The 576716-nt window shown below is 43.6% G+C and overlaps 2 protein-coding genes across 2 annotated transcripts in view; one reads left to right on the forward strand and one right to left on the reverse strand.

Moving 5' to 3' along the window:
- The window catches only part of IQCJ (IQ motif containing J), a 992957-nt gene extending 987143 nt beyond the window's left edge, over positions 1–5814 (forward strand). The window contains exon 4 of the mRNA XM_069620374.1: positions 5564–5814. Within this exon, the coding sequence (XP_069476475.1) occupies positions 5564–5765 (202 nt within the window). The 3' untranslated portion in view covers positions 5766–5814. The remainder of the gene's footprint in view (positions 1–5563) is intronic.
- A 298010-nt stretch (positions 5815–303824) lies between these two features.
- Positions 303825–304195, reverse strand: LOC138492932 (large ribosomal subunit protein eL42-like; the record flags this gene model as incomplete). The annotated part of the gene is given in 1 exon segment (XM_069620224.1): positions 303825–304195. A coding segment is annotated over 1 exon segment (330 nt), but the record flags the coding sequence as incomplete, so codon positions are not given.
- Between the last annotated feature and the right edge of the window lie 272521 nt (positions 304196–576716).

Raw genomic sequence — 576716 nt, forward strand, 5'->3', positions numbered from 1 at the left:
CTTGGCCTCAAACCCTGGGATCGTATCTTTCCCGCTCTGAAATCTCTCCATTGGCTCCCAGTGGATGCAACCGTCTGCATTGTCCACAAGGCTTTCTGGGGCCTGGGTCCAACATACCTTCAGCTATCCCTCCACAAATACCTCCCATCTCGGGCACTCCGCTCCTCTACCTCTAACTACCTCAGGGTCAGTCGTTTCTCAAAGAAACGAGCTGGGGTAGATCTCTGTCTTCGGCTGGGGCCTCCCTCTGGAACAGCCTCCCTGCCAATCTAAAACCTGAGGAGAACCATCTTCGGTTCCGGAAGCTCTTCAAGACCTTCCTCTTTGCTTCTGCCTTTGCCCCCCCTCTCCCCTGCTGACTCTACTCTCCCTCTGCACCATTCACCTGGCCACCATCTTTCCTCTGGGCCCAGGTACCTGCTCCTCTTGCCACCGGCACGCACTGCCTTAAACCCAGCACTGCCACTTGCTGGCTGCACTCCCTCTGTTTGTTGATGTTTTATTTATTTATTTATTTATTTATTATTATTTATGGGTTTTTTCCTCCTTTTGTTCCCCCTTCCATGCACTTCTCCTCTCCCCCTCTACCATGACTTGCACGTTCTCAATGTCACTGGACCTAGTAAGATCGCTGTTTTTGTTTCTCCTCTGTTCCCCTTCCCTTGCCTTGTCGCGCTCTGAAACACTTGTGTATGAGCGCGATAGAAATAAAATATCAATATCAATATCAATATCAATACCACGCTTCCCCTTCTGATTTAAAATGAAGGGGATCAATGGGGAATTTTGTTTTGCACCCTGCGCACTCACGTGGACAGGGTGTTGGGATTCATACTTTTGGCAAATCTTTACGTCTATACCAGTTCAAAACACACTGGAAAAAAATTGTTGGTTTTGAATACCAGCAATACCCTTTACGTGATCGATATAAGGGAATTAATTGATTTACTTTGATTAAATATGCTAGGGATCTACACAGACAAACAGTATATTTTTCTATGAGGAAATAACTAAAACAATGCTTTAAAATATAGGGCCTACACAATCTATGGCCTTGGGGTAGTTTTACTTACAGGAGAAGCCTGGAACTGGGCCTCAGGGACATCAGGGCACTGCTGGGAGAGCAAGGGGTCAGTCATGGATCTCCTCTGAGTCCTCCAAGGGGTCCCAATCAGCTTCCTTGTCTCCTGGTTCCTGTCTCAAGTGCAAGGTTCAGGGCCCTCTGCTGGGATATTTCTCACCAGATTTCAGCAGCAGGAATAAGTGGAAAAGTGCAAGAGCTAACAGTTCTGATGCAAATTGGATTATTTATAGGGCAAATGACATCACTTGCAAAATGGATTGGATGTTTTTCACTACCCACCTCCCATCTGTGACAAGGGGATGGGGGAGTGATTTGGGACAGCTGTTGGAGGAGAGAGCTTCATCTTCCCACTTTGACACATTGGCTTGGCATGCCTTAGGACTCATAAAATCTCTCAACATGGCAAGTATGCTACATTTTCAAATCTTTATATGTATGAATATATTTTTGAGAACTACACTTTAAGGCGAATCAGATAAGGCTAATCTGAAGCCAGCAAGCCCTTCCTATGCAGAGATACAGTTCTTCTTCATTTACCCAGTTACTCAGGAGCCATATCAGTGAAAAATATGCCACTTTGCAGTCCCCATGTTAATTATGACTCGCACGCTCATTCCAACTTTCACATCTCTCAGGATAATGGGAAATCCCAAATCATATTTTAATTAATAACTTTAGTTATGTTTATCCCACCAAAATCGTTTTAGCATGGTTAAAAGGGGGTGACTGTCACCTTTAATAAAAGTTTGGAATGACCATTGTGACATGCATGCTGCCCTTTGTATGAGATAAAATGTACAGGTACAGGAATTGGCTAAGAGGCATGCAAGCCAAATTATATCAAAATGATGGTAGCCATATGTTAAAAATATTGGCAAGTAAAAACTCGGCGGAATCGTCGAAAATAATTAATCAAGCTACTGCAGGACATCAGGTTGCTATCCAGAAAAATTATGTGAATGAAGGGAAATGGGTACAGTATTATTCTAATCTGTATGCTCCACCCTCTGAGGTTCTGAAAATTCATAAGCCTTTGTGACAACCGATTTTCAAGCTCAGATATGATAGGGACGATATTCTATTCCTTATCAACAAAGCTATCTGTTCAAGGGCTCCTGGGCCAGATGGGCTGTCAAATATGAAATTGAAGCAATTTCCAGTGATCTGGGCTGACATTTTATACTCTATGTTTATGAATATACTCACTACTCAGAAAATACCGTCAACTTGGAAACAGTCCATTATCATTCCCATTTACAAGAAAGGTGATCGGTCTAACCCAGCTAGTTATCGACCAATATCCTTGTTAGACATGCCTGGGAAGATCTTTCGCTGTCTAATTTTAAGAGATTTGAACAACTGGTCCAAAAATCATTCTTTAAGAAGTCCCTTTCAATCTGGCTTCATTACTGGGCTTGGTACCCTGCCTAACATCATAACCATCAATATGCTTAAAGCCCAATATACATCGCGGAAGCAACTCTTGTACTTTGCTTTCATTGATTTTCGGGCAGCATTTGACTCAATAAATCGTGAACTTATGTTTCAAAAACTACAACTTTTAGGATGCCCGGTGTCATTGTTAGCCTTAATAATCCAGTTTCACACAGAGACCACCATGCGTGTGAGGTTAACTTTGGAAGGTCTTTTGTCGTCATCTTTCAGCACACACGTGGGCCTTAAACAAGGTTGCATTTTGGCCTCCTTTTTGTTTAATTTATTCATTTTGGATATGGGCAAATCATTTGTTAAAGTTGTCTCTGATGCTCCGGAGTTAGGAGGCAGCGTATAGCGTGGTTGCTTTACGCTGATGATTTGGTCTTAATATCGCAGACCCCTAAGGGATTACAAAATGTTATCCACTCTGTCCACCTATGTTGAAGCCAACCATCTAATTGTGAATTATGATAAATTACAGATTTTGATTTGTAAAAATTAGGTTAAAAACAAATCTATTAATTATACCTGCTCCATCCGAAATGAATTTCTGAAACCTGTTTCAGAATATAAATATTTGGGGCTTATGGTACAGAATATAACTACTGACAATCTGTATCTGATTAATTTTCAGTCTAAACTTACCAACTTGATTTCTCAAGCCAGAATTTTGCATTATAAATATGGTAAATTCACCTTGAAGCATCTTTTACTCTTTTAGGAGCAAAAGGTAATTCCTATACTGACTTATGGTGCTGAATCGAAACTTTATCTTAATGATAAAATGTGGAATAAACTTGAAGCTTGCTTCTGGAAGAGAGTGTTACATCTATCAAATTGTACACCTATGCCTATTTTGCGATTTGAGTTAGGCTTGAATTCGATGGCTTGTAGAGTTAAGTGGCGGATGTGTTCCTTCTTTAGCAAATGTTTGTTAGTTTGTTAGTTAGGGCTAGAAGATAATAACATTCTGAGCACGGTGGCACATTATTTATCTTCATCAAACCATGCCTTTCCGCGCACATGGCGTAATCAGGTAACGAACACCTTGGCGGAGGCGACATAACAATTACACTTCTTGTTGAAAATCCAGTGCGCGCTAAGATAACAATATCAAATCGTGAAACTTGTCTAAAAATTTTAAGTAATAGCCCTGATTGATGATGACATCCAGGACTGTCTCCAGGACATCAGCGGGGAGGTCCTGGAGCTTAGTTTCATATTGAGAGAAATGATCGTCCATGTACCCTGCCGCAAATAGCCTTTAAACTGGCACATCATTTTCATTTTATACAGCATCGTATAAGTATTTCACAGTTTCAACATACATGAGTGTTAATTCTAAATTTTCCATATGTATTAAGGCTGTTAGATGAGAACATCATATTCACACTTTGGAAGTCTGGCGAGCATTTCTCTGAGCATACCGTCAATTTGGATGAGGGAAAAACAATAATTGCATCATTTTATTTATTTCACATGCAATGCTCACTTTAGCTGCTTGGAGCACAATTCTGGTATCCCATTGAAGATACTGTGCAATGCGGTTTCTTTATTTGTGTGTAGCTCTCCATGGATTGTCAGCCACATGTCTTCCTTTTCCTTAAATGAAATGCATTGCACACATCTTTGCACTTTTAATTGAGGCCCACTTTCTTTCCATTGTGATTTAGTTTCAATGGGCCTTATGTCTGACCTCCTTTCTGTGCTGGCCTTATATTTTGGTGAGCATTCACAAATTACTCTGGCCTCTTTATTTCTGGCCTTCGGGGGCTAGATTTCACCCCACGGCGCACGGTCAATGCAAATGTATGACAGAGTCACAGCATCCATGTGGGTGCTGGGAGCATATTTTATAGTGAAGAGCACATTTTTGTAAAAGATAACAATACAAACTTTTTGTATCCCTGATTGAGGAATAGAAATGGAAGTTGCTCATTTTTTCATCTATTAGGCGCAGAGGAATGCAACCATGTTCTGTGCATTTCCAATCAGGGCAGCAGTTGCTGCCCTGATTGCACTTCCCCCTTCCCTCTCCCTGGCACTTCCCTCTCTTCCTTCCCCATGCACTTTACATTGTCACACTTGTATGATCTGAATGAAACAAGGCCCAGTAAGACCGTGTGTCTTGTCCTCCCTTTGTCTCCCTTTGCTTGTCTTGTCACACCTTGATACACTTGTGTATAGGCGCGTTATACATTATATATGTCATATCATATCCTCATGAAAGTTGTATGAGGCATAGACACTGTTGTTTCCCTTTAAGGAGCTGGGTAAAGTATCTAGCATATTTCCCAAATTGTGCTCTCCTCTATCAGGGGAAACCTAAATTAAATGGCCAGAGACTGATTTACAGCCACAGAGATCCTCTGCGTTTGTGCATGTGCCTCTCGGACATTTACCATTCTAAAGAAAGGGATCCCATACAAATTAACACGATAGGGGTTTATTTTGTAAAAAGTGGTGATTGCATGTAGGGGACCACGGACATTAGCACTTGCACGCTGTTAGGCCCTGCTTGCAATGTTTGCACAATACAGTAAATACAGGAGCATTTAATTTCACTCTTGCCTTTTACACTCGTTTTGTGAAAAACGTAAATGCTACCTGCAAATTACGGTTTGCAGCCAGCATTTACAGTGATTCCTGTGGAATCTTCCCGTGTTTAACTGATGTTAAAGGCAGGCCCATTACATAGGAATCTATTAATTTTAAGCCAGCATGAAGAGTGTGTCCTCTCCCATCTCCCTGTCTACCTGCGAGGTGTGCAGCAAATGTCCCATAGTGGTAAAATTAATGTAAAAATGAGTATGCTTTGTCTGTGCACTTATTTCCCCACAACAGGGGTTACACAAATGGGCCCCAATGTCTGGAGTGGCTCAGAGCTGTTAATACCAATAGCATCAGAAAGTGTGTATTCTCACGCACATCATGTAGCCACTGAATACTGCTATTGTGCTGCATAACACATGTGTGATTGGCGCGGAAGCGTGCGTACTTGCTGCTGCTGCTGCACAGTGACCTGTCTTGATGCCCCTCTAGCATCCAGAGAGCATGGCGCGACTACCTGCAGCGCCAGGATTCCGTGGCCCAGCACTGCCTGGAGAAGCGCAGCCCCTCGCCGCCGTCCCCGTACTCGGAGAAGCTGAGCAGCTCCATCAGCATGAACACGCTCTCCGACGGCAGCACTCCGGCAAGTACACGCTCCCCTTCTAATTGCTTTGCCTGCTCGGCTGCACTGTAATCATGTGTTTCTTGTTTAAGAAGCTCGGAATAAATCAGGGCTAAACGTGCTGTCAAGGCTGCGCTGGAGAGAAAAGCGGATTTGGGATGCTTTCAAATTGCTGTTTTAAATGAGCTCATTTATTTACGAATTGCTGTTCCGGCCATTTTTCATGTGTCGTTTGGACTAGAGCAAATTACGTGTCAAAGTGCATATTTGTGTTATGCTGTTACAAGTGTGAGGGGTTGATTGCATTTTATTGTTGCTTGCGTTTTCAATTCAGAAATGGTGCTGATGTTTAAACTGAGGCAACGCATCAGCTATACATCCGGACTCTTTTGATGCTTTGATGCTTTGTTTTGATCTCATTTTTTGGAATGCAATGGCTCACTTTGCAGAATAAACTTATGAGGAATATTGTTGTAAGGTTAGTAGTACATGTTGGTGGTCCATTGGTTAGTAGTACTTGTTGGTGGTCCATTTTCCCTGCACCTACTTGGAAATATTGGCTATGTGTCTATCAGCCACTAGAGGGCAGGCTTACACCAGAGGAAAGAAGCACACGTGTTTTTGTTGCTGTGTCCAGTCACGATAACATATTTGCGAGATAATGTTATGATGAACCGTTGCCTTCTCTGCGTTGTTTTTAGCTACCCTAAACAACATGTCGACATGTAGGTATGCTCACCTATATATTTCAAGTGATTTATATGCATGTATGGTTATAAATCAAGTCAATGTTAGATTGGCATGAGCTGCAAACACAAATCACCCTTTTGCTGTCTGAAAGCGTGCAGATGAATTTCAAATGTTTGGTATCAAATCTATCCTACGTCTAATGTGCATACTAATGACTTCAGGTTTCAAACAATAATAATGGGATGCGCCCCTTCCTGACTGCAGAACCTGTGCCCGAACATTCAGTTTAATAGACGTAGAAGCGTGTTTATTAATTATTTATGGTGTATTTATTTTTACATTTATACCTCAGGCATCGCGGCGCTGTTACAACCAGTTGCACTCTAGGTGTGGCGGTGGGGGGGGGGGGGGGGGGAGGGCGGCGATTTCCATTGGTTAGCTGCCACTAATGGGAAGCTGGAGCCGCCTCCCTATACCCTTTTACCCACATTGCACAATGTCTGATGTTCAGAGCAAAGGCATGTCTTCTCCTTGTATCAATGAGGTGGGGAAGGTGACGGCGCTTTAGCGTTCCTTTGGCATGTCTCATCTAACGGGTTGGAAAAGGCAGATGTCAAATGGGGCGCTGGGCTTGATTTCATTTCTGTTCTCAATAACCTGGACCACTCCCTGCCGTGGGAGAAGATGAACAGGGGCGTCCTCTTGGAGTTGACCAAGACTGGTCGAAGAAGGCAACTTGCTGAACTAAGGGATTATTCCCATACAAAAGTCACATCTCGAAGTACATAACTGAAGCTATGCTGTTTAGTCAACGGAAACGATTGGTCCAATGGCAATTCGCCTGTAGGAAAATGAAACCGGTCACAGAGTTAACATACCTCAAAATATACTCCCCGCCCTGCCTGGCTGACAAATCCCCTACAATGGGTCTTGAAAGGCAACACTGCCGTCTAGAGTTGACAAGATTGTATAGCATCACTCGAGGCGTGTCAGTTGTGCCTGAACATTGTAGTCCATTGCATTGTTTATGCCAGTGCAGTCCTGCGGTGTCTATTAATGCCGTGATGGAGGAGCTTGAATGCTATAGGTCGTTCACATGCCACTCCAGTCGTGACATTATGTCTGGAATTTAGCCTCAACTGTATTGTTTGTCCTGTGATGTTGAAAGGCCAGCAATCCTTTGAGGATTCTCAATGACACCAACTCGACCTTTAGGATAATCAATTCAGTGGATTCAGGAGGCGTGGCCCTTGGTCCTGCTAAATGAGCTGGTTCCAGGGTATTTCATTGAGTCCATATTCACTACTTTGAGCCGCTTTGTTCTGAACAATCTAATGACTCCTTCACATCAAAATCCGAAAGCCACTTGCATTGCTTCCTCGTGGATCACGGCCTTCAGTTTTATTTATTTATTTATTTTGTTATTTATTTATGTATTCAGTAATTTGCATTGCACTCCAAGCCCGAGGGCATCTGGGCGCTTTTCTTGACAAGCAACAAGCAGAGCATGTTACAGAGGTTACATCATTGCATGAATGTTCTGGTGGCGATGGCTGGCAAGTTGCCACAGTTTCAATGTTACAAGGGATACAATACAATACAAGGTGACCATGACAGGTCAGGTTGTGCTACTTGGTAAGTAAGGTATGTAGAGTTGCATGTATCAAGTAATTACAATGAGGCAGGTAGCATAGACATGGTATGGTGCAAAACAATGAGAAGGTATCTACAGTGGTGCAGGGTAGATGAGGTGTATGTTGGGAGAGCAGAGTTATTTTGCTAGCTCCTGGGTGAATAGCCATGTTTTGCAGGGCTTGCGGAAGGCCCAGTCGGAGCTTTCGGCTCTCAGTGTTTCTGGTAAGTTGTTCCACTGTTTAGCAGGGTCCTTAGGGAGAGAAGATGAAAGAAAATATATGCCTGGGATATGTCGGCTATCTTGTTTAAAAAGCTGAACATTTTTTATTCAGATGCATGAGTATTGCCTGTACCGGGGGAAAATATTGTGAATGCGCTAAGAGCACATATCAAGAGTCCGAAAGTAGGGGTGCACTGCAGAACATCAGCTACTTAACTTTTATATTGTCTCTCTGCCTGAGTGTTGGACAACGCGAAGGGGCTCCTCCACCAAAAGAGGATTGTATGAGATGGGCCTGATCACTTATGCTGATCATAGAGTACTGATGCAATGGCAGAATATGGCAAGACCCACACGCTGTCCATCAATCAATTGAACGTGAAGCGCACCCCCTTTCGGAAGGGATACTGTGGATGGATTAATTGGTGGATAGGCAAAGCAAAATGGGAAGCTTGTGTATGTCTGAGCTATCTGGGCATTATGACAGGTGCCATTGGAGAGTTAACAAATGCATATCAATGTTTACAAACAAGCTTGATAGATGTTCTGGGGGGCCAGCGTTTGGACTGAGAAGGCTGACTGTTTTGTGGGTTTGATAGAAGGGAGAGCCTGGCCATGTCTGCTGGGTTCAGCCATGAGAATTAAGTTTGGATTAGTGGCGTTCTAACAGTGTGTGGCAATCACTCCAAAGGACACTCAAGGCTCTGCAAATCTTCTCCGTCTCCAAGTGCCCTTTCTGTCACTATTTGGCACGTTGCCGCTTGGCTATGGCGGAGTTACATGTTGATGCATTATGCGAGAATGGAGTGAGAATGCCCAGTGATGTCAGCACTTAGGAGAGGGACACAAACAAAGGAGTTTAAGGATTCAGATTACAGACGCTTAATCCTTGCAAATGTTCTGCACCGTGATGACCTGAATTCTGGTATAGGCCCCGAGGATGATTTTTATTTTTGCATCTTTGCAGACGCATTACAGATTATTCTTAGATTTTCAATTAGGATAACTATGCAGTTTAGCTTGGAAAGTTGCTTGGTGTAATATCCCCAAACCATTTAGGCGGTGTAGGCTATGCGGTATGTCTATAGAATCCCCTCTGCATATTTTGTGATCTTGTGCGAAGCTGGCACGGGACCAGCAGTGTCTGATCAGATGGATCGGATTGTAAGAATGCGTCAAGGGATAAGAGGAAGCCTTTAGAGCGTTGATCAGAGGGGACTCACCAAAGATGCTGCTTGCAGTTCTCCGGCACTTGAAATTATTGCTCACTAGAATTACCAGGGAAGGGAGGAAGATTGAAATGTGAGCCTGATTATGATATGAAGTTAGTTTTAATGATCGTGTACTATTGCTGTTTATGTCCAGGTGTGGTTAAAATAGGGACAACAGAGCAAAATCTGTTTTATGAAAACTTCATTTGATATTTTTCGATTGCCATATTATGTGTTGTTCTTTTAACGCTTAAATTGTCCACTAAAATATATTGCATGGAATATTGTATTTTAATGATTGCATTTGAATAGTTTCATGTGTGCCTTTCAACAAATAATAATAAAATAAAACAGCGGTTTAATTAATAGAATCATTGGTGAACAGATACACTACGCTGTATGTGTTGAGCAACAGCCCAAATTCACTTATGTGTTGTTGTTTTTTTTTTAACGGGTTATGTCTGGCACGAGGCAGCTGGAACAATCTGAGAGTAGCATTGGCACAAGTCATCAACACTCTATCGCGGGAAAGGATTTACTTACAGTATCATCATTCCATTCCTGGAAATATACTGTCTGTTGATTCTATTCTAAAGCTGTAACCCCTCTTTCCAATTGCTCCAATGCCAATTCTAGATTAGTGCTACTACAAGACACTGGGCCTCATTATATGTTTGGTGCTATCCCGCCGGTAAATCCGGCTGTATGCCACCAAACCTTAATACTGTTACTGCCACCCGGTGTGCCGAAATTACCTCCAGATTACAGGTGCCAGTAAGGATAGGTAAATCCCCATTCTGTAGGACTCCATGGGGGATTTTTGGTATTACCGGCACCGATAATACCAGTGCTGGCAATGCCTGCTGCTTTTTGTCAATGGGGTGCCTGAGTTACCTCCAGCTCTTGGCTGGAGGTAAATCAGGCCATCCCACCAGCAAACTTGCAGTTTGCCAGTCCGAAAGCGTGCTGGTAAATGGACTTACCGGTATGTTAATTCCGGACTGGCAAACATATAATGAGGCCTGATGTGTGAAAGTGCACCCCCAAACTAATTCTAAGACTGTTAGTATTTAATAATCTAATTCCAGACCTAGAATATTTGGGAATAGTTCTAGATGGTGGGTCAGGGAAGAAGGTTAAATAAACTTTGTACCTCTGACAGTGTTTTGGGTAGCGAATAGTTAAATAGATCCACAACACATATTATTCATTCATTCATTCATTCATTCATTCATTCATTCATTCATTCATTCATTTATTTATTTATTTATGTATTTATTCATTTGTAGAGCGTACAAAACCCGGGGGAAACTAGGCGCTGTTTACAGAAATCTCGATTGATTTATGCTTGATCACGGTTGTTGTTGGTTCATTTATGGTAGCAAATTCATGAGTGCAGGCAACTAGGCGCTGGTTACAGGGGCATAGTTGAGCAGTGTTAGTACAGACACATCATTCATTCCTTGAAAAATAAAACGCGTTGCCTAGTCTCACAGCATTAGCTGTGCTGAAATGTTATACTATCTTATTGCAAAAAGTGTACACAAATCAAATGCAAGGAGTGATGTTCAAATGCAACAGTCTTATACTGTTTGAATTTGGACATATGCACTATGTGTATTCATGAAGCAAACGGGATACATAAGAAATTGGTTTGAAATGGTTTTGATCAAAAAGTAACACGTTACAATTATGCTTCACAGTGTTAGATATTTGAACAGATCAAACTTTATGCAAACACAAGGGGCCTAATTCACACATATTTACAAATGAACCAATGAGGAGATTCTTATCAGCAGCTCACATTTGCAACTGCTTCCTTGTGAACAGCGGCTTTGGGGATGCAGTATGGTTGAGATGCTCACTTGCAAATGTGATTCACTAAGGTTTGCACAAGGGCACCTCAGAGATGGTCCAGTCGCCGCCTGAGTTCCTCCGGGTTTCAGTGTGGGGAAAGTGGAATAAGGAAAAGAGGTGGTGCACACCTGAGTTGCATATTTTACCCTAGTCTGAATTAACTTGCAGTGAACTTACGGTTAGATGCAAAAATAAAATCAAAGACATTTGACTCTGATTAAGGACCGGATAAGCTAGACTTCTCTGGACTCAGCTTTGTGAATCAAATTCACATTTATATGTATATCTAAATAGAAGGGGATAAAGGTCATTTTGGGAGAGTTAATGCATGTCGATGCATATTTTGGAAATGGAAAGGATATTCTCTCTTGGGCTCATAAGGCCAAAGACCTGACCTCTTGAACGTTGAAGTAGGTCCATTTAGTTGGGAAGCCATGTGCAAGTAGAGCAGATGTGCTATGGCTCAAATACCAAGAGCTGCATTGGTGTCTATGCTGTCTTCAACAGAATAGCATAACCCATCTTTTAATGGGGAGCTTTAGACCTCATTGAGGATGGGCGCATATTGGATTTCACCAATGGCTGCAGTTACCCTCAAAGCCAGGGACGCGTTATTGAACAGTGTACCATGCTGGGACTCATTAGGTCCTTGGCACAGGGGGATCCAATTCCAAGCTGAAGGTTATCAGTATACTTTCCTTTAATCTCTGCGTGACACGTATCTGGTTGTTCTCCCACTAATGGCAGTTCAGCATCTACTATTTCAGCTCCCGCCGTCATAACTTTTTATACACATCCCTCCTGTGCTAGTCCTTCAGTTACAATAGGACCATCCCCAGTGTTACATATACAAGTGCCTACTTGAGCTACCTTTTCCGCTAGTAGCGCCATTCTGGGCGCGGATTCCTTTTTCGCCTTTGCGATCAGTGCCAGGACAGAAGCAGCAGTCATATTAGCTACTTATGCAGAGCCGAGGGGACACCCGACACACCGGAGCACAATGGACCGCAACAGACTGGCTTGCCTTACTCGCTCCGGGACATTCGGGCCAAAATGTTAATTTGCAGTCCGTTAGACTACAAGACTGCTGGGGATTGTATTCTTGTGGCAGAGGTATGCGTGCAGAGCAAACACGCTCTGTTTTAAATCGTGACCAAGATTAACAGCACTTTCAAACAATAAAAATTATTATCAGAGGACAGCCCAACACGATAAACGTATCAGAACCTAATAAAAGAAGAAACTAAAAGGGTAAAATAGCACTGCAATAAAATCCATAAAAACGCTATTCAAACAGGACACGGGCTGGTAACAAAGTCAAATATAATCTGCTTCCATCTTTTGTAGCTTGATGTAGTGCTTTAAATCTGCTTGGTCCTCAAATGAAGAAGTCTTACCATTAATAGTGACCTTAAAGGTGAATTGGTGTATTAGGCAATATCTTGCATTTAATTGCCTGAGGGCAGGATATGAGAGTAGTTCTCTTCTCCGTTGTTCAGTAACTTTAGATACATCTTGTGAAATAAAGATCCTGTGGCCTTTCCAGACAAGATGCTCAATTCCTTTAGCATTCTGTAAAATTAATTGGAGTTGGTTGCATTTACGGAGCAAGAAAATTATTGTTCCTCGCATGTTGATCCTGCGCAACTCTGCCCTCCTGGTTCCAATTTGGTGTGCTCTTTGAATGTTAAGAGCAATAGATGACTGCAGATTCAAAATGCTAGGAAGGGTTTTCTTGAGGAAGGGGACAATGTCCTCCCCTCCACTCCTTCAGGAAGGCCAAACACACGTAGATTATTCCTGTGATTCCTATTTTCCAGGTCTTTACCCTGTTTCTGCAGTGTAAGGATGTCCCTCTCCATATGGGCAACTTTAGTGGTAATATCTTCATCCACACTAATTATTTTGTGGAAGTTTGGCATTCATGGTCTCCATGAAGGGTTTGATCACCCTAATTTCCATGAGTATAGTCCCCATATTTGTTTCCAATGTTGTTTGAGTAGGAGGGGGAATCAGTTTTCAGCCTTTTTAATGTAGACCCTGCTGCTTCTTTATTGGTGGAGCCCTTCATTTAGCTTTTTTGAGATGACATAATTAGGTTGAATTAGGAAGTGTTTATAAGAGAACAGCTCGAACTAAAGTCATTTGTGGACAAACTTCAAATAATGTAAACAGAAACACTGTGAGATTTCCCCTTCCCAAAGGTTATTTGAGCCACCTCCCTTATGCGGACCCCAGGCAAAGCAGCACAAAATGATAATATTCCCATAAGTAGTTCTGAAGGAATTTTCTATGAAGTACTATAATATCAGAAACAGCGAATGGAAGTTAAGTACTGCTCCTTGTAGTTTAAATCTAGGTAAGAAATTAGCTTGAATGAACATTTGCAGAAGGCAGCCTTATTAGGTGGTTGACAGTACCTTAAATGTTGAAAAATCATTGAACAATAGGCAATTTCTGTTACTGCTGCCGGTGTTGTGGTTGAATGAGGCTCGAGGGAGAGAGCCGCTTTGTTCATCAGAGACGCGATCCGATATTTGCTGAGGAGAAACGCGGCGTCAGCTTCTGCTTGATACAGCTGCTGCAGGGCCTCATCATATCCTCAACAGAGGGCTGCAAATGTTAGAGGAAAAATAAATGTTCCTCAGCTCCTCCGAGCACTGAAAGGACAAATAAGTCCAAGAGGGAGGAATATATATATATTTTATGTCCCTCACTATCCTGAATAAAAGTAACAGAGTGGAAGCTCTGATTCAAACCGCCATTCCATGTCGTGCCTGGCCATGCCCCCACCCCCCTGACATCAGTTTAAATGACTATGTAGGCTCTGTGATCAAGGATGGCTTTTTCAAATTATGTGAACTCTGTAGAGGTCTTGCATTCATACCTACAAATGTCCACTCTATGATAGTTAGATTTAAGATCACCTTTAAATTAGTCTGTACATATTTATCATATTCAGGATCTTATGCAGAATGTGAACATTTTTTTTGTGGCTTGTCTTCGCACTGAGGAAAAGCCATTGCTGGGCTTTTCAGATCCCTTCACTGGCTAGAAGTGAACCCATGCATTTTTTAAGATGCTCAGTTTAGGATTGTAATGCCTTTATAGCCTTGCCCCTAGGTCCAGTAACCAAAATCCACATGTATCAATCTGCCAAGGACAACAGGATGCTACTTGCTGATAGCCTCCTGGTCAGCTGTAGAGTCGGAAAGGAAGAAAAAAGTAGTTCAAGGTCCCAAACTTCAGAATTCTCTTAAACTCATAGTCCACCAGATCACTACCTTCTCGACTTTCAGGAGGACCTGTAAATTATTGGGATGGTGAGAGTGCTGGCTAACATTAGGCTGAAGTGTGAATGGGGATGTGCGTACATGATGAAAGGTCCGAAGAGGAAAGGTTTAGAATGGTGGAACAGGGCTTTCCTGGAATGACAGCATTTTTCGGAACAAGTGGTCTTAGCTTTATTTGGTTGTGTTAGTATGATGCTTTTTGGGTAAAGTTAATTTAGACATGCTGCAGTTTCCAGGTATATCCCTAGTGAGCATCTGCAGAGAGGTCTTAGACTCATGTCCATGGATGATGGGCAAGACAGGCATGATACGGTTCAGCTAATGGAGGAAGTGTAATAGCGATGATGCACCGGAAGAGAAGACTTGAAATCAAATGCCTGATATGGTGGTTAAATGCGACTGAGCCAGTTGTGAAGGTCTGTATGTTATGGTAGAGAAATGCATCTGCATGGTTCTCTGTTGCATCCACATACATATTATATATTCTGTCACACAGGAATGTGGTGACTCTTCATTGTCTTCTTAATATCTTAGTTGAGAAGATCCGGAGATGAGAAGCTGATGAACCAATTCTTGGTTGAGAGCTGAGGGGTGCATTGCTCTTGGCAGATGATGCAGGGCACATCTCCAAAACCCTGCTTTTGCTGCAGAACAAGCATAACCATTTCACCTCCATTTGTCAATCCAAGGGTTTACAAATCAACATTTCAAAACTAAATCAATTGCGTGCAAGACCTGTAAAATCTTTGGTATTGATGGAATCTGGTATAGAAAGAGTTGCGTTCCTTGATTACTTGGGAGTTCACATCAATCAGAATTGTTTCTGGTCACCACAGGCTTAAGAGTGCACCTATTTTTTATCAAGGCTTGGTGGCAAGAGCCAGCGTTTTGCCATGCTTTATGGGATGAGAGCAGTGGTGCTGACTGTGAAGCAAGTGTTTCTACTTAAGATCTGATGGCTGAACTCTACAGTGATGCATTATGGGGAATGTAGGATGAAGCAAGTATTTAAGTCCATGCTGAATTGACAGTATAATTTATTATAATAATTATTAGAGTGTTTATTGAGTGTGAACCTAGCTTTGAGAAGAAATGGACCACAAAGAACACTGTCAGTTCATGTTTTAAGGTAGATCAATATCTGCCACCTGTCAGGAAGTGATTAAAAGGACAGAGATTATGTTTTTGCAAACTGTGAATCTAGATGAAGGGGAGAAATTATTGCATTAGTAGGGTTTGCAAATCACAGGCAATTACAGCATGACACTCTAAATGCACCCTGTCAGGCTGATAGCCCCAACAAAAGAAATTATTAGAAATGCATGGGAAAAAAGGTCTGATAATTGTTATGACCTTATCATATGCTAGACATATGAACATGAATGCAGTATAGGCATTGAGGGACACCACATATTACATCCATGTGCCAGTCAGTTAGTTAATCCCTTTATGTATGTTTAGACATAAATCCATTAAACTTATACATGTAAAATAAAGCAATACTCGTTTATTAAAATCAATATTGATCAAGTAGTCAAACTGAGCCTTAAATGATGAGATTCACATAGTGCATATTATTTTAAAAAATAGAATTCACAATTGGGCCCAAATCAGCTATCTTGCAGAACATACTATATCATCAGAGTACCTGCAGATCAATATCTAAGAACAAAAAACCTCCTCAGTTAGCTGGACACTTCAAACATGACTATACTATGGTCACTAGAGAAACATAATAAAAGTGGCACCTTAAAGAAAGCAACTGGAGGTAAAATCCCTAAACACATCTTGTCATTCAGGGTTTTAGCTGAACAGTGCACAATAGCACGTAACAACTATTTGCTTCCTGTGTGCATTTAAGTTTCAGATAGTCATACCACAGGCAGGCGGAGCAGCAATTTGTTCTTATATATCTCAAAGACCCCTCCTCATGGGCATGACACAATTTTTTTTTAGTGTGCGGACATGAGTTTCTTTCACCGCATTGGTGTTTTGGGTTAGGTTCTAGGGTAAAGCTATATGCTATCTGTTGATAGAGAAAACAAGAAAGGTCCTTCTATATTCCAATAGAGGAAAATAATTCCACATTTTTGACCAATCCAATATGGTATGAATTGTTCTCCCGGTCGTCTAGAAGCAGAATTTTCAAATACATTCACTATCCTTTTAATCACTTCCTGATAGGTGGCAGATATTGACATACCTAACAGTGTTCTTTCCTCAGAAATTCAGCTGCTCCGCATAAAACTAGAACTAGTTCCCTTTCTTTGGCTGTTCCTGTAGACCATGAAGGCGATTAAGCAATGGTCTCCAAGTCAGGCCTGCAGTGTGCGTCTTTACACTAGTTTTAGACTATGACTCCCATGAGCCCTCAATAATGACTATGCTGGCTAAGGGTGTTGGGAGAGGTAATACATGCATCTGAAGAGTCAAAGGTTGCAAACTAGGGCCCTAGTACCTGATTCACAAACATGTGCTCTTGAGCAAGTAAGGAGATAACCTGAGCTTCTCAAATGTTCACATGCTGACTTATGTCGGATTCATAGAGCCTAAAACTAGAGCAGATCTGCAGATGTCTGGGGCAGCTGTATGATAGAACTGAATCAATAGGTGCATGTGAAAACCAAACAGATGTTCCCCACACCTTCGTATTTGCTCAAGTTTTAGGCTTTGGGAATCCAGTTGAGGATGACAGGTGTATATTTCAGATGCTCACTGACATGTCCTGATTTGATGCAGTGAAATTATTTGTGAAACAGCCAATGGAATCTAAATGGGACTCATTTACGCAGCCAGTGGTTCATCTGAAATCCTGCCGTGGTTGGGGTGATTGAGGACAAACCTGTAGACCTTGGATCTATAATATTTTTCTCTTGTTCTTTGCCATTCTTCCACTTGCACAGGCTATGCAATCTAGTGGCTTCCATTTCCAGTGTGTAATAATTATCTGAATTATGAAGATCTTTGTGTCGCACATTAATGGACTATGTTACAAATTCAATAACAATGTGAACTTTGACCTAGACCTCATTTCCCACTCAAATTGTTCTGGTTTTCTAATTGCATGTTGGATAGTGATTGTCAAGGGACAGATATCTTGTTGAACTTGACTGTGTCATAAAATGCTGTGTTTACCTTTCTGGAAACAGGTGTTTTAATCCATAATATATCTTATTCTGGAGGTTATGAATAGTAGGATGTATGAAATTTGGACATTTGGACATTTCTCTTTTATTTTCACACATTTTATGAATTATACACAACATTTTCCATGTTTTGTGAAGTTCATCTGAAACATGTAAACACATGTGATTAGATCATTTGTAGAAAATGAAATACGCACTACTAGGTTTTGCAAGCTTTCAAAATCTGCACATTCATTTTTGTTGGTGAATTAGTGAACATACTCAAAAATTTAAGGGACATATTGAAAACAAACACTGCAAATTATCTTACAGTAAATCATCCTAACTAAAGGATTTTTGTTGTAATATACAATTGTAAATTAAATTATGGTGAAACAAAAATCTGTAAATCTACTTTTGCTAGCCAATCATCAAAATAATCTTTGCTGGAGATCAAATCACAAATTTAATTTTGATGGGAGATTTATCCTGAAATTAATTGACACAAAAACATTACGTTCTTGATTCACAGATCAGTTTCCTATGGGCCTATGTTTTTTTTAACATAAAAGGAACACATTGTGTCTCGGAAAGCTAAGTTAAAAGTAAAGCTCTTCGACCCTTTCATTTCCTGGTTTCTAATATGTTTTTTTCTTCCTGCCAAATGTTTTATATTCACTCCTTGCTGCAATCTCATATCCAAATGAAACACTGTAGTACTTACTCAGCACACCTCTGCATGTATTGCTCAGTCTCCCTGCATCACCCTCTTTCCCTAGTTTCAGTAAACAAGTAAGCAAACAGCAAATAGTTTTCATTGAAAGACAGTTAACACCAAATGTATGCTTACGCAGACACAGGAACAAACATGATACAATCAGTTAACTTATATCGGTGAACATCAAGTTGTTTCTGGAGAACACATCTGGAAATATGGTTTGTTTGTGAAAAATAAATCAGGGAAACTAATAAAAAAATAAAAAATGAAGCATAATAGTATGATCCTGTCAAATGGAGGTGCATAAATTCCATGCAGTAATCGTATTTTTGAAACTTATCTAGACAAATGTTTATGGTAAAAGTTTATTGCTGTGATATAATCAAAGAGAGAAGGCCAGGAGAACTGCATGAGACAGATTGTTTTCTTCTGTGTTATTTGAGACAGGGTCTACCTTGAGAACAAAAGCAAACATTTTCTGTACATTGTATGTCGTAAGTGTGTTTTCCATTCGCTTACTTCAATTCCTCTTTTCAAGAATGGGCTGTTGCTTGCTGCAACTACATCAACAAAACCAGGTAAATCATCAAGCCACTAAAGTTATTTTGTGAATAATGTATAACTGTTGCTACCTTTTATGATTATGGGGTATATATTGTATTGTATTGTATTTTAAATTGATGTAAAAAACTGCAAACCACGGCCAAAGGCATATGGGTGCTCGAAAAGAAGGAAGATTGCAGAGGAACCCATCCAAGAAAATTGTACTAAAACTTGAAAGTCTTTAGAGCTTTACCAAAATGCAAATGGTCAGGTATCTTTCGTAGATGGCAAGGGAAGGAACTCCTCAACTTCAGAGCAAGAACTTAGAAATAACGATTACCAGCTCGATGCCTTTGAGTCGAGATAAAGGCAGAGGTTTATTACTTGGTAGTTGGCTAAGCCCATACTGGTGGCGAAAGCAGTCTTCTGGCATGTCTCTCAAAGTATTGTAGCTTCAGTTGCTACAATCATGAATAGCTCCAGACCTCTTCCTCTTATCCCAAATTCAGGCATGGGGAATACACAGCCCTCTGATGGTAGAGGCTGTACAATCATGGACATCCAGCTATTCTACAATCTGCCCAGTAACCAAGCACACACTGGATGAAATGCGGAGTTGGACCAAACAAAACCAGTCACCAGTTCCAACCAGTTCAGGCGGACAAACTACAGACTTGTAAGCGTTTGAAGGTCTTCTGTGAAAGTGCATGCCCAAATGTATCAATATCTGACATAAAAGGGTAACAGAAAGGCCAAGGACACACCACCGACAAAGAAAAAGACTTATACAATGGAGAACACCCATTTTAAATCAATGGTTCTAAAAAAGGAATTATCATGGTAAAAAATAAAGGTGCACAATAGTGCACTGAGAAAAGGGTAGACATCATTTAAATGCCACCAGCCTTTTCTGACCCATCACAAAAGTAACCAGATTGTAAACTAAATAAAGTAAAATAGAGTAAAATTGCCTCTGCAGCTCTTCACTCATAGCGGCTTTTGCTGGAAAGCAAAAAAATGGCAAAGAAGAAATAGTAGGCTTCTACCTGCACTGAGTGGATAAAGGATATTCTGCGTACCCCAACCAAAAACAGATAAATATGCCTGAGATAAAAACACTTACATAGCTAAGAAAAAAACACTTACCCAGTGGCATAATACAAAATGTGGGTCTGCCCCTGTGAGTCATGCTGAGCCTCCTCCCCCAAATCGCACTAACAAAGCACAGACCACAGCACATTCCAGGCAGGCCTGGGCCACCATGCATGATGTGTAAAACATGCAGTGCCAGAGTGGGAAAACATGTACTTGCTCAATGCACAAGTGCTGCACACTCTCCTTGTAAAAAAGACATGTTGGCCTTGCCCCTAATGGGAGTAGAACATGCCATCCCACAGAAAGAAAATCTTCTGTCTGCTTGCCCCATAAATCCTTCATCCAAACCCTTCTCCATGTAATAACATTCATCAAGTTGGCTTCGCCCAAAAATACCAGCAAAAAATCTAAGAAATAATCTATGCTCCAACGCTTCATGACTGGGACCCAGCCTTGTATGGAAACATTCATACACATTTACCCACCAGCCACTCACCCAGTGGTGGCTGGTAATTTTCTTTTAATTTGAGGGGTGTAAAACATGTCCCCAAAATATGCCAGATTGAGCAAATATAGTGAGGGAGCACTGAACAAACAAAGGCATATGGGTGGGGGGTTTGGTGATTTATACAGGACACATTCTGTAAAAAATTGGGTAAAAAGCCAGAACGTTTGCTATTGGTTTTGAAGGGTAACATACATTCAAAAATCCAATAATTCACCAACAGTGCTCAGGAGCATTTCCCAATGCATATCCATTATGCCTTTTGCTCACAATATATCCCAGTTAAAAACATGTTCATGCTGGCTGTGACGCTACATGCCCATGATGGCTGAAGCTATATATGCCATCTATATATGCAAGTATTCCAATTTAAGAACACACTCATGTTTGCTTTGCGCATTATGCCAGTAATTATACGATAGGAAAACATGTCCAGATTGGCTTTGCCAATATATGGAAGTACACCTGCTGGCTTTGGAAGTAGCTCCATTGTTCATTTTTGGTTCAAGGGAACCCAGCGCAGAAATATGTAACTCTTTTTCATCCATTTGCTGCTTGGACAGTGAATTAAACACATTAGAAATATCTGTCTACATTTGTGAATGTAGCACAATTTCCCAGGCTGCAACTGCCTGGAGAATGCAGTGCAAAACAAACAGACACGCATCTCAATTGTACTGGGATCGCTAACAGACGCTAGGTTCTGTGTCCTCATACCGCAATGCTAGGACTCTCCCTCCACTCAGACTGGTGAGAATTTCTCTCCCTCGTCTGCCTGGACAGAGCGTGCATGGTAAGCATCCTTATCTGCTTCTCTCTCCTCTCGGCATGAATGAACTCAGTGAATTCTTCCGAGGCAGCCTGTTTTCGCCGTCAGCAAATACAGCACACTCCCCAGAGCCCATCGAGAAAACAACCCCCTTTCACTTCACTGCACATCCCTTTTACACCAGCCTCTGAGATCTGCCCATACAATGTATCCTTGTCTACAGAAAGTGTAAGAAAATGCCTGCCTCTGACAGTCACATGCCAATCAGATTCCACCTCCCTTTGTCAAGGCTCCAAAAGAGTCCAGAAAGCATGTGTTCTGCCTCCACCTTTGCACAGAGATTCAAGCAGCAACTGAATGAAAAAGAGTTACATTTCTCTGTGTTGGTTTCCTGTGGCAGAAAAGGAACAATGGAGCTACTTTGCAGAAATGGATTTCACATCTTCCTTGCAAAACAGCGTTAATTCTGCACGTTTATTTTTTTCTGCATTCCACAAGCACATTGCACAGCCTGAGCTTGCCATGTCATTTAGTGTGCCAATTTGTACCCATGATCTGCACCAAAATGTTGCACCAAAGAGATTTGGGCAGAGTTGCCTTAAACATTATTTTGGGGATAGATTAGTAATTTAGGGGTGTTAGTAAGTACATTGTTAGTCTTATATTACATTGCAATTCAGTCCATATTGAACCATGGTGTGGTGTCCAAATGATAACATCAGCTTTTATGTAATGCCGAATTCCAACCCACCCTTTTACCTTGTATGTTTTCCATGCATTCACAATACTGACTCACACCGGATTCAGCCCAAAGTCTCACACCCAAGTCTTCCACCAGAGTATGAGTTTGCTAAGCATCTGCCCCTGCTGAAATTCGGAGCCCGATTTTCCCTACAATACCTATTAAAAAAGGCATGCCACAATAAGAAATGGATAAACTGGCTGCTGCAAAATAGCAGTCAAGCCATATAATAACACTCATTACACTTGCTCTATCATAAATGCCCAGTAAAAATGCGATGCCAGAGTAACACATTATGTAAAAGCACATCAGAAAATCCCAACCTGCACCACTCACTTCCCACCCCTCACCTCTCACCCACCAAATTAAGCTTCACAGTGGTCAGCCCAGCACAAACACACACATGCCCAACCATTCCAACTCACAATTCACTTAGTCATTTACTGACACCAGTCACTAGCGCACCCATACACCAAACTCTCGCTGTTACAAACAGACATCATATGCTTGAAAAACCCTAGCTCGCATGCACTCTCACACTCTCACACACTTAAAATATTTGTTTTCTTACCTGCTCTTTCCCGGCGGTGAGAGACTTCTCTCCAGGCAGCCCTCCAGCTCCCTGAGCTCCACCATGCTATGTTATGTTATGTTGGTGGAACCCCTTAGCACTGGAAATACACAGAAGGCTTGCTACCAAATTGGCTTAAATAAGAAAGGTTTTCAGCAGCTATCTAAATTCCAAGTGGTTTCAGCCCATTCGACAGATTAGAAGCTGAGATCGAAAAAGCACAGCCTCCCACTCTTGGAAGGAGAAACCTCGGAACTACAACTAGGCACGCATCTCTAGAATGAAAGGCCCAATTGGGAATTTAGGGGGCAAACTTATTGTAGATATAGTCTGCCACTTGTTGATAGTAGGCCCGGTGAACCAGACATAGGGCCTTGAACTCCACTTGTCTCTGCAATGGGAGCCAGTGAAGAGATTGCAACACCGGGGATATAAGAATCGTATGGGTGAGTTATTCGCCATCCCAGCAGCTAAGTTCTTCCACACCTGTAGATGATGAATAAGCCCATCAGGCTCCCCTAGATAGACAAGGGTTTGGAACAAGTGGAGTCAGTTCTCCATTCCTTGAACACATAGCTCATTGAATAGTTCTTTAAATTAGAGTGATCACGTCACTAAACCCCATCACCTGTTTTCATCGTCCTGCATGATATTTCCAGGGAATTTAAGGTGACGAGATGACTTAATGTAATACTTTTCTAGTCTGGAGTTTTTGTTCATCTAGCCAATGCCTTCTGGGATTTGTAGTTTTGGTTAACACCAGTTGAACAGATGAGGCTTAAGCACTGGCAGCGATGACTAACACAAAGAAACAGACCTTGAAAAGTGATGCCCAGTAAAGCGGTGTCATCTAAGTAACACCAAGGGAATAGCTGTTAAGCACTGCATACATTGAGCAGAGGTTTGCCAGCACACTACGATACAATTCTATTTTTCTTTGCTCTTTCTGATATGGTTCAAAATCCAGCCGCCATTTTGCCAAATCCACAGCTCTGGTGAGCGATTCAGCTACATTCAGTTCGACTTCTTACTTACAGCAGGGCAGAAGTGTTTCACTGTCATGTAAATAAAACAGGCATAAACGATGGCATTTCCCCACTGAATAATGCTTGTGTAAAGTCTGTTTACTGAGAGGCACGTTTAGGTGAATCTAAAAAACAATATTATCTTTTTCTGAATATTTTTCTTCAGGAGAAGGCTTATTAGCCACAGTTCAAACAATGGGCGGTGCGTGTGTACTTGACACCATGCAGGCAAATGAGGGGATCACACAACATCCTGCCCCCCAACATCCTGCCACCTGGAATGTTCCTAATCATCAGTAACCTCATTGAGTTATCTCTCCTTGTATAAGTCAATGTACTCGATAAGTTAAGAACGTGAATGGGGCATGGATAACATTGCCTAGTGCCCAAGCAAAACCAGTGACTGGATCTCAGTGACAGAACTCTACCCTCAAGCTCCATGTATGTAGGCCACAGGCGGACCTGGGATTAGGTTCCACCTGGGTCAGTGGCTATGCATTTGCCAGAGAAGAAGGGACAGAGTAGGAATGTAAGCAGGCTTTACTTTACTAATATTGACATACAAGCAGACATAGATACTGGGAGCGGGGAGTAGTAATTGAGACTCTAAATGTTGATAACTAATACAGTACAGAGAGTTGGTTCTGCCGGGAAAGGCACAGGTATAAAGGTATGTGAGCAAAACAGACGTACCCAGAATAAATAGAACACTGACAGAATTTCAGGCAATTAATCCTATACATGTCTGGTGATTTTGCATGACAAATATACCCATTCCCATGTTACAAATATTGAATTGATTTATTTGTAGGCTCAGCAACACGGTTCCAGAGCCATTATAGAGCAGTACAATGTAACACTGAATTATAGAGAACAAACAAGAGGATGCAGCAATTCACTATATCAAGTGGTTTAATACAAAGCAGGAGGGGAAATAGAAAAATCCACCAACGCCTTCAAGACAGTCCCGGCACTGAGGGATGGAAATGGATAAAGATTGATTTGCAACTTGGGATTTGTAGACATTTGGCATTTGTACATGTACAAGCTCAATACACCTAGAGGTTCAGGATCCACCAGGGACCTGCAGTTTATTGGGTAGGTAAAGGGGATTCTCTTGGACCATCATCCTATAGGCAATGCAGCCCATTCTGAAGTAGATACACGTATCTAGGGGAAACCAGTGCACATCTGCCAGGATCAGAGGGCTATGACACTATTTCTTTCTTCCTGATATAAGCCTGGCAGCAGCATGAAATGCACTTTTCAAGAAATGCAAAGCATATTTTCATGTGCAATAAGTATAGCATTTCCTGCATCCATGCTTGACACAACCATTGCCTGGATGACTGTCCAAAAGAGATCTGGGGGAATGAATGTTTGAATGTACTTAAGCAAAGAAAGTTGGAAGTTGGCAATTTGGCATTTGTTGCCACTTGTTCCTTTGTTGAAATTTTGAGTCAGGCAAAAAACAAAAGAGATTTTGCTCAGTAGGTAAGAGTTGATGAAAATACTTCTTTAGCCATCAAGGCGATCTAGAGATGAACCAGTTTATCCAGCTTCTACTAGCCAAACAAAATTAACTCAGTCTTTGAGGAGTTGAATGTAAGGCTGTCTGCTGTCATCCAGCCCTTGATTTCAAATAAACAGAATTACAATGTAATATCCTCAGCCAACAATATATAAAGATATACAGCTGGTTATTGTCAGCATGTTGATAGATTCCTTAACCAAATGTAAGGAAGTCTCCCAATGGTCCGACGTACAAATTAAACAAAAGAGTTGATGAAAAGGAACCTTTTAGAAAGCTGCATGGGACGGGCAAAGAGGGGGAACTAATTGAGTGAACCTGAATAGCGTGGAGTCTATCAACCAAGAAAAAGATAAACTAGTTTACAGCTTTACTTGCAATTCTCATACAGACAACCAAAATGGAACAGATAAGATCATGACGGACTGTATGAAAAGGTGGTGATAAATCTACACGTAGTAAAAGGTAAACATTACTGGACTCTGCAATTGGAAGAGTTCTACGTCTGTACGTTCTACGTTTGAACACAAAGCACTCAAAGGGAATCCTTTGTTGGTTTGACATAAATCCATCCAGTAGCTTTAAACAAAAAAAAAAAATAGGCAGAAAGCGAGGTGCCCCCAGTATTATCTAAAAGTTAGCCATAATTCCCATGTTGCATTGCTGCACACAAGGATTTTCATTTCTGAAATTCTGCCATTTTGAAAATTGAGTTTAAAAAAAAAATGATGACCCAAACATTATATCAAAGGACTATGAAGGGTAGTGTTGTGCTGGGCAACATGTCGGTGGGTAAAAGAGGATGATTTGGAAAGGTTTTGGATCTGGCGATTGAGCAGAGATTATTTTTTCTGAAGCCTGGTGATCTAGATCTAAGATTTTGATTATTTTCAATTGGCAAAAGAAAAGAGTAAATGCTTTTCAAAATTCAAATAATGAGATATGGCAGGCACACTAAATGCTAGCAGAGGGAAGAGGAGAGTTTCTCGTAATTATTTTATTATAAGGAAAAATCCAGGTATTGCTTTCTAAAAGTATCCTTATAATATGTGGGAGGGTTGTATTGGGGGGTTATTAATGTTTGGGGATGTTAGATTACCTTTAATATTATTTTTGTTTAATTTATATATTTTTATACTTGCATGTTTGGTTACCATGTAGCCTTACACAAGTTCCATAAGATGTCAAAAACGATCTTGCGACTGATAGTTTGAATTGTGCTGCTTAAAGGACATCTGCTTCATCGAGCTGTGCAAGTCATGATATTTTTACAGAAATTGCTGAGCTATGAGCCAGTGTTCGTGATATTGACTCCTGCGTTAAGTCCACTGATATTTCGTTAGGAGACTCACTGTCATAGGGAAAGGAGCTTATAAAACTGTTCGTCTGTTAGGTTCTTTCTTGTAGGTTTTCAAGTTTCAAAGCTGTTATGTATTTGATGGTGGTGAAGTTGAGGGATACCGATCTCGAATTAAATAGCATATTCCACATCTCTGTGGATGAGAGAGACTGGTAATGACATAGTTTAACAAAAAAAAAGCTTGCTTCCCTCTTTTCATAAGCGCTTGACCGGCAGTTCGGAAGTGCTCAAAGGTTTCTTCATTTGTGGACATTTTGCAAAATGTGCACTTGGCTTCTATTCGACGGTTCATTCTTCTCGAGTTTAGTCATTTTTTCATGGGCCCCAGATTGAAGCATAGCCTCATTATATTTGCCCTATATTTGTTGTCCGGAAATTTGTGTAGATATATCGGGATTTGCCCCCTCAGTTTCATAATGAACGGTCCAGATTGAAAGGCTTTGTATTGTGAGCAGGTCTCCCATACTCTTATCCATTCATTATCTTTGAATTTTTTCTTCGCAGGCTCTGGTCTTTCTAACAGTGTCGGAATATCAATATCAGCTTGTTTCAGAAGATGTTCATAATGGTGTTTCCATTTTGCCATAGACGAGTTTTCCTTGTGATTCAGAGATTTGGCCAGTGTCGGCAGCAATGAAAGATCTTCTTTCTACAGCAATAGGCCTTTTCTATAGAGTATTAGAGTTTGCCATTCAAGTTAATATGTTTATTGATATTGAAAAACAAAGTGTGCAACAGAAGTTTGAGGGGTGCTGATGCATGTTTTAATAATCTTTGTTTTGATTGGGCAAGTGACATTTGTTTTCAGTCAGTCATAATTCCTGTATTCGACATTATGTCTTCAGATACATAACAAAAATAAGAACAATCATTAAAAGGAGTACATTTAGAATAAGATTTTAAAAATTCTAAAACGTGTTAAACAAGTCATAAAAGATGATGGTAAAAACGCGGCGGCGTCGATACCCCCAACATTCATCAACTTTCCAATACATTGGCTGAAGACAATTGTAACATGAACATTTATAGTTGTTTCAATACCCTTTTCCTCTGTAGCCAGGCTCTTTGAATGTATCGTGCAGTGTCAAAATCTACCTGTAAATAGGAAGGTTGCATCAAAAAGTACATGATTTTAATGATGCCAGCCTACTGTACCATGGGCCTCACTTACATACGCCTCAACATAGTCGAGGGGGCAAGTAAATAAAAAATGAGGAACGGTTTCTCTAACAGACTGCACAGTGGGCATAGCTCGGAATCAAGTTCATAAATGGTTCTTAAATCATCAACAATTGAGAGGTAGAAGAGTGTTTTTTCTTCACGAGCCATGAGATTAACCCACTTCACTGCTTTACATGCATGGCCTCTGACCTCTATCTGCTGTGTGTCGAGTGGAGCCTTAATGGCGACTACCCCAAAATTATTCCTGTACACAGACAGAGGCAAATGGTCACTTTCAGATCATTCAAGATTCCTGATTTTCTCCCAATCAGCTGCTGAGACAAAGATGTAATCAATTAAATATTAGCCGATGTGACCTCTAAAGGTCTGTTTTGATGGCTGATCATTGGGGAATCTTCCGTTGCAGGCCCTCAAATTCAAAATATACATGATACATGCTGATTCAACTGCTAGGCGGTGTTATCTGTGTGTGAGAGATGCAATCAAAGTGGGAATATCCCAGGCCAAATAATGGTCATCCCACAACCCCTCCCGTGCTTTCAATGTTTCTAACTGGAGGTTGAAATTCCCAACCACTAGGGTGAAATTATGCACCTAATGATTAACGTATTTTGGTGGTCATCAAGTCGTGAACACACTCCAACAGGGCCAGACCGTGTCCGCTCTGTGGCCTGTTGTAGATGTTAAATAAACAGAATGATTCGATATTGTTATTTAAATAAAAAAAACATCTGGAGATTGGGGAAGGATGTTGTAATAACCTCTACCTTCCAACCCAATGACACCTCAATCCTGATCAAAAGGCCACCTCTGGGTCCGCCCTTTGGACCTTTAGAAGCAGGGATCTGGAAACAATGATAACCTTGTAGCATAATTGGATCGGTTGCCCAAGTCTCCTGTAGGGCAATCACTTTGAAGCCATAAACGAAAGCAGACGACTCTGGAACATCAAGTCGTCTCAACACCCCCGAAATATTCCAAAAAAGGAGATTGAAACCATGAGAGGCTGTTTCTGTTGCATCACACCCCCTTTCCAGTCCATTAACGTCATCTAGAAATACAAAGTCTGCAGACTGGCCCAGGATATCATCCCCTTCGGTAGAACCAGAAGTCGTTGGATTCTGCGCATAAGTCGGACAATGTGTCGCTAACATTAGAGAGTTCTAGAGGAAAGAGGTGGGCCTCAAAGTGATATTCTGGTAACATCTGTGCTCTGTAGCCAGCAGACCTTGGATTAGAAACCTTGATGAAAACTCATTGATGATATAATCGTAATTTGAGAGTGGTATGTCATCAATGTACTCCGGAGTTGCAGTGTCATAGCTTCCAAAACCTGCTGAATTTCAGGGGTTTTGTTGCATTTAATCTACACCTTAACATCACTTCTGCTGAATTTTTGTTCACTGAACTTTAAGGGTTCTGTTGCCCTGAGGCTTAGGTAATGGACACAAAGTTATCCTACCCATTTTCCATAGAAAAATGTCCATTTCAGGTTAATGTTTCATAGGAATTAGGAGACACAGACTCTCCAAGCCCTTCCCAGCTAGTCAAGAATAGAGTACATTTTAACTTTTTTTCTATTTCCCACGCAAGTGGCTACCATTGTGATAGATGTGCTGGAAGTCCCCTGGATGGCAGTATGGAATGTTATAGGTCCCCTTGGGGGATGGAAGCAACCTCTATTCCCATGCATGGCACTTACATTTGAACACTAGGTGACCTTGACCTGTATATGGCGAATATCCAGAATAGTTCAAAACATGTGTGGAATGCTGAACCACCAGAAATTGCGATAAGTAAATCCCTGAATGTGTTAGCCTAGCCTTGCTCATGGGACATGGGGTCCGCAACACATACCTCATGAGATGCTAATCACAGTCAGCTCGCATTTGGGCTATTGCTTGCAAATTCTGTGCACGAGCAGCTTCTATTTCATGGTGTCTTAAAACGACAGAATCGTCAAGCGATCTGCAGTTACTCCCACATGACAGTTCATTACATCTTAAGGGGGTCCACGCTGGCAATTTAGGGCCAGTCTCGCGCTGACTACAGACCTGCAAATGTTGGTTTAGTTTTGCATGCTGCAGACATTTCTAATGAACTGATGATACTGCACCCCAACATAATGAAAACATTAATGAACCGCTCTTTCCTCTGGCAACGGGTATCCTTGTCACATTGCTGTACGGACACCACACTCAGTTATGAAGGTCAAGGCTAGGATCTCAGGCTGAATGCAGGCATTTTCAATTAAAAGTGTGCAAAAAAAGAGTGTTTTAATTTCAAGCTGTTTCAGGACCAGTGGTGCATGCATGTTCTTCAGGAGCAAAGGCAGCATTCTGAGATATGCTATTTCTGTTCAGTGGTGCCTCCTGGCAGTGTACTCGCTGACACAGCAAAATAAGGTGTCCTGATATGATGGAGAAACAAACAAAGGTTAAGACAGTAATAGAGCATAAGTCTCAAACCTGTTCTTTATGCTAAAGAAAGACAATAACCAGAAAGCAGAGTTGCTTGTAGCATCATTTGCAGGGTAGGATTCTTTACCAGCAACAATAGGGATACACTTGTTAAATTTAAAAAAAACTGCACCATATAAAACTGGTTTCTTGTAATAGAACTTACCTATACAATACAATTCATATTGTCTTGTTCACCCCCCAGGGGATGTTAGATTACATCACTAGGATGAAGCAAAGGTACATCTCTGCATAGACCACCTATTTTTATAATATCTACCACATACACAAGTTATAGTATGGTGTAACTTTGTTAGGCGGCTACCCCCTTATGTGACACATTGCTTACTTCAGCCTTTGGTTCCGCCATTATGGGCTGCCCCTCTAGTGTACCTACAACAAAATAAGGAGCTGCCCACGCTACACCTATGAACAGTTTAGCACGTGACTGGAACTTTACCAGCAAACAAAACAAAAAAAAAACATTCATAAGTGCTTTTGCCTGCAGGGAACAACTCTTTCAAAACTGTTTAATAATTTACATTTTCACACAAGGAGACACTATAAGAGTCAAAGTTCGGGCAGTAAAAACATGCCACACATGTGGTATTTCCAAAATCCTGCATGCAGTATTTCTAAAACACAGCATGTCCTGTTTCTAAAAAAAGAAAACAGAATGCATTTCCACCCCTGTGGGGGGGGGACTAATAGCAAAAGAGCACACATCTGCTGCCCCAGTGAAACATGCACAGACGGGTCTGTAATGAGCATTCTGTGCTTTGTGCAGGACGGACATAGTGCATCTGATGCCTTTTGGGGCATCGTTTTTCAGGCAAGTCTAGGTGCCTCTATGGTTTACACCAAGGTATATTTTGCCTTTGTATTTTTGGTGGGTATATAAATAAGTGGTATTTTTGTGCAGTATTCTGCCCTGCATACACTGCATATCTATTTAAGTGGTCAAATCGTGCCGTGCCATTGAGTGCACTTGGATTGTGTAAAGTCATTTTTAGGCTGGCAAGTTTGCTGTCGAATCTGCCTCTAAGATTTCTTCTCAATAAAAGCCAAATGGCCTAGTTTACAGAATGTTTAGCGCGGTGCAAAGAGACTTTGCACTGCAAAAATACACTTTGAACTAAGTGCGCTAATTAGTGCTTTGTTTGTGAATTAGGCCCATTTATCTCAGGGCGAAGACTACTTTTGCAGAGCAAAGTCACTGAAATCCTCTCTGTGAATTAGGCCTGGTGCAAAGTGTATTTTTGCAGTGCAAAGTCACTTTGCACCGCGCTAAATGTTGTGTGAAATAGGGCCAAAGTATCCTTCATGGCCCATTACATGACCTATGCACCGTGGCCCCACATGGACGGAGGGAGATGAATCGCTGTGTGTTGAACGGCTTCCGACAATTTGATATGCAATCGGATTCTGCTGTAAGTGACTTCGACTACGAGCGGAGATTTTGAACTGCATGCAGGTCCACTCTGTGAATTAAGAGCACCTGCCTGCGGACCCTGCTGATTTAGGATGCACTGAGTAATTGCCTCAACGCATTCTGCAACCAGTCCTTGAGTGAATCATCACCCTCCCTTGTGCAAGACACAAACAAGGTGACAAATTGCATTCATGCGACTGCCACCGTGAGCACTTATGGTCCTCTGCATGCAATTGTCAACACTTATAAAGCGGAGTGAAAAAGGAACGAATGAATCAAGTCGAAATTGCCTTTACTCTTCACTTTTACTCTCTGCTTTGTGAGAAATAAAACGTTGCCTGCAAATTGCTCTTTGCAGGCGTCACTTCATAAGGGGATCCGCCTGCTATTTACCATGCGTTATACAGTGAGTTCACGCCTGCATGAAAACAGAGAGCCAAAAACAAAAATGCATCTTTCTGGTTACATGTCTTTATAACACATAATTTTGTAACGAATGCACATAGAACAAAAGTTTTATAAGGACAAAAAATACCAAATAAGTTTTCTTTTTTGTGGGGGTCCCCCCAAACCACTTTTTCCCACCCTTAAAACTCCACCCTAGCAGTTTCCCCACAAGATGTAACCCTTTACCCCACCCCCACATACATTTTCAATATGTTTTTCGTTATATAATTTTTGTTACATATTCATTCTACATAAACGTTTTGTTATAAAGACGGTACACCCATCTTTCTGTAACGCTCCTGCAACAGGATGAAGGCACTGCAGGAGGGGTAGAGTCGGAAGAGTGGGAAACTCTTGAAGACTAATAGTTCTGGATTTCTTTCCGGAAGGTATCAGGGAGGCAGCTGTAAAGGCTCTTAAACTGCAAGCAAGGCATTCTGAACCTGATTCTGGCTGCCACAATGTGGCAGTGTATGCTTCTCAGATGAAAAAGGCCGAGTGATATTTTGGAAACGGAAGATCAGAAATTGGGCTGCGTTGGAGGCCTTCATGGGATGGTTAACTTATTAAGTAGCAGGGCTTGCATCAAATTAATGCTGAAGGATAATCTTGAATTAACAAGGGCTGTGACTTCCAAGGTTTAGAATCTTTCGTAGGAGCTTTATCTGCAAGGAGGTGTTTTTGACAACAGTGCTGGTTTTGAAATTTAGGCTCTTGTTAGTGGTCAACAAAACCCAAGAGTCTATACATTGGCTTTCTGGGGACAGCTTTTCTAAGAAAGTAGGAGGTGAGCAGATGGAATCTGTTTGTTTTAGAAAATGTCATGTCCCATCTTTAGGATTTTGGTGCGGGCTCTATAGAGCTTTAAGCAACTGGCACTCAATGATGAATAGTGAAATAAATAATCTTCAGTTGTGACATTTTACTATGTACTCATGAGTATTATGTAAGCTTGTGGAATGCATTACAGTTCAGTTTAACATGAAGCGTGTATTTAACAGATTTACAATTAAAGTCCTACTAATTTGATGAAGATTTTTAATGGTGATTTTTTTTCCAAAACTTTGCTTTTATTATTATACAGTAGTATAAAAAAACTCAGTTTTGGAATCTCAGTTTATGCAATCCCAATGGTGATAGGGCTTTTGTGCTTCATTTGAATGGAAATACATGTTTGACATCTTTGTGGTAGGCTCAAAATGTAGACACAGTGTCAGACATTGTATCAATTAGCCCCCACCACATGCCCTCAGGGACCATGTCCTCAGGGACCATGTGCAAGCCCGTTTTGTTCACAGGCAGCTTGGACAAAGTCTCAACCAACTGGACCTCTCCTTGGGAGGTGGTGTAGATCAAATTACCATCAAAACAAGATGGCCTTTGTGTCCATGCTCATTTGGCCCCACCTTTGGACAGTGTGTGTTTCTTCCACAGAACACAATTATGAACACCTGGCTTTTTACAACAAAGAAGTTAGATTATTTTCTCATGCACATGTTAAATATAAGCTCACAAACAACGTGCAGATTTCAACTTGCAAGGTATCTCAGCCAGTTAAGTGCTTGCCGCAGATATCGGTGTGTGACCTGCGGCCGTAGGTTTAAATCTCATCAGGATTGACTCAGCTCTTCAAGCAAAACCCGGATTGCTTATTAGTTTTGACTATAGGGTGATGTTATAGGGTTATAGGGCTCATGCATTGGAGTACCACTATGGCGATTTGGCATATGAGGAGGGACGCAATCAGTGATCGAGTGGGCAGGAACGGTCAGGATTGGTGTTCCACTACTTTTATTTATTTCTGTTTACCATTACTCTACTTTTTTACAACAATATTCACCATTCTATATTGAGGATTTGTCCATTCATGTCCCTGTGCAAGTGTCAAGTTGTATTAGAAGCCTTAGTTACTAGTCACTTAGACTCTTGCAGTGCCCCATTCGCAACACCTTGTTGCACGTTGCACTATGCTTCTGCCTATCCTCTCCCCAGCCGAGACCATAGTCCCACTACTTTTTTCGGACACAATGCTTGTAGGTGTTGTATGGTAATTTACCAACCGAGTCAATCCCCATGGCCATGCTAATCCCTATGTCATTCTGACCCACTTCCTGCCTTTTCTCACCTAAAACACACTCTCCTGGGATATGTTTAAGCTAATGTTATCAAGCCATTGCACTTGATGCGCCTCCCAGGGTTTTTTCAAACCACTCCTCTGATAGTGAATGGTTTAATTGGTGCTGTAAACACGCTACTGGTGTAATAAAAATGTTTTTAACCAGGTCTGCCTTTCGCCACTTGATTTAGAAGTTGCACGCGTGTCCTTCACTCAAGTCCTCCTTAAAACAAGTATCAGCAAAGTCAGCAGTTTTGGCTTGTGTATAAGTATTATATTATACGGCTATCATCTGGCCAGATATGTGCACCATTTTGAAGCTGCTAACATTAATTGCCAGTTAGGACCACTGTGGAAATGCATGGCAAATACCTTTCCCATATCTACATAAAAGCCAAAACTGTTGGCATTGCCAATGCTTTTTAATGTTCTTGTCTGTTTCAAAGTGCTTCACTATCGTGGGAGGGAGAGTGGTTCTGGTGTGGTTGTAAGGAGTTTTTCCCCTTTAATGCAGATCATGGTCTTGACCATGTGAGAGCGCTCTGTGCAAGAAGAGCACACTTCCTGATGCACTGTATACTGCTGTCCAGAGGCCTAAAAGGCTCTCTGGCACAATTATGCCCAGAGCTCAATGGCTGGTAGCTGCATATCCAAAATATGCCATTACCAAAGTAGTGGTGTAGAAATATATTGCTACCACGGTGAGGGGATACCAGGCTTTAAACCTGCCGCTAATATCATGTATCTAACGTGCTTGGCTCGTCGCGGCGTTGTATTAGCCTGCTGTTTTGAATCGCCCCATGGACAGCTCGAAGCAGTCTAGCGTAAAATGGTTTTATTTACTCTGGCTCATGAACCGTAATATCCTGGGGATAAGGATTTGCCGCGGTTTACAGAATCTCAGTGTGTTTGCAGTCATAGCTGGTAATAATCTTTATTCATTATGTGCAGTGCCCTCACTGTGTGATGCACTGTTATGGCCCAGTTTAGTAACTATCATGGCAACCTCCAGCACAGTAGAAATGTCACCCTTGTGTAGGATAAATTGCCATTTGATGTCAGTGAGTATCGTGGAAATGATGGACGGTGCAGCTCTTTTCGGGAGAATTGGCTACGACTAAACTACATGCTATTATACTCTGTTTCTATTTTCAGCCAAAATCCTGTATTTAATCATCAAGTAAATTTGACATAACACACCTACAACTTCCCATATCCTATCGATGAACAATCTCACTCATGGTGGGACAGGAAATTGTAAGTGTGTCTGAGAAACACGATGCACTTAATGCCTGATTACGAGCATCAACAAGCATCATTCCATAACATAAGTGGGATGTTGAACTATATTAGCATTAGAGCAATCTTTGCCCTCCTGCAAAAAAGATTAGAACGAATATGGGCCTTAGTCACAAAGCGTTTTTCATTGGGATTTTCACAAGGGAAAATGCGTTATGTGTCACAGCCTATGTGTTTTGCATGAGGGAAATCATTTACCTATGCTAATACCATGAAATACAAGGTGGGGTTTCATTTTCATGGTGAATAAGGGTGATGGAGGAGTGATGGAGGCGTGGCACAGTGACCCAGACAAAAAAAGGCAAGTGCGCAGAGAAGCTGCAGATTATGTGAGGTGAGAGGGGAGTGTGGCAGAAGATGGGAGGGTGCTTGCAAGTAGCTTTCAACTTCCTTGGAATTATATTTTGGTCGTGAGATTCAGGCTGCATTCAGAGCAACCCGATTGGTTCCTGTGTCCGCCATGGGCGCTAATTATGAATTGTGTTACTCTATAATGCTCAGTCATTAACTTGGTGCCTAGTCTCCAAAGAACTGTGTGAGCCAACAGATAACATCCTGTAAAAACTCACCAATCCAGGATTATGCAATTGTCCAAATAGAAGCTGCTCTCTATCTGCCCACCAGATACAAAGGTGTGGGCGTCAAACTCCTAACATCCAGACTGCAAAGTTTGGAACATCAAACTCAGCCACAGAAACCTGGGGATATTCCCCAAGTTCTCAAATGGTCTGAAGGCATACTCCTTTCTCGTGGCTATGATTCCATCCATTGCCTGAGATGTTCCTTTAACACTAACTTATGCAGACTCTCACCTGCTACAGACTGCCAGTTTAGGAATGGATGACTGCACAGTGGTTATTCCCATTAGAAAGGTGTCGCCATCCATGCTGCAAGTATAGAAGGATGTCTTCACAGATAAACCTATCTGCAAAGGCAACTCTTCATTTCTTTTCCTAAACTCGTTATTTTGCGCTATTGGGCTCTCATCTTTCATTTATTGGGATGTCATCAAACCAACATGGAGTGCTCAGTAAAAAGATTTGAATAATAAATTACCAAAAATATTATTTGCTAAAGAGGTTTTCTAACTTGATACTTTTATCATATGTGGGAAAGCTCAGTATTGTACACAGTTTCTAAAGGGCCATCTACAACCGAAGGCCCATATGCATGCAGTTTGTAACATTTAGATGGTGTGAGCAGCCAGGAATGAGACGTGGTTTTTATTCAAAACAAGGAGGGTTTGGAAAATGCCTAACTAGCCCTAATCTAGGAGATATTTCCCTACCTCAACCAAAAAAAAATTGGTCTGTCCTTTGTCAAGATGTCCAAAGCAAAATATGTCATGTGTCTGAAATCCTATTCTGGCCCTCAGACTCTGAAACATATTCTATGGTGAAAAGGGTGTTGGTTTTGGATTGCAAGGTGCACAAATGTTCGACACAAAGATGAAAGAATCCACCCAAAGGTTCCAAGTGGACAATGTTCACCATTCCAGGGGATGACTCCCTTCTTCGTGTTTCACAACAACAGAAAGTTCCAACAAAGACTAATCTAACTCCTTCACCATTCCGGGGAAGAACTCCCTTCCTCAGGCATGTGACTTCCTATGGATTCTCTTCTTTACAGTATTTGAAATTGGCTGCAAGTCCCAGGCTTGCAGGTCACCTGGTATACTTCCTTAAGATTCTCTTTCATCTCCACATATTTGATTGTGCCTGGTATACTCTACTGTCAGGACTTTCACAAAGTTACTTGCAAACACTTGTCTTCACCTGGTGTACTCTCCTGCCAGAATTGTCACCCAAACAAAACACTTACCTTCACCTGGTGTGCTCTCATGCCAGGACTTTCACACAAACAAAACACTTATGTTCAGCTGGTGTACTCTCCTGCTAGGACTTTCATACAATGGCTGTTAAATCAAACACTTATCTTCAGCTGGTGTACTCTCCTTCCAGGAGTTCCACCCAATGACAGTTAAGTCAAACACTTATCTTCACCTTGTGTATTCTCCTACCAGGACTTTGAAGTAGGAAGTTATAGGTAGGAAGGATAGCTCAGGGGCAACACGTGTGTCTTGGAAGCAAGACAACGCATAGCAACACAGGCTTGAATCATGGTCTTGTGCTTAGAAACTGGTCTCCTGTTTTACACATGTTTCTATGATGTTGGGAAGTCTGGCCTGACATTTTATTGGGAGTAATCATTACTGCTCCTGGTCTCTTCCTCATCTCAGTATGTGATATCTTGGTGTTTGTGTCAAATTGGGCAACACTAAGGGCCTGATTCACAGAGCATTTTTCAATGGGATTGCACCATTATAAAATACTTCTGTGGATAAGGCCCCAAGAGTATGTCTGGCAAGGGTTTGAGGGAGAGTGTTATAGTATACCATTAAGGCATGTGCTATGGAGGGAACATCTGTGAAAGGGAATGAGGGTATGTGACTTTCCCCAATGATACCATATCATTTCCCAGAGGGTCACCTCCCCCTAGGTGGTCCTCCCTCATATAGCTGCCCCTAGGGTCAGAATCAGGTAACGGCTGTCGTCCCGTGGCCTTATTGGGAGAGACTATGGGTGTCATTACGAGTTTGGAGGTAGGCATGGTGCTATTAGTGCCATGGCTGCCTCCAAACTCGTGTTCGGGTTCCTTGAATGGGGACTTACCAGGTCATTCCAACCTTGGAGAACCCGGTAAGTCCCCATTCAAAATACCCATCCCCATTCCCATTCAAGCCCCCATAGGGCTCAATGGGAATGGGGATGGAGCTAATATAGCTCCCTGGTCCCTTAACAGCTCCCGCTAAGGACGGCTGGTTTTACCAGCCGGCCTTAGTGGTACCCGCTAAGGGACCTCGTAATGCGGCGGTATGGGTTTAACAGCACCGACATCCTTACCGACACCATTAACCCCTTACTGCTAGCCTCGTAATGAGGCCCTAAGTCAGGGAAAGGACTGATGACATCATCAGAATCATCACAATGGGTAACTGTGAATAATGGAAATATATTCCACCAACGGGTCCCTTAGTGACATCTCAAAGCCCCCCGTTCCCCTTTACCATCCCTTGCGCTTTCCCCATAGACCAAAAGTGCAGAGGATGGACATTGTATTCATGAGCAAACCATATGCCACTATGAAAATGCCTGGCCTACTGCCACACTCCATCAGCTCCCATGTGTGTCTCTCTCCCTCCCATCAACCCAAAAGGGAAGAAATACCTGCTGCCTTTCCACTGTCCATCTTTGTCATCATGTTAAACCATCTCACTCCCCACAACCCGAAATGTGGAAAATACCTTCCCTCTTCCAGCCACCCACACCTAATGACAGTGGTATCTTCCCCTGCTACAACACCCCAAATGAAAACAAATCTTTTCACCTTGCCACAATTGCAATAACATAGGTGCATGTGATGTGAACCTTTGTGATGACTCCTTATATTATTGGGCTTATATTATTGGGCTGTGGATATAAAATAAATCGTATTTCAGTTCGAAAATTACATTTATTTTTATCACTCCAGTTTTCAAAGGATAATTGTGTAGCTTTTTTCTACACATCGCTCTCATCTTTGTGCAACCTTTTTTGGGAGATGCTCTCCTTCCTTTTTCAAGTAACATGAAAGCTAAATGTACTGCCTAAAACAATGCAGAAGTACAAGTAATGTGTACACTTGGTTGTTTAGGGTGTTTTAATTTGGCAACATCTAATTCAGGGGAACTTTCCGCCCACCCCAATCCAGATGAGCACAAATGTACTTTATTTAACAAAGATATTTTTATGAATCTGGGACAGGCAAATTTAAAAGCATTGATTCTTTACAGCTCCCTTCTCCTTTTCTTATAAGAAGTACACAGGGTTGCACAGAACGTGTATTTATTAACAAAATAGAAATACTTGAATCAGTTTGAAGATAAACACATTGTTTCTCCATGAAAGGCCAATGATAAGAAATATTCAACACACTATTCACCTCAATTTTCATTTAATTCACCCTGAGCATGCATACACCATGGATTGAATGCATGAGTGTCCAGGAGGAATCTTTCACTTGTGAAAAACAACTAATTATTTTAAAGTATCCCTGCCTATCAAATGCTCTCTATGTCCCCTTTATTTAAAATATGACCCTCCTCACTTAATAGACATGTCACAATTTCAACAACATATTAAAAACTCAATTTCAACAAACCACTAGACCTTCCTTTGTATAAATGGCTTGTAGAAAAGCCAATGTATGTTGGCTAGATTCCCTTCAGTGATGTTTATATTTAATTACTGTGTAAATGTGTACCTTTCTCAATTTCAATGAGCACATTCAACAGTGAGAGAGTGGGTAGTGAATAATCACCCGCTCCCTTTTATCTTGAGCGGTTAGGCATTAATCACAGTATTCTGCTTGATGGAGTATCCTGCAAGTGACTTCAATTACTTTATTTGTCAGTTATGCACATAGAATCTATGTCATCAAATAAAAAATTCCAGAAGCACATTCACTAATGAAATATTTATTTATTTTCCAGGATGCACAGTCAATTTATACACCCCTGCCCCTCAGTAGTTACAAATAACAGAGACCAGTATTTAGGTGAGCACCCTCTTACAGATTGGTACAATTAAGCCCCTCTAGGAACAAGTAGGCTTCAGCCTGCAAGATTGGATCAACTTTTCTCCACAGCCTGTCAGCTGTCTCTCCCTCTGGAGATGGCCTGGGAATTAAACTCCTAATATGGCTCACTTTCAGGATGTTGGTGATAATCTAAAATGGGTCCAAAAAGAGAGCCATCTATTTGTTCTCCTTCCTGTTGTTATCAATTCTTCTTTCTGTCCTCACCATCAGGCAGTGAGCGAGCAAGTGAGGTTGTCAGTCTTTCTCTCAGTGAATGTGTGTTGAATCTTATATAGAGCAGTAACCCCATCGTCTTGAGGTGTTTATACTTTCCCCAATCTTATTGGTCAATGTATGTGATTGGACAGTGTTCCAAAAGTGTCATCAAAGCAGACATACCCCTCTGCGGTCATTGGACATATTACTGAAAGGGGCAATCTGATGGGACTAACTTCAAATTCTATTTTCCCTTCCATTTAATGTGATGTCATCACAGGAATTCCTTGCGTTAAATATTGTAACATTCGGAGATAGTGAATTCCACACATGTATATGTATAATGTTTTTTTAATAATATGCTTAATACCCATAGGCTTCTAAGCACGGACCTGGGGATCGAACCTTTGTTGCTCCACGCCGTCTTGCTTCCAAGGCAAACGCATTGCCCCTGAGCTATCCTCCCAATGACAAATAACTACTTTACTAATCGGCTCACCAGATTTCTCTCTGGCATGAATCAAACAACACAATGTGTATCGAGATATTACAAATGGTCACCGAGATGCAGATGTTTCTATTAAACATTCGTCTACATTTAAATACACATTATTTTCCTATCTCAAAGTTCTGGGCTCATCACTGCAGATGCTAGGACATGTGACACACTGGTGTGCACCATTTCGGTGCAAGAAAATGCAAATGTGCCTGATTTGCATAAATAGACATCACATTCGGAAAATTGTTTTTATACCACCAAATAGAGAGTTTGAAACTGAACATTGTAAGAAAGAAAATATCTCGCTGTGTCATTCCATTCCAGAATTATGGGCAAACAAGCAAGTCCCTATGTAGCTTTTAAAAGACTTTTTGTTCTCTCTTTAGACATATTACAGTCAATAATAGAGCATCTGTTGTCTTAAGTTCTTTAGCTGTCAGTTCAGGGATAAAGATATTTATGACCAGCCTGTCAGTGGTACACTCTTTGAAGTTTGAAGTCTGCTGGGTTTATGACTTTGGTTCCTGCCCATCTTGGACCAGCTTAACACTATGGGCCCGATTCCTGGAATATTTGCCCAGTTCAAAGTGAAATTGCACCGCTGAAAAGTGACTTTGCACTGCCGAAAATATTCCATGAATCGGGCCCTTTGTTTTCCCAGGTATAATGGTTGCTTTCCTTGGGAGATGCCTGCAAGATCAAAATCACAGATTATACAAAGCTGCAATTATCTGTGGATAAGTGCATCCCCTCCATTCATTCATGAAACAATTCATGCATAAAAACACTGACAAACATCCTTTCCATAGGGATAGCCCTACTCAAAGGACATATATTGTAGACAAATCACGGTGCATGTGTTTGAAGTTCATTTATTACATTTATTGCTCAAATTTCATTGTAAAACGTTAATTTGTAAGAAAACCCACATATAACACATTGCCATTTCATATATTATAAGCCAATTTTAAAGATACATATATCACTCTAGAAAAACACATGTCTCACCCATCCTTGGGTTGCCAGTCATTTGGTCGAAAACAATTGGTCGACTGGACAACTGGTCGAATCAATTTGGTCGAAAACCAAATGATCGAATTTTTTTTTAATTTATTTTTACCCCTTTTATTTTTGGGGGGGGTCCCCCTCCAACCCCCTTTTTTTCTTTCTTTTTTTTTCTACACGAAAACCCACAAAACACATATATAAATAAAAAAAAAAAATTCGACCATTTGGTTTTCGACCAAATGACGTCGACCAAATTGCAGTCGACCAGTTTGTAGTCGACCAAATGACTGGACACCCCATCCTTGCTCACATCCACTTTCATCCCCATTCATACCATCAACCATTCGTACTGTGCAAAAAAACACAATTCTAATGATTCTGTTCTAAAAGCAGAACACCCATCTGTTAGGGCTAGAATCCTGTTGTATATTTACACAAGCATATTTGACACTACATTTTTCCCTTCACAAAGTTAAACAAGGCAATTGTTCAAGAGAACTTGCTTATGAACATGTATCAATTACCATATTTTTTAAAAAGGTGTTAAACTCAAGACAGCTCAACTAGACGAAGTGGGCTCTATGGTTTTGTCTATTCGAGTTTCGGGCACCACGATAGACGTATACCATTTCTATCTGGTGCGCCTCATCAGGACATATACATTTTTAGATACCAAAAACCAATTCATATTAGTATAGTTCAGCTTGATATGTAGTGCGTGTCATCCAGATGTTCAATATACAACTTCTTCCCATTTAAAGAGTTTCATACTTCTATAGGTCAAACTGTGTTTCTGTGGAAGCCACCAAAAGAAGGGGTGGCTGCGGGGAGCCTTAGCACACTTTGCTCCACAGAGTTTATGGTGCTGCCTTCAATTGAATGTACTCCGTATAGTAGATCTATCGTGGCTGCGAGTGCTTAACGGGACTTCCTTGTTAGACAGTTCTTTTTCTGTGTTATGGCTGTGACCCATTAATTTCATGTGGATGTCTCCTCACCACGGTTCTTCTTTGGACCCCAAAAACAGCTCCTAAGGGGTGCAACTCCCGTTCCCCATGTTTCTCCAATGGGACTAGCCTTCCCATTTGTTGGTCCTTGTTGTGTATGTCCACAGATATTCGTGATCTTAATCCGAGCCGCACCACCACCAGGCATGCAGAGCTCTCCTCCCGATTTACCAATCTCGGTTGACAAAATCACAGATTAGGCAAAACAGATCCACTGGTCAAGCTGAACTTCCATTATATGTTCATTATCTCAAGCCCACCATACACAGATGAAACCCATAAAAACACGCCCTTAGAATTGATAGCATGTTCAGCCTCCCTGTGACTAAGTTGCTGAAACCTTCATTATCACTATGACTCAACCCCCACAAGTTCAACTCGGTGAGAAAGCATGTCATCGGTTTATACATCTCCTTCCTGGGCAGGTGAAATGGAATGTCAGAGTCCAGTTCCATAGATGACGCTTGATTCAGGGTGGTTCCTCCCAAGTTAAATCTTTCTGTGTCCCTAGATTTTAAATTTTCACCAAGAACACAGAAGTTTATCCCTTTCACTGGGCTATAAAGCCCCTATCAAAGGTCCACATTTCTCATCATCTGTAGGTGTCCTAATCCTAACTCTTGATTTCTGCAAGGGAACATAAACAGACACAGCTGCATGAAATGCAAATTCATGCTTTTCACTGTATTTTGAAACTACTCCTCAGTTCCTCATTTTGATAAGAGTTGCAGGATATTTTCTTGCACTTGAGTTGTCTATATCAGGCCTCGTCAATTATAGTTTAATGTAAACGGACTTGAAATTATTGCAAATGTGTTTTTTGAATTATGTATGCGGACAGCAGCTTACAAGTTTGCTTTTAAAATAGCACATTGCTCTGCATCTTCTCTTCAAATTAGATTTCCCTTTACGTGCACCTTCTATCCCTTGAATATTTACATTTAAATCTTCTGCATTTTACAATCTACTAGTTTAGTGTTCCCTTTCATACACGTTCTTGTGGGCAGTCAAATGCAGTTTCAAAGAAAAAGAAAATGTCATTCCAGGTTTCACGTGTATCATATCATGCTCCATCCCATGCTTATAGACATAGCCAACAGACTATTGTATATTGGGGTTTATCGGGGCTATGCAGTTTAATTTGTTTTTAGTGTGTTATCGTTTTGTATAGCTCTACACCTCTTAAGTAAGTGAAGGCTGATGTATATGTAGTGATCAATGTTGTCTGACCCCCTTTCAACTTCTTTTATCTCGATACTTGTGTACATTTTTGGTAAAATTAGCATAATTATTTGACCTTAACTGTTGTAGAAAATGAGGCTGTTGGAATGAATTACTGTAGATGTATTTCTCCATGTAGATGTATTTCTATGTTTCAGCATGACCAATAATTCTAACATGTATTAATAAGATCTTTAAAACAATTATTTCTTTCTACTCTCATGTTGCATATCCTGCTTTCCTATCCAACTTTCATTGTGTGGTTTCCTTCACCCTACCACACCACAAAAAGAAAAAAGAAAATACCTTGCATCCTGCCACCAACCTCCACCTTCATCAGCCTTCCCTCTATCTGCTGAAGTTGACTGAACTAGATTTTCTAACTGGCAGCCTATTGACAGGCCTCCAGTGGCATCAGTAAGAAAGGTCACTCTTGACAGCAGGCCTCTGACACGGTGCAGACAACTGACAAGCATGGCACTGCTCTCTAACAATACGTGGGCCACATGTCTGTTTCTTTGTAAGAACACTTTGAAGGAGAGTACTAAACTCTCCTTCAAAGCAGTTGGACTTTCAGTGTCAGAGGCCTGCTGCTGAGCACACAGCACAACATGTTATGTCTGTATGTTGTTGCTCTTCTGCTTTCCTTATGTCCCAGGATATCCAGGCAGGCAAAGACAATGCCTTCTCCTCTTCAGTAATTTTGCACCAATGGAATATGACTGCCATATTTCACTGGCATGACTTCATAGTAGGAGGGTTTGAGATTTGGAAAAATACCGATTTGCCAATTACATCCTTTGGAAGACATAGACACAAGTATAGTAACCAACCTTTTGGTTCATTCCATGCTCATCCCAATCAAAATATTCTCACCAATTGTTTGGGGAGTTTTTGTCTGGCATTTTCATTGTTCAATATAGATGACTCCCATCACAGTTACTACACAGCCTACTGCTCTTACCCTCTGAATTACTGCAGTTATCATGGAATCTGCTCTGGGGTGTGAGGTTTAACAAGATCCTTTCTAACTGAATTGAATTGTGCATGGAATCTAAATACATTTTCTGTACAGCACCAGCTTTGTTAACTATGCTTTATCAATACAGCCCATCAGGGACTCATTTCTATTAATGTTGCTGCAAAATGTGCAATCGAAAATGATGCTAAATCTACATTTGTGCTTAATATAACTGCATTCCTCCCAAGGACGCCCATGCTTATTATGCCTCCCATGACTACAATGCATTGTAAAGGATACGTCTAATTCTTTGCCTTTGGCAATCTCCGAAATCGGAATCTATCTCAGTAAGGGGTAAATTACATGTTCACTGATCATCTTCAGTGATTAATTATTTAAAGTCATTTCTGCTCTTAATGATGCGTTTAATATTTTCTATTTGCACATTTCTCACAAAATAGTCAAAAATGATTAAGGCGGTGATTCAATTTACACTGTGTGCCTGATCACGCTAAATGTTGAGACACTGTGCGAAATCAAGATCTGGAAGATTGTAGAGTTTAGGGACTGGGTTCCAATGAAGGAATAAACATTGGAGTGGAATATATGTGGCATGTTAGGCTAAATTGCAATGTTTGCATTTATTCTCAGAAATACAAACCCTACCCCTAAATCCTAGGCTGGGAGGATAGCTCAGGGGCAACGCTTTTGTCTTCAAAGCATGAAAATGCATAGCAACGCAGGTTCAACTCCCAGGCGCATGCTTAAAAACTGGTCTCCAGTATTAAGTGTGTTATAAAAGAATAATAAGAGTTACCATGTTGGTGAAACATTGATGTTGTATTCCAAAAACAGGATTTGTCTAATATTTGCCACTGTTCTATAACTTTGTGATTGCTGAGTTTAGAATCAGAAAAAGACAGGTCACATCCTCATTCTTCTTGGTCACTGGTGCCATCAGTGCTTGCCTACAATTAGCTTTCTCTTTAGTATTATTTATTTTGTATTCTCTTGTAGTACACACACTGCTTGCATGATATTCCTAAGGCATGTCTGGCCATTGCATTTGTTCAATTGTGTCTGCTTTATGTGCAAGTTACATTTGTAATTGTTTTCTATGGGATCGGTTTGCCGTTTTTTTATTAATTTAACATCTCCTGAACGACTATAAAGAAACCTCTACTTGATTCTAATTAGATATGTTAAATATGGTGTTTAGTGTATTTTAGTGTCTTTTGGTTTCAGTTAGCCTTTTTCATGAACCAGTAGAATCTTCATAAAATATTCCACTGGACATAGATATCCTAATGTTCAAAACCTATATTTCACAACTAAATATAGATCTTTTCAAGGAAAAGGATTGAGGAGTAGTGTTGGAGCTCCTCATGAAGGATGACTATCTTTTTAGGAAGGGTCTGGTGGAGGTGGGTGCTGCCACATGCTTTATTCCCACTGCATTTGAACCTCAATTTGAGAATTGAAGAATACCACCAGGCAGAGGCTGAGATCAGAATTGTCACAGAGTTGTCTAGATGCCTACAATGAAATGAGATCTGGATGAAGTGTAATCTGCCTCACACAAACACTTCAAGGGGATATTCTTCCTTTCAAATCACTTGAATTGTGGAGAGCAAGCATTTACAAGTGTTAACGCTTCATGGACAAAATGCAAAGTATGGAGCAGATGCATGCTCAGGATAGAAGTGCTGCTATCATGATGCTGCTAAATATTCATATCAAAAGGAGTATGCATCCTGTGCAGGATGCTCACCGTGAACTACCAGGGTGCAGGTCTTAATTGCCTTCCCAGACTGGATGAACAGTGTCACAGATGCTAAAACTGCTCTCGAGGAAAAGAAAATATCTTCTATATGTATTATAAGTGTAGCCACTTTTTTAAGTCTGCCTAAACTATTTGGTGCAATGAATTGAAGCACAGACTCCATGAAAGCTTTTTTCTAGTTATAGTTTTTTAAGTTTGCAGTTGATCTGTGATTAAAAAATGTTCTTAAATAAAACTGTTGAGTTTGCGTTCTCCATTAAGTTAGTGCAGACATAACAGAGTGTGACTGGCTGTGACAGTGCAAATTTAGGGGATTCTAGTCATGATGCTGAAAAGATTACTTCACTAATTTATTTTGATGTTGAACTCACACTCCTGTCATACTATTTTGAAATACACCAAGAGAAAAGGTATAGTGGACAAATAGCACCAGTGTGCGTTCCAGCCTGTATTGCATGAAATCAAAAAGTATTCTGGTTGCATAAAAACAACTACAGATCGTTATATTTGATAAAAGGGCTCTATGTTTGAGTCACTATGCATAATGTAAACTGGAATGGGAACTCATTTAATTTTTCACAACACTCACCCTAACTTTCAAATATTTGCAGTAGTGAAACTTATATAGTGACTAGCAGGTGTACCCATTCTTCGCATGGTTATTCCTACATCAGCTTAAGTTTGAAGTTTATTTAATTAAATAAATAAATGCTTCTTTGTCGACAATATTGCTAACCTTTCCTGTAGGAGCTAGAGTGAACAAATTGTCTTTGTTTCGAACTCTGGAACAAGCCACGTAAAGTTGACTCTGAGAAAAGCATGAATCCCCTAAATCGGTTCCAGCTACTTTCAGTTAGAGCCTTGAGATTGCGCAGCATATATTCTGGTGTTCAAATATAGAGCCGATCAGCAGCGACCTCAACATAAGTGCCGTACATTTAGGGCTGAAGCGTGTAAGCTCGAAGTGCTAAACCTGTACGTGTACGGCTGATGCATGCAAGCTTCAGACTGTTGAGATGGCAGTCATTTAGCAACCTCCATGGGAAATAAAGTTTCTGTAATTATTATGAGAGGATTGCCGCGATGTGACAGACAACGTCTTTGCGGACACTATTGAAGAGACATGCACTGTTTCCTGTCACCCACATTACTCCAAAAGCAGCATTTTGTGTTACCTGCAAAAGTGATTGCCGTGAATGTCAAATAGAATGCTGATAGTGTGGAAAGTTTAGGAACAATGAACTGCTGAAGTTTTCGTGAACTGCATAACTTTAGGAACAATAAACATAGAACTATGGCAGAACTATGTGCGGAGAGCCAAATGGCAGGGGTAAGCATTGCAGACCACTTAAAAAATAAATAAATCAGAAAAGGGTATATTTTACACTCGACACAATGAAATCTACCCACATGCCAAATTTCAGGTTTGTAGAATATTGGGAATTATGCTTGAACATTTCGAACAGACAAAGACACACACATATCCACACATCTTAATTTTATACATAGAGAGATTTGGAGAGCTTCTGAATGATAATGTGAGAATAAAATGGCTGCATTGCCATTCATTCCACTGCACTTCAGTGGCTGTGTAGAAAGAGTGTTTCCTTTCACGGCTTTTAGTTTTAGCCAGGCCTTGGTGTAGGGATGACTGGGCATATGCTAAATTCCCACATGTACATATACAGAGAACTGCATATTTAAACATATATAATGTTTAGTGAATAAAGATATTATTGTAACCCAACTCACTGGTACAATAGATCTTGGAAATACTAATTTCAGCAAACATACAGTTTAAGCCTGTACCTCTTCAAATGCACCTCAACCCTGTGATTTACTTAAGCATTATTGGTCAGAGCCCTAGGAAATACTGGTTGTTAAGGGCCCAGAAGACAACCTTATGGACCTGATTGAAGCAAAAGCACATCAAAAGGGATAGGGCTCTCAACACAAGGTATTGACTTGGTCAATAAGACTGCTAGCAGCCAGTTGCGTGGCTAGGCCTTATGTGCAAGGCTGAAACTGTAGAAATAGGTCACAAAAAGAAAAGATTGACAGCAAATGCTGCTCAGCAACAGTCACTTGGCAGCATGGGTGTGATAGTTCTTTTATTTTGGGTCCCGGCTGTTGACACGGATGACAGAGGCATCTGCCCCTATGATGGAGGGGGTGGGGGGACTTGTGAGATGATGAGAAAATGCCAGCAATACGTTGGCAGCAGGACACGTGCAAGGGTGGTGACAGAGTCAGGTAGCAATGTGAGTGGGGCAGTGAAGAGGAGGAGTGAGGGCTACAGTGGACACTCAGAACAGTTGATGGAGACCTGTTAACCAGTAGTATCCATAGCTACATGTGCCATTAATGACCAAAAGCCCTTGATACTTTTTTGGCTGCCATGATTCCATCATTCAATTACGGCTGCTATTATATTGTGTTGAATCAGCGGATTAAAAATTCCAATTTGGAACGGATTCACTGATCAAAGACATTGAAGAAGGTCAAGTAAGGTGGCTTTGTGTGTTTATATGTACGCAAGAAGATTTTTGTGTGAAATGTATTGAATTGTATTGGTCGTTATATGCTGGTTGTCTACCTGTGGAGCAATTCGCCGACGGGTGACCTTTTTGATAACCAATACGGGTGGAGACACGGAATAATTGAAGATCATGTGCATAAATCAGTCAGGGGAACATCATCTTTCGGTTAATGCCCGGCAGGAGTGGGAGGGAGGGACATGAGGGGCTGCGTGATAGGTCCTGAGGGCTGGAAACACTTCTCCTTTAAGAGATAATCTCTCAGCTCCTTCCTGAAGTGTGGGAGTGATGGAGGGCGTGCCCGATGTGTGGAGGCGTGCTCCCCAGTTTAAAGGGCAAGAGCGCTTCTTCCTGGGGTGCTGGAAATACAGCACACCACCAGCAAGAGGACTTAGGGTTTGGGGAACAGTTCTTATCAGAATTCAGGGGACACACAGAGACAAATGAAATGGAGTGATTCTTGTACAAAACAACACGATTAAGACACATGCCCGAGGTCTGGGACTAATGGCTCGCTTATCGAATCTCTTGCTTAAAACAGGCCTGAACTCGGCTTGCCACGCCTCATTAGCCGGAGATGTTTAATTGAACGGAGCCGGCATTTACGTCTGACCAGGGCACGTACTGATGAGGGGAGAATTGATAGCAGATGAACAGTTCACAGCGGGAGGTGCATGAGCTCAGGAATTAAAAGCGCCACAGTGCGAGGGAAGAATATTGCTGCTGTACATTACATCTGACATTTACTGCGGTGGGTAATAATACCGCCTCGGCTTGCGCTCTAGTCCCCGCCGCTCGCCTTTTATAGCCCAGAAACTTTTTGTGCTGGAAACCAATAAAATCCCTCATCCCACCTCTGAGTCTGTAATGCTTGCGTTTTTTAGACACAGTGTTTCCCTCATTTGTTTTGAATACTGCCATTTCAGCACCAGACCTGCTGACATCTTTGAACTGGGTTTTTTTTTCTCTTCCTTGTCTCCCAAAGCACTCGGCATTCTGTGGCTGTGTCTGAGAGCTGCAGACGGCGGGTTATTTTTCATGGACCGTGCAGTCGTCTCCAGGGGGGGCCCTGTGGACAGACTGTATGAAATGATAAGGCCGGGATCGGGCGGCCTGCCGTGTGGTATCTGTTTCTTAAATCAGCTCCTGCAGACAGAAACTCAATACAGCAGAGCATGTTGTCAGATGGGGTTTAAAGTACCAGCTGTAAGGATTTTAGGGAATTAATTTTGATGAATGCACCTTTGCTGTTAGCTTTGCAGCTGTGGATAATGCCGTTCAATACATTGAAGAAAGGAGAACCATTTCTGCATTTGCTGTGTTCTATAACACCAGTAATCACAGCTTATTGTCAAACAGAGTTTCTTTCTCTTTTGTGCCTTTTCTTTTTTTAGTACATAGTTCAGGACAACCTGGATTCTGTGACTTTCCTTACCAATTCTCTGTCAACCACACTGCTTTGAAAGCACAACATTCAAATCAACTCATGATGACAGTGTACTGTAAACATGAAACAATCCATTGCCATGTTTTATTTTTCTTGAATCAATTTTCGCAAGTGTTGAAATACCTTACTCACTGGTTGTCACTAACCAAGAATCCCCTTATGAGTTTGGTGTTAAACAGCATTTGTTTTGAAAATATCACCTAATTATGTTTTGCGAGCGTATGATATATATAGTACATGAAGAACATAGAAAGTACTCTATGTGCAAGCAACAGACCTCTGTCATAGCCCGTATTTATCCTATGCTGTACTTGCTAGTTAACCCAATGACTAAATCCCCTTTGAGATCCAAGCTGATAATTAGGTAGTGTTTTAACAAATGTAAGATTACACCTCCCAACATGCAAGATCTTCTAATTTGAAAATATTAATGACACCTATAGGTGCAGGTGCTGGTTACCTTTAATCAGCCTCAATTCGCTCAAATAAACAATAAAAAAAAAGAAGACAAAACATAAGTCTGCATACATTCTTAACAATATCACCAGGTAACATCTGATACAGTGCAACATAAGACATTGTGTTAGAAGAGTGACATACTTATGCGACAAGTAAAAACAAACAGACAAATGTATGCTTGAGCATTTATTAGGCTAACGAACATGATGGCGCATATATTTTGCTAACGAACATTTCTCCAACTGAATGGCCATCAGTTTGACCGCTCCAGGGCCTTTGTCAAGGTACATTGCTCTAGCATCTAAGTAGTAACTGGATGCATAGTGGTAGGTTTGGAAGGAAAAGCAACCCAATACAACAATACATAGAATTATTCATTACAGAAATAAAAATCTACCAGTGTAATATTCACGAAAAGTATGAAGATGGACGGGGGAAAAGAAAAGACACACAAAGAAAGAACATGTTAGTTCAACTGTAATAATTAAATTATTGGTGCTCAGCACACAGACGGGTACCACTTTAGTCTGCCAACGCATCCAGTCTACTTATAATGAGCACCTTGTTAGTATTAAGAAAATCTATCCTTTATCAAACTCCATCAGGAGTTAAACTAGTCCACGCAGAGTTTGCACAAAAATATGTTTTTCCCCTGTACCACTATATTCATGATGAGGACCACAATCTGTAAGGGTCGAGGTGCTTGTACACATTTTCAAACGAACAGCAACAACAGGTATTTCATCAATTGATGAGAGTCATAATCTAGACTATTTCAAGACACACCAGCTGAACACATTTTTAGGTAATGACTTTGCTTGCAGACAAGCACCACCAATCCATCGCAGCTTCAATTATGCTTCGTCCACCCTATAACGTAAGATGTCCACATTTAACATTGCTTTTCTCCATGATGTACGCATATCACATCATCCCTTCGGAACACAATCCACTTTCATACCAGCCTCCAGATTTTGGAGGATTAAACTATTGCCTGTTCATTATTGCCAATGATCCACTCCTGCCATAATGTGTCCAAAGTCTGCAGTGCCATTTCACATCCAGGTCATGCACACGATTACAATGTGTGGCGTGGTGTGGCCCGGTCACGGTCAACAACCCATTGAGGGCCTGTTTAGTTATTTGACCTTGAACCTCATATGTCGCCAAGTGTAGAATGACTCTTGCTTACTTAGTAAAGGACTATCTAGCAAGGCTTGTGCATTTCACACGTACACTTATTTCGAGCACCCAGGATAAGGTGGTCATCAAAATCTCCTTTTTTGAATACCTATTTTACTTAAATCATTGTTTATGTCTCTCCACAAATCTCTCTATGTCCATATCCCTTATATTTTCAAGTACCTTCCACTCTAAATCTTACCTTCTCTTAATAGTTTCTACAGCTGCCATTCTAGATGGAGCACACTATTTTTTACATATGGTAATCCTAAACTATCACACTCTAAATCCCATCTTCATTAAATCTATTTTAAACTAGCTCCCCAAATGCATGTATGGATAATTATTTATTTGTGAAGTACATGTTACAATGCAACTCGCATCTTGTCCTTGCATTGGAATTTGGACTGCTAACAGCAATTCAGAATGAACCAGGTGTTTAAGCTTTTTATGAACGCCACAGGGTTGGGCATGAACAACAGTGAGACAAAAAGAAAATCGCAGATATCTGTAGATAAAATGAAAAGATCAATGCCTGCTTCATTTGCCAGAGAAAGCAAGGAGTGTAACAAAGGTTGTACTTTGCTAAATGCACTGATCCTCATCCTACAGCGCATAGTCTTTCGTAAAACCAAGCAGGAGTTGGAATGAGTTGGTAACTGTGACAATACAACGTTTAAGGAGGCAGAGGGCCACATTTCCCCATTTAAGGAAGACCATGTTGAGAACCTGATAACTTTCCCTGAGGAGCAAACAAGCAAAGGCCACTCAAGTAGATCAAGTCACATAAGCTGGCTACAAACGCATTACATGGCTAGTTGAGAACAGAACATCTGTTTTTATTCAAATGGTTTTCTTTATAATAAATGATGCCACAATATTTAACCTCTCCTCCCCCTGCAGCTACACTGGGAAGCTTTTGTAGCATTTGGCCAACCCCATGAGCTATTTCATTGCTCAAGTAGCAACGTACCCATACCACTAACACTCCAAAGTAAGAACCAAAAATCTGGGAGTAAAGGCAACCATTCTCTTTTCGATCACCCAACCCACTTCCCATGCAGAGCCTGTAATGAAAACTATAAACAATGGTATGATTTGTATGGCAATTTTTCTGTTATATCTATTTTCATTTTCTCATTTAACATCTGCTGTAGATAATTCACAGCAGGCCATTGTCCTTGAAAAAACTGTGATGAAACAAGGTTCCATTTCTGAAATTCCTTGTGCCCTATAGGTTTAGTTTTTCCTATGGCACTAGTAAATGAAAACTCACTCTTTATCATTTTACCAAAATCCATATAGTTTCAAGATTCAACAACTGAATTCTTACAGGCATAGCTTTGGGTTTCCATTTTTATCTCTATTGGTTTCAATTTGTTTCCATGTTTAAATCATGTATTCATTGATGTTGCATGTTTATGCCATGCAGCATGTTTCCGGTTACACAACATCCATCTGGTGCATAACGGTATTACTACAACAAAAAAATGACTAATCAAACCTAATTATTTGCTCCACCTACCACATTACAACATTGTATTTATTACATGCCCACATTACAACATTGTATTTATTACATGCCCATTTGTAAACTGAGCCTTCACACACTGTTTCTACTTTTACATAATCGACTGGACACCCATCCCTAGAACTTAGAAGAACCAATTCATTCACCCTTCCGTATCACAAAAATTGTCTATTGTCTATGTCAGTCCCTCTTCTGTATCACATAACTGCAACAGGGCAATATTATATTACTTCTCAGCCTATTAAACAACCAACACTCGCCTCTAACCTGCCTCTGTCCCTCACTCACTCCCCCTTCACTCTAGCACTTCACCGAGCCTCGTCACACCCCAAGCACAGCTGGCCATACCGCCTAGCTGCACTTAAAAATGTCCAATGTTGGTTGCCCTTAATCTATGTATATCCAGTAATGTATTGTCCCTGTTGACTGTTCCTGTTACTCCACTCCACAACCTGGTCAGAATGTCCCTCAAATTCACACCATTGTGAGAAGCTCACTGCTTCCTGTCAAATCTGATGTCTTATCTATTATACATTTTCTGTGAGCAAAAGAGCATTGTTACTCCTGTATATGAATAAAATACAAACAATAAATAAATAGAAAAATGGGGAGCTAACATCAGCATGGAGCTACAATGGCAGTGTAATCGAATTATGTGCTTGCATTGACCTAGCATTACATTGTAAAATCGTGCACAGAATGGTATTAGACAGTGAACGAGTTCTCTAATCGTGTATTTAAATAAATATATACAATGTCAAAACATATATTCTTTTATTAATTAATGTGTACTCACACCACCCTTAACCCTTTAACAATGTATGTTTGTTTTTAGACCTCCCTAAAATCCCATCAAATATGTACTGCTGCTTTATGGGCCAAAGTGATTGTAAGAAACTGCACTAATTGTGTAGCTATCTAGATAAGTCAATTACTCTTTTCATCCCAGAGGTTTGCAAGTTTGTCAATATATACATCAAATACACTTTACGTTTTGAATCCAATACATCTGTGTCCTCCTATCTCTCTAATGTGAACATTTTTACAAGGGAACAAATATAAATTAGTAATAACCATGTCACAAAGTCTGTTACAAATTTATATTTTTAACCGCTCCTTGGATGTGATAGTTTATGTCACTTTTTAATATTGTTGCATATTCAATTCAGACATCGGACAGTTCCTTTCAGCTTAGTCTTCAATCACATGTATAGGTCCTCTGTTTCCCTTGAATATGCACCAACCAAAATTAATCTTAGGTTTTGTAGTCTCTGTTAAGTGTTATTGTGTTTTTGATCATATTTTTAATCAACGATATTCACTGATGATTAGTTGATATTGATCCAAATAATGTCTGTTCTTTTCAGGACATATTTCCTTACATTTATCAATTTTTCATCAGTGCTTCCTCATTATCTTTGACTAAATTACCTGTTTTTAAGATCGCTTTCATATGCTTTGTTACATCCATGAGTTAGCCCTTCACTTTTTTGTCAATGTCAATCATCACCCATTATTATTATTCTCAACCACATAAACTGAGGAAATGGAGATCCCTTTTTCTAGTTTCTTGGATGATATCAATGCAAACATAATAGTTTATTGTGGTGAATTTATTTTTAAATATCATTTAAAGCCATATTCAAGAAGTTCACTTTTTTTTGAGTCAGGGGGAATTGTACATTTAATGGATGAGTGGGAGTATTTCAAATGCTTACTACATTGTTCTGATGATGTTTGTGTGATTACTCAAGAGAATAATATATCAAATATTTAACAGCCAAGCATGGTTTCCTAGCTTCCGTTCACCTGTTTGGATAATGTGATGTTCTCTGAATAAATACTTAAAAATATTGCAAGATGTCAGTTGACATTTGCCACCCTTCATTTACTCATTTTCTGTTTGTTAAAGGTCTTTTGGAAACAAAAATGACTACTGCTAAAATGAACTCTAGTAACAATAGAATAACCTTCTTGTGTACTCCTTTTTTTTTTTTAAACTTTAGTTTTATTAGCATTTTCTTAGTATGACAAACGGGCTCAATGTATGTCCAAAGGATAAACATTCGACCGGCCCAATAACCCCTGCCCCACCTCCCCTCCACCCCCAACCCCGATACGAACCCACCCCCCTAGTAATATAATCCAACTTGAACCATCATTTTGGGAGTATCCTTAAAGGCTCATTGTGTCCGGAGCTTGGGTGTAAATGTGGTCGTTGACTTCTTTTATGGCTGTATTTCGTCCACCGTCCCCCAGGCCGTGGGCGCCCGGTCCATCTTTAGTCCCTCCCTGGCCCCATCCCTGTCAGCCCCCGCCGGGGCCAATACCAGACTTCAGTGAACGTCCCATCCCCAGGTCTGCTGCACCCCATACCAGTTTGCTTGGAATGAGCCAGAGTCACTGTTCATCATTGCCGTTAGTTTGTCCATTAAGAACATATTCTTTACCTTATTCAGCCAGTCCTCCTTTGAGGGGGTCTCCCGGCTCTTCCATTTCTGCGCTAGGGTCACCCTTCCCACCCTCAGCATTGTTTCCCACATTCTTGGGTACCTGTATATATCCGTCTCCTCCGGAGAGAGACCCAGCAACATCGTCAGAGGGTTCTGGGGGAGTAATTCCTCTGAGACTTCAGCGATCCAACCCCTTACCTTCTACCAATATGCGTGGACATTTGGGCAGTGCCACCACATGTGGCCCCTCGTTCCGGCCTGGTCACAACCCCTTGGGCATTCGGCGGACACTCCCGAGAACATTTTGAACAACTTCACGGGGTCTCTGTGCCAACCTGTAAAATCATGAAGTTGTGTTCCATGTCTGCTGTGATAATTTCCTGTGAAATGCTATTTTAAATATCCTTGACCAGGCCTCCTCCGAGATCACCTCTCCTGCTAAATCGTTCCAAAATGTGCGAAAGCCACTCCTCTCCACTAGGTTAATAGTGTTCAGGATTTTGTACATCCCGGATACCGCCCCCTTCCTTGAGGTCACTGTGTCAAGTAGTTTCTCAAAGGGGTTCAGCTGTCTCTTCAAGTTTTGGCTCCATGACTGGTCACAAAGGATACCCTTCAGGCAGAGGTATTTGAATATGGAGAGGGACCTCTGTCCAAGAGCGTATCTCAGTTCCTCATATGCTAGGAATTCCCCTTCCCTGAACATCTGCCCCGCCCACTCCATTCCCGAGTCAGACCAGGCCTGTGCATTGCAGAACCCCCTACTTCCCAGTTTGAGGGGGTGTCCCCAGAGTGAGGACATCGGGGACGGCCACAACGTTAAGTATGCAGTCTGGGGGCCCTCCTTCCAGATTGACCAGAGAACTTCCAGTGTTGGGTGGGATTTAAATCTGTTTGTGATGAACCTGCGTGGGGCCCACAGGAGGTCTCGAAGTTTAAGAGGGTGGGTGTCCATGTCTTCCAAGTAGGACCAATAGTCCCATCCCCTCTTTCGTGTGTACTAGGAGGACGCGCAACTGGGAGGCACAAAAGTAAAGTTGAAAATCTGGCAACCCAAACCCTCCCTCTTCTCTTGGTAAGGTCAGGACAGCCCTCGCGGTCCTCGTGGGTCCTACCCTGCCATACAAACTCCCGCACCGCGTTCTGTAGAACCCTAAAGGTTTGGTCGGGGACGCTGGTTGGGAGAGCAGTAAAGAGATACAGTAAACGCAGTAGTATATTTATCTTTACTGCCGTCATGCGGCTGTACCAGGACAGAATCATTGAGCCCCATCTCCTTAGGTCTGCGGTAATCCCTGCCATGACGGGGTCATAGTTGGTAGGGGCAAGTTTTGATAGATCCCTGGTGAGGAGGACGCCGAGGTATCGCATAGAGACCTTCCCCACTGTTATCCCATTGAGCCTGTCCAGGAAGTCTAAGCCCGGGTCCCGTGTTCTAATGGGCAGCAGAACTGATTTAGATGTGTTAATCTTTAACCCCGAGAAACGCCCAAATGCGGTCATCAGGGACAGGAGGGGTGGGGGGTGAGGAGCCAGGATCCACCAGGTAAGCCAGAATGTCATCCGCGAACAAGGAAAGCTTGGAACAAGGAAAGCTTGAATTCTACTTCACCTCTCCTAAACCCCTTGATGTCCGGGTGTTCTCTAACTGCTATGGCCGGGGGTTCCATTGTAAGGACATAGATCAGGGGAGAGAGTGGGCATCCCTGCCTTGTTCCCCGTGAGAGGGGGAATGGTTCTGACAACCTGCCATTCACTTGTACCCTTGCCCTCGGGGCTCTGTACAGCACGGCTACCCATTCCCTAATGTGTACCCCAAAGCCCATTTTCTCTAATGTGTACACCAAAGTCCCTTTTCATGTATCTCCACTCGACCCTGTCGAACGCCTTTTCAGAGTCTAGGGAGAGGACACTCGCGTCGAGTTCTGACCCCTGGGCATAATGGAACAAATCTATAGTTTGGCGGATGTTGTCTGAGCGCTGTCTTCCCCTTATGAACCCCACCTGGTCCCTGTGGATCAGTTTTGGCAGTATCTCCTCCATCACCCTCCCAACTACCTTAGCTAGGATCTTTAGGTCAAAGTTCAACAGAGATATTGGGTGGTAGGTGGAGCACTCCGTGGGGTCCTTGCCATCCTTGGGCAGCACTACAATTATGTCCTCCATCATGGAATCCGGGAGAGTCCCCCCCTCTAGCACCACATTAAACACTTTACTAAGTGCTGGGCTAGAGTCGAGCAAAACCTTTTATAGAAGTACACTGTGAAGCCGTCCTCGCCCGGGGAAGTGCCCACCTTCATCCCGCTGTTCCACCTCGTCCTCGGTTACCGGACCCTCCAACCTCTCCGCCATCTCCCTAGTTAGGGCCGGGATTTATATAGAGTTAAAGAACCCTTCAATTTCTGCCTCACCCCACTGTATTCTGATGCGTATGATTTTTCATAGTATCGGCGGAAGGCCTCTCCTTTGTGGGAGGTGTCATGGCCTATCGACCCCTTTTCGTTCTTCACTGCTTTCACCATTCTACTTCTCTGTACCTCCCTCAGTTTCCAAGCTAGAATCCTATCCGCCTTGTCCCCCTTTTCGTAATACTTTTGCTTAACCAGTTGAAGACTCCTTTCTGTTTTTTGTAGGAGGAGGTCCTTCAACTGGAGCCTATAGTCGTCCAGGGAGGCTACCTGATCGCGACCGAAGGGTTCTACTGGGGGGCCCCACGGCTGGAGTTGGGCTATTTTCTCTCTCAGAGACCTCTCCTGGGCTTCCCTTTCTCTTCTGTTCTGGGCTCCCTTTTTGATGAGGACTCCCCTTAAGGTTGCCTTGAAGGTGTCCCATAGGGTTTGTGAGCCTACCTCCCCATTATCGTTAAGCTCGAAGAATTCCGTTAGGGCGTCTAGTACCTCCTGAGCGTGGACCTCATCCTTCAACAAGGAGTTGTTACATTTCCATTGCCCCCTACGGTCGCTTAGCCATCCCCTTGCTATGGTGACTCGGACCAGGTCATGGTCCGACCAGGGGACGGGGTCGACCCTGTGGCCAGTGACAAATGGGTGCAGGGTCTCATCCACTAAGATGTAGTCTATTCTGGAAAAAGACGTGTGGATGGCTGAGTAATATGTGAAAGAGGGAGCGCCCGTCCTGGGGGTCGGGACTGTGTCCACCACGCCTAATTCCGAGTTAACCCTTTGGAGGTTTCATGCCATGGTCTCATCTGCTGCCCTGGAGATCTGGGGACCAATGTGTTTCCTATCTTGGGTTGCGTCCAGGACCATGTTGAAGCCCCCCCCCCAACACCATGCCTTGAACAAATAGCTCGAGTCTATCCCTCACCTCTTCCCAGAAATGAGTTTGACCTTCGTTTGGACCGTATACTATGGCAAGAGTACGTGGGGCGCTCTGCAGGGACCCCCGTACCAGCAAGAAGCGGCCCTCTGGGTCTTTCACTATGGCCTCTTTTTCGAAGCCAACATTTCTTGCTAACAAAATGGCCACCCTTCTTTTTTTGGCCTTGTGGGATGCACAAAAAACCTCCCCAATTCCTCCCCCCCGTGTTTTGAGCTCCTTCCCCCATGCCCAGTGAGTCTCTTGCAAGAAGAGAAGGTCAAGGTTCGCCCTTCTAAATTCCCTACAGACCAGGGACCTCTTTGTGGGGGTGTTTAGGCCCCGTACATTGAGGGAAACCACTCCCAGGGCCGGCAGACTATCAGCCATAATCTAGGTTTTCTTCTCTCTCGATCAACATCATCACATTACCCTTCCTTGCACGCTCCCTTAATTTTGTTTTGTGCTCCCCCTCTCCCCCGACTCCTCCCCCCAGGGTGAGCCTGAAATGTTTCCCAAACTGCCCCCCATTCCCAACCCCTAACTGAACAACCCCAACTTTCGTGTGCCCCTCTCCCCCCTCCCCGGCGTCCAGCTGTGTACTCCTTTTATTGGCTATTGTTCCATTAGTTGTCCTGTTGCCTCACGGATGTATTTGGCCTTATGATTTTACAATAAGCATGAACCACACTTAGATAGAATTGTGAACATTAGCCTCTAATCTCTAAATGTCATAATAATGTGAACATTAGCCTACGTTGCATCTAGATAGGACTGTGAATGTTAGCAATTCCCACACCTAGAACTGTGAATATGAGTTTGGGCCACGCTTGGATAGAATTGTGACCATTGGCCTGCGTCGTGCCTAGATAGGACTGTGAATGTTAGCAAGTCCGCCACTTAGAACTGTGAATATTTGCATGTGCCATTCTTGGATTGAATTGTGAACATTGGCCTGCGTCACATCTAGATAGATTTGTGAAAAATGAGCATGTGTCACACTTAGATAGAATTGTTAACAATAGCCTGCGTCGCATTTAGATAGGACTGCGAAGGTTAGTACGTCCCACATTTAGAACTGTGCATATTAGCATGTGCCACACTTTAATAGACTTGTGAACATTAGCCTGCGTCACATCTAGATAGGACTGTGAATGTTAGCAAGTACCACTCTTGGACAGAATTGTGAACATTAACCTCTAACGTCTGATGTCATACTAATGTGAACATAAGCCAGAGTTGCATCTGGATGGATTTGTGATTGCTGGCGAGGGACACACCTGGATGGAATTGTTAACATTAGCCTGCGTCGCATCTACTCCACAGGATTCTCAAATCCAGGTGTAGCCTCCATCTCTGTCTACCGAATGTGGAAACCCACTTATTGTGGAACTGGTGCCTTTGCCCACTTTACAGGACTCTCAGTTTGAGGCATAGCCTCCATCATTGTCTATTGTACTGTGAAACGTAGTGTATTGTGAGACCTGGGCTTCTGCCCCACCATACAGGATTCTTAACCCTAGTCATTTAGCCAAACTACGAAGATCAGCTGCGAGACATATAACCCACTAACCAAAAAGCTCAAAAACTCTGCATACCTAACTAAAAAAAAAACTACACAACCACCTCTCGCACAGCAAGCCGCACAAACTTCACCACACTGCAACAACATACAAACAACACATAAGCCGCACAAACAGCACACGAGGCATAACATTGATCCGAAACTCGTACCAAAGCTCAGCGCACGGTGTATACCGAACTGAAGCCGCCAACAGGAAACCACTTCTCTCACTATCCTACTCCCTCTTCACCTTACTAACCAATCCCACCTTCTCCTTTACAGATCCGCTTGAGCGCCTGCGGACCAATTCCGTTGGTGACAGTGCGCAATACAAATACCTTTAACATTTAACATTTAACATAAGAAATACATATATTCATGTGTTCTATTACTTGTGGCTCAAGTTAAATTTGTATTTACATTTCTGATACTCTGGGGCCTCTTGAACTAGCTTCTCCTGTTTGACAAAGAAAACGTGTGTATGTGTCATTCCTAGTTTAACCAAGTGTAAAAATTTACAGTGGCTTTGCAAAGTGATCATTATGTTGAATTGGTTTGTAGCAATGGTTTTAGTTTGAAGTGTTCTAAAATATGAAGTTGACTCAAGGATATGCTTCACTATAAAGTTTCCTTGGGATATTCATGCCATTTTATGTTCGCTCCAAGGCCTCCCTCATCTAGTTTTCCTATTAAATCTGAGAAACATACATGATGTGCTATTGTATTTGTCGATCTCATTTCTCTGAGTGTTTATGGCTGCTACATTGATGAAAGTATTTAATTTGATGCAACTCACTCTCACTGTCTGATGCCATTGTTGATGTTTCTTCTGCATCTCTTTTTAAACTATCTATGAGTACACTGTTCATGTTTTTGAATGTTGGATTCCTCTAACCAGATGAATACTTTCTCATATTTGTAGTCCAATTGGCATCTCTAAAACACACATATCTTTGTTTTAAGTAGTTAATTGTTCTATGTTTAAGTAGGCATGTTAACATTTTCCAACAGTTGTGACCATCAATCCATATTACATTCATTCTCTTTAATTTCCACTTCTTTATCAATTGCATTGGACGATTCTTGGATAGTTAACAATAGCATAAACAGACAACCATAATTTAATATACCTTTCCAGTTAATCCATGCTGAATATCAATGCTTTGAATTGTGTAATGTTTATGTACCATAGACCTGAAAATGTATCTCATTCATTGTTAGTTGTGTTGTAGGATGATGTTAGTTTATTACTATTCAATCATTACTACTCTGGTCTCAAATGTAGGCAATGGTTCTTCAGCGTATATCTCTTTCTTGTGCAACAATTTCATAAATAAAATTTCCACTAGCCTCCAGACTCAGTTTAGTTGTTCATTACCAATTTCATTCTATGGTGTAGATTTAAGCTACACATTATTCATAATTTTAAAAACAGCCCTACATTTTCAAGATATTTAAATGGATTCTTTCAAAAATAAATTTGATATTCAAAGATTGTATTAATTTCTATTGTTTTCTTTTCGACTTTTACCATTGCTTATTCATTTATTTACTGATGTAACACTTTTTTGCACAGACATCATGTTTTGGCTTAGAGCTCCGTTGTCTGGTCCATAATGGTGGTAGCACAACAATGCAATCATAAGTATGTGCTCATCCAACCACTTTATATCATACTGTTTGGGAATAGTGCATTTGATGAAGAATGTGAATTATATCTTAACATGGCTTTTTTGTTCCAATTCCCATAAATTACAAAACCAAATACAAAGAGCAATAATGGAAATATTGTGTGTCACACTCTAATCTGTGCAGTGTCACATGGCTATTTATCTCAGCAAATAATATGCCATGTAGCTTGCCCAAAAGCAATGGGTTTTTTAAAAACCTGAATTGAGTCCAGGTTTAAGATTTGAGAATCGGTGAGCCCGATAAGTTCCTGACATTGGAGTCCTGTAAGAAATTCCCATTGTATTCACCATTGACTGTGCTCCTCACGATTGAAGCTCAGGACCTCTATTTTAAAACGTAAACCCAAAGCTCTTAAGCTACTCACAGGAAACCTGCTGCATGTGGCACCACTGCAAATATCTGCCAAAGGAAGTGTCTAATATCCAGTGGATCCAAGCCCATAGCTACATGCCGTCTGGACAACTTGCATGCTATGGGAATTGAGAAGTCCCATCACATATTCAGGGGTCTTAAAATTACACCTCACCTGATCACAACTACCTCACGACCTGTTTGGTATCTAGATCAGACTGTGAAATGGCCCGGCATGATCTCACATTTGTCTTCCTGTAACAAGCTGTAGGACATCCCACATGTCTCCCAAACACATTAAATATACAGCTGAAGCTTAACTCAGCAGCAGCAAAACAAAGGCAAACTAGAAGTCATTACCAAATGAAAAGCAGAAACTGATGAGTCAATAAGAAATTGCACGAGTGAGAACAATTATACTTTAAAATACTGCAGAATGCACTGCACAGAGCCAGCCCCTTAAATTGAATGTTGTCACATATGGTATTAGTAATGCAGCATAGATCCCCATGTCTTTATTGGTAACACAATATTTTGCAAAGAACTAATCTGTGTCCTATAGGGAACCAATAAACATAAAAGCAGGTTTCCCAACATAACACATTCCCACAGGACCTCTATTTTAAAACGTAAACCCAAAGCTCTTAAGCTACTCACAGGAAACCTGCTGCATGTGGCACCACTGCAAATATCTGCCAAAGGAAGTGTCTAATATCCAGTGGATCCAAGCCCATAGCTACATGCCGTCTGGACAACTTGCATGCTATGGGAATTGAGAAGTCCCATCACATATTCAGGGGTCTTAAAATTACACCTCACCTGATCACAACTACCTCACGACCTGTTTGGTATCTAGATCAGACTGTGAAATGGCCCGGCATGATCTCACATTTGTCTTCCTGTAACAAGCTGTAGGACATCCCACATGTCTCCCAAACACATTAAATATACAGCTGAAGCTTAACTCAGCAGCAGCAAAACAAAGGCAAACTAGAAGTCATTACCAAATGAAAAGCAGAAACTGATGAGTCAATAAGAAATTGCACGAGTGAGAACAATTATACTTTAAAATACTGCAGAATGCACTGCACAGAGCCAGCCCCTTAAATTGAATGTTGTCACATATGGTATTAGTAATGCAGCATAGATCCCCATGTCTTTATTGGTAACACAATATTTTGCAAAGAACTAATCTGTGTCCTATAGGGAACCAATAAACATAAAAGCAGGTTTCCCAACATAACACATTCCCTTATATAACACAGGGCAAGCTCAGTGGGAATGGGGAGGGAGCTAATAATGGGCCCGTTGTTAGCTCCCTGGTCCCCTTGCGGGACCCATAAAGGACGTCTGGTCTGACCAGACGTCCTTTCTGGGTCCCGCGAGGGAACATCTTAATAGGGCGGAGTGGGTTTAACGGCACCAGCACCATTACCAGTGCCGTTAAACCCATTCCGCCCGCCTCGTCATGAGGCCCAATATCTTGCAAAGAAAATGCTATATCCCTCTGCTGTGACATCAGAGCAGGTAACTATGAATTCCATAAGAATTAGTTGCTAATGCCTACTTATTGAAGTCATGCACAGCAACATTATTTTGACTGTGGCATTTGGATATTCACCCATGGGGATAATCCATTACACATTAACATTGTATAGTTTTTCAAATTGTAAATACATTTTTTAAATACATGTTTGTAATACATGATGATGTCAATGTAAGTGACACTTTTAGGTGGGACACAAGTCATAAGGTTCAGAACTATCCAATAAAAAGGGGAGTGTAAGTATGGTTAGGTAAACTATAGCTGATCTGTAAAAGGACTTGTGGAAAGAATAAACAACTCAAGAAAGACACCAGTTACTCAAATAGATTTTGGAAACAGACCCATAGATTACAATAGTGTTATTGGCCAGCTCAAACGGCTTCAGTAGCGATCTAGCTGGATCCAGCTGTCCACTGGGTTGTGTGGGGTCGTCATGCAGTGTTTATACTGCACTGCATGCTATGTGTGTATCACATGCAGTGACATCATAGCAGTTGACTATAAATCCCATAGTCCTCTCTCATAGCTTCACAGTAGAAAGGTACAGGCTGAAAAATAGAATTAGTAGTCGGCACCGCGTTCCACAGGATTGTACTGAAAGGGGATTGGCTCTTTTCCAAGCCATACCTCAGTGTAATCCCATGGACGCACATACATGTCTGCGTTTGTTCCCGGCAAGGGGGCGTGGCAGCCCCTTAGCCAATGAGGAGGCTCGAAAGGAGGCAATCCCCACTTCGAGCCTCTCCAAGGCTGCAGGCTTCCTTCGTCCCCCGCCAGGGACTCAGGTAAGTTATTTTTTTTCTCCACACCCCCTGCAAACTATCCTCTCCCCACCCTCCCAACCCCACTTACCTTCTTTTTTCTTCTTTTCTCGGGAGCAAACGCACTGGGAACTTCTGTTCCCAGCGTGTCCGCTCCCAATGGCTGCCATGAAAATGGAAAACGAACTACGGAAATCAATGCTATTACTACCCCGGTCTAATGGCCCGGGGCACTAATGGCTATAAGCCCCTCGACAGCGGACCAATACCGCCCACGGTAATGCCCCCGGGGCCTAGTTACTATGGTGCTATGCTTAGGCCTGTAACTACATGCCCCGGGAGCATTACCTGGGGTGGTATTGGCTCGCTGTCTTGGTGCTTATTGCCACAGTAATTGATATACACCTTAATGCTATTTTGACTGGGGTGTTTACTTTTTCACCTAAATTGATATTCCATTGCATATTAAACTGTCATTTTTCACAGAGCGAATACATGTTTGTAATAATAACTGATGCTGTTATAGATAAAACTACTAGCTGAAAATATCAGGGAACAATTCTTTAAAACGTCACTGTAAGTACTGCAAGGGAAAATAGAGACAATGGGCCTCATTACGAATCAGGCGTTAAGGGGTTAACGGCGCCGTAAACGGCGCCAACCCTTAACGCCTGATTCCGAGGTCCCTTTGCGACATGGTGAGTTTAACGCCTGCTTTTTGCAGGCGTTAAAATCCATGTCGCTAAGGGACCATGGTGCTAATTACGCCACCGTAATTTAAGGTGGCGTAATTAGTGCCTTCCCCAATGCCATTATGCCCTATGGGGCAAAAATGGGAATGGGGAAGGGTAAAATGGGAAATGGGGATTTACCGCCCCACTCACCTTGGAATGGGGCGGTAAATCCGCCATCCACCATGGTGTAAACGTAGTTTACACCATGGTGGTAAGGGTACGACCCAGGCGGTAACTTACCGCCTGGTTCGTAATGAGGCCCAATCTGAATGTTGGCCTCGCCAACATCTAATAAAAGGAGAGGTAAACCATGCAGGAGGGTTAGACAACTCAAGGAAGACCATGTGTTACATTAATATGTTGTGGAAACAGCACAATGTTTCACAATTGTAAAAAAAGGGCCGGGGTAAATGCCCTAAGAAATCAATCTTTTGAGTCTTATGAAAGACCTACCACAAGCTATGCCAATACTCAGAATATCTAAAATAGTCCTTTACTTTAAAGCATATAACATTGCAATTCAAACTCGTATTCATCTTTCACAATGTTAGATAACTGTAACAAAACCACCTGTCAGTGAGGGCATAGACAATAACATTCAAAACAACGTTTTGTGTGAGTTGGGGAAGAGGGGGTGAGATTCAGTGGAGTTGTCATATGACAACATGGGCTCTCATGCTCGGTCTGGTTCTGAGCGAAACAAACAGAGAAGGGTGTTCTATGTTTTTGCCTGCATCCACCTACTCTCTGGGTACTGCAAGGTATGCATGTCATATTTTCACACAACTGTAATTAACATAACCTCATACTGTACATTTTTAGATATTGTTCTTTGAGCTTTACATCAAGATGTCATCAGTAGGCACATACATTACCTTAGACATAAGAACGACAGTGTTTGAAGTTGTGCCCTGCCTCTGGAATTCTAATAAATGTGCACCAGTGTGTGGGTTGGTGTGTATATTGCTGACAGCGGATGCAACTATGGCATTAGCCATTGTTTCTTGCCTTTGTGTGCTACACATGGGGCATCAAGAATGACAGGGGGAATAGGGGCATCCTATGCCAGGATGCAATACATGTGGGGAACTGTAATACTAGGACTCCTTTTCAGGGATCTCTGCATTTATGTGGCATACCCATACCCAGATCCACACATGTTAGGAACAGATGCACAGGAGAATTCCCAGGAATAGTCAAATCTGTCAGTGCGTGAGTTATTGAATACGTTTTAGCAGATTATCCTGCAAGAAAAAAACTGAGACTATCGTACTCATTCCACACATTCTCAAAGTCTAAAACTCGAACAAATCTGGAGATACCTTGAGCTTCTCTGAGAACCCCTTGACCAAATCTTAGTAAATCATATTTATATATTAGCATCTCAAATTTTCTCCAGTTTTAGTCCTTTAGTCTTTATAAATCAGGCCCATAGTATCCAACTGCCACCCAATCTGAGATTTACCATCAATCAAGCCTCCAGTAAGAATCAACATTCTAGCTTATTAAGTACATTTTTCACCTGTGAAAATTCACGCAGCGAGACACCCTTCAGAAAACTGCCCACACGGCCTATTCGCTGACTGTAAAATAAAAATGCATGAGTGCTTGGACATTCTTTGTGACCCATTCTTTGTGCTCTGTTAATTTTCATTTCTTTTCAAGAATCGTCAATGTTGTGAAAGGGGCAACTAACACTTAATGAATAATTGAAATGAAAGAAAAAAAAATAAGAATCATATATGGCAGGTATGAAATGTTCTGGGGAGACATAGGTTGTAATTGTGATGCAAATTTAAATGTCAGCGTTGAATAGCTGGCATTCATTGACCATTAAAATTAACTTGAAACATAGGCATACCTTCAATGAGAATAATTTGTTCCTGTATAAAGTGTTCTGTAATGTCTTGCAATATTGAGGATGTGGCATTATTCGTATTGTATATTTCAGACAGGAATGTCATTATTTTTGAGTGGGATAGTTGCATGCAAATTATTTAAACTTGACTGTTCGAGTAAACCTGTGTCGTTATCATACAGCATTAACTCTCGATTACTCCATCCACATGTAATGTCTACTCATTGGATACCATTTAGACACCCAAAATTATGTAACTTAGTACATTTTCAAAAAATGAAAACATGCATTGACTATTAATTAGTCACCCTAAATGTGAAAATAGTATCTGAAACAAATACTGTTATATAGCATACACCCTGAGCTGACTGTTCTGGTGGCAATTTAAATAGGTTAATTCATTCATAAACGCATTCAGGCAGCATACATAACCATATGGAATGTGAATTTTAAAGTGCCACTTTGTAATGTTAGTATCTCCCCCAGCGTTTTGAAAGTGGTCCAGTACTTGTCAGTGGTATTAGTATAACATGTTCTTGCTTGAAGTGTCCCTCACTATGAGCAGCTTTCCTTCAACCTACACTGTTGTATTGTACGATGGTAAGCTGCTGTACTTATGCAAAATGGACTTTATATTCCTGGCAGCGGGATTTAAAATGCATCCTCCTCTGGAGCCATCTTTCCACCATGATTGTTGGGATACACTTGTTTGCTCTTCAGTGTTTTGAAGTGTTGCATTTGTGCTTTCATCCCAATCAGGATTATCATGACATAACGAAGCACATCCGAAAGGAGCCCTCAAATGTCAAATGCGTCCAGCACCATGCTCCCTGACAGTTCCAAAGGACATGTGGATTCATGGGCTAGTTACTCATCTTCTTGTCCAACGTTCATGGCAACGGATACAGTATGACTTTTCCAAAACGCCAAACACATAGTTAGCATTTCATACAGATCTCAGGTTGATCCATCTGTGCCACCTGACATGTCTGAACAGTTGACTGTCTTTGGTGTATACTTATGACAATTTAGTACTGGCCTGCTCTGCAAAGTCAGGTACTACAATCCTGAGTTGAATATGGGCTGGGGATATCCAGGTTCCTGCGTACGTGCTGAGTGTGTGTAACATGTTATTCTCAAATTGTCATGGTTTATGCACTTCCATAGCTGACTGCCCAGACTGCCCAAATATGGGAAATTGATCAAGGTCAAGGACCTGGTTCAGATAGATTCCAGAGAGGACTGGTAGTTTTGGACTGGGAATGGGCAATGTAGCACACATATTTGCATAGACTAGAAACTGCACTATGTGGGTCTTGCATTCATCAATATGAGCATATGGCCGCTCAGCTAAATTACATTTCTGCACTGTTACGGTCATGTACATTTCAGTTTAGAATTACCAGTTCTTCTCATACTATGTACACATTTCATTTTGCTTTAGGGTATTATTTCAGCAACAAAACATACCACTGAGTGCAGAGTGCAAATATGATGCTTCCTCGACCGTAGATCTCCAGCGTAGTGAAGGACAGAGACGTTTAGAAGGTGGGTTCTTGGGAATCATATTCAGTCTTGTCAGTTGAGCGAGTGTGAGCAATGGTCTGGAATGGGCTATCACGCTAAGCATCTTGTGGGCTGTATGGTTTGGGTAGGAATAGGCATTTTCTCCTAGCTCTTTAGATCTGTATGTGAAGCTTCACTGTGGCATTAAGCCCCCGTTCCATGGACTGGGTAAAAATTGAACCACATTCCCATTGAGCCCCATAGGCTCAATGGGAATGGGGAGGGAGCGAACAACAGACCCGTTAATAATGGACCCGTTGTTAGATCCCTGGTACCCTCGCGGACCCGGACCAGACGTCCAGAGTGGGTCCCGCGAGGGAACCTCGTAATAGGGTAGAGTGGGTTCAACGGCACCGGCACCATTACCGTGCCGTTAAACCCATTCCGCCCGCCTCGTAATGAGGCCTTTTGTGTAAAAAGAAACTGCAAACTGAGAATGATAAATATCCTGAAGTAACTAGACCATGGGCCGCATTACGACCCTGGAGGTAACCATGCCACTTTTTGCGGCATGGCTTCCCCCATTCCGGGTAACGTGTTCGGTTCCCTGAATGGGGAAATACCGTGCTATTCTGACCTTGGAGGGCCCGATATTTTCCCATTCAAGGAACCCGGACCTGGTACATCACCATTCCCATTTCAGTCCCCATATAGCTCAATGGGAATGGGGATGATGCTAACAACGTGCCCGTTAATGACAGGCCCGTTGTTAGCATCCTGGTCTGCTCGCGATATCCGCTAGGTGGTAGGGAGTTAAGCAGGCTGGCAACTCTACCGGCCCCGTTAACCCCCTACCGCCAGGGTCATAATGAGGCCCTATGACCTCTATCCCGTTAAACAGATCTGCGTGAAAAGACCAAATTAAAAAGTCTGAGTCCCAAATGTCCGATTTTTTTATTTTTATATTTCCCATTTGTTTGCATACATATATGTGGGGGGAGACCCCCACAGGCCCCCACCTTACCCCTATACATTTTTATTAACTTTACCCCCCCACATATATATGCAAACAAATAGGGGTCAGAGTTTTGGGACGCAGATGTTTTGCCCACGGTCATTTTGGACGAAATCTGTTAAACTCCTTTCAACAGTCACATTGTTATTCATCTGCCATTGCTTCTAAACCCGAAAGAGAAGTCCTGATATTGTCTTAGCCACACTCATCTCCCCAAACTCCCTGGACACAATGCACTAAGTGCTGGGTCAAGAGATCACTAATAATAAACAGAATTCTGATGACAACAAGGATGGCAATAATGACCTAACATTTTTTCACCTAGTTGTTTGTGAAAGTAACTGCCTATTGTCCTCACATTTTGACTAACAATTGTGACATATTTAAATAGAAACAAAAATCAAGGTTAAACCTGCATGTTTGCCTACAACCACAAGAGTTGATTTAAATATTAGGGCACCTGGCTAAACCCTGAAAGACCCAGGTAGGTAAACTTGAATGAACAAAATACAATTTTTCAGGGTGAGAGGTCCCTCAACTCTCAAATATCAAAATGTATATATGTAACTACACATACATTATTTCACATTGGTGTATTTTAATAATCTTGAGATAGAGTACCAAGGGGTATTCTGGAGAAACAATACAAATGAGTATGATCCGTGCCAAAAGAGGATCTTAATGTACAAACATACAACAGCAAAAGATTATTGTCAGAGCAGTTGTGCAATGAAGACATAAATCAACAATCATTGACATAACATAAAAAGAGTCACAATAACAACAGTGTTTGAACTGTACACTGTTCATGTGAAGTATAGTCGTCGACACAACAGTGTTTCGGCCTAGAACAGCTGTAAAGTGCAGCTAGGTGAGCAGGCCTTCATCAGGACGTGTGGTGAAATGATAGTAGTCCCGGGATATCTATCAGGGGTTAATCCATTGCCAAGGTAAGATGGGTCCATGTTAAGTACAGGAACCAAGCGGCCATTTTGCTGCGCTGTAAAAAACCAATAACTGTCTGGGGTGCCTCAAGTGGTAATGGGTGTCTTTTGCGTGATACTGGCGGGATTGAATCAGTCAGCGTGGGTTATCTTCCTCGTGTGTCTGTACACGACTTTTAACAGTAGTCGCTGTTGCTAGCGCCGGCTAGCGTCTCATCAGCAATGGAAAGGGTGAGACGCTAGCCGTTTCCATTGCCCATGAGACGCTACACAAACATGGCCAATAAACATCTTCACATGATCATTCTTGGAGACTTCAACATTTGGTTCAAAGAAGAGAACATCGACTCACCTAAAAACGTACTAATCATCCAGCGACAATGCACCATGACTACTGGTGAGAGGAGCAACACACACAGCAGACCACACAATAGATGCAATCTTTGTCAACAAAAGCCTGGTCACAACTGCACCTCCAATGCAAATCCTCTTGAGCGACCACCTCATTATACATTTTGTGATCCAACTGCCAACAAAGGTACCTGACAACCTCCCTAAAATCCCTCCCATTCTGAAATGAAATTGGAGAGCATTTAATAGTGTGGACCTAAATGCGTAATGGAAGCCACAAAACTATCAATCACTATACTAGATATAGCCTGCATAGAAGAAAGAACAGGTGCAATCCTAAAATGGATCACAGAAACTTTAAATGACATTGCACCAGAAAAACCTTTCACCTGCTCACTAAAGAAAACAATGGCAACATGGTGCACACTCCATCTCAAAGCACTAAAAAGAACAGAACGCTAGAACAAGTATGGAGGAAAAACTATGACCAACACAAAATAAAACATATACCAAAGACAGATTACACTACACAATTCTGAGACATTCAATGCAAAAATGACTTACTACAATGAACGGATTGCAAAACCCAGTAACACCCAGAATAAAAATGTCAACATCATCATAGAGATAAGAAACATATCCATGTGCAACAATGCAACAACCCCTACGCAAAAACTACAAGATGTGCTTGCCGATCACTTCAAGAACAAAATCACTAGCATCCAGAAAATCATACAATGCAAGCCAAAAATCACCTTTGATCGGTATCTGGTCCTTCCATCAAATGGCAAACCATCTAACACCAAACCATCAAATTTTATCCATCGAAATACCATTCCATAGAATGGCCATTTTGTTGCATAAAATTTGATGGATGCATCGAAATTAGTTGGGTTAGGGTTGGGGCTAGGGTCAGATTAGGGTTAGAGGTTAGGGTTGGGTTAGGGTTGAGGCTAGGGTTAGGGTTGGAGCTAGGGTTAGCGTTGGGGCTAGAGATAGGGTTAGGGTTGGGGCTTGGGATAGGTTAAGGGTTACATTAGGGTTAGGGTTAGTGTTTGGGCTAGGGTTAGGGTTGGGGCTAGAGATAGGGTTAGGGTTGGGGCTAGGGTTAGCATTGGGGCTAGAGATAGGGTTAGGGTTGGGGCTAGGGTTAGGTTAAGGGTTACATTAGGGTTAGGGTTGGGGCTAGGGTTAGATAAAGGGTTACGTTACGGTTAGGGTTGGGGCATGGCTGTGGGGTTTGGAGGGGTTGGAGGGGATCCCCCCAATATACAAAAAGAAAATTAAAATGTTACGAGGAGCTGGCCAGTGCTGACATTTCAGCACTGGACAGCTCCATGTAACATTTTAAAGTTACAAAAAAAGCATTGAAATGGTATCTTTCATATGTAAAAGTGCATTTCTATTGAAACCAGTCCATTTATATTTTCGATGGACTGGTTTTGATGGAAAGGCACTTTTCCATGTTAAAGATAGACTGTTGATGCTTTGGCGTATGATGCATTTTTTTTAGATGCTTTGGTATGTTGTTCCTTTTTTTTGACGGAATGTCTACAAACCCCTTTGATCACCCCAACCAGCCAACACTGGTGCCACCCACCAGACTAAACCACATCCCACCAATATCAACAAATACATTCTACAGCCTGGTAAGCAAAAGCAATATAATCCGCTCTCCCGCAGAGCCCTGTTCACCAGACATTTATAAAAACATCCTAAACCAGAGAACACTCACAGAATAGTACCCCAACCTCTTCAACCTCTTATTAGAAACAGTGTCACAAGCTTTCACATCGGCCTACATCAAACCACCCCTTAAATACACACCTGGAAACACAGAAGACCTAACCAACTACCAACCAATTCCAAATATTGCAGACCCACAGAAGGTTCTGGATAGCTGCGTCTATGAACACATTTTGGAATTTGTAGAAAGCAACTGGCTGTTTGATCAGGCACAAGTAGGCTGCAGACCCATGAGAGGGACGGAAACTGTGCTACTATCTATATGGGATGATCTAAAGACCAACACAGACTCCAACACAAAATTAACATTACTACTACTCAATTTCTCAGCATCCTTCCACACAGTCAATCACGACAACCTTGTCAAAATACTAGAAGATATTGGGATCAGCAAGACAGCTCTCCCCTGGCTAAATCATTCTTGATAGAATGAACAGAAACTACTTGGCTGGCGCCTTTCAAATCGGCACCTTGGAAAACCGAAAATGGAGTCCCACAGGGCTCATCGCTGCCTCAGCTACATTTCAACATCCATATGATACCCCCCTTATTAACCTCATCAAAAAATATGGCCTCACCTGCTACTACTACACAGATGGCACTTAAATAATCCATAAAATCAATGGCAGCAAAGAACAAAACACAAGACTCACCAACTGCTTCAGTGACCTAAACCATTGGGTCAGCACTAACAGCCTTAAACTCAACCCAAACAAATCCAAAATCAAGATTGCACCCAAACACCTGTCATACAACCACCAAATTCCAAGGTGCACTGAACTGGGAAGCCCACCAGCACCAGTGAAAGTTGACAGAAATCTTGGAATCCTAATGGACAACAAACTAACACTAGACCCAGAAGTCAACACAGTAATTAAGAACTGATTAATTCACTGACACACAATCAAGAAGATACTTCCCTTCTTCTCCTTCAGACACAGAACACTCACCATCATCTCTCTCATCATGTCAAGAACAGGCTGCGCAAACAGCATCTACCTTGTAATGCCAGAATACCTCATGAGGCAGCTACAACGAATGTAGAACACAGCAGCAAGACTACTCCTTAGACTTACTTGAAGAGAACACATTACACCAGCGCAAAGAACACTGCATTGGCTACCCGTGAAAAAACAAAGCTTCTTCAAAACTCTCTACATAACACACAGAGTGATTCATGGCCAAAAAGTGGAATGTATACAGGAGAAAATCTCCATCTACAAACCAACGCAAACACTAAGATCCTGCAATGACATTCACCTCAAACGGAAACAATACTCAAAACAAAAATTCAGGGGATCAGCATTCTCCTGCATAGCATTGGAACTATGGAACTCGCTCCCAAAGGAAATACGAACAATAGAAGACCACCTGAAATTCAGGAAACCAGTAAAAATTCACCAAACTGAAGAAAACATTGGAGTAGCAAATCTACGAGATGGCAACACCCAAAGAAAATACACCCAAAATCCAATAGAAATAAGACTAAGCCAAAGGGCTAACCCAGTTCAAAAACTACACAGACAACCCCAACTAACCCTACCAAAAACTCTCTAACACTCAGGATACTCACCACTCACAAAGAAGTAACATGACACAGACCTTCAACAGAAAACACCTAAACCGCAGACACTCTACCAATTCCCCACAACACCCAACACACACTTGAAACCCCTGCATACAACCATCCACAAAAACATCACACAAATGCCAATCTACCAACATAATACCAGCACACAAACAGTGATATTTTGAACTGAAGCTATCAACAGCATATCAAAGCTCTCCTTGGTTTACCCTCTCAATCCTACTAACCTACCATCAAAACCTTCTTCCTTTTCAGAACTGCCAGAACACTTGGAGAAGATGAAAAATGGCAGCAGTGCACGGTACAAGTCTCAATAAGGAAACGTAATGCAACATATAAAAAGTGAAAGCATTTTCCAATTTTGTAACTTTCCCGTTCTTGTGTTAAATAGCATGTTGTAGCAAAAAGAAGATCCTCAAAGAAAGAAAAGGGCTTGTTGAAATAAATCCTGCCTGGAAAAGGCATTATTTCCCTGTCTGCTTCTGAAGACAGAATGTTCAGCATACCGTCAATAACAGTAGTTAAATGGTCTGATTGGCTGTTCAATAGTATCTCCATGTGCTAATATGATGTATTGCTCTCATACATTGAGAGTGAAACTTTCACAGCTTCTGGAGGTCGGTTGTAGATGGGCAGAGATGCAACAAATCTTGTCCTGGTCTATTGAGAAACTGCATAGTTTAGTTGTTCAGCAGATGGGCAAAGCCTGTACAATAAGAGTGATGATAAGGCTCACAAAAGGTTTACTTCACTGTCCTTCTCCTGACTTGAATCTGAAATGTATATAGTTGGGTGGGAGGGTTTGATGAATTAAGCAGTACTTGTGCTGGTACAGAGAGTCTCTTTCCTCCTTTTAAATGGAAATTTACATTTAGTGTGAGCAAAGGTGTTCAACATAGCAGAGTACCACTGCTAGTCAGTTTTGTTTGGTTTAACTTTGCTATTTTGGCCCAATTGAGCTGCACAAGACAGCTACTTTTGTGTGAGACAGAACATTGACATTTCAAGTGGTCTTGCACCTGAAGAGAATGGATTCTTTCCATGTTGTGATCTTGTGCTGCTGTGGAATTAATTTGTCTGCAGGTCTCGATGCTACTCTTGATGACCAGACACTAAGACAACAGTACTGTAGATTTGAATGTAGACAAAACATTAGCAGCAACATGGACTGGTGACAAAATATCCTTGTTATGCCACATGTGATAAACCCAGTAGAAATACTATATTTTGTACTGTGGTACTAATATTTTAAAATTAGATGCATTAGGCCTCTCTAAGAAGGGACTCCTCTCATATCATCTACAAAGATGAGCCCCAGAAACTTGGAACACATGGAGCTGACTCCATTGTAATAAAAGCTGGGGTCCAGTAACGGCTTGAAGTTTCTACCTTAAGGCTTCATATGCACAGTAACCTTTATCAATAGTTAACAATAAAAACGTGATTGGCCGGCACAGTGGTTGTCATTTTATGATATCAGCAGGTTAGGTTCAATATGATTTTATCGCAATGTGATATCTCAATGTGGGAAGCATGAATATCCAGGACTCCATTATTATCCCTCCACCCCACCACCCCATTCATAATAAAGTTTCTGATTGTTGCATATACAAACACATCTAACCATTAATTTAGGCAAATTAGAGCACTCCCTACTGTATCTCTCAAACAAAAATCTATTGAATGTGTAGGTTGTTTTATAATGATACTTTTACATGTTTAGTTTTCTTGTAGAGAATACAAAGAACATGAATACTCTTGATTCATTCAAGAAGGGGAAAACAACACTAACACCTTTTTTGTATTACACATTCTAAAAAATGTTGAACTCTTACAATGAGAGAAAATATGCAGTCTAGTAGATCTACAGGTATGTGTTTCTGGATCCTGTAAAAAAATAAATCCAATCTGACATTTTACCTGCTGATTCCAGTAAGGAAAAAAGTTGAGTTCAAAAGACTTTTTATAACTCACAGTGACTTTTGGTCCATCGTATCAAGTTACACGATCAAGACATTTAAAATATACAAAGCATCTAGGACCTTAGATTGGCAAGGTCATTAACCATCTGTCCTCCAGTTGCAGAAATAGTACAGCGAGGTAGCAGAATGGTCGTTGTGGAACTGGAGCCCGGTTTACCATGAAATGACCGAATTTAATACATTGAAAGTAGGAATGACCGAATTTCTTTTTTTTCTGATAATGCGGGGGAGCCCCCGCACATCCTTCTCATCCCCTTCCTTTACTAAAATTCTTGCCCCACCCCACACCTAGATTTTAATAAAAACAACACACAATTTCGAAATAGGTAACAAAAAGTGGTACTTTCTCCCTTGTTTTTTTGTATTCGATCATTTATATGGATACCCTGGACCCCCAACTCTGCACAATCTCTATGAACATCAAAGCCTCTTGGAAAACCACAGGCAGTTCAAGGAAGCATATAATGGATACACATTACAGAGAGACTATGGTGCTTGATGTGATGCTCCTTTCAAGCATATGAAATGTGTGGGGTTGATAGCTTCTGTGTCATCAACCTTCCATTATGAGGGGCTGGAACTTACGATTCTGGGAATGGTCCTCGCTCTCTCCCTTGACACAGTAGTAATTTGCATCTACGAACCTCTGGTAACTGGGGTCCTGATTTCAACAGCATTTTTCAATGGGGATAATTCTCTGTTAATCAGGCCCTGAGTCTTCGGTAATGTAGCTTTATGACTTGCTGTGACTTATGTATCCCTCCACCCATCTGTCCCTCACTCTCTCTTTTTCTCTCTCCCTGTCTATCTTCCTGTTATTCTTCCCCATATTGAGAGTGGTTCCAGGCTCCAACCTGTGCCCGTGTTCGCTTATTGATGATCTGAAGCAGTTTATTCTAAATGCAGTCCTTTACAAAACTGCCCATACATAACATTGATTGCTCCATTTTCAATTTCACAGGTTTTGTTGAGCAGGAGAATTTATTTAAACTATATACACGTTTTAAGGACTATGGCACCGGAGACCATGAAAAAAGGCAACGGTGTAGGGTATAAATCCCAATAACATGACATAACATACCAAAACATAAATATCCCTGTTTACAATGTCTTCATAATGCTTCATGCTGCTCACGTTGAGTAATTTGAATGGACATTGCTGCTCCCATTGGATATCCTAATGTGTTTTATTAAGTTAGACTTGTTAAAATTCTTGTTTTGTTTATGTCAGGAAATACAAATGCCACGCAGTTCAGATAAACATGTAATTTATTTTTTGAGATTAGTCTGGAAAAGATGGTTTACTATTTTGTTAGTGTGATAAAATAACTATTGCTCTGAATAGTACAGGGGTGACTAGTGGCTAAATTGCCTACTGAGCACCATACTACTCCAAAACCATCAGTGATCCCAATCATAAAGGTGAAACAGGCACATGCGACAGGTATACCTCCTTTGCTGTTTAGGCCAGGTGAGTCCTTTTTTATTCCCTTCCTAACCAGGAATGTCTGTGGAGAGATTTGAACGGTTTTGTCACCTCTAGTGAGCAGGGCCATGGGTACCGGCATCTCAGTTGCAATAGTCCTTGTCTACTATCTGGTAATAGGAAATGGGGAGGGTTAGGGATAAGAGCTTTCCTTGGATCACCTGAGCTTCACCTTTCTGGCTGAGGAGTTTGGAGTACACTGTACTCCCATTCAGGTTTCAGTTAATTCTTCTACTAGTTATTTGCAAATATAAATCAATTAAGGGGATGGATTCTACCACTTACATGGTAAGAATGCTACAGTGGGTTGGTTTGTAGCAAGCCTATTTTTAAGAGTTCAATCCTGGCAGCTGTAACAAGAGTCCCTTGCCTGTTGATATCATACCCAGAGTGCCTTGTTTGTGGGAAGTCATGAGGGGGAACAACTGGTTTGGAAGCCTAGCAAACTTCAGGATGGTGAGACTTCTCTGTGCCTGAAAGGTTCCTTTGGGCTACTCTAACTGCACCCATTCCTCTGTCTGACTTCTTTAAAATGACTCCAGTAATTAGCTCTTGGTGTGAGGTTGTCATTGCCATCACACGACTGTCTTTAAAGCACCTGCTCCCTGATGACACCCAGGGGAGGGATCCTGCTGCCTGCAGGACGGCATCAACCATCCTCATAAGGATCCAAAGGTAGCTTCCTGGGCTTGACCCAACTTGGTTGTTGTGTTGTCTTACACACAGACCAGATTCTAAAACATACACCAGGAACTGGCATGACTATAAGTCACTGCTCAGCAAGTGGTCAACATTACGACATCCAATGCCTGTCGCTGTATTATTTTGTAATCTCAGTAGCCACCATGTCATAGCCAGAGATGGACTATATTTATTATTAACTGCCCCCAGGCTGCTGGGGTACACAATCAAAACAATTTGAATCAGTGGCAGAGTTGGCTTAAAAGACACCTCTGCCTGTTGGAGCTCCAGTAGCTGTGTTCAGTAATGAAAATGTTACCTATGAACCTGCCCTGCTGCCACTGCAGGGCATCTGCTGGGGATGTCAGGAGACGGTCACAGCAATATACACATGTGCATTCTGCTTTTTGGCATGGAACATTGTGAAAGTGGGATCTAATTATCCGATCTCACTTTCAGAAGAATCATTCTATTATTAAAAATCTCAGGCTGTCCCAACCTCACCTGTATTTGTCAGGCTACCCTCTGGTTGGCAGAATACACATTGCCAAAGTATCCTGCTTTGCCCTAGCCATTACCATAGACTCCCTGCTGCACCTAATCGAGAGTTACAGGCTGGAAATCTAGTTCTAGCTCGATGCTCAGTGAAGGCGCTGTGGGATGTTTTGTTTCATAGTTTCCAGTAAGTGGTAAGAACCATAGGTCGGCCTTCTCTCAGAAGATATGAATGTTGTAAGAGTGTGTTAGTGCAGATTGCTCACAGGAAGAGACATACGTTTCTTCGTGCTGGCTGTGCTTGGAAGGAATATACTATCTTGTTTCCTCCAGGATGATCTTCTCATTTGTTGTTTTTACTTTGATTAGGTTTTTGCTTCCTGCAGTTACTGATAATCTTTCATCTTTAAGCACCTGAAAATATTTGTTGTGTGGACTAAGATAGACAAATCACGCAAGCACCACACGTTACACACAGGGCAGGAGGATAGCTCAGTGAGTTAAGTGTTTGCCTCAGGCATATAGCCAGCCTGCAATTCAAATCCTGAGAGCACTCACTCAGCCCATCATCCTTTAGAGATCGATAAATGGTGTACACTTAATTGGGTATTGTTATAACCAACTAATAGTCGCTTAGAAGCAGGGGATATCTGGAAATAAGTGCTGTATGTAAAACGTGATAATACCTCTATTATCATGTAAAACATCATTTTCATTGTGTGTAAATAATTGTTTAAAAGCACTTGATCTTCAGCGTCTGTTACTTTGCATTTATATAGCGCCTTATGTATCATTGGTATAATTTCAAAGCGCTGGTAGGTTGAACGCCCTCGAGAACCGCAGTTCAAGTCAGTTGAGAGACAGAGAGTCATAAGGTGCGTGGGTGCACTGGATATGTGTGCAGCCAGTGTGGCAGTTGGGTGATAGTTGCTTCTTAGCGGTAGGTGTGGCTGTTGGGAGGGCAGGTATATGTGTTCATTCTGGCGGGTTGACACCTAGACTGATTTCTGGCAGTGTTAGGCCTGAGGAGACGCTTAAGCTGTGTGCTCAGCTATCTGTGTTTAATTAAGATGATGAGGAGTATGTGGCAGGTGTTAGTATGGGAACAGCTATACCGAATGTGTCTTAGTATCACTATGTTCTAGTTGAGTGGTGTTGTATAGGAGAGAATAAGTGTGGTAGTGTGATATGGTGGTTATCAGTAAGGCGCTTGAGATCTAGCACTCTATCTGTACCGTCTATTCTATCCAGTGCCTGTGCAAACGCATTAAGTAATTGTGTATGTACAAAAAAAGTGCATGTGTGAAATGATTGTGAATTTGCAAATAATGTTTGCACATGTGCAAATTTGTTATACTAGCATCTAGGACTTTAATAATTTTTACACAGATACATAAAAATCTTGTTTCCTCTAGGATGATCTTCTCATTTGTTGTTTTTACTGATCTTAAGACAAATCACTTTGATTAGGTTTTTGCTTCCTGCAGTTACGGATAATCTTTCATCTTTAAGCATCTGAAAATATTTGTTGTGTGGACTAAGATAGACAAATCACCCTAGCACCACACGTTACACACAGGGCAGGAGGATAGCTCAGTGAGTTAAGTGTTTGCCTCAGGCATATAGCCAGCCTGCAATTCAAATCCTGAGAGCACTCACTCAGCCCATCATCCTTTAGAGATCGATACATGGTGTACAATTAATTGGGTAGTGTTACATTACTAATAGTCACTTAGAAGCAGGGGAGATCTGGAAATATGTGCTGTATGTAAAACATGATAATACCTCTATTATCATATAAAACATCATTTTCATTGTGTGTAAATAATTGTTTAAAAGCACTTGATCTTCAGCAACCAGCGTCTGTTACTTTGCATTTATATAGCACCTTATGTATCATTGGTATAATTTCAAAGCGCTGGTAGGTTGAACGCCCTCGAGAACCGCAGTTCAAGTCAGTTGAGAGACAGAGAGTCATAAGGTGCGTGGGTGTACTGGATATGTGTGCAGCCAGTGTGACAGTTGGGTGATAGTTGCTTCTTAGCGGTAGGTGTGGCTGTTGGGAGGGCAGGTATATGTGTTCATTCTGGTGGGTTGACACCTAGACTGATTTCTGGAAGTGTTAGGCCTGAGGAGACGCTTAAGCTGTGTGCTCAGCTATCTGTGTTTAATTAGGATGATGAGGAGCATGTGGCAGGTGTTAGTATGGGAACAGCTATACCAAATGTGTCTTAGTATCACTATGTTCTAGTTGAGTGGTGGTGTATAGGAGAGAATAAGTGTGGTAGTGTGATATGGTGGTTATCAGTAAGGCGCTTGAGATCCAGCACTCTATCTGTACCGTCTATTCTATCCGTTTTATTCTCTCTGTCCGTTTATTCCACTTCGTCTGTTCATACATTTCGTCTGGTTAATCATTTAATTCACTAGTCCTTCCATCCATTCCATCACTCAATCCTTTATCCACATGAACTACTCCATCCATTCCGTAGACCCATTTCATCCTCCCCATCTGTTTAGTGTGTTCCATCCGTTCTATCCTTCCTATTCATTCGATCCGTTCCGAGTGTTTCACCCACTCCATCAGTTCCATCCGCTCAGTATGTTCCATCCGCTCTATCCATTCCATCCGTCTATCCATTCCATCCACTCTATCCATTCCATCAACTCCATCTGTACCATCCACTCCATCTGTTCTATCCACTCCATCTGTTCTATCCACTCCACCTGTTCCATCCGCTCTATTCTGTAAATTGCACTGCCCTGACCAATTACACATTAGTGCCTGTGCAAACGCATTAAGTAATTGTGTATGTACAAAAAAAGTGCATGTGTGAAATGATTGTGAATTTGCAAATAATGTTTGCACATGTGCAAATTTGTTATACTAGCATCTAGGACTTTAATAATTTTTACACAGATACATAAAAATGTATGTAATAAACTGTAATGAAATTACTACTGCTCTGTAGGACTACAGGGATGGAAAATGGATTCAAAACTCAGACTCAGCCACACAGTAATAGTAAAAGAACCTTGAATAAAGGTCAGACAGGTAAAATATGAATGGTACAACTAATACACGTCATCACTGTATCAAGGGCTGAGGGACGGCTATACTCTTTAGTGTGTTTGTTATTCATCAAGGAAGAATCCAACCAATAAGAGTACTGTGTTAGCAAAATAAAAGTAATGTTCAGTCAAGTTTCTACAAAACAATAGGATTTTAATTACACTAAAAGTACAAATGCACAATTGAAAGAGACAGATAATGCAGAAGTTCAATTAAAAGGGCACTTTGGGCAGTGTAGAACAACTTGAAGGCAGGCAAATAGTCGTGTAAGATATAGTGTGCTGTTAGATGCCATTGGGGCCCATAGAATAGGTTCAACGGGACAGAACCACTGAAGATACATTCATGGTTTCCTTAAGGGGCTCGGTAGCATCAAGGGAGGCTTCTGGGTGCTTTCTGATGGGTCATGGCAGACTCGCTGGTTTGACGGGATTCAGCAAATGTGGTGTAAATCAACAAGTGATAATGGCTCAAGGCTCAAAGAAACTTAGTGGCGATGTGTAAATCCATGCATTCCGTAGACTTAACTTGGCTCAATGTGTGAATGTGGCCATTAAGCTACATTGGTGAACTGTTGGGGTATTTGTGAGCCCCAAAGACACAGGACTGCCTGATGATATTCTTATATTGGGTTCATGAGCGGCAGGCTAAAATCAGACCTGGTCCGCACTAGGGCACAATTTATTTACCTCATTGGTGGTATCTCATTGGTGGTTTGATGTAGAGACTGAGAATAGACTTCCCAGGTCACCTGAAAAATACAATGGGGATTCAGCTCCTTAAGATTTGACCAAGTTCACAGTGTGTTGGACCAACTTACTTTTTACCTCAGGCGGTAATACAATACCTCCTTAGCTTTGTACCTCTCTATGCGTTATCATGAGTAATAGTGCACACAATAATAGACCAAAAACTGATATCGTTCTTTCTTTTACTTCATACGCAATTGAGGTTATTGACTAACACAATACGAAATATGCAATGCAATGAGTTCAGTGTGACATGTTTAGGTAATACAAGAATGAAGGCGCACATCACAAACTCACATTTCCACTTGCAGTGACAGCAGATTATTTTCTTCAGGCTAAAATAGAGCTTTGAGCACACTTCATAGTAACTGCTTCCCCGCGATACAACCCTTTCTCTCGCAATAAACTTCATTTACAGTTCTAGTGTTGGCTATGGCCTTGAAATGTATCATTCATATTGGCAGAGCTTTAAGCTTCCAGTTTGTATGTGTGAAATTTGCTTTTGGTTGCACCACTGAGCTATTGGCTGAACTGCCATCAATATTAGTAAGGGATTAAAGATTAGTATATTGAGGTGAAGAGGGAAAATCGAGATCAAACCCATGCCCCCTCACCCCAGGCGCATATACAGCAGAACAGCAGGAAGAACAAGGAGCGCACTTATCATTTGAACCAGGCCCCAGCGCACCCATGGGTGACAAATATGCTGAAACACACCCACTTCACCAACAGTGCAACTTCCATGCTACATTAGAATCAATGCTGCAATATCAGAATCTACAAACACAAAAATCCCTGTTTAAAGGCTTGCAAATGCCTATATGAATTAACATGGTCTAATTGCACAGTGTAAAGCCATGTTTCAGGAAAATTACAGCCAAGTTCATTTCTCTCACTGAACACTGGCTGCAGGAGCCTTCAGCAATGTTCCTCGCAAAACCCCCGAGCTGCCAAGGTCGCACATTCAAGATAAGATTGCTTTCTGCAGACAAACATTTTTAATTATCCACAAATGCGAATAAATTACGGCAACCCAGTGTGCTTTTATTTTCTTTCTGGGAAAGAAAGACATTTTCTCAAGGACTCGCACAACATTTGAAACATAATTGTAACCAGAATGGCTCAGCCCAGCCAATTAGCGCTCAGAGCTCAAGTGCAAACTGCTTACTTCAGCTAAAAAGTTATGGGAACAAGGTCATATTGCAACAAGTTAGAATTAGGTAATGGGGGCTGGCACAGCTAAACCAACCCACTGACGCAAAAGACTAATATCCAATTGTCAGGCTCTCTATAAGGGCTACATAGGTAACCTATCACTTAGCAGCCAATAGCAGGAGGAGTTAGGTTTCTGGGAACTGATCCAATTCTGTGAGGTCAGCCTGCAGTGTGATTATAAAGCTTGCTTGCAAGCCAGCCCCGGGGGAGACGGCGCCTGAACTCTCGATGTGCACGATGCTCTGCGTGTTTTTTTTCTTTTTTGCTGCCCAGAAATAAACGCAGTTTGGAACATGCTGCTGCCTGCTTGGGACTCTGTTGCATTTCTGGGGGCCATATGGGAGGTGTTGGGGTCTCCCATAGCTGGTGAGGGTATGGCTGTTGGCCCCCACTGCCCTGGTGGGGGTCCAGCTTCTCCCCAACAGAGGTGTTACTGGTAAGTAATTGTTAGTCTTATGCTTCATTGCAACTCAGTCCATACTATACCATGGTGTGATGCACTATGTTATGGTATATCTACCATGAGAAGCTGGGTTCAACCCTCTATTTTTTGTTTGTTTTTCTATAAATTCACAGTACTGAGATTTACACCAGTGTCTCACACACCAGAGTTTCACACCTCTTGCTGACTGAATCTGAGTTTTTGATAACATTCTGCACCTGCTGAAATTCAGAGCCTCATTTTCCCTACAGAGTTGGTTCGACTGGTTCCAAGGACATGATATGTGATATGGTTCAGTAGTGGCAATGGCTCAAAGCTCAGAGAAGCTGGAAAACAGACAGGTGATGTTGAGTCGGCATAGCTCGAATGTGCTCGAATTAGCTCGAAATAGAGAATGCAAAAAAACAGCTCCTTGGGAATCTTTGCAGTGACTCGAAGGGTCTCCAAGGTGTTAAAAATGGTTTTCAGGGGTTCGAAGATGCAGGGAGGGTGAGAGGCATCTTCCTTTGTTCCTGAGAGGATGTGAGCCCATGTTCAGGTTCTCTGAGGAAAGGGTACGTTCTTCTTCCGCCCTCTTCCCCGCATGGACATTTTACAGGAAGAATTGCTGGTTTGCCACTTCAGGAGGCAGAGTCTTGAATTTTCAGCTGCCAGCGGGATTTCTAAGCAGCAGACTGCTTAAATTTTTCCCCTGAAGTGAGTAGGGGCAAGGTCTTAAACCTCCCTGTAGATCGATAACTTCATGCAACAGTCGGGGGGATTTGGGCCAACTTTACCCAACACACTTTCCATGAAATCATCTTTATAGACGAGCCCTCTGAGTGTTATTCAAGATACATCCAAAGAGGAATCCACTGAGGGTATGAGGGTCTCACCCCCTTATTTATTCTTTTTGCAACAGCGGATTGGTTCCTTCCAAGCATTCTGTTGTGGGGCAGTCCTTGCTGCTGCAACAACGGTGTGCCTTCTGATGTCATCTCCAGGAGTGCCTCGTCTGCAGGATACTAGTATGGGGGACATGATGAAAGTGCAGCCTGGGCATTTTCAAGATGGCAGATTCCTTCTCCTGGTCACAATTCCTTCTTGTAAAGTGTTCTGTATATTATTTAGAAAGAAATAAGGTTCATGCTCTGCAAATGTCATAAATAAAATATATAAAATTAAGCTCCGCTCCTAAGCTACACTATACTTCGCCCCTCCCATGTCTGCCTTTTATCATAATGATTCCGGTGATTGTCTCCCTGGTGTGACGTCCCCATGTAGTCAGCCGTTCTCTTTAAAGCACCATTTCGTACCATAGCCCCTGTGGGTATTTCCGATTCCCATGGAAATGTGTCACGCTTTCCCAGCAGAGAACAAAGCGGTCACCGGGGCTGGGTCACACCTCTCTGTGGGTGAACCTCCCATGCTCAGTCAGCCATGCACAAAGCCCTGACAGGTTCAGGAGCCACGGGAAACCAGTTAATAGTAAAATAATGGGTTTTGGAGTTTTATAATTGTGTCTCCTCCAATGCCATTAAATCTAACTATATATCGTTTTATAATTATATTTTACCCACATGCTACCCCCGGTGTTTGGCATACCGAGTTCTATATCTTTCAAATTATGGGTCTAGGCATTCCATGGCTTTTGGAAATGTGTGGGTTCCAGCGGGAGGTTTTAGCAATGCGCATGCTACTGTGTGGCTCCAATGCTGCCAAATCACATTGCAGCTGCTGCAATGTCACTAGACAGGGTCCAGCAAGTGTGACCATGTGCAGGTGGCATTCTGTCACATAAACACAGAACAGTAGTGCTTGATTTAGGATGTCCAAAAGAACAGAAGTGCACCACCTTTCGTTTCTAAGGACTAATCAAAGGAGTATTTTCAAATTAGTCCTTTTGAGATTTAAACAAAAAAACATTTGAGCAAATAAGTCCCTTTTAAAATTGATATCACAGTTGAACATCAGATTCATAAAGTAAGACACAAATACATTCAATCAGAGGGTACATGTCATGAACAATTTCAATATTTGTACAGTATAAACAATGAAAAGGGAATGCATCTCTGCATGCTTTATCACATGCCCAAAGCCAGGTGTGAGATATGGTTAGTTCTGCTGTCCTGCACAGGGCATGTTGTTTCTTACAGGCAGCCAGATCTACCATGCATGTCTTATGTTTCACTTTCCACCCAGCATATTGTATAATGTTGTTAGAGCTTTTCTATTTCTCATAATAGTTGTGCACCCTAAGTTAGGTATCGTGTCTAATAAAGATTTAACAGTATTTGTGTCCACATTATGTCAGTGGAAGAGAGGTTATAGGCGAGCCCAGTATTCGGCCGCCTAATTATGTTCACAGTAGACTTTCACAAATATTGTTATTGGTTGTCATTATTTTGTCTTCATGTGATTTGTGTTTTTTTACACACCAATTTGGGATGTTCTTATTGTGTTTAATGTCACACGTCTGTTGTTTCTAGTTTTTGTAATTACAGTTGTTTAAATATGTTTGTATATTGCAATACATTTTCATTAATTTGCTGTTCTAACAATTTTTAACTTATTAGGTAATGTGGGCTACACCCCGAGTTGTTGTCCCTTTGAGTGGGCCTGTGGGTGTCTCCTCTGCCTCCGTACTTAGGACGATACATGCTGGCACACACACACACACATTTGTACTTAGTAACACAATGGCCCTCATTAGGACTCCGGCGCTAAACCATGGTGCTATTAGCACCATGGTCCATGCCGGAGTCCGCCATGGAGAAAGGGGGAATTACCACCCCATTCCAAGGTTGGCGGGGTGGTAATTCCCCCTTTCTCCATGGCCCTTCCCCATTCCCATTTTTGCCCCTTAGGGCTCAATGGGAATGGGGAAGGCAGCAATTACGGTAACGCAAATTGCGGTACCGTCATTTCCATCAAGGTCCCTTTGCGGGACCCTACTTTAACGGCTGGTCCAGACCAGCCGTTAAGGTTGGGAGCCGCAAAGGGACCTCGTAGAAAGGCGCTAAGTGGCGCCGCAGCCTTTTACGGCGCCGTTAACCCCCAATGTATTAATCACACACCAACGTTTATGCTCAGGAGAATGTTGTGTTCTGTAAGGATTTAGCAGAGCATCAACCTATATAGCTCACCTGCCGTGAGCTCATAGCCTGCTCGCATAATAATGTAAGCTTTGCCGAGTGCTTGCTACCACACTATTTACAGTTTTATAGCACTGCATTTCACAAGTGTTCTTTTCCAAATCCATAGTAGCTATTTTATCAACCTCAGAATCACGAAATCCTGAAAATCAGATTTCAAACCTGTGACCATCAAAGTACACAGGTCTCTCTTCCGAGGATCGCAGCTGTCCAAGTATCCGTTGCATAGCTAAGGGTTTTTGTTTACTTTGTACTGAGCCAAATATCGCTCAAGGTCCTTAAATTCTATCGTTCCATAACATGAAGTGGCTAAGAATTATATGAGCTCTCCGACAGCAGTATTTTAAAATAAATACAAGCTGTACCGGCATAGGAAATAAATAACTAAATAAATAAATAAATAACTAAATAAATAAATAAATAAATAAATAAATAAATAAATAAATGCCCAGAGAACTGTGATTTAGGCACATTGAATAAAGTGGAGATGTGAATGGGCATGAACCTGACATTTGGTGCTGTCTCCCCTCACTTTTTCGTATTCATTTTACGAATTACCAAGAGAGACAATTCTGGGGTGTGTAGTCCTGAAAATGCATGGGCAGCTTAACAAGCCGTTCATCACACGTTAACACTACTTGTGCAAGATTCGTTCACAGAAATAGACAACAATGTCTGGGTCCCTTTACGAAGATTTACACTTTCGATTTGATGAGGGTGTAAATTGGAATGGATGTGTGAAAACCTGAGGCCACAACTTTCCAGACGTTTTCCGATTCACAGCATTTTGTATCATATTTGCTGTCCGGATTGATAAGCGCTGCCTGAAACTCACTCTGTGCCTTTCACCACTCGGTGCAAGGAATCCTACTATGACTGCATCATAATCTGAAGGCAGTAAGAGAGGAGGAAGGACACCTAATGATTATGACTGCTTTCTAGCATTTGCTAAGAGGAAGTGGAGTGGACAGGTATTTGCTCTAATGGCAACTGCCATATTTTTTCATAGTGTCACCCAATACTGTGCTTGCACAGTTGATAGCAAAGCAAATTCTCCTGCATGCATCTGTTCAAGGAGTGATCAACTGGAGTCTTTCTAGGTTCCCATGCCTTTCACCACTCCAGTGGAGAATGATCTCACCCAAGCAGCAGGAGGTCGATTAATTGCCAGCCCTTGAACATTTACACCGGGGCAGCCATTCATTCCATCAGACAAAGCACTCCCGGCTAGGTTTGCTAAATGTTCACCACCTGGTGGTAATTAAACAACCCCTTGAGGGTGATTTATTCGGAAAGGCAATCCATGTTCCTAAGAAAACACCATACCGTTGGGAGGGTCATTGCCCCATTTGTAAGTTGACTTTAGGTCTCTGCAGCTAGAATGTAGCACATATGTGTGTAGCAAAAACCTAGACAGAAAGCAACACAGCGCTGCACTTCACTGTAAAGGGAGAAGAACATTGTGAGGCGGAGGGTTGTCTTGTTTGCAGATGACGTCCTTCACACTTTAAGTTGTGGGGCGCATTCAGCCTCTTTAGAAAGGTAGAGAGGCTCACTGCACATCAATGTTGAGGAGCAGGTGTTGTGTCTCACCATAAAGGTAAGCAACACTCTGTGACACACAGGCAGAAAACAGAAAATACTGGGCAAAATATGTGTCACACTCACAATTAGAGATTCACTTGTACACAGTAACACGTTGAGAATGTTTTATAATGCAAATCCCATTGATTAAATATGAATTTGCAGAATTGAGTATTCAGATGAATTTCTTGTGCCTGCGAAATAGTCAAAATGTGGCTTTAGAGACAAGGTGTGGCACAGGTTTGAAAAAATGACACATGTTGGCATGTGTATCTCCTCATGGACTGTTGGCAGAACAGATATGTAGGTAACCACTTTAGGAACCTTTGAAACTCCTTGGAAACTGATGCAGAGACTTTACAATCCCTGTCACCTTGATGAAGGGACTGCTTCTAGTTGTCCTCCCCATACATCAACTGCATTAAGACTATTGACTGTCTGCATCCCATCAATTAAGACTCCAATATGACTAATACTCCAACCAGATGATTGCTTCCGCATGGCGGGTGCAACTTCCACTGCAACATGGCCATAAAACGGCATGCTGGTGCTTAATGTCACAAGTATATATATATATATCACCAGCCAACTATGTGGTCCAGATAAAAGACATTGCGTTAATGTGGATGTTATTGCTGTTAAATATGCTTCCAAGATGAGCGTGGCTCCCCAAAACTGTAAACAACCAGCTTGTGAGAGGAAGCCATTAAGTCATTGATTTTGATGTTAAAATGGTAACACGACCACACAATGTTAACCTGAGAAAGCATGAAAGGGTTAACTTAGAATCCCTCAGCACCAATGATCATTCTGTTGCCCTTTACCACCATTAATACCTTCAGAACATCTGTGAACCAATCTGCTATTGGGGAACGCGGGTTGTATTTGCCGATGTAAGTCTGCATTGCCCATGTTCCTTTCTCAGTCTCACAGTGGACTCAATTGTGTTCGCTCACCGACTCACCATCCTACTGCATGTGGTTCCACTGCCTCACCAACGCTCACCTTTCTGCCTTTCACCACACAATCTGTCTGTTCATGGTCCTTGCCTCTAACAGCTGGTACTCCAACCTGCTTGATTCATGTAACCTCATCAGCACTCACAACTGGCTGAACTGTGGCTGCAATGCCCATAGCAGACATATATGGTACAATGTCCTTTCATCGCGGGATGTTTTTTCACAGGTTTTTTTAACACATATTTTTTGCTGAAAAAAACTAATCTAATATTTTGGGGGAGGGTGAACGATGAAAACTGCCACGAAAAAACATCCTGCGATGAGATGACATGGAACCGACATATACACCCACATTTCTCCTGAACTTCCACATTGTTTTTGCTGGTCCTCACCACTTCACCATTTCACTTGCTATAACTCTGGCACCCCATTGGTGTATATTTTTATATGGTTTCAGGGACCGACTTGAAATGGTCTAGTGACCCCAGTAATTACCTCGATATGCTTGGGCCATTATGTCGAAGCTGGAGGCTGTTACCATGTGGTAGAACACTTCACTGATTCCATTATGTCCTAAGTATAAGATTGGAATGTTGGCAGGCCCTTGCAAAAAATGGATGACCGTAGGGCTTTAACCAATGTTGCAAAGTCTGATGTTTCCCTTCCAATATTCCACCGCAAAGCACAATGTCTTCCTTAGCCAACATTCCACCTGTCCTGCACAATGCTCACTGCATGGTTCCAATTTCTTTCTCCAAATGTTTTTGTTGTTGTTTTTTGGACAATTTATGCACATTTGCCATAGTATAATGAATAGAATAACAGCTCTGGAGCCGAGATCTGTAACTGGTGTTATGACCCCTTATGCTCCCTCGGCTTCATCTTGGGCCCCTAACTTGAGCATGAGCCAAGAGAACATGTTACAGCCACCTCCCCCAGAGCTGTACTGCCTGAATAAACTACTGAGATGTGAACCTAAGAGTTTATGATATCAAGCAAATTCAAAATATGCAGGGACATCATTTCACCAAAATGCCAGGGGTAGCGGAAGTGATATCACAAGACCATTGACCTCTTTAACCCCACTCCAAAGTGACATCACAGGAAGCGATGGAACACAACCTTTCACCCCTTGACAAAACAGGAAGTGGCATCACATAGCATTGATTTTGAATCAGTTGGAGTGTCACTGCAGAAGTTGGGCAGATGACCCCTTTACTATCATCTAAATGTTCCCTGAAGGTATTGCTAGCATATAGGCCACGGAGTCCTGCTGCAGCTTTGTTGGAGGGACTAGACAGTTATTTAATAGACATTGGAAGTAAATATTAAGAGTTTCTATGTCTCAGTGATTTCAATATTTGGTTCTAGGACCAAACTAAGCCAGAATCTAAACTGCTCTGGGAATTAATGAAATCCCATGATTCGACTGCACTGACAATGTCAGCGTCACACAAATGTGGTCATTTTCTGGATGTGATTCTTGCTAGAGCGAAGGAACTTCTAATGACAGATAGAATACCACTATCATGGACAGATTATTATCTCAGAATGTTTTCCTTAAATGCAGCTGAAGACACTGGTAATTTCTCTAGGATTATCAATGGGAGTTTGACACGCAAAAGGAAAGATTTTGACAAGATGTCTGGCATTGAAATAAGGGAGGCACAGGGTGCGTGTGACTTCTGCTCTGACCGTGATTCTTTGTTTAGGCAGGGGGTCGCACTAATGAATGACATCTGCACCAAGTACGCACCCTTAAGGTTAAATACCCCAATGGCAATATCTAAAGCCTGGTATACAGAGCAGTTGTTTAAATTGAAAACAACACCCAGCATGGCACAATTAGCCATAATAAAATATAAAAAAGCAATTTTTTCGGCAAATCTTCTTTCTTAGCAGCAAAGATTGAAACAGTTGCCAATCATCCCCAAAAACTCTTTGAAGTAATAGCTAACTTTGTAAATCCTATCAAAGTGCTATCTGTAAAACAACCTTCCGTTGACCAGGCTAAAGTTCTCAATGTTTTCTTTATGGATAAGATAAAAACCATTCAAGAAAATATTAGGTATCAACAACCACACGTTAGACTGGCATCTTTAAACCCATTGGATAGCGGGGAATTTATTGTAGGAGGGGAGAACGAAATGACATCATGCTTCGCTTTTAAACCAGTGTCTGAAGAATTGGTCCTTCCCCTTCTTTTTGCCTTGCCTGTATGCACAGCAAAACATATGGCCACAGACGTGACTCCTTTTGCGACCAGCTATATTAACACATTTTTCTCCCAGGGGATTGTGCCAGCAGAACTACAACTTTCGGTTGTCTCTTCCCTGTTGAAAAAGGCAAATTTGGATCCTGACAATCTGCAGAATTACGGTCCCATAGCAGGCCTTCAATGGCCAGAAACATTTTTGGGAAAAGTTGGCTACAATTCGATTTCAGGATTACATTGACAGACCGGGCCTATTAGACCCCCTTTAATCAGGTTTTCGGCCTAAATTTGGGACCGACACAGCACTAACTGCATTATGGGATAAGCTGCTGCGAGTTGCGGATGACGGTAAGTTTTCCCTGCTCGTAATGCATGACCTATCTGCTGAGTTTGACATGGTTGACCATGGAGTTCTATTAGAATGCCTGGAACCGTGGGGAACACCTCAAAAAGTGCCCTTAAATGGTTTGCATCCGTCCTGAGGGAGCTTAAAAAACAAGCACAGATGGAAGGTTTTTTATCTGACATACGCCTGCAACTTTGGGGAGTCCCTCAGGGATCAACAGTCTCTCCACTTTTGTTCAATTTGCATCTTCTTCCATTGATGGATATCTTGCAAAAACATAATATTAGTTTTCGCTCCTATGCTGGCGACATAAATTTGTACATTAGTCTTGATGACGTAGAGGATTCCCTCATCAAGATTGGCAAGTTTCTAAAAGACATAACGGTATGGATGGTGTCTAATTGGCTGCAGCTCACCCCAGGCAAGACCGAGGTGATCCTGTTTGGACCTAAACATCTATTGGAGGTAAATAATAGTCCCGCTCTCCATCGTTCTAGGGATCCATCCTGAAGTATGTGTCAAAGGTGAAAAATCTGGGCCATAATTGGCAGAGTGATATGGGCTGTGAGGGGCATGTCTCAGCAAATGTTCAAGCAGTATTCTGCAATACACGGCTGCTGTGACAAGCTCTCCCAAATTTACCGGTATAAGGACCGGGCAATGGTGGTAGGGGCCCTTGTAAATTCTAAAATGGATTATTGTAATGGCCTGCCAGCCGGGGCCCCTGTGAAACAAATACATTGCTGTGAAACTGGTGTTTTGGGTGGCAAAATGCACCCCTATGTCTGCCTTGCATCGCTCCATGCATTGGCTAGCAGTGGAAGAACGGATAAAGTTCAAAGTGGCGTGTTTTGTTTTCAAGTGCCTCAAAGGCCTTGCACCATGATATCCGAGGGAAAAGCTGATCCTTTATCAACCTATTAGGTCCTTGAGATCAGAGGATAAATACCTGCTTGTTGTCCCTTAGACACGATGCATCTCCAGGGGAGGCTGTCGCTTCTCGGTCTTCGGGCCAAGATTTTGGAACAGTCTCCCACTGGAAATACGGAAAGTGGACTCCTTGCTAGCATTTTGAAGGGAGCTAAAAACATTCCTTTAAATAACAGCTCTCTCAACTGGTATCTATTGATATTATGTGACTGGTGATTGTACTAAGAGGAAGAACGGTTTTATCTGCGCCAGGATACGATTGGGTTTGTTGCGAGTGCTATACAAGTGCTTAAAATCACATCAAAATCAAAGTACACTTCAATAAATATGGTTAAGATATCACTGTAATGTGATATGCATTTGATATGATGGGTTATTTATAACGTGCTTTATACCCAGAGGTTTCTAAGCGCGGACCTGGGGATCGAACCTGTGTTGCTCCATGTCGTCTTGCTTCCAAGGTGAGCACGTTGCCGCTGAGCTATCCTCCCGAGAGGAACCTGAGAAGATACATACACGAATGAATCACCATATGTATCATTAATATGTGTATATAGGCCCATATTACCAAATTACTGTGAATGCAAGCAGACATCCAAGGCCAAATGATAATTATATGTTATTATATAGCACTTACGCTTACATGCATTATATACAACAAATATACATACAATATCACCCAATATGTGTTAGTACTCATTTGTAGACCTCAGAAGGATGAAATGCTGAGTTCGTCTGACCAGGTTTCGAACCTGCAATCTGCATATCACACACACATTGCAGCAGTGGGCACTCAACCCACTGAGCTATCTTCCCAGCTATAGCTATCGTATCGGCTATAGTAAAATGATCAATTACATGTCTGAATGGTCTCAAAGTCAGAAAGCAAATTACACTCTGTAGTGGATACCAATAATAAGCAAAAAATGTGCTATAATTGCAACTTGCTAAAAGCAAAATACATACAGTTTTTGTCTGCATTGAGAATTTGAGGTGTTTAAGAACAGACTAAATCAGCGACTCTCCCTCTGAAGTGTGCCTAAAATAAACCTTTAATGAGTCTAACAATTATTGAATAGAATTCCAGAAAGACTGTTATTCCTATTCTATCCTATTAGGGTCACTGCTCAAAGTGTTACACTTGTTCAACCCCCTGTTTTTTTTGTTTTTTTTAAGAGGCCAGAGCAAGAAATCCAGCCACTCCAGAAACAAAGAGGCACATGACTCTGGCCACAGCCCAGGAGAATCTATGTTAAGGAAAAAAAAAGAAAAGAAAAAGAACGTTTTTAAAAAACATAATGTTTTAGGTGTAGCAAGGGAGACAAGAGGGCTAGCAAGGGAGACCTCAGGGGTCTCAGTTGCGACCCCTGGCAACCCCCAAATGACGTCTCTGAAAGTAAGACACACTCTTGCATTTCCTGGAACAAAATGGTTCTGATAAATCCCACGTCTGTTTTGCACTGACATTTGCATCACCAAAGCCACCTCTTTTCTGCCGAGAAACACCCGAGCGCAGGTTGTCGTGTGCCATCAATATTCTTTCCTGCACATTACAGTGGTTATATTTTAATACTTAGTTTGGTCTGAAACAGCAACTTCACTTGTATTTGACGTTTTCGCTGTAAGAACAGTTTTTAAATATTGCTTCCATTTTTTTCCCATCATGATGTTTTAACACTTTTTTACTGTATTTATTTTTCTCTACTTTCAACATGTCCCCGCTATGGCATACTTTGCTTATTTTTTCAAGAAGTGGCATATCCATATCCCATTAAACTGAAGCAAAAGCAAAATCACAAGCTTCGAATAATTTGCTTTCTTAGCCAGTCATCTTATATGTATAAGCTATGGAATGCACATTCCTGAACACATTTTTACATGTTACAGGAATGGTCCCAGCATTTTATAATAAGTAGACGTTATCACTATGTGCAATTTGCATAGCAAGTTTTTAACTTTCCATATTGGTAAATGCTTTATTGTTAAGGCTTCCAAAGTGTTGAAACCTTTTAAATTAGCATTTGAAAGTAGCCATAAAATATGTATTTCAGAGCAGCGCATTAACATAATCTCATTCAGTATTATATGTGCTTCATCGGAAGCCAGGAAGAAGTCCAGAATGAGTATATTTCCATCTGGCACAAACTTCCCTCACTGCACATTTGCATAACTACCCCAACAATGAAATACAATGATGAAACAAGAACTCTTAAGGTTAATGTGACTTCCAAATTGAATACCTCTTACACGTTAGCTAAGGAAAGACGTATATGATGGAAAGGCTCATAATGGTTCCCAGAAATAGCAAATATTCCCAATTGCATCATTTCTATGACAACACAGCGTCAGTGAGTGAGCCAGCAAGAGACGGTTTAATCTGTGCTCGACAATGAAATAAATTAGCCTCTGGGCCTTGCCGTTCACTGCATGGGCGAGTTCTCATAGGTTGCTAACACATAGAAAGTGTGCCAGTGGGCCTGAGCTGCACTTGTGAAAGCATCAATGCAGACAGACCTCCACCAGAAAGAGCTGGCTGCCTCCAATAATCACTGTGAGGAATTCTTGATAAAACTTAGAAAAGTGTGGGAGTTGTTCAATAACTTGTTGAGGATCAAAGACTGAAAAAACGTTGTTAAAGGTACGTTATGGTTAAGTTGCACTAATAAAAACCTATGAAATCCAATGAAAAAACTTTGTTAAAGGGACGTTATGGTTAAATTGCACTAATAAAAACCTTTGAAATTCACTGAAAAAACTTTGTTAAAGGGACGTTATGGTTAAGTTGCACTATTAAAAACCTATGAAATTCAAAGAAAAAACTTTGTTAAACGGACGTTATGGTTCCAAGTAGGAAGCTAAGCAGCCATAACTCGCTAACACCCAGGGCATCAAAGATGACATCACAAATGTCATTGATCTGGACTAATTTTTAACACTTCTATACACTTCTTGCAACTATTTCAACTAGGTTTGCATCTGTAGACGTCTACGAACATCTGACTTCATAGTGGACCTTCCAAACAGTGCCACATGACCGTACGCTGGCGTGCGGCATGATGACATGTCTAACAACCCGTCCGCACTTCACGATAAGATCTCTGCTTGGCGGACAGTTCGGAACTGCATTTTCTGCTAATCTAGGAACTTCCAACTTCAAAATTTCCCTTGCACAGCTCCACCTATTCCTACTCATTATCCATTAACAATCTAGTGCACAGTACTTACTTTTAGCAAAACTGCTATTTATCTTAAAAAAATGCCATCAGCTAATGGCATCCCTCCTCCCCAAGAGACACCACCACTCCTGTAATCAAGGAGCATGAGAAACAGTGCCCCCTAACTTAGAAATAATACACGTGCAACATTTTCTCTTGTCCACCTAACCCTCCATGTTAGTGTTTGGTTGCTCTTCCCTCATTTCCCTCCCCACCTTCGTTCTCAGCTCTCCTGCCACAAAAAATACATCCAAAAACAACAGACGACAAATTCCTTTAAGAACCACCTTTCACAGTTAAAAAATAGAACTAAAAAAAAAATTGTATAGACTCCATCTACTTTATATTTCTCAGTAAAGTACATAGACTAAATAACATTTTCCAACATTTCCATTTGCATTTTGTGTTATGCTTATGAGAATATTGTGGCATTCATCCTCTGTTCCAGGGAACGGTGGATACCGGCGCAGCAGCCCAAGTTATCAGCCCAAGCGAAGCAAGGGTGGATAACGAGGTCTCTGGACCATTATCCCCCATTCAACCCCCTGAAATGGGGGATGAAGGCCATTAGCACCCTAGGTTCCCAAAGCGGAACCCGGGGTGCTAAAAAATAGGATTTTTCTTCCAACACCGGGACGGTGTAGGAAGGAAAATCCTTTTCCAGGATGGCCACCATGGAAAGGGAAGGCAAGGGTTCCATACAGGGCCCCTCTTTGCTTTCCATAGCAGCCTGCAGAAGGCAAAAAGAGAACCCTATGACCATATTACCACAAGCACATTTTTCTTCCCTTTCAAATCCATCCTAATTTCGAAACCCTTTACCACAAAGCCAGGCCCAGCTGGACATGGCCACTTTAATCCTATGTTTTGTCCCTTGTGATCATGGCCAGTAGCCAGATTGTCCGGATCATGACCTTATTCCATGACCCGGGCAATCTGGCCACTGCCCATGGCCACAGGCTACCCCTCAGTCACTAAAGCTATACTGCTATTTTTTGTAGCTACATTGTGACACTTGTCAAATAATAAAACACTGGCACATTTGCAAAACCATGCTTGTAGGTCCTTGCCAATTATCCTTATTTATTTTATTTATTTTAATTCTAATAAAGCGCCAACATGCCCGTAGGCCTCAGGGCGCACAAGTTACGCAAGTTTGCTAGAAATCCACCCATGTTTTATTTGTTCAAAAGTGTCAAATGTATGCACATACAATCGTCATATAACCTAGCCCCTACTTTACAAAATCCATTCAGACTTTACGAAAACATCTAAATCTAGAGCTATAATCTTTTTGCAAACCTTTGTGTAGATTGGTCAAATGGCACCACATTTATAAGCCTTTACAATATTTTGGGACCCCCACTCTAATTTTGCTCCCTCTTGACAGAATCCCACCAAACTTCGCAAAAACATATATATCTCGATCTATTATCAGTTTGCCAAATTAAGTGAGGATTAGTTAAATGGCACCTCATTTATAAGCCTTTACATTATTTTGGGACCCCCCCTCTAATTTTGCCCCCACATGACAGAATCCCACCAAACTTTGCATACCCACTCAGAATCAGCCCAGGAATGTACATGCTGTTCTACCAAATGGTGGCAAAATTATAAGCCATCCAAGAACTGCATTTCACCAACCCTGTACTGCTGAGGTGCTCGCGAACTTTCACAGGACTGTTCGCGAACATCCGAACTGTTCGTGGACTTTTGCTTCTTGCAACCATATCCCATCCCATCCTCATCACCCCTCACCTCCCCAGAGATTATTTGATAAATTTGACAAGTGGAATGCTGTGTTTTTTCATATGTTTTTAGCGCAATGTCTGAATACAAGATGGCGGGCGTTTCCAAAAATCTGATACACTTCACGCTCCTCACTATCCAATCAGCGAACACGTCGCATGTCCGCGGACATGACGCAAGCCGATTAGCCAATCAGGACACTGTGCGCTGACCAAACAGGGGAGTGTGTCCGCAGACCGGACATAGATATCACTCATTTATTGTGACCTACTTTTTGGTCATTTTTTTAAAAACTACTGGACAGATTTTCACCAAATCTACAATCTTTTTTTTCAATGAAAAATCTTTGTTAAAGGGATATTATGGATAAGTTGCACTAATAAAAACCTATGAAATTAATTGAAAAAACGTTGTTAAAGGGACGTTACGGTTACAAGTAAAACCGAAAACCCCAGAAATTCACCAGTTATGGTAAGCTAAGCAACCATAACTCGCGCCACCACTGTGCACTGGTAAGACGATGTCAGGGGTGATTGTGTAATGTTAAACAAGTAAGAACTAGCTTACAATTCAAGACTTACTACATACTTGTGCTAGTACAAACAATACATATGAAGACCCACAATGCATACATATCAGGGGCCAGATTACAGAAACGTTGCACCGGTGCAAGTACAACGTTTGCACGGTATTAGCACTAGGGCAAACTATTTTTAAAAACACTGGGACATATTAGAAAAAGATTGCACCATGACAAGTGCAGTTTGGCAGGGCATAAACCCAAGGGCAAAAATTGCCACAGTGCAAAAAATATACATATTCAATGCATTTTTTTACCAGGGCAAAGTTTGCCCTAGTGCTAATACCATTCCGTATTAGCACTAGGGCAAACTTTGCCCTCTTCCAATAATGCAGTGAAAATGTATCTTTTTTGACCGAGGGCAATTTTTGCCCTGGTGCTTTTACCCTGCAAACTGCACTTGATATGGTGCAATCATGTTCTAATGTGTCGCAGTGTTTTTAAAACTAATACCATGCAAACCTTGCACTTGCACTGGTGCAAAGTTTCCATAATCTGGCCCCAGAAGGTACATACACGAAACTAAAGTAAGGACGAAAGAAACAGCATTATCAGAAAATGTTAATAGCATTAAAGTTTATCTTCATGTATACAAATGTATTGTGTGTTTGAAGGCTGCCTATTGCCCAATGTACGTGCACCATGAGCTGAGACCAAACCCTAAGGAAAGTGCTTTAAGAACATATGACAAGGTTAAGGTCTAGATATACAGTACCTTTTGAATTTTAATATTCTGACTGTCAGGGAAGAAAACCACCTGGCCAAGATATGTCAGTGAACAAAAACAAGTGGGCCAGATATGTGATGTCATCAGTGATGTCATCATTGACATTGTGATGTCATCTTTGATGTCCTGGGTGTTAGTCTTATCAGTGTACGGTGGTGGCATGAGTTGCTTAGCTTACCATAACTGGCGAATTACAGTGGTTTTCGGTTTTACTTGTAACCAAAACGTCCCTTTAACAAAGTTTTTTCAGTGAATTTTATAGGTTTTTATTAGTGCAACTTAACCATAAAGTCCCTTTAACAAAGTTTTTTGATTGAATTGTATAGGTTTGTATTGGTGCAACTTAACAATATCGTCTCTTTAGGAGCTTTTTTTTCAGAGAATTCCATGGGTTTTTAGCAGTGCATGCTATTTTCCTACAACTTACTAATATTATACTTACACCAATATAGCATCGTTGTTGTCCAATTTACAATGTTTCACCTTAAAACTCTGCAATTTCCCAACTTCTAGCAACATTTTTAACACTTCTATACTTTTTCCACAATTTTTGCTTCCATCGAAGTCCGCAAACGTCTGACGTCGTTGTGGATCTTCTGGACAGTACCAGGTGGCCATGTGCTTGTGTGCGGCATGATTACGTGTCCATGAACGTGTTTGCACTTTGCGTTTGGGCCCTTCCTTCAAGGATAGTTCAGAACTGCATTTTATATTGGTCTAGGAACTTTCAAGCTCAAAATGTACCCTTGCACAGCTCCTACACCTATACTTACCATTAACAATCTAGCACAAAGCACATTCTAGGAAAAATAGCAGCAAAACTGCTATTTATCTTAAAGATTGCATCAGCTATTGCCATCCCTCTTCCCCAAGAGCCACGACTACCACCAGCTGGAAGACCCACACAATAAAAAAGCCCAGCATTTCCAAAGACAATGAAGAGAACCAAGAAGATGAGGTAGAGGAAGTGCATGCCTCTATCACCCAGAGAGAATCATGGGTGTGGCAGTTTATTACCACTGTTGGGAATGTACCAAAGGCTAAGCTACAAAAGTGAAATGCACAGTCGCGGACTACCTGGACATTACTCCTATGGGACCACCTCCATGCTCCGCCACATCAAATCCAACTACCGCAATGCTCTCAGAAAGATTGTTCCTTTCTTAGAAAGTAGTATTTTCGATCTGCGTTTGAAGCTGTAATGAAGGAGCATGAGAAACACTGCCCACTGCCTTAGAAGTAACACATGCGCAGCATCTTCCCCTGTCTACCTGCCCCTCCATATTAGTGCTTGGTGCCTCTTCCCTCATTTCCCTCCTCACCTTACGTTCTAACCTCTCCTGTAAACATTAGGAACCACCTTTCAAAGTTAAAAAAATAGAACTAAAAAACAAACTATATAGACTCGATATTTACTGTAAAGTACATAGACTCAATATGTTTTTCCAACATTTCCATTAGAATTTTGTGTTATGCTAATGTGAATAATGTGACATTCATCCACCGTTCCAGGGACCGGAATGGGGAATAACGGCCCGGCAGCCCGAGTTATCAGCCCAAGCAAAGGGTGTCTGTGTGCGCCCTGATGCCTGCGGGCTTCGGTGCGTTATGAATAAATAAATAAATAATGAGGGCTCCGGGCCATTATCCTCCATTGCAGACCCTGCAATGGGGATAAAGACCATTAGCACTGCGGCATCACGCTGTAGAAAGAAGGCCACCATTGAAAAAGAAAGCAGGAATCCATACAGAGCCCATATTCCCTTTCCATGGCAGCCTGCATAAGGCGAAGTCAGAACCCTATTACCATATTACAAAAAGCAATTTTTTTTCCCTTTCATACCTATCCTACTTTCGAATAACTTTAACACATAGCCGGTCCCAGGTGTGAATGGCCACTTTAACACCATTTTCCATCCATCGCGGTCATGGCCAGTAGCCAGATTGTCCAGGTCAGGACCTTATACCATCACCTGGACAATCTGGCCACTGCCCATGGCTACAGGCTATACTTCAGTCACCAAAGGTACATCACTATTTGTTTGTACCTACATTATGACACTTGTCAAAAAATAAAACACAGGCACATTTGCAAATCCATGCTTTAAGGTCCTTGCCAATGCTCCATACACGAGTTTGCTTGAAATCTGCCCACGTTTTATTTTTTCCAAAGTGTCAAAATGTATGTACATACAATATTCATATAACTTAACCCCCACTTAACAAAATCCATTCCGTTTTTACACAATATTTGAAGGTTGGGTCTATAATCTTTCTGAAAACTTGTGTGCTCATTCGTCAAATGGCAACAAAGTTATAAGCCATCTAAAAATGTTGACACCCCCCCTCTAATTTAGCCCCCTCCTGAGGAATCCCACCCAACTTTACAAAAACATTCATATCTAGATTTAAAATTGTTTTGCAAACGTTTGTGCAGATTCGTCAAATGGAACATTTATTAGCCTTTACAATATGTTGGGACCCCCCCTCTAAATTTGTTCCCTCTTGACAAAACAGCTTCACATGTTCCAAAATCATTCAGAATCAAGTCTAGAATAACATTCCAAAATGTCATGCAGTTTCATTGAGTGGTGCCAAAGTTATAAACTATCCAAGTAATGAAGAAATAGGCACAGATGTCCCCGAACATCTGAAGTGTTTGCGCACATCACAGGGCTGTCCCCAAACATCTTGACAGTATGCGGATGTTTGGGGTGAAACACACCAGTTTTTTGGCTTCTTACGGTAATATCACATACCATCTTCATCACCCCTTACCTCCCCAGAGATTATTTGATAAGTTTGACAAGTGCAATGTTGTGTTTTTTTATACTTTTCTACCGCGCGGTCCGCCGACACAACCGGAATGTCTGGGAATCCAACATGACGGGCGTTTCCAAAAATCGGACGCACTTCATGCTTTTCACCATCCAATTGGATGCTGTCCACAGACCAACCAGGGAAATGGGACAGGGAGCGGAGCCAGATATCACACATTTTTTGGACCTACTTTTTTGGTTGTTTAAAAAAGAAAACTACTGGATGGATTTACACCAAATTTACAAAGGCACACTTTCGGTACCAAGCTGCCACTCCTGGCGCAAATTTAGTGAAAATACGTCCAGCGGTTTGGGCTGTAGACGTGAGCAAATTTTCTTCCATTATCTCCATGGAAAAAAAAATGTTGGCACCCCTATAACTTTGCCCCCTTTTTAACTAAACTTCGCCAAACTTGGCAAAACAATTCTGAGCGGTCCATACACTTTTTTTTTGCAAAGTTTGGTGAGGATTCGTCCAGGGGGAGCGAAGTTATAAGCTGCCCAAAAAGTGCTCTTCCTATGGGCTTAGCAACTTAGCCATAACTACACGGCTGCTACAGCAGGCCGTGTAATATGCATATCTAATTGCTTTAGTTTTAATTTATAGTGTGTTATTTTTATATAGGTCTTTAAGTTCCTGTGATTTAGGGCAAGGTCAAGTCAGAAACTCTCGACGCTATTTACTTGTTCATTTTATCAGCTTTCTTTTTGTAATCACTTGTCATTGTTTACTTGGCCACTCACAGGTGTGTTTTGGAAATGTGGGTATTGCCACTTCTACCTACTGTGTTGAAAGTTGGGTCCAAGAAGCAAAGAGGCATCTGTAAATAGTCACATGCAATCATTTCTGGAATACACATAGGAAATGAAACTGGATGCACTTGTATTGATAGCTCATAATTAATTATTTATTTTGCCTTTACTGGAGCAACACACGCTTAGGGGATATCATGGACCATAGAGGAAGGGAAAGAGGAGATAGGAGTGGACAGGGGGAAGCGAGGTGAGGGTGTGGTGAACTGAAGGAAGCATACTGGATCGCAAAGTTTGCACGGTATTACCACTAGGGCAAAGTTTGCCCTATTTTTAAAAACACCTGGACATATTAGAAAACCATTGCAGCATGACAAGTGCAGTTTGGAATGTTACAAGCACCCAGGCAAAAATTACCTTAGTCCAAAAAGATACATTTTAGATGTATTTTTGAACCAGGGAAAAGTTTGCCTTAGTGTTAATACCATTCCGTATTAGCACTGGGGCAAACTTTGCCCTGGTGCAACACTGCAGTGAAAATGTATTGTTTTTGCAATGGATCAATGTTTGCTCTAATGCTTATAACATGCCAAAATGCACTTGTCATGGTGCAATGGTTTTCTAATATTTCCATATGTTTTTAGAAATAGGGCAAACTTTACCCTAGTGCTAATACCATGCAGCTGTGTACTTGCACCAGTGTATAGTTTCTGTAATCTGGCCCCAGGTGTTCAAGGCATTAGATGTGCAGCAAATTCCCAACTCAGGAAGGTAGCAATTTCACTATAGAGAATATAGGCTGCAGAAAATTAGAACATGGCTGAGTTCAGTGAGCCAAGTTGCATCCTTCTCCTTGCCACACTGATGTGAACACAATAGCCAGCTTCATAATAATGGCGTGTCTCTTTCAGTCAAATTACACACTCAATTAGTCCATGCATAGAGGCACAAGTGCTGCAGTCAAAATGATTGTTATATATTTAATGAAATAATCCTAACATTTTAGAATGATAACACTCAGGCCTATTGACCTTTACAGATCATGTCCAGATATTCTAGAGGCATGACTTAAACTATTGTTTAAGTCACTACAATAGGATGGATGTGATTATCATTGCCTAAGGAAAGAGATTATTATATTTCTAAATATAGTTGTGTGTTTAAAACAAATACACTTCTCAACTCATTTGAAATGGAATATTTTGCTGGGAGTAGAATCTGCTGTATAAAGGAACGTGTGCACCCTATATATATCTATAAAGGAATGTTGGCTGACTGAATACTGCGCTAGGTTTGCCCATAGGTACTCTCCCCATTACTCTGTGGAGAAAGGATCAGTGTTGAAGTCAACATCGTAATAAAAGAATACAATATTGAGAAAGAAAAATAGTCGGCATATATCAAAGAATGTAATGGTATCAGCTAGTACTTTGTTTGTAAAAGGAATACTGTATGAAAGTGCCAATAACAAGATATTATAAGGTGAGCCAGCTGGACATTCTTGACCTATGGTGGTCTTAGATTCAACTGCCCCGAAGTGATTGCTCAAGTGAGCAAATAGCAGCCTAGAGGATAATTGCAGAACAGATTAAAGCTGCAAAATATGAAGATGGCTGTGACGGAAGAGGCTGCACGGATCTCATTAGGAATTTCATCCTACCATCTCTGATTCAAATCCATCACCATGCCTGGAACCTAACATCACATTAAATTAGCCCAGAGGCTAAAGGGTGACAAATAACATGTACAGGTCAACAGCTTTTAAAAATAAAAATGTCCTTTAACCATCTGTCACTCTTTGTTTACCGACTCTGCCCTGGTGAATGGAGCTATTACCGCCCCATTCCAAGGTTGGCGAGGGCGGTAATTCCCCATTCACCAGGGCCCTTCCCCACTCCCATTTGAGCCCTCATAGGGTTCAATGGGAATGGGGACGGCGCTAATAATGGTACCGCAAATTGCGGTACCGTTATTAGCACCAAAGTCCCTTTGCGGGTCCCGTCCTTAACGCCTGGTAAAACCAGGCGTTAAGGGAGGACCTGCAAAGGGAACGCGTAATAGGGTGGTTAGGGATTACCGGTACCGGTACCCTTACCGGTACCGGTAATCCCTTACCGCCCACCTCGTAATGAGGCCCAATGTATGCATATGGCTCACCGTATTAATGCCGTGATGCAGATGCTGAGTGCACGCAGTGAGGGGTATGAGCAAAGGGCCTGGGAAAAGAGTGGGACTCGCTTTCAAAGCTGCAGTGAAAGAACAATGTTTTAGAATATTGTCAAACGTCTGCGGTAATTGAATAACAGCTCAAAAAGGCAAAGGGCCTGTTTAAAATCTGCAACTCTGTGACTCCCCCGTACAAAAGCGCATACACAGGGCCTAATTCATGGAAGCATTTTATAATGGCGTAATCCCATAGAAAAACCTTCTATGAATCAGGCCCTTTGTGGATAGATGGCAAATAATGCATTTCAGGTTTCAAGTAAGTAGTTAGAGAATAGCAAACTACAGGTCTTTCAGATAAAGTTTAACTGAGATCAAAATAAATATGGCCCGGTATCAGCTACTTCCACCAATTACGACTACAAGCCGGCCCTGCCTCTGAGAGGACTTCTCACATCTGATAATTAAATCCCCTCGAGTTATAAAACCCTTCAACGATATACCGAATTCCCGGAGACTGCAAAATAAAGGGAAATCGATAGTTTGATGGGAACCTTTTTGAAACCAGGCAGTCTCCAGTGACAGGATGAACCTGATATCACTTGCCAGCAACTCGAGCAGAGACCATGTGAAACAGCTTCACAGACATCTTAGTTACAACAACCATGGATGACGATGCACCCAAGAAACGAATATTGAGTAGGATGTATTGTGTGTGATAATGAAAACCTGTATTTAGTCTGAAGGAATAGGTTTGGTCGTTTTCAAGCAGGTTCCTGTACAGGTTCAAGGATGTACACAGCGTACTGAAAAGGTGATTCCAACAGTGATATCAAATAGTGATAAATAGATTAGGAATGTGATTATGTTAATGGATTTGTATCGCGCCAAAGCCCGAGGGCATCGAGGCACCATCACAGGAGAGGATCATAAAAGCCAGCAGTTCACAGAAGTTACTAGACACAGAATGGTCTAGATTAGCATATATTTTGGAATAGTGTTTAAGGTATGCTGGGCATTGTCATAGAACAAAGCGTACATGGACATTGTTTATATAGCCACCCAATAAGCAGACGTTATACACCTTTGACCCCTGATCAGTATAAAGCTGCAGAGTCCATTGGAGGTGCACCTGATCGATAAGGAACCTGCAGAACCACCTGCTTCTGACCTGCATCTCTTCCTCATCCAGGCCACCAACAGGCAGAGCGTGGGCACAAAGACGACATGGCACGGGATTACCACCTTGCAGAGCAGACTGTAAAAAGAGGCATTTGGGTGGCAGCTGTCCAGCTGCATACTGGGATGTATGTATACGTTTTCAGATGGAAATGAAATGAAAAACGTTACTGATGGAAGGCTTTTATTAATCATAACCATGGCATTACACTGGGCGTCCTTCAATGCCATCATGATTAGCATGTATGTGCAATTACAGGAAGAGAACAGCCATATGGAATACGATCTTGGTCCGACCACCACTGGATTTAGTAGTTATGGGTTATATGTGATCCTACCGACACAAAATTCAGAGCGGTACATTCCATTCCGACCAAAATATCGAAAAATATATATTTTATTTTTTATTTGGGGAGGGGGCCAAAGCCCCCAATTTTCTCTCTTTATAACGCCACCCAACCCTATCCCGACCCATTTTACCCCTTACCCCACTACCCTTTATATATGTATTTAATGTTTCTGAATCGTTCCCTAGTATGGTTTTTGGTGAAATGTACCACTCTGAATTATTTTCGATAAATTGACTGGGTACCGCAGGAACGTCATGTAAATTGGGTTAATATGTTTTCTTGAGCCAAGGGTAGACTCAACTACTCGGAATCCAAATGCATGAGACCATCCAGAACTACTACGCCACATCCCTACTGCATGGAAGATAAGCAACCCCAGACATACTTCGACATCGGCGCATACCCCATCTCGCGCAGGAAGATTAACTAAGTGCCCAGTTGTAGCTAGTGCCCCCATTATCCATGTACCATTCTCAACAGTTATGGTTTTTCACTCAGTCTAACGGGAATGTGGGTATGAATGTTAATTGTGCACAGTGCAAAGGTTTGTAAAATTGGTTAATGCCTAATCAAAGTTAGTGATATGTTTTACTTATTGACGCAAATAAACAAATAGGTTGCTATGCAGCAGTTGCTTCGTAGCGCCCCAAGAGGAAACAAAGGAGAGAGGGTACAGGATCGGGAAGGAGGTTCTGATCATTCTCGGTCTTGGAATGTTCCAGGTAAGTACGTACAGGGGGATAGGACAATGCATAGCTCACAAGTTATGAAAACCGTAATGGAAATAATTTCATTCTGAAGTTAGAGTGACTTAAAAAAGAGATTATTTCTCTTTGAAATCCGGGCTCCTCACCCTCCCATAACCAGGGGTCAAAGAAGCAATGATATGATATGATATATTATATGATATGGCATTTATAATGCGCCTATGCACAAGTGTTTCAAGGCGCGACGCAGCAAGGGAGGGGGAACAGAGGAAAGACAGAGAGCGATCCTACTAGGCCAAGTGTCATTCAGATCACGGAAGTGCAGGGGGAAAGAGGAAAAGTGCAGAGTGGGAATGGGGTGGTGACAACTCCCATACGACCAATGGCAGGGCTCGTATGGGAGTTGCCACGGCCCTGGCGACCACCAAATGACACCCCTGTAAGGACCTTCTACAAGCTGGGGGATTCCATAGGAATCCAAGTTGAAGGGCTGTGACCATGCGTACACAAACACAATCCACCCAGATTCACTTGTATACTTTGCAATTTGCAGTGCAAAAATGAACATTGCTGATAAAGGACGGCAGTGGTGGGCCACTCCATGCAATATGAACATTTTACAATGGCACAGCAATGTTTTATGTTAACAGTGCTTCTGCCAATTTGCCTCTTTCACCCACCCCCTTTGATCTACTGTCATTAGAATGGCATTGACACCAGCCACCATATCCATCCCAAATATGCTGTAGAATAAGCCTCGAGGTTTCCATAAGGGACAGCTGACAGATCCCAGAAAGAAGCAATCAATAACATCATCCCTACTTCTTAAAAACAAGGACATCAGAAGGAAACCACTGGACCTTCATACTTAATTGGTTCATATAAATATTTCTGATGTAGACTGTTGAATACAAATTTAAAATGGCTGGTGTTTTTTGCTGGTATTGGCTCTGCAGTTACCAAAGAGGTTGCATTTGGTTCAACAATTGGTATTTCGATGATGAAGCTAAAGAGGGTTTGTGAAATCAGGGAGGGGACATTTGTGAGAAAGCTGAATCCGATGGTCACATCTAAGGAGCGTCCTTTCTTGCCACGCTTGCTAAAGAGTGCAGTGATCACCTTCTGAACACCTGATCTGTACCACATTATAGAAGAATTATGGAAAGATTCAATTTAACTTGATATAATGATATGGACATTGAAGGATAAACATTCAGGATCGAAATTAGAAAAGCAGGTGTTCTACTTCAAGAATCAGGATAGACTTATTGAATAGAACTGGAATCACAAGCCACTCACTAAGACTTTGTATATGCTATATCCTATTTTAGATAGGTGGCACACCATTCGTCTGTCTAGCGACACGGCATGTAAATAGGGACAGTTATCTTTTGGAACACCATAAAAACAAATAAATAAAAACCATCGTGAGTCTAACCTGCGGCAACACTGTGGTATCCTTTGCTAATATTTTGTAATGATGTTCCGCAACCCAGCTCACATTTGAGATTGAGCTTGATTAATCAAGCAGCTCCTCTATATTCAGACTCATATCTCTTGAGAGAGATTTAAAAAATTGATGTGTATGCCCGCCATCGGGGGAGAGGAGAGATATAAACATTCATGTCTGCCCCAATCCAGTGGGAGAGGAGAGCCAACAATTATCCATGTTTGCAACACAGTAGAGACATAAACAAATGTGTGTGCCTGCCCACTGCTGCAAAAAGGCAGAAACCTGAAAATTCAGTGTGTGCCCCTATCCGTACGAGACAGGAGTGATGTAAACATTCAGTGTGTGCATCCAATCCCTTCACAAGAGGAGAGATGTAAAAGAATCAGACTGTCTGCCCATCCCAGTGAGAGAGGAGAGATGTACAATTTGCTGCATCCCCTATCCATGCGAAACAAAAGAAACAAACACATTGGGCCTCATTACGAGTCCGGCGGTAGCCGTGCCGGATAAACCGGCAGGCTGCCGCCGGACCCGTAATACCATTCTGCCTCTGTGATTGCCGAAAACACCGGGGCATTACAACCCCGTATTACCATGACGTGGTAATTTCGGAGGCGGAATTCTGTAAATCCCCATTCCCATGGAGTCACATAGGACTCCATGGGGATGGGGACCATGGAAACACTGGTTCTGTCTATGACAGAGCCGGTGTTTCCATGTCTGTCTGCAGGTGGGTGGTGTTAATCCCACCACGTCACAGGAGTGACACCTCCCGCCTGCAGGACTCTGAATCAGCCGGTCCGGAAACAACAGTGGCAGAGGTTTTACCGCCACCGTTGTTTCCGGACCGGCATGGTCGTAATGAGGCCATTAATGTGGGCCCAATCCTCTGAGACAGTAGATGAGAGACATATACATTACATGTGTATATCCACCCTTGAACGTGATTAGAGGTACACACATTCTGTGTGTGCCGCCACCACTGTGAGTCAGGAAAGACATGAACATTCAGTGTGGGCCTCCACATCGGCAAGACAGGAGAGGCATACAAATTTACTGTGTGCACCCACGCTTGCGTGAATGGAGAAACATACAAATGTGTGACTCTGTTCAATCATTGGAACATCTATGGTAAATTGATCATGCACCCCTATTTTATGGTCTGATAGTAGACACACAGAATGCAGCACACTTCATGCTTCACACTGTGGCTGTAGGGAAAATCAGAATTGCTCATCATCATCAACTCAGTCACCATCCACCATCACGACAATACAATTTTAAGTTTTGATTCTGAGCTAATAGAATCAATGGAAACCACAGTATCCACCACCACCCTTCTCTTCCTATGATGTCCTGTTCGGTCGGACACAGGTCATACTCTGCCTCATCAATGATCTGCTGCTGACTTTGAGGAATCAATCACTCTGCTTTGGAATACTATTGTATCACACCTGTTGACCCACTACTGCTAACTAATGCTTTCCTAGGCCCAGACACACTAAAGAATGCTGAATCTGGAAGAGAGTCCCATAGGGTTGTATGAATGAGAGTCACACATCCTACAATTGGTGCCACTGCACCTAACAAGTTTGCAGAGAGAGGGTGATTCCAGATTAAGACAAACTTCATACTGCCTGCTAGGGATGCTCAAGTGTTGCTGTTGCCTATCCTTCAAACATCTGCTCTGAAAGCTAGTGATCTTGCAATAGCCTCCTGAGTGTGGTCCAACACATTCCAAAAGTGTCTTTTGTATGTGTCCTCCTACTGTCCACAGTTTAGAGTGCAGTCACTTAAACCTTAAAACAGAGCTTATCAGATTGCACCAAAAGGCACTCACTGTGTGCCTTTCATGTGTTTTATTTGTTGGTCATTGTGAAAGAGTGTCAGGAGTTTTGTACTTTTTTGGGCATGTTCATTTCAAGAAATGTGATCAATGAAGTTATCTCACATAGTGGCATACAGCTTTGTCCCACTCACTGTGTACCTTCCTCAAAGGGTTGTAGCAAACAGCAGATATTGCTCATGAGCTACCACTGACATGGGGGAGGAAGGCTCAATTCAATGGCTGGTTGTGACTGTAGTCAAGACATTGTTTTGCTTACACCACCAGCCATGCATATGAAATGTGAATCCAAGCAGGTCAGAACAATCATTTTTAACTGGTTGTGTGGCAGTTGGCTCTGCACCTGCAACACGTTCAACGCATTTATGGTGCTGTATGACTTGCTTAAATGAGAGAACATGTTGTTTGAACAGCAGGTATATCACGGGCAGGAGAGAAATAAGTGAACAAATGTGTCACAACATGTTGGTGAACATATTCAAAGCATGTAAGATGCATTGTGTTCATCAGCCGTACGGCAGCAATATCATTAGAGCCATTGGGCCTCATCATAAGTTTGCCGGTTCAGTAACAACGGTACTGGTAAGCTTGCTGGTACCGTTGTTACCGGACTGGCAAACTACGAGTTCTGCTCGCGGGTGCATTCCCGCCCGCCAGGACTGGCTTGGCGGGTGTACCGGCACCAGCGAGCAGAGCATGTCAGATGCACCACCACCATTCTGATTGCATCTGGTGCATCCAACCTCCCCATTCCCATTGAGCCCTCATTGAGTCATCAACATCACCCTGATCATCATCACCTCCATTGCATCATTGAAACCAGAGGCTAGAGTAGTGGAAGGGGTTGGAGATGCTCTGGGTGTGTGAGGCTAAAAAACATTCTGCTCCTCTAACATAGGCAATTAGGCATGATTTTGCTGCACCTAAAATATTCCTTAGAGCTGCAAATCCTACTATCTCTAGAACAACTCTTCCTTTTGCTACAGATTCAGTGGCAGGCTCTTCAGCTGGTACCTCAAGAGACTGCTTGCAGAACATGGACATGTACGTAGGACTGTTGCCACATGGAAACTTGTGATACATCTTCACTTGTGGCAGACTTTGAACTTAGGGTCGTTGGGGTTTGGGCTGGCTACAGTGAAGTGGCAGAAACAACTAGGCCATAGAAAACATTTGAAGTACCTGATCACAGCTCAACTGCTAAAAGTAGCTGAAATGTTCACAAATGTTAAATCAATCAATCAATTTCAGCTTTATTTTTGAATCAGTAAACAAGGCCATGAAAGGATTTACTAACAAGCTATAACAATCATATGTATGTACATTTTTCAATCAATAAACATTAATAATAATTGGCTGTTAAAAGTGAATAAAATCAGTTCAATAGATAAAGCTTTAAATGCAGAAGCCAAGAAATGTTGGGCTGCAAAACAAACTCACAAAGGTGAGAATCCAACGATTGTAGATTTAATAATGCAGGGTGGCATTCATTAAATGCATATTTTTCAGATGGGCAATTGCATTCTGGATCTTATCTTCACGTAAAATGGACAGAATAATATAAAGTGCAGCAAATACTCTGGTCAAAGTCAATCACATTGATGATACTTGTCATTTTCACATTCATAAGACCACTTTGCAGTTACTAATTTGAGAGGCATCATGTTCTGTCTGAACCTTATAAGAAGAGTTCTTAATTATGTTTTTGACCCATTTCAAATAACGTCCTTGTCCTGCACATGACTTCAAGATTATTTGACTCCTAATCGTTGCCTTACATAACTCCCTGAACTGTGGGCCTCATTACGATGTGGGCAGTTTGGAAATAAAGGTGCTAGTAGCAACATACCAGCACCCTTTCTGGACTGCAAAGCTATATGTATGCCGGTAGGGGCCCTGAAGTACAGGCCCCTAAAGCATGTATTTCACTAAATCACCAGCACCGTTAGCAACAGTGCTGATGCTTCAGGTGTCCCACTCCCATGGCATTCTTTCGGACTTCATGGGAATGGGAAATAACCGTACCGCCACCGATTCCGATACTCCGGCACGCAAAGTTCCCATATACTGTTGAGGTTAAGGCCCAGCCTCTCAACCATGAATACTCATCGTTTCTTTGCTTGAATCTGGAATGTAAAGGAAGGAAATAGGTTTTGATACAGGACAGTGAACTATTTTTATTTTAACTTGACATTCTCACAGAGTCCTTAGTTTCGTTGAGGCAGGGAAACCCCTCTTAGTTTTAGGGATGGACAGGTTTAATTTGTATTTGTTGAGTCAATAAAAGTCTTTGCCAACCAAAAATGCCACTCCTGTGTCAGTCTCCTGTCTACAAACCCTTACATATCACTAAACTATAATTAAAGTTTGTGCAGGTGGGGAGCTCCCTGAAGTCTGTCTGCATGTGTAGGAAGGGACCTTCTGGTGCCAGATGTGCAGATAGCCTCGTGGGTACCGCTCTCCTTACATTTTGTGTTAACACGTAACACAGGTCTTGCAATAACCTTATACCCTTGAGCCATAGAGACTAAACCAGGGGTCATCCAATCTAGATTCAGTAGGGTAAACCTAGCATTTTTACTAGAATGGGCTAAGCTGTGAATATCTTGTGCGCCACCAGGTGGCCCTCTGAGCAACGCCACAGGCAGCCTCCTCCCAGGGTGTAAAAGGGATGTGATTGGCATCCATGGGACTGCAGTACAAACAAGAACATCATTAGGAGCCACAGGCCCGTTTAAGGCTGCCAAACGAGCTGCACCATCTGATCGGATATACCCTTGTGCTGTCAATGACTGAGAGGGATCATGTCCCTTACATTTAACAATGGCTACAGCTGCTGGGAGTAACAATAGGATAACACATATTTTCCATTAAATATTGGGGTGCCCATGAATTTTAAATGCCCCCGCTGCTTTCAGAGGAATCTGCAGTCATGCACTACCCAATGGCAATACCTCGAGTCGGCATAGATCATGGACGATCTGCACTGGTCCAAGGCACAGGCAAGAGTGAAAGCTACGAGTTCAGTGACCTGTGCAGATTATGCTCTGGGCAATCAATTTGCTTCTAGGCCCACATGACGGGTACATACAGAATAATTATAGACCAGTTCCCCAGTATCTGTGACACAGAGGCATGAGCCATCCATGAAAAGGATCAGATTGGGGTACAACAGGGGCAGATCTGATAAATCAGCATGGGGGGCATAGGCTTCTCTACAACAGTCTGATAGTCCTGATATGATATTTTATTTGGATCGTGCTCGTACACAAGTGTTTCAGAGCTCAACAAAGCAAGGGTGAGCAGGTACCTGGGCCCAGGAAAAAGGGGTGACAAGGTGCAGAGTGTCAAGAGAGAGCAGATCAGCAGGGGAAAGGGGGAGCAAAGGCAGAAGCAAAGAGGAAGGTCTTGAGGTGCTTCCGGAACCAGAGATGGTTCTCCTCAAGTTTTAGGGAGGCAGGGGGGCTGTTCCAGAGGGAGGCCCCAGCCGAAGACAGAGATCTACCCCCTGCTCATTTCTTTGAAAAACGACTGACCCTGAGGGAGTTAGAGGTAGAGGAGCAAAGAGCTTGAGAGGGGAGATATTTGCAGAGGGATAGCTGAAGGTATTTTGGACCCAGGCCACAGAAAGCCTTGTGGACAATGCAAAGGATTTTGAATGTAAACATTACAATCACTGGGAGCCAATGGATAGATTTCAGAGCTGGAGAGATACGATCCCAGGGCTTGAGGCCAAGGACAAGTCTTGCAGTCCGGTTCTGGATTAGTTGCAGAGTGCAGAAAGTAGAGGCAGGTAGTTTTAGAAAAAGGCTGTTACAGTAGTCCAACCTAGAGATATCCAGAGCTTGGGAGACAGTGAGCTTCTGGGGGAAGACGAGGAAAGGCAGAGTACCTCTGAGGAGGTGCAGTAGGAAGTTAAACCTTTTAGAGATCTCAGAGATGTGGGCAGAGAAGGAAAGTGTGGAATCAAAGATGACCCCGAGGTTCTTAGCCTCACAGGTAGGGGTAGGAGGAGGGCCAAGGGAGACTGGGCAGAGAGTGAGGGGAAAGGATGGTGAAGGTGTGCCGATGAGGAGGATCTCAGTCTTGTTGGAATTCAGACAAAGATCATTGGCGGCACACCAAACTTCAATGGCAGTTAGGCAATCAGAGATGAGAGATGGAGAGGAGGAGGCCGGGGGCAGCCTGAAAATGAGTTGAGTGTCATCAGCGTAGCACTGGAAGTTTGAGCAGAAAATGGCAATGCAGTGGGCGAGAGTTGCCAGGTATTGGTTGAAAAGCCAGGGCGAGAGGTTAAACCCGTGGGGAATACCACAGGTAGAGAGGAAGATAGATGATAAGAAGGACTCCAGTTGGACCTGGGAGGGTCGATCAGAGAAGATAGAGGTCAGCCAGGCCAGAGCCTGATCAGTGATACCCAGGTTATCACGGAGACGGTTGAGCAGGATCGTATGATTGACCGTGTCGAAGGCAGAACAGAGATCGAGTAGGATGAGGACAGAGGGAATGTTAGAGTCAAGGTTGGAGAGCAGATATTCACGGATGTTCAGGAGAGCAGGTTCTGTGTTTCTGGCCGCTCTGACGCCAGACTGGCGGTCATGGAGAAAGTCATCAGAATCGGAATGAAGGTTAAGCTGAGAGATGGGCAGCTTTTCCAGGAGTTTGCAATAAAGGGAGTAATGGAAATTGTGCGATAGTTAGCCGGACAGGAAGAATCAGCTGTGGGTTGTTTGAGACGAGGATGCACAAGGGTGTGTTTCAGAGGGGAGGGGAAAAATCAGCAATGGCCGGAGCAAGGGTGTCAATGTGGTCCTTGATGGTTTTAGAGGAACAGGGATGAACCTGTTTTTATGAGGCTTTCATAGATCGGACTTGTCTAGCGACCTCATCAGGGGAGAAAAGAGGAAAGGAGGAGAAGGAGGGTGCAGGGGGTGGTTAGAAGAGGGTCAGCATGCACAGATTGAGAAAAAATAATAGGGGGAGGGGAGATGAGGGTGGACAGGATGTCCTGGGTTTTAGAGATAAAGTGAGAGGCAATGGCATTGCAGAGAGCCTCGAAGGCAAGAGGCGGGTTAGAGATTGCGGCAGGGTTGGCAAGCTCCTTGCAGATTTTAAAGAGTTTGGCCGAGTTGTAAGATGCCGCAGAGACACATGCTTGAATGCGACAAAAGAGTCGCTATTGCCTTTGGAGCAGGCGGCAGGCCAGTTTGTCAGAGGATGAACAAGAAGCCCTGCATTTTCTCTCAGCCACCCTACACTTACGTTTAAGTGTAGCTAGGTCAGAGTCACACCAGGAATTGCACTTGGCTTTAGACTTCAAGCGGATCCTCATGACAGGGGCAAGAGCATCAAGGGTATCATAAATAGAAGAGTAGAGAAGGGACATAGTTGTGTAAGGGTGTGAGTCAGCCAGAGGATGAGGGGGGGAGAGAAGGTGGCAGTGAAAGCCTCAACTGACACACTCTTCATAGGTCAGATGTCCAAGTAGGTAGGTGGCAGTGTTTTGGGGTGGGCTTGGGGGGAAGAGAGTGAGAGATGAGAGGAGGGAGAGAAGGAAGTGGTCACTCTAGGAGAGAGGATTGGTCAGAGGGATAGAGAGGGGGAGGCCAGAGGAGATCAAGACATCAAGTGTGTGTCCTGCAGAGTGTGTCTGGCCCAAGGGGAGGATAGAGAGGGAGAGGAACTCACAGAGGTCGCGGAAGAGCAGGGATGAGGGACAGGGAGAATCGAGGTGGATGTTGAGGTCACCGAGGAGCAGGAGTTGAGGCCAAGAGGGAGGAGGAGGGGTCAGCCCACTCAGAGAGAAAAGGGGGTATTTTCCCAGGTGGCCGGTAGAGAGTAGCAATAGTAAGAGAGTGTCTACGAGAGAATGAGAACCTGCATTTGAAAGACGAGTAAATTTGAGTGGGAATGATAGTGGCAGGAAACCACTCAGGAAAGATCAGGGCTACGCCCCCTCCAGGCCGAGTGGATCTGGGTGTGGAGAGGATCTTGTAGCCATTAGCGAGGGGAGTGTCAAAGCTCATGACGGAGCTGGCTGTGAACCATGTCTTCGTAAGACCCAGGACATCAAGGTTCAGTTCTTCATCGAGGTGGCAAATGTCAGAGGAGTGTTTGACAGGAGAGCGAGAGTTGAGAGGGGCAAGATGAAGAATAAAGACCTTCCAGGGACGGGTACAGATCAGAGGTACGCCCTGCAGAGATGTGGAGGTAGCCTGAAGAGAGGCAGAAGAGGAGGGAAAGTGGGCAAGGTAGCCAAGGAATGAGAGGAGGGGACAGCCGGAGATGAAAGGAAGTTGATGAGGTGAGGGAACCACATATCAAAGAGAAGGAGATTGGCCTGAGGACCTTGGACCTTGGACCATGACAGTCCCATTTAGGTGGACATTAAGGATGACTCTGGAGGAGTTGAAGGAAGCCATGAGGACTTCCCAGCGAGTGCCACCATTTATGAGCGAGGAGGAGACAGGACAGAGCACAGAGATCATATGGGGGGTCCATAGATACGGCGAAAGACCAACAAAGAGGATGTTGGTGGGGTCTGTCTGGAAGAGGCGCTGGTGTAGGTGTCAGCGATAGGGAGACCAGGGTTGGAAGCCAAGATATCGTTTTTAAGCTTCGTCTTGCCAGACTTAGTAGAAGGGAAGGATAGTTGATAGAGAAGCAGTTGGAATAGATGGGAGAAACAGAAAGCGCCATGACTGTGAAGAGAGGAGGCAGAGGGAGGAGTAATCAATTGCAGCGGTCTAGAAAAGTCACTGGGCTAGCAAGTTACAATCAATGGCCAAAGTTAAATGCAAAATACACCCAAGTTTGACTTCCAAGTTAAATGCAAAATACACCCAAGTTTGACTTTCAAGTTAAATGCAAAATACACCCAAGTTTGACGTCCAAGTTAAATAAGGGCCCAGAAGATTAAGGAATTTAAAGTATGAGTCAGATGGTAAAGATGAGTGTGGAAACAGCTTCACATGAGTACATAGCAAGGAGAGCTGAGGGTACTCGCTGAGAAAGGAAGAACAGGGAAATCAGGAAAGAGGGACATGGTAGTCCGATAGTCCAGGGGTAGCAGCCTCAGAGAGGGTTGGGTTGTGGCAAAGGTCTCATCAAGCGGCCAGTAAGCTGACAGGGGCCTTAGTTGTGTGCCTTTGTTGCTGGTGCCAGCTCCCGCCTCCTGGTGGATCTGATTGGCCAAAAAAGAAGACAGTTGCCAATCAGGAAGGGCCAGGCTGTAGTTACCATGAGGAGCCACCAGATGGAAAGAAGGGGGAAGCCATCTTGGAGTTGTGCATTTTACAGGGCAAACACAACAAAATTCGGAAAGTAAAACCACCGTGCAATGTAGAAATCACCAATTTCAGGGTGAGGATGCTAGGGAAGCATAGCCATGGGCTATGGGAGCATCAGTAAGGGTCAGGGAGTGAAACAGGCTGTGTCACGCCCAAAATCAGAAAAAAATTCCAAAGTGCACAAATGCTTCCCCTAAAATTCGGGAAATGCAGCAACAGATGAAAGGAAGGTGCAATAGTGTCCTGTAAGTCTACCTTCCAAGAGGAGCTGGAAAGGCAGCAGCCAGTTTAGCTCAGCATCGATATGAAAAGTCATGCGGTTCCCGGACTGGGTTGGCATTTAAGAAGCAGCATTCAAGACTGAACATTAGTTTGGGGTACATTAGTGGCAGAAATCAGCAACTTTTCATATTGGGTGAGATGGGAGATGGACACATGCTTTGTCTTTCCTTTAAATAATAATGACAGCACAGCATGGGGAACTAAAATCCTGGCAGCGTGACCTGTACTAGTGAGTCAGTCTTTTCTATCAAGAGTGCAGCAGTGGTGACAGCTCACAGACAAGCTGGGAGTCCCATGGCTACTGGATCTAAAGCTAAGGAATGCATGACACAATGGTAGCCAGGTTAGGTACAATGGGAAACGCCAGTAGGACAGCTGCATTAACTATGTGCAGGTCCTGAATGAAACAGTAAACCTCTCTACCTGGCTATGTGTCAGTACAATAATACCTTGTTGGAGAGCGGATAGTATTATAGGGTAAATGCCTTCTTTAGCCTGTCAGGAAACAGGATACTGAGGTACACAGGGCAGCATGTATAGTCACTTTGACTGGATCGGCATTGACCATGTAACCAGCATCATTTGCATGAGTTGACCATTACTTAGCCGGGACAACCTGCCGTGAACAGGGAGTGTCAGCCCAGTCCTCATGGTTTGAATGGGTATTTTCCTTTAATACTGCCAGTACATCATGGTCTGTGTGAGCAACTCAGTTTAAACAATAAACTAATCAAAACAAGTTTACAAGAGAACAGGGACTCAGCAAGAATGCATGTTGGTCAAAAATTTTACCTATCGTGACCATAAGCAGATTGGACATAGAATGGGGTATTGACATACCTCCTGTTCCTACAGCATTAATGATTTCATCAGAATGCATTTCTTTTAGTCTGGAGCGAGATGCTCCAGTGTCAACCAAATATGAAATTGTTTCACCAGCAATAACAGAATCAAGATATGGGGCAATAGAATCAATCGTTATGAGTGGTGCAACAAGTTTGGAGATCCCTTGACAATCCTAACTATCGGTCTGAAGTGGTGTTGTTGGAGGATGGAACCTAGTCATTCCATTTGAAGCAGTTCGTCCATCTCAACGGTCATACTGAGCTCATTGTGGGCAGTCAGCTTACCGTTGACCACACTCTTTGCAGTAATTACACTGAGCACTGTACGTGTTGGTATAATACCCATCAGCAATTTGCCCCGGTTCATTTGATTTGGGTGCTCCTCTATCTCGTCTTCGTCCATACGCTCGTCCTACTGTTTTGCGGTGAAACCCTGCCTTTCCCTGGAAAGGTTGTAAACGCTGTATCTGCAATGCCACAAATGTGGTTTAAGTAGTCTGTTTCTGTCTTTCTACCTTTTCATTGAATTGTTCTGCAGATAATAAAACCTCTTCCACGCCCTTTCATTCCCACCCTATCAGCACTGCTTTAAATCTCTCCGATACATTAGGTTGCAAACACTTAACAAACTAAGCCACCACAGCTTGAGGCACAATAATGGCTGCTCCAACGACCCCAGAGCATTGTTCAAAAAATATTTTCAGACACTCAAGGTATTCCTTGGCTTGCTAACACACATTCATTTTGGACCAATCGGTCTTTCGGGGACAGATTTCAAGGATAAGTTGTACCAGTCTATCAGTAAATGTTTTCAGGTCCCTGGGGGTGACAGGTACTTCAGCTGGCCAGTTGGTGTGCGCTTTCAACAGGGACAACTTGCCTGTCAGCAGCACGGCTTGCAACAATTGATTCACATCAACACACACAAGGTCATAGCAATCTATTATAACTCTATTATAACACCTGATTGATGAAGACAAAGGATATTGAAGGGGAAAAAGAAAAACAGAAAAATGTATGTACAGCATACAACTCTTTCCAATTCCTTCACACCTTAATTGAGTGGTTGGTCACCATTGGTACCAGGAACGTTTTCACAGTTTGCTAAATAATTAATTTTTTCTGTTTTTTTTTCCCCTTCAATATCCTTTGTCTTCATCAATTGATGTGGTTACCTTATAACCTTACATATCCTTTTGAATCTTTGACGCACTGGACGATCTGTACAATTGGTAAACAACTGTAAAATGATGATTTGATTTTGGTGTGTTTGTCCCACCTCATCTGCCCCTTTCCCCCTGGGTGTTCATGCTATTATTGTTTCGATCATGCAATTATATGATGTTTTTCTCATTTTTGATTGCTATAACTGCACTTACCAAATATGCAGCCTCACTGGAAGAGCGGGATGCTCGAAACACGTGTCAAGCTGCAGCAGTGCTGATTAAAATTGCTAATAAAAGCAAACCTTGCTTGTTATTCTGTTTGTGTGTGCAGCGTGGGATCAAACCCACTCTCCTTTAGGTTGATTATTCCTTGCTTGTCTTGTGCACCCTTTTGACAGTGCACCCTTACAGTGTAGAGAAAGGAATACAAATCCCCTTATGGGGCGGAATGATTAAACCATTGGGACGGGTCTGCATAAACTGTCATGGACTAAATCATTTATTTGGATTGGGGTTGAATTGGAGGAGATGCAAACTTGTGCACTGTATTATTGAACAAGGAAGAAGGGATGAGAAGTAATGCAAATAAAAAAGAACATTCATAGAGAGGAAGATATAAAGGAAACAAGCAAAGGAAAATTAACCTGAATGAAGAAAGATTAATAGAGGTGGAAAGAAAGGCAATCCTACCACTGATTATAACAAATGTTAAGCGGTGTTGGATGTACAATTTGGTTTAGGTGCTTGGTTCGTAACACTTGAACTGGAATACAGCCTACTGATGATGAAGCTGATGAAGATGAATGCCCCAGTGCTCTCTTCTACTTTTCTTTAGTTGGCCGGCAAATTATATGATATGATATTTTATTTATATTGCGCTCGTACACAGGTGTTTCAGAGCGCGACAAGGCAAGAGAGGGGAACAGGGGAGAGCAAAACAACGATTTTACCAGGCCCAGTGACATTGAGAACGTGCAAGTGCATGGGAGAGGGGGAGGAGAAAAGTGCATGGAAGGGGGAGAAGTGGAAAGTGCGGAGCAGGAGAAACAGATAAATAATAATAAACAAATAAAAATAAATAAATGATAAAGGCAATAAATGACTTTAGCTGACCATATTACAAATGAAATGGAAACACATAGGACATCATTCTGAGTTTGGCAGAGTGGTAAAAAAGTGGTGGTAACAGAATTATCACCACTTTTTCCACTCTGTCAAATCTCGAGTTTGGCCAAGAAGTGGAGGATTTACCTCCAGCATTATGCTGGGGAAATAGCTCCAGCATTATGCTGGACGTAAATCCTCCACCTTACCGCTGAAAACTCAGCTCAATTCGGCATAATTGCCGCTGTTGGTAATTCAGACAAAATTCCCATGGAGTCCTATGTAAGGGGATTTACACAACCAATCACCACTTGTAAATCCATGAGTCCAAGTGGCGATAACAGTAATTCAGTTGGTGGTAATTCGGTGGACTTACAACCAAACTACGGCCAAACTTGCATTGAGGGCCTTCCATGAAAGACAGTAATACCTAATCTTCTGGATTAGAATTGCTTGTTTTACTTATCTGTTAAATGCACATCAGCTTGAATGTGTGTGATTATTGTATGGATATTTTACTTGTATATTTAAAAACTATGTATAGTAGCCGAGTATATTTATGGAAGGCAATATGGCTGATAGTCTCAGGAGAAGCTGCCTTTTCTTTGCTCTGCCCTCACCCCTTTTAATGGGGCCAGAAGCCACCAACATATCCTACTTGTGAAAGCACTCTGGGAAGCTCCCTTGAATCGCTCTCACGAGCCCAGTTGTACATCCAATGTTCTAATCAAAAGTGTATTAACGGAAGTATAATACTATGATCTGATTTTACCAAGCAAATGAACTCACAATGGGCGCAATTTTCATTGTGAATTTAAACGGGATTTGCACATTGTCGATTTCAAAGATCAAAACAGTGCCAACCGCTGCTAAGCGGGGAGAAAGCAATGCAATGGCCAAAGCTTACAGCGCAATAAACCCCTTTAGTCAGAAGCTTGGTCTAAAATGCGATTGTAACGGTCATTCTGAAGGGATAAAAGGCAAGAAGCTTTCACTCGACTGGGATCAAGGATTAATGAGACAAGGCAGGTACAGCAGGAGCTTAGTAGCTTCTCCAGGAAACATTATCAAAAGCAAAGCAGGCTCCGGTGGAGGGAGGTGCATCTAAACTTGCGCCCTTTTACTCACACATTCATGCTAGCTTATCTGTTTTACTAATTCTGACCAACGTCATTGTAATCTATGTAAACTGTGCAACCAAACATATTTTCTCTAATGGCGAAAAAGCATTGGCTACTCTGAAAAGAAGATGGCTGCCAGTATACTGCACCATCGAAATCTAAGTAAGGCTAGAACCCATGTCATTCACAGCAAATCAATACAACCTAAAGAAGGATGAGGATTATCTTTGCAGACTTCACCTGTCACTTGATAGCACAATAAACCAACGCTTTGTACTTGACTCATGTTGGAAAATCACATTTCTAGTGTCCAAGATACATTGCACCAGGAACAACATACATCAGTTTTCGTTTTAATGACAAGGGTCTCCTCACTTGATGAAATCAAACTCTGCAAATATGCTTAAACTTAACCACCTCATTTCTGCTAAATGTGTTCATACCAATAGGTTCTTGAAATAGATGAGGTTGAAATTGAACATGTTTTTTTACAGACAAAAGAGAAAGTCAGTCTTTGCATATATGTATTGTATCTACCTTTCTCTGAAGCTTGGATGGTAACAGGTGAGCTTGTGCTTAAGGTATTCTGGGCCAGTCTTGTGTAGGGCACGGTGGGTGATGCACATGGCTTTGAAAGTGGACTGTTTGCTGACATGGAGCTAGTGGAGGACATGGAGGATGGGTGGGATGTGCTCTCTGGGGCCAAGGGCTAGGAGGAGCGTCGCTGCAGTGTTTTGAACTAGTTGGAGCTTTCTAAATTGTCATGTAGGACCTCCCAGGTAGAGGGAGTTAGTGTATTCTAGGTGGGAGTGGATGATTGTCATGATTGCTGTGACTCTGTCAGAGAGGTAAGGGAAGATGCATCTGAGAATGTGAAGGTGTAGAGAGCAAGAATTAGACACAGAGTTGAAGTGGTGTGAAAGTGTCAGATTTGCAACCATGGTACATCACAGGTTCTTGACTGAGTTTGATGCGGCAGGAGCAGTGCCTAGGGAGGACAGCCAGGGGGTGGGTTGGGGTAAGAGTGCTGTCTTCCTGCAGGTCATGATTTCAGTTTTCCCAGGTTTAGGAGGAGGTAGTTTGCCATCATCCAATGGTCGATTTCTGTTAGTAATGAGTTGAGGTCAGGATGGGGGATAGTAGAGTTCTTGGGGATCTTGAATATGATCTGGGAGTCGTCTGCGTAGCTGTAGCAGGGTAGGATGTGTGAGTGAATAAGAGCAGGGAGGGGGCTCAGGTAGAGGGTTGACATTGCCCTATAAGTGAATAGAGGATAAAGCTTGCGGTGTGATAGTGCCGTACCACATGATGTAAAAAATCTTAAAACCAAATTTCGCTGCTGGCTGAGAAGACACGTAGTATGCAGCAAGCATGCTTTGTGGATGTGCCTGTCTCATAATGCTAGGATAACATTACATTGGTCTATGGGCGATCTTGAGGGGGGCCTCTAGGAAAACCTCCCAATTAACAGCTTCCCTAAAGATAGTTGGTGCTCTCATATCATGTATACCCTAGCTAACACAGATCCCCCTGACGAGGCACCCATTAACATCAGCCAGAGCTGGGTTTGCAAATCCACGATCACTGATATTACACGCATGATCACTAAATTGCCTACATCTCGCACAGTGGGTCCAGATGACAGGTGTAATGGCCTTCTCAAACTTTTACTCCCACCATCTGGGCAAGTGCCTTTCACACTTTGTTTGAATCGATTGGGGCTCATGGGCAGGTACCATCGTCATGGAGGGTGAGCATCATCCTCCCCAATTATAAAAAAGGCTGCTGGTACAATCCTGGTAATTATCGTATGATGGCCATGCTGGACATGCCTGCGGAACTCTTTGCAAAAGTTTTGCTTGAGGAACTGAATCAATGAATTCAACTAAACAACATTCATCCACCTAATCAAACAGGCTTTAGTGCCAAGTCCAGCACGCTTCATAATCTTATCACCTTGACTAGCTCCATTGACTATGCCTGGAATAGATGCCAAATGCCAGTCTATGGTGTGTTCATTGATTTCAGCACCGCCTCCGACACAGTCATTAGGACTATGAAGGAAACTTATCTCCTCGAATGTTGAAGAGGATCCAGCTACTCCACACTGATATCAGCGTTAGTGTGTGATTAGATGGTGAGGGCTGAGTGTCTCATCTTTTCTAGACCCTAAAGGCTGTAAAACAGGGTTGCATCTTGGCTGCTACCCTATTTAACTTATACTTAGCTGATCTTGCCAATGTATTTCAGCATGTCCTAACGTGCTCTGTTAAACTCGGGGCATTGAGTGTTGGATGGCTCAGCTATGCTGACAACCTGTTGCTCCTTGATTACACCCCTAAAGGGCTCCAACTCAAGCTTGAAGCACTGGCAAGTATACAAAAGAAAATGGCCTCCGCATCAATATTGACAAGACGAAGATCATTTCATTTTTGGGAAAAATGAAAGGTAAAGAAATGCCAAAATGCATACGGAAACTTGATGGGAAAGTTGTCGAATGTGTAGAATGTTACAACTATGTGGGTGTCTTAATCGATAACAAGCTGAACTGGTCCCACCAATGGATAGAAAATAAGGTCAATTGTATGGGAATTGTGCATGCTATGAGCCTCTTCATTGGCAAACAAGGAGGATGCTCTATTAAAACTATATTATTGTTATATGCATCCAAAATCATACCATGCTTGTTATATGGTGTTGCGGTATGGGGAACTGAGCTGATGAAATTTGAAGCCAAGATTCTGTGATTATTATTGCGCATGGCCAATACTTATCCATTCAATACATCATGTTAGAATTTGACATCATGCAAATACTAATGGGGTATGAAAAGCTGACCCACCTTGATAATGGAATCAGTATAGCTGATGTAATGAAAGCACATTGCGCCCTTGATGAATTTAGGCATCTTGGTCTTCTCAGTGGTTTATGTACCAGTCATGAGATCTGGAAGAATGCATTTATCCTTGAAAACATGCATATCCCGCATTCCAATCTAAACAACTGGATCAAGAAACATTAGCACTGAAAAAGATCTTATATCCCTAGTGGCCAACATCCTCAGTGCTCCCTTTGTCAAACATTAGATGGATCGCAAAGTTATTCCTAAATATATTGATGCATATCCCAACATTATCACTACTAGATGGTATCTTCTGTTAAAATGTAATCACACTATGGCTCTCGAAATAGAGAGAGCTAAATTGAGCATTCTGCATGCAGATAGGCTGTGCTGACTATGTGGTGAGCCGGTCATTGAGTCAGCCGACCATATCATGTGTCATTGCAATAGCCTACAGATGATTAGATCCAAACACTTGAATGCATATTGCAATACGATATCTCACGATGCTGCCCCTGCTATATGGAGGCTACGATCCGATGCGCATGATAATAATCTTATGCTTCATATGATGACGTTTTATAAGGCTGTAATGGAGATATTGAAAGAATTATCTATAGGTACCTTTTAAATCAAAATATTAATGAATTATTGTTGAGTATGTAAATGTTGAGATATTGATGCAGCATTTTATTTATAGAAGGAATTTGTGTACTCCTACTTTTTTACTGTAATTAATAGTATACCATGTAATAATGCAGGCTTCATGCACATTAAAAATAATAATAAATACAAAAATAAAGGAATACTGATTATAAAACATGGGAGATCTCCACTGGACTGTGGTTCTTACAGGGCTCTCTCCATGGTGAACTCAGACTCCAAGATACTCACAGCAGCCTTAGCGAACATACCTAAATGGTTGATAGGAATTCTGGTTTGCTCAGACCAGACGGGGTACGTCCTGGGGAGGAACACCTCGTGGAACCTGATTCGGCTGCATCATAGACTGTACTAACAACATTCGAGAGTACTGCGCAGTCGCCTCCCTGGATGCGGTCAAGGCATTTGACTCTGTCAGGTGGGACTGGTTGTATGAGATTTTGGGGCATTTTGGCATTGGAACCGGCTTTCTAATGTGGGTGCATATGGTTTATACAAAGCCCATTGCCAGAGTGCAGACCGGGAGGCACATTTCTAGGTGCTAGGAAGTGAAAAGGGCACAAAATAGGGGTGCCTGCTGACCTCCATGTTGTTTATCTTGGCTCTCGAGCTGCTGGCAGCCTTCCTGAGGTCGGAATATGAGAATGACGGTATAACAGTGCAAGTGACTAGACTAGACACGTTGTCTCGCTATATGCGGACAGCATGCTGATCTACATAAGACAGCCTGACATCAAATTACCATATGTATTAGATGTCCTGGAGAGGTTTGCTGAGCTCTCAGGAATGAGGATTAGCCCAGAGAAGCATTGTCTGTATCTTAGCAGGGAGCAGTTCCTGGAATTGGGGCTGAGGTGGACCCCACAGACGTTCAGGTACCAGCGGGTGAATATCAGGCTTTATTTTGGTGACACTCATGAGCAGAAAACACAGGTGGTGGAGGACGGCCGTAAGAGGTCCTTGCAATTCTGGAGGAAGTTACCATTGCCGATGGCAGGCAGGGCAGCCTTACTGAAGATGGTGGTGCTCCCCCGCCTGTTGTACTACTTTGTGAATATCCCATATGATATACCTGGCAAGTGATCACTGGGGAATTCCTCTGGGGAGGGAAGAGAAACAGAATTGCGCTGAGTACGTTACAACAGGAACACTCCAACAGGGGGATTAACTTCGAGCTATACTATGTAGTGGGACAATTGCAGTTTGCTACTGATTGGCTGGCGGATGAAGATCCAGCCTTCAGGGTAACCTTATTACTTAAAAGAGGTGCTTTGGGTAAGTGAGGATGCCCTGCCCTGGCTACCACACCTTGTGACCCTCGGTAGGAGGCTGTGGTGCAGAGCCTGGACACTCATGGCCATTAAAGACGCCTACTCCTCACACATAGCCCTGATGGCATTAGCATGGGGGCATCTGGATGTAAGGACGGACTTCAGGAAATATTGGGATTTACTGCTGGTAGGACGAGTGATGGATTGTGTGGTGCTTACTCAGGAGCACTGCATACATAAATGGCAGTTTTTGATGCACATGGGGTTGGTTCGGAAGATCACAAAATGGTGGCCTGAGGCCCGATCCATAATTGAGAGGGACCAGGTACTAGAGGCTATTTATGACATGTCGCAGGGGGGCCATGTTGTATCATGCCTATATGAGGTATTGCTGGGCCGACTTGGGAAGGGAGACCTGCGACCACGGGCAAGATGGGAAACAGACATGGGCAGAGTATTTACTGATGCAGAATGGGTGAGGGTTCTCCTTTACACAAAGCGAGTCTTGAGAAATGCCCAGTTTAAGCTGGTACAGCTATACCTGACGCATCACACATATATGATCACAGTTTAGAGCCGTAGGCAGACATGGGTGTCCCAGATGCGATGGGGCCTTGGCCGACATACTGCACATGTTTTGGACCTGCCCAGTGATCAAGAGGTTCTAGGCACTGATCGCAGACAGGGTGGCCGGTGTTGGGGTGGAGATGCACGACTGGCCCCCGGAGGCTTGCCTACTGGGTATGTTCTCTCGAGGGAGGAGAGGGGAGAGCAAAGGAGGCACATGGTGCAATATGCAAAAATTTCAAGTGCAGGATAGCCATGGCCTGGAAGTTAGTGATCGGCCCAGAATTGAAGCATGGTGGGGAGACTTACAAAGGTGGGCAATGGTGGAGACAGTGGTCTGGCACACGGCTGTGTATAGGGGCCTAGGAGAAGTGAGTGAAGATGTTGCATCCTGGAATGTGCTCACCCAGGCAATGTTTGTCCCCCACCCGAAGAGCGGGTCTGTCAGGGTGGGATATAGCGAAGCCCCTGTTTGATATAAGAAACTGGCAAAGGCGGTGGAGGTACTGAAGGAACCCCCTTTTGTCTTTTATTTGTAGTTGTGGTTGGTCATGGGGCGCTGGGCACAAGGCTTAGCATCAACTAGGGGGAAGTGGGGAGTTTACTGCTAAAGAAGTTAACAGGATGACAAGCTGTACCTTCTTGAAAGTGTACTGTTCCAGAGGGTTTTGATGAACCTCAGAAGCCTGACACTCTGTGACATACAAAGAACTCATAAGAGTGCAAAGAAGACTGGGGGCCTACTCACTTATCCCTGAAAAGCAACTTTACAACACAAAGGGACACTCTTGAGCTGTGGACTTGGGACAAGTAACAGTCCTTGTTGACCCTGTTTCCGAGATGCTGGACAGGAAAAGCATCTAATGCACTGATGCCAACTGGCAGGAGGAAAGGAGAAAGAGAGGGGAAACACAGAGTTGTTGAATGTTTGTTGTTGTCAAAATCTAATAAAAACAATATAAATAAAAGGTTTGAAAATTGGCCAGAAGGAGGGGGTCAACCGGGGGTTTATTGAGCATGGGTTTGATGTGCAATGTCTTGAAAGCTGTTGGGAATATGATTGAGATGAGTGAAGAGTTAATGATAGATCTTGCGATGCTACCTGTACAGGCTGAGGAAAGGATACATTTTAGGAGAGTGGTAGGGCAAGGATCTGCCAGGGGTCCGTAGGGGCAGCTGCTGGCAAGTAGCTTCAGGAATTCCAGTCGAGAGATGGGAGAGAAGGAGAAGAAGATAGGGTGGGTGGTGGGAGGGTTTGAGTAGTGGAACAATGGTGCAGGTGATCGGGATGGGAGCACTGCTGATTTAGCAGAGATGATGCAGTTTCTTTCCACAGAAATGTTGTGGAAGTGGCCCGAAAGGGCATCACAGAGTGCTTGAGAGTTGGGAAAGTGGGAGGGAATGCAGTGAGGGGCCTTGAATTCTGAGTTGATCTTGTGGAGTTCCGTGCTGGTGTTACAGGCGTTAGAGATTCTGTTCCAGTAGAAGTTTATTTTTGCCTTCTGGATTTTGGCCTTGAAGTCTTTGATCTTTCTGGCGTAAGATGCTCTATTCTTGGAGATGGGTAGGTTTGCCCTCTGCACTCCCGGGTGTGGTGAAATGTTTTGAGGGATTTGAGAGAAGGGGTGAACCATCTTGGGAAAGGGCCTTGTCTGTAGGAGGAGGATCTGGTTAGGGGAGAGGTCTGAGGGCATTGGAGAGCCATAGGTCAAAATGGCTGATGGAGGGTAGACCTCCCTGGAGATGGTGAAAGGGAAATGAGGCAAGTAGGGCATCAGACAAGTCCGGTTTTACTATGACCTTGTTGCACAGCGGGAAGCAGGTGGATGGTCCAGTGTTAGTCAAGCGGGGAGGAGGGATTGCAGTCAATAGCGAGAAGCAGATGGCTGCTTTGTCCGTCCAGTTTAGTGGTCGGGGGACTGTGGAGATCAGAATGGAGGAGCTGAATATTACCTATAGGGTATGTCCTAGAGAGATTCTAGCTTGTCCATAAGTGGTTGTGTCATGGGGTTATGCAGGGCATTGAAACATACGTTGAGATCTCCTAGCATTGTGAGGGAAGGGTGGGCAATCAGAAGGGCCACTAGGGAGTTGCTTAGGGCATCAGCAAAGTTTATTTTATAGCCTGGAGCTCTGTATAAGAGTAAGAGGCTGTGGGTAAGAGATGGATTGATGAAAAATTTCACTAGAAAGGATGTGCAGTCTGTGTTGCAGCCTTTTTGCTCAATGTGTGAAATGGTGTGGTGTAATTTGTGGAGGATGGCAATCCCGTCTGCTCTGCTGGTTCTGTTGTGCATGAATAATGTGTAGCGTGGGGGAAATGCCTCGTGTGTGATGGCTCAGATGTCATTGGAGTACCAGGTTTCTGGGCTTTCGGAGGAAATTAAGTCATATATGTTGTGCCGTTTTTTTGTGACAGATCTAGAGTTAATTAGGATACATGAAATTTGATTAGCTGCACAGAGAGGGGAGTGGGAGAGGGCTGGCAGGGGGGTGAGGGCAGGGGTGGAGATAGCCTGGAGGGAGCCCGCAGGGAGGTCAGTGTCAATCGAAGGGAGGCTAGAGTGGCCGATGAGTGGAGGAGTGAGAGGGATGATAGGAGGGGTGATGTTGTTTGGGGAGGTGAGGTGTCTCTGTTGTGGGGGAAGACTATGAGTGATCTTTGAGTGTGTGAGCGGAGTGATCATGATGTGTGGTTCATTTGGGAGGGTCTGGTGCGATATACAGGGTTGAGGGGGTGTGGTGTGTGAGGGGATTGCAGAGGGTTCTCTCATCAAAGGTGTTGAGCCACGGATGGGACGGGGGAATGATGTGGGTGTCATGCCAGCTCTTTTGGCTCAACTCAACAGTTATTAAACAGAGCAGCATCATGAGCAGTGTTGCTTAATGTTATTCCTGTGTACCACATCTTTCTCCAAATCTCGTCTGCCGGATCCCATAATAGGAAAGCAAACAAAGTTTTTCATGTCCCCCACAGCTAGAGTAATGCCTGCCATAGGTTTCTCAAGGGCATAAATCCACTTGCCAGTTCTCGCTATGGTGCATGTTAGATTTTCTCAATCCATGTGAGGCCAGGGCCCCCGGTCCCTTCTGTAACAATGGGAACTATGTTCTCTGCTATCTATTTACACTTCTCAGTGTTTCTTTACAAGACTTTACAAGACAAAAATTGACCTACACCAGGACTGCCCTCTTTGTGACTTACTAGACCTTTATATGTATACTGTGTATACACCCCTGCGCACAGATACCTATGTACGTAACTGTAGATAACTGCATATAACTGTATATAACCTTTGTACAAAAGTGTATGGCTACATCTATCTTTTCTTCAATGTACCTTGTAACTCCTTTTGAATGTGTTTCTGTAACTTGTAAGCTTAAAATATTCTTGTACATGTGCCCGGATACCCTCGGGTCTGGCGCACGCTATAAATAAACAAACAAACAAACAAACAAACTGCCGTCCCCACAATTTCTTTTTAGTTTTGGCTAAGGTTATTCAGCCAACACACAGTCAAAGCCTGTGCTGACATGATATTACCTTCTCTGAGGCATCTGACTCCCACTCACCCTCCTCCTACTCTAGTTTTCTCTCTGTATACACTAAATCATAGTCTGCAATACTGATGTTCTCCTTCATACATTGTTGACCCCATTAGCATCCCCTGAGTTGCCATTATCTCTTTCTTCATTTGGGGTCCGCTCAGCTGCAGGGATCTGAAGAGCTTCGACAATCTTTGACAATGTTACAATTGATCTTGAACAGAATCTGTCCCACCCTCTGTTGTGTGCAGCTATGGAAGTGCACTGCCCCTCCAGTTGTCCCTGCTGTTGATTTTGGCACTGAAATGCTTGTGCCAGCTCCTCCTCTGTCTTTTGTAACACTGCCTCTGTTGTTGGCAAGCCTTATCCTTCATTTCTAAAATAAACAGGTCTCTGGTGGCAACCCCGGCTCCCTTGGTGTCTCCTTCATATCTTCTGTTGGGGAGAAAACTAGGGGCTGGTGTACCCTACGACAGTCTGTAAAAAGTAGGAACCATATTGGGGTGGTGGGGCATCAGCTTTTCTGCCTACCCAGGTGGATCCCACTCCACCATTATCAGAGATCTTGTCATTCTCCACAAACATTTTGCATAGATCTAGAATACACTTCTTATTTTTTAGCTGTTTCCCCTTATAGGCTGATAGCAGCTATTCATGCACTGTGGTGAGGTGGAGTGATGAGTCGAGCAAAGAGGTGGCATTATTTATATCTAGTTTATTAACTAATCAGCCAAATGGGGCCAGTGTTCCCTTTCTCTACAGGGTTATCCCTACCTATTCTAAGATAACTCCAGTGCTCGTCGTCAGGGTGAGGGTCAAAAGAAAAAGTCTCCATCCTCTGTCCAAAACCTACTCTAACCCTACCACTAAGTTACAAAATAGTTCAGCATTTATATATTTATTTATATTTTACATTTATGAAGCACACTAGGCATCAAGGTGCTGTTACAGTACAGATAAATGCATTTAATAACTTGAGAAAGGGCTTACACAAAGAGGCACATTGTTAAGGCTTACTGGAAGGCACAGTAGGATTGTTCGGATCGTAGGGTGGGTGGTACAGTATTCCATTCTTTAACTGCCATGGATGGGAAGCTTGATCCACCGCTGCGCATAGGAAGATTTATTGGGTCTTGTAGTTTGGGGTTTCTGTGTGAGGCAAAGGGGAGCAGAGTTAGAGAGGCACCTGTGAGTGATAGACAGAGGTTTGAACATAATCCGTTCTCGTACCGGGAGCCAATGTACTTTTCTCTCTGTGGAGATGTGTTCTTGTCTGGGGATGTTGAGGGCTGCTCGGAGTGCATTTTTTTGTATCACCTGCATCTTATGAATGTTGTGTGAAAACGTACCTGCAGAAAGTGCATTACATTAATCAAACCTGGAGCCAACGACAGCTCAGGCAATAGTAAGGCTGCTGTCAGGAGATAAGAATGGCCTGCAGGCATTTATCACCTTTGAAGCTTAGGGCAGAGGAGGAGGCAATGGTTCTAACTTGTCTTGTAAGGGAGAGTGTGGCATCAAGGTGGACCCCAATGATTTCACTGTTGGGGAGACCAGGATAGTGATTCTTTCTATATTAAAGGTGGCATATTTCTGCCTGAATTTTTTAATCGTGGCCTAAAGGTCCCACAAGGAGGATCTCAGTCAGTTCATCATTAAAGCAGAGACAGTGTGTTGACGTCCATGCTTAGATATTCTGGTAAACAGTGTTTAATGTGTCAGAGTGTTGTAGGTAGTCTGCTGAGAGAGGAAGGAGAACTTGGGTTTTGTTGGCGTAATTGGTATATAATATGCCCATTGTGGAAAAAAAATACCAGGAGAGTGGCTCTCTTCTCGCAGCAAATTGGTTCAGTCTTTTTCAATATTTTGCTTCAGTTTCTGATTCAACAAAGGATTCTGGGGCAGGAGAATGACTTCCTTCTCCTGAGCCCATCAATAATGCTCAAACGTCTCTTTAGTTCATCTAACATAGTTTTACAGACTTGTTTCACAATTCAGATGTTATTTCTTTTACCTTTTCCCACACTGAAAATTCTCTCTAAACAGCTCAGGTTGTCTGTTCTCTCCACTTCTGTTAATGTTATCACTGTGACGAGGGAGGGTACTCTTGAGCCACTCTCGACTTATATTAATTTCACTGTCAGCACTGTGACAAAGAAGATCACTCTTGCTGCACTATTGACTTTGTCTGCTTTGCCAACTACTGCTGTAATAAGGGAGGATACTCCTGAGTGATTCTTCTCTGTGGCTTCTCTTTGTGTCCCCTCTGTAACGAGGGGGATTACTCCTGGGTGTTTCCTCTATTTGGCTTCTCTTATTGTTACCAATATGATGAGAGAGATTACTCCCATGTCTTTCTTCTCTTTGGTTTCTCTTAGTTTTACCACTGGGACGAGTGAGATCACTCACAAGTGTTTCTTCTCTTTGGCTTTTCTTACTATTACCAGCATGACAAGGGACATTACGCTCAAGTGTTTCTTCTTTTTAGCTTCTCTTAGTGTTACCACTGGCATGAGGGAGAACACTAGCGTACTTCTCTTGAGTTTCAAAGGAATCACTACTCTGATGAGAGAGATTACTCCCATACTTCTCTTGAGTTTAAAAAGGGTCACCACTGTGACGAGGCTGTGCAACCTTGATGCTTTTATATTCGGGCCCCCTCCCAGGTCACGCGCTATGCCCGTTAGCTTCTTTCTTGGGGCGTGAGTGTCACCAGGGATTCCTGTGTGTTCCAGGCCGCTTCCAGGATGCTACTTTCCACTGTAACACTTCTGCGGCTCGGTCAACACCTTCTTGCTGATGGTGTGCCTGTTCCTATGAGACCTTGGCAGAATCTGTCTCATTTATCAACCAGCCGTTCAGCACTCCTTGGGTCATGCCACTGCCTGGAGCTCTTCTACTTCGGTCTGGGTTGGTGGCTTGCCTCACAGTTACTCGTATGGTCAGGATAAGTCACTCTGCATCCTGACCGTGGTTCTCCCGGCTCTCACTTCTGGATTCACTGCTGGCCCGCATTCCAATCTCACAGGTTCCTTCTAAATTGCAGGTTGGTCCTTTCTCTCCTTTATTCAGGTACTGCCGGTCCCACCCCAGTGGGAATGCAGAGCCTTTGGTCTGTCTTTGTGGATTGATTTTCACTCCTCTTTTCCTCTTCTTCAACTCAGTATGGTTGGCTACCAACCAATAAGCACTCTTTGTAGAGTTGTCCTTCTTCCTCTTCTCAGTACTATTAAAAGGTGTAATTGTGAATGGGTCAGCATCACAATAATACATAGAGACTTTAGAGGCTGATACCTTAGACGGGTGAGAGGGTGTAGGGATGTCCTTTAGGAGGTTATGAGGGAGTTATGTAAAGGAAAGGGAGTCCTTATCCACCTAGGGTAGTCTCTCTGTATGAGTTCCTCCCGCTAATTGCCACCCCTCGCAGAAATATTTATTAGCGGCCTTACCTCCTTAACCTCATAGGAAAGGGCTCCACCTGGGGAGAAGTGATGGAATTCCATGAATTATCACAGCATGTGTTCGAATAGGCTCTTATCATGCGGACCCTCCACTGGTCATGACGTAGAAATGTTACCTGCAGTTCCCTGAACCCATTCCTTATGTTTCTTTAAAATCTTAACTTTATATTGTGGAAACGCCTTGCACATATGCTCCACCGGCATATCCATATTACCACAAGGGTGTGACTGTGCTCAGGATAAAGTCTGCTGCCACCATCCTGGTGGCGTTCCCTTACCAACCCATCAGAGTAAACTCTTGTTGCCGGACCTCACACCCTACTCTGGAACTTATAACTGCTCCTTATAGATCTTACTATTGTCGTCAGTGTCTGACTGTGCTCAAAGCAAGCCCCAGCGGGCACCACACTTGCGAGTGCCTCCTTACCAAAACGCTGGATGTTCTTGTCTTCAAGGCTCAGAACCTAACAGTGGACACTTTTATTTAGACAATTACTTCCAGTACCTAGAAAAAAACATGCACAATTACTACCAATACCTAGCAATAAACACCTTTATGTACACAATGATGTAGGTCCTGCCTGTCTCCTTACCTTGAGACGAGGGCACACAAACCTCCTAAAGTTTGCATCTCTAGAACTTAGGGATATACTTCATATACAATATTGTCTTTCCCCAGTAAAGGGAGTTCCCCCCCAAAACTCATCAATACACAATCAATAATACAATTCAAGCAAAAATAATATATCAAAACCACTGTATTTTTTGCAAGACGTTCACTCGACTTACTATGTGTCTTCCCAGTCCCCCTGATGCCCAGGTGTCACGGTATTAGTTTTATGACGGTACGATAACCTTCTTGCCAAATGACGGTATATTATGGTATATTATGGTTATCGCAGTATAGCAAGTGGAGTTAACTAATCTTAACAAATATTTTCTTAAAAGGTCATAAAATGTCAGATTTATCAACAAAAACAAAACCAGGCACGCAAGGCCAGAATTGGGCTGTTCAAGATACTTTCCACTGAAATGCCACCCCTTGCTTCCACCAAACGCAAACACACATGTGGAGACTGAATAGCTTTTCTTAAGTGGTCATTTAGGCTATTAGCTCCCACACTGGCTACTGGTGAAGATGAACATGTTGCCATCTTGATAACCTGCATGCCACAGATCAACGGAGGCCGATGGTAGTATACACTTGTGCGCATACACACACACGCACACGCACACGCACTCTCTTTACGTTACAGCCTTTCGTATACTTGCGGGCCAAAAGGTGTTCAGTAATCACGGACATGTTACCTTTTGGTATGGCAGCAGGGAATACCCACAGAGATGAGTACATTTCCCAGTGTGACTTATTATATGTAAATTCAATGATAGAGCCGGGGAAATACACTGTTGTCATATGTATGTTTAGCAAACATTATCCATTATAAAAATATAAATCCCAAAGCCACCAACTCAAAGTAAACCCTTTTCCTTCTTTGCACTGTATTTATTCCTCCTATTGTTAACATATTAATTTTGTAGAAGGCACGTGTGGTTTATGGAATGGCATTAAAAACTGCTCCAACTGAAACTACTTTGCAGACGGCACTTCCAACAGTGCAAGATCAAGACTGTGCAGCCTTTACAAATCAGATTGAAAAGCACACTTAACGGTATAAACGGTATACCGGTATAAAAAATGTGACGGTTATTATTGCTCAATTAAGCGGTTCACGGTATCTTTAACGGTATACCGTTATACCATTACATCCCTAATGCCCAGTCCCCTTAAACAGCCTGCACAGCCCGGCCAGGCACCCCAAATCCAGAAATTCAACAGGCTCTTAGAGGAACAAAGCATCTGCTCACCTTCTGGTTTGATGTGCGCACAGACTGCTATCTGAAGGGGCGTCCTGTGGCCCAGGACATGTGGCCAGGAGTCGGGCAGCGGGAGTTGATGGAAATCACATTGGGGTCACCAGATGAAGACCCTTCATGTCTACCTAGAATAATGAATAGAGGCATGAGTTCTAAAAACACAGCTTTAATGCAATGCAATAATGACCAGGAGGTTAGCCAGTCTCATGAGACCGGAAAACTGTACTCTCAACCCGCCCACATCGGGCAGCAGTATAAAAAGACGAAAACCACAAAATTAGAATACATCTCAGACAACTGGTGTATGCAAATTTCATCCCCCCTACTATTCTTCTACCTATACCCATCCAATGAAGGAGAAATTGACCTTCTCTGATTGGCTAATCCAGTAACATGTAATGTCATGTGCAACCCACCACAGAGGCTTCCCATGCAGTTAATACAAAGAGCAACATCTACCCCGCATAGCAACAAAGTAGATACACTAATACTCCCTACCTTGCAACCAGACATTTTTGCACAGCATGCTATTCCCAAACCCTACTGCTCCTCCACATTGGAGCCCGTTCTTGTAACTATCGTGTGTAAGTCTGTCTATGCCAAGGAAACAAACCGTTAGTTCTTGGAACATTCTCATCTCTGGCGAAGCTTTCTCTGGGAAGATACAGCAGAGCAGTGGCGGCTGCTATCATGGGGCGGCCGGGCGCCGCCCCCCCAGAAAAGAAGGAGAAAAGAAAGAGGAAGCTAAAAGAGATTCAATCTGAGAACTTCTCTGATTGAATCTCTTTTAGCTTGCATTTCCTTTGCCAACAGCGCGGGGGCGCTGTGGCAAGGCAACAATGATAAAGGGCCGGGCCCGGCTGTTAACACAGCGGGGCGCGTCCCGTTTTACGCTTTTTTCTTCAATAGTAGAGTGAGTGGAGCTCATAGCTCCACGCACTCTACGTAAGCCCCCTTTAATTAGAAGGCTGGCGGGGCGCTTCAGGGGTGGCCCCGCCAGTCTAAAATGTGCGTAAACAGCGCACTAGGTCCGGGTCGTCCCTCGTCACTGAAATTCCCTCCCCTCCCCTGCATGGACACAGTAATGTCATTGGCTGTTTGCCAGCCAATGACAACCCTTGCATTGGCTGGCAAACAGCCAATGACATTACTGTATCTATGCAGATCTCTGGTGCTGGGGGTGTGTGGGTGTACCTGCGCCACCTTCACACTCTCTTTAGACGACACGACGGCAGGAGTCACGAGTCGACGCAAGCCCAGCTGCCCGGCCCTGAAGACCATCCACCAGCCCAGCAGAGACGGCCTGGACCCTGGCTAGGAGCCGGCGGGTAAGTAGTAGCCAGGTGGTCCCAGCAGATTTGTTTGTGTTTTTGGGCCCGGGCGGGGACGTGGCCCACGGACCACAGCCCCAGTCAGCAACACTGAAAGACGTGTAGGCCAGGCCTACGTCTTTCAGTATTACTGACTGCGGTCAACTTAATGGGGCCTTGTTTTCGAGTCTCCGGCGGGCGGGCCTGGTGGTAGCGGGCCCGGGCCCGCCTACCACCAAGGCGGGGGCCGCCAGGCCTGGGCCTTTACCCCAGGTCCGTGTGCCAAGGCCCAACGGCCTTGGTCCACGCGGACAGCAAGACCCAGGCAGGCGTGCTGCTGCTGCCCAGTGCGGGCCACGTTACAGAATCTCCAATCCATCCAAAATGTGCCGTTTTATATTTTCGGCATTTTTTGTCGAAAAATGCCGAAAATATAAAACGGCACAATTAGCATGATGCGGAGTGGTCGCGGGCCGCGGCTGATCAGCTCCACAGTGATGAGTGCCCTTCTCAAGCTGGGCGCAATGATTTCCAACTGGATGTCCCAGACTCTGCCTTCTCTGGTGGGGCTGAACGCCACCCGGCTGCCTTCCTCCGACCCTCTGGTAAATCCGGACTTGTCTCTTCCATCGCTGCCAGCGCTGAACCCCTTGCAGCTTTGCTGGAACTCAGCAGTTCCGGTTCGTTCCTGAGGCACGTGTGCAAACTTTCTGACTGCATGTTTCCCTTTTAACAATGACACTGCCCACTGCCATGATGCAGATGCCGGGGAGTTGAGCAGAGCTGTAGGATGCACCCGGGGCAGATGTTCAGGAGCTTAGAGAATTACTCAATATATGTTGCTGACAGGAATATTGCTTTGGAAAGTTTGTCTTCGCCTGACGACGCTGGTGCATTTAATTGACGTTATTGCCGTTTTCTTCTACAACATCAACTGCGCGTAAAACTTTGGGATGTGGTACCCATACTTGCCAGGTGTGTGTGTGTGTTCACGTTTGCCTTGCTACACACGTGACGTCGGGCAACTTCGGGTCGCATTTTAAGGATGTCTTTGGTTTTCCCACTAATTGCTGTGCTTAATGAATGCGCTCATGTATGTGTTTACTTATTTATTGAGGTGGTTGTTTAACACTGCGTGCACATGGCAATGCCATCCTGTGGGTAGAGGCCAGCTTTGCAACTACCTGGCATGCATGCTACATTCTGTACAGCATACCACTTGACGAGCAGACACATTTGTGAATGCAGAGGCGTTTCTCATATTCTAATGATTGTATTTGGTTACCTGTGTTTTTGGTCAGCAAATAACGCTCTTTGGAACAACGGCATCCCCTTTCTCCTCACTAGAAAGACTGAGCAGCACGGTCCTGCGTGAATTGGAGCAGCCCTGCAGAATACACTTTGGACAATGCACACTTCCAAAGGTGTTAATGTTAAAGGGTACTTGTACCGTGCACTATCACTATCTGAATGGTCCCCTGGCGCTCTGGTGGATCTGAAAAAAGTGTGCAGGGAGGAGGGAGGGGGTTAGTAGGGTATAGTGACAATAGGTAGAGCAAAAAGCAGTGAGCAAAGGAATCCCCACTGATGCACAATGTTTTTACCCTTGGGCCAGGAGGTTATGTCTGTGAAGGAGCAACATGTATCCACTGTCTTGAAAGAGAAGTAATTTGCTCTCCCTGTAACAAATGTCACTCTTGGTCATGATGGCTTCAAGAGTTTTTTTCTTAGACATTGTAGTAGTGAACTCTTGTGAGTACCTCAGACGTTAGCCCATTGCTCCATTGAAAGGTTGGGTACACTTTATGTGTGTGGTGCAGAGCAATCTGTTCCTCATCTGGGAGAGAGAGGATCTTTGTTCAAAGTCTTTTTGAAGACTTTGAACATAGCCCTCCAGGTTCCGGTCCTGGCTGGGTAAACCCATGATTTGAGCGTTGTTTCTTTTAGGTGGATTTTCTATGTCCTCTTGCTTTAGGAGCAGTTGTTTGTTGAAGGCTTCGAGGTTCTCGTGGATAACATTGCCAGATCATAGGACTGTTCACATGCAGAATTTTCGAGATCATCCTCACGCCTCTCCACCTCTGCTACCAGCTTGTCCTCGAGATCTTTTGAGAAAGCTCTACCTCTCTCGCATGTATTTCAGTCCTGTAACAGGTTTTGAAAGTTGCATTTTATAGCTGGTGCATTCAGGAGTGGGTCAGGGGTGGGTGGCGTGGGGATCTGGCCCGCTGTACTAACTTCTTGATTTCTTGTCTGGTGTTGCTCCTATTGTCTGAGGATTGTCAACTCTTGGGATGCTTTGTCATCTTGTTCTCCGATGTGGGCCTGTTGTATCGGGCCAGTTGTCAGGGGGCTGAAAATTCAGTTTAAGGCCCACAGCGCCAGGACCTCAAGGCCCAGCTTTAGCTTTGATTTCAAGAGTGATAAGGTGAGGAGAGAATCGCATTAGTTTGCTGAATCAAATCACGGAGCTCTGGCTATGGGCGCAGGCGCTGCAGCAATGGGGGTGAATGGGAATATGCCAGATTTAGTTATTTATTTTATTGGATATTTGTATGGTGCCTATGCAACAATTGGTGCTGCAAGGCGCCACAAGACAAACAAATGGGGGGGGGAACAAGGGAGAAAGATAACAATAACGGTCCTACTAGGCCTTGTGACATTCTGATCGTGCAAGTTCAGTAACAGGAAGTGAGAGGGTCACATTATAACACACTGACCTACGGCAAACAACACACACCCTGCAGAATGTGCAGATGTGTTGACAATGAGTGCTTGGTGCAAATGTTTCCATCATTACTGACTATATAATGAATTTCTTTATGCATACACCATAGTACCAGCTATTCTCAATACAAGCTGCTGTAAAATACACCATCACACTTGCACACGTAAGAAAAACCGAATGCTTTTTTCATATTTCTGTGGGTTTTTTGGACAGTAAATTGCACATTTTGTAGGCCATTTTTCCAAAAATGTCAAGGGGGGGAGAACCCCCCCATACTCCCCCGTAACCCCTTTGGAGGGGTGGGCTCGCACGCTCGCTACTAAATTCGCCCTGGGAAATTTACGCCCCACCAGCTTTCAAACTCACCAGCCGCCACTGCAGCAGAGGCCTAATTCACAGGACAATGCTTTCATATGTTGTGCTACCAATTCACCCTGCAGCGTACTTGGAGACTCTCTAGAGTGCAGTAGAAACGATACCCAATTAAATAAATGGCAGAACTATTCACTTCAATAACATTCAATAATATTGATGAAGCTTATATTGTCTTTATTATTTAAAATGTTGCATTTGCATGTTTACAGATTGCTACAGTCAAGATGCAACTATATTCAACACAGTGGAAACAATTGAAGCACAACTAGATTTAAAGCAGTTGCGACACTCACAATGCAAAATTCAAAGCACCGCTGGTTGGAAAATAATGACAACATTCAAAATACAGCTAGATTTAAAACACTAGCAAAATTCAAGGAGCATCTATAATTAAAATAGTGGCTACACTCACAGTGCAACTGGATTCAACAGCATCTACACTCAAAATGCAGCTGATTCAACACAGTGGCAAATTCAAAGTGCAGTTGGATTTAAAACATTGGCTACAGTAAAAAAGCCTTCGGGGGGAAAGGGCGCGGGTGTCAGCACCAGAATTCTGCTGCCTGACCATCTCTAACAGCAATACCTGGGAGTCCCGCCTCTGCACCAGGACAGCTTAGTAACTCCAGCAATGCCCCACAAAAGCAAAGCCAGCGTGTGGAAAGGGTGCAGGTGTCAGTGCCAGAATTCTGACTCCTGACCCTCTTGAGCAGCCATATCTGTGGGAACAACCCCGCCCCGCCCCGCCCCTTACCAGAAGAACAGCTTAATACACCAGCAACCACCCTGGAGGGCAAAGCCCGCGGTGGGGGGGCTGCGGGTCTTAACTCCAGCAGGGTGTTCGCTACCTGCAGGAATCTGTGAACACCCTGCACAATAGGAGCAACAATCCGCTGCTGAAGGTTCAGCACGCTGCTGTCAGGAAAAAGCACCCCTTGCCTGGGTTCTTCCTCCAACACATATACCGGCTGAAAACGCTAGGGTGCCTGAAGATCTGCACTGTGCTCGCAGGCTCACTGGCAGTGATGGTCGCTGGCAGAGCAGGTGAGCGCTAATGTGGAGGGCTGGGGAGGGGGGGGGGCATCGTGACACTGGCGGTTATGACAGTAACTACAGATATTACAGCCACACAGGCAAGCTGTTGGTCCTATTTGGAAATACGTCTGCATCTTGGCTCCCAAAATCAAAGTACTTTTTGAGAAAGAGCTCTTGTATTTCGGCATTCTCCTTCACCATATCAACTTCATTTTCACCTGCAACACTGGCTTTTGCACCCATAGCGAAAGGAAACTACTACATGTAGAAATGAAAATGCCACTAGTAACTACAATGACCGAGCCACGTGCTGCTGAGACTACCTACAATAATTCTGCAAATTATTTGAATAGCCCACTCGATTCTTAGCGAGATTCACCAGTTTCTTGGTTCATTTAATGCTCCATCAGCATTTACCGGGGGCGGGGGGGTGGAATGGAGGGGGTTTTGGCCAAAGCACCATGGATTCTACTACTGCTGAGACGCTCACTCCCCCACACGAGGAAGGCATGGATTCTAGATTCCATAGGGGGCATCGGCTTATCAGTGATGGGGCTAAGATTTCCACGGACCAACCAGGCCCTGAAGGGCATTCCAGCAGCCCATTGCCCCCTTCGAGCATTGCTGGATTGGCCACAGGGGAAGTTGCTGTTCTCGATGTTGACTCTTCTACTGTCACTAGAGTGAGTCCAACAGTTTTTGCTGTATTACCCACCAGCCAGTGTGTATTGGAACATCTCCAACCTCCTGCTTCTACTACGATCATTGCACAAAGCGGGATGGGGCTGTGTCCACACTTATCCAAGACAACCAGTACTGCTGAGTCTCTGGCCCTTATCAATCAAACTCTCTGCCTGCAGGGCTCTTGTAAGGGGGTGTTGTTGTGTGATGAAAACCGCCAGTCTGCAAATAGGGGAGATGCAGCTGAGTGGTCGCTGGCAACCCCAACCGAGGTATCGGACGATGCTTCACAGGCCATATGTATAACCAGTCCCCCGCTCCCATGTGAGCAAGTGACAAAACACAGCCCTGAACAAGGTCCAGTGGCCAACAAATGCCTAGATTTCCATGTGGGTCTGGTTGGGGGAATTGTGTGTTTACTACTTGAGGTATTATAGGAGGCATGCAGAGTTGAAATTCACAAATTGTCTTGTAGGGAGAGAACACACGAGATTTGTCTCGTGTAGGTTGTTGGTGAATGGCTTTTACTGTGAGATACATTAGGCGAGTTGAGGAAGATGTAAAACATTGAAATAGGATTTAATTGAGGAAAAGGTAGTTAAATGAAATGGGAGGTTTGTCATTTTGCGAAAAACACAGTGTTTGTTGGAGACAGGCAGGACAGTCACATTCAGTTGTTATAAGTGATTGTGTCATCTTTTTGTGGCACCAATCCAGGGGCGAATGCCAGTTCCTACTGTGCATCACACACACACATGTGACATTTGATTCCATTGACTACAGAGATGGTTGGAGGCAGGAGATTGATTTCAGGGGCTGTAAATGAGTGCTCTATCCTTTTGGGAGTACTTTTTGGGAGTACTGGAGAGGAGGGAACTCCAGTGGTCACATTGCATGATATATGAACATGTGACCTCTGTGTTTATTGGAGAAAATCCCAGAGTTGTTTGGTAAAGGCCATTCCAATTCACCGGCTGCATCTGGCTGTTTCATCTTTGTGAGACTACTCGGGAGCAGAGAATCCCAGTGACCCAGCTTGACATGCACACAGGCAAGATGTGTTGCCCATGTCTAGGAGGAAGTAGAAACTCCCAGAGTTGGCTGGATGCAAGAGATTGCCTTCAATGACGGTGTGATTATGAAGACTTGAGTTTCAGCTGCTTGGGATGCGTTCTGGCACGTTCTCCAAACCAGTGGCCAGTCTCGCGAGTCGACTAAATCTGAAATATAAGATTTCCTTTCAGCTGCTTCTTCTGCGATCTACACGTTTACCTAGGGTTAATGGCAAGAAACATAAAACCACTCAATATTAATTTTCTACACACATTATGAGGAGCGGGGAGGAAGAACTAAGAGAGGAGAAATATTGGGCCAGAAAGATACAATATCATAGTATCCATGGCACTGGTGTAGCTTGTTGAAATATCACTTTGATATATATAGACATCAGATTTCCTACAATGTGTACTGTCTGAATCAAAAGGTTCAAGGTCCAGCCTTCAATGCAGAGTGCAAAAATAGAATGTTTGCATGAATCATGGTGACGTCGCCCCTTTAAATGCAGCATTTAGCTAGCATACTGTATGTATATTTGTAAACGGCACTTTGCTCATTAGCATATTGGATACTGCTCATTATTCACGTGTAGTGCCAGATAAAAGGCTTAGCATTCGCTTTCTAATAAACAGATTTTTATTACACAATCGAAGGCACACCGTGCTTCATCACAGTTCACAGCGTCCAACGGGGATAGGCAATAAAACACACACTGCCTTCATCAGTATTGTTTATGTGTTTATAAATGGTGGTTGTGGTCCTCTGTGATAGAAGGCATCATAAATAAAGGCACATTATAGTGGTATTTTCATTGTCCTGTGATTTTATTGTGTTTAATGTCATTCAACTATAATCAAATCTTAATGACAATTGCAGAAGTACATTTGGGTAATTTTCAATTATTGCACATGGATATTTTTTCCGGGTGAGTGATAGATTCAGATGTGTTATATGAGCCTCCTGAAATACCTTCTGGGTTTTTATTTTCCTTATTGTGTGTATTGATGGAGGTTTACTGTTACTGTCCACCTGTCTATGGTGTTTACTTGCTATAGTACTCAACGAACAGCTGCAGCTTTGGAGGAAGATAATACGGCAAATCACCTGAACAAGAAACTCTTTTCTAAAGAAAATAAGAAATGAGAAACATCTCACAATTATAAAACGATTTCCCAAAAAGATGTTCATGTATCAAAACTCAAGTCACTTTATTTTTATTTTTTAAACGGTCTGATGCTGTAATCTAGCAGCAGCCGCTCCTATCTCTTCCTCATATTATTGTATTCTAAGGGCGTGGGATAGAGAACCTGCCATCTCTGTATACTACATCAGAACCCACAATGAGGGAGGCATTGTGCCCACCTGCGCATGGGGTGGGGACCACCACACATCCGTAAAGCAGCAACCTTCATTCCTGGTGCCACAGAGCACTACAACACGTGCCACCCGTCCTAAAAACAACAGCTTCAGCTTCTTTATCTCTGATATGTCCCATTACGAGTTTGGCCTGGCAGGGAAAAACGGGTGGCAATTTTGTCACTGCCACATTTTTGGGGTGATAACGGAATTACCAACATGTTTACAGCACCGCCAAACTATAGGTTTGACTTCAAACTGAAGGATTATCCTCCAGCATCATTCTGGAGGTAAATCTGCCACTTGACAGCCAAATCTTGGTGGAATACTGCAGCTAAATTACTGCCGTTGGTTATTCTGCCAAAATCCCCATTGAGTCCTATGGACTCTGAAAATGGGGATTAACACCACCATATCAAAACTTGCAATCCCATGGTAAACCCATGGGTCCAAGTGGCATTAACGATGAGGGAGTTTGGTGGTAGATTTACCATCAAATTACAACCAAACTCATAATGAGGCCCGAGCCACACCTCCACTGATGTTGTTCACCTATGCTCACCTCTGTAATATTTACTCTTCTGATACACTGATATGTCTCTATCATATCATGCTACACCGTAATCTCCTCATGTCCAGCTGCACATCTGACAAGGGAACTTATGCTCTAGAGGAAGACAATATAGTATGCAATCAATAAAGTCATTTTGCCAGGCAAATATCAAGATGCGTGCATGAAACACTGACTCAAGAGCAAGTGCAATTTTAAAATAAGGATGAAACCTTGTGCATACATGTAAGGAATTGCCATCGGGTACGTGTGTAGAAGCCCTGGCTTTTTTATTTTCATTAACTAATACAATTATGCAGTTAATACTATCTCAGACACCCATGCCACACTGCATCAATCCTGTGATCTAGTGGTGCTGATCTCCAGAGACACAGAGTAGGTTTAGAGGTCACAAGTGCTCTGTTTGAAAGCTGCTATGACAGTCAAGTCACCCCAGCGCAGAGGTTGCATTTAAGTGTACTCCTCTGTTCTAAATTCCATTATGATAAATCCCTTACTAGATGGCAAAAAAATCTTAATGTGTAAACCACACCCCATGTAGTGGTGGAGGGTTTATGTAATTATTAAGCACCATGTCTGATTTATATCATACATGTTTCAGCACTGTGAGCCAGCTTAGCTGTGGGAGGTTTATGGGTATTGTGGTCAGACAGCCTGTCCCAACAAGCCCAATACGACTAGAGACTGAATGCCTAAGTCTCTACTTTTGATTCTTTCTGAGGTCGGGTAACACACCTCTCCATCCAAAAAACCCTCAGCAGGGGTTGCCCTGGGAAACAAAAATGAAATGGCACACCCAACACAAAAGGACTAGCATCACACCAGGGTTTTACATATTAGAGGTCCTTTGATGCTATGGGTCTCGGAAGGATGTGAATAAGAGTAGACAGAGGGTGGCCAGCACCAATGTAGAAGGCGTTCCACCATCTTGTTTGTAGCTTTGTAACTCTGTTTCCTTCCTGCCTACTCCAATTCCTTTAGCACAAACCACTTTGGGTATGATGCAAGAAGTAAAATACCACTTGCCACAAGGAAATGGATTGGGCCCCTTAAAGCAGGCATGTTTTCATCCAATCACCTGTAGACATTTGTCTCCAAGAGAGGTGGTCTCCCACTCCTCAAGCCATTCATCTCTGGACTTCAACCTTCAATAAGAATTTGTCTGAACCATGTTAGGGGTGAAGTCCCTTTTAAAGTTCTCCACCAGTGAGGTGAGGACAGGAGATCCAAGGCAGAGGCAACCTAGGTCCCCTAACATCCCCAGGTCATATTGAGGGTGACCTGCTGCTGGATCAAGACGTGCCTCTAAGCCAGCTACACTGGCGCCCAAGACCTCACAGGAGGTGAAGAAGGCAACCTCCCTCGTGTATGTGAGAACACAAACAATGATTTATCTTCCCTTTAAGCCCTTGCATTGGGACACACAGCACTCTGAGAGTCATGACAGCTGGGATCTATGTGTTTGTGCAATAAAACCACTTCAAGCTGTGTTTCAAGCCCCATTTGACACACTCTAACCACTAGGACCCTCCAGAGCTGCTTTTGACACTCTCCCATTGTTCGAGCCGCTGTGCTGCACTCTTGAACCAGTTTTAATAAAAAATATATTTTTATTACGCACATAGTTATTATACAAACTTTTGCATTCCATAAAATCCTCCAAATTACCAAGCCAGGAGGTGGTATTAACTTTCCAATGTCAGGGTCCAATTTATCAGAACAGAACAGTCCCAAAATCTCCACACAAGCTCACAGTCCAAGTTGGTTTCCAAACTCTCACCTCAAATTTCCCCCCCGCTCAATCCCAGTTCGTGATTAGTCCAAACTGTACCATCTCTTGGCAAAACCACACACTTTTTAAACCTTGTACTCTGAACTCCCCAGTCCCTCTCTTATTTAAAAGGTCTGGTCTTGGCCTCCTTTGGTTCCGAAGATCCATTAACAGGCCCAATGCTCTCGTTGATGAGCGATTCTGACAACCGTAAAGGGCTTCCCACCAAGCTTCAGCATTTAGACCGTGAACCTTGTTCATTTTCTCAAATAACAGAATAGTCCTTTATTTTCTTAATTCTGGACAGAATAGTATCAGACGTCGGAGAGATTCCTCTTTCTGCTGACAGTATCAGCATTTGTCATCCTTTGCAAGCCCATACTTGTACAGCACTTCCTTAGTTCTTAAAATATTTAAGCAGAATCTCAGAATCAACTCTCAGTGCTTTCAGAGAGGGACATTTCTTTAGATATTCTGGGGTGATACATGGCATACTTATCAGTTTGGACAGGAAGTGACGTTTTGACTCAACGTGCTTTACTTCTGAGGCTGCCCAATCATCTGCCAATAAGGCTTCTTTTACTTTCTTTGGGTTGTCGCACAAAGTTTTAGCTGGTAGTCCCTGTTTAGATAGAATATCCTGAAATGCATCTCACCACTGATTCAAAGGCCAGAAAAGCATACCTATGTTACCTTTGTTCTTAATCTTAATGATCAGGTATTGAGGTGGACACTCTGGGCCTATTATCTTTCGAAAAGGTCATTAAGGATCTCCATTGAATTCGGAGCTGTAATGAAAAAAGGCCCAACTCGTGCCTGATCACACCCATTGGAACTGCATTTGGGAACCTTAAAATATGCATCCAAAATGTGCTTTCCATTTTTCGCCAGAAGTCTTTTGAAAAGTTCAATCCTGCCTTTCCAGCATATGAAGGCCTGTACCTCCTTCGGGTTGCAGAAAGTAATCAAGGGTTGTAGGGAACATTTCCCGTATTTTCTTCTTTTGGCCTGTCCAAGAGTTGTCAACTGTTTTGTTTTTTTCAGGAGACTGTCCTTCCATGGAAAATCACCTCCGTCTGAGCCAATCATAATTCCCAGATAGCGAGTTGATCTTGATATGGTTAGTCTGTCTGTCCCTAGTGCCCATTGGAAGAATTTATTTTCCTTAACTCTTGGGTTTTTAATCACCAAGATCTCTGATTTGCATATATTGATATATAGCCCATTTCTCTCTACATATATCTGTAAAGCATTCAGCTTTCTCTGAAGTCCGATAGGTTTAAGGTCTAGCAGGACTAAATCATCCGCATTTAGCAGATGTCCTACACCAGTTCCGTTTATCTTTGGTGAACATGATCTTGGTGGTTCCAGTATCTCTTTCATATTGTTAATGAAAAAGTTATAAAGGATTGCAGCCAAAGGGCAGCCTTGCTTCAGACCTCTTCTATTTTAATTTTCCATCAACAAACCTCCCCAATGATCTAGCCGGATTTTCAGGTTGGTTCCAGTATGCAGCTCTATGATTGGATCAAAGATTGCATCGGGGCAGCCTTTGCTTTTTAGTTTTAACCACAACCTTTCTCTTTCTAGATTCAAAAGCTGCCTTCATATCAATAAAGGCCACATACAGTTTCTCATTTGCGTTTAAGATCTTACTTTTTATGAAGCTGATCAAGATGAGATTCAGACTGCAATCAACGTTATTTACAAATCTGGCTTACCTTGGGTCAAAAATTTCAGTTTTCAATATCCACTCTTTCAATCTTTCAATAGGGCACAGGGATTGAACCCAGAGATCATTTTGGATTAATCAGAAGACATCTCTATTTTTTGATGGTAGACCGAACGTCTGTAAGACTTCAAAGAATAAACACACGTAAAGGCCTTGAGAACAACCACATTGGTCGAAACATGTGTCGGCTATACTTTTGCACCATTGCACAACCAGAACACAAAGAAAATATCATTCCGGATTTAATATGTGGACTTTATTATTTGAGCAAACTACATGATAAATTTAATCAAATTAATGACCATGGACCGTGAATACTAGTTCCAAGCGCGGAGACAGTCTTTCAACAGTTTTCAGTCTATTTTCACTGCTGTGTGAACCTGCTGTGGAGGGTTCTCTGATTGTGAAACTCCCGCTGCTGGATGATTTTTCTTTTCCTTTCTTTGCTTGAAACTCAATAGGTTTGGTGAATAGCTCACAGGTTAAAGTATCAATCCACTAAAATTCAGTCTTACTCTTTAATATACTCTCCTGACTTTGGTGCATTAAATACGCTTTTTCTCTAAAGTGCCATTTCAGCGACTTTCTTTCACTCATTGATTTACCTCTACTTTTTGCAGTTAGCCCGACCGTTCTATTTACTGGACTTGGTCTCGGCTGTGCAGCCTTTATTTTCTGTGTTATGGTCTTTTCTCTCATACTCAGTTTGCTTGTTATTCACTGTTGCAGGCTCACTGGGGGTATGTTCCACATCTCTACCCACTTTTGATATATTCGCCGTGCGGCTGTTTCTAGTGTCTATCATGTCAACCCCCAACATGACGGCTAAGTCATTTTGATAAACAGTTCTTGTGACTCTATCGCATCTTCACAATTTATCTCCAAAAGTGATTCACGCCCCTCTATCCTGCTCCGAGAAGCAATGATCTCCTACGCTTTCCCAGTACTGGTTTTTTCCATTTTTTGCAGACAAGGTCGGGGGACAACACTGTATAAACAAAAGATAGATTCCCATGAACAACGGGGAGACAGACTATTGTACCCGTCTGTAATTCGACACATGTGTTGGACGGGAGAGGTTAAGCAGTTTGGGGTGGGGGTGAGTTACACACAGTGCCTGGTATGCTGATCCATTGAAGGCACTCGTCTGGACTTGGCAGCTTCAACTTCTTTGTTCTGCGAGCTTTCCAGGTGAGCGATGCAGGCTTGGCTCCTGGTCCACTGCACGGATGAAGGATCCATGGCAACAAGGGGTTCCATACACCCTGCTACACCCTGTGCAAACACTCTGCCAACACTCCACCATGCTCTGTGTCGAGAGTGGAGTGTTTGTGGGTTAAGCACCTCCCGCTTGCTGAAAAATTGAATAAACACTGCTCCAGCAGAATGACGTTGCCTTAGGACTGCTCCAGCAGAATAACGTTAACTTGCCAACACTCTGGAACCTGTTTTCTGCTGCACCATGCACGCCCGGTGCATTGTTTTCTCAGCTCAAAGGAGAAGCTAATTCCTGCAACCGCCTCATTCGAAACATGTGCAAACCGCCCACTTCTTCATTACCGACCCACATTGATGGTTGAACTGATACTGATGTATTCAAACCACGCCCTTCAAAAGCTGGATTGAATTGGACCATCTCAACCCATGCATCCAGTGATCAACGGCTCTGCAATCAAACCATCCGTCAGCTCCGAACTGACCCTGGTGGCTCTCATGGCCTGCATTCTTCTAGCTATTTCGAACCACAGAAAGTTACAGTTTGACCCCCACTTAACACTGCTTCCCATCTTGGTCAGGCTGTTGGGAATACTATTCACCAAGGTCTGCACGGAACGAACGATTCCGCTTTCATGGTGTCGAGATTTGTTGGTCACGGTTTATAAGAAAGGACCCTGTGCACTAGCTACAAACTATAGGCTACTTTCAATGCTGGATGTGACAGGAAACGTCTTGCCTTCTTTTGTACGAAACGAATGCAAGCATTGGGTGGAACAAAAACAAATCCTTGACATGTCCCAGGCAGGTTTCAGACCTGGCTCTGCCATTTCCCATAATCTAAGAATGATTGACATATCTACTACCAAGGCAAAGCGCAAAGGCAGAAAACGAGGTTTTTTTTTCGTTATGTTTGTAGATTTCCAGGCTGCCATTGATAAAGTTAATCGCTGAATATTATGGAAAAAGATAAGGAATATGGGTTGTCCGTTAGATCGGCTTCAGATAATTGGATCGTTAAATACCAATACTAAGGAACATGTACGGGTAGATAGTGAGGGCCATTTTACTGGATGGGTAGCAACAAATAGCAGGGTAAAGCAGGGTTGCCTTCTCACCCCACTATTGTTTAATGTATACCTTGCTGATCTCCCGGCTAGGCTGCATGAAGCGACCAACTGCTGCCTCGATTAGGACAAGATCATATGGTGTGCTTGTGTTATGCAGACGATTTGGCAGTGTTTGTTCATATGTACATGGCTATGTCAAGAAGCTTTAGAGAACTGTGTGAATATGTGACTGAAAATTATCTCATGCTAAATCTTGACAAGACGAGGGTCATGCAGTTTGCCGGTGGGCCGGTTAGGAAACCGACATTTGCCACACCCCTGGGAAAAATCGAGTATGCTGATAGCTATAGCTATTTGGAAATAGAGATTGATAAAACATTGGGGTACTCTGAAATGATCATGGCTAAATGCAGAAAAGCAGCCCTACTTTGTGCATTATTTAACAACTTTGCGAAAGGCACTTCTGGCTACAGCCTTAAAAGTCTGTTAATGTTATATTATCAAAGCATCTGTCCATCACTTCTGTATGGTTTGGAAGCCTTGACTCTGAGGGACGTGAGATGGTTGAACATCTTAGAGGGACACTTTTGGCCCTGAAAAGAAGGGGGAACTTTACTCAAAAGGGGTACATTTGAACAAATGCGCTTTACTGGCTAAGATTGGTGAACATGTTGGCACTGAATCGACTGCCTTGCCTTATGGAACCAGAAAGTATGTGAAATCAAATGAGTGACTATTGGAAAGGATTGGTTGGCCCACAGAGGAGAGCACTGGTGAAATGTTTGAAGGTTGTTTTCAACGTAAAGAAAATGTAGATACCTCCTCGGACTGGGACCTGATTTATGCCCACTTCTCGAGACTGAAGTTGTGACTCAGGTAGTTTCATAAATTCCAGATGGCACAATCATACTTATTACAGTGTCCAAGTCCAACTGTTAGGAGGCAAATATTACAGCTTCCAGTTCTGACTGTTACTGGGCCTAAGAAAAAAAAAACTGCCTGAAAATAGATATTGTCGCATATGTAAACTAAGACTTATAATTGAAAAGCTAACCATATGATGACCGAATGTCGAATGCTAAGCAGTCTACATGTGTGCAGCTTTGGTCCTTCTTGCAGGACCAAAACAAAAGAGTTGATGGCGGGAAGGTTTAGAATAAATCTTGACCTTTGGCATTGCTCTGGGGAACCCTCCAGACCATCGTTCTTCGCCTGCCAAGCCATTACAAAAGGGGAAAAACCATATGCAAATCAGGTTTGGTCCCACCCCCAAAGGGGTAGTCCAGCCCGAACTGCTAGGTCACATCCCTTTTGCACGAGACCACAAGCATCCCCAGACATGTTTCAGCCTTATTGGGCCTCATCAGTGAGGAGTAGCTTGGGTCTCTAGGCACAGCAAGCAAGGGACCCACGTCTGGGCATACCCTTCCCACTCCGGGTGACAATAGCAAAAGAAAAGAGTTGATGGCTGGAAGGTTTAGAATAAATCTTGACCTCTGGCATTGCTCTGGGCAACCCTCCAGACCATCGTTCTTCGCCTGCCAAGCCATTACAAAAGGGGAAATACCATATGCAAATCAGGCTTGGTCCCACCCCCAAAGGGGTAGTCCAGCCCGAAATGCTAGGTCACATCCCTTTTGCACGAGACCACAAGCATCCCCAGACATGTTTCAGTCTTATTTGGCGTCATCAGTGAGGAGTAGCTTGGGTGTCTAGGCCCAGCAGGCAAGGGACCCACGTCTGGGCATACCCTTCCCACTCAGGGTGACAATAGCAAAACAAAAGAGTTGATGGCTGGAAGGTTTAGAATAAATCTTGACCTCTGGCATTGCTCTGGGCAACCCTCCAGACCATCGTACTTCGCCTGCCAAGCCATTATAAAAGGGGAAAAACCATATGCAAATCAGGGTTGGTCCCACCCCCAAAGGGGTAGTCCAGCCCGAACTGCTAGGTCACATCCCTTTTGCACGAGACCACAAGCATCCCCAGACATGTTTCAGCCTTATTGGGCGTCATCAGTGAGGAGTAGCGTGGGTCTCTAGGCCCAGCAGGCAAGGGACCCACGTCTGGGCATACCCTTCCCACTCGGGGTGACAATAGCAAAACAAAAGAGTTGATGGCTGGAAGGTTTAGAATAAATCTTGACCTCTGGCATTGCTCTGGGCAACCCTCCAGACCATCGTTCTTCGCCTGCCAAGCCATTACAAAAGGGGAAAAACCATATGCAAATCAGGCTTGGTCCCACACCCAAAGGGGTAGTCCAACCCGAACTGCTAGAACATCCCTTTTGCACGAGACCACAAGCATCCCCAGACATGTTTCAGCCTTATTGGGCGTCAAAAGTGAGGAGTAGCTTGGGTCTCTAGGCCCAGCAGGCAAGGGACCCACGTCTGGGCATACCCTTCCCACTCGGGGTGACAATAGCAAAACAAAAGAGTTGAAGGCTGGAAGGTTTAGAATAAATCTTGACCTCTGGCATTGCTCTTGGCAACCCTCCAGACCATCGTTCTTCGCCTGCCAAGCCATTACAAAAGGGGAAAAACCATATGCAAATCAGGCTTGGTCCCACCCCCAAAGGGGTAGTCCAGCCCGAACTGCTAGGTCACATCCCTTTTGCACGAGACCACAAGCATCCCCAGACATGTTTCAGCCTTATTGGGCGTCATCAGTGAGGAGTAGCTTGGGTCTCTAGGCCCAGCAGGCAAGGGACCCACATCTGGGCATAACCTTCCCACTCGGGGTGACAATAGCAAAACAAAAGAGTTGATGGCTGGAAGATTTAGAATAAATCTTGACCTCTGGCATTGCTCTGCACAACCCTCCAGACCAGCGTTCTTCGCCTACCAAGCCATTACAAAAGGGGAAAAACCATATGCAAATCAGGCTTGGTCCCACCCCCAAAGGGGTAGTGCAGCCCGAACTGCTAGGTCACATCCCTTTTGCATGAGACCACAAGCTTCCCCAGACATGTTTCAGCCTTATTGGGTGTCATCAGTCAGGAGTAGCTTGGGTCTCTAGGCCCAGCAGGCAAGGGACCCACGTCTGGGCATACCCTTCCCACTCAGGGTGACAATAGCAAAACAAAAGAGTTGATGGCTGGAAGGTTTAGAATAAATCTTGACCTCTGGCATTGCTCTTGGCAACCCTCCAGACCATCGTTCTTCGCCTGCCAAGCCATTACAAAAGGGGAAAAACCATATGCAAATCAGGCTTGGTCCCACCCCCAAAGGGGTAGTCCAGCCCGAACTGCTAGGTCACATCCCTTTTGCATGAGACCACAAGCATCCCCAGACATGTTTCAGCCTTATTGGGCGTAATCAGTGAGGAGTAGCTTGGGTCTCTAGGCCCAGCAGGCAAGGGACCCACATCTGGGCATACCCTTCCCACTCGGGGTGACAAAAGCAAAACAAAAGAGTTGATGGCTGGAAGATTTAGAATAAATCTTGACCTCTGGCATTGCTCTGCGCATCCCTCCAGACCAGCGTTCTTCGCCTGCCAAGCCATTACAAAAGGGGAAAAACCATATGCAAATCAGGCTTGGTCCCACACCCAAAGGGGTAGTCCAGCCCGAACTGCTAGGTCACATCCCTTTTGCATGAGACCACAAGCATCCCCAGACATGTTTCAGCCTTATTGGGCGTCATCAGTGAGGAGTAGCTTGGGTCTCTAGGCCCAGCAGGCAAGGGACCCACGTCTGGGCATACCCTTCCCACTCGGGGTGACAATAGCAAAACAAAAGAGTTGATGGCTGGAAGGTTTAGAATAAATCTTGACCTCTGGCATTGCTCTTGGCAACCCTCCCGACCATCGTTCTTCGCCTGCCAAGCCATTACAAAAGGGGAAAAACCATTTGCAAATCAGGCTTGGTCCCACCCCCAAAGGGGTAGTCCAGCCCGAACTGCTAGGTCACATCCCTTTTGCACGAGACCACAAGCATCCCCAGACATGTTTCAGCCTTAATGGGCGTAATCAGTGAGGAGTAGCTTGGGTCTCTAGGCCCAGCAGGCAAGGGACCCACATCTGGGCATACCCTTCCCACTAGGGGTGACAATAGCAAAACAAGAGAGTTGATGGCTGGAAGATTTAGAATAAATCTTGACCTCTGGCATTGCTCTGCACAACCCTCCAGACTAGCGTTCTTCGCCTGCCAAGCCATTACAAAAGGGGAAAAACCATATGCAAATCAGGCTTGGTCCCACCCCCAAAGGGGTAGTCCAGCCCGAACTGCTAGGTCACATCCCTTTTGCACGAGACCACAAGCTTCCCCAGACATGTTTGGCGTCATCAGTGAGGAGTAGCTTGGGTCTCTAGGCCCAGCAGGCAAGGGACCCACGTCTGGGCATACTCTTCCCACTCGGGGTGACAATAGCAAAACTAAAGAGTTGATGGCTGGAAGGTTTAGAATAAATCTTGACCTCTGGCATTGCTCCTGGCAACCCTCCAGACCATCGTTCTTCGCCTGCCAAGCCATTACAAAATGGGAAAAACCATATGCAAATCAGGCTTGGTCCCACCCCCAAAGGGGTAGTCCAGCCCGAACTGCTAGGTCACATCCCTTTTGCACGAGACCACAAGCATCCCCAGACATGTTTCAGCCTTATTGGGCATAATCAGTGAGGAGTAGCTTGGGTCTCTAGGCCCAGCAGGCAAGGGACCCACATCTGGGCATACCCTTCCCACTCGGGGTGACAATAGCAAAACAAAAGAGTTGATGCCTGGAAGGTTTAGAATAAATCTTGACCTCTGGCATTGCTCTTGGCAACCCTCCAGACCATCGTTCTTTGCCTGCCAAGCCATTACAAAAGGGGAAAAACCATATGCAAATCAGGCTTGGTCCCACCCCCAAAGGGGTAGTCCAGCCCGAACTTCTAGGTCACATCCCTTTTGCACGAGACCACAAGCATCCCCAGACATGTTTCAGCCTTATTGGGCGTCATCAGTGAAGAGTAGCTTGGGTCTCTAGGCTCAGCAGGCAAGGGACCCACGTCTGGGCATACCCTTCCCACTCGGGGTGACAATAGCAAAACAAAAGAGTTGATGGCTGGAAGATTTAGAATAAATCTTGACCTCTGGCATTGCTCTGCGCAACCCTCCAGACCAGCTTTCTTCGCCTGCCAAGCCATTACAAAAGGGGAAAATCCATATGCAAATCAGGCTTGGTCCCACCCCCAAAGGGGTAGTCCAGCCCGAACTGCTAGGTCACATCCCTTTTGCACGAGACCACAAGCATCCCCAGACATGTTTCAGCCTTATTGGGCGTCATCAGTGAGGAGTAGCTTGGGTCTCTTCTTGCAGGACTACAATTTCATCAAGAGTGAAGAATTTTGGTTATATTGCTTAAATACAGGTCTCACTGCGCTGCCCTTTGCACTTTACCATATTCGGAGACACGTATTGATTGCTGAATTGAATATGGTGCTAAGGTTTTAGATGATGAATGTTAAATATGAGTAAAGTTTTGAATATTGTTTTATTCATTTTAGATATTTAAAAAAATACGAATTGTGGTTTTACGGAATGAAATTGATGTTAATGCTTTTGAAATATTACTCAGTGTTTGTGGATCTGTGAAAAGTTCTATTAGACACAGTAATAAATAAATAAATGTCATGTGATGTTTGTGCAAGTGATGTCATCATGGTCAATAATACATGGCATGCCATGAAACAACATATCAAGCATGGGAGGACATGTCACAGTCCAGCTCTTAGTAAGGAAAAGTCTGGCAATTGCAATAGCTGTGAATATAAACATATCATGCATCCTCCTGAAACAGGAAAATGCTGCTGCTGATCTGAAACCACAATGTGGGGACAGCAGCTGCTCTTATATTCCACCAGTGCTGGATACATTGCAATAATATGTTGTACATTGGATTCCTTTTGATTGCATTTGTTGCATGTATTGTCTCCCCTACATTCCAGTAAAAAGTGCAGCTGTGCTTGGTATGACAGAGCAGTGTCTTATACTTCTGCATGCACAGGTTTGCAGTCATGAATTCTTTTGTCATGAAAGGGCCAGAGAGATTCATATCTTCACAAATCAACTCCTGGTCAGGTTCTTCTGACAATTGACTCCAAATAGAACCAGGTTTCTTAGGTAAATATTTGACCATAGTCTGAAAGCTGTCCCAAGTTGAATTGGGTTCTAAGAAAAATGTAATTATTGTTGAAGTATCCAATGTAGCACCAAAGAAACAATGGACCAGTATACATGGGAACGCATGTAATCATTTTCAAAAATCCTTAGTGACAAGGCCATTGAAATCGGAAGGCCCTATATAAGCTTAACCTGTATAAAGTGGTAAGTGTCTGTGCCCCCATACCTTGGCCATCCCCTCCATTGATTTTGGGAAAAAACTTGATTATTACATATCAGTGTGCATTTAAGGTGTATTTGCTAGTAAGGTTCAGAGTTCATAGTGCAGGACGTCTTGCTCCCCAGCACACCAAGTAATAAAGCCACCCCTCTAATTAGGACCAGCTTCGTGAATTGGAGTAAAGATATATCCAATTTCATCATCAGCGAGGCTCCTTAAATATGATTATGATAGAGGTCATATTTTAAAGAAAAAGTTGGGAATTCAGCAGCATGTTTCCTCCAACAATTAGAGGAAATGATGAAGAATGTTCATGCTAATAACGTGTATTCAACCGAGAAGAGTGAATGCATGATTCTGCTTTTTTTTAAGTAACTTTATTACTCTTTAGAGTAGTAGCAACACGTTTATTTGACGTTAGCCATTATCAGTCATTAAAACAAATATGTTGCATATAAATATCACTTTAAAACCATACACGTTATTTGAAAAAACAGTGTGTTGTACATTTCGAATCCTTCCTTTACAAAAGTACATACATCAGATATAAAATTTAAATCATTCCAATTCATGAATAGAGACATCACTTTCGAAATATCCCTAATACCAAACTTAACAAAATCATTTTTAAAACATGCTGTTCTAAGGGTAATCAGGAGGGGGCATATTAATATAAAATGGAGTATGTTCTCCCCATATCCCATCCTACAGGAAAATTCCTTAAGAACGCCTTAGCCAAGACATTCTAGCTGTCGATGGTGCAATGTTTAATTGGACCATTAGCATTATTTATCAGTGCTCTGGGGATTTCAGGGAGCTTACAACACCTCTCTCATAGATATCCTGGCACAAGGCAACATAAAATGACATTGATGAGAAAGAGGATAAGCTATTCATCATTCTAAAATGTTTGAGTCTGATAGCCTTGTGCCTAAGGTTGATCTTCAATTCTGCTAGGGAGTAAATTTGGTTAAGATCAATGCCCAACTTGTTTATCAATCTATTACCCTATTTGTACCATGTATATTTTTCTTTGGCTGGTGACAAGAACAATTCCTGAGCTACATTTCGCCTAATGGGGTTTGGGGTATCAAATATATTGGTCTTCAAATAAAATTCCAACAACTTACTCTCTGCTACATCTGCTATGTTATTAACAGCAAGTTCTGCTCATAGAGTGTGCCCTGGTGAACTAAGGCCAATCCCTACTATATTCCTTAAAATGTTGTTCTGCACCATGTCCAGCCTGGTGAAGTTTGGCGTGGCCCCATATTTCACAACCATACAATACGGAGGTGTGTATATGAATTTCGGTGACCCTTAAGCCTTTGTCAAATCTCTTGCCCCCATACATATAGTAAAAACATGTCAACCCTGTAAGGCCCATTTGTGCTCGTTTTAGCGTCCTTTTGATATGGTAGGACCAGGAGCCCCTCTGATGGAAAAGAATTCCAAAGTAATTGCAAGCATTGACCACTGCAATATTTACATTATTTATTGCCCATTAAAACTTCTTATTGGGGTTGCCAAATTGAACTAGGTTTGTTTTTTCCATGTTCAATTTGAGATTATGCTCCTTAAAATACTTAGCTGCTCAGTTTAAAGACTCTTGAAGACCCATGTGTGTTAGGTTAAGCAGAGCTGCATCATCGGCATACATTAATGCCCCAAACTTTGTCCCATTTATACCGGGAAGGGGGTTTTGTCCTTGCTGATAAGTTACAGGGGTCAAAGTCTGATAGAAACAACACAAATAGTAATGGGGCCAAGGGGCATCCTTGTCTGAGCCCTTTGTTGGTAGTGAACTCCCTAGAGTAGGTTGCCAAGCCTGGGCATCTTACGACCACACATGTACCTGTGTATAAAAGTTGGATTCATTTAGGTAAATCAAAGGAATCCCTAGCCTGTTTAGATTTTTCCGCAGAATTACATTTATCTAGGGAGTCAAAAGCGTTCAATAAATCCAGGAAAGCATGACAAGGCAAGATATCATTCACATTTCTGTTTTCCTCTTCGCACAGAGTGCAAAAGATTGATCTAAATCCAATTTACACATTGTCATGTTCTGTTTCAAAAATATCATCACAACTCTGTTTGAAAATTAATTGTGGATGAAGAGGGCAGCTAAGGCATGCTTAAATGAAACATATGTTTTCTTTGAAGAGGGTCAAGCAATAATGGAAGTATCTAATAACGAAGGCCAGAAAGGGATATGACATTTGTTAGATGAACACTAGCGGAGCTTCCCTGATTCATTGAGTGCCTTTTTAAAAAAAAGAAAATGCCACAGGGAAATAAGAACAAAACATTTACAATACTAATTCAGTGTCGCAAGCTTTAAGCCAAATATATGAAATAGTATATGCTCACTTTTTCAAAATAACTTAAAATGAATGTTAAAGAGAACAAACATATTAACAAAATATTTCTTTCAGTTTAGCGATGATATGGTTTTCGCCAATAAAACTCTAATGTTTGTAGATAGCCTAAATACATACCTTTCTTCTGTGATTATTGTAAGTATGAAAAATGCATGGATTCATATTGTGTGGTGGTTATGTAAGGCAAGTGCTTTCTAAAGCCATTTGTCATGATCAAATAGACAATGGCAATGCAAAGTAGCAAATTCCTTTTCCTCTGCGCTGTAGGCCGTCTAGTTTTCAAAATTCCTCGGTTCTCCAAGAGAATGTTCCATATGAGAGCATTTGAGCACGGAAATAGATAAGCCTCAGATTGCAATTATGGTACTCTACATTTTTCATATGTTTGAAATATGACATCTGGATGGGGAATAAAATGGCATTTTCCTCTTCAGACTGTGGTCCCAAATGATAACCTTATCTTCTGGTAACAGAGTCTTCGTGGTTGCAATGGGCTTGTTAGAATGCAATGAAAAGTTAGACTCAAAATGTGAGATTTATTTTCGGGTCCTGTGCCAATGAGAAAAGGCTGAATGGGACAGCCATCTGACTTTAAATGGAATAGTTCTTAAAAATAGGACAACCTGACTTTCTGCAGGGCAATGCAGGGATCGAGGCTGCTTCAAGTGAACCATGTGCCATGGTTGTGCTCTCATTGCAAAGGGGCCAGGTTCAATGGTTCTATGAGCAATAAGCCACTCAAATGCCAAGCTGATTGTTGTGCCCTAGGCAGTCTCCTAGAATGTCCCTTTTGTTAGCAGGCTCTTGCTTAAACCCTCACACTGTATTTCACATGCTCAGCCTGGCCCACTGGGCTGAAGAACCATTCAGTGCAGCAGTGGCGTCTGGTGGGTTTTTTAATTGGTGGAGCGTAAATATTTACCACACATATGCTTTTGCGACCGAGCGTAGTGAGGGCAACCAAACCAACCAGGATGGGTTTGGGGAGGAGCTCCCCCCAAAATAATGGGCTAATATGGTGCATCATACAACAGACTTTCTGTGAAAAATAAGACGCCAGACAGTTTGGAATTGGTTTTTTAGGTTAATGCATGAAAACATCCAATGATTTCATGTTTGCTTTAACATTGATGCCCAGTAAAAAATGTACGCCCTTACCCTACACCCCCAAATCATTTGAACAAGGGGGAGCCCACAAATCACAGGCTCGCCGTGGCCATTGCCAAACCAAAGCATGTTGAGTGGGTCTCTGCTTTGATTCATGATAGGAATGAGTCTAACTTTTCATCGCATTCTAACAAGCCCATTGCAACCACGAAGACTCTGTTACCAGAAGATAAGGTTATCATTTGGGACCACAGTCTGAAGTGTAAAATGTCATTTTATTCCCCATCCAGATGTCATATTTCAAACATATGAAAAATGTAGAGCACCCTAATTGCAATCTGAGGCATATCTATTTCCGTGCTCAAATGCTCTCATACGGAACATGCTTTTGGAGAACCGGGGGAGTTTTGAAAACTAGACGGCCTTCAGCGCAGATGGACAGGAATTTGCTACTTTGCATTGCCATTGTCTATCTGATCATGACAAATGGCTTTAGAAGGCACTTGCCTTACATAACCACCACACAATATGAATCCATGCATTTTTCATACTTACAATAATCATAGAAGGAAGGTATGTATTTAGGCTATCTACAAACATTAGAGTTTTATTGGCGAAAACCATATCATTGCTAAACTGCAAGAAACATTTTGTTAACATGTTTGTTCTCTTGAACATTAATTTTAGGTTATTTTGAAAAAGTGAGCATATACTATTTCATATATTTGGCTTAAAGATTGCGACACTGAATTAACATTGTAAATGTTTTGTTCTTATTTCCCTGTGGCATTTTCTTTTTTTTTTTAAAGGCGCTCAATGAATCAGGGAAGCTCTGCTATTGTTCATCTAACAAATGTCATATCCCTTGCTGTCCTTCGTTATTAGATACTTCCTTTATTGCTGGAACCCTCTTCAAAGAAAACACATGTTTCATCTAACCATGCCTTAGCTGCCCTCTTCATCCACATTTCATTTTCAAACAGAGTTGTGATGATATTTTTCAAACAGAACTTGACAATGTGTAAATTGGATTCAAATCAATCTTTTGCACTCTGTGCGAAGATGAAAACAGAAATGTGAATGATAGCTTGTCTGGCATGCTTTTTGGAAAACTACTTCTCCTGGTGTACTAGTTAAGTACTTTGCACTTTGTACCAATGCAGTTTTGTGAAAAGAAACTGTTTCGTGTTTTAACTTCTGGATGGTATGAAACATGAAGGCATTTCAAATAATCGCTCTGTGACCTGCTTGTAAAATTACTTTTGACACTGCAGTGACATCACACCCTAAACAAAAATGCTTGTTTCTTTTACAGTGGTGGGTCTGCACAGTACAAAATCAAAGTATCAAAATGTAACATACAAATTTCAAAACAGTCTGAAAATTATGTCCAAAGGTAAACAACACCTACTTTTATTCCAGGCCTCTTATACATGTTTTCATATAATGATAATGATGTGTAATACCAGAATGGTTCATTTTTAAAATAAAAGTATAGGAACCGTCAAACTAAAAAAAAGAAATGTAGCAGAGCCCCGCTCCCAACCGTTCCCACCCACTTCGACCCCTGACCGAGAATGAAATTCTGATATGCAGACGGTACACAAACTAGCTAGAGCTTAAGCAATTGCACTAACGTTTTAGTTCTGATTATTTGCAATTACAAAGTTGCATTTCCTAAAAAAATGCAAATGTTTCTGCCCGAGAGAGATGGATTTATGAGTTACCAAAGATAAGTATTGTTATGGGACTCATACATCCTCATTTTAAAAGGGGGCGGAGTGGTAAATGAGGGCGTAAAAGCAAGGGGTAAAGCTTTTACCCCCTGACGTAAATAAACCAAATCTCTGCCCCAGTTTGAAGAAGTGACAAGGCGTAGGAGGGGCAAGATCCCCGCCATGTATTCCACCTCTGTCCTGTCCATGCGTTTTGCACCACGCCTGCATGCCATTCTCATGCGGGTGTGTAGCAAATAGATTCCTATGGATTCCACCAGGGGTTAGCACCTGCTGAAGACCAGTTATATTCCATAGGAATCCATTAGTAAACACCATCTGCAAAGAATATTTTGCAGGCTGCACTTACTTTTCATATAATTTCCATTTCTTGTCCTCTTTGTGAACATTTAAAATTGCATGCAGGTGACCCCACAGCATGAGGTACTAGCCTTTGTGGTTCCCTGCTTGTAATTAGCATCTATTGCAAAATAAGGCTGATAATGAGCACACTTGTAGAATAGAACACAGAGATTGGGGCATGAACAGTCTACAGAAGACTGGGGGTGGTGTTTTCATAATGGAGTTATTTAAGCAAGTTTTAACAAGGCTCTGTCTATTTTATCGTGAACATGCCAGCATGCTCAATTCCATATTAATTGTGATAACCCAGACTTGCCTTTCTAATTTGCTGTCTGGGGCTTGTAGTCCAATATGTTCCTATTTTAAATCCAGGTCTACAAGAGTCACGAATGCAAACCAAAACCAACAACTGTGATACCATCTACTGAAGGGAATGGAGCATGGTGACACATCTCTCAGGCGAGGACAAGTCTCCACTGACTCCTGCAAGCTGTTCTTAATTGAAAACAATCAGTCTGCTATGCAGACACCTAAGTGAGCTCGGCCACAGCTGTCTGTCTCAGACCTTCTGAGACCAGACCCTAAAATCAGTATAGTATCACGGGTTGTCTCTGCCAAAATCTAGATGGTAGGATTAGGGGAACCTGAGATTTCTAGTCTGGGCACCTACACTATGACATGTGCTTGTTAAAGACCCTGCTCACAGCGGTCTCTTCGATTCAACACCTAGAGGCAGTCTGCAAAGGTACTGTATAAATGTAATCACTCATTCATCCTATCACAAAATATAATGACTTAGAATTTACCATTGTGGCCTCAGTATACAAATTGCAGCCTATGCACAGACAGCACATTGGTGCTTTTGATATGGTCCAGAATCATTCACATGTGCCAGAAGCATGCACATGTGCCAGAAGCATGCCATTTTCATTTCATAAAGGAGGATCCCAAGGACACGCAAGGTTACCAACATAGGGGTGCACTGACAGACTGCACTCCTTGTACCCCTATGTGGTATCTATGACTGCCTTGCAAAGTGTAATCTGGGGCACATGCACCATTGATGCCTGTGTTGCAGGGCTGAGCTGTCACACTCTCTGCGATGAAGCAGCATTCAAGTCACGTTGCTTCGCTTTCGAGCAGTGCTGGTGCCGTTGAGTGCAAAATTATTAATTTGTTATTTGGGAGCAATGAATTTACACGTGCCAAACTCAACTTCCACGAGTTCCTCCAGGTGTAGCAAAGGGTTTTCATATTCTGGCCCCTGTGGCCAAACTGTGTTTACATGCATCAGGGACATGCGCATGGGAGTGCCATATATAAGAAAATTAGACTGGTGTGTCTGTATTCTGAAATACATATTGCATCAGTTGTTCATTCTTTAAATGAATACCTGCTATCTGTTTTTTCCCGATAAAAGTACAGTGTGCTCTAGCACCTTCAAGTGTACTCAAAGAATATGGCAAAGTACTGCTATATTCTCAATTTTATAAAGCGGAGTAAACTGGCAGGCATAGGACTGATGCATGCACACTCGCACACAAACTCGATTACACAGAGCTCTTATACCCCAATATGTGTCATTTATGACATCACCCTATGTGGCATACTGTAAAACTTATTAACAGGAGGGAGTGGTCAGGGCAGGGGTCTCCAACCTTTATGTTAGCAAGAGCTTCTTGTAGTTGAGCGCCAAAAGACGTGGTCTACTGGCATGAGTGACTGGGTTGGCAATATTCATGAGCATGGGAATTTGTGCTCAGATTTTATGGGGAGGTTTAACTACTCTTTATACAAAAATAGGAAAACATATACATCCACCATTATATACAGAACTTCACAAAGTTTGTATGGTTTTTTGGGAGATTGCACAAGCAAAATAAATCTGAGATGGTTTAAAAGCAAAATCACCTATCATAGACAAAGGTCTGCTTTGTCAAACAAATTAAATCCACTGACATGTTAGCTCATGCCCAATTCATGCCAATTGGAACACTGTGGCACGTTCATATGTCGCTTCACATAATTAAGCCAAGAAAATCTAAGCCAAACCCTAATTTCTTGACTACTCTTAAAAGTTGTGCATGTCAAAATAATGTTGAAGATTGAAAACATTGACAGTTGAAAACTATAGGATCAGTTTATCACTTTAAACAGTCAAATCCATGTGCAAAAAAGGCATACATCACAGGGCTATTATGACACTCTGTTTTATAGATATTACTTGACATGTAAACAAATCATTTAACAACCTGACAAGACAATATATGAATTTTATTAACATATCATGCGCAAAGAATATGGTTGCAGTGAGGGTCTTTTGGTTCCTAATTGACAGCGACCTGCCAGCCATCTGCCCATTATGAAGAAGGGCTTATCCCAGAGGAAAAGAGACTTGAGCGCTGCCTTCTCCATGCAGGTATCAAGCCTTCTGGTGCATGCACAATGGGTCACGTCTGACTTTTGTGTACTGTTGTCCCGGACATAATGGGGTCACCAGCATCACAAACATGATATGAAATGACAATGATGACATATTGTGTGCACGGGCATCAGCAACATATGTTCTACAGTGGCGGTGCTCACACCTTTTGTGTGCAAAGTCATCATGAAAGTATGTAAAATGCTCCTATATACTGTTGGTGGCCAGGCGTCCATTGGATTTTTCCATGTCGTCTTGCGTAATTCCTTATCAGAATATAGACCTACAAATCACTGCCTACTTGTCTCACCTAATTACTTCATTCATACTCTTGTTTCATAAAAGATAGCCTGAAACCAAACTCGCAAATCATGTTACTTGAGTCCATATTGAACCGTATGAATCGGCAGAAACAGGGAGTCTTGCAACAGACAAATAGATAACAGTTGCAGCTTTTTTCCCATTCTGAATCAAAGCCTACAAGTAATGCAAGCCTAAACACATCTGAAAGAATAATCACCAGCCACCAGCTTTGGCATGACATTCAGATGTATGTACCCCTTCTCTTTCTAATCAGCCAACATTTGCCCCTTTGAGAGAAATCACCAGCACCACACATTCCCCATTCACGCCTTTTATGGCAGCCAGTATGGAGGTACAGGTAGAACAGCAGACAGACAAAGGTCTCATTCAGAGTTTGGTGGTAATTCAGTGGATTACAGAATTACCACCAAACTCGATTACTGCTACCGTCACTTGGTCTTGTGGATTTAATGAAGGATTATAAATGGTGGTAGGGTGGTGTCAATCCCCATTTTCAGAGTCCATAGGACTCCACTGGGATTTCGGCACAATTGTCTGCCGCAGAAATTCCATGTGCAGTAATTCCACCCTTTTTAGCCCATTTTTTACAGTAAGGTGGATGATTTACCAGCTTTCTGCTGCATGTAAATCCTCCACCTTAGCACCAAAATTGTACAACAGCGATGTGGCAATGGGACGGTAACTAAACTACTGCCACATTACCGCTGTTTTTACCAACACCACTGCACTTGCAATAAAACCCAATGTGATGAGCAGGAGGGAGGATGGTGCAATCGAGATGGGGCACATACAAAGATGCTGTGATGTGCTTAGCCATAGGAGCTTATGAGAATAGACTGACCTTGTAAGGAGAATAGGTCACAGTCTGTGTGAATAGTTTGGATTGCCATGGAGGACTTTAGCCTCCAACACATTTTATCAGCCGCCATTCATTCATAGGTGCTAAAACCCAAATGAGTGGGTGATGCAGCTCTCAGTTGGCCAGATTGCATTAACTGTATTGGAGCTGTGGTGCAAAGATGTTTTGGAATTACATTTGCAGAAACCAACAAGTGCAACCTTTGAAATTTCACCCAATGACTTGCAAAGATGACATTTTGCACAAGCTGGTCAGTGCAAGAGACAGTGTTACAGTGCTTGTTATTGGAGCTAAGAAATATATGAAATGTGGCCCATTCTGTGCTTACACTACATATTCTTATAGCATTATAAATGTGCAAAATCAATGAAACTTTGTGCTAAAGTGCTTAAAAATTGTATTTTATCAATTCCTAAATTGATATGTTTTCGGTATTGGTGCCCAAGTGCACATTGGTACTGGCATTTTACTCACCCTATTTTTTCAATTTATGTTAGCATATATGAGTTGAAGCACACAAATAAGTACATTACTAGATAATTGTTTACAAACTGCAGATGAACGAAAGTCCTTCCTATCACTTGTAGCTTATGCTTTGCAGGGAGAGGCGGAGGGAGGGGCCAGGGGAAGAGAACTCAGACAGTTAATTAAAGATAGTGTTAATTTTGGTGTCTGATGTGAGCGAGCCACTGGGAAGCTTCAGGCGAGCTACCAGTGGCTCGCGATTGATGGGTTGGCGACCATGAAATTAGGGTAACATATCTACTTATAAAATACATAGGGGTTAGTACACCATAGCTGCTCCTTATATGTAGGGAACACCTCGAACTACCTCTAAATACATATAATTCTGATTATAGAGAACAAAATGGCAGTGGATTGATCTATGTAATATTGTATAGCAGGTTGCCCCATAGACCCACTGATTGGTTGACATTCTCACCCAACCTTGGACTTTCGTCTTGTTAGCAGCATGTAAGTGAAAAAAAACAGATGCTTGAGTCATGTCAGATTACTCCCCACTTTCTCAATTAATCCATCATCTCTCATCAGTCTAGCTATGAGCCAAAGTTTCCCATGTGTAGTTGACCTTGTAGCCTTCTCAATATTCTGGACATTCAAGGGAGTGTAAGCACATCACTATATTCATCCACAGCTTAATGAATAGTCCTTGTTTTCAACTTCTGGATCACGTGTGAAGAGACTACACATGTGTCCACTTCAATCTCCTATTTACTGCTATTTGATTTAATTATACTGTGTGTCATTGCTCCTCTTGGCCACTAGACACTAGCTCGCTTCATCTTGTACAGGCTGCATATACTTTTAATTGTCCAATACTTGGCTCTAGTAGATGTTTTCTTCTTCTTTAACCTAAGATAAATATGTTTTACTCCCATGGATTATGCCTTAGTGCCTTGCAATTATTCCTTGAAATAGCATCCGTGATCCGAGGCCAACATAGACTCCTCTTTATTTTGCAGACAAAGCTGTTCTTGCAGCATCTCCTGACTCTGCAACCCTGGTCTGTTTCTGAGGTAGCTGAATTGAATCTTAACCCTAGCTGGTGTCCATTTTGCAATTATGGCCGTCCTAGCCACGTTGTATATTCCTCTATAGCAAGCTTCTATAGGTCTTCTCTGCCTTTGCGTAACTGCATATTTACACTTATTTTCAGCAAGTTACTTTATCTTCTTTTCCTTACATGATTACTCTTATATTTTGTACATATTTTTCTTGTCACTTCAGTTACCTTGTCACTCTTGAGTATTTTCATATTGTTTCACTATGTATTCATGCATCATCTTTATGACATCACTCTGCCCTCATCAGAGTTCACTTATCAATGCATGATGTCCAATGGTGTGTGCCGACATCTTTCCTCATGACTTCCGTCCACTCTCTCAGTGCGAGGATACATTTGATATGGTTGCCTGAGTGCATATCGTCTCTCGTACACTCAATAAGGTATAGGAACGAAACATGAAGTCCCATACGGAGCTCTTATCCCAAGGTGTCGGGGTTGGAGTTAAGAAAAATGCGTCCAACTGCTCCTCTACAACAGAGATGCATGTGTTCAGGATCCAGTGCTGACAGAACTCATCATCCACTGATATGGTTTTTAGGCAACTAATAAAGGTGGATATAAGTAAAAATGTTGCTCTTTGAAGCAGGATGCAATTAACAGAACAAATACTATCTGAGTAAAGGCCAGGCATACTGGAAACTATTAGAGATCAATGTTCCTTACACAATATGTGTGTGCACACACACACAGGCATGCACACACATACAAACCAGAGATGCACTCGACACCCTGAATACAAAACAACTTTGGCCATATCCATAACAAAAAAGTTTGAGAGGGATGATGTACATTCAATTTTTATGGAAATCATCGAGTTGCTTGTCATTAAAAAAACATGGAGTTTAGTATTTAGTGGGTCATTGAAGTGAGCCACAATCAAATGTGCACAATTGAGATATGCCAATTGTTGCTGCAAATGCATTTTTTCTTGAAGTAGACATACTTTTTCCAAATATCTCAAACAACATATGAGTGAATGTAAGCAGAATCTTATTTCAGGATTTTGGCACAGCAACAAACCTCAGGACACAGCAATGTTCGAACCCTGGTTTATTAGTCATGAGGAGGTTTTTGGAATAAACACACATGGGGACCAGAGGTTTATCTACAACTAAACAGTATGCTCCTCTCAGAGAATTATTCTCTCATAAGGATCCGAGAGGGCAGACAACATAGTGCTAGGATTCTTTTTCTAGTGGTGATACTGCTCTCTCTCCACTTTTCCATGCTCTACAAATGTTATGGGGTATATTGACAAGTTGCTTCTATTTCAATATCACAGTCACAGGGTTATAGTGGCCGGGTGATTCTTTATTCTCAAACATAGTTCAAGGATATCACCCCTAACTACTGCTTCCTCCAAACACAGTCTCAAGGATGTAATTCCTCGCCACTACATGGCTCAATTCAAAGACACACAGATAAAGCATCTAACCACTTCTTTGCCACCATTTGCCTTAACAGGGATATAGCAGCTAGCTCACTATTAGTAATTGAGCCAGGAGGAGAGTGTCGGCTCCTCTTCTATCTGTTCTAGGGAAATAGTCCCCAATCCAAAAGAAAAGATTCCACAAACAATTAAGCAGAGTTTTTTAAGCAGTGAGCACAAGTGTGGAGTGAACAAAAATATGCTAACACTTTCCTCAATAGCCCTAAAAGAGATGATTTGTATGCACACTATTAAACAATCCCGGTTGGCAGAAAACATTAGCAATGCTCCGAGCTTAAGCAACATAGGGTGGAGTTCACCCTATTTAATATTCACAATAACTGATTTTGTGAACAAATACTCTGGTGCTGTTAATATATTTGAAATCGCTTCTGATAGTTTAAAAGGAAGGATGTGTTTTTAATATTTACAAGGAGACAATACTTCTTTGCTGGACAAAGGTCAATTTGTAGAATCAATACATCTTCATCGCAAGAGATATAGCTTACGTTTTTCTTTGGACTTGGATTGATTTGAGTTGGTTTCATTTATTTATTGACCCTTTCTGCTGCTTGAGCCTGTTGTGACAAAAAGAAATTATCGGCACAATTAAGTATGAATAAAACAATTAAAGCAACAATGGCCCTAACCTTACGATTCTAACACTATATGAAATACTGAACATATGTAAATGCTGTCTCCGTGAATACAAAATGCGCCTAACTAATACACCCCTCCAAACGTGACATAGATAAAATTGCCCGATAGTGCTACATAATAACACAACATCCATAACCTCAGTTCATAACTATGACACATGAGTCAGGGGAGAGTAATTTACTCATCATACCCTTCCTCGCGACCCCTGAATCACATGAACATACCATCTCCCAAAACAATTTTGAGTCTATTAACAGATATAGTTCAGACCTCTCCCTTTTGATCCAGGCTCCAGCAAGTAGGCAGGCAGTCATCTTGGAAATTGTATGATCAAGGTGCCCCAAGTCAAGCATCATTTCTAAATGTACATCATACAAGAGTGCTTTTTGCTCTAATAAAGGATGGACTCTCTTGTTATAGTCTGGTCAACGGAGCAGAACATGTATGAGAGTCTCATGCTTTGCTGGTTTAGGGCAATTATGCGGCACTTGCCAATGTGAAGTGATGTCTCTCATTTGTTTTTAATACCATGCTCAAATATGGCTGCTGAAAATTATTTCTCCTATAATTATCTGGGCAACCTTTTTCTGTGTGTTTTTTGGCATTTCCCTTGACCTTAGTTCATTGTTTCAATTGTACTGTCTAAATTTCAGTTTGATAAGCAGCAAACTGTCCACAGGTGTATTCTCCTTATTTTGTTTCAAGATTCCCTCCATTCCTAGAGTGCTTAGTTGTTTCATCAGTTGTTTCCTGTATTTCAAAATATGTAATTGGGCAAAATGTTCCTTCCATGCTATATCTCTTTTGACTGCCTATCTTGCTGGGCTATCAGCCACCCTTCTTTACTGAGAATAAAATCTGCATCTGCTTACAGCAATGAGGTTGGGAAGTCCTGTGGCAAATGCAGGGGCTGTTTCCAAACTGCTCAGTAATTTCAATATTGATGATGTTTTTTGTTGTCTAGCCCCCATATTTGAGCATCATAGGCCATAATGCGTGTATGTTTTGCTCGAAGAATTGTCTCCACGTCTGACCCTATATGGTTGTTATGTTTCCTTGCAAACCTTACCAAGGCTCAACTTAGTACGTCTGCTTTTCTTAACATTGCAGCAATGTGTGGTTTTGAGGAAAGGTTAGCTGATTGCTTGACTCCCAAATATGGAAAGGAATCCAACTTTTCAATTAGTTCTTCTCGTTTTTTTCAGGACCATGATCTTTCACTTGCCACTAATAAGGACTAGAAAGTTAAATTTGCAGTAATTAGATCCTGCTTTTAATTCAGCTTTTAAAGCTTTAGGGATGCGAGCAATGGCCACAGAGTCATCTGCATAAAGCAGCACTGGGAGAGGCAGGCCAAATGCATCATGATGGCAACTTGATCTACCACGGAGAGACCATGTTTGAAATCTCCCAGAGCCATAATCAAAATTCTTTTCAGAGGTATGTCCAGTTATTTTATTCTGTAAGAATTATTTGACTGAAGATCTTGCATTATTTATCTTTTAAACTAGTAGGCATGTAGGAAGATGGTAATTGGTAGGACTTTTTTTATACAATTGTACAATGGTTTAATGTGTCCAAGATACCTGATAAATGTCACTTTTAAAACGAGGGACAGTTATATCCGATTATTCACTGACGCCTGGGGACCACATCATATACAAGTAACAGCAATGGTGGAGTCACATGAGGATTAATGGACATACCAAACTATTGTGTGTATAAATGGTAAACCATCAATCATACTCCTTTCCCAACAATGAATTAACTCAAAAACAACAGTTGTAAGGCAACAACAGCACCGGTATCGCAACCATCGCCGTTGTTACCATACCGGTATACTACGAGTTCTGCTCACGGGTGCCCTAACAGCCACCTCGTTTTTCCAGGTGGAAGTTCCGGCACCCGCGAGCAGAACATGATGGTAGCAACGGTACCGTTATGAACGGTACCGCTGCTACCATCCTCCCCATCCCTATTGAGCCCCATGGGGGCTCAAATGGGAATGGGGATGTACCGGCTCCGGCACCCGCACAAGGGGAATTATCATGTCCGCTGAGGTCGGAATGGCCCGGTGATTCCCCTTTCGCGGATGCCAGAGCCGACTTTGAAAGTAGCCATTACCTCCAACCTCGTAATGAGGCCCTTTGTGTCATTTTGAACTGCTTCTTCTTCAAGTTGCTGCCAGCGTCTAATCCAAGATTTCTTCTATTTTGTGTTTACAAGCAATTCATTTTGTTTTTGGAAAGCACAAACTTCACCTGCTTTCTATGACATGCTTCATTGCTTCTTGTATGGCTGATTTAGCATTGACACATTCTTTGTCAAACCATGCATTTTCAGAAATCTTGAATACATGTGATTTTTCTTTTACTTTTGTTACCCTCACACCAAATGATGTGAATAAACTTTGATAACACCAATCTGGGTCGTAAAAATGTTGCTTTTTCCATACTGTTCATGTGTGACATTTCGATTTCCTTCCAGCTGTGGTCCCCACCTGACCATCACCTTATTTGTACATTATGTGTTAGTTCATACGAGGGTGTCTTCTCAATTGTATAGTCAGTTTAGTTGGGTTGAGGACTAATCCAAAAACAACTAAAAGGTGTATATCTGAAAGCCTAGAGGCACACTTAAAAAAGTGTGGACAGAAAGTGTCTAATGAAGAAGACAACAAAAATAAAATCAGCAATTGAATGAAGGGCAAGGGTTTCTCTATAAGTATCATGTGCTTTGAATTTCAGTCACAATCGACTTCAAATCATACATTATTAGCAGATAAGGATTTTATATTTTACATATATGCAGAAGGATTTTCTAGACTATATTTAAGTCAGTGAAAGAACGCGAGGTAATGTGTGGGTTTGGGACTCTCTGAAGGCCTTTATTTGGGTGAAGGCTACATCTTACAATGACATAAAAAGTCCAAAGAAACACACATTTGAAGCTACACTGAAATGAAGAACTGATTAAAGTATTTAATTTCTATTCACCAGGATTGAAATGTCTGTTTATTATCCGACGGTGGCAGATGTCAAATTTAGACCTTATCTGGATTTGCATTTTGAGTAGGTTCAGAAAATCTGCAGTGTTTTGGCTCATATGGACAAGGCAAAGGTTTCTACCAATGTGGATAGGAAGAAGAGGGACTTCAAGGCCGCTTAACTCAGTTTCAAGTGGATATTATGGGCACATTCAAGAACTACTGCTCAGAATGCCATACACCATAGGTGATGTTGAGTTAACTCACTTACTGCAGAGGCATGTCAATCACTTGAATAATTCTGAAAAGGTACAGAAGACCAAAGATACTTTTTTTGAGTGCCCTCAGGGGATACTGAGTTTCTCAACACGTTCTACATGTTTTGTTTGTTTCTCCCTTTTATTGATTCATAAATGACATATGATAATGATTCTGTGTATGCTATGAAGCATGAAGGTGTTTCAAGGATGTTCTCCTACATGGGTATATCACATTTTAATGCAGATAACACCATTTTTACTAAGCTGATTGACATGAATTCATAAGGGGCTTGCCAACTGTGGTCCAGGCTAACTTGGCATATGCTATTCTTATTGTGACCACCGAGAGGGGCAACCACTGGGCTCCACCTTTATAGATGCAGAAAAAGACTTTAATGGGGAAGAGTGGTGCTTTTTCTGGTTTGCAATGTTGAGGATGTGATTTCCTGAGAAGCTAATTTGGATGAATAAGCAATCCTTCACAGATTTTGCCTGCACCTGTGCTACTTACAACGAAACATCAATTGTATTTGTGGTAACAACGAGCACCTTGAAAGGGTGCTGCTTGTTCCACTACATACCCAACCTTGGCAAGATGTATAGGATCAGAGCCCGGGAATCCACAGTTCAATCTTTCTATTTTACTAAGCATAGAGAATATTACTGTTTATAATTTTAATTGATACAAGTTCTTCCTCATTTAATTAAGGTAAAACATTGATTTGGCAGTGTTTCATTATTAAATACATAAATAAACAATGTGTAGTTTTGATTTTTAGATATGACAGAGGCACACAATTTAGAAGGAGAATTAACCGGGTGGTTATTTAGGTATTGTTATCGGCAAAATTAATGATATTTATTTTCTATAAAGGTATTCTGAAACATTATAAAGGTTTAAGCAATATAAGGGTTTTCTCTCTTTTAATTTTACTTGTAGTGCAAATTTGGTCAACATTAATATATTATCACAATCTTATATCCATTGAGATCCCTTTGTATATGTTTTACTTGGACTCAATTGTCCCATTGAAATTTGCCCACATCAGCTTTAATCTGGAATAAAAGGAGACAAAGAAGACAGTTTAAGAAATTAAAGCCTATTTTTTTATATTGTGACTGGACTTTGCAGCTGATAAGGATGCAGGATCTGTTTTTGTTGATTCAACACCCGAAGGCAGTATTGTATGTAATGTTTGGCAAGTACCGGGGGATAATCATTGTAGTGGTCCTATATATTTCAGAAGCATGCTGTTGAAGACCTGCAGGTCTATTTTTGCAATTGGAGCAGATATGTAGCCCTTTTAATAGTCCCTGTTTGGTTATGATAAAGTATTGTGACTTAATTAAGGACTTCCTTATTTCCATATTTTCTGTATGGAAAAATGCTAATATCATTGCTGACACTTATTTTAAGAAATTAGGTTTTACTTATAAGTCTGCTGGCACAACATAATTGTCTGAGCAGTTTGCAAGGATTCATTTTGTAATAATGTGTTTTGTGCAAACATGATATCTCTATTTTTCAGCTAAATTAGACATTATGTTTGGTAGAATGCTTTTTGGGAGAGGTGCAATATCAATCTATTTCCCAGGATGATGGAATATTTGTTTCAGGCCTTGGATCCCGGAAAGTAAGAAGCTATATTAGCCAAAATGCTGATCTGATTTAAAGCACATATTTTGTATTGAAGTAAATTAAGTCGTTATTGGAATATATGCTGGAGAAATTAAGTTTAATCATTAAGTTTAATCATGGAAATTGTCATTGAATCAATCAGTTGATTATAATTTGATATTTGTTACCCTGAAATTGACTTTTAAGGGGAGAACTCAAGTGGCCATTTTCTTTTCTAACACAATCCTTATCACTTGGTTCATAATAACCCATTAGTGTAAAGAGGCAATCTTCTAGAGGTATATAATTAGCACAGCAAATCGCTCGATTTATAGAACTCTGGAAAGAGAATTTTGAAAGGCAAAGATAATGACTGGAGATGTTATTGTCATTTTTTTTATCTATAGGCCGTTTAACTTATTTTGATATGGAAATCTTAATGATAATGAATATCTAATAGTCCCTTTCAATTTGAGATAGTCTTTTACTGTTATATTTATAATGCTCATTAGAGCAATGGTTTCATATGGATGAGTCTAGAAAATGTTCACAAGTTGATGTGCTAGAAGGGGTCAGTCTATAATGACAATTGTGATATGTTAGCACTATTTCTTTAAAGTATTTAGCAATTTGGGACATCGTTAGCCCCGATTACATATTATGATGAGCTACATTTTCTCACACTTGATTATATTCTAGTCTGAAGGAACATATGTATGTTTGACTGGACTGCCACATTTGATAAAATCATAAAGTACACATTAAAAAAGTGCATGAGAAAGACTGAAAGGCTGAAGGAAGAGATAATGTAATATGTTATGTTCTTCCAGTGTTCACCAGCACGTATTGTGTTTCCAACTAACATTGTGCATTATTGTAGTATTTGAGGCACCGAGTGGTTGGTGATGGCATAAGCTGCACATGTGTTTTAAGGTCTTTCCGTATGGCAACTATTACTATAATAGGATGGTAATACTGGGGCATATGAGGCTGTGCTTGACAAATAACAGCCAAATCCTATTGGCTTGTCCAATGTGTGTCTTTAAAATACATAGCACTGTACAATCAACAATGTGTATTATTTGGGTGAACCTTGTTTTCCTATAGGCACTTATTTGTTTATTATGCAATGGAGCTCTGTTGATAGGGGATGTGGTAAAGGGGCTTTCAAGTAAGAGTGCAGGTTCACAAGAGGGGCTGGGGTGGATAGGGTAGCATAGGTGGGGGAGCACCAGATGGGGAAGATGCTTTGTGGTTGATGCTGGTTCTCTTAAACATGATACATGCTTGAAGGGGTATCCTGTGTAGCTCCCGGAGGATGAGAGCTGATACAGATAATTATTTCTTAGTCCTGTGATGAGGCGTGCTTCAGTGTGCTTGACAATTTTCAGGGAGGAAAGGTGACAACTGGAACTCCTTCACCCAGGTAAATCCTGTCAAAGTACCGAGTGAACCATGGCAAAAAGTTGCAGTTGATTTGATAGGACAATTACAAAACCTTGACAATGGGTATAAATACATTGTTGTGTTAGTAGACTACCATTCCAAATGGATTGAATGGAAGGCTTTGCGTGAGGCAACCACTGCAGAGATGGTGTTATTCTTCGAGGAAGTGTTTTACAGGGAAGGTTTCCCTACAGAATTAATCACTGACAACGGAGTACAATTCTGTTCTGAAAGGATGTTAACTTTCTTGAAGACATTTTGCATCAGACACACTAGAACTGCTTTATATCATCCAAGAGCCAACGGCCTCGTTGGAAGAGCCAATAGGTTCATAAAAGGTGGTTTGCAATTGGCCATGGCTTCTAATCTAAGATGGTTTGGTGTAGTAAGAGAAATGATATGGAACTACTGTACCACACCACACTCAGTTACAAATGTATCTCCGTTCATGTCATTGAAAGGGAGACAACCTGGAACAAAACTATCTCCGGGGTGGATGGACTTAGCCAAGAGTTCCAACACTGATCGCGAGAGAATTATGACTCTCATCAAAGAAGCACAGGATGTGTACAAAGAAAGATTTGATGAGGACAAGAGTGTCAAAAGTAATACCTGGAAAGTGGGAGATTGTATTCTCATAAAGAACCCTAAATTCACTCCCAAATGTGTAGAAAGCAAATACATTGGTCCCAAGAACATATCTGCAGTAAGAAACAATGTGGTAATTGTAGAAGGGGGGGGAGTGTTGGTCAATGTCCAGAATTGTGAAATGTCCAGAATGCATGAAGGACAATGCACATGATAAACATGACAATGTTGAACATGACAATGGTGAATTTGCTAATAACAGTATCAGAGACTCTATTGTCATAGATAAGTGTTCCAAGGATGACAACAATTCAAGGTCTGCAGCAGAGACACATTCAAATAGAGTCAAGAACAAACCCAGCTGGTTTAAGGATTATTATGTGGAGTAAACAGCTGTATGCACATAAGGGATGAGATGTGTTATGATTTAAGTGTAAGTTAAAACAAGTTCATAAAAATGTATTACCAGATCCTAGTTAAGCATTGAGCTGCACTATGAGCTCATTAAGTTCTAAGAATGTTATTCTAAGAATGTTGATGGGTTGCAGTTCAGACTGCAGGGAGAGAGCCATGTTGGCACTCGGCTCTCATAGGCCGCTGTCGCTGTAATGAAATAAATTACTGTTTCTTCATCACTGCTGCCTGGAGCCCTTATTTCCTCATATTTCCCCATTTCACCATGGCGGACTCGTTACAACACCGGCGCCAACCAGGGTGCTAATAGCGCCATGGTTTAGCGCCAGTGTTGTAATGAGGGCTCATGACTCTGGAACATCTCCCTCAAAACGGGATACCCTTGCCAAAGATGTTGATCTTCACAAAGGCTTGTCCTTAGCTTGTTTCAGATTATCTTGCACTGTACAGTCTTTTTTCAAAATGCCCAGATTCCGGCTAGCTTGTCCTCTCACCCCATACTAATATGGTACTGTGATCATTATTACTATTGCTTACTTGATGACTTGTTAAATTCTCACTACCAATGTGTTGCTCTATGTCCTGTGCTCTGTTGCTCCCGAGCTAGGCTTGTGCTATAACAATATATAATAAAAATAATAAAAATAATAATAATAATAACAATAATAATAAAAATGCCTCCCATGCTCAGTGATCTGACTTTTCACTTGACAAGCTGGATTTGTAGTTTAGCGGACCTTCATGTATGGATATGAATTTTCTTTGCACTGCCTTTGGTCACAGGAACACAGACGCAGCTGTTATGATAAGGTTCAGGTTTAACACCTCCCTTCCCACCATGTTTCGTCTTTACCACTCTCTCCCACTCTTTTCATTCTAGGGCTAATTTCATTATAGAAAGATTTTGGGGGGCCAAGGGGGCAAGTAGGAGCAACTGTCCGATTCAGCAATTGTCTAGCCCAGATGAAGAACATCACATGCCGTGCGGGAGCATTGTGTGCCTTACAGGACCGTTACTTTGTTCGTCTCAGTTGTTGAGAGCTGATGGATTGTGAAGGGACGCCGTGTGACAGCAGTGGAACAGCAGGGTTGTGTTATGATGCTTCGGAATTATAGATGTTTGCACTGTCCACTGAACATCAGCACACCTAAGGAAAGAAAGAAAGAAAGAAAGAAAGAAAGAAAGAAAGAAAGAAAGAAAGAAAGAAGAAGAGAAAGGAAGAAAGAAAGAAAGAAAGAAAGAAAGAAAGAAAGAAAGAAAGAAAGAAAGAAAGAAAGAAAGAAAGAAAGAAAGAAAGAAAGAAAGAAAGAAAGAAAGAAATGTGAAATTGGTACAAAGAGAGATGAAAAGAAAAGGAGAAAAAAATAAACAATGGTGCAAAAAGGCCAAAGAAATAAAGGTTGAAAGAAAGGAAAGGCTGGCAGAGGCCCTGCACATCCTACTATTTCAAGAGCATGCTGTCATTCACGTATTGCTACCTTAAGTACTACCACTCTCCTCCACTCCTGTGCTGCCATTGCATGTCACCCACTCATCCAACTGTAAACTGCTTTGGTGCTTCCTTCTCTTAACTCAGTTGCTTCCCAGCTTGGTTTGTGATTTGTATGTCCCAAACACACATACATACATACATACACATTACCTTAAAAAGGACCTTGATTTATCTATGAGAAACAATGTCCCAATTTCACACTAAGACATTTGTAAAGATCTTCAATATAATGGTACTCAGTGTATAAAAGTAGCACTGTCTAAGTTCCGGAATGGGTACATGTTTAGTGAAGCAGCACAATGCTAACCCAAAATCAAAGAGGTGACGGCTGGAAGGTTTTGAATTAATCTTATTATCTGGCATTGCTCTGGGACACCCTCCAGGCCATCCTTGCTAAGTCATTACAGAAGGGGAAAGACCATGGGCCTCATTACGAGGTAGGAGGTAGCCATGGTGCTATTAGAACCATGTCTACCCCCTTACCGCATTCCAGGTCCGTGTTCCCGAAATAGGGACTTACCAGAACATTCTAACCTTGGAGGACCCGTTAAGTCCCCATTCCGGGAACAATTCCCATAGGGCTCAATGGGAATGGGGATGGAGCTAATAATGGTACCACAATTTTCGGTACTGTTATTAGCTCTGAAGTCCCTTAATGGGTCCCATCCATAACGCCTGGTAAAACCAGGCGTTAACGAAGGGACCCGCTAAGGGACCTCGGAATAGGGTGGTAAGGGTGGTAAGAGATTACCGGCACCGGTGTCCTTACCGGTGCCGGTAATCCCTTACCACCTACCTCGTAATGAGGTCCCATGTGTAAATCAAGCCTGGACCCACCTCAAACAGGGCAGTACAACCCAAACTGCTTCTTCACAAACATTTTGCACTGGATCACAAGCAACCCCAAATTAGCGCCACCTCACTGGTGGGGTCAATCAATCAATAAATCAATTTTATTTATTCAAAAGCAACATTAGTTTTTATAGACAATAATACAAGTTTTAAAAAAAACTGCAAACATTGTTAAGAAATCAGTAGAAATGTTAAAATAAGGTTTTAAAACCCAAGGAACGTCTAACTGAGTGACAAACATGCAAACATACAGTGGCTTCATGCCTGTCTACCCCTTCCTCGTCCTGATTGACCATGCTTTCAAATGAAATGAGGCGCTACAAACACAACTTCTTCATTAACTGAGCTAGAGGCCCACTCCATTGCTTTGCGCGTACACCTAATCCCAGTCTTTTTAGCATAGGTTTCAGCCATTTGCTCCTAGGGGCCGCATAACATGGACATAAAAAAGGGGACTGTACTATTGTATCTCTCGTGCTCCACAGACACAACATAAGTCACTCTGGTTGGCTCCTTTCCACCTTCCCACCCTCTCAGCCAAGAACAAGGAACCAATACAGAATTTAATATAAAAAGCCAGGATATTGGGATTTGGAAATTGGGATTTTCTGTAAATACTCTTCCTAACCCATACAATCACTAACTTATAGGTAACCAGCAATGCTAGGGAGTTCAGCTGGACTTTTGAAAAGTTAATGTCTGTGCTCTCTCAATACTTTGCATTCAAGTACTTCAAATTTTGCTTTGTAATATTATTTGGAAAGTCTTAAAAGTTGGCCTACCCAAAGGTGCTAATTCTGTCCTCATTGATCTAAACAAAATAAGGTTTTCTGAACCTGAATATGCACAAAGCTCTGTAAGGTGGGTTTTTATATTTAAAGGGGCAAGATTCACCCGAACCATGAGCCAAATCATTAGTGGTTTTAACCCCAGCATCTCAGATATGGGTCTTGTAAGGATATTTGGCGTGTTACAGCACAGAGTACACCACTACTGCACAGGTAGCAACCAGCACAGAGTACAGCACTACTGCACAGGTAGCAATTTTTTTTTCGATGCAGCACCAAATGCCTATGGTGCATTGCTATATGTGTTACCAGATTAACAAGGAAAGACAGGCTATTCAGTCAAAAACGATTTTAACATATAAGATGCAAATCTATTTTTACAGTTAAAAGCACACGTGCACATTCAATAATGCACACTATTTTTTCACCTGAAATGCCTATGGTGCGAGAGACACATTTGGAAATTAATAACTAACATTACTCATAACTAACCTGACTAATGAAACTGAAGTTAACATAATCCACTAATAAAACTGTGTCTCCACTGCAGAATTAGGCCTATTCTGAAAGTGAACTTTTAAACGCACATCCATTTTTTTTTTCTTTTCGTTTTCTCTGCTGCCCTGTCCACATAACTACAGGAAGCAAAAGGGCTCGAAAGAACAGGAAATCAGTTGGTTACAAAGTATTACTATAAAAATGAGCCATTGTGTAGAGAAGGAGGAGATGGCATGATTGATTCTGATTGGAGCAGCGTCATAGCAAGTATCATGCTAGAGGGAGTGATCAGAGTTTTGCTGGGGGGAGTTTGAGGAGAGAGAAGGACAGTCAAGATTTGGCAGAGCTGGGAGAAGGACCTTTTTCCTGGCTGGAGCATTCCTATCTGCAAAAGCTGAGAATTCCAGGCAATGACCCCGGTTTGAGAAGGAAAGGCGCTCCTTTTCACTGGGGTTAATCTTCAAGGGAGCCACATTCAGAAAGAGAACAGCTGAAGAAAACCCGGCTGAACAGATAAGGTAATTACATAAGTGTGGGAGCTGAGTGTGTACGAGAATATTCAGTCAGAGTAGGAAAGGAGATTCCGGTTCCTTAATCACATGTTAATGTTGCAAATTGGGTTCTGTTCTCCGCCACTCTTTTTCAGTGTATCACAGACAATGCTGTTACTGTGTTATTTTATTTATTTCTGTAAAGAGTGAGATTGTGTTTAAATGCAACTTTTATAATACAGAAAAGTATTTGAAAGCAGACGGGTGGTGTATTTTATACTTACCAATACAGTGCTGATGATGAGGGGAGATTTTTAAACAATGCAATTGTCATTTTAAGACAGATGTGTGCATGATCATATTCAGTATGGACAGTTGAGAGTGATTGTTTGTAGCATAGCTCGTTGTAGGTACATGAGCCAACGGGAAGAGGGACTCTCTGAACATAGTTCCCTACCGTATATAAGGTAGTGGAAATTACCACAAAATGACCACATATAGCTCTCTGTCGTAAATAAGTCAGTGAGATCGCCCATGGTGGCACACTAACACTAACACTGAAAATGTGGTATTCCTGAAATGTAGGTCTGAGGTCTCTCTAGTGATTACATGAAAAATCTAAGCAAAGATAAGGGATTCTGGACATTGGGGCCACAAATAAAACAAGGGAATTATGCTCACCAAAATACCACCAACCACGCATACCAACCACGCATACCAAATATGCATGTCTGGGTGCTGAAATAATGCATGTCCACTGTATTATTGTTGCACATGGCCCAATCTGAATACAAGGAGTGATTATTGCTAAGTTATTTTTCGGCGGTAATAAAATACCGTCAGGCCCCAAATCTCCACAAAATACCCTACATATTTATGGTGCGTTGCAGGCCGGGAAAGTGATCATAGAGTACCTACTGGGCGTGGCAAGCGTGTCTCACACTGCCATTTGCACATTAAAGGGAACCCATTTTATAATAGCAGTGTGCCACTAAAAACGAATTTCAGAATGTCACAAAGGGAAACCACATTCTCAGATCTAGTGCAATATTTAGAGGCAAAGTTGTTTGCACATGGGAATTGGTCGTCGAATAGCACGTTAGAATGGAGTAACCGCATTCAGGGTGAGGTGCAGAAAGAAAAACTAGACAATATTTTTGCAGAAGGCAGCATAATTCAGGTCTGCCTTACAAGATTATTGAATGCAGCCGATAAAAGTGCAGAGAAAGAATGTTTAATACGGCTATGCGGCAAAATATGGTTTATTTTAAACAAGTCCCTGCGAATGCAAGAGAATGATACTCAGCTAATTAACAGGTTAAAGACTGAATTAGATGGGGCAAGTAAAAATCAGGAAATGTTGAGAGCAGAATTGGATGTATGCCAAAAAGACATGCAATTAAAATGCAGAGACTTTGATACTCAGTTATCCAAAAGCAAGAAACAATTTGAAGATAGTGAGCAAGAATTGGCACACTTAAAAGCCTTAGTGGATCACATTAGACGGGATAAAGATGAGGTTGTTTCAGAGATGCAGATTTTACAAAAAGAACATTGTGAAAAAGAAGGTGATCTCCAGAGTGCAGAACAAGAAATGATTAAAATGATTCAAGAAAGAGACAAGAGAAATAAAGTGTTCAATGAATGCCAAATGCAAATGTGCGACATGCAGGAGGTGATTAATAAGATGAATGGTGAAAACAACTATTTGCAAGATGAAGCCAACAGACTCCTTAAAAAGTGTAAGGACTTAGAACAGCAAATGTGTATTCCCAGGTCCCAGGAGAGGCGGCAGGGTACCACATTCAATGGAGTGGAGGTGAATTCTAGCTATGCCCAAAGAGCTGGTGCTCCAGTGACTGGGCCGGTGACTGAACTTGGTTGCAGCGCCCTTGGGGGATTTGATACTCCCATTGGGGGCAGCCACCAATCTCATACACCTGAAAACAGGAGTGAATCACAAAATAGTGCAACTCCATGCATTGCAACAAGTAGCCCCATAAAAATAATGAAATCCATTAAAGCCCTGATCAAACCATTTAAAAAGGGAGGTGAATGCTGCATTGAGGATCACTTAGAAGCGGTGCATGACATTTTTAAAGCACTCCAGATACCTAAGGAACAGGACAGACAATATTTTCATTTAACTTTAGATGCCCTGACGGCCAGCATCATAAGGGGATTAAATGAACAGCAGAATATGACATGGCTGGAGTTTGAAAAAGAAATTAGGCGTCATTTTTCTCCTTTTCAGTCATTGCAGGAGGCAAAGAAAGTCGCGTACACAATTACTGCTGGACCTAATACATCTCCTCGCCAATTTTTACAAGACTTAAAAAGAGCATTTTCTCGCTTTGATGTATCTTTTGACTCAAATTCCAATGAGTTTAAAACTGCATACTTCTATGGGCTACAGAAAGACATCATATCCCAATTGGTCCGTGAATTTGACCGTGACAAGTCCCTTGAATGGATTGTACATCAAAGCACAAAACTATATGAGGTACTCTATTGTCAGGGTAGAGAAAGTGATAAAAATGAAAGATACTAGACCTAAATCTAAAGAACCCTCAGCCACAGTAATGGAAATCAGGTCAGCCAAAATGTCCCTTGAGTCTGCTCAAAGCCAAGGTAAAAATAATGTGACACCTGAACAAAGGGGTAATCAACAAAGATCGCCATTTCCTGTACCAATGTTCCAATCACATGATCCTAGTAATAGAGAGAGCTACATCAGCCCTAGGTATTTAGGGGACAGACCCCGGGTAGGATACCGGCCTGATATGGCAGGTATGAACAATAACCAGAGACAAAATCAAGATCAAAGAAATGATGGTCCCTACCAGTCATTGGGGACACAGAGTAGATTTGATCCCAACACCATGATATATGGTAATCAGGATAAGCCCGGATATGTGGATAGATTTACTGATAATGGAAATCAACATAGGGGGCAGTACCCACAATCTGAGAGACAGGATATGAGGCAAAACGTGAACTACAATCCACGCCAGTACAATGATTCCCCACCAGGGGACTATAATCAAAGGATGGGTGCAACCCGCTCCCCTCCACAAATGAATCAAGAGTTCAGAAACCATCCCAACCGACATCAATCACCTGAGGGGTATCAGAATAGATCCAATCAGGGGGAAAACAACCAATATCGACCTAGGCCACAGAAAGAGGATCCTAGAGAGATGGAAAGGTTCCAGTGCCTTGAGGCCCAAGTGAAAATGTTAGCTGAACAAATAGGAAAGCTCTATACAGCGCAAAAACAACCTTCCAAAGAGGGGGCTGGTGGCCATAGCAATGACCGGGGGGCTTCCGAAAAGTGACTAAGTACTCATGATAACTGCAGTGCCAAAATGACAGATTGCTCTGATATAATTTTGCATAACGACTCTGAGATGCCTAATGGATTAAAAATGAAAGTACCAGTAAATGAAATTGTGACAGAAAGTGCAAATACTTCTAAAAAAGAGGTACGATTTAACCTAGAGCTAAATAAAACAGTAAAGATTTGCACAAATGAAAAAGAAACATTAGGAATTCCAAAAGAACAAAGGGACAGATTTAAGAAAAATGACTCATGCATGGGGAATACCAGTGAACAGGGAGTAAGTGGGGATGCTATAGCTCCTTCCCTGGGCAAGCAAAACAATGACCAAACACAGACAGAAAAAGGAAATACTCACAAGGAGGGTACAAGTCAATCACCTGAAGAATTCTTTGAGCCACATATTTTTGAAGAGGCTGAAAGGGCTGGTATTACACTAAATGATCACAAATGCACAGAATTAAAAAATGACAAATTGCTGAATGATGTTGTTACACATGTTCAGTTGGAGGATTGTAATGTGGTCTCTGATGTTACCCAGATGGATGGGCGAACAGTGGCCACACTCCAAAAAACCTCTGATCATGGAGAAATGAATAAAATCTCTCGCGCAGAAATGGGTAAAAAGGAGGGAAAAATGTCTTTCCATTTACCAATGTGTTTAGCCAAAAGTGAAAAAGACCTGAGAAAGGTGAGCCCTGAAATCAGTAAGAATTCACATTTCTTATGTGTATTAGAGGAAGTTGAGGACAGATATTATGCACCCATCACTGTAGAAAAAAAATGCCACACCTTTGCTATGATTGACACTGGCGCACAGGCCACAATTATGTCCAAGGAGCTGGTAAAGAGTATCAATGAAGGGAGACCCCCACAGAGTCAGATCACAGTGAAGGAAAATCAAGGCCCAGTGCATAACTTTAATGGGGAGGAGGTGCCCATCATAGGTGTAACTGAGGTTGACATAAAAATAGGAAAGCACAGAATGAAACAAGAGGTATTGATCACATCTATTTGTGAAATTCCATTTCTGATGGGGACAGAATGTCTGAAAAGATTGTCTCCTCTAATAGATGGGGTGAATGGAGTGCTGTGGTCCTTAACCAAAAAACCATTTAGGCCTAAGAAACTAAAATCACAAAACAGCAATATAAATGAATGTCACACCGGTGCCAAAACAAATGATGCTGTGGAGGTATATCTCCAGAATAGCTGCATACCTAGTGTCACTGTTATATTAATGTGTCAAGACAAAATGCAGAGCGACAATGAAAAACTGCCTGTACAAATATACTTGGACCCAAGGAAAAATTGGCAGACTGCCATAGATGAGCACACATTACGTTTTTATTTAAAAGAGAAAACATACAAACAGAATATTGCTCCTAAAACAGATTCAGAAAAACACATTACCACTCTGGCAGAAATACACATGGAAGATGAGCAACCATGGGTTCATGTTGGTATAAATGACTATTTTAAAACAATAAAAGCCACTTTAGCGCTTGAACATGAAAGGAGTTTCATTAATGAGAAATTGTTGCAAAAAATAATGGAAAGGGAAGAAATCCCGAGATTTAGGATTAAAAACCAATATGTTTCTGGGTTGGACAGTCCAGACTTTGAAAACCGAATTGCAGGCAGATGCATGCTTAAAATTAGCACTGGGCAGAAAACAATTTACCATAATGTATGGATAGTGAGTGGAGCACAAAATGAATTTTACATGGGAAATGACATCATGCACAGAATGTGTATGGTTTTAGATTTCCTTAATCAAAAAATATGGTCACGCCTAGGTGGTCCGGCACCTGAATTTGAAGACAAAAGAAGGGCTTATCATTGTGCACAACTGGTTCCTTATGCAATCGAATTACAAATGAGGAAAGATACTATTATTCCTGCATTTACAAAACAGTTTGCAATAACACTGAAATGCAAAAATGGACAGCAGATGAAAGGCTCTGATGCATTTGTATGCCTGAATGAATCCATAAAACAGCAAGGCCTGGATTATGAATACATTCCATTGGTAGATATTGGTGAAGGATCTGTAAAAATTATGGTAAATAATAAAGGTTGTCAGGATATTCATTTAGAGGAAAACTCCCCATTAGGAATGGCCATACAAAAATCACATTATACGGCAGATTTAAATAACATGGTGATTGGAAATATTCCTGAAAAGTATGTAGATGCCAAGGGTGAGTTACCAGAACGCCTGGCCTCTCAGCCCAAAGGAATATTTAAAATTCATTCTGTGTATCCTTATGATTCAAATGAGACAGTGTGCTGCCATCAAGAGGATTGCATAATATTTAATTTAAGTGAAAATGAAACAGAAAATCAGCCCATTGACGTGGAAGCTGATATGCCAAAATATTTAAAAGTGGCAGCTTTACAAAAAGACACAGCCACACAGTTAGAGGAAAGCGCCGAGATTCCCTTACCAGAAGATTTTCCAGAATTTTCCAAAATGGTAGAAGAGCAGATCTCCTTAGCGGATGCATGTGAAAGCAATGAAGAGAGGGACAATCTGAGGGAGATATTTATGGAGTTTAAGGATGTATTTGCAAAAGATGCTTATGATTGAGGTTTAACTGATTTACATGTGGCCACACTACCAGAAGGGTGTAGCAGAAACCCAGTGTTTGTACGCCAGTATAGACTACCGCTGGCATGTTTAGAATCATTGGCAGAGATTATTAAAAATTTGGAATCGCGGGGAATCATCAGGCCCATTCATAGCACATCCAATACACCTATTTTAGGTGTGTTAAAGCCAAATGGTCAATGGCGGCTGTGTGCAGACTTGAGAGAGTTAAATAAAAAAGTACCAATATCTAGATGGCCACTGCCATTCATTGAACAGGGCCTAGCTCAAGTACATGGTTCAAATGTATTTACCACATTAGATCTCCCTCTGGATATTGGTGCGTGCCATTGGCAGAGGAGATACAACATTTATTTTCCTTTACATTTGACAGGACTCAATATGCCTGGCTTAGAGCTCCGTTCGGGTACATCAATAGTGGGAGTGAATTTGGCATATTTTTGAGAAAGGCCATGCCGGATGCAGCGGAAAGAGGAACAATAGTTTATGTGGACGATGTCCTGATAAAAAATGAAAGCCTGAAAAGCCATTTTGATGAAATAAGACATGTACTTGGCCAATTGCAGAAAGCAGGCACCAAAGTATCTTTGCAAAAAGCACAATGGTGCAAGAAAAAAGTGAACTTTCTAGGGCATGAAGTGACTGAACATGGGCTAAATCCACAAAAGAAGAAAATAGAGGCCATACAAAGATTAAAAGATCCTAAAAATGTGAAAGGAGTAAAAAGTTTATTAGGGATGACAGGCTATAACAGAAAGTTCATTGAAAATTATGCAGAAATCACTCAACTATTGACTAAACTGCTTAAACTGAATACTCCCTGGAAATGGGAAAAAGGGCAGTCTGATGCAGTGGCTAAATTAAAGGAATGTCTTGTAAAGGCACCATGTTTAGCATACCCGATAAAGGACAGGGATTTCTTTATAGAAATAGGTTTTTCTGAACATTGTATGTCAGCAGTGTTATCACAAAAACACGATTTGAATCACAAAACCATTGCATATGCAAGTAAGGCATTTTCCCAAGTTGAAATTAAATTTAATGAATGTGAAAAGGCCCTTTTAACCACTGTGTGGGTGCTACAACATTTCCGCCCCATTGTTCAGGGAGAAAAGGTAATTATTGAAACAAATCATCAACCTTTGCAATTTTTAGAGAGTAAAAGAATTAGATCAGGTAATCTAGCGCAATCCAGAATCACTTCATGGACGCTGGCATTACAAGCTTTTCCCATAGAAGTGAGATATGGACAAAATAAAAAGAACCCAATTGCTCAAGGGTTAGCTGACTTACATGACTGTGCAGCTGAACAAATACCAAACGAAATGGAAGTAGAAACTAGTTTGCAGGAATTTGAACAATCACCACACAAAGCTTTTGATGAAAAAACATGCAAGGATTTGCCAACTGTATATGTGGATGGTTGTGCTTTTCACATTGAAAATGACAGTAATAAACAGTTAGTGGCAGGAATAGGAAATGTCTGGTTGAAATGTTAAGGTGTCCCCAGTATAGGGATGAGGATTGGAGATAGGAGCAGTCAGGTGGCGGAATTGGCAGCCATTTATAAAGCAATTGCTACTGCAGTTGATAAAAAGTTCAGTGAAATTGTCCTGGTGACTGATTCTGACTATGCACGGAATAGCTTTGTGGAGTATTTGCCTGGTTGGAAAGCAAGAGGCATGGTTACATACAACAAAAAGCCACTTAAGCATGGAAAAATGATACAAGCCATAGACAAATTGGTGTCAGAGAATAAGTTAACAATATACTGGAGAAAAATTTGTGGGCATTTAAAAACACCAGGAGAGGATAAGGAGGGAAATGATAAGGCAGACCACCTGGCTAAGATTGGGGCTGTGATGGGAGAATTGCTACCTATCAATTATTTAATAGGTGAAATACAAATTGATGCAGTCACACGTTCTAAAGCACCAAAGGAGGTAGATCAACCGGTGGTGCAGTGGAGTCATGACACGCCAGACCAAGATTTGATTGCGGCACAAAAGAATGATCAAATTTTGGGAATCTATTATAATCATTTGATAGATCCCGAACAAAATCCTTTAACAGAAAATGATTGTATGGGAAAAGAAGAGTTGAGGGTGCTATTAAAGAACAAAACACGAATTAGATTACAGGATGGACTCATGATTAGAGAGTCCATAACAGGACAAATACAGTGGGTAGTACCCCTTTCATTCAGAGGACTAATGCTACACCATGCACATGATGGCATAAACGCAGGCCATAGAGGTTCACAAAAAACATTAGAAATACTAAAAGATTATGCTTACTGGCCACATATGTCCCAAGATGTGGAATTATATACTAGAGGATGTCTAGTATGCGCCCAATTTAAACCTGCTTCACCAATGCATAGAGCACCATTGATGAAAAGAGGCCTAACTCTCCCATGGTCAGATTTGCAAATAGACTATGTAGGTCCTTTAAAAAGGTCGAGCAAGGGACACCGTTATATTTTGAGTGTGGTATGTTTGATGTCGAAGTGGATTGAATGCATTCCTGCACCAGATTGTAGTGCGCAAACAGCAGCCACATTGCTGGTGAACCATGTGTTCTCAAGGTTTGGGTTGCCACAAAGAATTGAGTCAGACAGAGGAAGTCATTTCACAAGTACTCTAATGAGTAAGGTATGGCAAATACTAGGTGTGAAAAGGAAACTACATATCGCATAATGGGCGGCGTCTTCAGGTACAGTTGAAAGAAGCAATAGGTCTGTTGTGGCTATTTTAAAGAAATTTGTGGCAGAAGCAGGTTCTAGCTGGGATTTACGTTTACCGTTGGTTTTGATGGCAATCAGGTCGACTCCTGCCAAAGCAACAGGTGTTAGCCCCCATGAGGTCTTGACAGGTAGGAAAATGGTGTTACCACAACACCTAATATACAGAACATATGAGCAAACCCTTGTGAGTGCATCCACAGTTCATGAATATATTGATTAACTGAGGAGGCATTTGCAACATGCATTTGCTTTTGTGCAGAGAAATCTGAAAAGAGCTGCTGACAGTGCAAAATCTTATTATGATAAAAAGACATCAGTAAAGGAATACAGTGTAGGGGATCAGGTGTACAAGTTTCATTTTGGAAAAAGTAAACAGAAAAATTCTAAATTTCTAGCAGCCTGGCAGGGGCCATTTCGAATTATAGATAAGGTCTCTCCTGTGGTTTATAAAATTTTGAAAAATGAAGGTGAAACGGCAATAGAGCAGTTTGTCCATGTAAATCAAATCAAACCATGCCATCCCAGACATGAGATCAGGCAGCTTGAGCATGTAGAAACAGATAAAGTCCCTTGAACACAAAAAAGAGAAAATAAATGGGTACAATCAGGAGGCAGTGACAAAGGAGTTAAAAAGTTGATTGTTATGATGGCACATACACACTGTAGTATATGTAAAAATATATAATATAAAATAAATAAATAAATAAATGCACATATAATGGAAGCTCATGGTTGGTGTGCAGAGAGAAAATGTGTTAAATATTGAATACTGTTTTATATCTGCTTGTTTTTTTTTTTAACTTGTGTTTAATTTCAGAAAAAAAAAAACAAAATCTTTTTACCAAGCATGTTTTATTTTTGGCAAAAGGGTGAAGTTAGTATTGTGCTATGTACTTAATTTGTTTATTTTCTATTTGATTTAGAAAATTAACATTATTTGGTCGGAGGTTCCGGGATCAGAGGCCACGGGAGACGATGGAGTCCTGGAGTCCCCTGGATGAAGACCAAAAGATGCCTGCTTCCAGGTGGAGGTGAAGACAAGATAACCAGAATGCTAAAAAGGATGACTCCTATGGATCTAAGATTGCCAAGATGAAGGTGTACTCGAATGAACCAAATAACATCGCTGGTCGGGACATATCAGAGGCAGACAAGAGTCCTGACATATGGAGTTCCACGTATTTATTATTTAAATTATTTATTTTAATGTGTTATATTAATTATTTGTTTTGGTTAGTTGTTTTATTTCATTGTTTTTAATTGACTTGTAAAATCTAAACTTAGAGTAATGCCACTTCCACTGAGAAGGCAAATGTAGAACATTTTGTAAACTAATGAACTCAGATGAATACTGTGTTGATTGCAACTTTTTCATTGATGCACATGAATATTCATTTTGTTGGATTGCTATATTGTGAAAAGAAGAAAAAGAAAAAATTGTTTTTAGGAATTGGCTTGGATCGTAGCCAAATTCTAAAAACAAAAGGAGGGTATGTAAGGATATTTGGCGTGTTACAGCACAGAGTACAGCACTACTGCACAGGTAGCAACCAGCACAGAGTACAGCACTACTGCACAGGTAGCAATTTTTATTTTGATGCAGCACCAAATGCCTATGGTGCATTGCTATATGTGTTACCAGATTAACAAGGAAAGACAGGCTATTCAGTCAAAAACGATTTTAACATATAAGATGCAAATCTATTTTTACAGTTAAAAGCACACGTGCACATTCAAGAATGCACACTATTTTTTCACCTGAAATGCCTATGGTGCGAGAGACACATTTGGAAATTAATAACTAACATTACTCATAACTAACCTGACGAATGAAACTGAAGTTAACATAATCCACTAATAAAAATGTGTCTCCACTGCAGAATTAGGCCTATTCTGAAAGTGAACTTTTAAACGCACATCCATTTTTTTTTTCTTTTCGTTTTCTCTGCTGCCCTCTCCACATAACTACAGGAAGCAAAAGGGCTCAAAAGAACAGGAAATCAGTTGGTTACAAAGTATTACTATAAAAATGAGCCATTGTGTAGAGAAGGAGGAGATGGCATGATTGATTCTGATTGGAGCAGCGTCATAGCAAGTATCATGCTAGAGGGAGTGATCAGAGTTTTGCTGGGGGGAGTTTGAGGAGAGAGAAGGACAGTCAAGATTTGGCAGAGCTGGGAGAAGGACCTTTTTCCTGGCTGGAGCATTCCTATCTGCAAAAGCTGAGAATTCCTGGCAATGACCCCGGTTTGAGAAGGAAAGGCGCTCCTTTTCACTGGGGTTAATCTTCAAGGGAGCCACATTCAGAAAGAGAACAGCTGAAGAAAACTCGGCTGAACAGATAAGGTAATTACATAAGTGTGGGAGCTGGTGTGTATGAGAATATTCAGTCAGAGTAGGAAAGGAGATTCCGGTGCCTTAATCACATGTTAATGTTGCAAATTGGGTTCTGTTCTCCGCCACTCTTTTTCAGTGTATCACAGACAATGCTGTTACTGCGTTTTTTTATTTATTTCTGTAAAGAGTGAGATCGTGTTTAAATGCAACTTTTATAATACAGAAAAATATTTGAAAGTAGACGGGTGGTGTATTTTATATTTACCAATACAGTGCTGATGATGAGGGGAGATTTTTAAACAATGCAATTGTCATTTTAAGACAGATGTGTGCATGATCATATTCAGTATAGACAGTTGAGAGTGATTGTTTGTAGCATAGCTCGTTGGAGGTACATGAGCCAACGGGAAGAGGGACTCTCTGAACATAGTTCCCTACCGTATATAAGGTAGTGGAAATTACCACAAAATTACCACATATAGCTCTCTGTCGTAAATAAGTCAGTGAGATCGCCCATGGTGGCACACTAACACTAACACTGAAAATGTGGTATTCCTGAAATGTAGGTCTGAGGTCTCTCTAGTGATTACGCGAAAAATCTAAGCAAAGATAAGGGATTCTGGACATTGGGGCCACAAATAAAACAAGGGAATTATGCTCACCAAAATACCACCAACCACGCATACCAACCACGCATACCAAATATGCATGTCTGGGTGCTTAAATAATGCATGTCCACTGTATTATGGTTGCACATGGCCCAATCTGAATACAAGGAGTGATTATTGCTAAGTTATTTTTCGGCGGTAATAAAATACCGTCAGGCCCCAAATCTCCACAAAATACCCTACAGTCTTATACCTATGCCTAGTTCTTTCATGGTCATAATTGATGATGTTGCAAACGTAATCCTTAATAATGATCGATACTGATGTGGTGCTCTTTTAAGATTGTCCCCATCCGTACACAGGAGGCAGGACACAGCAACATTAATAAAAAGATTGAATTAGGTTGGGGAAAGGACAAACCCTTGCCTCACGCTTTTAGCAATTGCAAAGTCTTCAGTTACCAGACCCTGGTGAGTGAGGCAAGCTCTGCCTCTTGTATCATGGTGCATGGCCTTAATTAGCTCAATCATTGCAGGATCCATGCCTTGAGTCCTAATATTATCCCATAACATTGCCCATATATAGAGCCCTTCTGTAGTGACATGTATTTCATAATTAGGAGCATTAGATGGACACCCTGCTTTGTGGACCCCGCACCTACGGAACCCTTGCTAAGCTGAAGTTATGATGTTGGCATTAATCTCCAATTTCAGGATCCTAGCCAATATAACCTTTGAGAACATATTTCCTGATGCGTCCAAGAGGAAGATAGCTGTAAATTGCAGGACCATATCTATTCTCTTTTTTAAATATAGTGACTTGGTCTGCTATTTTACTGCAGTCAGGGATGACTCCCATTGTTAGTATTGAATTAAACCAGGCACACAGGGTGGTTACCCAAACCATTTTGTTAGATTTGGAGAGGTTTGTTGGGCCTCCATCCTTGCCTGGCACCTTCCCCAATGCCTGAGAATCTAAAGCCTTCCCAAGTCCAGCAAGATAAAAATGAGGGACAGAACATGGAAATAGGTTCAGAGTGACCTCCCTCCTAGTTTTACTCCCCTGGTGTAGGATCTGGTGTGTTCCCCTTTCCAAACTCCCGAATATCATGTAATACTAAGACCTCCACATATCGCTTGGGAAAATTACCATTTAGTCTTGTGGTATGGTTCTTCATTTCCATTGTTATCAAGGCCCAAAAGAACCGGGTGTCCTTATTCAAAATCCCATGTGCCAAACCTCCTCAGGCTCTCGTCACATGCTCGACTTTCTTATTGCAAATAGGCTCCATGTACTGCCTCCTTACCATGCGTACAATCAAATAATATGTTGACTTGCCTGCAACTTTTTATTTTCTTGAGTAATCAGAACTGTTCCTTTTTCTTTTTTCAGGCGTCCTTGTCAACACAAGAGGGGCCCTGAAGTCCAAAGTTCTTACAAGACCTGGCGGGACAAGACAATAGGTTTTCTATAACTTTAAATGCCTCAATGGCAGCATTACTTTTTGTTGCAGGACTTGGGTCCTGACCCAATACGTACAGTAGATGGTTCAGTATGCCAGAATACATAGTTGGAAAGATTTTAGATATATTTCCTTTTGCCTTTCTCAATCTAGATTTTACAGAGAAGAGAACAATCCCTTCAATATGTACTTCATGCTGCTCTGTTTCTGTGTTCAAGGAAAAAATAATGCGACGGGGATCATGGTCGCTTTACACCCTAGACTATATCCAGGCATCCCTAAAAAGGCTCCAATGTTGGACAGAGAGAAAGCAGTAATCGACTCTTGAGGAGCCCTGTTATGAACAGAAAGTAAGTGATGCAAGTGCATCCTTGGGGGATCTTCCAGGTACCCTAACAACTGCCTCCGTCGCCCAATCTTTCATTAGATATTCTATCGTATTAGTTGAATCCTGGGTGCAAGACACAGGTGTGACTGCACTCAGGGTATTCAGATTCACCAACTCTTTGTCATCTGTTTCTCATGACATTACACTTAAAATCTCCAGCAACAAGGCACCCTCCCCCCTTTGTAATTAAAGGCAGGGGGCTCTTGGTGTTGTTGGGTAAGTCCCGATCCAAAAATTAAAAATCAATCCACAAGAAACAACAAAGAATGCACGAGATATGAGAAAAACAAAATGAATTACAACAGCATAGACAGGGAATCATCTAAACAGACATTAGAATGCATTTTAAAACGTGGCCGTTTTTATTGTATTTTACAGAAAGGAAAAGAAAACAAATGTTGCAAGTCTTGTACATTTTCCAGGCTTCTGATTGGCCCACATCATTTGCACTATCTGCGTGTCTACACACTTTCTGGCTTCATTGGTTAAAACTAACCACGTGTCTAAAGCAGCTTTGCAAAAGTTTGACTCATTAGCATTTTGCTCATCTCCGTTTGCATGTTTGCATGCGTTTTCATTGGCTAGCTATCTTTTAAACATGTATCAGCTAAATACATGCAATTGGTTGTTTCATAAGAAGTATGAGTTGAGTGAATGATTATGTATACCTTGACCAATCATTTTGTGTGATATGACAGTGTGACAATAGTATTGTAACTTAACATTGTTCCCTGTTGATCTACGTGATTGGGCACCATCCTACTGTTCCCATCATTTGTGAACCAGTGGTCTCTGATACACTTTGCAACTCGGAATTGGAAGCATGGCTGGTCTGCCTTCCGTTTCTCATGAGATCATCTATCCTGTCTTTGACCTTTCAAACTGGGGTTTAGCTGCTTGAGACCTTCATTCTATTCTAATGACAAAGATATGACAAAGATATGTCTATGAATTTACAGGTTTATGTGTGTGTGGGTCAATACAATGTGCGACTTTTTGAAGGTGTAGTGTTGTTATTTCTGTTATATACTTATGTTGCGAGTTATGTATGCGCTGCTGAACATCAAATCAGTTATACCTGATTCATGCACACTGGCCTTCTGCACAGCTTCTTCTGTAATAAACAGAGCCTTATTGGTGTGCTTTGTCCTACAGAGGGTTGTGTTGCACCTTGTTCATTTAACCTCAATGGACATATCTTCCACTAATTATTGCTTTGCCTGTACAGGCTTTTGAACTTCATTGTATTATATTTTGTCATAGTGCTCCGGAACACGATTTGTTATATATCCTTTGAATATTTCCCTGGGAACTCACTTGAGCAATGTATTTTGAGCATTCCGCATGCAGTGTTGTGTCCTTCCAGTACTGGGGTCTGCTTTCTTATTGTTTCTCTTCTTATGACCTCGCTTCCACATCCTGAGCTTGGGAATTGGTTCGCCTCCCTTGGTTTTATCCAATCACGATGAAGCATTTAACTGTGTGCCCTGGAATGCTTTCTTGCAGAGGCTTTGGTTAACATTTTCTGCTGTGGGGTGAGGTTTATCATCCTTATGTTGTGGCTAATGGGATTTTAAGGCCTAAATGTACTGTGTGTTCAGCTTAATGTGAAAGGCTGCTGTCATTCATTATTAATGTTAATACACTTACATTCCCCTTATCAATGTTAAATGCCTTTGTATTCACTATGGTATGGGGTTATGTTAAGCTACCAGGTGAATCCGCTCTGGTTCACTAAAGCATGGCTACTCATGTTTTTAGGCCTTCATAAGGAAATTTCTGTTGCGTGTGTGTGTTTGCGACTATTGGCTTCTATGCTGTTTGCTCAGTGTTACAGGGACTTTAGCAGCTTGTATTTGAGTGCACGTTTAGGGCACTGGATGTATTCTGTATTGCAATTTTAGTCCCCCATATTCTAGTAATCCCCAACACTATTCATAATTGAGCAAGATTGCAGTAAGACTGGGGCATCAGAGTTATAGAGAGAGTTGGTATATTTACAAAAGAAATTACTGATGACAAACCTCCCAGGATCTTCAATCTTAGTAACAAAATAAGAGGGGACCCGGAATCTAACTCAGAGACGGGTGTCTTCAGCTTAGTAGACACTTAAATGACCAATGGCAGATGCACAAAATCTAAGAGAACCTTCCTTGTAGTACGGTTTAATGGCCTAAGTTTCTTGGAGGTCTATAATATCTCCTTGGATAGGAGAGCCATTTACATAGGAGAGCCATTCCTTGTTTCAAAACAGCAACATTCCAACTAATGATAGATAAATAGGAGGAAGCCATTGTTGGCTTTGAGCCAGCCTGAGACAGTTTGATTTATGAGACCAGAGGTAAAGTGTAACAGGACAGCAAAGGTCAGTCAATGGCATTAAGTTGGGAAAATGATGGTGTTTGGACCAGCCCTTGCAATTTACTTGTTAGGAATAATGGGGGGTGAAGGAGGGTATATAAACACTTCAGCTGGAATGAAATTCCCCTCTACTTTGGAGGTTAGTCTAATTAGAATCAAGGAATGGAGACCAAAACCAAACATTCTCTGGAGGAGAACATTTGGTCAGGGCGGATGATAGAAAAAATCTTTGATCGGAAGAAGGCCTTCAACTAGGCCCCCATTCATCAGCCTAACCCCCATGCAATCGGATGCTTGAGCTGCTCCATTCCCCCGCATACTTATGATTTCAACAATGACATTAGATGTAATTGATTTAAAGCCCCTCTTCTACTGGAACTAGCGTGTTACTATATTGATTAGTGTTTCCTTGGGTTCCCTCAGAATTTTTGGTCTCAAAGTTCTATTGCTATGCTCTGTGTCTAGAGGTGGGACATCGTCAAGGAGCACAAGCACATTAGCCCTTTAGTTAGTCTAAGGGGAGTAAGTACCATAGCTGGAGTTTGGCTGGTGTACTAGATTGATTACTGTAGAATCCTACCTTTTCCTTTGCAGGCCTGCAACATCTTATCTTATCAAAGTGGCTGAGGGGCATCCTAGGGTGTCCTCTTCCTTGCTGTCTATCCTCTGGTGGTGGAAGTTGCAATGATGTCCTCTGGCTTAACACAGGCTTTTCTTGAGGTCTGTCAACGTTTTCCTGAAGGTTTTAATATCTTCATGTGCAACATTCAGAGATTGCTTTAACAGGTTGATGACAGCACACATTAAAGTTTACTGCAGTGCACACATTCCAACTCTTCCAGGATAATTTGGCCTGGCCTGGGTCTGCCTTTCAATTTATGTGAAGTGAGCTACAGGGCCCAGAAGGTGCTAGGCCAACTGGGACAGCAGGGGTTACTGAGATGTTAGCAATTAAGGCAGCTAAAGTGATCAAGGGCATGCCAATGTTTAGAAAAAGCCTGGATAGGTTGTTTAATGTGATATGAAGCCAGACTCTTATCGGAAATGGTTTCCGGATCAGTGGCCAATGGTGTCTGTGATGGCATAAGAGAGGTAAGTGGAGACAATCGGTTGGATGTGGGAATAATATATTTGTCCCCTACGCTGGGGGCAATGATGTCAAGGGAGCTCGGTTAGCCTGCTTCTGGCCCAATCCCTGGTTAAATAGGTCACCACCAAAGGAAAAACCCTGGTGAATGTTCTCTAGTCAGAAAAAGTAGGAACGACCAGTGCCGGATTAGCCTGATGATGTGAATACGTTACGGCTGCTGTCTGGAGCCTTCTGCCATGCTTCTGGGTGGCTTCCCTAGGTAATTCAACAAAACTTTCATCATCACCATTTTTCCCCAACTTCATTCAGTTGTAGTTGTGGGCAAACGTAATGCCTGCTCCTTTATTAGGAGTGAACTCTGTGGTGTCCTCACAATTCCACCCTGCATGTTCCGGGCAACATTGCTCTCTCACAGGTGCCTTACAATACTTGGCGTCCCAAATGTATCCCCTGCAGGATACCTTGCAATAATGGGATCTAGTTTAGAGGGGGCCTTCATACGACTCCCTTCTAACTGCTTTGATGGTTTGAGCCCTGAAAGCTCCCCAAGCCCTCCGATTACCTTGAATCTAGTTTGATTCAGTGAGAACGTTTTTCATTTTGTCCCACTCTTTTTTCTTTTGAGTGAGGGAGCCATAGGGGTCTGAATTAATTTTCCTTGTCATGGTTATTAGGCACTGCTGTTTAATTACAACTTTTCTGAAGATGATTCATTAAACAGTATGGCTTAGTGGTCAATATATTACATTACCCGGAAGCAATAATTTGCCTAAGACTTAGGGCATCAATTCGTCAATCCTAGCCAAACTTATACTCGGCCTAAAAGGCAACAACACTAACAGTGACACATTTGGTACAGTTCTATAACGATGTCTATGCACAGGTCTAAATTCTTTCCCTGTACATCAGCTTCATCAATGAAAAATGGGACATCAATCCGTAAAGCCCCTAGAATAGCCCCTAAGAGCTAATCCAAACCTCATCCCTCTGGAATATCGAAAATACAGAGGAACAAAAGGCAATGGCCCTCATTACGACCCTGGCGGAAATCGCGGTGCAAAATGCACAGCGGAGCACGGCGGAAAGCTGCCGATAGCGCCATGGGGGTTGGCGGATTTTCCGCCCCATGCCGACCTTGGCGGGGCGGTAAATCCCCATTCCCCATTTTACCCTTCCCCATTCCCATTTTTGCCCCATAGGGTATAATGGGAGTGGGGAAGGCGTTAATTACGCCACCGTAAAATACGGTGGCGTAATTAACATCAAGGTCCCGTAGCGCCATGGATTTCTCCGCCCAGAAAAACCAGGCGGAAAACGGCTCCATGGCGCTACGGGAACTCGTAGTAGGGCGGACGGGTCCGCCGCGAATAACGCTGGCGTAAACCCACTCCGCCAGGGTCGTAATGAGGCCCAATGTCACAAGGGCAAAAAGTGAAAGAAATAAAGGCAGTGCAGACAAAAGAAGGAAAAATCATTTTGGGGGAATATTTGATTAAAAAGATTAAACATGATTAATAAAGAAATAAGAGTAATGTAAGGCTGTTTCACACAGGATCCAAAGGCCGGAAATGCCAACAAGATAGCAAAAGGACAAAGCAATGTATCATTAATGGGTCACTTTCATTAGTGCACCTTGCTCCTCCTAAGCATTCTTTCAGTTCTGCAAGGGCATCCATGGTCCTCCACGAGCACTCCAAGGACCTCCAGGCACCTTTCCTCCTTCCAGATCCCCAGGAGACACAGCTGAGATCCAAGGAGAGTCACAATCATGAGTGTCATGTTAGAGGTTAGAGTAAGTGACCCTTCAGCATTATTACACTGCCATCAAGCCATCACGCCATACTGAACATGAGTAACGACTGCTTCCAACAAGCCTTCCTAAAACAGACCCCTTCAAATGCCCAGAGATGAGACGGGGGGGCATCAGTGAGGTGAAGCTTGTGTTCTCTAGGCCAGCAGGCTCAGCACCCACCTCTGGGCATAACCAACCCACATAGGGTGGCTTAAGCCTTATTTGCATATGGTATTTCCTCTTTCTTTTAAGGCTTAGCAGGATGAAGAACAATGGTCTGGAGGGTAGCCCAGAGCACTGCCAGAGGTTAAGATTAATTTTAAGCTTTCCAGCCACCCTCTTTTTGTTTTTCCAGCATGATGCTAATCCATAGGCGAAGTTTCTGCTTAATACCAAAGTTACCTGTGTTTCTATGTGTTTGTGTCTGTAATATGTAAGGGCTCAATATCAAGTCCTCCAGATTGCTACAAAAAGATTCTTAAAACAAGCTTTAAAATGACAAGCTGGTGTTAGCACCTATTTTAGGAATCTGGGTATTTTGGAGGTAGAGCCAGCACACAGAACATCATTCCACCTCCATCCGACCCAAACAGTCTACCTTTAATGTAACCATTTGGTTTAACATAATGTATGCCACCAATATATTTAGCTTCATCAACTATTTGGCTTATCATCTATTCCAGCAGGCCAGCTGGCTGTTTGGTATTTTATTGATGTTGGTTGTACATGTACATTTGTGTAGCAGTAAAAGCACTGTATGATTAATGTGGTCAATATATGGATGGTTCTTAATGTTTCACCTCTTGGTATAATTGAGCATTACATGTATTCTGCCTTAAATGTATTTTGTATACTTGTGCCTATTGTAGTGTGTCTGTATATCACTTACATGTGGTTCCAAATGCCCATATTTTGCAATTGGTTTACAATAAATGATTTTAGAGTGAGTGTTTATATCCTAGCTATTCATCTATTACTTGATATGAATAGGGTTATGTGCACTAAGGTTTGGAATGATGAGCCTGGTTGTCCAGCCATATGTTTTTAAGATACAGATCATTACGCATATAACTTAGCTTACTTTACCAGCTCACAGAGAGATTTTGTTGCTACGACATTTTTTATACTGCCATTACACTAATGCTAAAAGAAGATGGATTCCGTTGGAATCCATTGCAAATGCCTATTGAAATTGATAATTGTGGGAGGCATTTGGTAGGTTGCACAATTTAGCAATTTGTTGCGTACTGCGTGTTGGAAATTATGGAAATTCTACTCAGTCGACCCAATGGCACAGTAGTGCCAATGTTGGCAGTGCCCTCTGCGCAATTATCGTTTGTTTTAACAAATCGGCCCTTAATTTACAAGGGCATTTATTGAGAAGCCCGGAAGTAAAAACACATATCTCCTTCATGCACATCAGTTGGCCAACCTTTGGGATTTTTACAACCACCTAATCACACATCGGCTGAATTTGGAAAACCCTCAATCGAGCATTGGCAGTGGTGCCTAACCTTCTGTGGTGACCGGCATTTGAAACACTCTCAGAAAATGTCAACCTTCCAAGCATCTCTCAATGATTTCCAAAGAAAGGTGTAAGTATATGCTTTCATCTTGTGATTCTGTCCTTGCTATGCCCACCTCACAGTATAATATTGATAGGCAGAACATGATTCAGCCCTCTCATACAGCCTGGAAACAAGTCTGTGGTGGAATGGATCCATTATTTTTTAACTTACAATTTTGGCTTATTGTGCATATATTCTATATCTTGTAGTCTGCTCTGTCTGTTTTAATATAGTCTCATTCGTAGGTTTTCAAAGACTCACGGATGTTTTGCATATAGTAAAATGTCGCTCCCAGCCAAGAGTGCTAAATCATGTATAGAATGTCTATGAGGTTTATGCCTGATTTTACACCAGAGTTACCACTCGGAGGGGGGAGGGGTTAAGAGTTTGGCAGGCTGAACAGGAAAATGGAACCATGTTTATACTTAATTCACCCCATACATTCCCCCTGTCAAAAACAAATGTCAATGTTCGAGGACATTCATAGGATTCTTTTGTTTGTAATATACCTGCTTTTAGCATGTAAATACCTTTCACCATGTGCCTACATGGTGGAGACATTTAACCTTTGTTTCCTACACGCGTGTGAGGTGACACGCTTACCCATGCCCACTCTGATTTATATGCTACCTGTGAACCCTTGTTTGAGGATAATTAAAAATATGTGGAGGGCACAGGACTTCAATTTTCACAAATCTGAAAATGAGGGTGTTTATAATCTGATTAGTTATTTATTTATTTACTGCGCATTTGTAAGTCACTTATCCATCAAGTAAATTGTCTCTCAAAGCGGCCACAGGGCAACGGGGAGGGAACAAGGGAATGAAAGGGAAATATAACAATGAAAGAGAGAGCCGGTCCTACTAGGCCTTGTGAGCCTTCAGATGTTCAAGTACAGATTACTCTCAGAAGATCTAAACAATTAAGAACATCATATGTTAGTGAAACTAAAAGAATCCAGTGTGATTTGAACTAATGTATTGTCATTTAGATGATTGACAAGTCATTATGACATTGTAGTACTCTGAAATATAGCCTGGAGTGTTTCACGATAAATCCCCATGGACCTCTGCGCGAACCAGGCTGCAGTGAAGCAATAGACACACTAATTAATGCCCATGCATTATTCAGCAGTGCATCATATTTGAGTGCATACATTGAGATTGAAAGCATAAGTGGACTATTAGAGTGTCAGACCTTCATTATGCAATAATTGGAGTAATGAGATGTGAGTGGCAATAGATCCAGGTTGCATTGTTCATGGTCATGATGTTGTCATCGCTCACTCCTTATCATGCCAGCCATTAGCTGCGGATACTTCCACCCCGATGCTTAACATATGAGGGCCCAAATGGCTTTTCTGTGTTAGGTATTCATGAAACGCGCCCACAAAGACAGAGTTATTGTGGTCATGAATCTAACGCGACTGGACATAATGAGACGTATTTGCATAAAGGCCATTATCCATGTATAATAAAGCAGGTACCCACACCGTAGATTAAAGGGCTGGGGCATTACATTCAAACAGTGGAGAGCCAAGCAACAGAACATCTCTATTTTTATTGGAATATGAAGGTTAGGCACAAGATATTTAACCATCTCAGCATAATATGTTCAGTTAGTCCAATAGAAAACTTGAATTCTATTGTACACACTATTTCAAATGAAAGCCAAGTTCAGTGGAACCTTGTAAAATGAAAAACAAAAATAAAACATGGAAGGTTCGAAGATAGTCAATACAAGACTTAAAAATCAATACCGTAATTGTGATCCAGATGATTAAACTGTGCAGAGAACGTGTATGTAAATAAATGTGTTGAATTTATGTGGCATGTAACGTAGGCTCATTACGAACAACAAGCATGAAAAAGAAGATAGGACTCAACATTCAACTAAAATAAAATAAGATAAGTAAAGATACAGCCATATTGAAACACCTGACTTTTGTTACACATAACACGTGTATTTGTAGAGCGCACTTAGACGCTAGAGGGGCACCGTGGCCTATTGACAGATAACAAACCTTTATTGTTACCCAACTTAATGGCACTCATTTTAATGACCTCAGAAGAACTGAGTGGATTTGCTGGGATTTGAACCTGTGACCATGAGCTCATACTCAGGTCTTTGTCATGGATGCCTTAGTCCACTGAGCTGCATACACCCGACAGCCACGCATACACTCTTTTGAGAGTGAAAAAACACACACACACACACACACCCCTGATTTAAGCTTTAGTTTCATTTAATGTACTCATTCACAATGTGCTGTTGTTTTCTCATTGCTCTCCTGTGTCAAACTTTGAAACGGTGGATGCTTGGGTGCAAGTGAGACTGTCAAAAGGAATAGATTTAGAACCAACGATTGGGCAGCATTAACTTGTTAAAGTAAGAATGTCCTCGATAATTCAGCATTGACACGCCTTGAAACACTTGTGTATAGTCGCGTTATAAATGCCATATCATATCATATCATTGCTTTTTTAATGTCCTTATTCTGGATTTGCCATCTACATTAGTTTCTGCGGGCTAGTTTCCATCTGAGCTCTTGCCTGGTAACCATTAAAGGCACATATGCATACAAGAGCAATATTGTTGCCCATCAGAACTTTTTTAAAGATGTTATGAAGTATTATAAGATGATACATCTGATCTAAGGAAACACAGGGACAACCACCACATGCGTGTTTGGGATTCATAATATGGGTTCTAGACAGGATACAAATAAACAAGGTAAAGGTCTGTCCTTTTCTGGCCGGACTGTCCCTTCGACTTTATCCTGGGCTGCAGCTGTTTGGGTTCCAAACATTTAAGAGGTTTCTGCAGTAGCTTGTCCATTGCCATCCTTTAATACTACTAAGAAAGTCCTGCTAGTTAAAACGTGCTCTGTTGTCCTGTGTGTGCTTGTTGAGGACAATTAAAGAAAGGACTGCATGTGACTGATTTTGAAACCAGAGATACCTTTTGGAATTGTGTTGTCCAACACTACAATAAGTAATAATAGGAACACGCTATTGGCTGGAAGTCATTTAGCAAGAACATCTTTATCGATTGCTCCTAAGTTCATGGAAGTGTTTTAGAATGGCGCAATCCCATAGGAAAACGTTCCATGAATCAGGCACTTACACGCTTTACAAAGGGCACCAGAATGCATTCAGTTGCCTTTCCTTGCTGTGTGCTACTGTGCATACAAGTGCTGCAATAGGCGGTATTTTAATGCTTTGTAAGAGCACATCCCAGCGTTCTGATGTTACATACCATGAAATGCATTAAAAGAAACAGTTCCACTGTACCTGTTTGAGGCAGAAATCAATGCACAGGACGGTTGCTTCTGATCCTTTTGCGAATTTTGTGAACCTGGGACAGCAATTGCACTGTGATCCTACTTTCACTTTTATTTTTTTATTTTTATTTTATTTTATTACATTTGTTATACGCCCAGACCCGGGGGTAAGACGGCGTAGTTACAGACAATGGGAGAATGCAATCTTAGAGAGAACAAAGTAGTACACAGGAATAGCAGTCGAAAATATACAATAATATACAAAGCAGTCAGATATGTACAGTTAATTGGAGCGGCGTGGTGCTCTACCCCAAACATGCCTTTCTTTCTTTTTTTCCAGACATTTCACGATAATAAGACATTTAGTGAAAGGCACCCCTGTGTCATCCCTGCATCATTTCTGACGGACTACACCTATGTGACTTCTGGGAAACTATTACACATTAATATTGGGTGCACACATGCTATGGGACTGGCCTGTCAATCATTTTTTGCTGGCAGATACCCACGACAAAGGTGAATGCCATCCGTGTAAATATGGTAAAGTGTGCATTTCTTTGAATAATGTAAAAGAGGAAAGTGCATCGCATGCACGTTTTTTCAGTTGTGTGATTTTTTGTCTGACTCGGGCACTACGAGCCAGTTTCTCAAAACACTCTTTAGCGTAAGTGGTTGACGCCAAAGAAAGGAGCAGAGCAATTCACAAAGCGAATCTGAATGTGTACACTTTCAGATGCCCTTTTTCAACCCTTTGTGCAAATCAGGGGGCGTGTCTGTGCATTTAAAAGCATGTCCTCAATTCACAAATGGGATGCTCTTTAAAATTAAAAGAAATGAGGTTCTTCCCCTGCATCTGGTGGGAACAGGTGCAGGTAATGCACAAATCACAACTCGGTCCTTTCTGACCCTGTCGTGCATTTTCCTTGAAGTTTGACAGCTTAGGTGTATTTTTCTGGTGTTTCAGGGCCTGTCGCTCTGAAATTCCCTACAAATGGAATCCCAGAATTACGGGTACCCCTGTCCCCTGAACACGTTAGAGCTGAAACAGCCAATCAAAGTATACGGTAGCATCAGGTAATGTATGCGTCCATTTTTCAAGAACGGTAGCTTCAAAAAATGAATTTCAATAGAAATCTTCAAGAATAGTCATCCAATCTCCTGAATGACTGGAAACAGAGTTCAATTTTAATCAAATGGATTCAAGCAGGTGTTCATCCATATAACATCCCTACCTGTCGTGATGTATGAGCACCTATTTGAATCCATTTAAATAATATTGAACACTGTTTCTAATGAAACTCATTTTTGAAAATGGACTTAGACATTATCATGTGCTGCCGTATTATATGTTACTTGTCATGCTTGCAGAGGGAGATTCTCTGGCAGTATGGCAGCTCTCCATATCTATCAAACTGCCAAAACCTCTAGTAATAGCTTTTGCATATGTGTTCATGTTAGCTCCCGGCACATGGCTAGGGATATCACCTGCTTAAGAAGCAACATCAACCCATTGCATTTATATCCTAGTTTTCCCACTAGCTTATGTATAGGCCCTGTGTTATGTCATCTGAAATCTACTGGCATTCTTAGTTACTGTCTCATACAACGATCTTAGATTGTATTGGTTGATGTTGAATCCCAAAAACTACTATGGCCAAGTTACATCTCCACTTTTCTGTCTGGTACCTAGACATTGGTTTAACTATCTTTTCCCCTTATTCTTTTTATGATTCTCTGACACAAAATGTCTGCCCATTTGCTGTTATAACATACAGGAGGACACTCAAAACCAAACATTCTTCAAAGAAATCTCGGTTCAACTAAGAATACATGGAAAATAAAATCTAAGCTTTGGATACCCATGACATATGGTAAATATTTGTGAAAATGACACACATACAGACTATGGGAGGAAGTGGGAATCCATAACGCGTTTCGTCCTGACCCAATATTCTAAGGATTTCCTGCAGCTAATGGATAAGGCATGTTGCTGTGGATTTAAATATCAGTGAAGAAAATCGGTATTCACATTGTAAGACTTTAGATAGACGGGAGAACATTTCTTACAATACTGATCTAGCAGGAAATGTTTATTCTGGTGCAGTTCCTCTTTTTTTGCAACTTCTGCAATGTTACATGCTATTGATTATTCCATTGGGAAACTGTTGCTTTTCCTAACAAAACCTTTTTAATGAAATGAACCCCAACAGTTGTCAAGGTACTCGGATCTTTGAAATCATTGAGAAAGGGACCCTGAATGAATAGTTCATACTATATTCTCTTCTCCTTGTTACACAGCTTGGCCAAAATCTAAGCCACTGTTCTTTTGTACCATCTCAAAAGTTGCGTGCAAGACAGTGATATTTTATCAGGTCAGAAAGCATTTTGACTTGGTGTGAGAACAATAGACCAAGTGTTTTGGTTATTTCGCTTAACCCAGCATGTTGTCTTGTTGGGAGCCCAGGTTTTATATTTAGGGTTTGTATATTCAAATGCAGCTTTTGATGTGGTGCCCAAAATCATATATGTCTTCAGCTGTAAAATATGGTTACTCTGCTCAAGATATTAATATCAATATAAATTGTGTAGTGTTAAAATTATGTTTTTAATTGGTTGTGATTGTATTTTCTTTATAAATGTGTCTAAAGTCTGTAATAAACTAAGTGCACAATGAATAATAATTTTTTTTTTAAAAATGATGTCACTGCCAGATTGTCCAAGACTGCAGGTGAAACCAGCAGGAGCTTTCCAATTCAGATTGGTATTAGCCGGGGAGGGGGGGGGGGTACAATGTCCATCTCCTCCTATTGTTCTACTTGTACATGTATTCCTACAATCTGGAAATTAACAGTATGTAAGTTCTTGCTCCTACTCTGGAGTCAGGAATTAATGGGCATCCTGATGATCACAGAAAATGCTACAATTATTTAGAAGACCTCTATTGGCCTCGAAAAGCAGATCAGTTTATTTCACAAAATGTGTTGTCTTGAGGGCGTGACAATGAACATTATTATACCAATTTTATGACCTATGTGGGGAAGAGTACATCTAAAACAAAACTGGATATCTATCTCCTAAGCAAAAAACTCCAGAAGGTCACACGTCTTTAATTGCCTTGGTGTCCACCTGAATGCTACAGGCCAGTGGAGACCTCATGTCAAAAGGCCCCCCTCATACTTTCAGATAAGGAGCTTCTAGCCCAGGTCCTGAGTGCTGCATTGTATGGGGCTGATGTCTAGAGCCATGAAGACCTATCTCTACTGGGAACAGTTGAGAACCGACACTCAGGTCCATTTTATGCTTGCTGCAGGGGACACCTATTATCATGCAGAGCTTGAAGCTTGGTGCCTGAGAGGTCACGTATGAGTCTGGATTTAAGCCCTGAACCTACTTGCTCAAGATATGATGATCATTCTTTTGGGCTCACTTTAAAAGCAGGTTATTTGACTTTCGCCATTGCTGCAGAGCAAGCAAAATGCCCTGGTCTAGCTATATTTGAAAGATGCTGATTGAAATGAATACTCCTTATATCTGCAGTGATCCCCAAAAGATCTCCTCTTCAATGGAAGCACTCATGAAGGATTCTCATCAAGTGTGCACTCTTTGTGGTGAGGAAAATGTCCTGTTCTACTCATACTTGACAAATAATTAGTTGAACTGATTTTTGTAGGAGCTCACTTTGTGCACCTGCATGGTGACAATGACCAAAGACAGGGAACTCAATGGCACACGACAACTGAAAGTAAAATGAAATACAAATCACAAGGTGCTTGTCATCTCTAGCAGGTGATCATCTGATCATACAGTAGCAAAATGTGAGACATTAGTAAAGGGAGGTGGCCCCAAATTATACATTTTGAGCAAGCCCAATACTTTCCCGATGAGAACATTTGGAAATAAAATAGGTAACCAACCTCAGAGAGGCCCACAGTGTAGAGGCCAATCTGGGAATCTCCAGAGTTCCCAGAAGGTTAGTCCAACCCGGATCATGAAAAGCAACCACTGATGTCTGATCATAGAGTGTGAAAGAAAGATTGCAAATCTTTTACAAAAAGAACATATGTATATATGTATCTACTCCTATGCCTGTACATAATATGACTGTATCTACTACTATGCCTGTACATAATGCTACTGTATCATTTATGTGCTTGCTGTAACCTGCCAATGTAACCTTGTACAAATGTAACTGAAGTAATGCGCCCAGATACCTGAGGGTTAGGTTCACTATACAAGAAAACAATACAATAAAGTACAATACAACAGTAGAGAGGACAGGGAACAATATAATGTGATTATGATTACTGATCATTAGAAATTGGGTATTTTCTCTATTTTTTGTTAATGGGGCATCGGTTTTCAAAAGGGAAAAAGATTAAAGCCAACCAACACAATTGGAAAACCGATTACCCCTCTCTCCACTGTAATCACACGGACTGGTGAAACTTATAAAAAGTTGTACGTTGCATTTATCAACACATAGCAAAAAAAAACTCTCCACCACGAAACCACAACATAAATTTGCAAAAAATACACTTTATTTCTTTTCTAAAATGCTTAAAACATTGTTTCCTATACAGCGCACCATCGGTGATGCAGTTTAACAATTACTAAAACACAATATTTTAAGAAACACAACAAATAAGAAACTGTTGGAAAACTACAAATTCCTAGGGGGTAAGTATCAACTATCATGGAACGTTCATTTATCACAAATAGCTCAGTATTATCACCTAATCTTGATTTTGGTCAGGCAACAAGACTTTTTCTAGTTCCAGTCTTATTGAGAGTCGACATGTTTCGACCCCAGTATGTATGAGACACTATCACTAGTGTCCTTTTCTAGATGATTTGAATGGCCTTCTTCAGGACAGTAATATTTCTTTACAACAATGTCTTAATCTTGTATACCCCTTTGGTAGCCAGCATCAATAGCATTTCATAGATTACTGAGACACACATAACACATCCCAAAGTTGTCGTATGCACAGATGTGTCATTCATCAAAACTTAATAAGTATTGTCAGAGTTGTACAACATAGTTAAATCAGTAAAGCACAGATGTGTTAAGTCAATAAAATATACCATGGACTAATAGCTCACAACCCCAATTTTTGATTGTATTAAATGTGTGCCATTTTATTACATAACTTGCTGTATAAAAACAAAATGTATGCAGACAAAATGATGAGAAATGGGATATGTTGACTTTTTAAAATATTGATACGACTGTCAATAGTAATGGAATAGTTGGTGAAGATATAGCCCATATCATATAGCATTGTCCGGCCATAGTCAGGCATGACAGTATGTAACTGTCCCACAGTGTGCCACATGCTACTAGAGCAAAACAGTGCCAATGCATTGTAACGTTGTGTTGAATGGAAAGTGTGAAACAGAAACATGAAGATTGTCATGATGGTAGACATAATAATTGGTAGTCGCCTGCCTCTATGTTAAACAATAATATATCTTGGCATCCCTAACTTCCTGGCACCATTGGTGGAAAGGACTGTGTGGGGTGGAGCATATATACTATAGGCATGCTCGAACCATGGACCACAACGCAATAAACTAAAAAGGGAGTTCAAGCTAATATGGTCCTTGATGATTCAGCCCTTGGATATATTTTAAAGAAATGGTAAAACGTTGGAGATGTTCAGAATGACAGATAGCTTCAGTATTAAGGCTAATTACAAGCCAGTGTTTCCGCTTTGACAGTTGGAATAAAGTATCGACTTTGATAATTCAATAATGCAACATTTATGGAAGTTTGATGAAGAAAAAATACAAGATTTGAAAAATTCCATTTTGTGATGGCTTAGGTATGCTGCCAAGTAGAACACCTGATTTGTATTGACTTTTCAAAGTGAAATGATTCTGGTTTCCCATCCAAGGCTCATCGAGTAGACCGTACTCCTGTGGCATGTACACACGTGATGTTGTTCTGCTTGCTGCATACACATCATGCTGTGAAAAAGATAAAACCTTGACATGAAGAGTAGATAGCAATGCTCCATCATCTGTGGTATTTAGGGCATTGCATAGGTCACAGTTGGTTATCATCATGTTAAACATACAATTCCAATGAGAGCCAACTCACATCAGGAGCTGGCGATGTTAAAGATGTTGATGAGCTTGCAATGAAAACAATTCCTATTCTGCACATTTGGAAAGGTCTAGATGTGAGAGATTTGTATGGGATCCAATAAGTATATCATGCAAAAGCTTGCTTTCATAGACAAAAAGTGTTTCCGCAGGTTTGAGGAAATGGGCAAAGCACAAGACGTGTACCTTGATCTCAAGCCACACATTCAAAATCCTGTTGGTGCGATTGACACATTCCGCTCAAATCCTCTGTTAATGCCTGGCACTCCATCATGTTCTCTCTACCTATCCCTCACATATCACTTTCCTTGTGACAATTGCTGTCATAACTTTGTATCAACATAGCATCCCCTGGGTGGTTGTGATGCAAGCACTATCTAATTTGGCATATGCCTCACACTCTCATTATGCCTCAAGTGGTATGCCTGACCAACCACACCAAATTCCCTTGGCCTGGGATGTTGGATTGTCTCTGCTGGTGATAGCAACATGCCTATTGATAAATCACTTTTGAGTGAGGATTATGATAGCTGTTGCCAAGTTGTCATGGATGTTCTCAGGAGTGATAGGATGAGGAAGAGTTGAAATCCCCCTCTGTGGCAGGTGTTTATCATGATGGCACACTTGCTTTTCATTCCAAACTGTCCCATGGCCCAGCTTCATGTGGGCTAGTAGAGATGAGGTACATGTTTTACCCACATTCCAAGCACATCCTTTTATTGCACTTAGCAGAGGTGACAAAACCTTTTCTCCATATAATGCATGAGGACAAGCTGCATAGTAAACTTTAATACACTGCTTGTACATTTAGGGCCTGATTCATGGAAGTGTTTTATAATGGCACAATCCTATAGGAAAACGTTCCATGAATCAGGCCCTTAATGTTTATACATTAGGTAGAGGAGAGATCTGGTAGTTAAGCTCTGTTTGCTGAGATCTGCTTTCAACCCTCAGGCCTGAAGTTTTAATATAGAAAAACTTTCCCTGTCTTTCATCCATTCAATGTTGTTAAATCATATACCTTATTATCAGCAAGGAAATGTCTGTTGGCCACGAATTGAATTCAATTACAATTCCCAGTAACTTTAACCTCCAGTTGTGTTTGTTCACAAAACCTTGGCTTGACTATCTATAGCAAAATACATGTTCCCCCATACACATTAAATTCCTTAAGTGTTCATAGTCATGTCTCTCTGGTGATGTGATTCTCTTGCAACTCATTTTTCTTTCTCTTTCAATTCAATCCATATTCTCAGTATTGTCACTCTCATTGGATTACTCATCTCTGTTCATGCCCATAGCCCCTCTACTTGTTTTAACATGTCTCGTTCTCTTGTAAACAAGATTTAGTTTTCATTTCAGATATTGTTGTATTCCCGCACCTCACACTACTCTCATGTCTGATGAAAATACCCCTTTCCATCTGAACTAATTTCAGTGACCGTTCCCAATAATTCTGCTCGCAGGCCAAGTTGCCAAACACAGTTATTGATTAACTTTTGCACAGGAAATATATTTTTCAATCGCTCAGTAATCATGTTAAGGTCTTTTTAAATGATATGTTATTGTGCATGCTTCTGAGGTGGAAAATGCCACTTTTTGTTTTGAGAAAGTGAAAGGAAAAACACTGAACGCTGTGTTTGTCCAGTTTTAAAAATCACTCAAGATGCAGGTTTGGATAACTTTTATTGGACTTACTGAAAATACTATGGATTGATGTAACAAATAATAAAGGATTCTTTTTGGAAGTCCCGCAGGTTTCTTCGTCAGATGGTGCAGTGTGGAATGATTTGTAAAGAGAAAGCCACAGTACAGTTTTTCTCAAAATGAAGGGAAAACAAGCATTTTAAACTTCATTGGCTGAAGGACCAGTATGGCTAGAATGTGAGTCTGGAAACTCATGTCTTATCCAAAAGACCATAAAACTCCTGCAAGCAGGGAACATATAACAGTTTGCAAACAGTACACATCTCTATCTGAAAGTTTCATTTAACTAAAAAAAAAGGAAAACAAATCATTTTCATGTGTAACTATTAAGTTAGGCCAAGGCAGTCTTAAAGTGGCCCTTGGTAATTTCCTAAAATTACTGATTTAAAAAAAAAAAAAGGTGTTTCGAAATGAGAGGTCTAAAAACACATAATTAAGAAACAGGGTCAATATTGCATTTTCCTCATGCAGAGTCTAACAATGTGTCCTGCTGCCTCTATCTAGTGTTAGGATATTATAGTAATTTCAATGCAGCTGCCAAAATTATCCAGGCCGGTATACAACGTGACACTACAAAATATGTTCTTGAGGTTTAACTGCTGCATTCAACAATTGTACCTCAGGGTGCTTCAAGGTTCGCAATGGTTTCCTCACAAGCAATAAGTGTGCAAAATGCAAAATACGTTACCCATTTTTAACAAGGCTGTGTCTGCTGTTATCTCAGCATATCCCATGCTCAGTAATGTGTGCCACTAATTTGAGCTTAAATGCCCAAGGTTTCCACAGTCAGTGTCCTGTGCTCATCACCCATTAGGGGTCCTGAGCAGTAGTATCCAATAGCTGATGGTGAGAATGGTTCTGGAGGGTTATCTTATGAATTTGTTGATGTGATGCATTGCTGGACCTGGTGTTCAAGTTGACCATAGTGTGTCATAAAACGTATATCTATCTTCAGACCTGTCTCGTTTAGGTTAGCATCTACAGTGCACGGTGGTGGTGCGAGTTATGATTGCTTAGCTTACCATGACTGGCGAATTTCTGAGGTTTTTCGGTTTTACTTGTAATAATTATGTCCCTTTAACAATGTTTTTTATTGAATTTCATAGGTTTTTATTACTGCAACTTACCCATAACATCCCTTAAACAAAGTTTTTTCAGTGAATGTCATGGGTTTTTAGTGCCTGCCAATTTCTTACAACTTATTAAAATCATACTTACCACAAAACACCGACATGTTTGTCCAATTTACAGATTTTCACCTTAAAACTTCCCACCTTCTATCATAATTTTTAACACTTCTATACACGTTTGCACTTTTCCCACTGTTTTTGTGGTCGTCGACATTCGCAAATGTCCAATGCCATCACAGATCTTCTCAATAGTGTCACGTGACCATACACTCGGCACATCATGATGACGTGTTCCCAAATACATCTGCACTTCGCAATCGGTTCCGTGCTTCGCGGACAGTTCAGAACTGCACTGAACATTCAAGCACAAAATGTACCCCTTGCACAGCTCCAATAACTATTCTTACTCCTTATCCATTAACAATCTTGTACAGAGCCCATACTCGGAGGAATATTAGCAAAACTGAAATTTATCTTAAAAATGGCATCAGCTATTGCCATCCCTCCTCCCCAAGAGCCACTATCACCAACACCAGCTGGAGCACCTACACAACAAAAAAAACACAGTACTTCCAAAGACAATGAAGAGGACCAAAAGATGAGGTACAGGAAGTGCCTACCTCTAGCACCAAGAGAGAATTATGGGTGTTGCAGTTCTTTATCACTGTTGGGAATGTACCAAAGGCTAAAGCTACCAAAGTGAAATGCACTGAGTGCAACATTATACTCAGTCACAGACTACCTGAACAGTACTCCTACGGGACCACCGCCATGCGCCGCCACACCCAATCGAACCACTGCAATGCTTTCAGAAAGGCTGTTCCTCTTAGCAAGTAGCAGGCTGTCTTCCTCCACCTCCTCTTCCTCAACCACTACTGTAACCACACAGCCTACTTCTGTGGGACACAAAATCCCACCAGCTACCTTGCAAGCTTTAAAAGAGGCTGTTGATCCATATCTTTCAAAGACAAAAGTTCTCTGCATATATTGCAGCACACCACTCTTCAGGGGAGAGCCATTACCAAGTGCTTTTGAAGCTGTAATCAAGGAGCATGAGAAACACTGCCCCCTACCTTAGATGTAACACACGTGCAACATCTTCCCCTGTCCACCTGCCCCTCCATATTATTGTTTGGTGCCTCTTCCCTCATGTCCCTCCTCACCTTACATCTAACCTCTCCTGCAAACAAAAAATATAAAAAAAAACAACCAGAAAAAGGTTCCTTTAGGGACCACCTTTCAAAATTATAAAATAGAACAAAAAAAATAAATCTTGTAGACTCCATCTATTTTCTCAGTAAAGTAAATAGACACAATAAGATTTTTTAACAATTCCATTAGCATTTTGTGTTATGCTAATGGGAATAATGTGGTGTTTATCCCCTGCTCCAAGGACTGGAATGGGGGTAATGGCCCGCCAGCCCAAGTTCTTGGTCCAAGCGAAGCGAGGGTGGACAACAAGGGCTCCGGACCATTATCCCCTGTTCCAGCCCCTACAATGAGTGATGAAAGCCATGAGCACCCCTGGTTGTCAAAGCGGTAACTCAGGGTGCTATTAAAAAAAGGAGTTTTCTTCTTACACTGTGACGTATTTGGCGTCCCACTTTAGGAAGGAAAATCCTTTTCCAAAATTGCCACCATGGAAAGGGAAGGCCGGGCTCCATACAGAACCCCTCTTCCCTTTACATGGCGGCCTGCAGAAGGCGAAGAGAGAACCATATGATCTTATTTGCATGATTCCCTTTCAAACTAATCCCAATTTGGAAAAGGTTTACAACATATCCTTCCCCTGTTGGATTTGGCCACTTTATCCCCATTGATCGTCCCTCCTGATCATGGCCAGATGCCAGATTGTCCGGGTCAGACCTTATGCTATGACCCAGACAACCTGGCCACTGCCCATGGCCACAGGCTATACCTCAGTCACCAAATGTATATCTAGATCTAAGATCATTTTGCAAACTTGTGTGCACATTAGTCAAATGGCACCTCATTTATAAGCCTTTACAATATTTTAGACCATCCCTCTAATTTTGTCCTCTCTTGACAAAATCCAACCAAACTTTGCAAAAACATTGATATTTATGTATAAAATCTGCTTGCAAACCATTGTGCAGATTTGTCAACAGGTACCACATTTATAAGCCTTTACAATATTTTGGGACGCCCCGCTAATTGTGTTCCCTCTTGACAAAACAGCACAACACTTTTCAAAACCATTCAGAATTGTGATGGGCTAGCTGGTGCCTCGTGCTGCCCTGTACTAACACGCGCACGTATACAATTGCTGAGACATGACACATGCGTCCATGCTTTCCAAGGTCCCGGCGGCAACTGCAGCACAGACGTTCTTTATTCAAAACGCGCATGCGCGACCCAAAACGAGGCTCGCGCATGCGTCGTGTACACTGACGATGTCATAAGAATCAGGTCTAGAATGAAATTACATGCAGTTTCCTTGAGTGGTGTCAAAGTTATAAGTCATCCAAAAACTGCTTTTCACCAACCCTGTAATGCACAAATAAGCATAGATGCCCCTGAACATCTAATATGTTCGCGAACATCACAGGACTGCCCTGGAATGTTTGTGGACATCAGAGAATAAAAACGCCAGTTTTTTTGGCTTTTTAAGTCCATATCCTGTCCCATCCTCATCGCCCCTCACCTCCCCAGAGAGTGTTTAATTAGTTTGACAAGTGCAATTTTGTGTTTTATAATATGTTATACCGCGATGTTTGCGGACAATGGTGGCTGTCTGTGAATCCAATATGGGGGGCTTTTCCAAAAATCTGATGCGCTTCACGTTTTGTATTGACCAATCAGCAGACACGTCCAATGTCTGCGGACATCATTTCGCCCTCTAGATCAATAATATGCCAGTCCATGGACCAAACAGGGAAGTAAGTCCGCAGACCGAACCCAGATATCACTAATCTTTTTTGCCCAACTTTTTGGTAATTTTTTAAAAAACTACTGCACGGATTTACACCCAATATGTAAAAGCATGTTTTTGGGACAAAGCTGTCATTCCTGCTGCAAATTTGGTGATAATCTGTCCAGCGGTTTGGGCTGTAGACGTGAGCAACATTTCTTTTCCACTGCGTCTCTGGGAAACACCACACATTTTGGGACCACCCCTATAACTTTGCCCCCCCTTGACGAAACAAAATTTTGCAGGATCAATCTGACAGGGCCATATACTTTTTTGACAAAGTTTCATGAGGATTCATTTAGGGGGCCAAAATTATAAGCCACCCAAAAAGTGCCCTTCCTTTGGGTTGAGCAACTAAACCGTAACTACAGGGCCGCTACTGCAGGCCCTGTAATATATATTTGTTTAGGATTTATATAAAATGAGATGATTACAAATGAATAAATGTACTTCTGTTACGCCAATACATATTGTAGAGTTGTTTTAATGGTCCTTTCAGTTTATGTGTCTTGTAAGCAGGGGTGGGCCATTCATGCACCTCTCTAACTGCCTGAACTCAAGCCTATCAAAGTCATTGTTCCACTGTAACCAAGGAACCTGCACATTTGTCTGTATGCTTGGAAATGTTTGAATATGTGCTGTATGCTCATATTGCAATCAACAAGCCTTCTGTAACAAGTGCCACGATGCTCCAGAGCCGCTGTGTGCTATATAAATGTAAATAAATAAATAAATAGCCCTGTAGTCATACGTTTTTGTGGGTATTTGCAGCATACTGAGCAGTTATTTTTGTACCCTTGGCAATTGTGTTCTGGATATGTCTCTAGGTGCTGCATAGCATGAATGTGAAGATGTGTTAAGAGGTTGCATGGACAAAGTGCCTATCCAAGAGACAGAGCACAATTATAAAAATAGCTTGTGTGAATATGTATACTGGGTGTATAGTATGTTTCGCCGATTCAACTATTGCCAGTTAGCAGATTAGGGAAACATTAAAGTATTCCCATTTAGCACAGTATAGCCAGATTACATCATGCTCAATTAGAAGAATAGAAGAATAAGTCCATGCACACCGGCCCCGCCCTGCTCCCTGCTCCCTGCTGCTCCCTGCACTCTTCAGTATGAAGAGTGCAGATGAGCGCGGCCATTTTCTAGTCTGGCATTCCTGACTTCCTGTGCTCTTTGTGCCCCTCCTCATTCACAAACCCTTTGCTGTTGACATTGAGACCCGGAAGTCAGGTAAGGTCAGGAAAGTTCAGAAATGATGGACAAGAGTTCTAAGGAAAACCCTGCCAAGTAGGTGTGGGTGAAGAGTATAGGTGTGGTTCCGAGGTGTGACATGGCATCCTTGTGTTCCATTTGCTTTGAAAATGCCTTGGCACAGGGCTGACAACCTGGGCTGATTTCTCTTAAGGTATGTTCATTCTACAAGAATTGATTTTATATGTAAACTAGCAGTTTACATATAAACCTGTGCTTTGCATGGTAATAAAAAAAAATAGACAAATATATTTATATTTTATACTTTTTACATTGTCTACACCCTGGAACCTACCAAATTCCAGGTTTGTAACATGTTTGTAAGTATGTTGAACATTTAAAAGAGACACACACACACATATACAAGCATTGCAGACCGCTTAAAAAAAAATTAGAAAAATCTAAATTTGAAAAATGTATATTTTATGCTTTTTACATTGTCTACACCATGGAACCTACCCACATGCCAAATGCCTTGTTTGTGGCATGTTGGGAAGTATGCTGAACATTTTGAACAGGCTCACACACACATATGCACACATTTCCCTTTTATATTAAAGGGCCTGCGGTAGCAGTCCTGTAGTTATGGTTAAGTCGCTCAACTCATAGAAAGAACACTTTTTGGGGAGATTATAACTTTGCCACCCTTGGATGAATCCTCACCACACTTTGTATATGGCCCCCTCTAAATGATTCAGCAAAGTTTGGTGCGGTTTCAAGCAGGGAGTCAAAGTTAGAAGGGGAGTCCGAAAATGTGTGGAAATACTCATAGACGTAATGGAAAACCTTTTTCGCTTGTGCCGACAGCCCAAACCGCTGGACAGATTTTCACCAAATTTGCACTTGAAGCAGCGGCTTCATCCAGCAAGCGTTCTTTTGTAAATTTGGTGTAAATTCATCCAGCAGTTTTTTTAAAATGGCCAAAAAGTATGTTAAAAAAAGTAATATCTGCAGACTAATTTCCTGATTCAAAGTCTGCAGACACGTCTGGATCAATCAAGGGACATCGTACGTGACTGCTGATTGAATGGTGAAAAACATGAGGTGCATCATATTTTTTTGAACGCTCGCCATGTTGGATCTGTGGACAGCCGCCATTGTCTGCGGATAGCACGGTGGGGAAAAAGTCTGGAAAACACATTTGGGCTTATTTGGTGGCCGAAAGAGGGTCTGGAAACGGTTGGGGAGTGAAATATAGTTGATACACAGCTGCTTTTATGGTGAAAAAAGGGTTTGCTGGTGCCGCCAAAGTCTGCCGACATTGCCAGTGACCACGGACAGTGTGGTGAGAAGAAAGATGGGAAAATACATTTGGGGTTATTTGGTGGTCGAAAGAGGGTCTGGAACGGGTGGGTAGTGGAATAAAGTTGATAGGGAGCTGTTTGTATAGGTGAATAAAAGTGTTGTAGGTACCACCAAGTCTGCAAACACCACAGTAGTCTGTGAACCTGCTTGCGCCATCTGAGTCTTTTAAAGGGGATTAGCCAGGTTTTGTGGGTCTGGAGGAAAAGTTGAAGTGTACAGGAGTACAGGATACAAAGTGTATTCATTGTTGTGTGTAGTGAGAGTATGGCTCACTCTAAAGGTCCAAATGTTATTGTTGTGCATTGTGGAGGCAACACTTTGGGCTATGTGATTCCTGAATCTTTGCAAGTTGCACTGAAGGATATGTTGAGAAGCCTAAAGGAACGTTTTCCAGATGCAAAGATATTTTTTTCTGATCAACCGCAGACAAATATGGAGACATCAAAATTTGTTTTGTTCTCAGATGGAAGAAGGTAGACATATTGTAAATGGAGGTGCATGTGCTTTTGTTATATTCTGTTAGGCAGAATTCTCAGAAATGTGCTAATTCCCTTCTACCTTAGAGACCTCCATTTGAACACTGTGTTTCTTTTGATTTTTGAGTCTGACAAACTCCATAGGCATCATCTTTTTACATTGTGTCACATAGCACCTTCAGTGCAGTGACACAGGGAATTCTTCCAGATTTCCCAAAAGATTAAATACCTACTCTTGGTTAAACTACTGTTTCCAAGAGCAGTGAAGTGAAATTGACTTTACTTACATTTTGTAACTTTCTAGACCCAGCACACACTATCTTACAATAGGGTGCTGGAGGGGTCACTTAGTATCCCCTTTGTCTAGTTTCTCATGTAACATTTTCAGGTTCCCCTTTTTACAATGAATAGCTTGTGGCAGTGGTTTACGTTTTCCTACCTTTGTGTGTTTCTAACACAGGCTGCAATGGCAGCTGCAGTAAAGCACCCATGGGTGCCCATTTTGTCAAAATGGCCCTGGTCTTCTTTTTTCGACATTTCTTGTTGGAAAGATCCTTCTTGAGATTGACTCTGTGCGCCAAACCAGCTTTTGTCCCTTTGTTTGTTTTGTTTTTGGTGGGATTCATTGGTGAAGCCTGCCTCTGGCTCCAGCCCGTCTGGCAGGGCAGGAAGCAAGGGAGGCGCCTGAAACTCCCTGTGCTTAATCCCCTTGGTTACAGGAATGCACCCAAAGGTGACTGGCTGGCTGGCTGTCCTTGGAGGACCACCACCCTGGTGTGTGGGTCACAGCTAGGATGCAAATGAATGGGAGAAACCTGCATAAAAAGCGAAGTCTTTTGCTTGGAAGGCAGAGTCAAACATTGGACAAATGAATTTGAAGAATAACTTTGAAGAGACGCTTGCTGCAACTCCTGGACTGTTGTTTTGCCCGGTGAATCCCTGCTGCATTGCTGAAGCTCTGAATTTGCCTCCACTTGAGAAGCCCTGCAACAGACGACTTCTCACCTTGAATTTGAAGAATAACTTTGAAGAGACGCTTGCTGCAACTCCTGGACCGTTGTTTTGCCCGGTGAAGCCCTGCTGCATTGCTGAAGCTCTGAATTTCCCTCCACTTGAGAAGCCCTGCAACAGACGACTTCTCACCTTGGGTTGGTGGGACCAATCAACTCCAAAGTGAACTCGTCTGGACATCCCCTTGGAGCTGGCTGCACTGCCATTGCTGCTGCAGGAAGCGATTGCCAGGGATAGGAACAACAGGATCTAGTGCATCATTTTTAAGTCAGACCCGAGCTCCAGGTAGATCTTCCAGACTCCCATTAAGCTGGACTGACCAAACCTGAGCCACCTCAATAGAGTGCTGGACCCCAGATGCAAGGAAAGTCCATAAAGGTATCCGAGAATCGCAGTGGTGCTGTTTGAGAGAGCCGCGAGAAGCTGAAACCGCGAAGTGACACTGATCTGAAGTTTGCCCATTGCTGCCGCCGACCTTCAATTCATAGTGCAGTAGTCCCCAGACGTCCCCCCTCTTGTCCCCACCACTGAGGCCCATGAACACAGGATCTACAGACCTACAACTGGAACAGAATCCAGCTGCAAACAATTTCTTCAAACCAAAGGTACTGCAAAACTAAGGGCGCTTACCACCTTGCTAGCTCTCAGTTGAGTCTTGTCTTGGTTGCTTTTGCAGAGTTGCTTGCAGCTTTGCCCCTCACATGTCTCCCAGCTTGTTGCCCTACAGTGATTTCATTTTCTACAAAGATTTCTAAAAGATTGTGCAAGATATTTTCTACTTACCTGCAAGACGTTCTTCAGCTCACCTAGACTTTTGTTCAATTGACATTGGCTCTCCTGGGTCCCTCTAAGACTTTTCTTACCTCTGGCCTTGTGCTTCAACTATCCCTAAACAAAAGCCACACATTAGATAACTTGTGTAACTGGGAAAGGGTTAATTTATGTTGCTTCGGAGGGTTCAAAAAGTACTTACCTGCTGTAGAATATTTGTTAACCATTGTTTTTTCCCTCATCTTTTCCTTTTGGCACTAACCTCAGTATTGCTCTAATTGCACCAGAGATATATCAATGTTCACAGTGCCCTAGTTGTTTAAGTCACCTCAGGGTGTAGGAATTGTCTGTGTGCCATCCCAAATGGGTATCTGCTGATTTATTGTTTGTTTGTTTTAATCACTTGTAATGCGCTCCAGACCCAGAGGTTACCGGGCGCAGCAGTACAGAAAATGCGAAGCTTAGGCTACAGGTTACAGATAATATACAATGAAGAACATAAATATACAGTAATGTACAGGTTACAAATAGTGTGTAGTGATGTGCATCTATGTACAATTATATAGAGGTTACATTTGAGTGAATACCGGATTTTACATGTAGCATGCTGACAAGTAAAAATTAGGCTTTTGAACAATGGAGTGCAGAATAAGGGTGAAATAGTAGCAGGCTACAGCCAGGCTCAATATACATAGACCAGAGAGGTTTATTAGTGGTAGGACGAGACTAGCTCAATTAGGCACTATCAGACTTACTAGCACAGATCAAGGAGGTGCAAGTGGGATAGAGTGGTAAACGGGAGGTGTCTAGCATGACTGCTCAGAAATGTAGCCAATCTACTCTAGGGAGCAAGGGAGCTGGGTGGGTACTGATCAGCTAGATGTCAGAGTCTTTCAGGAGACTGATATATTTAGACCTGAATTTCAGAAATGGCTTGTCTTCACGTAAGGTAGGTGGCAGTGAGTTTCAGAGTTGGGCTGCTTGGATCTGGAAGCTAGTTCCTCCGGCCTTGGACAATTTAAATCAAGGTGTGATGAGGCTGTTGACATTGGAAGTTCTTGCAGGTCTAGTAGAGCATCTTTTAGAGAATTTATCGGTGAGATAGCTAGGAGCGGCATTGTTTAGGGCTTTGTGAACCAGAGATGCCGATTTTAGTTGTATTTTGTTCAGGGTGGAAAGCCAGTTATTTTGGCGCCTGATGTGTGATATGTGTGATCTTTTGGGCATGCTGAGAGCAACTCTTAAGGCGTTGTTTTGAAGGGTTTGTAGTCTATTGATGATGGATTTGTTAGCACCAATGTAAAGGGCATTACAATAATGAAGCCGAGATAAGATTAAGGCTCTGGCTAGGATCATGTAGTTGTTGTTAGATAGGAAGTGTTTGCCAGCTCTAATGAGTTTGCAGGTGTAAGCATTGGCTAAAGCCAAGGACTATACCTGTTTGTCGAATGAGAGTGTTGAGTCCAGGTAGAAGCTGAGCATCTTCACTTCCTTGGACACCTTGATGGTGTTTCCATCAATCGTGAATGAGGCATCGTCATGGCCTAGTTTTTTTAGCTTGGCATGGGTCCCCAGGATGATAAGTTCTGTTTTATCATCATTCACGCATAGACCGTGTGAAGCCATCCATGCCTGGATGATGATATACACCCTATTCACCAAGGCCAAATCCTTGTTGTAATCCCCAGAAAGAGGGAGGAGAATCTGGGCATCGTCTGCATAGTTTGTGTAGGTGATACCAAGATGGTCCAAATCATCAAAAAGGGGCTTAGTGAATATGTTGTATATAGTGGGGGAGACACAGGAGCCCTGAGGGACTCCACATAGTATGGGGATCGGGTTGGCTGCTGCTGGGGGGGGGGGGACACTCTCATCGTCCTGTTGCTGAGGAAGGACTCTATCCACGTTATGGCCTCTTTAGAGAAGTGAGCAGCCGAGTCTAGGTGGCTGAAAAGTACTCCGTGGTCCACGAGGTCAAATGCAGCTGAGAGCTCCAGCAACAGGAGGAGAGTAATTTTGCCTTTATCTCGCAGGACATCAATCTGTGCCTTAAGGTCGATGAGGGCTGTCTCTGTGCCATGTTGTGGCCATAATCCAGACTGGCGTGCTCCGAGGAGCTTGTGTAATTCCAAGAATGTCTGAATCTGGTTGTAGGCAATCTTGTCCAAGATTTTGAGAGGAATGGAACTGTCGTGATGGGGCGATAGTTCGTCAGAATGAGTGTGTCTAAGGTTTGCTTTTTGAGCAAAGGGAGTACCCAGGATTGTTTTAAATTGGTCGAGACAATACCTGTCGCGAAAGAGTAAGTGCCAAGTTTCAAAATGAATGGGGAGAGATCTCTGGTGGCATCTTTTATAAGCTGGGCAGGGCAAGGGTCGCCCTGGCAATTAGATAGCTTAAGGGAGAGGATGACTTTCTCAACCTCAAGGGTAATAGTTCTGGAGAACGTGAAACGAAAAATGGGATCCAGTTGGTTGGGACGTAGCACGGTATTGCCGTTGCTAGGCTGGGATAGTTGGCTAAGGGTGTCCTTTTTCTTAGATATTTTGTTTTGGAGCGTCATTATTTTGTTGGAGAGTGCTTGTTGGATATTCGAGCACCAAGTTTTGTCTTTGGAACATATGTCTGGGATGGGGATGGGGGACTCTAGTTCCTTGAGGATGGTGAACAGTTCTTTCATGTTTGATTTGGCATTTGCTATGCGCGTGTTATACAAATTTTGTTTCGCCAGATACATTTTTTTTTGTACCGGGTGGAGATTTCCATAAGTTTGTTTTTATGGTCTATAGAGGGGGAGGACCTCCATGCTGTTTCACAGCTCCTTTTGATGAGTCGTAAATCTTTTAGTTCCGGGGTAAACCATTTATTTAGGTGGGCTTTGGGTTTACTTGGTCTAGGTTTTAAAGGGGCAATGTTGTCAAGAGTGGTTAACATGATTTTATTGTATTCATCGACCCGTGTTTTGGGATCTGATTGGTACGTTAGTTGGTTGAGAGTGGGTAAGATGGCAGGGATCACTTTCTCCTTCATGATGTTCTTTTTGTTTCTTGTGGGACAGGGCAAGGCCATTATAGGTGCTGGTGGGATAGGTCTGGAAGTGGCTAATTCAAAGGACACAAGGAAGTGGTCTGTCCAAGGTTGTTGTAGGATGGATTTGATGTTTGTGGTGCAGTTGTAGCCTGCTAGCCAGTCAAGGCTTCTACCTTTGATGTGGGTGGGTTTGAGCGTTCTTTGAGTTAGACCCAGGTCGGTTAGAGAGTTAGCAATTATACTTGCATTTTTATCTAAGGGGTAGTTGTAGCCCAGGTTGAAGTCGCCCAGGACAAGTATTTGTGATATAGTTTTCAGGTTCTTGGCGAGGAGATTATGGATATCCTACTTGAATGTCCCTAAGGTTCCAGGAGGTCTGTAGATGAGGTGGATAGACAATGTCTGAGAGTTCACTAGAGGAAGTTTAATGGAGAGCGCTTTGCAGGAGTCAGATCCTATGGAAGGTGTAGTTCTTATATCTAAGCTAGTCTTAGCAATGAAGGCAATGCCACCGCCCCGCATGTTGGTTCTGTCCTGTCTCAGTATGGTGTAACCAACTGGGATTGCTACGGATAGGAGGGGTCCTGCAGCGTCGTGCAACCAGGACTCTGTAATGGCGAGAAAGTCCAGGTTCTCTGCTAAGATCAGGTCATGAATATCCGAGGCATGTGCAGTTATCGATCTGGCGTTGATTAGTCCGCCTGTAATAGGGGGAGGCGTAGTTGTAGTGGGGGTGGGTACTGATATAGTAGGTCTAAAAGTAGATTGTGGCTTCTGGTTTTTGGTGGAAGGGATATAGGCCTTCTGGGTAGAGGACCTTGTGTTGTCAGGGGGCATGGTTCTGGACAGTGGCTCATGCAGTCTCGACAATCTTGCTCTGAGTCTAATGTTTCTGCATGGTGAGCTGCAGGGGATGCTTAGACGCCCGCTAGAGGGACTCGTAGATACTCTTTCCATAATGGGGGGAGGAATGGGAACTGTATAACTAGACTGGGATGAAGCTGTTTTAGCTCCTATCGAGGGGTAGCTAGTTGTTTTACAATGACTAGTGCCCCATAGCCATGTGTATAGTATCAGGCAATGAGCTATACTGTTCATGGTGCAAGAAAGTGGGGAGAGGATGCTGAGTAGGGTGTTCTGGCTGCTGGCAGCAAGCTAGACTCAGCTGACCTGGTGAGAGCTGTGGCTGAAGCGAGCAGGAGTACTAGTGGGGGCTGCAGGGCTAGCGATTAGCAGGGCCTACTAGGCAAGGTTGGGCAGTGTTCGGATGGGTGTGCAGACAGCGGAGGCTAGATTCAATTAAGGCTCAGATGCGAGAAATAGACTAAGATCAGGTGGGTGCTAAGGCAACAAATAGTCTATCTATGGCAAGTAATCACATGGGCAATAGTTAGGCTTGGTTCAGGCGGTCATACATGAAAATAATAAGTATAAGTATGTATGTCACTTCAGTACAATAGTGGCACAGGCAATACAGTTAATAGCTGTTCATAACATTAGCAGCAGAGGCAGTTCAATGATATTGCACATGCAGTGTGTGGAAATAAGGGGGAGAGCAATACTATTTACCTGTTTCTACATGAGAGCAAACGCAGACGGTGGAATGAATGCGGAACGCTGGGCCATAGTATGAGACGATGGGTAAGAAGTAAGAAGTAGGAGCAATGTCACCAATAGGCTGTTTTGAATTTTTGCACATTAGAATATTGCAGATATAGGATTAGGCAGAATTATAGGGTCACGGTACGTGTTGTTGTAGTGGAGGAGTGAGTCAGTACCTTAAAAGTGGGGCGAGATGACTTTGTCCTTGGAGTCGGAATAGGCGGCTAGCGACATCCACCGTTGAACAACGGCAAACAAGGTCTTTTTCTCTGGCCTTCACCTCCTGGCCGGCGTTTCCGCCTGCCGGCGGATGTTTCCCACTTAGATGGCCTTCGGTTGCCTAGCAATCAGGCCACGAGGCTGGAGCCTCGTTTTCATCCCACGCTGTGCCCGCCATTGCAAGGTCAGGCGGAAAAATGGGACAATGTCAGGCAGGGATTTCAAAGTGGGCAAGAATAGCAGTACGATTACTGCTCAAAGGGTGCACAGGGGCTTCAAATGCCGGGTGAACAGGGGCTTCCAGATCTCATTGAAAACTATATATTGAAACTGAGATTGTGTAGTTTTGAAGTATATTATTGTGTTACATATATCTTGCTCCCTTCTAAAAAAAGGCTTATTCAACTGACTGTTAAATTAATAAATATTTGTTTAATCATGAAACCTGGGGAGTAAGTGTTTATTTGGATACTTGTCACTGTGAATCTTAAGGTTACAACCATACAGCTCACATTGACCCCTCTTGAGATAAGCCTGGTTTCTCATTTACTCTACCAATTGTGTACTACATGCTTATACCAAAGGTTGGGATACCTATTTCCAAGATGACAAGGCTGGTGCAGTCTCCCACAGAGTACTGCATACAATCTTGCATAATACATGCTTTAGGAATGGCATATATTCACAACAGAAATATCAAATTGGATGTTGTTAATAATTTTCGAGTAGATGGAGTGAATTTGACTGATTTCGGAAATCAGATTTTTCTTTTCAATATCCAAAAATGCACTGAAACAGTTTTTGTGTTTTGCATACCAAGTAACTTTGGGTCTCACCCTAAGTTACCAGGGGAATCCAGACATGGGCCCCTTGCTCACTGCTCTTAGAGAGGCACAGCTTCACCTCACTGATGATGCCCAACTAGGCTGAAACAAGTTTATGGGGTTGCTGTGCTACTCTTGTGCAGAGGAGAATTGCCTAGCATTTCAGTGCTGGACTGCCCCTGGGCAGGACAAAGACTGATATGTAGCGACATTTCTTCTCTGTGAAAAGAACAGTGAGCTAAAATCTTGGTTGAGACTCTCCCAGGGGCCATCCACCCAAGAACAAGTCATTGGGCTGTGTTCGTGCTGGTAGAGAGTTTCCCAGACCCCCCTCTGTTTTGTGAGCTTGAAACATATTGTGAAGTATTTTTTTAGTAGTTGTAGTAAAAGTAGTAAATGAAAAACAAAAACAGAAAAAATTAGAAGCAGTTTTTTTGAAAGTTGGAAAAATGAAGAAATTCAGTAGAAAATTTGTTAGTTCAGTATGATATGATATGATATGATAAGGCATTTGTAGCGCGCCTATACACAAGTGTTTCAAGGCGCGACGAGGCAGGGGGGGGAACAAGGGGAGACAGACAACGATCTTACTAGGCCAGGTGTCATTCAGATCGCGCAAGTGCAAGGGTAGAGGGGAAGGGAAAAGTGCATGGGGGAAAGTGCAGTACAGGGTTATTAGCATACAGCATATAGGATAAATAACAAGGGCCAGCTGGTGGCAAGTGCGAGGTAAGTGCAGACAAGTGCTGGGAAGGGGGGCTGTATGGATACAGACACAGTCCCGTAGTGTAGGGGTTGCCGTGGAGGCAGTGCAGGGGAGAGTGGCTGGGCCGAGAACGGTAAATGGCCCAGTTGCAGATTCAGTGCAGTTTCAGTAGTATTAGCAGGGGAGAGGGGGAGAGAAAGCGGAGGCAAAGAGGAAGGTTTTGAGGTGCTTCCGGAACCAGAGGTGGTTCTCCTCAAGTTTCAGGGAGGCAGGAAGGCTGTTCCAGAGGGAGGCCCCTGCAGTGGAAAGAGATCTGCCCCCAACTTGTTGTTTGGAGAAGCGGCTGACCCTGAGGGAGTTGGAGGCGGATGAGCGAAGAGCTCGAGAAGGAAGATATTTAGGAAGAGAGAGTTGAAGGTATTTTGGCCCAAGGCCCCAGACGGCCTTGTGGACAATGCAGAGGGTTTTGAACTTGATCCTCGCAGTCACTGGGAGCCAGTGTAGTGATTTCAGTCCTGGAGAGATACGGTCCCTGGGCTTGAGGCCAAGGACAAGTCTTGCAGTCCTGTTCTGGATGAGTTGCAAAGGGCGGAGAGTAGAGGCGACCATATTTAGATAGAGGCTGTTACAGTAGTCCAGCTTAGAGAGAACCAGGGCTCTAGAGACAGTGAGATTCTGGGGGAAGGAGAGGAAAGGAAGGATACCTCCAAGGAGGTGTAGCTGTTAGTGTGACTTCTTAGATATGTCGGATATGTGAGGAGAGAAGGAGAGTGTGGAGTCGAAGATGACCCCAAGGTTTTTTGCCTTGCAGGTAGGAGCAGGAAGAGGGCCCAGAGAGGCCGGCCAGAGAGCAGCAGGGAAGGAGGGAGTGGGAGTGCCGATGAGTAGAATCTCAGTCTTACTGGCATTAAGGCAGAGGTCGTTGGCGGCACACCATTCCTGGATAGCAGAAAGACAGTCAGAGATGAGGGAAGGAGAAGAGGAGGCGGAGGGTAGCCTGAAAATGAGCTGGGTATCATCCGCGTAGCACTGAAAGTAGGGGCAGAGAGCGGCGATGTGGTGGGCGAGAAGTGCCAGATACTGGTTGAACAGCCAGGGAGAGAGGTTAGATCCCTGGGGGACACCACAGGTAGAGAAGAAGATGTCAGAGAGGAAAGACCCCAGTTGGACCTGGGAGGGTCGATTTGAGAGGAAAGAGGTCAGCCACGCCAGAGCCTGCCCAGTGATACCGAGGTTATCACAGAGACGGTTGAGCAGGATGGTATGGTTGACAGTATCAAAGGCAGAAGAGAGATCAAGCAAAATGAGAACACATGGAATGTTAGAGTCAAGATTCGAGAGCAGGTCCTCACGGATGTTGAGGAGAGCAGTTTCCGTGCTTCTGGCAGCTCTGAAGCCAGACTGATGGTCATGAAGACTACCAACACATTCAGCATGGAGATTAAGCTGGGAGATGGCCAGTTTCTCCAGGAGCTTGCCCAGGAAGGGAGTGATAGAGATTGGGCGATAGTTAGCTGGGCAGGAAGGGTCGGAAGAGGGTTTCTTAAGAAGGGGGTGCACAAGGGAGTGCTTGAGAGGGGATGGGAAGACTCCAAAGGCGAAGGAGTGATTGCAGAAGTCAGCAAGGGCAGGAGCCAAGGAGTCAATGTGGTCCTTGATAGTTTTGGAGGAACAGGGGTGGACCTGTTTTGACGAGACTTTCATAGATCGGACTTGTCTTGAAACCTCGTCAGCAGAAAAAAGGGGAAAGGAAGAGAAGGAGAGAGGAGGGGTGGCTGCAGAAGAGCCGGAGGAAGGGCAGGGAATAGAAGGGGGAGGTTATAGGAGGAGAGTGAGGACAGGATGTCCTGAGTTTTTGAAATGAAGTGAGAGGCCAGTGCCGTGCAGAGGGCCTGGGAGGGGACAGGAGAGTAGAGACTGCAGCAGGGTTGGCCAGCTCCTTGAAGATTTTAAAGAGTTCGGCCGAATTGTTAGATGCCGCAGAGATGAGGGCTTGGATAAGGGCTCTCTTCTTGGTGAGAACGGAGAGCCGGTATTGCCTTTGGAGCAGGCGACAGGCCAGTTTGTCAGAGGATGAACATGAAGCACGCCATTTCCTCTCTGCCACCCTGCACTTGCGTTTAAGGGTGACGAGATCCGAGTCATACCAGGAGTTACATTTGGCTTTGGGCTTCAGGCGGATTCTCATGACAGGGGCAAGGATATCAAGAGCATCAGATATAGCAGAGTGGAGAGTGGAGAGGGCTGTGTCAGGGTGGGAGTCAGCCGAAGGGGGAGGAGGGGGCAAGAAGGTGGCAGCGAAAGCCTCAACTGACACGCGCTTCATGGGTCGGATGACCGAGAAGGAAGGTGGCAGTGATGAGGGTGGCTTTGCCTGTGGGATAGGGAGGGTGAGGTGGGAGGAGAGGAGAAAGTGATCACTCCAGGAGAGAGGAGTGGAGAGAGGGACAGAGAGGGGAAGGTCAGAGGAGATCAGGGCATCAAGAGTGTGCCCTGCAGAATGAGTTGGCCCAGACGGGAGAATAGAGAGTGAGAGAGAGTCACAGAGGTTGCGAAAGAGTCCAGAGGGGGGACAGGAGGCATCCAGGTGGATGTTGAAGTCTCCAAGAAAGAGGAGTTGAGTGGTTGAGGACAGGAGTGAGGAGGAGAGGTCCGTCCACTCGGAGAGGAAGGAGGAAATTTGACCAGGTGGCCTATAGATAGTAGCCACGGTAAGGGAATGGCTAGGAGAGAGAGAGAGTCGGCAGACAAGACAATCAAAAGAGGAGTAGGTCTGCGTGGGAGTAACAGCGGCAGGAATCCACTCAGGGAAGATAAGGGCCACACCTCCCCCCGCACAGTTGGGTCTGGGCACAGAGAGGATCTTGTAACCGTCGGGTAGGAGTGTGTCAAAGCTGGTGACAGAGCTGGCCGTGAACCATGTCTCAGTGAGACCGAGTACGTCAAGGTCAAGTTCCTCAAGAAGGCGGCAGATATCAGATGAATGTTTGACGGCAGAGCGAGAGTTAAGAGTGGCAGTGTGGAGAAGTTTGCCATCTTTGAAGGACTTCCGGGGAGGGGTACAGATCAGAGGTACACCCTGCGGAGGTGAAGAAGGAGCACGAGAGGGGGTGGGGAGGGAGGGAAGAGGCAAGTTAGTTGAGGACAGAGGAGGGGGCACAGCAGGAGAGGAAAGGAAGTTGATGAGGCGTGGGAAGCGTCTATCGAAGAGGTGAAGGTTGGCCTGAAGGCCTTGGACCAAGACGGTCCCATTAGCATAGACATTAATGATGGCCTTAGAGGAGTGGAAGGAAGCCAAGAGGACATCCCAACGGGTGCCACCATTAATGGGAGAAGAGGAGAAAGGAGAGAGCACAGAGACCATATGAAGGGTCCATAGGTCAGGAGAAGGCACGAAAAAGAGGATGTCAGTGAGAGTTTCCTTGGAGGAGGCACTAGTGTAGGTGTCAGCTATAGGGAGGCCTGGGTTGGAGACCAGGATGTCCTTTTTAAACTTTTTCCTACCAGATTTAGTGAGGAGAGCAGGATAGTCAATGGAGAAGCAGTTAGAAAAGATCGGTGAGATAGAGAGCACCATAGAATAGGAGGGAGTGGGTGGGGGAAGACAGGACAAGCGCAAGCGGACAGGAAGAGAGCGGCAGGCGTTAGTTTACCACAAATTCAAAACATAGTAAGCGTATCAGGTACACAGTGGAGAGGCCACCTTAGTTTGTAAATCCCGCAGAGGGAGAAAAAACCCTAGTTTACCACAAATTCGGAACACAGTGAACACAGTAAAGGGTATCAGGTACACAGCAGAGAGGCCACCTAAGTTTGAAAATCCTGCAGAGGGAGAAAAACCCTAGTTTACCACAAATTCAGAACAGGGTGAACACAGTAAGGTGTATCAGGTACACAGTGGAGAGGCCACCTAAGTTTGAAAACCGTGCAGAGGGAGAAAAACCCTAGTTTACCACAAATTCGGAACACAGTGAACACAGTAAGGTGTATCAGGTACACAGTGGAGAGGCCACCTAAGTTTGAAAATCCACAAATTCAGAACACAAAGAAGTGTAGCCACACTGCGAGGAAGTGAACAGGTAGGGGTGGGGTGGGCCGACGGAGCAGGTGGAGCTCACAAGATGAAGCGGTGGAATGGCCCTAGCGTCCCTTGCGGACACCTGCAGACACACTGGGAGCCGCAAAGGAGGGAGCCGCCCTTTGCCTAAGGGGGCCCTTAGCCGTTGGGGCTGCCGGGCAGGGGCTGTCCTGGTAGCACCAATAAGAGGAGGAGGAGACACGGGCCGGCAGCCAATCAGGGGGGAGCTGGGAGGATTGGAGGCGGGAGGGAGGGGACCAAGGAGAAACACGGAAGGGGAGAGAGGGGGGCTGGGGAGAACATACGAGGGGAAAAAAACAATGGCAGCAGCCCAAGAATGGGCAGAAAAACAACACACGGCCCACAGAGGGCTCAAATACCTTAATCTGGGGGCCTGCAGTCACCGACTCTGCCTGATGGAAGTCTAAGGAAAATTCCCCCATAAATTGCAAAAAAAGGTCTTAGTTTAGTTTTTAGTAAAAAGATTTTAATCTCCCCACCCCATTCCTAGAATGTTCCAAGTGTCCACGGACTATTGTACTATTCGGGTCCATGCAGGCTGCAAAAAGTCCTGTGATGAGTGTTTTAGTTCTATTTCTTAACGGGGAAAGGTGGCTCCTAAATGAACCTTTTTTGGTGTTTCTGGCTTTAATATTGTTTTTTTTTTTAGGTGGGGGAGGAAAGGGGCATCAACCATAGATATGGAAACAGGTGGACAGGGGAAGCTGTTGGGTGGGCCTTAAATGTAAGGTTGGACAGTGTTTCTCATGCTCCTGGTCTGAACCATATAAAGAACTTTAAAACTGCTACGTCCTGTAGAGCGGTGTGCCACAGCACATGCAGAGAACTATGACCCTTGAAAGGGAAGGATTGACAGCGTCCTGTATGGCCAGCGAGGCAGCGGGTGGGATCCTCTGCACCACCGGAATATGCTGTATGGTGGCAGGTGCGGTTGGGGAAGATGGGGTAGAGCACATTAGCCTGCTCATCACTGAGAAAGAAACAGCCTTTCTAAGAACACCTGGGTGGTTTAACTGGTGGGGCGGTGCATGGATGTCCCGAAGGAGTACTGCATATTGTGTCGATGACTATGTATGACCACACACTCAATGCATTCAGCATGGGTAGCCTGAGCATTTGGCAACCACCCTACAGTCTTAAAGAACTTCCACACCCATGACTGTCTCCGGGTGCTGGAGGTAGGCACATCCTCTACCTATTCTTTGTGTTCTTTATCATCCTCTTTTTGATCACTTTAAGAAAGAGTACTTTTTGGCAGCTGATAACTTTGCTGCATTCAATTTAATGTCACTAAACATTGCATATGCTGATTGGCTGTTTGAAAACGCGAGGTCTGTCATAAACATTTCAAATGGTGGCCATATTGTATGGGCGGATCACAGCATTTGTCCATGGACAGTGCAGTGGGGAAGAGAAGTCTGGAAAATATATGTGGGTTTATTTTGTGGATGAAAGAAGGCTTTGAAAGGTTGGGGGAGTGCAAAACAGTTGATATACAGCTCTTTTTGTAGGTGAAAAAAGCTGTGTAGGTGGTGGCATGTGTGCTGTACATTTGTGTGTCCATGTACATTATTGGGATTGGGATTGGGGTTGGGGGTGTCTGGATAAGTCTTGTTATTCGAAGGTCTATTGTACATATGGTTGTATGGTTTAATTCTGTTGTGGTGGTTGTGGCAGGTAGAATCTGGCCACAGGCCACATACATTATAGTAATATGTGTATAGTTATTATAGGCAGGATAAGGGGAGTATAGCATATTTGTAGTAAGGTGTAATGATATAATTGAAGTGTACATGCTATTTTTGATTGTAGCACAATTGAGGATAGTACTCCTTGATCTCTCCTTTGCCTTTGATACAGTTAACCATTCTATCTTTATTGAACGCATCCATGATACCTTTGGCATCACAGACCGGGCACTGGACTGCTGACATCTTTCCTAACTAACTGCCCTTTCTTGCTGCAACGGGGCTGTTTGTCCTTCACCACCTCACTTTCTACCTGCAGCGTCTCCCAGGGTTCTACCCTATTGCTATGGCCCTGATGTATCTCGTCCCTCTGGCGCACCTCATCTGCTCCTTCTCTTCTAATTTTCAGTGTTATGGTGATGATACACAGCTTTGCTTGAAATGTCCCTCTACTCATTTCTTTTCTGCCTCACTGATCCCTGATTGTCTCACTGCCATCCTGGCATGGTGTGTGACTAATGGTCTCTGTGTGGATGCCAGTAACAAATATATTTTTCTTATTGTGACACCTGTGCCCTGTTCCTTTTCTACTTTTGGGCCGCTGTCCTTGGGCTATCTATCCTCACCATTCTGTGAGGACAAAAACTTTGAGGTTATCTTTAACTCCTCTTTTTCCTTGACTGCTGACATGGACCTTTTGAACAAGGGCCATTTTGAGCTTCGCCTCTTTACAGGAATGCTCTGTTTCCTTACATTACCTCAGAAGCTTAATGTGTCGAGATCCCTAGTCTTCTGTTGGCTGAAATTCTGCAACAGCCTCTTCGTCAACCTCCCTCTTTGATCCGTACGGTCCCTGCAGCTAATCCAAAATAGGGTGCAAGAGTTGTGCTTGGCCTGAAGGCTAGGGATTGTATCTTGGAAGCCATCACAGTTCTACACTGGCTTCTGGTGGTTGCAAGGATGAAATTGAAGACCCCCTGTATCATTCAAAAGGCTTTCTGGGACCACGCTATTTCCAACTTTCTATCCCTAAGTACTCCCCTGCTAGAGCCTTCTGTTTCTTTAACTCAAATTGTCTGCTTGAAACGCTTCTCCAAATAGAGAGGGGGAGGTAGATTTCTCTATTTAGCTCATGGATTTCTTTGGCACAGTGTTCCTGCCCCATTTAGAATTTGAGCCGGACCTCCTTAAATTCCGAAAACCTTTCAAAACGCTGCTTTCAACTTCCTCTTTCTCTCTCTTGTTTCTCTGCTAACTGATCCCACTGCCTCTGAGACTGGTGCCCTGGTGCCTAATTAACTTCACAGGGTCAAGGCACTATACCTAGTTGACACCAGTACCTCCCCCTTCAGCACTGCCCCTGATGTCCCACTGCCTGGCGGCTGTACACCCCACCATTGGGACTCTTCTGCCCCATCACTTAGGTAGTGGCCTCCACATTGGCACCCATTGGCTCGTCTTTCCCGGGCTCCCATCAGCAGTGGCCCATCCCTACTCCCCCTTTCATTAATACACTTGTCTTACTGCACAATGCATATGTGCATTTATAGCAGTACTGTGTACAGTTTTTTTGAATAAGTAATGCAAATGCAGTTAGAAAATATCTGTAGTACATTGTTAAGTGGCAACTACTGTGTGGAAGTTTAATATGGTGATAGGGTTACATGTAGAGTTTCTGGAAGCGATTGCTGGATGGATTTGTGACTGTTTGAAAGCAGGCAATGAGGGAGTGTTGTAAACATAAAAGTTAAAAGAGTAGAAAGGCTGTCTTGTGCGATGATGTGCACGTGCTATCCGGGTGTTTTAATGGTACCTGGTCTGGAAAGGGGACTTCAGAGACCGCAGATAGTTATGAAGGTGCATGGAATATGGTTGTTATGGAATGCTAGAGAAAAGTATTTGTGACAGAAAATTGTTTCTGTCCTTTTGTCTTTTTCTCTACTATACAACTGTCCATTATTTCCAATAGCGTAGTGCAAAATGCTAATGGAAATTTTGGAGAATCTTATTGAGTCACACTACTTTATTCAAAAAAGTAAAGTAGAGGGAATCACTGAAAGTTGGCTCCAAAGGAACCTTTTTTATTATTATTTTTTTTTGCAGGAGAGGCCAGGATGTAAGGTGTTGGGGGGAAAGGAGGGAAGGGGCACCAACCACAGATATGGAAGTGCAGGTGGACAGGGGAACATGTTGGGTGTGCCTTAAATTGAAGGTAAGGGGCAGTGTTTCTCACGCTTGTTGATTGTTGCCTCGAAAGCACTTTGAAACTGCTCCCCACCTGCAGAGTGGTGTGTTGCGGTATATACTGAGTACTATTTTCTTTGAAATATATGGATCAACAGCCTCTTTTATGGGTTGCAAGATAGCTGGTGGGATCTTCTGTCTGACAAGAGTAGCTTTTGTGGTGCCATTATTGGTTAAGGAAGACAGCCTACTACTTCCTGAGAAAGGTGAAGCCTTTCTCAGAGAATCCCGGTGGTTGGATTTGGTGTGGTTGCACTAGGAGGTGGTGCTGTACGAGTACTGCCCAGGTTGTCCGTGACTAAGTACAACGTTGCACTCAGTGCATTTAATCTTAGTAGCCTTGAGCCTTCGATACACCCCCAAAGGTCGTAAAGATGCACCACACCCAGGATTCTCTGTGGGTACTGGAAGTGGGTATTTCCTCTATCTCATTTTCCTGGTTCTCTTGATTCTTCTATGCATCATTGCATTTTTTTCCGTTGTCCAGGCCTTCCAGCTGGTGGTGGTGGTTTTGGTGATGGTGGCTCCTATGGAGGATGGATGGCCATGGCTGATGCCATTTTTAAAGTTAAATAGCAGTTGTGCTAATACTCTTGCAAGTATGTGTGGTCTCCTTGATTGCATATGTAAAGTCAGTAAGAATAGGTGTAGGAGCTGTGCAAGGGTAATTTTCAGCTTAAATCTTCCTAGTTTGGCTGAAAATGCAGTTTCGAACTGTTCGCGAAGCACAGACCAGTTCGAGAAGCCGGGGACCTGTTCGCAAACACGTCATTGCACTGCATGCGAGATTGTTCATGTGACACTTTCTAGAAAGTCTGCGATGGCATCAGACGTTCGCGAACATCTGCAAACAAAAAAGAGTGTAAACCATTGCAGAACGTTTATAGAAGTGTTAAGAATGTTGCTAGAAGGTGGGGAATAGCCCAGTTCACTTCAAACCTCTTAGTTGCTATTTCTGTTGCTATTTTGGGGGTGAGTGTAATATTAGGAAATTGGCGCAAATTAGGGAGCAGTAGTAAAACCTGTGAAATTCGGTGAAAAAAATGTTGTTAAAGGGACGTTATGGTTACAAGTTAACCCAAAAAACCCTTGAAATTCGCCAGTTATGATATGCTAAGCAACCATAACTTGCACCACCACAGTGCAACGCTAAGACTAACATACAGGACATGAAAGATAACATCACAAATGTCATTGGTGACATCACTGATTATACCACATATCAAATTAATTCTGATGAAAAGTTGCTAGAAGGGGTTGTGTGGACAATTTTGGCTGCAACATATCACAGATGATCGGGGGACCTCTCATGAAATACTTAATGTATTAAAAAATGTACTCATTTGAACAAAATGTTGTATTCGAGTCTTCATGTTAATGAAACAACTTAATAATACATACACATAGAAAATGGGTGCAGCATGCACCACAGAAATACAGTATTTTAAATCTGGTAATATTACTCAGTTAAATAATGAATGTAAGGCTATCAAAATTTATGTTAAACTAGAAATGAATAGCTAACAAGCCCTGAGGACCAAGCCCGAGGCTTCACTGTTTAGCTGTGGCGAGGAGAGTGTGTGTCTCCAGGAGCGAAGACTGCGGCCTGTGTGCCTTTAAGAAAACTTCAATCAGCTGACAATATAAGCCTGCCCCCTGCGCCCTTGCAGCGTAAGTCCTGAGGAGCAAGCCCGAGGCTTCACTGTTTGGCTGTTTGGCGAGTGGCGGCTGGGCTGTGACAGCAAACTTTAAGAAACACGTTTCCATTTGAAGCACACGGGAGCCTACCAGAGGATGACAATCGTGCTCGCTGTTACTGCCTCCCCATGGACTCGCACTCGAGCACAAAGGAAGCGCACCGCAAAGGATGAAGGAGTGGAGGTGGAGGCGAGGCAGTCCCGTAAGACTCATGTAAGTCGATACTATTCTTGAGCTTTCGACGCAGAAGAGCCTATACTGCATTCGCCAGGCAAGACTATTTCAGCCGACGTAATGATTGCGTCAGATATAATCCTTAATCCAGCAATTTCATCTATTTTGTCGGCTTCACCTTCATTTGCGAGCAACGCGTGCACTGCAAAAAATTGCACAGAAACTGTGGGCTTGGCAGCGGAGCAGGTGCAAAACTGCCTGACCCTCTGGCTTAAACCGGCCACCTTGGAACCCCCCTTGTGATCATACTTTAACGGCGCTGCCTGGTCATATTGGCTGTGGCGCCGAGGTTCACGAGGTGTGCAAGAGTGTGGGCGTACTTATCTGCATGCAGCCCCATTCTCTACGTGACTTGGCGCAATGCGCAGCTTGTTTGCTTGGTACGCATGGTGGTGCACACTTGGGGTCGGCATGCACTGAGGTGGGGGGGGGGGGCTGAATCCTGTTCCAATGATAGTGCTGATACAGTGCCCTGTAGCAGATGAAAGGCTAACTGTAGCTGACGCGTTGCCTGTACCACGAACCCACGCCCTCACCAATACCTCACTCCAACATAAAGTTCCACAAAACCAAACTGACACTTTATTGTTGAAATGAGCCATGGAGGTTACTAGTCAGGTGGGTGTCGTTACTTTTAGCGCAAATGGTTATAAAATGGCATTGACGCCCAGCTCCACTCCGGTGCTTCATGTGCCTAATAATCTTACTGACTCAGAGTCACACGATGAAGTCTTTGGCGCAGTGTCTTTACCTGAAACATATACAGTGCTTACTGCTAACTTGTCCAACTCGTTCAAGTGTGCCACAATAGTTCAATGTGGTGGAAGTTTGCTGGAGACTATAACGAGGAGAGAGGCGAGCTCTGATAGGAGAAATTCACTAGAAGTTGTGAACAATGTTTTGCAAAACTTGGTCCAATTCAATAATGCTCAGAGGGGTTGCACAATTGTGATTCAGCACAAGTCTCTCCGTGTACATTACCTACTTCTCAAAAAAGAATTGGCAACAAAGTGAGTTCTCAATCTCAAGTACGTCATAATATAACGAAAAAGTTACACTTGTAGTCCAGTGATGAGTCGGATTCAGATGACAGCCTAACTTCATATTCTTCATTCATGGATAATCCCTTTCCCAAAGTAAGGAGGACCAAGGCTGATACCATACGAAGCATACAGCAAAAAAAAGTACAAAACAACGTCACAATGGCTTGATCAGCCACGTGTGACTACGTGCCCATTAACGATTTGCAATCCATCCTAATCTCCTCAATGGCGATTTCACTGCGCCCTTTATGAAATTATATGAGACCATTAACGAAAATACAAAGGACCTGACGACCCTAGTGGCATTAATGAACTTGAACCGCTTACATTTAGAAGCACTACATGGCCAGTATAACAACAAACAGATGACGCAACGGAAAAGTTGGTGACATCACTTACACTTGTATCGAACAAAAGTGATGCGACACTGTAGATAAAAAGTTGTTTGCAGAAGTAGCAAAAGAGGCACTGGCCTTATTCAGAAATAATCACAAAGAGGCATTATTAAACACACAAATACAATACCCAAGTGATCCGGGTTTGTCATCAATTTCCTCAATTCTGAGTCAAAGTGTACAGCCTCAGACTGTAGCCCTTATATGGCTACAGAGGAGCCCCTGAAATGCAACTCAAGTACAAACATTGGTGCCAAAGGCCCAAAACCTGATAGCTTAATGGAAGTGCCACGCGTTGTCTGAGAGTAGCACGGAAAAGTCGAATCTGAACAAAGTTCTTCTGTCAACAATGACCGAAGATGGTCCCGCTCTTGATAACACATCTACCGAAAACATTGCTGAGATCTCATTTAACTCTGCATTTCAACAAGCCAGAAGTCAAGCCAATCTGGCACAGCTAAATGAACAAGAAGCAGGGTCATCGGGATTACAAAATCTTGACTCGGGCAATCGCACTGATAAAACACTTGTGGTTGACCTCATAGCCAAAACAGTGGAGGTTTTCGCCATTTTTAATGGAGTAGCTCACACCCCTCAGAAAAGTACGAAACCAAAACGGCAAGTGCACCCCCAAGCAAACAAACAGAAAAATCTCCCAAGGCGAAGAAACACACAATTAACAGGGCAAGAAAATTCTTGAGGAATATCAAAGTGGTACACATGATGGAAAAGGCTGATACCACGAACAGGAGGGAACATCTGCAGATCACAAAGAATAAGAAAATTAAAGAAGTCTTGTCTGTAAAATCACATGAAGACGAGGTGTTACACATTGTTGACCCTGTCTAGGATATTTCTGACAACCTTTTAAATATGTCCATTTATGAAGACGCAGAATGTGATGAAAGCGAGAGGCCCGCATCAGTGTCTGAGCCGAATAATGGGCCAGAAGTTTCCAATCCTCCCGAAGCCCATGGAGAGGACACTTCCAATGCGTCGCAAGAGGACACAAGTGGCCAGGTTTCAAATAAGGCCCAGAGGAGTATGCCTCACCCCACGATAAGCTCTATAAGCAGTACAGTCAATTGCAACACCGGAAGAACATGCTTAATAATCTCAGAGCCTGTTGCATCGATGCTGACCAAGCAGGTCCCTCTGAGCCCTGTGTTCATCATGTTACAGGAAAAAAGAGAACTGATAAGTGCAAACATGCAAAGGCAAGTCTCTGGCATTCTGAAGGTCACTCAAATGCCACCAAATGCCGCTCTTGCTGATAGTGTGAATGTTCACATAACTCAACAAATGGCAGCACATAGAAATTCAGTTCAAATAAACAAGGAAAGACAAACGACAAAACCAACTAGTAATAATCCTAAGTCACTCAAAGGGTATGAAGCTGCAAGTTGTGCAGAGTGATACCTGGTGTACAAGATCATGTTGGAGAGAGTAGATTCATGTGACAAGTTGATACTTAATTGAGCCAACGTGATAAAAATTACTGCACCACGTTCCTCGCCTACGCGGGATAAATTCAAATGCGTAAACATCGTAGAGTTCCCCGATGAAAGGCGCAACGATAAAGTGGTGCTGCACTTAGCATCACATATAACTGAAGGAACCATCTTAGAAGCGACTGATGGCTTATTGTCATTGGGCTTTGACACATACAAAATAGAGGAAACAGCGTACACAAAGTTTGCAGATCTCACTAAATCCCCAACAATAGTGCTAATGAACAAGGATCCACATCTGCTCCAGACCACTAAGAACTGGCTTGGTCTTCTGGCAGAGGTTGGGAGGGAACTAGCCTTTCTGAAAAAGTTGTACAGAAGCCAAATGAAATACTGAAATCTGGGTCACATAAAGTATAGTTCGTGGCAGTTCAAGCAGAGCCAAATCACAGCGCCATGGACAAAATTAGAATAACCATAAATGGCACTAATTGTGCGAAACCAGGGAGAAAAATGCGACAAGTAGCCCTGACTTCACGGAGCCTAAAGGCAAATGGCAATGGCTCGCAAAGTCACTGAACAGCAGACACCAAAGTTAATGTCAGAGGGAGGAACTTACTCACGTATATACATTTACGCCATGGAACACGAGAGGCTTTACCCACTTGCTCATCTCGAACTGGCTGCAGATCGTTTGCTTGCAAGAAACTTGGATGTGTCAACTCCCGGTTGTATCAGAGTTTGAGATTGCACTCAATCCAGCCATTAGGACAGAAAAGGGGCGCCCCGTGGCTGGGCTTTTAACGCTCATTAAACAATCCTCTGGATACCGCATTGTAAATTCCATAAACCACATGCCCTATTTCCAAGTGTCTGCGATAGAGAACTTTGATCCATCAAAGAACATTATTGATCACATAACATTAGTAAACCTGTACTGGAATCATTCTCGATAACTTGTTGGAAACTATAAACTGCGCAAATATAATAATCTGTGGAGTTATAAACATAGACTATTTCAAGCCTTCGAAATTTGAAAAAACGCTTCTAGCAAATGAAAGGCTTGACGAACTGAACGAACGGAACATACAGATGTTAAACGGATGTACTTATGGAGACATATCACCGGGTCCAACTTCGCGTTGAGGCGATCAGACGTCTACCATTGACTACATCTTTATATCAGATATTCTTCACTCACAAGTAAAATCCCTGAAGGTTACTCAAATGTGTAACAGTAATCATGAAATGCTCAAGATGGAGTTTCTAATGGCCGACATTCAAGCAGGCCCTAAATGGTCAACGAAAGTTAATGTAGGAGCCAGTAGAACAAGATTGAGGCTGGATGATACCGAAGTCTCCCACATTTCGAAACAATTTCGGTTGAGGAGCTCGGTAGTCGAATATGGACCACTGCTAACACAATTCAAATCTAAAAACACAGGTCTTAGACATTTGAACTTCAAATGCATGCATTGTTTCGACCTGGAAGTACTGCGGCAAAAGCATCAAATGCGTTCCGAGATTCACAAGAATAAACACCTAACTGCACAAGCAAGAACAATCAGAAATCGGGTCGTGAAACAAAACTATAAAAATTGGTTAAAAGAGCACAAACATCTGTTGTTGCATCATGACGCTGAGGAAATGTTGAGGATCTTAAAAAACAAAAACAGTGGAGAATTTTGGTGCATCATTAATAACATCGAGGCGCCACAAACTGCACTGCAAGCCTGTTTGGTGACTGAGGCAGAGTGGACGGCACACTTTGTCAATTTTTACAGCAAAAACCACAATATTCTAAACCCATCCGCCTCAAATGAAACATCCTGGGCCCTAACCATTTAAAAAAATGATATTGCAGAGATAATAACAAAAGCAAAAAATTCCAGGGCCCCGGGCCCTGACGGCCTCACAAATTTTACCATCAAACAACACCCAGAACTTTGGGCTGAAGTGTGTCTGGAACTATTCGAAAGGATTAATGTGCAACGCCAGACACCAAAGTCATGGAAATCCGCTATAATCGGACCTATCTTTAAAAAAGGTAGTAGAGCATGTCCCAAAAACTATCACCCAGTAGCATTATTGGATGTTCTGGGCAAAATACATGCAACACTGTTACAAAATAAACTGGTTGAATGGTCTACAAAAGCCAATCGTGTGGACGTAAGACAAGCCGGTTTTATTAAAAACGTGGGATGTTCACTAAATCTTCTGATATTGAACTTGAACAAAATGGAGGCCTTACGTACAAACACAAAAGTATATCTAGCATTTATTTACTTTTCGTATGCCTTCAACACAATCGATTGTGAAATCCGGAGGCAAAAGCTGATATCCGGGGCTGTCCCATCGGATTGTTGGATGCAATCAGAGAATTACATACTGAGACCTTGATTAGAATCTGTCTCGACCAGTCTGGCACTCTATCTGCAGAGATTAGAACCTATAAGTGGGTGAAACAAGGATGCCCATTGGCAGCGGCAATATTTAGTCTTTTTACATCAGACATTGGCGCCGCCGTAAAACACTGTAAGATTGTTTCCGCCTAAGCTACACACATCACACGTCAGCTGGCTCCTATATGCAGACAATCTGATCCTGTTTGATTTAACACCAATTGGCCTGCAGAGAAAGCTTGATGCCGTCCAAAAATATGTGAACCGGAACTATTTGAAGATCAACAACACCAAATGTTAGATCATGTTGCTGAAAAATCGAAGAACAACAAGAAGCAGCTTAGACAAAAAGGCTGCCTGGAAGCTGGGGGAAGCATCATTGCGCATATCAAGCAGTGTAAAATACCTGGATATGCTGATAAGTGCAAGCATATATGATGGCCCGTACTCGCCGAAACTACGAGAAAGTGCCGACAACTGGCTACTAAAGTGTTTGTCTTGCATAAAAGATTCAGAAAATCCTCTTTAAAACCGGTGCAGGATTTCTATCAACAGAAAGTGACCCGATACTATCATATGGAGCAGAAAAAACTTTGGGCTGCTTAAATGCTCTCTGGCAAACACTAGAAAACATTTATTGGTCAAAAGTGTTGGGCTTACCAAAAGGCGTGTCAACGGTATGTATAAGCACTAATATCTTTACACGCCAGAATCAGTTGGAACTTGTTGTCCTTATACCGCAAAACAAGAGCATGTGAGAATTTTTCATGGCGCAACTTCAGACAGAAACGACATCATATCGATGTGGGTTAATCGATGTGAAAAGTAGAGTAGAGTTCGACATCAAGCAGGAAATGTTACTCGAAAATCACAACATCGCTAAGTTAAAAATCTGGCAGCCGGATTGGGAAGCGACTTGTTCCCAGAGAGACACAAACAGATTGATGATCAATACACCAATTGAAGCCAGGGGCTTCAATGAGCTCCAAAAATATGTACACCTGTTTCTAGACCCCAATGCAAGGAGACTGTTCATGTTATTTCGTCTGAATGCCTTTAAGACCAAAGAGCGCCTTTGTGTATGGTCATGTTATGCAGATCTGGACACATCTTGTAGATTCTGCAAACTAGATGTGGAGACTCTTTAACACCTGGTGTTGTTTTGCTGCAAATTGCGGCCCGTGAGATCGACTCACTTGGGACCTTGGAGTGAAAAACACCCCTCCTTGTGCGCTGATGAATGGTGGCAGAAAATGTTCAACGGTACGGATATGAAACCGATAATTTCATGAACGTTTCTGCTAGCAGAGATTGAAAGACTGTTGAAACCTGACTCGACACAGCCTAAATGAATTACCAATCATGGGGTCGGGATTGAGTTGGCATTAGCATGAAGCTGGAGTAAGGATTGGTTAAAGATTGTCTTGTTTTGTGTTTTATGGTTTTTTTTTGTCATACTTTAAAGGTTTGTGTTCAAACTAATAAAAGTTAATTTAAAAAAAAAAATAGGTAACAATACAAGATTAACTACAAACTTGTCATAGCACAGCCAATACATATAAAGAGACACAATGGATTGAAATCTGAGGCACATACAAAGAAACTCCAGTAAGGAGGAAAGAAACAACATCAACTGAAAATGACAATAACATTACAGTTCATTATAATGTATACAAATGAATTGTGTCTTTGAGGCCTGCGTGTTGCCCCATGTATATGCACCATGGCCTGAAGCCAAACCCTAAGGAAAGTGCTTTAAGAAGATACACCAATGTTAATCGCTAGATATATAGCACCATTTGAATTTTTTAAATTCTCACTGTCACTGAACAAAAACAACTGGCCTAGATATGTAAGTGAACAAAAACAAGTGGCCCAGATAGGTGATGTCATTAGCGATGTCATCAATGACATTTGTGATGTCATCTTTCATGTCCTTGTATTAGTCTTAGCAGTGCACAGTGGTGACGCATGTTATGGTTGCTTAGCTTACCATAACTGGTGACTTTCAAGCATTTTTCGGTTTTACTTGTGGCCATAATGTCCGTTTAACAAAGTTTTTTCACTGAATGTAATTGGTTTCTTATTAGTGTAACTTAACCAAACGTCCCTTTAACAAAGTTTTTTTTCACTGAAAAAAAAAAAAAATATATATATATATATATATGTATATATATATATATATATATATATATATATATATATATGAAAAGTAAACAAAATGTTTCTTTAATAACACCATAGGCATCATGTACTGTGCTTGATAGAAGAAGAAAAACTACTTCTTTTCTTGTCACTGTGTACTAATTAAAAGTCCACCCCTAAACGACATTGGTGCAGAAAGAGTTTATCAAACAGCCCTTCTCTCAGTAAAAAGATAATAACAAGCGCTGGAAAAAAGTGGCTAATAGCAAGTGATAGATCCATGGACGTAGTGTAGCAAGACACAAGACACCATATAGAGTGCATGTTCATCCAGACTGTCAGGGTAATTCATAGAATGTCGCACAAAAGTGGCAAACGCGACTGGCGCACAGTGTGCGCCAGCCACGTACGCTAACATCGATATCCGCACACAGCGTATTCATGGATTTTAGCCTCCAAAACCAGCCGTGGTGCAGAGTGGCGCAGCGACCCTGCAGCAGCACCAGTTACACCCCCAAGAACGCCCTCGCGCAAGGAAAAGCCATCAAAATTCCCAATTCAGCGCAAAGGGCTGCGCTAACCCTGGACCAGTATACAGGGCTGGCAAACAGAAAATTCCGAGCGGGGAACGTGTATTACTGGGGTGCTCGGGAAGTTCCACACGCAATTTCAGCAGGGTACGTGTATTTCTGGGGTGCGGGGAAGTTTAACACGCGATTTCAGCAGGGTACGTGTATTTCTGGGGTGCAGGGAAGTTCTACACACGATTTCATCAGGGTATGTGTATTTCTGGGGTGCGGGGAAGTTTAACACGCGATTTCAGCAGGGTACGTGTATTACTGGGGTGCGCGGGAAGTTCCACATGCGATTTCAGCAGGGTACGTGTATTACAGGGGTGCGCGGGAAGTTCCACACGCAATTTCAGCAGGGTACGTGTATTTCTGGGGTGCGGGGAAGTTTAACACGCGATTTCAGCAGGGTACGTGTATTTCTGGGGTGCGGGAAGTTCTACACGCGATTTCAGCAGGGTATGTGTATTTCTGGGGTGCGGGGAAGTTTAACACGCGATTTCAGCGTGGTACATGTATTTCTGGGGTGCAGGGAAGTTTAACACGCGATTTCGGCATGGTACATGTATTACAGGGGTGCACGGAAAGTTCCACACGCGATTTCATCAGGGTACGTGTATTACTGGGGTGCAGGCAAGTTTCACACCCGATAGGCCCTGTGCGAGTGGGGTACGTGTATTTTGGGGGTGCGGGGAAGTTTAACACGCGATTTCAGCATGGCACGTGTATTACAGGGGTGCGCGGGAAGTTCCACACGCGATTTCATCAGGTTATGTGTATTTCTGGGGTGCGGGGAAGTTAAACAGGCGATTTCAGCAGGGTACGTGTATTACAGGGGTGCGCGGGAAGTTCCACACGCGATTTCATCAGGGTATGTGTATTTCTGGGGTGCGGGGAAGTTTAACACGCGATTTCAGCAGGGTACGTGTATTACTGGGGTGCGCAGGAAGTTCCACATGCGATTTCAGCAGGGTACGTGTATTACAGGGGTGCGCGGGAAGTTCCACACACAATTTCAGCAGGGTACGTGTATTTCTGGGGTGCGGGGAAGTTTAACACGCGATTTCAGCAGGGTATGTGTATTTCTGGGGTGCGGGGAAGTTCTACACGCAATTTCAGCAGGGTATGTGTATTTCTGGGGTGCGGGGAAGTTTAACACGCGATTTCAGCAGGTACGTGTATTTCTGGGGTGCGGGGAAGTTTAACATGCGATTTCGGAATGGTACATGTATTACAGGGGTGCGCGGAAAGTTCCACACGCGATTTCATCAGGGTACGTGTATTACTGGGGTGCAGGCAAGTTTCACACCCGATAGGCCCTGTGCGAGTGGGGTACGTGTATTTCGGGGATGCAGGGGAGTCCTACACGGGAATTGGCAGTGTGGGTCCTCCCAGGTGTTCCCTCTACACCCTCCACGGCCCCTGCAGACAGACTACACCACAGGGGACTACCCTGCACCCCTGGTCATGTCCCGCAGGCAGCCCATCCACCATGGGCATGCCCCCCCCAGCCAAGCCACATGTCACCTTGCACTTGTGGCCATAATGTCCGTTTAACACATTTTTTCACTGAATGTAATTGGTTTCTTATTAGTGTAACTTAACGAAACTTCCCTTTAACAAAGTTTTTTTTCACTGAAAAAATATATATATATACGTATCTATATATATATATATATATATATATATATATATATATATATATATAGATACGTATATATATAGATGAAAAGTAAACAAAATGTTTCTTTAATAACACCATAGGCATCATGTACGGTGCTTGATAGAAGAAGAAAGACTACTTCTTTTTCACTGTGTACTAATTAAAAGTCCACCCCTAAACGACATTGGTGCAGAAACAGTTTATCAAACAGCCCTTCTCTCAGTAAAAAGATAATAACAAGTGCTGGAAAAAAGTGGCTAATAGCAAGTGATAGATCCATGGACGTAGTGTAGCATGACACAAGACACCATCTAGAGTGCATGTTCATCCAGACTGTCAGGGTAATTCATAGAATTTCGCACAAAAGTGGCAAATGCGGCTGGCGCACAGTGTGCGCCAGCTGCGTGCGCTAAAATCGATATCCACGCACAGCGTATTCATGGATTTTAGCCTCCAAAACCAGCCGTAGTGCAGAGTGGCGCAGCGACCCTGCAGCAGCGCCAGTTACGCCCCCAAGAACGCCCTTGCGCAAGGAAAAGCCATCAAAATTCCCAATTCAGCGCAAAGGGCTGCGCTAACCCTGGACCAGTATACAGGGCTGGCAAACAGCAAACGCCGAGCGGGGAACGTGTATTACTGGGGTGCTCGGGAAGTTCCACACGCGATTTCAGCAGGGTACGTGTATTACAGGGGTGCGCGGGAAGTTCCACACGCGATTTCAGAAGGGTACGTGTATTTCTGGGGTGCGGGGAAGTTTAACACATGATTTCATCAGGTTATGTGTATTTCTGGGGTGCGGGGAAGTTTAACACGCGATTTCAGCCGGGTACGTGTATTACTGGGGTGCGCAGGAAGTTCCACACGCGATTTTAGCAGCGTACGTGTATTACAGGGGTGCGCGGGAAGTTCCATACGCGATTTCAGCAGCGTACGTGTATTACAGGGGTGCGCGGGAAGTTCCACACGCGATTTCAGCAGGGTACGTGTATTTCTGGGGTGCGGGGAAGTTTAACACATGATTTCAGCAGGGTATGTGTATTTCTGGGGTGCGGGGAAGTTTAACACGTAATTTCAGCAGGGTACGTGTATTTCTGGGGTGCGGGGAAGTTTAACACGCGATTTCAGCATGGTACCTGTATTACAGGGGTGCGCGGGAAGTTCCACACGCAATTTAATCAGGGTACGTGTATTACTGGGGTGCGGGCAAGTTTCACACCCGATAGGCCCTGTGCGAGTGGGGTACGTGTATTTCGGGAGTGCAGGGGAGTCCTACACGTGAATTGGCAGTGTGTGTCCTCCCAGGTGTTCCCTCTACACCCTCCACGGCCCCTGCAGGCAGACCACACCACAGGGGACTACCCTGCACCCCTGGTCAGGTCCCGCAGGCAGCCCATCCACCATGGGCATGCCCCCCCAGCCAAGCCACATGTCACCTTGCACTAGTGATCACCAACGCATTACCCCCTTGCACCGCCACCCTACAGCAGTGCAGGGCACCTGCCAGCTGGCCCCCACTCATGTCCCCTTGCACCCCCAACCCCCAGCTCTGAGGTGCACCTGCCAGCAGGCCCCACCTCATGTCCCACTCATGTCCCCTTGCACCCCCACTCCCCAGCACCGATGGGCACCTGCCAGCATGCCCCCACTCATGTCCCACTCATGTCCCCTTGCACCCCTACCCCCCCGCACTGAGGGGCACCTGCCAGCAGGCCCCTACTCATGTCCCCTTGCACCCCCAAACCCCAGCACTGAGGGGCACCTGCCAGCAGGCCCCCACTCATGTCCCACTCATGTCCCCTTGCACCCCCATCCCCCAGCACTGAGGGGTACCTGCCAGCAGGCCCCCATTCATGTCCCCTTGCACCCACCCCCCAGCACTGAGGGCCACCTGCCAGCAGGCCCCCACTCATGTCCCCTTGCACCCCCACCCCCCAGCAGTACAGGGCACCTTCCAGCAGGCCCCCACTCATGTCCCCTTACACCCCCACCCCCCAGCACTGAGGGGCACCTGCCAGCAGGCCCCCACTCATGTCCCACTCATGTCCCCTTGCACCCCCACCCCCCAGCACTGAGGAGCACCTGCCAGCAAGCCCCCACTCATGTCCCCTTGCACCCCCACCCCGCAGCAGTGCGGGCCACCTGCCAGCAGGTCCCGACACATGTCCCCCAGCCAACACGTCATCACAATCTAGATCCCTGGCCCTTATGGTCATCCTCCACATGCCAAATACCCACCCAAGTATTGCATCCACCCACATAGAAACGCAAATTACATGATACAACCCCAATGGCAAGTATGTAAATGAACACATGTCCATCACACACACATCACACACACACACACACACACTGGGTGCAAGTGAATGTCAAAACACATATCATGTGTTACATATCATAAATATATATTAAAGATAACATGAACGTAAATCAAAATAAACACACAACAATGGGAATAAAAAAAGAAATGGTCCATGTCCGATAAATTATGAAAATTAAGAAAACATAAGCAAAAGAAATCCAAAAAGAAATGTTGTCCAAAGTCACAGTTCAAAAAATCAAATCCAAGGGAAAATAAAAAGTAAAATCCATTACTCCATGGAAAAGTCAAAAAAGAAAAAGCAGACAAATGCACACTCCAAATATTTACAAGGATGAAATCCTGGGTCCATGAGCCCAACTGTCCAAAGGAAACCTACAAAAAAGCCTACAGAAGAAACAACTATGTACAAAAATGTGGGGCATAGTCCATGCGCCCCAAAGGAAAGAAAAAAAGAACGGAAACTTAACACTAATTAACTATATACAATGGTGGCGGGCAAGTCCAACGGCTCACTGGTTGATGGGCATCATCGAACTCCTGATCAATGGCTTGGAGGAGGGCATGTTCACTGGCCCCGAGGTCTCGCAGGGATAATGGGGTGTCCAGCTCCAACTCCCTGCAAATACCCTCGAGGCACTCAGCCCGCCTCAGCACCCTGCGCATGGAGTTCTCCGCCCTGACCATTGTGAGCCATTCCTCCTCCACCCACCGCCGCTCCGCACCTATCTGCTGGCCCAACCGCTGCCACACGGAAGACACTCCCATTCCAGGGTTCTCCTGCCCTCCGGCCGATGCCTGCCCCTCTGATGTAGATGGCCCCGAGCCATGATGCCTCCCACGTCGAGCCTGCTGCTGCCTCCGACGCAACTGCCTCTGCCAGCATGACGGCATCCAAGCTGATGGAATCCACCGACGCCATCGTGCACGTGCCCTGCCCGATGATGCCGGCACATCCTCCATCTGCTGGGGGTCAGTTGCTGGTGTGTCCACCCCTGCTGGACCTCCGACTCCCGACTGTAGCAGGGATGGGAGCCCCACCGAGCTGGCTGCGTTGGTCGGGGCAGGTCCACAGGGGGCCCTGGTGGCATTTGGGCTGGAAGACGGCATGGAGAACGACTGGCGCATAGCCTCCACAGAGGAGGAGAGGGTCGTCAGAGTGGCCGACACATGTACGAAACCCCCGACCATGGTCGCTTGCCAACTGGCCCACATTGGCACGCTGCTCTTCGTGGAGACGTGCGTGCTCCCCCCGGAAAGCACGCACGTCATCATGAATGACACCCATGCGCAATGCGACACCAATCAGGACCTTCTCCATGCGGCCAGGGGTCCCCTCGTCCGCAGGTAGAGGATTTTCAGATGACATGGACATCCACCCTACCTGCGGACGGGCCTGGGATGGGGCATCCCTGCTGGTGCATGGTGGTGCAGTCACAGTGTCAGGGACAGTGACATGCACAGGCCCCTCCACGGTAACCTGTGCTGCCTCCTGCCCCTGGACTGCACCACTTGCACCAGTGGTACCACCCCCACCAGGCCCCATGTGCAGCTCAGTAGCGGCCTCCTCCTCCTCTGTGGAAACCACCAACCTGGATGGCTCCGCACCGTCTCCCGCGGTTGCAAGCCCCTGTGGGGGCTCACCCACCCCTTCCGCTGCAGCCGTGGGGGCATCCCCGCCGCTTTGCTCCACAGCGCCGTCTCCGCCCTCTCCTTCACTTGCCGCTGTGTAGAGGGAGACATAGAGCACAAGCATCAGGGAACTGTACAATGGTCCCCTAGACAGGAAGCAATAGCAGATGAGTGGCACTGTCAAACATCACTTCCATCATGTCCCTCCACAACACATGGGTCAGTGCAGGCAAAACACATGCAGTAACAGGCATGGCACATGCTATGGAAATTAGCATACATGTCCAAGGGACTCTTGAAACATACAGTGTTGGTTTGAGACTCACATGCATCATGGGTCATGCCTATAACATGCACACACTTCACCGTAGTTTCATCCATCTGGCCTTGTACACCCCAGACACAGTGGATACAAGGATGACTAGGCTGCATCAGTGAATCTGAACATTGTCGCAGACATGTGTCATGCATTCATGGCATTCACAAGTCACAGACATGCAGGTCAGACACACAGACATGGACACCATACATGTACATGGCATCAGCACCCATCCCTCACCCCCACCCATGTCCAGGAGCAGAGACTGGCATGCTCTCATGTGTCCATTCCGCATAAAGCTCCCCATGTTGCATTTAAACACATGCACCAACCATGTGGTTCACACATTACTGGTCTCACATGCATGACCATGATGTCCCTGCACACACACATACATACATGGCCTATGTCACACATACAGGCAAGTATCAGACAACCAGCACACTGCAAGATGCCCTGTCTCACACAGCAATGCCTGGCCACTTACCGCTCAACTCCAGACGGGTCTGCCTCTCAAGGATCTGGGCGTGGATCGCCGGGCATACGCGTTCCAGGACCCTCAGCTGGATGGTACTCATGCGGCCCCGGCCCCCCTCCACGAGGCGCCGGGCCTTTAAGAGGGTCCTGGACCTCAAGTCCTCCCAGCGCTTCTTGACTTGCTTGATGTTGCGGTTGCCACCCCCTCTGCGTTGATGGCAACCACAAAGTCGTCCCAGATCCTGTCCCGTCCTTCCTTGTTGGCGCGTGATGATCTGAAGAGGGCATCATAATGCCCCATGACAAGCTCCACCAGGACACCAACTTTCTTCTGACTGAAGATGGTGGCCCTCTGCCCCTCTGGCTGGGGGTCGCCAGTGGTCTCAGATGGTGTTTGCCCCGACATGACGACCCCCGAGGCAGGCGTGGGTGGTAAACTGGGTCCTGGGACTGGGCTGTGGAGCGATGGTATACCAGTCGGGAGTCTTCTGTTCCAGCAGGGGTGGACACAACAACTGGACCCCTGCAGATGGCAGATGTGCAGGCACAAAATGGCAGGGCACGATGGCAGCAGGCAGGCAGGCAGCAGCAGATGGCTCGTGGGAGGCTGCTCGGGGTTCTGGGGGGCAGTAATTCGGCCTTTTGGGCAGGAGCGTGGTCTTCCGTGTGTTTTCGCGTGGCCAGCTTGATACGGAGTGATTTGGCACATGAAATTCTTGCACGTCAGCGTGTAATTCGAGGAAAGGCCCTTAGCACGTAAGCGCGTCAGCACGCATATGCGATTTCATTGGACAAAAGGCCCTCAGCGCGTAAGCGCATCTGTGACGTATTGCGCACTGGCCTGTATGTGCTTTTCGTGGGGTGCGGTGCGTGTGTTTTCCAGGCGTTGGGGTTCACACGCTATTACTTCACAGCGGGTGGGTGTTGGTTACGCGTTCTTCTACACGCAAGGCAGACGGTGAGTTGTACCCCGCTCACCCAGGCCCAATCGCGTGTGAAACTTCCCACGCACCCCTGAAATACATGTACCCAGGCCAATCGCGTGTGAAACTTCACGCGCACCCCTGAAATGCACGTACCCAGGCCAATCGCGTGTGAAACTTCACGCGCACCCCTGAAATGCACGTACCCAGGCCAATCGCATGTGAAACTTCACGCGCACCCCTGAAATGCACGTACCCAGGCCAATCGCGTGTGAAACTTCCCGCGAACCCCAGATTTACACGTACCACGCTCGACCAAGGCCTATCACGTGTGAAACTTCCCGCGCACCCTGAATTGCACGTACCCAGGCCAATCGCATGTGAAACTTCACGCGTACCCTTGAAATACACATACCCAGGCCAATCGCATGTGAAACTTCCCGCGAACCCCAGATTTACACGTACCACGCTCGACCAAGGCCTATCGCGTGTGAAACTTCACGCGCACCCCTGAAATGCACCTACCCAGGCCAATCACTTGTGAAACTTCACGCGCACCCCTGAAATACACGTACCCAGGCCAATCGCGTGTGAAACTTCCCACGAACCCCATATTTACATGTACCCCGCTCGACCAAGGCCTATCGCGTGTGAAACTTCACACGCACCCCTGAAATACACGTACCCAGGCCAATCGCGTGTGAAACTTCACGCACACCCCTGAAATACACGTACCCAGGCCAATTGCGTGTGAAACTTCCCGCGAACCCCAGATTTACATGAACCCTGCTCGACCAAGGCCTATCGCGTGTGAAACTTCACGCGCACCCCTGAAATACACGTACCCAGGCCAATCGCTTGTGAGACTTCACGCGCACCCCTGCAATGCACGTACCCAGGCCAATCGCGTGTGAAACTTCCCACGAACCCCAAATTTACACGTACCACGCTCGACCAAGGCCTATCGCGTGTGAAACTTCCCGTGCACCCTTAATTGCACGTACCCAGGCCAATCGCATGTGAAACTTCACGCGTACCCTTGAAATACACATACCCAGGCCAATCGCATGTGAAACTTACCGCGAACCCCAGATTTACATGTACCACGCTCGACCAAGGCCTATCGCGTGTGAAACTTCACGCGAACCCCTGAAATGCACATACCCAGGCCAATCACGTGTGAAACTTCACGCACACCCCTGAAATACACGTACCCAGGCCAATCGCGTGTGAAACTTCCCACGAACCCCATATTTACACGTACCCCGCTCAACGAAGGCCTATCGCGTGTGAAACTTCACACGCACCCCTGAAATACACGTACCCAGGCCAATCACGTGTGAAACTTCACGCACACCCCTGAAATACACGTACCCAGGCCAATTGCGTGTGAAACTTCCCGCGAACCCCAGATTTACATGAACCGTGCTCGACCGAGGCCTATCGCGTTTGAAACTTCACGCGCACCCCTGAAATACACGTACCCAGGCCAATCGCGTGTGAGACTTCACGCGCACCCCTGAAATACACATACCCAGGCCAATCGCATGTGAGACTTCCCGTGAACCCCAGATTTACACAAACCCCGCTCGACCGAGGTCTATCGCGTGTGAAACTTCACTCGCACCCCTGAAATACACGTACCCAGGCCAATTGCGTGTGAAACTTCACACGCACCCCTGAAATACACCTACCCAGGCCAATCGCGTGTGAAACTTCACGCACACCCCTGAAATACACGTACCCAGGCCAATTGCGTGTGAAACTTCCCGCGAACCCCAGATTTACACGAACCCTGCTCGACCGAGGCCTATCGCGTGTGAAACTTCACGCGCACCCCTGAAATACACGTACCCAGGCCAATCGCGTGTGAGACTTCACGCGCACCCCTGAAATGCACGTACCCAGGCCAATCGCGTGTGAAACTTCCCGCGAACCCCAGATTTACACGTACCACGCTCGACCAAGGCCTATCGCGTGTGAAACTTCCCGTGCACCCTTAATTGCACGTACCCAGGCCAATCGCATGTGAAACTTCACGCGTACCCTTGAAATACACATACCCAGGCCAATCGCATGTGAAACTTCCCGCGAACCCCAGATTTACACGTACCACGCTCGACCAAGGCCTATCGCGTGTGAAACTTCACGCGCACCCCTGAAATGCACGTACCCAGGCCAATCACTTGTGAAACTTCACGCGCACCCCTGAAATACACGTACCCAGGCCAATCGCGTGTGAAACTTCCCGCGAACCCCAGATTTACACGTACCACGCTCGACCAAGGCCTATCGCGTGTGAAACTTCCCGTGCACCCTTAATTGCACGTACCCAGGCCAATCGCATGTGAAACTTCACGCGTACCCTTGAAATACACATACCCAGGCCAATCGCATGTGAAACTTCCCGCGAACCCCAGATTTACACGTACCACGCTCGACGAAGGCCTATCGCGTGTGAAACTTCACACGCACCCCTGAAATACACGTACCCAGGCCAATCGCGTGGGAAACTTCACGCACACCCCTGAAATACACGTACCCAGGCCAATCGCGTGTGAGACTTCACGCGCACCCCTGAAATGCACGTACCCAGGCCAATCGCGTGTGAAACTTCCCGCGAACCCCAGATTTACACGTACCACGCTCGACCAAGGCCTATCGCGTGTGAAACTTCCCGTGCACCCTTAATTGCACGTACCCAGGCCAATCGCATGTGAAACTTCACGCGTACCCTTGAAATACACATACCCAGGCCAATCGCATGTGAAACTTCCCGCGAACCCCAGATTTACACGTACCACGCTCGACCAAGGCCTATAGCGTGTGAAACTTCACGCGCACCCCTGAAATGCACGTACCCAGGCCAATCACGTGTGTTTTCGCGTGGCCAGCTTGATACGGAGTGATTTGGCACATGAAATTCTTGCACGTCAGCGTGTAATTCGAGGAAAGGCCCTTAGCACGTAAGCGCGTCAGCACGCATATGCGATTTCATTGGACAAAAGGCCCTCAGCGCGTAAGCGCATCTGTGACGTATTGCGCACTGGCCTGTATGTGCTTTTCGTGGGGTGCGGTGCGTGTGTTTTCCAGGCGTTGGGGTTCACACGCTATTACTTCACAGCGGGTGGGTGTTGGTTACGCGTTCTTCTACACGCAAGGCAGACGGTGAGTTGTACCCCGCTCACCCAGGCCCAATCGCGTGTGAAACTTCCCACGCACCCCTGAAATACATGTACCCAGGCCAATCGCGTGTGAAACTTCACGCGCACCCCTGAAATGCACGTACCCAGGCCAATCGCGTGTGAAACTTCACGCGCACCCCTGAAATGCACGTACCCAGGCCAATCGCATGTGAAACTTCACGCGCACCCTTGAAATACACATACCCAGGCCAATCGCATGTGAAACTTCCCGCGAACCCCAGATTTACACGTACCACGCTCGACCAAGGCCTATCGCGTGTGAAACTTCACGCGCACCCCTGAAATGCACGTACCCAGGCCAATCACTTGTGAAACTTCACGCGTACCCTTGAAATACACGTACCCAGGCCAATCGCGTGTGAAACTTCCCACGAACCCCATATTTACATGTACCCCGCTCGACCAAGGCCTATCGTGTGTGAAACTTCACACGCACCCCTGAAATACACGTACCCAGGCCAATCGCGTGTGAAACTTCACGCACAACCCTGAAATACACGTACCCAGGCCAATTGCGTGTGAAACTTCCCGCGAACCCCAGATTTACATGAACCCTGCTCGACCAAGGCCTATCGCGTGTGAAACTTCACGCGCACCCCTGAAATACACGTACCCAGGCCAATCGCTTGTGAGACTTCACGCGCACCCCTGCAATGCACGTACCCAGGCCAATCGCGTGTGAAACTTCCCACGAACCCCAGATTTACACGTACCACGCTCGACCAAGGCCTATCGCGTGTAAAACTTCCCGTGCACCCTTAATTGCACGTACCCAGGCCAATCGCATGTGAAACTTCACGCGTACCCTTGAAATACACATACCCAGGCCAATCGCATGTGAAACTTACCGCGAACCCCAGATTTACATGTACCACGCTCGACCAAGGCCTATCGCGTGTGAAACTTCACGCGAACCCCTGAAATGCACATACCCAGGCCAATCACGTGTGAAACTTCACGCACACCCCTGAAATACACGTACCCAGGCCAATCGCGTGTGAAACTTCCCACGAACCCCATATTTACACGTACCCCGCTCAACGAAGGCCTATCGCGTGTGAAACTTCACACGCACCCCTGAAATACACGTACCCAGGCCAATCACGTGTGAAACTTCACGCACACCCCTGAAATACACGTACCCAGGCCAATTGCGTGTGAAACTTCCCGCGAACCCCAGATTTACATGAATCGTGCTCGACCGAGGCCTATCGCGTTTGAAACTTCACGCGCACCCCTGAAATACACGTACCCAGGCCAATCGCGTGTGAGACTTCACGCGCACCCCTGAAATACACATACCCAGGCCAATCGCATGTGAGACTTCCCGTGAACCCCAGATTTACACAAACCCCGCTCGACCGAGGTCTATCGCATGTGAAACTTCACTCGCACCCCTGAAATACAGGTACCCAGGCCAATTGCGTGTGAAACTTCACACGCACCCCTGAAATACACCTACCCAGGCCAATCGCGTGTGAAACTTCACGCGCACCCCTGAAATACACGTACCCAGGCCAATCGCGTGTGAGACTTCACGCGCACCCCTGAAATGCACGTACCCAGGCCAATCGCGTGTGAAACTTCCCGCGAACCCCAGATTTACACGTACCACGCTCGACCAAGGCCTATCGCGTGTGAAACTTCCCGTGCACCCTTAATTGCACGTACCCAGGCCAATCGCATGTGAAACTTCACGCGTACCCTTGAAATACACATACCCAGGCCAATCGCATGTGAAACTTCCCGCGAACCCCAGATTTACACGTACCACGCTCGACCAAGGCCTATCGCGTGTGAAACTTCACGCGCACCCCTGAAATGCACGTACCCAGGCCAATCACGTGTGAAACTTCACGCGCACCCCTGAAATACACGTACCCAGGCCAATCGCGTGTGAAACTTCCCGCGAACCCCAGATTTACACGTACCACGCTCGACCAAGGCCTATCGCGTGTGAAACTTCCCGTGCACCCTTAATTGCACGTACCCAGGCCAATCGCATGTGAAACTTCACGCGTACCCTTGAAATACACATACCCAGGCCAATCGCATGTGAAACTTCCCGCGAACCCCAGATTTACACGTACCACGCTCGACGAAGGCCTATCGCGTGTGAAACTTCACACGCACCCCTGAAATACACGTACCCAGGCCAATCGCGTGGGAAACTTCACGCACACCCCTGAAATACACGTACCCAGGCCAATATCGTGTGAGACTTCACGCGCACCCCTGAAATGCACGTACCCAGGCCAATCGCGTGTGAAACTTCCCGCGAACCCCAGATTTACACGTACCACGCTCGACCAAGGCCTATCGCGTGTGAAACTTCCCGTGCACCCTTAATTGCACGTACCCAGGCCAATCGCATGTGAAACTTCACGCGTACCCTTGAAATACACATACCCAGGCCAATCGCATGTGAAACTTCCTGCGAACCCCAGATTTACACGTACCACGCTCGACCAAGGCCTATAGCGTGTGAAACTTCACGCGCACCCCTGAAATGCACGTACCCAGGCCAATCACGTGTGAAACTTCACGCGCACCCCTGAAATACACGTACCCAGGCCAATCGCGTGTGATCCTTCCCACGAACCCCATATTTGCACGTACCCCGCTCGACGAAGGCCTATCGCGTGTGAAACTTCACACGCACCCCTGAAATACACGTACCCAGGCCAATCGCGTGGGAAAATTCACGCACACCCCTGAAATGCACGTCCTCAGGCCAATTGCGTGTGAAACTTCCCGCGAACCCCAGATTTACATGAACCCTGCTCGACCGAGGCCTATCGCGTGTGAAACTTCATGCGCACCCCTGAAATACACGTACCCAGGCCAATCGCGTGTGAGACTTCACGCGCACCCCTGAAATACACGTACCCAGGCCAATCGCATGTGAGACTTCCCGCGAACCCCAGATTTACACAAACCCCACTCGACCAAGGTCTATCGCGTGTGAAACTTCACTCGCACCCCTGAAATACACATACCCAGGCCAATTGCGTGTGAAACTTCATGCGCACCCCTGAAATACACGTACCCAGGCCAATCGCGTGTGAGACTTCACGCGCACCCCTGAAATACACGTACCCAGGCCAATCACGTGTGAAACTTCCCGCGAACCCCAGATTTACACGTACCCCGCTCGACCAAGGCCTATCGCATGTGAAACTTCATGCGCACCCCTGAAATACACGTACCGAGGCCAATCGTGTGTGAAACTTCACGCACACCCCGGAAAAACACATATCCAGGCCAATCGCGTGTGGAACTTCACACACACCCCTGAAATACACATACTCAGGCCAATTGCGTGTGAAACTTCCCGCGATCCCCAGATTTACACATACCCCGCTCGACCAAGGCCTATCACGTGTGAAACTTCACGGGAACCCCCGAAATACACGCACATGCTATTTTTCACACAGCGGGTGTCCGAGTTTTTCGCGTACCCCTTTGCCCGTAATTTGTCCTAGAGGCCCACAGTATGGGACATTCTACATAGCTGTATATACCTGCTTTTTGTGGGCGCACATTTTGGCGCACATTTTTTTCATGCGCAGGGACGCGACCGCCTGCCTTCGTGTGGCGGACGTGTTTAGGCCTGTGCGCTGTTTTGCCGGTGCGCTGTTTTGCCCTATTCGATTCCATGAATACGTGTTGTAGGTGAGCGTGTGGGCGTTCCGCACACTTGCCTCCTGTACTTCCCCTGTGACGCCCACATTTTCACGAGTTGTTCCCCATTCCGCGTGTCACGCCCCGTGTTCCGTCTGCTTTTGTTATGTGCACCGCGCTATGTGCGATTTCGCTGTGGCCTTAGCGCACGCTGTTAGATGACCTGTGCGCCGGCGTGCGCCGCACACTTTTTCAGCGCACATCCCAGATTTTACTTGCGCACGGACTTCCATGAATAGATGTGCGCTGGTTTCCCTGCGATATTCACACTTGCACTGCGATTTTCACACTTTCACTGCGATTCGCACGTTTTCGCACGCTTGCGCCGATATTTTCAGCGCACATTAATTCCATGAATCGGCCTGAAAGACACAAAGTCAAAGCCCTGTGGGCCTCATTATGAGTTTGGTGGTATCTCAGAGGTAAATCCGCTGAGAGACCACCAAACAGATTTACCGTTATCACTACTTGCTAATTACTGCCGGATTACAAGTGCCAGTATATTGGTGTTAGTCCCCATTTATGGAGTCGATACCAACGGTAATTCTGTCAAAAGAGTCGTTTTTTGGCAGTAAGGTGGCAGAATTACCTCCAGTATTTTGCTGGAGGTTTTTTCTCCACCTTACCTCCAAACTCATAGTTTGGCTGTGCAGTAAAGCAGGGGTAACTCTGTTTACCACTGCATTACCACCATTTTCGACCACACTGCCAAACTCATAATAAGTCCCGCCCCTCCACAAAAACGTAAATGTTACAGCAACATTTTGCCCCAAAAGTGGCGCAATTGTCGCCTCTCAGCCTGCCACTACAAGTGGGTGTAGATGGCTTTAATGTGCAGCTCACATCATCACTTCCATACGTTACTTCGCCCTAGTTGATTTCAGGCGAATTACAAGGGCCAGCACATGATTTGGGATGTCCAAGTGCAAACCTTTACATTACCTTTTTTCTTTTTTTCCAGAGATTTCTTAATCACAGGTTTAAATACGGTTTTATAGACCATTCTGAGATAACGAATTCAAAGGCCAGTCCCCGAATTGTCTCCTGCAAAGCTGTGCCGTGTTTTATGAAAATGTGATGTCCTGCTAGTCAGCCTGATGAATGCCAGGGCATGCAGGGAATCGTTTAAAGAGTTTATGTTTCAGCAGTTATGCATTTAAATTGTTCAATTATGTTGGACCTGTCCTCCTCATCTACCAATAACATTCACAGCCATAACAGCCAGTATTATCCAATACGGGATAAGCTGTATTTAACAGTTTTACCACAAGACTAGCAAAATGGGAATTCACAAGGTGCAATCATTTTTTACCATCTGAAATGGTTATCAACGATGTGAGGAAGGAAAGCTAAGGAATTAAATGTGTCTTACATTGGTATTTTTTGTAACACTAGTCATAGAATTCCTGTGGTTTTGTGTTTTTGTTTTTCAAGGTGTTCATTAACCCACCCACTTTCTCCTACACTCTCTATTATAGCCTTTAGGGCTATAAGGCTATTAACACCTACTGGTAATAGCTATACAATGTTTTGGACTGTTGGTGGTGCAGAAACAACAATATTTTAATAGTGAGTAAAGTAAATAGACACACTCAGTTATTAATTACATGTATTTTTAAATGTGGTAGTTGTTAAATAGCAAGGTTTTCTTAAGTATTGTATTTAAAATGGATTGATTTTCACTTGCTCTAAGAAGGCACCCACTTCCAACTTGGCTGCCCTTTTTATAAGAGTGGATTTGTGGCCTATTTATGAATGTGCTGCCGGTCCCTCCTCGGCTGTAATTTTCCAACGAGACATTAAGTTGACTTTGTTTGCTTGTTTGCTAAGTTCCTACACTGCCGCCAAAACATTTGGGTTAGAAAAAGGGCCAGGTAGACTTTTTTTAAAATAGCCCAGAAAGCACTGTTCTGCTAAAAGGACATATTTATCACACCCGGTTTGAACCGAAACTGCAGGGTGGTTAGGAGGTAGGCCTATTAACCTGAGCAGACCCTTTTTTTGCACTGTCTCCAAACACCTCCATGGGGTAGCACTCCACACGGTATCCAAATTAATCTTGGAGTGCATTACATGCAAACATTTGTCCAGGCATTTTGCTCCTAATTGGTGGTAGAAGCACATGAGTCTGCCAAGGGTGACTCAGTCTTGTTTAGAAATTATGTTTAGGTGATTGCTCTAGGACCCATTGTAGGGGAATAGGAGGCCTAGGTATTTATACTCGTTTGCAAACTCAAGAGATTGACCCTTAAGCGACCAACTGGGGTGTACTTCATTTTCTTCCCAAACACCAGAATCTTAGATTTGACAAGGTTTAGTGTCAGCTCATGGTTTTTAAAATACATATTGGCATAATCCAAGCTCAGCTGTAAGCCTTTGAGGGTTAAATCCAGCAGCACTGTGTCATCTGCATACAAGAATGCACTTACCTGGACCCCATTAAGAGAGGGTAGAAAAAGAGATGTTTGTGTGGCTGTAGGATTAGAATAACATAGAAATAGAGAGAATAAAAGTGGAGCAAGGGGGCAACCTTGTTTCACCCTGTTGTTGCTGCTATATTCTCTCGAGTACCGCTTCATACCTTGGAGATATCCTACAGTCTCTTCATAGAGCCTTTATTGCAGTCAAAAGCACAGGCAGCACCCCCAATAGATTTTAATTTCTTCCTCATGAATACACGGTTAATGGAATCAAATGCTTTGGACAACTGTCAAGAAAACTGGCCTGTGTATTTGGGACCACATTGTTCTCTGAGGCCCACGCATACAACCTGTCTGCCAGGTAGGTCACTTTAATCTTATTTGACACATCAACCAGTGCTATGGGGCGATAGCAATGTGGGTCAGAAATGTCCCCTTTTATAAATAGGTGGACAATCAAACTCATTTGCCAAGCAATAGGAGGGGCATTCATGGTGACTAGGGAATTATAAACCTGTACCAATACCACCGGGGCCCAGCAATCACTGGCCTCGCCATAGATTTCATGTCTGAGGACACATGGGCCTGGGGCTTTCACTTTTTTTAAAATCCTTAATTGACCCTCTATTTCAGTCAATGTTAGGCCCAAAGAGTGATCCGGTTCAACTGTGGAATGCAGATATTGGGAGGGGGTGCAAGGCCCCACTGCAGGGTCCCACAACATTTCTTCAAAATGGGATGCCCAGCTTTCTGGATTAATTGCACCTGCCACTTTTGCTTTATGACCTGCAAACCCCTTCAAAACTAGACCCGGAAATCTTTTTAGTTGATTATCTTTCAATGACCTGTCAAGCAAATCCCATTGTGCCTCAACAATCAGATTGTTCTTTCTCTTGAGCAATTTTCTATATGATCTCTTCAGGTGGAAGAAGTAGCCTGCCGCGGACTTCTGTGTACGAGAGGCTACGTCGATTGTCTGCTTCATCTGCCTGCATTTGCTGTCGAACCAGGGGGCATCTGCCCTCCCTGGCTCTGTAACGCGCGGTAATGCTACGGAGGTGGGCACAACTAATTAGCTAACTTCCAGCTGAATGCAATCGAACAGGTTCATCACCTCGGCATGCGACAAAGCCTTCAATAACTTGTCCCAAATTTGAGAGATATCCTCATGTGCTAGCTCTTTGAGGACCGTTTGTTCTTGAAATCTTTTTCATGTGACAAATCTGCCTTTGAGACCCCTCCAAATTTGGTAGCTTGCCTGTGTCCCCGTCAAGCAGCCAGTGTAAAACTATGGGGTTGTGATCGCCATCCGGTCAAATGCAGATTCTAAAGTCTGTGATGTTCTTAAATGAAAAGCAGTTCACAAACCCATAGTCAGTTGGTAAGGTTCTATTCCCAGCTGAGAACGTTGGAGCTGGAGGAGTGTTGCCAATGGTCCTGCCATTTAGTTCAACAAATAGGTATTTAGACATGAACAGAGCTATCAAACGGCCCATAGCAGAGCATTTGCCGCCTATGGCTCTCCTTGGAATTCCACAACATTCATCCAGCCACAACTTGTCTTGAGGAGTAACAGGGTTTGGGGATAGCTTAGCATTAAAATCTCCCAGAAATAATACGTTGTCCAGGAGAGAGGAGGGCAATAACACTGCTATGCGTTAATAAAGAGTAAAGCTGTCTCCTACTTCTACTTTCTCTATTGAAAAGTAATGTTGCAGCTGGAGATTTTTCAACTTGCAAAATGAACACGCCATCCAGACCCCACATCCTGGAATTACATGCACTCAAAAAGTGATGAGTTAAATAGGCCTTTCCTGAATGAAACCCACAATTATTGTGTACACATTAAAGTGTCATGGAGTACTGGTGATACAGACACATTACAAGCATAGATGGATGATTTGAGCACTTTACAGGTGAATAAAACTATTGGCCGATACGTTGGGCAGTATTAGGGTTCATATGCAAGTGCACACAAGCTGTTTGTATGTACATGATTCCATTAGCAGATAGCATTTGCTCATGTGCAAGTATACCATAATATCACCCCATTGTGCATTGACTGTTCCCAGCATTGCTATCAGGGAAATGCATTTTACATGTTTTGTTTGCTGCAACCATGTGACAACTTTGCACCACATGTGAGGGTAGGAAGCTAGGCCCAGATGACCTAAACGTTGCTTTTATACAAAACGTGGAGCAATTTAATTTCACACCATCAACAGATTTTTTCCACAAACTGTTTGATCGAACAACGTTTGCACTGGGGCAGCAATGTAGCAGACTATTTCATTAAACATATGTGTTACTCAACATAAATATACATGCAAACACATATATTGTTAGGTTACACAGTAAACACAACACAAAACACAGCCTGACTCATGTTTGCTCTAGTGTATTTTAAAATAGATTAGACTGAGACATCCCATTGAAAAGCGCTCTGTGAATCAGGCCCACAACACATTAGCTGCATTTCATGTTATCTAAGCAGCAAAAGTAGAGCAAAGCTCATTTGCTCAATTTGTAAAACTGGTGCAAATCGTAAAACCGACCTGTGGGCAGAAACAGTGGTAGGATACCCTAGCCGTGCTTTGGTGTAGTCTAATAAGAGTGCTTGTGATAAGGTCTGCTCTTTATTTCTGTAAATGGGTGTTCTGCATTCTCAACTATGGACGTCTGCATCTTCTCTTCTTAAAAAAACTGGTCTTTGCTTTTGTACTGCAGCCATACAAGGCCATAGTCAAGTCGGAAATATGGTTCTAGATGGAACTGAATGGCAATGCTGTCATAGCAACTGAAAGAAAGGTGGGCATTCGGAACAATCTGTGCCAAGCCATGCGTTGACAGATGGTATTTAACATCCAGCAGGGGGTCTCAGAATTGACTAGAACGCTCATGCAGTTCAGTGTTGGCCACTTTCAGAGCTGCACCTCGCACCATTTCTGGCAGGCGAAGACCTCTGAAAACATGGATGCATGTGTGTCATTGCAATGAAATAAGGCAGTTCAGTACCCCATGCTCACACAGACGTGAACCAACACTGTTCACAATGGGACGCAATAAAGCATCCTCCCACATCAGCCAAAATCTTACTAGAGAAGCTTCACTTATATTGGTAAGCATGAAGCACTTGGCTGATGGCCTAGTGGGCAGGTCCTGTGGACACAGTAGGAACCCTGATTATAGGGGCTCCACGAAGAGTGAAGTACCTGTCTGTAGGGGTCCCAGCCGCCCACGGTATGCTTAAAGTCAGATTGTAAATCGTGCTATTGCACATTGTGGTAGATTGTTGGGGATAGGACTCACAGTTGCACTACAATAGAATACTTGTAGACATGTTAACATAATCTCATTAATATTCATTTGCATTGCTATGTAGTCCTCCATGCCAGATTTGTCCAGTTTCTAAGTTCTGTGATAACAGGTGATATTATTAAACAATGTAATAGAACTTATTGAACATACCCATATAGAGGAACATACGCACGTGCATCTTAATAACTTGTGAACTTTCTTTCCAGGAGGACACAATGTATGCTTTTAGTGATGGGCAGAAACAGCTAGTCTTTTTTTTTCCTTTGCGTGTTATTATTTAGCCCACATTTCCTATCAAAATAAGCAGGATTTCAGTCTATGCCAGCACAAGACTAAGGTCTAAACCGGGGTTGTCCAACTCCAGACCCGAAGGCCAGAATCCTGATAGGTTTTCAGGATATCCCTAATTTAATATCCATGGGAAATAAATTGCACACATTTAGAATTATTTTATGCAAACGTATATCATGAATCTTAATGAGGGCTATCCAGAAAATCCCACATGTTTCCTGGAGTTATGATATGATATGGTATGACACGATATGATATGGCATTCATAAAGCGCCTATACACAAGTGTTTCAACCCTGGTCTAAACAAATATGCATCTTACAAAAGACCATGCTCCATCCAGCACCCATTCATTTTATGGAGATGAGCCGCTAACTACAGTTCAGAAAACTCCATGTGACCACCTAGGTCATCATGATCCAGTCTGTTGTCCTGAATGCTTCCAGCTTCAGAAGATGAGGGAGACCTTTCATGGTAATTGGTTCTGTGATCAAGGCTGGGGAGATAGCAGTTCATTCCGGAAAGCCCTTGGTGTGTCAGAAATACCTGGTTCAATGTCAGTGTGTTTGACAGAGAAAAGGCCCATGATCCATTCTTTAATTAAAATCCTCATGGCATGCTGAATGAGTTAGCACTGCCCTCTGAAAAGATTAAATCATGGAATGGCTGTCTCAGTTCTTTATGCTTTCAATCTTGATAAATTGAGCAACACTAAGTTGGGCATATAGAACTTTGAAGAACGAGAAATCTGGTAATAACAAAATCTGATACTATTATTATTATTTATTAATTTTATTAATTGTTTCTGTCATTTGTAAGGCACTTATACATCTAAGTTTGAAAGTGCCACAAGGCAAGGAGGGAAAGGAACAAGGGAACAATAATGACAATAATAAATAAATAAATAAATAAATAAATAAATAAATAAATAAATAAATAAATAAGGCATAATGGTCCTACAAGACCTTGTGACATTCAGAGTGAGCAAGTGTAGAGAGGAGGCGATGACTGGAGCGGGGTAATAGTGGGGGTTGCCCCCAAGGGGGGTAGTGCCATAGAGCCCATGCTATGTAATGTAAGCGAGAGGCAGCCCAGGGAGGGGATGCCAGCTGCCAAAACAAATAGGTGTCAGCCTATGGCAGCACCACAGGCAAGTTAGGGCCCAAAGGCAAGTGCAAGGGGGACACAGGCTGAAGGTGATTGGGCAGAGGGCCAGGACTCATAAAGTATCTGGCCGCCAAGCTCAGCGAATGAGGAGAGTTAGCAAGCAAGGGATGGAAGGAGGAGGAGAAGAGGAGAGTCTTGAGGAGCTTGTGGAATTTGAGGGGATCAGGCTCAAGGCAGAGGGGGAGGGAGAGGCTGTTCCAAAGGACGGAGCCAGCCAAGGAAATAGATCTGCCACCAGCTCTCTGTTTGGTGAAGCGTTTGACCAGCAGAGAGTTCAAGCCGGAGGAACGTTGGCATCTAAAATGAGAGTATTTGGTAAGAGCAAGTTGCAGATAGAACGGCCCCAGGCCCCAGACAGCCTTGTCGATGATACAGAGGGATTTGAACCTGAGCTGTGCAAAAACCAGAACCTATTGGAGAGACATTAGGGCTGGTGAGATACGGCCCCTGGGCTTGAGGACAAGGATAAGTTGTGCAGCCGTATTCTCGATTAGTTGGGAGAGGGCAGAGAGAAGAGGTAGGTAGATTAAGGAATAAGATGTTGCAGTAGTCCTTTGTGGAGAGACCAGAGCTCTAGAGACACTGAGCTTTTGGGGAAAAGTGAGGAAAGGGAGAATACCTCTAAGGAGGTGAAGTTGGAAATTGTCCTTCCTGACAAGATCCAGGATATGAGGCGTGAAGGAGAAGGAGGAGAGCCCATAGAGTGTGGCCAGAGAGCAGGGGGAAAATAGGGAGCAAGAGTCCCAATAGGAAGGATCTCTATTATGCTGGCATTAAGGCAGAGATCGTTAGAGGTGCACCAAGACTGGATGGCGGATAGGCAGTCTGGGATAATAAAGGAGGTGGGAGTAGAAGAAGAAGGGAGTTTGAAGAAAAGCTGTGTGTCATCTGCATAGCACTGAAAGTGAGAGGAGGAGGAGATCAAGAGGGCAAGATGAGCAACGTAGATGTTGAAAAACCAAGGCAAAAGGTCAGAGCATTGGGGAACACCACAGGCAGACATGGAGGGGGAGGAGAAGAAGGTGCAAAGGATAACCTGGGAGAGGCGATCGGTGTGGAAGGAGGTCAACCAATCAGATACTGAGAGTGTCATGGAGACGTTTTATGAAGATGGAGTAGTTACCAGTGTTGAAGGCAGACAAGAGGTGAAGGAGACTGAGAACCGCAGGGGAGTTAGAGTCAAGATTAGCAAGCAGTTCTTCAATATTATTATTATTATTATTATTATTATTATTATTATTATTATTTGTTGTTATTGCTGTTGTTGCTTGTATGATTAATATTACTATTTAAAAGAAATTTAGAGTTTTAGCCACATTTTAAGCCAATCCTGAAAATCCTTCATATTCTAATAATTGGCTGATTTTCCCAAGCAGCACATGGCATGTATAAAATGATGCATACCATGCATATAATAACATCACAGATCACACTCCAGTGTATGTGACTATTCCACCTTCAAGTGCTGAATGACATCATCGACAACACAAGACGTGCTTATGTCGTCCACCAGATGTTGATCGGAATCATATCCCTGTAGTGGCAACCTAGATTTCACAATTATACAAATATATATATGGAAAACTACATGAAAGGCAGGAAGGCATTGTAAAAAACAAAAAAAACAGTGTGTTTACATTGTGAAGTGATTGGTGTTGAAAATTTCAAATAACAAGTGATGATACACGGTATGATTCACAATGTGACAACGCAACACAACTTGTATCTTTTATTCAGTAAAAGACGGCAATGCTCTATTCCAAATGCTCTTACTTTAGCAAGGTTATAGTGAATTCTAAAACAACAAGTTATCCCTGTTTTCAATGAATGTGCTAAACAGTAAGAGTAGGGGTAACATTGTTTGACAGTAATTCCACCAGGGTTGTGCCCTAGCAATATTTGGTGACATGAAAGAGAAAGGGGCTACAAATCCTAATGATTTATAGTTCAACTGAGCATATATAATGTTCCTGAAGGTTTTCGAATCCCTCCGAAGGAGAGAGGGGGCAGACAAAGCTGGATTTATTCTGTCATGTCTCTATTAGGAACACATAATTCTTTGGGAATTGAACCCGGTTTATGAAAAGATTTAAGTATAAATCTAGGAAACTATTTAAGACAGGAAGCAAAGTGGATAGAGAAGGTTCTATCTCTCCCTGCCTAAATACAATTCTGTCTCTAGTCGGTGCTGGTGTGGCACTTATCTAAAAGTGGATAGAGTAAGAAAGGAAAACGCATATTTTCATTTGTGTTCTCTCATTGCTGACTTCCGTCCACATCATACGAGACAGGAGAACCAGCGTGGAACCTTACGTGTGTGCAGTGTTTAAAATATCGAATAGGATACTTGTCAACGATATTATGCAATTATTACTTTATTGGGCAGTACTGTGGGATAGAACAAATCCCTATTAAAAAATAAAACGTGTTTACTCTAGCAGGCCTAGATCATGATTCGACTCTGTAACATTGAGATATTTTTTTTTTTAAATGTTAAGAAACCTCTAATGGTTTGTATGAAATGCTTATCAATAGCTAAAGCTAAGGATTTGAAGAATTGGGCAATTTTGCTCTTATAATTTCATAAACAAATCTACAAAATTTCACCAATTTCGTGAAATTGGCAAAATAATGTAATTCCCAAATGAACGTAAACAATGCATTTTAGATAAATATACCATACAAACATATGTTTCACAGTTTTCCACTCACACATTTGCTGTGAAGAAAGGAACAATTATTGATGATTTTCTCAGGAAATGAATGAAATATTTCTACATAATGTGCTTCGAAATTCTGCAGAAAAAGTGTATCCAACATTTTATTCCAACAAATATCTTTGGAAACTAAAGTAGATAATGATATCCTGAGTTTTCCATTTACTTTCTCACATAAAGAAAGTTGAGTTAGACTATTGGTGAAATTTTCAATTCCAATGACCCCTGGCAGCAGCATTGAGTAAGGCGTTATTGTTGCCTAATCTCCAAAACACATAATATATAGAGGTAATTAATCCTATAAAAAGGTTGATGAGTCCTTTTCCTGTTTCTGATTATGGAAATGTGATGAATTGACTTCTGCCCCGAAGGAGAACAATAATGAATACAGGATACAAATTGCACTCACACTTCGTAAAAACAAGAGCCTATACTATCATAAAGGTAAAACAGGCACAGTTGAGAGATATATGTACTTTTTTGGTAATGTGGGCCCAGGGAAGGCTATACTCTTAAGAGGGGTGTGACTGTGGTTCAGTAGCAACCCAAACAGCAAAGTATACCAATCTAAAATAAAGCAATGTCCAAGCATTGATCTATACAAATATGTACTTTAATAACACACACCCTGTTCAATGCTAACTAGAAAACACTGTAAAACCCACTGTTGTAGAAGGAACACAGAATATGCACAGCTGGAATAGATGCAGTACTCTGGGTGATGAGACAAGGGGGGAAGGTATTCAAAAGATGGCAATGTTCAAAAGGATATTCTTCAAGTTAAACAAAAGAGATAAAATTAACTAGCCAGTCTCTAGGGTTCAAAGATGGACCAAGGGGGTACATATCAGTTGACATTACCTTCTTCAAATGTTCTGGCGGAACCTTGCTTCTCCGCCTCGACTGAGGTGTTGGCTCGGGTCGCAGGTGTGGCAGTCACGAAGGTCCATCGGCAAGCTGGTATCAAGGTGGGGTTGAATGGAAAGAGAGGTGCAGTCTCAAAGTGTCTACCCGAGCTGTATGGATTGGGTGGTTATCAGGTTCGGTTCGACAGTTGAAGATTGATGGTGGTCGGGCTGGTACCAAGATGTGCAGGCAAGTCAGTTTGGTGCAAAGGCTCTGAGGCCGAGGTTTGGGGAACAACAGTGTTGGCTCAGTCGTCTCACAGGAGTGGCTATGAAGAAACTGCCATTTTTGATGATGACTCAGGCAAGGCAAGGCAGCAGTACTTCATAGTTCTAGCCAAGGCAACGACATGTTTATGCTGGTGCGATGCTGTGGCGAATGAGGCTGAACCATGGATGGTAGTTCAGAGAAGTATGGACACCAAAGGGCAGTGTTGACAGGTTTTGCTGGATTGCTCGGTGGCAAGGTGTGCCTGAATCACGGTTCCGAGAGGGTCATCGTCAACAAAGGTGATTTCAGCTGTTCTGGTTTCCAGTTGCTTTGACTCCCACTCCAGGCTCTTGAGGGCCAATGTCAGTCTGTTCTCAGGCTCCCAAACACCAGTGGTAAGAATGGCACACCGCTTCAGGGGACATGCTTCACAGTGAGGTCCTAGACACAGAGTGGCCGACAGAGAGGCAGGCTAGTGGTTCAGCAGAAGTGTTCACCCCAATAGTCCCTTGGGATCGTTAAGGAGCATATCTTGCTTCTGCCTTTGGAAACTCTGCATCCACATCTCACAGCAGGGCCAAACAAGTTCTTCTGGATCTTCAAGATAAGTCCAGATGATTCAAAGAAGCAGTCAGAGACCCCTTCTTTTATAATAAAATGTCCTCAGGTAATTGGACAAAATCTAGTCTGATTTAGGGGTCCAATCCCTTCTCTTGAAATGTGTGAACCTTGCCCTTATGAGCTCATGCCCAAAGGGCTTTGCTCTAGAGGAAGAGGAGGGGGCATGTAAGAGAAAGAGAGGCAGAGATAATCGAGATGGTAGAACCCTCCAAGCTCTAGGCAGACCCCTCTCTGGCTCACCACAACTCAATCTAACCCTCTCAATATGATCAAAGGCTTTTAGAAATTAAACCCCCTGTTGTGAGGCCTGGCTCTCTGTGAATGGGTGTGCCGTTTGGCTTCTGTTCCCAGGCCAGTGTCCTGTCCAGTGGCTTTCCTGGGGAATAGGGTGTTAGATGCCCTTACAAAAGAACAAAGAGAAGCAATCCCCAAGGCTAGTCCTCTCAGTGGTGTGAGGGGCAGACACAAATTGGTAGTGTTTCCAAAATCAGACATTTTTATTAAAAGAAAAGGGCTGGAGAAAGACCTATCCGTCTCTATCCTAAAGAGAGTTGCTCTACCTAGGACACTAATACTAAAGATCCATCTGTGTCTCGTTGTCAAAATTATAACCACAGTCCTTGTGTCCAAACTATTAATCTGACCCTCACACTAGATAAAACAACTAAGAGTGTAAGGAAAGTGCCTCTCATGTACATTCAGTGAAAAGTGTTCTAAAAAGCAAATAGATGATTTCAACAAAACAATCCTTAGATACAAATGTTTTTTTTCCCTTCCCCTAGATGACTCTGGCAAAATGGCAAGTGTTCCTTTCAAATAAGGGCTCTTCAAAGACGGTAAAGTGTCTCTTTCCCAAAACCACTTATAAAGGATATCCACTCCTGGATGTCTCTTTCAAGCAACTGGTTCTTAAGGATGGAAAACATTTCTCTTTTAAATATTGTCTCCATAAAGTTAGCAAAAGTTTCTTTTCGACACAACCACTTTTCGGGGATGACAAAGGTGTTCCTTTCAAACAACCACTTCTTAAGGATTGCTAACATGTATTTTTCAAGCTTCTGCTTCCTTAAGGATGTCAACCGTAGTTTCTTTAGATGATGAAAGTCGTTACTTAATGTGATGAAAGTATTTCTTTTAAAACAGCAATTTCTTACAAATAACCTCCTTGTGTACTCCCTTGCCAGGAAGCCTCTTTTAAACAAATAACAGATTTTTAGAAAGGCTCCAGGTATACTGTCCTTCCAGGAAACCTTTATGTCTTTGGTATAGGTCACATGGTATACTGCCCTGCCAGGAATCCCTTCCTGGGGTATATAGATCCCCTGGTATACTCTCTTGCCAGGTATCTTCTCCCCAATTGCTTCTAGCTTGATGCACCTTTTCACCAGGAATTCTCTTTAACGTTCCCAAAAGTCTTTTCGTGTATCACAGTTGTGTTCCTACACTTTCTTGGCTTAAGGTATTACTTATCCCCACTTTACCCACATCAACATCTCATATGTGGACCTTGCTCAAGTTCAGACCTTTTTACTTATTTAATAATATCAATTTGCTTTGGTAACATTTGTTCCAAGTTTACCCTTATTGATATCTCGTATATGGAGATGTGTTCAAGTTTTGTCTTTCTCTTTCTACATTAGTATTCATTGGCTTGTGGTAACACTTGCTCCAACCTTCCCCGTATTGACATTTCACATAGAAGGACTTGAGCACATTCTGTCTTTTTTTCTCTGCTTATTTGACATTCAAAATGAGTTTTTAAAGCTTCACATACTGGTCGGAAGACCCGGTGACCCCCACTATTGTTGCTGGTGATGGGCCAACTGTCCATGCCCACCACCCATTTAAAAAATAAAAAAGTGTACTTGCAGGTGCCACCAGGGCAAGACCCAACAACCCATGCAATTGTTGCTGGGGGGGGGTCACCGGGGCATACCCTGACAGTCCCTTGCTCATTTAAAAAAGAAAAGCAGCATTGGGTGCCGCCAGGGCAAGATCTAACGATTCACAACAGTGTTGCTGGGGTGGTCACTGGGCCTTTTGCCCTGGTGCCCCCACCCCCATTTAGAAAAAGTAATGCAGCTGTGAGGGCCCCGAAGGCAAGATCCGGCAACCCATGCAGTTATGCTGGGAGGTTAACAGGCCTTGTCCTTGTAGCCCACCCATTCACAAAAAAAAAAAAAAAAACAACAGCAGCGCTGGTCGCCAGGGCAAGACCTGGCGATCACCACCAATTGTTGATGGAGGGGGGTTGCCTGGCATTTCCCTTGTGGTCTACCAGGTTATCTAAAGAAACATACTGCATAATGGGCAGCCGGGGCAAGGCCTGGTGACCCCTGTTGCACAGAGTTTTAAAATGTAAAACAATATAAATGGCTTCCAGTGCAAGGCCCACTGACATCCCCATTCAACAATTAGGGGGATGTTGGTGGTCGCAGGGCTTTGCCTTTGCAAACCCTGTATTGTTTCGTCTTTTAAAACTATTCGGCTCACTATTCAGCACCGGACAAATATTGGACCATTATTTGTTATTCGGATGCAGAGTAAATTCACTATTCGGAACAGTCCTAGTATGCATACATTTCTCAAAGGTGACCACCTTTGACTAATGTCCTCCAGTGCCCTGTCGTTTGTCATCAACCTTCCTTTTTCCCCTGGTTGAATGCCTTCTACCCTTGCACATTTCTCCTTTTCCCTATTCTATAAGAGACTACATCAGCCTTGTTGCATATTGTAAGGAAATAGTGATGCAGATAGATAGCGATATGCAGGCAGATCATACATATACATTTTACCTACCCAATATTATGATTGATTCAATTTGCACCTATCATGTACTTATAAAGGATCGGTAGTGATAATGCACAACTTAACTGTAATATGTCGGATACATTTTGCATGGGTAAATAGCTTTCCACAAAGGCAACTTCGTCGATTCTCATGAAGCGTGCTGCGATCATTCACTCCTCAAGCTGAAGTCACACATGTATGTGCTTCTCTCACAAACCAGAAAATGTAAAACACTGGGGGAAAAGGAATGACACTGTGAGCTGAGAAAGGAATTGCACTGTCACCAAAAATAAATGAAATCCAAAAAGGTGTTGGCATTTCCTTTGTGTTTTACTGCTTGCCACCTTAAGGCAATCGTCGCTGTGCCGGGCAAGGCACCAACATGCCCTGAAGGGTTTACGGATCTTCATCATGTTCGCTTACCACATGTCAGTTACACAGATGGAAACCATTTGCCCTCAAAGCATAATGCTGCCTAGCGAGAAACACGCATAGGAGAGCAGAAAACCGTCAGCAGATGCAGAATGTTTTGTACTGTGAATTATGCAGGAGAGACACAAGATATGACTTGAGCGAAATTCAACGAAGCGAGTGCAAAGACACAAAGGTGATACTGTGTAGCATAAGATGAGAGATATGGATGGAGGCCGCAAAATGTATAGGATTTAAAACATGAACATCAGATAATGAAATGAGAGAGAGAGAGAGAGAGAGAGAGCGGGAGAGAGAGAGAGACAGAGAGAGAGAGAGAGAGAGAGAGAGAGAGAGAGAGAGAGAGTGTGCGCGCGCGCGCGGACATTTGGGCGCATAAGTGTATGTGTCGGGATGTGTGCATGAGAAAGAGAGAAAGAGAGAGAGAGAGAGAGGGAGAGAGAGAGAAACACACACAAGGGATTCACGGAAGACTCAACATTCTCCAAAGTCTCCAACCATTGTACCATCAGAATATTTGGTATTGTCAAGTTTGCCACTTAGGTGACAGTGTACAAAGATAATTGCACAGGAAAAAGGATGCACGGCTTGTACGAATTGCTTTAATGCAGGTGAAGTAGTCAACAGCTGTCACCATCAAAGAACGGAAGCAGCACTACATTGGTATTTTCAAAACCTTTTTATTCTCTCTTGATTTTGTTCATTTCCCTCCTTTTATTCACAGCAATAAAGAACTATGACCTAACACGTAACCCTATATAATGGGGAGCAAGTGTAATATGAGAGCCCAATCCGTTTATAGGGTCCACTTGTAGTAAAACAATGTTTAAATGTGCCTAAGGGAGGATTTAGCTTTTGTACAAGTTCCAAAGATATTGCCAGAAACCCCTTTGGTTTTATAGGTAGCTCAAAAGGAGAACTTGGAAAATATTCCAATACTTCAAGATGTGTCACCCAAACCACTGGTATTGTTTCCACAGAAGCAAGTCCTCCAGGTGCCTATCGGAAAATGGCATTCCCATAGAAACACTAGATAATGGGCCGACATACATTTAAGGCATGTTTTATATTCTTGTCCAAGACAGTGTATCCAGCTCCAACAAAAAACTCACTGAATCCGATTCCACAGAAGATAAAACCAAATTATAATTTTTTTTAAAAGTTTTTATTGTGTTTACATATATTGTGTTTTATATATGTTAACCTTCACACATGCAAAATATTAAATTATAAAATAGAACAAAGATACAATATGTCCATACAAAAAACATAAGCATTATGAACATGGAATCTTTCAAAAAAGGAAAAAAATTAAATACATCCATAAACACGATTCATTATTACTCCCTAACACTTGTAATTCATTTCTACAGTAGTAATCAACACTCTCATTATAATGATCATCAAAAGGATGAATATCATCCAATCAGTTGTGCTCTAGCACCTTGGAGCATCCCATGCTCTCAATGGAATTACCAATAATGATCTCAGACCCAAATAACCAGACAGACTCAAAGAGTATGCCAAAGTTCTACTTTATTATCAGCTCGATAAAGTAGGACAATCTGGCCAACAACAAATTCTAGTCCATGCACTCGCACTTAAGTTTTGATTATACAGAGGCTGTACACCTCAATATGTGCATCTATGACGTCATCCTATGTGGCAAACTGAAAAACCTATTGAAGGGAGGGATTGGTTAAGGCAACATTTGTACATATGTATCATATAAGTATTAGTAATATCACTGGATGCCCGTTATATGGTAATCACACCTTGAACCACATATAAACGCGTATAATACAGATTATAGCAGAATAACAGCAGCATATGGCATAGGCAACATTGCAACGTTGCTATATAGACCCTATGATTAGTTGGCATTCTCTCCCAATCTTGGATTTTCAGCTTGTTTAGCAGCACATAAGCAAATCAAAACGCCGGTGCAGAGAACAACAGCAGACTACTACCCACTTGCCAAATTTGTCCATCATCTCATCATTCAGGCCCTAATCCAAGGCTTCTCCTTTGTAGTTCACCTTCCAGCCTGTTCCCTGTTCTGTGTCTTTCAAGGGAGTGTGAGTACACCTTTATCTTCATCTAGAGCTTAATAAATAGTCCTTGTTTTCCACTTCTGAATCATTTGTGAGGAGACCACAATTTTGTAAATGTTGACTTTTTATTTAGCACTATTTAATTCAATTTATCTGGGTATCATTACTCCTCTTGGCCTGTAGAAACGTGGCTGTTCTACCTCATATAAGCTTTCTGCGTCTTTGATAGTCCAATGCTAGGAACTTGCAGATGTTTTCTTCTTTGCTTAATCTAAGAGAAATATGTCTTACGTACATAGTTTATCCTCTTGACTCCTTTGTGCCTTGCACATTTTCCTTGATGTGGCATCCTTGATTCCAGGCCAATAGAATCCCCTTCATCCCACACACAAAGCTGTTTTTCTAGCATCTCCTGATTCTGCAGCCCTGGTCTGTATCTGAGGTAGCTTGATTGATTTTAGCACGAGTACAGCGTCTATCTTTTTCTCATGGCTGCTTCAGTCACGTAATATTTTCTTCTGCAGCAAGCTTCTATATGTTTCTTCTACCTTGCATTTCTGTGCATGTACATTCACTTCATCTCGACTCACTTATTTCTTTGGTGCACATGATTACTTCATATTCGAATATATGTATCTCTTGTTAATTCAGTTACATCTTCATTTTTTAAGTATTTGCATATTGTTTCAGTTCCTCTCTGTGTCTTTACTTCATAACGTCACTCTGCCCTTGTCCAATTTCATTTGTAACTCTTCGATGTGCAGTGGTGTGTGCAGACATCCTTCCACCCTCTCAGTGCGAGGGCACATTCGATACGGTTGTCTGAGTGCATATAGTCTCTCATAATCGATGTAGTGTTGGGGCAATACCTGCTCTCCCACATAAGCCTCTTCTCCTGTTGATGGAGGTGAGGGGGCGGTAGCTAGATTGATGTGTCTATCTGCTCCTCTACACACTTTCTCAAATTATTTCCCAATATACAATGCAGCTGCAGCAACAAAGGACATCCAGAATAAAGGTGCGCCCAAAATTGATAAATTTCGATGTTCTCCATTTTTCATATTTTTCACACAAACCTACTATATACTCTAGTACACCTTTGATGTAGTATCCTGCATGAAGTTGCAACCGGTCTAGTAGTATCTGGCTCATCAAGGCAGGGTTGCCACATTCTTAAATTATATGGTGTTTTAGCCCAAGCACCAATATCATCTCTTGTGCATAACAAATTAATTGTAGTTTCATAATAATATATATGTGGTCCTAATTATATAACTAAGTGGTTTACGGAAAAATAATGTATGTCTTATATAGTCCTAATATTTTCTTTTCCCCACCAAATACCTGAGTAAATCACTCCCAGCAGCTCAATTGCCTTATGTTTTAATTCCTGAAGTAATTATCCCAGATGGAAAGCATAATGAAATTCTTAACCTATTAATACATGAAAAGGTTCAGCCTCTCTGATAAAATCATGAAACGTTTTAGGAAAAATGATTAACCTAAGCTAGCACGCAGCCCCAATAAGGAATAAGTATTATCCTTTTCTGACAGTATCTTAAAATAAAAATAGCTCTGCAATGTTCGACAAGGTTAAAATAGATACCATATCCAATTCACAGCAGATTGCTTCCTCAGGGTCAGAATTAAGAAGCCCCAACCGAAAGTGCAATGCTTTCCCTTCAAATTGTTTAATTGAACATTTGTCCTTTTTCTAGCAAAACTTCAACCAGGTTAGATGTATACAACTTTAATAATCCTTCCATAGAATAACCTCCATTTGAAGATATACAGGCCATGATCAGTGGAAATGTAGTCAATATCTTGGAGGGAATGTATTTCTGCAATATTAGTCCCCCCCAGATGCGTTCCAATAAGTATGCCTATATACCCATACTCATTAACCACTTCAACAGGGCAGCTGTTTCCAGTCATAATTGTTTTGCCTTTTCCGATTTGAATCAATAACCATTATTTTTGTTTTATTGCTATTAGTTGACAAGTTATTAGCTTAGGAATTATTAGCCCAGTGTGAGTTTTTGTGTGTGTGTGCGTGTGTGTGGGTGTGGGTGTGTGTGCATGTGATTGTGTGTGTGTATGTGTATGTGTGTGTGTGTGTGTGTGCGCGCGCGCTTCTACGTGCATAAGTGTGTGGGGATATGTGCATGAGAGAGAGAGAGAGACATTAGGGATTCACACGAGAGTCAAAATACCCCAAAGTCTCCATCCATTGAGCAATCAGAAATACTGAAAGGGAATATTTTCTGTCAATCAAGCCATTTAGGTGACAGTGCACACCAATAACTGCACATGAAAAGCGATGCACTGCTAGTACCAACTGCTTTAATGCAAGTGAAGTAGTCAACACATGTCACTTTCAGAGAACGCAAGCAGCCGTTCTTCGGTATTTTCAAAATCTTTATATTTTCTGTTGATTTTGTACAACTCCCTCATTTCATTCACAGCGAGAACAAAAATACTCTCAGAAAGTAAAAGGCTTTTGCAACTCTTTATAAATGCCAACAGAATTTCACATGCTGTGCTGCCTCCTCGCGAGTACTAAAGGGGAAGGATCCAGTGAAGTGCTTTCCTTTTAGGGGTGGCTGTTCCCTCACCAGTAGGGCATCCCAATGTAAATGAGGGACTGAATCACTTTGCCCTCCCTTACACAAGAAAACATTATACAAGCTTGTAAAGGGCAGACACGCCACTCTGAGAAGCAGTGAGTTCCCGGCATCCATATTTAGTATCCAAGCTAGAAAAAGGATGGGTGGGTGTGCTAGGGATCTTCCCTTTCTCATCACAAATGTTTAGTCACGGGCAGCACTCAAACTTGTGGCACGCCTGGCCAGCTTCCCAAGTCTCTCTGCAGATGCCACACACAAATATTGTGAAAGGTGGCAGCTGTGTGTGAACTTCTGAGAACTGTGGGGCATACATACTAGACTCATGTTGTACTTGTTCTTAATGCTCCCTCAAAGCCACCCACAATTTCCTTTCAAACACTGCTCTCTCTAAATACTGCCTTAGTATATTTTCTGCAGACATTGCACATACATGCTAGTTCCCATAATGCTGTTTTTTTGTGGGCGCATTTTCTGGGGCTTCCCTTCAGAAGTTCGCCATCACGTACCTCCTATCACCCCCCACCCCCATACACGCCCCTGAAGCAGCTCCGCCAATCGGTGAAGAATGGTCCTCAAGATCAAATATAACCTCAGTGCACAGTAGTGTCATTTGTCAACGGGAGAATGGTTTAATAGTAATACAACTAAACAATATAGGAAAAGATGAAGACAGACAGATGGAATTTTAAATATATATCACCATTAAACCAACAATATGAAAGCTACAACTGTGTGTTCTGTGACAGGAACACTGGGAGACCAACAAGGCTGATGGACATACAAGGGAAGGATCTAGCAACAGTTAATAATCTCCAGGAGACCACGTGATGACATCGTACAGTCTTTCTTGATAACAGGCTTTATCTGTCCTATCCGTTTAGGTCTGTTTTTCGGTTGTGCTTCATGTGAATCCTGCATGGTACAGCCGACTTGACTGACACTTTTCACAGAGGGATAGATTTGAATGTTGCACTGGACAGTGTGGGACAGGAAAGAGGTATTAATGGGCAGTGGTCGCAGCAAAAGCTCCACATCATGCCACAGCATTCAACACGAGAATACGTCAGGGCAAATATTTCAGAATGGAAATCGACAGCATCAGACTTTGAATTGTAGGGAAAAAGGCAAGAGAAAAAAGAATGGACTAGCAATTTAGAATGGGCATTCGGGTGGCAACTCTGGCCAGCAGTATGGATGAACAGGGTAGATGGCCAGCAACAGCCATCATCTACATCCAGTTGACTGCAGACTCCCAAGGAAAACAGTCAGGCTGACAGGTTCTATTGGTTTATTGTGGCAATAGGGAGAATCAATGGAGCATTGATCCAAGCCCTCTGAGGCTTGTTTCGATTTTCTCATTTTTTTGTGCCATCCGATAGTGATGATGTTAACAGTATATCAGGCTAAAGTAACATATATTGTAAAATATGTGGCTGGATCCTGTGCTTATTCTGGGTGTCAAGCCTGTAAGTATAAGATAGATGGCTTGACTTGGCCTACCTAACTCGCCACCAACATGTTCAGTTCATGCTGAACTAGGCTTAACTTTCCTCGAAGATTAATTGGCTCCTGAACCCGTAATGTTTTGTCTGAGAATATTGTCAAATGAAAAAGCCATATTAACGCACCTCATTTGAGATCAGTGGGCCAAATGTATGTGTATCTCATGGCTGGGATTTCTTTAACAACATTAAGTATGATGAATGATACGTTTATGTTTATGTGTATGTTTATGTTTATTGGACATGTGTACGCCACCTATGCACGTGTTTCCAGTTGCCACAAGACAAATGGGGGTGGGTGCAAGGAGGGAACATAGGAATCACAAAAGTAGAGCAACAAAAATTGATTATATTGTCCATGTGACAATCATACCTGTGCAAGTGTGTGACAAGGGGGAGGCGCAGGGGCAGGGGGTAGAGAAAGAAGTGCAGGAGTCGGGGACCCCCCCCTAAAGAATCTACCTAATGGCCAGATGCTCAGGATTAAAGAATTGTAAGTGACCCAGCAGAATGGGAAGTAGAAGTATCAAAGCTCTGTACACAACTGAAAGTGAAAGGATATCTAGAAGATCTCTCAACAGCAACATCCAAAATAACGACACACACGCGCAAAGATTTGCTAAAGAAAAAGACTGAAAGTGAGCCACCATCTATGGTGTTTGTCTCAAAATCGTCAACCCAGAGTCAGCAGATCAAGTGATGCATCACTAAACATGAGAACATTCTCACAAGCGATGAAAGGATGAAAGACCTCTTTGGCAATCCTCCAGGCTTCGCATATCAAAGGAGTAACAACTTGAGGAACTTACTCGTAAACACCAGGAGTGGAACAGGAGAGGTCAAAAAACAGAAGAAACAAGGAACCTTCCCTTGCCTTAACTGCGGAAATTGTAATCATCTGTTTAAAGGAACAGTTTTGTTTCACCCGAGGACTGGAGAAAAGATTAAACTCAGACATTTCGCCACCTGCCTCATAGAAAATGCAATATACTGCATAAGATGCCCATGTGATTTATAGTTTCTTGGAAAAACAGGCAGGTAGATTGAGATAAGAATGAACTAACACAAATCCTGCATTAGGAACATGAATATGTCTTCCGCAGTGGCAAGACATTTCCATGAAAAAGGTCATAGCGTTACTCAACTGAAGTTCCAGGTACTAGAGTTTATTGACACAAAGTACCAGAAGCAAAATTTGAAAAGACGAAGAGCGCAACGCAAAGCCTACTGGATCGATCGACTTGACTCACTGACTCCAAACGACATGAATGAGAAATGGGATTTGAATTGCTTCTTGTAATCATGAACCAAGATTATTATTTTTTGGTGATCCCCTGCAGCTACTTGTACTACATTTATGTATATCTGTTGTCATCTTCCTTCCACCTCCCTTTTGTGAGAACCCCAATATTATATTGTAGTTATCTATTGATGAGCATTCCAATTAGTACATTCATAACCTACTTCTGCCACTGTGTTGTCACCCACAACAGTGGGGCACACTTTTGGGGACCACTCCCCGTTCTGTGATGTCTAACGCAATGACCACCCTGCCCATTTTTACTTATCTGTCACTGTGACACATGCCTCAATCCGAGTACTAAGGGGACGTGGTGTCCAGTCATAATCTCGAAAACAAAATGTCGAATTAAAATAATGTCGAAGCAATAATGTCGAAAACAAAAATGTCCATTTTTTTATTTTTATTTACATGTTTTTTTGGGGTTCCGGTGGTAAAAAAAGGGGTAAAACATAAGAAAATAAAAAGGGGGGCTTAGGGGGACCCACCCCATTTCGAATAAAAATCAACAAAAAAAAGAAATTCGACATTTTTGTTTTCGACTTTATTTTTTCGACATTATGACTTTCGACATATTTGTATTCGAGATTATGACTATAAACCAGGGGACGTCTATCCATTTTATCTATCGGAGTGTTTTGAGGATAGTACAAAGTATTGTGTTTGATCTGGCTGTCCTGTATACTAACTATGCCTATGACACCTGGTTATCCTTGAACTTTCAGGTCCCTATTCCACTGATTCTAAGGCCATTTCTGCCAACTACTCTATCATCCATTCTTGGATGAGTCAGAATTCCATTGCGTTGAACGCCGACAAAACAAAGATCATTACTGCTGGATCCAGTCACACGTTAAAGAACCTCCCAGAGCAATATGCATCGTTCATCATCGCCAATGTGTCCATTCCAGTGGTTCAAAGCGTAAAGACAGTCAGCGTCACTATTGACGCTGAACTCTCGATGTGCTCACACGTGGCCAAAACTCGAGCCACATGTGGCTGGATTAATAGGCAACTTTACTCAATGCGCCCCTTTTTATCCATTAGCAACATGTCCCTTCTCGCTTCCGCCCTTGTAAATTCAATGTTTGACTACTGCAATAGTCTCTTGGCAGGCACATCCAGGGCCAATCTTGCCGCCCTTCAGATTACCCAAAACGTTCAGAGCTATGCTTGGCTTGTCAATGCGTCACTCCATTACTGAACCTCGGAAAAAATTGCAGGCATAGGGTCTCAATTAAGATACTTACACTTATATTTAAATGCCTGAACAACACTGCACCCAGTTACCTTGCACAACGTATTCAACGTTATGTCCAGGGTCGATTGCTGAGGTCTATCGAGCAGGTCAGATTCTGTCTGCCCCGCTTTCACCTAGCTAAATTTGGAAAAACTAACTTCAGTGTTATTGCTCCAGTTCTGTGGAATTCCCTACCTCTCCACTTCAAGTCCTCCACTTCGCTGGTCAACTTTAAAAATAATCTCAAGACTCACCTTTTTAGATTCAGTGCTAGACTGCCTCTGTCTATTTCGGTCTCTGACTCACTCTGTTCATTTCTGATTTTGTCTTGTTTTGTTTTGTGTGCTCTGTGAGGCCTGCGGGCGATTTGGTGCTCTATTAGGAATTTATATAAATAAATAAATCCCAATCACATTGGAACTCGCATAGTTTTTAGTTACGTGAGTATCATTACCGGAACGTGGTTTCCTTACATAAATCGGAGGCACAGAGCATTAGCATAGTGTCTGACCCTGATCACAGATTGTAATCAATTTCATGGTTGATAGTTATGCAAGAATCAGGAATGTATATCTTCTGCAGTGACTGACTGTGAGACATTGTTCGCTATTAAGAAATTATGAGTGGGCTACTAAGATGAGCCAGATTCAGCGCACACATTGTTGAGTGAACAGAAGGGCACACCTTATGACTCAGACATATTGGGCCTCGTTAGGAGTTAGGAGTTTGGAGGTAGCCATGCCGTTCTTACCGGCATGGCTACCCCCAAACTGGGTACTGGGTACGGGTCCCAAAAATAGGGAATTACCGGGCCATGCCGACTTTAGCAGGCCCGGTAATTTCCATTCTCGGGACCCAGACCCGGTACATCCCCATTCCCATTTGAGCCCTTATATGGCTCAATCGGAATGGGGAGGATGCTAACAACAAGCCTGTTGATGACGGGCCCGTTGTTAGCATCCTGGTCTGCTAGCGGGTCACGCTCTGCACGTCTGGTCTGGGGAGGCGTCCAGAGATGGACCCGCTGCAGATCTCGTAATGTGGCGGCCCGGAATGTACGGTGCCAGTCCCTTACCGGCACCGTTAATTCCGCGGCCGCCAGCCTCCTAATGAGGCCCATTGACTTTTATCATTTTTGTTTAACAGAATACTTGCTCTTTTTGAGTCATGCAAGGTCGGTATCACAATTATGACCGGTCCCTCACAGATGGCACACTGCACCACCATAGCTTCACCGGATAACACAAGGAATTACCAGCAAGGACCCAGGTGTGGTGATCATACTCATAGATACAGTGAGTAGTCACCCTCGGGTGCCCATTGCATACGGACTGGAGTTAACTCTAGTAGCAGGGTGTGAACTAGACAACTAGAGTAGAGCCACAATTTGGACAATATCCAAATGCACGGTTTTGAGACTGAACGTTATACTGTCATTCAGGAATAGTGTTCAGATCTACAATCACAAAGAAAACAGATTATGATTAGACCACAAGCACGAGATACACCGGTTACTCAATATTGAGAGAGATAAAACAATTGAATGCATTATTGCTATGATGATTTTTTCATTGTTCTCTATGCTTTTTCTACGTATTGTCCTTTGTTGTCGTTTGCTTGTATGTCCTGTGGATTTACATGCTTTTGATAATTGAAATCATGCTATTTTTTGCTGCAATGTTACGAAATCCATGTTACTGCTTGTTATGTGGGACATTTTGCAGTGTTAATTTCCGGAATGCACATCTGCCACTCGCTACAATGCACTGTTGACTGGATGTACCAAATATGGGTAATCCATTAGCAAACTTTGTTATCCCAAAATGATGGTTCTGAACTGGTAGGAAATCTTCCCGTGTTGCCCTATGCTTGTTGACACATTTATGAATTCTAATGGTATACTGTGATGGACATATGTATCTAATATATCCAACTCTGATTGACCTTCCGGCCTTTGGAAAAATGCATCTGTTAATGGATTGGATTCGACCAGAATAATGCAGAGTCCAAATAACCAGACAAACTCAAGAAGATGGCAAGTTGCTGTTTTATTAGCAATAATCTAAAACAAAGTTTACAATGAACATCAACGGATGCACGCTCATTCTCAGTGATTTCCACAGAAAATACAATGATATACTTCTGGGTGCGTCAGATGATGTAATCCTACGTGGCAATAGTGAAACACCTATCAAGCAATGGTGTTGGTCAAGGGACACATCTAGATATACAATCATATAGGAGCTAGGTTTGTTATTGGCTGTCAGATATCAGGTGGACAATTTATGCCGAGCTCTTCATACGTGTCATTTAAGAAAAATCAGTTAAACAGCGTTTCATTGGTTTCTCAAGCTATAAGGCCTTCATTATATGGACTAAAACAATTGGTCTGGTATGCTTCTGCCATGTCTGGAACATCGGTTCAATTAGCAGCCCATAAGCCAAGACCCAGGTGCAAGTCGATAGGACATGAAGTTGCCCTACCACCCAATTAGCCCAAGATCTCTCATCACCTATGCCTTCTGCCATGAGATTATCTTTGTACTTGGCCTTGCAGAGTATTCTTGTCCTAAGAATGCAATGGGAGTGAAGGCACTCGCTATCGTGTCTGAAACTCCAAGTTCAAGCCCTATTTTCATCCTCAATTCACATGACAAGAGACCACAATTCTGTTCATTATGCAAGCTTTTCAATGAATTAAGACTTGCCATTATCTGCATACTTTCTTGCACCTCAGGAGGATAGCTCAGGGACAATATGCTCCCCTTGGAAGCAAGAAGACACGGAGCACACAGGTGCAATCCCTTGGTGTGCACTTAGAAACCTCTGGGTATTAAGCGCGTTATAAATAACCTATCATATCTATCATATCATATCTTAACATGAGAGGATTCATCCTCCACACACATGTTCCCCTTCAGCGTAGATACCTGACCTCACCTTTCTGGTTCTTGACTTCAGGCCAGACAGCCTCCCAATGCAACACCAACAACCTGTTATTCTACTGCCACACAGCCTTTCATTTTCTCTCCATGTTTCTTTGGCTTACTTATTTCATGATACCAATGTCCAGTTTCTTTACAATTGCAGCTCCACCTGCAATCTATTCACTACTTTTAGCTAGCCTATATGATGACTTGATCTATCTTGTTTTTCAGCGTATGTACATTCTCTATACTTCTGATTTCTGCAGCACTTTCTAACGTGTAATCTTCTTTTTTTACACTTTTAAGATTCACTTAAGTCTTCATATATTATCTTCATTCATTATTTCAGGACTTGTGCACACTTTCCTGTGTCGTCATCAGTCCATTCTCTTAGCTCTTTCTCATATTCCTTCATGGATCTCCTCCTGCAGACTGTCATCACCTTGAGGGTACATTCGAAATGAGTGTCTTAATGGATACTGTCTTCCAAATACTGGCTGTGGTATTAATTCAATAGCTGGTGTTAGACATGGCACTGTCTCATGTCCCCAATACAGGGGATGTAGGGGGGTGGGATCTCCTGAGAATATGTAATTCTGCTCCTCTACATGATTTTTTCTCATTTGAACTTGGCTATGTGAATATGTGATCACCACTTGTACTTTGTGCAACTGGACTGGGACTATGGGCCATATATTGTGGCAGCTGATAATATTCCACCTTTGGTGTTCTGACCAAACTGTTATCATATTTACTGACTTACTGCACACTGATCAGATGAGGATTTTATGCCCTGATAAAGGACTCAATCAGTCTGAAATGCATTGGCTTTTTTTCTTCTTCACTCACTTGCTAATGAATAAAATAGCCTTAATTTTTTTATTGAAGAGTATTAAAATCCTTTTTGCGCATGAAACTTCAACTCAGTAATGTCATACGATACTACACTGAAAGTACTTTTTCACAAACCATTGAGTGGATATTAGGGTGTGTAGCCCATACCGAAGGCTAAAGTCTATTCTTCTTTCCAGTTATTTTGTGTGCCTGGCACAGAGGCACGCAACAGTGGGCTTGAATCCCACTCACGAAAACTGTAGATTATAAGAATATTTCCTAAAGACACATTTATTTACGGATAACCAAAAAGAAGCTTTGCCCACTCACTACAGTAACTATTCAAGTCTACACTGGCTACCAGTAAAGAAACACATCAACTTAAAGCCCTCTGCATTGCCCATAAATCACTACCTGGCCAAGGAGATGAATTCCTCCAAGCTGAAATCACTGGTTACCAACTATAAAGACACTTAAGATCGAGCAACAAGCTTAAATTGAAACAAGACACTCTGAGAAAAGGACATTTGGAGAAACCACCTTCTCGGATCTGATAGCCAAAATATGGAACTTGATACCAAAGGCAATAAGAATGATGGAAGACCAGGAAATGACTAAATCCTGGCTGTTCAACCCTCCGAGATAAACAGAAGTGCGCCCCTCTACAAACCATTCACCTGGAGCAAAGCAAACACAGGACAAAACAGAATGAAGAACTGACAAAAAAGCTACTCAGCACCCAGAGATCACCAGAAACCAACTAGCCATGACCGCTCCCCTTTTCCACATCCTCACACCTCCCTCATACTACACCTGCCAAGAGGGCTAGTGAAAGAAACCACCAAACACCCCACCCTTCTGGACACAACAAACCTAGTGCCTATAACAGAGCACCCCTAGAAAGCTCACACGCACAGAGGCCAGTTCCTCATGGTTCTGCGTGCATCAACAGATGAGCACAACCTCAATTCTATCCCTCTCTCCCTCACTGACCAACCCTACCAACTTTTATTACAGAGCCATGTGAATGCCCGGAGACCATGCAAATGGCAACGGTACACTGACCTAATTTAGCATAACATAACTATGAGAATTCAGCTGGGAATTTAATATTAGGCATAATACGGGTTTGAAATGTGTTTGTGAATAAGTAACATTCACAAATCACTCTATGGTGATGTGGACAAGTCTGGAAATTGTCTGAAAGCATTCTGGGCACACCCAGTGGCCATGTGTGATTACTATATTTCATTCTTTGTGGCTAGCTCATCTTCGATTTCAAGATTCTCTGGTATATGGAAGGCTATGTTGATAGCATTTAGAGACAGACACCATATAAACTAGTGAACAGATGTTTGTGTTGCATCTGGGGTCAACCAAATGGAGAATTCCAATTTTCTTTTGATCCATATGCAGTGACATTGAGACGTCTTGAATCTCTGAGACATGTTAACTTGAATGACAGAAAACAAATAACTGAGAGAGGTCATAGAGGCAACGGGTCATTTACAAGCGAAGAGATTAAAGATCTTTTTTTCACATGCAATCTCTATGAGTGTTGATGGTATATGATCTTTTGTTCTACTGTCTGTTTTTATATTTTTGGAGTTGTTGTTATCAATTAAATACCAGTTTAGGTAGGTCTTACGCACACTGGAAATAAAACAAAAATAAAAACTCACAATTTAGCAGCAATTACACCCTGTACAATCCATCTTTTGAGTAATTGCAGTAAACGCTTTATCAACTTAGGCTACATACGATAGAAGTTGTACCTTCAGATAAAGTTTGGATCCGGTCCAATCTAGGCTGTGTAAGACATCCTCACACAATTTTCTGTCTATAAGACAATTCTTGAACATGTGTGTGCATGCGTCACATTTGCAGTTGCATCTCCAATACCTTGAATTTCCTTTGAGAACCTGTTTGCAGAGTGTATTCAGAGTGCTTTCCAGTCTTTGGAAAATCTAGGTCTGAAAATACCAATCATATGTTTTGTTGTGGTCTGTAATTAGGTAGCTTCATCACTCCATTAGCAGCTATATTCTGTTTTCCATATCTCTTTTGTTTTTGATTCATTGCAGTGATTGGCCATGTGAGGTCACTTTATAGATGTGAAAGGAACATACAAGGGCGGATCATTGTCTCTAATGTTCTTGTCCAGAGTATGAACCCAAACGTCTGTCATTTTAGTAGATTCTGCTCTAGCACCTTGAAGCGTCTCTTGTGCTAGAGGGGATTACCAATAAAGATCTTATGACAAAAATACCATTTTATTCCCAGTTTGATAAAGCAGGGCAAACTGGCAGACATCAGAGTGATGTTCGCACACTTACACACAAACTTAATTATACAGAGGTCTTATACCCCAAAATGCATCATCTGTGATGTCATACTACATGGCGAACTGTAAAACCTATTGAAGGGATGGAAGGGTTAGGGGAACATATGTAGCTATGCTATACATAAGGGTTAGTACCTCATTGGCTATCTGTTATCTGTAAGGCATGCCTTGAACTACCTCTAAATATGTATAATACTGATTGTAGTATAGAAAATTGCAACAGATTGGTCTATGTAGCATTGTTTAGCAGGTTATGTCATAGACCCTCTGATTGGTTGGCATTCTTAACCAACCTTGGGATTTCAGCTCGACTAGCAGCACGTAGGCAAAATGAAACCCAGGTGTTTGAGTCATGTCAGATTACTCCCCCTTTCCCAATTAGTCCATCATCTCTCATCAGTCCACCTATGAGCCAACGTTTCCCATCTGTAGTTGACCTTGTAGCCTGCTCTCTGTTCTGGGATTTTCAAGGGAGTATAAACACATCACTATCTTCATCCACAGCTTAATGAATAGCCCTTTTTTCGACTTCTGGATCAAGAGACCACAAATTAGTCCATGTTGACGTCCCATTTACTGCTATTTGATTTAATTATACTGAGTGTCTTTGCTCCTCTTGGCATCTAGAGACTTGCTCACTCCATCTTGTATAGACTTTATACACTTTTAATTGTCCAATACTTTGTTCATCAGATGTTTTCTTCTGTTTTCTTCGTTAATCTAAGAGAAATATGTCTTATGTACATAGCATATCTGTCTGCCTCCCTTTGTGCTTTGCAGCTATTTCTCGAAATAGCACTCTTGATCCGAGGTCAACATAGACGCCTCTTATTTTGCACACAAAACTGTTTTTCCAATGTCTCCTGACTCTGAAGCCCTGGTCTGTCTCTCAGGTAGCTGGATTAAGTATAACATGAGCCGGCGTCCATTTTCCCATCAAGGCCATCCTTGCCACATTACATTTTCTTGTATAGCAAGCTTTTATATGTCTTATCTCTCTTGCGTTTCTGCGTATGTACGCTTATTGGTGAGCAAGTTAGTCTTCTTTGCATATATGATCACTTTATCATTCCGTACATGTTTCTCTTGTTGCTTCATTTACATCGTCAATGTCAACTATTTTCATATTGTTTCAGTATGTCTTTGTATATTTGCTTCATGACATCACTCTGCCCTCATTATATTTCCCACAGCGCTCCATGATGTCCACTGGTGTATGCTGAAATCCTTCCACTCTTTCAGTGCAAGGATACATTCGGCATGGTTGTCTGAGTGCATAATCGTCTCTCGTACACTCAGTGTGGTATAGGGAGAACACGTGGGGTCTCATATAGGGCTCTTCTCCGCTTGTTCCTGTATGACAGCAGTGAGGGGGTGGGAACTAGGGAAAACACATCCATCTGCTCCTCTACAGATGTCTTTAATGAAGAGCTGAAATAATGATGGGGAAGATAAAATACATTACTTTTTACGTAAGGTATATCAACTTGATTTTAAATTCTTTCTACTCATTGCATTAATTCATTAGACTCCTATTAAAAACCACTCACTAATCCAATTATGAAATGTGTAATGATCATTGGAAAAAAGGTAATGAACTTTTAGCATGGATGTAATTCAAAAACCGATAAACCGTTTTCCTGATCGGGCGTTCCTGCTAATAAATTCATACCAAAAGCAGAACCAATCACAAATAATCGTAGCTCAAACAGAGGGAGGTGAACAGTTTCCTTTAGACATAGAAAGGAAAGCATTTGAATGCAGATCCTGACACTTTAACTGCATCAGGAAGTGGGTGCATTAATGGGATATACTTTGCCTCAGGAACAAGCACAGCTACACCTTTAGCAGAGAGCGTTCATCCCCAGGCCACTTTGTAGCATCCTGGCTGTAATCCCATCATCAGAAGTTGGACTAGCGTAGAATGAATGTCACCTGTTATTTCTATAGGATAGCCAGACCGCTCTTTTCTATAAGGTCACCAGATGACCACATTTTTCCTGGAGCTTCCCAGGACAGTAATGTGCTGATTTACCCACCTGGTTGCTCAGTATGTATTCACTGCGTCTGGCTCTTAAAGGGCCTGCCATCATATAATTTTCTATCCCTGTTTGAGGGATAAAGACCCTTCTATGCACTGCACATCCCCCAAAAGCTGGTCCAATCAGGTGCAGGAGTGCGTTTCATTAACATGCATTCAAAATGGCATGGTTGGAGATGTGCCTAATTTCCAAACTACACGCAGGCGCAGGAAATACATCTATTGCACACACATTCAGGAGACCAGACCTTTGCTAATTTGGCACATCTTATTTTCTGGTGCAAGTAAAGTCTTGCTTGAAAAAAAAGGGTTTATAAAGGTCCAATGTGCAGCCACAGCACACATTCCATAGACCCGTGGATCTCGTTATGAGTATGGTGGTAACAGAAAACAAGTGGTATTTTAAAGAACACTTGTTTTTTAATGGCAAGTAATCGCAAGGGTAGTCTTCCTATGTCAATCAGATTAATCAAATATGCACAACCGTCATAGGCTGTGTGCTACTCTATTTTACACGCCTATCCAACATGTTTGTGAGGGAGTCATAGTCTACGGGGGGAGGGGGGATGAACTGGACTTTAGGGAACTATGGGGAGTTTCAGGTAAGCCTCTGCACCCTGGGCCTCTTTTGTGTGATATTTCCACATTTTCTCAAAGAAAAGGGTTGGGCTTGTTGAAAAAGTGTGTTAAGGGGCCACATTGAGAACTTTTTCCAGGGCTCCTTTTGGTTCCCGGTACACCCCTGGTTCCGGTCCACCCCTGGTTCCAGTCCATGTTTTGCCAAATACGAGCAGGTAACAGTGACACCTTTTTCAAGATTCTATTCTGCTTTCCTGAAGCCTTATCATAAATAAGGCTGATGGTCACAAACTCTGGTCGCTCTTCATCATACAGGGGCTTCATTATGAGTATGGTGGTAAACAAAAAATGTGTGGCATTTTTAAAACCTTCTGTTTTTAAAACATCACCAAATTATGAGTGGACATTGCATGGGGTATTTACTGCATGGGGTAGAACGTACGGCATTGGGTAAAGGCCATGCATTGCTCTATCCTGGGAGGATAGCTCAGCAGCAATGTGCTCACCTTGGAAGCAAGACGACACAAAGCGATGCAGGTTCGATCCCTGGGTCCACGCTTAGAAAACTCTGGTTATTAAGTGCGTTATAAATAACCTATCATATCATATATACTTGATGCACTATATATCACAAATCACAATTGCTTGCCGCACTGCTCTCAGGCGCATTTTAACTTGTCTTGTTGGAACTATTAATCAAATTAGCCAAATATGAATACAACCAGGAGAAGCAGGCCTTGACACATATTTCATTTAGATAATGGACCCAATCAGAATTGTTTTAAACTCATAGCTAGAAAATGCAGCTTTTCATTGGCTGCTGAACATTTGTCTGTTAAATTTGTTTATCAAATTATTCGATCCTTTGAACTATGTGGCTAAGGGTATCATTGTGGTTGTGGTTGGGCAGTTTCATAGGGGACTATTTTCTAAGTCCACAGAGCATAAGTAAGATGTAAAGCCAAGGTGCAAATGGTTTCTGTCTTGTTTTTACTGTCTGGGGGATTTTCATTCTGTTTGAAGGCAGAGTGGGGGCTTGGAACGGGATATACATCACCGCTGTGCCTTTCGCCTCCGCCTTACGCCTGTGCCTTCCCCTCCGCCGCAGTGCACCACATGATTTTCCAACAGCATGCCATTTCCAAGCTGGCATAAAACCAATGCATTCCTAATGGAGCCTTCAGTCTTTGCATCTGCTAAAAGCAGGTGGATTCAATAGAAATCAAGTGTAGGTGCCTCCTGCTTTCTGACATGCACCATTTACGCTTCTTGCATTAAAGAGTGCAAAAGCAAGCTCTAAAGGGGAGTTCTCCTGTTTTTAAACCTATTTTGTGCACTGAACTTAGCACATGTATTGCAATTGCATGGAACGAACCCAGTAGCATGTCATTGCTAGCTTTGTTGGTCCTCTACATGACATTACCACTTTTTTCAACACGACCCTTCACGACATTTTAAATACCACCGAATTATGAATAGGGACCACAAGATATAATGGCAACATGTGCTACATAATTACTACTGCTTGGGATAAATGATCCATAATAACCCGTATTTACACAGGCAGTACTTTGTATGTACCCCTTGCAAATATAAATGCAAATGAATAGAAAAAATACTGTACATTGTTTATTGTTGTAGTGATGGGGCTGTCTGATCACATTGTCTGAGTGGCATATATTAGAATGCTATGATAGGTGCCAATCCATTGTGTACACTGCCAAGTATTTTCTCACAAGTGGTGGTGTGTGTGTGCACCATGCATCTACCTGATAATGGTGATGGGTTTTCCTCAGTCCCATTGTGTAGTCACAACACTTTATACTGTTGTGATAGGTGTCATTCCGTTGTGCACCAAGTGTTATGTTTTTGTGATTATGGGACTTGTAATGGTTGTCTTCACATTTTCTGTTCATCTTATATCATACTGTTATGAATGTGTACCCTCTAATTGCATGTGCAACGTGTGGGCTGCCTGATTTCCAGTGTGGAGGAGCCATACGTTTGTATTATCCTGGTGAAGGGTCTCTGTCGGTGCCATTGTCCATGCACCACGCATTTTACAGTTGTGCTAGGTACTGGGTGATTGTGTTTGCACACTATACTTTATTTATATTATTGTGCTCATAGAGCACTTTCAGTGGCATTTTTTTGTGCACCTTATTCTACACGCGTGTAATGGGTGCCATTAAGTGAGAACACTGTGCTTATGTTATCACAGAGATGACACTCAACCAGACCCATCGTGTATACCCACCAAACCTTATACTCTTGTGATGGGTGTAATTGGGAATTCAATGTGCATGTACATTAGTGTGGTGATGGGCAATAATCAGCCTCATTGTGAGTGCACATCATCAGTTATGTAATTGTGGTGTGTGCCATTGTATTGTTCTTGCTTTAGGGGAATGGAAGCTCCCTGTTTATGTTTGTAATGTAAATGGGTGTGCTGGTAAAACCGGGGACAAGTGCTAACACTTTGGTGATTGCAGTTTTGAACTTAATGCTCCACTTGACTGGAACAACTTGCCTATGAACATCAGCACATCTCAATCAATTTCTCTCTTCAAGAAACGTGTGAAGACTTTGTTCTTCAATCTACCTGAATAGATTTTAACTCATTTTCTACGGTATCTCTCTCATTCTTCTCTTGGAGTGCTCTGAGGCGGACAGCCATGCAGCGCCTTATAAGAATTGAAATAAATAAATAAATACATAACACACCTACTTGGTCTTGTTTTCTTCAGTCACACTCATGCAGGGATCGCAGGAGCCAACTGTCCTCGCCACTGTGAGTGATTAGTCTTCTCGTTCTTCCCTCGTGGTGCATGATGGGACAGGGGTCACGTTCATGTTTATAAGTCTCCTACGTCCCTTTCTTCTAACTACTAATCTAAAATGCATCTACCACAGAACATCTGTAATGCCCTTCCTTTTTAAGGTGCACACACTGCACAGCTACTTACCAACGGACGTGGGATTCAAACACATAATTTCAATGTTATTGAAAATGTTTCCATTCTTTGAAACATGCGTTTCATTTTCACATGTTGTAATCTGCAATTCCAGTGATGCCACCAGTGTCCCAGATGGTAACGTGTGGTGGTCTTCCCCCAACATGAAAATAAATGCTGCTGAAAAGCATTGTGCTATTTGAAGGCAGCACAGAAATACACAATGGAAACATATATCCGTTTCCGTGCCCAACTCCGCTCAAATAGCCCAACTCCCCCCAAACAGCATGAGAATTCCCCTGATCCTAAAAGCAAAGCACAGGGAATGCAGAGACGTCATTTCACCAAAATGTCAGGGATAGTGGAAGTGACATCACCCGACCCTTGACCTCTCATGACATCACATGAAGGATATCATTTCAAGCGATGGAACACAACCTTTCATCCCTTGATAAACCAGGAAGTGGCATCACATAGCATTGTTCCTAAGCACACTACGAAAAATATGGCACGAAACCACTATAATGTAATATACATTTCATACAAGAATGGATCGCCATATGTATCATTAAGATCAGTTTGTATAGGCCCATATTACTAAATTACTGTGAATGCAAGTGGACGTCCATGGCCAAATATTAATGATATGCTGTTATATAGCACTTATGCCTAAGCGCTTTATATAGAACAAATATACATACAATATCATCCAACCTGTGTTGGTACTCATTTATCGACCTCAGAAGGCTGAGTTGAGGTGTTTAAGAACAGACTAAATCAGTGACTCAGCTCCTGAAGTGTGCCTGAAATAAACCTTTAATGAGTGTAGCAATTCTTCTATAGAATTCTAGAAAGAAACATTATTTGGTATTTCCAGTCTTTCTTATTTAGGGTCACTGCTGAAAGTGTTAGACTTGTGGAACCTCTGTTCTTTAAAAAAAAAAAAAGTAAGAGGTCTGAACAAGAATGACAGCCACCAAGAAGCAAAGAGGCACATGGTGCTGGCCACAGCCCAGGACATTCCATTGTTGTGACCCCTGGCGTCCCATAAATGACGTCCCTGAGGGAATAAGCACCTTTGTTTTACTGCACGAAGGCTTAGTATATCAACCCCTCCAATGTATGACGCCCTTGCACAGAAAAGACTTCTCTTTCTATTTAGGATTCAATCCCATGTAAATAAACAGAAGAGAATCAAGATTGTGCCGCACCGTACCTCTCCACCCTCTCAAATGTGCTCTATACTTGTCTGTATTAGAGCCTTCTGCCCGTCAAGACTCCGTCCCAGAACTTGTCTTTGACTGCAGTTTAGCTACCTGTCCCCGTGTCAGAGTGCCTCCTTCTATGTATTACTATCTCACTGCATGTCTGAGCCACATTGTATGCCCCATTGTTTACCCTTGTCACTCAATGGACAGCATGATCTCATGCCATAAATGATGACAGCATTATTTGGCACATTTCATTTCCCGTTTGAGCAAACAATATTTACGCATGGATTTAGATACTGCACTGACAATGGCTGTTCCTTAAAGGACATTGCAAGTCTGCTTCTTACACATGATGCAGTGGTTAATGTAGCTTTCACGCCCTGGCTGGGAGGCGGACATGGTGTTTAACGGCCCGTCAGTCCGAGCTTTGATAGGGTTGAGCGAAGCAAGCACCTCAGCCCTGGCTGCGGCCTGTTAAACGCCATGTGCGCCCCACATCCAGGGGGTGACAGCTATTTGCATCCCAGGATTTCCCAGGGTGCGGAAAGTTTTCATTTTTTCCCTTTAAACAGGAGATGAGCTCTGCACAAGCACATCTCCAGTCGGAGAAAAAAATGTTTAAAAAATGGCCACCAATATAAAAAAAATAGAAAAAGGATTAAGTCCCTTTTCTGATGATGGCGTACATGGAAAACAGGTCCCAAAATGGCCACCGTCATGTGAAAATGGACCTGGTACGTTTTCTTTTTTTTTGTTGGTGGCCATTTTTATTGACAATTCTTTTCTTCACTGCATGCTCGGGAAAGGCAGATTGTGATTGGTCAATCTGCCTTTCCTGGGTGTGAATCTCATTTGAATACCCATTGTGACGTTCTTTCACCCACCTGCATTTTCCAAAGATGAAAGGCCTGGGTGAAATGATCTGACAACCATGCAAAATGGGAACACAATTTGAGTGTCCAAGGAACAGATATGTGACAAAATGCACATTTCCAAAGCCTACATTTTACCACAAAAAGCAATGCTAACATCTATATCAAAATAGAACATTCTATCTCCATTTTCTATATCCTGGTTCATGTCTACCTTCCCCTGGAAAAGGGCATTCTAGAGCTCAGAATACATCTTTTTCTCAACTTAATTAAGCAATTGACCATCAAAGAGGCTTTGCCCGCTACACAAATCAGATGGACTATTATGGTGAGTTTGGCGGTCACCCCCAAAATTTGACAATGATCTTTTCCAAGAGGTCCCTTGGAAGTTAATGTAGCGACTTACTTGTTCAGTTTTCTTATTGTTAATGCATAGATGCAAGCAGTAGCATGTGACAGAAGTACCTCTCCTCTGCAGCGGAAAAAGGATGAGTAGTGGCTTAAGCATCTATTCAGTCCTCACACTGCTACACAACAAGAGTGATCCCATTCATAAAGGTAAAACAGGCAGAGTTAAAAGATATACCACCTTTGCCTTTTGTGGCCGAGGGAATGCTATACTCTCAAGACGGTTGTGATCTGGTAGAAAACCAAACAGGAAAATATAGCAGCCCAAAATAAAGGGAATGTCCCATCAAGGTTCTATACAAAATCACCATCTGCAATCATAACCAAATAAAACAACACTACACATTAAAACAGGGGTAAAAGGCAAATAAAAAACACAAAGTTCCTAATTAGGATATGTTCTAGTTGTGTAAAGGGATTAAATGTGCCCAACCAGTCTCTTGAGTCCAAAGATGGTCCAGAGGGGCAGTTATCAGTCTATGGGCCTCATTACACGGTAGGCGGTAACCATGGCGCTATTAGCGCCATGGTTGCCGCCGGTATTTTACCGTGTCCGCCTTGGTGGATGGCAGAATTACCGCCCTACTCCAAGGTGAGCGGGGGCGGTAATTCCCCATTCACAAAGGCACTTCCCCATTCCCATTTTTGCCCCCATAGGGCATAATGGGAATGGGGAAGGCGATAATTACGGTACCGCAAATTGTGGTACCGTAATTAGCACCAAGGTCCCTTTGCAGCACCCTACTTTAACGGCTGGTAAAACCAGCCGTTAAGGTCGGGTCCCGCAAAGGGAACTCATAGTAAGGCGGTAACGGTTTACCAGTACCGGTGCCCTTACCAGTACTGGTAAACCCTTACCACCTACCGTGTAATGAGGCCCTATAACTTTTCAGTGTTCTTGGTGGTTTGACAGCATTGATACAGGCTTCTGGGTACTGTTTGTAGGGTTCAAATCAGGCTCGAATGTGATAGTCATGCTTTTCATGATAGGAAGCACGTTTGGATCTGGGGTCGAGCTAATGTTTGTTGTGGAACAGCGAAGTGCGGATCGTGAGAGACAATAGGGCCAGTTCAACAGTCTGTTTGACGGTATAGATGCTGGTGACTTGATGTGCAGTTCGATATGGCAGTACGATGCAGCATTTGAGAGTAAAGGTTTGATGAGGCCACCAGGGTCAGTTTGACTGCTGATAAAGATTGACAAAGAAGAGGATTGTGGTTCAAAGTGGTTTGAAGCAGCTTTCAGAGAAGTTTGGAACATGTAGGCCATCATGCTTGGTTAGACAAGGGGTTTGATGGCAAAGATGTTGGTGTCTGGATGCGTAGTGAGTCAGATGGTCTGGTCTGGCATTCAAAGGTCAAGGTTTGATGAGGCTCCCATGGTCTGGCCAACAGTTAATCTCAGCAGCAAAGTTTCTGGAGGTTCAAAAAGTGGTTTGAAGGCGACAGGTGCAGCAATGAGGTCAGGGTTCTCACCAATACAATGACATGCACAGCTGTCACAGTGCAGCAGAGAACTGGTTTGAGAGTGTAGAACAGCAGCTCGTAGAATGGTCACACAGGAAAGGCTGGCACACGCCTGCAGGGGTCATTCAGTGCAGTGAGATTTGGTGTACAAGTGTAGCCGGCAGAGAGGTAGGTTTTGCTCCAGCAGCAAGTCACCCCCAATGTGCTCTGGGGATGGGTGGGGAGCATAGCTTGCCTCTGACACTCAGTCTTCACCTCCAGCGGAGAGCTTGATATAGTCAACTCTCCCAACAGAGGTCAAATGAATACTTCCTCAGATTTGTTTTCAGGATTAAATCAACGAAAGAGTGGAAGACCCCTCTTCTGTAGGCTAAAGCCTATACTTTTCTTGTCACACACTTATCACCAGGAACTCCAGCCTGGTGTCAGCTCAGAATGCCCCCACAATTAGCCAATTTCGCATTTCATTCAAAAAATGCCCTTTTCAACACCACCTGACCAAAGACTAATTCCAGTGGACACACACACACACCAATACACAAACCTCAACTCACAGCACTGCTCTACTGTTAAAAGATGGCATGCCAAATGCTGTCTACTCCCACTCTTTACAGCACTCTGATGCTATCGAGCTTGGGCCATGCCTTAAACAATAAAATAAAATAAAAATGTGATTGGACTAAATCAAGCCTGCTTTAATGGGTCCAGTCCCTGTCCTTGGGACAAGTGGTATTTGCCTTCTGACATCACACCTAAATTGCTTTGGGCTAAAGGAAGTATAGAGGATAGGAAAGAAGAGAGACTGTAGAGAGAAACAATAGGGTGGACTATTGCGCCAGCTATGTGGAGCTCCCTCTGTTTACACTAACTCCACTCCCTTCTCTTGTCAACAGCCTCATAGGGCCTTTTGGTATGCAGAACCCTCATGTGAGGCTAGTCCATTTGGGATGGATGTGCCCTTTGATTCCTGTTTCCCAGGACACCTTTACAGGGAGACTGTACTGCTGGAGATCAATGTTACCTGACATCAGAAACGAACACAATGAGAGACCCATGCACGCTGTATCTAGTCCTGCTGTGGCAAGGCCAGGCTGCCTGGCCAGAATACACACAATCGTACAGCTCGCCTGGACTCACATTTCTGACACATGTATGATATCAAGTTGATGTGTCTTCTTAAAGTTACTGAATTACTATCTACCATACCTTAAACATGGATGTGGCTTTATATTTAAAGACTAAAATGCCACCAAAATAGTAATTCCACATGACTACATGGTTTTGGAACAGAGGGGCATCCTTTAAATGCAACCTCTGTTAAAGTGACTTTGGTGTCATGGCAGCTGTCAAATGGGCACATGTGACCCCTGAACCTGCTCGGTGTCACTGGAAAGCAGACACTGAAGATACAGATAGTGATCCAGCAGGGCACATGTGTGCACTATGCTTTTGGGATGAAGGTTATGAAAAGGGAGATTTGGTTAGCATATCACCCTTTGTGCAATGGAATTAGACACACCATTTTATTAATTAATATATATAGTAAAGGCCAGGGCTTCTTCTACGCCCATGGTATATGGCAATTTCTCCCCCTTACAAACTTGTTGGGAAAAGAGCAAGCTGCAAGCTTAGAACAGATTTATTTATGGTTCCGGGAGCTCAAAGGAACAAGAGACATTGAACGCATTGCCCTATCTTGGACCAGCCTGGGATAAACATCCAGTACATCAAAGGAGAAAGGTGACTCATAACTTCTCTGGTATCATGCAAGACTCTGGGCACTGAGCTTTTATCTGCATCTTACAGACTGATTTATTTGCAACTGCCACACTCTTGGCTTTTACTTTTTGAATATCACTTTGCTTCTGCTTTTCACTTTCCCGTAATGCTGTACTACTTTAATTTACTTGCTGTATTTATTTATTTATTTATTGATTGATTTATTTATTATTTTTTTATTTTTAACTATTTTATTGCAGCTCAAAATAAAAGATGACTTAGAACTGGATGACCTGGCTCTTTCTCTTCTTATATCCTCCCAATTCAAAGTGTTTGCATCGTTTGATAGCCAACATCCTCTTGGACCTGCAGTTTGACTCGACACACTCCAATCTCAGCACAATCTTTTTTGTGGTCTTTGCCTTTTTGTGGAAAATTGGCATGGTCTGGCCACCATAACCACTCTACTTACAATCGTATCATCTCTTTCCCTGTGCATACAAAGAACCCTTTGCCTTCTTGTACTGAGTTACTTTATGTGGCTGGTGCTTGCCACACTTCTTGCAGTAGGTCCTGCAAGTTTTGGGACGTTCACCATCTTGCCAGCATCAACGGGCCAAACAGCTACTTTAATTTACTTGTGAAAATGCTTTAAAATATTATCACTAGAACTTTTTTTAAAGAGATCAGACCCACATCCTATGAAAAGTAAATGCAACATATACATTGCAGATTTATTAGTCTGAATAATAGGGGGATATTCACAGAGTAATCCCTATTGAAATCGGATAGACAGCAAGAGTAGAGCTAGCGGCACTTCTATATTTAAGAAGAAGGTTCCACAAGAGATAGAGGCACTTATAAAAAAAGAGTCAATTCACAAACATCAGTATCTCAAACAAACTCTGAAAAACACTACAATCATGCTCAAAATATAGGAAAGCCCAAGCAGAATTGTGTAAGTATATTATTGTGTGGATTTTTGTATTGAATTTAAGTGAGTTTATGCTTTCCATAGTGCTCCATCGAAATAACTTAAAGGACATTCACATTTTAAAAAGTATTCTATTTAAGAAGTCAAACAGATATGTTTTGACTCTTGGCAAATCACATTGTACCCTGTCGTCCTTAAGGTGGTTATCAGAGAGTTATGTCATCCTTCAGGGTTTGGTATACCATACACAAAGCACTTACCTATCTGCCAGTATTCAAAACAACCTCTGACTAGTGGGTTTACCTTCTCATAATTATGCTTAACTTAGAGAGAAATTAAAATTGAAGTGACGCTGGTGCAGCAAAGAGTCTGGACATTGGATGCATTGCTTTAAGAGCTGGGCAACATTCTGCTGTTTATAATTCTATATGGTTAGGTTCGTTTGGTAGAAATGGGAGACATGCAGGACAGTTTACCTGTGTGGACACCTGCTATGTATCAACACATCAGGGTGAAATAGAAGTTCCATCTATACAGGCAATCACTGCTAAGGAACCGGTAAGGGCTTACCTCTGTTTTCAGTCGTTCCTTGTACGTTACTTAAGTGAAATACAGGTTTATCAATCCTTCACTTGTTGCAGAGGTTTGCTTATCACAGTTGCTGAAAAATAGAGTGCATTCTGGTTTAATACAACGTTTGCTGAGCATTAACATATCTATGGTTATTAATTAGATGTTATTTTCCTGTTGGAATCCTGCACACTTTTAGCTTGACGTCTCTGTAAGTATATGTATATACAGTTGCAAGGTTTTCAAAATGGAACCTAGTTAGGCGCCTAAAAGAAAGGAGATAAAAAGGTAGAGGGGCAAGTACTTATGTCACTGGTTTTACAAAGATGTTCGAGATTGATCTTGTGTCGGATTCTTTTGAGATCCGCCACAGGGAGGGAGTGAGCCAGTGACTGTCTCACGTGAAGCGTTGGCAGCCACGCAGCGGATGTTGGGTTTTGGATGCAGAATGGAGTTTCTTACTCACGGTCTGTAAATGGTGGAATGGGAAAATGATCTTACAGGGATGTACAGTTGTTTTTGTGTGTTTAGGGCTTCGCTAGGTCTCTTTTAATGTGCTCGATTTCCTGTTTGATGTAAGGGGGGATATGTGGTATTGTACCTTAACCCATCTGTTCTGCTATTTATGGTTGTGATGGTATGAGTGCTACCAGTGTAGAATGTTCAGTGAGAGTACTCTGCTGTTTGTTCTTGGAGTGACAGTTGGAGAGTGGCGGGCTAGAGAGAGAGTGGCCGGTGGATGTGTCCCTTGTGAACCTGTGTCCTGTTCCTCCTGCCTGAGCCTACTTACCTGTAACTAAGAAAGAAGACTCCTTTTATACAAGAAGGCTCCTGTGTATCTGTCGACCACCCCACCTTACCACAAGTGTATTTACCAATTTGATGAATGGTATCCTGAAGTTTGCTAGGACAGCTAGGGTGTTTAAGTGAAGGTATGCATACTGCACCTTTATTGTTGGTGGCCGTTATGGCATTTGCATAGACTCCAGACTTGTTAATGCTAGACCGTTTCATGGCTACATGTGCCACACATCTATTATTGTTCACCTATAATTTTAAATGGAAATGATCTAAAGATGTATCTAACATTGCAGATAGCCTTTTTGAACGTCAAAATGCATAAGCCATACAAAACTTTTTTTAAAGGGGTTGCACCATTGTAACATGCTTTTGTAAATCAGGCACAAGGTGTATTATTCGCAATCATAACAACACTAAGCATAATAGGCTCTAAAATCCTGAAGTTGATTAGGCAGCCATCTTGAAGTTAAACTTGTCTGTGACTTAAGTGTATACACCAACATAATTGGATCATTGACTGTTTAAGGGAACTCTTTATATTGTTGCTGGCCACGTTTTATCTAGAATGTGCATGTCTAAGGGGGAATTATCCGCCTAAGGGTGCTGGGTTAAATCAGTTAATCCTTTCAATGGTGGATGGTGAACTTAACTCTTCAACTTTGCTGGCCACTCAACCTGTTTTTTGAGGCCTTTAGGATGTCTCTTCAAAATCAGTACTCACTGTTGCTACTTTGTGTGCAGCAACCAGTCAATATTTCAGTGACTAGGGGATTTTGTCGAGTATTTTTGTTATGGTCCACAGACCGTCATTTTCGCAAAGATCATTCTCTAAAAGATGCATCAACAAAAGGAACGTGCAATGTATTTTGCCTATTTTGGATTTGTGCTGTGATATCCATTCAATCATGTTCCCTGTTGATATTCTATTGTAGATTTGTTGGCAAGGGCATTTAATTGGAAGTGCAATGTTTGCTGTTTCGTAATTTAAGAAGTGCTGCAATGTCCATGTTTTCTTTACTATGCACCTATGTAGTGCTTTTTGCAGTGAACTCGAAGTTTGAGTATTTAATACGTGGGCGGTGCCTTTCCAGAAACAGATTCTCCAGCATCTGATCAAAGATGGTGTCTGTGGGTTTACATTCGTGTGTGCATTCACTAGGAAGTAGTACAATTTCTACATCTCTAAAGACAAACATGAGTTCATTAGACAATCCTATATTTTTTTTTTCTGTCAGCTATCAAATTCTTGAGAATGTGTTTTCAATTGTTTGTGCTACTAAGTTTGCTGGCAAACACCCATTTTTTGTTTCATTCTCCATTTGAATCTTTTCGCTTTCGTAGTTTGTCCCTTTTTTTAGAATGAGGAATTATGCATTTAGGATAGTCCTGTGTGTCATGTTTTATTTTTTGTTAGAATCAAAGGTTCTTTCTTAAACTATGTGATTTTCTTATAGTTCCCCAAGACCCTTGGAAATTGACCATGCCGAAGATTTACTTTTAACTATTTGGGGTATTGGCAGCCACTTGCCACTGGTGTATTCCTGTCTGCAGGTTTACTGTATAGTGCAGTATACAGTTGTTTATACAGACATTTGATCCAAACATCCAGAATGGCCATTTTCTCCCTGTGTCGTGAAATTGTGAATTTGAAATGAGTTTCCAAAAAATTAAAAAATGTGTAGAAGAATCCAAGCTCTCCCTTCCTCTGTGATTTGCAAGATTATCTGAATGTCTTCAATACATATTTTTTAGAACTTCATTATTAGTAGTATGATTCGTTCTTCAATATATTTTCAAAAAAGGATATGTTGGACAGGTTGGGAACAACCAAGTACCCGTGGCGGCCCTGCTATTTGCATGAAAATCTCACTTTTGTATGTGAAGACATTTTTTCAGTAATGCTAAATGAGAATGGGCTCTTTTTGCCCATAATTTCCTTTTTGTTTTTTTTTTTCAGAATTATATTGTGTCCCTTTTTTAATGTGAGGGTTTTGCCCCATAATTCTCTTCCCACCCCTACATCACCCCACTTTTCCCCATTTGCACCCCACACCCTCTTTCACCTTTTAAAAAACATGTGCATGCCCCATCCCGACGCGCACACATTTTCCCTTTGCCAACATCCTTCTTCTCTATATTGGTGGTGTGGAAATGTTGGGGTTTTTAATAGAATTTGAAAGTGGTGACTGCATGCTATTTTCAGGCATTCAGTTATGAAATTAGATGTCCCCTAATCACGAAGTGACTAGTGGCCCATGGTTGATAGTTGCCTGCCTACATATTCTACAGTTGTATACAGTAAATGCCACTCAGGCATCTCTCTCCGCCTACTGCACTGTGCCATTGGGCACGCATTACACAAGAAGACGGGGGGAAGAATAATGGAAGCCTCAACAACATAGATGGTCATTTTCCCACCATTCCCCTGCCTCCTGTCACTCTTTCTAACCTTCTTCATGATTGAACTCAACCGTCCAAACACCCCTAACAGAAATCAAAACAGTACCAGGCATCCTGCCATCTTCCCCACCTCCTCTCTTTGCTACCCAATGAATCCTCCATCAAGTTCCTTGGTTTACCCCCACCCCAATAGGCAGTGTTCTGCAAGCTTCCCCCACACTCCTCAGCGTCCACATCATGTACCTCTTTGTGAGGTTCCACTGCCAGTGAGGGAGCTAGGAGCCTGTCTGTTTTCTAGACTCACTGGGCCTCATTACGACCCTGGCGCTCAAAGATTGAAGGGGGCCGGTACAGCACCGGCCCCCTTCATTTCGGGAGCGCAGATTACAAGCTTCCCATTGCGGGACCCGATCGCAGGCCTGGTAAAACCAGGCGTGCTCTCCGGGTCCCACGAAGAGGGAGGCAATAACGCGCCAGATGTAATCTGCCCATTATTACCTCCCTCCCCATTGAGCCCTATGGGGGCTCAAATGGGAATGGGGAAGGGTTCCTGCATGGAGGACTTACCGGGTCCTCCTATCTCGGAGTAACCCGGTAAGTCCCCATTGTAGGAACCCAGCCCGGAATGGTGGCAGCCATGGAGCTAATAGCTCCATGGCTACCGCCGTTCTCATAATGAGGCCCACACTCCTGTGCCGTCACGCAGTCAAAGTCACGAGTGTTGGCAGGGAGGCAGGCTGGACAGTTAAGGACAACCCTGGCGGCCTGTTGAGAAAGAGAACATGTTTTAGACCCTGCTTTGAAGGATACATCTTTTTGAAAATAATGTTCTTACTATGGAATTGTTTACATTTGTTTTTTTATAACACACACATAATACCTGAGTTCGGTTTCTAAGCACGGATCTGGGATTTGAACCTCTGTTGTTTTGCGTGGGCTTGCTTCCAAGACCAGCAGATTGCCCCCGTGCTATCCTCCATTCACAAGCAACCAGGTTATGTATCGTCTGCTTTTTCATTGTGCTTATCACCATTTCAGGTTAAGTTACTTGTTTGCCTGTAAAGAATTGTCAGCATTGCTATTTTAAACATGTGTACATGATTGGTGTATAAGGTTTTGCAAATGTTTATCATGGTCTGGTTGTGACCTTTCACTTTGATTTCTGTGCATTTTGTGTCGATTTAGGTTCCTGCCTCGGGGTCGTTTGTGCAATCAATTGCAATGTTTCAAAAGGCCTAAATAGAATTATAGTTTAATAATATTTACCATAAGGTGTACCTTTACCTTCCCTTGCACTGAACATCCAATCATTTTCCAAATTCTAAACTGTTTGAGAAGCAGCAACATTGTGATTTTTGGCTACACCGTATGTAACTTATTTGTCACTTTTTAGTTTCGTTCACAACATTGATTTTCTGACTTGAACAAATGTGTATTTGCGATGCTTATTTTGGACTGTGCACTAGTTGTAAGGTTTAATTTATTTTAATGGTGAAATCAAGTGTACACAATCACACAGTACATTGTTTATAGTAATGCAGTTGAAATCCAATACAGAATCAACGGTGCTATCGACCTTTTAAATCCCATACAAATTTCACAGTATAAATGAAATTTATTTTATAGTGTTTTGTATGTAAGAGGAAAGTATTGAGGTGTATGTAAACGGCATGTTACTAATGTAACGGATTGATACTATCGTCTTTTAAAATGTAACAATAATGCAATGGTCGTATTTCATTGACCAGAGAAAGAGCGAACTTTAAGTTGTAAACAGATAATAATTCAAATGCAGAGCTTTATGCTTTAATGTACTATAGGGTATTTCCCGATTGTGGGTTATTGTTCTATAGAGGAGAGATCCACCTGCTTGGCTTTGAAATAATGCACGTCGATCTTGAATGTTTTGCTCTAATTGTATGAACGTCCCAGCCCATTAGACTGGCTAATGGAGGCAATGAATAGCATACAGCAGCCATGACAGATATAAAGCCTAGGCTGTCAATTACCCAAGGGCCATAAACTCTCAGTGACAGCAACGGGATGGCTTGTGGTTGGCCATTCCTTTGGAGATTAAATTGCGTTCAGTCAAATTGGTCACATCTGTCCAGAGCAGTTCCTGTAGTTCAAAGACACGGGATGCCCCCCCTATTATCTCCGAATCGCCAATGTCCCAGTGCATTAGGACCTTGATGGATTGTTATTTTAGTTGAAGCAGATGTGCATTTGCGGTCGGCCAAAGAAACTGTCAACACTGGAATACACAGAGTCTGTTTCACCAATTACTGCTTTTACAGAGTGGCCTCAGACTAGCATCCCATTCTCTTTACAACAGACTGAGCAAGTGTCACTCTGCAGCACCATATCCCATGCATTGTGATATCGGACGACATTCTAAACTAAACTAAACTATTGGTACGATTATAGTTTTCTTGGAAATGTCTCTACGGGTAGTAGTGATAGTCTAATCACACATAAAACCATGCTACCTCTCACTACCTAATTATGGGAGTATTAGAAGCTGCACACCAGAGTGAAATGCCAGTATGTGTATGTTGTAACACAGCAGGATTGTCTAATTAAGACGAATGGCATTCTATATGCACCATAGAGATGCACGTATATTTAATGTCCATTATTTGTGTCCTTGCCGAAGCACGTGATCAAGCGGTCGGAGTACCGCGAAACCCGTCGTCCTGTTTTTCTGGTTTTCCCTTATAGCACAATGCTTAATAAATTTAAAGTGCCAAGTGGATTTTGGAGTGCTGCCCTTTTTTGAAAGTGCTGGAGAAGATTTTATTCTTTTGCTGCTCTAGGAGTGCAGTCCGTTACGGTTTATTGTACTGGTTACAAGTGACTCCTGTTAAAATATATATATATATATAATACTTATAGTGCATTAATGGTTAAAATAAACCTCAAACATATTTAATTAATAAAACATTGCAGAAAGGATCTAGAATGTATATGTTAAGATACAAAATACAACGTACAATATAATACAGAAAAATGCATCTAGTTCCAATGTTAATATTGCACATTGTACTTTCTATGAGTATTTGTGCCTTGCGGCAGATGCTGTGTCTGCAGATGAGGCAAACACTTGGAGTCCTGTAGCTGAGTCCTGTATTGATATTTCTATCTGAAACCGCAATTATGAAATGCATTAATACATGACAAAAGCTAGTTTTGAGTTGCAAAAGTAGTGGTAAATGTGTTTAGGAAGTGATCACTGCAGAGTAGCAGAGATGTGACAGGATTGTGCTAACTGAGAAGAGATGGTGGAAGGATTGGATTCGAGCCCCTGTATTCATGTTAGGTGGGCATCTGCGTGCGCCGCGCCTCTAAGCATGACGATGAGCCTTTGGCATGGCAGTATTGTCAGCCTGAATGTGTACTTGGTGTGAGTAGATTTACAGTGCACTTTGTGCTTTCAGAAGAGTGAACTTGCTATATCGGCTAATGCAACACAGATCTTTAAACTGCACGATGGTCAAAGCATGTAAAAAAACAAAAAACAAATTCTCCTTATAAAATTGGGGATGCAGAATCCAGAAATCTGAAACCAATCAGTGATGTAAAATTCAAACTTTAATTGTGTAGCTAAACAATGTCGTAGGTCAATGTAGGTATTGTTTGCAATGACCAGATGTCCGCCAAAGCCATGATAAAATGCAGTACGTGAGCATGGCGGTTAAAATGAGCATTTTCCAGAAGTAGACACTTGTATTTTCTGTAACGTGTGCACTAGGGCAGTTTCCTTAGCTTGCCTTTACCCTTTGGTGGTCCCTGACAAACATGGCCATTGTTCGCTGATCTACTGATAGGCGCATGGGGGCTGCTACAGCAAGACCATCAATCCACGTGACACAACAGAACTGCATCGGAGATGCTACTGGCAGCGAATTGATTTCAAATGACTGAGGGACTGGTCATTACCAACAGTCATGATTAGACATAAGTGCAGGCTTATGCACAAAATGGGCTTAACAACTATTTTACTGGTACACCTTCTATGCATTCCCGAGGTTTGCACAGTGATAAAATAAAAACACTATGGCCCTCATTATTAGTTTTTCGATATCCTGCCGGTATTATCAGCGGGATACCAGCAAACTGTACCACTGTTTCCGCCGCTTGGTCTTCCGGAATGACTGACAGATTCCAAGTGGCAGAAGCACTGGGACATCCCCATTGCATGGACTCCCACAGGACTCCATGGGGGCATTTACCTGTATTACCAGCACCAATGTTACCAAAAAACAATGCATCTAATATACACAGAGTCACAAAACAAATCCATCAACCATATAAAAAAAGCACAAGGAAACTAGCACAACCCTATAATCACCCACCACACTGTTTGTTAGAACCATCTATCCCTCTGGCTCAAGGACACATTCAAAACACTAAGGAGTTGTGTATGCACAACAACCAATAAATAGTCAATCATGCTTGACCTTGTTCTCAACTTTCTTCCAGTGACACCAACAGAGATAACAAATATTGTAAACGCAAATTGTAATCAGACCGTGATTTACCAAGGCGTTGTTCAATGCTTTGTAAATCAGGCCCATGCACTTTCAATGCATCTTTGTAGCAGAGCAAAGTTCACCCTGTTATTAGGATTAGGGCAAACTTTGCTCTGTTGCAAAAATGGTTCGAAAGTGCACAATTTTTTCCACTAGAGCAATTCTTACCCTAGGGTTTATACCAAGAAAAAAGGCACTTGTCATGGTGCAATGTTTTTCGAATATTGCCCCAATTCTTTTTGCACTAGTGCATATACGGTGGAACACTGCACTTACACCAGTGCTATGTTTCTGTAATCTGGCCTCTGTTGTGTTATTGATAATGCTGGGAGATGTTCAGCGGTAACTCGAACTTTCAGAAGTTCTGGTGGTTTGCGGTTCAGCAAACGTTCAATTTTTATAAGCGATGTGTCCAGGAAGTTCAGTGCTCACACAGGTGTCATCAAGTAGGGTCTTGCTATTGAGAGGGGGCTGATGGAGGCTTGTGTAGCATGGCACGTATATTTTCTATTCCCAGCGTTTTGTGCTGGAAAAAAAAAGTTGTGTGCATCTCTTGGGGTTCTGTGTGGGAGGAATTAAGTTATAGCGAGCAGTGGGGTGAAGGAGCAGAAGGATACTCAGAACCGTTTTGAAGGTGGCTTTAGCATACCCCATGATTTGACCTCTGAATATTTGCAGGTCATTATACTTTTTTTAAAACTTTATTTAATACTGTCATAGCATGTTACATCATGGAGAACATCACAGTATCATTGTAAAGGTAAGTCTGTTGCATATGGCAGGGGCATAGGTTGCTTCTGGTAAATTAGGCACAGGGTATGGGAGGGGAGGAAGTGGGAGGACAGAGGAAGGGAGTTGGGGGTTAATAGGTCTTTGATGTGGTACCTTCATTCTTCTTGTATCTCTTCTGCATTCAGTAGGTATGACCTGAGGGGGCCCCATATGTCCTTGGGTCTGGAAGTGGTTTGTATGCCTCTTACATAGGTCTCTTCACATTCTTGTGTGTTTAACAGGTCCCGGAGCCAAGCTTTGTGGGTGGGCGGAGTCTTGGATTTCCATTTCCTGAGAATGTTCCGTTTGGCCACTGCTCCCCCACTGCAAATAGTCTGCGGGTTTTGACAGATGCCTTCCCGATGTCCCACAGTAGGTATTTCAGCGGCGTGGCCGGGATGTTTGTGTTTAGTATATCATTCATAGTTTCTGCTATTTCTTCCCAGTATTGCCTGATTGGTGGGCACTCCCAGTACATGTGTATCACGTTTGTGTTGGTTATACCCCACTTGGGACATGCCGTTTGCAGGTCATTATACCGTTGAATAAGTGACCTACGAATGCTTGCAGCACATGGACAAGGGCTTAGTTGTCAATACATGAAATATTGTTTTGTTGGGAAGGTTCTTATGTGGAGGGGCCCATTTCTGTTAATTAGATGTTTATATAGTTAAGCAGTTAGAGGGCTTTCCCAGGCAGAAATGCCCCAGAAACCAATTTGAAGACCCAGAGTAGAAGTGAGGGCCTTTAACACAGTCCCTGGCATTATTATTGCCTAGTACATCCCTCCAGGGAGGGGAATTATAGCTATTAGTATCCTAGCATAATGCCCATTGTAATAATACGGCTGTCTGTTACAGCCATTTTGTATGCAGAGTTTTCTGATATTAAACAACATAGAAAGATGTCTGCCATGGAACTGTTGAAGGGAACTACTTAGACACACTTCTCCATTTCCATTCCAGCTGATCATGAGTACAACCGTGAGGATGATGCGGCCAGCACCAGAAGTAAGTGAACAGGAGGAGAGTGTGAGGGTGGGAGAAGCTAGTGGTGCAATTGAAGAGCCACAGGGGGCAGACAAAGGTACAGCGGAGGCCAATGCTGTCCAGGTGCTAATCCATCATAAGAGAATGATAGAATGAGTGGATGAATATGTACTGCTAGTTCTTTTGCATTGTGTATGTCTGATCACACTAACATCATTCAGTACAGCACTGCTCTTTTGTGCATTTAAGGGAGATGCCATGAGTTTATCATGAAGTCAGCCTTTGAGCATCACAGTTCACATGTTCCCCCCTCTCTTTTGTCACTTTCACTTGCACCAGCTGTTACCTTATAACAACAGTCACTTAATTTGCCACTTTCTTTCATTACACGTCCCCTCCTTTCTACTGCACTTTCTTGCTAATACTGAGTGTGGTGTTTATTTGTCCCTAAATGTTCCACAATATACATTTAGTGATGCTCTTGATGTAAATTGCTTTAAACAGTTCTAAATATATTGTGTTCCTGGTTTTTGTGAAATTACAGACTCTATCATTGTTTATAACAATTTTCCAGACATTGTACGGTCACTAATGCATTTATAATAGTTATTGTGATTTGTTAAAGCTAATTCGAGATTTACAATTGACACTTAAAACATCTCTACAAGCTTCTAAAAATGATTACAATTATAAAAAGCTCCTATGAGCACAGAAGAACGCATTGAAAGTCGGAAAAGAAGTTTAAAAGTACATAACAACACAGAAAAATGCTGTCTATGAATGAGGATAAGAGTTGGTTGGACTGGAAATGTGATGGAGGGAGTGTGGAAAGGACGATGTGGTGAGTCCCCCGCATTTACATGAATACAAAAAACAGAAAAGAAATTAAAAATGAGCATTGAGAAAATCGTATCTCGTTTTCCCATTGACAAATGCTTTTGTAAATTAGGCCCTATTTTCTTTCAAAGCTAGTTTGCATGAAAATGTTTGCCCTGGTGCAAAAATACAGTGAGAGAATGATGTTTTTTGCACTAAAGTGCTTTGTTCCAAGAGTGGTAATTGCACTTGAACTGTTGCACATTTTGTTATAAAGCTGCTTCCGGGGTCTTGCCACCACCATTATCATTTTGGTTTGGCACATTGACCCCTCAGATGGCATTTTGGGCTGCAAAAATGAAAACAACCTCTGCCGTGTACACAGTTTCTAATGGACGCTGTTTTTAGCTACATGCCTCAAACCAAGCAAACCATCATGCGTTGGTCTACCATGTTTTGTGGTTTTGCGCCATGTTGCACAGTTGAATGCTGCTAACTGGCTGTATTGTCACTTAATACCAGAGTGCTAAGCAGAGCCCAGAAGCAATCTCTGCATTCGCCATTCTTCTTACAGAACCTAGCCTTGAAAATGAGGGGTTCTGAAAAATAGATTCCCTTTAAAGACACAAGAATACATCTTTTTTTTAAGTATCTAAACGAATATACAGTAGTTAAATATGTTATTTGGTAGGAAAAAAAACACTTTTAGTGTTATGCCAACATGGGGTCATGACTTCATGATTGTCGCCACTGCCCCATTGCCTGCATTTTATTTCAAGTTGTGCAAGGCGTAATCGGGGAAGGGCCTGATTTACAGAAAAATGTGCAACGTGGCCTCAAAATGTCCAGCTTATGTGCTAGGACTGTGTGACGCAAATGCATCGAGCGAAGAGGCAATTTACAGAAATAAGTGCAAGCAGGGACCTAAAGTGCAAAGAAAACTGGTTTGCACCTGACACGCTCACAAAACACCCCCAGTGCAAATGAAGGACCCACTGCTATAGACCGTTTGACACACAATGTGAACCAAGACACCAGATGCAGAAAAAAAGTTACAAATGGTATGGTCATTAATAACAAGTAATCACCATTACTTGCACCCATACCAACCAATAATAGTCCCAGGAGTGCCACAAATCTGTCCCCAATGCAGCATGCGCCTACACCCAATATTCCTACACCCTGTACACCCACCAGTCTGAGCCCCCACATGCAAAGTGCGCCTACACCCAATATTCCTACACCCTGTACACCCACCAATCTGATCCCCCACATGCAAAGTGCGCCTACACCTACTATTCCTATTCCCTGTACACCCACCAATCTGAGCCCCCACATGCAAAGTGCACCTACACCCACTATTCCTACTCCCTGTACACCCACCAATCTGAGTCCCTGACTTGCAAAGTGCACCTACACCCACTATTCCTACTCCCTGTACACCCACCAATCTGAGCCCCTGACATGCAAAGTGCACCTACACCCACTATTCCTACTCCCTGTACACCCACCAATCTGATCCCCCACATGCAAAGTGCGCCTACACCTACTATTCCTACTCCCTGTACACCCACCAATCTGAGCCCCTGACATGCAAAGTGCACCTACACCCACTATTCCTACTCCCTGTACACCCACCAATCTGATCCCCCACATGCAAAGTGCGCCTACACCCAATATCCCTACACCCTGTACACCCACCAATCTGATTCCCCACATGCAAAGTGCGCCTACACCTACTATTCCTACTCCCTGTAAAGCCACCAATCTGAGACCCTGACATGCAAAGTGCACCTACACACACTAATTGTACTCTGAGTAGTACAACTACCAATCAGCACACCACAAACATAACCCCACACCAATGCATCCCCCTCAAAGGACTAACACACACAAGGTGCACCACAAATCCTCACACACATGCACACAATGATCCCCCTTGAATAAAAGAAACAGGGCATTTGGTTGACCCATACATTTGTAGCTTGTCTATCTTAATTAGCAGCCACTCTGAGGGGGCACAATGGTGGATGAGAAATGTCCACCTCAAGAAGCGGTTGTGTAGTGCAGCTGGAGGGGGACCCCCTTGCCTGTACGTGTGCAACAGGAAGGCAGTAAGCCAACCACCAACAGCTGACTTGGGCGCCCCAGAGGCCAGATAGATGCTAAAGTGAGACTGGAAGTTGTGGCCAATGTGGGACCTTGGCCTTGGTAGTGGTCCCAGGGGGAAGAGCTGGCTGGGCACCGTGAGGTGGACCATGACACACTGGGCAGCCAGCAAGCTGAAACAAATTGCCAGAGTGGAATGTTAGCCCCAACAAAACCCAGCAGCTGGACCCACAGGTGTGGAGAAGGCAGCGAGGGTGTGACCAGGGGCCAGTACAGGGCTACACCAGGTAGGGGGAACCTAGTTCTGCACCCCCCAAGAACTCAGCCCTGTTCCCAAATTCCCAACCTGTGTCACTACTCAGCCCAATACCCAATAGAAGTGTTACCAACTGCAGTATGTAGCCACAACACCCTACTGTATTTTGCAGAGGGACATTGTGCAAACACAATTCAAACTATATATCCTGTGGGTGGTGTGTACAATATGAGTGACCACAATTGTTGACAAAAGCCAGATTAAGCCCTCCCTTCATTAGCAAATTATCAACAGTGACACTGTATGGTTTGTGTAACTACTGGCTCACCATTATACCCCTCATGAGGAAATTGACTTTACGTGGACCGCCACACAAAATATGGCAGAGGAATACCGCATGAGTGCACCAGTTCATCAACATGAATGTGTTGTCTCACCGTCCCTAGATGTGTGAGTGTTGAGTGGGCCATCGGATACCCACTCACCGCTGTACACCAGTCATTCAGATTCCAATCCTACAAAGATGTGTCTCCCATGATGTTCGCCATGGAAAAATCAATGACTACATTCATTGTAGGCACTTGTGGTGCTGTTGCCACGCATTCCCATGAAGCACATGTACAGCTACAAACACCCTTACACACACACACTCATCTGTCCTACAGATGTCAGAGTGATGTTTGGTGTGTAAGATATGCATTTGCAGTCATGGTGTGTGAAATTAATGCACTCTGCACAAAAGGTCAAATCAGGCAGCACAGGCATTCACATTACATATACTGAGCATAACAGTGACCATCACTGGAATTTCCAAATTCATAGAGCAACAAACACCATGATTGGCAACCTCACCCCACCCAAAACACCCTTGGAAATACACAAGACATCGATACAGCCTTTCTGATAGTCATGTCACCCATAAAAGCAAACCTACATCCATGACACAATCACAACCCTGTATGAGTAGTGAGGCCACATACACAAACCACATCTCAGGATCACAGGCGTGCCAGTGCAACATCCATGTGTGCTGCAAGGCACAGTCATCATTGCCCTAGATAAGTAATCACAGATATTTACAGCCAACATACATGGCAACATGACCACCTGTGCAAGGAATGCAATGTAGGACAACCTTGACTACCACAATGATGAACCATAATAATACACCACCACCCTTACAAACATACAGACAGAGATGCACATGACAATCTACACACAACACAAATACATGTACCAATACCATGCACATGCATTGACTACATTTATGGAGTGAGAATGTCACAATTAATGCATTTACATACATTATGTACTTGGCCAAAGATCAGATTTGCCAGATACAACATGTAAGATATTTTTGCATCGACATAAACTCAAGCCTTGCAGACGCTTAAAGAATAGCTCACTTGAAATCTAAACCTTGATATCACAGGGAAGAATAATTCACTGCAAATTTGTCAAATATTCTCTCATTCCTATACTCAATTTCTACAAGCAAAAAGCATGCTCAATTTTAACATATGGAGCAGCGACCTTATTATGCATGTCATGGACAATCTAGCCCACCCTAGAGGTGACCTTTCTGCATTTTCTTTTATATATACCTCAATGTGTCCCAGTAATTGTAATAAGGCATGGGTTGGGCTTACGATCTTTGTATGGCACAGTATTATGGAACTCACTTGCATTGTACCGGAAACTACAGATGGAAGATTCACAGAGCCAATTTGACATTTTAAGGGACAAACACAGGATGAATATTGATTGGACACTGAAGTTATGGCCAAGCGATGTGCTGATCTCTCAAATGCAGAAATATCGAGCAACATGCTCAAAACCAAGCCAGAGGCTACAAAGAAGACAATTTGGATAAGAGACTGGATTACAACGGAGTCAGAGAAATCAAAATGTAGCCTCTATTCCTGCATCACATTCGAAACTAAAGCTTTGAACAAAATTCCAAAATCTCGCAAAGAACTGGGAGGAAACATTGATCGATGCTGCTTTTGTAACGAACCGAAGGAAACATTGAAACATCTGGTTCTCCTATGTCCCCCTTTCAAATCTCTGAGAGCAATTTACTTGGGCACTTTTGTGAGCATTTTTCGATCTAAGAATTCTGAGGACTCATGGCAAGAACTCTGTGCAGAGGACAATCTTCGTCTCACATTAGCATTGACCAAGCTGTTAAAAGAAATGTTGCATGTGACCGCATGGCCATAAATTGGCTATAGTGTCTGCTAGACCAGTAATTCCCCTCAAATCATATGTAAGATGTTATGTCTTTGGCAAACATGGCCGTCAAATACTCAATCGAACTGGTCCAAGTACTCTGATGCCCAGAGATTTAACCCATGTTTTCTAATACAATTTACTGTATTGTTTTATCTTCTTTATCTTATTTTGAAATTCCTATGCTTGTCTTGTAAATTGTGCTGTATGGTAAAAGTTTTCAACAAACAATATACCAATAAAAACAAAAAATCATTTACATTTGCTGATCCATAAGTGCATGGCTGTGAGCTTGACACCTGCATACAGCACACATGGTGCTTGTTGGCAAGGTGCACATGTAACACAGAGTCATACCTGCACTGTGAGCAAATGCATAGATAAATGCTTCACAGAATCGTGTCCACTGAAAACAATGAGATGCTGGGTGAGGACTCATTTATCCAGACAAGCATACCACATGAGTATGCTGCATGCAACTATCCAAACAACTATCCAAACAGCCCAGTGTGACATGCACACCAACAGATGATTACACACAGACATGAGTGTCAGAGAAAGTGAATTATACAGGAAAACAAAATACCCACATGAATCCGATCGAACCAAAGACACAACTGTATTATAATGCAAACAGAACTTGAACCATGAAAACATTAGAACAAAAATTAAATGATGTAAATCTATGAACAAGAATATATTTACAGTCACTGCTGCAATTGAATGTCTGACAATCATATCATATGGCATTTATAACGCACCTGTACACAAAGAGGGGGAAACGAAGGGAGGACAAAACAACAATCTTGCTAGGCCTTGTGCCATTCAGATCGTGCTAGAAGCGGGGGAGCAGAGAAGTGCTGCCGGTACGAGCTGGATGAAGAAGTGCGGGACAAAGGAAAAAACAAGAGTGCAGCCAACGGGTCGCAAGTGCGGGTACTCATAAGTGCAGCCAACGGGTGGCAAATAAGTGCAAGAGAGCGGACTGTAGTGTTGCAGATCAAGACCACAAGTTCAGGGGTGCCAAGAGGCAGTGCAGGATTGCAACTGGACAGGCAGAGACATGGGCCCATGTTCAGAGGGTGACCAGGTGACCAGTGCGTGGATCAGGCCAGTGATCAGCAAGGGAGAGGAAGAGAAGAGGCAGAAGCAAAGAGAAAGGTTTTGAGTTGCTACTAGAACAGGAGATGGTTCTGGTCAAGTTTCAGAAAGGCAAGGAGGCTCTTCCAGAGAGAGGCTCCAGCCGAAGAAAGAGATCTTCCCCAACTGTTTGCTTCGAAAAGCAACTGACCCTCAGAGAGTTGGAGGTGGAGGAGCAGAGGGCTAGAGAAGGCAGCTATTTCGGAAGAGAGAGTAGGAGGCACTGCTGTCCCAGTCCCCAGAAAGACTTGTGGATAATGCAGAGTCTCTTGAACTTGATCCTTGCCGCCACTGAGAGCCAGTGAAGAAATTTCAGAGCTGGAGAGATCCGATCCATGGGCTTCAGGCCAAGGACAAGTCTCAGTCCTGTTCTGGATGAGTTGTTTAGGATGGAGAGTAGAGGCAGGAAGATTTTGAAATCGACTTTTGCAGTAGTCCAGCCTAGAAAGGACCAGATCTTTGTAGACAGTGAGCTTCTGGGGGAAGTGAGGAAGGGGAGAATTCCTCTGAGGAGGTGCAGCTGGTAGTTTGACTTCTTAGAGACATCAGAAATGTGCAGAGAGAAGGAGAGTGTGGTCTGAAAGATGACCCTGAAGGGCTACCAGTCATTTGGTCGAAAACCAAATGGTCGAATGACCATATGATCGATGTACAATGGTCGAAAAAAAAAGGTCGACATTTTATTTTTTTTTGTTTTTTATTTTATGGGGGGGTTCCCTCCCAACCCCACTTTTTCTTTATTAAAAAATATTTTTTCATCAACCAAACTAAAAAAAAATATATAAATAAATTCGACCTTTTTTCGACCATTTTGATTCGATCAAATGGTCATTCAACCATTTATTTTCGACCATATGACCGGACACCACCCTGAAGGTCTTAGCCTCACAGGTAGGAGCAGGAAGAGGACCCAATGCCTGGTCCAAGGATGCTGGTATCTCTGCCTAGACCTGCTGCTGGCGGGCTTCAGTGGTGTCCCTGAGGGTGAAATGGGTCTCTCTAATGGTCAGTTCAATTTGCTGTGCAGCCCTCATACTCTCCCCCAGACTGGCAGCAAGCAACTCCTCCATCCTTTCAAGTTCTGCAGCCCTGGCAGCTGCCTCCTCCATAGCTTGTAGCCTCTATTCCTCCTGCTGTCTCATGAGGTGTAGTTGGCATGTGATGCTATGTGTATCCTCTGCCTTGGTACCTGCCTCTCCTGCCTGACATTGAATGCCTGCTGCACACTACGTGCCATGCATCTCTGTTGTGCCTGCCTCTGCTGTTGCAACAGCTGCAGCTGCCTGGCAGCACGCTGCTGGCGCTGGGACTCCCTCTGGCGAGATGAATGACTCCTGGAGGGGTGTACTGCTCCACCACTCACCTCCAGTGCCATGTCCACCTGCACTGCTTGCTCCTGTGTAAAGGCCATTACAGACTGTGGGCCTGTCTGAACAACCTCCATGGCCACTTGCACCCCAACACTTGGGTATGAGCACGATAGAAATAGAATATAATTATCACTGAGCATGAAGGTACCAGACCTGCTGACGGGGTGACAGGTGCAGAAGAGCCTGAGATGGTGATCAGCATGGAGGCCACACCTGTGTGTGATGGGTGCACAGTTGCTGAGAAGGTGTTGAGAAGGTGGTAGGTGCCATTGGTGTTGTACTACGCAGAGCAGTGCACTTGCCATTTGGGACATGATGTGGCACACCTGCCTGTAATGGCTCATGAGCTGGCCATGGATTGTGTCAAGGTCCTCAAGGGTAGTCACCTGCTGCCCACAGCCCAAAATGAGCAAGAGCATCACTGCATTACGTTTGGCCTCATCTGCACTCACTGTAGGGCTTGTCTATGTAGTGGCATCACTGAAGGTTTGCAGCCCTGTCACCGATGGGTCTGGGACAGGGAGAAGAGCTGACTCCACCACTGTGTCCAGCATAACCGTGTGTCCCAGTTCCATGTCTGCGGCCTACATATCCAACAATGTACCCCCACCGGACACCATGGACAGGCCCACATAGGCAACCTGCCCCTTCATCACACCTGACCCTGACACCCCAAATTGAACCTCAGTGCTGACAGGCTTGTCTGTCGGAATGGCTGAATGTCCCTGCCCCTCTGGCTCTGAGGAGTCACCCTCCATGATCATGGCAACATTCTGCATCTCATCACCAGTGCCATCCGATGATGTTCTTTTGTCAGCCACCTGTACCTCAAATGAGGTGTACAATGGCAGTCATGCCTGTGATTTCTATAGCCTCCTGGAAGGCCTTGGTCTGGCACCTTGCTACTCCTCAGTGCTGGTCTCTTCATCTGCATGCAACACTGGATGGAAAGGGAGAAAGGAGAAGCAGTTCAGCATATCTGTGTACACATGTGCATGTCCCAGGATTGCAAAGTAGCATGCCACCATCTCACAAACAAATACCACGGCCTCATCACATCACGACTTCAATTAATCATCCTGTACACACAGACATGTAAGCTCGTAATACATGATGGCATCTCCATCAATTGCATGCATGGATTTGCACAGAATGAGCAGACACCACTCCATGGTCACAATATTTGCCAGGGTTAACTGTGCACATGGATGGGGCATAAATGAGGACTTTAGCATATTGGCAAGACACACAGTCATCATCATTGAACTATCGACAGCAACATACCTCACCCTTCACTGAACATGGAGCCTTCTCCCGCTTTCCACCATGGTACATGGTCAGGGAAACACTGGACCTGGAAGACTCCCTGATTTCCTCCATAGACTCCCAGAGCCCTAGGCAAGTCAGCTATCTATCACCCATCTCACTCAAATCCCATCCAGGGCTCAAATCCCCCTCACACGTATCACATCAGACACCAGCGGATAAGGCACTTGCAGCAGATATGTAAACCCAGCCCGCAAATTGCCCAAAGGTAAACACACATCCTACAGCGCAGATGGTGGCCTGGGCCCTTCAGAGCTTTGAATTGGAACATATATGTCCATCAATCAAAAGACAACTGAGTGGTGATCCAGAAGGGTAAATATCGCTTGATCTGTAACTGATGATCCAACACCATTAACATCATTTAACTTCCCAAGGCCATAGTGGAATACAAGGACCGCCTTGGCACATCCTTCTCAGGCCCTCCCAAACCTAGGACCTACACAGTGTGGAACCTTTCATGCACCATGGACATTGACACAGCATATAGAAGCCATGCCAATGGCATTAGAAGAAAATGACACATTATGTTACACTACATTGCCGTGTACATCGACCAGCATCCTCCCAAAATGCATCCTCTTCAAATAGCATACCTATAGAGCCCCATCGTACTGACTGTGTGGACTCACCCACAGCCTGGATCTGGCCCTGCAGTTCACGGACCTGGGTGTGAAGTGCTGGGTTGACTCTGTGCAGGATACAGACATGTAGAGGCAACATTTGATGCTGCACCTCTGTGGGGGGCCTTGTCTCAATGGCTTCCCTTGCCTTCTTCTGGCTCCGGATCCTCATGTAGTCCCAGCATTTTTTATGTTCTCCATGGTACAGAGTGCCACCCCCTCAACATTGATGGTAGCATCAATCTCCTGCCAGATCCTCCTACGTCCAACTACTCAAAGCTGCTTCTCCGGATGGAAGAGTGTGTCAAAGTGCAACAGCACCTGTTCTCCAAGGATGGCAACTTCTGCACCCGAGAAGTTTGCAGCCCTCATCCCCACAACCATGGAGGTACAGGTGGAGGTGACAGACATGGTGCAGCTGATGCTGGTGGGCTGGAACATGGTCTGAAATGCACCTGAAAAAGAGATGGGAGTGTAGAATCCAACACTGGTAAAGAGTACCCCAATCTTTTTGCTCCCTTCGGAGTGTACATACTGTTCGAAGGCTCATGACTTCTCTGGGATGTTTCTTTTATGTTTATGTTTATGTTTATGTTTATTGAGTTTATATAGCGCTTTACACCACATCCCTGACCAAATATTGATTCAGCTGGGCATAGACAATCAGGAACTTCCAATGTCAGAAGTGACACCCAGGCATGGACAGACACAAAAACACGCACACACAACAAACAGCTGTACATGACTCTGCAGCCTTACCACCTTAGGAACTTGCAAACAAAATTCTAAACTGCAGTCGAGGGTTCCATATGCATGATGGTACAATAGAAAGTGAACTACTACAGAAAGCACCGGAAACCTTGCCACATGAACATAGAAAAATGCAGGACAGCACCGACCTGCCACACAGTGTACTCCCCACAGAAGTTCACCCTCCCCATTTTGTGCCACAATCTCGCTCCCACTTTTCATGGATGCAGCCAGAGAACCACTAGTTCCCTTTTGCATTTAGACCACCTACCTTCACTGAGGAGTAGCAATGAAGTATTGGTGTCCTGATGAGGCAGTGTTAGTTTTCAGAAAAGAGTCCAGCATGACAGGTGATACTGAAGTATACACGGTGCAAGTGCAAGCAAGGAATATTTGCTGTGATTCATCTGCATCCCTCCTATCATGGATGGGAGGGGAACTGGCAGGGCTGGGAGACCAGTGAAGAAGAGGGGACCACCACCAAAACAAGCCAGGAAGACTGCAGCAGTGACACGTGCTGGGGATGCACCACTGGCATAGACGGGCAGCAGTGCTGTTTGTGAAGAGGCCCCTGGAACATCCACGACCCACGGACAGCCACCAGCCCCTGAGAAAGAGGCAGAGCTGGAAGAAGAAATTAACTGAGGAGAAGTTGCAAATCCTCATAGACTATGTGCATGAGCACCAGTCGGAGCTATACCAATGGGCTGGAAGCACACTAACACTGGCCCAGCAGAAGTGGAAGGATGTCAGTGATGTATTCAATGCTTGTGGGGTGGAGAAGTGCACACCACTAGAAGTGCATAAGAGGATAGACAACATCACTAGGAGTACCAAAGAAAAGCTTGATGCAAATGTGTCCTCTGCAAAGGCTACTGGTGGTGGGTCTCCGCATGTTGAGGAGCTCACTCCTTTTGAAGAAGTTGCCTCTCGACTCATCTCGAGTGAACATGTTGTTGGCATGGGAGGCTCTGACACATAGGGACATGTAGCAGGTGAGTGACATGTGTTACTAATAGATGTGATCATGACACCACTGTGCATGGCAATGTATGAGTGAATTGCCCAGGGGATTCACGTCAGGGCATTTCCATTTGAGCTGTACATACATGTGAACTCTGTCCACATGAAATGTGGTATGGCTGTTGGATGCATAACGGTCATTTCACTGTACCTTACAGGTGTATTTGCGAATGGGATTGGCTACATGCCAATATGTTCACTTACTGCATGTCACTGCACACAGTATCAGTGTCATGCCTGTGTAGTGTCTACTCTCAAGGTTGGGTGCACTCACATGGCTACTTCACTATCAATGGGTCATGCATGTGTGAATCATTGACTGCTCCGGTCAGACAGTGACCTGGGAAGGGGTGCAATGGCAGTGAAATGTATGGGGAGTGTCATCCACTGCTGCTCTTATGCTGGTAACCGACAGCATAGTCATGTCTTCGCATGTCGCAGGTGCATTTGGAGAGTCCATGCTCTGTTGTCCATGAAAGTGCACACAGGTGACATCCATGTCTGTCCTTTCCGAACATGTCTGTGATGCATGTGTTCATTTGGTCCTTGATACACCATTGACTGTAACCTTTGCAGGGAGGTTGCCTGTCACCTTGGCATTGCCTGTACCCACAGAGGTGGTAGAGGGATTTTACAGGGCACTGACTGAACATGGCCACATCCACACACAGAGGGTTGCCTTTGGATTGGATGGGTTAAAGTGCTTGAATTCAACATGGCCGATCTCTTGCCAACTTGGCCCACAGACCTTGCATTTGCAGTAATGACCCTGTGACTCCATTTCCTGCTTCTACCTGCGTTATTTACTTGCATGTCCCATTGATTAGGACATTTTGCATTGCCAGCAAATACCACACCTGCTATGTGGTAACCTTTCAAGAGGACCAGCGATTGGCCTTGCCTGGCCATGGTGTCCCATCCCAGGATGATCCACGTTGTGAGTCTTACCAACAATGTATGCAAGTGATGCTATTTTGGAATTCTCTGCACACCATTCTTATTTGGTGTCTTACCTTACCACGCCCCTTCCTCATGCCCCCCACTGACTATGTGCACAGTGATGGATTTATTGTTGATATTTAGATTTTGCTCTCCAAGGCAGACTTTTCTTTGTTTGACAGACATTGGGCCTCATTAGGAGTCTGGAGGTAGCCATGTCGCTTTTAGCAGCATGGCTACCCCCAAAACGGGTACCGGGTCTGGGTCCCAAAAATAGGGAATTACCAGGCCGTGGCGAGTTTTGGTGGGCCCGGTAATTCCCATTCTCGGGACAGGAACCCGATACATCCCCATTCCCATCTGAGCCCCCATAGGGCTCAAATGGGAATGGAGAGGATGCTAACAACGTGTTGTTAGCATCCCGGTCTGCTCGCCGGTGCTGCTAAGGACGTCTGGTCTGACCAGACGTCCTTAGCAGGACCCGCAGGCAGACCTCGTAATGTTGCGGCCAGGAATGAACGGTGCCGGTCCCTTACCGGCACTGTTCATTTCGCGGCCGCCGGGGTTGTAATCACCCCCATTGACATGATTCACCATGTGTAGTTGGTTCATTCAAATGGTACTTTGTTAGTGATATTCCAAGTGGCATGTCTTACTAACATGTCAGTGAGGAAAACATGACCAGACATGCAGGTAAACATTATGTTGACCCATGATGTGCATTGTATGTGGAGTATGTGTGACAGAGTCCTTGCACTCCACAGTCAGCTCACACCCACCCTGTGAATGCCCTCAGATCCCTCTCCTTCTATCCAATTCTCTCTACTGGACACTGACACCCCTGACACAAATGGGGAGGCACAGTGATAGGTGGGAGTGGTGAGGGATACACAGCACAGCAGCAATGACACCAGCTGCCGGAGTACAGAGTCAAGCATTTGCATGTTGATTAACCTATGCATTCCCGTAGTGTCCTGATGTGGCACAAGTAGGGTTGTGCATGAAGATGTCAATCTGGTGATATGTGGGTGATTGTCACAGTCTACGGATATGGGAGTGGTATGATTTCCATGACTATGGATGTTGTTTGGACCTCTGCAGCATGCAGGTCGTATTCTGTCCACTGATTGTGTTTATGTGCATGTTTTCCTGGTGCTGGGCCATACACTGACCTCTTTGTTGCTGCTTAATTAGCTGCCATGTCATGTGAGCCTTGCATGTCATATCCTGCCATGATTGATGTCAAGTAGCCACTCCATCATGCATGTGCATCCTGCACACCCGAGTCTCACCATCAATGTAAGGGGGCGTTTTCTGTGACATGCAGCAGCAGTATTTCGAATTTTCACATGTTTGCATGTTCATGATGCTTGAGTTATACTGTATTTTGATGGATGCGTGCTGGGCAAAGTCCATCATGTGTGCTAGTTCCCTGTCCCATGCCATGTGGAAACCTACTGTGGCAGTGCTCCCTGGCCCTTCAGCCCACTGCCCTGATACAGTATTGCTGGGAACCCGCGCAGAGACCATTGTGTAAATCAATGGATATAGTTTTGCGTGCTACATAGAGCCATTTTTGGCACAAATTGCTTATGCGCCGTAAAAAACTTTCTGTAAACCAGGCCAGAAGTATTCATATAAGTGCGGGGGGGGGGGGGTTACATTACCATGTTAATCAAGATTTGCTGTTGGGCATCAATATTTTACAATGGATCCTGCAGATTAATCGATCTTGTCTGACCAAGGCAGCTCTACTGTTCATCAAAGATGTTTTAGCACATTGCCATGAACTGAATACATACGATAAATAAAAATATACATTGCCCAGCTTGGCAAGTGGGTTAATGATTCCACGTATCGTCAACTTATTGACAGTCCTTGCACAAGATAATGGCATGGTTTCGGTGTGTGAAAGCTGGATTAGAAACGGCTCTGATTATGACACACCTCATAGCAGGACATAGATGCCATCCTCTGATAATGTAACGCAGCGTCGACTAGAGAAGAAATGAATCACAAAAGCCCCCTGAAGAAGCCGTAGAATGTAATAACCGCGCTAATTAAAAGATGGCCATCTGATCAACCAGAAGACAATACCATATGGCTAATAAGCGATGAGTCTCTGCTGAGCGTGCACAACCGCGCACACTTGCACATTTTCAGCACATCATTATTTTAATACATTCAGACCACTTTTTTTTTAATTAAATAAAATGCCTGTCACACTCAAGAAGCAGCTTGAAAAATCCAAGTTAGGGTAGCTTGAAAGTAATTATCTCCGCCTGCTCGCATTGAAACAGCAGACAATAATCAGGCATGCTAAGCCTTTCAAAGTTCTCGCACAAAATGGCAAACTAATTAAGGCTGTAGCATCGCAAGGTCTGAGCTAATGCAATCCTCTTGTACTGACAGTAATGACTAAGGAATCTTATTGCGCCAACAGGGAGGGGAGTGTTTGCAGTGATGTGTCAGAGAAGAGCTGGTGTGGCATTAAGAGGTTTTCTGTAGAGTTATTCCACAAAGGGTGCACTGTGCGCTGGACTACCGCCTAGATATGAAAGAGAAGACGGACTGTACTTCTTTTCACCACACGTGAGAAGGGGGAGACTGGGTAACCGAGTGCACTGGGTGGAAGGACAGCTATGCTGCCAGTCTGTTGCCCCAAAAGTGATGGCCTGGCAAAGGCATGCCAAGAAGCATGTTCGGATAAATGGAGGTGGGTTATTTTAAAGCAAACCAGGTTTTCATCCCTTGGATGGGCAGGACATAGGTTGTATTAAAATGTGTGTACCGTGTGTACATAAAATATGTGCATGCAAAAATGCACTGATTCCTGCATTTGCCCTTCATTGTAAAATGAGTTTTGCAGAAGTTGTGCTTCCTGGATTCAGCGAAGAATGAATCTAAATTGTTCACCCCCACACGTACAATGTACATGTCTTACCCTCATTTGTCTGGGGAGGATAGCTCAGGGGCTACGTGCTCGTCTTGAAAACAAGACGACACGGAGCAACACAGGTTTGATCCCCGCACTTAGAAACCTCTGGGTATTAACTGCGTTATAAATATCCTATTATATCACTGTAGCATAGGTGCAGATGCTATTTACTAATGGGGTGCGGCTATCGGACTCCTGTGGTGATTCCCTGTTATCAAGTGAACCCTGACGGGATTTGGTAGATTGGGTTCTTATAAGAAGCAATTGGCAGGGGCTCTGGTGTAGAGTCTGTGAACAGATAATGCTCAGTGTACAATATGGGAGAGGTGCCAATTATATCATATTACATTCAGGCCCAGCCAGTTGAGAACCTTCCAGAGAAGATCCCTTAGAGTTGATTGACTGGCAGCATGTACAATTTCTTTCTTAACTAACAGACATTGGGCCTCATTACGAATCTGGCGGTAGCTGTGCCCGTAAATCTGGCAGGCTCCCGCCGGACTCGTGCATTTTTTCAGTGCCGGGCTCCACGGAAACACTGGGGTATTACGACCCCGGTGTTCCTGGAAGTCAGGCGCTGGAAAAATGTTAATCCCCATTCCCATTCGAGTCCCATAGGACTCAATGGAAATGGGGATGAGGGTAGCACCGGCACTGTTAGTAACGGTGCCAGTGCTTCCCAGAAAGTCTGCAGGTGGGTGCCGTCCCGCCCGCCAGGTCAGGCTTGCCGGTCAGTAACAGCAGTGCCGGTAGGCTTACTGGCACCATTGTTACCCGAATGGCACACTTCTAATGAGGCCCATTGTGGCAGAATCCCTTGGCTGTTCTGACAAAATTGCTCCTTTTTAAAATCTGACTTTTGGTATGTTCAGGAAGGCAAAGGAAGTGTGTGTTCATGTGTGGATGCGGTATTTGATTAAGGGCCAGTGGAAGGGTTAAGATGTGTTCTTGAAGATGCTGTTTCTGTGCAGATGTTGTCAATTTAAGTAAGGCTACTTCAATTCTTCCCCAAACCTCTTACAGATATTTCCGAGTCACAGATCCAAAGGTTTGTGGACCCATGAATATACATACAGTTACTTGGGGAGGCACAAACCCACACACCCTGCCAAAGCACCCTGCTCCCCACTCTCCCCCACTGTTCACCACTGCGTCTCTCGCACCCCCAGGAATCCTGATCATAGTGAAAACATGTTTTTCTGTTTACAGTGCAGTAGTGGTGGAAATGCAAATCCTTAAAAATAACCCACTCATAGACTTCAATGTGTTATACAATGTCACAAATGATAAAGAAAAGACACATTGTGCCAAAAATCATGGTAGATGCAACGACATGATCCTGCCACAAAAGATGGAAACATTTAGAACAAAAAGGTCCCCAAAAACAATTCAAAGGGATATGGACAGACTCTGCGGGAAGTGCTAGGGTATGACAGACCTCATAAGGAACCAGAGCACCAGGCTACTACGTGTATATTTTCAAATGTATATTAATTAATAATTAATTAATTAAGTAATTAATTATTAGTTTGTCCTGTACCAAATGAGTGAGTGTCTTGGGAGGATAGCTCTGGGGCAACATGCTCGTCTTGGAAGCAAGACGATGCTGAGCAAAACAGGTTCGATCCCCTGGTCCACGCTTAGAAACCTCTGGGTAAACCAATTACAGTTCACCAATAGACATGATTGGACTCCCCCAAAAGTGACCCATGGTATTTCTCTGGTTCCTGATCCAAACGTTTGATGACACATGAACATTTTTCCAGTCACTTGTAGGGTTTCGAACCAGTTCCCTGACACCCAAATGTCCCTTGATACCATTTCTCCCCAAAGCACCTCCCAGAAAACCCAAGAAGCACCCTTTTTTTCCTGCACAAGAGTGCTGGAAATAAAAATAAAACATCTAGGTGACGTACATTATGTCCATGCAGGGCCTGTTATGGCAGTGTGTATATTATGAAGCCCTGTGGAAGAGGGCAATCACTTGCCTTCTAGGAAAATGTCACCTTCTTCGCCCTAAGTGTGTACATGGGGGTGACTCACAAGGCCACCCCCACCCTCTATGTGATATGGGGCTGAGGGCATGTGTAGGGAAGGTCTTCTAGTAAGCCGACACTCTATGGTCCCTAGGGGCTGTAGCCTATCCTTTGATGCTGCCAGAGGTCACTGGCTCTTGAAATTATAAGTGTCGAAGTAGCAATGCTGATGACCCAAGAAATTGGACCAGTCGTGTACTGAATGGTTCAATTGAGATTACTGGGAATTCGTCAAGAAAGAACAGGCAGGGAGTGACATGCATGCTTCGCACATGCAGAGCCAGTTCTGCTCACTCACTACTGTGTGTGCATCAGTATACATGTGCCCCAAACTGGATCCCAAGACGGCAGTCAGGCCTCATTCAAACTCAATGCGTGTGCCAAAAAGCCCCATTGACTTTCGAGCCTTGCCGGCAGAAGTGAATGCATGTTTAGGTTTTGCCCAATCCCAGACAGGCAGAAAAGATGGCAGCAGCAAAATCCTAATGCAGACCTGGCCCGGAGAAAGAGGGAAGCAGCCCTTAAAAGCAGCATGATATTGAGAATCTTTGGAGCAACAGAGTGAGAAGGCATGGAGAAGCGAGCTGCAGAAAGAACTGAAAGTACTGAAGAAGGTGTAGTTAAATTAAAAGTATCACATTCATTACAATAATTTTTGTTATGGTATGGTTGCAATTTTAAACATCAGAGGACTATACAGTTTCTACTTCAATTTGACCATTGTTGTTGAGACAAGCACACAACTTCGCCCAATAATCCATGCAACGTTGAGTCGCTGGTGCTGTGTTACTGATTACATGTTCTTGTTCATTACACCATAAGAGGGCACACATCCACATTGGACTGAGGGAGGAGGGCTGTTAGTAACAATTCTCAAAAACTGTTAATTCGATCCACCTTAGCGACCCCCAGCAACTTTGCTCGATTTTGAGGACTTGATTTTGTAACCTGGAGAGAGCGAAATCCTTTTTCCCACTCTCTCATGTATTTGAATGTGATTTTATACACTGTGTTTCTTTTTGGTTATGGAGTTTAACCAACTCCATAGGCATCATCTTTTACAATTGTGTCACAAAGCACCTTCAGTGCAGTGCCACAGGGAAGTCTTCCAGATTTCCCAAGGTTTAAATACCTTCTCTGGGATCAACTACTGTTTCCCAGAGCAGTAAAGTGAAATTGACTTTACTTAGCATTGTGCTTGCTAGACCCAGCACACCCTATCTTACAAAAGAGTGCTGGAGGGGTTACTTAGTATCCCCTGTGTCTAAATGATCATGTAATATTTTTTATGTTACCCTTTCCTAGCTAGTGGCAGTGGTTTCGTTTTGAACTACCTAGGTTTGTATTTACCGCGACCTTCCGCGGACCCAGTAACGTTAACCACGGGAGCCATCTTTTTCAAAATGGCGGCCAGCCGTCTTTGCTAAAATGGTACCTGGTTTTCTTTTATTGCCAGGTCTTTGTGGAAAGGTCCTTCTAGAGAGTTTCTCTGCGTGCTAAACCAGGTTTGGTCTCTTTGTTCATTTCACCTTTGGCTTGGTTTCTGAGAGAAACCCACCTCTGGTGCCCGAGTGTCTGGGGTAGGCAGGAAGTGAGGGAGGTGCCCGAAACTCCCTATGCTTAGTATCCTAGGAGACCCAAATGCACTCTCTGGCGATTGGCTGGCTGACTGTCCGGCAAGGACAGCCACCCTGCTGGGTGAGTGACAGCGAGGCTGGAATGAATGGGAGGGAACTGAATAAAAGGCGAGTCATTTGGTTTGGAAGGCAGAGTCGACCACTGGACGAAAGAACCGAAGAAGAGCTTGAAGAGGACACCTGCTGCAACTACTGGACCGTTGGTTTGCCCGGTGAAGCCCTGCTGCAGTGACTACTTGACAAGTTTGCATCAACAGAGGAGCCATGCAAGGATGACTTCTCCCATTGAGTTGGTGGGACCAATGAACTCCCAAGTAAGCCACCTGGACACCCATCTCAGAGCTGGTTGAATTTTCTCAGAGTTGCCGCAGGAAACCGTAGAGCCAGGGAGAGGGACACCAGATTGTGTGCCTTGCATATAAGCTGGCCTAAAGCTTTTGGAAGACCCTCCAGACCCCCACGAAGCAGGACTGACCAAGCCTGAAACCCTTCAGTCGAGTGCGGGAACTCAGATGTGAGGAAAATCCACCTTGACAGCCAGGAACAGCCCTTATTGCTATTTGCTGTACCTCAAGGAGCAGAAATGCAAAACAGCCACTGACAGTAAAGTTTGCCGGTTGCCAGCTTTGACCGTGCCAGTGCAGTGCAGGAGTCCCCCGACATCCTCCCTCTTGTCCCCACGACTGAGGCCCATGAACAGTGAGATCTGCAGAGCTGCACAGGAACAGAAGTCTTCAGCTGCATCTTTTCTTCTTTACTAAGGTACTGTAAAACAAGTCTAAGAGAACTTACCTCTTACTGTGGAAGTGCTTGTAACTTCTGCAACGCACACGCCTAATCAGCGTGTGGCCCTGCATTTGATTCTTCTTTTCTTCAAAGACTCCTAAGAACTTGTGCAATGACTTCCATTACTTACCAGAAGTGCATTATCCTATCCAAGACTTTTGCCCATTGACTTTGGCTTAGCCTGTTGAATTGAATGACTCTTCTAGTGAACTCTAAAAGTATTTGCCCTGCTTATGAATATTTGTATTTTCTTGTGTTCTAATAACCTTTGCCTTTTACCAACTTTTTCAGAGTATTCTGAATGCCAACAGTAAGATAGTAATGTCCCCAGCACCCTTGTCATTGAAGTCACCTGTGGGTGTGGGTGGTGTCTGTGGGCCATCCCAAAAAGGGTCTTGTGTGATTCAGAAACTCAGAGTGTACAGTATTGAAGTATATTTGTGTGTTACTAATCTATTGCTCCCTTCTAAAGAAGGCTTTATAACTGACTGATGAATAAATTAATAATTGTTTATACAAGAAACCTCGAGTGTAAGAGTTTATTTGAATACCTGTAACCATGAATCTTTGTGTAACTCCACTACTGCTCACATTTCCCCTCTTGAGATAAGCCTAGCTGCTCAACATGCTACCAAAACTGTGTAGTACAAGCTTATACCAAAGGTTGGGTTGCCTATACCTGTAATCATAGTTGTTTGTAGTGTTCCCAGAGGGTACTGCATTCAAACTTTGCCTAACATTGGTGGCAGGCGGTGAGGATATATTGTAGAGTTTTTACATTGAGAGTTTGCTTTACATTTCTTAAATTAAAAACCTTCACAAGGTTAAGCTCCAATAGAAAAGCAATTGCAACATGCCAGATATGGATAACTTCAGACAGGGAGCCCTGATCATTTTAACAGTAGATCAACTGAAAACAATTTGTAAAGTCGGGTCTCTCCCTGTTAAAGGAAAGAAAAATGAACTAATTGCAAGATTATTAGATAATCAAAGTCTGGGTAGTAGGTCTGTCAGACCTACTATACCAGAAAATGTGGGAAATGATGAGGATGATAATGATTCAGAGTCTAACTCTAATATTGTTGAAGAGTCAGAAGAGTTAGAGGAGTCTCAGGAAGAGAGCCCCTCTTTACCTCAACCAGCTCTTAGGCCTCAACCTTTAGCCACAGGGACCGTACCAGGTCCAGTACTGAGGCCAGAATATGTCTCTCTTGAAAAGATGAGGCTTGAGTTAGAGTTTAAAAGATTACAAATCCAAGCTGAAGCCAAACATCATGATCTCAAACTAAGGGAAATGGAAGTACAACATGCTCTTGAAATGGAGAAATTGTCTCTGGAAAATGTTTCTATCCCAGAGTCTTCTATGTCTTCCAGTCCAAAGAGACCTTGCATACCTAAGGAAGCTGTGAGTATGTATGAGGTGAAACTTAATATTTTGTATTGTTGGGTGCTTTTGAATATAACTATGGGATTCAGGGTTTCACAGGGAATCAATGGATTCCTTGGCTTTTGCCTAGGCTCCCCCAGGTTGCAACTGATGTTGTAATGGAGGTGGGGGACCTTGAAAGATTGGAGTATGAACATGTGAAGCTAGCTTTGATAGCTAGATTTGGGAAAACTCTTTCCAAGTACCTTAAGAGGGTTAGGACCCTCAAAAAGACTGATGGTACCCTTTGGGCTACCTGGGTGTGTGAATGTTTAAAAAATGTAGATGGTTGGGTTAAGGGTTATGTATGTAAGGTGCCCTTTTCTCTGGCTAAACATAGAATTCAATCCCTGTCTTTGTAGCTGAGTATCCTCGCTATGATATGGCTGGGAACAGCGCCAGGCCTAGGTCTGGGCATCTAGGCTTGATGGGCCCGCTCCATTGCACTGCAAACTGTGGAGATAGGGAGGTTGTCTTGTATATCTTTCAGCAGACTCTCAACAAAGTCTTCCATCTACCCCTTGTTTGCAGCCTCCAGGATCCCCACAATATGCACTTTATAGCACCTTGAGCATTTCTCAAGATTGTCACTTTTTATGGCAAGCTGTCACCCTTTACACCAACCATGTCATCCTCTGTGCTGCTGATGTATTTCCTCATCCTCTGTTATCCTGGTACTTTCCTTGCCCAGCTTGGAGCACAAGGAGGTAATACAGGCCTTTCTCTCATCTAACTTTCCTTTCACAGATTTCATACTGTTCAGGTTTTGCTGAATGTCTTCAGTGTCACAGATGGATAGTTTGATTCTACAGTCTCTATGGCAGCTGCGTCCCCTCTAGATGTTGAATCCTGCCTGGCGTAGGTGTCCATGCTGCCTTGTTTTTTGGTGATGTCTGCCCCTTTTCTGCCCCTTTAGTCATGACTATATTGTGTAATGATCGCCGGAGGGAGCCCATGGTACCGGTAATGTGGGGGTCACCTGACTGCACTTATTATGCCCCAAGTGGTTGTGCTTTTGTGGTTTATAAACCAGAGTGCAGTGGGTATAGTCGCAGCATATCTAAACATTTATTGGCTGGTCAGCTGCTGTGGCCTATTCTTCAGGCGCGGCACACATCCACTATCAGCGGCCCTGCTGCCGGGGCACAACACGCTAAGGCCAACTGCAGCACCCAGTGCAGGTGTGGGGCCCATCTCCATTACACGATCCACCTACTCTGCACCTCCCCATGGTCTGTCCTTGGTCTATGTGGCGCACACCATAGTATACACCCACTGCTGCTGCCTGTGCAATTGTACCTCCATGTTGCAACTCCATGATGTGCCCCAGCCACAATGTTGGTTATCTTGCCCCCGGCACAGTTACATAAATGCAGATGCTCCATCCTCCACCACGCCTCAGCCACAGCACTCCCAAACTTAAGCTCACCAGCCTCCCTCACAGCCTTCAAAACTGAATCACAATCCCTATAATGAAATATATGTGCTATGATAGGTCGCTGAGTTTGGCAAGGATAAGATTTTGGACCTAAGGATCTATGCACTCGATCTACTAGAAAGTGTTGCAAAACTACAGTCTTCCAAGCAGCTCGGGAAAAGCTTTTTTTCCCCCAGAAATAACTCCATGGTGTCGTGCGTGGCAGATTCTGGAATACTGACACTGCAAATATTCTTTGTTCTTAGCTTTGACAGCTCAGAGTTAATTTTCAGCATATTGATTTCTGTGTCGTGTTTGTCACATTGTGATTGAACATCCATCACCCTAGGTGCCACCTTATTTAAGTGCTTAGAAAGCTTTTCCACCTTGTGCTGCGAGGCTTCCATCCTGCGTGTCAGGGTATCTATCATCTGATCCAGTGACATTGCAGCACTCATCAAGTCTTCAGCTCTTTCAACATGTCCTGATGACGTTATTCGCAAAAGGATGTTCCCCTTTAACCCGCCCACTCCAAGCTCGTTCTTCTTCGGTGTGGTTGTCGCTTCTCGTGGTTTAAAAACAAAAGCATCCAGTTTAGCCTGTCGTTTGTGTTTGCCTGCAGAAGACATAGGGAGGTCATGCACAGGAGAGGCGACTGCGTATTTGTTATTCCTCAGCTTGTGAGTGTTAAACACAAGGGTGAGAAGTGAATGTTGGGAGGGTAGACGCAGGCCTAGTGAAGAAGGAGGAAATGTGCCGGAGGTGGCCATGACATACATATCCACTGAAAGCTTCTCAGTCAAGCCCCGTAGCAATAACTGAAAATATTACTCATGTACCTACTCTTTCCCCCAGTCTTGCCGTATGAATGGCCGTTAAGTATTTAATTATCCTATAGGGTGGAGTTAACCCAACCTTCTGGCAATCATTGAGCTCACATTGATTATTTACTGCGGGCAGTATCCTCACCTAGTTGCTGACCCAGGCAGTATTGCGGGCCCGCTCCACACTGCAGAGACTCCCTCAGTAAGATGCGCAGGCCAGTGTCATAATGTGTGGTGGTGGCAGGATTGCCAGACACTCTGTGTCACTCAAGCCGGAGTGGCCAAAGTGCAAATCACTTTCAGGGCCACAGTGATGAGTTTCCAGACACTCAGTGCTTGTCTAGTGATTAGATACCCCCCACACTGATCGCATTACCAAACATCCCACCCCTACCGCATATCAAAATGTGGCCCCGGAAGAAGGATCTTCTGGAGAATTTGTAGGACCCACACAGGACTCCAGACTTAAGTGGCTATGTTAAATGTGGCCCACAAGCAGCACCCAATGATCTGCCTTGATTGAAGGTTTTCTGTTTCCTTATTTTCTCTAAATGTAGTTCACAATATCCAGAGAGCTGGTCGGCAGGTGCGTTTGCGTTCGCTGTGATCGTGCTTGACTTCTCAAAGCAGTTATTTACTTTAATAATACTTAGGCTATATTTAATATAGTTTCTCTATTTAATTCTACAGACCCATTTACTTCCCACAGTATTATTTTTGTTTCCATTGATTAGCTTGGCCTTCTTATTGTGACAACTGCCGAACAGTACATGAATAGGTATTTTTATCGCAACACGAGTTGCATACTATTTGGCTAATTCATCATTTCTAGCACATGTGAGTACTGAACATTTCAAAACGTATTGACATGACTTTCCCATTTATCTTTATTCACTTTATTTGAAAGATCATGAAAACCACACACCCCTAAACCATATATATGGAGAGCCAATGATTTCACCTTGTACATATTAATCTGCACTCAAGTTATCCTTCAAACTAGTCAGCACATTTAAAAAAAACATTATTCTGCTCTATCAGCAGGAGTGCTTTTTTCTCCAGATAAGTGTCTCCTTTTAGAGCCTCTGAGACTCATTTTCCTAACTTATACAATTCCTTCACCTGCCATATACAAATGTTTCTTTTTTTAAAATAGACAGAGAAAGTTCTCCTTTTCTTGCCCTCATTCAAAATGCCTGATTTACTTTGACAACTATTACATTTCTTTTGGCGATAAACCTACTACAAGAATAGATAAGATGCTGCAGAACTCTTGCTTCACTCCCTATTAGAATGGTATCGATAAGGCCGACACCAACCACTTTGTCACTGGAGGCACTTCTGAAGTGGTACAGTCGAGGTCTACTGGTAAAGTGCTAACATGGTAATTGGGATAGAATCCATCCTTGGCAAACTGCCCCTACTGACTGCTAAAGACTCTGTGCATTAATCACTCTTATAATATCTGACCAAAGCTGGATTATCCTTCTGTAACCTAGATGGACGTCAATGAACAATTCCATTGAATCATCAATTTCAGCTGCCAGCATCACTGCGCACATGCTTTGATTTTCAGATACATCTCCTAAGTAGTATGCGTTATCCAACCCTAAGTTGGATGCCAAAGTACTCTGTTCTGGTCCCCGAAGTGCAGCGTATACGGCAGATCCAGAAAAGTTCTGACTCTACAGCTGGGGAACAGGTAGTTTATTCAGGTATTTTATTAGGTGGCAAAAGAGGGAACAATGTCTGGGAAGTCCTGGAGATCTATTGGCCTGGTACAATAGACCCATCCCTACATACATTCCTCCTTTTCTATTCACCAGGGGAACGTTTCTGCTTATTACAATAACCATTAATCAAATGTTAATTCAAATTTAAGGTGTGACGGAGGGCACGATTAGCACATCACTTCTTTCATTGGCATAAGCTTTTGTGGTTTGTGAGTCAGACAGAACTCGAATGCTCATTCTGTTAGTAGAAACACAGATTGAATGTTAGAATGCAATTCCAATATTGATAAGGTAATACAATGTATATGCTCAATCATTACGTTTCTGATTCAGATTATTTGCTCAGAAGTTCAGTCAAAAATAATTATATATACAGATGTGTTTATCATTAACAAGTAGGTCTATGCAAACACAACTCAGTCCCTATGTGCACATTGTGGTCGGTTCTCACCAATTCTAGCTTGCAATTAAGAATCATGTAAAGGTTCTGAGAATTAGAATGACAGATTAATGATTTTAGGTGAGAAGTAATTTAGAACATGACAGAGCAGATCCTTATCTTTCCATGGCACTAATATAGGGTTGATGTTGCAGCTTAAATACTATGAAAGAAGTACCACCAGCTATCAGTCTATTGCAGGAGTATATTGAAAAATGAAAGGGAAGTGTACAAAAGGGTAAACTGATGTTGGCTGTAATAACAATCAGTAGCATATTTATATAGGAATCACAAGGAACATAAAACATAAATACACATGTAACATCTAACTATACACATTGCATATGCTAAGTATACATATCTATACATACATAAGAATAAAAAAGAATATAAAACATGATCTAAATCAGCAATCATCTTTTGCAGAGGGGTATTTCAAATATACAATCCAATCAATTAATGTATCTGATCAAATTGTATAAGTTACACCTCTTCCAGGCCATGTGCAAATATTTTCATACCCTCAATGGAATTGGTTTGTTTATTGTACGCATCCACATTTGAAGGCACTTTAAATTCTGGAATAGCCACTACACGTGCAAATCTTGATACAGAGGTCAAGGAAACAGAAACTCAGATTTTGCAGATTGCAAAATGGATACTGGAAAGATCACCATCATGAGCTTTAAAAATAAAGTTTTCATGTAAAGTAAAAGTGTACTAACTAAGTATTCTTCTAATGATGTATGCACTTTTAAGTTAGGTGCTTCGTAGAAGGTTTAGAATATACTGTTGTTTTATGAATTTTACTGTAACCCCGGGGCCAATAGCATTCTTTCAACGGGTTCTTAGCCTCCTCAATTTTATTTTATGTAGAGTCCCTTACCTCTTTCAATCCAATAGCAGTCAGGCTGTTTTCGATATATTGTGGTCATGGCATAGTTTTTATGCCATCCATTTGAATACTTTGGTCAGTGTGTGTTGATAAACAAAAGCCTTTGAGATGTTCCACAATCTTACATGTAATAGGGGTGGACTAACAGCTACATTATTAACACCCAGTTTCCATCTTAGATTCTAGTCAGGGGTAATTTAGGTAACATCAGAGGGAATGATAAAAAAGTGTTCTCCGACAAAGTCAGTCCCTGGCAGTTGATATAGGAACATTCAAATGACCAGGAATTGTATCTAAGTATATTGAATGTAAGTATTGTTGTGAAGACTACAACTGGGATTTTAACTGTGTTGCTAAATATTGGGAGAAAAAAAGGATAACACTGATGGATAACACTGCCACAATATATTTTAGTGCCAGAGTGAACAAAATTCAAAACATTGGAGACACTTACTTCATATACACAGTAATGCAGGGGAATGGATGATACGTTCATTCAATGATGCCAAAGACCTTCCCTGCAACTAAGAAGACTGTCAAAACAGAGCCATGCATGCTACTCTCATATTGGCGCAAATATGAATACTGTATATTGTTTTTAAAGCACAAACATAATGTATGATCATTCTAATTATACCTGAATGCATCATAACGAAGTGATAAGTGTATTTCTTACACACCGTCCTTTTTGGAGCTATGTTCTTAGTTTTGCAAGAACACAGTGTGATGCTGGAAATGCATCAGAGGGACAGGGCCTCTGAATCCTTGTCCTTTACTGCTTTTTATCGTGTGTTCTGTCGTGTTTTCTGCCCAGGAGTCCATGTGGGACTCCTGGCAGTGCAGCTCTCTCTTTTGGTTTGGTGAACAGACCCATTGGATACCCTTATGGCACCCATGGGTAGGGGTACAACCCTGTGCCCCTAGTGTATGTTTTTGGGCACCTGTGGGTGGCCCACAGAGCAGGGTATGGGCTGGTGGCAGCTCCATGCTGAATTTGACAGGTGCTCTGGGTGTCCTCCATTTTGGGATACCCAGGCCCTGCCATTGGGATCAGTTGATTCCTGATAGGAAACAAGATGGCCCATGTGGCCTCTTGCTTTCTATTGCCTGTTACCTTGTTTTCCCAAAGTCCTTGGAAGCCCTGACTCTGTCCCTTCTCCCTGACTGGCTGTTGGGTGGAAGTTCCATATATGTTGTTGTTGTGAAGGCCCAGCTAGACTGACTGGAGCCTTCCCAGTGACTGTATGTTGTGGGTACCTCCTGTGGGTGGGACCTGGGTGAATGGAGTGTGTGACCAATATACACTCCTTGTTGTGGTTGTCTGGTTTCTGGCATGAGAGACAAAGACTGAGACAGCCCTGCCCGAAACTGGCCTGAATGCAGTGTGTAGTGTTGAATGGCTGGGTACTTGTCCCAATCCACATTCCTTGTTGTGAGTGTCTGAAAGGGAGGAGTGTGGCCTGAATGCACTGTGTGCCTGATTGGCTGACTGACTGCATGAATGCCCTTCTGCATGATTGGCTGCTGAGTGTGTGCCAGCAGTGTGGATGAGAGGCAGAATAGTATATCTGGGGACCTCTCACCACTGGAAATTGTTCAGAAGCGTTCAGAAGCTGAGTCTCCACTCGAAGAGTAACTGGAACTGCTGATCCTCGACGTCCAGCTGGAAGAAGACTTGCTGTGGCATTTGCTTCAACAGAACTGAAAGCTGCCGAAATTCGTCGAGGACTGACCCGAGAGAGGACCTGGTAAGGCGCCCTCTTCCCGTGCTCCGAGGGATCATCGAGCACCGCTACATCTTCGCCGAAGCGCCCTGGAAGTCAGACCCTCGAAAGGCTGCCGACCCGAGACAGGACCGCCGAGGGTATCGAAGTGAAGCACCCGGACATCGCCGCCGTCGAAGTCCATTGCCGTCGACCAGGGTTCGCAGGTCTGTGTAACCGCTGGAGGCCCGTCGAAGTTGTGTTGCCCAGCCGTGGAAACCACTTGACGCCATGCCGCCGACGACCGGAGCCATCCGCTCCTTGCCTAAGAACATTTGAATCGAAGGACTCCCTCGTCCGCACCGTCGACCGCTTTATCCTGCCGGAGAAAGTCGAGGACGACCAACGCGCCGAGGAGAAACCTGCCGGTGGGTTTCCCGCCACCCGAAGACCACAAAGACCCGAACGACTCGACGCCCTTGCTGGGCCCCCGTCTTCACAATCTTTGCGGTCCAGAACAATTGTCATCGAGGTGCCCCGCACGCCTCTGCCTTGCAGGACGCCAACGCTCCGTCGTCGACGAGCACCGCTTGGATCGAAGCTGCCTCCTCATCGACGCCGTTCTACCCTGTTTGTTGTCGGACGTTCGACGCCTCTCGACGATCCGTGACTCCCGCTGGAAAGGGGGTCGCTCAAGAAGGATCTGTCGACGCCTCTTCGAAGAACTCGACTCCACCAGGTACATTGGGGAGGTAAAAACATTATAGGAGGGAATAAGACTTGCAGAACAATATATGGACTGGGCTTGTGCTACACCTTTATTTTACAGGTTGCCCAGGGGGGGGGATCTCCACACAGAACTGTGTCTAGTGGTAAGGGCCAGTATTCTGCCTATTGCTCAACCATCTTCTTTTCTCTCTTCTCTCTATTGCTGGTTTCACTCTATTGATCTGTGTGACATGATTACAGTATTGTTGATGCACTTTTCATGAGATCTAATACAAAGGGTGGTACCACTTTAGAACTGTATATATTTGCCATTGTTGATTTTCCTAAGTACAAAGTGAGTTATTATGATAAGTGTACATAACCTTGAATATTGATTATATAAAGACTGTGTTCTAACCAATACAGTGTGTGGACATTCCTTTGTGGGGGGCTTGGGGACTACACTGTACTTAAGAACCAGCCTGCATCACCTCCTGAGAAGCTAGGCCTTGATTGCTCGACCATAGCTACCGAATAGAGAATCTAGGCTGGGGTCCTCTGTGCCTCCCCTCTACCATATAGAGAGTGGAAGTACAGATCACCTCCCACCAGGTCTTTACAGCTTGGTGGCAGCGGTGGGATGCTTATGGTTTTAAGAATCAGTGTATAACCGTGCCACTTACAAAATATCTGCACTTTATTAAATTAAGGTTTAGTTGTGTACAAGATAACTGCATTACAAACAATGGAGTCTATTGCAAATGGCAAATTGACTCGGATGAGCTTGGAGGCTCTCCAGAGTGCTTGTGAAGCCAGGGAGTTAGACTTTGTGGATAAGTCTAGGGCTGAGCTGATAGCTGCCCTGGTGGACTACCAGACTGATAGTGAAACTCTTGATGAGGGGGGGAATGCAACCAATGAGGACTCTGCCCCTGGGGTTTCTGCTGAATCTGTTTCTGGGAATGCCGCCATTCCTGCTGCCTCTGTTCCAAACCCCAGCAATTCCTTGGAGCTTGAGTTATTGAGGATGAAATTGGCCTTTGAATACCGCAAGTTGGAAATAGATGCTGAGCTTAAAGAAGAGGAGTTGGCTCAACAAGTGGAGCTCAAGAATAGGGATCTTGAACTCAGAAATAAGGACCTTGAACTCAAGAACCAGGACACTGAATGTCAGAGAATCCAGCTAGAGAAAGCTAGAGTGGAGACTTCAGCTAAAACCAGTGAGAGTGTCAGGTCCCCAGCCACCAAGTTTATGAAAGATTTGGTTGGCGTATTTGTGGAGGGTTCAGATATCCTCCAATGGATTGAAGCGTTTGAAATGGCTTGTGCGATTCATGATGTTGATAAAAGAGATTGGGCTAAGTGTTTGTTAAGCAGAGTGCCTCAAACTGGATATGACTGTATTCTGAAGCTGAGTGTGGAAGAAAGGGGTCAGTATGAGTGTATGAAGTCTGCTTTGATTGCCAAGTTTGGCAAGACACCTACCCAATACCTTAGAAGGTTCAGGGATTTTAAGAAAAGAGAGAATGTGTCTTGGGTTGACTGGGTGAGTGCTGCGCACATGAACATGATGGGGTGGATCGATGGATACAAGGTTAAGACTTTTGTTGAATTGTCCCACCTCTTGTTTTTTGAGCATTTTTCTGAAGCCTGTTCACCAGAGCTGCGTCAGTATGTTGCTGACCAGAACATTTTGGACCCCTTTAAGCTGGCTAGGTTGGCTGACAAGTGGGTCTCCCACCGGGTGTCCCCTAAGGACTCCAGTGGGAAGGACAAGGACAAAGAAAAGGGGGCCTCTCAGAAATCTGAGGAGTCCCACAAGCAGTCACAGTCGGGTAAACCTAAACCTTCCTCTCCCAAGACCCAAAAATCTAGTGGGGATAAGTCATCCTTGGATGGGAATAAGAGTAGTGGTCCACCTGCTGCAAAGCAGGCTCCCAGTGGTTCCAGTACCGTACCCCGCACTCCTGGCACTTGTTGGGACTGTGGGGCTCTGGATCACAAAAGGGGTGACCCCAAGTGTAAAGGTAAGGCACTTGGAGTACAGGCTGTCAGCCTGACCTACCCTTACCCCGTGTCTGAGGTGGAGGCCCCTGTCCTCCCCTCCTCTACCGGGATCACATTTGGTGCTCCGGTAGAGATTTCCTTAGTGTCCCTTGGGGCCTGGGACCAGTATGCAGAAGTACTGGCGACTATCCCACAGAACACCCATAGGTTTTTGAGAAGTGTCCTCTTGAATGGCCAGCCTTCTACTGGTTTGAGAGACACTGGGGCAAGCATGGCAGTGGTGGACAGGACCCTGCTCAAGCCAGAGGACTATGTAGGTGCTCCTCTGAGAACCACCAGGTTAGCTGGTGGGCCTCCCAAATTATCGCCTGTAGCCCTAGTCACACTCATGATTGGAGACAAGACAGCAAAGCTTCCTGTCCTGGTTCAGGACAATGTCCCTGCTAACATTCTGTTAGGAAATGATCTAGTAGAGTTGGGGTTGATCTCGGATGGTCTTCCCATGACTGCTGCTGAAGTCACTAGGTCACAGGTGACACCGGGTCTGGCGGTGAGTCAGGTACCCAAGCCAAAGGCGAGGCCTAAGGCAAGAAGAAGGAAGACCAAGAAGGCCACCTCTGTGGGGGGAACACCTACTCTTCCTGCTGTTCCGACAGCACCCATTGGGATCCATGCTCCGGACGGGCTGGGTCCAGTGGAAAACCCAAACTCAACTCCTGTGGGAGAAGAGACAGAAGACTCTCCTGTGGGAGAGGTTCTCAACCCGGAGGATCATCCCGACCTTGAATGCTTGTTAGCTGAAGGGGGACCCTCCCGGGCAGACTTCTGTAAGGGACAGAGAGAGTGCCACTCTCTCGAGGGACTGAGGAAACAGGCCCTGGCCCAGGCACAAGGAGCAGTGCCTAGGACATTCCAGATTTATTGGGAGGGTGAGCTCCTTGTTAGTGAGCCCACTAAGCCTGAACCTGGTGCCCTCAAGAGGTTGGTGGTACCCCAGGTTTACAGGCCCTTCCTACTGCAGTTGGCCATGAGGTGCCCTTGGCTGGTCATCTTGGGACCAAGAAGACTAAGCAGAGGCTCTCTGCCCATTTCTACTGGCCACGGATGGGAGTAGAGGTGGATTCCCACTGCAGGACCTGCCCAACTTGTCAGTTGTCTGGCAAGACTGGAGGCAGGGTCATTGCCCCACTGCAGCCATTGCCAGTGGTTGGCACACCATTTGAGAGGGTGGGCATCGACATCGTCGGTCCCCTTGACCCTCCCACTTCAGGTGGACATCGGTTCATCCTGGTCTTGGTAGATCATGCCACCAGGTACCCTGAGGCAATACCCCTTCGGACTGTTACTGCCAAGGTGGTTGCCAGGGCTCTCCTGGGCATATTCACACGTGTTGGATTCCCCAAGGAGGTTGTCTCTGACAGAGGATCCAACTTCATGTCTAGTTACATGAAAACCATGTGGAAAGAGTGCGGGGTAACCTACAAGTTCTCCACCTCCTACCACCCCCAGACCAATGGTCTGGTTGAGAGGTTTAATAAAACTCTCAAGGGCATGCTAGGGGCTTTGTTAGAACCCCTTATGAGGAAATGGATCTCCTCCTGCCATGCCTGCTGTTTGCTTACAGAGAGGTACCTCAAGAGGGTGTTGGTTTCAGCCCCTTTGAGTTACTCTTTGGACATACCGTGAGGGGGCCCCTCGCCTTGATCCGAGAAGGCTTGGAAGCCACCCCTCCAGGTCCCGCCAAGCAAGTGGGGGACTATGTGTTAGGCCTCAGACGGAGGATGACACAGATGATGGGTCAGGCAACAGCGAATCTCAAGGCCAGCCAGGAATTGAATAAGTACTGGCATGACCTTAAAGCCTCGCAAGTGGATTGGACTCCGGGACAGGAAATCCTTGTGATGGAGCCTACCAAGCCTAGAGCTTTGGCAGACAAGTGGACTGGACCCTTCAGGATCATCTCCAAGATGGGCGAAGTCAATTATCTGGTTGACATGGGAGCCTCTGGGGTAGCCCCCCAGGTATTCCATGTCAACAGGCTCAAGCCTTTCCACCGGCGAGCAGAAGTCTCATGTCTCTTGCTAGCTTCAGGGCAAGAAGAGGATGAGAGTGAGCCCCTCCCTCAGTTGCTGCATAGCAACCCTCAGGATGGCTCAGTGGAGGGAGTACAACTCTCTCCGGATTTGACAATAGAGCAACAGAGGGCCTGAGGGCTTTGCTCCAACAGTATGCCTCTCTGTTGTCACTGACGCCAGGCCTTACACCGTGGTGTCGGCATGAAATTGACACTGGTGACAGTGTGCCTGTCAAAAGCAGGTGCTACCGTATGTCAGATACCGTCAAGAACCACATCCAGGCAGAGGTCGCCAAGATGTTGGATCTGGGTGTTATTGAACCCTCAACCAGTCCCTGGTCCAGTCCAGTGGTCCTTGTCCCCAAGGCAAGTTCCCAGGCGGGTACCAAGGATTGGAGGTTCTGTGTGGACTACCGAGGAGTCAATGCCGTCACCAAAACTGACGCGCACCCATTGCCCAGGGCTGATGAGCTCGTGGACACCATAGGTGCTGCCAAATTTGTGAGCACCTTTGACCTTACCTCAGGCTATTGGCAAATAGCTCTGACGGACCATGCCAAGGAAAAGACGGCCTTCTCAACACCTGAGGGACTCTACCAGTTTAGGGTCATGCCTTTTGGGTTGAAGAATGCCCCTGCCACCTTCCAGAGATTGGTCAACCATGCGCTCAGTGGGCTGGAAGCCTTTTGTGTGGCTTACTTAGACGACATTGCCGTCTACAGTTCCACCTGGGAAGAGCATTTGACACATCTGGATAAGGTGTTGCAGGCCTTGAAAAGGGCTAACCTCACTATCAAGGCCACGAAGTGCCAGATAGCTCAGGGGATAGTTACCTATCTTGGTCATGAGGTAGGAGGGGGTCAAATCCAACCTCTCTCCAGTAAGGTACAGGATGTACAGAACTGGGAGACTCCCACTACTCAAACCCAGGTGAGAGCCTTTTTGGGCCTCACTGGGTACTATCGCAATTTCATGGCAGACTATGGAACCATAGCTGCACCCCTGACAGCTCTAACTTCACCCAAACAGCCTAGGAAGGTTAATTGGACCGAAGACTGTCAGAGGGCCTTTGATGGCTTGAAAGAAAGTCTGTGTAGGGCACCTGTGTTGTGTGCGCCTGACTACAGCCGACCCTTTATCGTCCAGACGGATGCCTGCGACACCGGAATTGGAGCTGTCTTGTCCCAGTTAGATGACAAAGGGAGAGAACATCCTATCATATTCATCAGTAGACAACTCAAGGGTAGAGAACTTAGGTGGGCTACTGTTGAAAAGGAGTGTTTTAGCATAGTTTGGAGCCTTAGGCGTTTTAGGCCCTACCTTACGGGGTCTACCTTCAAGGTCCAAACAGATCATAAGCCCCTGAAGTGGCTTATGCAGATGAAGGGTGAGAATCCGAAATTGCTCAGGTGGTCCATTAGCCTGCAAGGGCTAGACTTCACCATAGAGCACAGACCAGGGAAGAGTCACCATAATGCAGATGGCCTTTCCAGAAGGTATGTTGACCGTCTGGATGAGGGTGTCTATCCCGTGGGAGATTAGACACCCTCCACCTCAGTCTGGGGGGGGCGACTGTGATGCTGGAAATGCATCAGAGGGACAGGGCCTCTGAATCCTTGTCCATTACTGCTTTTTATCGTGTGTTCTGTCGTGTTTTCTGCCCAGGAGTCTATGTGGGACTCCTGGCAGTGCAGCTCTCTCTTTTGGTTTGGTGAACAGACCCATGGGATACCCTTATGGCACCCATGGGTAGGGGTACAACCCTGTGCCCCTAGTGTATGTTTTTGGGCACCTGTGGGTGGCCCACAGAGCAGGGTATGGGCTGGTGGCAGCTCCATGCTGAATTTGACAGGTGCTCTGGGTGTACTCCATTTTGGGATACCCAGGCCCTGCCACTGGGATCAGTTGATTCCTGATAGGAAACAAGATGGCCCCTGTGGCCTCTTGCTTTCTATTGCCTGTTACCTTGTTTTCCCAAAGTCCTGGGAAGCCCTGACTCTGTCCCTTCTCCCTGACTGGCTGTTGGGTGGAAGTTCCATATATGGTGTTGTTGTGAAGGCCCAGCTAGACTGACTGGAGCCTTCCCAGTGACTGTATGTTGTGGGTACCTCCTGTGGGTGGGACCTGGGTGAATGGAGTGTGTGACCAATATACACTCCTTGTTGTGGTTGTCTGGTTTCTGGCATGAGAGACAAAGACTGAGACAGCCCTGCCCGAAACTGACCTGAATGCAGTGTGTAGTGTTGAATGGCTGGGTACTTGTCCCAATCCACATTCCTTGTTGTGAGTGTCTGAAAGGGAGGAGTGTGGCCTGAATGCACTGTGTGCCTGATTGGCTGACTGACTGCATGAATGCCCTTCTGCATGATTGGCTGCTGAGTGTGTGCCAGCAGTGTGGATGAGAGGCAGAATAGTATATCTGGGGACCTCTCACCACTGGAAATTGTTCAGAAGCGTTCAGAAGCTGAGTCTCCACTCGAAGAGTAACTGGAACTGCTGATCCTCGACGTCCAGCTGGAAGAAGAAGACTTGCTGTGGCATTTGCTTCGACAGAACTGAAAGCTGCCGAAATTCGTCGAGGACTGACCCGAGAGAGGACCTGGTAAGGCGCCCTCTTCCCGTGCTCCGAGGGATCATCGAGCACCGCTACATCTTCGCCGAAGCGCCCTGGAAGTCAGACCCTCGAAAGGCTGCCGACCCGAGACGGGACCGCCGAGGGTATCGAAGTGAAGCACCCGGACATCGCCGCCGTCGAAGTCCATTGCCATCGACCAGGGTTCGCAGGTCTGTGTAACCGCTGGAGGCCCGTCGAAGTTGTGTTGCCCAGCCGTGGAAACCACTTGACGCCGTGCCGCCGACGACCGGAGCCGTCCGCTCCTTGCCTAAGAACATTTGAATCAAAAGACTCCCTCGTCCGCACCGTCGACCGCTATATCCTGCCGGAGAAAGTCGAGGACGACCAACGCGCCGAGGAGAAACCTGCCGGTGGGTTTCCCGCCACCCGAAGACCACAAAGACCCGGAGGTCTCGACGCCCTTGCTGGCCCCCCGTCTTCACAATCTTTGCAGTCCAGAACAATTGTCATCGAGGTGCCCCGCACGCCTCTGCCTTGCAGGACGCCAACGCTCCGTCGTCGACGAGCACCGCTTGGATCAAAGGTGCCGCCTCATCGACGCCGGTCTACCCTGTTTGTTGTCAGACGTTCGACGCCCCGTGTCTCCCGCTTGAAAGGGAAGGCATTCAAGAAGGGCCGTCGATTCCCCGACGCCGAACGCCGAGTTCCTCGACGGACGTTCGACGCCTCTCGACGATCCGTGACTCCCGCTGGAAAGGGGGTCGCTCAAGAAGGATCTGTCGACGCCTCTTCGAAGAACTCGACTCCACCAGGTACATTGGGGGGGTAAAAACATTATAGGAGGGAATAAGACTTGCAGAACAATATATGGACTGGGCTTGTGCTACACCTTTATTTTACAGGTTGCCCTGGTGGGGGGATCTCCACACAGAACTGTGTCTAGTGGTAAGGGCCAGTATTCTGCCTATTGCTCAACCATCTTATTTTCTCTCTTCTCTCTATTGCTGGTTTCACTCTATTGATCTGTGTGACATGATTACAGTATTGTTGATGCACTTTTCATGAGATCTTATACAAAGGGTGGTACCACTTTAGAATTGTATATATTTGCCATTGTTGATTTTCCTAAGTACAAAGTGAGTTATTATGATAAGTGTACATAACCTTGAATATTGATTATATAAAGACTGTGTTCTAACCAATACAGTGTGTGGACATTCCTTTGTGGGGGGCTTGGGGACTACACTGTACTTAAGAACCAGCCTGCATCACCTCCTGAGAAGCTAGGCCTTGATTGCTCGACCATAGCTACCGAATAGAGAATCTAGGCTGGGGTCCTCTGTGCCTCCCCTCTACCATATAGAGAGTGGAAGTACAGATCACCTCCCACCAGGTCTTTACACACAGTTCTAATCCCAGTATCAGCAACAGAATATCAGATGCTTCTATGATTGTCCAAATAATAGGAATTAGCCACAGTTGTGGAAACTAGTATATTCAAAGAAAAACAACAACAATAATACACCAATCGATCCTTAATTGGCCTAGGAAAGTCATGTTTGTGTTTATAGTAGGGATAGTTTTTAGGCAGTGACTCACAAATCGTAGAACTGTTAGTTTGACATGAACATCCCGCAGAAACTCAACAATGTAATTTTGAAGGATCAATTGATCCCATTTACATGTTTGCTCATTTAAACAAATATTTGTAAGATTCAATTGGACATGTTACATGCAAGGTTGGCTTCAACTGCCGGTTTATTGTGTCGAATATGTTCACAATAAGGGCCAGTTCCTCCTTCATTTAACTTTTCTCATTCTTGTCTTGTTGTGTCGCAACCTGCCCCCTCCCCTGCCTCTTGCATACACACATGTATGCAGCAAATCCCCTGACCCTGAGCGACCTTTTCTGTTACACAGACTCATCCTTAGCCGCCCATGCTTTTTGGGCAATGTCTCCACTGCCCTGCTGTTTCCCATCGCTCCTCATTTAAAGGAACTGGAAAGGGATCTATGCATCTTCAATATTGGTCTTTCCAGTCTCTGCACAGTGGCGGCCATATTTCTGTGGATTTCTCCCAATTTGAAAACATCAGTTAAGGTAATAATATCCTTGTAGTCTGCAGGCTATAACTGTTGATGTCCCTGAGTGCTTAATAACACACACTCTTCATTTCAACTACTTTACAAAGGCCTGCAGGCGAGCTAGCACGTTACACAAACTAAATAGAATAGAATCGTTGCCCAATGCCCACAGCAGCAGACTAAAAAGTAATATTCTTTTTTAATGTTTGGAAGCTCTTCTGAGTTTTTTATGACTGGTGCCTTTTATTTCGTTTACCGCCATGCTTGATTAATGACTGTATATAAAACTAAATATCGCTATACGATATGTTCCCTTTTCTTCACTAGGGCATAGGCAAGTAGTGGAAGCCCATTGACTTCTACTGTCATTACCTTTTCTTCATTAAGAATCAAAGGAAGGCTTTTGAACAAACAAGAATACCCATTGGCATAAGTAGGCTTCCATAAGCCACTTCAGTGATCTTTATCAAACAATCTTCACTGGAAGCTTGGTGTAAGACATACATAGTGCAATCCTACCCGTATGACACTTGTCAACTTTATATTGGCCCGGCACTTGTCTGCTAATATTTATGCACAACCTACTCTTGGAAGGCATGGTATCTGCACTCTATCAGAAGGCGATGCCCTAGGGTTTTGTTATCTCAGGATCACCTGGAGCGCACCATGTTGTGCCATCAACATTTCACATGAGTCTCAGTTCTCCATGAACTTTATCCATCTCACTTGAAAGGATAGCCTCTGCTCTTTATCATCTGCACAGCCCCATTTGAAAATGTATAAGAGCTTGTGGCATAAGGGCTCTTCTCAAGCAAGCATATTTCAAGAAGGCACATTGGAATAAAGGTTCCACCTTGTGGGACCTGTCCTGACTTTATAGACTAAGCCATACTCTCTACCTATATTGAACATTGTTTAGCTAGCTCTCCTTTCAGTTACCTTTAGTGGTATTTTGTACACCACTTTTGCAATCTTTCATCATGATGGCAACATTGTAGTACCTTCACCATACATATATTGCCAGTTGTTTTTGACACTCTGCTTTGCTATTATCACCTACCATCCCTTTTCTTTCTGATTCTCTTGTCTATAGAATGCCTACCCACGATGTACTATTACATTCTGTCTTTGGGATAATGTCCTTCATTTAAACATTCAATGGATTGGTTCTACTGAAACAAGAACTATATTGTGTAATAGCACCACTATTGCTGCTTCTGCACCTCCTAATAAGTAAATCCATTTGGAGTTGGTCGTGGTAGTAGAGTCATATAATGTGTTAATCAGGGATTGCCTCCTTTTCTTTTCTCTTAATCTCTACATTGGAGTTTTCATTAACAGATAATTCCTTCTGGTTGCTGGCTTACATCAGGACATCCTCACTATACCTGTGACAATCATGATATCTTTATCAATTTTATTTTTCTCAGGTATAAACTATTGGCTCCTTCCTTCACACAAATGACTTGTTCAACTTTCTGAAGTCTAAAGCATTCAAACACAAAGATAACTGCAAGTTTGTCAATTCAAGAAATGAAAGAATACCAATTTCCAATGGAAAACTTGACAACCAAGTTAACCAATATTCAACAAAGATATTTCATTTTGTTCTCTTCTCCATAGTTACAATGTTGTATTGTTCCAGGCTTCATTTCAAATTGAACTTCATTTAAGAATAACTTTCCAGACTGAGTTAGTGATTTGATCTGGATAAAGAGAAAAGGTGAATGCCTTTTTTGATCTCATGATGTGCGGCACAAGTTGGGTTTTCTATCCATTCTCTGGTACTTGGAGGAAGTGGCTTGTTCGTGTGAAAGGTTTAGGTTATGTTGAAGGCATCAAGTCAATGAGATGCATTACTATGTAGCCATGTGGTCAGCATGTTGCTTGTTGTGTTATGAGTTGGCTCCTGCTTTAATGTTTGCACTATCGTGCTCATGGCCTTTTTTTCTGTAACTTGCTTACCAAAGTTCTTCATTTGGACACATTTCAGTAATTTAGGATCTATGTTTAAGGGACACCATAACATGTCGGAACTCTGATTCTCTAAAGATGCATAATTGGCCCTGATAACGATAAGTCTATGAGATTTTAATGAATGGCAGAGTAATTGCTAACTGTGCTTTATCACACATGGAGTTGCGAATAGAAGTCACTTTTTCCTGTTGGCAGAGGTTTCCCATTTTGGTCTGTAAGGATATTTGGCGTGTTACAGCACAGAGTACAGCACTACTGCACAGGTAGCAGTTTTATGCAGCACCACTACATGGGTGTGGTGCATTGCTATATGTGTTGCCAGAGTAACATGGACATATAAGTAAAGACAGGCTATTCAGTCAAAAAACGATTTTTACATATACGATGCAAATCCATTTTTACAGTTAAAAGCACACATCTGCACATTCAAAATGCACACTATTTTTCACCTGAAATGCCTATGTTGCAAGAGACACATCTGAAAATTAATAACTAACCTTATTAACAACTAACCTGACTAATAAAACTTCATTTAACATAACCCACTAATAAAAATGTGTCTCCACTGCAGAATTAGGCCTACTATGAAAGTGAACTTTTAAACGCACATTCATTTTTTTTCTCTGCAGCTCTGTCCACATAACTACAGGAAGCAAAGAGCTCGAAGGAACAGGAAATCAGTTTGTTACAATTGCCACTGTAGAAGTGAGCCATTGTGTAGTGAGGGAGGAGATGACATGATTGATTCTGATTGGAGCAGCGTCATAGCAAGTATCATGCTAGAGGCTGTGATTAGAACTTTGCGGGAGAAGCTTGAGAAGAGGGGGAAGGCATGCGACATCTGGCAGAGCTGGGAGAAGGATCTCTTTCCTGGCTAGGGCATTCCTGCTGCAAAAGCTGAGAGTTCCAGGCAATAACCCCGGTTTGAGAACGGCAGACGCTTGTTCTCACTGGGGTTGATCTTCAAGGGAGCCAAATTCAGAAAGAGAATAGCCGGAGAAAACTCATGCTGAACAGATAAGGTAATTACAGAAGCGAGTGGGAGCTGTGCGAAAGTGTGCGAAACTGTTCAGTCAGTGTATTCGAGGGAGTCTCAGTCTCTTATCAGCATATTTAATGTTACCAATTGAATGTATTCTCGCAGCTCTCTGTTCATTTTATCACACATAATGTTGTACCATTTAATTTATTTCTGTAAAAAAAGTTAAACTGTGTTTAAAAGAAACTTCTATAATACAAAATATTTGAAAACAGATAGCTAGTGTGTATTATTTCTCCCTTTTTCATTTTGCATGGGGAAAGGTTTAAACGTGGGTAGATTTTTAAACAGTGCAATTGTCATTTTAAAGCAGATGTGTGCATGAATCTATTCAGTATGGATAGTTGTGTGTGACTGTTTGTAGCATAGCCTGTTGGAGGTACATGAGGCAACGGGAAGAGAGACTCTCTGGACATAGTTCCCTACCGTATATAAGGTAGTGGAAATTACCACAAAAATACCACAATAGCCCATGGTGGCACACAATACTAACACTGAAAATGTGGTATCCCTAAAATGTAGGCCTGAGGTCTCTCTAGTGATCAAGAACAATCTAGATAAAAAACAAGGGATGTTGGATATTGGGGCCACAAATAAACCAACCACTATACCAACCGACCACGCAAACTACCGCGCATATCATCTAAATAGGTCTGAATTCTGAAATAATGCAATGTATTATTGTCATGTGTGACCCAATATGAATATAGAGAGTGATTATTGCTAAAGGTATTTTGGCGGTAAGAAAATATCGCAAATCCCCAAATATCCACAAAATACCCAACAGGTCCTATGTGTAGCTTGGATGATTGACTGCATGAAGTAACATATCAGGGAGAAGCATTATTGGTAGGCCTATTAGTATTTGAGAGAGGTTACACTTGCTTCCCACACTAATTGTATTTTATTGTATTGTATTAGTTATTTATATTGCATTCTTTCCCCATTTGTATGGCCTCAATGCGCTTTGTGTTTGGAACGCCCTCAGTGACCGCAGTCAATGTGCAGGAGGTTCTAAAAGTTTAGATTAAGAGATGCTTGTGTGCATTTATACTGGCTTAGGACTTGGGTGGATGGCTAAGCTCCAGTAAGCAGCCCAGAGGTCAGGCACTTGGGTGGGGCTGTTGGTGGCTTAGAATAGAGTGCCATTGCTGAAGTTTCGATGTGTGCCCAGCTATACAAAATTTAATTTGCATTGGTATTTGCTGTATGCTAGTGGCAGAGATGTTGAAGTACGTCAGGGGTTTCAGTGTGGACGGCTATGTGTGCTGCTAGACCAGAATGACATAGCCATAGCTGCATTCTATGGTGCATGGAGGGATGGCTGTGCCTGCAGCCTGTGTCCACAGATGTGGTGTAAAGTATACATACTGTATGCTCTGATGCAGTTTGACTGCAGCGTTATTTTTATTTGTCCAATGTGTTCAGCATGGTCTCGTTATTTGTGGTCTCTCTGGAGCGAAAGTCTGAGCAGCGGGGCAAGCCCCAGAGGGGGGACGGCATGGGGGATGAGGAGGACGAGAGGGGGAGAGGGAGGACAACTGTGGGGTGAAAAGTTTGTTGTGAAGGGTCTTTACAAAAGCAAAGGGGAGGGGGCGCGCCTAACAAAGGGTACTACACTAGGAAGTAAGGCGCTTTAGAATCTGGATTTTAGGATGAGGGGTGAGGTAACAATGAATGGTTGAATGCAGTGGCACCTGGACTTGGGAACAGCTGGGTGGTGGGAGAGACACCTTACTGAGGTACAGCAGTAGACACTAAATAGATTGGCACCTAGATTTGTAGGAAGTGAAGTACAGTGGTACCTGGGTTTGGGGCACCTGGAAAATGGGAGAAACACCTAATGGGTCTTTTCAACAGTCAAAAATAGTAGCACCTAGCTTTGGGACTCCTGGGAAATTGGAGAAAATGCCTAATGGTTCTTTTCAACAGTCAAATACAGTAGCACCTAGGTTAGGGAAAACTGGATAATGAGAGAAATGCCTAATGGGTCTTTCAACTGTCAAATATAGTAGCACCTGTGTTTAGGGCACCTGTATAATGGGAGAAAACGTTGAATGGGTCTTTCAACTGTCAAATACAGTAGCACCTAGGTTTGGGACACCTGGATAATACGATAAAATGCTTAATGGGTTTTTCAGACAGTCAAATGCAGTAGCACCTAGGTGTGGGACACATGGATAATGGGAAAAGATGATTAATAGGTCTTTCAACAGTCAAATACAGTAGCATCCGGGTTTGGGACACCTGTATAATGGGAGAAAAAACACCTAAATGGTTCTTTCAATCTGGCACAACTTCCAAAAATCAGACTAAATATGAGGTATGGCTATCTGGCACAATCAGCCTAAATACGAGGTATGGCTATCTGGCACAGTCAGGCTAAATGCTATTGGAGACAGAAGATATTGTAGGGTCAGACAGCCTAATGGGAGACAGTGATTGCTGGTCACTATGTTCAGACCTAATCTTCACAATTCTGTCTAGATGTGATGCAATGCTAATCTTCACAATTCTGTCTAGATGTGACACAATGCTAATCTTCCCAATTCTATCTAGATCTGATGCAATGCTCATCTTCACAATTCTGTCTAGATGTGACACAAGCTAGTATTACAGTTGTCTAGATGTGAGGCAATGCGAATCTTCATAATTCTGTCTAGATGTGACACAATGCTAATCTTCCCAATTCACTCCAGATGTCAGGCAATGCTAGTCTTCACAATGCTGTCTGCTGGTGAAACAAGCTGGTATTACAGTTGTCTAGATGTGAGGCAATGCTAATCTTCACAATTCTGTCTAGATGTGACGCAATGCTAATCGTCACAATTCTGTCTAGATGTGATGCAGGCTAGTATTACAGTTGTCTAGATGTGACGCAATGTTAATCTTCACAATTCTTCTATCTGAGTGTGACACATGGCTAAACCTCACCAGGGCAGAATGTGAAGGCCTACATTGGAGGCACAGCAGAAGTGCAAACCTCTAGATTTGAGGTATCTGAATTGGTGGAGAATGCCTAAGTATGGGGCACAATTGTGAATAACACCACTGAGCATTTGTTACACAGCACTGAAGGGGTATTCTTTACTAGCTGGCTGGTTTTGGTATGCTTATGTTGTGTAGGTAATAAGAGAGGCAGGGCTTCTTGGAATACAGTGATTGCTGTACTCCCCACCCAGACCACACGTATCTTGTCAGTCGCTGTTTGTTGATGGCATTCCACAACATGAAGATGGCCCTAGAGGATCAGAAGAAGAGCAATGCCCTTATTCGGGTTCCATAGCTGTTGATATTTATAAGGCACATCTAGCAGCATATCTACCCCTGCTGCTGTTGGTATACCAGCAGCCCTTCTTTATTTACAAGGTTGACCCATGAGGAAGGGTACCTTAAATTTGGGTTTCAGTGAAATTAAACATTTTAAATTTGAATTAAAGGCTGAGTAACATAACACAAAATAAACAGTTCATTGAACTCTATAAGATGCCATTGTAAAGGTAGAAATTAATATATCAGCTGTGCATTCCAATGAGGAATGATACCTTAAAGATATGATTTTCTGAAGTGTAACATTTGCAAATGCATTGAAGTGGCAGAGTTATTTGAAAAAACATATCAACTTCTCTAAACTGGTTATGCAAACGCTGTATCCCGACTTAAAACGCTTGTGTATAGGCGCGTTATAAATGCCATATCATATCATATCGTATCATATCTGTTCTTACAAGGAATTTTATGATGAGCTAGAAAATGCAAATCATATTCACATCACATTCCAGGGAAGATGTAAACCACATACAAATGTAAAATCCACATAGATGTACTTATCACTTGTCAAGTTGTTAAATGCACCCTCTAATGTCAGCTGTTCATATTTATTATTGCACCATCTTGCAGGTCCTAATGCCTATTACGTTAGGGGAGAATTGTTGACTTCATTAGTACTTGTCACATTGCAAGGAATCATTGAATCGTATGCTAGCTCTACCTTATACATAATGGCCACACGTGTCATCTTTATATTGCACAACATATTTTATACTTTGGATGTGTTTCTTGACTTCTTTTTACTCTGAGCCCACAGTCTTTGCCTGTGATGTCTATAGCATAGCACTATTCATATGTTGCATATTTGCTTATAACAGGAATGTTTCGTCTTGCAGTGGATTGAGTTTGCATCAAAGTTACATTATGCCAATTAATCATCTTAACATCTCGCTCAGCATCAGTGAATTTACATTCACAAAGAAGTCATGCACATATGGCTCTTGAAGGGTGCTTTCTACTTCGTTCCTTGCCTCTTTCTCCCAGTTTGGTGCCCCACATTCCCCTTTTATCACATCCTATACTACGCTCTGTCACTTCTGACAGTTGGTTGGTAATTCCCTGAATATATGGCAGTAGGCGGCTAATAGATCCTGCCTGCCAACTCTGCCCTGCCCACTTGATGGGCTTTCAAAGAGCATCTCAGTGCCAATGCACAACCATGCTTCCATTAATTCTAGTACTTCTTCCATGGTACCAGAAAAACTATTACTGGAAAATTCCGTTTACTACAAGTTTTATTTTCCCTCTTTCTACATCTGCAATCATCCTGCCTATCATCACACACACAGACACCCAACCACACACACACACTCCCTACACACGCATACACACACACACATACACAAGCATGCACACATACCTACTTATACAATCAAATTCCCTCTAACACAATCCCTTTGTCTCTTCCCAATTGTTTGGCTCTGTTTGTCCCTATCCAACATCTGCTTCTCTCAGCCCCCATATGTTGCCATTTTTTCCTTTATTCTTCCTTCACAGACTAATGTATGATTACCATGGGCGGGGGCACAACATGCCATTTTCTCAGACAAGGTTCTAGCACCATAAAACCACTACGGTGATGATTGGTGCAGCGGAATAGCTTTATAACACACCAATACATAATGCGGTTTGCATATCTGGAAAATACAATGCCTTGTGGAATCATTTAGACACCATCTCTAAAGCAGCTGTGAATGGTGAATTTTAAATGGTGTAAACATTTCCAGTGAATATGTGTAAGGGAGAGAGCATAGCGAGGTAGCCACAGCCAACCATGGATGGTTCAGTGGGGTTTCCCTCCTGATAAATAGTTTAAATATTGGGCATCAAGCAGTTTACAGGGTAGGGTAACACATGTACAAAATATGATAGATGCCAGGTCATCAACAGTTTACAGGATATCTCCATAAGGATTCTGCCCCCAATTTATGGTAGTATAACATATCAGAAATATGCTGGTTGTACCTAAACATGTACGCCAGTTCACCAATGTATGCCAGTGTGCCCATGTGAGAACACTCATGTTGGCTTTGACCATAATACCAGGAAAAGTGCAATGAAGCTGTATGAAAGCATCCAAGTTAGCTGTCCCAATGTAGTTCCCCCCAAGCACACATAATAATACTAATTGTATTGTCTTTACCCATAATGCCAATAAAACATGTCATGCCACTGTGAGAAAATGCCCATACTGGCAGAACCATTGTGGATCGTTTTGCATGTAAGAGCATTATTCGTGGTAGTTTTACACTTGATGCCAGCAATACATGCCACGCCACTGTAAGAAAACATCATTTCTAGCTGCCCAGGTGTAGTTCCTCCCAGATAAGAGCAATCATCGCACCCATACAACGTACACTTCTCTCTCATTAACACTTGCATCGATACGCAAAATGTGCACTGCAGTGTTATTGACAAGCGCATATGCTCACATCCATACTCATCATTCACACATGCCCTTTTACAGATATAAACCTTCACATATCTACATAGATACAAATATGAACACCCGCACATGTACTGCTACATAGATGCAGAAACGCATACCATTATGAGTGTTTCTGTTTCTGAAACACACACACAAGCCATTATTTCATATTTGCTCCAGGTCTGGACTTTACAGCACCTACTCACAAGCTACTCCATGACCTCCAGCTCAACACACCATGCAGACAGGAACCAGGAAGCAAGCGGGAGGCCCTTGCTAGTTACTAACATGTGTCGGGATTCAAGAGCACTAGAAAATGTGGTTCAATATGTGGGGAGGTACAGGAGCACTCCCTACACATATTTGGTGCTGCAGTTCTTCATCCTGCTTCCCAATGAGCCATGCATGACAGGGGAAGGAAACACCCTGTCTTGCATGGCTCATTTGGCATGCACACTGGGTAACTGCAAAATGTATTAGGAAACTAGGTTTCACTGCTTTTACTTTTACTGGCCTTTTGGAGCCTCCACATGGCAGATTGGGCACCATTGGCGTTTTAGAGTGAGTCATGACTGCTTTGAACTCTATGTGAAACTGCTTATGGGGTGATTGGAACCATGGGTAAATCTATAACACCCTCAGTATATGTGAATGTGAGAGAAAGGAGTCTCTGTGCATGAAGCATGATACATTTGACTGCAAGTACTCTCGCTGATAGGGTTGGTATTGTATAGATACAGAGGGCCTCATTATGAGGTTGCCGGTCTGATAACAACTGGAGCATATCATTTTGGATGCACCGGCACCATTCACAAATGCCCCGAATGGGCAATTACTGGGTCTGCCAGAGCTGTAATGCCCCGGTAATTGACCATTCCCAGGTGCTGGATAAAAATGACTATGCCGGAGTCATAATGAGGCCCAGAATGTCACTCAAGCCGTGTTTAAAAAAGCACAATTGGGATCATTAATATCGTTGTTGGTATGTCATCTGGCAAACGGAGAACACTCATTAATTTTAAATTTTTAAGATGCCCATTCTATTCCAAAGAAGAAAAACACACACTGACTCATTCCGAGTTTGATAGTAATTCATTGGTAAATCTGCTAAATTACTGCCTAATCGGTTATTGTTTCAGCTACTTGATTCCGTGGACTTACCACAGGATTCCCAGTGGTGTTCAACCTCATTTTAGGAGTCCATAGGATTCCCAGAATATGTTAGTGAATTTACTGCGAGAAGTAATTTCACTCTGGTAAATCCACTACATTTACATTTTTGTTTTGTGGTGGAAGATGTACCTCTAGCACCATGCTGCAGGTACATCCTCCAGTTCAAGGTCAAACTCGTAGTTTGGTGCTGCAGTGAAGTTGGTGGTAGATTTGGCTCTGAGCTGGAGGAGAATCCTCCAAATGTCTGCTAAACTCATAGGACCTGATTCACAGAACATATTTGCAATGGGGTTACGCCTTTATAAAACACTTCTGTGAATCGGGCCCAAAGTTGGGTGGTGCAGTAATGCTGCGGTAGCGGTATTACTGTATTATTTTACCTGCACCACCCAACTCATAATGAGGCCCAATCAGCTTAATAGGAAGTTTGTGATTAATGACATGATAACCCTTCTGCATACTTTATTGATGGAAAGAGGTTGGCATGACACATTTCTGGATAATAAGGTTTGTCATTAGTACACTGTGGTCACAGAGGCTTTTTTATTGTTTCCCTGAGAATATCTTGCTCGAAGGGCATTGTATGATTTGAGTTACAATCCACAGAATTGAGCAAATTTGCAATTTCTTTGAATTATTTTATTTTTACTTACCTTTTTTAATGTGGAGTATGTTTATGATTCACCAATTTCCGTTTTGGTGGCCTCCTCCTTAGTGGGTTCTCCGGCTTTTGCTATCTTTTTGTTGTTCCTTCTATAATTGTATATAAATATATTGTTGTACTGCTTCTTGCAGTGGTCTTTCTCTAAGATCAGCTTCATATACATCAACTGTATTAATGTGTAGGTTGTCTAGGAGTTATTACATTTTCTAGCAGTTTCCTCTTCTCCATATTTTTTTGTTTTGTTCTTTGTCAATTGAACATTGTTTAGAGGTGGGAATGTCATCTAGTGGCAATTGACCTTTTCTGATGTGCCTCCAACTACTATATTGCAATTCGTGTTTTTGTACATTCTAGAGATGTCTAAAAGGTTCACTCTAATAAATGTGTCTTTCAAAGCTTTGAAATAAATTTGCAGTATCAATCTGTCCTTTTCAGCAGCCTCCACACTTCTATCAGAACAATGTCTTGGAAAACTGTTTTTGAAATTGACATATTTGTTTTATGCCGCCGTTATAGGGTTCTTGATATTTAGAAAGTTGGAGCCAACATTCCAGTGACATTCTATTATGACAGGTGCATTTCCTTCCTTTGTTAATGTCCTGTTGAAGTGTGAAAGCAGCCAATCGAGTGCATTTGATACATAGACCAAGGCAAGATGTGTTGTAGTAGATTTAGACTCCTGCCTGTATCATCCTTCCCACGATATCTCTAGGATTGGATAGACTGCATATCAAGTATCTGTGAAACAGGGAGACCATCAAACATTTCCTTTCCTTGGAACATCTCCTGTAAATGAATGTCCGCACCCTGCCCCTCTTCAGCTTCCTGGCTTCTTCTGAATTTAGACCCATTGCCTGGATCAGGGCTATGTCCATCTTGTGCATGCTCTGGTACAGGAGTGTCCTTTTTGCTTTTGAAATAATTGTTTGGCCATTCACATTAATAGCTAGTCCGTGTCAGCCATGACCACGTTCATCCAGTCTTGCAGTCAGTGAATTTGCCTTCAATGATACAATACATCTTTCTCAGGTTGCTTTTAATTTGTTCTCGATCCTTTCCCAGGTAAACCTCTGATATGAGAATATCACATGCCAATAGATTGTGTGGTGGGTTACATATTAAATCCTTAATAACTTTGGAAACATGATAGCCTGAGTCACATTAGTCCATCCATGGATTACAATACTATTTTTTACACTCACAAATATCCTATTATGTAAAATAGTCGCCAGTAGACCAATAAGGTGGTGTCAGTATTCATGTTGTCAAGGTAATTAGCAACCTTATCACTGATGGGTTCTGGGGGAAGTCCCAATGTCATATCACCTCAAACATTGTCTGCATAGATCCAGGGTTCATTCATCACATTTGGTAGTGGTCAATACCAGTGAGCTCAATCAGCATCTCAATCATCATGTCCATCAGAGATAGTGAAGATCATTGTGTCTAACTGATTATATTCCTGCTTTAGGAAAGTCCTGGAGGGAATTAGTCCTTGGATGAGCTGACAATAAATGAAAGCAAATGCTGGCAAGGAAGAGGTTTTGAACAATCTAGAGCTCTTGAGAATGGGCACACTTGTGATGTGGGTGCAAAAGTCTAAAATCTGTGATTTAAGTTTCATTTACTTATTTCCAGATTAGAATAGAGGCCAATGACTGTGGGGGTCATTCCAAGGTGGGTGGTAAGGGATACTGCGCACCGGTAAGGAGACCGGTGCCGGTAATCCCTTACCGCCCTGCTACAAGGTGCCTTAGCGGGTCCCACCAGGAACGGCAGGTCTGACCAGCCGTTCTGGACGGGACCCGTTAAAGGACCAGGGCACTAATTACGGGCTCACAAGTCGTGAGCCCGTTATTAGCGCTCTCCCCATTCCCATTGAGCCCTCTGGGGGCTCAATGGGAATGGGGAATAGCATTTTCAATGGGGACTTACTGGTCCCGCAAAGGTCCCCATTGAACTATACCATTGCCAGACCCGTTATTGGTGGCAGTCATGGCGCAAATTGCGGCATGACTACCACCAGAATGAGGGCCTGTCTCTTCCCTGCCAGAGATCTCCCTTCTTGCCCTCATGCCTCAGAAGTCTATGTGACTCTTAAATCATACCTTCCCATAGGAACGTAAATAAATAAAGTAACATAAAATAAAATAAACCATAGGAGTTCCCTTTATCTAGAGCTCCAGGATTATAACGTCTGACAGCTCAGAAATGTTCACAAGGAATTTGAGAAAAATAATGAAATACATCCTCTCACTGAACTGGATTCTTTTGGATTCGCTTATTGGGCCATCTACGAACGTCCATATATCATTATTTCCTTGCCATGAACAAATGTGTCCAAATGTGTCCTGAATATTTTCTTCATTCCTTGATGATGGGTGCAGCTGCATCTCATAAGGGTTACCTTTTCTCAACTAAGAAAGAGATGTAGTGTCCTTCTCTGTGTTGACTTGTGTTCCTTGGAACTCCATTGGCCCTTCAATTTCGTTTATAAATGTTCATATGTGTTTTTTTATTATTTTATTTTTATGCATGCTCGCCAGAGACATTCTTCTTCATGCTATACTTTAGTGCGCTGACCCCCTAAGTACAGTATAACACACTATTTGAACCATTAGGTTGCAAAAAGAGCCAGCGGGCGCAACTTTATTCCTTACAATGAACTAAAAAAATAGTAAGACCTTGTTTGAAAAAAGGTACATTTCAAAGCGTGAGACACATCAGAGAGAGTTGTGATAGAGAACGAAGACAGCAGAGTTCCATTAACTTTACATTGTTAAAACACAGAAAGTAGATGATGCCATTGTGTTGATTAAACCCGAGTCATGAACAGAATCGAACTCGTTGACAGCTGAATGAAACAGCAGGACCGCAGAGTTAATGGAATACAAGGCAGGAAGGCAAAGACGTCTAACAGAGTTGTGCAGATGCCACAATATATCGGGAGGCTCATTGTTCAGCTATTTGGTCTTTCTTAAACAGTCTATACACTTTATTCATATCATTCGAAGTCAATGGTTCAAAATATTACATTAATGTGTAATATTGTAAGACAACATAAGCAATTACAGAACAGATGTGCCCTTTTAAACTTAATTAGTAGAATAAAAGTGACGAGAAAATCCACCAATTTTAAGTCTGATTGCCTGTTTTTCATTTGATTTGGAAAATACAAATACTATTTTTTGTTGATTGTTTATATGTATGTAGGGCAAAAAGGTATCTCCAAAGACTCTTACATCTCAAAGTAGACCTGTCAGAATTGTTACACTTTGGGATATTCCAACTTCAGAAACAACATTGATCAAAACAGGGACTGTTCTAAATACCAGGATTTGCAGGTATTAAAAGAAAAAGAAAAAAAAAATGTTGTTTTGACTGCCCTGAAGGTTGCCAGACTTCTCAAACATGAACAATGTAATTATGGAGCTTAATAAGTATCTGTAAGATAAAGTGCTAAAAGGAACCATCACAAACCTCAAAGGTTATGTTGTGCTTGCTTCTGCTTGCCATACGGAATTGGTGGCATAATACAAAGTCATCATCATTCTTGCACGCATCTTCAGTGACAGCCTGCAGAGATCAGCATTGGGTTTGTGGACATTGCGCATCATTACAAGTTTGGCGATGCAGGTCAAAAGTGACAGTAATTCCATTAATGCCACTTTTCCTGCACCGCCAAATTATAATTTGTTATGGATTTACCACCATCGGAATTACTGTGCAGAAAATCAAATCCACTGATTTTCAGAAGGAAAGTGTCAGAGTCACCTCCAGATTCAACAAAGGGGAACTAGCCCCACGTGTGATCCTGTGTTAACTCCATGGAACCAAGTGGCAGTAACAGTAATTCTGTTTGTTGACATTTTGGCAGATTTACCAGTGAAGTGCCGCCAAACTTTTAATGAGGTGTATTGTGAGCAACAAGGATGGGCGGATGGCGATTGAAGGGCATGTGGTTCTGGTGTGTGGAGGAGGAGCATTGCCTTTCTTAGGCAGCTGGGTCTCGGACTCTCATATCAGTATTGTGGAAATGTACCTAAAGTGCAAGTTGTATTTAACCTTAACTGTTAAGGGTATGAATGTTCAATCAGAATCACAAAGCAAAGTATTGTAAGCCCTGCACACTCCACACTTCAGAGGTTAATGTTTGTATAGCAGTGCCTTTTTCTGCATTTATGTATCAGTGATGTATTAGATGTCACCCATAATGACTTTCTTTGTAGTGCCCCCAAAGATGGCAGAAGGAGGAAACATGGGTAACAGATCTTTCATAGGTCTGGGGAGTGTTCAGATCAGATAAGTGCAGGGAGAAAGCTAGAGTGTGTAGAATATACTGCAGTTAGTACAGTGCAGTATGTACAAGAGTCTGAATCAGATAGGTGCAATGGGAGCTATGAGGGTCATTATCAGAACATATGTAATACAGAAGAAGGCAGGTACAAGAAACATGCTGAAATAGTGTATGTGCCAATCACAAAACAGACAGATGATATGTACATTTAGTAAAGGGGCAAGCTCTAATGGAGAACACATTTCTACAAAGATGAGTTTTCAGTTATTTTCAGCAGGATGAATACACTTAGGGAGGGCAGTCCAAGGTGAAGCTCCTGCCAAGTCCATGGTTCGGTTCCCCAGTTTCATCCTCTTAAATGTGGTGGCAGTAATAGTCTTTGAAATGACAGACAGACATGCAAGTCCTGTGAGGGATGTCGTTGCTGACCGTTCGGCTGAGGTGTGAGGGTCCAGAGTTCCAGTAACTGCTACGAATCAGGAAGAGTGCATTAATGGGGGCTCAATCCAACCACCAATGCAGTGAATTATTTGGTAGCCATCATGGTGGTTCAATGCCTTCCTCCTGGCATGTGGCTGTTAGTCTCCATGTAAGAGACTGAGAGCTAAAAGGATAAGGATAATAACTAACTTATTTTTTCTGCCTGGTGATTATTCTCTGAGAAATGGCTGTCTGTGAAAGGTGTTAAAGGGAAAAGAAGCCCATACCTCTGTAAGAAACAGGAGAGAGGAGTGACCGAAAGTCCCAAACTTGACAGTAAGGAGCAGTAGAATTAATCAGACTCCAAGATTTGTCATTTAACCGCTTTGTCCAATTCATGTGCAAGTGCCTGCATCACAGTCATTGCAAATGAGGTTTATGTTATGTACATTTTAGGAGTCCTCAACTATAGATTGCACTTTCATATATTTCAGAATTTATTTTCAATTTCAAACTCCTAATTATCATACTGAGAACTATTTATGTGCAGGATCTTCAACTTGGCACTTGCAGACTTTCATCTTTACTTCAGAACAACTGTTTTAGAACATGGTCAGTACTTCATCTGTAATGCCCCATGGCACATCCATCAATAAGCAAACATGAATCCTTATGCGCTTAAGGAATATCTCTATACTTATTAGAGTAATCTATACTTTCAGCAAATAAAAATACATATGCTATAACGTTGCTGCTGGGCAATCGTTTGCTTTCTGTGATTCTAAATTTCACACCTGATATGGTCCATTGAAAATTCAGGAACAGTGTTCACCTAACAGAAAAATCCAGATCCTCACTCAATACACTGGGTTAGGAATCTTTCCTACTTCCTGGGTACCATAATCACTATCTATAAGGTGAAGGAAAGACAGATCTAATTCAAATATTTAGAAGTGTTCTGCCTGAATACAATAATAAGAGTCTTGAACAAATGGGCATCCTTAATCTAAAACGAAAATGCATACACATTAAAATGCATTCAATTATGTGCTCAACACATATAAAAATAGAAATAATAATGATGTTGGAAGCACCATTCCATTTTCATAGATGTGCAAATGTTTTCAAAATGTTAATCACATGTATGACCTGTTTTTAAAATACATCCAGTTATGCACATATGCAGTGTTCCAATAGCCCAGTGCTTTTTACATGCTCAAAAACTTTTTCCAAGACATCAATCACATAAAGGTAAGTTCTTGGGTTATATACAATACTGTACATAAACAATGATCAGTATTTGTAATCACACTACATGTCACTGTCCTAACTCTGCCACCCAATGCTGGACATTCCTCAGGGGCTGAGGTAGATGAAAGAGTGTACAATTAAGCTCCTGACCATGTAGTTTGATTCAATTTCAGCTATACACCATCTGTTTTCAAAGAATAGCATCAAAACCCATGTACTGTGATCCTACATCAAAACCCTATAAAACACAAAGTAACAGAGTTGATTAGCTGGCTCAGGCCCAACAACAACTGGAAGTTAATGGCCTGGCTGAAAATGGTACTGCACACTCACACTAGAGTACATACAATGCAGGAACATCACACAAACTGTTTTGACCCCTTGGTTTACCGCGCTAAGAAGAACCTTCAGAAATTAACTAGATTCATGAACACATCTAGTATTCTTGATGGTCTGCGCAAGACTAGATTCAAAAAGTTTGCCAACACCAAATATAACAACTGGCTAAAAAGCCATAGATCCTCTCTAGTGTCCGCTAATTGGCTTTCCTTCTGGGAGATGCTAAAAAATAATGACGAGAAAAAGTCCTGGGCAATGTCAAGGTGCTTTATCACCAATAACATAGGTATTGAATTGAACCCTATTAGTGAGAGTGTATGGCATGAAACCATTAAGAATCTTTTTTATCGCTTCCAATGACTTATTTACTAAGGAATTCTTGGTAGGGTTCCAACAAAATGATACCCTCTGTATAATTAACTCCTTGAATTATTCACGAGCCGCAGGTCCTGACACATTGTCAAATGCAGTGTTAAAGAAGAACCCGGAATTCTGGGCATTTGTCCTGGAAAAGCTGTTTAGTAAACTATTAATTGAAGGGGCAATTTGAGATAGTTGGAGGCAGTCCATATTGATCTGTGTTCACAAGAGGGGTGATCACACAGATCCAGTGAATTATCGCCTTCTGGCAATGCTTGATGCTTGCCAAAAGATCTTTGTGAACATCCTCTTGAAAAAACTTACAAAATGGCCATTGGATATGGGCCTAATATCACCCTGTCAAACTGGTTTTGAAACAGATGTAACACCAGTGGTCGAAGGGAGCGGGAGCGGTCGGGAGTGGTGCTCCTCTACTTTTTTGAATGAGCTTTTACAGCTACTATACTTTTATTTTAAAAAGAAACCGTTCCGGAATGGTTTAGTTTTAAAATAAAAATGTAGGAAGCAGTCCAAACTTGCCCTTTCAGTGCACTGCACTGAATGTTCCCTTACATAGGAGGTGCAAGTGTTTGGTGGTGTGTATTGTGTGTGGCAGGGGATGTGATAATGGGGTTTGTGGGTAGTGGGTGCACGCCAGCAGGGAACATAGTTCCACTACTTCTTTCCGTACACTTCGACCACTGTGTAACACCATGCACAATATTTGTGCATTAGAATATGTAACCTCATCCTGCAAATGGACACCAAAGGACAGCCTCTATTTGTGTTCCATTGACTTTAGTCGAGCTTTTGTACTGTGTCTCGCACCTGCTTTGAAACATTCTGTGCCAATGGGGCATTGATAATTCATTATTCCATTTTATCACCTTACTACACTCTGATAATTCAAATCAGAGTCAAGTCAGAAAAAATCAGAATGGGCACACTACCTCTGAAATATTGGTGAATATCGGAATAAAGCAGGGGTGGGTACTTGTGCCCGTACTTTATAATTTATATGTCAGTGACATGGGCCCATCTATTTAAAAGGTTCAAAATGTTCACCCTAAAATTGGTAAACACCTAGTGCCCTGGCTGAGTTATGCAGATGACACAATACTGTTGGATCACATACCAATTGGTCTGCAGCAATCTGTTAATGCACTGGCCAGATTTGCATGCATGAATGATCTAACAATCAACCTTTGAAAAACTAACATCTTGGTAGTTGGTGTGCGCTCTGGCAGGCCAGTGTACACCTGCCTCATGAATGGGACTGGCTTAGAAGTTGTAGACAAATTTACTGTGGGGTGTATTGACCCACTCCGCTATCTTATGCGGCATCACTCTGATAGTTATGGTGCAAGAAACAGCAACAATGGTGGCAAAACCCTTATGTGCGCCAAAAACCTCCAAAACTTCATATTTAAACGCACAAAAAGAAGGATGCACAACCTGCCACCCATGGTGCATATGTGTTGGGATAGAGCACACACTTCAGAAAATGTGCCAGTGGGCCCCATGACCAGCAAACAGAGTGCAAAGAGAGAAGCAGCGTTTTTCAAATGAAACTCCAAAATGTGCCTATAAATTACATTTGCTTTGTTGCTAAAAACTCCAAAATGCCTATACACAACACTTCTCAACATTCAAAATCTTGCTCAGTGCTAAAATTCATATGGTCTTATGAAGCATAGCGAATATACAAAGTCCTAAAATGTAAAGAGCTAAATATTTCAACAGACAAACTGGATTGTCTGTAAACTGACAGCTCCTGTCAAAATCTGTGTGCATTACACTGGGCTACCTGTGAATGACGGCTGTCAGATGAGCTCCCGAGGAAACTTCAAAGTATCTAAACTAAAAGTAGGCTGGATAAGCAAACATAAAAGGAGTGTTGCTAAAAAGAATACAGATCTCAGTTGTGTTTTAAATCCCACAGATTTAAAGCTAAGAAAGTAATTTATTTATGTTTGATGCAACAAGTTTGGTTTCTGCTGGATTTAAGAAATTGAGAATAAATTAGCCTGGCTGAGCTGCAAGGAGTGGAAAAACAGGTTTCTCTCAAGGGGCGGGAAATCCTCTCAGCAGAAACTCACTGGCAGATAATAATTGTGGGTTTGGCCAGACTTTTGTCTACAAAAACAGAATGAACAAAGGCAGATCCTCCAGCCCAGGAAACGGAAAGGGTCGTAAACTGCTCCTGGAAGGAATTCCCCAAAGGAAGGGGCTACTCCTGGACTCCAGGGAGAGACTAAGGGGCAGACCATTCGCTTTTAAGAATGAAAAATGAACAATTTTTAGAGACTCATAACTTGTGATTCAAAGTGGTGAAAAATATAAAAAGGTTGGTGTTGCTAGTCTAATTTTTGGCTGCACATGTTAAGAGGCGGTAGAACTGTGTAACATATTTTGGACAGCAATATATGTGGTTTTATGTGAATGATATTAATACTAGAATTGTGAAAATGTACACACACATCCCTATGTTAAACACACACATTTGTGAAAATTTGCAGACAATTTGGAAAATGTGTTCATGGCGAAAAGGAGAAAATTCTGTAGAAAGGTGAAACAAGATCCCACAGCTGCAGGATTTTGATAAACAGATGCTACATAAAATACGGGATCTTTGTGTGTGATTTGTGTAGAGGTGATCAATGTAGAAATATGTATTTAGGATAAAATCTGATGTTGACACTCGTGGCTGAGGGGAGGTTTCTAAGGACTGTAAAGCTAAACGATAAATGTGAAATCATCCGTCCTTGATCCAATCACTCAGATGCAAGGTGGAGATGAGGTCCTGATCCAATCCCAGTTCACAGGGGCCAGCTTAGCTAAGTTGGCCCATACACCCCTTTTGTGATGTCATTTGAAAGTATAAATAGAGACTGCTGACAACACATAGAGACTCATTGATTCACTCACTTTCCTGATTCCGGTGAAGCACTTTGTTCCAGCATTCTACATCCAGCTTTAACATCCTTCCAGATCCAGATGCCAAGACGCTTGCCAAGCAGTAGAGAACTATTAACTTTCAGCAAGGCCTAATCTTCAAACTTATTCTCACAACCCAGTGTAGCACTGTGGTGTGGGAAGGCCTTCTGAACTAGTAGCCTGAAACTCTCTGGCTTGCTACCACAAGGCTTGCCTGAGGAACTCGCTATCCAGCTGAGCTGAAATACTCAGAAGCAAGAAGGGCACATCCTGTGCAAATCCGGTGACACGCCTAGCTGATCCAGTCCCCCGCCTGATGTGCTGTCTTTCCTTGACAGACCCAATCCATGACCAGAACTGATGGTCCAATTTAATAACCTATTCTGTAAGTATTAATAGGAAGAACAGTGACCCATAATATATCTGCATTGTATGATCCCAATCTCAAACCCATTCCATCCTTAATTCAGAACCATAGTATTGCTAGAACTATCCTTGCGCTGACCTTTCCCTCATCTGTGTTACTAAACCCTAACTTCTTATTGATTTGATTAAGAAAAGTCATTCCCAACCCAAACGGAAACTAGAGTATCACACATGAATAGTTATGAGCGGCCGTGAATGACTGAGTCCTGTGTGGCAATTTCATTTTTGTAGTCCTTGACATAGTATAAGAAAACCTATCTGTAGTTTTAAAACCAAGTTTCTGTTTTCCATTCTCGCGCCTATTTTCCAAAAAACGTCTCTTACTAAAACCCCTATAACTCCTCAGTTTTTATGATAGAAGCGAAATTTCAACTCCTACGTGTACCTAACATCCATAGCTATCCTTAGAACCAAAACAGTGTGATTGGTCCGTCATAGCAAAAATCGCACAAAGAAGAGTTTGCCGCGAATTGACATTCTGAAAGATTTTACACCTGTGAATTAGCTTTAAATTATTTCCTACTTTGATTTTGAGATTCCAAATGTTTTCGTTTGACTAAAACATTGCTTGTGATTGTGTGCATCTGTTCAAATCGGCTCCCATAGGAATTTATCACAATGTAAGTATTTTTGACCACATTTGGTGTTTTTGCTCAGTCAATTTCAAAGACAATTTCAAAGCCATGCTGACAGTTGAAAAGTCAATTCCGTTTTTCTCTTGTGTTTGAAGGGGGAAGGTGGGAATGATATTCTGTTTGATTTGTGTTATCCCTGAGTACCTGCTCTCTCCTCACATTTATTTTAATTGTCTATTGGTGGGTTGAGGGGTGTTGCAGGGGGAACCTCTAACCCTAGTGCTATCTTTTCCAAACCGACCCAAAAGTATTCTCCTCTGTGCTGCATTTGTTTTTGTGCTCCTTACTTGATTCCTAATGTATTAAAGAGATTATTCAGTGTTCTGTCACCCCATTGGCGATGCTTATTACCTATTAAAATATATTGGGCCTCATCACGAGTTTGGCGGTAGCCCTTAAATGCGGCGGTAGCTCAGTGACCGCCACATTTAAGGGTCCGCCAAATCACAGCTTTGGCTGATTTCCCCCCAGGGAAATCCGCCGAGAATTTGCTGATTTTCGGCGCATTTACCGTCCTGCATGAACAAGTTCTTATTACAGCTCTGTGAGGATGCAGTTACCAAGTTAACTGACTTGAATCTCTCCCTAAATTAATGTATAACCCTTCCTAACTGGGCTTTTGTCTTAAAGAAAAAGGCTTGCACTCTTGATCATTGCAACAATGTTGATCGCCTAGCTTCTATGACACTGTATTCTGAATACAGCAGACAGGATTTTGGTAGAAAAGGCCCCTTCACCTACCTAAGAAAATTCTACTTGGCCTCCATCCGAAGATTAATTTCCTACCTTCACATGAATATCTTACCTACTCTTGAAAATGCAGGGAAATGGAAGAAATTGCCCAGGGAGAAAATAATGTGTTGTCTCTGTAATCGGGCCATAGAGTCTGTCCATTACATTTTAACACAATGCCCAGAAATGTTGATTTCTTATGCAAAAGGCTCTATGCCGGTTTTATTACTAATGATCTTAAAAGAGAAGAGGGGACCAGTTCTGGAACACTAAGTTGGGAGTAGAATCAGTTATTATCATGGCAGCAGCGATTTATGTAAGGAAGACAGCATGTGTTTTAATCAATGATGCTTAGAAAATATTCTTGATGATTTTGTTTATTAATCTCTGTGAGCTGTGATTTTTTAACTCTGTGTAATACTTAAATGCCATTTTATCATAAAAAATAATGATTTTTGTTTCCATTTTAATGTCATTTGGTATTGTTTTTACTTTTAGCTACTCAATTTGTGTATAAGGTTTTAATTTTTTTACCAATAAACACAATACAAAAATGTAAAACAAAAACTTATAAAACACAGAGTAACACATAGTCTGGATAGTTATGACAACAATTCTACATTACTCAATTCATTAAATTCCCCCATTTCAAACAAAATTATTTTTCAAAGAGCACCTGGAAAAGTAGTCCATTGTAACTCCTGGGAACGGTTACTCACCAATCTCCATCACTATAAATGTGATTTTTCAATCCAAAAGGTGTCAAAACATTGGTACATCTGCAAAAGAAGACCCACAAAGGAGTACTCATGACGTATCATTCATTAATTAATGTAAAATCATGGACAAACCCCAATATTACTGTGTCTTAATTCTGGAATATATATGGCTGTAAAGGATCCTCCTTCTGTCTAATAGAAGTAATTAAGCTGGCTTGAACAGCGATCCCTCTTCTGATAACCCTGACCGTGTTAAAGGGACCTATATGTAAAAAATCATGCATTGTATAACACATATCTCCAGCAATTTTACTGAAAACCTATTGATAAAAGTGGCAATTTCTATTGCTAGAGGATTCTAATGCGCAAGCAAATAATCTTACTTGCCTGATGTCAACGTTAATCCTAGAAGCCAGTAGATGTACCCCACCTTTGTTCTTAAACTGGACACCTCCTGTGCATGCCTTCTGTGACCAAAGTCTCATGCAACACCAGATGAAAAATGTAAACAAGGAATGCTTAACACAAAGAAGACGCTTGCAGGTCACTGAAAAATGAGCAAACTGGCATCTGTGTTGATAGGAGCAGCCATTTTTGAATGTCTAGACTACTGTTTAAGATGGGGTTACGGTTGTAGAATGCTGCTGTAAGAGCTACTATAACCTGTGTATAGACACACACACACATACTCTCACTCTCTCCCAATCTCCCTCACAAACACTTGGAGCATTTAATTCAGTTATATAAAATTATCTTTCAATACTGTAAGTAAACATTAATCCTGAAATATTATGAAGTGATGCTAGCAGCAATTTACATTAGGAATAGGAAACAATGCTGGTATTTGTCTTCAGAACAACACAGGATGTAACATATAGATAATATGGTATTGCATGTGCAATCATAAACTCTCTTCATTATCTCTTCTGAAAGCTATTTACAGTAACAAAAACAGAAAGCCTGATATTGATCGATCTATTAAAGTTTTATTTGAATGTGTAAGAATTAGAGGGCCTTCTCAAAATTAATAATATATTTGAAGATTCTGTGAGGTGTGGGTGTCTTCGAAACTATGCCTGATGCACTTCCAGTGAGGGAGGCCAGTATCTTTCTGCCTCTGTACCACATGATCCTTGATGGTAGTTATATTCCAGATTCTTGATGAGAAAGTATTTTTATACCTAGACACACATATCAATCCTACATCCAATCTGAATTCTGCCCTGGTCTTTCAACACTCACCAGTTGTTAGGCAGTTGGAAAGTGCTGGCAATCAATATATGCCATTTATTAATTATTCCACAGCCTCAAAGCAGTTCAACATGGGCAAATAATGGGGAAAAAAACCTTATCTATTGGAGCTTACCATCTCGTCATCTGTGCACGTTCGAATAACAAGCATCTTGATGAAAAAGGAAACTAAAAATATTCAGCAACAAATATTTCAAACAGGACTGCATGCTTGTGCTTTTGCTGTTCATTGTATATATTGCAGATCTTTTCTCCCAAGTTTATGCACCAAACCCCTTTCTATGCTGCCAATTCTTAATTGTTGAGGGCTCCTTCCCAGAACATCTATTGTCATAAAGCATTTGATGCCTGCACTCTGGAGTATTATGCCTTTAACAATATTGGCATTAACTATAGCAAGACAAAAATAATGAACCTAGACAGAAGTAAGACAGAAGTAATAACACATTTGTTTGGTCCGTTGGATCACATATAATAGGAACTGGGGTGCAATGTGGACACTTGAGAAATCTAAGAGCAAAGTTACTAGTAGTTGAGGGGCCTATGTAATTCCATGGGATTTTGAATGAAGGGAAGTAATGAATACCGGGATGCATTGCAAATTAAGCAAATAGTATTACCAGGTGTGAATTTGTGGCAGAGGGACTGTGTGACATCATTAATCCAAGATGGCCGCCACTACAATTTATGAATCCAAATTTGATCTATAACTCCTTTCAGAGTGATCCTATGAAAAATGTTCTAAGGACCCTTTTTGTTCACCATAAAAAATAATGAAAGAATGCCCTTAAAATAATTATATATCTCTTATTGTTTAGAAGTTTCTGTTCACCGTTTGTTTTTCATGATTTCTAAAAAATAATTCCTTCTATTTTATTAATGGTTCTGGTATTTGGAAAGATACTTTTGAAAATTATTTTTAATCAATTGAAGTGTGCAATTTGTTTCTATCTTCCAGTGAATTTGATGTGTCTAAAATATCAATACCTCCAGAAATGCAAGTCATTTAAAAGTAGTGAAGAGTGGGGGTTGGAACCCTAGCTGAAAAGGTGCTGGATGAGGCTGTTGCAATGAGCTAGTGATCTACCCAAGTGAAAGCTCAAACACTGCTGGACACAGTTCAAATGTTCCAACTTATTGGTTTTATTAGTTGGTTAAAAGGGCACGGTGCTGCCCAGGTATTGCAATCAACTGGGTACATTTGCATGTCAAGGAGGAAGCCAATACGTACATTTGCATGTCAAGGAGGAAGCCAACATGTGTTTAGACCTAGGGTCTTTTTCAACGCGTGAGTGAGTAGGCCAGACGGGTCCAAGGAGTATTGGCTGAATAGCTTCTGAAAGCCCGGCGGGCTGCTCTGATATGAACTGCTCACGGCAATCGTGGGATAACCACTGATATAACAGGCTCCCGTTTGAAGAGAGCAGTAGTTCTGTCTAACAATCACACTTTGAAGATTCATCTAAATGATTGTACAAATATTGGAGACCTTCACGCAAGGGAAATTGCACATCACAAGCTATGTTGGAACAGACATGTATTGAATGTCTTCCACTGCAAGCCTACACTAAGTGGAAAGATGCTGCCAAATTCACTGTCTTATGAAGCAACACATGTTGAATTGAAAAGCTTTACAGGGAAATTGCAGCTAACAATGCTTTTGAAGAAGGACAGATAAAAACAAGAAAACAAATCAAAAGTTTCACAGAAGAAGAGCTTTCCTGAATGTACTGGCATTATTTTTAGTAATCGCAAAAGGGTAAATGAACCACAACATGTCTTACTGAAAGTAACACCATATGTCTCATGAATAAGAAGAAGAATTTGAGGATGTTGAGAAAAATATGAAAACCCTTCTTGAAGCAGCTACGATTTTACGGAGAGCCGTACTAACTTGTGAAAATTGGAAATTCACTGGAAGTTTTAAAGAAGTGAATTTGGCAGATGTTGTTGCAAAGGAAGTTGTTCTTTTTTATTTATAAGTGGTGCTGTCAAGGACAGATGGATATGAAAAGTATTTCAGAAAAGTGGGATACCACAGTAATGAACAGAGATCATACATTGTTAGAGATGTTTATATGTGAAATGCTATCACCACGACAAGCCTCCTACGCAAGCAATTCTACCACACGGCATACCCACAAAAAACCCTTGCAAGTGGCAGTTGGGATCACAATGCACACAGCTACCCACAGCAAATTAATTTCTGCATATTATAGGAGTTTATGTAGATTACATCAGAGTCCTTCGGTTTGAGACACAGATGACCACAGAGGTGATAAAACACATGGATGAGTGAGCAGGTTCGTACGTTCCCTCAGAGTTGGCCCGCAGCATATTTATCTATTGTGCTGCTGACAACATTGACTTCCTCAAGTATACTCCATATGATAAAGGAACTTTGCATGGTACAGTTATGGTGGTAGATCAGGAGAAGGAGGAGTCATATGTCCTAATCCCAATTGAAATACCAGGACAATCATCACTTTGATCACTGCAAAATATTCCTCAATTCCTGTCTGGAGTCCTGTCTTGCAACATCCCCAAAGCCTGTACACCACAGAAGATGTAAGATGTCAAATCACTGATTATATAGAGAGGAATAAGGTTATTTTAGATTCCAACAAGCTTGAGGACCTACTTTGGATGATGGCGGAAGTCTTGAAGCTCAGTGATTTTCAAGATTGTTTTGATGAAGACTTGCTGGATACATATTAAAATCTCTCTGAAGAAACCGAGACTGATGAATGTGAGACAGAGTCAGAACAATTCCCTACACTACAGAGTTGGCTATCTTACAATTCCATTATAAGTGATACTCCAACTAAAGAAAGTAGAGTCTGTGTACTCCCACTCAAAGATGTCAGCCCAACAAGCACACAGACACAGCTCACATGTATGAAGAAGTTGGAGTAGATATCATCTGTTGTCACCCCATGATCAGCACCTTGGACATCCTTGCCCCTGTCATGAGGATCCGCATGAAGCCTGCATCCAAATGGCACTCTTGGTATGATTATGACTTGGCGGCTTGGAAACGCAAGTGCAAGGGTGCTGAGCGGAAGTGGCAGGCTTCCAGCACATCCTGTGATAAAGTGACCTGCCACCTAGTCCAAAGGCAAGACATCATGCCATCTGCTCCAAGAAGAGGGCTCATGTCCAAGCCTGCATATCTGTATCCACCAATAACACAGCTGAGCTCTTTAAAATATGCAAGGAACTTGCCAATCATAATGCAGTCTCATCCTCTCCTCCTCCCTCCCATTCCCTCTGCACTGCACTGGCCACACACTTCTCCTCCAAAACCATGGTCATCCTGTCCTGTCGGTCATCTGTCCCCACACACCTCCTTCTCTTGCCTCCCTTGGCTCCCCTGTCCACCCATACTTTCCTCCTTCTCTCCCATTGCGCCAGGCGAGATCTCTAGAGTTGTCTATTCTGTGAAAGTTTCATCTAAACAGGTGTACCCTTGCACCTCCAGAACCATCAAGGACAACATCACCTCTCTTGGCCCAGCCTTGGCCAGCCACCTCTTCAATGACTCCTTTGCCACTGGCTCCTTCCCACAACCCCTTAAGCACTCTCTTGTGCACCACCACCTAAAAAAGCCATCGGCTAATCTTTTCTGCCCGGCTAACTACCGCTCTATCTCTATCACCCCTTTCTTGGGAAAACTAATGGAAAAGCTGGTCATCCCCCAACTGACCCTCCACACTGACATGGATGACTGCCTCCATGACCACCATTCTAGTTTCAGGACATCCAGAGGCATGGAAACTGCTCTCCTGAACACTAGTGATGACCTGCTCTCTAACCTGGAACTCTCCCTCTGTTATGATCTTCCTTGATCTTTCTTTTGCCTTTGACACAGTCAACCAATCCAACCTCACAAACTGTCTCCAAGATACAATAGGCATCGCAGAAAGGGCACTGGCATGGCTGACATCCGTCCTGTCAAACAGACCCTCCCAAGTACAAATGAGTCCTTTTATCTCCTCCACCACACTCTTTACCTGTGGCATCCCTCAGGGCTCTATCCTGTCACCATGGCTCTTCAACATCTACCAGGCCCCTCTGGCCCACCTGATCTCCACCTTCTCCCCTCATTTCCAGTGTTATGCAGATGACAAATAGCTCTTCTTTGAGCTTCCATCCGCTTTCTCCTTGCCTCCCACCCTCATAGCTGACTGCCTGACTGCTATTCAGGCATGGTGCTCTGCCAACATTTGCTGCCTTAATGCCAGTAAGACAGAGATCCTTCTCATTGGGACACCTGATCCTTGTTTCCCTCCCACTCTCTGACTACCCCCATTGGGCCCCTTCCCCTCACCCTACTGTGAGGCAAAAAGCTTTGGTGTAATCTGTGATTCCTGTCTCTCTTTCTCGACACACATCATGGACCTTGCCAAGGAGGCCAAATTTCAGCTCCACCTGCTCAGAGGCATTCTACCATTTCTGACCTCCCCCCAGTAGCTCAATGTCTCCAGAGCCCAGGTTCCTTCTAAGCAAGACTACTGCAACAGCCTCTTCCTCAATCTGCCTCTTTGCTCCCTTTGCCCCTTCAACTAATCCAGCATAGGACTGAGAGACTTATCCTTAGCCTCAAGCCCAGGGACCGCATCTCTCCAGCCCTAAAATCTCTCCACTGGCTCATCGTGATCGCAATGAACACATTGAAGGCCCTTTGCATCATTCACAAGGCTGTCTCGGGCCCGGGACCTCTCCACATCCAGCTTTTCCTCTCTAAATACTTCCCGGCTAGACTTCTTTGGTCATCTGGCTCAAACTCTTTGATGGTCAAATGTTCATCCAAGCAGAGAGTGGGAAGCAGATTCCTTTCTGTGACAGGTTGCTCCCTCTCGAACAGCCTCCCTGCCCCCTCAAACTTGAGCCAGATCTTCTTAAGTTCCAGAAACTTCTCAAGACCTTCATTTTCTCCTCTTCCTTCCCTCCCCCCTGGCATGCAAACATCAATCTGCTGCTGCAAATGGGGCCTGATCCCTTCAGAAACATACAGGGGCAAGACCAACCCCCCTACCAGTCCTCACAACATCCCTTGGTAGCACTTGCCCTCGGACGCCCTTTCCCGGACTAGCCAAACCTTGTCCACCCTGCCCATCACACTTATCCTCCCTTCCCCCTCTCTTTTCGCTGGCACTTGCTGTCTTGGCCCCACCAGCACTTGCTCACCCCCCACCCACTTGGGGCACCTCACTCCTGCACTTCTCCCTCCTCTGCACTCACCACCTTTGTCTTGCGCTTGCATGGTACAATTATCACAAGGCCAATATAACCGTTATTGTTTTTTTTTGTAGCTTTCTTTTCCTATGTCCCCTCCCCGGAAATGTGTCTTGTGTCACCTGGAAACATGTCTGTATAGGCGCCATACAAATGTCGAATAAATAAAATAAATAAATCAAAAATATTTATAACATTGGATCTTGACCTTTACAAGCCTGTTTTAAAATAAGCTGTCGCTAAAAAGACTTGTCAAAGAACTGGATGCTTAAATATTATAATGGTGATGCTTCAAGCTATTGGTTCTTTCTTGGATGGTACAGGCATTGAGGCCACTTTAACTGTAATTTCTGATGTGGATGTTGTGTTGAAGATTCTATCAGGGAAGTGCGTAAGGAGAGCAGTTGAAGCACAGACGTCAGTAAGGCTTGCACTTATCAAATGCATCTGCAATGAATTCTACAAGAGCATGTTGAAATCAAGGAGAGAATGGGACCTGAGCTTAAGAAGTTACTTAAAAGTTTACAAGTGGATTCTTCCAAAGAAACAACATCAGTCCATAATTAAATTGTGACAGTTCTGACAAATTTGAATTTGGTGGCCAAAATGGAAGCATTTGGGCCTAAATAATCTCTAGAAAAACCAGCACTCAAAGTTGCTCTTCAGTATATTCATATGGTGGACACAATGCGTTTATTTATCTGATCAGTCCGAACTGCAAACTTGGATTTACACCTTGCATCACTGGAAGAGTTTGTGACATACATTTCCTCCCTCGATTTGATAAACTACGCAAGTATGATAGCATGGTAATTAGCAAAATTCAAACAGCTTGACAGCATAAAACCAGACATGTGGCGTGAGTTTCAGAAAGAAAATTGGGTAGCAAGCAAGACAAAAGTACCCTTTTATTTTAGGTTCAGATGAAGCTGTGGAACAACAAAACAAGTATAGTGTGGTTATATTACTGAAACTAAACAGGCTCTAGTACAAGTCCTTTTAAGCCTCTCCTGAGCTGTCAAGACTTTCGACAAAAGCAAAATGAATTGTTGCAATCACAGACTATGAACTGTCAAAACATCCCCAACTAACAGCATCCAAAGCAACACGCCAAAAGGAAGATGTTCAACAGATCTTCAAATCAATCATGACATTGACTAACCAGTGAATTATGATGGAAAATAACTCATCAACATCTCAACAAATGCAGTTATCGATAAAATAATCAGAATCAGAAGGACGCATCAAAAATGACAGAAAAAGGTTGCCAAAAGTAGAGCTTTAAAGAAGACTGTATTGAATCAGACAGTTGCAGCCTGTGGGCACCAATGAAGATAGAGGACCTTCAGCTGTGTAAAGGTTCACGCAAAGTTGTGAAGACAAAAGTATCAGACACCATAGTGCAGTTGAAGGCAGATTGTTCTTTGTTCACACGTTTGCTAATTGCTTCATGAAGTTGAACTGACATTGGTGTGCTGGGCATTGCAAATGCCACTCTCAGTCACTAGGATGCACAGAACTGTGTAAGTGTAGTGGCGACGAAGAGTTCTGTAATAACAATTACTTTGTAGATGATGAAATTAACTCTGGGACTTAGAAGATGACCAGTAAAACCTTAATTTCTCTCTTCAAATCTAAATAGCTATTTTTATATATAGTATATTTCAAAGAAAACATTGAAAATTATTTCAAACTTTCTAATTTAGTGAGCATATAGTCGAAGGTTTGTGATGAAATTGTAATACTTTATGAGTCTACATCTTAGCAACAGCAAGAAATAGAAAAATAATCCTTATATAAACGTATCCATTCCTTTAATCATGTGTTAATAAAAAGACTATATAGCACATTTGTCATAGAACCACCCTAAAAGCAGTAACAACTCAAAAAAATATCCGTAACGGCAGCCATCTTGGTTTAATGATGTCACACAGACCCTCTGTCACAAATTCAGACAAAACTCCTGGTAGTACATGATTGTATGCATCCCAGGTAGGCATACCTTCTCTTCATTCAAAATCTCACAGACTAGGTTATTGTAATAGATGTCCCGCAACTATAAGCTTTATACCGACTTTTACCAATTCAGACGTAAATATGATACTCTTTAAGTCGATTTATTACTTATGCAATATCTTTCAAAGGTGTTCCCTAGTCTGGAAGATAGTTCATAAATATGGTAGTCAATTGGCATACGGAAACTGGAGTTGAAAGGAAATTCTGGAGACAATGTTTGGGTTTTTGAAAAAAACATCACTTTGCTGTTAATTTGATTGTACCTTAACAAAATTTATTTGCAGCCCGTGGGCTTGCAGGTCTAAGCCTGCCTTTGTAAAAATGTTGACATCGCTAAACCCAGTACCGTCTATAGGTTAATAAAAGATGCATTATTCATACAATTCTTCCCTGAATTCGATGGAACATCCCATACTGCAACACCCAAAGTGATCTGCCATTCAAGATTTCTTGTTGGTCTTGAACTGTGTTAAGGACAATATGAAAGCTTTGAAGATAATAAAATAGTTCTATTACAGTTATCCAGCAAGTACTCTACAAATCAATATTCTGTAAGTTTCCAAATGAGGAAATGTATGATGTGATAATTCATACTAAAACAGATGTACGTAGCATTGGCAATATTATTTAAATACATTTTTTTTTTAGATCAAACATATTATTTTACTGTTTTTCTTTATTTTCTTCTGTTTTCTGCTTCGTTTGCATTATTGTGTGATGAATCAAGCATATTTGTCCCTTCTCCTCTATGGGGAGCATCCCCCTTTGAAGCTATGGAGGTGAGCACACTCTGCAAGACCCTCCCTAGGGTTCTGGGGAAGTGGGACTTCATTGGGAGAGACTCCCCCTCCAGGGAAAAGGACTCCCGTTCCTGAGAGGAACTCATCAGGCCACAAACTACAGCAGCATCTATGCGACTACCTTCCGTGAAAAATAACGTTATCCCTGTATATTTGGCTGAAGACAATGATGAAACAAACCAAGTTAGACAAGGAAAAGAAGATGTCTCTTTAAGGAGGAATTTAAAATTAACTGAGATGAATGGAGTAACGAGGCAAAGAGAGTGTTGTATGCAGCCCCCTGATGTGATTTTGCCTTGGAGATGTAGAGCAGAGACACGCAGTGGAGTGAGCGACTTTTGAGGAGGTGACGAACGCCAGTGTGAGAATCTGGAGGCCTAGCACATACAACAGCAGGAGACCATTGTGAAGTAAGAGACCATTGTGAAGTAGAAGAAAGGAATCCTATACCAGGTCGTGGCGTGGCCACAACCAGATCTCGGTGAGCAGGATTCCCAGTAAAGCATGCTGAGACCGTCACAGCAGGGAGTGCAAGCAGCTCCCTATCTCAGATTCAGTTTGGACTATACTGTCTTGTTCACCAACCTCCTCCTCAACCTGAATGTGTATGGAAGGTGGAGGTATCGTCTGTGTTGGTGTCCCAGGAGTCGTCTGAAGGTATCTCCTTTCTTCTCTGTCTCCAGGTATCACTGGGTTTCTTGTATGTCCTTTCCCTCTGTTTGGAGCAATGGGTATGAGCTCCACTGGAGGCCACTTTGCCAGAAATGCTGTTTGCCTGGCAGTGGGGACCCCAGGGAGCCCACCCCAGTCCAGGGAAAAGCCTTGCCGAAAAACCCTGGCAGGTATTAAGTGATGTTGCCGGACGAAGACTACTGATCCCAGAATGCACTGTTGATGATCCAAAATCCAGGAAAGGATCCGGTTGGAGAGAGAGAAAGACTGGGTGAAGAAGCTGATTCCTTGAAGGCACAGATAAAGACAGAAGGAGAAGGCATGGAGTGGGAGAGGGCGAGGCTACAGAAGATAGCGAGCACCGAGAAGAAATGCTCTGGACAGTTAGCACGGGGAAGGAGAGGTAAGGATAAGAAGAGGATGATTTTCAGCAGCAGGAAAGAGGAGGTCCAGCCGTCAGAGCACGGCAGGAACGAGGAGGTCCAGCCGTCAGAGCACGGCAGGAACGAGGAGGACAGCCGCCAGAACACGGCAGAAAGCAAAACACACCGGAGCACTGGTAACACTTCCCGAGGCACTGGAAGTTGCAAGGCAAGTGCATTAGCAACTTCTGGCCCCTTGGGGCTGAAAGACTAGAACGTGTACGGCGTTCTGAGGAGTTAGTCCTTCTTCTATCTCCTCCACCTTTCTCATAGCTTCCACGGCCGGCGAGCCGTGACAGTATGACCCCTTCTCAGGATTCTTCCCCCCTGCTTTCCGGGAAGAAGGCAATGCAACTTCTGCAGTAAACAAGGAGCTGTAATGTTCCTAACGGGTTCCCATGTACACTCTGTTCTAGGATATCCTTTCCAGAAGACCAGGTATTGCAGAACTCCTCTTTTGTATCTGGAATCAAGAATGCTGGATACTTCATATTCCTCAGTGACTTCTGTTGTCTTTTGAGGTGGTTTTCTTGTCCTTCGGGAATGAGGATCCTTAGTATACGGTTTTAGGAGTGAGGTATGAAAGATGGGATGGACTCTTTTGAGGCTTAGCGGGAGATCCAGTCTGTAAGCCACCGGATTGATTTTGGCTGAAATATGGAACGGTCCTAAATATCTGGGTGTGAATTTTCCTGAACGCACCCATCTGGGCAAGAACTTAGTGGACAGCCATACCCGGCTCCCCACTTCCCACTGCGGGTTAGGGCCTCTTTTTTGGTCTGCCCATTTTTTACAATCCTGTCAGGCTTTCTCAAGATTGGATCTTGATACTTGGTGCAACCTCTGTACGGTATCCAGTAGGTGATCCACTGAAGGTGTGTTTGTAGTTGGGATTCCAGAGAGCGGTATATGCTTTGGGTCATAACCATAGGTAAGTTTGAAAGGACTCATATCTAGGGAGTTATGCCTTGTGTTATTGTATGAGAACTTGGCCATGGGCAGAAGATGGAACCAGTCGTCTTGTTCTTGGTTACAAAAACACTGGATGTACTGCTCTATAGTAGCATTTAAACGCTCAGTTTGCCCGTTTATCTCTGGGTGGAACCATGAAGAAAGCGATCTCTTGATTCCTAGTGTTCTGCACAGAACAGTCCAGAATTTAGACGTGAATTGTGAGCTTCTGTCTGAGACTATATTGGTGGGGAGCCCATGAAGCCTGACTATGTCCTTTAGAAATCATTCTGCAGTAATACTGGCAGTAGGAAATCCTTTTAGACGGGAGAAATGAGCCAGTTTACTAAAGGAATCAATTGTGACCATCATGGCGGTGTGTCCGCAAGATTCCGGCAGGTCCACTATGAAATCCGTGGAAATATGTTGCCAAGGACCTTCGGGCAATGCTTCTTGTTGTAGGAGTCCCAAAGGTTTGTGGTAGTCATATTTGTTTTGAGCACACAGAGGACAGGCAATTACGTATTCCTTCACGTCCTTAGTCAGGGAAGGCCACCAAAAGTGCTGAGATGTTAATTCTATTGTGGCTCTTTGGCCCTTGTGTCCTGCTGAAGGAATATCATGACACCAGGACATTGGCTGTACGTGTAGGTCTCGAGTTGGTATATACAAGGCTTCCTTCTTAAAAAGAAGGATGCCCTTCCAGTTCAAGTCCATTCCTGAGATCTTGTTGTTCTGTTGTACCGCCTTTACCTGTCGTAAAAATGTATTTACGGTGTTGATGAATGTCTTTCCTGCTAACACAAGTTCCTGTTCTGGTGGTCCTCCTGTCTCCTCACCCAAACTGCGGGAAAGGGCAGCGGCCACAGTGTTTTCCTTTCCTGGTAGATAGGTAATCACAAAGTCGAATTGGGAGAAGAAATATGCCCACCTGGCATGTCGTGAATTGTGGCATTCCATATTTTGCAGTACCTTAAGGTTTTGATGATCCGTGCGGACCAAGAATGGGACTATAGAGCCCTGTAGAAGATGTTGCCATTCTTCACAGGCTTGCCGAATGGCCAAGAGTTCTTTCTCTAAAACGGAATAGTTCCGTTCACTAGTGGTTAATGTGCGTGAATAATATGAAATTGGAGGTTCTAAACCATCTTCCCCCTTCTGTAATAATGCTTCCCCAATGGCACCATGGGAGGCATCGGTTTCCACTATGAACGGCCGTATTTGGTCTGGTTGTCTAAGGACCGGAGCTGTTACAAAGGACCTTTTTAGAGGTTGGAAGGCTTGTTCAGTGCGGGAATCCCAAACGAACTTCACTCCTTTTTTCAGTAGATTGGTTATAGGTAGAATGATCTCAGAGAAATTAGGGATGAATTTTCGATAGGAGTTTGCGAGTCCTAAGAATCGTTGGATTCCCTTGATGATAGAGGGCATAGGCCAATTTGTGATATCATTTGTCTTGGCTGGGTCCATCTGTATTTTATCAGCAGTCAAAATAAAACCTAAGTAAGGTACAGTGGATGCCTCGAATAGGCATTTTTCAGGCTTAGGTAGCAGACTGTTCTTTCTTAATCTATGTAAGACTTCTGTAACCAAAGCGCAATGTTCAGCTGGAGTAGTAGAAAAGACAAGAATGTCGTCCAAGTAAACGACTACCGAGGAGAAGAGCATGTCTGCAAAAACATTGTCCATAAAGCGCTGGAACTGTGCCGGAGCTTTGACTAACCCAAAGGGCATTACTCTGTATTCGTAATGTCCTAGCGGTGTCCGGAAGGCCGTCTTCCACTCATCCCCTTCACGGATTCTTAAGAGGTGGTAGGCCCCTCTCAGGTCCAGTTTGGTGAAAACCCGGACACCCTGGACGGCTTCAATGATATCTTTCATCAATGGCATAGGATACCCGTCCTGCACTGTAAGACTGTTTAGACCCCTGTAATCTATCCATGGTCGTAGTTCAGTTGTTCCTTTTTTGGAAATAAAAAAGAGAGAAGCCCCTGCTGATGAAGACAACTCCCTAATGAGACCATTCTCTAGGTTGGTAGCAAGGTACTCTTTCAGGGCTTCCTTTAAGGGTAGAGACAATGGAAACATTCTTCCGAAGGGAACAACAGCTTCCGGAATCAGGTCAATCTTGCAATCTTCTTTACGATGTGGTGGCAAAACACGAGGTTGTGTGTCTATGAACACATCCATGAACTCCCGATATGGTACTGGTATCCCTTTGACACTGAAGGAAGGATGCAGTGTTGCTTGGATGACTGGTGAGATCTCAGTAGTCAAACAATGCTGATCGCAGAACTGAGATCTGAAATCCACTGTGTTCAAACTCCAATCGATGTGGGGATTGTGCTTTCTCAAGCAGGGAATTCCCAGTATTACCGGGAAATGTGCCGTCCTGATCAGATCGAAGGTAAGGTATTCCTGATGGTTAGCCATCTTAATCTTTAATTCCTGTGTTTCATGGCTAATGGGACCTGAGGTTAACGGGGTTCAGTCTACAACTTCCACTGGTATAGACCTTATCTTTGGGCGTCTAGGTATCAGTTGATCTGTGGCCCACTTGTCATCCACGAAATTGCCTTCAGCTCCACAGTCTAACATGGCTATACACTCCACAGAACCTTTTGGATCCCATTCTATCTGTATTTTGATCACCATTAGACTACAACTGTCCAGGACTGGAGGCTGTGTTATGTGACAGGGATTTACAATGTTCACCCCTTCCCATTCCCTGTTTAAGCTTGGGGTCTTTTGTTTCCCTGTCTTCTGGGGGGTACTTCCGGACAATCCCGTAATAAATGGCTGTTTGAACCGCAAAACATACATAAGCCAAGGTCCTTTCGTCTCTTGCATTCACTGGTAGAGAGCGGACCTCTTGTTCCGATTTGTATAGGCTCTTCCGTGGATCCTTTCTCAGGTGCAGAGGGAGGGTTAGGAACTGTTACGAAGGTGCGTGACCTTCTTCTTTCTGCCTTCCTTTCTGCCATGCGGAATTCTATTTGTAGAACCAAGGATACCAGTTCTTGGAAAGAAGTCGGTCTGGCCACTCTCGCCAGCTCATCTTTAATGTCTTCATGGAGTCCTCTTCGGAATATAGTCTGTTGGGCTGTTACAGGCTATCCCGCTTCTGCAGCTCTTCTTTGGAACCTTGTGACGTATGTCTGGACATCAGATGATCCTTGTTGAATATCCAGTAGGTTCTCGAAAGTGGAATACAACCCTTCCGGTCTTTCGAACCTTTCTCGGAATCTTTGCACAAATGTGACATAACTGTTGAGGACAGGGTCTGAACTTGTGACCAGAGGAGTGGCCCATGCAAGGGCGTTTCCTGATAAATTGGAAATCAAGAACCCAATCTTTGTTCTATCTAATTCGTAGGTGCTGGGGCGAAAGGTAAATTGGATCGCACATGCGTCCAAACATTCTTTCATCTTTTTTGGGTCTTTGTCGTATTTTCCACATGACAGGCGAAGGGGTGGCAGTTCCCCTCGGGTGTCATCCTGCAGTGGGACCTGTTGTCCCACCTGTTGAACCTGTTGCTGTAATGCAGTGTTATCTGCTCTTAGGGACTGGACTTCGGCTGTCAAAACCTGAATGGCGTTTACCATTTCTTGGTATTGTTCCAAGGAGGCCATTTCTTTTGGCCGTTGCAATCTCTCAGATTCAGTTTGGACTATACTGTCTTGTTCACCAACCTCCTCCTCACCCGAATTCGTATGGAAGGTGGAGGTATCGTCTGTGTCGGTGTCCCAGGAGTCGTCTGAAGGTATCTCCTTTCTTCTCTGTCTCCAGGTATCACTGGGTTTCTTGTATGTCCTTTCCCTCTGTTTGGAGCAATGGGTCTGAGCTCCACTGGAGGCCACTTTGCCAGAAATGCTGTTTGCCTGGCAGTGGGTACCCCAGGGAGCCCACCCCAGGCCAGGGAAAAGCCTTGCCGAAAAACCCTGGCAGGTATTAAGTGATGTTGCCGGACGAAACACTACTGATCCCAGAATGCACTGTTGATGAAGATGATGCAGTGGCTCCAAAATCCAGGAAAGGATACGGTCGGAGAGAGAGAAAGACTGGGTAAAGAAGCTGATTCCTTGAAGGCACGGATAAAGACAGAAGGAGAAGGCATGGAGTGGGAGGGGGCGAGGCTACAGAAGATAGCGAGCACTGAGGAGAAATGCTCTGGACAGGTAGCACTGGGAAGGAGAGGTAAGGATAAGAAGAGGATTTTCAGCAGCAGGAACGAGGAGGTCCAGCCGTCAGAGTAGGGCAGGAACGAGGCGGACAGCTGCCAGAATGCGGCAGAAAGCAAAACACACCGGAGCACTGGTAACACTTCCCGAGGCACTGGAAGTTGCAACACAAGTGCTTTAGCAACTTCCGGGCCTTTAAGGCTGAAAGACTAGACCGCGTATGGCGTTCTGAGGAGTTAGTCCTTCTTCTATCTCCTCCATCTTTCCCATAGCTTCCACGGCTGGCGAGCCGTGACACCCTATCACCAGTACCTATATATGGCAGCAGCTAGATGGGAAGTCGAGAACGGCAATCTGATAAATCCAAAGCACGAGAAGCCAGACACAAAGAGGACTGCCCGAGAGAGTGCCGAGCCTTACAACATTCCCCTGCATATGCAGCGGTACAGGGGAGAATGGGAAAAGTGGTTGGCCACCGTAGCAAGATTATATGTAGAGAGAAACTTGTCCAAGTCATAAGGACGAGAAGTGTAGAAAACAGATACAGAGAATAACGAGCAACCCTGTATGGGAAATAGTTAATGTCTGGAAAAGACTACCATGGGAGGAAGGACATTTACCATATGTGTTTAAAGCTTAAGACTGGAGAAAGCCTGGCATACAATCCTCTAATGAAGGATGTGTGAAGACTACCAAGTGAACAAGATAAAGAGACAGTTGTAGCGAGAGAACCCAGGAAAGGGGAATTATCAAATTGGATCAAGTTCAGCCCAAGTTAGGAAAGCCTGCTTTAAAAGACTCTGAAAGGTCTACAAGTGAAGACAAGACTGAGGGAAAGTATTTCATGGAGAATGATCACAGTTGTATCAGTACAGAGGGATAATACCCAAGAGCATTGTGGAAGAGCTAATCAAGGACACTATTCCAGAATATTGTATTATGAAACAAATGGAGTGAAAGTGAGACTTTTAAAATATCAGGAGATAAAAGAGGACCAGGGGATGAAAGACATTCTCTTGGCCACATTTGAGCTGGTCATATTAGTGATAGGGTCAGGTACAGTTAGGTTTGGACTGAGGGCATTTTACTTTGGGACTTCCTGACGACCAACAATCATCTTTAGTTCCTTTAGATAGGCGGGGCAGTCCCTCTAGCAGTAGGGAAAGACAGGCCTCATTCATTTAATTTCATTAAAACCAAGTCGGAATGTCCATAACATGTCTGACTCCTTCTTCTGACCTGCCACAATTGACTACTTAATATACTATTGAGTTTCATTTTTTGGCAGATTTTGATAGATGTCCATCCAAAAATGTCATTTCCAAAATCTTACGTTTCAAAATGTACTGGCTCTCACTGACATAAAACGAAGTGTCCTGCTTTATTCTCTATTCTGAATCCTAATGTTGAACAAAGGTTTTCCAACCCAAATGTTTTTGAAAGGGTCCAATTAACATCCATCCATGTCGTTCTTCAATCAGTGAAAAAGCTCTATATGATATTCCCTGCTGGTGCCTTTGAGTATGTATTTGATGAATGCCCTAAGTTGTTTAGAAACTGGGCCGAAAATCATAGATTCCTCTCTACATTTGATTCTTTATTGACCAACTTCAATTGGATCTAGCTATGCACTTGAAGGATTACTTCATACTGCTTGTGAAGCAATTTGCTCACCGTGGATGGCTTTCTCGTCCAGAAACGACTCACGTCTGCCAGAATTTTAATTAGGTTGGCCGGACTGAGAAAGAAATACACATATTAAAGCTTACAGAGGGAACATTTTTCATGGTGAACATTGTATTTTAAGATATTTGGACTGTATGTGATTGTAATTGTAGCATGATATGGGATATAGTAAATTAAATAGGGTTTATCTTTGGAAGGTTCATTTTGCATTATTATTAGGACTGGGCTTGTCGACGCAGAGGATAGAACAGTACAGACTGCATGCACATGAGCAAAAGGAATCTAGAGTGAAATTCAATGGAGGTTATTTGCCTTGTGTGTTAGTCATTCACAAAATGTAATAAGATTTTAATAATGTAAAATGTAATAAGATTTTAATAATGATTGGGTGATTGAGCCCAGCTTCAATAAGTAATCATCATTGATTGTCCGAAGTAATTTATATCATATTTGGATGATTTATGTAATGATTACTGCATTAGGTCCATTGATTGTTCTTTTTTTTTTTAATGAAACATTTAGATGTCACTCTAAAGATGTCTGGATGTTGTGTTTAATTCTGGTGCTGTATTGTACCAAAGACTTCAAAGGAGATATTATGCAGTTCTGAGTTGTAGCTGGTGTATTGAATTTAGCCAACATATGAAGAACTGTGTCGATAAACTTGACTTTCTTATTATCATAGTTTCTTCATTATTCAACAATTAATACAAAATATTAAAAATAGATAAGGCATATTAAAAAAGAAATCTGCTAATAGTAGTCATAAGTCGAAGGTATAAAAAGATTACCACAATTTGGTTACCCAAACATGTCCGCCCCCCTTCAGCAAAACAAATGTATTTGAGTCAAGAATTATAGGTAATTTGAGTGTACCTTATCATTTTCGGATTGTGCCACAATCAGCAATTGCCTCTGCCTGTGGGTTTATCTCTTCCTACACTGTGCCAGCCCTAACCCTAAGATGGCAACGGGTGTGGCAAGTCACTCTGCAGCATTGGGGAAAGCACCACTGACGTATGTATCTGCACCAAGCAGAAATACGAGACCTAGAAAGACAGAACCCGAAAGGTGCATCGAGTAGCTCATAGATCCCTCCCAAAGGAGCTTGATAGTGCAGGCCCTACTAATCAATCCAAGGGCTGCCACCATGCTCATTTAGTGGCGGGTCCTGACTCAGGGCAGTACAAAGCTGCTGGACCCTAATCGGCTGAGGACGGCACAAGACTTTTGGCAGCAACTGTTTCTGTAACCCCCCTACTTAGTCTACACAAGCTCCTGCAGACTCAGTAGTTATAGAGAAGCTGCAGCATGCTCATGGTGACATGAATCCTTGGGCCATCTCTTCTCTTGACTGAGCTTTGCATTGCTGTGCTTCTGACGACCCTTTCATCCAGGCCCTGTGTGTAGGGACCACTCTGCAACCTGGGATTTAACAACTCGCCCGCATCAGGCGCTGTGTCCTCTAAAGGGGCTGCCATGTGTTCGTGGGTACTGTCACAGTAGTTAAATAGCCATCTATCCTTTCCGTTGGGTCCACCCGGGCTTTCTACTCCTTCTGAGAACATGGACCTCATTGTAAAATCAATCTTTATGTTGCTGCTATTGTTTTATGCTGTTCTTTTTTTTTTAAATTGTACTTTGATTAACAGCTGATCAAAGATAGCTGCCTTAGTTGCCAGTGTTTGCCACCCTACCAGGTGTATCTCGTGTTTTGTAAAGCAATATTTTTCTAATTACCCTAGTACCTCCTAGATTTAATTTACTTTATCCCAAATATCCGCACTGTGCTGAAAATCCAGAGTTTATAGTGTAATGGACAGGATGTAAGCTAATGGTTTCAGGATATGAGGGGAAAATATCTGTCACTGCTTGTTTCAATGAAGGCATGAATGGACGACTGTAGGGAGGAGGATACTCATCTTTAATTAGATGGTAAATGCAGAGCTGTCATATCCTTCGACTTTTGGTGCTTTGAAGAACAATTCTGTTGTATAAAGCGCCTCTCAAAGGACCAATAAATAAATAAATAAATAAATAAATACACTCATAAAGGCATTTTGTGGTGCTCAACTAAAAGGAGGGGGGGTGCAGCTTGTTGAATACATTGCCTGCACATTGAGGTATGGTACTGATTGTACTGATAATCTTAGTATCATATGTGGGGGTGGGGAGGCTGTTGCACTGCAGTTGAAGGAGTATGAACAGTGTATCCTCTTCTATTTTCTTTACAATATCATATAAGCCATTACCGGCTGCCCTGTTCTCTTTTTCTCAAAGGGGCGCTGGTATTTACTGAAGCAGCGATATTACCCACTCATTCCAACATTGCTGTTCACTTGAGAGGATACCCCAAACAGACAGCTTTATACTCATATCTGAGCAGGTGGGCTTGGGCACTGGTGAGTGGTTCATGAGCGATAAACATGAGTGCAGGGTCTGCACAGTGTGCAAAGTGGCAGTGCAAAACACAGCTGCTGACTCAGTAAGAGAAGATAGTTCAGCAGAACAGCTCAGGATGACCTTCCCGAGGGCAAACAGCACACTGAGGGTGCTGGCCCCACTCTGAGGGAGGCGCCTGCATTGGGAACCTGTCCTTTAACATTGCTCTAAATAGTAGCTTTCTAGTTTAGCTGTGTTTAGCTGTGTTCACATGCCTCAAGTATGTCATACCTGGAATGTCATGTGGTATAATGTTGGCATAATGGCGTAAGTCATCTTGTTAGGTAGCACTGTGGTCTCACTTCTAGGTGATGTCACACAGCGGTTACTGCTCCTCGTGTGTCTTTCTTTCTCCCTGGTGTGTGCTCTACAGCAGCCTTGCACCTGGAATGTGTCCTCCTCGATCCTGGTCATAGGTTGTGCACCTTTGTGGTCTTGCTCATGGGTTATGCCACGCTATGGTCTTGTTACTTGAGGGTTACTTGAGGGTGAGAGGGTGACCCTGGTGATCCTGCCTCTGGGTTATTCCACAGAGTGCTTTGCTCCTGGGTTGTTTAAAATTGAATTGACAGCATTCATGTCGCTTCTTGGCGGCACCAACTGCATTCTGCTCATCTTTCCAGGGTTTGCCACTTAGTAATGCTTTCAAATTATTTAATCCCAACTTCATATCGTTCCACTAATTATCCCTTGGTGCATACTTAGGGAATAATTCAAAGAGAAGTAGTAGGATTTATATTAATAGTGTTAGCTTACAACCCTTCAAACGTAGGCCTCATACAAGCATCGGCACACAGTTATGCCAGCTAGTAATTTATAAGTAGTTTGACAGTAAGATACAAGTGAAGCAATTGTGTATTGGGCAACATACATGCATCTACGTACACTTATGCAAGCTGGACATATCAAATATGCACTTTTGTCAGTTAACAGCACAGGGCTGTATCCTCTCACTGTGGCTCTTCAACATCTACCTTGCCTCTTTAGCCCATTTAATGTCCACCTGCACTCCTCACTTGCAGTGTTATAAAGACAACACACAGCTCTCCTTCAAGCTTCCCTCCACTTCCTCCTCTTCTTCCTCTCTCATTCCCAACTGTCTAACTGCTATTCAGGATTGGTCTGCTGCTAATGATCTCTGCCTTAATGCCAGTAAGACTGAGATCTTCTCACTGGGACGCCAGCTCCCTTCTTCCCTCCAGCTCTCTGGCCACCCTCCATGGGTCCACTGCCCTCACCCTCTTGTGAGGCAAACAACCTTGGTGTCATCTTTGACTCCTGTCACTCCCTCTCTCCTCACATCAAGGACCTTGCCAAGAAGGCCCACTTCCAGCTGCATCTCCTCAGAGGCATTCTCCCTCTCCTCACCTTCCTCCAGAAACTCTCTAGAGCTCTGGTCCTCTCTAGGCTGGACTACTGCAACAGCCTCTTCCTCAATCTGCCTAATTCCTCCCTTTGCCCCTCTACAACTAATCCAGATTAGGACTGCAAGAATTATCCTTGGCCTTAAGCCCAGAGACCGCATCTCTCCAGCCCTAAAATCTCTCCACTGGCTCCCGGTTGAAGCAAGGATCAAGTTCAAGACCTTCTGCATCATCCACAAGGCTTTCTGGGGCCTGCAACCCCACTAAATCCAAATCTCTCTCCCTAAATACCTCCCTGCTAGAGCCCTTCGGTCTTCTAGCTCCAACTCTCTGCAGATCAGATGCTTTTCCAAGCAGAGAAAGGGGTCAGATCTCTGACTTCTGCAGGTGCCTCCCTCTGGAATGGCCTCCCTGCCCCTCTCAGACTTGAGCTGGATATCCTTAAATTCCAGAAGATTCTCAAGACCCTCCTTTTCTCTTCCTCCTTCCCTCTCCCCTTCCCCTGCTAATGTCTCCCCCTCCTCTGCTAATGTCCCCATCTGCCTCTTTTGACTGACTGCCTTGCTCCTTCTGATTCTTACAGGGCACTAGGCCCTTTGCTACCAGTCTACCCCTGCACTTGGTCTCCCCTGACCCCACCCCCGTAACCTGCACTTGTCCTTCCGGGCTCCCTCCCCTGCTGTAGCCTGGCTGGGCCTGCACCCCATTGAGCTTGTCCAGCTCTGTCTCTCCCACTCAGCACGTGGACCGTCCTCCCTTGCACTCTCTGCTGTCCCCTGGCACTTATCCACCTGGCCTGCCCTTAGCACTTACCTAACAAAGTAATCCTAGTTTGTGCACAGATTCATGCTGGTGAGCTTCCATTTAACAGAGCTAATCATGCTGCCGATAAAACATCAGCATGTGTCTACAATGCAGATTCACTGCTTGCCTTATTTTTAGGGGCTCAAATGTAATGGTTTTCCAAATGTTATCAGGCCTCATGTGAATAGAGAAAATCTGACTAAGCTACGTTCCAAAACAAAGATGGCTGCCACCTGCACCCCTCTACTTCACAATCACCCACTGAAGTTTCTGCTTTCAAGGCCAGTTAAACAGAACACAACCTGCCTCATTACGAGTCCGGCGGTAACCGTGCCGGAAATTCCGGCAGGTTACCGGCAGACTCGTATTACCATTCCGCCTCCGTGAATAGCAGAATCACCGGGGAATTACAACCCCGGTGACCCGGTAATTCCAGAGGAGGAATTCTGTTAATCTCCATTCCCATGGAGTCCCATAGGACTCTATGGGAATGGGGAAGTGGAAACACCGGCACCATGCTGTAATGGTGCCGGTGTTTCCATGTCCACCTGCAGGTGGGTGGTGTTAAACCCGCCAGGTCAGACCTGGTGGGAGTGACACCGCCCACCTGCAGGACTCTCAATCAGCCGGTCCGGAAAGAACGGTGGTGGCGGATTTACCACCACCGTTCTTTCCGGACAGGCAGGGTCGTAATGAGGCCCAATATCTATAAGATTGTCAACATTTATTACTAGAAGGTCAAACTACTATGTATAAAATCCATGAATAATGAGCAACTGAAGGAAAGGAGTGTTTCTATATCTGGCTAATGTGGGTAACAAAGTGCTATCACCCACATTCGGAAAAGTGTCAGTGTTCAATACCCCATATGGCAAAGCCTGTTATGCTCCATGCATTTATTTTGTTCAGGGATGTCAAAGATTTTTCAAATTCATGCTCACCATGTTCTAAAAGGGCTCTGACGTGTATACGAGTCATCTTGTTACCACCAAACTCTTCACGAGTTCGGTGGTATTAGCCATGCAAATTCCTCCAAACGGAAATAACGTTACCACCACTGGCACTGTGGAATCTCCACCTCATTTTGGGGCATGGTTAGTGTAGTGCCCATTCTGAAGTCCTGATGGACTTCATTGTGTATAGAGCAATTACCACCAGGGTTAATTCCAAGGAGATCATTTGTGAATTTTGTTTTGGAGGAATACGCCTGTGCATATGCTGGAGATATTTCTTCAGGTGATTTTGCAACTCATAATCAGGGGGCCTGTAAAAACTACAGGCAATTTCGATACCTCAATTTTCTTCAGTTACCTCCAAACCAATATCTTGCATCCGTCTATTCACACAAGCTAAACATAATAATCATATCCGAAGCACCAATTTCCAAAAGAAAAGAAGGGGTGAATTAATATTGTTTATTTTAATAAGTAAGACGGAAATCGGAAATTGAAATGACTGAGTTGAGCCCTCCTCGATATCAGCAACGCTATTCTTTATCTATTTCAAATTCTTAATTATCTTTGCACTTATGAAAAATGTGCTTTGTGCAAGTTACCAGCTGTGATGAATGCCTGATCATTTTCTATACATGACTCAATTTTCTAGAGAAGGGGAATTATGGTAGACAACTGTCTGCCCGTCAAGAGAGCGAGGCAGCCGGGAAGCAGCTTATTCCTGTTTGCATGATAAAGACTTCATAAGTGTGTGTCTCCGCTGATATGATCAGACAGCCAAGGCAAAGAGCTTCAGTGGAACACATAATAGAAACCCACAGGGAGGGCCAGCCTTTCTAATGGGATATCTTTTCTTATGGATTTCTGCATTATATTATAACAGAGGCTCACATAAGTGACACTGCAATGGATATTAATACTTCTAGCAAGGGAATTTAATGCTAATATTTACATTTACATTTTAGAAGTTCGGTGCTTTCTGTATTATGAATTACTTTGAAGGCTTTGAAGTTATGGAAAGGGATCTGAAGCTGCAGTAGTTCTTGGATGTGGAATTTTTCTATTGTGGAGCTGGGAGAGGTACCGGGGTATACAGTGTTTCTATGGTTACCCTACCAATATAAAGCACCCTGGTTTTACACCACGTCATATTCACTGTGCTTCTGAAAGACTATATTAGAGATTGGGCCTCATTCCGAGGTTGGTGCTAGTCATGGCGCTATTAGCACCATGACTAGCACCATTACCGGTACCGTGTCCGCCCTGGTTCAATGGGGATTTACCGGTTTAGTCCGACCTTTGCGGGACCGGTAAATCCCCATCGAAAATGTCAATCCCCATTCCCATTTGAGCCCCCATAGAGCTCAAACGGAATGGGGAGGGTGCTAATAACGGTACCGTAAATTATGGTACCGTTATTAGCTCTGAAGTCCCTTTGGGGGTCCCATCTTTAACGCCTGCTAAAACCAGGCGTTAAGGAAGGACCCGCAAAGGGACCTCGGAATAGGGCGCAAAGGGATTACTGGCACTGGTGTCATTGCCGGTGCCCGGTATCCCTTTGCGCCCGGGTCGTAATGTGTCCCAAAATTCGAACCAATTGTCGATGCTGAAATATAGAGCACACTGAGTCCATATTGTGGAAAGGGTGAGGCTAGACCAAATTATGTTTGCTCATGTGTTGGGGGCCAAACATTTGAAGGGGTTCTTTTGAAGCGACAATGACTACTAGAGGAGGTGCCTTGATTGGGATGCGGGAATGCCACCATGCAAACCCAGTAACGCGCATCATTGTGGTGTCTGTTCCCATTGGTGGAACAGTCTCAGCGCAAGTGAACTACGGAGAGAGTGACGACTGTCCACTACTACCCAAGTGGGAACAGCATTTATCACAGCCCAAGGGGAATTTCTGAGTTGAAAAGGAAGGGCATAAGGACCCTCCAAGGAATTCCAATGAAAGGGTGGTTGCAGCGATACGCTGTTTTGCCATACTGGGGGTCACTTGTGCAGATGATGGGTGTGTGGCTTTGTGAACTGCATTTGCTTTGCCTATTGTTACCTACACAGGCCACCCATTAAAGTGGGCCTACTGGGCCCTGAAGGTGGATGTAGACAATTATTTCACAAAGCTTGCCTGGTGCAATGACCCCTTAAAAGGTAGTGTGACAGATTGTCTAACTGTGAGGGTGTGTGTATGCTCCCTACAGCAAAGTGTTCTGTAGTCTTTGTAATATTATGTACTGCACTGAATTGCAATGGGCCAAGGGAAATGTCCCCTGCACCCACTGCACAAACCTGCATTCTCAAATAGCTACTGGGACGAACCACAACATACGTGTTGCTTTGGTCCCTGCCCTTTATTGTTGACATCCCCAAAAACGTGTCTATTCGACCACTAGTCAAATTCTCATTTTGAGCAACTTCCTGGACCATTGCATCAGTATCTGCATACATGAAGCTGAATCCCACAATCTCTGCCATATATGTAAACTCACTATTAAAGAAATAATGTTTACTTCATTACCAAAACTGTAAAACGAGTATTACTTCTACCACATTTTTTCTAATAGTATTATAGACCTTGGGAGGGGTCTTTATTGCTTAGAATAATGACCCCCCAGCAAGTTATGGCCCAAGGCAATAATGACTTCCCCCCTCAATCTATAAGGCTTTAATATGGTTGTTGTCAATGCTAAGCAACACGTCATTCTTCCATGGTCCTCAGCGAGGTACATTGTGTCAACTACATATACATGTCTCCCAGATCTCCTCCTTCAGATAACCGGTCCTGTCTTCATACTCGTTAAGAGCAAAATACACTTCACAATCCCACCACCTTATCCCTCTGTTTGCTGTTAAATGGTGTTAGAGAGAGAGTGGGCCTCATTACAAGTTTGCCGGTCCGGTAACTACGGTACCAGTAAGCTTGCCGGTAGCGTAGTTAGCAGACCGGCAAAATACGAGTTCTGCTCGTGGGTGCCTTTTCACCCTCCAGGTCGGATCTGGTGGGCGGAACGACACCCGCGAGCAGAGCATGTCGGAGGCGCCGGCACCATTTTCAATGGCAATGGGGAAATACAGGGTTCACGAGGGTTGTAATGGCCCTGTATTTCCCCATTGCCAGGGGCCGGAAAAATTGGCAAGTTTGGCAGCAGCCTGCCGTTTTTACCGGCAATGCTACCACTAAACTTGTAATGAGGCCAGTGTGTGTTTGTGTGTGTGTGGGTATGTGCGTGTGTGTGTATGTGGGCACGCCACTCTCCTCCATCAGCGCGGGCAAGGTGGCTCCCCTTCATCAGCAAACCATGGCAGTTTTCAAGTCTTAAACTTTCCTGGACCTAGCCAGGTAGACCTCCGATGCCCACCCTACAGCAGAGCATAGCACAACCGCAAGGGAGGCTTAGGTGGGCTGGTCATTTTTCAGTTCCTCAGGCTGATGTCAACAAATAATGAGCTACTGAAAACAGGAAGGAAGGCACCAGAACAGGTCAGCCCAACCTGCAAGGCAGCAGCACGATCCGCTTGGCTCACTACCCATTGCGTTGAACACCTTGACATTACCAACCTCTAAAAGAAGCTTTGACTGCAGCCAGGGGAACTGTGCACCATATTGATCAATAATCATGGGGGATCATGGAAACCTATCTCTGGGTGTTGCTTGGGTTGAGATGTCCCAAACATCTGGAACCACCCGCGGGAGTATTTAATGGTTTCTATATATGTGTTATGTTAATCTTTACATAATTCATAATTCGCGATTGATTCTCCTGTGCTTCTTAAATGAATATTCTTCAAGACATGTGGTTGCGTAAAACACAAAGAATATGTTTATTACCAGAGACAAAGGCTTTGTCTATGGTGCCCAATGCATTTCAGTCCTAATGACCATCTTCAGGGACCAAGTTCTAGAAACACAATAATAAACAAAAATGAAAGCAATTTGTGAGTGGTCTCTTTTTCATGGGATATTGTACTCATATTAATCCATAGATTTTGCATAATTACCAGCCTATTTCGTCTTCATTCATAACATCTGTTAAAGGTTTGTGCATCCCTTACATACACTTTTGAATGCCACTCAACCTCTGCAGCAGTGACCATAATAAAGTTACACAAAAACAATCATACTGAAATATAAAGGGTCAAGTCAAAAATGTGTTTCATCAGTTAAAGACTTCTGCAGGCATGCCGCACGTTCTTTTATGTAAAGTTACTGCAAAAAAAGGTAGAGCATGCATGAACTGCCTAAATGACCATGGGAAAGTAGCGGAGCCCAGTAGCAGCTCCAATGAATGAGAAACAGAACCCCCACTGAAGGAGTAAGGCCAAAGACAACAAATCACAGATGGGATAATCCTAGCTGCCATAGCCCTAATGCAATCATTATTCTCTACCTGTGCCAAGGGGTATGTGAATTTCACAGCATGACATTGTTAGAATCATGCAAGGTTATAGCCCTTCCACCACCGGGGCTGGTGTGCTAGGAAATGGTCTATTTTAGAAGCACTTAACGTTTGAGTCGCTAGCCCAGAATATAGTCTCCACAATAACCACACATTGCAACTGATCATAAACACCTGAAGCACCATCACACCATGGAAAGAGTGAGCCTCAAATACTGATTAGTCGCCACTAGCATCCTGGAGGCTGCAACAACCCATTGAGCAGCATCAGAAAACAGACATGGCAGTAGGGCGTGGAAAAGGAGAGCTGCAGGGGGCGTGCACTCAGCAGGATGCGTTTGACTAATATTTCTACAGACAGTGGAGCACACAGAGCTAGGGAAAGGCTTCTAAGGATGGAGTGAAAGAGGACGATGACAAGGGCATAGGACTCTGGGTGAGGTAGAAACAAATGATTTCCAGCTGGACGGGCTGATCCATGAGTTTAGTTGAATATGATATGATATTTTATTTGTATTGCGCTCATACACAAGTGTTTCAGAGCGTGACGAGGCAAGGGAGGGGAACAAGGGAGAACAAAACAGCGATCTTTAGGACCAGTGACATTGAGAATGGGAGAGGGAAGGGGGAACGTGCAGGGGGGAAGGGAGAAGTGGAAGGCGCTGAGCAAAGGATTAAAAAAAAACAGTGGTAGTGCAGCCTTCAAGTGGCACGTGCTGGGTTTAGGCACAGACAGGGGGTGTCTGATAAGTGCAGAAAAAGAGGGGGGACTGTAGGTTACAGATATAGGCAACAGTGCAAGGTTTGCCAGGAGACAGTGCGGGTGCGAGGCAGAGTGGGCAAGTACCTGGGTCCAGAATCAGAGGGTAACCAGGTGCACAATGCCAAGCAGAACAGATCAGCAGGGGAGAGGAGGAGAGAAGGCAGAAGCAAAGATGAAGGTTTTGAGGTGCTTCTGGAAACAGAGAAGGTTCTCCTCAAATTTCAGAGTGGCAGGGAGGCTGTTCCAAAGGGAGGCCCCAGCAGAAGACAGAGATCTACCCCCAGCTCGTTTCTTTGAGTTTCTTTCTTGTGTTGAAAATAGAAAAAAGTGGGTGGGGACATTGGTGAGCAGTGAACGGGATTGGATGTGAACAAGGGGGTGCTTAGGCGGTGCATCCAGGAGCAGGTTTGTACCTATTAGAAGAACCCATGAATATTTGCAGGTCCCTAATCCCTTGAGTCACTGGCTCATGAATATTCCTCTATTTACCCAGCCTTAGTGACGTGGGCATGCAAATACACCATGGAAGATAGAAAGCAGAAAGCCTGAAAGGGAGACCCAAGGCAATACTAAAAACCTGAAAGGCTTACACAGGATTCTATTGCCCTTGGTGGTGGGCAGGGTCAGGGAACACCACAAATCCCAGGAAGACAGTCTCAAAATCAGGGTTCAACAGTGACTTGCCAAAGTTTACAATGTGAAATTGAAGCAGCATCATGGTCATCCCACTTGAAACAATGGGACTTCTCCTTGGGGACTCCAAGCAACATGCTCGTTTTTTGTAACTTTATGATGGCTTGTGCATCATCTGAGGGCCCTGCAAGCCCACTCCCCAGAATGCCAATGCTATTTTCCAACAGTATTGGCAGTGTGGGGGATAGTCACAAGTATGGGCTGCCCTCTCACTGACTTAGGAACTTGTATTCCCTCGATGTGCTTTCTCTTACAAGAAGCATTCCACTCTTTAGTGAATAAGAGTGACTGCTGGACTGGCCTTCTCCACACCTCAGAGGGATGCTGCCCCAGACAGGGAAGACATGGGATTGCATCTGACTGTAGAAAAGGCCTGGTACTAAAAGGGGGCGAGCAAGACATCCATAAAGGCTCAAAGGCCAGGACATTAGTCTTATCCACTGCCCCCTCTGAGCTGTCCTCCAAGTAACCTCAAACTGAAGAGTTGGAGAGTTCATAATCAGGGAGAAAGGAAGTCTGAGTGAGGTAAACCACCCCCTCAACAGTCCAATGAAAGTGCCTTAGTTAAGTTCCACCCATCACTTAAGCAGTGATTGTTCCTTGCTGTCCTTTCCTCCTTTCAGTAAGCAAACCTTTCCCTAGGAGGTAGTTTTCCATCTCTTTCCTCTAATGTCTGTGTCTCTGTAAATCCATCGATCCCTTTTCTTTTTGTTCATCATTGAGAGAAAGCATAGCAAATAGAGCTCTGAGCTCGTAGGGATCCGGAAAACAATGTACACAATGCTGACACCCTGGCAATTGCTGCTGCCAGCAGCATGTAGTTCCATTGACACAGAAACAATCTGTGAGCATTGGCCAAGAACATTGAAAACATGGTCCAACGAGTGGAGGAACTTTGCTGAAAATGGTAGAAAGAGGTGCCTGCCAAATGATGGGGCAAAAATGGTGTGCCACGAAAGTTGGGGGGATATACACCCTTGGCGTTGCCTAATGTTACGCTCATGTGACCAACTCAAGATGGCCGCTGCATGCAGCTTCATCAAAAGACACAAGTGGCAGCTCCAAAGGACATCAAATGCATGAGGAAAATAAGTAGTCAGCAAAAGGCAAGGTGCCCCAACATGTGACAACTGCTGCTCCCACAGTCAGGCACAGCACAAGCAGACCCCTGAATTCAGAGGAAGGCATGTAGACCCCTTAAGGCCTACAGCTATAGGTGGGGGAAGCAGGATAGAAAAAGGAGTGGCAACCACTTTTATGTGCCGAAGAAGCCAAGTAGGGAAAGCGAGCACAGCATTTTGAACTCATGCACTCAATACAACAAGAGGCAACCGACAGGGGATCAAAGGTCAATAAGTCAATAGCTCAATTAATAGTCCAATCGATAGTGCTCTTCTGAGGGAGGGCAGCAGAAAACACGGAGTTGGAATAGCAGTAGGATGCCGTTTATTGCTGAACTCTTTTCATGACATTAAACATTATGTTGCACATACGATGTTTTCTTCAGTCTTGTATGGCTGAGTTGAGTGGCTTTAAAATGCGAGCCTCTGTGCCATGCAGTAAAATTACAAGATCTTGCATAAATGCAAATTGCGTGTCAAATTGAAGGGGTAAGGGCATTATTTATGCACACACTGGGGCATTTTGAAATAAAACCGCCCATGCATGTGGAGTATCATTTAGGCAAGTCACGATGAACGCCATCTGTAGGCCTTTGAGACTCACCTCACGCGAGGCAGAGTCAGTGCATCAGAAAATCAACCTGTCTACAGTGTTTGCAACACACAGAAGTTACAATTCAAGTCTTATATCAAAAACGCTTTTTTGCTGATCATCTTTTTTGCTGATCATGGTGCAATAAAATTACGTTAATTACATTAATTTATTTTTAAACAACTCATCTATTGAAAACCATACAATCAAATAAGAGCGTGTTCAATGGTGTCGATTTTTCTCACAGTTGAACTATAGGATAGCCCAGTAAATGGATATCCTGTGGCTTCCCCATAACTGGAACGCCACACCCACGCCCACCTCAAAACCATGTGTCTCCTCCCTGATGGATTTCCAGAGAGAAAGTGTTGTGGGGGAGCAGAGTCTCACCAGGGAAAGGAGCATAAGAAACCGAGGCATACTCATGTGTTTTCTCTCCCCGTGCAGCCTCTGCAGGCAGGCAGAATCCCTCCGAACCGTGAGTTCTCACCTGCTTTCGGATATTCTGATATCATCCATGCATTGCATATCTGCCTTCGGATATTATGATATCATCCATGGATTGCATATCCAAAGGAGAGTAGTGGTCGAAGTGGGCGGGAGCAGTTTAGAGTGGTGCTCCTCTCCTTTTTATTTATTTTGTTTTTTACTGTTATTTTAAAAAGAAACCATTCCGTATTGGTTTCGTTTTCTTTGTTAAAAATTTAGGAAGAAGGTAAACTTGCACTTCAGTGCACTGCACTGAACATTGCCTTAAACAGCAGGTGTGTTTGTTTGGGAGTTTGGAATGCACATGGGAAGGGGCGTGGCGATGGGGTTTGTGGGGAATAGGGGCAGGTCAGCAGGGAGCATCGTTACGCAATTTCTTTTTGTACCCTTCGACCACTGAGGGAGGGTCCCCTGAAAAGAGGCCAGCCTGCGGATACACACGGTGGATCCGCACGGTGGTTTCGCACAGTGGATTCTCTGTGATGAGGGTGGCGGACAGGGTCAGTGCTTGATATCACTATTGAGACTTCACAGAACTACACATCACTGCTTTGCAAATATCTGATTTGAAGCCCAGGTCACAACAAATATAACACTGACACAGATAATTACTATAATTGTGGACATTTAAATTACACATTAAAGACATAGGTGACAGAAAGTCCTCCTTATGTATATAAAATGCGCCAAACAGAACGCATTTTGTGAAAACATTGACTCTCTTCACCTCTCCATATGTGCTCACGCTTTGCAATCTGACCCCTCACCTCCACGGCCTTGCCTGTTTCTGTGACAATCAGTCTAATCATTGAAGGCAGAATGAAGGAGTTAGTTCTTAGATCACCCCCTTTACGAATCTTTGTGATCAATGTGCCACCCGTAACTGCGCCAATGAAAATGTCGACCCCAATTATGGCGCTTCGCAGTGATCAGGTAGATCACTTTGCCCGCATCCCCCAGCCCGCATTCCCCTACACGACTCCTGCACCCCTCTTACCTTTACGGCAGCACACGTCTGTGTGCGCCGCCTACACCCTGCTATCCCTGCGACGTCTGACCTTACACCACAGGGTGCTTTTCTTTTTACTTTCTTGTCCCCCACTTACCACAATGTTAAAGGGGGGACACCCCTGGAACTCCCGACTCCCGTTACTGTGCCCAAGGAGAGCGGAGGACACCCCTGTAACCCCCACTCTGCTTGGGCGCAGTAATGACAGTCGGTATTTTGTGTGCCCCGAAAGTCGCAGTAACTACAGGGGAGCAGTACTGAGGGTGACATTTTTTACATTTCCCTCCTTTATTACTTCATTCCAAAATTATTTTAGATACATATATTCAATATATTGCAACCGTAACATACAAATTATAACAATGCCTGCTTATCACTTCAACGCTACATAACAGTTTGACATGTTCACTTTGCTGTATACTCATGCGAATCCGGCTACTTTTCTTCTTAAAGCCTTGCATGGTGTCACGTTAAAGAGCATCAGTATACCCATGAAAGCTATGTGCTTTATACAGTCTATGCCACTTTGTGTCAAGCTCCAAGAAGACTCACGCGCGGTCCTCATGAGTGTGTCACATATAACCAGCAATCAAAACAATAGAAGAATTATATGTATGCAACAATTCTGCAATTATAACTTCTAAAGTTGCATCAAAACATACAATCCACTCGCAGTCTGCATAAACTCAGCTTCGGATTTGTGCCTTTGTAATGGCAGCAAAAATATCCACTAGGCGGGTAAAATGGTGGTGTGTGGTATTTAAATGATCATCAGGCGCTGCACTCTGTCCATGGGGCATAACCGGGGATGGGGTTACAAACCCCTGGATTTCTTATTGTTATGTTCTCCTTTGGCTCACTCTCCCACCAAGTACGGATGCAAGGGAGATGCCCTGCTTCTCAGTGGGGGTCCCCAATCCCTGTTTCTCTCCTTCTAACTTCTCACTGGCAGACCTGGTTCACTATCCTGCAAATACTGCAACTTTTCTTACTTCTCTCTGGCAGACCTGGTCACTATCCTACCAAGTATTGTGACTGTGAAGATGACTGATGTTTATCTTCAATACTGAGTGCAGGTCCAAGACCCTTTTTTTTGGTTTCTTTCTTGGTTGTTTGGGAAATTAGCTTTGTTCCCCAGGATTTCCTTTCTCTCCCTGATAGGCTGGGTCAGGGTATCCCATGGCTCCTTTCTGACTCTACCGACCATCCTGGTTACCCCTGTACCTTTAGGCTCTTTCCTGGTAGGATTTGGTTGTTCTCTGGGCCTTTCAACTTCGATTTCATGCTTCCATGATCTACTTCCCTCCTCCAGCGTGCTGCGGCAGCTCAGCAGCATTCAGTCCCTGACAGTGAGCACGTCTCCTCTCGACCGTGCTGTCCCTTGGCTTCGGCCGACTAGACTGCTGCTTCTACCTCTATGTGGCTGGTCCTTCCACATTGGACCAATTGGGATCACCACCACAGACCTTGTAAGTCCCGGATCTGCAGCCCCTTCTGTTTGTCGACAGCTCTAGCCTTCCCCCAAACCGATTCCTCCAGGAAAGGCTTCTCTCCCTTCCTGGTGTTCCCTCTTCTATTTTGTATTGGCCTTGGCCAATAGGAATTTGTGAAACACTAGACTGTTTATGCAAATTCTCATGAGTGTTCTTTGTGTTTCTGCACGTTTTCTTCATCACAGTACTGAACTCAAGGTGTTCCATTGAGTCAATTGGTTTCTCCTTTGTCCCAATTCTGAAGGGGGAATGAAGGTCAAGAATGAAATGTGTCTTATTGCAGATAGATCAAGCATTCCAGAGTGCAGACGAAATGGAAGCAGTGTATCGTAAGTGAATAGTTACAGACTAAACTAGATTAGTTGGATTAGAGGAGACCTCGGAATGATGAATGGACAGGAATAGTCTGATTGATAGCAATAGAGTGGAGTGCGAAGAAAAGTAAAAGAAAGAAGAACAATTGGAAAACAAACAGTACAAGACAATGGGCAAGATGCCACAGGATCACAAATTGTTTAGGATGATGGATCCAACACAGGTGGGTACGAAGTCGTCGAGGAAAATCTAATAAAATAGGCAAATGCCACACACAGAAGTTGAAAAAGACAAACAATGACATAACTAAGGAGTGACATGATAGCAAGAGAGGCTAGAGGCCTATAGAGGGTCACATCACAAATAGTAATTATAGATTAAAACGAGAAGACCACAGAGCATGTGGTGGCAGCAGACAGCAGCAGGCAGTGATGGACTTTGCCTCTAGATGGATTATTTGTAGTCCCGTGGTTCGGCCATTGGGCAGGTGGCAGGTGGGGTTGAGCGGGAGTGCTCACGGTGGTCAGCGTGAATCACTGACCCTGGGGCTGCTGGATAACAGTAGTCAGCTCAATGGAAAGAGGGGCAACTCAGCACCTTGGCAGCCACACATGCAGGACTTTGCCGGATCCCCTGAACACAGTGGTGCTTCCAGCTGTATTAGCATTATCACATAGGTCTTCCAGCCAACCTTTAAAATGTTCCCCAATTCCACCTATACCCTATTTCTGAGGGGAACTGTTTAGGGAGCAGCCCATGACCTTCCTGTGAATGCAGACCATCGAAAGTCGCCTTCAACTCAATCTATAAAAGGTGACTAGGAGAACTGCAGGTGCCCTACGGTGTAGCATTACATCTGAATGTTGCAAGGTGAGCGGTAGATCTCCTGTAGGGCACACAACCTTTTTATAATATGTTTCTTATCTTCACAACCTTAATAGTGATGCATATTCCCTTTTCAAAGTGTCCATTATGTCACACACGGATGAGTACCAAAACAGCAGAAGGTGGGGGGCGGGGGTGTTTGGGTGGGGAGTTCATATTATTAATCAAGATGCATTTGAGACTTTTCACTGTCTGGCAGAAAGAGTAGCTTACAAATCTGCTACCATCGAAAATGTTACTGTTCTGCAAAGTGCCGCTTCACTGCACCTGTGGGTGATGATCAGTAAGTATGATCATTTCTGTGGTCGTTTGACTTTAATTCGATCCTGTGGTGAAAGCCGTTTATAAAAAACTGTGAAACGGACAAGTGTGATGATCACAGGGAATGCGTGTGTTCTCTTATACAGTACACTGTGTATGAATGTTTAACCTTTTTGACTCTTTTTTTCATGCTAAAGTGATACATTGCGTCAAAATAATTCTGTTTACTGCCCAAGTGCATACATTGTAACACTGGATGGCCCTCAAGCTTATAAACATAATTCCTAAAGGTATTTTGACTTTTTGAATCTCAACTACTAAACATCCTAGGCTAGAGCTTGGCCTGAACCACCCCTTCACAAGGTGAATGTTGTATAGCAAAAACAATAACCAAACCTCCATTCTTGAAAGCAGCGGGTGACAATGTCACTTTATTTTTTATCAGCTAGAAGGTTGCCCAGATGCTGGACCCAGGCATGTTGTGTCTTGAAACCCAAGCTACACTTCAGAGACTATGCTCAATGATCCAAATCCATGACTGGCGTTGCTGGACGGTATCTGAACTAGCAGTTTTGGGTGGAGTGCCCCTTTTGGAGTGCCACCACCATGATTTGTATATGGATCTTCCCCTTCCGTTATGGCTTGGTAGGATACAAATTAGTGTCTAGAGTAATGCTCAGAGCAATGCCAGTGGTTATATTTGATGCAAAACCTTCCAACCATCAACCTTCAGTTTTCCTGCAGAGAAACCTGCAGAGTACCACTGTCCCAATAAATGGTGTTCCCACACATTAATTTATCAACTTTTCATAGTGCTTTAGTCAATGAAAATCGCTTATTATAGTCTGTCTGTTACATGTGGGCATTATACTTCATAGCATAACATATTTTAACATTGAGCACAATGTTACAGTTAATGTTAATGTTAAAGGATATTTGTACCGCGCACTATCACCACCGGAGTGTTCCCCTGGCGCTCTGGTGGCTCTGAAAGAGGGGGCGGGGGGTTAGTGGGATGAAGCTGGATAAGTGCAAGAGAGCAGTGATGGGCTGTTGGCAGCCTCAGCCCGGTGGGTCCGTTGGCTGGGCCTGGGGTGTTTACGGCCGGTAGTCATCGTGTACTGTTGTGCGAGTCTATGTACGTTTCTTTGCTTTGTTGTTGCAATGTAGTGAAGTTTGTGTGGTTTGTTGTGCTGTAGGTTTGTGGTTGTGTTTGGTTTGGAGTTTGAGAGCTGTATGCAGAGGGGGAAATTGTTAGTGCAATTGGTTAGTTGGCATCTTTATCCTGAATTGAGGTGCTGGGTTTCTATTATTTCCCAGGTGGGGTTCACCTCTGTCCTGATCTGGGTCAGTCTGGTCTTCAAGGTCGCTTTCAAATCTTGCCCCCTCCTGCCCCAGCCTCCCTCGCAGCCCTCCCGGTCTTCCCTTCCCGTTCATACTGCTAGTGCACCTGCCAGTGTCCAATACTCCACTTTTGTGGTGATTACCAATATCCTGACAGTTCTACAACACTGTGGTATCTGGTGGGTGGGGTTAGGGTGGGTTGTTGACTCTGTCTCCGTGTGTGTCGCTTGTGTTCCACTCTACCCAGCGTCCTTCGTCCAGGTGCCATAGTAGCTTCTCCACTATAGGAGTTGTCCACAGTTGGTTCTGGGGGTTGTCCGTGTCCGCTCCAGTTTAGTCATCCCTTTTCCTTTCTTTTTCGGTTTTCAGTTTGTGTCAGTGGTGTGGGATGTATTTACCCATGCATCCTAGCCCTACCTCAAAACTGTGCAGTACTGACATGGAAAACATCATGATGGCCAGAGCTTCCCAGAAAATGCACAGGGAAATGCATGAAGAATAGGCTGCCACTCATTTTTGCCGATGTTATGGGCACAGAAGGACACTGCCTAAAACCACCATTGGACTACCCGCACAGTAGTCTGAAACCATTGGGAATGGCAATGCTGATTGCCAAATGCAACCTAGAATTGTGGGGAATTCATTTCTTAAATCCCAAAAATGGGTGCAGTACCAGTACTCACCACTATCCAAAAGCCGGCGTTTTAAAACCACTCTGTTTCCCTGAAGGCAAGTCAAAATGCCTATTTTCAAACATTGCAATATGTGCAAAATATTTACTGAACACCAGCAGACATTTGGCAGAATGGAGTTTTGTGTGCCTACAAAATCTGGGAAATGAAGATCATAAGACAAGGTTTATAACAAGACTGGCTGCGCTGTGGATTTCAGCAGTTTAAGTTGCACTGGATTGAAAGACACTAAAAAAAAAAATCTAAATGTTTAAATTGACTGAGTGACCTACTTTTGAGTGTCACATAGGTTGCAATTGTTTAAATGTCATAGTTTTGCACTTAGAATCAGCATTCTAGCTGCATGTGTAAAATTGCAAGTTAATTTAAAAAGCAACAAATAACATGACAGTAGCTGAAAGTCTGGCTTAAGGAACTTGATTCTGCCTGGCAACTACCCCCATCAGGAGTGAAATTTGAGTCACCACTGTGTTCCCAGGCCAACCTTCCTTTTGCTGCCCACACTAAGGATATGCCATCTATCTGATAATTGAATTACCTGTGCTCTGCAAGAGAGTGAACAAAGCCCTCTTCACTCAGGCAAAGGTTTTTATTACCGCAGTCGTAAAATGTAGCTTCCTCTTGGCAGGAGCTGGGAGGAGCACTGCCTGTGAGAGCAAGCTGGCTTGGCAGAAACTGGAAAGACTGGTTTCTATACCATGTGACCTGGGAAACCACACCCCTTTGGAGCCAGAACATAACTTTAAAAAGATGAATAACTCATAGAGCGGACATGTGAAAATTTTATAAATGATACCATAATTCTTGTGATTTTTCTGCCCACATTTTAAGAGGTTTTTCGACCCGGTGGCATGTTCAGGGGGGTTTTAGCGGAAAAATGGATATTACTCTAACTGTATGCATGTTAAAAATCTGAAACTTCTTCAGTTAATGTCCATACTCCCTGCACACATGTATGTAAAGTTGGGTCAATGTCAGAAATTGAAAAATCAGTTAAAAAGTGAAATATCTGCCATTTCTGAATGCAAGCTCTTAGAAACAGCAGATTTGGACAGAGACATGGCTAAATTCAGCCACACCATGTATATGTAATTTCAAGCAACTGTGTAACTGTGAAATATGTCTTTTATTATCAAATATAGAATATGTGCAATCTGACAGAGGAGTGTCCTACCTGCAAGCCATAAAATGACATCCCTCTGACTCACAGTTCATTACCCAATCAAATGAGAAATGGAAGTTTGACCAATTAGAAGCTGAGAGAGAGGTAGGGTCAGTGATGCTAGAACACACCCACATTCTAAACACATAAAAGCAGACAGACAGGACAGATAGGGAACCTTCAATTCCATTTGCTGCAACGCACTCTGCCGGACCATACAACATCCAGAAATCCAGACTTTACCTCCATCAAACCTCCAGAGAGCCAAACTAGAGACTTCAATCTATCTAGAACTAGAGACCAGACCAGAGGGAGAAAGCAGTGCTGTACCCAGAGAGAAAGCAGTGCTGTGCCCAGAGAGAGATCCGAGCCCAGTCCAAAACCCTGACCAGATCCATGGCGAGGCCCATTTCACTCAAGAATATAGTGTGAGTACCTAGAAAACTGTGCAGAACCAATCTCTTAGTTAAAATAATATAATTCAATCTATTTAATCTAAGTAGAACTGCCTCCTAACTGTCACCTGTCATTTGTAAAGCTGTCACTTGTCATTTCTAGTCGCAAGCTGCACTTGTCTTTTGGAACTTTAAAATTTCAAATCTGAAAAACGACCTCTATTCAATCGCTCATATCTCCGCAACCGTTTGTGCTAGAGACTTGCAGTAACTTTTATTTGGAAGCTGAGATCCTAGGCTTTCCTAGGACCCCAAAACGATAGAGATAGTCCTTGTGGTTCCTCCGTAATAGCGCTCGGCGCATCCGCGAATTTTGCCGCGATTTGCAAATTTCTTCACATGTAAAAACTGCTGCTGCTTGCCTTCCATTTGCCAGAAATTCGTTTAACCTGCTAACTATCCCTGCATCATTGCTAGGGTGAGTCTGGACTAATATTAACTAGATACCACTCACCCTGAACCTCTGAAAGGGAATTAAAAAGCATTTCCAGCATATTTCTCATCCATTGCTAGCACATATCAAGCATTTGGGCCTGTGTTTTCAAAACTCCTATCTGTGTTTTCAACTTCTGTTGTCTAAGCTTGGGGGGGATTGAACTGATTACATTGATTGCATTTCTGAGAACTGTGTGCTTTCCTCCCATTTCCTTGCATTGCATAAAGAGGGGGGGAGTGAATAGCCAGAGAAAAGTGATTACATTGTTTGGTTGAAATCATATTGAGTATTTTCTGTACTGCATTCATTGAATATTGCATCCACCTGAGCTTACATAAAGCATCCTCTACCACATTATACTTTTGTTCCTATTTACCAGTGTGCTATCTTATCCATTTCATGTCAACTCATTAGTGATTATAAAGAAGTGTGCTAGTGCCAGATTCTCCATTGTTAATCTTTATCATATCAGGTTAAGGGTGATATTCAATTATTAATTTATTATAAAGTGGGATATATATACCTATTGTTTAAATGATCAAATAAACCTTTTAACTTGCAAAACAGAACTACTTCTTGGCTCAGTGGGGTCAGGGGGATTCCAAGAGAGGGGTGTTATATAGGGGTAGTCATCCAGAACGCATGAACTGGACCTAAAGATATATCAATAAGGGTTTTCATTCAGTATTATAGACTAGGCGTTGACTTAGCTGTAGTGTTGAATTGAATCCTCTTACAAATTGGGGGCTCGAGCCGGACGTTTGGGTTAGAATACCACTTGTGCAGCTTAATACAGTGTGCTAACTGACGGGATACATACATCCGGTCGGATCACCACGCTGCATTACGCTGTGAAGCATTCCTCAAAAGGGACACTCCAAGAAAAGTTCTGTTCTGCAAAAATAAAATACAAACTTCTGTAAGTCAGGACAGAGACCAATCTCTAGAATGACGACCTTAGTAGACATGAAAATAGCCAGAGAGCACCTCTTGCATAAGCTATTTGTGAGAGGTGAATGGACCGAACAGGGCCAGGATGTGTGGTTGCAGGCCATCACACAACAGGTCACTGAAACAGGGTCAGATATATATAGAGATCAGGGTCCCTTACATGTGGCCCTGAGTGAACTATATATGGCTCCTAAAGCCAAAGAGGAACACAATAAGATTGCCAGGATAGCAGCATACCTGTACCTATATATGGGAGACATGCAGGATAGATGTGCTGAAAGCCAAAATCTGGCAAATAGGCAACAGATGGCATTACAGAAGGCCCAATCTGATCTGGACTCTTCTGAGCAGAGGCTGCAGAGGAGCCAGGAGGCAGAAAATAATAGTAGGCAATATATCATTAAAATAAAAGAGGATATGGGCATCCTACAACAGGAAAAGACAGACCAGGATACCCGATTTCTGGCCCTGCAGAAGGAGCACCAAGACAGTTTGGACTCCTTACTGCAGAACCAGAAAAAGCTGGAGCAACAGATCAATTTCAACAGGGCATGCACAGAGCAGGTAGCCACCCTGCAAATCCAACTAGACAGAGAGAAAGAGGAGAGCAACAAACTAATTTTGAAAGACCTAGATACCCAGGCAGAGTTTGATCAGGAGCGCCAGAAAGCCGGCGCCTTCCAAAGGCAAAGGGACGACCTGGCGGCGCAGATGCAGGCTCTTAGTCAGGAAAGAGACGCCATAGGCCAGGAAGTCTGCCACTTAAAAAAGGAAATTGAAGAAAATCACCTGGCCCTCCAGGGGCTGGGTGATCTCCAAAAAGAAAACCAGAACTTGGTAGAGCACACCAGAAGGGTGGAAGATGCTCTAGCAAGAAAGGAGCAGGCCAATAGGGACATTGCCCAGGAGGTAAACCTCCTGCAGCAAAGACTGGCCCAGTTCTCCAGGACCAACCAGGAAGCACAGAGGGAGAATGAGGCCCTCTGTCAACACAATGATAGGCTCCAGCAACAGGTAGCGATGCAGGAGAAACTGATAGAGTCGAGTAAGGCCTTAACAGAGGAACTGAAGGCACAAATGCAGGCTCTTGCATTGCAACAGGGAGCATGGGCGGATAGAGATGAGGTTCGCTGGGAAATGGAAACTCCGGAGCATAACCTCAGGAGCCCTAGTACCAGAGGCCCTCATACTTCTCAGTCCCTGGACTCTGCCACCCCCATGTCCCCTGGTGCACATGAGCACAGGGCCACAGGGATGGCAGATTACTATCCAGCTAAAAGTATGGGGCTCATAGGCCAGTACCACTCAGGAATGGAGGGGTGGGCATCGGGGTATGGGCACCCAAGTACAGTACAGTTCAGTGGGGAACCCCAGGAGAGTAGGCCCATTAAGGGCATCCTGAAAACCTCTGCCCAGTTAGGTCAGTGGAGGGGGTACCCATCAAATCCTGGCAGCAAGGAGGAATCTGAAGACTCCTCTGAACTGCGCAGGACACAGGAGACCAGGTCCCCACATTCTGCCAGCCATTCCCAGGCTCGCAGAATCCGGGAAAACCTGGAAGATCAGACGGGAACCTCTGGGAGCAGTGCCTCTGAGTCCGAGGATGAATGGACAAGGGTTACCCGAACCAAAAAGGCCAATAAGGCAAAAAGGGCCTTGCTTAAGGACCCCTTAAAGCAGATTAAGGCGATCAGGAGCGTCATTACGCCTTACCATAAGAACGCTAAGTATTCTGTTTGGGAGCACTTAGAGTTGTTTGAACAAATGATGGAGACTTTTCATTTGAAGGACAGCCAAAGCTGTATTCAATATGTAAAGTGGACCTTCTCCCCGGAATACTCCAGTTTCTTTGCGGGGCTGGAGGACCAAAATCATTTAAGATGGTCCACATATAAGGCGGCCATCCTGAAACATTTTTCTGTTCACAGAAATCCTCAAGAGGCTCGCAAGGCAGCCTACAATTTGCAATGTGGGGAGGATCAGGCCCCACAAGAATTTGTGCAGGAGTTAAAGCGTGCTTTTGCACAGACCACAAGAAGGGTGCGCACGGATAGCAGGGAATTTATTAACACGTTTTTCCATGCCTTGCCCAAATATATCATGACCCAGCTCGTGAGGGATTTTCACGAGAAAAGATCTTTAGACTGGGTCATTGAACAGGCTACCCGGATCTATGAGGTGCAGAAACCGATAGATAGCAAAAGTAATGCCCAGAAAAACCCCAAAGCCAACAGCACCCCTGCTGCTGCCAAGGTGGCAGAGGTAAAGGTCACCCCCGTTTTGGATTTGGAGATGGGGGGGCCTAAAAACCTACCTGCACCTAATAATGCTAGGCCCAGAAGGTCCTCGGGCCAGTCACAGACAGGGAGCCAGGGAGGCAGCCCCACAAATGGGGTCCCTCGCTCTCCTGATTATGTAAGTCCCCGTTACAAGGGAAATCGACCCATCCTGGGTTATGTGTGGACTCCTCCAGCCCAAGGGGGGGGATCCAGCCAAGCACCTAACCCAGGGAACTTCCCTCCAAACTTCCCACAGGAGGGCAGAAATTTACCAAACCCTGGGCAGAACTTTTTCCCCAGATATCCTCCCGACTTTCAGCCCCAAAACCATCCATCCTTCTTTCCCCAATTCCCTGAGCCCAGACCACTGAATCCGGGAGAGGGGAGGCCAAGGGTGGAGGGGTACCCAAATCTTCCCAACCCGGGGTATTACCAGAGGAGGGACAGCTACCCTTCCCGGGATCAGCCCAGGGGAGAAAACAGGGCCCCGTATCAGCCTGAGCGGGTTTCCCAGTTAGAGCGCCAGGTTCAAAACATGGCGCGGGATCTGGGTCACATACTGAGGGCTCAGCAGAACCCTCAGATGGGCGTGCCGGCGCAGAACGCACCCAACTCTGGACCTGGTGCTCCAGAACAATGACGGGGGCAGCACCCCGATAACTCACCGGTTCCCAGGGAGGAGGCACAAAGGGAAGGGGGGTGTAAAGCCTTGGAGGAAGCTTCCTTCCTCACTTGTAAACAGCCCCTGGAAACCCCGGAACCGGAAACAAAATCTCTTGCCCCTGAAAGTCTGCCTCCTAAGGAGCAGAGGGGGGGGTAGGAGAAACAAAAGACCCAAACAGACTCAGTTTGAGGAGGAGGTACAGATCTTCCAATTTGAGGGAGAGGGATCCTCAGAGGATCCTGAGAAAAGGATCTTCTCCTTCAGAGAGGGGGGAACTCCTCCCAAAGAAAAATGGGTCCCTAGGAATGCAAATCCAGACTGGGGAGATGTGGAGACTGAGCTACCGCCGCCCACCATCTCATCCCAGAACCAACCGCAAGAAAATCCCCTGGTTCAAACCCATCCTGGTGACTGCCTCCAAAAAGGGGGGGGCGGCCCGGAACCGGAGCCAGGGGAACCCACAATGGCTCTGATCTCCAGTTGCCAAATTTTTCTTTCAGATTCCCAAGGCTCTCCACAGAATTCTGCCCAAATCTCTTCGCTAGCAATGTCCAAAACCAGAAAGTTAGCCCACCAGTTGTCCAAAAATGTACATTACCTGTGCCCCCTTGAGGAGAAGGAGGGAAGATATTATGCCCCGGTACAAGTACAGGGGCAGGGTACAATCTCGGCACTGGTGGACACAGGATCTCAAGCTACCCTTCTGTCCAGAAGGGCCTTTGATGAACTGAATGCAGGAAGGGGAGAGGATTACCAAATTCCTCTCACCTCTCTTCCTGGACAACTACAGAACTTTGACGGGAAGGAAATTCCCGTTGAGGGGACGGCAGACTTGGACATTAAAATTGGGCGACACAAGCTGAAACACCCGGTCATAGTTGTGACCCCAGAGGGCACCCCTTGTTTACTAGGGAATGACCTCTTGAGAAGGTTGTCACCCCTAATAGATTGCGTAAACAAGGTCCTCTGGACCCAGACAAGCCGACCAATAAAATTAAAACAGAGTGTCAACCATGTTAGTTTAAACGGCACCTGCCACATGGTTGAACAAAAATCTGACCAAGTAGAATTTCACTTCCAGAACAACCAGATTCCAGACGTGACAGTAATAGCAGTAGGACAACAGACTGGTGATGGGGGGTCCTCTCTATTTCTGAAAATCAACCTTCCTTCCAGTCTAAAGTGGTATTCCACGCTGGAAGGAAACACTCTGAAATTCTATACTAATCCACAATCAGAAACTCCCACTCCTATAGTCCAGAAAGATGTGAAATCAGCTCAGAGCCTGGCTGAGATTCAGCAAATTGGAGAGCAGTTGTTCATCCCTGTTCAGTTAAATGATGGGAAGAACTCTGTTCTCGCTCGAGTGTGTGTGAACAACGGTAAGAGCTTCATCAGCGAAGCCATGTTTCGCCAACTTCCAAAAGATCCAGCCATTCCCACCTTCAAACTGATAGACAAGTGGGAAATTGACCTGGAAGCACCCAATTCAAAACATCTCCTGCCAAGCAGGTGTATGCTCAAAATCTCCATTGGCAACAAGAGCATAGTCCATAATTGTTGGGTCGTGCGAGACGTCACTGCCGCCTTTTACTTAGGCAGTGACATTCTCAATCGCTTTGCCATTAGTTTGGACCTAATAAACTTCAAAGCTTGGTCCCGATTAGCGGATAATCCCATGGGCTTTGATGATCCAGAAAACGCATTTAGGTCAGCTCAATTGCTACCTTATGCAGTTGAAATTCAGGTTAAAGAGGAAGTCACCATCCCAGAAAGGACCCGACAATTCTCCCTGGAAGTGAAAGTTAAAAGGGGACAAGAGTTGAAAAACCCTGATGCTTACATACATCTAAATGCGTCTCTCCAACAGCAAGGGTTGGGGGTAAACCCAACTCCATTAGTCAACATAGAACATGACACCATTCAAATAGAGGTGGATAACAGCGACTTAAAGAGTATTACTCTAGCCGCAGGCACCATTATTGGAATGGCGGTTGATGACCGACATTTTTCCATCGACTTAGTAAATGAACTGTTAGGACCAATCCCCAAGGACTGTTTTGACAGTGACAGTGATGACAATACAACACCAGACAGGATTTTTACCCGGCATGGGGGGAACTTCCTGGTGTACACTTCCTGCCCCTATGGTAAGGAAGATGTGACTTGTGACTTCAGGAGGGAGGAGGTGATTTTCCAGGTTCATGAAGGCTGCCTTGCCCACCTGAAGCCTCCGGTCCAAATCAGCACTCTGACCAGGGACTTCTCCACCCAGCTGGAGGAGGCCGCGGAGATAGCCAAACTAGAAGTCTTTCCAGGCTTCAGGCAGATGGTGGAAGAGAGAGTCAACCTAGCTGATGCCTGTGTGACTCTGGAACAAAAGCAAAAGTTGAAACAAGTTTTCTTGGATTTCCAAGATCTCTTTGCGGTAGACTCATATGACTGTGGTCGCACTGACATCCACACAACAACAATCCCCACGGACCCTGGCATGACTCCTGTGTTTGTGAAGCAATATCGCTTGCCTCTCGCATCAATGGAGTCCCTTACCAAAATAATTAAGAACCTTGAGTCCCGGGGAATAATCCGTCCCATCCACAGCACCTTCAATAATCCGGTGCTGGGAATATTAAAGCCAAACGGCCAGTGGAGACTCTGCGCCGACCTCAGGGAGCTCAACAAACGGGTCCATACTTCCCGATGGCCACTGCCCTACATTGACCAAGGGCTGGCCCAGATCCAGGGGTCACAGGTATTCACTGCAATAGACCTGACCAATGGGTACTGGACCGTGCCTGTCAGTAGGGAGGACCAATACAAACTGGCTTTTACCTTTGGGGGCCAGCAGTATACATGGACCCGGACTCCCTTCGGATACCTCAACTCCGGCAATGAATTCAACATTTTTCTACACAAGGCCATGCCCGACTTGGGTGCAAGGGGTAACCTGGCTTATGTAGATGATGTCCTCATCAAAAGTTCATCTGTGGAGGAACACATAGCGGAGATCCGTTATGTTCTGACCCAGTTGAGAGCCGCCGGAGCAAAACTTTCCTTTCAGAAAGCACAGTGGTGTAGAACCCGTGTTAATTTCTTGGGGCATGAGATTACTCCTCAGGGTCTTTGTCCCCAGGAAAAGAAAGTGGAAGCACTTCAGAAACTGAAAGACCCCACAACTCTGCGGGAACTAAGGAGCCTCCTTGGACTGACTAATTACAGCAGAAAGTTCATTGAGGGCTACGCAGAGATCACCAGACCCCTGATTCATCTCCTAAAGGGGGGGGTCAAGTGGGAATGGGGTCCAGAACAATCCGAGGCAGTAAGACAACTCAAGAGAAGCCTCTCACAAGCGCCTTGTCTAGCTTACCCGGTCAGAAACAAGGAGTTCTTCCTGGAGACAGGGTTCTCTAATACGTGCTTGACGGCAGTATTATATCAAAAGCATGACAAGGTCAATAAAGTAATCTCCTATGCGAGCAAAACTTTATCCTCTGTGGAGGAAAAATTCAACGATTGTGAGAAGGCACTCCTGGCAACGGTGTGGGCATTGAAGAATTACCGCCCGTTTATCCAGGGGGAACACATCATAGTGGAGACTCCTCACCAGCCTCTGCAATATCTCCAAAGTGACAGAATCCGGGCCGGAAATGTGAGTAATTCCCGAATTACTTCCTGGATTCTGTCAATGCAAGGCTTTCCTGTGGAGGTCAGATATGGCCAAAACAAGAAGAGTCCCCTCGCGCAAGGTCTGGCTGACTTGCATGATTGTGCCAGAGAAAACTGTCTCGAGGACGAAAGTCTAAAAATCAAGGACAACATGGAGGCATACCTTAATTCCCCACACAAGGTCTTTGAAGAAGACAAGTGTGAGGGAATGCCCACTGTCTATGTGGATGGATGCTCTTACCATGTTGACAACAACGGGGAGAAAGAACTGGTGGCCGGCGTAGGGAATGCATGGGTGAATGAGTCCCCAGAACCCTCCGCTGGATACAAAATTGGTCCCCGAAGTAGTCAGGTGGCAGAATTGATGGCTGTGCATCAGGCCATCCTCACTGCTGTCCAACATCAACTCCACGAACTGGTCATAATCACAGATTCGGATTATGTACGGAACGGGTTCGTGGAGCACCTGGTTAATTGGAAAACCAGAGGCATGTTATGTGCTAACAACAAACCCTTGAAACATGGGAAGTTGATCCAAAACATTGATGATCTGGTCACCTCGAACGAGATGACCATCTATTGGAAGAAGATCAAGGGTCATTCCAAAGTAGAGGGACCAGACAAAACTGGAAATGACTTAGCTGATCAGTTGGCCAAGACCGGGGCCATCCAAGGGGATCTAATTGAGATTGAGTCCCTGTTGGGGGAAATCCAGGTCACTGCTATCACTAGGTCCCAGACAAATGCTCACAACGACCTTTCAATTGCACAATGGAGTAAGGAGACCCCTGATGCTGATTTGATTACCGCTCAGAAGGGGGATCCAATTATTGGTAAATTTTACCAGCACCTTGAGGACCCTGAGAACTTTCCCCTGACGGATACCGATTACATTGGGAAAGAGGACCTAAGAGTGTTGATGAAATGTCCAAAAATGTTCCGGATCCAAGACGGTTTGTTGGTAAGGAAAGCCAAAGCTGGCCACGATCAGTGGGTGGTTCCTACCTCATTCCGAAGCCTGATGTTAAGTCACGCCCATGATGCGGCCACCGCCGGTCATAGGGGGTTTCACACAACATTGGAAATCTTAAGAGAGGTTGCATACTGGCCACACATGGGCCAGGACCTCAACCAATATTTGAAGGGTTGTCTTGTGTGTGCACAATTTCAGCCGACATCCCTCACACACCGGGCGCCTTTACAAAAGAGGGGAATGACACTGCCATGGTCAGATTTACAAATCGACTTTGTAGGCCCCGTGATTCGCTCGGCTAGGGGGAATAAGTACATGTTGACTGTGACATGCTTGTTTACCAAGTGGGTGGAATGTCTCCCAGCCCCAAACTGCAAGGCAGAAACTGCAGCTGCCTTGATGATTAACCACATCTTTTCCCGTTTTGGTCTACCTCAAAGGATTGAGTCAGACAGAGGTAGCCACTTCACCAGTGAAGTAATGACAAAGATGTGGGAGATACTGGGGGTCAAAAGGAAGTTGCATATTGCTTATAGACCAGCTTCTTCTGGGGCAGTAGAGAGATATAACCGGACAATTGTGAGCATCTTAAAGAAGTTTGTGGCAGATTCTGGGCCAAGTTGGGATATCCGATTACCTCTGGTCCTAATGGCTATCAGATCTACCCCTTCATCTGCAACCAAAATGTCACCATTTGAGTTGATGACTGGGCGCAAGATGGTGCTTCCTCAGCATTTGCTCTATAGGACCCAAGAGCAGACACTGATAAATGCCTCCACTACTCATGAGTATGTAGAGAATTTAAGGAAACACCTCCAACATGCTTTTGCTTATGCTCAGCGGAATCTAGAAAGATCAGCTGATAGCATGAAGACCCACTATGACCTGAAAACTTCCAGGAAGGAATATCAGGTGGGAGACCGGGTCTATCTATACAACTTCCAAAGGAACCAGGCCAAGCAGCGAAAATTTTTGCCTACATGGAAGGGACCACTCGAGATCATAGACAAAATCTCCCCTGTGGCCTACAAAATCCACATCCCCAAAGGCGGTTTGGCAGCGGGGGAAGACAAGTGGGTCCACATAAACCAGTTGAAATGTTGCCATCCCAGGCACACTCTGCAACAACTGGAGGAATCCTCTGGAATCCTAGCGGGTACTGTCTCAGACTAATTCAGTTCCAATCATAAAACGTACCACATCTAGTCTCTAACATACTGTGATTTGTATGAAACTGTCTCTTAGTTATATTGTTTTTTTTTTCTCAAAATAAGAATGTAATGTTTTGTTATGATGAAATGCATATGCTGCCCCACTATCTCAACAGTGGTGGAAAAAAATCTATGAATAGGTATTGCCGCTTTTCCTTTGTCGTCCTAGGAGAAAGAAAACCTGAAGACGGGCCAAGGAGGATGATACGGAGACCGGGAACGAAGATCCAATGGGCCCAGTGGACCGCCCAATATTCCCATCAGGACCGGCGAGGAGAACTGATCGATCAGTACCGGATGGAGGAAAAGATGCTGAACTGTGCCATCTATTGGAAGAAGATGAGGAAACATCCCAGATCTTGCGAGTCCCATTCGTGAAATAGAATGGCCATCGCAAGAGGGGGGCTTGTGGGATGTATTTACCCATGCATCCTAGCCCTACCTCAAAACTGTGCAGTACTGACATGGAAAACATCATGATGGCCAGAGCTTCCCAGAAAATGCACAGGGAAATGCATGAAGAATAGGCTGCCACTCATTTTTGCCGATGTTATGGGCACAGAAGGACACTGCCTAAAACCACCATTGGACTACCCGCACAGTAGTCTGAAACCATTGGGAATGGCAATGCTGATTGCCAAATGCAACCTAGAATTGTGGGGAATTCATTTCTTAAATCCCAAAAATGGGTGCAGTACCAGTACTCACCACTATCCAAAAGCCGGCGTTTTAAAACCACTCTGTTTCCCTGAAGGCAAGTCAAAATGCCTATTTTCAAACATTGCAATATGTGCAAAATATTTACTGAACACCAGCAGACATTTGGCAGAATGGAGTTTTGTGTGCCTACAAAATCTGGGAAATGAAGATCATAAGACAAGGTTTATAACAAGACTGGCTGCGCTGTGGATTTCAGCAGTTTAAGTTGCACTGGATTGAAAGACACTAAAAAAAAAAATCTAAATGTTTAAATTGACTGAGTGACCTACTTTTGAGTGTCACATAGGTTGCAATTGTTTAAATGTCATAGTTTTGCACTTAGAATCAGCATTCTAGCTGCATGTGTAAAATTGCAAGTTAATTTAAAAAGCAACAAATAACATGACAGTAGCTGAAAGTCTGGCTTAAGGAACTTGATTCTGCCTGGCAACTACCCCCATCAGGAGTGAAATTTGAGTCACCACTGTGTTCCCAGGCCAACCTTCCTTTTGCTGCCCACACTAAGGATATGCCATCTATCTGATAATTGAATTACCTGTGCTCTGCAAGAGAGTGAACAAAGCCCTCTTCACTCAGGCAAAGGTTTTTATTACCGCAGTCGTAAAATGTAGCTTCCTCTTGGCAGGAGCTGGGAGGAGCACTGCCTGTGAGAGCAAGCTGGCTTGGCAGAAACTGGAAAGACTGGTTTCTATACCATGTGACCTGGGAAACCACACCCCTTTGGAGCCAGAACATAACTTTAAAAAGATGAATAACTCATAGAGCGGACATGTGAAAATTTTATAAATGATACCATAATTCTTGTGATTTTTCTGCCCACATTTTAAGAGGTTTTTCGACCCGGTGGCATGTTCAGGGGGGTTTTAGCGGAAAAATGGATATTACTCTAACTGTATGCATGTTAAAAATCTGAAACTTCTTCAGTTAATGTCCATACTCCCTGCACACATGTATGTAAAGTTGGGTCAATGTCAGAAATTGAAAAATCAGTTAAAAAGTGAAATATCTGCCATTTCTGAATGCAAGCTCTTAGAAACAGCAGATTTGGACAGAGACATGGCTAAATTCAGCCACACCATGTATATGTAATTTCAAGCAACTGTGTAACTGTGAAATATGTCTTTTATTATCAAATATAGAATATGTGCAATCTGACAGAGGAGTGTCCTACCTGCAAGCCATAAAATGACATCCCTCTGACTCACAGTTCATTACCCAATCAAATGAGAAATGGAAGTTTGACCAATTAGAAGCTGAGAGAGAGGTAGGGTCAGTGATGCTAGAACACACCCACATTCTAAACACATAAAAGCAGACAGACAGGACAGATAGGGAACCTTCAATTCCATTTGCTGCAACGCACTCTGCCGGACCATACAACATCCAGAAATCCAGACTTTACCTCCATCAAACCTCCAGAGAGCCAAACTAGAGACTTCAATCTATCTAGAACTAGAGACCAGACCAGAGGGAGAAAGCAGTGCTGTACCCAGAGAGAAAGCAGTGCTGTGCCCAGAGAGAGACCCGAGCCCAGTCCAAAACCCTGACCAGATCCATGGCGAGGCCCATTTCACTCAAGAATATAGTGTGAGTACCTAGAAAACTGTGCAGAACCAATCTCTTAGTTAAAATAATATAATTCAATCTTTTTAATCTAAGTAGAACTGCCTCCTAACTGTCACCTGTCATTTGTAAAGCTGTCACTTGTCATTTCTAGTCGCAAGCTGCACTTGTCTTTTGGAACTTTAAAATTTCAAATCTGAAAAACGACCTCTATTCAATCGCTCATATCTCCGCAACCGTTTGCAGTAACTTTTATTTGGAAGCTGAGATCCTAGGCTTTCCTAGGACCCCAAAACGATAGAGATAGTCCTTGTGGTTCCTCCGTAATAGCGCTCGGCGCATCCGCGAATTTTGCCGCGATTTGCAAATTTCTTCACATGTAAAAACTGCTGCTGCTTGCCTTCCATTTGCCAGAAATTCGTTTAACCTGCTAACTATCCCTGCATCATTGCTAGGGTGAGTCTGGACTAATATTAACTAGATACCACTCACCCTGAACCTCTGAAAGGGAATTAAAAAGCATTTCCAGCATATTTCTCATCCATTGCTAGCACATATCAAGCATTTGGGCCTGTGTTTTCAAAACTCCTATCTGTGTTTTCAACTTCTGTTGTCTAAGCTTGGGGGGGATTGAACTGATTACATTGATTGCATTTCTGAGAACTGTGTGCTTTCCTCCCATTTCCTTGCATTGCATAAAGAGGGGGGGAGTGAATAGCCAGAGAAAAGTGATTACATTGTTTGGTTGAAATCATATTGAGTATTTTCTGTACTGCATTCATTGAATATTGCATCCACCTGAGCTTACATAAAGCATCCTCTACCACATTATACTTTTGTTCCTATTTACCAGTGTGCTATCTTATCCATTTCATGTCAACTCATTAGTGATTATAAAGAAGTGTGCTAGTGCCAGATTCTCCATTGTTAATCTTTATCATATCAGGTTAAGGGTGATATTCAATTATTAATTTATTATAAAGTGGGATATATATACCTATTGTTTAAATGATCAAATAAACCTTTTAACTTGCAAAACAGAACTACTTCTTGGCTCAGTGGGGTCAGGGGGATTCCAAGAGAGGGGTGTTATATAGGGGTAGTCATCCAGAACGCATGAACTGGACCTAAAGATATATCAATAAGGGTTTTCATTCAGTATTATAGACTAGGCGTTGACTTAGCTGTAGTGTTGAATTGAATCCTCTTACAAATTGGGGGCTCGAGCCGGACGTTTGGGTTAGAATACCACTTGTGCAGCTTAATACAGTGTGCTAACTGACGGGATACATACATCCGGTCGGATCACCACGCTGCATTACGCTGTGAAGCATTCCTCAAAAGGGACACTCCAAGAAAAGTTCTGTTCTGCAAAAATAAAATACAAACTTCTGTAAGTCAGGACAGAGACCAATCTCTAGAATGACGACCTTAGTAGACATGAAAATAGCCAGAGAGCACCTCTTGCATAAGCTATTTGTGAGAGGTGAATGGACCGAACAGGGCCAGGATGTGTGGTTGCAGGCCATCACACAACAGGTCACTGAAACAGGGTCAGATATATATAGAGATCAGGGTCCCTTACATGTGGCCCTGAGTGAACTATATATGGCTCCTAAAGCCAAAGAGGAACACAATAAGATTGCCAGGATAGCAGCATACCTGTACCTATATATGGGAGACATGCAGGATAGATGTGCTGAAAGCCAAAATCTGGCAAATAGGCAACAGATGGCATTACAGAAGGCCCAATCTGATCTGGACTCTTCTGAGCAGAGGCTGCAGAGGAGCCAGGAGGCAGAAAATAATAGTAGGCAATATATCATTAAAATAAAAGAGGATATGGGCATCCTACAACAGGAAAAGACAGACCAGGATACCCGATTTCTGGCCCTGCAGAAGGAGCACCAAGACAGTTTGGACTCCTTACTGCAGAACCAGAAAAAGCTGGAGCAACAGATCAATTTCAACAGGGCATGCACAGAGCAGGTAGCCACCCTGCAAATCCAACTAGACAGAGAGAAAGAGGAGAGCAACAAACTAATTTTGAAAGACCTAGATACCCAGGCAGAGTTTGATCAGGAGCACCAGAAAGCCGGCGCCTTCCAAAGGCAAAGGGACGACCTGGCGGCGCAGATGCAGGCTCTTAGTCAGGAAAGAGACGCCATAGGCCAGGAAGTCTGCCACTTAAAAAAGGAAATTGAAGAAAATCACCTGGCCCTCCAGGGGCTGGGTGATCTCCAAAAAGAAAACCAGAACTTGGTAGAGCACACCAGAAGGGTGGAAGATGCTCTAGCAAGAAAGGAGCAGGCCAATAGGGACATTGCCCAGGAGGTAAACCTCCTGCAGCAAAGACTGGCCCAGTTCTCCAGGACCAACCAGGAAGCACAGAGGGAGAATGAGGCCCTCTGTCAACACAATGATAGGCTCCAGCAACAGGTAGCGATGCAGGAGAAACTGATAGAGTCGAGTAAGGCCTTAACAGAGGAACTGAAGGCACAAATGGAGGCTCTTGCATTGCAACAGGGAGCAGGGGCGGATAGAGATGAGGTTCGCTGGGAAATGGAAACTCCGGAGCATAACCTCAGGAGCCCTAGTACCAGAGGCCCTCATACTTCTCAGTCCCTGGACTCTGCCACCCCCATGTCCCCTGGTGCACATGAGCACAGGGCCACAGGGATGGCAGATTACTATCCAGCTAAAAGTATGGGGCTCATAGGCCAGTACCACTCAGGAATGGAGGGGTGGGCATCGGGGTATGGGCACCCAAGTACAGTACAGTTCAGTGGGGAACCCCAGGAGAGTAGGCCCATTAAGGGCATCCTGAAAACCTCTGCCCAGTTAGGTCAGTGGAGGGGGTACCCATCAAATCCTGGCAGCAAGGAGGAATCTGAAGACTCCTCTGAACTGCGCAGGACACAGGAGACCAGGTCCCCACATTCTGCCAGCCATTCCCAGGCTCGCAGAATCCGGGAAAACCTGGAAGATCAGACGGGAACCTCTGGGAGCAGTGCCTCTGAGTCCGAGGATGAATGGACAAGGGTTACCCGAACCAAAAAGGCCAATAAGGCAAAAAGGGCCTTGCTTAAGGACCCCTTAAAGCAGATTAAGGCGATCAGGAGCGTCATTACGCCTTACCATAAGAACGCTAAGTATTCTGTTTGGGAGCACTTAGAGTTGTTTGAACAAATGATGGAGACTTTTCATTTGAAGGACAGCCAAAGCTGTATTCAATATGTAAAGTGGACCTTCTCCCCGGAATACTCCAGTTTCTTTGCGGGGCTGGAGGACCAAAATCATTTAAGATGGTCCACATATAAGGCGGCCATCCTGAAACATTTTTCTGTCCACAGAAATCCTCAAGAGGCTCGCAAGGCAGCCTACAATTTGCAATGTGGGGAGGATCAGGCCCCACAAGAATTTGTGCAGGAGTTAAAGCGTGCTTTTGCACAGACCACAAGAAGGGTGCGCACGGATAGCAGGGAATTTATTAACACGTTTTTCCATGCCTTGCCCAAATATATCATGACCCAGCTCGTGAGGGATTTTCACGAGAAAAGATCTTTAGACTGGGTCATTGAACAGGCTACCCGGATCTATGAGGTGCAGAAACCGATAGATAGCAAAAGTAATGCCCAGAAAAACCCCAAAGCCAACAGCACCCCTGCTGCTGCCAAGGTGGCAGAGGTAAAGGTCACCCCCGTTTTGGATTTGGAGATGGGGGGGCCTAAAAACCTACCTGCACCTAATAATGCTAGGCCCAGAAGGTCCTCGGGCCAGTCACAGACAGGGAGCCAGGGAGGCAGCCCCACAAATGGGGTCCCTCGCTCTCCTGATTATGTAAGTCCCCGTTACAAGGGAAATCGACCCATCCTGGGTTATGTGTGGACTCCTCCAGCCCAAGGGGGGGGATCCAGCCAAGCACCTAACCCAGGGAACTTCCCTCCAAACTTCCCACAGGAGGGCAGAAATTTACCAAACCCTGGGCAGAACTTTTTCCCCAGATATCCTCCCGACTTTCAGCCCCAAAACCATCCATCCTTCTTTCCCCAATTCCCTGAGCCCAGACCACTGAATCCGGGAGAGGGGAGGCCAAGGGTGGAGGGGTACCCAAATCTTCCCAACCCGGGGTATTACCAGAGGAGGGACAGCTACCCTTCCCGGGATCAGCCCAGGGGAGAAAACAGGGCCCCGTATCAGCCTGAGCGGGTTTCCCAGTTAGAGCGCCAGGTTCAAAACATGGCGCGGGATCTGGGTCACATACTGAGGGCTCAGCAGAACCCTCAGATGGGCGTGCCGGCGCAGAACGCACCCAACTCTGGACCTGGTGCTCCAGAACAATGACGGGGGCAGCACCCCGATAACTCACCGGTTCCCAGGGAGGAGGCACAAAGGGAAGGGGGGTGTAAAGCCTTGGAGGAAGCTTCCTTCCTCACTTGTAAACAGCCCCTGGAAACCCCGGAACCGGAAACAAAATCTCTTGCCCCTGAAAGTCTGCCTCCTAAGGAGCAGAGGGGGGGTAGGAGAAACAAAAGACCCAAACAGACTCAGTTTGAGGAGGAGGTACAGATCTTCCAATTTGAGGGAGAGGGATCCTCAGAGGATCCTGAGAAAAGGATCTTCTCCTTCAGAGAGGGGGGAACTCCTCCCAAAGAAAAATGGGTCCCTAGGAATGCAAATCCAGACTGGGGAGATGTGGAGACTGAGCTACCGCCGCCCACCATCTCATCCCAGAACCAACCGCAAGAAAATCCCCTGGTTCAAACCCATCCTGGTGACTGCCTCCAAAAAGGGGGGGGCGGCCCGGAACCGGAGCCAGGGGAACCCACAATGGCTCTGATCTCCAGTTGCCAAATTTTTCTTTCAGATTCCCAAGGCTCTCCACAGAATTCTGCCCAAATCTCTTCGCTAGCAATGTCCAAAACCAGAAAGTTAGCCCACCAGTTGTCCAAAAATGTACATTACCTGTGCCCCCTTGAGGAGAAGGAGGGAAGATATTATGCCCCGGTACAAGTACAGGGGCAGGGTACAATCTCGGCACTGGTGGACACAGGATCTCAAGCTACCCTTCTGTCCAGAAGGGCCTTTGATGAACTGAATGCAGGAAGGGGAGAGGATTACCAAATTCCTCTCACCTCTCTTCCTGGACAACTACAGAACTTTGACGGGAAGGAAATTCCCGTTGAGGGGACGGCAGACTTGGACATTAAAATTGGGCGACACAAGCTGAAACACCCGGTCATAGTTGTGACCCCAGAGGGCACCCCTTGTTTACTAGGGAATGACCTCTTGAGAAGGTTGTCACCCCTAATAGATTGCGTAAACAAGGTCCTCTGGACCCAGACAAGCCGACCAATAAAATTAAAACAGAGTGTCAACCATGTTAGTTTAAACGGCACCTGCCACATGGTTGAACAAAAATCTGACCAAGTAGAATTTCACTTCCAGAACAACCAGATTCCAGACGTGACAGTAATAGCAGTAGGACAACAGACTGGTGATGGGGGGTCCTCTCTATTTCTGAAAATCAACCTTCCTTCCAGTCTAAAGTGGTATTCCACGCTGGAAGGAAACACTCTGAAATTCTATACTAATCCACAATCAGAAACTCCCACTCCTATAGTCCAGAAAGATGTGAAATCAGCTCAGAGCCTGGCTGAGATTCAGCAAATTGGAGAGCAGTTGTTCATCCCTGTTCAGTTAAATGATGGGAAGAACTCTGTTCTCGCTCGAGTGTGTGTGAACAACGGTAAGAGCTTCATCAGCGAAGCCATGTTTCGCCAACTTCCAAAAGATCCAGCCATTCCCACCTTCAAACTGATAGACAAGTGGGAAATTGACCTGGAAGCACCCAATTCAAAACATCTCCTGCCAAGCAGGTGTATGCTCAAAATCTCCATTGGCAACGAGAGCATAGTCCATAATTGTTGGGTCGTGCGAGACGTCACTGCCGCCTTTTACTTAGGCAGTGACATTCTCAATCGCTTTGCCATTAGTTTGGACCTAATAAACTTCAAAGCTTGGTCCCGATTAGCGGATAATCCCATGGGCTTTGATGATCCAGAAAACGCATTTAGGTCAGCTCAATTGCTACCTTATGCAGTTGAAATTCAGGTTAAAGAGGAAGTCACCATCCCAGAAAGGACCCGACAATTCTCCCTGGAAGTGAAAGTTAAAAGGGGACAAGAGTTGAAAAACCCTGATGCTTACATACATCTAAATGCGTCTCTCCAACAGCAAGGGTTGGGGGTAAACCCAACTCCATTAGTCAACATAGAACATGACACCATTCAAATAGAGGTGGATAACAGCGACTTAAAGAGTATTACTCTAGCCGCAGGCACCATTATTGGAATGGCGGTTGATGACCGACATTTTTCCATCGACTTAGTAAATGAACTGTTAGGACCAATCCCCAAGGACTGTTTTGACAGTGACAGTGATGACAATACAACACCAGACAGGATTTTTACCCGGCATGGGGGGAACTTCCTGGTGTACACTTCCTGCCCCTATGGTAAGGAAGATGTGACTTGTGACTTCAGGAGGGAGGAGGTGATTTTCCAGGTTCATGAAGGCTGCCTTGCCCACCTGAAGCCTCCGGTCCAAATCAGCACTCTGACCAGGGACTTCTCCACCCAGCTGGAGGAGGCCGCGGAGATAGCCAAACTAGAAGTCTTTCCAGGCTTCAGGCAGATGGTGGAAGAGAGAGTCAACCTAGCTGATGCCTGTGTGACTCTGGAACAAAAGCAAAAGTTGAAACAAGTTTTCTTGGATTTCCAAGATCTCTTTGCGGTAGACTCATATGACTGTGGTCGCACTGACATCCACACAACAACAATCCCCACGGACCCTGGCATGACTCCTGTGTTTGTGAAGCAATATCGCTTGCCTCTCGCATCAATGGAGTCCCTTACCAAAATAATTAAGAACCTTGAGTCCCGGGGAATAATCCGTCCCATCCACAGCACCTTCAATAATCCGGTGCTGGGAATATTAAAGCCAAACGGCCAGTGGAGACTCTGCGCCGACCTCAGGGAGCTCAACAAACGGGTCCATACTTCCCGATGGCCACTGCCCTACATTGACCAAGGGCTGGCCCAGATCCAGGGGTCACAGGTATTCACTGCAATAGACCTGACCAATGGGTACTGGACCGTGCCTGTCAGTAGGGAGGACCAATACAAACTGGCTTTTACCTTTGGGGGCCAGCAGTATACATGGACCCGGACTCCCTTCGGATACCTCAACTCCGGCAATGAATTCAACATTTTTCTACACAAGGCCATGCCCGACTTGGGTGCAAGGGGTAACCTGGCTTATGTAGATGATGTCCTCATCAAAAGTTCATCTGTGGAGGAACACATAGCGGAGATCCGTTATGTTCTGACCCAGTTGAGAGCCGCCGGAGCAAAACTTTCCTTTCAGAAAGCACAGTGGTGTAGAACCCGTGTTAATTTCTTGGGGCATGAGATTACTCCTCAGGGTCTTTGTCCCCAGGAAAAGAAAGTGGAAGCACTTCAGAAACTGAAAGACCCCACAACTCTGCGGGAACTAAGGAGCCTCCTTGGACTGACTAATTACAGCAGAAAGTTCATTGAGGGCTACGCAGAGATCACCAGACCCCTGATTCATCTCCTAAAGGGGGGGGTCAAGTGGGAATGGGGTCCAGAACAATCCGAGGCAGTAAGACAACTCAAGAGAAGCCTCTCACAAGCGCCTTGTCTAGCTTACCCGGTCAGAAACAAGGAGTTCTTCCTGGAGACAGGGTTCTCTAATACGTGCTTGACGGCAGTATTATATCAAAAGCATGACAAGGTCAATAAAGTAATCTCCTATGCGAGCAAAACTTTATCCTCTGTGGAGGAAAAATTCAACGATTGTGAGAAGGCACTCCTGGCAACGGTGTGGGCATTGAAGAATTACCGCCCGTTTATCCAGGGGGAACACATCATAGTGGAGACTCCACACCAGCCTCTGCAATATCTCCAAAGTGACAGAATCCGGGCCGGAAATGTGAGTAATTCCCGAATTACTTCCTGGATTCTGTCAATGCAAGGCTTTCCTGTGGAGGTCAGATATGGCCAAAACAAGAAGAGTCCCCTCGCGCAAGGTCTGGCTGACTTGCATGATTGTGCCAGAGAAAACTGTCTCGAGGACGAAAGTCTAAAAATCAAGGACAACATGGAGGCATACCTTAATTCCCCACACAAGGTCTTTGAAGAAGACAAGTGTGAGGGAATGCCCACTGTCTATGTGGATGGATGCTCTTACCATGTTGACAACAACGGGGAGAAAGAACTGGTGGCCGGCGTAGGGAATGCATGGGTGAATGAGTCCCCAGAACCCTCCGCTGGATACAAAATTGGTCCCCGAAGTAGTCAGGTGGCAGAATTGATGGCTGTGCATCAGGCCATCCTCACTGCTGTCCAACATCAACTCCACGAACTGGTCATAATCACAGATTCGGATTATGTACGGAACGGGTTCGTGGAGCACCTGGTTAATTGGAAAACCAGAGGCATGTTATGTGCTAACAACAAACCCTTGAAACATGGGAAGTTGATCCAAAACATTGATGATCTGGTCACCTCGAACGAGATGACCATCTATTGGAAGAAGATCAAGGGTCATTCCAAAGTAGAGGGACCAGACAAAACTGGAAATGACTTAGCTGATCAGTTGGCCAAGACCGGGGCAATCCAAGGGGATCTAATTGAGATTGAGTCCCTGTTGGGGGAAATCCAGGTCACTGCTATCACTAGGTCCCAGACAAATGCTCACAACGACCTTTCAATTGCACAATGGAGTAAGGAGACCCCTGATGCTGATTTGATTACCGCTCAGAAGGGGGATCCAATTATTGGTAAATTTTACCAGCACCTTGAGGACCCTGAGAACTTTCCCCTGACAGATACCGATTACATTGGGAAAGAGGACCTAAGAGTGTTGATGAAATGTCCAAAAATGTTCCGGATCCAAGACGGTTTGTTGGTAAGGAAAGCCAAAGCTGGCCACGATCAGTGGGTGGTTCCTACCTCATTCCGAAGCCTGATGTTAAGTCACGCCCATGATGCGGCCACCGCCGGTCATAGGGGGTTTCACACAACATTGGAAATCTTAAGAGAGGTTGCATACTGGCCACACATGGGCCAGGACCTCAACCAATATTTGAAGGGTTGTCTTGTGTGTGCACAATTTCAGCCGACATCCCTCACACACCGGGCGCCTTTACAAAAGAGGGGAATGACACTGCCATGGTCAGATTTACAAATCGACTTTGTAGGCCCCGTGATTCGCTCGGCTAGGGGGAATAAGTACATGTTGACTGTGACATGCTTGTTTACCAAGTGGGTGGAATGTCTCCCAGCCCCAAACTGCAAGGCAGAAACTGCAGCTGCCTTGATGATTAACCACATCTTTTCCCGTTTTGGTCTACCTCAAAGGATTGAGTCAGACAGAGGTAGCCACTTCACCAGTGAAGTAATGACAAAGATGTGGGAGATACTGGGGGTCAAAAGGAAGTTGCATATTGCTTATAGACCAGCTTCTTCTGGGGCAGTAGAGAGATATAACCGGACAATTGTGAGCATCTTAAAGAAGTTTGTGGCAGATTCTGGGCCAAGTTGGGATATCCGATTACCTCTGGTCCTAATGGCTATCAGATCTACCCCTTCATCTGCAACCAAAATGTCACCATTTGAGTTGATGACTGGGCGCAAGATGGTGCTTCCTCAGCATTTGCTCTATAGGACCCAAGAGCAGACACTGATAAATGCCTCCACTACTCATGAGTATGTAGAGAATTTAAGGAAACACCTCCAACATGCTTTTGCTTATGCTCAGCGGAATCTAGAAAGATCAGCTGATAGCATGAAGACCCACTATGACCTGAAAACTTCCAGGAAGGAATATCAGGTGGGAGACCGGGTCTATCTATACAACTTCCAAAGGAACCAGGCCAAGCAGCGAAAATTTTTGCCTACATGGAAGGGACCACTCGAGATCATAGACAAAATCTCCCCTGTGGCCTACAAAATCCACATCCCCAAAGGCGGTTTGGCAGCGGGGGAAGACAAGTGGGTCCACATAAACCAGTTGAAATGTTGCCATCCCAGGCACACTCTGCAACAACTGGAGGAATCCTCTGGAATCCTAGCGGGTACTGTCTCAGACTAATTCAGTTCCAATCATAAAACGTACCACATCTAGTCTCTAACATACTGTGATTTGTATGAAACTGTCTCTTAGTTATATTGTTTTTTTTTTCTCAAAATAAGAATGTAATGTTTTGTTATGATGAAATGCATATGCTGCCCCACTATCTCAACAGTGGTGGAAAAAAATCTATGAATAGGTATTGCCGCTTTTCCTTTGTCGTCCTAGGAGAAAGAAAACCTGAAGACGGGCCAAGGAGGATGATACGGAGACCGGGAACGAAGATCCAATGGGCCCAGTGGACCGCCCAATATTCCCATCAGGACCGGCGAGGAGAACTGATCGATCAGTACCGGATGGAGGAAAAGATGCTGAACTGTGCCATCTATTGGAAGAAGATGAGGAAACATCCCAGATCTTGCGAGTCCCATTCGTGAAATAGAATGGCCATCGCAAGAGGGGGGCTTGTGGGATGTATTTACCCATGCATCCTAGCCCTACCTCAAAACTGTGCAGTACTGACATGGAAAACATCATGATGGCCAGAGCTTCCCAGAAAATGCACAGGGAAATGCATGAAGAATAGGCTGCCACTCATTTTTGCCGATGTTATGGGCACAGAAGGACACTGCCTAAAACCACCATTGGACTACCCGCACAGTAGTCTGAAACCATTGGGAATGGCAATGCTGATTGCCAAATGCAACCTAGAATTGTGGGGAATTCATTTCTTAAATCCCAAAAATGGGTGCAGTACCAGTACTCACCACTATCCAAAAGCCGGCGTTTTAAAACCACTCTGTTTCCCTGAAGGCAAGTCAAAATGCCTATTTTCAAACATTGCAATATGTGCAAAATATTTACTGAACACCAGCAGACATTTGGCAGAATGGAGTTTTGTGTGCCTACAAAATCTGGGAAATGAAGATCATAAGACAAGGTTTATAACAAGACTGGCTGCGCTGTGGATTTCAGCAGTTTAAGTTGCACTGGATTGAAAGACACTAAAAAAAAAAATCTAAATGTTTAAATTGACTGAGTGACCTACTTTTGAGTGTCACATAGGTTGCAATTGTTTAAATGTCATAGTTTTGCACTTAGAATCAGCATTCTAGCTGCATGTGTAAAATTGCAAGTTAATTTAAAAAGCAACAAATAACATGACAGTAGCTGAAAGTCTGGCTTAAGGAACTTGATTCTGCCTGGCAACTACCCCCATCAGGAGTGAAATTTGAGTCACCACTGTGTTCCCAGGCCAACCTTCCTTTTGCTGCCCACACTAAGGATATGCCATCTATCTGATAATTGAATTACCTGTGCTCTGCAAGAGAGTGAACAAAGCCCTCTTCACTCAGGCAAAGGTTTTTATTACCGCAGTCGTAAAATGTAGCTTCCTCTTGGCAGGAGCTGGGAGGAGCACTGCCTGTGAGAGCAAGCTGGCTTGGCAGAAACTGGAAAGACTGGTTTCTATACCATGTGACCTGGGAAACCACACCCCTTTGGAGCCAGAACATAACTTTAAAAAGATGAATAACTCATAGAGCGGACATGTGAAAATTTTATAAATGATACCATAATTCTTGTGATTTTTCTGCCCACATTTTAAGAGGTTTTTCGACCCGGTGGCATGTTCAGGGGGGTTTTAGCGGAAAAATGGATATTACTCTAACTGTATGCATGTTAAAAATCTGAAACTTCTTCAGTTAATGTCCATACTCCCTGCACACATGTATGTAAAGTTGGGTCAATGTCAGAAATTGAAAAATCAGTTAAAAAGTGAAATATCTGCCATTTCTGAATGCAAGCTCTTAGAAACAGCAGATTTGGACAGAGACATGGCTAAATTCAGCCACACCATGTATATGTAATTTCAAGCAACTGTGTAACTGTGAAATATGTCTTTTATTATCAAATATAGAATATGTGCAATCTGACAGAGGAGTGTCCTACCTGCAAGCCATAAAATGACATCCCTCTGACTCACAGTTCATTACCCAATCAAATGAGAAATGGAAGTTTGACCAATTAGAAGCTGAGAGAGAGGTAGGGTCAGTGATGCTAGAACACACCCACATTCTAAACACATAAAAGCAGACAGACAGGACAGATAGGGAACCTTCAATTCCATTTGCTGCAACGCACTCTGCCGGACCATACAACATCCAGAAATCCAGACTTTACCTCCATCAAACCTCCAGAGAGCCAAACTAGAGACTTCAATCTATCTAGAACTAGAGACCAGACCAGAGGGAGAAAGCAGTGCTGTACCCAGAGAGAAAGCAGTGCTGTGCCCAGAGAGAGACCCGAGCCCAGTCCAAAACCCTGACCAGATCCATGGCGAGGCCCATTTCACTCAAGAATATAGTGTGAGTACCTAGAAAACTGTGCAGAACCAATCTCTTAGTTAAAATAATATAATTCAATCTTTTTAATCTAAGTAGAACTGCCTCCTAACTGTCACCTGTCATTTGTAAAGCTGTCACTTGTCATTTCTAGTCGCAAGCTGCACTTGTCTTTTGGAACTTTAAAATTTCAAATCTGAAAAACGACCTCTATTCAATCGCTCATATCTCCGCAACCGTTTGCAGTAACTTTTATTTGGAAGCTGAGATCCTAGGCTTTCCTAGGACCCCAAAACGATAGAGATAGTCCTTGTGGTTCCTCCGTAATAGCGCTCGGCGCATCCGCGAATTTTGCCGCGATTTGCAAATTTCTTCACATGTAAAAACTGCTGCTGCTTGCCTTCCATTTGCCAGAAATTCGTTTAACCTGCTAACTATCCCTGCATCATTGCTAGGGTGAGTCTGGACTAATATTAACTAGATACCACTCACCCTGAACCTCTGAAAGGGAATTAAAAAGCATTTCCAGCATATTTCTCATCCATTGCTAGCACATATCAAGCATTTGGGCCTGTGTTTTCAAAACTCCTATCTGTGTTTTCAACTTCTGTTGTCTAAGCTTGGGGGGGATTGAACTGATTACATTGATTGCATTTCTGAGAACTGTGTGCTTTCCTCCCATTTCCTTGCATTGCATAAAGAGGGGGGGAGTGAATAGCCAGAGAAAAGTGATTACATTGTTTGGTTGAAATCATATTGAGTATTTTCTGTACTGCATTCATTGAATATTGCATCCACCTGAGCTTACATAAAGCATCCTCTACCACATTATACTTTTGTTCCTATTTACCAGTGTGCTATCTTATCCATTTCATGTCAACTCATTAGTGATTATAAAGAAGTGTGCTAGTGCCAGATTCTCCATTGTTAATCTTTATCATATCAGGTTAAGGGTGATATTCAATTATTAATTTATTATAAAGTGGGATATATATACCTATTGTTTAAATGATCAAATAAACCTTTTAACTTGCAAAACAGAACTACTTCTTGGCTCAGTGGGGTCAGGGGGATTCCAAGAGAGGGGTGTTATATAGGGGTAGTCATCCAGAACGCATGAACTGGACCTAAAGATATATCAATAAGGGTTTTCATTCAGTATTATAGACTAGGCGTTGACTTAGCTGTAGTGTTGAATTGAATCCTCTTACAAATTGGGGGCTCGAGCCGGACGTTTGGGTTAGAATACCACTTGTGCAGCTTAATACAGTGTGCTAACTGACGGGATACATACATCCGGTCGGATCACCACGCTGCATTACGCTGTGAAGCATTCCTCAAAAGGGACACTCCAAGAAAAGTTCTGTTCTGCAAAAATAAAATACAAACTTCTGTAAGTCAGGACAGAGACCAATCTCTAGAATGACGACCTTAGTAGACATGAAAATAGCCAGAGAGCACCTCTTGCATAAGCTATTTGTGAGAGGTGAATGGACCGAACAGGGCCAGGATGTGTGGTTGCAGGCCATCACACAACAGGTCACTGAAACAGGGTCAGATATATATAGAGATCAGGGTCCCTTACATGTGGCCCTGAGTGAACTATATATGGCTCCTAAAGCCAAAGAGGAACACAATAAGATTGCCAGGATAGCAGCATACCTGTACCTATATATGGGAGACATGCAGGATAGATGTGCTGAAAGCCAAAATCTGGCAAATAGGCAACAGATGGCATTACAGAAGGCCCAATCTGATCTGGACTCTTCTGAGCAGAGGCTGCAGAGGAGCCAGGAGGCAGAAAATAATAGTAGGCAATATATCATTAAAATAAAAGAGGATATGGGCATCCTACAACAGGAAAAGACAGACCAGGATACCCGATTTCTGGCCCTGCAGAAGGAGCACCAAGACAGTTTGGACTCCTTACTGCAGAACCAGAAAAAGCTGGAGCAACAGATCAATTTCAACAGGGCATGCACAGAGCAGGTAGCCACCCTGCAAATCCAACTAGACAGAGAGAAAGAGGAGAGCAACAAACTAATTTTGAAAGACCTAGATACCCAGGCAGAGTTTGATCAGGAGCGCCAGAAAGCCGGCGCCTTCCAAAGGCAAAGGGACGACCTGGCGGCGCAGATGCAGGCTCTTAGTCAGGAAAGAGACGCCATAGGCCAGGAAGTCTGCCACTTAAAAAAGGAAATTGAAGAAAATCACCTGGCCCTCCAGGGGCTGGGTGATCTCCAAAAAGAAAACCAGAACTTGGTAGAGCACACCAGAAGGGTGGAAGATGCTCTAGCAAGAAAGGAGCAGGCCAATAGGGACATTGCCCAGGAGGTAAACCTCCTGCAGCAAAGACTGGCCCAGTTCTCCAGGACCAACCAGGAAGCACAGAGGGAGAATGAGGCCCTCTGTCAACACAATGATAGGCTCCAGCAACAGGTAGCGATGCAGGAGAAACTGATAGAGTCGAGTAAGGCCTTAACAGAGGAACTGAAGGCACAAATGCAGGCTCTTGCATTGCAACAGGGAGCAGGGGCGGATAGAGATGAGGTTCGCTGGGAAATGGAAACTCCGGAGCATAACCTCAGGAGCCCTAGTACCAGAGGCCCTCATACTTCTCAGTCCCTGGACTCTGCCACCCCCATGTCCCCTGGTGCACATGAGCACAGGGCCACAGGGATGGCAGATTACTATCCAGCTAAAAGTATGGGGCTCATAGGCCAGTACCACTCAGGAATGGAGGGGTGGGCATCGGGGTATGGGCACCCAAGTACAGTACAGTTCAGTGGGGAACCCCAGGAGAGTAGGCCCATTAAGGGCATCCTGAAAACCTCTGCCCAGTTAGGTCAGTGGAGGGGGTACCCATCAAATCCTGGCAGCAAGGAGGAATCTGAAGACTCCTCTGAACTGCGCAGGACACAGGAGACCAGGTCCCCACATTCTGCCAGCCATTCCCAGGCTCGCAGAATCCGGGAAAACCTGGAAGATCAGACGGGAACCTCTGGGAGCAGTGCCTCTGAGTCCGAGGATGAATGGACAAGGGTTACCCGAACCAAAAAGGCCAATAAGGCAAAAAGGGCCTTGCTTAAGGACCCCTTAAAGCAGATTAAGGCGATCAGGAGCGTCATTACGCCTTACCATAAGAACGCTAAGTATTCTGTTTGGGAGCACTTAGAGTTGTTTGAACAAATGATGGAGACTTTTCATTTGAAGGACAGCCAAAGCTGTATTCAATATGTAAAGTGGACCTTCTCCCCGGAATACTCCAGTTTCTTTGCGGGGCTGGAGGACCAAAATCATTTAAGATGGTCCACATATAAGGCGGCCATCCTGAAACATTTTTCTGTTCACAGAAATCCTCAAGAGGCTCGCAAGGCAGCCTACAATTTGCAATGTGGGGAGGATCAGGCCCCACAAGAATTTGTGCAGGAGTTAAAGCGTGCTTTTGCACAGACCACAAGAAGGGTGCGCACGGATAGCAGGGAATTTATTAACACGTTTTTCCATGCCTTGCCCAAATATATCATGACCCAGCTCGTGAGGGATTTTCACGAGAAAAGATCTTTAGACTGGGTCATTGAACAGGCTACCCGGATCTATGAGGTGCAGAAACCGATAGATAGCAAAAGTAATGCCCAGAAAAACCCCAAAGCCAACAGCACCCCTGCTGCTGCCAAGGTGGCAGAGGTAAAGGTCACCCCCGTTTTGGATTTGGAGATGGGGGGGCCTAAAAACCTACCTGCACCTAATAATGCTAGGCCCAGAAGGTCCTCGGGCCAGTCACAGACAGGGAGCCAGGGAGGCAGCCCCACAAATGGGGTCCCTCGCTCTCCTGATTATGTAAGTCCCCGTTACAAGGGAAATCGACCCATCCTGGGTTATGTGTGGACTCCTCCAGCCCAAGGGGGGGGATCCAGCCAAGCACCTAACCCAGGGAACTTCCCTCCAAACTTCCCACAGGAGGGCAGAAATTTACCAAACCCTGGGCAGAACTTTTTCCCCAGATATCCTCCCGACTTTCAGCCCCAAAACCATCCATCCTTCTTTCCCCAATTCCCTGAGCCCAGACCACTGAATCCGGGAGAGGGGAGGCCAAGGGTGGAGGGGTACCCAAATCTTCCCAACCCGGGGTATTACCAGAGGAGGGACAGCTACCCTTCCCGGGATCAGCCCAGGGGAGAAAACAGGGCCCCGTATCAGCCTGAGCGGGTTTCCCAGTTAGAGCGCCAGGTTCAAAACATGGCGCGGGATCTGGGTCACATACTGAGGGCTCAGCAGAACCCTCAGATGGGCGTGCCGGCGCAGAACGCACCCAACTCTGGACCTGGTGCTCCAGAACAATGACGGGGGCAGCACCCCGATAACTCACCGGTTCCCAGGGAGGAGGCACAAAGGGAAGGGGGGTGTAAAGCCTTGGAGGAAGCTTCCTTCCTCACTTGTAAACAGCCCCTGGAAACCCCGGAACCGGAAACAAAATCTCTTGCCCCTGAAAGTCTGCCTCCTAAGGAGCAGAGGGGGGGTAGGAGAAACAAAAGACCCAAACAGACTCAGTTTGAGGAGGAGGTACAGATCTTCCAATTTGAGGGAGAGGGATCCTCAGAGGATCCTGAGAAAAGGATCTTCTCCTTCAGAGAGGGGGGAACTCCTCCCAAAGAAAAATGGGTCCCTAGGAATGCAAATCCAGACTGGGGAGATGTGGAGACTGAGCTACCGCCGCCCACCATCTCATCCCAGAACCAACCGCAAGAAAATCCCCTGGTTCAAACCCATCCTGGTGACTGCCTCCAAAAAGGGGGGGGCGGCCCGGAACCGGAGCCAGGGGAACCCACAATGGCTCTGATCTCCAGTTGCCAAATTTTTCTTTCAGATTCCCAAGGCTCTCCACAGAATTCTGCCCAAATCTCTTCGCTAGCAATGTCCAAAACCAGAAAGTTAGCCCACCAGTTGTCCAAAAATGTAAATTACCTGTGCCCCCTTGAGGAGAAGGAGGGAAGATATTATGCCCCGGTACAAGTACAGGGGCAGGGTACAATCTCGGCACTGGTGGACACAGGATCTCAAGCTACCCTTCTGTCCAGAAGGGCCTTTGATGAACTGAATGCAGGAAGGGGAGAGGATTACCAAATTCCTCTCACCTCTCTTCCTGGACAACTACAGAACTTTGACGGGAAGGAAATTCCCGTTGAGGGGACGGCAGACTTGGACATTAAAATTGGGCGACACAAGCTGAAACACCCGGTCATAGTTGTGACCCCAGAGGGCACCCCTTGTTTACTAGGGAATGACCTCTTGAGAAGGTTGTCACCCCTAATAGATTGCGTAAACAAGGTCCTCTGGACCCAGACAAGCCGACCAATAAAATTAAAACAGAGTGTCAACCATGTTAGTTTAAACGGCACCTGCCACATGGTTGAACAAAAATCTGACCAAGTAGAATTTCACTTCCAGAACAACCAGATTCCAGACGTGACAGTAATAGCAGTAGGACAACAGACTGGTGATGGGGGGTCCTCTCTATTTCTGAAAATCAACCTTCCTTCCAGTCTAAAGTGGTATTCCACGCTGGAAGGAAACACTCTGAAATTCTATACTAATCCACAATCAGAAACTCCCACTCCTATAGTCCAGAAAGATGTGAAATCAGCTCAGAGCCTGGCTGAGATTCAGCAAATTGGAGAGCAGTTGTTCATCCCTGTTCAGTTAAATGATGGGAAGAACTCTGTTCTCGCTCGAGTGTGTGTGAACAACGGTAAGAGCTTCATCAGCGAAGCCATGTTTCGCCAACTTCCAAAAGATCCAGCCATTCCCACCTTCAAACTGATAGACAAGTGGGAAATTGACCTGGAAGCACCCAATTCAAAACATCTCCTGCCAAGCAGGTGTATGCTCAAAATCTCCATTGGCAACAAGAGCATAGTCCATAATTGTTGGGTCGTGCGAGACGTCACTGCCGCCTTTTACTTAGGCAGTGACATTCTCAATCGCTTTGCCATTAGTTTGGACCTAATAAACTTCAAAGCTTGGTCCCGATTAGCGGATAATCCCATGGGCTTTGATGATCCAGAAAACGCATTTAGGTCAGCTCAATTGCTACCTTATGCAGTTGAAATTCAGGTTAAAGAGGAAGTCACCATCCCAGAAAGGACCCGACAATTCTCCCTGGAAGTGAAAGTTAAAAGGGGACAAGAGTTGAAAAACCCTGATGCTTACATACATCTAAATGCGTCTCTCCAACAGCAAGGGTTGGGGGTAAACCCAACTCCATTAGTCAACATAGAACATGACACCATTCAAATAGAGGTGGATAACAGCGACTTAAAGAGTATTACTCTAGCCGCAGGCACCATTATTGGAATGGCGGTTGATGACCGACATTTTTCCATCGACTTAGTAAATGAACTGTTAGGACCAATCCCCAAGGACTGTTTTGACAGTGACAGTGATGACAATACAACACCAGACAGGATTTTTACCCGGCATGGGGGGAACTTCCTGGTGTACACTTCCTGCCCCTATGGTAAGGAAGATGTGACTTGTGACTTCAGGAGGGAGGAGGTGATTTTCCAGGTTCATGAAGGCTGCCTTGCCCACCTGAAGCCTCCGGTCCAAATCAGCACTCTGACCAGGGACTTCTCCACCCAGCTGGAGGAGGCCGCGGAGATAGCCAAACTAGAAGTCTTTCCAGGCTTCAGGCAGATGGTGGAAGAGAGAGTCAACCTAGCTGATGCCTGTGTGACTCTGGAACAAAAGCAAAAGTTGAAACAAGTTTTCTTGGATTTCCAAGATCTCTTTGCGGTAGACTCATATGACTGTGGTCGCACTGACATCCACACAACAACAATCCCCACGGACCCTGGCATGACTCCTGTGTTTGTGAAGCAATATCGCTTGCCTCTCGCATCAATGGAGTCCCTTACCAAAATAATTAAGAACCTTGAGTCCCGGGGAATAATCCGTCCCATCCACAGCACCTTCAATAATCCGGTGCTGGGAATATTAAAGCCAAACGGCCAGTGGAGACTCTGCGCCGACCTCAGGGAGCTCAACAAACGGGTCCATACTTCCCGATGGCCACTGCCCTACATTGACCAAGGGCTGGCCCAGATCCAGGGGTCACAGGTATTCACTGCAATAGACCTGACCAATGGGTACTGGACCGTGCCTGTCAGTAGGGAGGACCAATACAAACTGGCTTTTACCTTTGGGGGCCAGCAGTATACATGGACCCGGACTCCCTTCGGATACCTCAACTCCGGCAATGAATTCAACATTTTTCTACACAAGGCCATGCCCGACTTGGGTGCAAGGGGTAACCTGGCTTATGTAGATGATGTCCTCATCAAAAGTTCATCTGTGGAGGAACACATAGCGGAGATCCGTTATGTTCTGACCCAGTTGAGAGCCGCCGGAGCAAAACTTTCCTTTCAGAAAGCACAGTGGTGTAGAACCCGTGTTAATTTCTTGGGGCATGAGATTACTCCTCAGGGTCTTTGTCCCCAGGAAAAGAAAGTGGAAGCACTTCAGAAACTGAAAGACCCCACAACTCTGCGGGAACTAAGGAGCCTCCTTGGACTGACTAATTACAGCAGAAAGTTCATTGAGGGCTACGCAGAGATCACCAGACCCCTGATTCATCTCCTAAAGGGGGGGGTCAAGTGGGAATGGGGTCCAGAACAATCCGAGGCAGTAAGACAACTCAAGAGAAGCCTCTCACAAGCGCCTTGTCTAGCTTACCCGGTCAGAAACAAGGAGTTCTTCCTGGAGACAGGGTTCTCTAATACGTGCTTGACGGCAGTATTATATCAAAAGCATGACAAGGTCAATAAAGTAATCTCCTATGCGAGCAAAACTTTATCCTCTGTGGAGGAAAAATTCAACGATTGTGAGAAGGCACTCCTGGCAACGGTGTGGGCATTGAAGAATTACCGCCCGTTTATCCAGGGGGAACACATCATAGTGGAGACTCCACACCAGCCTCTGCAATATCTCCAAAGTGACAGAATCCGGGCCGGAAATGTGAGTAATTCCCGAATTACTTCCTGGATTCTGTCAATGCAAGGCTTTCCTGTGGAGGTCAGATATGGCCAAAACAAGAAGAGTCCCCTCGCGCAAGGTCTGGCTGACTTGCATGATTGTGCCAGAGAAAACTGTCTCGAGGACGAAAGTCTAAAAATCAAGGACAACATGGAGGCATACCTTAATTCCCCACACAAGGTCTTTGAAGAAGACAAGTGTGAGGGAATGCCCACTGTCTATGTGGATGGATGCTCTTACCATGTTGACAACAACGGGGAGAAAGAACTGGTGGCCGGCGTAGGGAATGCATGGGTGAATGAGTCCCCAGAACCCTCCGCTGGATACAAAATTGGTCCCCGAAGTAGTCAGGTGGCAGAATTGATGGCTGTGCATCAGGCCATCCTCACTGCTGTCCAACATCAACTCCACGAACTGGTCATAATCACAGATTCGGATTATGTACGGAACGGGTTCGTGGAGCACCTGGTTAATTGGAAAACCAGAGGCATGTTATGTGCTAACAACAAACCCTTGAAACATGGGAAGTTGATCCAAAACATTGATGATCTGGTCACCTCGAACGAGATGACCATCTATTGGAAGAAGATCAAGGGTCATTCCAAAGTAGAGGGACCAGACAAAACTGGAAATGACTTAGCTGATCAGTTGGCCAAGACCGGGGCCATCCAAGGGGATCTAATTGAGATTGAGTCCCTGTTGGGGGAAATCCAGGTCACTGCTATCACTAGGTCCCAGACAAATGCTCACAACGACCTTTCAATTGCACAATGGAGTAAGGAGACCCCTGATGCTGATTTGATTACCGCTCAGAAGGGGGATCCAATTATTGGTAAATTTTACCAGCACCTTGAGGACCCTGAGAACTTTCCCCTGACGGATACCGATTACATTGGGAAAGAGGACCTAAGAGTGTTGATGAAATGTCCAAAAATGTTCCGGATCCAAGACGGTTTGTTGGTAAGGAAAGCCAACGATCAGTGGGTGGTTCCTACCTCATTCCGAAGCCTGATGTTAAGTCACGCCCATGATGCGGCCACCGCCGGTCATAGGGGGTTTCACACAACATTGGAAATCTTAAGAGAGGTTGCATACTGGCCACACATGGGCCAGGACCTCAACCAATATTTGAAGGGTTGTCTTGTGTGTGCACAATTTCAGCCGACATCCCTCACACACCGGGCGCCTTTACAAAAGAGGGGAATGACACTGCCATGGTCAGATTTACAAATCGACTTTGTAGGCCCCGTGATTCGCTCGGCTAGGGGGAATAAGTACATGTTGACTGTGACATGCTTGTTTACCAAGTGGGTGGAATGTCTCCCAGCCCCAAACTGCAAGGCAGAAACTGCAGCTGCCTTGATGATTAACCACATCTTTTCCCGTTTTGGTCTACCTCAAAGGATTGAGTCAGACAGAGGTAGCCACTTCACCAGTGAAGTAATGACAAAGATGTGGGAGATACTGGGGGTCAAAAGGAAGTTGCATATTGCTTATAGACCAGCTTCTTCTGGGGCAGTAGAGAGATATAACCGGACAATTGTGAGCATCTTAAAGAAGTTTGTGGCAGATTCTGGGCCAAGTTGGGATATCCGATTACCTCTGGTCCTAATGGCTATCAGATCTACCCCTTCATCTGCAACCAAAATGTCACCATTTGAGTTGATGACTGGGCGCAAGATGGTGCTTCCTCAGCATTTGCTCTATAGGACCCAAGAGCAGACACTGATAAATGCCTCCACTACTCATGAGTATGTAGAGAATTTAAGGAAACACCTCCAACATGCTTTTGCTTATGCTCAGCGGAATCTAGAAAGATCAGCTGATAGCATGAAGACCCACTATGACCTGAAAACTTCCAGGAAGGAATATCAGGTGGGAGACCGGGTCTATCTATACAACTTCCAAAGGAACCAGGCCAAGCAGCGAAAATTTTTGCCTACATGGAAGGGACCACTCGAGATCATAGACAAAATCTCCCCTGTGGCCTACAAAATCCACATCCCCAAAGGCGGTTTGGCAGCGGGGGAAGACAAGTGGGTCCACATAAACCAGTTGAAATGTTGCCATCCCAGGCACACTCTGCAACAACTGGAGGAATCCTCTGGAATCCTAGCGGGTACTGTCTCAGACTAATTCAGTTCCAATCATAAAACGTACCACATCTAGTCTCTAACATACTGTGATTTGTATGAAACTGTCTCTTAGTTATATTGTTTTTTTTTTCTCAAAATAAGAATGTAATGTTTTGTTATGATGAAATGCATATGCTGCCCCACTATCTCAACAGTGGTGGAAAAAAATCTATGAATAGGTATTGCCGCTTTTCCTTTGTCGTCCTAGGAGAAAGAAAACTTGAAGACGGGCCAAGGAGGATGATACGGAGACCGGGAACGAAGATCCAATGGGCCCAGTGGACCGCCCAATATTCCCATCAGGACCGGCGAGGAGAACTGATCGATCAGTACCGGATGGAGGAAAAGATGCTGAACTGTGCCATCTATTGGAAGAAGATGAGGAAACATCCCAGATCTTGCGAGTCCCATTCGTGAAATAGAATGGCCATCGCAAGAGGGGGGCTTGTGGGATGTATTTACCCATGCATCCTAGCCCTACCTCAAAACTGTGCAGTACTGACATGGAAAACATCATGATGGCCAGAGCTTCCCAGAAAATGCACAGGGAAATGCATGAAGAATAGGCTGCCACTCATTTTTGCCGATGTTATGGGCACAGAAGGACACTGCCTAAAACCACCATTGGACTACCCGCACAGTAGTCTGAAACCATTGGGAATGGCAATGCTGATTGCCAAATGCAACCTAGAATTGTGGGGAATTCATTTCTTAAATCCCAAAAATGGGTGCAGTACCAGTACTCACCACTATCCAAAAGCCGGCGTTTTAAAACCACTCTGTTTCCCTGAAGGCAAGTCAAAATGCCTATTTTCAAACATTGCAATATGTGCAAAATATTTACTGAACACCAGCAGACATTTGGCAGAATGGAGTTTTGTGTGCCTACAAAATCTGGGAAATGAAGATCATAAGACAAGGTTTATAACAAGACTGGCTGCGCTGTGGATTTCAGCAGTTTAAGTTGCACTGGATTGAAAGACACTAAAAAAAAAAATCTAAATGTTTAAATTGACTGAGTGACCTACTTTTGAGTGTCACATAGGTTGCAATTGTTTAAATGTCATAGTTTTGCACTTAGAATCAGCATTCTAGCTGCATGTGTAAAATTGCAAGTTAATTTAAAAAGCAACAAATAACATGACAGTAGCTGAAAGTCTGGCTTAAGGAACTTGATTCTGCCTGGCAACTACCCCCATCAGGAGTGAAATTTGAGTCACCACTGTGTTCCCAGGCCAACCTTCCTTTTGCTGCCCACACTAAGGATATGCCATCTATCTGATAATTGAATTACCTGTGCTCTGCAAGAGAGTGAACAAAGCCCTCTTCACTCAGGCAAAGGTTTTTATTACCGCAGTCGTAAAATGTAGCTTCCTCTTGGCAGGAGCTGGGAGGAGCACTGCCTGTGAGAGCAAGCTGGCTTGGCAGAAACTGGAAAGACTGGTTTCTATACCATGTGACCTGGGAAACCACACCCCTTTGGAGCCAGAACATAACTTTAAAAAGATGAATAACTCATAGAGCGGACATGTGAAAATTTTATAAATGATACCATAATTCTTGTGATTTTTCTGCCCACATTTTAAGAGGTTTTTCGACCCGGTGGCATGTTCAGGGGGGTTTTAGCGGAAAAATGGATATTACTCTAACTGTATGCATGTTAAAAATCTGAAACTTCTTCAGTTAATGTCCATACTCCCTGCACACATGTATGTAAAGTTGGGTCAATGTCAGAAATTGAAAAATCAGTTAAAAAGTGAAATATCTGCCATTTCTGAATGCAAGCTCTTAGAAACAGCAGATTTGGACAGAGACATGGCTAAATTCAGCCACACCATGTATATGTAATTTCAAGCAACTGTGTAACTGTGAAATATGTCTTTTATTATCAAATATAGAATATGTGCAATCTGACAGAGGAGTGTCCTACCTGCAAGCCATAAAATGACATCCCTCTGACTCACAGTTCATTACCCAATCAAATGAGAAATGGAAGTTTGACCAATTAGAAGCTGAGAGAGAGGTAGGGTCAGTGATGCTAGAACACACCCACATTCTAAACACATAAAAGCAGACAGACAGGACAGATAGGGAACCTTCAATTCCATTTGCTGCAACGCACTCTGCCGGACCATACAACATCCAGAAATCCAGACTTTACCTCCATCAAACCTCCAGAGAGCCAAACTAGAGACTTCAATCTATCTAGAACTAGAGACCAGACCAGAGGGAGAAAGCAGTGCTGTACCCAGAGAGAAAGCAGTGCTGTGCCCAGAGAGAGACCCGAGCCCAGTCCAAAACCCTGACCAGATCCATGGCGAGGCCCATTTCACTCAAGAATATAGTGTGAGTACCTAGAAAACTGTGCAGAACCAATCTCTTAGTTAAAATAATATAATTCAATCTTTTTAATCTAAGTAGAACTGCCTCCTAACTGTCACCTGTCATTTGTAAAGCTGTCACTTGTCATTTCTAGTCGCAAGCTGCACTTGTCTTTTGGAACTTTAAAATTTCAAATCTGAAAAACGACCTCTATTCAATCGCTCATATCTCCGCAACCGTTTGCAGTAACTTTTATTTGGAAGCTGAGATCCTAGGCTTTCCTAGGACCCCAAAACGATAGAGATAGTCCTTGTGGTTCCTCCGTAATAGCGCTCGGCGCATCCGCGAATTTTGCCGCGATTTGCAAATTTCTTCACATGTAAAAACTGCTGCTGCTTGCCTTCCATTTGCCAGAAATTCGTTTAACCTGCTAACTATCCCTGCATCATTGCTAGGGTGAGTCTGGACTAATATTAACTAGATACCACTCACCCTGAACCTCTGAAAGGGAATTAAAAAGCATTTCCAGCATATTTCTCATCCATTGCTAGCACATATCAAGCATTTGGGCCTGTGTTTTCAAAACTCCTATCTGTGTTTTCAACTTCTGTTGTCTAAGCTTGGGGGGGGTTGAACTGATTACATTGATTGCATTTCTGAGAACTGTGTGCTTTCCTCCCATTTCCTTGCATTGCATAAAGAGGGGGGGAGTGAATAGCCAGAGAAAAGTGATTACATTGTTTGGTTGAAATCATATTGAGTATTTTCTGTACTGCATTCATTGAATATTGCATCCACCTGAGCTTACATAAAGCATCCTCTACCACATTATACTTTTGTTCCTATTTACCAGTGTGCTATCTTATCCATTTCATGTCAACTCATTAGTGATTATAAAGAAGTGTGCTAGTGCCAGATTCTCCATTGTTAATCTTTATCATATCAGGTTAAGGGTGATATTCAATTATTAATTTATTATAAAGTGGGATATATATACCTATTGTTTAAATTATCAAATAAACCTTTTAACTTGCAAAACAGAACTACTTCTTGGCTCAGTGGGGTCAGGGGGATTCCAAGAGAGGGGTGTTATATAGGGGTAGTCATCCAGAACGCATGAACTGGACCTAAAGATATATAAATAAGGGTTTTCATTCAGTATTATAGACTAGGCGTTGACTTAGCTGTAGTGTTGAATTGAATCCTCTTACAGTGGTGTTGAAGAGCCAGGCTTTTAGTAATTTCCTAAATTTCAGGTGATTTTTGGTGTTTCTTATTTCTTTTGTTAGATGTTAGCAAAGCAACATCTAATGCTTTCACATCCCCTCTTCTCCTGACCACATGACACATTCCATGTGCTTCATGTTTGTCCCACGACTATTAGTAAGCACTAGCAAAATGTACCCAGTTTCCAAACAGGTTCTGTGGACAGACATGACAACACTCTCATAAATAGTTGAAAATCATTGATCCTGTAGCTTATCTCTTGATGTGCTTTGCACTCTGAAGTAAACTGCACTGACAATGCGAGTGTGTGCCTGACTTACCCCAGAGAAGACTTCGGGGCGAGGCGTGACTTGGTGTGCTGCTGCATACTAGGACCTACTATGCTCCCTCGCCACTTGTTACTGCACCCTGGCATGGTGCAGTTTGTTGCATTGCATTGCGGAGCAAATGTTCCAGAAACCGTGCATTCTAGGGTTGAGGGCCAGTCCTTCTATGACCAACTTCATGTTTCGGTGATTTCAGGCAACAGTGTCATGTGTGAAGGTGCTGAAAACCGGGAAAGGGTTGGGTTGTCCACATGTCCACATGTTATGTAGCCAGTCCGAAGGGTCCTAGCAGGTAACTATGCAACATTTGGTGCACATTGGTGCAACAGGGTGGAATTGTATAAGAAACACTGCTTCGCCAAGCTACAAACCCAGAAACAAATTTAGAGTTTTGCTGAAATCTGGGGAAAGTTGTGTCGTCTCAAAATGTCATGTAGCCAGTAAAGTCCAGAGGGTCCTAACAGGTAATTTTGCAACATTTGATGCAGATTGGTGAAACGGTTTGGAATTGTATAAGGAACAACACTTTGCCATGCCACAAACCCACATATGTTCACTCTTATAAATAAATGTTTTGATGTCCCGCAAACATTCTAAAGATCTCCAGGGATTCACGGGGGGAACTTCAAAGTCACCCAGGGATGCGAAATTATGCCACTGCAAGTGAAGCCAGGATGATGACAGGATGATGTCCTCTGGCATTCCGCACTTCCCAACTGGAGCCTGGGAGTGCCATAGAGGGAAGTGGGACATGTTAAACCCTTTTATCTATATCTAGAAATCTTCACTGACAACAGCAAAATACATGCAACTATACATGTTATGTGGGTGGGGGTGGCATGGATTAAAGGAGTGCTTTGTGCTTTGCATGGAGCAGAGGGCTGTTTTGTTAACCAAAACAAACCTTCGGATGTTCATGAGTTATCAAATCATTTTGTATCTTTGATGTGCAAAATTTGGGAGTGTCCTTCTAGCCTTACTCAATATCTTTGTCTCCTGAAATTATTTCACCAAAAATCGTTGTGCTACATGCCTAATCACAAGAAAAAGATACCTTAACCATGTAATCACAGTGTTGTTCCAACTACAGGAAATTGCGAGTTTTTACCGTGGCAATTGTGCTGCCTGTGCCTTTGAGTCCTACGTTGCATTGCCAAGGGACCTGCAGAAGTCAATTGAGGCATGAGGACGAAGCCCATCCGCGCTTGAAACAACTCATCCCATCGAGACATTGCGACAGAATCACCTTCTTTTGAGATGCAGGTCATCGCGTTGAACTGTGGTTTGACCCTTTAGAAAAAGAACCAAGAAGACAGTCTTAATGTTGTTGAGCATCAGCAAAGAGACTAAGGTAGTGTTCAAATCAACTAGAGGAACCTGACAAGGCTTTTCTAGCCTGGCCCTCGTACCGTGAGGCCTAGAAACATTTCCCTAACTTGAAAGACTGCTAAAAGCAATTATTTTGCGTCTAAATATGTTTCTACATTTCCGACTGCCTTTCGGCTTCCTGTCATTTAATGCCCAAGGGAAGAGCATATGTAAAAAAGCCTGCAGTAATCTGTGTACTCTCTTTACAGGAGTGGGATTGTTTTGTGTTTTTAGTCAGTTGTCGGTGATTCCGTAAATTACCTATTTAAGAACGTTGTTTTGACATTCCTTTTATTTTGGTACTTGCTGTACTGTTGTTTTTGGTTGCTTGCATAGTGGCCCATCCATCGGAGAGAGTATATCCAGGCTTCAGCCCACGTTACCAACAGAGGAATAGAGTCAATGTAGGCCTGTTTAACCTTTATGGCTGGATCCCTGCTGTGCTAGTAATAGTCCAGTGTTGATATGCCATTGCCCATCCCTATAGTAGAGGGCAGTACGCATAGGATTATTATTAGCATTCAAAATGTTAAGTATGAACCACTACTATAGGACTATGGGGAATATACACAACAGTGTTGTCCCCTTGCATGTTCTCTGCTCACATGCAACTAGACAACACGCATGGTCTCCATGCATGCGTTGATTTGTAAAATAGCCTGGCAACATCAATAATGTATATTCTTCTGGTGTCTGTCATTTAAGCCATGAGCTCCTCCGAGAATTCAAGAAAACCAGAGAAGATGTTTGATTATAACTTTCCAGTAAAAACAATTCGCCAGTGAAAGAAATGGTATGGATCTTAATAATATTGGCAACCAGGTGTGCTGCTTCTCAGCGAATTAACATAAATGAAAGCCACACCTCTTCTCCCTCATACACAAATGCCAGAGGCCTAGTTTTGCCTGCTGCTGGAGAAGGGTAGTTGATCAATTGCAAGAGACATTAGGCGGCTTTGCTGTGCTTTGCTTGGTTACTGGCAAGTATCTGGCATCGACCTCTTCAACGGATCGCCTGGCAGCCATCTGCACTTATCGTTGCTTGGCTTGCATTGCCTGATACATTGAGATCATGTGTTCCTTTGTTATGGATCCAGAGAAGTGAAGGCATGGTGTATCTAATGGCTATGGGAAGCTGCATCGCTCTGATGCCATTACCAGTTGCAAATAGAACCAAATGAAGTAAGGCAGCATAGCATTCAACCATTGTGCACACTCACACATGTATGGATAATTAACCTACCTTCTTAACGTTTCTTATTTATTTATAGAACATTGATAGGTATAAACTGGTGTGTGTTACCAATAGAACGAATTGAAGCCACAGAAAGAATTGGAGAAACACAAAAGAAGGTAGCCAAAAGTCCTAGAGCACCCACACAAAGAGCTGTGTTTGGGCCCGGCTAAATTCGAACAAATACACTATCGGATGAAACAGAAATCCAAGCTATTGTGAAATATTTCAGACCAGTATTCGCTTCACCCATTTCCCATCCTCAATAAATTATTCAAGAGTAGACTAGTATTTTTAACAATACGAGTGAAAGAATCATGATGAAACATCTGCACAAACAGGAAAACGGTATGATTGCTCCCAATAAATTAGTATTATGAACTAAGATTAACAAAGAGAACTGAAATCCAAGCCTGCAAGTCATCCATACTACTAGCCCTTGGCATGTTTGCCACTTATGAGTGCACCAAAGTAGCACATATGAGTATGGGGATAACAGTGAAAACATGTGGAATATCCTCGCTTGTTTAAACCCCCCACATAATTATGAGTTGGTGTCAAACGGGGTTTAATTGAACAGGGTACATGAAAAGTACTTCATAGGATGCATTTTCCATGTGATACCCATTCTGCACTTTCTAAATATAACTTGTGGCGGAAAGCGCATTGGATCCCAACTCAAATGTGAGGGATAATTTAAAAATGGGATCTATTTAGAATACTACATGTGTATTAATATAACCTCTGTGCTCATATTTAGGCCGTAGGAACTAAGAAAGATCGAAGGAAGTGATGGAAATATTTCGGTTGCACAATAGCATTGCCGACTTTTGCAAGTTTCTGACTTTTCCCTTCAAAGCGGAAAATATATGCATGGAATCCTATGAAAAACGTTGTAAAATAATTACCCAGATTTTAGTTTTTGGCAAAACCTAATCAGTAATAATTTGGTATTTATATAGCGCTACGAACCCTCAGGTATCTGAGCGCTGCTTATTATTACCCACTGTGTGTGGTGCTCATTTGTCGACCTCAGAAGGATGAAAAGGCTGAGTTGGGCCCTGCCGGGATTCGAACCTGCGTCAGCAGGCTCTGCACAGATGTCAAAGCGATTGCTCTACTCTCCGTGCTGTCGGAAGCAGGGTTCCGTGTGGTCACCCTAATCTCTACCACAGAAACATGTGTAATGAAAAAAAAACATTTAACCACACAGTGGTAATATCGATTCAACCTTCATCTCCTTCTACTGAACAAATGTGATAGTGTACCGTATTAATCTTCACATTGTTGAATAAGCACACCGTCAGTTGCCTCTGACATTTTATGCTAGCATGAATCATGTATTCAAAGGAAAAGTACTTCTGCATTCGAAAAGTAATGTAATACTGGATACTTTCAAAGTGTTTGCCTTACTCAAACTGCCACTAAAATAAGATCACCGAAATGAAAACATCCCAATTTCAGTGATGGGAAACATCAAACAGCCAGGCATAATTATTCAGCAGTGCCTCCATTTAAAAGTAAGTGAAAAACTCAGGCCACTTTAGTCTGCTCTATAAACATTTAATAGGGAAATTGGACACAATTAGAGCTGTAAAATTAGGCCTTCAATAAATAAGGCGCACTGAGAAAAACTGGACCAGGGCCAAATGCAGTTTGAAATAGTTCCCAAACATCTGTCTGGTCTAGTTTAAAAATAATCTGTATGTGGCTGATAGCAATGCCCATTACAAGAAGAAAAAAAAATAGAAGGGATTCAGCATTAGAAAAAGTTCATGCGCTCAGATTACGGAGCATGCTGAAAACACGGCTGGGGCCGCGTCATTATAGGGTACAGTAAAAAGACTGCATACAATGCTTGTGTCAAACATTGATGGAGGCTTTTTGCTATACTATGATAGGTTATTTATAACGTGCTTAATACCCAGAGGTTTCTAAGCGCGGACCCGGGGATCGAACCTGTGGTGCTCAGTGTCATCTTGCTTCCAAAGTGAGCACGTTGCCCCTGAGCTATCCTCCTGAGACACTGCTCCATATGTTCCTTGATTTGCATGACAGAGATAGGGCATTGTACAGAATTGCCATTTCAGCCATCTCAAACCCCTCGGCTGGACACATCGGCATGCATTAATGCAACGTGTAGGTCTGCTTGTGTTTAACACCAGCCACATCAAAACCTTATAAACGTTGCCTGCCATGAGTAAATGGCAGGCACCAATGCTTGAACCTATAGTAAGGGCAACTGATCCCGGTAGTGCTATGAGGCATCTCACAGTCAGCTGCACAGAAGAGCTGACAATAAATCATGAAACATTGAATTGTTATTTTATTTGGTACCCAGTGAATTCAGCTAAACCATTACACAGTGGTACATTTCACTGCGGACTATAACACCGAAAAACACTGCAAACATTCCATTAAATAAATATATAAAGGGTAGTGGGGTAAGGGTTTAAAATGGGTCGGGATAGGGTAGGACTGGCGTTATAAGGGTGAAAAATCAGGGGGCTTGGAGGGGACCCCCAGATAAAAAAAATCTGTTTTTACTACGATGAAATGTACCACTCTGTAACTGTGGTCGGTAAAATCACATATAACCTTTTATTTTTCTGATGCTGAATTTTGGTAAGGAAAAGATGATGATTTAGTGGTTCAGAGAGTTGATAGTTTGAAAGCACAATGCCAGCAACTATATACAATGTATGGTCCATGGGGATTAATAAATAACAATGACTCTGGAATAAATAATCAATGGTCACCAGAAATCTGGACCACATGTTTCCTCCATAGGATTGGACAAAATAAAGTCAGACCTCTTCATTTCTTTCTCGCAACATCCTCAGAGCCCATTGCCCACCCTCTAGATATGTCTATGTCTCGGTATGTGAAAAGCTAGCACTGTGAGACTTTACTTTGTTCCTCCTCCTAGATAAAATTACTTGACACCACTGTTTAAATGATCAAACTAAGGATCTCAAAAGAGAAACCCTTTTCTTTAAGGGACATTGATCAACCTGAACATTACCTACCTTAAGGGACATTGATCAATCTGAACATTACCTGAAACAGTTCTGCTCTTTCTCCTCTCTTCGCTAATTGTCTTCCTCTGCCCCAGCAGTCCCAGCAGTCCCAGCACTCCCTTTCCTATACAAAAGTCTTCACACTCGGTTTTCCAGCCCCCCTGTCAGTTATGAAATCTGTAAAATACAGCTAATCCATTCCAGACTCTCTGGGGACACTCTGCTGGCACCTACTTCCAGGCATCTCTCTTCACGGTTCATTCCAGAGCAGCCAATGACATGCTAGCATGACATCACAACCAGGAACTACTGTACTAGAAGCTTAATCCCAGGCAGCATTGTACCCTATCACTGCAGTGTAAAAAGGAAAAACATTGTTCAAGGCTAAAATAAATGGCATAAGGACTACACTAACACCAATGCAAACATTCCATTATACAAAACAATAGTATGTGAAACCTTCAAAATACTCTGCATTGAAGACTTGACAAAGATCCTACCATTTCTCAAGGGAACATCTGTTTACGTGATATCTTGCCAGCCTCAGTGCTTAAGACATGAAAGCCATCCATCCACACAGGCAATAATCCAAGCATTCTAACATATTGAAACTTCCACATCACCCTAAAACCTAAGTCTCCCCTGCTCAAGAAGCCGATGCCTTAGCAGCCGCCGCCCAATCAAATACTTTCCTTTCATAGGCAAGGGATATGTAGCTATTTTAATTCAAGCACAAAAGCATACCAACAGTCTCCTGCAAACCTATCAATCAGGCATCAGACCCAGATACAGCATTAGTGCAGTCATCATCCAAGTAGTAGATGATGCAGTGATCTCGCCTTAAAAACTCACAAAAGTAACACCCAATGAACAGAGTTAGAAAGTGAAAACCCTGAGCCACCCCCATCCCCATAGGGAGCTATGCTTGTTCTCCTCCATTCCACAACTAGACAAAATGGGTCATACCAGAGAACATGCATTTCTGAGTTTTGTTATGTCTAATACTTCAATAAAAACGGAATATTGAAAAATACTCACATAGTGAAGACAACTTTCCCTCCTGCTAAATTTCAAGTAATTCCCACTAGTCTTTAAATCCTCTGCTATTATCCCACCCTGCAACACTCAAGCACATACGAAAAGCATCATCCACACTGCTGTTTGTCTTATCAAAGATCAGCACAAGATAAATACCTATTGGTTGCAGAAACTAGCCTCCACTAGCTACCCCAGCAAATAAACATGACTGTCAAAGACAGCTGCATCATATACAACGCTGTCACCATGCCTGCCCTCTCCAACATGGCAGGCAGAGTGTCCCTCTCTGGCGATCAGCACATCACCAGAAATCATAAAGAAAGAACCAGGAAACAAGAATTCCCAATCTACTGCCCAAGACTTTGGAACCTCAGGTCCATCAACAGAAGACTTACGCCTACCCACATGCAATTTAGAAAAGGAATCAAGGCCCTTACCTTCAAGGAGAATGGCACGTAGGAAACAATTGCCCAATCCCGCCCAGCACAGTAACCCTCCCAAGCAACCATCCTTTACAGCCTACCCTCCTGTTCAACCCCAAAACCCTCACTGGTAGATGTTCCATCTCAGCTGTACATGTTAACTATTCCTTAATGCCTACACCAATTAGGTAAGCACCACTTTGTGTGAAAGTAAATTGGATACATTTTCTATTACCTAATATTTTACTGCATTTATTACTGCAAAACGGTAGATGGTGGATTGAGGGGTGAGGGATAGCTGTTGTGGGAGGTCTGCCCATCCATTTTGTGGTAACAAATCCGGTTTTAAAAAAAATGACCATTTTACTTTAAATCAAAAGAGTGGTTCTAACATAGATCCACTCAGTAGTATGGCAATAATAAATGGTATGCGGAATGTATTGTTTCCCTCTGTGGTCTATAATTTATGCATATACCCCTACTGATACACAGTACCCTGTTGCTTCCGAAGCTAGGTTCCTGTTAATTATAAACCCTTAATGAATTAAACAAATTTAAAAAGGATGCATGTCTTGCTAAAAGTGCCAGAGGTGATGTCGTCCTTGGCCTATGCTCTCAACAAACGCTGGTGTATACACACATGTACACACACACACACACACACACACACAAAGACATAATGTGTAATTTTAATGACTTACTTTCTGCCTTGATTACCCAGTTCCTCTGGCCTACGCTCGATCTCCAGTACAACATGAAATATTGAGGATCCTCAGCAGTGGTCGAAGTGTAAAAAAAGGAGTAGTGGAGCTATGCTCCCTGCTGCCCTGCTCTCGCTCCCGACAAACCCCATCACCACGCCCCCCAGTGATCCAGCCTGCAAAGCCAAGCCAGGTATGGAACATTGGGGATGCATGGCATCTGTTGCTTCCTGTAAGAAGAGAGAGAGAGAGAGAGAGAGAGAGAGAAAGAGAGAGAAAGAGAGAGAGAGAGAGAGAGAGAGAGAGAGAGAGAGAGAGAGAGAGAGCACTCTTGTGTACTTCGATCTCCTTTCTTTTCATTTGTCCAATTGTGTATGTCTTTCATCCTTCACTGCTTCGCTCGGGCCTACCTATGCTCGGGCTGGTGGGCCTTTAAAGGCCATATCCGCCCTCCACAGCGGGAGCGAAAGCCATTTGCACCCCAAGGTTCGACACCAATCTCCCTAGAAAAAAAATGAAAGATGTACACTGCCATAGGGAAAAAGACTAAGTCCCTTTTCCATTTCTTTGGCTGTGGCTGGGAGCGGTGGAGCACCAGGAACGGAGCTCAGAGCTCTGGTCCAGCAGGTAAATGGGGTGGGAGGGAAAGAGCGGAGAAGGGGTATAGCTGGTTTTTGGGGGGGTGGAGAGGGTCCCCACCATGGGCCTCAGGTGCATTCCATAATGTGCAGATAGGTGACAGGGCCCTACCCATCCACCGATTATGGGCAAGCCATATCTCTCTCAGAATGTACCATGTTCACCTTTTCAATATCATGACTTGAAAGTTATGATACGGTTCAGGTCAAAATTCCCCCCTCTGAAAAAAATATAATTGTTCCTTACTTTCTCCCAGCACTTTTGCCTGGATAGCTCACATTACTGTCCTCAATTGCACATTTATACACCGGTCGTTAGACAACATCAAGGCCGAATTACTGTTCATGGGTTGTAATTTTTGTTTGTTTTTTATTAAGCATTTTTTAGTTCACAAATGAAACTTTTAATGCTATACTTTCATTAATAACGAATCTTCCTTAAAACTTTCAGCATGCACAAAAAAGAACAATAGAAAGAAAGAAAGTAACATTAAAAAGCAAGAGGAAGAAAAGGAAAAAAAGTGTCTAAGTTTTCTGTCCATTGGCTTTTTGTTATGAACTAGAGTTCATTCAGCTCATTCCTTCTTCCGTACTCATTTTAAATTAGTCCTTAAAACAGCTAGTAGGGCTAATGTCACAGTTATTCTTTTCCCTTGGATCAAAGAGTCCCACCATTCTTTGAATGTCATTTCAGTTGATTCCTCTAATAAATGTCCCAGGTGTTTCATTCTTAATTGAGTCAAGGATGGACAATGAAGAGTAAGATGAAATGGGGTTTCAAATGGATCTGAACAGGATCTACGGGTGTAGTCACGTTCATTTGCAGACTTCCTTCTTTCTATTACTTCCTTTGTAGGAGTAGGATACAAGTTAAAACGGAATCTCATGAACTCGTGTCTCAATGCAGCTGACGGACACTTATTTTTGTAATTAGGAGTCACACCTCTTCTTCTAGAGATACTTTTTTCTATAGTAACCCATGGTCTGATGTTGGTGGGCATGAGAAAGCATAGATGGGCTCTGCAGTCAAGAGTAAGGGTGGGGGTGAACGTTCCTAAAAGTGACACACACATTTTCGCAGGTGGGTGAACGTTCCTAAAAGTGACACGCACATTTTCGCATGCATTGGACTGAAACGTTTGGTGATCCCAAATATTCACAGGCCACATTTCGGGGTAGAAACCAGCCTCCCTGCACCACTCCAAAACACTCATGTCACCTCTAATCCATTATCCACTGCTCCTTAGACCCTCTCTACGCACAAGCACACCAAGAATAGTTGACAGGTGGTTGAATTCCCTGTGCAGCTGCATTTGAACCAGAAAAAGGTTAAAAGCCCCAATGCTCTGCCTGGGACTGCTAAGCCCAAATGGGTCTGTGAGACATGTTATAGGGCCCTGCGAGGGTTCACTGCAGACCGTCTTCACTTCCTGGGCTCTAATTGTGTACCCCCAGTGACCTCCAAATTCTCCACACATCCAACATTGGGATGATTTGGCGAATCAACAAAGTTGTTTGTCTCAGGCTTACTTCAGAGCACATGAAATCATCAGTGGTGTTGTGTACACGCCACATTGCCACACTACGCTTTCTGAAACGGATTTTGAAAGAGGCTGGCAAAAACCTGTATAAATGAGCTTTCAAACAGTTTATTTTTTCACAATTAACCCTATTTATGGTTTGGAAGTGAGCTAGGATTCATTTACTTGTTGAAGTAATTCTAAATGATTACATTGGTTAGTACGATGGTTCGCTTTCCATAGCAGAATCACAATTTGACAATGTAACTCTGCATGTTATTGTTTGGAGAGTCCCAGTTTTCCCAAAATTGGCAAAGGTATGGGACTACCAGCACAGAGACCAATGCACATGTTCTATTATTTTGTTAGAAAACGACACAAAGATTTAGTCCCCTGCTCAAAGAAAGACAATGCAACCAATACAGACCCGAACTGCTCATTCTGTTCTGCATTCCTGACATTTTGACTTCCTGGACCCTACACATTTCTGTTCAATCCGTCCTTAAAGACTGGCTAGTTATTCCCTTGTACAACTTGGAAGAAAACATAATACAACACTCTGTAGGAATTAACTTTTACTCTCTGCACGTGGAGGTTTTTTTGTGCATATTTTAATGACATTGTTATTTGTTCATTTTTAAGGAGTTGATTATTTGTTCCAGCATCAATTCCATGCTGTATTTTAAACTTTGCATATCTGAAGTCATTGCATTATTTTCTGGCACAATTCTGGAATTGCAATTTGTATTCGTGTTTCTGACTTTACATCATTAATCAGGAATCGTCTATATCTTCTATTTATTATGATAGAATGTACACGTAAATATAAGGAATAACATGAAATGATTGAAATGCATGCTTAATGGATGAATTTATTCTGAATACAATAATTGAGACTAAAATTCATACTACAATTGTTTAATAAATAGTGCCCTTCGCCTCAAGCAGCACTCACAATCATGAACGAAATGTTGCATTTACAGTCCTGTTGTCACCCTAAATTATGCAGACTGTGGTCCCTGTGACCTCCAAGATGGACGCTGTCGAAGCAAGCGAGAGCACTTCCCTGTGGACGCGTACACGGGTCTGCGGGTCTAGATGCTGGGGACTTGCTTTGCATAATAGGAAGCAAACAGCCACTGCCCTTTCAGAGAACAAAGACATGGCGTCGATATTGTCGAAAGAAAATACATTAAGAGGAGCTATAAAGGATGACTACTAGCTTGTTTCAGTTCTTTATGCTGCGAATAAAGAGCTGTTTTGGGAGTGTTTCGTTTAAAACCTGTATCTGAAGATGACTTCTTGTACTTCCCGTAATTACGTGAGATGCCGAAATGTAAGCGCATTCATTTTACTTCCGCTGGCTGTGACAGACGGCGGAGAAATGACTCCTCTCATCTTACTGCAGAGTCACTGGTTGTCCATCAATCATCTGCAGTTGTGAGATCAGCCCCTTCACGGGGCTGAATCGGCCCCTCTCCAGCTTAGATAGTCATCCATATATTCATGGGATGTCAGTCCGACTTGTTGGGTTTTAATCACACTTCATGCACCGAACACGGGAGTTCTTTTAATGATGTCTTAATACAGCATATAGTCTATCATAAATCTAATGAAATGTCAGAAACCAGTGGAATGATTTTGGGGGCTTATTGACAGTATGAAAGATGCCTGTCTCGAGCATTGAAGCAAAATGAATAGACTTTCTCATGTCTTTGAAATGCATCGCTCATTGCCAAAGTGTAGACTGCCTCCACGGTGCGAATATTAAAGCTGCGTGAATACCCCTGAAAATAAGGCATGGATTTTCAAGGATCACCATGCAGGGGGTTTAGTTATATGCATATATGTGTGAATAACTTTTGGGTGTGAAATGACCAAAGCACGCGTATCTCACTGCTAACCCTCCACGGATCACTGTGACCTTCCTCCCAACCTGCAACCGGGAGTGCTGGAAACAGAAAGGTGTAACGTTCATCACTGCCCTGCACAGGCCTGACATGTGCCAGTAGGGCAATGGGGCATGTCATAGAGCCCTCTGTGGGATGGCCACAGCATGCCCTTGGACCATGCTTTTTCTTACATATCATTGAACTTACATTTCTTTCCAAGTAATTCTGGGAAAGTGTAAAACGTTTTCGGGGCCTGGAATCACCAACATTTCTAGCGGTTTGGAAAATCTCCAAATTAGTTCTCCCGTCACTAATGAAGCTGCATTCTGGGCCATGGTGCAAGAAACCCTCTGTTTTTGTTATTCAATTCTTAGGTTTGGATTTACAGTACATCCAACTCTCAGCTACTTGCAAAGAGAGCTCTTTGCCGGAGGGCAATCTCAGCAAAATGTCAACCTGGATTTCCCTTACCGTAACACTTTGCCTTTCCATCTCATCTAGGAGACTATGTCATGGATTGAAGACCCTTTCTATAGGCCTCATTCATCTATCTTGGCTTATAATTACATCCTGACCCATCATCACAGAGCCATTTCCCCCAATGTTGCTTAACTTTGGTCCTCAAGGCAGTTTATCCTGATGTATTTGAAGATGCCAATCAAATCTCACTCTACTGTCTCTCCTTCAGGGTGTGCATACTCATGTCGTTAACTACTATCTATCACCTTTCCAAACCTTTCATCCTTTTCATAAGACTTATTTGGTCAATGCTTCTGAGATGAGAATTGAGAACAGCATTCACCATTTAAAATAAGGAAAGTGTATTACAAGAATAATTTCTCCTGAACCTGTTTGAGATAAAAACATTAGCTTTGTCTCAGACCCTGAAGTATTATCCTCACTTGTCTGTTACCTAAAGGTGGATTGCCTTCAATGTATAACTCGGAAATGCAACTACTGAGAGTGTTATGGTAAATTGTTTAGATTTTTCATAAGAATGTAATCAAAAAGGTTAAGCGCTATTATTTATTTTCTACGTGGGTTGGAGGCAACGAAAAGCATGATCTGTCTTTTATTATGGAACTCCTAGCCCTGTCCTGCATTCTTTGAAAGAGGACTGTGTCATGTTTTCGACTTTCACTATGCGCTCCTGACTCCATTTGACCAAAATTATCTTGCTCGCACAGTCACACCTTCCATCGCTGTCCTCAGTCTACGATTGCCTCTTAAATTCAAACTCTGCACACAAATATGCACTCTGACCTACGATGCTGTTGCAAATTAGAGACACCTATACTATTCATAGCCAACACAAATTCCCATACTTTACTAACCTCTGTACTAGACTCTTCGAAATCCTTTACAAACCTAATCTCTTCCCTTTGCAATCACCTCCAGAAACTTGTATCTACCCACCAATCTTTGCCAAACCTCCCAAGCCAATATATTTTTTTTAATAACTTTGCTCACTACCTTTCCTCGAAAACCTCTAAACTTTGTGACACTCTTGCAGCCTCTTCTATCTCCCTCCCCAAAGCTCATTCTGTCAGCCTGTCACATGTTCCTTTAATCCCCAGGCTAGACTCAAGAATGCTGACCTTCAAATCTGCAACTATCTTACCCCTATTGAAGAAACATGCTACTGACGAAAACCGTCCCAGCAAACTATCACCTAGTTTCTCTCCTTCCCCATTATTCAAAAGTCCTTGAGCGGGTGGTCTACAATCAGTTCGCTAAGTACCTTGATGACAATGGCCTTGGAGAGCCACTTCAATCTAACATCTGTATTAAACACTCCACGAGACTGCACTCATGCATGTCTCCAATTTTGTCTAAAATGGTCACCACTTCAAAATCTCTTCTATACTCATCCTTTTGAACCTTTCTACCACTTGCGTCAATGACGACCACTCCTCTCTCCTTCTTACTCTCCAGGACCTTGGGTTTCTCAAATCTTCTCTTGCCTGGATCATCTACCTGGAAGGTTGATTCATTACAATCTCTTGGAATTCACAAATTCTTAGACTTCTTTCCTCTTCACCCCTTATCTTTACATTGATAAGCGTCATATACACTTATAGGCAATTGTGTGCCTTGTTTGTCAGCCGACACGTGTTTCGACCCAAAGGGTCTTTATCAAGGCTATTGTCAAAATTCTTGAGCCCCCTGTGGGGTCCTGGTCCTGGTATGGGTGCTGTCCTGTGTCAGGCGTGGCTCCTGTTGCAAACGGACGTAGGATTGCAGGCGCACACAAGGACCCAACAGGAGCCACCCTTGGGTTATTTTTAGCGAGCAGCATGCTTTCCGGCGGCCATTCTGATGTTCCTGATGCAAGCAATGCACAGTAATGTTGCAGGGCATGGACTAGTGGGTTGAAACATCCCACAATATATATTTAATAGCACTGATATATATCCCACTTGTTTACACCCTCATAAACTGGCTCATAAATTGTTCTCATTTTGGGCTATTCTACTGGCACCCTTTGTGGGAATGTCTCGCCTATTTGGAAATGTGTTGTAAGTAATTTCGGTTAGTCATTGACCCAGCTGTTCATCAAATATAAATCTATTACGTTGGTTATTTACCTACCAAACAATGTTTAATGAAGTTATGCTAGTTTGAGAGGAGATAGCAGTTCATCATATTGTGGTCCAAGTCGCCAATGTCCAGGGATTTGTTACACACCAAAGCAGGCGATGCCCAGGGAACCTCGGATTTACACCACGATCCATATTATTTGGGAGTGCACTTCAACTATTTTCCCAGGTCCTGACGAAATGTGTCTTTGTTTGATGTCCACTAAAGCCGGGTGTCCCATTTCAAAATGCTCTTTCTAGTTTGGATGAAGGTGTGCACAGCCAGTGCATCACAGAAAGCCTGACACATGATCAGAGAGTTGACACTCCAGTATTGTGACATGGTGGTTTGCTGCCTTTGAGGGGTGAGGTGGTGAAGCACACTTTAATTCCTGTGGCCTTGTGAACTACCTTGTAATGCTGACGTGATCTTACCTGAAGAACTCTCCGTTCCCTTAAGGGAGAGGTATCCCTGAGTATTGTATAGCACTTCAGAAGCTGGGGAGCATGTTGCCCAACCCCAGGGAGCTGGATTTCCACAGGTGCATGTCCCATAATGTAACATTATCCTGGTGAAATACATTTCCCACGATTGCTTAACAATAAAACCAATCCAAATCCTCAAGGAACAGAAATTACTAAAAAGTGTGTACCTGGCAATAAAAGTGAAAAATCAAACCCATAGAGCTTCAGTTGAATACATTATCATGGCAAATGGCACATATTCAGCAAGATGTTCACGAAAGGAAATATGGAGAAAATGTTAGAGATTATTTTGTGCGATTAAAGTTCATTCTGTTTTGTAAATTAAATGACAATGGAGCATTGGATATTTCAGATGTTCTCTGTGCACCTTAAGAGTTGTCTCATTGCAACTCTTAGTAAATAGTAGGACGTCCGGTGTGAATCCGAGAAGTTCTGGGCTGTTCATAATTTGCTCCAGAGAAAATGTTTACACTTCAGGGGCATTTAGTGTACATGTTTTGAGTGTCCGAAAGGAGTTATGGGAACCCAAAGGAAGCTTAAAGAATAGTTTGACATAGAGATGAAGCAGAAGTATGCACAATTAACACTCACACATGTTTCCACTATAATTTGTACACACACACTGCACATAGAGTGTTGATGGTACACCCTGCAGAGTGGCAATCATCCACAGAACAATGCATTTGACCTTATTTTGTCTAGAAGAGCGGCTCTCAACCCTTTGGCAAATATTGAAATGTTTGGTGTTCCACCCTACGTTATGAATGGTAAAGCAGCTAGGAACTACTTCCAATTCATGCCCAGAAAGAGGCTGCACCTCTGCTACACATCACTGATTTTAATGTTGTATTTATTTATTTATTTATTTAATGTAAATTACAGGGAAAACAATGCATTTCTGGCACTAAAATGCATACAAAACCTTTTAACATTTATTTACAAAGCAGGGGAGCAGTGCCCTTAACAAAGGTGAGAGGATGTTGATGTAATACCAGATGATGCAGGGCGGAAGAAACATGAACCAGGGACAAGGGAATTAGAGCATGATATAGGAACGGAAACGAGGAAGAAGTACTAAGTTTTAGGATGAAGGGGTGAGGGATAAGTGATGTCGGATTGAATTGCTGTAGAGTGGTAGGGGAAGAAGAGAACAGGCAGATGTGGTGTGATAGAATGCTATGCAAGTGTTTCTTCTGATGATGCGCAACAAGGTATGAAAACATGCTTTGGGTTGGTATTCATACTCAATTTCAGAGAATGAGTTTGATGCTGAACAGACATTGTGGGCAGAGTGAAACTGAAACCTCTCGTATGGCATGGAAATGAGAAAGAAAATATATTGAGAGGGCTCTCTCACTTTAAGCAGTTATTCGCTTTATGCAATGTGTAAGGCTGCGCAAATGTCTGTTCAGCCCTGTACTCACCTTAACCCAAATATGCACCTTAGGATTCATCCCACGGGACTATACATTGTTTTTATTGTGGTGGATGCAGTTATGTTTGGCAGCCAATCAGAGGCACTCAATAGCTGTGCATGTTTCAGACTGCTCATGGAAGACATATAAGGGCCACATTACTTTAATGTTCCATCTGAGTGTTTTAGAGGAGGTTTGGTAGATTCCGGGGATGTTTTGTGAACTGTCTTGGGAGTGAGTTCAATTTAACAGCATTTTATTTTCTATTTGCTTACTTATCTATGTGTTTGTGTTTATTCGGTTCCCTTAATTGCCCTTTCCCTTTTTATCTATCCATTCCCTCATAACAATTATCCTAAAAAGTGTTCCCCTTCCATTCCCATGTGGGGAGACAAAGCAGGCACAGGCCTCCATTGCCAAGTGTCAGGCTGTACAGGGGACATCACAGACCCAGACACTCCCTACTTTAGCATGGTCCTGTTTACACTTAAGGGTGTCTGAGGGAAAGGCAGTGAGTGGCAGGAAGGAAATAAACCAATGCATACAGTTCTGTGTTATAGTTCAAAAGATGCAAAGCGTAAAAAAGAGGAGTGTTTAACTTTTTGCATTGGTTTTCTCATAGAGAAAATGCTTAATATTTGCCCAAAATCCCCAAACCATAGATATTCGCCAGTTATGGTAAACTACATAAAACATTGTAGTTGTCTGAGTAAAAATACATTTTGCGAACCATTGGCTAGTTCCTGACCAGCATACCAGTATGCCTGCTTATGTTGTTTGCAGTACCATAAACACAACTCATAGTAAGCATTTTCTTTCAGGTTCCCACCTTCTTCGAAGTTTCTAAGTGGACCGGGTCTCAGATTCCACAAGAGCCCAGTACATTGCTGAGATCAGTCCATTCATCTCAGTTCCTTTATCAAAGATGTTTTCAAGTCTCTCTTTATCTCTGTATGTGTTCCCTCAAGTTAGCATCCCCTTTAATTGGAGGTACAAGAAGACTGAGAGTTTACCAATGCCAAGTGCCTCCTCCAACTCGGTTATGTTGATGAAGCTACCTTACCTCCAAAGCTGGGCAATCCTTTCCAGTCCCGCCTCAAACCATTTCTGGAATCTTTCAGGGTTCGGGATTGCCTCCCTAACTCCCGGCAACGAGATGTGTTGATGGGATGAGAGCCATGTCGTTATTCCTTTCTTTTCTACTCCTTTTCTCCAGATGTCCCATATGGTACTCACAATAGGATTCTTCCGTATTCTGCGGGGGAGCTCACTCCTCGGTACCCGCAGCCATTCCCCGATTGTGGCAGGGTGGAACTGTAAATTGTCCAATGTAACCCATTGGAGATCACTTCAGGCCCTAAAATGGGGAATACATCATTATAAGTATAATAAGAACCATGAGCTGAGCAGCTTTATAGTATAGTTTCATGTCTCATAGGCCGACTCCACCTTTTTCCTTGGGTAGGTCCAATACTTCACTAGATATCCTATCCTTTTCCCTTGCCAGAGAAATCTCAAGAGGGGGCCCTTTGTCTCACGAAAGAATTAGTCTGAGATCCAAATGGGTAGCATCTGCAACATATATAGGAGCCTCTGAGGAAAACCATTTTGAGAGCACTGAGGCAACCGAACCATGATATAGTTAGCTTACTACATTTCTCCAGGTCTGCCCTGATTTTGGTCTTTGGGGGGAGGGTAGTTCACCTCAAATAATTCCCCTATGTCCCTTGTGACAGTGATTCCTAAGTATCCTAACATTACCAGGTTAACCTGCACCCCAAGAAGTTCAAACCTCCCTATTTAACTGCCCCCCTTCTTATCCAACGGAAAAAGGGATGATTTGGACTTTTTAATCTTAAATCCCACCCTGGAGCCATACTGCTCAATCAAGTGTATCGTCACTGGAATGGAATACAGGGGAATCTGTATGTTTAGAAGCATGCCATCAGCATAAAGTGCAATTTTATAATTTACCCCTCCTACAGGGAATCTTTCTACACAGGGGTCTTCTCTAATCTTCTGACCTAGAGGTTCTACGGAGAGTGAAAATAACATTGGGGAGAGGGGGAAACCCTGCCTCGTTCCCCTGCCCAACCTAAACCAACGGGAGTACCTGTCATTTAACAACACGCACGCCTTGGGAGATGAGTACACTGCCATAATCCTGTGGAGAAGCCTTTTCCCTATGCCACAGTTAGTGAGCACTGCTCTGAGAAACCCCCAGTCCACCCTATCAAATGCCTTTTTGGGGTACACTGAAAGGAAGGAGGGGTCCCCAGTCATCCCCTGGGATTCATGCATCAGGTGTAGGGTTTTTTCTCATTGTGTCAGCCCCCTGTCGTCCCCTGATAAAACCTACTTGGTCCTGGTGAATCAGTTTTGGCATGTACCCCTCTAGTCTCACCGTCAGCACCCTGGTATATATTTTAGCATCTATATTAAGAAGGGAGATTGGTTGATAAGCACCACATGTTCGGGGATACCTCCCCTCCTTGTGTATTACTGTGATAAGCACTCTAGCAAAGGACTCCAAGGCTTACCCAGTATTTAATATGTCATTGAACAATTCTGTCATAAATGGCGATAGGACATTGAGTTTATAACACCCTACTGAGAATCCATCCTCCCCTGGGGCCTTTCCCAACTGTAATCTTGCCACCGTCTTCTTAATTTCTTCCACTGTTTTGGGGGCCTCCACTACATTAGTCTCCTTGCACAATCAGTTTGGCCAAGTGAATATCTGCTAAGTATGTGTCTATGTCCCTCCTCCGGCATTGTGTTGGATTCATAGAGCCTCTCATAGAAGGAAGCAAAAGCTTCCTAAATCCCCTCAGTTGAAGCTACATTTACCTTGTTTAGGCCTACAATTTCTGTGAGTTATCTGTCTGCATGCTGCCCTCTTAGTCTAGCTGTCAGGAGTGCATCAAATTTGTCCACTTTTTCATAAAGTTTCTGTTTGAGAAATTACAAGTTGTGAATAATTTTCCCTTCTTCCTGGAGTCTCAGTTCCTCGCTTTGCCCCCTAACCTCCATAATACAGTCATCCCTCCCCTCCAGGGACTTATGTGCCCTTTTATCGAGATGTTTTATCTCCTTCCTCAGCCTCATTTCAATAAGTGGCCGCTCTCTCTTTTTCTTGGCCCCTTCCCTAATCAGTACTCTCCTCCGTGTCTCCTTCCCTGCTTCCCAAATTATTATTTTCCCCACATCGCCTGTGTGATTTGTGTTGAAGTATTCCCTGATTACCCTAGCCATCTCCTGCTGGAATACTGTGTTCTTCCATAGAGATTCATTACACCTCCATTTTGAGCCCCTGGGGCTCATAACCAACCAGCCCAAGTCCACAGTCACCATATTGTGGTCAGACGGGGAGATCGGACGAATGTCTGAGCACTCTGCCTCTTCCCACAGGTCCCTTGAAATATACATATAATCAATCCTAGTAAAGGTTCCATGGTGGGATGAACAGAAGGTGTATGCCGTTTCCTGCAGGTGGAGATGCCGTCATATGTCTCCTGGACCTCCCCATATCCCGGCCTCGACAATTCTTGTTCCCTAGCATTCAAACACTGTCTATCCAATTTGGCATCCGCACAGATATTAAAGTCACCTCCTAAAATAAGTTGTCCTGAACTTTCAACCTTTATTTTCGAGAGGGTACTCTTAAGAAATCTCAACTGTCCCTGGTTGGGGGCATAATTTGTGGTGAGCATGAAGTGCACCTGCTTAATGGCATCCGAAACCAGAAGGGCCCTCCCCTCTACATCTGACCAGATATTAGACACCTCCATCTTTCCTTAGAGGACCTGATCCCTGATAGTCCTGGCCAAACAAACCTCCATGAATTCCTCGTTCCTCTCCCTTACTATATTTAGTCTCCTGGAGGATGATGACATCAAGTCCCGCTCTCTGGAGTTCCCTTGCAATCAGTGATCTTTTCGTTGGCTAGTTCAGCCCTTTGACAATGAGGGTGCCGATCATCTGACACCACTCCCATGTTCCTTCCTCCACTGCAGCCGTCATGTAACCCTACTTAGGAAGTCCCTTCATTTCCTCCTGACGTGCCTCTGAGTGCCAATTTGAACAATGTCATAAAAGGAAAACCAAATGAGGAGAACCTGGACCAAGGTCCCAATCCCCCCCTGTCCCCGATTCCCCCTGGCAATCCTAACCCAATCCCCAAAGTACGGCCTGTTCTCCCCAGTTAGCATCACTGGTCGAAACCACGTATTCTAGAGCCCCATTTCTCATCCCTCCAACAATCCCTTATCAAACATGAACTACAACTCCTCCAACCTACAGCCCTGGCATCACTTATTTCCAAATGACTTGAAGCAGTAGGGTATTCAGTAGGCCCCTGCCGGGTCAACACATCCTGAGTTCCACTTAATTATGACCTCCCCTTTTTGAGTTTCACTGTGGGATTATGCATCAGTAGCAGTTCAGGTCTTGGCTACCGGGGATGTGTTACATTTTCTAAACTCCCGGGATCCTGACATTTGTCTTGTATTCAGACACTTAATTCACCATCGTCTGTCGCCTGCCACCCTCTCTGCGGAGTTCCATCTTCTCCAACTAGTTCACCTATGACTCTGCGAATTTCCTCCTTGGTGGCTAGTTTGTACTTGTACCCATCCACTTCAAAAGCAATGGAGAAGGGGAAGTCCCACCAGTACCAGATCCCCTTCTCATTTAACCACTTTGTGAGGGGCGAACATAGCCTTCTTTTTGCAAAGGTGAGGGATGACAGATCTTGAAAAATCGATACTCTGCTCATGCCGTACATCACCAGGCCGTTCTTCCTTATTTTCTCCAGGAACCTGATCCATTTCAGACATTCACACATCCATTTGGGTCTCCAGAGTGTCCAGGGAAGATTAGTTATGTTCAACTTTCTCTAGCCTCGCCTCCATTTTGTCAATCCAATGTCTGCCTCATGTTTCTAATTTTCTCCATCAGAACTGCAACATCTTTTTGGTGGCCGAGGACTCATCCACTGCAGAAGACATGACATCCCATGAGGCGGTCACTCCACTGTTCTTTCTCGGAATATATTTCAAAGCTGGCCAACTTAGATCTCCCATCCATGTGCCACCACTCAATGACTTACGTAGATTAATGTATTTATTTATTTACTTACAGATCATCTGGAACCCTCAGGCATCAGGGCACACAAAGACACAGAAGGACTTTTAATAGACGGGACAAAACATATAAAGTAGAGATTTCAAAGTTTTCCTAGGTGGTGCTTATTAACCCATTTTAAACAATAACATTTTCAATTGAGAGTGAAAGCTGTTGACATTTTTTTCCAGTCGAAGTTTGCTTGGGAGCACATTCCACATCTCTGCAGCCCTTGTGTGGAAGGCTCTGCCAAATTCTCTAGCCTTTCTGAATCTGACCTTTTTAATTGTTCCCAGGTTAGCTGATCTTAGAGCTTGGTTAGGAACGTAGGAACATGTATGGGTCTTTATATTATTTGGGGCATGACCATAAAGACATTTATGGACATTGTTGGCTGTTTTGAAGTGGATACAAGCCACAATGGGCAAACAATCAAGGGATTCTCTCCCTACAGAGATATTGTTCCATCTGGGGATGCCTTTAATGATCCTGACTGCATCATTTTGGAGCGTTTGCAGCCGTTGGATGCATTTTGTCTTTGCCCCAATCAGCAGGGAGTTACAGTAGTCAATTTGTGATAAAATAATAGCTCTACCAATCGAGGCACCGTTCTCTTCTGAGAGGAACGGTCGAATATTCCTTATCAGTTTCAGGTAGTAGTTGCAATTTTGTTACTGTGTGGTTAGTCTGTGCCTCCTTGTTGATTTCTGCGTTAAAGAAAACCCTTAGGGTCTTAACTTTGTCCGCACTGTGATGATGGCGTCTTTGATCCGCCAATGTTGGTATTCATAACCCAATTTTGCTCTGGCCCCTGGGCTCCCGAATAATAACAGTTCAGTCTTTGATTAATTGAGGCAGAGCCAGTTCTCTGTCATCCAACTCTCCATTTCTTTGAAGATTATGGTCAGGTTCTTGGTGTCCTTCCCATGATCTCCGTTGATCGCTAGAATAAGTTGGGTATCATCAGCATAGTTGGTAAACATAACCCCATATGACTCAAGCAGGTCACAAAGAGGCCTGATTTAGAGATTAAACAGAGTATGTGAGACACAAGAACCCTGTGGGACTCCGCACCAAATGGGGGCTGACAGTGATGAGACACCATCCCATAAGATTGTGGATTGCCTATTGGATAGAACGGATTTAAACCAGTTTGTATCCTGGGACTCGCACTTTGCTACCTTCACTGGTGTATCTATGAGGTGATCATGGTCTAACAGATAAAACGCAGCTGATGGGTAGAGAAGGATCAATAGTCCATCTTTTCCCTGATCAGCAAGTTCTAACATGTTTGTCTGCAGTCCTAGAAGGGCCGTCTCAGACTATGGTGGGCCCTAAAACTTGATTGTTTATGGTGGAGTATTTGTGCTGTCTCCTGGTATCCCTGGACTAGTTTTGTGACCATTTTATCAAGAATCTTCAGCACCTCTCTGCCTTGCATAGGCCCAGCTTCCACTTTATGCTTATGTAAACTATAAATCATTCCGCCTTGCTTGTCCACTCTCTCACAATTAGTGAAATGCCTCTTCACTTGAAGGTGGGGGGGCTCCCCCGCCAACACATCAGATCCTTTCTGCTGGGACACTGCTTCTCTGGCCGACCCCTTTGGGGCATCAGTGACTACCTTGCATTGGGGGGAAGAAAGGTGGGCACACGCCTGTGGGTTTGGGGCCCTCACCTCCCTGTCCCACCCGTAGCTGAGCATCTCTTCTTCTCCCTTTCTCCTTAGGTGCAGCCTTTTTTGGGGGCTTTTTCATTTTAGGTTTAACAGCCTTGGGCTTCTCAAATTTAGATCTTTGCCGCTTTCCACTTGACTGCTATGGCTTCTGCGGGTCTCCTTTCAGCCCCCTTGGGTGAAGCACCTTGGGTTTTTAAAAGGGAGATGCTCTTCCCTGCTACTGGATACTGCACCTTCTTGGGCCACTTTGCGTGTCTCGTGGGAGGCTTTTAGGGCTTCTCGGCAGCACCTGCAGGCTCCTTTGGTGCAGGCTTCTTGCGCTGCACCACCTCTTTCTGGAGTTTAAGGGATCTAGTTGTCCCGTCGACCCCAGAGCTGGCCAGGGGTCACATGCGCAGGGGGCCCTTGCCGGCGAACTGGGCTCTGCTGTTGTTCTTGTCCACAACAAAACTCTGAACACTCTGAGCCCCTGTGAGGCCCGCCAGGGAAAGTCAACTCCTCTATGCTGTTTCTGCCAGAGCCTGAGGGACAAGGTAGGCCCACTACAATCCGTAGGCTTTGTGGCTTAGTCTGCGCCAGCCGCAAATGACTCCCCCACATCTAGCTGTCACACTCCACTCCAAAGGGGGGGGCCTGGACCTCACAAGGGTTGCTGGGTGTCCTCCCCGGTCCACCACAGGACTTGCGGGTGCTGCCAGCCCCGGCTCGGAAAATACAGACCTTGTCCTCTCTGAATATACCAGGGTTATGGGGGTGTCTATTCCATTTGGTCCTGGTCGGGACCCCTGGAACATCCTCCATAAGTTAAACACCTCCATGTGGTTTGCCAACTTCTTCCCTTTATATGTATTGTGCAGATGATTTAATAGTGAATGTTGGGCATATGGATCGAAGCTACCGTTAGGCGGCCACGGTGTTAGCATTTTGTTATCCGTCCCCTGGGTCCATTCTATGCTATACTTAATCAGTTTCTCCCTATGGGGTGGCAGTGTTGTGCATATGTATTGTAGTGGCATAGTGAGGGTGTTCCCCCACCCTCCCGATCCGGTTCCGTATGACATAGTAGCGCTCCACTCGCTACCCTCCCTTAATCTGGTGTCAGTTTATCCCACTAGTAGTTTACAATATACAACCTTATATCGTTACCTGGCCCCGTAAGTTTGGGGACTTACGATAGTCCGCTTAAGGGAAATTATAAAAATATAGTATGTTACATTTGTACATTTTCCTCTGCCCTTTTTCCTTTATACAACACCCTTACGGCCCCCTTGCGGCCGAAGCGTACGCAGCCCCCTGCGGCTGCGTACCCCTTATTACGTTCTTATACAGTCGTCCTTTTTCACGGGCTCCTCCCCTTCTACACTTGCCGTGGCCGGCGTTCTCCATGCGCAGCCACGTTCCCCGTTTCGTCTTTTCTCGATCAACTCGTTTATCTCCGTTTCCACTCCCTTACCACCGTTCTCTTCCTCAACACTCTCGCAACAAGGATGCCTCGTGTTTGCGATATCCTATGAAAACCCTATTGGTGACGTCACCGATCACGTAGAGCTACTGGTAAGTTCTTCATATACTCTTTAAATCCAGAATACACCTGCAATCTACCCCCGATAACCCCACAGCTGTCTTCCTGTCACTCCTGGAACAAGGTAATCAAATCAACACTATAATCGGACTGCGCACGCTGCGTCGCCTCGCGTGTGATATGCCCCTCGACAGGAGGGCTTAACCAGCCAATTATCTTCTGTATTTAGGCAACTAACTAGCTACCGCCTACAGGGAAACGTCATCTACCTATCGAGTGTCTTGCTCGAACAATAGGGATCCTCATCTACTCATTGATCAATAAATGCCAAATCGTAGGAAACCACACACACACACACCCTTACACGTAATCACGGCCTAGGCCAATCAGTGTTTACGAGCGGCCGCACGTGATGTTTTCGCGCTCCGCCCCTCCTCTCGCGTTACGTAGCCAACTGCTCTCGCGCTCGTTCAACTATCAGTCATTCTATTTCTAACACTAAACTATCAACCCTTCGCCGTTCACCTGTGCAGCACCTCCCGCCTCCCGTATTTAATTCTTCCCCCCTCCCTCACAATTTCACATTGTTTGTTGTGCGTGGCATGCTCACCAAGTTCTCCTGATGCGGGGCCGCTCGACTGCGTGCACCCCTCCAAGCGGCTCGCCACCTCCCCTCGTCTGGACCACGTCTGGACACTCGCCAACCGCGGGCGGGATACTTCTCAACCGGCTCCCGAGGGCCAATATTTGGATTGCGCTGTCCGGTCTTCTCGCAGTTCCGCGACGGTCCTGTAGTCCTCAGAAGGGGGCGACGGCAGAGGGGGCCGCGCCGCCGGGCCTTCTCGCAACTGGAGTGCCTGGAAAAAGTAAAAGTAAAAATGCCGATCTTAACCAGATCTCTGCAGTGCCTCCAGCTTGTCGGGGGAAATTCTGCCGGGGTCGGCCGGGCCGTTGGCAGACCTCTGGGCAGGGAGGCCCCAACTCCTCCAGTATATCCCAAAGGAGATAGAGTATGAGACACACACAAAAAGCAATGTGACTCTGCTGTTTATTAAACACAAACGGCAGGGATGGGTCAAGGATCATACGCGTCTGACCTGACACACACACAATCGTAGGGCTCGCAGGCCCTTTTTACTGTAGTATGACGCGCTACCTGCGTCACTCTAGAAAATTAACAAAAAAACCTATCGCCACTCTTAATTGGTTGCTCGAGTGGTAGGGTTAGTATAGCATACGTATAGAGATTAATATGAGTGGCCGAGGGTTAGTCAGGTGATATATCTGGGTTGTCCCTAGAATTAGATACATGAGAATTGTTACATGAAGACTCCTAATGATTGGTTGATGTTAATGGCGTCAGTGATAAGAGCCCCGTGTTCTGATTGGTGCGCCCGTGAGCTTCCCAGCCTGGGACCATCGCAGTTCCCAGCTCTCGGTGTACCTGCAATTTGCAACAATGTTTCACTATTGGTACATGCAGACAATGTGAAGACTTATTCATGAGCTGGACGGCCGACTACTCACACCGTTTCAGATGTCCATTGATCCTTTCAAGTGTATCTGCCTGTGTCCTGTAACGAGGGATCCAGACGCCTCCTTCCTCCTGGGCTTGGCATCTCGTCAGGTTCAGCTTGGTCACGTGGGATGGGACCGTGTTTGAGGCAGAATTCTGCACAATTAATATTGTTTTTCCACTGTGTGCTTGGTTTAATTGCAGGTGCGACTTTGATGTTGGTGCATGGCGTGCGAAGTTGCAACATCGTGCCCTTGATGGTCTGCTTTTGGAATGTGGGTTTGCAACATTACGACCTTGGCTGTCTGCTTTCCCCAGGCTCATTCTGCAGGATCAGCAACCTGACTCTTGCTCTGTCAACGTCCACGGGAGCTCTTGCTTGCGGCCTACTCAGGCCTAGTATATAGGTGGAACCGTCTGGTGCACAGGCGCTTTAGGTTATAGTCTCATATTGTCTTATGACCAGTATCGTGTCCTCGCTATAATTCTCATTATGGCACCTAGGTTTAGAAGAAGCGTAAGCAAGCTCTTTAGATGAGCCCATGGTGCGTCTTGCGTTTCTGCATTTTGAGAGCCTAGGTGGAAAATAATAAAGATGCACGTCCGTGAGTATGTCTGTCGCCTACGTCATAGCACTGAGTATATTCTTCATGTAGATTGGTGCCCGAGTGTCCAGTGTGTATGTTGGCACAGGTGTGCTATCCGTTGGCTAGGTCGTCATGGCATCTCTAACGACGTATAGGTTTTAGTCTAGTTGATCCATGCCGCAGGCATCGGCATGGGCAGGGCGGGCTGCTGGGCAGGCAGATGGACACATCCTTATGTTCCTGTACCAGGGTATCTGGTCGTCTGGTAGATGGGCAAACTCTTCTTGTGGCGGGTGCTTGGGCCGTGAACCTTTAGGCCAGGCGCGAGAGGGGAAAGAGGGGAGTCTGTTTTTCCATTTTCCCACTTCAGTCCCCCCTCTGGTCGACTTGTCGACCACAAACATATCCTTTTCGTTATCTCCTCTTACTCTCCACTCTTTAGTTATTCCTCCTAAATGCCCATAATGGTTAACATGATCTTCAAATGACCAATACATATATTCACAGGCTCCCCCAGGAGTACAGTATACCCATTTCCCTATGTAACTCCTGGGGTTTCTTGGGTTCTCGACCTTCACCGATGGTGGGTCCAGATGGTTGGTGATGATCTGGTTGCGCAATTTCTCTCTCTCTTGTATTATTATGCCTGTGTGTTGGACGTCATCTGCTGGCATCAGTGGGTGCATACCGACCATTTCAAGCAACTTGTCAGTGGTGCGTGCCTTCCGGGCTTTCCAAAATCTTATTATGATCAGTGTAGCTCCAGCCAAAATAACACAACCAACTATAATTTTCAGTCCATCTGACAGCCAAGATGGCATCCATGACCATAACAGCTAAAACCAGCTCTCATCCTTCTTCACACCCTTACTTTCATCCACCATTTTGGAGTGTAACTGGGCCAGTTGTGAAACTGCTTCTGTCAATGTACCGTTGTCAGCATCATTGGCAGGAATAAATGTGCAGCATGATTGTCCTATCTTTGCGCAAACTCCTCCTTCCATGGCAGTGAGGAGGTCCAATACATATCTGTTCTGCAGTGCTACCATCCTTATTGCTCGCAGCTCTTCTTTTATTGCGTTGAATCCGTTTACTGTAGAATTGATGGTCATCATGCGTTCCCATCTAGTTATCTGGAGCCATTTTGTGTTTGCGTAAGCCTGTAGTCCTGGATGTATTATTGAGGAGAAGAACATTGCTGCTCTGCTGAAGAGTCTGTGTTCTGGCGGAATCGAAGTGAGTGCCGTTTCCGACCTTCCCCATAGGTAATTTCCTGTCAGAGGTTCCCCTTGTCTTTTCCGTCTGTTTAGGACAGTATCATTGCCGTTGGTCCTGTTCCCTGGCTCCCCCTGAGGCGGTGCAGATCTCTTATTTCTCTTGTCCCCTTCATCCATTTTGGGAAAGTTTGCCACATTCACATGCTTCTGGGGTACCACTAGCGATGGTACATTAACGTGCACCATCGTGCATACACCATTCCACAGAGGGGGCAACGTGTGATATGCCTTTTCTCCACAGGCCCAGTAATGGTCCATTATCACTGCTGTTCCTGCTCCCCCTTCAGGTAACTCCATCACGCTTCCACAATTGGTGTTATATCCTACGTCCACCTCTCCTTTATGTTGGTAGCATACTTTAGGCGCAGTCAACGGCAGTATTGTTATCGTGTCTTCATCCGTTTCTATCCATGTGAGCATAGGCACGTATTTGATCCAAGTTGTCCAACATCTGTGATTGTGCGCATCGATAGTTGAAATAGTTTCTTTTGTTACCATGTTGCTGCCAACCACTCCTATCTCCCATTTGTTGTCCAAGTATACTTTCCCCGTTATCGTCACCAGTGGCCTCTCCCAGCATCCTAATTTACCAGGAACTTCAGTGGCGTACCAATCACATGATAAGTACTGCAGTGTTACTTTCTTTGTTTCTCCTTTTGCAGGACCACTTGTTATGTATCTAAATGCTTCAGCATGTAAACTTCTCTTGTGGTAACTCAAATAAGTCTTGAGGAAGTTGTTTTCGTATGGGTATGAGTCTCGTGTTTTCCACGTCATATGCACCACTGTTCCTTGAAATCTTCCTTTCGTTTGGAACAGCGCCAAGTATATTATGCACCGTGCTGTTTTTTCGTCTATTTCTGTGGCAACAAATGTTCGAGAAGCGCTCATGGCGTATGGTATTAATGAGCAAACGTAGCAGCTGTCTTCTGTTGTCTGCTTACCAATGCGGGTCATGTGTTGATACCATATGTTGTTTGAGACGTGTGCTGAATCTTGTATATAATTGTCAATCCCTTTATTATCTGAGTATGTGCTGCGTTGTACTCTATTCTGCTTGTGCGCAATTTTGCTAATATCACCTGACGTAACACCTGTTGCAGCTGGGGATGGGGGTGTGTTAGGTTTGGGTACAGCAATAATATTGGTAGCATAGCTGTACTGCCATACAGAGGCAGCTACGAACCTGGTGATTATCAAAATCCCTATTACTTTTATTACATATGCTAATTTCACCAGCATTTTGCTCTTACCTTGCTGCAGTCCGGCAGCGAATTCTTGCGATGTTATAGTTGCCCGCCTGAAAATTCTTAATATGCTGATTATTAAATGTTAGTTGTTAAGCTCTCCCTATCAAATAGTCATTCAGTGCCCAGGCGAAGAGCTGTTCCCACGCTACTCTGAGCGATCTATCTCTTAGGGCAGGTAAGTATGGGTGGAGGTGGGGCATCGAATATTCTATGGCCAAAAGGAACGCTATGTAGTAGACTCGTACCCTTTTCCTTTTCAGGTACGTTGGCCTTTTTATTTCATATACAAATTGGTGTGACAATTCTTCTGGGTAATTATCGTCTGAGGGTACCATCTACTCCTGGGCAGTGAATTTGTTAGTTATCTTCTTCTTAGCAATACAATAATACGCGGTTCCTGCATGTGCGAGAGAAAAGAAAAGAGAGCATTCACGTGTTTACATGTGTATTTGTGCGAGGCAATGTCCTTTAGTTCAGTTACTACTGTAATGGGTACAGGGGTCAGTGGATGGTGGGCAGGGGGTGTTTGGGTTCAACCGGTGGGTGTTGTTTTACTCTTTGAGCGTGTGATCATGGGGTGGGCTGGATTGGGATCACCCCTTTCTTCTTCAGTTATTGTCTCTGGGGAGTCTGGGGAGTGACAGGGTATGGGAATACTTGGGCCGCTGGCTGTGGTAGGACTTCCTTCTTCTGTTGTCGATGTTGCTGCTGTTCTCTCAATGGACCGGTCGGTGGCGCTGGGGCGGGTCTGTTGTCTGTAGATCTTTACGTCGTGTAGGTGGTTCCAGGCACGCTTGTCCTGTAACTTTACTGCTCTTGTTGATACCTCCTCTACCAGATGGGGACCGGTAAAGCGTGGGTCATTCCATTTCCTATTGAAGTTGCGAAGTAGTACGTGGTCACCTTTAGCAACCTTACACAGTCCTTCCTTTTCCAGTTCTTTATCCGCGTCTTCTTGTTGGCTTCTATTAGACCCGCCCCGTGTGCGCTCGAGCTGTTGAGACACAAACACTACACTAGTAATCAAAGAAGACACATATTGGTACATTTCATCACCCAGAACACTTGCAGTGCTTTCATGGTCGATAAATGCTCTTGACGTTGGCGTTAGGGGAAGGCGCATTTGACGTCCGGTAACCACCTCATGGGGAGTGAGGTGGTGGTCGGACCCTGGCCTGTTCCTCAGCTCAAATAATGCTAATGGAAGACAATATAACCAACTCTTCTTTGTTGTTTGCTGTATCTTTGCAATTGCCTCCTTCAATAGGCCATTCAGGCGTTCACATACACCGTTGGCCTGTGGGTGGTATGCACATGCAAATTTATGTTTAATGTTCAGCAGCGATGTAATGTGCTGAAACATCTCGTTTGCAAAATGTGGGCCATTGTATGACCTTAACACCTCGCACACTCCCCACCTGGGGAAGACCTCCCTCACAAGGAACTTGGCGGCTCTAAATGCATCTGGGTGTGAACAGGGCCCTGCCTCAATCCACCTAGAGAATGGGCATACTACTACAATCATATACCTATTTCCTTGACATATATTGATAATATCAACATAGTCAATGTGGAGATGCCGGAAAGGTCCCTCTGGCCTGGGTATAATACCTCTTATCACCTTTAGAGTGTGGCCGGCCGTAAACTGTTGACATGTGATACAGTTACTGATAAAATTCGACACATGCGAATTTAACTCGGGGCAGAACCAGTCTTCCCTAATATGTGCTGCAATTACTTCCTTGCCTGTGTGGGCTGGGTGATGTAGTTGGCTCAGGGCAGTGTTCAAAAGTGCCAATGGTATTACAACCTTTCCAGTGCCACCCTGGCGCCATAGTGCGTCATTTGGGGACATTGTACATCCTCTTTTTACCCATATTTCCTTTTCGGCCATTGGTGCAGCCGCTTGTAGCTCCATAATCTGTGTGGCTGGGAGATGGGTGTACCCTTCTTTTAACAACATCTCTTTTGCTATTCCTCTTCCTCTCCCTCTCTGTGACTCTGGGGGGTTCCATATCTCACCAAAGTATGCAGCATACTTCGCATGTGCGTCTGCTGCTGCATTCCCTTTTGAGACGTGATCTTCACCATTGGTGTGTGCGGTGCATTTTACTAAAGCAAGTTCCTGGGGGTCATTTATTACTTCAATCAGTTCAGCCAATAAGAGAGCATGTTGCACTGGGGTGCCATCAGCTCTCCTAAACCCTCTTCTTCTCCATTTCGACAACCCTGAGTGGACAGTTGATGTAACATATGCGCTGTCGGAATATATAGTCACTCGTTTGTCAAAGCTTTCCTTCAACGCCAAGATCAGTGCGACCAGTTCAGCTGCTTGAGCGGAGTAATGCTGTGGTAATTGTACACATTTTACTGCCACACACACCAGTACCTCCATCATTTTCACCACTGCTGCCCCAGTCCTCCTCACACCATCCCCCTGATCAATGGTTGATGACCCGTCAATAAATAACAGCTCACCCCCCTCTAGTGCGTTTTCCTCAACTTTTCTAGTACATGAGTACATTTCAGTTGTTTCAGTACAATCATGGGCATAGTCTCCCTCCTCAATTACTTCTGCTAGGAACCTTGCAGGGTTGACCGTGCTACATCTAACAATTGATAGTTCAGCTCTGGATAGAATGATCTCATAACCTGATGCTCTTTGCGTGGTTAGGGTGGATTTAGGCTTATTCAATATTGCAAAACGTGCATGTTCCACAAATAGTGTAGTCGGGCACCCCATGGTTATTGTTGATGCTTTCTCCACCGCAAAAGCGGCTGCGGCGAGGCCTTGTTCGCAGGGGAAGTGGCCTAACATTACAGGATCTAAGTGGCCACTGTAAAATGCTACGGGTTTGTAGTCCATGCTTGTTTTTTGAGCCAACACTGCTTTCATTACTGCTGAGTCGCAATGTGAAAATATAAAAAATCGCCGCTCATAGTCTGGGGATGCCAGCACCGGAGCAGTTGATATCGCATCTTTTAATTCATCAAAAGCTTCTTTCATTTCCCTCGTCCACCCCAATTTGTTCTCCCCTTTATTAGCTTCCCGTAACGCCTCAAGCAGGGGTCCTATATATGAACTGTAATCAAATACCCAAGCTCTACAGTAGTTGCAGAGCCCCAGGAACTGCTGCAGTTCCCTTACAGTTTGTGGCATTGGAGTGGCCGAAATAGCTTGTGCTCTTTGTGGTGCAATCTTTCTTCCATGTTGGGATATAAGCTGACCAATGTAAAGTACCTGCTCCTGACAGTACTGTATCTTTTCCATGTCTACCTTGTAACCTTTGTCAGCCAATATTGTCAACATCTTTAATGAGTCCTCTCTGCATGTTTTTTCGTTTGTACTTCAAATTATTATGTCATCCACATACTGCAACACCGTGCTTGCTACTTCAATGTTACCCAAATCCATCTGTATCACTCTGTTGAAAATTGAAGGTGATTCACAATACCCTTGTGGTAATCTGGTGTGCTTCCACTTAGCGTTTCTGTAAGTGAAGCTCGTAAGATCTTGTGAGTCTGGGTGTAATGGTATTGAGAAAAAAGCATTTTTAAGGTCGATCACTGTAAATCGTGATGCTTCTGCTGGAATGCCACACAATATTGTGGCCGGGTTTGCAGCTACGGGATATTCCACTTCTACTATGTTGTTCAAGGGCCTGAGGTCCTGTATAAAGCGCCAAGACCCTCCTTTAGCCTTGCGCACTGGGTACACAGCCGTATTACATGGTGATTCTGAGGGGACCAATATACCATTATTTATAAGGGCCGTTATAGTTTCATATATGCCCTCATCTGCCTCTTTTGATAGTGGGTACTGTTTTACTCTGGGGAGTATTGCACCTTTTTTCAATTTTATTTTTACTCCCCCTATACTTTTTATACAGCCCACGTCATAGGGGCCAGTAGTCCACAATGATTTGGGTACCTTTGACATGTCGTCCTTAAAGAAAGGGACCCGGGTGCATACGGGTGCCTCAAGTGCCATTGCAATTTTCTGTGCTACTTGTTTGTAGGCCACTCTTAGCCATATTTCCACACTCATCATAAACACCATTTCACCTTCCTCCTTTTCATCTGAAAACAGCTCTTCATCTGACACCTGGGTGAGCCTACATCCTTCTGCTAATGCTATCACTGCCCTCCATGCTCTTCCTTCTCTGTCTTGGGCATGTACAGCAATATAATCAGCTGTTGCAATAATGCTCTCAATATCCATTGAAACCACCTTCCCTTCTGGTTCATTAACAGGTGTTTCTGGTCTGAACAGATAGGCTGCTGGTCTTCTCCATATTTTCCCTTCTATCCCTGGCATCCATGCAATTGCCATGTCCGTTCCATACTGGAAGAGTTCACCATCTACTGGCTCCGCCCTAATCGCTGTCTGTCCACAGTATGCCTGCATAATTTGCCGTGCTGTGAGCATGTTAATCCCTGGAGTAGAGCAAATTATGCCGTCCTCGGTAAAGGAGATCGTCATATTCAACCTGTTCATTATATCTCTCCCCAGTATATTTACTGGTGAAGCACTATAATATAAAAGAGGAACTGACAGATCATAATCTCCAATAGATAAGGGAATGTTATCAGTAAAGGGAACCAACCCTCTAGCCCCAGAGAATCCTTGGGTGTTCATGGTCTCACCTGACATCTTAAATTTACCTTCCCTTATGCAAGACCGGGTCGCCCCGGTGTCAACAAGGAATGATAATTTTTTGTCACCTATCGTTACCTCTATGCGTGGTTCCTCCGTACTATTAGGTGTTATTGACAGGATGGGACACACCAAGGCCGTCTGTGGGCTGTCCTATTGGGGGTACAACGACTGGCCATTCCCGGAATAAGGGTTGTGTCCCAAAACCGTCACCCTACCCAATTGCGTTTGTGGTATTTGTGGTTGTTGTGTGATCACTACCTGTTGTTGTGGCAATTTTTGGGGCTGTTGCTGTGTTAATTGTTGTTGTTGTTCATTTCCTTGTGGCAACATTTGCTGTTGTGTTATGCCTTGCTGTACTTGTGCGGGCCGTGGTTGTCCCTAATTACTCCATGATGGTGTTCCTGGCCTAACTCTACACGTGCGTGACATGTGCCCCAATAGTCCACAGCTCCAACACACCGGTGGTTCCCTATTCTGCCATGGAAAGCTCCCTGTGTTGTCCTGGTATACTGGTTGCCCTGTGGGATAGGAATTTCTAAATCCTCCCACCTGCGGTTGGGTACCATACCCGTACACTCTCCCTCTCATAAGTCCTCCTCTCCCCGTTATAATTGTAATATCCAGCTCCTTGCATTGGGTATCCTCCTCCCATGTTGGGCGTGTACGGTTGGAGTGGCGGCACCTGTTGTGTTGTAATCTGTGGAGGTGGTATTTGTGAGGAATCTTGCGCAGCCACTACTTGTGTGGGGCTTTGGGTCATTGTTGTAGGTGTAGTTATTAGTGCCCCTTCCATTGTGTACTTAGTAAGCTTTTTCTGTACTAGTTTAGCCTCTTCCGTTTTCCTGTCCTCTTCCTTTTGTTTCATTTTTCCTTGCCATGTCCTACAATGATGCACTATAGTCAGTTGTATTTCGGGCCATGGTTTTGCTTCCATTCCCACTACTTTCTTTAGTTGTTTCTGAACTCCTTCCGGGAGCCCTTGTACCAGTATATGGTAAAATATTGCTGGTGTTTTATCCCATTGTTCTCTAGTTTCCATGCGCCACTTCTCTTGGATTTCCTGAATATAATCAACAGGATCTTCGTTCTCATGCATTTTGCGGGATGTAATTGCTCCTATATCTGAGGTGTCTGGGTACTGTACCCTCAATGCCTGCCATAGTGCATGTCTGCAGTTTGCCAACGGTGCCCCATCGTGCGATGTATTTGTTATTGTTACTCCATGAAATCCCGCTCTTTTCCATATGTCATCCGCTCTATCCCCTAATATTGATATTAAAAGGCCCTTTACATCTCCTACTGCTAGCTTCTGTCCTGCGGTGTGTTTTTCCATTTCATATATCCATTTACCCGCACCTCCACTTAATGATGGGAGCCTACATTTTATATTTTCTTTATCGGTATGCTTCCAAGGAACATACTGTGGTCTAACCCCACCTCTCTCCAAAAGTGGCATTAAATTATGTCTTGTTTCACCCTTTGTATTCCATATTATTGAATCCTCACACCCTTCCTCCTCTTCCCTTTCTTCCACATTTTCACTTTCGTTTTTGTTTCCCCTGCTGATACCTCCTTCTTCTCCATCTTTGTCTGTATTTAATGTGGGCATGTGTATATCTCCTACCTGCCTGCGACTAGGGAGGTCTCTAAGCCGCCATGTATAGGGTGTCCGTTCGTCGGGGAAGGGCGCTAGTTTTATTTTGCGTAACGAACGTGAGGTGGTTGAGCATGTGGGGGGGCGTGATGGGGATGATGGGGATGGGGATGATGCGTCCTCATTTGCCCGTCTTTCCTCTACTCCTGTCTTTCCCCCCTCACTTCTCTCCATCTCATCCTTTCTCCTGCTGATCCATGGTGAGTCCATGTTGGTCCGGGTGATGTATAGTTTATCTAAGCTTTCCCTTTCACTCTTCCTCCCTTCACTTTCCACTCTCTCTTCCTCACTACAAAAGCTATTTATAAACGGCACCCCCCACTCTGTCTTTTTCCCCCTGATCGTTACTGTTTGTAAATCTATTAGGTCCAGTTCTCCTCTTTCTCTTTTGTCAACCGCTCCCCTTTGTGCTGATGTTGTTGCTACTTCTGTGTCATGATATATATTCCCCCATCTTCCACTCTCTCTTCCCCTATCTCCTCTTTCTCCTTCATACCTTTCCTCCATCTCCTTATTATTTTCCTCCCCCTTCCTTTTCAATTCCTCCATCACTTCACTTCTCATCTGTTCTAATATTCTCTCATGCTCTTTCTCCCTCTCCCATTTCGCCCTTTCTTTTTCTACTATACTCTCCATCACCCTCTCTTCTTCGTATTTCTTAGTTGATTCTGATAGTAACCTCCTCCTCCATATTGCCATTTCTTTTTCTTTTTCTTCTTCTTCCCTTTTCTTTTCCCGCAGTACTACTCTTGATACCCTTTCTGCTGCTGCTTTTACCCTGTCAGCTTCTCTCCTTTGCTCCTCAGTTTGTTCCCATATTTTTTCCAATTCGTTCTTACCTTCTTTCCTTTTCCTCGCTCTCTCTCTCTCTTCCCTCTCAAGCTGCTTGGTCAATTCATTCTGTTCATCCCTTAGTTTTGCTAATCGTTCCTCCAAAATCTCTTCCTTTTGTCTTAACAGCTCTTCCCCCCTCAATTCACTCTCACTGGTATTATCCTCGTCTGTTTTCTTCAATACCTCCCTCTCTTCTCCCGTTAATGAACCTCGTAATTTTAATAATATCTGTGCAGCTACCCATTCATCATTTCCTATCTCCACAGTCTGGTCTTCTCCAGTCCTCCCTTCCCCTGCTGGCATTTTCCTATGAGCCACATATGGTGGAGGGCTATATGCCGGGTTCGAGTATCCCTCAGCCGCCCTTAACTGTCCTCTATCTATTTCTCCCAATTCTCTTAAAGGGTACAACCCCCCTCCCTCTGTTTTTACTCCTGCTACTATTGGTATATCATTGCTCGGTTCCTTTTTTATTTCATCTGCTTTATTATTCTTTTCTCCTCCCTCACCTCTGTTCCCTGTGTTCTTTGGGTCCTCATACCCCTGTTTCCCATTCTCTCCTTCCTCCTTAATCTCTGTTTCTTCTGGTATTTCCCCCATAGTGAATATTCCATTTGGTCCTGGTCGGGACCCCTGGAACATCCTCCATAAGTTAAACACCTCCATGTGGTTTGCCAACTTCTTCCCTTTATATGTATTGTGCAGATGATTTAATAGTGAATGTTGGGCATATGGATCGAAGCTACCGTTAGGCGGCCACGGTGTTAGCATTTTGTTATCCGTCCCCTGGGTCCATTCTATGCTATACTTAATCAGTTTCTCCCTATGGGGTGGCAGTGTTGTGCATATGTATTGTAGTGGCGTAGTGAGGGTGTTCCCCCACCCTCCCAATCCGGTTCTGTATGACATAGTAGCGCTCCACTCGCTACCCTCCCTTAATCTGGTGTCAGTTTATCCCACTAGTAGTTTACAATATACAACCTTATATCGTTACCTGGCCCCGTAAGTTTGGGGACTTACGATAGTCCGCTTAAGGGAAATTATAAAAATATAGTATGTTACATTTGTACATTTTCCTCTGCCCTTTTTCCTTTATACAACACCCTTACGGCCCCCTTGCGGCCAAAGCGTACGCAGCCCCCTGCGGCTGCGTACCCCTTATTACGTTCTTATACAGTCGTCCTGTTTTCACGGGCTCCTCCCCTTCTACACTTGCCGTGGCCGGCGTTCTCCGTGCGCAGCCACGTTCCCCGTTTCGTCTTTTCTCGATCAACTCGTTTTACCGTTTATCTCCGTTTCCACTCCCTTACCACCGTTCTCTTCCTCAACACTCTCGCAACGAGGATGCCTCGTGTTTGCGATATCCTATGAAAACCCTATTGGTGACGTCACCGATCACGTAGAGCTACTGGTAAGTTCTTCATATACTCTTTAAATCCAGAATACACCTGCAATCTACCCCCGTTAACCCCACAGCTGTCTTCCTGTCACTCCTGGAACAAGGTAATCAAATCAACACTATAATCGGACTGCGCACACTGCGTCGCCTCGCGTGTGATACGCCCCTCGACAGGAGGGCTTAACCAGCCAATTATCTTCCATATTTAGGCAACTAACTAGCTACCGCCTACAGGGAAACGTCATCTACCTATCGAGTGTCTTGCTCGAACAATAGGGATCCTCATCTACTCATTGATCAATAAATGCCAAATCGTAGGAAACCACACACACACACACCCTTACACGTAATCGCGGCCTAGGCCAATCAGTGTTTACGAGCGGCCGCACGTGATGTTTTCGCGCTCCGCCCCCTCCTCTCGCGTTACGTAGCCAACTGCTCTCGCGCTCGTTCAACTATCAGTCATTCTATTTCTAACACTAAACTATCAACCCTTCGCCGTTCACCTGTGCAGCACCTCCCGCCTCCCGTATTTAATTCTTCCCCCCTCCCTCACAATTTCACATTGTTTGTTGTGCGTGGCATGCTCACCAAGTTCTCCTGATGCGGGGCCGCTCGACTGCGTGCACCCCTCCAAGCGGCTCGCCACCTCCCCTCGTCTGGGCCAATATTCGGATTGCGCTGTCCGGTCTTCTCGCAGTTCCGCGACGGTCCTGTAGTCCTCAGAAGGGGGCGACGGCAGAGGGGGCCGCGCCGCCGGGCCTTCTCGCAACTGGAGTGCCTGGAAAAAGTAAAAGTAAAAATGCCGATCTTAACCAGATCTCAGCAGTGCCTCCAGCTTGTCGGGGGAAATTCTGCCGGGGTCGGCCGGGCCGTTGGCAGACCTCCGGGCAGGGAGGCCCCAACTCCTCCCGTATATCCCAAAGGAGATAGAGTATGAGACACACACAAAAAGCAATGTGACTCTGCTGTTTATTAAACACAAACGGCAGGGATGGGTCAAGGATCATACGCGTCTGACCTGACACACACACAATCGTGGGGCTCACAGGCCCTTTTTACTGTAATATGACGCGCTACCTGCGTCACTCTAGAAAATTAACAAAAAAACCTATCGCCACTCTTAATTGGTTGCTCGAGTGGTAGGGTTAGTATAGCATACGTATAGAGAATAATATGAGTGGCCGAGGGTTAGTCAGGTGATATATCTGGGTTGTCCCTACAATTAGATACATGAGAATTGTTACATGAAGACTCCTAATGATTGGTTGATGTTAATGGCGTCAGTGATAAGAGCCCCGTGTTCTGATTGGTGCGCCCGTGAGCTTCCCAGCCTGGGACCATCGCAGTTCCCAGCTCTCGGTGTACCTGCAATTTGCAACAATGTTTCACTATTGGTACATGCAGACAATGTGAAGACTTATTCATGAGCTGGACGGCCGACTACTCCCACCATTGCAGATGTCCATTGATCCTTTCAAGTGTATCTGCCTCTGTCCTGAACGAGGGATCCAGACGCCTCCTTCCTCCTGGGCTTGGCATCTCGTCAGGTTCAGCTTGGTCACGTGGGATGGGACCGTGTTTGAGGCAGAATTCTGCACAATTAATATTGTTTTTCCACTGTGTGCTTGGTTTAATTGCAGGTGCGACTTTGATGTTGGTGCACGGCGTGCGAAGTTGCAACATCGTGCCCTTGATGGTCTGCTTTTGGAATGTGGGTTTGCAACATTACAACCTTGGCTGTCTGCTTTCCCCAGGCTCATTCTGCAGGATCAGCAACCTGACTCTTGCTCTGTCAACGTCCACGGGAGCTCTTGCTTGCGGCCTACTCAGGCCTAGTATATAGGTGGAACCGTCTGGTGCACAGGCGCTTTAGGTTATAGTCGCATATTGTCTTATGACCAGTATCGTGTCCTCGCTATAATTCTCATTATGGCACCTAGGTTTAGAAGAAGCGTAAGCAAGCTCTTAAGATGAGCCCATGGTGCGTCTTGCGTTTCTGCATTTTGAGAGCCTAGGTGGAAAATAATAAAGATGCACGTCCGTGAGTATGTCTGTCGCCTACGTCATAGCACTGAGTATATTTTTCATGTAGATTGGTGCGGGAGTGTCCAGTGTGTATGTTGGCACAGGTGTGCTATCCGTTGGCTAGGTCGTCATGGCATCTCTAACGACGTATAGGTTTTAGTCTAGTTGATCCATGCCGCAGGCATCGGCATGGGCAGGGCGGGCTGCTGGGCAGGCAGATGGACACATCCTTATGTTCCTGTACCAGGGTATCTGGTCTTCTGGTAGATGGGCAAACTCTTCTCGTGGCGGGTGCTTGGGCCGTGAACCTTTAGGCCAGGCGCGAGAGGGGAAAGAGGAGAGTCTGTTTTTCCATTTTCCCACTTCAGTAGATTAATGTATTTATTTATTTACTTACACAGCATATGGAACCCTCAGGCATCAGGGCACACAAAGACACAGAAGGACTTTTAATAGACGGGACAAAACATATAAAGTAGAGATTTCAAAGTTTTCCTAGGTGGTGCTTATTAACCCATTTTAAACAATAACATTTTCAATTGAGAGTGAAAGCTGTTGACATTTTTTTCCAGTCGAAGTTTGCTTGGGAGCACATTCCACATCTCTGCAGCCCTTGTGTGGAAGGCTCTGCCAAATTCTCTAGCCTTTCTGAATCTGACCTTTTTAATTGTTCCCAGGTTAGCTGATCTTAGAGCTTGGTTAGGAACGTAGGAAAATGTATGGGTCTTTATATTATTTGGGGCATGACCATAAAGACATTTATGGACATTGTTGGCTGTTTTGAAGTGGATACAAGCCACAATGGGCAACAAATCAAGGGATTCTCTCCCTACAGAGATATTGTTCCATCTGGGGATGCCTTTAATGATCCTGACTGCATCATTTTGGAGCGTTTGCAGCCGTTGGATGCATTTTGTCTTTGCCCCAATCAGCAGGGAGTTACAGTAGTCAATTTGTGATAAAATAATAGCTCTACCAATCGAGGCACTGTTCTCTTCTGAGAGGAACGGTCGAATATTCCTTATCAGTTTCAGGTAGTAGTTGCAATTTTGTTACTGTGTGGTTAGTCTGTGCCTCCTTGTTGATTTCTGCGTTAAAGAAAACCCTTAGGGTCTTAACTTTGTCCGCACTGTGATGATGGCGTCTTTGATCCGCCAATGTTGGTATTCATAACCCAATTTTGCTCTGGCCCCTGGGCTCCCGAATAATAACAGTTCAGTCTTTGATTAATTGAGGCAGAGCCAGTTCTCTGTCATCCAACTCTCCATTTCTTTGAAGATTATGGTCAGGTTCTTGGTGTCCTTCCCATGATCTCCGTTGATCGCTAGAATAAGTTGGGTATCATCAGCATAGTTGGTAAACATAACCCCATATGACTCAAGCAGGTCACAAAGAGGCCTGATTTAGAGATTAAACGGAGTATGTGAGACACAAGAACCCTGTGGGACTCCGCACCAAATGGGGGCTGACAGTGATGAGACACCATCCCATAAGATTGTGGATTGCCTATTGGATAGAACGGATTTAAACCAGTTTGTATCCTGGGACTCGCACTTCGCTCACTTCACTGGTGTATCTATGAGGTGATCATGGTCTAACAGATAAAACGCAGCTGATGGGTAGAGAAGGATCAATAGTCCATCTTTTCCCTGATCAGCAAGTTCTAACATGTTTGTCTGCAGTCCTAGAAGGGCCGTCTCAGACTATGGTGGGCCCTAAAACTTGATTGTTTATGGTGGAGTATTTGTGCTGTCTCCTGGTATCCCTGGACTAGTTTTGTGACCATTTTATCAAGAATCTTCAGCACCTCTCTGCCTTGCATAGGCCCAGCTTCCACTTTATGCTTATGTAAACTATAAATCATTCCGCCTTGCTTGTCCACTTTCTCACAATTAGTGAAATGCCTCTTCACTTGAAGGTGGGGGGGCTCCCCCGCCAACACATCAGATCCTTTCTGCTGGGACACTGCCTCTCTGGCCGACCCCTTTGGGGCATCAGTGACTACCTTGCATTGGGGGGCAGAAAGGTGGGCACACGCCTGTGGGTTTGGGGCCCTCACCTCCCTGTCCCACCCGTAGCTGAGCATCTCTTCTTCTTCCTTTCTCCTTAGGTGCAGCCTTTTTTGGGGGCTTTTTCATTTTAGGCTTAACAGCCTTGGGCTTCTCAAATTTAGATCTTTGCCGCTTTCCACTTGACTGCTATGGCTTCTGCGGGTCTCCTTTCAGCCCCCTTGGGTGAAGCACCTTGGGTTTTTAAAAGGGAGATGCTCTTCCCTGCTACTGGATACTGCACCTTCTTGGGCCACTTTGCGTGTCTCGTGGGAGGCTTTTAGGGCTTCTCGGCAGCACCCGCAGGCTCCTTTGGTGCAGGCTTCTTGCGCTGCACCACCTCTTTCTGGAGTTTAAGGGATCTGGTTGTCCCGTCGACCCCAGAGCTGGCCAGGGGTCACATGCGCAGGGGGCCCTTGCCGGCGAACTGGGCTCTGCTGTTGTTCTTGTCCACAACAAAACTCTGAACACTCTGAGCCCCTGTGAGGCCCGCCAGGGAAAGTCAACTCCTCTATGCTGTTTCTGCCAGAGCCTGAGGGACAAGGTAGGCCCACTACAATCCGTAGGCTTTGTGGCTTAGTCTGCGCCAGCCGCAAATGACTCCCCCACATCTAGCTGTCACACTCCACTCCACAGGGGGGGGCCTGGACCTCACAAGGGTTGCTGGGTGTCCTCCCCGGTCCACCACAGGACTCGCGGGTGCTGCCAGCCCCGGCTCGGAAAATACAGACCTTGTCCTCTCTGAATATACCAGGGTTATGGGGGTGTCAGGAGGGGGCACCAACCTTCCTGGAGTGCTCAACCTGTCTACGGGTTCCTTCACCTGCTGGAGTAAGCCATCCGATGGGGCCTCCTGGCAGACTGGGTTTCAGCACAATATTTCCTCTCCTGGGAACTCCGGCGGGAGAATTAGCTTTCATTTTTGGCCGCCAACAACGAGGTGCCAAACTCTGCGATTCCTTTTTGAATTTTAATTGTTGTTGTGGCCTCACAGACAGATAGGCTTCACCAGTCCAGCGGCCTGGGGTTGCATCCCAAGGGTGGGCAGAATGTGGGGGCTTTTGACACTTTTTGGGTCCGCAACAGGCGAGGAGCGTGCTCAGGCTCCTTTCATCAGTGCCCTCTTCCCCCGGTGGCCTCAAGAGCCATGTCTTTAGTCTTTTGCAGAACTGGAGGATGTTGGGGGAGTTTCAAGCCTTTTCTGGGATTCAGTGCCACATGGTCAGCGCATGGAAGGAGAAAGACTGGGTGCAAGTCTTCTCTTTGCAGGTTAACTTTGACACCAACCTTTTGCTGGTTTTGCTACCTGATATGTGAGAGCCTCCAGTGGTGTGGTGTTTCCTTTGCATTGGCTGCCAAATGTTTGATGGCTCTAGCCAAGTGGCAACGCTATCCTTGCCTTTGATTCCTTCAGTGGCATGCCACAAGGACCTATCATTCACCAGGAAGCCATGCTCAAGAGGCTATTTTGAGGATATTTTTCATAGTAACCATGGCAGGATTTTCAACAGGAATTGTTAGCATTCTGACGATTTGTATTGACCACTCAAAAGGAAATTATTTAGGCTATAAACAGTAATCACAGATGGGGCACGATGAAGCATGCTTTATTGACAGCGCCCCAACCCTGCAGTCCCTGATTACTGTTGTACTAATTTTGACATTTGGAGCGCGGTAGATTTATACATGCAGATTGATTGCAATGCGTTTTCAATTAGAATATATAGTCTGAGGCATTTCGGAGCCATCTGCATGATTTAAAATGCTCAGGAACTATGAGCTACCAGGAGGCAGGTTTTCAACCTTTTCACAGCCCAAAATAGAATATCAGGGAGGGAGCGCCATTGGCATTCAAGAGCACGTAACGTCCCCTCGCCAGCACGGCAGCCGTGCGTGCTGTACACCGCACGGCTGTCGTAAAACACACCCTGCGCCCTCGATGCCGCCAAGGAGCGGGCCTGCAGCAGTTCAATTATTTGCATGGATTGGACAATGAACAACTGAGCCCGTGGGCATTTTATATGAAATTAATGATCCAGTGGCTTAATAGACCAGGGATCCTCCTTTGCAGGCAGGGAATTATCTCTCCAAAATGCTCGAGGATGGAAAAGTTATTTTGCAATTAGTATGTGTGAAATACACCTGGTGCGTTCGAGATAACGATTACATATACGGATTACACTCTTCAAGTTCTAAGTACCTTGCACCTACAGAATGAATAAACAAATCCTAATTTCACCTTGATAGAAATGTTTTTTTATCATCGAATGGTTCCGTTTTTTTTTTTTTAAATCCAGCCATCAACATTAATGTTTACTCGATTACACTGATGGTTTCGTGCAATAAAATTTCGCATTCACATTAAAAATAATGGTAACATGTTTGTAAAAATCTGCTCACAGCCCATGTAGGAAAGACTGATGCAGAAATGACGAAGAGCCGCTGCCTTTGAAGGGGAATATTGCCCATTACACTGATGTAACTAATGTGATTATGCAAATAGCGCAAACGCTCGGATGCCTTGCTCCAGAGTAGAGTAAGAATGGCAACTCACAAATCATCAAAAGCGACAAAGTATATTGATTAAATCTCATCGGGAGTAATCCAATACAAGGCACACGATCTCTTTTCCAATGGCTCTCAATCATATACCATGATTTTCTAAATAACCTGTCTGCGTGGCCTACTCTAAAATGACAAATTAAGTGTTTTTGATGGAGGCTACAGTAGCGATACCACAAACTGAGATGAATGTTATCGCGGGTGGATTTTCGTCTCTGGTATACTGTACTGGAGAGCAACATTTGTAGACTGTATTCTTTATGATTGGCTGAAATGCCCATCTCATAACAAATCTTGCCACAATTCTGACTCTATTGTGTCTCTAAAATACAGCTAACTTCATCCTTAAGTGACGCTGTATATCATTTTTCCCCTAGGTATATCCCAAATCACCTGCACCTGCACACCCTGTCCACATGGACGCACCATTCTCAGGCACATAAGCATTCAGACGAGCATCATGTCCCGTAGACTTGGCGGATGACAAAACAGAGCGCTCTCGTGGTAAACACGTCAATGACTTGGAAGCAGAGCTCGATCGGTGTGAGCGCCTCAATCAGCTGGCAACTAGAATTCAATCCCACCACCACCGAACATTTTCTGAGAATACAGTTAACACAACTGAGCGAATTTTATTTTTTATTGATCTTTATTTTATCTTTTTGTCATGGGAAATGTACCGCTTCTGCCCACAGTATTTCTCCACTGTCAGTGCAGTTTTTTCTATTCTACATTTTTGTTCAAGCAGACTTATTTGATGGTAAACTGATCTCTTGCAGCCTAACGTGATATAAACACTGGGCACCAGTATAGTGAATGTATTCAATATGCAGTGTACAGTACATTGACCCCCTGAACAGTGGAAGCAGTCGGGCTTTTTTCCCTATGGGGTGAAAGCACCTGCACAAACATCCCATAGCCACAAGGCAAACATGGGCACCATTTTGAAGCACAAAGGCATACCGAAGTGTCATGCTATTTGTGCCGGAGTATTCGTGGATTGGGCACATATCTAGAAAATGATCAAACAACTTGGGCCAGAAATTGTCAGTTTGATTCCCGCCCCCACCCATCAGCCTTGACTATATAATATTTGTTACTGCATAAAGTCATGGGAAACAGATTTGTTCTAATCCTAAATGTGTTTTCATGCAAATGTAAACATGGAGCTCCATTCCAGGAAATGCACATGCTTTGGGTATTAATTAAGCAATAAACCCTAATGGGTGAGGGCATTACTGGGTCAGGTAAAGCCTGATTGAAATGAGGGCCATAATGTTAGCCCTGGTATATTACCAGATTCCGTAATGCCCACACCCGGAGATGTTTTCTTTCTGTTAGCATCCTGGCATGTTAACTAGAATGCTAATAATTGTTTTATTCAACTTGAGAAATGTCATGTTTGCTGTTTTGCAACTTGAATAAAAAATGACAAACCAAGAAGGTCACCATGGTCTATTGACTAGAGAAATCTATGTAGTCCCTTCCCCCTTTCCATGGTGGCCATTTCCTCGATGGAGATACCCCAGGAACACTGTTCCTGGCACTGGCGAGAGTAATGGGAGTGGCAGGTTGGGGTGGGGGTGGATGAGGGATATAGGGTTTGGGATGTGGGGGAAAGAGGGGAAGGGGTGTGCAGAGCACACTTACCTGCTTTCCTAGCAAGGAAGATGATGGCCTCCCACTTCAAGTAGGCTTGGAACAGGAGCTTTACCATTTGATAAAAATACCCCATTCTGAGCTTCCTTATTGGCTGGGAGGCCATCCTCCTCACCCTTCCACGCACAACTCCATTGGCCCAACAAGGCCAGGTCCTCATATCCCACTTTAATGACATAACCTCTTTTCTTCCTTCTTTCTTTTCCTTGGTGCTACCCTTCATCAGACCTATGCATACTCCCACTGCTATAACTATGTATTCAATCATGCCAACATCTATTATACTGTAACAACTTGCAATTTCATGCATTGTCTCATTCATCTAAACTGATGTACATTGTGTTCACTTATTGTCACTAGAACCACCAATGAAATGCAATCAACATGGCTAAACATGTCTTATACATCAAAATGTTATACCTATAATCAAATGTCACATTATCCCTAACACCACCATCCAAATCCCATTGGTTCCCCCGACTTGGGTGTGTGCTTATTACTACAAATGTACACTTTAATTTGTATGCTCGCCAAAGTCTTGAAAAAGACCCATGTTGGGTCGAAACATGTGTCAGCTTAAGTATGTAAATAAATCACCCTAAACATGAAGTGACAAGATTTCTCATTTATTCTAAAGAGTCAAATCTAAATTACACAGTCAACAAAACGATTTCTCAACCAGCGCCCATATGACTCGGTTCTTACCCAAACCCAGTATATTCCTTAGTGTCACTGTGAAAGTGAATTTTGCTCACAGTTACCAAGAATCGGGGATCCGCTAAAATCTTACACATAGAAATATTCATGTCTGAGTAAACCCCTCTCTACCACAGCTGGACAAGTGAGAGCAGCAGCTTCTTTAAAATCGCTGTTCATGTTAAACTCGCTATCCCACTGGATCTCACCAGACTGGGTGATACATTGCTAAAATTATGTGGTTCATTCAGAGTGTTCTGTCCTGTGCTGCAGCTCAGGGACACTGAAATAATGCCCCTGAAGACTTTTACACAACACCCTCAAGGTGACTGATAAAATGGGGGGCACTTCAAACAGAGAAAGATAAGAAACGTGCAGGATTGAACTTGTCCTGGTGTGACAATGGTCTGTGTGTTCAATGCTGCTGGTTCAAGCCCAAACACAGTATTTGCCAAGGCCTGATCTGTTAATGTACAACAGGTGGGGAATGTCATGCAAACAGCTCAACTTCATTGTTAGCTTTCAGGATATGAGGTGCTTGTCATGAAAAGGAAAAGTCTCAAAGGCTATGTAAGACCATCCTCTCAAAATAAAAAAAAATGGCCTATTCCTCCAATGAAAAACATATTAATCTTCACTGTGAATGGTACATTTCTGTGTGTTACTGTGCATATTTTTTCCATCTCTTGTCCTGTTGTAAACTAATATATTTTCTGTTGCCATCGGAAGATTTAAATATGGGGGTACTGTTCTGCATGTTGTTTTCCTACCATGAATGATGGTTTAATTCATTTTCTACTGGCAGTGGAAGAGGTTCATATGGGGTACTTACTGTGTGCTGTAGTCTTCCCATTTGTGAGGGTCCTGTTACTTTTCTGTTAGCACTGGAAGAGATTAATATTGGGGCACAACACTGTGTGTTATTGAGTTCTTCCCATTTATGAGAGATCAGGACAATAACATTATGTGGGCCTCATTACGACCCTGGCGCTAATGGGTTAACGGCGCCGTAAAAGCCTGCGGCGCCGTTAACCCATTAGCGCGTGATTACTAGGTCCCTTTGCGGGACCCGACCTTAACGGCTGGTCTACACCAGCCGTTAAAGTAGGGACCCGCAAAGAGACCTTGGTGCTAAGTACGGTACCGCAATTTGCGGTACCGTACTTAGCGCCTTCCCCATTCCCATTGAGCCCTATGGGGCAAAAATGGGAATGGGGAAGGGCCATGGAGGAAGGGGGAATGACCGCCCCACCAACCTTGTAATGGGGTGGTAATTCCCCCTTTCTCCATGCTGGAGTCGGTAAGTTACCGGCATGGACCATGGTGCTATTAGCACCATGGTTTTCCGCCTGGGTCGTAATGAGGCCCACAGTGTTACTTTTCTTTAGCAACAACACTGTAGCTGTCATAATTAAACATAACCTTGGAGGAAGCATTGCAACGCGATGACACATGGGGTGGAAGAGAGTTTTGGGGCCAGAACAACCTACCTACAATTTGATCAATGAACTGCATGTTTAAGGAGTGCACAATAATTCTGAGTACCACACCACCACCTTGAACCCACATACACTCTGGGTGATTGAGCTGAGGAACAGGAGCTGCAGTAATGTCCTTACAATAAAAAAGAAGGAATCTTGGGTTCCTGTACCATGTCCAACACCTGCAGGGCTGCCACTTTCCTGAATGCAGAGAATGCTTTACTGAACTATGCAAGAAGTGTTATTGGTGCCTCAGAAAATGCACAGAGAGCTGTCTGCACAGGGCAGCCAACATAGAGAATCACATAAGGCAATGGCACCAGTATCCTATTTTGATATATACATTCTATCATCAAGGATGGACCCCAAGAGTAATAGTTCATGACCATTACTTTTACCCCAGTCACCCATGGATTCCACCTAAGTCACCTTAAATGGTTATACCAGCATTCCTTGAATGGTCTCGTCATACCTTGGGCAGTTATTCTAGTGCCTATTCCTATCCTTGACTTCCCGCCCACCTCACTTGAGTGTTGATCCCCCCATGAAACCTATGCCCTTGACAGCATTGTGCAGTAGCACTTGGAGCGTTCCAAGTGCCAGATGGAATTACCAATAAATGATCTCAGGCCCAAATAACCTGACAGACTCAAAGAATATGCAAGATGTGACTTTATTATCAGCTCAATAAAGTAGGGAAACCTGGTGAATAAACAGATTGCAGCTCACTCACTCTCGAAGCATTTCAATTATACAAATGACTTTATACCTCTAGGTATGTCAGCTATGATGTCATCCTATGTGGCAAACAGTAATAACCTATCAAATAGAGGGATTTTTAGGGGAACATATATAACTATAGCTTATTTAGGAGTTAGTAACATTATTGGCTGCCCCGTATCAGGTAGGCACGCCTTAAATTACCTCTAACTGCTTCTAACTCAGATAATGGCAGAATAAAAGCAGCAGATTGGCTTCTTCAACAATGTCTAATCAATCATTACATAGGCCATCATGATTGGTTGGCATTCTCACCCAAACTTTGACATTCGGCTCGTTAGAAGCATGTAAGAAACAAAACACAGGTGCGGGGAACAACGTCAGACAACTGCCCACTTGGCCAACTAGCCTACCATCTATCAACAGGTAGGCCCTAAAACAAGGCTTCTTTTTGTAGTTGACCTTGCTGACTGTTCCCTTCCTCAGAGCTTTAAAGGGTGTGAAGGTACATTGCTATCTTTGTCAGGAGCTTAATGAATAATGCTTGTTTCACAGTCTTGCACCACGTGTAGGGAGACCATGATGTTGTCTATTCTGACCTTCTATTTAGTGCTATTTGAGTCAATTATATTGGGTCTTATTACTCCTCTTGGCCTCTGGAGACTGGGTAGCTCCATGTTGCATATGCTTTCTGCATATTTAATTGTTCAATACTTGGCACTAATCTAAGAGAAATGTGTCTTACGCACATGGCTTATCCTCTTTGACTCCTTTTGTACGTTTCAGTTGCTTCATGATGCAGCATCCTTGATCCCAGGCCAAGCAAATATTATTTTTTCTTGCACAGAGCTGTACTCCAGTGCCTGTCAGTTCTGCAGCCTTGGTCTCTCTCCTTCAGGCTTCTTGCATGCTATTTATACAGAGTCGACGTCCATGTTTTCATCATGTCTGCTTTACACATGTTATATTTTCTACTGCAGCAAGCTTCTACATATCTAATCCACCTTGTATTTATGATTATGTACATCTACTGCATCTGTTCTCACTTATCTTCCCTATATATTTGATTTCTTTATTTGTGCATATATATACACTTTCTCACTACAGTTACATCTTATTTCTTTAAGTATTTGCACCTCGTTTCAGTGTTTCCTTGTATCTTCTCTTTATGATGTCACTTTACACTCGACAGACTTCACTTATAGCTCTTCTATGTTCAATGGTGTCTGCAGACATTCTTCTACCACGTCAGTTTGAGGGTATATTCGATACAGTTTTCTGAGCGCATAACGTCTCTCATATCTTCGATGCAGTATTAGGGTGATACCTGGTGTTATGCACAGTGTCTTCTTGTTCTTCCAATATGACGGAGGTGAGGTGGCGGGCCCTATAGATGGCATATACATCTGCCTCCACATAGCATTGCTGATATAAGCTTCACTCATGCCTCTGCTTGCAGTGTCTGGAACTTGGCACATCACTTACCCCAGTCCATTGTTCAAATCAAGAATTGCAAAAGTGCTTTGTTGCACAATTACCCATTGCAAGACATTATTGTAAAAGATAAGTATGTCATTGTTAGGATATGAACAGTGATGTAGTCCACATTTTGTTCAAACATTGGTAAGTTTTGAACACTATCAGTGATTGTTTAGAAAAAGTTAACTTTGATGGGTCAGACACAAATGATTATGTCCTCTTAGCCTGGAATGCAAGATGTTGTCCTTTGATCATGGAAGGTTCATAATGGTCAATACCAATCAGTGTAATGACAAGATCAATTCAATCTTCAGTGTACCATGATGACATGAAAGCCAACACATATACCATTTTCCACTTCCCAATTCAGCATTACTCCACCTTATACTCACAAGGCCCTTGCCCATCCACCTGTGGCCAACATACAACATTCTCCAATCCCCCAAAGACTCTCCTGGGCACATCACTAATTGCCAACCAAACAATCCCCTGATCCGATTAAAATAGACTCAAATATTTTATATTTATTAATGTACCTATTTATTTATTTTAATTCAATTTAATGAGCATTTCTGGTTTACATAAAAGATTATGTTCCAAAAGACATGTTTTTTCTTTAAAACATGTACATTATCAATTAAAAAACAGACAATTGAAAATATAAAATGTAAAAATATGACAAAATACATTTCACAATCCTTTCCAAAACACTTTGCAAGAGCCTGAAGGCCAGAGGGTACCAGACCTCAATTTAATACTGTGCTCTTTGTAGGATGTTGACACATGATTCCATAAAAGCTGAGCATCCCAGTCAATATTAAAATAGCAATGAAGAAGGACATCACATCAGGGAGTGCAAGCCCTGAGAAAACACAAATACTGACCTATCAGTCGGCATGTGGATCCTGGCTGTCCTTAGCCAAGATGAGCATGGGGTGGTGGTGAGGCTTAAGTATAGTCCACATGGTTACAAAGTAGGTCATTATCTACTGAAGGTGCCCACTTATGCTCCCATCTTTAGCACCTCCCAGTCATAACCCCCTTTGTTATGATAGCACAGAGGTCAATCAATACATGTTTACCTTGGCCAGTTGCTTGTGATGCATTTCAAGCTTGTAGGTGAAAAAACAAAATCAATAGAAGATTACATGAATCGCCCAAGTGCACAGAGGCATGATGCTAATTCTTACAAAAAAAATAAAACATACATTGAAATTAATCATTAGTATTTTGGTGTACCTAGACCATTTTAGACTATTCGGAACAAAGCATTGGAGATTATTTTTGAACTCATATTCCAGCTTCTTCTTTTTTATTGTTGACCGCTCAAACCATTAAACTAGCCATTAGATGATTATGAATCCCCTGCATGCATGCATAAACTTAGATCCAGCCTGCAATGACACCCTGGGTATGGCAACATCTTGGGGATGGTCTGCTCCACTTGAAGGTAGATATCGCAACATATTGTATTTGGCCAAATCCTGTGGTATATAGTGTGGAAAGGTCTAGTTAGTTCATCTTCAGGCCTACAGCGGATGGTCGGAAATAGAAATACATATGTCAGATGCAGCTCACTGGGTCTAAACCTCTGACATCACGGAAAAGGTTGTGTTCACATTTTCAACTGATTGTAGGTAACATATTTTTGATATGTCCTAGGATTCATGTTTCATTTCAAAATATATTATGTTCGAAAGATACAACAAAAAGTAATGCATTTCTCTTCAAGCCATTAGAATGCACCATGAGTTAATAATGGCACATAGTTAACATTGGAAGCTAAAGGAAATTAACTATCCAACTGTATCTTAAAAACAGAACATTAGTCGTATGCATCAATTAGAACTAGTTATTATAGGCTTGTGGTTTGGTCATCATCGAAACAGGGCTCACCTCGAAGACATCGGGCCTCATTCCGAGTAGGGCGGTAAGGGTTAACAGTGCTTTGCTATTAAAAATGCAATGCCACATTGAAAACAAATCCCACTGGCTCCACAATGTAGACCAGGGGAGACGCGTTATGAAATTACAGTAAAGCATGCCAGGCCACATTTATACAGACCTAGACTGGATGCACAAAAATGCCAGCCGAAGCAATAACACTCATCAAGAAGAGAGCACACATTGAAGCCCGGGTCTCTTCTGCCTCGAACAACACGGCCAAACTCTTTAAAACCTTCATGGAACTGGTCAATCCTGTTGTGGTCTCCACCTCTCCGGTTCCCTCCAGGCCCTCTGTATGGCTCTGGCCTCTCACTTCTCAGATAAAACTTAGGACATCCTGTCCACTATCTCCTCTTCCTCTCCCTCTTCCTCTCTCGGCCCCCCTTTGGCCATCTCTACCTCTCCTCCTCCTTTCTCCTCTTTCTCTCTGACAACACCTGACAAGGTTTCTAGACAAGTCCGATCCCTGAAAGTGTCATCCAAACAGGTGCTCCCCTGCTCCTCCAGAACCATCAAGGGCCATATTGACACTCTTGCTGCACCTAGGCCAATTTCTGTAATCACTCTTTCACCACTGTAACGTTCCCCTATCCCCTTAAGCACTCCGTTGTGCACCCACTCCTCAAGAATCAGTCTGCCGATCCTACCTGTCCGGCAAACTATCGCCCAATCTCCATCACACCTTTTCTGGGAAAACACTTGGAAAAAAGCTGGCCATCTCCCAGCTTACTCTCCACGTTGAATCTGTTGGTTGTCTCCATGACCATAAGTCTAGCTCCAGAGCGGCCAGAGGCACGGAAACATCTCTCCTGAATACCTATGATGATCTGCTCTCTAACCTTGATTCCAGCATTCCTTCTGTCCTAATCCTCCGTGATCTTTCCTCGACTTTCGGCACAGTCAACCACGCCATCCTGATCAATCTACTACGTGAGAACCTGGGCATCACGGATCAGGGTCTGGAGTGGCTGACCTCCTTCCTCTTGGACTGCCCCTCCCAGGTCCAAATTGGTCCCTTTTTTCCATCACCTCTCTCTCTCTTCATGTGGCATTCCCCAGGGCTCTATCCTTTCACCCTGGTTTTTCAACCTCTACTTGGCCCCTTTGGTGTTCAGTGTTATGTGAATGGCACTCAGCTTTCCTTCAGGCTCCTCTCATCTCTTGCTCATTCCTGACTGTCTACCCGTGATTCAGGATTGGTGAACCTCCAACGATATCGATGTTAGTGCCATCAAGATGGAGATCCTTCTCATTGGGACCCCTGCCCCTGCTTTCCCTCCCTCACTCTGGCCACCCACCTTGGGCCCTCTTCCTTCGCCTTCCTGTAAGGCAAAAAACCTTTTGTGTCATCTTCAACTCTACTCTCTCTCTTTCTCTCCTCGCATCTCGGACATCGCCAAGAAGTCCCACTACCTACCAGCTGCTCCAGAGCCCTGTTTCTCTCTAGGCTGGACTACTGCAACAGCCTCTTTCTCAAGCTACCTTCCTCTACTCTCCGACCTCTGCAACTTATCCAGAACAGGACAGCGAGACTTGTCCTTGGCCACAAGCCCAGGGATCTTATCTCTACTGCCCTGAAATCTCTCCACCGGCTCTCAGTGGTTGCAGGAATAAAGTTCAAGGCCCTTTGCATTGTCCACAAGGCTTTCTGGGGTCGGGCCCACACTATAACCAAAGCTCTCTTCCAAAATAACTTTTTTTCTCTAGCCCTTCCACCGGCTACCTCCAACTCTCTAAGGGCTAGAGGCTTCTTCAGGCAGAGAGTGGGGGTGGTAGATCTCTCTCCTCTGCAGATACCTCCCTCTGGAATGGCCTCCCTGCCCCTCTCAAACTTTAGCGGACCACCTGATGTCCGGAAGCAGCTCAAAACTTTCCTCTTCTCCTCTGCTTTTGCTCTCTCCCTCCCCTGCTGACCTACCTGACCTACCTGTCTGATGTATCGACTGGTTGCTTGATCAGTCACCCTTGCACTGCCGATGGCCTACCACGCACTTAGGGACTGTAACTGTAACCCTACAGTCCCTTGTTATCCTTGCACTACCCAGAGCTGCACTGTCCAGGCTGCACTTAATCAGAGCATTACAGCCCTGTTTTCCCCGCCCTTCTTCCTTGCACTCCCCCCTCCCTTTCCCTTGCATTTCTCATTCTCGCACTTGCACGATTTGAATGACACAAGGCCTAGTAAGATCATTTGTCTTGTCACTCCCTCTATCTTCATTCCATTGCTTGTTGCGCCAAGAATCACTTGTGTACAGGCGTGTTATAATAGACTTCTATCATATCATTTTATCACAGATGCTCAAAAAAATATACAATGCTGCAGTAAGAAATGGCTAGACTGGCAGCACCCAAATGCCAATCTAGCCAGGTAATTACACTTAGCAGGACTGCTTTAAAAAAAAGTCATACCAAATTGAGGAATAACTAGACTGGCTGCACCAAAATGCCCCTCTAGCCACTAATACCACATATCATGCCTGCTTAGCCCGGACATGGACAATCATTATGATTTATCGCACAATCCCACCTCCCACACATGCCTCCTCCCTCCCATGCCCTACCCCAACCTCCAAAATCAGCTCCTTGGCCCAGAATTACCTTCACGTCCCTCCTCCTTTTCCTAGAGCTTACGTTTGAGGCTCCTGGCCTCATAGGTAAGTACTGGGATGAGAAAGAGTGGGATTAGGAGTAATGAAGATACAGGTAGCTAAATCAGGCATTACCTCCATGTACCTCCACCTCGTCCCAGTACTTGTGTATGAGGCAAGTACTGCCTCATACACAATTACAGGGACAAGGAAGAATAGGGCTAGGAGTAATGACGATTACCAATAAGTAATTAAGGCATTAAACACAAGTAGGGCCTTAACAATATTCAGTTGACTGGGCTGCAGCACTCGCCCCCAGTAATTTTGGGCTATGTTGACTCAACCTGGCTGACCTTCAGGCAGTTGCCGGACAGAACAGGACACCAATGGTAAACGGCACCTGGGTTAACAAGGGCCAAGCAGTTACTAACGTAAAGCATTTCACTGTTAGTACCTGCATTCAAATGCCAAATCTTTTAGGCAATTGAAATTGTGATGTGTGTTTATCACTTTCATGGCAGGGAAGTGATTGGAAGTGTAGAAAGGGAACAGGAGACCGTTCATTCTCACAACAGTTCATAAGTGGGTGCTTTCACACTTAAAGGAGAGGGTTAACTGCTTGTAACATTGAAGCTGCACTAGAATAGTCTCATTAAAATGCGTAAAAAAGTTAGATGCCCCCACACAAAAAAAATTTGCCTCCCCCACCACCCGTGAAGTTAGCGCCTCCCCCAACATTTGAAGCATCAGCCCCCTGAAATGTAGGTTTTGTTGCGCCCCTGAGCACAAGCACAAACACCATTCACCATATACACGCATGCACACCAGCCATCCTTACATTTAAGTGTGCACTCTTTCACCATGCAGGCACACCCAGGCAGCCACCCATACATTTAAGTGTGCACCCTTTCACCGTACACGCACACACGCCAACCCAGTCACCCATACATTTGTGTTCACCCTTTCACCATACACTCACACACACACGTCATAGGGTTGAGGGGAGCCCTATTACTTCAAAAAGAAATTGGGCCTCAGTATAAATTTGCCTGTCTGGTAACAACGGTACCGGTAAGCTTGCCGGAACTGTTGTTACCAGACCGGCAAACTATGAGTTCTGCTCGAGGGTGCCTTCCCGCCCGCCAGGTCTGACCTGGCGGGCGTACCGGCACCCATGACCAGAGCATGTCGGGTGCACCGGCACCAATGGTGCCGGTGCATCTGATCTCCTCATTCCCATTGAACCCTATGGGGATCAAATGGGAATGGTGAGCATTTTTTTCCACCGCCCGCAAATGGGCAATTACCAGGTCCGGTGGGACCGTAATGACCCGGTAATTGCCCATTCGCTACAGCCAAACTTGTAATGAGGCTGATTGTTTCTTTTTGAAGTCACTCTGACTTCATAAAGACATTATTTCTGTTACAGAAATAATTTCTTTATGAAGGCAAAGTGATTTAAAAAAAAAATAAAAAAAAAAAGATTTTGAAAAAAAAAATTCATTTTTTTTCAAGTGGGGCCCTCTCCCAGGACATGTGCTAGCGGCCCCCCCCGCGCACCGCGGGGGCTGCGGGGGCCTCTGTTACGCCAGTGGACTGGCTGAGACCTAATCGGATCTATGTAAAAATATCGAATCCATCACTGTGAATCCGATATCTCCGACCCATTTTATATGCATTTGACTGAAAATGAATGCGGGTGGAGCCCCCTCAGCCTCTCCCACATCCCCCATGTTATTAAATACCCTAACCCACCTCCCTCTATATTGCGATGAAATGCGCCAAAAAGGGGTTGGCCAAATCGGATTTGCAGTAATCGGATTCGGTATTTGGTATGATACCACCTAATCTAAGGTGTGCCAAGAGGTGTTATAAGAAATACAGTATACATTACAGTACAGAGGCACCTGTTCTAAAGCGTGCACTAAGAAATACAATGAATTGTAATTGTAATTTGTAATTGAATTGTTTATTTGTAAAGCGCTTATACACAAGTGAAGTGCTTCAAAGTGCTTTGTTAAAGTAAATCATACTTCATAGAGTACTCTACTCCCAGTGTCACTGTCCTGAATTTTGGGCACACCTTTGGAGAATCTCCAGAAGCTTCATTTCTTACTCCAGTTAAGCCTTTTTCCCCTGCGCTGTTAGAAGAATTCCACTAACTTTACTGGTTAGAGGGCATAGTACATACTGTAATTACATGCCAAATGCAAAGATTTTTGTGTGAGCTTGTATGAGCTTTGGCTCCATGAGTCATGCTATTTTATTTTCATTTCAAATGGGACCCATACTACATAGAGTATGTAAAGGTAGTTGAAAACGAATCCAAAACAAATAATAATAATAATAATATTTATTGTGATTTAGTTTACATTATAAACTTTACACAAACTTTTAGAAAACATAAAACATAATACATATCATATATATGATCACAACATACAATATAAAACCAATATAAGACCATAGTCTCCCTTAAGTCTCATTCAAGGCTGTGAAATATTAGCTAACCAAATACATCACTAATGTCCACATATCATCGTTATAAAATATAGAGAGATCTTGATCCCTAGAAAGAAGAGATATTTCTTCACAGATGCTTTTAGTTTATATAATAGGCTTCACTAACAGGAGTATAGAATACATTGCTTTCATCTGAATTATAACAGCTTATTTCCCTTGTCAATTTCTTATATTGTTATTCCCAGGATAACTTCAATTTTCAACCAGATATTATATAGAGCAGTCAACAGCCGCATACCGTTTGAGTTGGTACAATGGAGCCAGAATGATCTCTCCCTGATGTAATCATAATTATGCACATACATGCCAAGGAAGAGGTTGATTGTACTAGCCATTGCATGGCATTCCGTCAGCAAATGTTTGGCTGTCTCCAACAGTTCTCGCTCTTTACACACTCGGCATAATCTCAATTCCACGGTGATCTTATCTTTTCTCCCGGGGACCATCATTGTTGGGAGCTGCTCCAATCTAAGTAGTAGGATGAAGCATCTGAGCCTAGTAGTTGTATAAATTCAGGTAACTCTGGGGCTTCTTGAATTTAAACAGTCTCTCATGCACAAACTGATAGCTTTTAAACCCATTGAGATGGTTGTAATTCTCCAACCAATCCCATAGGTCAATATGTTTTCCCAGAGCCCTCTATACCTCATCCGAATAACTCCCTCCTCTAGAGTGCCATCCGATTTCTGCTAATAATTTAACCATCTGCCCCTTCGTTGTACAGGTAGAGGTTTGTTTGGACATTTCCTTATGGACTGCTGTTAATAGTCAATTTTTTACATCACTTGTCATTTTCAGATATAACGCAGCATGCTTCTTCAAGACTGTGGCTTTTAAGGAAATCAACCCGAGCTCTAGCCTTATAAATGCCATTGATATCCTAGGGGGTAGGCCAAGGATACCACGCCAAAATTTCCATTCAATGACCTGAAGCCATTTCATGTCAAGATCTAACAATGCTTCTAGTCCATATGTTATCTTCGGGGAAAGAAATTGCATATATAATTGGCGTGTGCCCCATAATGTAAAGCCTACCTGCTTAATGGTGAAGCTTCGAAACATAGCAGTCAATTGTACCGCTCTAATGGCGCGTGTTTGTTTACATATAGCATAATCACCAATGAGTTTGAAATCAATTCCCAGGTACCGATATTGAGGGGCATATAAAATGATCACTTTGCCGACCATGCGCTGCACTCCTGCGGTTTTCCTACTGGTATACCTCATAACCTTTGTATTTTGTAGGTTAATGCGAAAACCATATTTTTTCTGCATAATCCCAAAGGGCTGTAGCAGAACGTCGAATCCCACTAAGGGCATGATCGAAAATTACCAGGTCGTCCGCATGTCCTAAAACAGGACATAGGGCCTCAACGATTTTAGGGTGACAATTTTTAACTGCGGTTATTACTGCTGGTATGTCATGCACATATAAGTTGTCAATTAATGGCGCTGTGACACACCATTGCTTAACACCCCCTATTTTGCAGAACCTTTCCTGCTGTGCGTCCTTCCTGATTCAATTACAGTTTTACTGAGGTTTCCATATGCAGTAATCTAAGATAGTATAGCAGACCTTCAGGGCAACCCATGGGCCCTCATTCTGACTCAGGCGTTAAGGGGTTTACGGCGCCGTAAACGGCGCAGACCCTTAACGCCTGATTACAAGGTTCCCTTTGCGGGATGGCTTTTAACGGCTGGTTTTTTGCAGCCATTAAAATCCATGCCGCAAAGGGACCTTGGCGATAATTACGGCACCGCAATTTACGGTGCCGTAATTATCGCCTTTCCCCATTCCCATTATGCCCTATGGGGCGAAAATGGGAATGGGGAAGGGTAAAATGGGAAATGGGGATTTACCGCCCCACTCACCTTGGAATGGGGCGGTAAATCCGCCAACCACCATGGCGTAAACGTAGTGGTGGTAAGGGTACGACCCAGGCGGTAACTTACCGCCTGGGTCGTAATGAGGGCATGGTTTTCAGTTTCAGCCATAAACGACTTCTAGGTATTGAGTCGAACGCAGCCTTGAAATCTATGTATAAGGCATATAAGGGGGCCTGCCCCCCTTTCCTCGCTCTAGTGCGTAATAAGTCCATTACCATGATGTTATGGGCGGTGGAATATCCCTGTCTGAACCCACTTTGGAATTTACATAGAATGCCCGAATCCTACACCCATAGCTGTAACTCTTTTAGTATCAATGAGGCAAATATATTCCCCCTAGTATCCTACATTGATCACAACCTATAGTTGTTTGGATCTAATCGATTTCCCTTTTTTTAAACAGGATTAGCATTGCCGTTTGCCTGGTTCGGGGTATTTTGCCTGTACTTAGAATCTTCTTCAATAAGATAACCAATAAGTTAGCCCAGAACTCACGTTGGCATTTGATGACAATGGGCCTCATCACAAGTTAGGCGGTAACGCAGGCGCTAATAGCGCTGGCGCTATCTCCCCTACCACCAAACCCACTGGCGCTATTAGCGCCGGATCACGGGTTTGGCGGATTTGGAAATCCCCATTCCCCATTGAGCCCATTCGGGAATGCCCCATTCCCCATTGGGCTCAATGGGGACATTTCGCGCTCATACCGCCGGCGGATTTCCCGCCGACAGTATGAGCGTGAATTTTCGGCGGATTTCCCCCCAGCTCGGAGCTGGGGAGAAATCCGCCAAGGCCCTGATTTGGTGGACCCTTAAATCTGGCGTTAACAGCGCTACCGCCGGATTTAAGGGTTACCGCCAGACTCGTGATGAGGCCTAATATCAGGCAGACCATTAGGTCCTGGCGCTCGAAAATATTTTAACTCCTTAATCTTGTTCAATATAACTTCGTAAGATACCTCCATGGGTGGAATCAAAGGGGCAGTACTCAATAGCACTGGATCCTCCGTATACAGCTGGGCGTTCTGATTTTATGGACATTTTGTCCATTCAGCCACCCCAATTGGGTTTACTAAAGGACCCTTCACCACACCATGTGCCTCACCCAAAAGCATCCAGATACTATGGGTCTTTCCTTCACAAATTGTCTGTACTAATCCTTGCCAAGATGCACATTTCTGGGCCCTTCTTTTAGCTTTGATGACTGCTCTGTATCTGTTCTTAATACTTCTCACGTTTGCATAGTACGTCTCCAGAGGGGCAGACATTTTTTTTGGCACACCAAAGCTCCTCTTGGCGTCTCTAATCACCTTATTATAGGTGTATTTTTTGCCCTCAGTTCTAATCATAACTCCCATGGGGGCAGCTGCATGTTTGCCAGCAAAAGTAGAGATCCAGTCTTCTATTGCATTTATTGTCATCTCATTAAAGTTAGGAAGAGTATGGGATCTATCAATTGCAAGTGCTTCCATAGCCTATGTTACATTTTTATCTGACCAGCTAATCCTTGTACCTGCTTTGTTAACATTCACGTTACCCATAAACCTCTCAACAGAATCCTCTCTGAAAATGTTAAGATCACATAATAAGGTAGCATGATCACTCCACTCATTGGGTATAACTAACATATCTTCAACATGTAGCTGCATTTTAGGGCTCACAAAAATATAATTTAAGGTGCTATGAGAAATTCCATTTGACCATGTGTAATTACCTGGATGATCGCTGGCGGTATGGTATGGCCATTTAACAATTCTAAATCCCGGGACTCAAACAGATGTTCCCATCTCAGCCCCTCTAGGTCCTTCTTAGTGTGTTGCATGGAACCCTTCTCTTTTAACTTATGGTTCTGGGTTTTCCCACCCCTGCCCATCATCTGGCAGTTAAAGTCACCAACTCCCTGTATTTTCGAATTTTTGGTTTGCTAACAAATCATGAAGAGCGTCTTGCAGTTGCTCTCTTAACACTGCTCCAGGGGGGTTATACAGACTCACAAGTAGGAATCTTTCATTGATTCCCTTACAGCCATATGCAACTTCTACAGCGATCATGTTGTTATCTAATTCGCCTCGAGCCCAAAGTGTTAGCCACCCCTGTGAGAAGACCTCCATAGGGTCTGCCTTTTTCCCCTTTCACAGCCTCAGAATGGTAGATTGCATATCCATCCAGTATCAAAGTGTCCATAGCCCATGTCTCTTGTAGGCAAATACAGCTATGCTTATCAAACAAGTTTGTTGAACCCTCCAATGATAGCAGATGAGTGAAGCCACAACAGTTCCGTGTGAAAATGGTATGGTCTCATTGTTGTGATAGTATCTCTGGTAGTGAATCCACCAGCCATTTTAGGACCTGTTGAACATCCAATGCTTCCACCTTCTTTCCTTTTGGTAGACTTGGAAATTCTTTTCCTTTACAGGGAGTATCCAGCTCTTGCCCCGGACAACTGGAGTCTACTTCGTTCAAGTCAGCATCTCAACGTCCACTGCTTTTAGCTCATCTTTATAATTTCTTATCAACTGTGCTGTAGACAGAAATGTACAGTGTAACACTGAGACTTTAGGGTTTGTTCCTTTCAGAGGTTCCACAAATTGGAAGTCATCGGATTTAAGAACCCAGAGTTGTGGAACTGAATTCAATCTTATTAGGAATTCTGACCGTGAACGCCATTTGTGTTTCCCACTTTGATAAAGATTCTTAATCAGGCAGATTCGGTTTCCTGAAGACACCCCTGTAGCTTCGACCGATGATGTTGGAATGATCGCAAGTTCTTTCTGCTCTGCTAGTGGGCTTGAGGACTTGTCCATACTCGCTGTTAACATTTCATCATCCCCCACAATGTCTGCCTCCAATATTTCAACCTCCTCCGCCTGCTCATCCGCTTTTGCTTGTTCAGGTAACAGCCAGCTAGTCATGCGGCCATCATCAGTTGCCTTCTTTTTCTTACCTCTAGCCGCTCTTTTCTTAGCTTTCTTAGAGCGCAGCCCCAGAGTCCCAACTCAGCCAAAGGCGAGGCCATAGAGCTTGGTATTTTACTCATTTATGCCCTTCTTGCCATTCCTCGCTGTTTGCGTGAGAAGAATGGCTCAACACCCTGTTCCTGATTCGGGTGTATCTCTGGGTCTTGTTCTTCGATCTCTTCCGCAAAATGTACGGGTTCAAAGAGATTGCATTCTACTTCTTCACAGGCTTTCTCCCTCAGTTCATTATCCACAGCCAGAGCATTAGTGTTATCCAATATCCGCCCAGACATCTGTAGTAAGATCTTAAGAGCGAATTGCAAGGATGCAACTGATGACTGGATCTCAGCTATCTCCGTTGCCCCCGAGTAGGGACAGTCCAAACTCTCTATTTCAATATCTGGGACATCCTCCATAGAGGCCATTGCTAAGTTTGGTGAGGCTGTCATCTGCCTGTGGCCCCGACTGGAGTGGGTGTCCAAAGAGGTGTATTTGTCTGCCTTTCTGCCTCAGTTCCACTGCTGCTGGTTGTCAGTATGCCAGTATGCAATGTCATGCTCCTTTCAATATTCAGACACACTTCCAGCAGCGAGTTGTTATCTATATCTTCGAAATTAGTTGAGCTCAGCAGGCCATTGTCACAGGGTCCTGGGGCTATTATTTCCTCAATAATAGTCGAATTAGTTTCAGGGAGTGGATTTGAAGGAAAGAACCCTGTAATCACACTTTGATCTGCAGGGATGATGTTCTTAGCTTTCTTTTTTGTTTTAGGTTTCACCGTCTCCCGCTCCTCATTTAGTGAGTTCCTGATTTTTGTCATCTCCTTTGTTTTCCTTAATTTATACTTGGAATGTATAGACCCTTTCCTTGGTGGCATTTAGACAACCCAGTCAATGCCTCTCCTTCACCAGGGAAAGTTAGGTGATCAAGGGACGCTTGGTTGCCTTATAGATCACAATATCCGTCAGCTTCTGAGCGCTGTCACACCAGCTTATATTCGCATAGGGGGTCGTATCTCCCAGACAGGATCAAAGGCACCAAGGCCCACAGTCTCCTGTTAATGCAGTGTTGTCCACTGTCTCCACATATGGTGCTGAGTCCAACCTCCTTAACACTTTCTGTCAGCAACAACTGGGTGCCCAGCTATACAGCACAACAGCAAAAACCCAAGCTTGACCAGTTGATGCGCTGCACTACGATGCGTCTCAGCTACCCCCTTTTTTCTTTAATGTATTGGCCTTCACCCGCTACCAAGACAGCACAATGGCACCCCTCAGTCAGCGAGTGCACACAGCAGTATGCAGCAGAATAGATGATCTCTCCACTGTGCCCCCAGGGCGAGCGTCCAGCCACAGCCAAAGCAACACAGCAGTCAGCAGCACCCCTGCCTCTTAACCAGCAGCACCACTGGCAACTCTGTGCTCTAAGCACCAGCAGCTCCTGTCGCACCAAGAGAAGAGGCACAGGAGCAAAAAGGAGCAAAAGTAGTTATAGGCGTTCCAAAAGCATCAAATTGTTCTCGACTCTCCGCGGTAAGCCTAATATGCCTAATGTGCCTAATATGCCCTAAAGGACACAGAGGACACAGGCCTTGCTGCAATTATGGCAGTTAGGTTAGCCTAAGCCTTAGCCTTACCCTCCAACTTTACCCACGCTCCCGGGGTCCAAGGCTCAGGACCAGTAATCAGCACACGCCGCTCCCCTCCAGGCTGGCTCCTATCTCCGGGAAGGGAATCGAGGGACCCGCGTAGCACAGCGACCCAACACAGAGCAACAGACGGCAACGCGACGAGGGGAGCAATGCTAGAGGAAAAGACCTCTAAGTGTGAGCAACGCCGTGAATCAAGCCGCACCTCTCTCCGCGTACCGTGCCTCCGATTCAAATAATAAATATGCTTTCTCTGGGAATTCCCTTCATCAACTTGGGCTGGACATAGTACATGAAAATGTGACCTCTCACCCTTTCTCCTTCCTCTTCACATCAGTCTATCTACAGAGGGCTACCGCTTTTGTGACATTAATGCTAACAATTGTACTGTGCAGCAGGAGGCATAGGATAACTTGCATATAATCCTGGTGTATGATGTTCAGAAAGGGATGGTAAAAATGGCCTTCATATAAAGCAGTGCATGCAGGTGCCCACAACAATGTGTGGCACCAATAGGGTTGCCGCTCACACTGCACTCCTTGATGCAAAAGGATTACAATGCACTGTGCATCTAGAAGTGGCATTCACATCTCCTATGGATCAATGTGCACCAATTAAGAAAGAAGATGCAAAAGGAGCATGGGAAGCTGCCTCTAGGTATGCATGTGTAACAAGGCACAATCTATTATAGATTTGCATTATGCATTTGAGGAACAGCCCCAGGATGAAGAACCCATGACATGTACTAATGTTCCAAACTACAGGTGAGCCATTGCATGCTACTTGTCATGTTATAAACTTGTACCGCACATGTTCACCCAGAGTGCACCTTGGTTCTAGGATATACACAACAAGCAGGCACAATATAACCTAGAATAGCAATGTTCTTAAAGATCGTCAGAAATGGACATGGTTTTCATTACACAATGGAGAACGCATGGTCACCTACCCTAGACAGCAGGAATTTAGGAATAGCCACTAGGCAGGCACTGCCAGAGCAAAGGGTCCGCCCAGGGTGATAAGGCAGAAATGTATCCTGCAGGTAGTCAGCCCCCTGGCAATAATATGCCTGGTGAACCAAACATAGGGATTTAAACTTACTTGGGAGGCATCACACTTAAAAAGTGACCTTGGTGGCCCCAATACCGCTTAAAGCTGTGCCGAGCCTACGATTTAGTGAAGGGCGAGGGGAACCAAAGGTGAATGCTACATTCTACTGAACTCAGTGTTAAGGAGTGATGGAATCTGCGCATCAGCATATACGTTTTGAAATTCTTATTGCAGTGCTCACAACCATGTATTTCACAAACATAACAATAATATTTAAAATAAGTAAAACACAATTATTTAACAACATGTATTCACCAGAAGTAAGTATTTACATATAAAATAAATGGACAAAAGAATTGTTCACCTGGGGGGTGTGAACATGGTCAGTTTGAGGGATCGAACAATTACTTCAAAACACTTTTGCCAGTTTCCCTGTGAGCATTGGTCCCCTAGGGAATCAAACTAGCCAAATGTACCCAATTAGGGTGATGGCATTCTGTGGCTTCCATCAGTTGCCAGTCCCACTGCCTCCCATCCTGAATGTGCACATCTGTTGTTAAGTACCTAAGTATCTAAGTCGTTTGAAGAGGTCTATTTAAGATGTGTTGGGGTGGTCGATACAGGCCCCAATGAGAAAGAGAGGTTTGAGTGACACACCACAAAATTGGAGACTGGGGGGATGCCAATGTTGACACGATGTTGCTATTTGGCATGTATCTAGTGTAGTTAATGAGAATGGGATAAGTAATACTTTTAGTGTTACTTTTTTGTTTAAGTTGATACATTTTAGATTTACACGTGTGCAGCAAGATAAATGTCAAATCTGCTGATGCAAATATAAATTATATAGGTGTGATGTGCCTCATCATGCCTAAAGTTCTGCAAAAAGAAGCTTTAGATGCACACACGAAAAAGGAGATTTGCAATGAAGAAACCACTGTGCAGACGATGTGATAGTCTCGAACATACATATACAAACATACATACATGTGTTTAGGACATTTGGGGTACATAATGAATATACACATCTGTTTGCCACAAATCCTCTCATAGCTAAGGACTGTTCAGGGCCTGGAGCCTGTGTTGGCGAGATGAACCCTGTGTGACTGGTGAAGTTTGGACAGGTTATAAGCGGTTCAAATGGAACTTGTTTATTGTCACCCCTCTCTATGTTGTTGACGTGGGCTTGCAAAGACAATGTGCATTAAAGATCTCTGGCCAGTTGGAACTTGTAATGAATTATGTTTGTTGTGTTAATGTTTAACTATGGGATGACATCATGACCTACCATGGAATGATCCCAAAAAGTGGTGTGCTGTAAATCAACTCAGCTTACTAGAGGCCATACAAGACAAGATTCATATTCTATCAAAATGAGAAGAGACGGCTGAATCGAAATTCAGCAAATGCAACTCATGCCAAGAGAGCCAAGGTCATGCCAATAGAAGAAACAAACAGTAGCTACATCTAATTGAAACTTAAGAACAGAATGTCCTGTCTCTGAAAGGTCAAAATAAGGAAGCATAGGCAGGTGACAATCCGAATAAGAATTTAATGCACAAATTGAGAGAACCTAGGAAAATTCAAGGTGTCTGCATCACGTGACCATCCGAGCGAGAAGAAGCACAAGTTCACACCTACGCTTGGCATCCGCCCAGGAGGAGATATCAGAACTTTCCTAGACAGAAGATGCAGTTTATTGGCCAACCACAGTAACATAATTGACACATTCTTGTTGAAGTGATGATTGATTGTAGCCTTAATTGGAGGAAGGCCGGGTAGCTGAGGGGGCGCCCTGCACCTGACAAAACCATTCTGCGTGCTGCTAAGTAAAGTGGACATTTATGCATGGGGTTGGTGCCAACCCAATCACAATGGACCACACGATCTAGGGTCCTATAGTAGTAGAACCAATGGGACGTCCTACTTTTAGTGATGTCTAAAGTAGTCATTTTGAAGGAAGAGCTCAGACGCCCACCTGACAGTATTTACCCAATCCCCTCCCTCCGTTCCCACATATACAGATATAGAACCTATATTAAAGTTAACTTTTCCTAACCAATAGACATGCTTATTAACTTTTGAGTGTTACACTTCACTTATGATGGATTTTCAGTATAAATGATGTGTTTTTTATGAAATTCGTTGGAGTTGAAGCGAGACAGACTATCGCATCACTGCTGATTGCCATGACTCCCCGTTTTTTGTACTTGTCATTAACCGGACTCCCTTTGCCAAACCATTGAGTTGTTGTTATTGATTGGTGTTGGAGTAATAAATCTGCACCTCCATCCATCTCAAGGTGCAGCTTTCTCAACTTAAAGTACTCTCGGAGCAAACCTCGGCTATATGGGCCAGCCGGGGGTCTCCTGAGTACAGAGGTTTATCCGCAAAGATGCCCAGAAACTAAGCTCCAGAAGGATGGTTCTTAAATTCTAGTTTTATATGACTCAAGCACAAATGAGTGAAAGGGGAAAAAAACAATGCTTCTCATACTGAGTGTCATATCATCTCACCCCCAGTGAGCTTGTGGGTTTCCCAGGAGTTCTGCAACCCTTAATTTTGAGTTTGCTCTGCAAAGGTTCAAAGTCTCTAAATCCCTTTGTATGCTGTTTTGAAACAGTTGTTGATATAGCCATATCAGCTTGATGGGGCTCTCAAGGATCCAGAGGTCTTCATACCCATCGGCTGATACATTTTCCTCCTTTAAGATTGTGTTTAGATCTCCTCTTCCCCTCAAATCGTGGGTGCCCTCTTGCAACCACTCTGAATATTCTTCCCTGTCCTCCAAGTTGGAAGATCCATCATTTTGTTTCTGCATCAGCCAGAGCTGGGCTAACCAGGCCTCCCCCTTCCTTGCTGCCCTGTATTGCTTGTGGTGCCCTTTTTCTTCCCTTCAGCTGTTGTTACCACCTCCTCTGACACTACCACCAGCTCATTTGTTGTTACCACATCCTCCTTCTCTAACACTACCCATCCTCTGTTGTTACAACTTCCGCCTCCTCTGGCACTACCATCTACTCCTCTTTCATTAACACCACCTAGCTCTCTGACACTATGACCTCCTCTCTTTTCTCCACATGTTGTTTCAAGCCACTATATCATCACATTGAAACAGTGCCCTACAGTATGCCACAACCTCCTCCAATATACCACACTGACTTCTTACTTACAATGTTCCCTCCACTCCTTGAGTGGGACCTCCAGTGAGGTTCTGCACCTGTGGTAATTGTTTGAGGGCTGGGATTGGCTGCTGTCCTTCAAAACACCTGGGGTTAATGTTGGCTTAAGAAGCTGGACCAATCCTATACCTGGCCTGTCCACCATCTTGAAACTAATCTGACTCTCCTACTCTCAAAACCCTCCCTGGTGCTGCCTGTGCAAAGCTGATCTCTTCAGTGTTTCTAGCACATGAATTGAAAGTGGTTAGCCATTGTGTACATGTGTAGACACGTTGAGCCTCATTATCGACCTTGCTCAAATGCCAGCAAGACGGAGATCCTCCTCATTGGCACACCTTCACCATCCTTTCCACTCACTCTCTGGCCGGCCTCCCTTGGCCCTCCTCCTACCCCCACCTGTGAGGCTAAGAACCTCGGGGTCATCTTTGACTCCACCCTTTCCTTCTCCACCCACATCTCTGAGGTCTCTAAAAAGTCAAATTTCCGACTGCACCACCTCAGAGGTACTCTGCCTTTCCTCTCCTTCCCCCAGAAGCTCATGGTATCTCAAGCTCTGGTTCTGTCTAGCTTGGACTATTGTAACAGCCTCTTTCTAAATCTACCTGCCTCTGCTCTCCGCCCTCTGCAACTAATCCAGAACAGGACTGCGAGACTTGTCCTTGTCCTCAAGCTCTGGGATCGTATCTCTCCAGCTCTGAAATCCCTTTACTGGCTCCCAGTGGATGCAAGGATTAAATTCAAATCCCTATGCATTGTCCACAAGGCTTTCTGGGGCCTGGGTCCAAAATACCTTCAGCTATCCCTCTGCAAATACCTCCCCTCTCGAGCTCTTCGCTCCTCTACCTCCAACACACTCAGGGTCAGTCGTTTTTCTAAGAAACGAGCTGGGGATAGATCTCTGTCTTCGGCTGGGGCCTCCCTCTGGAACACCCTCCCTGCCACTCTAAAACTTGAGGAGAACCATCTCTGGTTCCGGAAGCACCTCAAGACATTCCTCTTTTCTTCTGCCTTTGCTCGCCCTCTCCCCTGCTGATCTGTTCTCTCTTGGCACCGTGCACCTGGCCACCCTCTGTCTTTTGGGCCCAGGTACCTGCTCATCCTGTCACCCTCCCGCACTGCCTCCAAGCCACCCCTTTCACTGGGGTCTGTATCTGTACCCATACAGCCTCCCCTTTTTCTTCCTGCACTTATCGGACCTACCCTGTCTGCTGCCTTAAACCTAGCACTTGCAAATTGCTGGCTGCATTACCACTGTTTGTTGCCTTTATTATTTATTTATTGTTATTTAACTGTTTCTCCTCTGCTTCACACTTTCCACCTCTCCCCCTTCAATGCACTTTTCCCCTACCCCCTCTCCCATGCACTTGCGCGTTCTCAATGTCACTGGGCCTAGTAAGATCGCTGTTTTGTTCTCCCCTGTTCCCCTCCCTTGCCTTGTCGCGCTCTAAAACACTTGTGTACGAGCGCGATAGAAATAAAATATCAACCAATCAATCAATTACAAGTGATCAATGTTAATTCCCTGTAGGCCAATTTTGTTGCACCCGTTTAACCGGGTCCGAAGTCAGCATTGCAGGGACTCTTTTTCTCAATTGCAGTGAGCTTAGGGCCCTTTAGGACCTTGCATGCAATGGTTGGGTTCACACACAATAACTCCAGGCCCAAATAACCAAACCAACTTGGGAAGATGGCAAAGTACTGTTTTATTAACAATTATCTAAAACAGGAAGTTACAAAGAACATCAACGGGCATACGCTTGATTTCCCCCGATGATCTTTTCACAAAACAAAGGTTATATATCAAAAATACATCACACGTGACGTCATACTACGTGCAAACTAATGAAACACCTTCTAAGGGTCTGGATAGGCTTAAGGGGAACATCTAAACACACATTCTATAGGAACTAGGATTGTAATCGGCTGCACACTGTCAGGTGGACAACATATGCATACCTCTAAAATATTTAATCTTCAGAAACATTAGATACACAGTTTCTCATTGTTCTTCAAACTGTAAGGTCCTTCATTATATGAACAACTACAATTGTTTGGCATGTGTGTGCCATGTCTGGGAAATTTGGTTCACTTAGCAGCACATAAGCCCAGACCCAGGTGCAGGGAGATAGTATATGAAGAAACCTCCCCACCCAATTAGTCAAGCATCTCTCATCACCTAAGCCCTCTGCCATGAAGATTGTCTTTGAACTAGGCCTTGCAAATGTATTCTTGTCTACAGAATAGATGGGAGTGCGGGCACTCATTATCGTGTTCTGGGACTCCAACTTCGAACTTTACTTTCATCCTTGGCCCATTTGACAGGAGACCACGATTTGTTCCGTTGTGTAGGTTTTAAATGCTCTAAATGAATCAAACTTGCCACTCTTGGTGTTCTTTCTTTGCACCTTAACAAGGGAGGATTCATCCTTTGCAGGTTCACTCCTTTCCAGAATAGATAGCCGACCATGACTACTTCAGTCTTGACTTCAGGCAAAACAATCTCGCCATGCAGCTCCACGATTCAGCTTAATGTTGCTGCAACACTGTTTTTCCTTTCCTCATCATAGGTACTGACTTACTAAATTCTTGATAACGATGTCCAACTCCTATACTATGGTGGACACACCTGCATTCTATTTACTACGTATAGCCAGCTTCTATAATGACTTATTGTACTTGCGTTTCAGCATCTGTACAATTGTTGAACAGTTGATTCTCTGTAGCACTTTGTGCATGTGTAATCTTCTTTTTCATATTTAAAAGGTTCTGTTATTATCATTACTTCATCATTAGTTTCTGTAGGATCCACAAATCATTTTCAGCCATTATCTTGTGATGTCACTTAATGTCTCTTGTAACATCACTAGCTTCTTTCCTTGGTCTTTTTCATATTCCTTCAGGGAGTTCGTCCCTTCGGTTGTCATCCCTTGGGGGATACATTCGGTAGGGTTGTCTCAGTGGGTATCTTTTCTCGAACACATGTTGCAGTATTGGCACAACTGCTGGTGCCAAACATGGCACAACCTCAGGTCTCCAACATATGGGGATAAGGGAACAGGGTTTCCTGCAGAGGCATGCAACTGCTCCTCTACAGCAGTGCTTCCTGCCCTCAAGTGCCCTTATGCAGGGGAAAACCCCGCAACCCCCATTCCCTCCCCACACCACCGCCCCCCATTTCCCCATCGTCTTTCGGGCGGGGACAATCCCACCACCACGACACCTGTATGCACATTCCCTTGACCCAACACCTTTCCTAAAAACATACACGCACATCCATACACCTCACGCACACATATACATACACACACACACCCCTCCTAAAACCACCTCCTTACCTTACCCTCTGCCGCTTCTTCCTGCATGTCCTGCTGGGCACAGAAAATGCATGCACAGACCCTGATAGGCCGTTGTTCGATGAAAGCAGCCTGTTGGACAATTGTCTTGGCCGAAATCAGTCAATATCCATCACAAGTATGACGATGCATCAAAAGTAATTAAGTCATTGCTAATTTCCTGCCACATTACCACACCTCAGTAATGTGTTTTGCAGTAATGTGGATGATTTACCTGCAGCAGCAATCTGGAGGTAAATCATGGATCTTACTGCCAAAAAAGAGCAGATTTCCTGCATAGAATTACAGCTCATGGTAAATCTGTGAGAATAAAAATCCCCATGGAGTCATATGGAATCCAAAAATGGGGATCAACACTACTCTGCTGCCAGTTGTAATCCTGTGGTAAATCCACAGGATTAAATGGAGGTAACAGTAATTGATTTTGGTGGTAAATAGATTTACTGCAGATTTACTGTCAACTTCTTTATGAATCATTGGGCTTCATTACAAGTCCGGCGGTAGCTGTGATGGAAAAACCAGCAGGCTGCCTCCGGACCCGTAATACCATTCCGCCTCCGTGATTGCCGGAATCACTGGGGCATTACAACCCCGGTGACCCGGTAATTCCAGAGACAGATTTCTGTAAATCCCCATTCCCATGGAGTCCCATAGGTCTCATGCCTATGTCCCGTAGGACTCCATGGGGATTGGGACCATGGAAACACCGGTATGACAGAGCCGGTGTTTCCATGTCTGCCTGCAGGCAGGTGGAGTTAATCCCGCTAGGTCAGACCTAGCGGGAGTGACACCTCCCGCCTGCAGGACTCTGAATGAGCCGGTCCAGAAACAACAGTGGCAGCTGTTTTACCGCCACCGTTCTTTCCAGACCGGCAGGGTCGTAATGAGGCACATTTTGTTTTTATTTCTTCCTTGAGGCTTTGGGGAAATAGAGAATATGTATCTGCAGCATACAAAATCCTGGCTGGTAAATGTTGCCTCTTTAGCTTCATTTTCCCCAACAAGCTCACGGCGCTCGGTAAGTGAAGATTTGCAAAATGGTATCTTTGAAGCCATAGAGTTCACCATGTTATGAACTCTAGTAATGGATTATTTTGATGCATCAAGTTATTTATTATCTGTATGATAAACCTATTTACTATGATCAAATAAAGGTCATTAATTTTGTTTAAAGAGAAAGCTCTCTTTTCTTGTGTTGGAGTTTTGGTTGTGGTCATTGAGAGCTCCACGCTCTCTCGCTTTTAGAGGCTGTATAGCAGTATTGCCTTACAAGGGTCCACAAAGGGTTTTACATAATCGCGTGGAGATAACACAGCTATCAGTGGTGGTAACTGTATTTCCATCTGGTGGAATCAGCATTGCTATCTTCTCCAAGCTTACAATGACGTCAGATGAATTGCAAACCCATAAAGTGATAATACCTAAGGCATATGCCAGGAGGTATTTACTTGAAACAAATGGATGGATTTCCTCCAGTGTAATTTCTTCTTGAGGTATTTCCTTCATTCCCCAATAAAGTCTTATGAGATTTCATGATGGGGACCAAACACAACTCACAATCAGTTGGAGATTTATCAGTTACCAACAAAAGTAAATCTAATTCTGTCTGGAAGAATTAGCTCTTCTAATACCTCCAAACCTGTAATGAGCCCAGATGTGTGAAGTTCATGGCCAGTTACTATCCACATTTGCCCTCTTACTTTTTCTCCACATTAATAGAATGAGCACAAAAGTTTTCTAACAATTCCTTTTTCCTGCACACACTTACACATGCTTGTTTTTCTTTCCTTTGTCACCTAAATGTCATCTTTCTTGCATCTACATTGTTTTTTTTCACATCTTCTAACTGTAGTAGATTCTAAATAGATTTTGAACCATGTGTGGTCATTCCCAAATCATTATTTCTTAACTATTTGTTATTGGCCTGTTGCCACTTAAAATCCACTTTGGAACACTTCTAATGCTGAATAGTGCACGTGTTGGTTAATAATAAATAACCATTGAAAGGGTTGTATAGACAACCTAGGTGCCCAGTACTAGAGTGCTAGTATCACATTCCCAGAAAGACCCTTACGTTGTGTGAAGGTTCATTGGAGTCCCTTCTTTAATGTTTTATTTTGTATTTATTTATTGGATATTTGCATGGCACCTATACATCCAAAAGTTTTTCCAGGCACCATTAGAATAAGGGGGCGGGGGGAAGAGAGGAAGATAAAACAACAATAAATGCTCCAACTAGGCCTTGTGACTTTCGGTTCATGCAAGTGCAGTAACAGGAAATACGGGGGGGGGGGGTCAGGTCAAGGGGAAGGAAGGGAAGTGAGATACAGGAGAGAAGGATCCCCAGGGGCTGGCTAAGTGCTAGGGGAGGCCTGCATTCCAAAGTTAAAGACCCTGTATTTCTTTTCCATTTGAGTTCTATTCATTTGAATTGTGTAAGTAAATGAAAAAGGAAATTCATTTTAGCTTATGCTTGTTTTAACTTTTAAAGGGTAGGTGTCTCAATTGGGTTCAATATTATTTGGGTGCAAAATTCCAGATGCAGTACTGCATATTTTCCCAGAACTCTTTTTTAGTATTTTTGACTCTATTTTGTAGTGGATGCCAGTCAAGTGGCAACTGGGACAGGATTCACTTTCTTAGACCCCAGGCATGACCTAGCTGCTTGAGCACTCCGTGCATTTGCATTTTTTTGCAAATGTTTCCAGGGCAGACCTTTTCCGTGGTGCTTCAATCTCATACGTTCCAGGTGCTTTGGTGATACCACTGAGTGGTCTGAGAGGAAGAGTGGGAGGGGGTTCCCAAGGTCTTAGTTCATAGCTCACCCGGTTAGACACAGCCTTAGCATGGGAGAGGGGAGTGTGAATAGCAACCATGAGTCCAAGAAGATTGCTCCTTGAACCGATTTGTGAATGACCTATGTTTGCGGCAGATGTGCACAAAAGTGTATCAATGACATGGTTCCCAATACAGCAATTTGAATGATCGAGTATCAGCTTGAAATGCCATTGTAGTATAATGTTTGTTTATTAGTAGATCACTTTGCTTTGACTCATGCCTCTAGCTGAACACGCTAACCTTGGTTACAGGGTGATAATATGGGACGTGAGTTTGATACCCATTAAGCCCTCTATCCTCCCGATTTTGAGTGCGTGATTATGACGATACAGATTATTACAGTCCTTAGAACCTGGAATCCAGTATGAAATGCTATCCAAATCACTGCATTTGTATTATTCATGAGTCAGGTGGAATTTATTTTCTTTTGCTTGGCAGCAAAATCGTTATATGAATACGACAAAACAAAGCACTGGCTATCTAGCTTATATATCATATTGTAAAAAGAATTATATGATCAGTCCAGGCTGTGGATGTTTGATGGGGCGAGTGAACCTTCCATCCCTGTGCAACTGTGAATAGTTGATTGAGTTTGCTATACTTCCCTTTAATTATTAAACCGAGGGCTTTTTAGAGCCATGTTTTCCACTGGCTGCTCCCAAGTAATACTCATTTTACTTCAACCTAGATTTTTTTGAAAGAGAATAAACGTGCATGCACCCAAACATGCATTTGTATTTCCATGATTTATGCACCAGCATATTTTATTCATGCAGTCCCTGTGCTGCAGCGCTCCTTCCATTCCGCGTGTTACTTTATGGCAGAGAAGTGTCCGGGAGAGTTTCAAGTCAACCTTGTGAAAGGGGACATAAAAACTGTACATTTCCAGTTTCCTTGAATTCATTAATGTTAGAGATGGCATTTTGCTGTGCACCATTCGGCTATGCCTGGGCCTTCAGGGAAAACTTCAAAGGAACAATGGTGCAACTTAATGACTGGTCCTTTGGTAAATGTAATGGACAGTTCTTTAAATAATTTACAAGATCTTAATTTGAGAGAACAACATAATTCTGTTTTATAGATTAGAATTGTCACAGAAGGTAAGGTTAATATAATTAAATATCAGCTGGTATGTTATTTAAAGGGACCTCATTATGAGCTTTGAGGTAAGTAAACATATAGGTTGAAATGGAATTACCCACAGAGGAGAGCGTACCCCGTTTTTGTGTGTGTAGATACACTACCAATATAATGTGCATGGGGAGCACTGAAAAATACAAGCCTGGGAAGCATGTCCAAGCCTTACCCTATGCATGATGCACATGGCCACTAGGGCACCACACAACGTGGCCCAGGAATTCCAACCCCGGTGTGCATGGCCATTACAGGAGTGACTTGTTCCAACATGCATACATTGTCCCTGACAGTACTAAAGGTACCATATGCATGGTGCAAGAAGTGGCAAATAGCCCTCAACCAATGCCACAGTTGATGACCCAGATATGGAGGGAATGTGGCACATTGGCCTTGGCCTTCACCGGGGAAATTTTTCGCATCATGCAATGCATCCAACGTCATGTCAAAATGCCATATTCCACAGAAATGCAGGGCCTAATTGGCACAGATTACCTTGGTAAGGTGGATGAGTGGGCTAAGGGTACGGCAGATTATGCCGCAAGGGTGGTGACACGTAAAATGTGATTGAACGCAAATGCCATGGAGCCAGAAGGGCTTTCAACTTAGGCCATTCCCCATTCTAAAGACACGAGCAGCCCAATGTGTAAGGTGATAGCACACATATATGCATGATGTAAGACGGAGGCCACTAGTACAGTATTGCTAAATTAGATATATCAGCATCTCGTCAACAAGCACCCACATCGGCATACCTTTCTTCTATTGCAAGTGATTCTGGCTATCCTGTGCTACTGCGGTTAATGACTTACACCAGGAACTCTGGGATGCCACAGGAGGAGGCCTACAACGATGCACATATCCGGACCAGGGTATGCACTGAGTGCACATGTGACTGCTGAGGCCAAGGATCTGCTGCCTTGAATGGACAAGGGGACAATCATGTACATCCCAGAAAGAAGTAGGTCAGAGTGTTGTTGTGCGTGAAATGTTGCACAACATGTGCATTCAGAGGAACATGCCAGTGACTCCAGTTGTGTAAATGCCACACCTGGACACTGAGGAGGATGACCATGTCATCGACCGCATGTCAACATGGGGAGGAAATGCTGAAGGTAGGGAAGGATGCATCATCCAGCAGGAAAGTATTGATAACTTTTTTGGAGCACAGATGTATCCACCTTTGTCAAGACTATTATACAGCACTAAAGTCATATATAAGAAACAACAAAAATTAGCATGGGATTCATCAGTCTGAATGGTAGTGTTTTAAATTGACACAAACGCTTCCATGCCTTTCGACCACCCTCATGCCCAACACGTATACCCAGACAACACCCTAATCCCCAGCAGACATGCCTTTCTACCCCCATATCTTCCCCAAAACAATGTGGTATGGCAATCTCTACTTTCATGCAAGCTTGCCACACACTTGCATTAGAGTTGGGGAGGGCATCCCTCACTGTCAAGGGCATCTTAATGGGATGTTGGAGACGGATCCCTCTGTGGGGTGGTAGAGTTGGAGCTAGCAGAAGCACCCCTTGGATATGCTGCGTAAATGTAATGGCCAAGAGCATAGTGTTGTTTGTCCCAGACATTGACTCTGCCAACTCCTGCACTCTCTGGCCTACTGCAACGATTGCAGCAGAAACATCCAAAACTATTCTACTCTGCCTCTCCATGACAGATGCCACTCTCCTCAATGTCCCTTGCATTGCATCATGCAGAGTCTGGGTGAGTCCCTCCCATTTTATGTTCAGGATTTGTTGGGGCACTGGTGATGGGGAGTCACATGGCTGCCACTTCCATGATGCACATGCTCCAGCATCTGCAGTGTCATCATGCGAAGGCGCAGAATCGCCCCAGATGATTGTGCAATACCATCCCCGAACAGCAGATATGGGTGAATGAGTGGTGGGCAGAGGAGCAAGAGTGGGAAGAAGTTGAATGCCCATCCTGGCAGCAAAAGAAGTGTGTTGTATGGAGGTGGGCATTGGTGCAGGAAATCATGGAGCTGAAGTAATAGAGGCCACAGTGGTGGAAAGAGGTGCAGATTTCCAAATGGAAGAGGTGGTGGAGACCAGCTTGGTAGTAGCCACAGTGCCACTGATGCCAGAGGTGGATATGTTGCAGGTGCTTTGTGTGCACCTGGGCTCTGTGGAGACAGAAGTAGAGACTGTTAGGCGGAAACCTGTGCAGTTCCCTCTGGGACCACTGCAAAAGATTTAGGACTACAGGTGTTGCGATGAACCCACTTGGTAGCAGTCTGTACCACACAGATTCAATTGGTAGCTGTGGCTGAGCAGTCAGACTTCTCTCAAGAAAAGTTGGTCAGTATAGGGAGCATACAAGTTAGGGTAATTCTTCGCAGCAGAACGAGTAAACACGCAACCAGGCTTTAGTATAAAGGTAGTAAGTTATTTATTAATAACAGAACGTCTATGAAAAATACTAAAGTGAACCACGGCAAACAAATCAAAACACAATTACTCTGCAGAATGGAATAAAGCTCAACCCCCCGAAACACAATATCGACAACTCTAGGTTTTTACGGCACCACTTATTTGCAGACAGAGGTGTATACCCCAACCTAGATGACACTCGAGTATTTTTGTGAGGAAGGGAGAGAAGAGAAAGGCAGGTAATGAAGTCAACACGGTTCGTACTGAAGCGGGTAAAAATGCAAGGCAAGAAAGCATTAATCACACTAGATCATACAGTTCGGCGGCCAGGCCCACTCGGTGAGAGTCAAGGCACGATGTCCTGGAAAGTCTCTACGGATGATGCACTCAAGTCTTGTTTAGCAAATTGGTTAGCGACAGGTTGAACCAGTTCAGAACAAAGAGTGAATAAAGCTTGGAGGCAACCCAACGGAACGGAGAGGAATCAGATACCTCACACGAACCGATCGAAAAGGGAAGCCAGGCGGTTACGGTACCTTGTTGTGGAAGACAGCTCCGACGGGGGCAGTTGTTCCTGGTGGTGGATGCACGACGGGTCTTGGCCAAGAGAAGAGATGCTCTCGTCGTCGAAGAGAAGATGTCCGGCGCACCACCAGGGAAGAAACCAGCCGCGGAGTGCTTCGTCACAAGGCACCACCTTTCGATCACGGTGCAGGAGTAGTGGCTATCCGGTTGCCGGGTGCTCTGCACGGGCAATTCGACCACTGCGTCCTGGGCGACCAAAAAGCACAAAGAAGAAGAAGACTGGTTGTCCCCACCAGTCAGGGAAAGAGACTCTCCGGCAGGGAGATCTCTTCTGTCGTCGGGAGATTGTGAGACGATTCCGCAGGGCTTCACCGGAGGTGTTGTCGTGCAGGTCGGCTCAGCGTTACCCTCGTTGGATTCTTTAGGTCCAGTGGCGACTTTCTGAAGATCCAGTCCCAAAGCCCTGCTTTTATGCAGACGTCCCCCATTCATTCAGCCTAGCTTGTCAATCAACACATGCTAAGTGGTGAGCGGGAAGGCTCACCACCTGGGCCAATCACTTCAGAGTGCGACCTGAGTTGGCAAGGCAACTCGGTCCAGGGTGTCTAAACCCCCTCCCACACCCCTGAGGTAACCCAGACAGAATGGCACCACTTTGGAGGGTCTCTGTCCAGAGGCCCGCCAAAAGTGAAACAAAGGGCTCAACCTTCGGTTTAGGAGTCACAGAGAAAAGCACAGACGCCATTTTACAACCCGAGTTCTGGCAGAAAATACCACTCGATAAACCTATTTAAGATAAGTAGATCGGTGGTACGTTGGAGATTAACGAAAAACAGTATTAATCTTCAACAATGGGACGGATCCCATAGGGTTATGCCCGGGGTCGAACATAACAAGTAGTTTCCACTGCCACCAGCCAAAACTCGGCGAGGAGGGACGGGATAGTGCCCCCTCGAGTAACAGATCCAGGAGTAATCGAATTACCCCTACTAGCACGTCCACAATAAGATGGTTGGTACTAGTTCTGTTAGCAAATTTAGGTCTAGTAAAGCCAATGGTGACTTTACATGCCCGGGGAGACGGTAGTCAGTCCCCGGGTATGGAGTCTATGGTGGGGGGACCAGCTAGGGTGCCCCCGTGTCACGACACGTAGGGTGCGGAGTGACACACATAGAAAAACTTATGAGACCCTATGGAGTAAAAGACCCCATAGCCCATCGAACACATCGCCAATTCAAAGGAATTCCACACATACATGTCCAAGAGTGAGAGGAAAAGGGTCACACTCTTGGCAGGATGGAAAAAACAAACTCCAGAAATCCAGCAAAGCTGCTGGGGGACTCACTAGGTTAGGAAATTCAGCCTAAACAGAGAATTCTCCCTAACACTCGCCCCCCCCAGACTAAGGGACAGGAGGATTTAATCCACTCCTGGATGAATCTCATACCTCTAGTCGATGATATACATCCTAGAGAGACCATCAGCATTTTGGTGGTGACACCCTGACCTGTGCTCAATGGTGAAATCGAACCCTTGCAGGCAGATCGACCATCTCAGTAGTTTTGGGTTTTCCCCTTTCATTTGCATTAACCATCTCAAGGGTTGGTGGTCAGTCTGAATAACAAAAGTAGAACCATACAAGTACGGCCTAAACTTCTTCAGAGCCCACACGATAGCAAAGCATTCTCTTTCGATTGTTGCCCACCTTGTTTCAGGATCCTTCAGCTTGCGGCTGATGTAGCAAACGGGGTGCTCCCTACCTTTCCCATCCAGTTGACTGAGTACGGCACCTATCCCTACATTGGAAGCGTCTGTCTGCACAATGAAGTGTTGGCGGTAATCAGGAGCTCTGAGTACTGGGGCTTGGCAAAGAGCCTTTTTCAGGTTTTCAAAAGCCTGATTGCACTCCTCGTTCCATTTAACCTTTTTAGGGAATTTGGGCGAGGAGATGACATTCAGTGGAGAAGCTATGGTCCCATAGTTCTCTATGAAATTCCTGTAATACCCGGTGAGGCCTAGGAAGGCTCTCACCTGAGTCTGAGTAGTCGGTGTTGTCCAATTTTGCACAGCTTCAATCTTACTGAGCAAAGGCCTTATTTCTCCACCGCCTACCTCATGCCCAAGGTAGACCACCTTACTCTGTCCAATTTGGCATTTACTCGCCTTTATGGTCAGATTGGCTCGTCCAAGAGCCTGCAAAACATCTCTCAGGTGGGTTACATGTTCGTCCCAGGAATTGCTGAACACTGCTATGTCATCCAAGTATGCCATGCAGAAGCCCTCCATCCCGGTTAGAACCTGGTTTACCATCCGTTGAAACGTAGCAGGTGCATTTTTTAGTCCGAAAGGCATTACCGTAAACTGGTATAAACCAACGGGGGTAGAAAATGCAGTTTTCTCCTTGGCATGGTTGGTCAGGGCTATTTGCCAATAGCCTGACGTCAAGTCAAATGTGCTGAGGAACTTGGCGGCGCCAAGTTTATCCACCAACTCATCTGTTCTTGGCAAAGGATGGGCATCAGTCGTGGTGACTGCGTTAAGAGCTCTATAATCCATGCAGAATCTAAGTTCTTTAGATCCGGCCTTTGGTACTAACACAACTGGGCTAGACCATGGACTAGTAGAGGGCTCTATTACCCCGAGATCAAGCATCTTGCTGACCTCACCTTTGATGTGGGTTCTTACGTTTTCTGACATGCGATATCCTCTGCTTTTGACAGGCAGACAGTCACCAGTGAGTATCTCGTGCTGGCCCCAAGGGGTCAAGCCTGGTGAGAGCGAGAACAGAGAGGCAAACTGATTCAACATAGACTTGCACTCTTCTTGTTGCTCGGGTGTCAGATTAGAGGAGAGATTTACTCCTTCAATGTTTTCATCTAAAGGTAAGCCTCTGAGGAGATCCGGAAGAGTTTCACTCTCTTCTTCTTCCTCGGCTGATGCTAGAAGCAACGCTCCTACGTCAGGTCGGGAGACATACGCTTTAAGTCGGTTGGTGTGAAAGACTGTTGGAGCCTCCTTGGGGTTGCCCAAGTCCACCAGATAGTTAACCTCACCGAGCTTACCCACTACTCGGTAGGGTCCCATCCATTTATCTTGCAAGGCCCTCTGCCTTGTGGGGATCATAACAAGAACAAGCTGGTTTTGAGCGAACTCAACCATGTTAGCCTTTTGATCGTGCCAGTGCTTGACCAATGCTTGTCCAGCTTTCAAGTTATCGCTTGCTTCTGTCATCAGGTGCGACATTCTCCTCCGGAGACCTATCACGTAGTCAGTCACTCTGACTGGCTTGGGGGAAGGAGCACTCTCCAACCCCTCCTTAATCAAGGCCAATGGACCTCTGACGGGATGACCATAGAGCAGTTCGAAGGGAGAGTAGCCTACGCCCTCCTGAGGGACTTCTCTATAAGCAAAAAGAAGGCATGGCAATAGAAGGTCCCACTTACGCTTCAGGGGTTCTTCTAGAGCACCTATCATGCTCTTCATGGTTCGGTTGAACCGTTCTACCAACCCATTGGTTTGTGGGTGGTAGGCCGTTGAGAACTTGTAAGTTACTCCGCAGGTTTTCCACATGGCTTTCATGTAGTGGGACATAAAATTTGACCCCCTGTCAGAGATAACTTCCTTAGGAAATCCGACCCTAGTAAAAATACCAAGAAGGGCCTTAGCCACAGCCGGAGCTGTAACAGTCCTCATAGGAATTGCCTCAGGATACCTAGTAGCATGGTCTACTACAACAAGTATAAACCTGTTGCCTGAGGAGGTTGGAGGATCAAGGGGACCAACGATATCAATCCCTACTCTCTCAAATGGGACTCCCACAACGGGAAGAGGCACTAACGGTGCCACATTCTTGGACCCAACCTTACCAGAGATCTGGCAGGTATGGCAGCTTCTGCAGTGTTTTTCTACTTCGGCCCCCATTTTTGGCCAATAGAAGTAGAGTGAGAGCCTTTCCTTAGTCTTCTTGAAACTCAAGTGACCAGCCAAAGGAATCTCGTGGGCTAACTGCAAGAACTGTGGTCTGTTCTCCTGGGGTACTACAAGGCGTTTGTAGTCTCCAGGTGTAGACTCGGTCGGTTCACTATAGAAGAGGCCATCTTCCCAGTGCAACCTATGTTTCCCAGGCTCTTGCCCTTCAGCCTGAGTTACTGCCTGACGGCGAAGACCTTCCAGAGTTGGACATTCTCTCTGTCCCTTACTGAAGTCTGCCCTGCTGGGTCCACCTTCTGCCAGTAACGACTGCAGCTCAGGATGGTCAACAGGATCTAGATCTCCAATGAGTTCTTGGCCTTCCATTAGCTCTTCTTCAGAGTCTAATTCTACCATACAGGGTTGTACTTCCCCCTCAGCCTCAGCTGGAGGTGGAGTTACGGGTGTGATGTTGGACAACCGCGGGGAAGTCCGTGTCGGCTGCATCGGAATGTGGGCTGTTGGGTTCGGTTTAGAAGCTTTAGGTTTCCCTTTGACTTCGGTGTTCCTAGAGACAGCGGCCGCCATTTCCAATGGAGCAGGAGTGATTTCCTTCTTCATCATCTCCCCGAGAGTACCGCGCAGGGTCCTCTCTCTTGCAGGTCTGGTTAGCTCCTGTAACCGTTTACTAGGAGGTCTGGGAGTATGCGATACAACTCCGAGAGTTTTCAAATCGTTACCCAACAGTACGCGTCCTGGTACCTCACTCTGTATGCTGACAGGTATCTTTACAGTCATGTCGTTACACTGGATGAGAACTGGTAATTGGGGAAGCATCTGCACAGGCCCTCCAGCTAACTTGGTGAGGCGTTTGGGTGCCTTAGCAACATCCTCAGCCTGAAAAAACGATTTATCCACCACAGTTATGCTGGCCCCAGTGTCCCTAATGGCAGGCGTCTCCTGACCATTCACCTGGACACTGTCCTTATAATACTCTTTAGTATTATCGGGGATAGAATTATAGACATCTAAATTCTGTTGTTCCCACAACCCCAGAGATACTAAAGAAACGCTGGCTGAGACTCCAATGGGTTCGTCAGCTAGCAGTAGAAAGTTTCCACTTGCCATTTGGACTTCCTCCTCTGGAGCGAAGGCTAAGGAGACAAGCTGGACCCCTGAAGGTTTAACCTTACATCTGGGATCTCCTTTCACGTGATCAGTCGAGCCACAAACAAAGCATTTCCTGAATGCTTTCTGGAATGGTGGCTTGTTCTGACCTCCTTCCGGTTTGGCACCAGAAGACACACTATTCTGCTGTGGTTTTCCCGGTGGCTTACCCTTCTGGTTTTGTTTGGGGCCCTCTTTGGAATGTGAGTTATTCGAATTCTCCTTTGAGTCTTTTTTAGGCTGTTTTCCCTCGTCCTTTTTCTGAGTTACCCCAGAATCCTTGTGAGTAGCCCTGTTGGCAACCCACAAGTCAGCAGCCTTAGCTAGAGCCCTGGAATCTAATTCCTTCGAATCAGCCAAGTGCTGTCTGAGCTCAGGAGAACAGGCATCATAAATCGACTCCAACATAAAAAGATTTCGCATACCCTCGTAAGTGTTAACTTTGTAACCCTTAATCCATCCCTCTAAGTTTTTCAACCCTTCACTCACCCAGGTAGCCCAAGGGGTACCATCATGCTTTTTGAGGGTTCTAAACCTCTTAAGATACTGGGAAGGGGTCTTCCCGAATCTAGCTATCAAAGCTAGTTTCACACTTTCGTAATCCGTCTTATCCACCTCCCCCAATTCCATTACCACATCAGTCGCAACAGGAGGAAGCCTAGAGAACAACCAGGGAAGCAACGCATTCCCGGTGATGTCCTGGAGCCCATGATTGTATTCAAACAGTTTCAACCAATCCAACACATCCAATCTCGGTTCGTACATACCCACTAATTCCTTCGGCATCCGGGGTCTTTTGGGACTGGAGCTCCTAGAGGAACCAGAGGAGAGAGAAGCATTTTCCATAGACAACTTTTTCATTTGTAACTCATGATTAAGCTCTATTTCTCTGAGTCTCAACTCAGCCTGCTTCTGCTCAGCCTGGGCATTCGCATTCATCCGTCTGAACTCGAGCTCTTGGTTTCGTTCAGATTGAGCCAAAAACCGTTTGTATTCTAATTCGAGCTTCATTTTTTCAAGTTCAAAATAAGCAGGATTACTTGTGGGACCTGGTATTGGCCCCGTAGGCACAGTTGGTAAGGCAGGTAGAGGAACAGGTGAGACAGTTTCGTTAGCCTCGCCGTCCTCGTCAGCCTCTTCGTCGCTATCATCAGAATCACGATTTAGATCAACACCATTACTGTTATCTACAGTTGCTGGAGAGTTTGGTTCCTCTGAACCAGTACCCAGACTTTGGTTCGCCAGCAATCTCTCTATCAGTTCTAACTTCTTGCCTTTTACAGGAAGATTCTCTTGTCTACAGAGAGCTCGCAGACTCTCAGTATTTTTATCCGACAAAGACTCTTGGCTGTAAATTTCCATCGTAGACATGTTTTTTGAAAGTTGCTTTCGTAAAGTTTTGTGGTTAGTCGTCCTACAGCGTCGAAAAACACTCTAAACTGTATACTCGATACTAATCCCACCGCTGTACACCAGTGTTAGGCGGAAACCTGTGCAGTTCCCTCTGGGACCACTGCAAAAGATTTAGGACTACAGGTGTTGCGATGAACCCACTTGGTAGCAGTCTGTACCACACAGATTCAATTGGTAGCTGTGGCTGAGCAGTCAGACTTCTCTCAAGAAAAGTTGGTCAGTAAAGGGAGCATACAAGTTAGGGTAATTCTTCGCAGCAGAACGAGTAAACACGCAACCAGGCTTTAGTATAAAGGTAGTAAGTTATTTATTAATAACAGAACGTCTATGAAAAATACTAAAGTGAACCACGGCAAACAAATCAAAACACAATTACTCTGCAGAATGGAATAAAGCTCAACCCCCCGAAACACAATATCGACAACTCTAGGTTTTTACGGCACCACTTATTTGCAGACAGAGGTGTATACCCCAACCTAGATGACACTCGAATATTTTTGTGAGGAAGGGAGAGAAGAGAAAGGCAGGTAATGAAGTCAACACGGTTCGTACTGAAGCGGGTAAAAATGCAAGGCAAGAAAGCATTAATCACACTAGATCATACAGTTCGGCGGCCAGGCCCACTCGGTGAGAGTCAAGGCACGATGTCCTGGAAAGTCTCTACGGATGATGCACTCAAGTCTTGTTTAGCAAATTGGTTAGCGACAGGTTGAACCAGTTCAGAACAAAGAGTGAATAAAGCTTGGAGGCAACCCAACGGAACGGAGAGGAATCAGATACCTCACACGAACCGATCGAAAAGGGAAGCCAGGCGGTTACGGTACCTTGTTGTGGAAGACAGCTCCGACGGGGGCAGTTGTTCCTGGTGGTGGATGCACGACGGGTCTTGGCCAAGAGAAGAGATGCTCTCGTCGTCGAAGAGAAGATGTCCGGCGCACCACCAGGGAAGAAACCAGCCGCGGAGTGCTTCGTCACAAGGCACCACCTTTCGATCACGGTGCAGGAGTAGTGGCTATCCGGTTGCCGGGTGCTCTGCACGGGCAATTCGACCACTGCGTCCTGGGCGACCAAAAAGCACAAAGAAGAAGAAGACTGGTTGTCCCCACCAGTCAGGGAAAGAGACTCTCCGGCAGGGAGATCTCTTCTGTCGTCGGGAGATTGTGAGACGATTCCGCAGGGCTTCACCGGAGGTGTTGTCGTGCAGGTCGGCTCAGCGTTACCCTCGTCGGATTCTTTAGGTCCAGTGGCAACTTTCTGAAGATCCAGTCCCAAAGCCCTGCTTTTATGCAGACGTCCCCCATTCATTCAGCCTAGCTTGTCAATCAACACATGCTAAGTGGTGAGCGGGAAGGCTCACCACCTGGGCCAATCACTTCAGAGTGCGACCTGAGTTGGCAAGGCAACTCGGTCCAGGGTGTCTAAACCCCCTCCCACACCCCTGAGGTAACCCAGACAGAATGGCACCACTTTGGAGGGTCTCTGTCCAGAGGCCCGCCAAAAGTGAAACAAAGGGCTCAACCTTCGGTTTAGGAGTCACAGAGAAAAGCACAGACGCCATTTTACAACCCGAGTTCTGGCAGAAAATACCACTCGATAAACCTATTTAAGATAAGTAGATCGGTGGTACGTTGGAGATTAACGAAAAACAGTATTAATCTTCAACAATGGGACGGATCCCATAGGGTTATGCCCGGGGTCGAACATAACAAGTAGTTTCCACTGCCACCAGCCAAAACTCGGCGAGGAGGGACGGGATAGTGCCCCCTCGAGTAACAGATCCAGGAGTAATCGAATTACCCCTACTAGCACGTCCACAATAAGATGGTTGGTACTAGTTCTGTTAGCAAATTTACGTCTAGTAAAGCCAATGGTGACTTTACATGCCCGGGGAGACGGTAGTCAGTCCCCGGGTATGGAGTCTATGGTGGGGGGACCAGCTAGGGTGCCCCCGTGTCACGACACGTAGGGTGCGGAGTGACACACATAGAAAAACTTATGAGACCCTATGGAGTAAAAGACCCCATAGCCCATCGAACACATCGCCAATTCAAAGGAATTCCACACATACATGTCCAAGAGTGAGAGGAAAAGGGTCACACTCTTGGCAGGATGGAAAAAACAAACTCCAGAAATCCAGCAAAGCTGCTGGGGGACTCACTAGGTTAGGAAATTCAGCCTAAACAGAGAATTCTCCCTAACAGAGACCATAGGCAAGGATGTGGCAGATTGTGTCTTTTAAATTCCAGTGACCGCCGCCAATGTGTCCTGCATCCCTGGTGGTATCGGCAGAGGCTTGTGCTCGAGTGGCGATTTCAGTCACTGACATTCCTCCTGTGCTTGCAGCTTCTTGTTGTTCTCCTTGGCTGGCGTGGGTTCCTGTTGCGAGAATTGCAACATGATGTCCCTTGAAATATACACAAATGGATGGTCGTGCATTACAGGGGGACTATGTCTAGAGTGTTCATTGCAGATCATGTAGGTAAGGATGTATACATTAAATATTGTCATCTCGGACTTTCCTCCTGGATTACAAGCACCTAATGACATGCCTGTTGCTTGTTTAGGATGTCATGGATTTGCAATTATTAGGTTTGTAGCGAAGTCATCGTGGAAGCATGTTGGCTCTGTTGTACTCAGTTCCACTAAGCATGTGGGTAACCTACACAGTGTAGATGATTTGAGGTGATGGCTCACTGCAGTGGCAACATGTGAGATTATGAGCTGTGAGTTGTCGATGTACTCAATTTATTGTGCCCCAGATTGAAGGGGGATCAATTACTCTTTGGCCTTATTGCAACAGTATATCTGCACCAGGGTTTTGCATATTTTTTATGTATTTGGTGGATGCATGAGTAGGGGACACATGCCCACAATCTGTATATATACGGTAAATTAGATATTGTTGAGATCATGATTCATCATGCTTTGGGGTGGCACGTGTGAGGGTAACATGTTATAGTGCGTAGCAAAGGTCTGGGCACCTTGAGTACAATCCAGGATGCTTGAGCTGTCATGCTTGTGATAGGTTTGCTACACTTCAGATGTGCATGTTCACATTTAATTCACTTTAATTACTTTATTTTAGAATCAGATGTTCCATAAAAACCATATAATAAAACAGTGCATTTCCTCATCTCAACCCCCCTTCTCATCACAGTCCCTTTTCCTCTTCCTCATTCCACTTCTTTGTCCTCATCTGACCCAATTCCTCTTTGACATCTTTTACAATCACTTTGACCTGATAAGAGTGCCTTGTCCTTTTCCGCATCACGGTTACCTTTCTTCTTCCTCATCACAGTTCTTCTTCCACGTCATAGACCCCATTTTCTTCTTCCTGGTCCCAGTCTCTCTTCTTCACCTCAGTCCCCCTTTCTCATTCGAGTCCCTCTTCCTCATCCCTATACCTCTTACTCTCCCTAAACACTGTCCCTGTTCCCTCATCAAAGTCCCTTTCGCTACTCCTGGTCACAGTCCCTCTTCTTTATAAGAGTTTCTCAGCCTCTTCCTAGATACAGCCCATCTTCTCCTTCCTCATTGCAGTGCTTCTTATTCATCCTAGTCCAATTTACTTGTCCCCATCCATGTATTTGTCCAGTCTCTCTTCCTTATTACACTCCCTCATTCTCTTCCTCATCACAGTCCCTCTTCCTCATTATAGCCTATTTTTCTCATCCTTGATACAGTCCATTTTTCTTCTTCATCATTGCAATCCATCTTGCTCATCCCATTGCCCCCCCCACTTTATTGTCACTTTTCCTCATCACAGTCCATCTTCTTGATAAGACGGCCTCGTAAAATCCCCAAATCATGCAGAGGATCAGGAGCCAGAAAACCCCAGGCACGATAACGGAAATAGACAAAGTGAAAGGCAAAACCCAGATTTATGAACATCCAAATAAAGCAGGGACAGCATACAAGAAAAACAAGATGTTGCTCTCAGTGTGCTTTTAAAAAAAGAACATGTTTTATACTATCAATGTGTCATCAACACCATCATCATACACTCACTATTACCAAAACCTATGGAATGAGGGGGTTGGTTTGGATGATTGGCTACATACACATTCTGTAAGGGTCAAACTTCTGATTGGGTAACAACAATTTGATAGCTCCTCCTGGGACCACTTATAAATTCATAATAATAAAAAAACATCATCTCTTCAGTATGGTATTGGTTGGCCTAATACATACCGGGTGGCCTACGATTGGGGGTTTTGATTGGCTGGCTTTAGACTGACCGATCATGGGCAACTGACATTTCAAGAAATGAGCCAGACAGGAGTAGGGGGAGAGAGGTCCATAGACTGATTTCCTTTCAATTAAAAAGGGATACCATCCCTTATTCCTAGGCCATGAGCAAGGGTGATTCCTCTGTAGATGACCTTGTACAGCATCTTGTGTCTGGGAATATGAGTGAGGAGTGAAGCAGGTGTCCTATCTGTGTTCACTGGTAATGAATACAGAGTGTTCTTCAATTATAGATCATGTGTGCTGAGACCGCATTTGGAATTATTTCACCCTGCATTTATTAGGATTTTAGCTAATATTAGTGTGAGTTTTATGGTTCTTTTTACCACTAAGATCACTCTTGAGTTATTAATTCTAGGGTCTTGCTAAGTTTATGGTTCACTCGCACCTGGCTCAAATGTTCGTTTGTACTCTTCCAACCTTTAATTAGAAGGGAGTATTCTTCTTGCCCTGGGGATCATTAGTGCATGTCTTTTTTGCAGCGCTCGGACCCTCCCTAATGTTTCAGTAACCTTAGCTCTGATTACCAGCTACTGCCTGAGCTCTGCATGGATCTGCATTTCTGTAATTTAAGCATCTTAAATCCTTGTAAAGTCTTGAAGCCTTTCATTAACATAGAAGCTTGCTGTGGCTTACATTTTGGAAAAGATGCTGCCCATTATTACTATTTCATTTCTATGTGGGTGAGCTAAATTTGTGTGTCATTCATGTTGCATTCAGCTTATACATTGCTTAGATTAGTATTCTTCTTGTCTTTATGGATGTCATGTTAGTATCCTTAATGTATAAATGCATATTTGGCCTAGTGTGCCGATTCGTCATGGTGAGTGCATATTTGCTTTGTCTCTCATCGATACATATGTAAAGTCACAACGTTAGCTTGATCTTACTTATTTATGTATTTATTCAATAGTTTTTTTTATAATACACCTAGTACCATACCTGAGTTTGGTTTCTAAACGCAGATCCGGGATTCAAACCTCTGTTGCTCTACGTGGTCTTGCTTCGAAGACCAGTGTGTTGCCCCTGTGTCCCGTTGCCTTGGCTACTTATGCCATCTTCAGCTTATAGTGTGCTTATCCCCTGTTGTACCTGCATGGGATAAAGGTGTTACGGTTGTGTTAGCGAGTAACGCTTCTTACCTGGGTGATAGTGGACCAGAGGAGGGGCAGTAGCTATGGATGACATGCTCATCTGTCCCTCAACATTCTGCTTACTCATCACATCCTCTCTTTCTCTTTCTTGCTTATATCTGTCCCCATTCCTCATCCCCCTCTCTCTTTCCTTTTTCAGTCCCTCTTCTCGTCTCAGCTCTTTTTCCTTGTCACATTCCCTCTTACTATTCCTCATAGTCGTCTCCCTTGTTCATCGCAGTCCCTCTTCCTCAACCGAAATGTTCTTCATATCACAACAAACCATCTGTTAGTGCAACCGAGGAAAGGTAGGACACAACCATGCCACAAGGTAGATGAAGACACTGGATAATGATACCTTTGCGAACCAAGATATTGTAACATAGGACTGACGGTCTGTTATATAGTGATAAGGAACAGTGCAAATTTAAGTAATTGTAGATATTTTTTCTTTCTCTTGTGCATCCGTTTGTTTTGTTCCATTTTCAATTCAATCGTGTTCGTAGTTAAGTGTGTGTACGTGTTATGAATGAGAGGTGTGGGAGTAGTGTTTTTGGTGTTTTTTGGTATGCCAACATTCGGAATCAAATCTTGTTTTGTAACCAGGTTGGTGTTTTTTATCAGATGACTGATGCACTGTCTGTCTTGTTTTGAAAAAGTATGTAAACTACAGTAAAGCCATGTTTTACACGAACCAAAGATTGTTTTGAAGTAATTGATGTACATTGCTGCAGGGCACCGTTTTCCTTGTGTTCAGTATGCCTGTTTTCAGGTTTGTAAAGTTCCTTAGCCTTCTATAAGCTTTGGATTCACCTTTTTCTTGCCCTTACAAGGTAGAGGTTATGGCAGGTGGCCTATAAGGGGGAGCCATACAGTTACAGGCTCCGATAAAACATGGTTACCATGACAAAAGTAGATAACTTACTGTACTGCCAAATGACCCCACACCATTTAATATACTGGCTAGTTATGATGGTAGATGTAGTCCAAAACATCTGGAGATCCAAAGGTTGTAGTTCCCTGTCCTAGTGTATTTGAAAATGTAGACACTCATGAATATGAATTGCTTTCTAAAGTTATTCTTTCATTGTTTACAAAGCTTGGGAAATATTGTTTTACCTTTAATTAATCATGTTTGAAATAAAATTACATGTTATATTACAAATGTGTTAGTATATCGCATATGTCTTGAAAAAGAACATGAGGATTATTAACAATGACTGGTAGTTACTAGTGACGCCACCTGATGTCTTCTTTGATGTTTTCACGGTGGTCTAGTTTCCCGTGATATCCTTTATGATGTCACTTGTGATGTTATCCGTGATGTAATGTGGGATATCAGCATGCTTATTGCCTTCGTGGTGGGAAACACATAGAGGTTAAGGTGGACTTCATAGTTAGTTGGCCTAGTAAAAGTACATGTATGTGAAAAAAAAAAACATTCTTAAAGGGATATTATGATTGCAGCAGAAAACAAAAGCAAACAATGAATTCCGTTATGGTTTCATAAAGCAATCATAAATGTACCTCTACCATTGTAAAACAACCATAACTGAGCCATGGCCATGCACTGCTCACGACATCTCTGTGTATGGCTAATTCCCAGGGAAATTGTCTCTTCAGTTTAATGTTTACAATTCCAAGTGTTGTTTTTGTTTTACTCCTCACATGAAGTACATGAAATGCAATAAAACAATAGTAGCTTTTTTTTCTTGGCCCTCACATGAAATGGAAACAAGCCTCTCTTACAATGGGCCCTTTTAATTGCTCAATTTTGTTAAAATGTAATTTGTTTTGGCATATGTCGCATTATGAGGAGCTGTGCAAGGTAGTGGCTGATCTTTGATGGTTCTATGTTAAAATGTCACCAGGAAAAATTTTGCCAACTTCTTTCCCCCGAATCCTGAAAGCCTTCCCGGACATACTTTAGGACTGGTGTTATTTACTATTCTAAACGCCGGTGCTTGAATATCTGGGAAAGTGCTTATTTTTAATCAGGGTGAATATTTGGGTAGATATCGCCTCTGGCGACATTTCCCTTGGTGACTTTATCACTGGATACCATTTTAATTGTTTTCCAATGGTGATGGCACAGTTATTGTTGCTATAGAATGTAAAACGTGTGAGTTGTTTTCTTCAATGAATTTATGTCTTTTTTATAGAGTGATCTTAGCTGCTGGGGTAGATTTTTAAAAATATGATCAATTATTTCCACATATATGTTTTCAATTCATTGGATATGTTTTCCTTCTGAACTTGAAACAAGAGCAGATCTGTTAAAATGCTATCACATGGTGATGCAAGCAGACAAGTGTAGGTCATTGACAGAGGGTGCCATGGAATACAGAACTGTCAGAAATTTCGCTAGATGATATGATGCACAGAGACAGGATCAGACTAAGAAGCACAGGGATGCACGTGGTTAATAATAAGGCCATGTAGCAGCAGACCCAGCTCCATAGAGATGGTTTAAGGCAAGAAGGGTTCTTGTGAACTGCATTCTGGAGCAGAGAGACCTGCTGTGAGCGATCGGTCATGTTTCTCCCAGAGAAGTCTACATGCTGCTTATGTTTATTTTATTTAAGAATCTGCTCTTTTGTAAAGGCTGTTTCTTAGGCTGTTGATACCAAGATATACAATGTAAATACTTGAATCTGTAATAGCACATGCAAAACTTCACAATCATTTTTTTGCAGTGCGTTATTTGCGTGCTTCACAAACACGGGATACATTTCAAAATACATTGTGTATGTATGCAGTGTGTATGCAGAAGCAGTGCAGCCATATATGAAAAGAAAATACGACATGCACTGCCTTCATTCCATTCACAAACAGGAAAGACAGTACAACAGGAAGTGCAGGGCTGATGAATGATTCTGGAGCTTTTGAAGTGACTTGAAAATGTGCATTAATCTATTAATCTCCTTGCTGAGAGAATAACTCTACAACCCGAGCCTGATAATGTGATAATGGATGGAATATGACTTCTTCTTTGGTTATTCTGCATCTGCCCTGGGAAAAGGATGATTGTTGATGTAAGCTCCTGAACTGTGATACCTGAGCTGCTCTTATGTCTGTATGTTGAAGGCACAGTGAAGCAAGGCTACACAGAAGCTGTGGTCGCTACTCTCTTCTGCTATTTGTCTGTTTCTAGTTCCTTTGAGTAGGAACCATGGAGGCGGTTTCTACTGTAGGCTTGTGAGTCAGAGCCTGAGATGCCTACATCCGGCCTCATTCTGCAATGCTAGTTTTACCAGCTGGGATGGCATTGCTAAAATAGGTATTTGCATACTAGCATACATCACAAGGTCGTGGCCAGGTGAACCAGTCAAGTTATAAGCGAGCAGTTACTGTACCTGCTACAAAAATGTTATCAAATAATGGGAACCAATTATGATCAATGATGCTCTAAAGTGAACACCAATCTTGGAAATACAATACACAGGCGATCTTACATGCGGATAAACTACACTGACAGCAGACATTTTTTGTAATATTTGAGGCATTTTATCTGTTGCGCAAACACCTTTGGTCCTGTGCCAGGGGTAATACACTTTTCTAGCAGTGTTGTTACAACCATTATGCCCTGCTGAGCAAAAGGAACCTGGAAAACAAAACAAACCTGAAACCAGGGCAGTAACAGGGTGCATATAATGACCAACCTTTTGCCACATGACTAGCCAATGTGGATACAATATGAAGCCTAGAATTGATTCCCTTGGCGACCTGGATCGAAAAAAGTATCATTACAAATAATTGCACATTAAACAAAATGTCAATTGCTAAAAAGAGTAGATTCCTTGTCGTTACTTAGTCACTCAGATCACCTTATCTATCTTTGATATAGGACCAAATAATTATCTTGCAAATAATGCTCAGAGTGCCTTCTACCATTAAAGGACCACACAGGTCTAGCTGAACACTTTGCTTCTCTCCATATGTAAGCAGCGCCCATCACATGCCGGTACTGGGTCACATGGCAGAGCAAGGCTGTGAATCCGCACTTTCCCTGCATATCTGTGACTCTTGCATGTCCACTGGCTCCCGGTCCTCTGTGGGTAGTGGTTACGACTCACCAACGATTCGGCTCTGTTGGCAGAACATCCATCAGTTTGAGGAAATTGCTACTAACAACAGAAGTAGAACTGCGGGGAGAATACGATGCACATCGATTGAATACAATGAAACGTCATGGTATTTTCACAACAGAAATATTTCAGATCAACAAAAACCTTACTCAGGGAATCTCATGAACAATAGTGTGTTAAGGTACTTTCACTAAGAATGCTCATTTGCCAGACTAAAAGGTCCTTCCCTTATATTAAAAAGTATGCCAGATCATTGGATCCTAGTTTCCTAAAATATGTATGCAATGTAAATGAGACATGATGATTGGGGAGGAAGGATAGCTCAGGGGCAACACATTTGTCTTGGAAGCAAGACAACGCAGGGCAACAAAAGTTCGAAACCCGATCCTACAGATGGGTCCATATCGTGCCTCTTAGATCATGCAGAAAGTAGAATTGTGAGGTTCAAGTTAATACTGCTGAAACAACTCATGAAAGCTCCAAAATAACTCCTGAATATTGTACCATGGACATGTTGGTTGTACATCGATACATTCTGAAGTGGAACATTATATGATCAGAATGCAGATGGCCCAATGGCAATATGGCAAAACCAATTTTGAGTAAAATGTTCTGTTGCCAGTCCAGGGATAGATAAACTAATAACTGTCAAAGTAACGAAAACAATGGCCTGGGAGAAAGAGAGGGCAAACAACAGAGGCTCCCAAAAAGCAGTAAAACCAACAGGAACCCAAGAAAACCTCAAAGGGAAATAACAAAATAAAATGTGAAAAAAGAGGCATTGGCCTCAATATTATCACATGGAAAAAGATCTCTGTAATGAGAGGAACCCTCAGTCCTACATGGGAAACCTGGAGCACGCAGGGGAGAATTTACATTTGAGGGCAATGTTACACATGGCACCAGTGGGGGAAGTGAAAATAAGTAATGTAAGATGGAAAAAATACTCCTGCCACTTTAGCCAGGAATTCTAGGAAATGCTGACCCATCTGATAATGATCTGCCTAAATTCAATCATAGGAGGAGAGCAAATACACTGATGACTGGGTCTTGCACAGCACAGTCTGATAAAAGATGACATACCACTCTTGCCATCAACATTTGTAATATTGGTCAAGGCAACGGAAGTGATGTTGGGTCATCTTGTCTTGATGAGTGGCCTCTGGAGAATGAATTTCTTCTTCCCCATCACTGACAGGTCTAAAGGAAAAGTAGCATGAACTCTTTACACTCTCCATGGTGTGGTGCTATATGCAAACTGCACTGCTCCTGCACAAGGCTTTGGCTTTTTACCATGATCAATAGCATGACAATGGAGAAGTGGTTTTTCATGAAAATAAGTTGATTAAACAGGCAACAAATTCAAGGCCATGATGTTAACAAATGAGACATCCACCAAATTTGAATGGTTTAACAAGATGGCATTTTAGAAGAGATTGCACACCTCTACTAAATCACAGCCAAAGCATGCAGTGAGAGTGCTTGCCTGGGGTGCATCTCTAAGAACAACACAGGCCCTACAGTCATTCTAGAAGTTATCCTGCTTCAAGGAGCTGGTCCAATACATGCACATATTGTATTACCAGGGTCACTGAAAGCTTAACATAATAAAGGACAGTGACCCAAAAATATACTCCGGATGCAGGGGGTTGATACTCCTTCTCAGTTTCTTGACCAACATCTAATCAACATAGTATTGACACTCTTTAAGGGATATTTCAAGTGGATTCATAACACCATGAACAATTCTGAGGCAATCAATGATATCAGCAAGTTTTTGTTTGAAATACTTTCATGAAATATTTGCTACAGGATGCTTGCCTGTGTTAATAAGGTCCTAAAAGTGGTCATAAAATGGAATAGGGAAGAGACAAATAAGTGATGTGTGTATTTTAATGAATGTCCTATGAATGTGACTATGTTTTGTTGGCTTACAACACTGATGTAATAAAATACACGTGATATAGTGTCTTAATTATCTATACCTTGCGCATACTAAGGGATTGACCCTCCGGCTGCAACGTCTCCAGAATTTTGCAGCTCGGATAGCGACAAGGACATCATAGCTATGGAACAAGTTACCAATTGAACTGAAAAAACACACCACAGACATCCAAGCCATATGATACCAGACTACAGCATAGCATGATAGACCAAATTCAGGACAATGAATCCAGGAGAGATGACCAAGACTCTTGCACTACAAATAGGACATTCTGGTCTCCTCAAATGTGAATGTCTTCAAATGAGAAGCACTCACACTACTTTCTGTTATCAGTGCATCATTCACACAAGGCACCTTCCTAGATGAACTGAAAATAAGCCAGATCCTCCCACTGTTGAAGAAAAGCACACTTCACTCATCTAGTTTGGCCAACGATCACCCCTTCATGCATCTACCATTCCTCAGAAAAGTGATTGAGAAGACTGTCAAAATTCAAATGCAATCAATCTCCCACAAAACTACTAATCCTCTTTCTGACCATGATGCAGCACTGGGACTATCACCATCTAAGTTACCAATAACATGTTAAACATCCTGGGCAAAAGGGACTTCTGCTTTCTTTTCCACCTCAAGCTCTCTGCTGTCTTCAATACCATTGCCCATGAAGCACTACTCAACTTCTCACAACACACATGGGCTTTGATAGAACAGTTCTGCAGTGGTTCGCCTCATACCACTCCAATAGAGACCAACCCATCCAGACAGGCTTAAACAGATCCCAAAGCCACCCATTAACCTGCAGAGTCCCACAACATTGCTTCCTGTCCCCTAACATTGTTAATCTCTTCATGGTACATCAGAGGGAACTCCTAGCCAACACTGACATCACAATCCACCAATATGCATCTGAAACACAGCTTCACCTAAAGATCAATTGCATTGGTTACATCCATCACCTTAGGTACAATCTGTTCCTCACACAAACCTGGATAGAAAGTGCCTACCTAAAGCTAAACCCTACTAATACCAAATTAATTCTCTCAGGAAATCCTAGCAAGGATGCCTGAGTTTGAAATTGTCTGTCTGTTATGAAGCTTGATATATTTATGCCTCAACTCTCATTCAGTGTAACATCTCTCAGTTTTACTATACAATATAGCTTGTATTTAACACATATGTTGCCAAAAAGATCCAAGCATTCTGGTATCAGCTTGCACAGCCCTGGAAATGCAAGCCTTTCACCCCTGCCCAAAGCTTATGACCCAAGTCCTGGTCATCTCCCACCTGGACACTGGCAGTTCCCTACATGCAGGAGTTCCAGATGCCACATTCAACCCTCTGATAGCTGTCAAGCAACTCCTCATCACACACCTTGTGTTCAAGACTGCCTGCATCACTTACAAAGCTGTCACAACAAAAGCACACTGCTACTTGGCAAAGAAACCCACCATCACCAGAGGCCAGCACACCATCAGAAGCCACAACATCAGAAGACTGGGAACAAAGAACTAGAAGCAGGGGTGGACTGGGAACCAAAGGAGGCCCTGGAAATAACTTTCAAAGTGACCGATATTGCACATACTGAGCAAGTTCAACACCTTTCAGAGGCTTGCCAGGACATTTCCAGAGTTCCTTGTAGGCTAGTCCACCCCTGACTACAAGATGGACAATGTCAGGGAATAATCGTTTTCCTGCTATGCACCCTATCTCTGGAACAGATTACCAATGGAATTAAGACGTTCACTCTTCTTCATACACTTCTAGAAGGACACAAAAGTCCTACTATGGCAATGGTATCTCACAAATGGCTGCACACTCCACTTAACCCTTGCAACCCCTCTGAAAATCCCCCCTCCCTTTCTATCCAAGCTTCTCTGCTACCTGTGAGGAATCCAAAATGTGAGACGGACACACATGTATAGTTGGCCTTTTTATTAAATAAAACGGGGAGAGAGACAACGTCTATCTTTCCATAACCTAAAATGGAAATAAATGCCTAGTAAACGAAGGCTAACGAAAAATGACCTAATGTCTAAAAAGTATCTGACCCTCACCCTTATATACACAACAAAATTACACAGGAATTGTCTGGCTGTTTTAAACTCAACAAAATAACATATAAATTAAAACTCAAAAGTTATTAATCCTTGTGATGAGGGTTGGATTGCCTTCCCCTCGATCAAATCAGGTGTATCTTCAACAAAGTTCAATTTCAAGAAAGTTCTGGGCAACAACACATTTCCATTCAATGTAGGATACAAAGTCATTTCCATTCAATATATCTTTTCACTTGGCAAAGTGACTATCTTTCTTCTCAAAGGTTTTTTTCGCTATTCAAAGTAATTGTTAATATTTCCACATCCTCTTGCTTGTTAAACGACAAAGGGCCTCATTACAAGTATGGAGGTAGTCATGCTGCTATTAGGGTACCGGGTCTGGGTTCCTGGAATGGGGAAGTACCGGGCCATTCCAACCTTGGAGGGCCGGGCCCGGTAATTCCCCTTCCTGGGAAACCGGACCAGGTACATCCCCATTCCCATTCGAGCCCCCATAGAGCTCAATGGGAATGTGGAGGATGCAAACAACGGGCCTGTTAATGACGTGCCCGTTGTTTGCATCCTGGTCTGCTCGCGGGACCCGCTAAGGACGCCTGGTTTTACCAAATCATCAGTGAGTAGATTTGAACTGTCAAGGGTTTTGACCCATGTTGAATTATTAGGCGAGAACAAAACTAAATCAATAGATTGGGTAGATGTGGGGATTGAGCTGTCGCCGCCCATCATTCTATCCCAGAACCAGGAGAACCGCGCAGTTTTGCGCACACCAAAATTGTCGCCTAACCTGCCACCCACCAGTGCAAGCGTGATGGACCGGAAGTGCCAGGGGTGAAAGGTGGTGCCAAAGGAAAAATAGCAGTGCCTGTTAGATCAAAAGCGCCTTGAAATCACTGCTGTTTCTCTGAAGTGCAAGCTCAAAATGTCCATTTCAATTTGTTCAAAATCCGTTTTTATTGATGTCAAGAAGTTGCTAAAATGATGGGCACAAGACCACTCTAAAGATTCAACCTTCTTGAGGGGGGTTCCACATCACCACTCTACTGTAAGGATGCCCATCAAAACAATGGCAGCAAGGATTAGAGCTGTCAAGCAAAATCCTCCTGTCAAATTCAAGACAACTCCTAAAAAAAAATAGGTGCAGTACCAGCTTTGGACACAAGCCTGCGCTAGCGGTCTAAACTCTGACAGTAGAACTTTACTTCAGGAGTTGCCAGCCTTCTGAGACAGCTAGAAACTTCAAAGCCTTTTTGGTTAATTAAGGATTTAAACACCTGCTGTTCCCTGAAGACAGGCTGATTCAATTAACATTGCAAGAGGCTGGGAAACCTTCTCACCTCAGAACTACACACAAGAAGCCAGGAGATCACATGGACATGCTAACCAAATGCGGAGTGGCACCCTGGCCTGCTGACCTCAGCCGACACAATAGACTCTTGCAATTGAATGGGGTATGTTAATTTGGGTGTGGACTGTAAACAGAGCTCTGCCTGGCAGAAGAGACATGTGATCCCTGACTCCCAAGTTTCTGGGGGCGTACCCAGACACTTTTTGTGAATTGAATTGAAGGCAAATATATGTTTTATAAAAACACTGATAACTAATTGTAACCAGATGACAGGAATGTACAATTTGGCGATCCTTAAAATGGATATTGTACCTACAATTTGAGTCTAAACTCAATTCCGTACGATGTTCTGAGGCAAAACCCCATGAATTATGGAGATTGCAGACACGGGGTTCATGCTAGAAAAATGAAAATTTACTGGAATATGGGTAGAAAGGCAGTGTACATGTGTGCCATTTTTGGTAAACGTCCGATTTTGGTAAATCAAGTAAAAACGAAAATAAGTTGTCATTTTTGAATGTAAGCCCCCAGGAAGGTCAGAGTTGGGCCAGAATGTACCTTATGTAATATGTACATGTAATGTCAAAAAACTGTGTATCTGGGAAATATGTGTAGTTATGAAAAATGATTTCTAAGGTAAAAGCAAAGGGGCGTTTCTTCAATAGATTGTAAATGGCTGACATCACTCTGACACACTATCCTTTCTCAAATCAGGGACCAAAGAATCCTTTGACCTATCAAATCTTGAGAGGGTTGGGCATGCAGAATTAGCCGACCCACCCGTTTTCAAAACACATAAAAAGAGCCACTGGAAGCCAGACAGGGCTTTCTTTTTCACTTTCTGCGGAGCATTTTGACAGACAACTTCACATCCAGACTTCAGACTTCACATCCAGAGACTCCAGACTCCAGATAGACTACAGAACTTTTAACCAAGAAGGCCTACTGCAAGCTAAAGTATTCTCAGCTGGCCTTACAAGTTTGCAAACTAATTACCCCAGATCTTCAAGGGGCACATCAGAATAAAACCGCCGGGCTGTGCGGTTTGCTGCTTGCTAAGAATCCTGTGACTTCAGAATCCACTTGAACCAGACCAGCAGAACCACAGACCAGACTGCTGTATCCAGACCAGTAGAACCACAGAACCAGAGACCAGACCACTGTGAAGTGCTGATAGCAGACCCAGACCAGATCGCTGTGAGCAGAACCAGGCAGAGACCGTCCGTGGCGAGGGAACCGCAGTCCAAACCTGACCAGATCTTCACGGCCTATTTCAAATTTATATTGTGAGTACCTAGCCATAACTGTGCAGAACCAATTTCTTAGTTTAAAATAATCTAATTCAAACTATTTTAACCTATTAGAACTGCATCATAAGAAATCTTGTCCATCCTGTTGATTCAACCCTTCCAAAGCGCACCTGTCATTCTGAAACTGTAATTTCAATTCTGAAATCTACCTCCACTTAATCGTCCGTATCTCTTGTAATGTTGGTGCTAGGAAAGAGTTTTAACTGTCATTTTAAAGCTAAGATTTTAAGCTTTCCACTCCTGCTACTCCTTATAGTTTTTCCATACTCTCGCTCGACGCACTCAGAAAAATTGCTGCGATTTGCGATTTGGCTCAATTTCTTCACTTGTCAAAATAGCAGCTCCTTGTTTCCCTTTGCTGAAATTCGTTTGTCACCTGATAATCATTCATAGAGCATTGCTAAAGTGATCCTGAACTAATTTAAAGTAGCTGTCACTCACCCTGAGCCTCCTATAGGGAATTAAAAGCAATTTGAGTATATTTTTCACTTCATTGCCACCACCTTTAAAAGGATTTTGCCTGTGTTTAAAATCATACCTGTTTTCCTCTAAGCTCGCTGGGGGAAACTGGAACTTTGTATTGCATTTGTTTGTATTCCTGAGAATTGTGTGTGTTACTTCCATCTCCTTACATTGCATAGGGGGGGAGTGAATTGTCAAAGAAAAAGTGATCACATTATCTTTTGCTGAAATCATATCAAGTTTATTTCTGTACTGCCTTTTATTCATCTTTGCATTTCCTTGAAACCATAAAGCATTCTCTGATACCTTATTCCCCTGTTCCTAGTCATAAGTCACCAGAACTGTGCTATTATAGGATTACCTATTGCTGGTTACTGCTCATATTCACAAGTGTGATATCACTAATTAATTTATTATAAAAGTGCGATATATATATGTATATATATATATTGTTTCATTCTCAAATAAACCTTTTAAATTTGCAAAACAAACTTACTTCTTGGCTCAGTGGGGTCAGGGGGATTCTAAGAAAGGGGTGTTATATAAGGGCTGTCATCCAGAGTACACGACTGACTGGACATACAAATATATAAATAAGGGCTTCTCTTGAGCAATCGCAGACAAGGCACTGACTTAGTGGGACTGCTTGATTGGAGTCTTTAACAGAACCAACAACGGCGTGTCTGTTTAGTCTGTTGACTTCTAACATAATTAGCTTACATCTTCTTCCAAATATATATTTCACAAAAAGGAGTATAATTCTCTTTTTGGTATGTTTGCCCCAGGCAAATCAGGCTAGAGTGCTCTCCCTCTTGATCCATTTTACAAGGATGGCTTTGCTCCTGCGACCTTTAATTTATAGCTGTGCAACCTTTTGTCTGCTAACAATGCAGATTATAATTTTCTCCCCTTGGACATCCTTTCTTAGGAGAGTTTCACCCGGTGTGTCTGCATTTCTCTTTTCTTCGGTTTTGGCAATGTGGATTACAATGCACCTCTATTTGAAATCCCTCCTTAGGAGAGAAATGTACACTTTGCTTTATTATTAATTTCTTATGGCTTTGGCATTGCGGGTTACAATGTTCCTCTATTCTAAATCCCTCTTTAGGAGATTTGCACCCACTTTGACCTAATTTATCTACTCAGTATTAAAAATAGTGATTATTATCTAGCGGTCTCATCCGTAGTGCCCCGGGGTCACCTGCTTCAGGCCAACTCACCAGTATGCCCTGCTGTCTCCTTCTGACTCACCGGTAGTGCTCCTTTGCTCTTTGGGGCGTCTCCTGCTTCTGACAGCTCCTGTCGGTCAGCCGCCACTCATGCTGAACTTCAATAAAGCTTCTGCAGCTCTGTGTACCCTCCGGTGTACATCCAATGCTGGAGCTTCTCTCTCTCTCACAATGTGACTTGCTTCAGTGCTGCTTCCTGCTGTGCATCCACTGCATAGCCAAGGAGTCCCACTCCATGCCTGTTACACAGCGTCCCACTGCTGCCACATCGGCAACCCCAGCTTCTGCTCCGCCCTTGCACACACGTGAATGACCTTTAAATTTATTTGTCATAACAGCAACTAGACCGCTCACACCAGTTCGCTAACTCTGGATCCATCTTCCTCATCTCAGTAATAAGAGCATTGTGGGACTCGGAGTCCATAATGTTCTTGTATGATCTTTCATTATTTAATCCAATCTGATTGGGTAATTCCTAAGATATACTTAAACGACGGTTTTAAAGGAGTTGATGTTTAAGCTAGAATCATAACTACTGGACATTGAAATCATAACTTCCTGAGCCCCCTGTGTACCATTTTCATGTTTATAAAAAGGGTCTTCATGCTTGCCACTTTAGGTAATTCTGGGAGAGGGAGTCTTACAGTGACAACATGCCATTAGATATTTGGGCATTAGGGAAATCTTATCCTCAGAAGAGAATGAATACTGCGTCCCTCCTGACGGAGTCACCGATTTCCCCTGACTGCCGTCTCCTCCCATGTGATCCTCCCTCCTAATATCACCCCTAGAGTTAGGATCAGGTACCTGCTGCCTTCCCCTGGCCACATGGGAGGAAACTTTAGGCTGAGGTTTAGTGATGACTCTGCTGGAGTTATCACATACCTCAGCATCCTACTTGTAACTCGTTGGTACATCCCCTTTGTACAGTGCTCTGTTGCTTCCCAGATAATTGTGCAAATTTATACATCCAAAATATACATGCATAGAGGAGGTTTACCCAGTTGATGGTGGTTAATCCGCTAGATGAGGGGTTCAACAGGATGAACTTTGGTTCCCAATTGATTGCAGGTGCATGGGCACGTGCTCAACCATGGATCCACCAAGGTTACAGGGAACGACAGGTGCAAGAATGCCTATGTGCTTGAAATGTCATAAACCTCACACTCCTTATTTACTTGTGGCCATGGGTTGCAGTTGCTTCATCCCCTGATGAATGGCAAGGAGGCACCTAGTGGTGAAAGACAAGCAGTAGCTGATAAGGCTGTGGTTGATGTGCTGGGGTCAAAAGAAAATGAAAACATGTGTTGGTGAGATGAACACATCAGCTGATGAAAAAGAGGGATATGAACTGATGTCACTATAAGTACAGTTTCTACTAATCAATATAAACATGAAACAGATTCTAATGGTTCAGTGCTACTTTGAGAGATTTACAAGACAAGGTTTCAATGGGACAAAGCAAAGTCAGTGGCCTCACTGCACCAGCACCTTATTGACATTGTATTTCAACTTTCCTTATTCAGGCACAGGCATCACACCTTTGAGATCTTCTCTATCGCTAACATCATCTTCAATTACTAGAATGCACTTTGCACCTGTATAAATTGAAGAAACTTGACAATGCAACATTTTCAGATGAACCACGTGCATCCTAAATGTACATTTGTTGCTATCCCTACTCATAATGGAGACGGGCAATAAAGTAGATGAGTAGAGAACTTGAACGCACAGAACACAGACATCCTCGCCACATTTCACATGTAATGTGAATTCTTTCAGGGTGGTGTTCATGGGTACGCCATGCTCTGATACTTTTAAGTGGGTTAGATCATTCAAACAACCAGATATTTTTGTATGTTTTACTGTAAAAATGAAATCTTGTTTTCACAAACTACAAAGCTGCACTGTTTAAAAGGATACAATTGTTTTTAAAATATGTAAATGCATGTTTTAATCAATGCCATATTTAAATTTAATGAGACCTCTAAATAATTTCTAAATAGGAAAAACACACAAATCAGATTCAATTTCCCTCTATAAAGGTATTTAAAAACTCTCCATTTGTCCATTTGATAATCCTTTGCAGTCTGGGCTTTCAAAAAACGTAGCCATTTCTCTCTTATACGTTATAGCCTATAACATTCGAAATATATATATATATATATATATATATACATATATATATGTATATATATATATATATATATATATATATATATATATATATATATATATCCATTTGAGATTCATTTTCTCTAATACAAACTGTGCACATGCTATCTTATATTTATAAACCATACCAAGTACCCTCATACCTCACTAACAGGAGAATGACCAGTCTGAATTTAAAGAAAAAAAGTCCAAAAACATAACATTTCCCGTAAATTAATATCATCAGAAACAGGTCCACTATAACTATTAACTGCTCTATGTTTTAAATGATCAGTATTAAGGGACAATTGATAGAACCTTGTCTTTATTTTGCAATACACCATTTCCAGTATCAAACTCCAAGATCAGTGTATTCAATACTTGTTTAATCTCTCTGCCAGGGAAACATAGGTTATTCTGCATTTCATCACATGGCACATACTTTAAAGAAACCACTTTGGATTCATTTTCAGTTTTCAATATGTTTATGTTCTAATCTGACAATATCCATTTACAAACGAATATCTACCAGACACAAATCGATGCCTTAATCTAAAGAGTCATGTAAAAGTGATAGTCTTTAATTAAATAACCAATTTTAAAAGGCGTGTATCACATGTATGAATAGAAGTGGCTTTAATTTTGTAGAGTTTTGAAATAAGTGTCCATGACTTACTTAAACCTTCTTAAAATGTAAAACTATTATTTATTGTGAAACTGGCATTAGTTCTTTAAATATTAAACTATTTGTCCACCATAATCTTCTATCAAAATGGATTCCTGGGTATTGGTTCTCCCTAATCACTGTCAGTTTCTCTTCAACCAAACTCCAAAGTATGAACTCAACTGGCCTTTTATCATTAACAATATTTATAGCAGATTTATTTTGAATATATTATCAAATTCTAAGAAAATATGTCATTTTCTACAGAATAATGTAAAGCATGTGCAGTTACATCAAATATTGCAGTATCATCCAAATAGGATAGATTATGGCATACCAATTTGTAAAGGCTTTAAAATACTTTAATTCTTAAATATAGTGTCAATGTCCACAACATATAAGTTAAAAAACATTGGGGCTAAAATGCACCCTAGTAATTAAACAATTATCAATTTCTATTTGTTTAGTTACAATTCCATTCTGTCCATAATTCATTTTTGTCCACATATCTCGATGTAGTTTCATTAATATTGAAAGAAGTGACATTGGCATACCCCAGTTGTGTGAGTTTTTCCTTAGCCACTAGGTCAAAGGCATTAGACAGATCCCATGAATATAAATACAAGGAAAGGTTGCTTCTTTGTGTGGTGGCCATGCCTGGACTATAGCAACAAACAATGTTCTCTGTTAAGTCTCTTTATGCAGTCTATAACCTCAAGACTTTTGACAATTTAATGATACTTTTTGAAAGACCTCCCTATGCAAATGGTGTCCTTTTACAACGTCCATATCCTCAATCAATTGTCAGGCTGGAAAATATATTGTGAATTATGTGCATTATATGCGATTGAAGAAGGCTGCTACTCTTTGATCTTGTCTTATTTTTCTTTCCTTAACATTGGTCTTAACAAGGATTTACTTTATAGAAACAGAAAAAGGAGGGGTCATAAGTACAAGATTTTGGAGGAATCAAAAACAATGGACAAAGAAGAACCATGAGCAGGGATTTTGACAGCGCAAATCTGCATCCATAATAATATAGGTCTTTGCAATTCCTCACTTTCTATACATCTGGCCTCTAGTTCGGCATGGGTCATTGGGTTGTATCAATTGCTAACTAAATCAGCTTTTCCAAGAATACTTTTTTTCTGCTGTATTTGGGATTTCATAGTTACTATGCCCCCTACTCTCTCCCATAGAGGCAGCTGTAAAAAGTCTTAGTTTGATGTGCCCATCTGCGGTCATCAATTGACCTACTCATACACATCCAATTAAAATAAATAATCTCTCCAGTTGCCTGTTTTTAAAGGGTTGTAAGTTTAACTGCCTGCTGTGCATAGAATCCTGATGTTGAGAAGCAGATGCCCAAATAATCCTATCAATTGACAACCTAAAACAAACAAGTTCTGCCCAGCTTCATCCCAAATTTTAACTTTTTCTGAGGTGCCATTATCTTTTTGCTTCAGTAATCCTCAAGGGCCCAGTGTATATAACATCAGTACAAATGCAAACAATTGCCCACTTGCTTAGATAATATGGAATGGCACAGCAGGTTGTCAGAGGAGTGTTCCTTGTCAAAGGACTAGTGTTTGCTTCCTCCAGTTCTACCCCATAACAATGGCTATTTAAGGGCTCATTTGTCCCTCCCTTGCGCTCTTCCACCTTGTAAAGAAGAGAATCCCTGCTCATGTGACCAGATAACTCTCCTCCAGTCTCTTCCAGCTTGTCCCGCCAAATGCTTACTGTTAATGGCTTGCATTCTTCATTCCCTTGCAGTGCTCCCCCAGTGCGGTAGCTCGGGGACTTCAGAGTGACAGCCTTGTAGAGGATTCAGCAGGATTTGAAGATGATACAGGCGTGCAGTGGGAGCCAGTGGAGTTTGATGAGGGTCGGTGATGTGGTTCATTTTGCAAAGTCCTTGGATGAGTTATGCTGCAGCATGCAGGGCACATCTCAAGGAAGCCAGGATAGTCACTGGAAGGCCTTCCCAAAGGGCATTGCTACCATACAATCTGGAGAGGGCCAAGGCTTGGCCAGCAGATCTGAAGTTGTTTTCTGGGATACAGGGGTTGGAGCTAGGAGAGAAAGTTAGTATCAAGCTGTTTATTTCTTCCTTGTTATGTGCTTTTCTAAGGAGAGGTGTCTGTCGATGTTGAATCCGAGGAACTTGGCGGAGGTCGTCAGTTGGGGTGTGAAGAACTTATCACTGAAGTTGTGCATTACTCCCTGACTGTCTTGGAAGTTGTTAAAAGGAGTAAAGCCATATTTGTGGTAATCAAACACTGCTCCAATCCATTGTCCAATCAGGTAACCCCCGCATCCACAGCACAGAGTGCTAAGAGACCACACAGGTGGCAACAGTACGCGGTACAAGAAGCTTTATCACAACATAACATAACATAACAATATGATGAAATTAACCTCTTCTTCATCACTACGATATATAAGATCAGACAGCAGAATGATGTGTCAACTTTTTCAGTTTACTTAAAGCAGGGAGCCATGTATCTAATAGAATATTTTAGATTAAATGCACTTCTGTTATGGGTCTGCATTTGGACAAACCCCATGGCTGTCCTAACACAAAATATTCTGGATGATATATGCAACATTGAAGTGGCAAAAACATGCAATGGCTAGATACCATGAACAAAAAAAATAAAAAGCTTGGGACTAGGAGGATTGTATGAAAATCCATGCCACATGACTGTAAGCTCTAAAAATAGACTTGAGCTGTCCCTTTGAATTCTGTAACAGACAGAGAGAAGACCAAGAGCTAGCAAAGCAGAGGGTGAAAACCCATGCTACTCTGAAGGTGACCGGTTGTTATGAACCTTATTTTTCATCGGGCACACACATGTACACCTGCTCTTTGATAACAACATTCAGATTAAATACCTTACCATTAAAGAGCAAAACCAGAAAATGGAGTAAAGCGAAAGAGTCATGCGGGTGCTGTGAGAAACCTGAGGGTATTCTCCCTAGTAGACCTCAGGAGTCCCTTATTCATGTGGCCAGGGAAGGGCTGGCACTCTCAGATCCCAAGCATGGGGGTGGACGAGCGAGGGAGGATCACCTGGGTAGGGGAGCCCGGGCTTATGCTTGGAGGAATCCCACAGGAGAGACACAGTATTCTACCAGGGACAAAGTCCCTGATATTTTTTCAGTTATTCTGCATCCACCTCCCTTCCAACAAAAGAAGCTCTATTAATAAAATCCAAACACCCTGTCACATCCAGACATCACTTCTCTCAGAATTCCTACTTCTACATGTCCTACCCGAATACTGCCAGGTATTCTCTTTACCGTCCCTCTGATTATCATTTCCTGCATTGCCAATCTTCTCAGACAAAACACTACCATTCCCAAAACCCCCTTTATTTCCTGATAAAAATCTTGTTAATTCCTGTTTGCTTCACAAACCCTACCAACCACACCCTTCGGAATTTTCCAAACCCCCCAAGACAAAGAATATCATTTCACATGACATAACCCCTCTCCCCCTTTTGACACAAACCCGCCCTTACCCCGTGGAATATGTATGATTAACCCAAGAGCTGTTTACCTTACATGTCCCGACACAAGGGTCAGGCAAGGTCAGGCAATTAACCAGAATTGCACACACCTGACAGCCCTTTCCTTTCCCCACAAGGACAAAAGGTGGAGCACAAGAGAACAAGAAGGGCAAGGCAGACCGCACGATGGGGAAGCTAACTCTGCACGGCAGTTCAAGAGGAGGAGAAAGACGATGCAGACCGAGAGGGTGACAATGAGAGAAGCAACCTTGCCCTTTCTGACCGAGGCCCGTGAAGCCTCCGCAGAGGGAAGCATAGGTCTGTGAACAATAGCCAGCATGTGTTGCAGCAGATGTCTATGGTACATGATAACCAAGCTAGGGTGAGACACGGGTCTCCGTGGTACCAACCTTGACTCAAAGGAGAAGAAAACCAAATGGTTCATCACAGCTGGTGAGTCAAGGGTTGAGCCGATAAGAAACTGAACTGTGTTGAATGATAAATGGCCAACGGCTAATTTAAACTTTTGAAGAAGCACAAGGAAACTATGGATAAAGAGTGGGGAAACCTGCAACACAGGGGTCCAGCACTACTTGGGTGCTCACAAAGGAAAATCTGGGTGATTACCCAAAGTTGAAACTACTGTATCCAGAATCCCTTGGGAAGAGGCAAAAAGAGGTCAAAGTGGTCATACAGGGGTCTTGTAATATCCGCTGTACCATAGAAAGTCTTTGACCGATAGATGATTGCGAAGCTAAGGGAAATGAATCCTGCATGGTGAAATGAATGTATTAACAGAGTGTTACAAAAGTTGGCAAGAGTGAACCTGGTGGAGGGATCCTGATGAAAAAGAGCAAAGCCTGAAGTCCCTATCAACATCCTGTTGACAAGAGTGAACTTGATTGAGAGATGTCCACATTGAATTGTTTGAAAAGGCATTAAGACTCGAGAAAGTGAGAAAAGCCATACTGAAACTGGAAGCGGGTCCGAGTATGGCGGTAGGGGGTTAACTGCACCAGTAAGGATGCTGGTGCCCTTAACCCCCTACCGCCACATTCTGAGGTCCCTTAGCGCGTCCCACCAGGAACGGCTGGTCTGACCAGCCGTTCTTAGCGGGACCCGTTAAGGAACCATGGAGCTAATAACAGGCCCGCAATTTGCGGGCCTGTTATTAGCTCCTTCCCCATTCCCATTGAGCCCTCTGGGGGCTCAAATGGGAATGGGGAATGGTTTTCTGAATGGGGACTTACCGGGTCCTCCAATGACCCGATAAGTCCCCATTCAGAGACACCGGACCCGGACCCGGGTTTGGAGTCAGCCGCTACCTCCAAACTCAGAATGACCCCCTATGTCTCACTTGATCAGGACAGCTTTCCATGCACCTTTAAAAGAGTGCTATTCCGCACACTTCTCCAAAAAAAGTGTCTAGTCGCAAACAAACTTGCTAACTACTAGCCAATCATTAGCGTTTGGTTCATAGGTAAAATCATTGAGAAGGCTTTTGCCAACCCCTTCCGTGATCGGATGAATCAATACAGCCTCTTCTCTGATTACAAATCTGGAATTAGCCCCAGATGCTGCATTGAAACTGATACCGTCCAGGTCATAGGTGTTGCTGTCCAATTCATTGATAAGACTACTCCTGCTTCTTGGTCCTATTTGGCTTCTCTGCGTCTTTTGACACCATCAATCACTTCATACTAAAAATCCTGCTCATAGAAAGAATGGGGTTCACATGCAAAGTCCTCAGCTGGTTCACCTTCGAGTACTCAAACAGATACAAGGCAGTCCAGATGGGTAATGTCAGATCTTGCTGTTACCCGGTTCCCTGCTAAGTAACACAGGGATCAGCACTGTCCCCAGTGATTTTCAATCTCGATATGGAACCATTCTGGTCACTTCCCAACAACTCTAATATCTTATTTTACCAAAACACTGACAAAACTCAAAGTGAATTATACTCAAGACGTTTTCTGCTCAAGATATGTGTCGTCTCCGTCCAAAATTGCATGACAAGCAAGTAACTGAAACGCAATTCCACCAAAACTGAATTTGTCACACTTGCAAGCCACCTAAACAGGCCATTGAAGGGTGGTTAAAAGACATCTGCCTTGTTGGATTCACACCTCACTCAGGCAGCGAGTGCGGGCAGATCTCTCTCCTCTGCAGGTGCCTCCCCCTGGAATGCCCTTCCTGCCCCTCTTAAACTTGAGCAGGACCACCTCAGGTTCCGGAAGCAGCTCAAGACCTTCCCTTTTCCTTCTGATTTCTCTCCCTCTCCCTTGCTGACCTTCCTGTCTGCTGCACTGATTGGTTGCCTGGCTATCTTCAGAACCTCACGGACACCAGGCTCCCCTGAGACCAGTAGTGCCTGCACTGCCTCCATGACTGCCGCACAGTTAATGGTTGTATCGGTAAGCCTACAGTCCACTGCCTCCTTGCACTTACCCAGAGCCGGCTGACCTGGCTGATTTACTGAGAGCATTGCCTGTCCTGTTTGCACTTCCCCCTTTTCTCCCCCGGCACTTTCCCTCCCCACCCCTGCACATGCACGATCTGAATGACACAAGGCCAAGTAAGATTGTTTGTTTTATCCTCCCTCTGTCTTCCCACCTTGTATTGACGCACCTAGAAACACTTGTGTACGAGAGAGTTATACATGACTCATCATATCATATCATATGGAATCCGGTTTGCATTTGCACCTGCGCGTGAGCAGGCAGATTCAGTAGGAATCCATAAACAAACACCACCTTCAAAGCGTAATTTGCTAAACAGAGCATAAAAGTGAAGCATAAAGGTCATTCTAGCTATGCATGGTTGCTTCCATTCTGGGCACTGCAATGCAGGCAGAAAACAGGATAAGATCCAGGTCTGCACACCACTAGATTGTGACACAGCAGGTCATGCTCAGGGGAAAGAGATACTGCTGGAGTGCAAGCCTAAAATAACAAGGCGTGCAATCCAGGAACCCCTTTCACTCTCACAGCATGTGTGTGATATGCAAATGTTATGTGTGTTCAGGAAGTTCAGGCACAAAAGGGTACACATGTCGTACCATGTTTATGAATATGCCCACAAACAGAATTGTGATGCACTTATGGCCCACTTCCACAAGCTGTAAATCATTTTTGTGAATCGGGGCCAACAAATGATAGGGGTTAAACCAAGGAGATTACATATATTAATGCAATGAAAAAAGGAGCAAACTAGATGACTGGAATGTTGGAAGTTGTGATGTATTACTTTGAAATGCAAGTAAAGAAACGCTATATGTAAAAAAAAATGGTTCAAAAAGACCAGTTTGGTCAGGTATTTGTGGCTTTATAATGACATGGCGTAGTACCACTTTCAAAGGTATGATTAGTTTATGGCAAATTTTCAGAAAGGTGCGCAGAATTTAGAAAACAGTGCGAATTCTACACTTAGAAAACACATGCGTTGCTTGAGAGGGCAAATAGGGATCTATTTGATTATTGCAACGGCCGAAAATGCCGACTTTTTTTTTTAACCCTTTTACACCACATATATATGTGGGGGGAGACCCCCCACAGCCCCCCCCCCCATATTAATATTATACTCTAAACTCCCTACATTTATATGTGGTGTAAGGGGGGGTTAAAAGAAAAAGTCAGCATTTTCGGCCGTTGCAATTCCCAGGACGACATTTTTCTACGATTCCTGCAAATAGCACACCAACCAAGTCGCTCATTTTTCTCAGCAAAGAAAGAATTGAGGAAACGAACCAACATAAATTCTTTAAAATAAACTAAAGGCCTGGATTGTCCTTAAATAATGCATTCTCTTACAGTAACTCGTTCGTGCTGTAACAGACCTCACATACAGGAGTTTCAGTTGTAACTGAAGGCGAGCAGAGCTTTCCCTCACATTACATTCAAATTTTAATGATTTCATGGGATTGTTTTTGTGACCTTAAGCCATTATATGCAATCCACGCTCGAATCCATCCTGATTTCACCTTGCAATTACGGTGCCTCGGTGTTCAGGTGTGGGAGCGAGCTGGGTCTAAGGCAATATAACGTAGACAGAACGATCCCGTTTAAAAATGCAGAAGGTGGCAAAAAACATATTTTCATTCTGCCCCTACCAATATTGCATCTTCGGCAGGCGTTTGTGTAAACCATATTGACAGTTCATTAGGGACATGTGAAAGGCATGCGACAGCCAGGCCACCGCGCTCGTAAACAACTCCGCATCGAGAAACCGGCAAACTTGCAAGGCGGGGAGAAAAAGAAAAAACTATTTGCTGGAAAATAAAAAATGTGATTTGTTAACTATGAATAAAATGTAAATGTGTCTTTTTAGTAGTCACCATTTTCAGTGCAGTTGTCTCTGCGCGGCATCACACGGCGGAGCTCTGAAAGGAAGACATATACTAGTCTCATAAAATGCTTTGACAGGGCCATTCCTCAGGAGATAACGCTGATGCATTCTGGGAGAATTCTGAATCCCACTCGCACTGTGAGTCTTCTCAATTTCAAACAATTATTTAAGGCTTCATTTGGATGATAAATTAGCCACCTACACTTAGATTCAAACCTGTTTTCCAAATATGTGCACAGAAATGGCTTTCTCGGTGACACTGAGTAATTCAGTGGTCTTTCCTCTGGCAAGAGCCGTGAATTCAAATCTGATTTTGGGTCACCAGTACAATTACTTTGCCGGCCTTAGTTCACTTCGGAATATTAAAGAGAATCAATTAGCCTGCAGGGACATTGAACGTGGATTGGCTGTCCATGGGCCCCCAGGCAAGGAAACAGGACCACTGAGAGATTGGTTCTCCACTAGACCTGTCAGGGCTATTTAGCTCCCACCTGCAGCCTAACAGGGCCTGGGAATCTTGACAATAACCGCTACCGAGAGCTACCTTCGATTTCCCATATCAACTAGTGCCATATCCACATCCCTGTATGATATGAACTCTGGGTGTTTGGCAATGTCGTTAATGGACCTTGAGGGCACAGCTAGAAGACATTTAAAGGAAAAAGGTCATTTATAACTGGCAAATGATTACAGTTTGGCCTTCAAGTGAAAGTTAGATTTGAGTATTGCTAGATACTAGCGCCTCATTCCTCAGAGGTACCTCCGGGTTACTGGGTAACAGTGGATACCCAGGAGCTGCATGTAGCTCCTGGTCAGCGAATCCTTGCTTCAATCCCTGAAAGTCACCATACTTTTCTGCCTGGGTCTTTTATTGCTGGTGTGTCACGAAGAGTGATTTTGTGCAATGCATTTTCATAGCGATATCAGGGGGCGATTCGATAGGTGGTTACTATGAGCAAATAAAGGTAATTCATAGATTCAATTAAACACCTGGCTTAATTTTAGTACATACATTAGGAGTAAGCCAGAGGTAGTCATAGTAATTTGTTTGTGAATTGAAGAGCCCTCACCAGGAGTAGGACAGGGGTAAGACATGGCAAGTAGCATCAAAAATGTTGGCATCTTCCCCATCCATTCTAAAGAGATGGATCTGTCCGAAATGCAATGGATCCTTAAAAAAAAGCCTAGGTTTTCATACTAAAGGACATTGCTGTTGAATTGCATTCATGTCTCAACAATCAGAGTTGCAGTGCCGATTTGATATGGTTTACTTTGTTCTATACACGAAAGTATAATTTACAAACTTTTTTTTTTGTTTTCCATTTGAAGTTCACCTGCCTACTGACAAAGTTAATGGCAGTATTTTTTTCCCAGCCCAGTATTAGATTCCTAGTTCAAGGGGATTTCTGGTGTAGATCACATACTTGCTAAACAGTTCACATACTTTTTCTTAAGCGGTGGTGCCACCTCACGACAAATCCCTCTCACTATTTCGTTTGAGGAGGGAAGTGAAGACTCTGAATGGAGCACCTTGCTGAATACAGACACTTTCTACCCGGTCTTGGTCCATCTTCCTTGCCATGCTCCAGCTCTGTCCGCCTGTTGCACTGTCTGCACCCATCCTTGACCTACAAGTGCACACTTGTTCTCATTACTTGTGCAGTGTTCTGTGGCTTGCCAGCTAGGTTTCAACAACATGAATCCTAATTTTTCCTGCACTTCGAGGGATAAGCTCCTCACGTGCATTTAGTAATTCGGTGGGTGAGGTAACCACATGTGTGTCGAGAAGAATCATACTATTCCTTCATGGATTGTACTACACCGACTGTCTCCGCAGCTGGTTTGAACTATTATGGGATTCGCCTACATTAGAATGGTTGCTAGTTATTCTGCCAATATAAGGACTGGTCGAATGCCTAAGGTGTGATTGGTCATTTGTTGAGACAGATTTCGTGCATGCACTACTGTTAGCACTGACAGGTGTCGTGCACTTTTTCATCGTCTTGATTATATGGAGAACGTGTGATGAATCAGATTAAGCTGCTTTAGTGCGTTGTGCTATTGGGAGTGGTAGCTTGTTACATGGCTTCAAGTATGCCTACACATTATTCTGGTTATTATTGTTATTATCATTATCATCAGTCTTACTCATTTTATTATGATTTCACTATTTTTATTATTAGTAATAGTAGTACCTCGATGCCTGCGGGCTGTAGCGCGCTCTACAAATACAAATAAATAGTTGTTGTAGTAGTCACAATAGACTGAGCATTATATTGGTTGTTGATGTGTTAATGGCAATAATCATGTCATTTATAATAATTAAGCATTAGTACTGTAAATTATGCATCAGTTTTATAATAATGATAATAACACTTATAATTACTGTTATTATTAATTTAGTAGAAGCAACATGTGAAGTATTATAGAAAGTTCTTATGTGTTATTATTATTATTAGTAGTATTATTATTAGTATTATTAGTATCAATATCATTCTTTTTTGTATACATAACATACCCCTTTTTTGCCCTAATTGTACTATGAGGTTTTGTAGTAGAACAACAGATATTGCTATTACCCACATAAAAGGCAGTCCCATGTTGTAGTTCTGCTTGTTTGGTTATTGGAGTTTGCTCTGTTGTGGCTTGGTGTATAGGGATGTCATGAGAGAATCAGCCATTACATTTCTGGTTATCTCTCATTCCAGTGGTATTATTAATATTACTATTATTATTATGGCATTTATTGAGCGTGGACTTAGCTTCGAGAAGCAACAGAGCTCTTTAAAGAGGTATACAACAATACAGCTACATAACAGAGCGCTTTACAGGGGTAAACACAAGTACAGATTCTTAACGGAGCGCTTTTCAGAGGTAACAACAGAACAGATGTACAGCGGGGGGAATACAGAGGGGCACAGAGAAGGGGTAGAGCAGTACTGTGTGGTGGGGAGGAGAGGGGCGGCCGCCATCTAGCAATTCAGGTGGCACGAGGGACAGTATGATGGCCTAGGTGTTGAGGCAGAGAGATTCTTTGAAAAGGTGGGTCTTCAGTTCTTGTCTGAATTGTAGGAGCGTGGGCTCGAGTCTGATGCTGCAGGGAGGAGGTTCTATAGTCTTGGGACATTGGCAGAGAAGGCTTGTTTTCTGGTACTTTCCTTTTTGCAGCGGCGGATGTCAAGTCTGCACATGTCATGGCTTTTGGTGGTGCACTGTCCAACGGAGATGCTGAGTTTCTCCTCAAGGTATCTGGGTGACTTGAGGGTGACTGCCTTATAGATGACGCAGAAAGACTTGAAGGTGATTTGTGCATGCAGTGGAGCCAGTGAAGGTTGATTATATTCCCGGGGTGATGTGGTCGTATCTGCATAGACCCTTGATGAGGCGTGCAGCCATGTTTATGACACTTCTCAGAGGCACAATGGGGGATGATGGAAGGCCTTCGAGGCGTGTATTGCTGCCATCCAGGTGGGATAGGACCAGTGCTTGAACAGTGCATCTAAAGCTGTCCAAAGGGAGGAAGGACATGATTTATTTGCAGGAGGGAGAGCTGAAATCAAGCTGTCTGAGTTGTTTTAGCTGTGTATGTCTTGAAGGAGAGGTGTTCGTCGATGTGGAACCCGATGGACTTGGTGCAGGAGGTGAGTTCAAGTGTGAAGCCCTCAGTGATCATGGTTGATAGCCAGGTTCCATGAAGTGGGAGGACCAACATTCCCCCTGCCATAGTCAGCCTGATTAACTAACAAAGGCTCCAGGGAACCACCCTGTTCTTTAGTTGGGCCCTGCAGGTGGTGGCAATGATTATCATACCAACAGCGAGTACTTCAAAAAGGCCCACACAGGGCTGGGCTGCAGAGGATAACAAAGGAGACAGGTAACCCAACAACCTTGTAACTATGTCAACCTGAAGCCAGTTCCTGCCTCTCTGTATCAATGGCAGTGAACTGTCATGTCTGGGTCTTTTGTTGCAGTAATGTGGTTTGCAGGAGCCAGAGAGTCTGGACTCTCGGCATCTTCAAGGGAGACCTGTTGCTTTAACAAGAACCATACAGGGAGGACCATTAACCAGAGAGACCTTTGAACACAACAGACCGGAGGATGGGTGGGAGTTAGTAGCACAAGGGTGTGAGCCTAGAGCTGTTTCTGTTGAGAGAAGGATTCTGCCATATTAGTTCTGTGGCACACTGTGTTCCTGTTTTCAACCTTTTACTTACCTTTCCCATTAAAAAGCAGTCTGGTTATGACCTCTCACATACAGAAGATTGTTGGTTGGGACCCCAGGATTGGTTCACTAATGTAGGCTTAGCCTACACCAATCACTGTGGCATGCCTGGCATTAAATACCTGTGTATAGGCGTGTTACAAATGCCATATCAAATCATATCATATCAAAAGAGGGCTGGAGTCTCTCTTTGGGCAGATCACAAGAAATAAAGAAAGAAGAACTCAACTTCTGACTCTGGTTGAAGGTACAGCCTGCCTTGCATCTTCTGCCAGTGAAGGAAGGCCAGGATATCTAAAGAGGGAAGCAGCATCCCTCCCCTAAACTTCTCCCAGGGAACAGACAGAGAAAATAACTCAGAGAACCCTCCAGCCACTCCAAAAGAGGTACACTCCAGCACACAGCGTGCCCTGCTAGTCTCTGCAATAAGCTTTGCGGATAGAGCATGCCAGAAGGTCTATGAACCTATAACCAAGGACAAGGCAGTGTCTGCAACACACTCCCAAGCTTTAGGTTGTCCAACTTAAAGGATGACACAAGCCCATTGAAGAAGTGGGGAGAAGTGCCTTGAAGAGCATCTACCTTAAAGGACATTTTTATTCTAGTCGAGTTCCTCAATCCACAACCGACTGCAATATTGAGTGTTGTCAAGCCACACTCACTTAAGGACATCCGATATGTCTCGACCAATGCTTTAGAACTTCTGAACAGCACTGAGGCAAGGATTCCTGACACTGAGTCGCTGTGTAGGCCAGCCTGTAGCCGTTCGTCAAGCTACCCTCACCAAACTATCATGCCGTCTCCTACCCGCAGCTAACTCCCATCATTAACTCTGTCATAGAAGCCTGAAAAGTGCCTAAAAGCCAACTCAACCCTGTCAAGCACCAAGAACAACAACAGCAAAAGGTACATTGTGGTTGTGTCCCCCTGGTCCTTCCCAGAGGGCTCTTAGAGACATTGTAACACCCTGTTCCCCTTTTGCTGAAGCCAAGAAACCCTCACCAACTATTGTGGTTATTAACCATACTAGGAACCCGCCTGTCAGTATTCAGAATGCATCCCTTTTAATTCTTTGAATTGTCTGTCCTCAGCATTCCTTTACGGGGTGGGTCGTATTTCGCAGTGTTGTTAGCTTGTCTGTGATAATAAAGTAGATATTGTTATACAACCTTGACTGGACACTCCTTTTAGCATTGCGTAATAATTGTATTATCGCTGTGCTGCAACTAACCAATGATCCATGACCTTTAGAGAAGATAATTCTGAGTTCTGTCCACGTTACCAAAATTGGACAAGGAAGTTTATAATTGTAATTGTATGTTTGTTTATTCCAATATGTTCGGATCCATACTAGTGTATTAGAGGTATGGGGCTGACTGATGGTTTAGAAACCAATATTCACCCCTGGACCACTGTTGGTCAGTAATTTTATTTGTCACAACTTCTGAGTAGCTTCTTATGTATTCGATTTTGTTTTGTCCATGTCTCAATTTGATTGGATGCCAGTCACATTTACACTTCCTGTATGTGTGCAATGTATTTATAGAGCTAGACACACCAACAAAGAACAGCTACCTTTGCTGAAAGTATCTTGCATTGGCCTAAGGCATCCTTGGACTTGAAGCTATCTGAGGGTTCCCATAAAGTAGCAACCTTCATAGGGGCTCTGGAAGCACCCTCAGCAGCCAGGTGCAGAGGTTCCCTGGGACAGAGGCAGCCTCCATGGAAGGGTACTATGCATTAAAAGTAATTTGGACAACCTTTCTTGATGCGCTGGTTCGAACCCCAGACACGATTCATTGTACACTGTGCATCACTATCCTCTCGAGGGTTGGAAAGTCAAAGATGATTTTGTTCCTGTTATGCTTTTTTTTAACTCTTTCTATTGGCATTTTTCAGCACAACCAGCACCTGTGTGCTAACATTCAGCTAGCAACAGAGGGAAAAAAAAATAACAGCACATTGAATCGAGATATATCATTCTTAATCACAATTTCTTTGAGCATTACAGTCAGAGCTTCCATACCCCATTATGATTCTTCTCAAGAGGATACAATGCATTAGCCCCAAGCTATTATTTCTGTATCCTATCGCCACTCACATATCAGATAACTTCACCCCGCATATTGCTGTCAGTTTCTAGACTTCCTGGGGCGGGGGCGGATTCTCCTGTGGCCATTGGGACTGAGCAATCAGGTAGTGAATATATGGTCCCCATACGTCTTTTGGCCCATTCTAGACGTGCAGTAGCCTACCATATTCCATCTCCATGTTGTTATAGTACAGGCAATCTAGTCTCAGAGATTGAGTTCCAGCCCACACCGTGGCCACCCGTCTCTTGGCCAGGGGTTAAATCAATCTGATTAGTTTCCTCATACTGCTGGGGATAAGTTTGGTGCAGCCCAATAGTGAAATCATTGGGTTCGGGTCTAATCTTTCACCCACTATTTCACCGAGTGTCTTAAAGACCCCCTCACAGAAAGATAGGATCCCTGGGCATCCGCATGCTAGGTGCAAGAAATCGGATTTGTACTACTGCATTTTGCACAACTTTCTGAGGCATTGAGACAAATTCTGTGTAATAAGGCTGGTGTGTGATTGAATTGATGTAAGTATTTAAAGTGGATCAATTTAAATATGGCACTGAGTGCTACTGTCCTCGTCTCTTCATAACAATAACTCCACGTCCCATGTTTTACCTCCCAAAGAGATTTACCATTTCTCTTGGGAGGACATACCTGCTTTCAATTTGGCCTTAAGGCACATACCGTACATAACGGAGACCACACTACTATTGTTTCCTCCCTGAAACATTTTGTCAAGTATTGGAGCCAGTTCAGGGTCCCTGGGGAAGGTCAAAAATATCTGCCTTCTGGAGTTTCTCAGCCTAAAGTAAAAAAACATATCCAGGGATGTAAGTTCCCCCCTACTCTGCATTTCCTCTAGTGTCATGAACTGAGCATTCGGGAAGAGGTCACAAAAGTAAGTTACCTTCACTCGCTTCATAAAGGCAACATAGCTTTTTTAACTAGTTAGCGGGATACCACGAATATAAGTGACCGGTTGGTGTGGAGAGTAAATAAACTCACCTTTACATTTGTGCTCAATTTGGGAACACGCTATGCAGGTCAATTCCACCATATTATTTACTCTAGAGGTCCTATCGGGAGCCACATCGCAATAAGTTTCAAAATCAGGCAATGCCAAACCCCCCTCATTTATTGGCGCAACTAGCTTTTCCCACGAGATACTGGCCTGCTTCCCTGCCCAAACGAGCCACAGTATCATAGATCTCAGATCCCGAAAATATTCTCTGGGACATTGAGAAACACATATAAAAAGTGAGGTAGCAGCACCATTTTAACTAAGGAGATTCTCCTGTAGAGATTAAGAGGTAAATCCTTCCACCTTTCTACCGCTGTTTTAGCATGTTCCATTACTTTTTGGTAGTTATGCTTATATAAGACATTCAGGGCTCAGGCAACATGTATCCCTAAGTACCAGGTATAGTCCCCATGCCAATGAAACCCCCAGCCATCTACACAGCGTTCGGCACTATCTGTTATGGAAAAAAAAACGATTTTGTGGCATTAATTCTGAGCCTGAAGAGGTATTTGAATGCCAGTACGCCCTGCAAACAAAGAGCACCATGTCATCCGCATAAAGAGAGAGTACCACTATGTGTTTACAAAGTCGAACCCATCTATGCAGGTGGCGTTCCCTGATTATATCCACCAACGGCTCTATCGCCAATGCAAATAGCAATGGCGATAGAGGACATCCCTGCCGGGTGCCCCTTTCCAGCATTATATTTGGGGTAAACTGACTATTCACCCTGACCTTAGCACAGGGCAATGTGTACAGTAATGAGACTAACGAGATAAACTGTTTCCTTCTCTGACGTAATATTGCACATGGAAAAGGCCATTCTACTGAATCAATTGCCTTTGTGGTGTCTAAAAGTGCTGCCACAATTGAGCTCTCTTGCTGCACCGCTGACATCAATCCAAACATCCTACGTAGTCCATAAGAAGTAGAGCATCCTGGTATAAACCCGGATTGATCTGCCTTTACCGACCTATGCATCAGCGGTGCCAACCTGGATGCCAGTATTTTGGCTAGAAACTTGTTATCCAGATCGATAAGGGATATAGGCCTGTAGAAATAGCAATCATCTGCCTCTTTAGCCGGTTTGAGCAACACCACTACCACTGCCTCCCTCAAGGAGTCAGGTAATCGGCCATCTTTCAGACTTTAGTGGAACTCCTGCAGTAGATAGGGAGCCAGTTTCCTAGCCTAGTATTTGTAAAACACAGCTGTATATCCATCCGGCTCTGTGGATTTCCCTGATGGGAGAGATTAAAACAGCACTTCTTCTAACAACACAGGATGGCCCAACTACTCTCTTTCCTCATCCATGCACCAGTATAAAGCTGCTTGATCTAAGTAGTTATTTACCTCTTGCTGAGAGACCTGTATTTGGGACGAGTATAGTTGACCATACAACCTGCAAAATTCCTGAAATATCTCTGAGTCTGCAAAACTCTCTGCTCCTTGTGCCTCCCTTATTGATAAAACCAGATTATTGGAACCCTCTGATCTTGCAGCTCTTGCCAGTGATCTGCCCGGCCATTGCCCTCCCCATATTGTCGCACCACGGTATTCCAAAGGAGAAACTTTGCTTCTCTGTGTTCCATTTCATTGAACAAATGCAACTGTTTTTTAATCTGTGTCTGTTCTGTCAGTGTTGGTGTGTCTGTCCCCATCTACAGTCTACATATGCCGCCTTCAGTATCTGGGAGTTCACTGTAAATTTGCTTTAACATCCCACCTTATTTTGAAATGCATTCCCCTCTGATTACACATTTAAAGCTCTTCTACAATGTCATACCTGACTCCACCGATTCAACATTGATTTAAAAAAAAGTGTCTATGGCCTTGGTTAACCCCTCTCTAAACACCCCATCTGTCAACCTCTTGCTTTTAATTACCCAAGGAGTCCCCCCTTTTCTCAACCCGTTAGTTTGATTGCCATCAGCATTGGGCCATGATCTGATAGTGCGCATGCTAAAAAGTATACCTCAGACACCGTACCTACTAATGTGTGGGAAGCCAAGAAATAATCTAGCCAGGATGCCGAGTTATGAACGGAGGAGTACAATGTATATTCAACTTTCCCTTAATTCCTGCTTCTCCAGACATCATGGAGCTCCCAAGCCCAGCATGTATCCTGCAGTTTGTATGTCATCTTTGGTACCGTATGGTGACTCCACCCCCCCGGTGCAGCCCGGGTAGGGTTCCATGACTGCATTGAAATCCCCAGTCCAAATTATTTCCCCTGTGGTCTCTACCAAATCTTGATTTGGGCCATAATAATTAAGCAATGTGTACAACCAGCCCTGTATGGTTCCCTGCACTATCAGACCTGACCTCTTACCTCTTAATCTTTAACCAAAGTGATCAGACCAAACCAGTGGAGTTGTCTATAAGAATACACCCCCCCTAGAGTATGAGGATTAGGAAGAAAAGTTGTGATAACATCCCCAGTTCCGCCCAAGTTTCGATTCCCCACTTGACATTAGATGCATCTCTTGTAGAAATGCTAAATCTACATGATGTCTCTGCATGTACAATAATACCTTGCAGCACTTGGACGGACAGTCAGGCCTCTACTCCTAAGAGACCTGGTCATTTTGTATCCATAAAATTCTCACAAACACGTATTGTTCCTCTGGCATACTTTGTGACTCTGTGACACCCCATTGTCTATTAAAGTAAAGCGACTCTCGATTCCTCTGTGCATCTTTAACGTTAACCCCTTTAACAACCCCGCTCCACTCCCACCAGCAACCCCAAGCTGCCAGTTTCCCCCCTCCTTCCTCACCAAAACACGAAACATAAGATCACACATAGGGGCTTGCCCGGGCCAAACCTCTGGTAAACCTCAAAACTGGATAGCGCCATATCTGCCAGTGCGTACCAAGCCTTTCCCACCTACAAATGTCAATACTGCATTTGTGATTGCTCATAGGAAATGTCTCCCTAATCATTATTTCCTCTGTAGCGCGGTGCCTTGGGTATGGTTTCAAGGAATGCATTCATCTCCTATGGGATGTAAAGAAATATTGCCCTTCCATCATGTTCCACCCTAGGTTTCACAGGAAAGACCATAGCATACTTCATGTCCCACTCTCTAAGTGCCCTTTTGACATTGATGAACGCTTTCTTGGAGGCATGCATTTTATCCGAGAAGTCAGGTAAAAAAAGGATCTGTGCCTCCTGATATGTCAGAGATCCCTTTTCCCGACCCTACGCAAAGCTATGTCTCTGTCCGATAGTTCAATGGTCAGGCG

This window comes from Ambystoma mexicanum, chromosome 10 (assembly GCF_040938575.1).
Source record: "Ambystoma mexicanum isolate Mex_15411 chromosome 10, UKY_AmexF1_1, whole genome shotgun sequence".
In the NCBI taxonomy this organism is placed as follows: Eukaryota; Metazoa; Chordata; class Amphibia; order Caudata; family Ambystomatidae; genus Ambystoma; species Ambystoma mexicanum.